We start from the raw sequence: 487587 nt of genomic DNA, 5'->3' as shown, positions 1-487587 counted from the left end.
GTCACCTTCGATGAATTCTAGTGCCAAGTCTGTTCAGGCTACACTTATTCTTGTGCTCACTCCTCCAGCTGGTTGCCACGGGGATGCTGCTGTTTATGCTTTAGCCTGAGTCGAGTAAAAGTGATGGCTGTGTGAGGAGTGTTTGACAACTCTTTAGAGGTGTCCATGGAGCTCATTAGAAGGATAGATAGCCAGCCTGGTGGTTAAGACAGGAGAGACAGATGGATGGCAAGAAGGATAGAATGATAACAGAGATAAAAGAGAGTGAGAAAGAGGGACAGTCAAAGAAAAAGAATAAGAATGCATCTGGTGTACAGCCAAATAACACATAATGCAAACTCAATGGAAGAGGTTAGATACTGTGGATAATCCGTATGTATCGATGAGGTGTGAGGTAAGAAATCTCTATTTGCCATTGGGTAACCTGCAGGTCAGGTTTTCAGAGCATTAATTAGTGATCAGTGGTTGTATCCCCTGCAGCCTTCACACATGCATAAGCTTATCTGCACCCTCTGGCACGCAGTCCCACAGTAAGAGTCAATCACCCCTTACCCGCTACCCTGCCAGTGACCTGCAATTGACTGTTTGAACCCTAATCTGGAGGTCGGTTGGAGTCCCACACTCCAGGGTCAGGAAGTGGTCACTGTGGAGCCTCCATTTTCAAAACCCAGTTTGCTTAAAGCCAATCCTCTTCTCCCTGTGATTTATGTAATTAACGTGTTTAGTAAAAGTTTCTGTTAAGAAAAGAAGGTCTGCCGGCAAAAGTCAGCACGGTTCTTTAGTTTTCAATGTGGCGTTTTCGTCTGCCACACGCTGAGAAGAATAAATGACTATGCTGGAGGAAACTGTCCAGTGGGGTCCCAGTATTCACGTCTCCCCTGTGGGTCCAACCATGAAGTAATTCAATTGACCACCACAAAAACACACAATCATTCACATACGTTCACACTACGCCTTTTATTTTTTACCCGAACAAACAATGATTTTGGTCTACAAAAAGTCAGCTGGATCTTTGTGGAGCCTGCAAAGCTGTGGGAATGAATTATTTTGGTGATGGGAGAGCCTCAGAAGAACAAGTTCTTTAATCACAAACATATGCAAGATATTGAGAGGGAATATTTCTGAGCAAAGCACTGTTCAACTCCCATGAACCAATAGTCAATTTAACTATAACAGAACTTGTCACAAAGCCATTTGTCTTGTGTTTTTAAAGCTAATCAGCTATAGAAAAAAAAAGACAGTAATTCTTGAGTGCTCTGACATTTAAAAAATACAATAACATAAAAGCATATAAAACAACACATTCTTTACTTGTGCTCCATCCTTTTTTAACCTGCCACATATGGCCTGTTTTCAGCAAGTGGGATGTAGCTTAATCCAATAGAGATCTGATAACTTGACTTGCTGAGCCAACATCTGTCATAGATGAGCATTATGTTGCTAATTGTTCTTTTCTTAGCAGTAAAATTATGAATTATGCCAGTTTGCCAGTTCTACTGACACTGATATGAACCCAAACTTAAACAGAACCACCATCAATTTGGCAGATGCCATGGTATGCTTTGTGTCATAAGCTCTTCCTTTTTTAACACATACTAATCTTCTTACTGAAGGTGGATTTTTGTTCAATCAGCCTCTTTTTTGTCATTTTTGTGTATTTCCCTTTTTGCTTTTTGAGCTGACCAACAGCTTATACCTACAGTGCATTCTGCAATTGTACATCAGCCTTGAAGTAGTCCACATTTTGTCTCGTTACAACTACAAACATCAAGGTTTTACTTTATAGGTCTAGAGTAAGTATTGCATGATTGTGGAGTAGAAGGAAAATTACATATGGCATTTTACAATTGAGACCTGAAGTGTATGGCATGAACTTATATTCAGTTTCTTCATTCTGATACCCCTAAATAAAATCCAATACCTTCAGAAGTCACCTGATTAGTAAACACTCCAGCATAAATTTACTTTTTGACCTTCACATCTTCCATAGCCTTCAAAGAAAGTGACAGAAAATTTACACTGGACATACCCCTGAACACATAATCACCACATTAAAATAGGATCATACCAGGGACATGCTTTTATTTATCATGGAAAGAGATTCTGGTCGGATTCTATGAAAATATGCTCTAAAACTAACCTGAAGCCCATCTTCAAATAAAACCTGGCAGTGCCTGCAGAATAAGACTAGAGGGTGGGGCTTCACCTTTTTTCTGGTTTAGTGCTGTTCTTTTTTTTCCCCACCCTAAACATTTACTAAAATTGAACTTCCTTTTAATTAAATCTTTACACAGATCATGTAAAAAATGTAGGAGCAGGCATCATGACGACATAGTTCATTTACAATATTTTCTCTCTTCCAAATTAATGCAAATTCCATTTTAAAAGTGACGCACAATTCACATAATCATATACAAATTTTCCCTGGTAATTCCACAGCATGTCGTTTTGGCATTTTTTAAATTTAATTTGCTTATCACCTTCCATCCCAGATTGCAGCTTCACATGTTTAAACAGATATAACCACAGCTGGGTTTTTTATGTCTTTGTTTCAGACTTGAAATCTGAACTAAGGTCTTTAACAGTTAGATTTTTTGTTTTTGTGTAATGTCATGTACATTGGAAAACAGTAATAAAAAGATTTTTTAAAAAGATAGTAAGCAGATTTTTTAGGCCATGTAGATCTCATTTAAATTTAGCCTTAGACATGGCCCTGTTAGGTTTTTCAAACAACCTCAAATAAATTTCAAACATATGTTTATTGTCACCTTTCAGTTAACTACATTTTCACACTGCTCAGATGGAGGGAATTGTGTTTGTTAATTAGTTAATTACCTTTATTTTGTCTATTCAATGACTTTTTACTATGGTGATTCATGACACAAGAACTTCCAGTGTTCTGCAATTTTGCAAGACCATTTTACATTTGGATACATAAACAACCTGAAAAATACTAGAAATTTTAAACTGTTTCAAAATAAAAACCTTCTGTATGAAGCCAAATTAGACCTTGATATTTTGAACTGACATTGAAGCAGATTGTATAGTAGCATCTCAAGAGTAGGTCTGATATTGAAATGAAACCTCTCAGAGAATTTAATGTATTAAACAAGTGACATAACACAATATAACAGTATCAATCTTTTCCTTTCTAGTTGGATATTGAGTCTAAGGAAATAAAATGTGTAATTGTCTGATTAAAAATTTCCTGACATCTTTTCTATACACAAAGAATGACTATATAAATGCTCACATAGATGAATACAAAGACTTTGTTTAGTGGAGCAGCCCCTCTAACATACTCTAATCCATACAAGCCACAACCAAGCCAGATAGCATCTTCACGCCTGCTGTGGACAGCCCATACACATTACCTTGGATATAATAATCTCCTATATCTCAATAGTTCTCCTTTTGACTATACACAGGAGCAGTTGTCAATCAAACAGACTACTAATGTGCTCCATATGAGTCTCAACAAGCAAGGAATTCTGGAAATCCCATATTCTGTCCTTATATTTACCCTCCTGTTAGGTAGACAAATTTTCTTATTGACACGAGTAATGAGCTGTTCGGAGGCCGGGGACTGAGTTTCTTTTTCTAACAGTCTAAATGCTGCTTAGTTAAAGTAGTGGTGATGTGGGCAATAGATAGGAAAGCATGATGTTACAGATCTGTGGGGCCCCGCTTCAGACTTCTTGTTTTGAAATAATTAAATGTGATCTCCTTCGCCCTTGATCCAGGGGGGTAAAGGAACACAAGCAGGTGAAATGAACCACATAATTGAAAAATCCAGGATGCAATCCAAAACTAAGTGGCCTACTGAAACCATACCAGGGTGGGCACAACAAATTTAATAAATAACTGCTGGGCACTCCATGGGGGGGTGAGGAGGTGTTGGGGACGGGGTGGGCTCTGTTGTGCCGTCAAAGAGGTCCAATGTATTCAGGGGCTACGGCGCGTCCGCAGGGATAGGAGGTGACACCAAGTGTGTTGTCAAGCGTAAATCCCAATGCAGAAGGCCCTCGCGAGATGGGTGTCCCCATATCAAAGGTCTCACTGACTCGGGCTGCCATTTGATCTCCGCTCAGGAAATTCAAAATTCCAGGCAGATGAGGGGTGAAACTGAGAGGCCCTTAAGCCCAGCTTGTGCTAGTGATTAGAGGCAGCTGTTTCGATTCACATTTCGAAGGACTTGAACTCCGCAACCTGCCGCTTTCATACGCTCTGGCAGCCCAGTGAGAAGGCACTGACCATGGACGTGGTGATGGTACCCTAAAAGAAAAAAAAATCATTATGCATGGTCAAAATCACTATACGGTCACTGTTTTTAAACAGTTTTTTGTCAAAACATGGTTTATTTATACACTTTTCTTTTTTGACTGGATATTTATTTACTTGTTCAAGCAAAAGATGATTAATGGATCTTTTCTGAAAATAAAGGATATGCAACACTAATTTTAAGTGTGTTTCATCAAAGAACATTTCTTTTAGAACACAGATAACACAAATGGATTTGACCAAAATATAATTTCTCTCTCACTGCTATTACTGTACACCTGAGTGCAATAAGACATTGACTGTGCAAAAAGGAAATATCACTGCATCTTCGCAATATTAAAACATATTTTTCATTATATATATATTTTTTCTTTTTTAACAGTGTTGTGTCCAAAAGGTTTTCTTGCAAAGGAGCAAAGACACAACCTTGGGCTTGAAATGCTCAAAATGATACAAATTTAAACACACCTTATGAGGTGATTGCAAAAAATTTAACTTTTAAAGAATGTGTTTAATGTGTGACCAAAAAAAAGCAGATTTCGAAAAGTCAATACATTCATACAAAATTACCCAGGGAGCTCACTTATAAACACACAGAGAAGGTGTCAACAAGATCTAAGTGGTACAAGCACATAAATGATTAGCCCTAAACATGATTTGACAGCTAGATGCTTGACCTTGGTGGGATTTGAGTACAACAACCCCTGACATTCATTGGCATCACATCCCTGCCAAGTAATTTGGACACAATTCTTATTCGAGTGAAAAGGTGGAGGAAAAGGTGGGGACTTCAGGTCAAGCTCTGTGGAAAGGCCTCACTAGTCAGTCAAATTAAAAATGAGGTGCCATTGGTATTACAGGCAACCTTCACACCCTGCACAGTCCTTTCGGTCACTCAGTCAAATTTACATCCAGATTCATGTTACCAAGTGTCACTAATGTGATGCTTAGAGGTGTTAGCAAGGAGAGCCTGGGTGCTCTATAACAGCTAAATCTGTTGGCTGGGTGACCTGCTTATCAGACCTATAAGCTATAAGCTCTGTCAAAGAGCTGGAGGTAAAGAAAACTATAAATATCATGGTCACGCGTGAGCTGCTAACATGTCCAACGACAAATGACCATACCGACTTACAAAACAGAACTTATTTGTGTTTAATTTTATTGAAATCAATCTATGATGAAACTAAATGTGACATCAGTAGGCATTGTGGCAAAAAAGTGAGAAGACTAAGTACTGAACATATTGACTTTTATTTTCTTCCACACATATAAAGGATCCAACATGTCCACAAATTCTTTTTAAAACACATCCTTATTCATTTTTACCAGTGTACAGTAAAAATATTTTTAACAAAAAAAGAGTCCGATGTAGTTGGACACAATCAACTCACATCTTTCACTCTTATCGTGATGGATAAGAGTGGGCTCAGGTTTAAAACGCAGTTTGATAGCCGCGCAACAATGAACAAATTTCATTCAGCTTAACATCACATACATAACAATCAACAGTTAGAGATGTGTAATATTCTAGGTACTGAAGTTTCTTACCTTTGGAAGTTCTTTAAGAATCCAAGAAAAGGGTTCCAAATGTTTAAATCTTTCAATTTAGCTGATATTTTTCTTTTTTTTGTGTCAGTTTCTCAAGGACAAAGCATGCCGACATTCTCTCAACCATCTATCAACTGTCAATCTCCTTAAAGACTTTCCAGAAAACAGAACTCAAATATTTAGATTGTACTAAGCACAAGTCAGGGATTTTGAGAACGGATTAAAGATGCAAAGTGTAGGACAGATGAGTTTCAAAGTCATCTGAGAAAAGCAATTCACAGCTTCCTTCTAGAACTTTTGTAACACGGGACAGTGCCACGAATTATCCTTTGTGCAATAAAGTGGAAAGTTACAGAAAATAAATGTTGACCACACTCACTGAGATTGACAGAAAAAAAACTCTGTAGAAAAGCCTAGTTTTGGTAAAGATAGGATAGATGGGGGTGTTTAGGATCACACCTCATTATAGGAGGTATATTATAGGTAATATAGTTTTGACATTTATGTCTAAATAAAGACCCACACCATGACATTCTCACAAAGTTCACTGGTTGTTTAAAGATATGCGAGGTGCCATTCCTCCTCCAAACATAGAGCGAACTGTTTGAATGATATTGAAATAGTTCAATTTTGGATTTCTCTGACCATTCCACAATCTCTGATGATTCTCCTTCCAAATTATGGGCTCAATGTCAACCACTTGAAAATTCAGAAGTTTATCTGTAACCATCTGCATCTTTTGAAATAAGGATGCAAAGGTCTTGACCTCTTTGCTTTTACCCATCATAAGGTAATTTTTGTGAAATACAATTAAGATGTACCAGTTGACGTAAATTTGGACCAACAGGGACCAGGGTTGTTTTCTAAACACTGATAGATTTCTGTTATTTTATTGGTTTTCTATGCCATTTTTGATTCTCCTTTTGTTAATGTGTCCTATATGTTTTTTACACAACTTAATATATGAACTAAAATGTGTTGATTGTGTTTTGTTTTCTTTTTCTGCTGCCAATATTTGATGGAAATTTTATGTCCATTGGCCCATATATTTGTAGAGTAAGACAAATCAACAGCTTCAATTCTTATTTTTCCTTTTTGATATTTCAGAAAACTGCAAAGAATGTAGGTCTTTGTGACCTTTTACACAACTTTAACCTTTCAAACTTTACAATCTACATCTACCTGTAGATAGTGCTAAATGGATGAAGCTCTTATCTAGGAACAAGAGAGTTCAGTAACCTCCTGACATCCAACTGCTATCTAGTAAGGGACTGTTTGAAGAGATTTCTCTGAGAACACACTTAGAATCAATGTAATGATGCTTTACTTCTTTGATCTGCTTCCCAAACATTACTTAAAGAAAACCTACCATTAAATGCATGATTTTTGTAAAAACAAACACTCCTGAGCACAAAGCCTCAACCTGCAGGCAGCAAATAATATGAAGCTGTTATTTAACTACTTCAGTCTGTTGAACACTGCAAACCCTACTTTGCTATTCACCGATGTGCGAAGAGCTTTGTGCCAGCCCTTTGTGCCACCCTTATGTGCTGTGGGCTCTGCCCTGGATTTATTGCACATTTCACACCCCACCACCACACAGAGAGCCAGTGATCTGGGCCTAACATTGGGGCGTTAATTGGTCAACCTTTGCCAATAACTAAGACCAATAGCTCGTGACTGCTGAGGCCCTTTCAAAGGTACTGTACATGACATGCCACATTTTTCAGGGTTGTGTTTGTTTATACGGTTTGTAGTGATCATTCAGCATGTTACTTCACCTGTCCGTGTTTACACTGAAGTGAACATGTGGGGGATGTGGTTGCACTTGCTGAAGCAGGGATTTAGGGAGAAAAAAAAATTGGTACTTAAAGCGGAGTACTGACATTGTGTGTATGACGAATGACAAAAAAAAAAAAACACAAAGGAGAACACGGTACACTGTGGCACTGGAAAGTGGAGTTTTAGGGATTTGCAGAAGCACAGAGACATTTTCTGTAACAACTATGACATGTTTGACCACATGTTTGTTTAGCAGGATCAGGATCTGCTAGGTCAATGACTTGATGTATGTGAGGCTTCCTTTGGTGCTCCTTTATACCAATTATTGTTATAACCTAAGTAGGATCTATTTTGTAATGTTGTATGAATTTGTCTATATGTTTTTATTGTTTGGAATCATTTACTTATACACTTTAAAATACAAAATGGGCCTCTTTGACCTGTAAAGTGCCTTGGGATCACATTTATTATGAGCTGTCAACACATAGATGATTTGTATATATTCCCCATTTCTGTCTTTCACCTTTTAATCCCCGTCTTCCCTCTTCATTTTTAAAGTATTTCACGTAAAACAACTAGCACAAATATGACATAATGCTGGAGAAAGTGACTTCCCTGAACTATTATGATTAAAAGTGTAGGATACGCCATGTAAATGAGAACACTATGCTAATTAAAAACATCTAACATTCTGAATAGATTCACCTTAAATATTGGTATGGCATGTAATTGCAACACAATTTTACTGTCAAACCGTTAATCTTTGCAGGCGCGGACACTTTCTCAGCTTGGTTAACCTCTAATGTTAGCAGCTAATACAGGGCAGCACACCAACAATTTATCCACTGACTAACTCTAGTCTTGTGGCTCTGAAATTCCTCCAACTTTATTATATTAAGGCTAATCATTTTTAATGTGCTGTGCTGTAAACTATTACTTTAGGAAGACTGTGCTCTAATCAGCCATGGCCTTGTTTACATAAACAGGTAAATTGGTTAACAACACTAAGTCTCCTGCGTTCTTATCCATTTTGTCTGGGTCTTGTCAAAGAGTGTTTGTGGCGTTGCAGACGGGCAGTAAAATCAAACTCACTGTAGCATTAAAGCACTGCGAAGTACGTGGCTTTTGGTTTCAGTTAAATCTATGTATTTGTTTGACCCTGGGAGGATAAACCACACTGCTTCAAAAAATGTTGCCACTGAAACCGACTTCAGGATCCAAAAATATACATCATTCGATACGATGCTGAAGCTACAGTTTACCTCAAATAACCAACATATGCTGCCTGAATGTGTATGTATTTTACATGTGAACCCTCACTGATGTGTAAGCCTGTAAGTATGCAAGTTTTGAGTTCAAGGAGAGCTAAAATAAACTACAAGTGAATCCAGAAATGCATCTATTGTCTTGCTCTATCAGCCTTACTGGTTCTACCATTGACTCCAATGTGGTAGTGACAGAAAGACCTATTGATATAATCTTCGACCATGACAGGCATTAAAGGGCCTAATTCTGCCCGCTTCTATATAAAAGCAACTCTAAAGCTGATTTCAATTGCCAGCTCCACAGTGGGGAGGTGGGGGCGGGGGGTGAGAAACTAGACAGGCAAGGGAAGGAAGGAAATAAGCAAGAAGAATCTAGCTGGCAGGCAGAGTGGAGCACCCACCCTCAGCCCAGAGCCTGAAAACTCAGATTAGGGGGTGGATCAAAGCCGGGATTTAATCTGGGCCACTGGGCAAGGGCGGAGATTATGGCACCGTGGCACTGAGTGGCACTAGGGTTTCCCCTCATCTCTCACATGTGCATATTCGTTATTGTGCACATACATTGAATCTTTTCATGCATCGGCAAAAATGATGGCATGCATGTACACACACAAGGATGGACTATGATGATTTGATTAAAAAGCAACAAGGAGGTGATCTAAGTTTAAACCATGATCCATCTTTTAAGAATGGCTGCAGGCAAAAAGAAGACAAGGCGACTGTGACATTGAGGGAAGAGGAAGTGGATAAGGGAAAGGAGGGCTTTGAAATGACTGTTAGGGATTGACAAAAGCCAAAAAGCTCCATAACCTCCACTCTCCGCCCACGATGCTGTACAATTCACCAAATTGGCCTCACAGACTCCTTCTTACACAATCGTCTTGAGTACAGAGCCAGTCACACACCCAGCCAAAGCAGACAGACGATTTGTCGGAATAAGAGACTTTATCTTTTCAAACCTTGACCAGCAGTTTTCATAAAATGTCCATAAACCCTGAAATTCTTATGTATGAAAAAAGTCTTGAATGACATACACATTACTATGTATAACAAACAGGTGAATGTAGTGTAATGAGGTCATTACAAGACCTAAGCTATCAAATAAAGAGAGTGTTGCAAAGGTATTCACGTCGCTTGAACATCACATTATGACCACAAACTACTCTTACCATATTCTATGTGACCACGACTCCCCGACTCTGTTCTCCCAGAGAGAGGCTAGCTCAACTACAAAAAATGGCTATCAGACGGATGCCTACCGTTTTTTCAAATAAAACTGCAGGCATAGTCTGATCAACGGCATTGAAGTTACAAAACTTTTCTTTTTTGTTGTTTTCCCCTGCTGTTCAATTCTCTGTCGAAAGAAACCAAAGAACCCATGGACTGGTACCAGGCCGTGGCCGAGTGGTACCTCTTGATAAAAAGCAGAAAACAGTGGTGTGCTGTTGTTTTAATCTTCTTTAGCTCTGCTACCACCAAGTGAAATCTAGCATCTAATTTGTAAACAAATGTCCTAGAGATCTGTGAACACCACCATGAAGGCCATGTAATGCAACTGACAGGTCAGGCATACAAGCCATACTCCGAGCTTTCAGCATCTCATTGGTGATGGGGAGGTGGAGGTGAAAACTGTTCAATCCTGGAAAGAAAAGCATTTTATAGGCTACAAAAAACTTAAAGTTGGACCAGAGGTACTTCCAGCAATATTACAGCCGTTACACAAAGTTCCAATGGGAATGATTTGGATCAAGCATTTTTATGTGTTAAAATGACAGGATCATCTTCTGGGGTTTCTTTCATTGACAAAGCACAGGAAAGCTGGCCGGAGGTGAAATTCATTTGGCAAAGCTTAAGAATATATGTTCGTTGTTGCTAGCTGTCCAATCAGAATCCACTTGAGCTCATCTACACTGAAGACTGGATGAAATTGTAGCCAGAGGTGTGAAAAGCTGGTAGAGTTATACCCCAAAAGACTTGTAGCTGTAACTGCAGCATAAGGTGCTTCCACAAAATATTGAATCAGTGGAACTGAAATATTTTAAAACGCAAGTGAAAATATTTCAATCTGTGTATCTTTTCTCTTGGCTTTCAAATGGTGTGCTAATTTGTGCTGCTCTGTCAGGAATGTTTAATACAATTCATTGAAGTTTGTGGTTGTAATGTGACAAAAGGTTCAAGAGGTTTCAAGGCTTTTTTTTAAAGGCAGCACATGTGAGCTTGTTTAATTTAAATTAAGTATGAGAATATGGGTTTTTCTCCAGATATTTTTGTCATTAAAGACCTCCCCTTTTTTGGAGGTTAACTTCATAAGATGTTTTGATCGCTGAGTCAGTTTGTAATGGGCCTTTAGGGTGTTATCTAAATTCTGCCTTCCCCCAAAATCTACCCACGTACCCCCAAGGCAAAGCTCTGAATGTCTTTAGAGGAGTAATGGGGAGACGTGCCAGAGTAATGCAGTGAACTGACTTTTCTTCATTCCTGGTAGACTTCGCTCTCTCCCCTCTACCCCCACCCATCTCTTCTATCTCTCCTCGCACACAGTACACACATGCACAGACACACAAAGTGATTGACTCTCAGACATAAAAGCAGACCTTTGCTTTGCTGGTTTTACTTGATTAAAGTCAGAGCTATGGGGTCTTGGCTTAGCTAAGTCTGGGACAAAGAGCAATATTTGTGGGGTCCGCTCTCACTCAAAGACCCTCTTGTCAGGGGAGGCCCAGAGTGAGCTCTGGGGGAGCGTAGACCAGCTAAAGGCCAGGCCATTTATCATAGTCCTCCAAATGAAAGAACCCAAATGTCTCTTTCTTCTACCCATCTCCATCCCTCTTCCCATCTTTCACTTTTTTCCCTCCATCTTTTCCCTCATCTTCTCTCCCCCCTCTTTTGTATATCCAGTGGGAGTAGAGCAACAGCAACTTATTGGTCGTTACTGGTAACAGAGCTGAGATTGGAGGAAAGGCTTGGGACCGGGCCCCACTCATGCTAAGGCTGTGACACTTTTTTTTTGTATGTGTCATGGGGTGATTTGTCAGGCTGCAGTGGCAGAAGTCAAGCCCCTGAGGTTGAAAGGCTATGACCCCAGGAGTGTGCATATATGTGTGTGTGTGTGTGCATGGAGACTCGCCCCAGGCTCAGGCCATAATAGACCTGAGACCAAAATAATGGGCATCCAGGCAGGGGCAGGCAGCACAAAGGGCTCATCTGCATTTTTCAGGTAGACACACTGTGATAGGAACTGACAGGGGCGTGACAGGGCTCAATAGTAGTAGGGTCCGCTGCGGGAATGAGACCCTTCGAGTTGAGTTTGTGAATGAGCGTGTGTGTGCTTGAAGACCCTGCATCCGATGGGAAAATTTACTGCCAACCTCGGCCGTTCTTGGCCCTGACTGCAAAAAAATCAATAACATCTGAACTCTCCCAACATAATAAGACACAAAATAGTAAACAATAGCTTTGTTTACCCATCTGTGTATATACCCGCTCAGTGCCTTTGTGGAGACTGCTGGCCTGCATACAAACAGGGCAGAGGGCACACGCGCATACTCACGCCGACACACAAACACTGTGAGAAGGGTTCACAGCTGAGACACTGCACCAGTTTCCTAACCATGCTTCCTCCACCTTTCACTTAGCCCTCTTTCCTTTTGTCATTAAAGGAGGAAACACTTTCTCACTCAGTTTGTTTACTGGTTTCCACCTCTCTTCGGGGAGTTGGTAACAGAAACAGATCCCCTTCTCAGCTGGCCGCCTGCCTCGTCCCTGAACACATCCTATTTTTCCTTCCTCTCCCTCTCTCTCCGTCTCTCAGCATGGATGAGTAGATTACATATGCTTCCTTTCTGAATGAGTTCAATCGTAAATAATTGAGTGAGTTATTGTGTGCTTGTATGACTCAAGGATTTCTTTTTTCCAGCTGGAGTCTTACAGCAGTAGCTTAGTTTATTTTAGAGTTTAGAAAAAAATAGATGAATCTCCTTTGAATAGGATGGATAACTAACTTTTTAACATTTTGTCACATTATAAATGCAAGCTTTAATCTATTTTATGGAGATTTTATGTGATCAACTGGCACAAAGTGGGAGAGTTGATTTTATGAATAAAAATGTTAAAAGTGAGGCACACCAATGTATTGAGCCCCTTTTAATCTGGTAATCAAAAATAAAATCCAACTATGGTAATTGCCTTGAGAAATCACCTAACTAGTTAAAGCAATCCATCAGTGTGTAATTTAATTTGTCGTGTGAAGACGTCAAGGTTTGTTTGAAAACCTTAATCAATTAACACCAAGGAACACACCATAAAGTTCATATTTCAAAGAGCAATGCTAAATCATCCAAAAATTACAATAGTACTGGGTTTGGTGATTAGTACAATGCACCAGCCCCAGAACACCAATGATAGCATGATGGTGGACATATTATGGTAGGATGATGCCTTTTATCAGCAGGTATGGGGAAGCCAGTCAAAGTTGATGGGTTTTACTTATGGTAGACCTTAAGTCCTTTAGTAGTACTTAAGGTTAACTTTTTAGCAGGAAGGCTCTAAACATACAATCCAGCCACCAACAGAATGCTTAAAAAGAAAGCATTATTCATGGGTTACAATGGTTCAGTCAAAGTTTAAATGCAAATCCAATTGATATTCTGCGGCAGGACTTGAAAATCTCTGTTTTTTGGCTAATCTTGGGTGACGACTTATACATGTCCTACTTTTTAATTTTTAAAATATATTTTGAAAATATTTTAAAACCTTTATCACTTTCCTTTCACTGCACCAACTATGCATGATTATGTGTTGGTCAATTATATAAAATACCAATAAAATTCAAGAAGTTTGTGGCCATAACGAAGGATAAAAATACTATTCCACGATGCCACTAAAGCATCTTTATATGTGTAAGTTCTTTGTGCATTTGGGCCAACAGGAAATGGTAACGTCTATGTCCTGAAGTACATTGGACAAACCTTCGCTGAAATGTTTGTTTAGGACAAAGTTTTCTGGCTCCCTACATTAAAAAATCAGCAGCATTGAAAGGAGACGCTGCTTTCTACTAATACAAATTGCGATGGAGGAGGATTTGGAGGGTATTGTCCTTCAGAATATTATCTGGAAGCATTTATTATTCAACAACACAAGTCAATAACAAAATATCAGAATGAGACAAGAAAGAGTGATGACCATGAAAGAGAAAAAAAAATCAAGGCAGGGAATATTTCTTTTGTTTCTAGTACAGGAATGTTGAGACGATGGCAGGCTGGCCACAAGCTAATTGACAAGAACACCCACTTCCTGCTCTGAGGTCACATACTGCCATGTATCACCAAGTCTGTGACAGTACCCAGGTGCGCTCGCTGCAATAGACACCAGCAAAGGCTACCATCAATGCAATTATGAAGCAATTACTGCAATGATATCTGATGAAACCTTTTGTTAAAACACTAACAAAAGAATGCACACTCGCAAATGCTACATGTACTGTTTTCAGACAATGCAGGATAAAAAGCAGAGGCGGGCTGTAAGGGGGAAGAAGGATATATGAGATTAGGTAAAGGACAGTGTAAGGATAATAGAGTTCCAACTTGTTCTTGAATTTCATCATCTGTCTGTGTGCATCTGTGGGTAACTGGGCAGAAAAAATGACTTTGAAATAATATTTTGAAAATACATCAGGAGGCTCCAGAAAGAAGAACTGGTTGGGATGTTATTGGAAGATAAATGGCCTTGAAGATAAATGCATGCAGGCCAGGGCGGGTCGACCCCCCACTTCATGCCGCCCCACTACCATGACATCAGACCAGAAGGGGAAAACATCCCCTCTTTGTGGAAGAGCATGATTTAATTTGTACCTTCGAACAAGGAGTAAATATGTTTGAACTGTCTCCATGATTCTGCAGTGGGCTGATCACTTTCTCACGGGAAACTGCTCCAAGGAGGATATCAAGCTTGCAGCATTACAACTTCACTTTTTAAACTAATCTAATTTCTGGGCTCTTCTTTTCTTTCACTCCCTCCCCTTTTCCCTTGCTCCATCTGTTCCTTTGCTCCTCTCGCGAGGCTGTCACTCCCTGCTGTCCATGCTCCGTGTCATTCCGGCTCCCGGCATTCCCCGGGGATGATCCCAGTGACCTTCTCCACGTCTTACTGGAATTTGACGTCAAAGGTCCTGTTGCTAAGAATGGAGTTTTGTTTAGTAACAAACATGACCCTTTGCCTTTACTCAGTCTCCTACTCATCCCGTTAACTCTGACTAAACTCACATTTTCTCTGCATGTCAGTAACTTGCCAAGTTTTCCCTTCTCTCCTCAACATATCCATCTTTTCCAACATTTTTCTCGGCCTGCATCAGTGGATCTTCTTTTCTCTGCCTATCTGCTCCATGGTCTAGCTTCTCGTTTCTCCCAGGCTATCTCGTGTATTTTTTCAGTCTACAGGGGCTTGGGGTGGAAATGAAATATGGCTGCCAAGCCTCAACGGGCATGCTCATATTCTGTGTAATTACCTTGGGCCGAGAACTGGGGCCAGGCTCAGTATCTATAAATCTATGCTCCTCACTGGCCCAGGCCGCCTTTTGAAACCCTATCCAGCCGACGCATCGCGGTGAGACTCTGACCCATGACCTTTCACACCGCTAGGGCTGCTGGGAGTGACCTGTGACCCTGCGTAGGGCTCTCTCAGAGTCTGCTCAGTCTGACCCCTCCAAGCCTTGTGACCCCCCAAGTCACAGCTGTGCCTGATCTGTCCTTAGGGGCCGGAAAAGAACATGTCAAATAAGAGAGTGTTTTTTTTGCCACTGGTGTGTGTGCGGGCATGCATGCATTTGCAGATGTATTGGTGAGATGGGTGTGTGTGCCCGCATCCGTCTAAGTGTCAATATATCCTTGCATATCTGTGCGTCTTCCCCCTGCATGGAGCCTCTCAGGAGACTGTATACGTAGAGAGATAGGCGGGTTACCAAAACAACGTGTATCTTACAGCCAAGGCCATGACATGCAGACAGGGTAAGACAATATATCATTCCCACATACAAAGGTCATAGACTCCTAATGGTGGTGTGTCTGTAAGCAATGCTAATGTCATCTGTTAAAAGCGCTAAGATGGATTTATGGCAATATATCGATTGTGTGGATACATCAAATCCAGTGACAGAGAAGGTTTATCCAATGCTTATATCTGTTTGTATAGATGTTTAAGGTCACTGGGTTCTGTGTTCGCTTCCTGTAGTGTGTCAATTCTAAATTCTTGCAGATGTTAAGTACATGAAATTGTTATTCCATTGTTACACCCATATCTTTTCGCTCCTTTCAGAATGTTGCATCTATGTTACTAGATGAAGAAGTTGCCCCTAATGAAGGAAATTTAATGCAACCAGTGGCAGTAGCCTACCTAAAATGAACATTAACCCAGACTTAACAACTGTCTGATAAAACAGGTGGTCAGACGAATAGCTGTCAGGCTTCAAACTCTCAGACGATTACTTCATTATCATACTAACTCACTATCATATGACATCTTTCTAGTCCAGAATCGAGAAACTATGATATTGACATCACAAAACATCACTTCAAAGGACATACAGTACATTATCAATTTATGACTTTGTTGTTTTAAAAGTATGGTTTGGAAGTTACAAGCAGAACATCTGTTGAGCATCTGACTGTGGCCTGGCTATTGAAGCAGATTACCCAACTAATTTACTATCAAATCTCAGCTTGTTAGACTTGAGTTTCAGGGCAAAGCAGAAAGTTTATAACAGAAAATAAAGTACTATAGAAAACATCTAACAAATAACACAATTATACATCTAATAATCATTATGGTATTATTTTTGCAGCTCTAAAAATAACTTGTTTTTTTTTTAATGCTTTAATTTTTTAAAAAGTACATCCATTTGCACAATATTGTTTTATTTGTGTGTTAATGCCATGGTACACTGGTATTTTACTCATGGGTATTATACCATAAGAATCTCATACAGGTCATTTCTTATATCCCTGTCATGACACTGCCTATCTACATGATTTTTGAAAGGTATGCAAAGACAACATGTCAAAGTAATGCACCAGCAGGGCATATAGCACCTACAATTTGATTACATGTTAAGCCTGACCAAAATACATTTCTGGGATATGTTGAAAAGTTTAACCACCTGGTGCTACAGCTCACACAGGTCATACATGCTGCAAATGTTAACCAAATGTCACAGCAATGTCAGTACTAATATTATTTAATCTCACACTATGCTTTCAGTGTATTTCCGCATGTGGTCAATGTACTTCTCTGGCCATTCTTTCTTACTGTCATGGATAATACTGTGAATTCAATTCAATTCAAACTCAATTCAAAAATACTTTATTGACCCCAAAGGGAAATTACATTGATCTGAGTTCATTGCAAAGACCCAATATTTTAACTTGGCTTTTAATTCCAGTTGAGCATAAATTATTAAGGTGTTATCACTATTGTTTTATTTTAATTTCTTTCCTGTCTCTTATCTGATTTTTTGTAGGTTATTGCTTATGTTTTCCAACACTTTGGTCACTTTGGGTGTGAAACATGCTCTATAAACAAAGAGTTGATTGATTGATTCCTTATCATCTATTGGTCTTACCCTTTGCTATAGCCCAGAAAGAGCTGAGGACTGAATGTTGGACAAAGGAGTTCTTGCGCATCTCCTTTCCTTCTATACTAAACTGTGCTTTACCAAAGCCTTTCCGTCTTTGTGCACCTTCTCTTGCATTCATGCTCACTGTGCGCTCTCTCCCCCATTGGGTTTCTGAGCGCTGTATCTGACCAGAGCAGGGCCTCTGTGACCTGCAGCTGTGTTTACTGTCAACACAGACCGGTGTTAGGACAGCTGGGGCAACAAGAGAAGGCCAGACAGAAGACATCATGATCAGCACATACACACTGCTGTACTAAAAAAGTATCATCACATGATAAAAGTAATTAGTTTTAGATACATGTTTAGCTGAATGCACATTCAAGTGCACTGTGAATTTTATGAATCTCAAACGATAACCAAAGACCTTCTTTCAGAAACATTTGTGTCCCTGTGCGATGATGTTAAGTTACTGTAACTATTTCCTGTTTCTGCTTTAAACTGGAGTGTAAAGGCATCACGCCAGCGGTGACACATTTTCAAAAGGTTATGGCCTGCTCTGCTACCCTCAACATGACAGAACGAACACAGGCACCTGCTTATGTTTGTTTGCACAGGGGGTATGTGGAATTGCCTGTGGATATGAGAGGAAAAGTGTGCACCGCATACACCTCCTTCCTTTACCCTTAAAACCAACACAGGCACGCTGAAAAACACAGTTGCGCCGAAAAATGACAAAACACTGCCCACTCAAATATCCTCTTGTACTCATTATGTTTCCTCCCTTCCTGGACACCAGTTGATTCACTGGGACAGACCCTGGTTCACACACTCTGCATCCTGTGCTGCACTGACACACAATAATAAACACGCCGACACACACACACACACACGCCCGCACGCACACACAGAGACACATCCACTTGATAACGGCATTTTAATATTTTTCCCTGGGACTTGAGCTTTCATGGGAGCCTGCAAACCCCAGCACAGTTGTGGTATGACTCTCCCCATGTGTCTTGTCAGGCCTGGGAGAGAGGAAGCGCCATTAGAAAGGATCACTCAGGAAATTCCCTCTTTGTCAACAAATGCCACATCTGTGCATCACAAATAACATTTCAGGGAACTGCTAGATAAAAGTGTTTCTGAGCTTAGTTACAGTGAGAAAATTTTTGGCAAAAATTTCCTCACTGTTATAAGAGTCATTTACTCTTATTGACTAAGTTTCTCCACAAAAAAAATAAAAAAATCTACATCGGAAGATCTAGGGTAATAAGCTCAAAGTGTACCCCATACAAACAGACGTTAGATCTTAAATATAATCAAATGCATAACTGTCGCAATTTGAAATTTGTATACTACTTGTTGATTTAATTTTTTTAAAGAGGCTATTGCCCACTTTTTTGGTGTATTAAAAAGAACAATGGTTTTTACAGATTTCAAATTTTGTATTAATCAATCTCCCATCAGCGATAAATATTTTATTATCAGTCTAAGAACTTTAGATTTTATACAAGAAAGGATCAAATACATTCCGCACCCAAGATTAATTAAGAAATAACTTCTTGATTTTGTAGTGGTGGTAAGGTCCAGCATAAATCCCACATTTAGCTTCATTAACAGTTCAGAAATATCCAGTTTTCGACTTTTTTACTGGGTAGCTTATGCCTCGTTCACACGGCAAGATTTTTAAAATGTCCACTGATTTTCAAAACTATGGGATAGCTCTTTGCATGACAGACTTCACACTGATGAGCATTATGGTAGCATTTTTAAATATCTTGTGCTAACTCTTAATTGCCTACCACCACTCTGGTGGTCATGTGATCCCACAACACCGCTAAGGGAGGGAAAAATGTTCACTGTGCTTTTACACATCTTCACCAAGGGTGCCAATAATTGTGGAGGGCACTAAATAGATTCACTTCTACATGAATGGGTCTCTCATATGTTGAAAACTATTGGCACTTCTCCATTGCTATTGGCAAGACTTATTAGGCGACAAGTAGATCATCCTGAAAGAATTATTGAATTAGTGCCATCAATGTTTTGTTACTTATCCGGATGGCACCTTATTACACTTCACTGGTTTCACTTATATCTATCTTGAGGAGACCCACAGATAATTTAATTAACACCACATAGACTCAACACCTGTAAACCAACCTTGCTGTTTTTTTTCCACCCCTTTTTATGCATCTAAGTATATACTGTCTCCATTTCTCTCCCTATAGTATGGTTTCCATAGAAACAGAGCTTGTGAAAAAAAAATGATTGTATCAAGATTGAGTGAGCTAGTTTTTTTTTCTTCCAAAGTCTGTCTCTCTCTCTTTCTCCCTCTCTTTTCTGGTTTCACTTTCTGTCTCTCTCTCTCGTTCACTGAAAGTCAAGCAGTATGAGGAGCAATCAATATCATTAATCAACACAACTCAACAGCACTCAGCTCTGCGGGGAGAGATGAAGAGGCACGGGGGAATGTCAACATGCCATCCTGGAGTAGTCTTAACCAATGATACATATCACACGTCCCATGGATGAGAAGCAGGGGCATGGGAAGGGAGGAAGAAGAAAGAGCACAGAGAGGGAGGGAGAGAAGGATGTCCAAGTCGGGAACTGAACTCTGCTTTCCAGGCAGAGGAAGAAGAGAACCAGCAAGCGAGCGAAAACGAGACTGAGGTGGAGAGATAGAGGAGTTATTACTCGGTTGTCACCTACAGTCTAAAATCCCATATGACATCACCAGTGAAGTAGTGACGGAGGTGGAACATTCATTTATCTGACTCACTCTGAGGTATGAGTGCAGTCAATATGTACAGTCACTATTACACCATCTACTGGAGCTGCTACACTAGCTGCTGAAACAATACTTTCCAGTCCCTGTCCAACTTTAAATGAAGAAATAGCTGTTATTATTTAGATGCACATCATATTTAGGAAGATTTGTTTTGCAGGTACGAGGCACAGCATAAGTACGTGATATGAAACGTGCACCATAATTCTAATGCCAGATCGCTCACAGCATAGAATTCAAAGAGTGAAAGGGCATGATTACCACTGTGTTGCATCAGCTTCTCTTTAAATAGCCCTTTTAGGAAAAATTGAGCCGACCAGTGGCTGTGGTTGTCATAGCAAAATGTTTTCCCAATCTTGATTGATATAGGATTTCAATTCTCGGGAGTTTAACACTGTGATATAGTACTGGGCTACAAGGATTTCTGCTGAATTGATGTACTACTGTGCATGTTTTGCATATGGATACATACTATGCATGTACTCCATATGCATCAGTGGTGGTATTCTCCTTTACCATAGAAGGATATGTGTGCCGTTTGAACCAACACTGTCCATATATTATGTGGATGCCGGCTTTTGAACTATGTGATGTAAGATGATCCCTTGTTGAATTACACCGACAAGAAAGCTGCATCCATGATTACAGAAACAGAAAGCAGAAACTCTGTCCAAAATATTTTCTTTTTTGACTTGACTTACTTATAAGACGTTTCACTGGCCCTTTTGTACTGTACAATATGTACCTGAAATCAAACTAAGAATAATGATTGTAATTTAGTTTATTTAATATATTTAATTTAATATTCCACCCTTCTGTTCATCATCTATAATCTCTTATTCTTTGTCAGTCTTTCAAGGGAACGGGCAGGGCGCTAGCACATCATAAAGCAATAGACAAAACAAAAACCAAAAAAAAAAAAAACACTCCATTTAGCATTCCATCTGCAAAATGACTTCTCACTTACTGTCTAATGCAAAACCCCCTGCTGAGCTGTTCTTTCAACTTTCATTCTGATTGATACTTTGTCTTAAATTTTCAAATTGTCCAAACCAACTGTGGAATGCAAAAGCTGCATAGAGATTATGTTTTCCTTTTCTTTTGGTCACAGGTAAGATGTGCTGTAAAGGTATCACAATAAAACACACTCTACAACACCCATAAAGACTATTTGAATGTTCAGAATTGAAGAAGTGTGTTTTTCTTTTGCAGAACAACTTTTTAAAACATTTTGCCTTTAAAGATGCAGTACAAACTACAAACTACAATGCATATGTCACAAGATAAACTAAGTCATATCAAAATATGGCAAATAAACCAGCCTAACACTATAACTTTGAACAATGATCCATATGAAAACATTGCCAACAGTAATATGACATGAGTTTATATAAACCTGTAGCTGCTGGTAAGGTATTTATTTAGAAACAAAGTTTAAGCATTGCTTGGATATTATAGTGGCCTCACTGAAATAATTCATTATGGAGCATCAGGGCAATTCTCTTGTTGATAAGTAAATCCTAAATCTTACATGACAAATGGTAAACAAGAAATCCCAACAGGGGCATCCATCCATCCATCCATCCATCCATTCATCCATCCATCCATCCATCCATCTATAAAATGATATTTTTCGTAAGCTCCTACAGATCTGTGATGAAGGTAAAAAGTCAAATCTCAACAAAGTACTTTCTTACTGTTACAATCAACCAGTTGAAGAAAAGAGAATATAGATGATAAGTTATTGTGTTTGGAGTAAAAAGAAAAAAAATAAGATTATGCAAATGTACCATTGTGCAGAAATGTTTTTTTAAACTTTATTTTATAATATATTCAAATCTCATTCAAGTCCATTTCACTATTTACGCAGTACTTTCTTCAGTTTTTTTTTACTTTATTATGTTACTTCTCTGATGCTACTTTTTCTAATGTTTCTTGTTAAATATTTTTCCCACTTTGTCCTTTTATTTATTTATTTATTTGCTTTTGCTCCTCCTTCTTTTACCACTTCCATAGAACTGACAGTGGTACTGTACAGTGGGCCTCAGGTGGGTGGTGAGAGAGTTGGTGTTTAATGTCAGCCCATGCTGTAGAAGCTGCAGACACTGTAGAATTTGCCAAACCAACTAAAAGAAACTTCTCTGTAGTTTCACAAACTAACTAGAAGATAAAAATAGATTTTTCTTTCTGCAGAATGTGAAGGCAGTCATGGCTGAACAAAATTTGCCTTGCTTATTCTATTTCAATACATCAAGAAGAAAATACTAAAAACTTTAAATTAAAACAACAGTTTTAAATAGTCCCATTCATTCTGGTTGTTGCACCACATTCGTTAGTGTTATGTTTAAACCCAAAGCTTAGAATATAATACAACCACCACTGGAGAAAACACTGACTCTTTAGTGAAAATCCGAGTGCGCCAATCTGTAGCACTGAGCTTTGCAACAACTTAACATGCTCTGAGGGAGTGCAGACAGATTTCGAGGCTTGTTTATTGTTTATAAGTGCACAAGACAAGCACATTAATATTCAGCATCATACACAAAAAGAAAAAGATCTAGAGTGGGAAAAGGAGAGAGGGAGATGGTGGTGTGGAGGCGGATCTCCTTGCTCTGCTGTGAGGAGGCAGATTATTTAAAGACTGATTGAGACGCCAACATCAGACGGATTGGGAGCGTGAAGGCAATCAGTGAACAGATAAGGAGCTGTTACCTGAAGACGCAGCATTGTGCCGGCTGGTTGGGTAGTCCTCCCTGCACGGTCTGATAACAGCCTACTTTTAATGACCAGTGAAAGCTGGCAGGAGACGGACACTAAACAGATCAACCTCTCCTCCCCTCTGGCTGCTCTTGGCTCTGCTCACCAGATAGACCATACAGCCCCTTCTCTCATTCCAACCAACCATTTTCCTTGCAGTCTATCTCTCCATCCCGTCATTCCACCGTCCACCTATCCCCCAAGCAACGCTCGAAACAATCCTACCGATGTACTGCAGCCACAAGCCGTAAGGCATGTAAATATAAGCACAAGCAATATGAATTCATTCAGATGTTATATAAATACAGTAGCCTTTTCCTTACGTGGCAACTTTTTTTTGCATGGGTCAGAGCAAAGACACACACGCTCCTCCTTTCTGAACACAGTAATTTGCACAGAAGCACTGTCCTAGACCTCTTCAGTTTGGAAGCAGGCACTTTTTGCGCCTGCTCCGTCCTGGTGGATTACAATTAGCCAGGGATCCTCCTGCAGGGCATAAATGTGTTGCTTTCAGATACAGGGATCTACTTGACTCTAATGTAATTATTGTATGGAGGCTCCTGGTGCCCTCGTCAGCCACAGATTAAGTGCGCTCTCGCCCACCACTTGCTCTCACCTTTGGCTCCTCAGCTACAGCCATGCTAAACAGTCTTGCTCTTTATTCTTCTCTCTGTCTCTCTTTCACTCTCTCTCACTAAATATCTCTCCAAGCTCCTTTCCAATAAAATAACCCTCCCCGACACCTCTGCCTTTGTCTATTTGCTCTCAGCCTCCAGGCCTAGTAAGCTGATAGGCTGTCAGGGGTCAGCTGGCTGTGAGTGATTGGCTTAATGGGCGAGGCCAGAGCCTCTGCCTGGGAGCCAATGAGGAGAAGCAGCCTGCCCTGTACCCCCTTGTTGACCTTCGCTAGCCTGCAGCAACAATGACACGCCTCTGCAAACAGCCTGGGGAAGGTGTATGGGTAACTGCCAACAGGGGTCCCCCACACACATACAGATGGATGCAAAAATCACACACAGTTGCTCCTCTAAACACACATATAGGATTATACATTTGGGGATCCCTCACACCTTGGCTACCTTTCCATTTTCTCCCTTTGTGTCTTGATCCCTCTCTTCCTATCATTTTGTGTCTTATTCTCTCTATGCCCCTCGCCTCCATCATAACTCCATCTTTGTGAAGCACATTTCTGACATCAAAGTGTCAGAAATATTAATCTCAAGACAAGTATTCGATCACAGTGCGGGGATCAAGATCCAGGTCGAGGATCAGCAGCGTGAGGCAGAAAAATGTGGGGGCAATCGGAGACAGAGAGAGGAAGTAAAATAGGACAGGAGCTGTAAAGTAGCACATTTCGAAGCTTGAGTGGGAAGCTCCAAAACAACAATTATGGCTCACTAATCTTCAACTACAATGCAAATCATACATGCCAGGTCTTTTTGCCGTTTAATTAGCATAATTATGCAACGTAATGCCACAGAAATGTGATCATCACATCATTTCTATAAGTATAATGGACATTACCGAGAAGACAACAAAGACAAGTAGAATGATTGTCCTTACCCTCATGCACAGCTGGCTGCCTAAAGGAAAAATAATGAGCTCCTCTGCTTCCTCCACCCTGTGGTCCAACTGCCATCTGCAGAAATATACCGCTCCCGATCAGAAACAACCAACCACAGCCAGGAGGAGGGTTTTAGTACCGCAAATCAACTTGTGTATGCGCTGCCATCCTGACCACATTGCTATTCTCACAGAATTGTTGAAAGGGTCTCAGTATTTTAGATGTCTTGCCTACAAGAGGAAATCAGAGTGGAGCTGCTGCTTCTCTGTATCAAAAGTAGTCAGCTGAGGTTGTTTTGGCATTTAAGCCTTTGGAGGTTTTCTGGACTTTATAGCAGACCTATGGGAAAAACCACATGTCTCTTCCTGCCAGTGAAATATCTTTCCACCCCACAGAATAAGATAGATAGATAGATAGATAGATAGATAGATAGATAGATAGATAGATAGATAGATAGATAGATAGATAGATAGATAGATAGATAGATAGATAGATAGCATGTATTGTCATTGAACAGAATTCAACGAAATTTCCATTGCAGCTCCCGTGCAAAAGGTCAAATATATACAGTATAAATAAGCAAACACACAATAATAATAATAACAATATATACAACTAAATTAACTAAAGGCACTCAACCACACCAAAGAAGTAGCAGCAGGTCCAATTATGGCAAATGTTAGTGGGGAGAATATGTGGGGGATGTTTTAGAGATCACTGATTTAGAGATCAATGATTTCTAAATCATTGATCTCTCGTGTTAAACATGCTGTACACTGCTGAGAAAACAAGCTTAGGTGGGTGGTAAGAGATGGAATAATGTCTGCATGTGGATGTCAAGACATTTTAAAAAATTTTTTTACAAATGTTTAATGAAAATAGTGTTTAAAATAGTTTAAAGGACTTCCACATTATGGATGAAATGAATACAAAAAACTGGAATCATTCTTCATTTGATTTAAATTTTTCTATTTGTCAACTCTCATGTCAGAAATTCCTAAAAAAAAAAGTAAGCAGATTACTTCCACCCCCGGATGCTGCACTTGTCTTTGAAAAAGAGTCGTCTCGCAGTTGTGCGAGATAATGAGACTCGAAGACAGACAGATAACGACAATAACATAAAGCTTTTATCCAATGAGCAGCATGCGTTTGATGGTTCCAAAGTGCCAAGCATTCCCTATGTAAAGAGTGGGTGTATGTGTTAATGAGGAAAGAGCTACATATAACGACAAAACTGGTCCAATTAAATAAATGTCTTTTTTTCTTTTTTATGAGTTGAAAAACCACAGCTCAAAATACCCCCTTATGACCAAATGAGAAATTTCTAAGCACTAATCCACTTCTCATTTATCTGTAATTTGTATGAGCTGTCAGTTAGTACTGACGTTCATTAAACTAAACATCAAGTAATACCACACTCCACCCCCAGGGAAAACACATGGCCAGCCAGAGTGTACAGAAAAGCATTACAGTGAGTGTCACAATAATATCTGTGCCTCCCACTTACTCTCGTCAAGACTGACCTTGTGTAAACACTGGAGGAAGGGGTAATGCTCCTCAGATGTGGTCTAATTGCAGAGAGCATGGTGGGGTGTGTGTGCAGGGGTGGGTGAACGTGTGTTCCTCGTTAAACAAGCAGAAGATTGTGCGCAAAAAAAGTGATAAAAGTGTGCAAAACATCCATGAAGACCTACGGCTCAGCACAGCAATGTGAAAACAGTATAAATGAGAACTTAGGATTGTCTTTTAGACTGCCCTAGAGTTTCCTGTCAGTGATCCCACCCGCTTCAATTCTGACAACTAACACTTTAAGTGAGTGGCCTTAATGAGACTTTATGAGATATAGGTGTCTGTTTATATGTAATGGCCCACTACCTTTGTTTTAACTTTTAAACTTAAATATTTCAATATTAATCAGTTTAATTTGCATTAAAGCTCAAACAATAAAATCTGCAGGATAAATCCAGTCTCAGATGGAAGTCTTTTTTAATGTTGTGGTCAAACAGTGAAGAATACTGCAAACTTTGTCCTCCAAAGTCCAACAACATCTACAGTAGTAGGTTTTTGGCACAGAGAGACAATATTCATGATGAATATTGTCTCTCTGTGCCAAAATCCTTCTGTCTCCATTTTAGTAATTTTGTTATCCATCCAATACCCAACACACTTATTCCTGGTGGTTGCTGCAGCAGCCAACGGGCAAGAGGCAGTGTGCCCGGACAGGTTGCCAGTCCATCGCAGGGCCACAAGGAGACAGACAGGACAAACAATCATGCACACACCCACACCTAACGAGAACTTTGAGAAATCAATCGACCTGACAGTCATGTTTTGGTACTGCAGACCCCATGCAGAAAGACCCCAGGTTGAGATTTAACCCAGGACCTTTGTACTGCAAGACAACTGTGCAACCCAATTCTTCCTCATTTATCTGGAAATGTAACTTCTTCCAGTCTCATAACCATAACCCTACCTCGGCAAGCACAAATATCGTAAGAAATTCAAGCCATTAAAATGGTAGGGAGTCAAAAAAGCATTTAACAAAGTGTTTTGATGTTGTATTGAGCTATGTTTGCATATTGGTTCCCGGAAAATTTTCTAATAACTCAAAACATGTCTTGATAAATATGATGTGCATTCTTTCTTTTAAATATCTCACATTTAGCTAGAGCACAAAAATACTGTTTATTATTTAAGTCTGCCCAATTCATGTTCATAGCTGGCTTTCCTCATTAGCTTTGACAAATTAGTGTCAACTGTGAATAGACTCCATTCTTCGGTATGCGGGCTATGTGAATAATCTGGATTTTGTAGAAAATGGAATGTAAACAAAAACTGAGTAATTATTAGAATTTTTTTTTACCAGTCCATCATTTCTGGCTGAATAATGAGCGCAGGATTCTGCCAAGGCCACGGTCTGGGACGTGCAAAAACATTGTACGTACACATTCAAATACCAAGACATTCTGTTTTTTCCATGTTTTCCTTACATTTTTTGTTCAATCTTTCTCTATATCACTGGGTCATGAAACATAAATAGAAATATATCTCTTTTACCCATTAAAAAAAATCCAAGTGTATAAACTAGTCAAAGGAGAATTCTTTGGGATTTGTGTCACAGTTTATAGTCTGTCAGTAGCAGACAGGGGAGTGCTTTGTGGCTGGTATACAGGACTATCTCATAATGCAGCTCTGTGTTATAAATTTCAGCAGGGGAAGAGTTATAGACTAGACTCATGAGTGCATGGTTAAATGTGGTCATATCAAATGCATGGCTATACATTCCCAATTCAAGGAATGTGACACAACAGCAAATGGCTTAACAGATTTTTCCTCTGGGCTGGAGAGGCCAATAACTGTCACTTTAGTTTAGGCCAGGAGAGTTTCAGCTCCCTGTGTCGACTCAGTAATTTCTAGAGGGAGGGCTCAGTATTAAAATACTGTTTTGTAATAAGAATATAATTCTACCAGACTGTGAACAGTTCCCCTCGGAGACCTTTTCTGTGACTCTGAGGGGGGACCTGTGTGAGTGATAGGTGGTGTAAAATGTGTTCAAAGATTGGGAGCGAGGAGTATAAATGCTGCTCAGGGTTTTAGGTGCAAGGTAAAGGGCTGGTTAACTTTGTGGGGTCTCATATCCTCCTGTTCTTCCTTGGTATTTTTACCGCTTTTGGCATTTATTAGCCTTTATGCTGTGCACTTTATCTTTATTAGGATTTTAACTTTGAAATGGACAGGATTGCGTATAGGAAACATAAAAAAGTGATACCTTCAGAAAAACTACATTTGCTCTTATTTTGCTTGGTCATTGTTATTCTGCTCATGTGCAAACGTGTGAAAACAAATGATCTGAAAAAGCAAAGCGGAAGAAAAACAAATACAAGGGATGAGAAGCAGGCGGAAGCCTGTAAAGCCTGGTGACCCAGGTCAACTCTCTCAGATACACATCACTAAGAGGGGCTGTAAAAGTTCAAGAGGAGGTGTCTCTGCTGTATCCAGAGAAAATAAACCAAAGTCTGACTATACAAGGACATCAGCATGGAACACACGGAGACCCAGGCTGAGAAACAACAACAAGCAACAGGGACAAAATCTACATTCATCATTTAAGGGCAGACACTGTATATCTTACATGGAAGTACATGATTTCTCAATACTTGCTTTGCTTTTAATTTTACTTAAAGACCCTAACAATTTTGTGAAACAAGGTTAGCACCCGGATTAGTGATGGCACAAGACCTTATTGTTCTGTGGCACAGTGTCTTGCTCAAATGTTTACAACTCTTTTAATTTTTCTGTAAACAAATGAAAATGATGCATAAAAAATGCTGTGCAAATGAAAATTTATATTTAGCCAATTTCAATGTGATAACCCTATATCAAATCCAATGCAACAAATTGCCTTCAGAAGTCATATAATTAATAGACAGGAGAAACATGGATTGTAAAGTTGTCTTTTCAAAGCCTCAAAGCTTTGCTAGAACATTAATGCACTAACAGGTTCAAAAAAAGAAGAAACACCACAAAAATATCTTGTGTAAGAAAAATACTTTCCCCACCTTTGAACAACTCGCAGAACATCAGTCTACCATCTTAAAATGCTAGGAGAATAGCACAAGTGCAAAAGTAAGTTGGTCTGCTGAAAAAATACCAATAAATACAATAAAGTTTGTGGTTGTGACCTGATACACTGTGATTTTTTATTTTATTTTAAATACTTTTGAATAATGAATATTGAGGGATTAACCAAAATCACCTATCAAAGTGGTAATTTCTTGTAAATGCATGAACACCTATCAACAAATCAGCTAAAAGTATGCATCCTACCTACCTATCCTGTAGGAATAAACAATGTGTGACCACATATGTTTAGCAAAACCACAGGGACTCTTAAGCAGCCCAACAAAAATAACCAACAACACAGGTTGTTCATCATCACTTATTGTAGTATGTACATGCTGTGGCTTTGCAGGAACATGATTGGTTGGTGCATTCATCAATCTGATAGTGATCAGTTCTATACAGGGGAGATTAATCATTAGCTCTGGAGGGGCAAATGCGTGGCACGGCAGATAGTGATTATTGATGGGTTAATCCCAAGTCCATGGCTTTGCATTCAGGCAACAGCCTCAGGGTCCATCATTCCAACATATATATATATATATATATATATATATATATATATATATAATTAAGGCATTATGACATGGTGGTAATAAGCATTGTGCAATTGCTACTTGGGGACAGTTAGATCCATTCTGTTTAATGTTAAATGCATCTTACTTATATCAATATGATACTGCAGGTATCTCAAGCAGAGTATAAATGTGAATGTTTCAATGCACCATAAGAAGGATTACCAAATTACCTGGGAATATGACAGTGTCACTGACAGGAGACTAGAATCACTATCCTCTCAGTTTTTCTTTTAATCCTTGTTCTCTCTCCACTCTTCCCTCTTCTTTTCCCTTCTCCCTCCTGCCTGCCTGTTAGTGATGTTTTGCAGAAGTGCTTTTAAAAGCCCCAGAGGGTAAATAGTGCTAGAAAAGTAAACAGAAATGAGCTGACCTTGCCAGAGTTTTGGCTCTCGACAGCAGAGCTGCTTTAAGACTTCAAGCAGCAAAGGTCACAACTATAAACAAATCCATTTCAATGCCAGCAACACATACATACATAAAAAGAAAAAGCATACAAGGTTCATGCCAAAAGGAACCCAATTAATCAAAACCTCTTAAAACTCCTAAAAGAAAATATGAGAGAAAAGAGAAAAGACACAGTGAGGGGGTGGTTCTCTCATGACAAAGAGTATTAGTAGCTGGGAAATGAAGGAGGAAGAGGAGATGAAGTAATAACACCGAAGAGAAAGAGGAGAAAAGTCCCACACCAGTGTACTTAAGGCCGGATGGGACTCATCTCGCTTGGGATCTAATTTTATTTATAACTCATAGGTGAAAGGTCATGGTTTGCCAGGTTTTAAGGAGCAATGTTTGTATCTAGTAGAGAAAGTAACTTAAACAGCTTCAACAGTATTAGGTTACGCTCGGGACAACCACTGAAAATAATTGGGTTTTAGTGTATTTTTATTCAACTCCAATTCACAGTTGGAATATAGTGTTTAACTGTAATGTTCAGCCTAGAATGATCATCAGAATAGAAAAGGAGGTCAGAGAGATGACAAGATGTATCAGGACAGAGAAGTTAAGGAAGTAGAGATATTATTGATTTCATACTTTTCCACCTAGAATAAATAGGCAGATATAGTAAAAAAAAAAGCTCCAAAATCTCTATGAAATCTCACTATCTGAAGTTTAAATCAGACCAAAATTCTTTTGTTTTAAGGATTATTAACAAGATTAACAAGATGATTTCAATTTGCTGCTACAATGACAGAATATGTAAGCGATTTATTTATTAATATCTTCAAATTCAAAAGTTTACATACATTCCTCTGTATTTGATAGTATTTCCTTTAAACTGTGTGACTTGGGCCAAGAGTTTTGAGTTTCCTTCCATGAGCATTTGGAGTTCTAACCCACTCCTCCTTCCAAAACTTGTGTAACTCAGTCAGGTTTGTAGGTCGGCTAAAACTCAACAAGCTTTTTCAGATCTGCTCACAAATTCTCTATAGAACTGAGATCTGGGCATTGTGATGGACATTGACTTTGTCCTTAAACCACTTTGTAACCACGTTGGCTGCATGTTCTGGTCCATTATCCATGCACTTAAGCATACAAGCGTCCCACTTTTTCTGATAAAATGGACTTCATGGCCAGTTCCAGTTTAGTTTAATCAGATCACAGGATATGTTTGAAAAAATTAAAGTCCTTGTATGCATTTGCACACTGCAATATTGATTTTTGTTAATATTTCTTTTGGAGCATTGGCTTCCTCCTTGCTGAGTGACCTCTCAGCCCATGTTGGTACAAGACACATTTTTCACTGTGGATAATAACACTCTCTTCAATCAGCATCTTCACAAGGTCTTTGGCTTTTCCTCTGGTATATGATTTTCATATTTCACCACATTCATCTCTGGGACACAGAACCAGTCTCCTTCCTGAGCAGTATTATGCTTGGACATCTCCAACGTGTTTATTCTTGTACTTAATGGTTTGAACAGATGAATGCGGCACTTTCAAGCATCTGGAAATTGTTCCCAAGAATGAACCAAGACTGGCGCAGTTTCACAATTTTCTTCCTCATATCTCGGCTAATTTCTTTTGACTTTGCTATAGTGTCAAAAAAGAAAGCAGTATGTTCAGGTGTGGCCTACAAATATATCCACAGGTGAGCCTGCAATTAAGTAATTATTCTCACCAAATAATCATTCAGGATGCAAACTTCTGATTTTGAAGACAAATTAATTCTCTGACATATTCATTTAGCAAATAAAAAAAATCTTGTTAATTTAAATTAGTCTAAAAGAAATAAGTTTGGTCTTATATATATATATATATATATATATATATATATATATATGTGTGTGTGTGTGTGGGCGTGGGTGGGGGTGTATATATATATACACATTTGCTATTTATGTTTATTTTTCTAAACATTGTTCTCATTCATAGTTATTTTCTGAAGATGTGTGAGTGTTGCTAAAAAAAGAAATTTAGCACAGGTCAGGGTACAGGGTGTGTACAAGAGCCAGAAATGTCAACACCTCAGAAAAATAATTGCTAAAAAACCGACAGTGACAAATAACCTGACTAAAACTTCAAGCATATATTATACTCTTGTTATTCTATGAAATGTCACTGCACTTGTAACATTTATCAGTGTGCACAGCATTTGCCATCTCAACTAATAATACAAAGAAAACATAAAGGAGCCTTCTTTGCTCTCTGATGCACTTTAGCCCTGTGCTACAGTCCTCAGAGAATCCTCCATTTTCAGAGCCAGATGCCCTGGATTGGGTCGGTCTGGAGAGTGTGGTGTTTCTCCTCAGGGCAGTGTTTGTCATGTCAGGGAATCTTGTTATATACTCCACGTTCCTCAGCCGTGTGATAAGTCATCGTTATGGCTTGGAAACCTGGCAACCCAGTGATAAGGGAGCCATGTTCAATCACCACACCAGCCAATATTTCAAATTCGATATTGTTTTCCTGTGGTACAAGTTGCCTCCCTTCAGTCTACATATACACACACTTCAGACGCATAAGGCCACTATTTTTCTGCCCTGTCTTCTTCTGTCTACGCTGTGCTTTCTGTCTCTCTCCCAACAGGGAGTGAGAGTACGAGTGGTGTCTGTAACCCTGTTAGAAAAGAGGAGGTAATGTTAACACAGAGCAGTGCCTGCCATGCCAGCAAGACATAATGTTCTTTACTAAGGAGGAGGAAGAAGGATTATTCACAAGAAAAGAAAAACACTCCTCTAACTCAACCTTCCAAATATATACACAAGCTCAGAAGTAAAGCTTATTTGAGCCGTAAAACAGCTGCAGATGACCTGATGCAAAAATGTTCAATGCAATTTACCTGAACTCACCAGCCTATTTATTAGGCACACCTCCCCTATTACATACCATTAAGGCCCAATTTACCTGGAGCTGGTTTTCAGTGAAGCCATAACATTTGTGTTGCAATCTAACCGCTTGTTTACATGTTTCCAGCAATCGGATTCTCTGACAGAGTGGAACTTTGAAGTACTACGCAGGCATGAAATGCAAAGCTGCAGGATGGGATGGAGGTTGAGGGTCACAGCACATGCACGTTTTGATGACATGCTGACATCACAGCGCCATATTGTGTCCTGGCATGACACTACAGCAGATTCGAGGTGTTTTGGTTGTCTCATCTAAAGGGTGACGCAATGCCATCTAAACATGAAACCTCTTCCCAATCACTGTCCAAAAGATGCAGAAGTCTCCACACAGTGGTCATGTGTAAACAAAGCCTTAAGGAAGCTATGATTTTTCACACAACTGCATCATTTAAATGTCATGTTCTACCAGAGTATTATTGCTGACCATACACATCTCTTTATATACCCATATTCTGATGACTTTTTATATTGTACCATGTCCCCAAGCTCATATCATGTTAAGATTTCTTTAGGTTTCTTTAACATGCAAATTATTTAACTGTAGCCCAATAGCCCCTACAGACTCTAACTGAAAACCTTTTGGATCAGTCTGTCCTCTCTCAATTCTCTGACATCGTTTTTGAATATGTCATGAAGAATTAAGGCAGTTTGAAAAGCAAATGTGGGATCAGCCTGTTATGTACCAAAAAAGTGTCCTGTGAACAGGTCAGTTTTGGACAAAAGTAACAAACTTAAAGTCAATTTGTTGCAAAGACTCCTCTATGTGCTTTATAATCCAGGCAAACTGAAGAAGGCCTCTCCTCTGAACAAGCACTGTAAAGATATGTTAACATGCTCACAAGCTTTGTGTAAGCATTGCTACTCACAGTCCCTTCTTTGTTTAGTCATTTAGAGGCTCTTCTTGATGATACCTACCAAGAATCACATGCACCAGGTGGGGTCTGACCACATCTGACATGTTAGAGGGCCTGTCTTACTCTCACAAGCATCATCCCATCAACTCGTTGTCCTCTAAACTTTGTGTAAGCTTCCTACGTCTGTCTAACTCTCATAAAAAAAAGGGGGGGAAAAAGCTGACGGGTTCAGCTTGGGAAGGCAATGCTCCTGCGGCTGTGTTTATACAGCTTTAAGAGAAGGCAGTTGAGCAGGTGCATGGCGCTGTAAGTACAACCACAATCCACCACTAAGAGGATTAAAAGCTAGGATGATATCTTTCTAGTAAATAACATTTCTCTGTAAAGAAAATACAGCAATAATGGAACTCTTCTTATTCGCCTGGCTTCATCCTCTTTGCATTGGAAGACAAAAAGTAAGTAAGAGGGAGGGGAAAATGAGTTTATATGTGCTAGAAAAAAAGAAAAACAGGTTAAGCTTTTCCAAACTGGCCTATGTAATGGGGTTGTGTTTGGAGGGTGTAGAACTAGGGGATAAATAGCATCCCAGCTGAAATATTTACCTCTTTCTACTCTATAATCCCAAAAGCGATAGCCCAAAAAGTATGGATGGTGTGCATCACAAGCAGTTGAAATATATACTAACTTCTCTGAGAGAGCTCCATTCATAGGCAAACTAAGCTCCTGTGCAATATCGCCTTCCAAACTGGCAAGGATAGGATGCTCAGAAAAATTGAGATGTATCATTGGAAAAGCTTTTTCTTTTCAGTCATAGGTCTTTTTAGCTGACAAGTGTTTTAGGTGTCAGGAAAGTAGGCCACAAGTTTTTGTCTTTTTGCTGCTATTCCAGGTTTGTGTCATGGCCCCCTGGTCAAAGGAGTGGGATTCAGACTCCATGGTCAATGGAGTGGTTATCTTGTGCTCATAGCAGAGCTTAGGAGAGTCATATTAACTGAAGAGCACCTGGCCTGAGTCTTACATGTGACCAGCCTGACCTGTTCTTGGGTGTCTTTCTCCTTGCTTTTCATTTCTCAATTCCTTTGAAGCAGCGTTCCGTGTCGACTTGGGAGTCCATCTCCTCGTCTCTGCTTATAAAGAGAAAAGTGCTGGATGTTTACACCTGCTAGGCCAACTCAAAGGCTGGGGGTGGAGTTTGAGAACTGCCTACTCTCTCCACCCGACTCCTCCCTCTTCTATAGGAAACAATCGGCCTGTTACGAAGCCATCAATGGCTCTCCCAGCTGGAGTTTCCCATTTAGTTGCCGAGTGGAGATGGGACACAACTGTGCATTTGTGCGTATGAGTGTGTGCATGTGCGCAGCCAGTGTTGTGATGAGCGCTGTTCAAAACACACTCTAGGACCCAAGTGGATGGGTGGGGCAGTGGACTCTTTTCCACCTCATATCACACAATGCATCCAATTCTGTTGCCCTCTGGAGTGGAAAGAGAAAGAGGGAAAAGTCCTGATCTTGAGTGGGTATGAAGGCCTAGATCAGTGACCTGGGAGGACAATAGGGCCTCTCATGAGCAGACCCTCCACTAACTCTCCAACATGACTAAGTTAATCCCCTGAGCCGACCATCTTACCATTAGTACTCAAGAGTTCAGTTAGCCTAATTGCATACAAAAAAGCATGCTTCAAGTAGCAGCAAACCAGAAGTGAACCGAAACCTAAATACAATGTTGTTACTGCTGTGATTTGTACTGGGAAGCCACCGTAAGATAACATTTCTCTTTAAAAAAAGGGATAATTATTTTTTGCCCAATAAGAACACTGTTGCATAGATCCATCCATCCATCCATCCATTTTCTGTTCACCCTTGTCCCTAATGGGGTCGGGAGGGTTGCTGGTGCCCATCTCCAGCTACGTTCCGGGCGAGAGGCGGGGTACACCCTGGACAGGTCGCCAGTCTGTCGCAGCTGTTGCATAGATGATATCCAATAATAAAATAATGTATTTTCTATAATACACCTTGTGTAAATTGAGCAGAATGTATTATTGGTTAAAACTCATTTGTGCATGAATTACAAATCCCTGGGAGTGTTTTGTAAGAAAGTATCCTAATATAGAATCCAAGCATAACATTATGACCACCTTCTTAATAGTTTGTGCCTGCAGCTTTCCCTGTATATCTTTGCTTCTTGTATTGCAAGCAGTTGATGCACATATCTGACTCCAAGATGGCTGCAGCAGCTCTTTCAACACCTGTCATGATTCATGATGGCACTATGATGCCATCATGAATCCTTTTGTCCTTTTGTCTAACACAACCAAACAACAAAATGTGAACTTGCTCCCTAATAGCAGTCATTTTTAATAAGTTGCTATGTGTTCTGTTAGGCTTAATTTTTAGATTTTAAGGACCTTTTGAAAATAAACAACCTTTCAATAGGTAAACACACTTTTCATTAAGCCCTTTTTTTCTATATTAAATATGTTATTAATTGGTCTGATGTATATCTTATTCTAAAATGTGTTTTCATTAGCTGTAGGCATAAAATCATCATAATTGACAGAAATAAAGGATCAAAAACATCCGTCTCTGAATTAATCTATGCAATGTGTTTCACTTAGCAAATTGATTTACTAACATAAATGAGCTTTTCAATAATTTTCTAATTTATTGAATATGACTGTACATTCCACCCACTAATAGGTGCACTGAATAGGCAGTCAGTGTTATTCACTTCACTTGTCAGACGTCATAATGGCCTAATTGGTACATCAGTTTAAGTTACTAAAGCATTAGTTCTCAAAGTATTTCACAGCAGGTTTGCACAAATCAGGGAACCAAATATTCAATTTTCTACAAATTTTCCCACTAAAACAGATCTGAATTCCCTTATTCTGATTACAGTCACCATATCCCTTGAAATAGAAAAGTAAAGGGAAAAGAATGAGTTAGGAAAGCAGTAATCTTATCAAATCCACGGAGGGCCATTACAAGGCGTCAGAACCTCTGCCAGCAGGGATAGACCACATACCAAAAGATCTGAACTTTTCTACATCAGCCAAAGGGAAATATTCAAAACAGAGCTACTGGGCTTTTTCTGTGTTAAAGAAACCTAAAATAACAGCAGAAAATATTTTAAAACCCAAATGTAGTCTCAACTTTCTCTGTCAGGAAATGATCATCATGAAATATATACCTTTCTACAAGCTAGCACCTCCCTTGTTTAAAACCCTCCCCAACTATATTATGATTTGCTGTGTTCCCAACTGCCCACTCCATCTCTGAATAAGCTACTACATTGGACTGTCGGGGAAAAAAAAAAAAAAAAAACTTTTCCCAGAAAAGATGGGTATGGTAAGCTGGGTTGGAGCTTATAATTTGCATTTTTGCAAAGGTTATGAGTCCAGTTGCTCATGGGATAGCTGCATATCCATGAATATATGACTCTTTTCTTGGTCGTCTGCTTGGTGTAGAAATCCATTTGTGTGAAACATAAGCCCAAAATATGAAAACAAAAAAGTCTAGAAGGCCTGCTGTTACCCCCCTGATCTTTGACGACTCCCTGCTTTTCTTCTCAGCACTTCACACCTCTCAGCTCTCAGCCATTATCCAGCCCCTTCACTTCAGAGGACTTGATCCCACAGACTCCCTCCCCCAAACTCCATCTTGTCCCTTTCAACACTTAAGGTGAGGAATGAGCTACAAAAAAATCAAGGTGCAAAAGGCTTCAGAACCAGACAGCATCCGCTCCAGGCTCCTGGGGTGTTGTGCAGACCACTGTGTGGCATCATGGGATTAATGTTCAACCTGAGCCTGAAGTTGGGAGAAGTACCACACCTGTGAAAGACTTCCACTGTGGTTCCTGTCCCAAAAACCAAATATCCAAACCCCCAGAGCAGCAAATGGCCAGTAGCCCTCCCTGACTTTACATCTATGAAGACTCCTTTCCCATCTACACTTCCTAGTGAGGTCTTCATTGAATCTGCTGCAGTTTGCCTGCCAGACAAGCATTGGGGTGGATGATGCCATCATCTACATTCTGCACCAAGCTCTGACCCACCTGAAGAAGCCTGGAAGCACTGTGGGAATCATGTCCTTAAGAATGTTTTCAGCCACCTTCTATGGTGTTATATGATGGAGCAGCAGCTTATTTAGAGCTAAAAGGAAGTGGTTAAATAAGCTCATCAGGAAGGCATGCTCTATGCTAGGATGCCCCAACAACCCAGTGTAGGTGGTGGGAGACAGAACTGTAGCTAAAATAACATCACTGATGGACATGCATGAAACTGTGGCTGAACTGGAAAGCCCCTTCGGGGACAGGCTGTTGCATCCTTGGTGCACAAAGAAGCATCATTGTAGATCCTTCCTCACAGCAGATGTTAGACTTTGGCCTTCACTGCTCCCAACAAATTCAAGCGTTTACATCCATGCTGGTTATAGGTGCAACTTTACTATTTCAGAATAGTGTTTCTGCTCTTGTAATTTGAAAATGTAGTAGTTGATGACTTTAGCCACTTATTACGTCTTTGAATTCTAAACTCAAATGCCACTTGGTGGCATTTAGCAACCAGCTAAATGCCACCAAAAATCTAACTCGAATAGGAAGTATAAATTTCAGCTGCCAAATTAATTATCAGACATTTATAGAAGTCCAACCAGTTCTTTGCAGTAAGCATATGCATACACACTGTGATGACAGATTTATGATATATTGGGTAGTCCTCCTTTGTAAGATTGTTTCGCCCTTTGACTGTCAAAACAAAGTGGAATCCCTTTGACTAAGTAATCAGTGTGTTTGTGTCCAATATCAGTGTCTTGATACATTTGTGAGAGAGCAGATGGATGTCTTTAGATTTTAAACAAAATAAAATGCTTTTGACAGGATAGCCAACTTTCTGATTGTTTACGCTACATGTCACTACAGAAGCTAAATATCAGCTTAGAGATTATAAACAAGTGTACTACTTTAACTTTATGTGTTAACATTTGTCAGACATTTTACTGTGTGCAGGTTAGAGCTTATTAGAGATTAGTCAGTAAAACAGCACAGCAAGGTGCAACCTTTTCTTCCCCTCTCACACACCCTCTTAGCCCTTCACCCTCCCTCTTCTTTACCTTCCAGACTGACACAGTGCGTCTCTTTTATCCAAAAGGTTTCAAAGGTTCTCTTCTCCCTGAATACAAAACACTACTGCCTCTTGAACTTTGATGGTGGCTAAAAAGAAAAAGAAAGCCAGAAACACCTCTGTATAAAGACATCATAGACAGGGTTCAGGTGTAGTTCACCTGAACTCCATCCATATTCAAAGAGTTTTCCCACCATCATTTCTAACTGTTTCTGCAGGGGAGATGGAGCGAGAGCCCCATGGTAGGGGTTCATAAACAAATGACAGGTCTGTTCATGGCCAGTGGAAAATGGGCAGCAATGAGGGACTCAATCTGGAAAAGCTACCTTAAGGCCCCAAAGACAAAATAATTTCAATTAGCATCTTGTCTTTAATTCTAAAAGAGAAATATCAAAGAGAGCAGAGGATAAAAAATACATGGATTAATACAAGGCATTGAGGCCTTGTAACTGGCAGTACTTAGTTTGGGAGGAAAAGTCTTTTAGGAAAGGATAGTGGGTTTTAAAACAAGACATTGATTACTCTTTCCCACATACTTTAATCTGCCTGTACTGACACTTTACCACTGCCAGAGAAGGACACCCCATTGTCTTGGAGATAGAAAACACAAGAGTTTAGGGGGTCCATATGCCACACTAATTGTTTATTGACTGTTCACAGCAAGGAGGAAGATAATTAGGGTCATTAACTAGTGTAACTAAGCAGACACAAGTTGTCAATTCCAGATCCCACCAGGCTCGTTCACTCTATTGTAACAAGCTGAGTGAGATAACTGGTGTCTTTCCATGGGAAAACAGCTGGAGAAAGCACTTCTTCTTTGTTTTCATTATTCCGCTGCCTTCCCTGTTCTTCCTCCTCCTCTTCATTCCGTTTTTGTTTATTTTTCCTCCTACAGAGTGGGTCATATACATCCCCTCGTCAGCCATCATGCACTCCCTTTTTGACCCCTTGGACTTCAGATGTTGATGTGAAGGCAAACACACTTGCAGATCCATAGAAAATGTGCAGGGGTGGCACTGCATATTAAAGGCAGTTACTGTTAAGAGTTCAAATTAAAAAATGCTGATGCAATTTATAGGCATAAAAAATGGAAACTATCATATACATAAAACATTTTCATATTTTAAATTATTTGCACAATGCATATAAAACTATATAAGTGTTCAACAAAAGAAGAGCATAAGCTTTGGATAAGTAGTTTACACTTTGCTAAGTTCTTTTTGCTAACTAACATTCCAAAACAGACTGCTTAATTCATTGATAGCCTAGATAGTGGAGGAAAACATAGAGAAATATCTCTTTAAAAAAACATAGCAAACAAACAGAAAATTTCTAATTCCACTCTATCTCCAATTCAAGATGAAAACCTGTTATAAAGTCAACTGACAGGTTGTGGAGAAATAATATAAATTAAACATTTAAAGTGTCCCCTTTTTCACTTTTCTGTGTCCACAAACCCACAAACTTCCACTTCAAAGGTTATGAGAAATATTTCTGCAGTCTCACACTTATTATTAAAACACGGGGCAAGTTTTATTTTCTCCAATGGAATTTGTATTAAACGGGTGTCGAGGAGGTGTTGAAAGGGTCCAAGGGAAACCGGGTTTTGCAAAGACGCCTGTGGGTGCTAAGACTCTGGATCGTGTGGGCAAAATCATCAGTTACTCCCAGATGTTATCAGGTTCACTACAGCGGTTATGCCTCAGCTCCTTAGGGATGGACAAACACACAGCTGGGGAACACATTAGAACACAGAAACCATAACTAGTATGAAAAAGCTATAGGGGATTTTCTACTCCATGTCAAATGTGTGTAAGTGAGACTAAAAAAAGGTATGAGTGAAAGAACATAAGAGGTACACTGTGATGTGAGTGTGAGTGTTACTCTATGTTAACTTAGATATATAGATAACATAGATAGCATAGCATAACATGCTGTCCTTTTTATTCAGTTCCATGTAATAGACAATAGAATAATATTCATAACCCTTGAACGTTTTAAAATTTTGCGACAACAGTCATTCAATTTCAATGCATTCTTTGTAATTTAGTTGATGGAACAACATAAACTAATCTGAAGTGGAACACTGGAAGGAAGGAAAGTAAATTATTATTTATTTCCTTTAAATAAAATATATACATAAAAATGGAGTTGTGCATTTTTCTTGAGACCCGCTGAGTTTGTACTTTGCATGAACCTACTGCAGTTACAGTTCTTTGAGAATATGTTTCTACCAGCTTTACAGACTGGATTTTTAAAAACCTTTTTTCTCTTTCAATGTAGTTCAAACTAAGTCAGATTGAATGGTATCTGTAAAAAGTAATTGGCAAGGTTTACTTTTTACAGACACTCTTAGACATCCAGTTGGATTTATGACCTGGACAACTGAAAATATTTTGATCTAAACTATTCAAGTGCCTGTATGTCAAGGGTTATTGTCTTGCTGGAAGGCAAACTCTAATCCCTTTCCCAAGTCGCTTAGTGCCCTATGATTTGCTTAAGTTACAAAAAGCAAAATTTTGGTTTTGTCTGACCAAAACTTTCATCAGAGGAGCATCTTCCACATGCTTGCTTTTTCCCCTACATATCTGGAAAATATGCAATGGCTGTTATTTCTGCAATCTGTCCAGATTTGTAGAGTACAGAGTTGCGATGTCAACTGATTCTTTTACCTGAGGTGTAAATCTCTGCAGCTCATTCAGAGCTACCATTGCACAACTGGTTGCTTCTCTGATTAATGCTATTTTTGCCAGTCAGTTTTGAGGGACAGCAATTTCATGGTAGCCTTGCAGTTGTGCCATTTTCTGATGACAGATTGAACGGTGCTCCGTGAGATGATCAAACCTTGGCTAACCCTGATTTAAACTTCTCTGCAACTTCATACCGGCTGGTTTGTCATTCAAAATACCAAGGATATATAAAAAAGAAAAATCAAGGATGTTTTTAAATGAAAAAAAGTTTAAACACAAAGATGTCAAAAAATGTCATTGAAAAAACCAAGACTTTTCTTCTTTTCTTGGGGACCAAAGATAATCCTGGAAGAAATTGATGATCAATGAAAAAAATGATAAAACAAATTGATAGAAAGTGTGAACAGTGGCCTTGGCCTGCGGCAGGAGTCGCTGTGTCACAACATCTTATTTTGGGTGCCACAGGCTCTTGCGGAGAAAGACCAGGGGTTAACTTGCAACAACTTTAAGTGACACCCCAGGCCTTGCCTCTCGTCACATATTTGGACAAATTAATATGAATGGACATTTCCAGAAACATATCGAATTATCTCAATATTTAGTCAAGATTGGCATTGGAGGGCCTGTATAAATCAAACTCATCTGTAGCACACCGATAGATATTAAGTGAAACGTATTTAACAGCAAAGCAGCTGACAGTCTTCTTCAACAGCATGCCTCCCCGTTTAGTCTATTTCCTAATTTCTTAAATAATGCTTCCTTATGCATAGCAGGCTTTTTCATCCATAATGGATCAATACCATATTTGATTTTGTTTGTTGTGTGCCAAGTGTCAATGTGCACAAGTCAAAGGGAAGCAGCCCTTTGTTTCATCCTATTAATAAACACTAAAGCATTTAATATTTCATTTCCTCCACCGAAGGGCCTCTGAGACGTCACTGTGTTTAACACCCGGTGTCTGTGAAAGTTTGAGCACTTTCTCTCCCTCTCTTTCTTTTCCTCAATCCCCCTTTTCTGTCTTCTGGGTTTGTTTGCAACCAAAGCGTCTGCACAGGACTGTGTTTCTGTAACTTATTTAAAAGAGGGGTTCGTTCTCTTGAAAGCAGTTCTACCCGCAGGACCGACCACGGCTTTGACTCAACTCTGTGTACGTCTATTAATAAATTAGCTATTCTGTCACAATCTGAAGGAAAGATTCAATTATTCACAAATTGCAGCGCATAATTCCATCAACCACATTTTAAGCAGGGCTATGATTGTTTTTTTTTTTTTTTTGCCATCTTACTATGGGTAATTAAAGCAGTAAATCTTTTTGCGGGGCACATAACACCGACTCTTTGGTTCATGATACGATAAAAAAAGGAAAACAATACACATTTTCTGTTATGGTGTAGCCAGCATTAATCAACAGCTCCAGGTATGAATATGCATGCGGTGGTTTAGTTAACATCTCTTATTGGAATATAAATCACCCAGTTATTGGCAATCTTTCCGCTGTGGAGGACGGGAGCAGGCAGGCAGGAGCACAAGGGTAAGGAAAGGAGTAGAAACATATTGAAAGGGTGAGGATGGAAGAGAGAAGTTAGGGTGAGTGGGTGTGAGCGTTTTTTAAGACAAAGGATTTTAGTTCTGTGGCTGTTTGCTATTTGCACGCCTGATAAAGGTACAGATAGGGAGATCAGTTTACCACGGCGAGTGTGTCCTCTGGCTCTCTTACACTCGATTTGGGGATACTGCATTAATTTGGGGAAACATGCTCAGCATCTCTGCCTCTGTGCCTCACACCTTCTCCATTCTCTCCCTCTAGATGAAGACTCAGTGTGCTCACAGCTCCTCTTCCATATGTCTCAGCTGAGACAAAACTGCCTCTTAGGGTTTTTCCTTTTTTTTTTACAGTATTTTTCTCTAGTCACACAGTTTGCCCATGGTCGCTGCAACAACCCAATTAACAGGAAGCTCATAGCTCCCCCAGGTCAGATAAAAACATCCCTCCACCTCCTCTCCTTTGCTCTTTCTTTCCTCGTCTTCAACTCTCTTTCTCTCTGTCTCGCACATAGCATTGCACAAACCCTCTAACTGGGCTCTCTGCTGCCTCTCCTGACCTTTCTGAACTTTACAAAGATAACAGCTGCTCAACATTCACTTACACTGACATGTACAATGCCAACAACAATGCTGTACCAAACAATAATTGGCCGAACGGGTGTTCGTGTGGACGCAAACAGCCAGGCTCAAATCACTCTCATAAGTATTTAACTCAACAGCATTTCATTAAAGTTCAAATTCAATAAAGTTTACATTATATATATATATATATATATATATATATATATATATATATATATACTGTATATACTGTATATGTACTGATCTTTGTAGAAGAGACTGTAAAGTAAGAGACACTCAATATATATTTGTATTTTTTTCTTTGTTAAAAAAAGTGAATTTTTTTAACATTTTATAACCTTTCAAACTTGAATTTTCAATGCACGTTATCAGGATTTTATACTCTATATGGTTGAGCAACATGAGAATCACATATTTGTGATATGGAATTTAAATTATACAGTTTTTCACTTATGTCCTAAAAATTTAAATAAAATGCAAACAATAAATTCAAAGGGTCCAAGCAGTTTTATTTCAAGGCATTGTATTCATGGCAACCTGTTATCTTGGTTCCAAACAGTCAAAGCTGTGTGTGACCGAAAACATCCTGACTTGGTAACACACTATGAGACAGAGAGAGTGCAGAGGCCGAGAAAACAGGATGACTTCTAAGGCCACAAACACATCAATCAACCTCCTGCCCATCCTCCCAGTGTCTCCTCTTCCCATCTCAGGTCCTCTTACTCTGTCTCAAATACACACACACACACACACAATCACACAGCAGCCTGGCAGTCTCAATTAACCCATGGTTAATCTTGGACCTCCCGTAGCAACTTCTAAAAGGGATCTGGGTAGAACGGGAGATGGTATCTGCCAGGAAGATTACAGTGCGACAGGAAGATCAAAGAGGGCCGGACTTTGGGCCCCAGCGATTAGCGGTAATTAAATAAAGTATGTCTGTTTAAACTTCATTAGCAGCTGGGCGTTTGCTCCACCAGAGTGGGCACAACTCAACCATCCTTAATTAAAAGATAATCCACGGGATCACCCCTAATCTCCTTCCAAAATATGCACTCCTCTCCACCCATGACGGAGGTTTTTCAGTCCCTGCTACCACTCTAGAGCAGTCCGGTGGGTGGAGGTGAACGTTAAAGCTGCCAACAGTCTGAATAGCAGCCAGGCGAGTGGGTTGCTCCTCGCTCCCCTCGCCCAACCCCCCCGACCTGGAGAGGAGTAGAGACGGGGAAAACCTGCCCCCGATAACATCAATTTAGCATGCTATTATCTCCAATGGTGGAAAACTACACTCTGGCAAAATCTGACATAAATCTTGGAGAGCTGGGGGGACATTGAATATGCATGAGCTGAAACAGATATGACACTGCTGGCACATTAATATTCTTGTCACTGGAGGTTTTCAAACTTTCAAGTCGATGACTTGTGCGAATCCAGTCTGGAGTTTCCATAAAACAGGGCAAAAGAATATTATACATAATTAAAGACCTACAAGCTTCTGAACTCTGAGGGCGAAAAGGGAGAAAGAGAAAAATGTGTTGCAGAAGATTCCATAGAATTTAGATGAATCCACAGTTTGAATAAGGCTAAAAGGATACAACCCCATGGATCAAATACGTTCGCCATCCGTGTCGGTTTCTTGATATCCCGGGCCAAGGAGCACTTGCTCAACAGCTTTGCATTTCAAAATAATGTGTGCATAGGAGACCTGGTGCCATAAACAGAAAACTCTAAGCTGCTTTAAAAACCGGGGAAACAAAAAGTTTAGCTGTAATGCATAGAGATTTGTGGTTTATTTACAATAACCACTTAGATTTTGAAAAATTTGACCTGCTCGTACCAGTTAAAGGTGATACCAGTTTCCCTTTGAGAACTTTAATAAAACAGTCTTCAAACATAATTCTTCTTAAGGGACTTTCTTGAAGAAAAGGTTTGTTTTTTTTCTCAATGGGACTTCACTGGTTAAATAAAGGTAAAAAAAAAATCTCAGCTTTCCTGCTGCAATTATCTTTTTTCTTTAATTTTAAGAGAAGAGGCAACATCAGCCAGATGTACAGAGCATTTGCTTCAGATATGAAGTTAGCACACCTGAAGTCATAAATGTAATTCAATCAATGAGCACACCATTATATACTAACTGTTCTAACATTATTTGTTGTGGAAGGTATTATTGGAGACAGAAGACTTATTGTTAGCTGTTTTTAGCATCAGTTTATTTTAGCACGTGATCTGTAATACATTAAGATTTCCTGCTATCTGCTGAAGTTGACTGAATCAATTCTCTCTTTCAAAAGATTTGATGGAACATCCCCAAGGAGGGAAAGAAGCAACTGAACAGAACCCAACAAAGGGTAGCTCTCTTTGACAATATGAATAGAGAACTGCCATTTCTCCATGCAAAATAGAGTTTCTGTCACCTTTTGTTCTTCCCTTGACTTTATTTATACACACTTAACTGACACTTAGAGTTGCTAACATTTATGCTCCGTCTTTCAGAGAAAGATTCCACTACGACGAGCGTTGCTTTCAGTGTAACTGGTGGTGCATTCACTGATCAGAAAATAATTTAATTTCCGACATGTTGGTCACTGATTGAGGCCGATCAAGCTTTCATTTGACTGACCAATTTTTCTGTCTCTGTGTATAAGACTTACAAAAAAAAAAGGATTACCGGTATATTGCAGATGGATTCAGAGAATAATCAATTATTAACAGATATGTTCAAATAATTATATCGTTACATGCTTTATGAGCTACAAAACACTCAACAATTTAAATACAGCACTAAATTACTTGTGAAAATAAACATTTAAACCTTTCCATTGTTATTTTTTAATACTTTCCTTCTTTGTTTCTACAACACAAAGTGCTCACGTTGAATGTTGTTTGTGTCGAGCCGTCCCTAACGGCATAATCAAGGGGTCATCTTGGAGTAATTCTCCTCCATATTTTTACAGTGCAGAGGACTGACTGTTCCTGCTATCTGTTTATATTTATGTCTGTAAACTGTTGAGCCCAGAGCAATCCAAAACAAACGGGTCTTCATGCATTTCCCTTTGCTTTTCTGCAGTCTGTTTACTTGCCCCCTTGTCAACTTCCATCCCCACTCTGTCACCCCTCCACAAAACCACGTGAAAAGCACAAACCAGCTGCCCCTGAGCTTCGCTTGTCTTCACTTTAGTTCACATATGAAAAGAAAACCTGTATGACCCAACTCTCTACTTTATTGAACTCAGATGTGCAACCGCTTCCCAAACAACACGTCCCTACTCTCTTTTCATGCTAGTTTAACCACTGAGGAAAATGGGACCAGAACTGTAGGGTACACTCAGACTGATCAGATATGCTTCAAGTTTAGATCCAAATTGTGCAAATGCCGAGCTTTTACTATAGTAAAAAGGAAGAAGACATAGAAGGGCCTGTTATAGTGCCGTGGTTTGTTAGCAGAGCAGAAAGGCTGCAGGGCAGTGCAGTATGAGGCAGGCCACAGTCTGTCTAGCTTACCAAACAGTCAGAATAAGATGAAACAAAGCAACATGCAAAAGCACCACAAATACTATCTATGGAAAGTATGTCTAGAGCAACAAAACTGAAGCCTATACTCTTCAGCATTGCACACCATATTTATACATAGCACTGTGCATTTAAGCATGAATTAAGGTCCAGCTGGTGGCAGACTCTACATATATGAATTGACAGTGGGATATGGTGGTGCGGTTATGGTGCAGAGTCATCTAAGGACCTCTAGAAGACAAGAGTCATGACAGAAAATGTGAAAGCCAAATAGCACAATGAGAAGAAAGACTGATGGTGGATTGCACTGTGAATGCTATAAATGACATAAAAGTAACAGACAAACAGATTGAGTGTCTATAACTCCCATTTAATATATCATCCTAGATCAATTTAACTCCCAGTCAATAGCCTTTTGAACAAAAAAGGAAATTTAAACATTTGTGCATAGTAGAGGTACATTTTGTCCTTATTAGTGGTGGTTTATGAAAGGGAAAGCTCTACTTTGAGTTCTAAAACTTAAGCTATTCTTAGACTTATTCATAATAAATAAACTTCTTTCTCATATATGTAACCTCAGAGTTCAGGAAGACTGTCCTTGAATCACAGTTGACAGAATCTCTTGTTTCCCTCTCTGAGGAAATAATATACTGACCTCTTACTTCTACAACACAGTAGCAACAGCAGTGACTGCAATGATGAGGTTACCTTGGTCACTAGCTGTGGTGGCAACAGCGCAAACACAAATAGCAGAAAAGGAGCAGGGAGTGTGAAAGAGAAGTCGTGGGAGAGAAACAGATTAGAACCGCAGCATTGTTAAGACATATTTCATAAATTGATCCAGTTCACATAACAAAGCTGGGGGAGCAGACACATAGCCTGACCTTCACCATCTCTTTAAGCAGACTAACAATAAATAAATAAAACCTTGCTCTTTTGACAGCTGCTATCCGTAAGCCTGAGCCAGCGGCGCCCAGGCCAAACCCCTCTTTACCAATCTTTCTTTGCTCCCTCCATTCACCCCTCCTCCCTTTTCCTCTCCTCTTCCTGCATCGTTTTTGTGGTGTATCTGTGAAACTTAAGGTTATTCATCATTCTCCATAATATATCCCTCCACTGCTCTCTCGCTCTCGCTCAACCCTTCTTTCCTGCAACAAATTCATTTTGCCCTTGACAGGGTCCAACCTTTGCTATGACACTGGACACCCTGTATGCACCTTCTACTGTGACACTGGACGACAGGCATTTAAAATCTGCTCATTCCCAACCAGACAGATCTTTAGATAGAAGACCTAGTCTGGGAGAGAGGCGGAGATGAGGAGAAGGGATAGTAGTGAAGAAGGGGAGGGAGTCAAGAGTTGTGCAAGGACAGCACAGCCTTGTCAGACCATTACAACTGACTGCGGGTTTAATGCCGCCTCGCTCCTGAAGGTGTTTTTCAGCTCCAGCTGATAAAAAGCCCCTGGGCAAGGTGCTTAGGTCAGGCCTTCAAACACAAGGGGTAATCCATCCCGCCTCTCTGGCTCTCGCCTGGCCGGTGCCGCCACTCTCATTTCCCCCCTCGTTGCCTTAATTTGGCAGCAAGGCTAGATCCTGTTGGTGTCAGCGAGCTTAGTGAATGGGCAAATGTCATGGAGTTGCAATGGCAAGGGGGAATTGTCAAGCACCTTGTATCGTACATGGCAGCTGCACAGGAAGATAATAGATTAATTTCATGAGTGTCTGAGGTCCTGGAGGACAATTGCTATTTCTTTCACCCATCCCATTCTTGTAGGATTGTGGTCTCAAACTAACACACACATTTATCGCACACAGTGTAAGCACATTTACCCTAAAATACGCGCCCAAGTATTTTAGGGTGGTTCCTTGCTCTTACAACGGAATTTATTTATAGGAACATATTTCCAATATATTATAATGTAAAGAGATTGAAGTCACTGAACGATATAGAGAATTCTAAATAGCATGCAGTTTTGAGAAACCATCTCTATTTTTAAGAGAAAGGCATATCGAAGAACAAATTGTATCTTTTTTACAAAGTTCTTTGGCAAAGTTTTCATGAGTGCCATAAATGACTTGGACAATTGTGAAGTTAACGATACTATTTATACTGCAAAACATGACGTGAGTGTAGTTCTGTCTAGTGTCACTAAAAGAAAAACTATTAGGAGTGACTCAAACTGCAATCAGTTGTTTGATAATAATCTTTAGCTTTCTTATGCACAGAAGATTTGCAGTGGGGAGTATGCACACAAGTCCAGTTCACACTGTTTGACACATATATAGATCTTTGTGGAAACTCAAAATTTACGTTATGTTTTTGCCCTTTCACTTTAAACGTAAACGTAAAAGCTTCTTCTTTGCATTAGACTTAAAACAAATTCAAGGCTCCTACTCCAACCATAAAAACCAATGGATTATTCTGAGTTTTTTTTTTATTACCCCACTTTTATAGCTACTGTGCATGGGTCTGCTGCTGTTTTAGCAGAGGAATATAGATGTGACACACAGAATCCTGTGTCTTCAAGCACTTCTCTGCGATCACAGCACAGATGTTGTCTTTAACCCTTTGGTGGTTAAAAAGCTGCACAATGCACAGCTTTCCTGTAAAATTACAACTGGAATTTAGTTTCTGAACACTCAAACTGGAAATCATGTTAATGAGAACAGCTCTTTGAAAATTAAATCGAAGCAAAACAACAAAACAAAACAGTAAACAGTGGCCTGGTTGTCTATGCTTCACAATGACATTTTTGTCTTAATGTCGTAAAACAATAAGGTTAATACATTAGGACTCGTTTAAACTGGAAGTGTGATTTATATCGGAGTGCTTAGATGACAAATATAATTTAGATTCAACCTTTGTGAACTACAAGAACTGCTTCTGACTTTTGAGTGACTTGACTGTTTGAAATGAACAAAATCTTAAGAAATTTAGAGAAATATGGAGAAGCTGCTGCGGGGGCTAGCAAGGTTAAGGACCACAATGTCCCTTTTAAAAAAATAAATTGTATCCCAAAAAGAAAGCAAAAATTGAGGATTGATATAGTCTGCCTTTAACATGAGAATTTGACCCCAACAAGAAGTACACTTGTTGAGTATATCTTCTTTTCTTTGAGAAGCTAAGGCACAGACAGCAATTAGGAAGACTCGCTGTGAGGCTGAGTAGATTGCATGCATATACAAAATCCTGAGCAGAGTAGCATACTCGTTAAATTTCATAGAGATGTGACTCTCTCTGCAGACAGATACACCAAACAGACAGATACATTCAAATTTACTTTAGATTAAAAAAAGAGCAGCATAGCACCTAATGCTTGGAGAGAACAGTTTCATTTGACCCGTTTGGTTGAAAGTAGCCCATCGTGTGTCTGGTTTTGGAAGTGCATGTCAAAGGGTTGCCTCTGAAGTCATCTTTTATGCATCACTCCCTCTGTTGCTATGATGCTGTCTGGCCTCAGTGAAAAACATGGGTTTGGTGCTGTTGAGTGAGGGCATTTTTTTGTGGGCACTGAGCATTTTACCCTCGCTCCACGACCGCAACAGCACTTCAATAAAATCTTTTCATGCTTGTAGAAAAGAAATGATTTTTTTTCTCCCCTGACTGCTTCACAAAGGAGGCCTGGAAACAATGGAAGCATTGGGTTGTTGCAGGCCTGGATTGAGACATACCGCTGAAATAGAGAGCATTAATATGAGGGCATTCCGGCCGTGGTACAATCTTCCCAGGAATGCTACACATAGTTAGCATTACTGATCCTGCTGCTTCCCGATAGGAGTAAATGACTGGAATTCTGGGCAGCCTTCAATGAGAGGTCGCACTAGTGAGCAGACATTAGCATCTATGATGTCAACACGCTGCATAAAGGGAAAGCAGATATTGGTGGAAGAAGAGCGGCACACATGTCAGTTATTTGGCCTGTCTAGAGATATTTTAGGCATCTAAGTCATTTGAGGCACACAGTGTTCACAAAGAACAATGCATTATTCTTTAACCACTGCTATGTTTAAAGAAGTTGTATCTCAATTATTTCTTTAAAAAATGCGCAAATTTTCAGGTGTTTGCAATAATTATTTTAAACAACTGTAAACTGTAATTTTACAGTTGCAAAATTATTCAACCCTTTAAACAGTGAATAGAAATGAAGCAACAGAGTAAGTTACCTCCACTACTCGAAGGTGAATGCCACCTGGCTAAACAAGTAATGTTTCCTTTTAAATGTATTATTGAAACACTTATTAGCTAACAAAAGGAAGGGGTTCTGTTACGAATAATGGTGTGCACATGTTTAGATGGACATGCGATTTTGAGTTCTTTGGAACCACAATTGACTCGTAATCTCACAAGCAGCCTGGGTTCTAATCATATTTGTCTCTGCCAAGTCTATAGCTTCACTATTCATATGTTAAATGTTTTTATAACTTCTCACATTGAAACAACAAAACTTCAAAGTATGGTTTTTACCACTAAATGTGATGAGCTCAAATTAGAGGACAACGTTCTCAAGAAATATGCATTCAGCTTATTCTGTTGTCCCTAAAATAACCCCAGTGCATCAAGTTCAGATGTTAACTGTTAATTATTAAACTGAGTCCACCTGTGTTCAATATAATCTCAACATAAATTCAGTTGTTTATGTTATATAAACATAACCCTATGGAATATCTATTTTCCGTAGATATTGCGGAAAAATGGATTGAGCTAAAGACATGGCAATCATGGAAGAAACATCGTCAGAGACTCCAAAATAACCACATATTCATCAGGACAACAACCCTTATCATAAAGCCAAAATCCCCATAAAAAAGCATCTTCATATGTCAGAAATGTCTAGTCAAAGTCTCAAACTTTATCCAAATGAAAATTTGTGATTCACATATGCTCAGGCTTGAGCTATTCTGCAAAACCTGGTGGACTATTAAATCAAGTTATCAGATACAACTGTATTTCAAGTATAGAGATAATAGCTTCTCCGTCAATGGCTCAGCAGAAAACTATTCCAGGTTCTTACAAATTAAAGAATATTTTAATTGGCAAGGACAAAGTTAAAAGCTTCAGAAGGAAACAAGCCCTCCATGACTGTCATGCTCTCTTCCTCTCTGCACTCCATGTTGTCTGACATGGTCTCAGGTTAAACTCACAAGTGAGACACAACATCTTAGCGTTAAGAATAATTTCTGGTCTCTAGTCACCTGAAAGGCAGAGAGACGTAGCTTGCTTCCTCCACAGGTCTTAGACAGTTATTGCTCCTAAGCAGCCCATAAATCTGTAGCACTGGGATGTTTGTTAAAAGGAGGATATGGGTCAAAGGTCGCCGAGCCCTGTCCTTTGGCCCCCACACGCCAGATGGCACCTCAAGGTTTCTCAGGCTGTCAGAGGGCTTTTCTCTCTCTCTTTCACTTTCCCTCCCAACACCCCACTTTACTCTCTAACTCAGGCAGTATTGTCACATCATGTCTCTCCCACTCCCACTCATACTCCCTAACAACGCACCCATTTTCTCTTCTCACCATTAAGGTCCAACCCCACAGGACATCACCCCCCTCCTTATCATCCCTTCTCTCCGTAGAGATTTCTCTCCTTTTCTGGCAGTCACTGATTTTCAGCACAGCCTAAACAGGAAGGGAAACCTAAGGAGACAGTAAAAACGCTTGTAAAAACCCCAGTCAAATACTTAACAGTCAATGTTGAGGAGGCACACTGCTAGCACTGGCATTATCATCTGCTAATTACTGCTTTTTGGAGGATTTACTATGTTTTCTTTTTTTAACCCCTACTTCATTTCCCCTTCCTTCCTTCCATTTTGTTTAGCAAATAGCTTTTTATAATCCTCGTTGAATCAATTTTCTGTGTCAAAATGAATAAATTAGCTTGCTTTATTTTGGAATAAACCATTAATACAGGAATGGCTGGTAATTAATTTCTTGTAATTGCCCCACTGGGATTGGTGTCAGTTACACCCACAACATGGAAATGCCGTATATTAGCCTAAGAATGGCTCTTTCTGCGCTTCGCTGTGATTTAGGTTCTAAATCATATAAATCCATAGTCTTCAAACTGTTCTACAAGTACCACTGATGGTGCTTATGCTGTCTTCAGAGGTAATCAGAAGAAATGTTGCAATTATTTTAAAGATAAGTAGAAATGAACTAACTGTGATATTGAGCAAATAAGCACCAACAGCCAAAGAGTTATTTAAGCTTTATCGTCTGTGCTTCAGGAAAGAAAAATAAAAACATCTTCAAAGAGAAGTGCAGCAGAAAAAACCCCAAAAAACAGTGAACCAGGAGTGAGTGATGGTGTGTACATATTCGACTTTTCATTTTCTACTAAAGTTTTAACTTGGAGCTGGAAATAACAGAGCCAAGTTAATGTTATGTTATGTAACATAACATAACAGGAAGCCTACTTCCACTTCCAAGTTGGAAAACCAGTGGAATTTACCAATGATATTCTCAACTATTATTCACAATTTTAGAAATGCATACATTTTACACTTCCAAACCCAACATGTTTACAAAATGCAGTGGTGTCAGTGAAATAGTTAATGCCTTGCAAAAGTATTTGCACCCCTTGAGTTAATTGCCTTTTTAAAAACAAATTATTTCTAAATTAAAATCATAAGTTGATATCAGTTTACAAATTTTCTTGTTTTCTGCTCACGTAGCTAAAAAACTGCATGCAGTTCTTTAGCAGATGCGCCACCTGCAACTTGTCGGCTGTACTTTTATAGAACAGCTACGTTAGTAGTGACTTTCTGTTTTCCAGATCTCCACATTTTTTTCAGTGCTATATTTCTAAACAGAGAAATTTGTCTTATTTAATGGAAGAGATGGAAAGTTAGCAGTCTTCAAATGACAGCTAAATCAGGAGGGTTTTTGTGAAATTTTAAACATTTTGATTTCTAAGTAAAAGCGAAACACCAATAAACTCCATCCTCATGCAGTGTCATCAGATATTTGTTTCTTTATTTTGTTTTTATAACATTTAAAACTGTTTCAATATCGTTTTTAAAATGTCTATGCAAATGATAAGACTTAGAAATCTATGAATTTACTGAGCTAATGTTTGTTATGAAAAGTTTGAGAATCCCTCATAGAAATCACAGGAATGATTTTAGGCTATGAGCAGAAATATGGTGTACTGAGTGCAAAGCTGTTTAAGTTTGTCAATATTGTCAATTTTATGTCATAATGAAAAATAAATCTAGAATGTCATAAAATGCTTGTGCCTAAATGAAGTCCATGTACAGGATGTTTTTATAGGTTATCAGTTCCACTTGGGTGTATATAATGAAGTTAATACTTGAACTTAAGCCTAAGCTTAAAGTATCGCTGAATATAGTAATAATGCTTTGTACATATCCCTCACCAAAATGCTTCTTTAGTTGTAATACCCACACCAGGCTGTTTAACATCTCTAATTTGTCACTTCCAGAAAACGGCTGGAAAAGCAGACTGAATTGCCTTCTCTGGGCTAAGCTCCTTATGTTCACTTGAACATATTGGGGGGATTTGTGTGAGTGAACTCAGAGGGTCCAGGTAAAGTAGTCCCACTCCACTGGCTGTGTAAACAAAGAATATGAGGGAGCCGGTGCTTTGTAGCCTCTCTCAGCAAGAATCTGTGGGTCTAACTTTGTACTTTAAGACACTGAGACAGCACATTACCATCCATCTTCCACAGCAGCCTGATTTAGGAGTCTCCTCCAAGAGAAATCCCAGGCTCTGCACCCAGTGCCCCCGTTCAAAGCGGGAGCGTAGCTTTTCCTGCAGTGTCAGTGCATGGTGGCAGAATGTTAGCTGGTAAGTGTGTCACCCTGGCTGGGGCTGGGGCAGAGTGGCACAACGGGAGTGGGTCTATTCTCCTCCTCCATCTTTCTCTATGCTTCCCCCACCCTGCTCTCTCGGCTTCACCCCCACCACCACAACAGCGCACATGAAACCAGGGCATGCCCCCAGTGAACAGCAGAACACGCAGCTGCCACCAGCAGGCCTGGAAGGGCTTGACTTGAAAAAAGAAATTTGGAGAAATAGCTCTAACCCAAAAACAGCCGCTGCGAATGCCCCTATTTTCCTATTTGAGATGAAGCGATGATAACTGCAGCAAGAGGGGGGGGGGAGTGGTTGCGGAGCCTGCCAAAAGAAAGACAGATCCTTCCCTCAGGTCAGGAACTATGGGGAATGGGAAGGATACTGAATCATAGGGCTACCCAAGGTTCCATTGTTATTTTTCCAACATACATTGTCTTGCCAATGGTCTGTGTTCATGCATGCAAGTTGCCTACACATGCAGAAACTCACACAAGCACGTATTTATGGAACTCATTTTAATGCAACAGAAGTTTCAGACAAGTAAAATAATCCAAAACTGAAATACTCATCTGATTTTGACCCAATTACTCTCCTTGTTCTACTTTTAGCATTAAATTAAGGTAATAGCATAGGAAACAGGAATGGGGAATGCTTACCTCTGAAAAGGAAAGAAGTTTCTAAAGTGCTCATGCATCTTTTGCAAGACCCTTTAATTCTTTTTAGGGATCATTATTTACAGCTGTAAAGCTTGCATATAATGTCTGCTTTTCTGCTTTAGTACAGGTTAACCACTGATACCACTGAATAATAAAGTTACAGAAGAGTATAGCGCCAATGCCTGAAAGCGTTGTAAACCAGAAATCCCAACATTTTAAAAGAAAGCAGACTTCTTAGAAAATAGGTTGACTCCACATACATCTTAACAAGATTCTACTCAATAAAACGACAAAATATATGAATAAGTGTTTCATTTAGATTACCCATACAGTAACTTTGAAAAGTAACTACACCACTTTTTCACATTTGTCTGGTTACAACCAACATCACATTTTTAAATTCCAAGAAAAAATTTGTTGTCTTTTTAAACTCCATTTACAGAATCTTAACTCTTACCAGATTCCCTGGCAATGTTAGATAAAAGTCAAGAACATGATCCTGCCACCATCATGTTGTGATGATGATTTCAGAGTATTTTGCACTTTCATTCTTCCCCCACACAAAGTATAAGCATGTGGGCTAAAAAGGCTCATTGTGGGATCATCTCACCAAACCATCCTTTTCCACATGTTTACTGTGGCCACTAGGCAGCTTGGGAAAAATTGCAAATAAGACATCTTATGGTTAACAGCAACAGCTTTCTTTCTTTACTGTTGATAAAGGATTTGAGGAGTACATGACTCATGGCTGTCCAGTAAATAGATTCTCCCACCTGAGCTGTGGCTCTCTACAGCCCATTCAGAGTTCCTATGGATCTCTGAATCCATAGGATTCCTGGGGATCTCTGAATAGAGTAGGTGGCCGGCTATGTCTTTGTAGATCTGAAATTTTGCCAGTCTTTCAGTTTTGTGAATATCGACTGAACAGCAATCTGTGAGATCTTCAAACATTGCAGCGTTGCCTTCCAACCTAATCTGCTTTGGACTTCTACACATCTTTCTTTATGAATAAGCAATGAATACATGTAGCATACTGAGTGGATTCTTTGATTTGTAAAACAGGTGCATGCAGAACATGAGCTTACAGCCAAAATAAAAGAGATGAAAACATGGTCTTCCCTAATAAACACACTGCAGGCACAGAGATTGATGAGGAGATAATCCGGGGAACATGTGTCTTGCTGGAAGTTTAACTTCAAACATTTAAACAGAGACACTCCATCAGGATTTGAAGTTGACAAAATGGTGAGGTCCTGAGTGAATCGATACCTTAGGTGAGGAGTGGCGGCGGTCTGCCATGTAGACTGGCACCAGTAATGCGTCTTCTACTGGACACCAAGGTTGAACGGTGAGTCCCTTCGAAAGCAGAGCAACTAAATTTGATGGTTTGGGTTCTGTATTTTATTTGTGTGTAAAGTACAGTTCTCCACTCCTCACAGTCAATATTTCAAACGAAACAACACATTTGGTTTTTTAGGTGTGAGATTGCCTATTTTATCAGTGACAAACACCCAAATGTAATTTATTCAGACTCTGAAGCCCAAGGTTCCTGGAGGTCTCATTTGTATTCGTTCTCAATGACCTCGGAACAGTCTTGGGAACTCTCCTTAGAGTCTGAGACAAATAAATCTGGTGTGTTTGCAAATTGAGATAAGGAAAAAGAGAGCGATAGCACAAGCAGCGGTGTGAGATCTCTAAGTCATGTTAAAGCAGCGGGGGTAGGCCACTGTCATGGCAGCATGTCTGAGAGGGCTTCAGCCTTTGGCTCTTTTTGCATTTTAACATGCCATAAATCACTCTACGAGCTCAGCACTGCATTACGTGAATGATATATTTTATTTACACTATAGAGGAAAACACACATGGTCCTTATTAATCATCTCCCACCTTTAATAATGAGTCAACTTCCACTCATTCATCACCACTTCCAAAGCCATGCCTGCAGAGAAACACACATAGAAGAGAGGGAAAAAAAACAAACACGGCTGGCTAACAAGGTGTTTGTGGTAGAAAGTAAATGTGAAAGAGATTCAAAATGCAATTGTCACATCCTTATTGCATTTGAAGCCAATACTGTAATATGGTAGAGCACGGATATCCTAGCATTGGGGATTTTAGTATGACACTCTGTAAAAAAAAAATAAAAATACCTTGCTGACATGAGAACTTTTCTGCTCCCTGACATGTTTATGCAAGCTTGCTTCAACACCATTACTCACTTGCAGTTGTCTCTCTTAGAAGTCTCTTCTAATGATCGAAGCAGAAGCATAACCACAGTCCTATGGAATGGGTGTCATAGAAATCTGCCATATTCGCCAGTGTGGCTGCATTACTGTCAAAGCTAATCAAATTGAGGCATTCAAAATCACAACCTTTCTCCACCCCCTGATCCACTTGAAAAGGTGTGCACTAAATGATTGCCGATTTTCCATGTTAACGCTCTGAATAGACTCAGCCATGCTGTAAGAAGTCAAATTTGATACAAATATTGTAGAAATCTCTTCTTTGAGTTCGTAATGATTTAGAATACAATCCATTTTAACAGGAGTCTCAGAAAGCTTTGCCATGTTAAGAGTTTTTGGAAGTATTCCAAGTCGGACGAGAGACTGCAAGAAAGCTGCTGTAAAACCATCAGCCCCGCTGCGGGAAACATAATACGACAATAAGATAGTAAGTGACAGCAGACAACTGTAACTAAATTCTTATATGAAAGGACATAAAGGGTTTGGTTTCAAATGAACTGAAGTAAAGTCAGTGGCAACACAAAGTGACTGTAGTTACATGAGGATGGATTATCTTTGACATTAGACGACTTATTGAAATGGATACCCAACATCCACCAGCTGGAAAACAAATGGGGAGCAACCATTCACAGTAGTTAAAAAAAAGACATACACTGCTCACACCTCTTAAACTTTTTCAGAATTTGTCACATTAAAATCACGGTTGTCCAAATAATTCATGGTTTTCCAAGTCTTTTAGAAGTACAATCCAAATCTTAAAAGATGAGCATGCATTTGTATTCAGTCCTCCTGTGTCAATGTTTTGTAGAACCATTTTTCACTGCAATTACCTCTGATGGTCCCCTGTTTTTCTTGCTCATTCTTCTTTACAAAATAGTTCAATTGCAGTCAAATTGCATGTACAGTGTATGTAAACATTAGATTTTAATCTTGACATACTTTCAGTTGGATTTGGACCTGGACACGTGGATATACTTTGATCTACACCAGGGGTGGGCAATCCTGGCCCTTGAGGGCCGGTGTCCTGCAACTCTTAGATGTCTCCCTGGTCCAACACACTTGAATCCAATAGCTGAATCACCTCCTAAGTGCAGTCAAGTTCTCCAGAGTCCTGCTAATGACCTCATTATTTGACTCAAGTGTGATGAAGAAGAGTTACATCTAAAGGTTGCAGGAGACTGGCCCTCGAGGCCTGGAGTTGCCCACTCCTGATCTACACCAATCCAATGCAGGTTTGGCTTTATGTTAAAGGTCTTGCTCATGCAAAATGAATCTCCACCTCATCTCAGATCTTCACCTTGTATTAAACTCCATCCTTCCCATCAACACAGACAAATTTCTCTGTCCCACTGAAGAAAAATATTCCCACAGCATGATGCAACCACCACCGTGTTCCACTGAACACTATTCAAGTGGGGTGCGCAATGTATTTTTATGTCCACAAAGTGTTTTTTAATGCTTAAGAGCTAAGTTTTGATCTGATTTGACTAACGCAACTTTTCCCAATGTCTGCTGTGTTGCCTCCATGTTTGCCACATATTTGTGGCAAAGTGTGAATGGTACTTCTAATGGCTTTCCTCCAGATTTTGCTTTCTTCTTGCCAGTGTTGCACAAAAGTCCAACTTGTGAAGTGCATTACTAAAAGCAATCTTGTCGAAAGATTCTTTAACCCAAGTTCTGGATCTTCTCATCTCCTTACAGCCAGGATGGCTGTGACATGGGGAAGCTTGTTCCTGTGTCATAGTACTGCTTCATCAGAGGGTCAGAGGTGTTCATTAACCTTTAAACATCTTCAAGGCTTTTGTCGTTGCTGTGTTCTTTGGTTTTCAGGATTTTGCTTGTTAACCAATATTTTCTAGAAAACAGATGTATTTGTGCTGGACTTTGACACTGTCACTGTTTGCATTCACTAATTAGATGTCTTCAGACGTTAATTGGTGTAATCCATATCTATTCCAGCATGTCTGATTACAGGTGTCAAGAACATATTTTTCAAAGAATGCATTATGTTTGTTCTAGTAACAGCTATGAAGCAGAATGTTCCCATCTGTAAAAAAAACCCCCGAAATCATAAAAAAAGACAAAACACATTGATATTTATGGTTGAAATATGACACAATTTGAAGAAGCTCAAAAGGTCTGTATACTTCTGCATGAAATTGTGAGAATCACTGACATATACTAATCAGAAGAATGATTATCACTCAGTTTTTCTTCTCATACCTTTTGTGTTTGTTTTCAGACACAATTCATCCAAGATCTGTTCTTATCATTTGTTTCACATTGATTTGCTAGTATCAAAGATATACTGGGGAGAAATCATTTCATTTTTTATTTGTTCTTGGTTCTTCTGTGCACACAGATTGAAAATACAGCTCAATAAATGTGTTGACAGTGACTCTAAAATTGTGTAAATAAAAGTAAGAAACACGGAGAAAGAAAAGGTTGGCTTTACTTTGTTTTATAGTCTCTTTTCTGTAATGGTTTACATCTTTCTAACACTCAGCCTATGTTTGTGCTTAATGATCCAGGAAAAAAGGGCATTAAAAATAGCAATATAATTTTTCTTAGAGAGAACTATAGCTATCATAAAATGAGTGGTAAAATAATAGGAATATGATTTACTTGGTCTTGCTAAAGTGTTTGAATGAGTTTAACTGCTACATTTAGTAATGAGCCAGCACCTCCCCTCCCTATTAAAGGTGGTGGCCTCTTTTATGATCTAACTTTAGTGATTCGTCACAGCTTGACACTGGCTATGAGGCATCAATAAACATAACTTTATGAAGCGGGATAAGCGACAGCATTTTCTGTTATTAAAATAATTTGGACTGGCGACTTATGATGTAAACTCATGCAAAACCGCAAAATAGTAAACTCATAAAAGAACCACAATTTGGATGAAATGCCAAGTGTAACAGCATGGGGCGGTTACATTCCAGACATCTTGCATACAGTTCGCAAAAAGTCAACCCTTACGAAAGCTGTTCTTTTTGGCAAAATTCTGTTTTCACCTCCCAAAGATACAAAATCAGTAAATTACAGTTAACATATTTTGTATTCCTTTCCCTTGCGTCTAAGGATTCTTCAACATTGTTACTCCCTTTTACAACCAATGAAATATCAAAATCTGTGATCCCATAATCCTATTAATAAAGCTCTCTTGTCTGTGTTACATTTATTTTCCTCCTAATCTCCTTCTCTTCCACTTGTCTGCTTTTTTCCTCCCTCTCTCACACTTTGGATCTCCTCATGTCCCCTGGCTGACCCTAGTGAACATTTTTCCCTTGTAAGGCTGGAAAAAAAAAAGATTAATACCAAATGCTGCATTTTCACATGTGACAAAGTAAAATGATGGCACGATCAAAAGGAGTTGAAATCAACTGACCGAGTGTAGCATCTTTGGAATGTGCCGTCTGTTTCTTTGCATTTCTTATTGAGCCACTAATACCTATGACATGTTTAAAAAATGTGTTATCCAAAATCCTTCCTGGACTAATCCACTTAGGCGAAGAAATAATCTAAATTATTAAAACAATGGCTATAATAATTTGAAGTAATGTTTATCCTTGTCCCTGGATGCCTACATGTTCTTTATATATTGCCTGTGTTAGAGCGCTATGTAAAATCTAATGAGGACAGAAGAAGAATCAAACATACACGAACAACTTAAAGTTATGTCTTTGAAAAGTTGGAAATATCTGGCAATAATCTAGAACATGAATTAAATTTCAGTCGATCATCTACAGGATTGTGATCATCGTGTGTAAGGCTGCGACTTAATATCTATTTGAGGATAAGATAGAGATAAAATACAACTTTCTCTAGACGAAATACATTTTTCAAAACAAATGGAAACAATTTATAACATTTTGCCAAGAAGCTGAACAAAGCCAATTCATCCCTTGATTTAAGATCCCTATTTATGTCTGAATAATTCAGACATTGTGAGAAAAAAAAAATGTTTTGAAAGTAAATATTAAGTAGACATTTAAAATAAAATAAAAGAAGATTAAATAAAACAAAGACATTAAGAGAGCCTTAAGAAAAAAAAACTATCCTCTAATCTAATTCCATTTTTTAATAAAGGATACAAATCTATGGTTAATAAATTGTTATTGTTATTGTCACAATTTTGGTCCGCCTGCCAATTTGGCAAAACTAAACATAACCAAAGCATTTTTATTGAACTCTTTAGTTTTCTAAATTAATTAAGTTGGCAGGAGCCTATTTAGAATCTTTCACTTTTTCTTTCATTTCATTTCATCATATTTTTTATGATGCGAGAGAAAGGCATACTTTTCTTAATCACTTTTCACAATTGGAAAGCCTAAATACATTAGAACATATCTGCAAAGAAAAACAGCAACTTGACAAACCGTGACAACAATTAGACAAATGACCCATCAGTGAGGAGGAAATCAGGTAACGAGTTTGAGCAAAGATTGGATTCTTGGGGTCGCCGAGTCTTCAGAACAAACATTGGATGGTATCTATATGCAAAGTCGCTGTTTGCGAGGTATGCCAAGAAAAGCTTAAGTTGTCCTACCAATTAAAAAAGTTGCTTGGACATCAGCTGTGTACTTTGGTCAGACGACACTATGGTTTTAATGAGGTTTTAATCTACAAATCCACAAGGTCAGTTTTCCATGAACCAAACAATGACTATGTGCAAAAACATCTCATAGCCACTGTTAAGCAAGAATTATGCTGTGGGACTTTTTGTCTTCCAAAGGCTTTGGAAGGGAAACTTAGCAGAGCACATGTACAACAGGACGTTTTAAATATGTTTGGTCAGTTTTGCAAAAGGCGGTTATACAATTAATTAATGGGCAATGTACCTATTATTTCTTAAATTGGGATTTTTTCCCCTCAAAATAAATGTAAAATAACACAAAATAATTTTAAGGATTTTTACATGTGTTTTAAGGGTACCAATATGTGTGTAGAGTGCTGTGACTTATCTGAAGTATTAGTCTATGTTTCTAAACTTTCAAAGATATGCTAACTGAAATCCCTAATTTACTTTCATTGTTACAATCTAAAGTTATTTATTCTACAAATAAAATAATTTAGGTTGATGTTTATTTTGTTTTTATGTATGGAACTATGCTCTTTGAAAAACAATGTCAAGCCAAAGTTATTCTCATAAAAACATCACTCGTCAAGTCAATATGGAAAAGAGTTGATGCATGTCATATCCACTGGCAAAACTATGTTTACTTAAATAAAAGAAGTATGTAAATCAATGAAGTATTTGTTTCTTTCTCATCAACTGCCATGAGGGGTCACAGCTCCAGAGCCAGCATAAAACAAAAATATACATGTTAGTAACAAATTAACATTTATTTTTTTATCATAAGACTGAAGGAATTACCCTAATTGAAGGAAACAGTCTGAGTTGCTCAACTCTCTAGTGGATCCAGGATTGGAGATTTGTCAGCAGGCATACATGACATTAACATTTAAGCAGTGATGGAGTAAGTGAAAAGTTTAATGTGACTCTCACTCAGCAGCATAATGTGTCATGACCAATGAAACATTTCCCAGCGGTTTGCACGGCTTTCTGTCAGAGCCGATGTGAAAACCCTGAAGGCAGGGACCTGGCTGGTCCTTTAACCTTGTGCTCTAAATTAAGCTCACAGTGTAAAACAGTGACGAACAGTCATACAGACCACAGACAAAAGGTTCAGTTACTAATTTTGAATGTTGTAGGAAATTGAATAAAGATGTCAGGCACAAGAATGCATCATAGAAACCCAATGAATTACATATTAGCTACATCCAATATATTTCTGTGGGATTTTTTGTTAAATAATAACAAAAACTGTCTTCAGACCTAAAAGACTATTGTTTTTTGCAAGCTGTGCACAAAGGAGTTGGCATATCACCAAAGATATTCAAGCCCAACATACCATCTCAATGGGAATACATTGAGATGGTATTCCAATTCATTAGCATTGGGAACAACCACAGATGTTCCCAATGCTAATGCCAGTGTCCGCATTTCTAAACAAGTACTTTTTTCAAAGAATCCATGAATGATGAGAGATTCCTGACACACTTGAAAACTGAATGGTATAAAAGCACTTTGCTTCAATCTGGCGGTAGAATAACCAAAATAGCAGACTAAAAAATAATAAATACATTTATTGTGGAGCTCACAGATCTATTTATTAAATCGTTTCGTAGCAAAAAGGGCTTTTAAATTGAAAATGTTGCTTATTTCGTCGATATATAGTTTCCAATTAAAATGTGATTAATTAATGATAAATAATTTTTATGCTCCATCTGCCTATAAAAAACTCAAAATTAATCAACTAGATCCATTGCACTTAACTGAGTTATTTTTATGCTTGTGCTGAGAACAGACATTTTCTTGCTGTATTCACAAAGGAGAACAGAGATACCTTGCATAGAAATCTAATAGGCAATTTACATTTAAATTTCTAATGTCCCTATTATGGGTGGATTTAAAAGAGCAAGGGTTTGGCTTTAATATGTTCTTGGTGTCGCCATACCACCTCTTCATCTTTCCCCCTTTCAACATCACCCTTTGCAATGAAGTGCATCTCCCACAAGGGCTTTTATCATCACCTTTAAGGAGACCTAATCAACAGCGGGCTTGCTATAGATTCCACAGCGCTCACAAGGAGGCAAGTTGACCCCCAAACAAAAGCCGGGTCATTAAAATATCTCCGACAGAAAACTCGGGGGGATCAAACTGCTTCATCAGCCTTTCTGCGAACAGAGAGCAGGAGATCAAAACTTAGCTATACAACAGAGACACTTAGGTGCCTTCCTTGAAAAACCTGAAACCTTCAAACTTGCCTTCTGCTTCCAACAGGGAAACAAGCTGGTCCTTTGAGTGGGAAAACCAATAAAGATGTAAAGTAAACTTGGTGGACAAGCATCTGTTCAGAGCAATGCGTGGGAGGCCGGATGGAGCCTGAAATGGCTGCATGTGTCACAGTCCAGTAAAAGAAACTGCAACACCTTTTAACAATGTATTAAAAGGTTTTGGTAGTAATGATAATGATAGTAGCTTACCTCATTCTGTAGCTTTTTAAGTGAACACTTTGGTGTGTTGAATTGCTGGTGTCTAGCAGGAAAGTAAGAAAGTCCTCTGCAGAAAAAGAAAACAAAATCACTTAATAAGGAGCATCTCACCTATCCCAATTGTTGACATGTTACCATCGTGCAGTACTTTCAAATTTATCAGCAACACACCCATAATGTAAATATCTTTTTGCAGCACATCCTGATATTGCTCTGCTGAGCTGAGATGTGAAATATGACGTCTCTGGAGTACAATGAACTCATTGTCATGTTCAAGAAAACAAGTTAAAAATTACTTGAGCTTTATTATGCATTATTTTTACTGAAAGTAGCAGAAGCTCAGAAACTGAGTACACAGTGGCCATAAGAGAGATAGACATTGGACAGCAACAATTCCCAAATAGAGTGACATTTAAACAATGCACAGTTGGAACTGAGGGACGCAAAGGATGCCAAGTGTATCCAAAGCAGGACGGACATGTGCTTTTATGTTGTTTACATCAAATTTTGACCCTACCATCTGAAGTTGGCAGCCAAAGCCAAGACTCAGATAATGCTACATTATTCTTTAATTTGTAGTGAGCCAATGAAAATGTTAATTTTCTATTATTTGCAGAGGAGTGACATCTTGTGTGGTGTTCTACTGCTGTAGCCTATCTGCTTTGATGTTTAAAGTGTGCTATGCATTTACAGATGATAATTTGCATACCATAAGGTACACAAATTAAGGTACTTCTGTCTTTGTACCATCTTCTCTAACCTCCAACATCAACAAGGTCATTTTCATTTTGCAAGTCAATGGATACATTATGTTACAGACTAGTGCAAAAAAAAGAAAAGAAAAAAAAAATCCCAGATTGTGCAGTTCCTCCCCCATACTTCAAACTTCATCAGCCATTGTCACCAGGTTTCTAAGTCTAAATCCAGAGTTGCTGACATGGATCAATCACTATTTTCAAGAACAATCAACTGAACAGAACAACCTAATAAAGTGGCAGCAGGGTTTAGGTTGATATGACACATTAGACAAGCAGGTTCACATAAAGTTCAAACAAAATCTTTAACTATATTGCTTTAAATTATTTTAAATGATAGAAGACATGTTTGGATATTTTAATGGGATGCACAGGAAAACACCTCTACACACTTCCCGTATATATGAGATGGATTTATTTCTATATTTTTACTTTCAAGGTTCATTTCAGCACAAGCTATTATGTCAGCTAAATAAATGTTAACCCTGAGGTACGAGCCAATACATTTCTTTAAGAATGCAAATGATCAGGGATTACCCACTCATCTTAAGGCAACTATAAGAGTCCTCATATAGCTGTGGATTAATTTCTTTCTCTGTGGACAGCGAAAGCTGAAAAAGTGGTGGGTGAAAAAAAACCTGCCTTCATAAAAATGTAACTTTACTGCAGACAGAATTATACATCTTATGTCGCATCAACAAAGGTACAAAATTTATCTATAGGAGCAATAAACCATCATGGATCTATTACATATTTACCAGCCAACTGTACACTTTATCTGGAAGGGAACAAATATGTTAGTGTGATTTACAAAGTAGACCCCTCAATAAAAAGTGTATTAATTTGTTAAGCCCCACAAGATGTTAAGCAGAGGAGCGGTAATGCGGTCATTGTGTACTGGAGAAATTAAAGTGGCAGTAGTAGAGCAATACAATCATTTAACTGTTTTTGCACAAGGAGACTCTGCACTGCATCATTCATATTTCTAATGAAGGGCTGTGATGCTGGAAAGTTGTAGAAAATATCTCTCACCCAAGGACACGGGGCCAGATGTGCTAAGACTTATGGGAGCAATCATAGGTGGCCAAGGCTTTGGTGTGGGCCTTATTACGTTAGGCTGCAACCCAGCACCTTCAACTTATTAAGTTGTCAAGAGTTGCAATGATTAAAACCAAAGAAAGGTCAGTCGTAGACCTTCAGCATTGTGCAGACCCCAGTATTTGCTTTTAGGCCCCCGAACTAATGAAGAGCTTTTACTTGATACATCTATGAGGAGAAAAAAGGGAAATAGTGATTTAGCAGGCTGCTTTTTGAGATTCATTCATCTTTGATGGCAAGTAAAAATGTCCAATACTTTTATTTTCTCCTTCCCCCCCCTACTCTATCCCTCTCTTCTTCATCCCCATTCTATCTTGACAGACTCCTTTGAAATTAATTTAATCCATGACAAAGAGGCAGATAATTAGGAAGAGATAGAGAGCAAAAGAAGACGAGAATAAGTAAGGAAATCAGAAACCATGGGTAACTGCTTGGTGTTTTGCACGTTCTCTGTCTCTCTATTCAGCAGTTTTGCATAATATCAGCATGTGTGGGGATCAAAGGGAGTAGGTTAATGGGAAAAAGGGCTAAGGGATAATTACAGGGAGGGGACAGGTTGAGGAGCGGCGGGTCCAGGTGGGGCCAGCCGTGCTAATATTCTTCCGTTATGCTGACAGCAGGATTCCAATGTCTGCCATTGGAGATTAAAACAAGAGAGAGCAAGGAGAAAGCAAGAGACAGGGAAAAATATCTTGAGTTTATTGAGAGCTGTCGCGGACATCCATTGGATACAAGGCAATGGCAGCAGTTTGTTGATTTATCCTCTTATGTTGTCATAACTGATGATGCTGTCCAGGTGACTGTGAAACACTGGGGGAGCAGAAAAAGTGTAAGAGAGGGGACGCGGTCCAGTAAAGGTGTAGGGTTCAGGGATTACAGCCTCTGGGCAGAGAATCAATCACAGCGGTGCAAGGTGGGCTGATACAGGCACAGTGTGTGGTCTAGGCTAGAATACAGGGATTCTTTAAGCATGGCCTCTCATTTTTTGCCATTTCAGTTTCAATCTTGACAAAGATTCATGATGTCAGGAGTGCCATTCTCACTTTCTTCTGCTCTATATTCAGACATCTCCCTGTCTCTGATACGTTAGTGAAACAATAGCAAACACCTGTGTAGATAAATATACAGTGAATTTAACCCAGCCAGTAAGCAACCCATCACTGCAGAGATGTAATTCTCTAGAGCTTTGACACCCTGTGAAATCAGCATCATTAGCATGAGCATGAGACTATAAATGATGTAGAGTGTGGCAGGGAATAAATTGAAAAAAGGATGATGGTGAGGTAAAAAATGAACCTGTTTCAGTTCAAAGCGTGCCCTTGACTTCAGAGTGGACGGAACTTCGACTGAGATTTCTGTCTATTCTAGCTGCAAACGTCAGCTAGGCCTGTGTGTGGCAAATTGTATATGACATATGTAAAGAGGAGGGGTCAAATAAAGTTCTGTCAGGTCTCAGAGGATTAGGGAGACCTGACGGAGACCTGACTTCCCTAGTTGACTAGCTAGGGAAGTTTGCAAAAGAAGATGGAGTGAGAATAGTGCAAGGTACTTTTAAATATACTAAACATTTGGAGCAAATACCTTCAATATGCTGTTTGTTGTTCACAATTAGTTTTTCAAAGAACCATCTTTAAGTTAACATCTTTTCATTTAACTTAAATCAAAAGCCCATTTCAGGGCTTGGAAAATTATTAATTTTGCAGTTTTGGGATAGGAGATTGTCTTGTGACAGAGGTGCGTTACAGTTCTGACCACCTGCTCTGTCAATCTCCGCTGCTGTGTCCTTTGGCAAGACACTTCACCCGCCTTGCCTGCTGGTAGTGGTCAGAACAGCTGATGCCACGGGTGCATGGCAACCTTGCCTCTGTCAGTGTGCCGCAAGGCAACTGTGGCTCGTAGCAGGTAGCTTGCCACCATCAGTTTGTGAATGTGTGTGCAAATGGGTGAATGAGTGAAGGTAGTGTGAAGCGCTTTACAAGTACAGGTCATTTTACCATTTACAAACCTCCTCCTGTACATCAAGTCTTAAGTTTGTAGAGGCTGAGCCTGAGTGAAGTTTAAGTCTTTACTAGATACAAAATCAAAACTCAAGTCTTGATTTTGAGTCAGACTCTAGACTTGCCTTCAGAGTCTAGAGCCTCTGAAGGCAAGTCTACTTAAAGATTCAAGTTTTTTTTACATATTTGTACAGCATGTTTTGAATATAGACAATAAGTGTACATTCTTGCTTTTGCGACTTAAGTGTGACTTGTGTTCAAATTTGATACTCACGTCACTTTCGCTGGTGTGTACACACTTAAATGATTCAAAAGATTTTATTTTAATATAAATGTATAAAAAGTGTTCATTCTCAATGATCATTCCCCAGAAGTGTCTGTGGGTATGCAGAACGTGGAGGCCGTCAAGGACATTTTAGCAACATGAGAGTATCATTAGAGCCACAGGTCTGAGATCAGCCTTTCCTACAGATACCGTAACCATGGTACGTAATTACCTTAATGACAGACCGAGTCTCAGATGTGCTCCCGGGACCAACGTCCTGGTCTGTTCTTACTATGGCTGCTGGCAAAGTCTTTTATAAACCTGGCCCCCTGTCCACAATGTACTGCAGCCACCCCCTCCCAAATACCCAACAGTTTAAGTCACATCAGTCAGTCAGTCTGAACTCATTACCATATGTCCTCCAAACCTGAGACATCGATGTGTGATGATTGTCTCAGTCGACAGAACACTGGAGGGTAAATGGGAGCTGTCTGCACTTAAATAAAAAAAAGAAAAGAAAAATTCCAACCTCTTGTCTCCCTGATGCCCTCCATAGAATCTTGCCCTAAATAGTGATGTTTTACCTGGAGCATTTCTCCTCCCTCTTTTCTACAGCCCTCCTGTCCCAACAGGAAACAAAAAAAGTGTTTAAAATAACAGGAAAAGGGGGCTACTGAAAACCTTACCAGGAGAAAAAAAACATAGCAACTTAAGATACTTAAAAGCATAAAATGAACATTAACAGACGTAAAACTTGTTGACGGTTTTAGTAGCATCCTCACAAAACTGAACGTTTAGCTGTTCTTGCCTCCAGTATGCTGACTGCACACTGATTCAATTCAAAGATTTCTGGCAACAAAAGGACTAAAAAATAAGCCTACAGCTTTCCCAATAGGAGCAGTAAGTGAATAACAATGTGCTACCTAAAGCCTAATATCTCTAATACTAGATAGCACTCTGTTTAGCTTTCCTCTCTCAAAATGTAGCAATATTCTTAACCCAAGGAAAAAAAAAATTCTTATCTGTCTGTCTTTGTGATCAGTTACACGCTCATTATGTTGGATCCATCAACATTTTGAAAAGCTTGAACACGCTCTTTTTTTCCCCTAATAGTTCCCAAGACACACTCAACTGCCGTTGAAAGCTCCAGTTACCTGAAACAAATTGCCTGCAGAAATCTGAACCTCTACCAGTCTGCAAACGTAAAAAGAGACACATACAAGAGCTTCAAAACATAAAGCGCACAATACTCTTGTGTTTTCAGCTTTTTTGAATTGTCCTCTTAAAAAAAAAAGATATAAATAAAGAATAAAAAAGAAACCTTGTAGTCTGTGTGTGCATTCACATAGAGTTTGTGCTTTGGGCAAAACGTTGTGTTTCACCACATCCCCCCACATTCCCGCTGTATAAAAAGAGCTTTGACACAGCGGTAAGATAGAGTTTCACAGTGTGTTTGAGTGAATGTAATATGTTAAGATGTTACCAACATGGTTTCCATTACTGTAGAATAACAGATTCACATTTTGTAGAGATAAGCACTGAGGGGGCGTTCGGAGCATAGCCTGCTGTGACATACTGGGTATTTATGTCGACTGATGACGGGGGACAAAAAGAAAAAAAAATCAACATGGGAAGGCCTGGTGTATGATGTATGACGGAGCCAGAAATAAAGTATTGAAAAGAAAAGGGGGAAAAAGCTTGAAAAAAGAAGCTTGATACATATACATTAGCACAACAGAGACAAATTGAATGGACTTAATTTTTTATAGAACTACGAGACAACAACAAAGAGACTAAAGTACTGGACCACCCTGTTTTACCATACAAAATATGATATCTGTGCACCTTTACTGCTTTCGTTTCTTTCACACTGACAGTGTGGCGCAGTGTCTTGAAACCCTTTGGCCTGTGCCACATGAGAGTTTACTGAAGGCAGCAAAGTTCAGTCTGGATATGGCTTACAAGCGGATTCCCCGATGGGAGAAGAAGGTTGAAGGCTCCTGCCAAAACCACTGCTTATATACACACACTGATGTGTCAGTCAAAGAGAGGCCATCACACAAAAAATCCAACCACACATTTAGAAGAGGCTGCTGACAACTACTGCAATAGGTTTTATTCTTTTATTAGTAACAATGCAAAGCAAGACATTATCAACAATCAAGCGGGTCACATATTGTCCTTTTTAGCATCGAGGCCTCGATCATTTCTTTTTTCAAACATACAACAAAATAAATCTAAAACCCCATCACTGTTTTCTATGAATACATCCTTCAGAGGTCTTTCAAATTCAGTTAGCCACGAAGATGCTCAAACCATTCTGTCCAACGTTGTTACAAACATTTTGGCAGACGTGTACTGTGAGAAAGTCCTGTGCTGAAAAATAAAACAGATGTGAACAATAAAATACAGAGAATAACAATAGAGTACAGTTTATAAGCGCATCTGGGCAATGACACATGTTTTTCTTGTTATGGATCAATGCGCAAGCATACTGTTTTTTCTCCATTAAAGAGTGACTTCAAGGTCAAACTGCTAATATTCAGCTTTTATTTCCAGGATACTTATGTCAACATGACAGGTATTCAGAAAGGCTTTCTGAATTTTTTAAGAAATTCAGAACTGTAGAAGTGAAATTAAAAGTTATATACACCAAACCTGGCACTCACTGAAAACTATTAGCTGAACAAAAAAAAAATAATAATTTATGCCCATTAAGCTTTTTCATTTTTTGTCACATTATGACCACAAATGGATTCTATGTTAGCGTACCTTTGATGGTGGACCAACACAGCTAAGCACACACAAAGCAGTGCTTAGCTGTGAAGGGAAAGGGACATGATAAATAGTTTTCAAACATTTTCACAAGTGATATTTGAAAAAACATCATCATTTTCAAAGTCCTACTTGTGGTGAAATGTAAACAGAGCTAAGGTGGCTGAAAAAAAGTTATATTAAATACATCATCTAGTACAACTACAAACCTACCAATATGTGGCTCTAGCAAGGTCAGCTTTTATGACAGAAGCAGCTAAGAGGCCCTGGGTAACTTAAGAACTTAGAGATGCACTCCACAAATTAACCTTTTTGTAAGAGTGGCAAGAAGGAAGTAACTGATGGACTAAAGCCACACAAAGTGAAACCAAGTTCTGTTTAAAGATTATACGACACACAACAAGCATGTGGAAAAATTGCTCCGGTTAGATGAGACCAACATTAACTATGAGTGTTTTAAATGTATCATGCTGTAAGGATACTTTTCATGAACAGGAACTATTGGTCTGTACGTTAGTGGGTAGGTGAGAAAAGCTAAAAATAAAGCAGTTGTAGAAGAGAACCTGTTAGAGACAGACAAAAATTTGAAGTTGGGAAAGAAGTTCATCTTCACAGTGGCCCCAAACATAGAGTTCATTTGTCCTTGCAGGGTAAAGTGAGTAATTGGTGTTATGCTATTCTATCACAGGATAACACAGAGACACACTGGATGCACACATACACTCATTCCTAAACAGAATTTAAAGACCTGGAACAGCTTGTAGCAGGAGTTAACTAAAGTAAGAACAAGTGTGATGGGAGATTGGGTTTTTTCACCTTATTTTAGCACAAGGCTGCTCATGTGGTTGAAAGCAACGTTTCGACCGCAGACACTCACTCCCTGTGGGACCACTGAACTGAACACCAACCTCACAGCCTTGGCCTGATGTGTCACTGAGCAGAATCACCACTAACTCTTTTTCTTCTCTTTGCCCCCACGCTCCAAAGCACTCCCGCCCACCTCGGCTCTGCATCCGAAACAACCCTGGAGCAGCAGTCGACCGTGTTCTGCTCTCGCTATCATGCACTCTCTGATGACAGCTCTTCTACAGTAGGTAACTTAAACTCGAGAGACGGAGCATAGTGAAGCGGAGAGAGACGTGGAAAGATGTGAATGCGGCAAACAGGGCGATGTTTTTTCTATTAGAGAAAAGATAAAAATCAGGGTGTAACAGCAGACGTTTTCTTCAAAGATGTGGCTTGCAACTTAATATTTCACCCTTTCAAAACATTTTACGAGATCAAAACATGAAATATCTGTAAGAAATATTTCAAGTCTACCCTATCTGCACTTTGATTTGCCTGTCTGGTTCCAAATGCCCTTTGTCACATCACTCTATGAGTGTCTGGGTCTTGTTTTGGCTTCTGTCAGAGCAAGTCCCCTGCTGATTAGACATATTTGTAGTGGCATATTATCGAGCCTGAGGGGTTTGCAGCGAAAAAAGTATATCTCAGTATTTAATCACTATTTTCACATCAAAACAGCCACCCTCCAACACGTCCCACTAGTTTATTGTCGATGTCCCTGTTCCGCAAACCTTTTTACACTAAAAAATGCTCACACTTTCACACACACACCCCTACCTGATCATTGTGCCAGTTCAGATCTGCAGGCCTCCGAGGTCATGGCAGAATGACAGCTGTCACAGAGTCCCCATTACCCCCACGCGATAGGGAATTAAAGACAAACAAATCCGCAGCCATAGGATGAGGAAGTTAAATTGTGTATAGGCGTGTGTGGGTCTGTGTGTGTCTGGCATGTGCATCCTTGTGTACCGGGGTTATAGTTTGAAAGAGGAAGATGCCATCATTCTCTTATGTTTGAAGAGAGTAATAAGGACAGAACTCTGGTGTTTTTTCCATTTTCTGTCATGCCTTATTTTGCTGGGATGAGAGGTATTGCAAAACTACACCCTACAGTCTCAAGTCCCTTCTGTCCTTGTTGAACCTAACAGACAAATCCTTAGGAATATGAAAACATACTATAAGGCATCGATTCTCAAAGCACAGACCCCATCCAGATTCATACAGCAACTAAGTCGGACTAGGATTGCCCCACTACACATTTCTCACAGTACAATAATTTTGTGTATGAATACCACAGTGTTAGGGTGTAGCAAAAAATAATAAAAAAAAAGAACAGAAATTGAGAGCATTGTCTAGATATTTGTATTTCAAACTGAAATTAAACAATTGGCACATTTTTCCTGATAAAACAACATGTTCATGTTTGTCATCAATAATGACAAACTTGGAATGCTCATTATGTTTTGCTACCAACAATAGGAGAGGCTTATGGTTACAAATACTTTCAAACATAAAGTGCCATAAAGACTCTTAAGTCTGAAGCAAATTAAAGAAAGAGATTTGTTCTTTCAGGCCTTTGATGTTACCTCGAAATCTGATTTGAACCTCTGGACATGAAGTTTGAGAGCCCCTGCTCTGAGGAAAAACACCTTAGCAAAAGTTTAGTATCACCATAAAGGGTTTAATTCACCTATCAAATCAGAGCAAGTAAAACTATCCTGTGTGTAACACTTGTAGGAGATATTTTAAGCTTTACTTCACTGTCACAGGGATGAGATTCCTAAAATTCAGTTTGATAGGCCAATAATGGAACATAAAACGGCTTGTCTAATATCTTTATCACATCATCTTTATAACCCCCAATTCCTCTGGCATTTACAATCTAAGTGTAATGCACATTTAATGCCACCCCGCACTGTGGCCCCACTCCTACTGAGACAGCGCTGACAGCAAAGCAGCTCGCTCGTTTACATGTGTTCCACATCGTTTCGCCTGCTGCCCAAACAAGGTGCCGCTGTCGGTTTTAACCGCAGCTGGGGGGTGGAGGTGGGGGGTTGGTTTGGTCTACAGCCCACCTCAAGGGAGACCGCTGCTCATAATGGTAATTTAAGTGTAAAATCTGGTCTCTGGGAAAAAGGTCATTGAATCTGCATAAGCCCTTGAGCCAGGATTAGGACCTTCCGTTGGCCTTCAAGGGGATGAGAGGCAGAGAAAGACCAGCTTCCATCTCTTCCTTTTTCTCCTTCACTGGAATCCCCCCTACCTCACTTTTCATACCCCCCTCCATATGCCCAAGTCCCTTGGCTCTGCAGTTCCACTTGGTGCTTGATCTATGTCTGTGAACAATAGTTAGAGACACGATAGAAGCGGGGCCAGAGGGAGATGGGATAAGAGCCTTCGTTGTTGTTGTTCCTCAAATGCCCTCTGCATCCTAAAATGAGACTCAGTGATGGAAAGATCAATACTGTATTTATGTGTATTTTCCAACACCATTACATGGATACCCACATCCATGTTCAAACAGGGGCACTTTGATTGGATCCTCTTGTCTTTATGTAATGAATCCAGTCATTTTTGGCTGGCAGATGGGGAAAAGTGCAACTGAAACAAAACAGTGTCAGTCATCTGTGGCACTGCATATTAGAGAGGAACTTTTGCTCAAACTCTAGGAGTATAAGCATATGTTGTTTTGTCTTTTTGATGAGGGTTAGTCTTCTTTCTCTGTGCCGCTCTACTTCGAGTGCGGTGAGACTCTGAGGGGAGCATTTCTGTCAACAGATGGCAAAATTAGCTTAGGGCAAATCACATTCTGGTTCTTATCTACAAGTAAATATAACAGCATGTAAAATAAAGTGCGGCATCTGCAAATTAAACAGCATGCACTGGAACAGCATGTAAAGAAACACAAGTATGTTAATATAATTACTCACTTGTGGCAGTGAACAGTGAAACCACAAACACCACTGATACAATCATTCAGACAGTTCAATAAATTTCATTTTAACATTGTGGTTAAGCTTTAGTATTAGGTATTCAATTTGATTTGAATGATGTTTTATTTCAATGGATTGATGCTCCAATAGAGAATGAAATGAGGATTTATATGACTTAGAAATTCACTGATCAGAATTTTATATCCATGTTTTTGAAAAGCTTTAATTTTACTTTCATTATTAAAATATGAGAGCACACGAAAAACTCTGAGACTATTTCTTCTAAGTTTTAGTAATATTTTAAAACAGACAGAATGATCTAACTAAATTCAACTTGCTTTTGCATCCTCCATTAGCATCCCACATTAGCAACTTATCGTATTAGAATAGCTAGCTTTAGAGCAGCGATCTTTGTGAGACAATGTTCATTCTTACCTTATCTCTGAGAATTCCAAATGATTACCAATAATTTTTAAATGCAAGACAGAAATTAGAAGCTCAAAAGTGAAAACAGCACCGTTGCTGTATTCATGTATGTAGGATGTATGTATTCATCCTTCCTGATAACTACATGAAGTTTTTTTCTCTCTCACTGTGAATAAACTGAGAAGCTATTTAGAAACAGATTGTTTTATAACACATATAATCTTATGCCTGACGAAGTAACCACCTGGATACTGAGGATATCTAACTTTGAGTCTAACAGAATCCAAAGAGGAGTCTTGATTTTGTGACTGAGTCATGGTATGATCTTTGACTGACAACATTTTCACTTCTAAATGGATGGTCAGAGTAAATCAAGGTGAAAAATTTACCAATTAATGTAGCCTGCTGATTTCAGATTATATTTCTAATAAAGACGAATCAGAAATTAAGAGAGAAAGAAGTATATCATAACCTGATAGGTTCAGTCCTAACTTTCTTCTTACACAGCCCAAAATCTACGCCCAGAAGTTCAACCTTTTAGAAACTATGATAATTGTTGGGGTTGGGCCCCTTTAAATTATGTTTTAAAAATGAAAATACTGTCAGGCTTCATTTCCTCCTACGCTGATAATTAAGAAAAGGTTATTTTCAAACCACAACGAAGGTGGTCGTGACAACCCATCCCTGGAGCATTTTCCCCAACTTTTAAAAACATGTGGGAATACTTTGACTCTGACATAAAAAAGGAACAGGATGGCCTATATAGTAAAGGCTAACAGAACTACCACGGCGATGTGAGAATTGTAACGGTATCTCATTTAAAGCTGCTGGACATAAATGTCATCCTAAGCCAACAGTCAAAGAAAGTTTATTAATAATGCACAATTAAGAAAAGTTGAGGAGTGGATGTCTTTAGCCCAGTAGACATATAGAAGAAAGACATTAAGGTAAACAACCTAAATTAGTCATTAAATTAATTTCTTTCTACAAAATCATTACATTAACTGAATTAAAATCTACCAAATTTATCTTTATTGAATTTAGATAATTGAAATTAAATCATAAAATTGACTTACAATTACATACAGCAGTGACATTTTTTTTTACAATTATTTTGATCATTTTTATCATAAATGTTTCAAAACATATACTGTATATTAAGCTGTTAAATTATGACACTTCAGTAATCAGATTTCTGCCAGTTGTGTAATGCAAAAAAAACATTCAGCTGAACAATATTGTTGTTTTCTCTGTTGCCTCTCTCTTGAAATGCATCCAAATACGTCCAAAAAGTCAGATATTTCTGTTCAGACATAGCCAATTAGACTTTCAACAATGGACCTGTTTGTTACTAATTTGGAAAAGTTGTGAGGGTATTCATCAGGAAAAATTTAAAGAAATTAAAGTATGAAGATATGAAAAATGAGTCGCATAATTCCAGCCTTCCTCCTAGATTGTTAGATGACGTCTAAATTAGTCTATGTACGTGTTTTTTTAAGTAAACTCTCCAAATGTCTGAAAACAGTATGAAAACGGAGTTGCTGTTTCAGTGATGAACTGATTGATTATTTTTGCTTTTCAGAAAGCAATCATCAAATTAGAGTGCTGTGCTGCACTGGAAGTTGTAATACGTCACTATATATCTATTCTTCAAGCACAAAAGCTCACAATTATCTTTTTTCATTTTTCTTTTTCTTTTACATAATTATAGAAATGAAAATGAACCTGAAGCAGTGTATTTGTTTATAAATTTGTAGTATTATGACATACTTCAAACCCATGAATGAAATGTTTGTAGAAACATTATTTTGAATTCTTTATGGTTTAACAACATCTACTGAGAACAAACTTGTGTACAGCAAACTTAGTAAGTGCAACTTTTTTGATTTATTATGCGGAGTGTCAACGTAGAGGTTTTTCAAGGAACCTCTACATAGAAACAAGGAGGTTATGTGCTGACTGACTGCAAGACAACATAAAAATTGCAAACTTGGAACTTCTGACATTTCTGACCACAGCTACAACACATAACTGAGGTTATGCACAAAAAAGGCAAAAAATAAACAACTAATCAGCTCTAAAAAGATACAAGTAAGTACATTATCACCTCCCTTTTTTCCCTCCCATTTTTTGAGAGTGTGCTTTTGAGAAAATAAGTATCTTTCATCAGGCAAGCTAAAAGATTTTATCTCATCCAGAAACAGAGATAAACATCAAGAAGACGCAATATGTACATCCATAATGGATGCTCATTTTTCACTAGTTTTATATTTGACCTAAAGCAATTCTGGTCTTATAAATGGCCAATAAATCTCTGATGAGTAAATGTTAAAATATAATCTGTTTTTTTCTTTCGAAAAAGGAAGAAAAAACAGGACCTTTATTTTTCTCTTCATTCCATTCCAAACCTGCGATTGATTGAGTCTGTATTGAATGCTTAAACACTACAATGATTGATTGCTCCCAATTAAACGTACAAGAGAGACATTTCCTTTTAAACCTACAACCTGAACACTTTATGGTAGCAGATATTTTTTCACCACTAAGCTGATTTGTTGTAATCTAAATTAGGTTAATGTTGAAACTAGAGCCAAACCATAAAAAAAAAAGACTATGCTCTTTCCGCCTGCCTTTTTTCTTTCTGTCTCCATTTCGGTTCTTACCTTTCCTCTGTCTTCTCCATGCTGTTGTTGGCTTGACCTCTGCTCTCGACCTCTGACATTCGACCCTGAGACATCTGATCAGTCACCACTCTAGAAGGACCAAATTAATAGAAGAGTTGCTTGTTAATTGCATAAGGGGCGAGCTAAGAGATTCATCACCTCAGTCATTGCCATTGCTTTACTTTGACTCCCACCCCCCCGTTCCTTCTTGGGTTTCCCAAAGGGCGTTTGGGGGCATGCCCAGCTGTGCTTTTTCCTATAACCCTATCTGTGTTGTGCTGTGTAATTATTCAGCATCAGCCCTTATTAATCAAGTCGATGCCCTTACGTTTTAAATGGAAATTGCAGGGATTAATACAAGCATTCATTTTGTCCAGGAAATCTTGATGGCTTTAGACGACTAATCGAATTGGAATAAAGAGGCCAGAGTGATGGGAGGGACCTGATTGAATTAAGGGAGAACGGAAAGCACACATTACACTGTATCTGCCAGCAGGGTTGTAGGCAAAAACACAACAACGCAAAGGTCACTGAGCATCGTCCACAATGATATTTTGACAAGTCACAAGCGGCTTGTGGTTGAGGCAATAGTTTGCACTTGTAAAGAGCATGTAATAAAGCAAGAAGAGTAAAAAAAAAAAAAACACTGTTGTTGGCTTTACACTATGTATAGGCATAAACATGCCAAAATACTGCCACAGCTTTCCTTACAAATCCCCTGTCCATTCCAACAAATCCACCTTTCCGCTCCCTCTTTATCATCCCACCTCTCCATCATGCTTCCTTTAACCATGTCTTCAGTCCCTGCAACCCAGATTGACAGACGGATTAGATTGGACACAGTTGATGGTGGTGGAAGCAATCAGATCTGGTGTTTGGCAGAGGTTTTGTTTGTGTAAAATGACACACAGGCCTCTCTCCATAAGAGATGCCATTGGCACAATCTCGCAGGGCGATTGCTATCAGGCCCGGTGGAGGTGTTCCAACATGTCATTTGTCTGTCATTTGTTTGTCAACTGACGACAGCTCGGTGTCTCTCCGGTGCATTCGAGTGGGTGGGCACGTGTGTGTGTCTGCAATGGTGGGAAAAAAAAAAGCACACTGTTGTATATTTCCTCCCTCCAGCACCTCTCCTTCAGGTCTCGTCTCCTCTTTTTGATACAGCGGTGACATTTTTTGACAGCATGTAGATGGATAAGATTTGTTGCGCCTATGAGCCATCAAGGGATTAGAAATGCATACTCCTTTTGGCAGACACTGTCTACATAGCTTTCTCTTGACAATGCAAGATTCAACCAAACAGCTCCTGTGTCGTTAGTTTTGCACTGACTTTGACAGGAGAAAAGCCACAAGATAAAGTGAATCTCTAAAAAATAAAACATTGTCATGAGGCTTCAATCTGGAACAGTTGCAATGATTATACATTACCTTCAACTAGCATTGATAGCCCTTGAACTTTTTCCATTAAGTCACACTACAATCAGCAAACTTATTTTGTTGCAGTGTGATAAATTGTGCATTTGTACACACATCATTTTATTTTAATACCTCCAAATAAAATACCATGTAACCAAAAAATATCAAATTCATCTAATTACTAAGTGCAGCCCACTTGTGGTTAATTTAATTAATAAAGTATATGCACAGCTGATTTGTGAATGTCTTGGAGGTTTGTTGGAGAGGACTTGTGAACCAACAGCAAGGCCAAGCAACATGCCAGACAAGTCAGGGATACAGTTAGGAAAATCTAACAGGGCCAAAGTTTCGCACACTATCCTAAGCTTTGAACATGTCATGCAGCACCGTTCGGTCCATCAACCAAAATGCAGAGTATTTATCACAAGTACAAACCAACCAAAGCATGGCTATGCACCTACACTGAAAAGGTGGAAAAGGAGACTGTTATTCTGAAAAGTAGCCAAGAGAGCCATTGGTAACTCCGAAGGAGCTGCAGAGATTAACAGATCAAGTGGACAGGAAAACTATTAGTTATTAGTTGTGCACAAATTTGGTGTTTATGGGTGTCAAGAAGAAAGCGATTGCTGAAATAAAGCTATGAGATGTCCTGTTTGCAAGTTACATCAAGACATATAGGAGGTAAAATAATCACGTGGAAAAAGGTTGTCCGGCCAGATAAGAAAAATAAAAACTTTTTGGCCTACATGCAATGTTCTTTATGAAGGAAAAAGAAAATCACTACATAGCTCCCTAAACACGTAGCACTCATGGTAAAACAGCAGTGGCAGCACCGATGCTTTTCTTCAGCATTGATAGGAAAGCTTGAGATAACGTGAAAAAACAATCCAAAAAGAAACACTTAGAGGCTAGAGATGTGTTGGGACACATATTACCACTTTGTAGATCTAGCCTAAAACATACAGCTGTGATTTACATCAAACCTTATTCATGTTTTAAAATATTCCAGTCAAAATCCACATCAAAACTTAACTGATAATCTTTTGTACTGTTTAAATGTTGGGATCCTAAGTTATTATGCAAAAAAAAAAAAAAAAAAAATGAGTAAATATTTCAGTGTGTACAATTGTCTTGGGCGTGTGGGGGAAAGAAAATCGTAATTTTATCATTTTTCTGCCTCTTTAAATTATGTGCTACCTTATGTGTGCTTATCACATTCCAATCAGATATATTTAGGTTCGTGGTTGTAACCTACATTTCAAGTGATATGAATACTTATACACTATACCGAGACATCTTCAAAGTTGTTTTGTGACAAATTGATTAACGTTACCACTTCTAAGTCAGGGATAATAAACATCAGACTCTTTATACCAGTAATTATTAATGCAACAGTGCCACCACGGTAAAATGCAACTCCAAACTGAAACCAGCATCGTATCAGAATGATTTTGGGGTGTGAAAGTTCACACTGACCCAAAACAAAACATCCCCATGCCTGGAGTCCAAACTAACTGAGATAGAGTTACACTTCCTGACCCTTAGAAATACCAAACATCTGTTCAGCCTTTCCCATCTATTCAAACATACAAATGGGTAGCAGTGTTTTTTTGGCCCATCCCTAACGCACAAAGGTTTTAGGGCCTCCCTATTCATGGTGCATTGGCCGAGGAGCAGTTATCTTACAGTCTCTGTCAAATCAATCAAGCTGGAATTGTTTAGATCTTGGCCCAGGAAGAGGGCCAGTGTGTTTATGTGAGCAGACTATTAAAGCAAAGGATGAGGGATGTACAGAAGGGATTTATGGCATTCTCATCTCCACAGAATGAGTCTTATCAGTCGAGTTTGGCCTAAAACTTTGATGCCGTTTAAGTACAACTGCTGTTCTTTGTGATGTAAATATAGTTATCTAGTTCTGGTGAAAACCTCTATTTTGCTCCATCTACATTTCTCTATCTGCGTCCGTGCGCTAAGCATTGAGAACAAAATATGATCATGTAGCTTATGTCTCCAATAAATGATATCATGCATGTAAAAACAGCTTTGCTTTGGTTCTCTTGGCTCCTGCACAGCTTAGCTTCACATCTTGTTCCTTCTCTCTCGAGGGGCTAGTTAACCCCCACATAATCTGGAATTCCAACAGACCTCTCACTCTCCTCCTCATATTCCTCAATGACCGCCATCTCTGCAACAGCCCTGAAACATTACCAAAAACCCTGCCGTCACTTGGCCCTGATTTATGGTGTCATTAATGTCAGGCTATCAGTGGACATGAGTGCATGAGACAACAGACGAGCCGCCCCAAAAACAAATAGTTTTGATTAAAGTCAAGGACATTCCGTGCAGCTTTTTCCGTCGAAAGGCATTCATCACATTTGATGTTGACCCTCCCTCCCAGCTTCCCAGCCTCTCTTTTTCGCTCTGTCTGTCTGCTTGTTCGGTAGTGGAGGTGATTGGGAAGGCGGCTAAAACCCAAAGGCTGAGCTAACAGAGATACAGACAGCTTATGTAGGCAGGTTTTACAAATTGGTGTGTGGTGCAAAGTTTAAACAGCAGTAATTTGATTAATTGAACACAAAAGGGATTACAGTGTAGAGCTTTATGTGAACAAACAATGGGTCACAGGCAGAAAGCTTGATTTTGCCATGCCTCTGTGAAATCAGGTCGTCAACAATTAACTCTTATTCACTCCCAGCCTCTTTTAATGATGCATTTGAACCTTTTTTCCAGGGTGTAATGATTATACTGCAAACAACTTCAAAGACGTGTAAACAATAGACTTGGATGCACAGGTTTGATTTTATTGGGGATCTTCTCTAATCCACACAGTACAATCCCAATTAGTGAAATGCAGAAAAACATGTTTTTGAAGCCATTAACAAGCAACCTCCATTATTCTGTTTCTGTTTGGCCCCTCTGTAATTAACAACAGGCAGTACCACTCTTTTAAGCATAGTCCACATATTTTTAAAGGTGTTAAGTTCATTTCACTGATAACCTGCTGTAACCATTGAGCATTGTTCAACCAAGCATTGTTCTGCTAGAACATTAAATTGTGAAAAGGTTTCAGTCATTTAACTGCTGGATTGTAGTGAAGTTGAAGAATTTGGATGCTGTCTTCCTTCTTCATTATTCTATTCACTTTGTAAAATGTCCCAGTACTGCTGGCGCCAATGCATACTTTCAGCTTGATGTTTCCATCGCTTACAACTCAGTCAAAATAAGCATAGAATAATTTGAGAATACATTTAAAAAGAATTATTAGTGTGTTCATATATTTGAGGCTGTATATTGAATTTTGACTGTGCATGAGAGAAAATTCACAATAAACTTAATTATTGCTTTTACAATTTATTCAAGTTTTTTGTTATTTATTTTATTTGTTGTTGTTCTGGGAATTATCATTCCACCCCGACAAAGAAAACAACTGGAATGCCTCTTTAAAAGCCCTAAATCATTGTGATAATCGAGCATATAACGAGTGTATGTAAATTTATCATCAGCACCATAACTCATATCTATTCCTATATCCATCTCTGGAGATTAACGTTTGTATGTCGCTTGTTCCACTCATCACAGTATTAAGTGTTTGCTCTGTCAGTGGATACAAAGTCCATGCCAAGTCTTATTATGACGCCCGGAGAGTTACAAGTCACAGGGAGATAACAGAGATCAGAAATGCAGACAGCGTTTACAGTTCCCCAAACCAAACATCTGTTATAGTGACAGGAGAAGGGTCGATGTGAGGAGGATTCCAGAGTCGATGGGAAAAAGCACTTCACCGCTGTTACTAACTTTTATCTCCCACCAAAAAAGCTTCCAGTTTGTGTAAACAAATCCCAACGAGTCTGCAGAGCTTTTCCTCTTTCATGCCTCTCTGGCCTCGGCCACCCAGCCTGCACTCCGGCCCACAGGACTTGACAATAATAACTGGGAGGTCAAGGTTTAAGAGGCAAATTTAAGATGAAATCATGAGAATTGAAAAGGTCCACAAACAAATTAGCTAAAGAGGGGAGAAGAAAACAAAACTTGCACAGTTATGGAGGGGGCAGGCCGAAAGGACATCACAGCCTCAGCTAAGCAAGAGAATTTGTGCTCACCCTTATCTAATAAGCTATTGTTTTAATATGCTGGCGTGTTATTCTAAGCTCGGCTGTTTTTAGGTCTCATTTTGTCATGGCTTCAGAGAAAAAGTGTGATCTTAATCAAGGTAGCTTTAGGTGTTTTGCTGGATTCCAGATGTTCAAGCCTCTACAGACTAGAGCTTCTCCTTTTTTGCTTTTATTTTCTCCCCTCTAGAGTAGATACAGGTGGGAGGTTATTGTGCTTCACTCAAGGTCTCTCTAAAATGTCTCACCCATTCAAGTGTTTGGACACTCACAGAAGGGGAGAAAAGTATCAGGTGCAACTCAGAAGGAAAATGCAAAATGTTGGTTGTTGGTGGGAATTAAGATTTAAAAAATTTTTGGAAAGGCGCATGTGTTAGTGCAAAATATCTCGACATGGTGACAAATTCACAAAAAAAAGTAGTTTTTTGGCACAAATTGCACATTTATGCAAAAGCACTTATACCAGTTAGATGTTTTTCTAATTTGGTCACATTACAACTAGAGACTGATGTATTTTCTAGGAACTCAGTTTGATAGATGAATACAAAGCAGCGCATAGTCACGAAGTGGAGGAAGATTACATAGTTTTTACATTTTTATAAATGTATAAATGTAAAAAAGAAACATAAGAGTAGCAATACTTTACAATATATTGCTTAAGTAAAAGTAAAACGAAAAAAGGTATCTTGGGGTTTCAACCCTTGAATGAGTAGAAGTGATGGGTGTCTGCAAACGGCAGCTCAGTGAAGGAAGTTCTGCTGACTCCAACAAAAAGTAATGGGTCCCAGTCGTCCATCAAATTTTTATTGTAATGAAAATATTGTATTTTTTCCACAATCTGACCAAAAACAATAAAACAATTTAGTGCAAAGAAATTAATGTATTTTTTTTTCATAAATGGAAAAAAAACAACAAAAGAATGTAATATACTGTATATGTGTACTGCATATACACATATGCATATATGCATATACTGCATTTCTCTCAGGGTTTAATTCTAAACCCTGAGAGAAAGCTGGAAATTTGTCAAAAAAAAAAAAAAAAAAAGCTACTGACTGCCAGCCTCTACAGCAGTGGCATAAATCTTGAGATCAGCCTGTATTGATAGAACCTTGACTACCGATTTGGTAACATGTGTGCATATCCATTTCCCTGACAGAGACTGATCACACATAACTGTAGAGGTAATAGAATTGTCTTTAAGAGGCCGGACATCATTTATTACAGGCAGAAGGTATTGTTACACCTGCGCTCTGTTCCATTAGTCTAAATATCGCTCCTCCTTTTGTCAATTACGCTCTTTTCTTTCATGACTTCTGGCAGTGATGCAGAGGAGGTCAAATATCTCAACACAGCTGATTAAAGGGGTAAAATTCAGCTCTGAGAGCAAAGAAACACCAAACAGACCATTATTCTATAACGGATGATATACAGCAGAGTAAATAAGCAGTGAACTTGTCAACATATCATAAAGTTAAATAACAGGGGACATTTTTCTTTGTCATTTGGCAAAGATGTGAAAAGATGTAGAGTTGAAAAAAGTAAACTGATGGCCTATGAAAGGTTTTCTCCTCACTATGGTGTGATACAATATGCATGTCGCGAAGAGTCAAAGCAAGAGATATGACAAGCCCCTCACAACCTTATTGTTTGAAAACATACTGATATCTTTGGTTACAGATATTTATACAAACTTTTGTATGTTTCAGTTCTGTTGGGGTTATAATTCAGCAATAAATAATGCAGAACTGGGGAAACCTCACAAAATTCCCCTTTTTTGTTTTAAATATTCAGAAGTCCGGAACATCGTACAGAGATCACAAATGAAAATTTTTCCGTTAAAAACTATATTACAATTTGTAATGCAATCACTGAATCTAAATACCTGCTTACTGTGCAAGACTCCACTGCTGAAAAACAAATAAGTTGTGGTAGAATATTTGGATATGTCAACTAAATATTAGAAGAATATAGTCTGGTCAGATAAAATCAAAATGTAGCTTTTTTTATGGCACTGTACACCATATTTGGAAGAAAATGGGCACCACATCACTTGGTAACTCGGGTTGAGCAGGGCTGCACTGATGTGTGAAACAAAAACTACAACCTTCTGATTGAAAGACAACTAAGCCCCATTTAACTAAAGAAAGGAGTCATTTAGAGGTTCTCATCACCAACAAACGCTTTTCTACCAATTATGAAATGCATAGATTTCAATAAGCTTTTGATATACATATTTCTTCTGTCACTCCAGTTTATAACACATAATTTAATATTTGTAATTATTTACAGAACAAACCCATATTTCAGTTGATCAATAACATACTTAACATACAAAGGCAATAACATAAAAAAAGTTTACAAAACTCACTTGTTCTGTTATCAAAATTCTGGTTTTATATAATGACTATTTCACTGTATGAGAATGGAAAGAAGTCTTTCCTACAAAACAATTAGTCATTGTTTGTAAGTGATAAGCTAATCACCTAAAATTTAATGACCATTTATTGATGAAAACCATTTCCACAAAACTAGTCATTATTTGAGTTTTTCTCATTAATGCTGGCGTACAGTCTATCCCAATTTTCCTCCTGTCTCATCATATTGTCTATTTCAACACCTATATTCATTCCTTTCCTTATCCCGTTAAAATTTCCTACTCAGAGAAATGCAGAAGTAATAACGTGTTGAGATAAACCCCGGGGAACTTATTATGTCGAGAGTACTAACGACACAATGTTTTTCGCTGTCTGTCGACCTGTTGGACTGTCTGTCTGTCTGTCAATCTGGGAAGCAGGTGTCAACATAGGCAATGGGAAAATTGCCTGTTGTCATAATGAAACTGCAACCGCATCACAAGCATCGACAATGAAACCTTGACATCTTGTGACGACTTGTAGGGAAAAATGGTAAAAACCAGTTTGTCGATTTTGAAAGTTCTAACGCTGGACATAATACCTTTTTACAACTTATGAAATGTTATTTATAAGGAATAACATAAACAACTACTATTTAGAAATTGACAGAAAAACATAATTCATCAACAATGTTAAAAATTTTGACATTTTGGTAATATCAAAAATAAGCACATACATAGCACTGCTTATATGCTCATATGTAACTTTTTGCAAAAAAAATTTTTTAACATATTTGTTAAAACTGTCACCATGTCATGATAGCATATTATAAGACAAATAATGTGTGAAAATATTAAAATCAAGCTCCTCTACCTCCTCTCTGTGCTATTGTTGCTGTCAGAGCCAGAAGGACGGTCTTAGCGCTGTCAATCATGCTCGTGTACATGCTGCTCCATGTGCTAATGGCAGAAGAACAACTTTCTTTTCCAGAAAACTGTTAATCTGCTGTCACAGGTGGCCAGACAAACTAAAATTCATGGTAGGTTTGTGCTGAACTTGTGGTAGTGTAAAAGAGAGCAAGGGGGAGGAAGTGAGCGCCGCATAAACAAGGGTGATTGACAGCGATAAAACCGGCAGAGAAGCTAATTTTTTTTCACAGATTATTTGTCACATATTATACTGACACAACATAGTGATAGTTTTAACAAATATGTAAAAAATATATATTTTTACATAGTCCCCATGTGTTGTAGTATAATGAAACACCTAAAAACATTGAACACACAACAACACTAAGGCCAAAAAAAGGATTAAGCACACTGTGCATATACAGTATTGTGAAAAATAGAACTGTATATGCACATTTTGCAGGGCTCACCTCTTAAATTATCCTCCAACACCTTGCTAAGCCATTGACATTAGATATGCAAATCCAGGTAGCATGTCCTTTTATTCCTCTTTTTTTGCATGAGGTGCTAATATATTCCCTATACCGTCCTCTTTACCCAAAATCAACTGTTCGAGGAAACAGTTGTGATAGTCTACAATTACGGCATTTTAAATAAACTTCTTTAAGTAATTCAACCCTGTAACAGAAATAGAGCCTTATTTTTATTCCAATCTGAAGTCTGAATTACATTTAATTTCAGGTTCTCTTAAAATTAAATAAGACTTCAGATTTAGAAAATATGCCTGCCTTGAATTTGTATTTGTGAAGAATTTACAGAAGTTGTAAAAGAAAATTAGGACACAATAAAGATAATAATAAACTTAAAAAGACAAGAACTCACAACAGAGTTTGTTTCCTGATTTTGTTTCCCCAAACATGTTACAATACAGGATACAGTAATGATGTTTTTGATTGGATGAAGTCTGACAAGAAAGTTGTCTTCCAGCAGCAAAATATCACACTACAAAACTGTATACACTAAAAAAATATATAAACTTTTATTCTCAGTATGTTTATATAGACTTAAGAATAACTGATGTAAACATAATCCAAGGGTAATTTGTTTTCAAAACAATAAAACAACAATAGTTGACCAAGGTGCTGCACAAGATATCCAATTACCAGTAGCTTAAGAGCTCCATAAAACAATAGTCCCTGCAGTATGAATATGATGTAATTCAGAGGCCTATTTTTCTTAAGTAAAGTTTGCTACCAAGAATGAAGATCCAAGTTTATATTTCCACTGTAGCACTATAAAAATTACTGATCTGACTTCTAGAGAACTTCAGCAAATAATTCCAACTTGGAGCAACAGCAAGTCTTTTATTTACACATTTCTACCGTAGGTATCACTAACAAGTCATAGTGCTGCACTGTCAAATGTAATAAAGCTTATTTTCTATTTTCTATAGACTGTGCTCTATCACTAAGAAGCAAAAAGTGAACTGGTATTTTGAAGATCACATTAATGTTTTCTTTTTCTTTCATTCATTCCTTTTTTGAAAACTTTTTTTTTGCATGTTGAACACTGAACCCCTGAGATTTTCCATTTAATTTTTGGTAACACATTTGGCTATTTGGGAAAAAAACCAACAACTTTAATGTACAAAACACACGACCTGGATCATTGACTCTGATATTGCTGTGAAGTAACTTTTTTTTTTTTTTCCCCAATACTTTCCTGAAGCCACATTAGTGGCATTGTGGGAAAGAGGAATGCAGTGGTACACCACAAACATGCAGTTGTGCAAAGGCATACACACACTGTGCCAAAGTGCCTGCTCTCATGCTATCTTCTTCTTAATGAGGCTTTGTCTTACTCTGGGCTTGGAAGACAGGAGGTCATACAAGATCAGATTGAGACAAGGTCAGCCTACTCATCAAGAGCTGTGTAAGGAAGTCTGGAGCCAGTGTCAGTCCAAATCATATCTGCTAGACACAGGCAGGAAAGTAGCAGTCTGTGGGGGTGCGTGTGTGTGTGTGTTCCCACTGAAGTGTGTGCAAACATTTGTATGGTATGTTTTATCGGAACAACAACATGCTCAGCAACTCTTCTCTACTTATTATATTTTACTTGTACCTGTCAGTCTCACCGGCTGATTGTCAGTCACAAGGGAAGTCTTTAATCCTACAGCACATGATGGGTTACAAACAGGAAAAAAATGACAGACTAATCACTCACTGGATTCAACAAATGTCTGTTGGTTCAACTTATCATCCAGCATAAGGAATCTGGAGTTGGGTGTTGGGACTGTTGTGAGACTCCAGAGGTGGTGCTTACTGTAAGAGCTTCCACTTTCACTTGGACGTAAAGTGTGTATTCTGTGAACCGAGTCGACGCAGCGCTCACTTCTATCTGCAGAAGATAGAGATTTTACACTTGAGCGTAGAAATTGCATGCATTTTTTGTGACAAACTTCTTAAATTCTCACAATCTGAGTGAATACACGCAACTCTGATGAGGTAGTTAAGTGTTTAACCTCGTTTCATCTCCACCAGGGCCGCCATGCCACACCTGCTAACATGTCAAAACTGTCAGTTTGGCTGATCTTAGATCACATTTTACGCTACAAACACTGATTTACCTGTTCACCTCATATTAAGTATCACTTCTGTCTTTACTTGTGGTACAAATGCCAAGAAAAATGTTGCACACGTAAGTAATAAAATATACAGAGAAATCTCACTAATAAGACTTGCGAGAGAAAAAAAAAGACTTGTCAACATTTCAGGTACTCTACACCATCATAAACATACTATCTAAGATCCAAGTACAAAATCAGACCCAGACTTTATTTTTCTCTGTTTTCTGAACTCATTGTTTGGCTTCTGTGTGCGAAAAAAGAAAAGAAAAAAAAGAAATAATAATAATAATAATAATAATAATAATAAGCATACTTTAGATACCAGAAATGCACACGAATCTCTATTCTGGGAGTATCATTTACCAAGGGCACTGAGAGGAGAGGGACTTATTTGGTGAAGTTCACAATGCTGCAGTGTGCGATCAGTCCAGTCAGTGTTCTCTGGCTTTAATAATTGTGATTTATGCTTTGTTCTTCAAGAGTATGTGTGATGTCAAGTCCTTGTGACACATCGACGAGTGACATATTTTATGGGCTCCAAGTGACCTGATATCTCTATGACGCACTGACATTCAGGTCCCTACTTTGTCTTTTCCAGCTGCAGCACATACAATCTAAAATCTCTAAGCGTTTGCCTGAGTTAAAGAGGAGAAAGAAAAAAAAAAAAAAGATTTCAACCATGGTTTTCTGCTACAAGGTAGATATGGAAGGTTATAACCAACACCACAAGAGAGAAACTAGGCCATCAGATGCCCCTGTTCTGAGATACAAATGCATCGGCGACACTTTTTCCCAGTGTTGATTTCGTCCTTGCTGCAGGATGCTTCGGATACGAGGCGCGTAATTCTCACAGGAGGACAGTTTTAGAAAGTTAAAACCTATGGGCCTGAAGTGGAACAATGAATCTAATGACCAAGAGGATAGAACTGGGAGAGCAAACTGGACAAATGGCAGAATATATTTGGAGCTTCTGAAGACCCACTGCGATTTGCTTGGCCCGGTACATTATGGTCACAGTTTTGAAAAGAGACAAAGACCAACAAATGCCCAAAGCACATTAGTTTGGAATAGATGTGATGTAGTGGAGTGTACTTTTGTGCATAAACAACAAACCTAAGACTTTTTAGATGGTCTGTGATTAGACAACATGCAGAGCGTCTCTTTCTTGTGCTGCTCTCCATATTCATTTGCATATTTGCTTTAGATTTTTTTTAGATGAATTATTATTTGATACTGAGTGTCTATGAGTCTTTGATGATATAAACTAGACTAGTCAGTTGTATTTGATGTTTTTTTCTTTTAGAATTTGCATCTTATTATTAGACTCTATGTTTTGCAATTGATTTCTATTTTAAAAAACGTTTATATTATTTTTGCGCTGTTTCTACTTACTTTTTGAAGCAGCAAAGCAATAATTAGACCAGTCAATCTGTCATCATGTCTTATTGAAAGTTGTGTCAGCCTGTGAGTAACAATTATATTTGACCAATTTCATATTATACTTTGTGGCAATGAATTTCCTCCAAACCCCCCATGATCTGCTTAAAGGGACCAAAATTAAAGTTATTTTTGATCTCAAAATAAAGTGCCTTGCAAAAGTATTCATACTCCTTAAACTTTTTAGATTTCGTCACGATAAATTCAAAGTTTTGGTGGTCAGACTGGATTGGGATTAAGTAAACACCCCCTTTTCAATCATTGTAGAAAACAGAGATGCCAACATTTCTATTCCATCTTCTATTCATGGTCTTGCTCACCAAAATAATCACTTATCTTGAGAAATCTCCTCATATTTCACATGAGTGATGATGTGAAGTGATGTTTAAGATTAGATGTTTTTGTCATTTACGTTGCTAAGCATCTAGAACAAAGTTCAAAACTGGTCTCTTTGCACCTGAGAACCATTTTTCTTAAGTTTGGTTTATCCTCTACATGGCATGTGGTCACCTTCAGATGGTGGTTCTCACAGCTTTCTGTCAAAAAAAAAAACAAAACTGTTTTACTTTTTCCAATGTTCCATAAAGGCTAGATTTTTCTTGATTGATTGTTGTTCTGTCAGTGGTTCTCTCACATAAGCTGTGGTCCCTGCAGCTCCTCCAGAGCCTGTTGAATGCTTCTGCCTGGCTATTGAGTTCATCTGAAGAGCTACATCTTAGTATGTTTGCAGTTGTGGCATAACCTAGTTATTTTTGACTGATGGGTTGAACAGTGATTTTCTAAGCTTTGGTCGCTGTTTCCTAATCTAAACTCACTTTAATCTTCTCCACAACTTTATCCCTTAACTTCAGGAAAACTATAGACCACACCAGGTGAATGTTTGTTCACTGATGATCTTTAACAAGAAGCCTTCAGAGAGCAGCTTGCACATTGCTGGGCTCCAACGTTCTGAAGATTGAGGCTTGAGATTTCATTTTGAGTCGTCAGAGTAAAGGCCACTGAATACAAAAACATGAACTTTACATTTATTTTAAAACATTTTGAAAATCATCTTATTTACTCTCCTACTTTAAAATTATGGAATATTTTCAAAGGGTTTTTCACATAACATGACAATGAAGTACATTGAAGTTTGTAGTTGTAATTTCAAGCACCGTTGAGTTTGTGCACTTTATTCCATGGGAATATATATTTTTTAAATTTAGAGAACTGCCACTTTTATACATGTTCTAATTCAACAAAACATGCAACTGAATGAAATTATGATATTCATCCACCTGCAGAACATAAGAACGACATGCCAAAAAACATATGACACTTATGGCAGGTGAGTGGGGTAAGGCTGATGGATCTTCTCTTCGTCTCAACGACAACGTTTTCCTTTGACAACATTCAAAACGAGAGAAGATTTAAACTTGTGCAACTCAGTTTGCATAAACAGATTTAGGAGAACAGACGAGACAAGAGAAGGTTTTAGAATTGTGACACCCCTTTGATGTGCGCAAACACAAATCCCTCCTAGTCGTACCCCAAACACCTGAGTTTGTAGACATAACAAAACAGAGTAGCACAAAAGTGAAATCCCCCCACAAAAAAAGGGAAAGTGAAAGAGAAAGAGAAAATCCACTCTGAGTCCAAGGTCAGTATGAACAAAAATCAGAGAACTACCAAGAAAGTATCTATCAAAAAGGGGAGAAGACGCCCTTGTCTCGATCCCTGCAGAGTTGCTGGAAAGATGGTTTCCTGTAAAAAGTTTATCCGAGGGTATACGGAAGATTAACGACTGTGTTTTCGTTGGATGCTCTCTAGTCGTCTCGCAGTACTTAGAGGTGATAAGATCAGAATATTTATCGAGCCTCCTCTCCAGGTCATTTGCTATGTTAATTTTACGAGCTTGATGCTGCCTTTGTTTTGTGGTCATGTGTTATTTCTCCTGAACCCTGGAGCTGGGGGGGGGGGGGGGGGGGGGGTTTGTATACTTAGCATGCAGTGTCTTCAAATTAAAAACCCATCCATAATTATTTATGCAGAAAGGAAGAGGGGGTGCATTGTGGAACAACTAATTCTACTTGCACACTGAGAAAATTAAAATGTATTATTTTACAATCAGATCCCCCTCTTGTTTTTTCCACGCCTCGCTCAGTTTCTGTGGATAAAGTATTGTCTTGAGACAAAAATCATGCACCTATTGATTTCAGAGGGCAAAGAGCATCTTCGGGTTGTTTGGATGTTGAGACAAAAATCTGCATTCAGACTGGATTAACATGAGCTAATGATGAGATTAACAATACACCCTTTGTGATTATCATTGTAGGTCTCTGTGTAGAAAAAAAAAAAATCACCCTCATACATTTTCCGAACGACTTAAAAGCTCTTTGCTTCAAGCACACAAAAAAAAATCAAAACATTATTTGATATTTTTATAATACGGACAAAGCTGAAAATTCCCCCACCCACACACTTTTTTTGTCACTGTCAAGTTCATTAAGTGATTGAACTGAATGGATTGAGGACCATCAAGCGTTGGGGTGGGGTTGGGTTGTGGGGGGCTCCTGTGATCATAAATCAGATTGGAGAGGGTTAGGACACAACCACGGGTCTCGGCAACATAAGCCAAAGCGTTGCAACTATGACCTCATCCCGGCCCGCAAAATATCCATAAAAAGCAAACATTTAGCCAAAGATAAGACATGAACTCCGGCATATGTGGACATCTATTACAATGATGAAGCTGTCTGAGCGAGGGAGAATCCCCCTCACCGTGACATCTGTGGGTTATTCATGTGAAATTACATAAATCTTTCAAACTGTTTTAAATCACTTTCAACTCCCCCCTCCTCCTTTCTTCTATCTCTTTCACTCTATCCGCAAGCACTCACCATTAATGCCTACATCAGGCCACGGGAGCCAATTGTTAAAGAGAGGTTCTAAGTGCACGGCCCGATCGATATTGATAATGTCGAAAATGTGGTAGGAAAACGAGCGAGAGCGGCGGAGAAATATAAAAAGGGAAAAGCATAAATCTGAACGCGGTGAATAGGGGAGAGCAGCTGTGGTGGCCTCTGAATTGTCCCCCTTCACCTCTTTGGAAACATCATCAGCACTAATCAGAGCCTCGGCTAAAGAAAACGCTCGTCCTTGATTTACACCTATCGCCCTCCGTTGCGTAGCCGATGGAGAGGGGATAGGGGAGAGGGGTTGGCGACAAAAGAAGGAGAAGCGGGAAAATGAAAAGAGTCGAGTTGGCGAGCAATAATGCGCCCAGACGCAAAAGCAAAAAGCGGCGTTCCTTCAAGGTCAGCCTCAGGTGAAGCAAAAGGTTGTGCACAGGTCATATGGCTTTCAGACGTTAAAGGGTGATGGCGATGGAGCAGGAAGAGGAGGGGCAGTTGTGTGTGTGTGGGGGGGGGCGTCCCTGCTCTCACATCAATCTGCTGGGCATGGACCACAGCAATAAAGGAGATGGAGAGACTTAAGCAGGAGAGAAAAGGGTGAGAAAAAAAGAAAATGTACAGGCAGATTGTGAAACAGCTCGCCTTTCAACTACTAACTGCTTTTCATGTAAATGTCTGGGACTGACACTTCTTACACCCCCTCACCCCAGGCCTCCCCCCTCACACACACATGCTCTCCATCTCTCTCTCTTTCACTCTCTCTCTCTTCATCTCTTTTACTTCGGTACACTCTCTGTCAGCAGAAGAATAAAAGAGACGGGAAGGCGAGGGGGGAAAAAGGGGGCAGGAGAAAAGGGGGAGCCAAGAAGGGAGGGAGAGAAAAGACAGAGGGAGAGAAAAAAGTGGAGAAACCGGAGAAATCAGACTCTCGCAGGGGTTGGCGAAAGGTCAGCCCTGACAGGCTCGGAGGTTAAACTGCCGAGTTAAAATACTGTTCATTATCCTCTACAGCCTCTTCCCAAATTCTCCTCCTTTGTGCCACAGTCAGTGCCCAGCATCAGTGTTCCCCCCGCCCTATCTGTGGATTTATTAGACATTGTTGAGCAGCGAGAAAGGAGACCTTTTCTGTACAATAGTAGCAGTGATCCTATGGCAAGGACAATACCGCTGCCAACACAATTACAGAGCTTGGCTTGAGTTATAAGGGTAGTAGAGCCGACACTGTGTTTGCATGTGCTGTGTGATGATAAATACAACCAGCATGTGGCACATAAAATCAACTGTTTTTTGTTTTGTTTTGTTTTTTGTTTAACTTACTTGCTCTGAAACAAAAATATACCAACAATTAATGAAAAAGTAATTTACATAGCTTCTTTTTTTCCACTGCGGGGAATTTAATTAGTGCACATGAAGAGCAACAAAGCAGAGGGAATATCCATAACACGAATTAGGCCGAATCCCATCATTCATTACTCACCAGAGAGCAATGAGATGTGACACATGGCAAAAGAACCCTGCCTTGAACCGGACAAATTAAAAACACTAGTAATTAGCGCTATGCAAAACATGTTGTAAGTTTATTACCTGATTTATGTGGCATTTCTGTATATAAGGGCATGCTGAGCTGGCTATCCGTCATCCACCTAGCGTGCTCAAGATTCAAGAATGGCTTTAAATGATTTATTAAATGGACAAACAAATAAATCAGCTTACACCTAATTTCCCTAATGATATTAGAAATGACTAACTGTACAAATTGTGCAAAGTATAAGCTACTATTAACCTGGAGCACCTTTCATTTTAAGGTGCTTCAAAACAGCCATCAATTCTCATCTGTGCTAAAACAAAAACACGATTAAAAATTTGACTCCTGCCACGCACTCCACAAATAAAAACACTCCACCCTCTCATTTATAACATTGCTATTTTCTGCTTTAATAAAAGAGGGTTGTGTACTCAGAGTTGTCAGCCATAAGTCAGAGCTGCCCTGCAGAGAAGTCAGCCAAAGTAAAACCAAGCCACAACAACATGCCTCCCCCCCTCCAACTCCAAACTTTCTACTTAATCTCCGTCTCTTGCACTGCTGTATTCTGAGTCACTTCCTGCTTTGTGTTTTTCTGTTTAAAGAGACATATCGTTTTCATCGTTTGCCCCCCTGCCTCCCCTTTTCCTGTGGAGAACGAGCGGAACATAAAAACCCAGACTTTAAATCACAAGAGGCCGCAATTCTTTCACCTCCTTTCCTCCGCATTATACTCATCTAAAAGTGAGCATCCAACACCTACTTAAATGTTTTAGCTCTGTGAGCATATAGGAACATAAATAATTCAAAATTAACCCCTGCTGAGGGGGACTATGGAGATCATAAATTATTTCGTCCCCAGATGACATTCCAGGGTTGGAACACCTAGAGCTGAGAATAGGTGCTCATTTAAGCTAGTAAAGTCACATTTTAACTTCTGGATAATAATTTCTTTACGTATTTTATTGTTGGTACTGAACTTAAATGAGCTTTAGTTGTGCTGTAAAGAAGAGAAGGTATTACATACCTGTAGTACTCCGACAACCACTTTTTTGAAACCTGAAAAATGTGGCTTTTATTTGTATTTCATCCTAACAATTCAGTAGTTTACAAAGCGACCTTTCTGTACAAACACAGCTGCAATTCTTTTGGGTTATAGCTCACCAGTTTTACATTTAAAAAGACAGAATCTTCTTTTAAAACAGTTTTCCAAAATAACCGAGGCTCAGTCAGATTAGATTAAGAGTGCCTCTCAGCATCATTTTTAAGTCGCAACAGAAACGCTCCGATGGAATCAGGTCTGGATTTCAACACAGGAATATGCACTGACTTGTTGTGATTGTGCAACTTTTCTGATGCACAGAGGTTTTGCATTTCTGCCAAATGGGTATCTTTTTTTTTGCCTCATCTGTCCAGACTACCTTCTTTTAGATGTTTACAGTTTCCTCTACATGACTTGTGGCAAATATTAAACAAGAGTTCCCATGACCTCAATAGTGATTTAGTTCTTTTCATTTTACCCTAAAGGCCAAGTTCATTGAATGCTAGACTAAAAGGTTTTACTGTCAACAGAGTCCCACACCTTAGCTCTGCATCTCTCCAGCCGTCCCCCTACCCCCATATTTACTGTAAGTCTCGTCTGTTTCTTTGATTAATGCTCGTTCTGCCAGCCTGTCATTTCTTTGCAGGTTGTATTTGTGCCATACTCTTTGCAGAACAGTCCTTTAAACTGTATACTTCTCCACAATTTTATCCATGAACTGTCAACTGCCAACAAACCTCTGAAGCCCTCACAAAAGAGGTTCATAAACGCTGAAATTACATTACATATAGGTGGATTGGATTACGGTAGGAGTAATGGGGGCATCCCGACTCAATTTTATTGCAAAATTTCTTTAAGAAGATTAATGTTCTTTCCACTTCACAATTATGCACTTCATGCATGCCAAAAATTTGAAAGCACCTTTATGTATGATGCATGACAAGACTTTGTCATCCTTGATATACAATATTTGACCACATTAGACATACATTTATGTTCCCAAAGGATTGCTGAATAAATGTTGACACAAATATTTTCAGGGCTAAAAAAACTTGCCAGAGTTTCATCTTTAGTTCAATAGTAAAACTAAAAGAAAAATTATAATAATACACTACAGTTTGCACAAGGCCAGTTTATTTGTATCGTACCATTCATAAGGAATCCTTTCAAAGTGCCTTTCAGGAAAAAAAAAAGGAACATAGTTAAATAACATAGCATCTCTCGCCTCAAGTGTCCCTTTATGAAACTCTGCAAGACCGATGAAGCTATCCCTTCATGTAAATCTCAGCCATAAATCCACCCATAAACAATGAGAGTATGAAAACAAAGCAAAACAGGACACCTGCGGTGAATATTTTGTTGACATTTACAACAAGTTTATCAAAAGGTTTTGCCCATCATTCTATGTGCTGCCCAGGAGGCAGTGATGTATGGCCGGCCAGAAACAGTTAATCAACTTCAGCAGGGGAAGAAATATTCATGCCGGGTAATTGAGAACACAATAGCAAGCTCTATGATATAGAGAGGGTACATTTAGATGTGCTGACACCTGGACATTGTGACTTGGGGGTGGGGAGGATGATTTAGAGTTGAACTGAACTGCGAATGTGATATTAACTTAAGACACGGTTGCAGCCATCATCTTGTAATTGGACAAAAAAGGCAGAACCAGTTCTAGGATGGAATGGTAATGCATCATTTTGTGTATATTTAAAATATGAAAGACAGGGAAGACTAGTACAAGTAATGCCAAAAATTGCCATGCTCAAGCATCAAAGCACTTTTCGATGTGTGCCTGCTCTGTATCATAAGTGAGAATGTGGAAACACAAACTGATCCCCAATAAAAAAAATTTAAAAAACGGCTACTGTAACGAGTAGAAGAGAAGGGGGGGATATCCGCTTTAGAAAGTGGTTTGGTAATATACATATCAAAAGAAAGACATGGAGATTTCCCGTGAATGTGCATCCCATCCATGTACCCCACCCCTACGCCCCCATCCTGGGCTGGGCGAGTGAGCTGGGGGTCTGTTGCAAATTTTTTGCAGGTGAGCGAGAGCCAGAAACCTGCTTACGATGCTCTGCTGCTCATAATCCATAGGTTCTATCAGCAGATTACTAGAAATAAAGTGTTGGGAGAGACGTAAAGCGGGACTCAGAATCCCAAATGAGACAATGATGGTTTTTTTAGTATGCACACTGCGGTGATGCATATTATTACCAGCTCAGTAAAGAAGAAAAAGAAAAAAAAAAGGAAATTCTGAAAGGGGGATCTGTTTAAATCGTGCCAGGATTATATGGTAATTTATGTGGCAATATTTCATAGATGTACCTGAAATCAAGAGTGGGGGCCAACAGGAGCAAAATGTTTTAGAAAATATACTCACAGTATCTGCCTGGCAAATTTTCATAAGTGAATAATTTCTTTAACTCCTATGTTTTCCAAATATTTAAACTCTTTTTTTTTCTTTCTACCCTCTCAAGCACCACTGGATGTGTGTAGGGCAATTCATTTGTCACACGGCTTTACCCATTAGAGCTGGACTGCTAAATGCTTCACCTTTTGATTTTGAGGAGGAGTACAGGATTTGTCAAGGGAGAGGGGAAGGTGCTTTATTGCTCCAAATTTCATCACAATAAAGGCTTATAGGGAAGGTGGCATAATCGTTGCCCTATAAATGTCTCTGTGTAGATTACATGCTTCTCGCCCGACTAATCCTGGTAATTGATGAACTTGTATGCTGACAATTTTTTAAATATTATTTTGTAATTTGTTTATTAATTAAGATAACACTTATTTTGGGACCTCAACCAAGTAAACACGATTATGTGCACTGCGGGGTGAGTGTTCAGCGTTCCTGACGTTCCCAAAGCAGCGGGGCTGGTTGAGCTGGCAGGCTGCTGCTTGCCAGGGAATGTCTAATATTCTTCCACTGAGAAGTTTAATTCATTTGCCATGAAGCTAAAAATAAACACAGTCACACTTAATTGGGCTCTGAATGTGAGCATTATTGAGTTGCAAGACCACAAATTACAGCCAAGGACTAAACATTTAAAGAGCTGAGAGACTGTGCAAAGCAAACGTATTTACACACTGTGACTGTATAAAGGCCAATATATACAGTGCCTAGAACAATTATTCATACTCCTTGAACTTTTTCACATTTTGTCACACCACAATCACGAACCTCAATGTGTTTCATTGAGAAATGTTTTGACAGAAGAAACTGTAAAGTAGAAGAAGAAAAACCTCAAAAGTCAAGTGTGCGTATGTGCACAGTTATTCTGACTCAATGCTTCGGCGAACCGCCTCTCGCTGCAAGTGTCTTGGGGTATATCTCTGCCAGCTTCACTTATCTAAGGACTGGACATTTTGTCCAATCTTCTTGCAAAATAGTAAACTCACTCAGGTTGGATGGAGAGCATCTGTGACCTTCAATTTCCAGGCTTTGCTACAAATTGTTAAATGGACTCAGTTCTGGACCTGCAGGAAAAGAAATACCTTCTGCAGCCTCTAGCAGGTTTTCTCCCAAGATCACTGTAGTTTTAGCTCTATCCACCAACTCAACAATAGTCAAATTTTAGTCTGGTATAACCAAGTCTTCATATTCAGTTCTTTGTCATGCAACTGTTTTTTTTTAAACGAATACCAAAAGATTTTCTCTCTCTTGACATATACCATCAGAGTTAAAGTCCTGAGATGAAATATTTGCAACGTTTATGATGCACAGTGACTCCGAGGCAGGGCGAGGGAGCATCAGGATACGAGAAAGAGAAAAGCCAAAAAAGATTTCCATAAAAAAGTGGAATAAATAGGTGCTGGAGCTACAACAATTTGGATTTACATACATTATCCAGTTCTATCTCTTTGGGATATTTCACAGTCGTGATATGTGAGCAGGAGCTGAGAGATAAACTAAATATGACCTATGCTCTGCAGGCTGAGCCAGAAAGAGCAGACGCCTGTAAGAATACTCAAGGAGCAGAAAAAAGGGGATGAGAGGATGAGGACAAAAAGCCAAGGGAAGGAAGAAAAATGACACTAAAAGGCAGGCACGGACTGATTGATGTTCTGCTGCATTTGAAGATCAGTGGCAGCCTTGTGGTGGCAAGCACAGGGGTCAGTGAGTGTGTGCGTTAAAAATGTGTGTCCATGATTGCTTATAAGGGCATATGGCTTTCTTTGACGGTTTCTCTAGTGGCATTGTGCCTGTGTGCAGAAACATGTTTCCAGAGTCCCTCTCCTAGATCCTCTCTTTCTCTCTGCCTCTCTCTCTCTCTTCCTCTCTCTCACACACACCCATACACAATCTCCCTCCATTGTAGAAGTCTCAGTCACTGGGCAGCTGGGGGAAATCAGATGGGAGCAGAGAATAACATGCTCAATTTGGCTTGGGAGTGGAGCCGGGGCTAGAAGAAAGGAGAGCACCGTGATGTGTCGAGCCGTTTGCCAGCCGGGTAGGACACATGGTGGCAGCCCTCTCTCTGCCTGTCAGCAAATACAGATTTTTAACCCTCAAACAGTGGGAGTCTGGAGTATGTCAGCAAGAGAGCAGGTGGAGGGAAAAGTGTGAATGATTTGTATCAGAACAGCGTGAAAGTGCTCACCAAAGAATTGGCGTGTTGTGAAAATTGTGAACAAAACACAAGCAAAGGTTTAGAAAATCTGCTAAATGCTAAATGATTTTAAATCAATAAATATCAAATGGCAAACTGAGAATTGTTTTAAAATGCACTTAAAATTAAATACACAACAATTCCAAGTTGTCACAAATGGAAACAAGTGAGTTTGAGGTGTTTTCTTACAATGCATCCACAAGTGTTTTGAAAACTTATCTCAGCTGCTTTAAATTGACATTTTATAGGCTTACATAGCATAATCCTCTGGACTTTGACAAATTATTTATTTAATCTTAATATATTTCTCTCTTTTGGCATCTCTGATGTGTAAAATGCTTTAAAATGAATTAATCTTTTATTGCAGTTGCGGAATCTAGATGGAAAAAAAAACGACCATTGGGAAAAACCAACATTTAAGATGGGCACATTTATTCAGTGGTAAAAGAAACACACATCAGGGCATAAATGTTTTTAACAAAATCAATATTGGCTCAATTATTGGCAATCCTTTAAAAACCAGTTTATAAGAATTTCTAATGAGCAATCCATGAATTTATTTTCCCTGTCATGACACAGTGGCCAATTTCGCTTAGACACTAATCAAGACAAGGACCTATATTCATCTTGCCATCACACACAGTGAGGAACAAGTTTTCCAAGATAAAAATAATAATAATAATTGCCAAAGATTGTTATAAATTAGTAGTTGACGAATCCAAACTTCACCAACTACTGGCATGTCAGGAAAACCAAGTTTTCAAAACAAACATTAGCCCACTACATGACAAGCGATGTCAGAAAAACGCATTTTCAATCTTCCACAATTACAAATGTAAACCAGTGAAAAGCAGTAAAATCTGTGAACTCAACCAGTATACTAATATTGGATGGTCACTGAGTCTTTCCAATGAATAATGATCTGCAAAAATGGTCAAATACGCAAAAATATTTGACCAAATACAAAGGTAACGTACTTTTGACAGAATCCTTAGATCTAAATCCTAAAGAAAAGCTGTAGGATGAGCAGAGGAGAAAAGAATATTTCTGAACATGGCAAAAAGAACTTAATAAGGTTTGTTTAACCATTTCAATCAATCAAATTTTTTTCAATATTTATTTGCAAGTGAAATTTAAAAATGATTTAGTTTTAAGGATTTTTACACAGCAGTGCAAAAAGTGTGCCCGTTGTCTATGGTGTTTAGGGGTTTTGGATATGTAATAATTTATCTACAAATCTTTTAAAATTGTGATTTTTGTTCAACAAATAATCTGTGTTGTTTAGATTTAGACTTCAGGTTAGACTTATAATTTTAATTCTTACTGTCTTACTGTTATCATTTTAGAACCTGGGAAATAGGAGATCAACTTTGTGTGCACCTGGACTTTATGTCTCAAAAGCTAAGAGTCATTTTTGACACCTTGAAGCAACAGTTGATACCATCCAGACACTTGAACATTTGGAGCAGCAACTGTGCCATATTGGAACAAGAGAAAGATGTCCTCATTAAGCAACTGCTGTTCCCCTTTCAAACGTCATGACAACCAAACAGAGGCAGCTTAACACTATATCAGTTTATGCTAGCAAATAACAAGCTGGCATCTTAAAATCAGCTATATAACATCAGCGTTTTTGGTAAATGTAGTGAAGAACACCACGCCTCCTCACATTCAACCACTCAACACATTCTCGACTTTGCTACTTTCTCCTTTATCAACTCGGGAGTCTATCACTGCTACGTCAACATTAGCCCTTGTTCCACCTCTGTGCATGAAATGCGAAACAAACAAAAAAGAAAGCACACCATTTCTATTTATAAAAAAATTGCAACATTTTTATGACAATTTTGCTTATTTCAGCAACAAAACAATATGCTGCATTTTGTATTACAACATGGTGACAAAATGACCTGGGTTAGTTTCAGAAATGCCAGCATTTGACGACATTTTTTCGCCTTTAACTAAGTCAAAGACAAAGGGCTGAAACTACAGTTCCTAAATAATGCTCATCATTTCCACCTTTGAAATTATGTATTTTTGCTTTTGGTCTAATTGAACCTAATGTTTTCAGGTATGAAAAGCAGTCATTTGCCACAAGAACTTTCATATGAAATTATCCATCACATCAAGCTTCCCGATATAGCCAATCTAACAATTGATGATTTTAAGATGCTTAGTCAGGTATACTGCAAAAGAAAATGTGGTCATTTGACTTCAGAAGCTCTTATCTACCAGCAGGAGGTCTTTAAAAATTAATTTTAGTTTGACCAGGGATCATAATTAAAGTATTTTTTTTTAATTGTTGGGCAGCTAATGCATATTTCAAAACAAACTAATAACTAGCCTCCTATATATTGTATTGTCAGTGTGAATGGTCACATGACCAGCCCTCTTTACATCCTGCTTGCATCACTAGAAAGAAATTTATGTGCAGGATTTGGAATGTAAAGCAGCTTAATTAACAGGCGTAACTGATAAATTAATATATATTTAAATGGTGTGCTACTGATACATAATGGGAATAGTATGTCGCATTTTTATTTTAAAACTGTAAGAGCATTTGTATTTTTTAGACATTTAAGAGACCCAAAGAGGTGGAGTCACTGTAATAGCTCTTATTCTGGGACAAAGGGCGGCCCGGGTGGAGACACACCCAGGCTAGGATCAAGCTCAAGTTTGTGTGGATAGCCCTGAAAGCATCACCGGTTTCCCCCCAAATTATAGGAAAATTGCAAGTACAACTCCTGAACCACGTGAAGGCCTTCCAAACAGCTCAGTTCGAATCCTCTCTATTGCTGCATAAGAACCGTTTTTCAAAAAATTTAGCATGCTGCCTCTGTGGTTTAAAGTGTACATTTACTGAGATAATGCGCGTCGTTATTCTGTGTTTTGTGTATGTGACCTCCACACGTAGAAGATTTATCTTTATTTGCCCAGAGGAGACACGGCTCTGACCAGAAAACCATGAAAGTCTTCTAAACATGCCAAATTGCTGTCTGACCTCTGACCTCTCACTTCAGTTAACTTGCAGTGTGCTTAATGAACTACAGTACGACAAAACTCTTTAAAAACTACCACTGAACAAAAATCTCAAGAAAAATCACATGAAGCCACATATTTCTGAAGGAATGCATATTATAGTATCTCTCTTAGTACAGAATGTTTGAATAGAAGCCCAGGAAGTCGGTATTTCTGCTGTTTGTTGGCAGCATACAAAGCAGCCTGAAGGTCCCATTGCAACACATATAAACACACACAAGCCTCCATAGCAAAACTAAAGACTTCTTTTCAGCTTGAGTCGATGGAAGTGGGCTGGGGAGGCCCTTTGATGTGGGAACACTGAGGTCAACATGAACAGTCTGTGCAGCGCTAAATTCCATCCCCCACAAAAGTTCCCTTTTCACTTCTGCAGCTACTGGCTTCGGTTTTTGAAGCCTATCTTCAAAACAAGTTTAAAAAAAGAATTTAGCACGGTCTGCATAAGTAGGAGTACAGCATGGATAAATGCCATGATTCTGGCTGGAGTCAACACATTTTCTTTTAAAGTCTGCAGTGTGTGTTGCATTTAGGGTTTTTTTTCCCCATTTCTTACATGTATGGCCCTTTGTTTTCTGAATCCAAGGGAAAACGTCAAAGGTCTAACCACCACATGAACTGATTTCAAATGTCATGTCTTATTAGACGCAAACAGAGGGGAACGTCTGGTTCACTCAGACGTCCAATGAATTTGTCAAAATTTTATGATAATTCATTCAATTACTCTTTAGACATTTAAATGATGTTGGGAGTGAGAAGGGAGGTGATGAGGGTCAGCTGAAGAGAGAAGAGAACGGGAAGGCGAGAGGGAGCTATGGGGGGGTGGGCTAGGAAAAGAGGGATTGGGGAATAATCCTGCTATTGATATTACACTCCCTCCAGAGGCCTTTTAAAGGCTCCAGTCTCAGTGTGAGGCCTCCTAAACTTCTCAGCAGCAGCCAGTCAGGCCCCCTCCTCTCCAAATACCTCTGTACAAACATATCTACTGCTGAACCCACACGAATGGTAATTAAAAACCCATGTACTGTAGTAGTATTTTTGAGGAATCTTTGGTTTTCACACATTTTAATGGATATGAGAGAGCAAATGTTCTTTGTTGCAATACACTTTCAACTGTGTCTAGAAAACAAAAACAAGCAAAGTAATAGAAAACACACAAACAAGCATGCACTTACGCAAACACTAGCGCTTTCATTCCTGAGAGAATGACAATAAAAAGGCCCGTTGCTTCTCTTGACCTTTGGCCCCTGACCCCTGGAGGTCTCCCTGTGCCTTTGCTGGAAGGCGGGGGTGAGGGGGATAAAAGGTGTGGAGGTGGTGGGGTCCTGAGAACACCTCCCTTAGTGAGACAAGCTCAGAAAAGGCATCATGGGTAAGCTCCCCCTCTAGTGTTCACAATCACCCCATGTTCTATGTGCCAAAATGTGCATTTTATTTTTAAATACATAATCAAACACAGCCTTCCTTATTACAAATGCATGTTTCCACAACCTCTGAATCGGTTTGCAGTTCACAACCTAAATAAACAGGAATATTGCTAAGAAGTTTTGTTATGCTTTAAATTGAGGCATTTTTGGTTGTTTTTGTCTTTTAATCAATCACCAAACATATTACCCACTGTACTATTGAATTAAATGTAAAGGGGACATTTTAGAAAAGGACACTGGTTCTGGTGACACAGGTAACTGGTTCTCAAACTTTGCATAACAACCACCACCTTAGTAAATAGTATGCTTCCATCATTTTTGACAGACAATATAAATGTTACTGAAACAAAACTTTCATGATTGGTTGGAGGATGCAGTTAAATGTTTACTGAGAGGTTAAAATTTCCAAATTTAAAGTTGATAACAAAAAGTTAAAGTTGAAATTCTATGTCGGAACATTTGGGGTTTATAATGGACCCTGACCTTAACAATCTAATAGTTGCACCTCTGATGATTTTGTATCTCATTAAATCGTTCACACACAACATTCTGCAGTCTTGATGCTAGAATGTTTGAACATTCATCCCAGAGTGCACAACATTATTAGTTTGCATTACTAATAAAGATGTAAATAAGATGCAAATAGATATTTGATAGGCTTGCTTGGGGAAAAAAACATGAAAAGATTTTTACCCTTTTCCTGATTTGCTGCTATGATTCTTACACACAATGGAGTCCTGAGCAGCATGTCTCCTGTCGCTGACCCACAGGTGTAAAACTGGCACTAGCATGTGTACGCTTATGGTGGCTTGGAAAAACACATTATGGCATGATAACAACGGAAGAAACTGCTGTACTGTCTGAAAGAAAAAGGGGGTAAGGAGGGCAGATATATGAGTGCAAATCGAGGTACAAATGACTGAAAGTTGGCCACTGCAAGGTAAAAAAGCAAAGAACAAAAGTCAAAGTAAACAGCTTCCAATTCAGGCCTGGCATGGCGGACTGTTAACAAAATAAGTAAACAATTACACGACTCAGAATTTTATTAATTTTTTTTAAACCATGACTGATGCTGACAAATGTTGACCTGGACTTAGTCAGTACCAGTAGTTATCCTGATCACTCAACTTATCAATGAGTTACTCCTACTGGTTTTCCAGCTTAAAACTTTTACATAGTTAAGTTGGTTTTGGTGTTCTGAATTCAAAGACAAATAGCCACCAAAGCTCATTCCTGACTCATGTTGTCTACTTTAGTCCTGACTGGGAGTTCTCAAAATGTTCTTCACCACATTTCTCCTTTGAGAATTTCTTTTGTCAAAAACTGAGATCATTGCGCTGGAACAGATAATCTTTTGGCTTTCGGTGATAACTGGTAACTGATAACAAATAATTAATACAAAATTGATTGTTTTTTTCTGACTGCCTCTGAAGGAACCAATGCTACCTGTAACACATTTTGAGAGCCTCGTCTTAGAACATATATGATATTATGATGCCTGCTGAGGTTTCCTCTTACTTTTCCAGGATGGGCTTTTGCCGTAGGCACATTCAAAGCATCTGCTCATTGCTGCCTCAAAGTCGAGGATGGCGCTTTCCATTCACGTCCAAACCATTCTGCTGCCTCCTTTTCTAGCTGAGCCACGCCTGAGGCCATGCTAATTACTTTCCCTCTTGCGCTAAATTACCCAACTTTCACTGGGACTCTGTTGCCCGCTAGAGTCCAGCAATGATACCAGACGGAGATGACGGAGTGAATGATGAAGAAAGGGGACAGAGAGGCAGAGGGAGGAGTGAGTGGTGAAAATAGAAACAAACCAATAATCTTCTACGCAGCCTCCTAAACGAAAGCCACTCTGTCCCTAATGTAGACAAGTCATTTTGTACAAACCTTTAAAGCCCACTGGGCCAGGCGAGCATGCAGAGCAGCGCCGCCTGTTTCAAAGATCTTTTGCAATCAGTTACACAATGGACCCCCTCATTTTATGCTGCTACATCATAAAAGTGCTCCTTTTGTTACATTTCCATCCTTAAAAGGGTCTTAATCCCCATCCTTTCAGACCAGTCTATGGTAAATTCCTCAGGGACATCCCATTCGCTGCAAGGGCTGGAGTGACCCACTCAGAAACCAGCATGCAGGGCTTTGAGCTTTTCTTCTGCTGCCACTCTCCAGAGAACATTAAATCGTACTTTTCATCCCCCTCACCGTAGGGGGAAGCCCCTTAATGATGACAGAGAAAGAGAAATTCCTCCACTCTGTCCTATGACACCATTCTGCTGTCAAGCAGGCGTCTCGGCAGACAGAGAATCAAACATGGCTTCCTGCAGGTGGAACGCCAGTGAAGGTCACAGTACAGTCCAAAGAGACTAGAAGGATAGAGGGTGGGAAGGAGGGAGGGAGAGGAAAGAAAGGTTGTACTTCAAAGGAAGACCAGCTTTTTCCATTGCAAATTGAGTCATCTGAAGGAAAGGGCTGGGGAAAAAAGGGAATGACAGCCACAAAACTACACAGCATACATTTATAGTACAGATTGAATTTGTTGAAGTTGCTTCCACATGAGGACAACATTCTTTGTAGAAGTCTTCATACCTGTACAAGATTTCCATATTTATGTTACAACAACCTTTATTCATGTCTTTTATTCAGATTTCATGAGATAGACCAACACAAAGTGTGCATATGTGTAAAGTGAAAAGAAAATTGTGTACACAATTCCAACCTTTTAACAAAACACCCTAAACATGCAATTATGTTCAGCCCCCGTGAGTCGGAAAAGAAACACTGAACATCACCCTGATGTCATTTGATAAAACATTATGTTGGCAACATCAACCAATAGGGAGGCTTCCTTTAGAGGGGCAAGAGGGCTGGTTAGAATTGCGGAATATATGGATGCATCTACAAACCAGACCAACCAGGGAACCCTTTAGGGTTTAAAAGAACATATTTGCTCATTAGCATCACCTGTTTAAATCTAGACTTTAAGCATGTGTATTTATAAAGTGCCAACTCACAACAAATGTCTCAAGACACTTTACAAAATATACAAACTTGAGAATCTTTAAAAGCATTTGAGAATTAAGTGAAGGTAACAAATGCTCTCAATCCAGCTTCACTGAGTCTGAGCTGTTTTGCACAGAAGAATTGACAAAAAATTCAATCTCTAGTTGTGCAAAGTTGGTGGAGGCATCAGCCAAACGACTTTGAACTTGTTGCAGTGATATGATTTTACTTAATAATGGCTCAATGGGGACTGAATATAGATAGGCACCAGAATTTAAAACATAAATATATTAATTAAATAAAAATGTGTCAATTTTCATTAATTTCACAATTATGCACCATTTTGTGCTAACATCATTTTAATTGTAGAAAGCTGCCAAACAAACAAGTGTTGCTGCCTTTTTAGTTTGTGTCTTGGTCTTTGTGTCTGAGTGTATAGCATTATTAGAGAGTCAGGTCAGTCCGTTGAAAGACCAATGCTGAGGGATTTGAGCAGGTGAGGATGTCACTGATAGTTTTCAGCAAGAGACGAACATGGACTTCTATACTCCATAATCCTCCAGCTACAAGCCTTACCCCTCTGTAATGGCTTTTGTGACTGGCCGGATTTGGCCAACACAAAAGTCATGGAAATGTATACCTGCACATACAAAGCCAGCTCAGACACCCGATAAAGTCCAATCAGGTGTTTTTCTTTTCCTTTTCTTTTCTTTTTTTTTGTGGTTTTGTCTTAGTTCTCAAAATTTCCCCTATCTTCATAGTATTCTTTTAAACTAATTTACAATCAGGGACATTATAATGTGGGTAAGCCACAGCTAAAGCTGTGATGTAAATGCAGTGGGCCACCTGGTTCAACTTGAGGAAAATTGAAATAAAAGAGATGCCATCAAAAGCAATAATGACATGCAGAGTTGGGGAGGGGCTAGTAAGAGCCAATAATCACAACCAGCACTAGCGCTGGAATCTGATTAAACTGCTAATGACCTGTCACTCAACAGTGAGGCAGATGTTTATAGATGCCCAGTACCAACCGCACAGCTCATCAGTCAGAGTCAGAACCTTGGCAGCCATATCACCTACCACACCCACTTACTTAGCATGACCCATGTGCAACACTGGGGAAAATAGCTACCAGATTACAAATAGTGAATGTGCTTTGAAAAAATTAAAGAACAATTCTCTTGCATTTTATTTAATTGTGTCTATTTGTTTCTTTATTCTTACTGTCTTCCTTATGTGGCTGTGCTGCAACATCACCTCTGCCTCCCCTGAGCCACTGTCCCGTTACTTTCCCCATTTGTAATGTGGAAGCAGCCATTTTCTTGTAGTGACTCTCTCAGCTTTCACCCTGACGCGTGACACTCATGACAAATTGGGTGTGGAAGTGAAGGTGATGGGCTGTGAAAGCAATGCTCCTGCCCCCTCCTTCTTCATACACACAGCGCACATACACGTGAACACGGCCAGACAAAAATACAAAATCATCACTGTGCGCGTGCGTGTGTATGTGTGTTTCACACACAATACTTATAGTCACTCAACCCTCCTTGGAGACAAAGAACAAAGGTTGTGTTGCAAACAGGGTGATGACCCACCTGAATGTGTATCAGACAAAAAAGAAACAGGAAATGGAAATGCTGACTTCCTTCAACTGTAATCTCGAGTTTAAAAGTGTTTTCACTTGAGCCCCGTTTGTTTAAACCTTTTGAATAATGTCTGATTTCCTTTTCTTAAATAACCCCAAATCTTCAGTCCATTACATCCGCGTTTGAGGTCTGTTCTTAATTTGGAAGCAAGACAGTTTAACATCTCCATCAAACAGTCCTGCCATGACAGTTTGTTTTCCAATAATTTATAAACCATTTAAAATGCCTTGATCACCTACGGTTATTGTCAGACATCTAGCAATTCCAACTGGGAGGGAAAAAATGATCATACTGAATTGTGCAGCAATTATCATAACATTAGACTAATTCCCATAGAAGTATTTAAATTATATGGTTGGTTGATTGCATGATGAATTAAAGAGTCATTTCTTTCTCTTACAAAGATTCACATCGAACAGTAATCATGATGGGGGCTCTCAGGAACATTTAAGAACAGACAGGCCGGAACAGCACTAACCTAATACTGTAGACCTATTATTATACTCATCACCTCCTGGGACGTAATCCAACCTGTAGACTGAGCCTCATCCACAGGTATTTGATCACAGCATAATGCACACATTAATGCCATACATGTGAGAACCTGAACAACTTAATTTATTCTCACTTTATTCTAATAAATCTAAGTACTCTCTTACTAACCGAAGTCACTGGTGCTTGTTGTAATCTCAGTATGAATGCAGCTGTTCATTAAAGACCTCAGAGGCTTGTTAGTAAACATCAGTGAACAAACAGCATCATAAACACTGATGAACACACAGGAATAAAGTTGTGGACACGTTCAAAGCAAGGTTAGGATATAAAAAATCCAAAGCTTTAAACATCTCACAGAGCTGCATCATGTGAAAATGAAGAGTTTGACACAGCTGCAACCCTACCAGGGCATAGCTGTCCATCTAAACTGCCAGGTGGAGAACATTAATCACAAACCCAGTCGAGCTCAGGTGGGAGGATGTGAGAAATCAACTCTTAGATTGAAATAGATAAGAGGAAACAACCTTTATTGTCCCTAAGTGGGGAAATTCAAGTGTACAAACGACAGCTATTAAAAATAGCAAAAACAGATTCAAAGAAATATACAATTGAGGAGAATGACAAATTGAGACAAGATTTTATACTTGCTTAAACACTGTTGTGTCATGACTTTAGGACAAGGTTTTTTGTTAATCTATTAACATCAGTTACATAAGACATATCTGCTGCATGCACTGGTGGCTATGAATGAGGAATCACGGGTGTGTCCAAGCTGATATTCTGCTATCAGCGCTGTTTAAAAAAAAAAAAAAAAATACCCTGCACAAACATGGAATCATGGAGACAATAATGAGCATCAAGTGTCATTATCAATCGTCCCAAAGCTGCTTTTCATCAGTAATCAGAACATATGTCACTCATTCTTGCACTCCTCTTTTTACAGTCCTTTATAATAATGTTTAGTAATTAATATATCACAGTACAGCACAAATAACAATATACAAATAGAAGTGGATGGAATATTGGATAAGATTTTATCTTTTTACAAATGGAAATCTAAAAAGCACGAGCTGACAAGTGAATGTGCTTTATTTAAATGGTTCTATTAAAGGGCTGGCTGTTTGTTTAGCGTTCCCTCTCTGCTGAATGTCAAACCTGCTACCCAGTTTCAAGTCTTTTGCAGTGACAAACATCTTTTCTTCCAGCGTAATAAAATTCAAATTAGACATGCTGCAGTTTGTAGTGATAACTTGACAAAATGTGGAAAAAGTTCAAGGGGAACACTTGTCTGTCATTCCTCCTTTAGTTCAGTATTTTTTCATTTAAAATACATTTGTTTGGTGTCTATGGTTTGCTGCTTATTTTGTCTCGACTTTGAAATGCTAACTTAAGGATTTGGTCGCATTTTATTTGTACCGTTTTCATGACAGCATTGTGTCCTTCAGCTGAATTTCTTCATGAACATCTCTCTTTTTATGAGGATGCGAGCGTGGTGTGTCGTCTAAGACAAGATATGGACAACATATAAAAACCATCTAAAGCCTAAAATACTGTTTGAAGATGAGAAATATACATAGAAGAATATATAAAGATAATGATTAGAGGATATGTTACAACAGAACACCATAAGTTCAAAATTGATTTCATTATGTTAGATTTAGACCTTTAAGATTTTTTTAAACCTGCACCCAGGCCATCACCTGGGAAAGAGTTTAAATGCATATTAATGAGGGAGATAGCGTCATTAGTTCACAAAAGAGGGAGCAGTTAGTGAAAAGTATAAGAACCTCCTGAAAACACGATTGTACAGCATATTAGGCTAAACCCTCACATGATCAAACTTGAATGTTGTGATTGACAAGGCTTTCATCATTGGGCATACAATTCCTCGAGAGATGAAGCAGAAATGCCTGTCCCACAATGCACAGCAGGCCATATATTCACTTACAACCCCTACAGGCAGCAGAGAGCAGCCTTGTTGCCTTTGATCCCTGCAACCAATTGTTTATGGAAGTTATAGAGTTTCTCGGACCTTTTTGTACTGCTCTAACGTACGCTACACAGCTGGGATGCAAAAACAACTCAACAAGCTTAAAACAAGCTTAAATTCACCAATTTTAAGTGGTTCAGGTCATGCACTTATCTATGACCTCAAACTATGAATGAAGGACACTAAACTATATTTTCTTACTACTGAATTAAATCATTATATAGGATTGTGCTTATTTGTTCACGTTTCAGTTTTTTTTTCCAAAGTACTAAAGCAACACATTTAATTATTTAAAATGGTATCCATAAACTAGATAAGTACAGTATCCATTCCATTCTCATAATTACAAGGAAAATTATCTCAAGACTCTATAATCCTTATCTACGAATGTGTTTTCTCTATGGTATTGGGCATTGCTAAGTTATAGCCCTGTTTATGCTTGATGGCCATTGTGTTCACATCAGACGAGAGCTTTTTTTGTGCCATTGTGATCGGTGACAGATTGAATGAGAGGGAGTGTTTCCCAGTACCAAGATGTGTGAGAGACACCTGCTGGGCTGGGCTGCACCGGCCTGCCCTGGTCCACCATTAAAACATGTAGCGTTAAGGACTCCTTTGTTTGCCAGGAGCTGTTTGTGATGACATGTTTTAAGTGTCGACCTCTATGTGATCCATGCTGTTGTGAGGAGAATTGAAAAGTGTAAAAATGTGATTATACAGGTGCATCAGAAGAAAAAAAAGTATATGATTGAAAAGTTCATTAGTTTTTATTAATTAAATAAAAAAAAGTTAAAATCATATAGTTAAAACCCAACTTCTAGTTCTCAGAAATATACAATAAGCTACAAAACAAAAGGTAATTGAGAGAGAAAGCTGGTTGTTCATATAGAGGGCATAATTTTGGAAAGAAAAAGTTGTGGAAAAAATTGGGCATGGAGAAGTGGTAACTGCAGAATCAGGAGGATTCTGAAGAAAAGCCTATTCGAGAGCGTGGGGGAGACTCACATAGTGTCAGTGTTATTGGAGTCCCCTTACACGTGTATCCAGGATATACAGTAGGTTACATTGTTAACCAGGAAATATTGAAACTAGTAATACATCCCTCTGCCCACGATGTCAAAATTACCAGTAGGTTTATTGTCCTTGTATCACTGGGTTTGATTGAGCAACAAAGAGAACCAACCTAAAATCCCACAGATAATCTACGGGGTTCTCTCAAGAAGAGGATGAGACTCAGCAGACCTAACAATGTGAATGAGTTGGAGGTGGATAACAGATCTAACTGGCTTCATCAACAACTTTGCAGTATCACATAGTGATCATATCCATGCCACAATGCACTGATGCAGGAATGAATGTCAGAAGAGTCTCAAACAGTAGGGCTGTAACAGTGCATGTATATGTCCTGAAAATGTATAAAACGGGCCTTTTACTCTGACCAATCCAGGATTGTTTTAAACTTGTACAAGGAAGAATGTTATCCCTGTTCCACCACGTAACTTAAAAGCAACAAAACAAAGCAGTATGTTACCTTTATTTCTCGTTCAGCTACAGTGACAACAGAGAATGAGAGAGAGAGAAGAGGAAAGACCCAAACCTTTATGTCAGGCATTTCTCAACACCAATAAAGTATGTCGCTCATTCAACACAGAATTTATTTGTGCACTCTAAACAAAGACAAGCTGACTGCAAACACAACTGGTACGGAAAAAAACTCACTAATGCGACAACCTCACTGTCTGTGAGGTTAGTCAGCAACTATGGTACTATTTCAGTAGAAGTCCATGCAATGAGATGGTTTTTCCACCACCTGTGATTCCATCATGTGTTCACCTACAGCTACAACTAGTCCACATAATAAAACCACTCCAAAACATAATTTTTCTTTAGCAAATGTTGGCACATATTTATGTCTTTCATCACATTCTTCAAATTTACAACATTATTAGTTGACAAAACTAAACCAAATTTCCAGTCATTGCTATATTTGACCTTTTATGTAGTACTTTACATTGCGTTTGTTTTGGGCATCATGTGGATCAGTGGTAGGACTAGAACTTTTAATGAAGTTTAATGCAAATGGCTGTTTTCTCTTTTATGGTGAAAACATACCCAAAATACACTACAGAAAAAAGTAGGTGATCAACTACGTTTGAGTAGCTTTACTCCTTTACACATGTCCTGTGCAAATACTTTTTAAAAGATTATCTTATCAATGGTAAAAACACACATTCACTGGTTTTAAAATATTCATATTTTCTAAGAAGTTGAAATTTGAGTTTTCATCAGTTATAAATTATCATTGAAGCAAATGGTTAAAACATGTTCACTATGTTACTCTATTTATGCTACAGTATAAATTAAACTAATTAAATGAGCTACCATTTTAATTAAATTATTTTCATTTAGACACAGTTTGAATTTCCATAAATACATCTAGTTTCTCTCTAAACTCATTCTAATATTTTCGGCTGCATGTAGATAATTACAGCAGTGAAATGAATTCATCAGGTGCTAAATAAAGACCAAAGTAGTCTTTTATAAAAACTGCAAACATCTGAAGGTAATACAGTATTTATCTGCAGTGTTTTGCAATTACAGTTGCCTTTTTGTGATCTTGTGAAATAATGAAGCATCTATTCCTTGCAGATATTTTCCACAATTACTGTGTAAGAAAGAGAGTGCACCTATTTGTAGACCAACCAGAAAATTCTGGAGAAATAATTCATAGGGCTGCAGAAGTAGACACAAGAAGGTTGCTTCTAAAAGCGCCCATCGATTGACATCTTCTCAAATGTTCATTGACAAAAGAGAAACAGAGAGAAAACAAGTACAAGGAAGAGAGAGAGAAGGTGAGTAGGGGGATCCTGAGAGGGAAAAAAAATCCATAATTGCTCTCATCGCCATATGATTTTCTGCAGGCAATTTTCAGGGAGCTCACACTGACCTTTGCCTACTTAATTCTTGTGCAGTAAAGAAACAGAGAGATGATCACTGAGGCACATAATTACACCCTCATCGATACATGGATCTGTGTGATAGGCGATGAATGCAACACGGGGATGAAAACACAACACACATCACCCTCACAAGCGCACGCGTACACCCTGACCTGCTTGGAAGAAAACAAATACCAACACACATATCATCATTGCATTGGCATATATTTCTACTGGGATGCAAAGTCAATGTGAAATGCATTGCAGGTAATGATGATGTGAAGGTTGGAGGCTGTGAGCTAGATGGAGGACCCCATATGGCTCTCTCCGTCCGTGTCATTACCTTGTTACGCCTCTGACTTCCACTCAGTGAGAGAGAGAGAAAGAAAGAGAGAGAGGATCACCCAAGACTACGCTACAACTGAAATTGTCTGGGGTCAACAGTGCCATAATTACTTTAAAATGTCAGCCCGCAATAAAATACAACAGTTCATCTGGCAGAAAGCAAATTAGCTTTGACCATGCCGTAATTACCCTTTCCTGCAGAACCATTAGAAGAGATCAAATCTTCACATTCTCTGTTTGAGGAAAGGCCATCAGAGTACACTTCACCTGACAAGGATGCACATTTGCCATTTTGCCAGGGTAATTAATTGTCCTTATAATAGAAATTTTATATTAGACTTCAGAATGTGAAAAAGTGTAATAACCTGCCAGTTTTATCTTAACCATTTGATGACACTCCTAGCCTCCTTGCTCTCGCACCATTTCCTCTTCCTTTCATGTGACATCAGCTGTTGACCGATATGTCACTCTTCAGATACTCTGACAGAGAATACTTACTCCACTACATACAGTACCCCAAAAGATAAATGTTTATGGGATTGATATTTATAGATAAAATATTAACCAGAGAAATGTTAAAGAAGCTGTCGTATTATCCAAGCAACTGCCTTTTATGCCAATTATTAAATTCACATTGGCTAATTTACCTACCTTGAACCAAACATCCATATTTATTTTTCATCTAGCAGTGGTGAAGAGAAGTCGCTGAAGTTCAAATTGAGCATCAGAATATGAAAGAAAGGGGATTTAACTGACTTAAATCAGTTAAATCCATGGTTGCTCGTAGCAGACGGGATGGTTTTTCTGATAGTGTTGATTTAGTGGATGTTCATACATAACTATCTCTTCAGTCCTGCAGTACCAACATGGAATCATTTAAATACTGTTGGCTACCTCAGTATTGTTGCTTATTATTTTCACCCATTAATGACTGCAATATACCCATCTTTTGATGACTACATCCAACGAAAAACCCACCATGTCATGAAGATTAAAATAGATCCACCACAACCTTTGGGATGCGGTGACATCATTTACATCATGGTTGTACAGCAAACAAACCTGAAACAACTGTGTGAGTCTATAACATCAATATTGATCAAAAGACTAAAAGTGGTAGAACTGTTTCTATGCCATTCAGAATTAAGACAGTTGTTCGATATTTTTTATTACACCATATTTTAATTGATTGTGGTTCTGTTAAATAATTACCTTATTGACTATTTACCTGTAACTAAGCCTAGATAACAGTGTGGGACGTCTTAGAGATCTACAAAGATAAGATAAGCACATTTTGAAATGGTAGACTCCAAGTCGATTATGGAAAATTATTTTAACTTAGTGGTTGTCAAAGAAGATATTAAATTTCCTCCAAAATGTCTCAGAGTTGATGTAAGGTCAATGCAAGGCGTCCTGTGGGAGGTGGCTCTTCATCGACCAAAAATGCAAAGATAAGAAATGTCAATGGTCAAAATGACCATTGAGCAATAGTTCTATCCTTTATCATTTTAGCAATAAACATGTAAAGCAGAAGTTCCAGCAGTGGCAAGCTAATGGAAAAAGGATTACGCATGGCACAACTAGGTGTGGAGACAAACTGTTAAGGAAAAAAAGTCAATAGGGATGTTGTCTCAGCTACGTGCTGAGTGGCTGAGCTACGACTGATGCTGCTGCTTCTCAATCGGAGTCTCAGCTCAAGAGAGCATTGTAACCTTATCAAATTAGCTTTGGGCCCAGCCTGTCAGCCAGTGCTGCTGGGCTGGCAGCCACCACCATGATTAGTCATATTGAATTATACATTTGGGGCATGTGCGACACCTTCCACATTAACAGTTCATAGAGCTACACACACGCACACATTCGGAGTGGCAGACATACTGTAGATATAGACACTAACTCAAACGGTGATGAAAACAAGCACACATTCATGCATGCACATGCACTCACACATGAAACAGAAAACACGCAGTTTCTGTTTTGGAAGAGGGTGATGCGGATGTGCGTAAACAGGATTAGGAAAGACGGTTCCACTGTCACACAGACCTCCAGATTGTAATTTTTATGCCTCTCTGACAGCTTGGCACGGCACTAAGTCACCTAATGTTTGCTCTGACATGAAATACAGACCTGGGCACAGATGAGGTTATCAGTGGGGGGATATAAGTGGGAGGAAACGCGTCTAGTCCTATTGGGAAAGCAGTTTGGTGCTTTTGGCCAGTCGTGGTTGATTGAGGGGGCAGGATGACAGTGGCCAAAGACAGGAAAAATATTCACCATAACTGGGTCTGGTAAAACCTACCTAGAAGTGGCTGAAAGATTACAATCCTCTTCATTAAATTTATCTCCTGCGACATAAACTTTTAATACGCGCACCAGCTGTGTGTATGGGACTTCCAGGGCAGCTGAAATGACTGTAACCTGTAATTACTGTTCCAGCACTTGATTAGAATAATCTGATTGCAATTATTCAGTGACTTTAAAATACAAGCCTCGAGCTACAGAACAATAATTCAAGGGCAGTGATTGGGAACGTGTTTCTTTTTTGGCTGTAAAATGACGTTTTAATCGACGCAGAGTGAAAGAGGTTCCCTGCTAAGGAGCTGGCTCCCTTCAATTAAAGCCCATTTATGCAGCGAGGGGGAAGACGTTGCGCTGCGATGTGGAGTTAATCACCGGGCAGACACTTTACGGAGTTCTCACGGATCAGGGAACTAACCCCACTAAACGGGTAAACACGCAGCAATGCAGCACGCTGGGAGGGCCACCAACAACACACACACACACACACACACCGACCATACTTGATTATGATTTTTCTTCAGAAGCTGATTACATGGAGGAACAAAAATTAAATGTTGAAAGATCATTAAATTAACTCTAAGGAAAGTTACAGTCCCTTGCAAAAAATAAAAAGTAAGAATCTCAAAGCGAAAAAGGAATATTTTGTACTCCTTTAACTATATTCCATTTTGTCTCATTCAGCAACAAAATTAAAACATAATTTTACAGGGGTTTGAGTTACCAGATCAACACAAAATAGTGACCTGTAAAAGGAAGAGAAAGAATACATGGTTTCCAAAATTTTTACAAAAAAAGGGAAAAAAAGGAAGTGTGTGTCATTTCACTCTCTTTACTCTGATACCCCCAATTAAAATCAAGAGAGCAACAGTGAGCACAATACATTGTGAAAACCTAGGCTATAAAACAACATCCAAAGCTTCATGCTTTTCAAACAGCACAGCTTAGTCCATCACCTGACAGACAATGGTACAATTCTACCAAGACATGGATGTTCTTCTAGCGTGACAGGTAATCAGAAATGAAGAGGCTGAAATATTACAATCCATGACATTTATTTCCTGCTGATTTTGTTGTTCTGTGGTAATTTTTTCAGTTTTACACCTTTTCTATTTAAGCTATAGCTGTTTGGTTTTGGGCACCTTGATGTGGACAATAGCCTGAAACACATGGTCACTTAATAAATTTGGCTTAATAGTACTTCTAGTGCTGATAGATTTTGAACCTCTTCATGCAGCTTGGAAGGTACCAGAAACCTTAGGGTCTCCCCAGAGTTACCAAGGACCTCTTGGCTGTTTCACTGATTAATGCTGACCTGTCGGTGTTGGAGAAGATAAACTATTTGTTTGGTCTTTTGTAGCAATGCCAAGAATAAAACCAGTGTTAAAATAAAGCCATAATGTTTCACCTGCAGTTTGCCACAAACCTTGTGTGGAGAAAAATACATTGAACACAGGGACGTATTTTGGTGGCAGTATCATAAGTTTAGGTTACTTTTCTTCAGCAGGGACAGGAAAGTTGATATATATATATTAGGTAGCTATGTAGGGCGATTCTGGAAGAAGGTTGCAAAATACTTGAGACTTAGATGCACTTTACACCGAGACCACAGCACTGTATATAAAGAGCTGCAAAAGAATGGCTTACATGAATGCATTTCCATGTGTTAAACTGGCCCTTCATTGGATGTTTTCTCATGACAAAATGTGAGAAGGTTCTCAGGGTATGAGTACTTTTGCAGGGCACTGTATGCAATTTATCTTACATATTTTACAACATTAAAGCTAGATAATTGATATAACAGCCAGCTCTTGCATATCTCATCACTTCAAGGAGTTAGTGGTAGATTAATTAAGAAAGTAATACAACTTGAAGGAGACGTATTGCCCAGCTGGCACTGATTCCATGGTCAAAGTGAAGGACAAACATGGTGACTGTAATTTTTTCTGGGCTTCTAATTTGCATGACTTTATTCTCTTGCTCTGATTTACCAGAGGAGAGGCGATTTTTGTCCCTGCCTTAGAGGCTGACCCACCCTGGATGATTAACAGAGATGATTAGTCTTTTAACGTGGGCACTCACACAGATTTGTCCATGTCCTTCAGAAGCTGTAGACTGTGTGTGGGGTACAATGAGCGAACACGTGTCTATATATTCTAATAATGTAATAGGAGGTCACAGGAGCGCAATAGTCAAGGGGATTGTTCAGGATTTTTGAAGTGAGATTATGTCAGAATGTTATAAGCAGGCAATATATTACCTGCAATATATAACTTTCTTGACATCTTCATTTATTATAAATCCAGATTAGTTGTTCCCGAAGGCTAAAGCTAATGGCTAGTGCTGGAGGGCAGGGACTAAAGCAGACTTCTACCCTCTTAAAATAACTTCAGTCTCAAAAATGTATCAGTTTACGAGAACACTATTTAATGACCCTTAAAACAGTAATTATGTCAAGGTAGGTTGTTTAAAGAAAACTCAATTGCTTCTTCTGAGAACATGTTAAGAGTTATGAGAAGTTCAGCTCCATTTTGGATTGGTTTTGGCTGAGAAACAATGTGTGGTGTAGCTGTCCTCTGTTGCTCAAAGGTTCTGCAGCAGTAAATGCACCACCATGGGAAGATGCACACAACCTTGAATGAACTGATGAGGTTCACCTGGTAGTGCGACGTACAAGAACAGACAACTGGAGACATCACTGAGAAAGAATATTGGTTATTTTTCTTCAACATTTATTTGTTTTCTTATGATTATATCTTAGTTTATAAATCTGCTTAGTATGGCTTTGATCAGAAGTAAGTGGAAAATTGATTGAAATATTTGATGTGTATTTGCTTGATGTTTTTGATGAGGAAAAATGTAATGATTATTGCTCATTTCATAGATGATGATTTTTATGATGTAAAGTACTTTGAACTGCCCTATTGCTGAAAAGTGCCGTACAAATAAACTTGACTAGATTAGCATCCCGATCCAAATTCCATTCCAAGAGGTGATGGTAATGGACCAAAATGTTGCTTGTCAGCCACCATTAAAAAGAAGAATAAGACAAAAAAGAGGAAGAAAATAACTATGGAGAGAAGTCACAGTTGAGTGTTCTGGAAGAAAGCCACTTGCAAGCTAAAAGTTTTGCCTCTGAGGAAACCCACGATTTTAAAAATAAAAATTATCTGAAAACCTGTTACTGAGCTGGCTGCTCAGTGAGGCACTGGATTGAGCTGTTGGGGCAAAGAGATGAAAAGCTGCTTTATGAAGTGCTAAGCAAATGAAGGTCCATGTGAGCTAACCATACCACTGTTTTCCCCGGCCTTCATAAAAAAAAGTCCCTAGAGACATCTTTTTTCAATCTCAAAAAAAGTTTTAGCGGGTAATGCTTATTCCATTTTATGACCCTTGTAATAGCTTTCATGTTCTTTGTTGTGTTGCTAGTTATTTAAAAAGAACCAAAAATGTATCAAATTTTATAAAGTGGAAAATGGGGGGTTTAAGTGATGTGCCATATCTGATTCAAATTCAAAGAATTTCTAGTATCTTGCAATATTAAAAATGATGCAAAAAATAGTGTCCACCTAAGCCCAGTGGTATTTTGGCTTTTCTGACAGCTTTACATTTTTGCTCTTCAATTAATTTGACCAGAAATGCTTCACATGTCTTTAGAATATATTTCACACTGAAAGATCACAGCTGGCACACTTCCCCCTCCTTCCATTTCTCCTGTAAATAAGCATGGATTTGTTTCTACACTGGTGTAACATTTTAGGGAGACCGTAGAAGTCCATAGGTTTTGGTCTCTTGAACTTGATATAAATAAAGACTTCTGGATTTACTCAAACTTGAGGCACCAGTAGATTTATCTAATGCAGTTAAGATTTTAACTGATTTTAGCAGAACCCCATTTCAGTAATTCAGATACAGATTTAACACAATTAAAATCAGATTGATTGTCCATTTGATTTTTTTTTTTTAAATTGTAGCTGTCATCGTCAAGAATCCCGTTTTGAAAAGTGACTGTACATTATTAACAAAGCATGCTACCAAGGAAGCATTAATCAGTATTACGCTTCCTTAACCTCTACGAGTGGCACAATGGGAGACGTGCCCGGCCTAATCAGCTTCATTGTGTTATATCACCTCCACTCTAACTATATCACCGAGAGTTCAAAGACCTTACGCAACATGTTATTGCTGAAACCATCTTTAATCAGCTGCATTGGTCTTTGTTAGATCATGGAGGTCTAAGTCATAATGAAAATGGCAGCTAGCTCTGATAGCAGCCTAATTGGGAGATAATGAGCCAATAACATCAATGGCTAATGACATACCAAGTCAAAGTCACACCCCCCTCAGGCCACACAGAGGCTCATTCAGCGCTGATGGAGTGCATAGCTGGGAAGTATACACCATGCCCTGTACAAACAGGCTGTCTTGATGGCTTCATTACGCTAATGAAAGGTTGAGGCTGACACATAAAGATGGTGGTCTAGCTGAAAGAAAAGCAGACACACCTGCTATGTAATACAATGTTTAACAGTACCCTGCAGAAGAAAAACCTCACAGCACCTGCAGTAACAGACATACCAAAGAACACGGATTTATTTATATTTCATCCAACTTCTGTCCAACAACATGTCAACAAAAACAAACAGAGGAAATGCTTCTTAAATAAAAAGTAGCGCAGGAATTTTAGGAACATTTATGCTTATGCGTAGTTTGTTTGTTTGTCAGCAGACGGGGCGGGTGTTGACAGCTTAAGCGCAGTACGAGTGTGTGGGCGTGGGCACCGGAAAGTGGGTTGAAGGAGGCTGAACTTTTGTCAGCTTTCAACAATGAGCTAGCGAACAGTACTAACAGTAAACAAGCTTGATGATGCATAATCACATTAAGAGAGACACCAAGCATGGAAGAGCGACCCTGCTAATCCACAGTGTGCTAGCTCTCTAACCTACACATAATCCTGGAGAGAGGGAGCACAGATGAGCGGAAGAGGGAGAAGAAAAGGGAAGAGGAGGGCAAAAGGCAGCTTTGGAAGGCAATGACTGTACATGCAAGCTTTAGGAAAATTAATGAGGTGTTTTAAATATCTACCCTGTTGCAGCTGTTTTTTAATGTAGAGGGTTTGGGTTTTGTTCCTAACAAAAGAGCTATCATAACCATTCTAAGAAACATGTGAAACCTTTAATTATCTACAACAAAGCAGACCATAGTAAGGTTTACACATTAGGGTGCATAAAAACCACCAAGAAGGACTCTTAATCCTGTAAACTATAAGAATCTTATTTTTTTCTGCCATAAAAAGCAAACAGTACAAAATATGTGAATAAGTTGAGATCTAAGCGTTGAAGTACTAATTATTTGGTAAATTAGGTAAAAACAATAAAACTTTTACTGCACAACACAGATTTAATGTACTACTATTGCATCCACCTTAGACACAAAGTATGTATTCAAATGGCCCTTGATGTTGTAGCAATTTTTACACAGCTGTCCCAATTTGGTCTGTAGTTTCATCAGGTTCCTGAACAAGGCAATTTTATGTAACTGGTATTCTAGTTCAAAGTTTAATAAAAAAAATGTAGGTGTTGTGTATCAGTCACAAGTTCTGCAGTTTCATTTTTGTGCAGAAATTGCACAGATTCGAAATAAGGAATGCAGAATTTATGAAATATATTCCCAAAAGATAACATCTCTTTTTTTAAGGGAGACATGGTACAGACAAAAAAAAGAAAAGCAACCTAATTTGTTTCTATATGTCATTAGTGTAAGGGACGGTGCAAACAGTGTTGTTCAATTACAAGAAGAGCTGAAGAAAACCAGTCACTTCAAAGGCTTTCTGTCATATTTCACTTGGAAGTACAAGTCAGCCGGAGTTTGATTGGTGGATCCTCTCAAATGCGTATGCAGCAGCAGCTGAATCTGAATTGCACATTTATTTATTTTCCCTCTGTGGTTGTCCTCAGAGTTTGAAGAGCCAGGAATAAAATCATAACCACAAAGTCAGAATTTGCTGCATGAATTGTGGATTATCTCAGACACCAGGGTGATGAAAAACAGAAAAGTTAGTTTCCTAAAAAGCTTATTTTGCAGAAGGAACATAGAAGTTGTTGCACGAGGAAAAATGGCTTTGTCTTACGGAGTATCCTGTTGAACTTGCACTAATATCATAAAGCTGCGCTCTCTTCACTGTACTTTCAAAACTTTGCTGAGCTAACTTTTTCTGCCAACTCCTGTGCAGCTGCGGAAAATTCATCATTATCAGCCAGGGGATCAAAAAATGAGGAGGGGGTGAAAATGACAGATACAGCAAAAGTTAAGAAGGAGGTAGGTGGGTGGAGATGACGTGGGGAGTGAGGATACAGAGAGATTGGAGCCAGACAATGAGCTGTGTTCGAGAGTGTTACTGTACGGTGTGGGTGGGTGGGTGAAGTAGGCGTGTGTGTGAGTGTGTGTTGCATAAACTTGGACTCTGGGGTTTAAGACCAGCTGAACTCTGAGTACTTTGTATTCCCTTTCCTCTGATAGTTAAGTTTTTTTTGGCAAAGTTCAGATAACCAGGACTAGCTTCCTCTGCGTCCGTTACACAGTTGTCTTTCTGGCAGCTCAAACTGCACTGTGGCTGTACATTGTACTTTTGGGGAAATTCTACTGTTATTTTCTTTTTCTGTGTAGACCCATTAAAAACAGTCATTTCTTTATGGCCATAGTACTAAATGACTCATTCTACTACTGAATGATCTGAATAAAATTAAATATCTGTCCAGGTTTTGAACTGGTCAGTGTAATATTTTATAGATCTCATATATAATTGTAGACATTAGAAAATAAGCTTCTGAATATAGTGATTTTAATATTTTTATATTTGTCAAATTGGGATTACACAAAGATTTTAGCGCATATACAACATAAACACAACTGCCTTCAGTAACTGTTTGAGGGATTGCTGAATTTGTATATTGTTTCAAATCAAAAAATTGCCAATAAAAATGTCATAAACAGATTAAAATGAGTATCTGAATCCCTAAGAAAGCACTTTTTTTTTCTATTTCGAAAAGTGCCTGACATGCTTTTCATCATCACACCAAAACTATAATCTTTACAATTTCTTTTTCCAATTCTGTAAAATTTGTTTATGAATTATTCCACTGATAAAAAATTATCAAACTTGTTTGAAAGTGTGTTTTCCTCTCTCTGTGCTCTCGTCTCCCAGGGACATTGACACTAGCTTTATTGTGTATTTTTTTTCCTTTCTACTTTAACTTACCCACTGACACACTGAATCACACACCATAAAGAGTACATTAGCATCAAACACTTTTTCAAATTTAAATAAAGCACAAAGATAAGATCAATATTTTTTAATGCAGCAATTGTGTTCTGGGTTTTGGTCAAAATGTGTAAAGGGAATGAAAAGGAATGTATTTAAATCAGAACATAATATATATGGTTCTCAAATTTGTATTTTGAAATAAAATAAAGAATATATTTACAAGATGAATATTTTGACTAAGTTATTGTAAATTTATTGCAGTAGAAATAAATCTTTACAAAATACAAAGTGTTGGTTTTACGTAAGGCATATATTAAAAAGAAATTAGTAATACTTTAAAGGAGAAAAACAACATTGTTAAAATCAGTCAATTAATCACCGCCCTCTCAGCCCCCCCTGGAGCTCCGCCCCTGGGTTTAGTGCTTCCAAGTAGGAGAAAGGAGGGTCAGGAAAAAAAAGAGATAAAACAGAACAAACAGGAAAAGAGCCTAAATCAATAAAGACGTGGATATAAAGTTATGAGAGAAAGATGTCAGAATAGAGCTGTAGCCTGAACACCCCTTCTGACCTGTTTCCAAATAATTATGCGTAGAAAAAAAAATTTAAGTCCCAGAGAACAAGAGCAATTTTCCCACTCTTGCTCACCAAAAGTAGGGCCAGCTGAGAGATGAGGGGGTTGGCCGCATTGTGTTGCCCTACTTAAATTTATCTTTCAATTCACTAAATGTGTTATTTGATTTGGCAACGAGACTCGTCTGTCCCACTGAGAAGCATGTAGTGTTGGCTGCCTTTGCCAAGTTTGCTGCACTTTGGTAAACTGCCTTTGCCTTGAAGAGTGACCTTAGACTTAGTGGGTGGTTCTGCTCTGTGTGAAATGAGTGTGTAGGAGATGTAAAAATATATATACATATATAAAATGAACAAAACCAGAATGAGCACTATATATAATAAGTAAAGTTCAGTCCTCAGTTTTAAAATTGACATTGGGTGCACTCACAATTCAAAGAAAATATATTAATAAAAATTCTGGATTTTTTTCAAGTTGCTCCATAGCCAAGAGGTTTGGTCTTCATGACAAACATATATATTCAACTTTTTAACTGCATGTGAACTAGTATTTTAATATCTTAATGGATAAAAGATGACTTTCTAGACAAAAAAAAATGGGTTTGTCAAAATCCCATTTGACAATCATCAAATTGTTGATCATCAAATTGCAGTTGATGATTAACTGCAATTTTCTACATGCAACCACCTCTTGTGGGTACAGAGAATAACTCTCTTCTTGATTTCAAAGGTATGAGGTTAGTGGATAAACTAGTATGAGAAGACAAAAAAGGTAACAGCCACCTAAATAGCCACTTGCTTCAACCTACAAAATAACACATGAAAACATGAAGCAGACAGGTTAAAAACGTTGTAAAATCAGACGGAGGCTACAATTCACACAGACTCACCTAAATTGAAAAGTAACAGAGTGAAAAGTTTTATCTGGTCTTATGAGTCTCAATTTCAGCTACAGCATTCAGGCTTTGGCGTCGATAGGCCACTTGGTATGAACAGAGCATTGCTTAAGTCATACAGTCTTCCTGGGTAATTTTGTTGACTATAACATTTCCTTTATCACCACTCTGCTGAGTACTTCCAGCACGGCATTGCACAGTTTCAAGTTCAGATTATCCCAAACTAGTTTCTTGAAAATGACAATGTGACTGTGCTTCAAAGGCCTTCACAGTAACCAGATTTCAGATCAACAGAGCACATTTGAGAAATGGTAAAATGGGAGATTTGTGTCATTGATTTCTGCATGCATGATGTCATCATACCAAAATATGCATTTTCAACACCTTGTTTTGTATATTCCAAAACAATATAAAGGTAGTTCTGACAGCAACATGAGGTCAGACCAGGTACTCTGGAAGGCGTCTAATAAAGAGGCTGGTGAGTGTATGTGTTTTTGTTTTCATCATTGCTAATGGAAAATGAGACAGAGAAGAACAACTGTGCAGTATAAGCAGTGCTTTAAACTGTAAGACTGCTTATTGGTTTTCAGAGGAGTGGGAAAAGCCAATAAAACCTCTCACTGATTGGCCTAACACACAAAACCTATTATTTCACATTTCAGACACAATAAATCAGCATTTATTATGGGGATGTGTTAACTGAAATGACTCGAAACTCATAAGCTATATAAGTTGGACACAGCTGATCCCTCATTTGGCTTTGGGATGCACAAATAATGAATTGCTTCAGCTGAATAAAATATAGCTTTACATTTTTTAAACATGCTCTAACTGAGCTTTGTTTTATACAGTGCAGCTTTGCTCCAAACTGAAATATCCTCATAGCTTTCCCCTCAAAAGAAAAAAAAAAGGTGATCATGTGTTTCATTTACAGCAGAGTTCAGAATGAGGTCAGCAGTATCATAAGCTCCACAATTAAACTTGATGTTCTATGTTGATGGGGCTATTTGTGTGCAGGGTTTGCCAAGGATTCAGGCTGTTATATTTGAGAGGCCCAGACACAGGGGAGGACATTTCATGACAAACCCCTGAAAAGGAATCCACGGCTGCCAACATGATAAACCTGTAGGGAGGAGCCCAAGAAGTGAAGCTCCATGGAATTCAACCTCAGCAACTGGCCTTAACCTTGTGAACTTTTAGAAAACTTAAAAGACCGAGGTTCCTTGGATCCCACATTAAGAAAAACTACTCAGAAAGAAATACAGCAAGATAAACAGGAAGAAAATGTTTTCTTACAGAGCATGCAAAGGGTTGTACCCTGAAGCTCAAACAACAGTCTTGACGAGATGCATTTTGGTGTGCAAACGTTAAATACCCCTTCCAAAGTCCATCAGTCTGCTGAAGCCCAGGTTTTTCCCTTTCGCATTGTTGTGATTCAGCAACTTCTATTTAATTTTTTCCCCCTTCAAGAGTATATTCCTCAGCTGACAAGGTCTGTAAATGTCCCTATAACTTGGAACAGTAATCATTACATCTTGTGGTTATTTTTGTGGTTCTATCAAGATGATGTTACTATAAGAAGGGGATTGGTAATCAAGGAATCTAATGCTGCAGGCCCTCCCACTACAGGGAATGGGTTTTCTATCCTCCATTCTGTGAGGATTCAGTCATTTTCTCCTTAAAAGGAAAACACAGACAAGGCATGAAAGGTCTATGATGTTGATCCAGACAATAAGCTGACAAAATGGCTTTATTTATCAAAAAGCTTTGGTCATATGTGTGTAATGTAAAGCTTTCTGACCACTGTTTCCCTTCCACATGGCTGTGGTTACTGATGTGGTTTATTTGCACTAACCCTGATAGTGTAGTTTTCCAGAAAATACTTGGCATACTTAGGTTCACTGGCTAAAACAAATATTTAAATCTGGGTGAAAGAGTCTCAGATGAGTACGTTTGACTGATGCCTGCCAAATTAAACTACGTTATGTCCAGGCAGGACAGAAGAATGACTTGTACTATGTTGAAACTCCAGTTTGATGTGAGACATTGGGAAAAACTAAAGGCCAATCAGAAAGACACGCTGAGACAGTAAGGAAAATCCCATCTGGAATAGCTTTCTACCTCCCCTCCTGAAACTCCATAGCCGTATCAGATCTGAATACTGCACTGCAATAATAGATGAATATTCATTTTTAGTGCGAGCGGAAGACAAACATTCTCGTCCTTAATGACATCTCCAGGGAGGAAGTTCATTACACAGGGTTCTTACGCAACAAAACTCTCATTTTGTGAGGTCAGATGAGGTTCACGTTGTTAACATTAGTGCAACTAGGTCAGTGACACTTCTTGCATTAAACAGGAACTCTAAAACAACAACTGTGACACAAGTAACATCAGTTCTCCAGGTGGGCATGATTCGGCTGTTCTGACCTATTTAGCAAAAACAGAAGTAGTTTTTGTGCAGGTTCAAGCACAAAAACCTCATTTATATATCAGAAATACAAACTAATTATGAAATTATACACCATGTCTTTACTACTATTGGGTTTACTGGGAGATCTCATCTTATAGGGGTACAATGCATAAAAAAAAAAAAAAACTAACTTGACCCAAAAAATCTGGATCTTTAGATCGTCAGATAACAGAATCTGTTTATCGTACAATTATCGTTTTCTATCTTGCTTCATATGTTACATACTGCTGCTTTACGGTTTACACTCATCAACCACATGAAAATTACACTGACATACAGCTTTTAGTGATTTTTTTTTCTTTTAAGTGGAAATAAACATACAACAAACAAGCCTACCAACTGTGGAAACATAAAAACAAGAGTTTGCTGCACTAGTTTGCATTTCCTTCAAATTTGGTATCAAAATTGCTCTTTCTACCAATCTGGACAGATCATCACTTTCATGTCTGCAATCAGTTTAGAATGCAGCAGCCAGACGTCTTACTAAATCTACACACTTAAATTGACCCTGATCTACGCTGTCTTCTCATTGACTCCCAAAAGATTTTAGATCTATTTATAAAGTAATTGTTCTCACTTTTATTTTAAGGTTCTCATCTGAAGGGCTCTAAATAGGCAGTCTACCAAATATTTATGTCAGCTCTCACCCAAGCACTCTTCTGCTCATAGCCTTCCATCCCAAACCCAGAATCCATGAGTACAAATATAAAAACTAAGAGGGACAGGTCCTTGCAGTCTGTGGCTTCTTAACTATTGAACATTTTGCCCTTTCAACTTTGCTTTGATGATTTTGTCGACCTTATAAAAACCTAGTTGAAAAATTAACTTACGGTTACTTAACGAAATTTGTCAATTTTCTATTCATGTAGACATAAGACAAACGCATATTTTTCTGCAATCAGATTCCAAGCTAGATCTGTTGAAAATCAAAACCAGGGCTCTGCGAGTCTCAAGTGGATTATTGCAAGGAAAATTCAGCTTACCATCAAATGATCTAACAGAGTAACAGACAGGTGTACAGTAGGTATGTATTCCTGACAGAAGGCACGTGTGTGTAGGCGTGTGTTGGGGTGTGTATCCGGGAAAACAGTACAGATGTAGTTACACACTGTTCTGTACATTGATTGATGGTTGCTGTCCACACAGGCCTACATTTCTGAGTGGATTGGAGTCACAGCACATCAGCAAACACAGAATGGAAGACTGTGGTACTCTACACTACAAAGAATAGCAAGACTCCATGCACCACACACACACACCATGCAGAAACTCAGTCAAGTCATACACCACACCCACAGATCCACCTCCCCGCCTCCACTGCTTGAAGATTTACCTGCCAGCTGCTGCCAGTCGCAGCGAAAGATGGGCTTTGTTGGTTTTGTGAAGCCCACCGACAAGACCCCCCTGGAGACTTCAGGTCTCCAGCAGCACAAGCCTCAGCCTTATCCACTCTGCCGCACAGGCAATCTGTTTTCTATATTACCAGGCTGTATCACTGTACTATGCACTATAGAACAGCAATTGAGCAGGAAATTAAGTTAGGGGATCGGTATTTGGCGGAGGAGAACGAGCTGGTGTGGTCTACTCTCTCCACATACAAGGATCATTAAATATCACATGAGTTTTTTGATAAATTTCCTTTTCTCCTCTATCTGCTGTTCCCATCAACTCACTGCCCTCTTCCTGCTCTCAGTTTTTCTTGGTCGGCCTCCTTCTCTTTTCCTCTTCAATTTCCCTATCGTCATCTGGTCGTTTCTCTCTTGTCTTGCTGTATTTCTGGGCTGATAGAACCAAAACATCCTAATGGATGTTTAAACAGCTTGAGATGTGTCTGCCTGGGAACTACCTCCCTGTGACACAAGATCTCTGGAAAGGAATTGAAGCCATTACAGGCTTTCTCCTTCTCAGTCTTTTCTTTACCTTCCTTCATGATTTGTTTTCCTCTATGTGGGTTTGTTTTGTAATTCCTTTTGTCTTTTTTCATCTTAATTGTTTGGGTTCATGCAAACACAACTCAATATTAAATAAGAATTAGCAAGGGTGAATATCAGACTTTCTTCCACCTCTCCAGCTGTCGCCTCCTCTTCCTTTTCCTTCTTCATTGATTAACTGTTTCCATTAAATGACTAAGAGAACATGAATGCAACAAAGAGGGAAAATTGGCAGGGAGAACAAGATAGGTCAGGGTGATACAAGTGAAGCCTGGAACAGTCGACTTTTACAAGGGTGTACACACAAACACATAAAACCACACATACCAGATCTGTACTCCTGTGTGAATCCCTAACTTATTAATCATAAACCTCATTACCAAACTAATAATTAACTTGCATTTCAGACTTTTAGGTTAATTTTGGGGATTTAAATGACCCAGATCTAGAATTAATAATGGAATGTCCTGTATATTCATAGAAAGAAACTGATATGTACAGCTTCGACAAGTTTTTATAACTAAAATATAATATGCAGAGCAAATGTTTCAGGCAATCTGATGGCTATATTAAAAGTTTTTGTTACAGTGTAAATTTGATCAGAAAAGACAAAGCATACTTTAAAGTAATATTCCTTATGCTAGAAGCATTTAATTCAGCACCGTATAAAACTAATAGTAGTTAATTTTTTCACGTTATCTGGATTTTTTTCTATAGAGTAACACAAAGTAATAGGTAAACATAAATGGCAAGGAAAAGCCTACATGGTTTCCAAATTTCTTGCAAATACAAATCTGAGGTTTGCATACCTAATTGCTAAAAAAAAGTTAAACTGTTTGTTGTTTATAATACAGAAATGAAGCAGAGGGTCACCTTTACATTGGACATGTGAGAATGGATCAAAGCCTAGACCTAATTACAGTTGTTAATGTGGGATTTGAAATTTGCTGTTCACTGATGCTTCCATCTGACTGATCTTGGGTTGTTTTGCTAAAATGATTGGGTGAAGACTTCTAGCTGTTCTTGCAGCAAAACTTAGTTCTATGAAGTATTGACTTTGTTTTTCCATGACACAATGTGACAAAGTTCACGTCTGTAAAAGTACAAAGCCATATACTAAAATGTGACCGGTGACTGGTTTTCTCTTTCTTTGGGTTACTCACACCAAAACCAAAGCTGAATGCTGGCTGTGACTTACTTCCAGAAAGCCAGCAGTTTAAACAAAGGATTCAAAAGGACAACACGCTCTCATGTTCTGCAATCTGAGGTACATAAGGAGTGTTGACAGCTAAATTAACAAGCACTACAAGTATCATTAAACTGGCCCCTGCGTTTTTTTCTCATTTTTTAAAATCGTCAAATACACCAATGGATGCACTGAGGACAGAAAACCAAACTCATTAATATCTATAAATAAGTGGATGAAAAGAAGAATATTACTTACTCAGAGTGTACATTTACAGCAGCACTGGTTGCATAGAACACACACATGGCACAAAAGCCCAGTGCATTGGTCAGGTTATAGTGAGACAGTCAGAGAGATAAGGCACCAAACAAGTCTAAATCCCCACTGAAGCTGAGGTGATGGACAGACAGGCTACCATTAACAATGCTGTGGCTTGTGAGAGCAGCAGATGATGGAAAGATACCCTGGCATTTGCCGTGTTAAGAAGTGGCCCTTAAAGATTTCACACTTCCAATTTCTTTGAATTATCTGCCATCTCCAGCTTGTCACTCAGCCTGACAATATGTGATTCTTGCTCACTGAAGTACCATGGCTGAGTATTGACAAAGCAATTCACAATGATACAGCGTGGTCCGATAAAACATTAGTCAAACTACATCAGTGTATCCACAATCATTGTATCCACAATCACTGCCCACAGCCGTGACTGGAGGCTGGAGCATGCTTTTCCGTGAAATGGGAGGAAACAACACTGCTATTTCAAAAGCAAAATATTTTATTTATAAGAAAAAAAACAGAATCACACAAGAGAGTGTGTCATTTCCTGTGCATGGACAGACTTTAAGGGAATAGTTGGACATTAGCAGTTAAAGCTGTACCTGTAAAAGTGGCTCTGTTAGTCGACATTTAGTGTAAATCCTGATTAGTTGGGTCAGATGGCAAAAACTAAATGATGGTACATGAGTGATTTCTAAAATTTTTATTACATATTGGCTTAGTGTGATTCTTGTGTGGCTGATAAATCCATATCTATTTACACAAAAAATGATGATAGGAGGTGGTGTGTTACCTAATATCTTCCTACATGAAACATGACTGTGAAAGAAACATGGAAAGCATTCCACTCAGAGTAGCAAAGTAACACAAAAATAAATCAGAGTCAAGTTAATAAAATAATATTCCTGTAACAGAATATAATATTTCTACTTTTTACAACACTACTCCCATATTTTTATCTGTTACTGGAAAAGCTATCACTTTGCATGCATTCAGTGTGTGATCCACACAGGAATTTCTTCGATGAGACACAACCTCCTACCCATTTTTACCATCAGCTTTTGTGAAAATAACATTCAAATGTAGAAGTCCTAATTCTTCAAAGGTTCATGAAATAGCCTTTATTGTGACATTTTTGAAATCTGACTTCTCAAAATAGTAAAAGTCCACTTTAGAGTCATCCCTGCTATGACTAGCTATTGGTCTGTTTTGCAATGAGTTTATGGGACAATAAATATTTTTGAGATTTTTTGAACAATTCTTTTAAGTCTCAGGTTTATTTGTTTTAAAAGCCAAAATTACAGGGCATAAATGAACATACTAACAGCTCTGTTTTCACAAATAAAAACAAAAGTTTTAGCAGATGGTCTTTCAACATTCAAGAGAAATAAAATTCACATTGCACCATTCCACACTCAGATCTTCAACATAAGCAAAGCTGCTTCTACTTCATGTTTGTTTCTCTTTTCAAACATACGCTAAGTTTAAAACCGAAAAGCTTCAAGTGTCACTAAACCAGATACTGATTAAAGCGTGCATGTCTTTGCATAACATCGTATATCTGTGCTGTCTTGTGGTGTGGTGTGTATTGACATTTTCTCAATCTCCTCTCACAGTTTGCTCCAATGTGCTTCACAGAGCGGAAAACATTTGTTCAGGTCCACTTACGGAGCAGTGACAACCACCAAATGTTGTTACGAGACAGAACAGACTCCTTATCAGATCTTTGGCCTGATTCTTTTTCTTGCTGCAGCAGACAGGCCATGATAGAAATATTATAACATCACCATTACCCTCAGTGTTCAGAGAACAGTGCACAGCCGGTGCTTTCCATGAATTATTAAAAGCAGACAGATTACGCTGCAAGGCTGCGGCATGCTACAGATGCTGCTGAGCAATACAATACAAGAAATGTGGGTATGTGTGTGGGTTTGTGTTTTTCCTCTATTTTAGAGGAAGAGGTTTTATAAGAATCTTAAATTTTAGCAAGGGGATGGGAGACACAATTAGTTTAAAATTACCAAGCTGGGTTTCGACATGAATAGAGGTCATTTTACCAGCAGGCACGTGAACACATGTCCATTTATGTGTGTCAGAGGATGATGGGGGTGAAGGGCATGGTGTCAGGGCTTGTCTGACATGTGGCCTGGTGGGTTGGCTGGCTGGATGGTTCGTTTGCTGAGTCGATGACTGCTTGGGTGCAGCCCAGCTCCAACCTGGCAACTCTCTCCTCCTCTCCCTCTCCCTCTCAGTGTCTCTTTCTTTCCCTGGAGTGACGGGCTGAGACATTAAGACAGGCGTTTTAATTAACTGTGCCACTCTTCCACCTGCTGCCCTCAATATGTTCTGGCCCTGGCAAGCTGTCTCTCAAACCACTGACTCTCTTGCTCTCTTTTTGTTCTATATACCCCCTCTCTGTATCATTTTCCACTCATTCACTTCTTTATCTCACTTGCTTTCCAATTTGGAAATCTGACCCCTCATCACTTCCACTTTCGCTCCCTAACCTCTCCCCCCACCCCTATCTGCTGTGTATCCTTCAACAGTTTGACCCTAATAAATGGACACTCATAGGAATAGATAAGGTAATTCCATCATGCTTAAATGACAGAATTAGCCAATTTTTCTTTTTGAACTCGGGAGGGGATCCACTCCTGTGTGTCCTGTTTCACTCGTTCCCTACCTTGCACTCATGCATATCCGCCAATTTGGTGCACACAAACTCCCACGCTCTTCAAATCTATCTTGTAATTCAGTTCTGCCCAGCACTCGTCGGGCTGTTCATTAAAGCCTGATTGGAGATGGATATTTCTGTTCCCTCATGACTGAGGGAAACCAGGGATCAAACTGAGGACATTACAGGATTTAGGGGAACCGTGGCACACAGGAGAGACTTAGACTTGACATGTGGAGAGAGCAGCGTGTCTCTGTAAACTTAGACATGTCTGCTAATAAATATTTGCACTAATTTGTATAAATGTATGGCCGGAGCATTAAGAATCTCATTTGCAACTGCAACTCCTACAGTTTAATCATTTAGATAATAAATTGAGAATTAATTTAAACAGGACAGAGCAACTAATGATGGACTTTTAGGACTCTACTTAATTTGTATTACTCCTTTAATAGGGTTAATAATAGACGGCATTAGCGTTGCAAGAAAACGATCCCACAAAGTGTTGTATTAAAAGGATTAATGTTCTCCTTTTAGAATTAAAACCAGGCCTATGAGACACAGCTAAAACTAACAAATGGCCCGGTTCCGGCTTTGTGATGGAGTCTCAAGTCACAGGCACAGTACAGTAAGAAGACAGCAACCCGGGACAATATATCAACCTTGCAGGCGGGGAGCATTCATCTGCCGCGTGAAGGAGGAGTGACTTTGAAGTTCTCTGCGGTGAGGTGAAAGAGCAGCCCTGGCCTCAACCTTCGTGTTTATGTAGCCGCTCTAGCCTTGGGAGAGCTCTTAATGAATGATGTGGATGGATGGAAACCGCAGATAAAAGGACACGCTCACACATCTGTCTGAAGGCCAAAATACACAGCAAGGATTTAAACGTACTTTGTGATGGGGCCATGTAGGGTGTGCGTGCCGTTAGTGCAGGCATGAACTAAATTCTGTGTCAATTAACAAAACAATTGTCATTATTGTTTAAAAACAACACATTACATTCACGTGAAAAGTCACAGCTAATGAAGGTATTGCTGGGAATTTTTTAAAGTGAAGTTCTTCTAAAAGGGTGAGGAGGAGTTAACAGAATGCAGACTGAATTTATGTAGCATACCTTTCCAGGAGCAGTGCACTGGTTGCCGTTTTCTGGCCGATGACCGATTAACAATCTTTAAAAAGCCTGACCTACCAATTTTGAGTTTGGCCAACTGACTATTTATGTCTGGAATGTCGCTAAATATATAAGACGAAGCTGATTTGGTAAGCCTGAGGTGACAATTGTTAACTACAAATGTCTAGACATGATCTGGTGCACTGGTCTTTCAGTCAAACCTCTCTGACAGCAGAGCAAAAGAGAATAGTGGCTGATTTTTAGGCCTCAGTTTCCCTTGGAACTTAAAAATCATTGTCATGTTTGCATTAGGCAGCTGTTTTACATAAAATTCAACAATTGTTTAGACTGGGAAGAGAATTAGAAAGCAGTGAACCACCAATTGTCTTCCAGTGGGAAACATACTGAAAACAGAATATTTAACGTGCTTCCAGTCAGAGCAACTGCCTGAAAAGTAAGGCACTGTAAAATCTGACAAAGTTAACATCACCTTCAACTACTATAACATTTTTTTTTTTACTTTTTAGACTGCATTACTTTTATATCAGACAGTTACTCTAAACAAACGCACTACATGTTCTGTACTCAGATCACGTCGAGTGGAAGCTCACTGGTGGTTCACCACCAACCTGCATTTTTCATTTTTTTGTGTAAACAAAGGTCCATTGCAAACATGAAAGTGGTCTGGATGAACAGTGTTTGCATAAACCAATACGATGTTTTTTGAGATTGGTGTAGTTGTAAGGTGGAAGAAGTCCCATTTAGATTTGGACCAGACATTAACTTTAGCCCTCAGGAACCACTAAACTGCATTTATTCTAAATGAAGAGGGAGTTATGTATTGCAGCAACTTCACATAACCTTTCAATAGAAGTTCACATTGAAAATCCACAACTATCCATTTAAAATATGCTGATTAGTACAAGCAAGTGAAAAAGTGTCACCTTTGTTGTGCTCAAATAATGCTGTCCCTTTCAAATCATTAGTTATTGCCATTTTGTAAGTTAGACAGTTTTAAACTATCTTACAAAAGCAGAAAATTAACATTCATAGTTCCAATTTTAATTTACATCTAAATATTTAAATTTAAAGGCATAACAGTGTTTCTATTTGATATGACAGTTTTTAAACCATGTAAAGTTCTCGCCTTTAATTACAAAGCACTAAAAAGACTTGATGCCCTGCAGCCTCTCTTCATTCTCATCCCTCTCGCAGCACATCTACAGGAGCATGTTGTCCTTGTTGTGCTGCTGCTGCTTGCACGAGGGACTCTGGAGATAAATTATGAATGCAATGCAAAAGCTGTAAAATTTGTTGTATCTTCTATTATCTTCATGTTAAAGGCCACAAAAGCTCTTCAGTGAAGTCAGCCATTAAGAAATGACAGGTATTGCTATCAGGCTTCTTTATAGGCTATTACCTGCGATGACAGCAGCTGCTGCTGCACCACTGTACGGCCTATCACATTATTTGCAGCTAAAGTCAGCTACTGTGTCATTTTGCCTCATTTTCTTGACAGTGCTATCATAAATCCATTGGGCTGCAGGGGAAACTGTCGACTACCTCGATTATCTTCATAGCCTGAATGAATTCTGAAATGTATGTAACAGGCAATGACTGTTATGGATCAGGAGGCAGGGCCATTCTCATGCTCTCTCTTTTCCCTCTCTCTCTGTCTCTCCTTTCTTGTATCTCTCTCAGGTGATGTGCTGATCAGGTGCTCGAGGGCTCTGATATGAACATAAAACTGAGCAGAAGGAGGTGAACTTTGAAGCACACAGTGACAATTCATGGTCACTGACGTCATCTCCAGTTCTTAAAGTTATACCCCAACTGATTTCACTAAATTCACATTTCAGTGAATTTGAATATAATCCCCCAAAAATTTGTTTTTGGAATTTCATCAAAGAATTACAAGTATATATTCGTACAGATTTAACACAGAGAGTGACATATTTTAATTTCTGTGTCGACAATTATGGCCTACAGATAATGAAAACTCAACATTCACAACATTTTTTGATTAGGTAGGACTAATTAATCTATGACCATGTTAACAAGAAAGTCACTGACACCTGCCATACAAAGTGGGGACATTCACAAAAAGTTTAGGCTAAAAAAAAGTTAGCTGTGTCCAAACATACTGAAAGTTAACGAAAAGTCCTCTTATCAGTCTCTGGCTTTGGCTAGGGACAACAGGCATAACATTTCTCTCAGTGGTTCAAAGTCCTCTTTTCAGATGGTAGCAAATTCTGCACTGTAAGTCTCAATGAGAAGTGGAGTGGGATAAAATCCAATTCTTTTAAGCTCCTTTTTGAGATGACAAACTCCAGATCCAACAGTCTATACAAGCTGAAAGCCAATGTTGAAGTAACCTGCCCTTTCTTAACAGCCCTGACCAAATGGTGAGTGAACATACACTCATGCATTACAATGACATATTTTTCAATAGACTTCCCTTCTGTATTAAAAATAATTTCTTATATTCTAAATTATTTCACATTGCTGTCCAGTACCTGTCAGTACTTGACTGTGGTTTGATCCACACATGACCTTTGCCTTGTGATTCAATCACTTCACAAAACAAGAGACTGCCACGTTTTTATTAGAACCACAGCCAATTTGTTCATAATTATTATGCCTACAGGGAAGAGAGCATAAACACATAATTAAAAACATAATTAATAACCTGCGGGCATCATCTTCCCACTCTTGTTGCATCTTAAACACTATGTGACACCAATTTAAAGCTTGAACACAGTGAACACATTTCCCTTTCTATAGGGTAAAAAAAGGAGAGAGATTAATGAAATTGATTGAAGTATTAATCTATACCGTGATCAGGTTCCACATGGGACCAAAACACATGTTTCCTCCTATTTTTGGGAATCCTCTGCACAACAATAACGAGACAAGGCCCCATCAGAAGTGAAACACCTCACTGACTAATTAGACTCTCAGGCTGCAGTTCTGGCAAAATGAGAAGAGAAAAGTGCTTGAAGAGAGACTTGCTCTCCCGCAATTTGCATCTGCCACTTTTTACTGCATCTGTTCCAAGTGCCATTCAACGTTCCCGTTCTCCTTTTGTCAGGGAGTGTTGGGGCCCAACTATTTAAGCTCACCTCCTACCTACCCGAAGCTTTGTTTCAGCTCCTCTGCAGACCAGTAATGAGCCAACCGCCACAAAACTGCGAGGAAATTAATGACTCATTACGAACGGGGCCCGGGCCACTCCCGCGGCCGCGCCTCCTCCCCCCCCCGCCCCACCCACATGCCTACATGTAATCCTCTCTCGTTCTCACCCCCTTTCTCTCACTTACCCTCATCCCGTCAGCCCATACAGAAAGACCTCAACACCTCCCTATCAATTAGAGCCTATTACAGGGCTCCCATGCTAGCCAGGCAAAGAAAGAGGGCCTTCACAGCTCAAGAGTGTGTGCAGCAGAGATTGCGAGAGCTGAATGAGGAGCCTTAAGGTGCTCCTTTCACACCCTTGCCCTTATCCATTATGCCAGTGTGTAAAGCCTCACAGGAGAAATGTGCGGCCCCAAAGAGACACAAGGATGAAAATAAGTCAAGGGAGGGATTCATGGTCACACCTTTTCCCTTTTCCTCCTACTTTAGTGTCAAATTATATCATAACTAGTCCCTAAGCTGAGCAACATGGTCACTGTGCACCTCGTTTACATGGGGTGGCAGAGCAGGGGAAAAAGATGTCAAGCTCTAAATGTCATGTGTTGTTGTAAATGATGTGGCCTGAATTAACAGGGAGACAAGGGCCGATATAACCAAAAAGTGAGTGATTTATTGAACAATTTCAAAGAGGAATGCAAAATAACTACTGTCACAATAAAAGTACAAAACGTGGTTTGTATTTGTGTTGAACCCCTTTTACTCTACTACCCTTAAATAAAACGTGGGCACCCTTCAGAAGTAATCTAACTAGCAATCAGATCTCAGTAGTTAATAATCTTACATTATCTATAAAAATTGAGGCCATTTCTAACAGTCTAACTGCGTGTTATCCTTTATTTCATTCCCGGTGATACAACCCCCTTATTTGCAGGCTTGTTGCTCTTTGTTCAGAGGGCTGAAAAATGCCACGCTACATTGCCACAATTTTAGAATATCTTCTCTCTCTCTTTTTCCTGATATCAGCTTTCCATTCAAGCATTCCATGTTCATTGGCTTTTTGAAGCTATACGGCACATTTCATGGCAATCCCGCCGAGAGTGAATGGGTGAGATCACATGGGTTTGAGGTGGTTTAGAATAGCAAATCCTGCTGAAAGTGTCATTTCCAGTTGGAGGCATCAATTTGGTGTGTGAAACACAGGGACCCAGGAGACACTGATAGCCTTAGAGATTCCTTACAAGAGCAAAAGGGTCTGGGGTATCGGCTCACGTTCACGTTGGATAAAACGGAGAATTCCGTAAAGTGCTTCAAATTCATGAAGCAAAGTATAAAAGGAGCAGGAAAGGAGGAACGTAAAGTCGAGTGCACATACAACTTAAAGGAATAGGACCCCTAACATATCATTACTAAGCTGTAGGGTGAGCCTTTGTATTACTTGAAGTTATTAAATCATGAGATTTGTCTTGCTGAGATGACAAAATAGAAAGAAAAGCATTTTTTTAGATTTTTTATATTCACAGTGTCTTGCGAAAGTATTCGTGCTCATTAAACTTTTTCATGTTTTTAACATTACAGCCACAAACTTTATTGTATGCTATTGAAATTTCTTTTGATAAACCTTCTACTTCATAATTATAAACCACTTTGTGTTTGTCTATCACATCGAATCACAATGAAATATACTGCTGCTTTTGTTAGTTTTATATATAATTGTGTATCAATATTTTGTAAGACACTTTACAGCAAATAAAAGACGAAGCAGCCAATGCTTTTTGGCAAGCTAGCTGGGTTAGTGCAAAAACATAAAAACAAACAATTCATCTTTGACCTTCGACAGCAAAGACAGTCAAAGACCATAAATATGGTTAATAGGAATGCAATAAAAAGCTGGCACCCACAAAGTAAAAATCTAAATTATTGGGACTTTTAATTTATTTTATTTTTTTGCCAAGCATTTTGGTAACTGTAAAATCATACACGCAGGCAGCGGTATTAACTCAAATATAAAGCCTCAATTAGTTTCAGTAAGAGCAAAATGGCTGATAATTATTGGATCAGCTCATTAGACTTGTTTTGACACTAAGCCCACTTAAATCACCGTGCATGCATAAACACAAGCAGAGATGTAAATACATGCATGCAGATGGTTAGAGTTTATACCCACCATAATTAGGCAGATAATGTACAGGTTTACTGTTAAAAGGGCAGAAAATCCAAGGTCTTATTTGAATGTCTGTCACTCTAAAGTTATATGCGAAGGTTAGGAATATATCCCAACCTTAGACAAAAGTCACTCAGATTTAGACATTGTAGTATAAGTTAAAAAGTCAAAACTAGCTTGTTGATTCCATTAATTTCCTTTAGAATATTAGCCAAGAGTGGATAAGGAGTGGAAAGAAAGACAGTCATATTGCTTGCCCAACAACAGACTAATAATCAGAGGCTGCCACTGAATAATATCTTTGGGGGTCGGCCATGAAACTTTGAGCTTCAACACATTAAAGCACAACGCACCATAAAATAATAATGCATGCGGTAAAATTATGCTGCTAGTAATATTTTAAATTGCTGCTGTCTGTTAAAGAGACATATCTGTATTTATTTACAAGCAGGGGCGGGAGATGTGGGGGGAACTTTGTCTGAAGGCATGTTTATGAAAGTCGACTCCAGCTCTGAGGTAAGTGGCTATAAATCTGCGAGTGGATCTTTGCAAAGTTCCCTTGGAGGACATAACTTCAGGCCTAACCATCTCCTTCTTTCACTTGACTTTTAAACATTTAGATATTGCCAGGCCAACTTTGTTTAATGCGGCTTCTAAATTATGCAGCTTCCACTTTGATTGCACAAGCGTCAGCTAATCAGAGTTGATAAAGCGTTGCAATAAATTCACATAGGATAGAAAGTTCAGTGTGTTTGGCCTTGATCTGAAGTGTTTATCGTTTTAGAAATAATAAAATGGATCTTTGACAACAGGCTACAGCGCCTTCCAAAATCATTCGTGCTCCGTGAACTTTTTCACAGTTTGTCATTTTGCAATACAAACTTCACTGCATTTTATTGGGATGCTATAATGATAGATGAATGTAGAGTGAAGTATAATTGTGAAAATAAAGGTGCAAATTAAAGTCTGAAAAGTGTAGTATCTATTTGTGTTCAATCCCTTTTAACACTTTGTCAAATCAAGTTAGCGGAATTCTTTGTGCGGAAGTACAGCAGTCTTTTGAGGAAGAGCGTAAGCGTCTCTACCACTTCTGAACATCGAGAAACTATCATAATTTCCAGACTATAAGCATCTACCTTTTTCCACACTCTTGGAAAACTTTAATGCAGCCAAAATGCAGATTTTTAGCAACTCGATTTAAAAGGCTATACCTTTGAAGTAAACTGTCCTACTACTGATTCCCAGGGTCAGGCCCTGCTGCTGTGACATGCATAGAAGTAGCATTTGTTTAATTTCTACTCTTTTTGGCATTTCTTGAAACGATTAAACTAAAGTTTCCTCAAATTTAGTTAGCTTCATCACACTGTGACACTTAGATTATGGAAAAAGCGCCAGCTGGCAAATAGACAAAAGTAAACTAATCAATAACATTTTTGTTCAGGATGTGCGTGAGCCCAGCCTCCCAGATGCACACAGTTGTATGTACAAAACATTTTTATCAAAAAGACCATTTATAATTATTTTCCAAACATTTTGTAAATCATATAGGGAAAAGAAATTAAAGTCAAATACGTATAAGACATTTCTTTTTCTTTTAAACTCAAAGAAAAAACTTAAGATACACACAATGTGGACACCTTCGGCTTATAGACAAGTACAATGTATACATGTATTTATTCTTCTTTTCAGATGATACTGTTTGCAGGATAGTACGCAGTCACAGTGGATGAAGATGTTTTGAAGTCTTGCGACAGATTCTCAATTGGATCTAGACATGGGCTTTAACTGGGCCATTGTAACACCTGGGTTTTGCCTTGCCTCTCAGCCACTCCATTATAGTTGTGGTTGTATGTCAAGTGTTGCTGTGTTCCAATAAGGTGAACCTCTAATAGGTTTTCTTCAAGGATTGTAATGTGTTTAGCTCCATCCATCTTTCCATTCATTTTGATCAGCATCCCTATAACCCCACAGCACAATGCTGCCAATACCACACTTCCCAGTGAGATTATGTGTGTGTTCAAGGTGAACACACACCTTGAAGACACACATTACACCTTGTGCAATATGCTAGATTCACATTGCACAAGGTGCTTCGCTTCTTCATGACTTGCTGATGTTCTCTAACAAACCTCTGAGATGTGCAGGAGAACATCGGTACTTATACTGAGATTAAATTGCACACCGATTCACTGATTCAATCCACTAATTAAGTGATTTTTGAAGGAAGTTTGTTGCACTGGATTTTATTTAGGATATCAGATTTAAGGGTGCTGAAGACAAATCCACAGCTCTTCTGATTCTTATTTGTTCACATCTTAAAATTCAAAACATTTCATATTAAAGTATTTGGCAAAATGTGAAACAGTTCAAAGTGTGTGAAATAATTTTGTGAGGCGATTATGTTCCAGATATTAGCATGTTTTTTTTGTGTTTTTTTTTAAAGTGACCATCTGTTAAGATCAGTATCTGCCCCTCAGATATACTTCCACTTGTTGCAGGTTGTTTAACTTTTCAGCCTGCTCTTTCAGTACTTGACCCTTATGATAAAATGATGAAAAGTGTGAACTACATGAAGTTAAGAACGTGACTTGTGCTAATGAGAGAAGCCTTACTTCTATGATCAAAAAGATCTCCCATCATGTAGTTCATATCCCCTGTGGCTATTAAAACCAGATGGAAATGTTCTTTATAACCCCCACTGGATCAACATTTTGCAGATAACTCATTTACACCTTCTTCTTTTTTTTCCCCTCTTCCCCATATTCCTGGCATGTTTATGTTTTTATTTTGGATTCAGGTCCTGAGGTTCAGATCATGGCAGCGATGGTGTTGTAACAGTGCTGCACTTGGCTGACCCACAGATGATGGACGCAGAGGTCTGTTTCCTATGGCTAGGATGATTAAATAGGAGTGAGGATTAAGAGAACTGATTTCTTTCCCACTTGGGTTCAAAGGGCTTAATCAAAGTGTTTCACTGCTGAACTCTTGCCCCTCACTTTCAGTGCATAATTAACTGGCAGGTGGTGATAAGGTTGAACCTTGTGAATAGACTATTTGAGTTAGTTTTTTTTTTTTCTTGTGCAGCTGTGAACCTATCAACAGGTGATGTCACTGTGGACTAATTATTGGCTGGAAAGCTTCATTGATCCGACAGTTTAACTCTGGGAAAATTGTTTCTCCTTCAGCTAAAGTGGAGGAAATTGACAACTGACCGTTAAAGTCTGAGCACTCTCATTTCTTCTACTTTGTTTCCTTTCTCCTCTCTGTTTGTAGCTTTCTAGTCTCAGATAATCCTGGAGGCCTGAGCATTTATGCACAAGCTCCACCATTTCTGTCTGTCCATTGCATTGGTGATGTGAGCTGACACTAGCTATCAGTTCACACCTTGGGCACACAAGGAAAGGTGCTAAACAAGGACTTCAGGACATGTCACAGTGTAGAGCGAAGAGACAAGATCAGGCACAGAGGTAAGAACATGTTCACTCTAAAATGAACACTAAGGAACATATACTGTGTAAAAACACGTATACTGTGTGTTGAACATACAGTAGTTGGCTGATTGCTACATAGTTTAACAAGCTTCAGCTCTGGGTCTGTTCTGTTTCAGTGAAATACAAGCTCTGTTAATTTGTGCAGACCAGATTATGATGCTGGGAATGCCTGAGCCCCCCTGCCTGCGGCTCATATGGCACCCGACCGTAAAGACCGTCTCCACAGGTGGTGGGTCCATGACTCACTTTGTAGGGCTAACCCCGGCAGAGCAACAGATGCCAAGACACGGGCGGATGTCCCCTATCTCAGCAAGGCTCGCCAAAATCTGCGCTCTTTCTTTACCGAGATCCTTGAATCACTTTTTAGTAAGTTAAGGTGGCTGGACACAACTGAGTGAGGACGACCACCATCCTAGGGAACTCAGAGTACACACCTCTACTTCTCAACCTTGAAAGGAATCAGATGAGGTTTATTGGCCATCTGGATCCATATATACTTTATACTTTTTTTTACATCCTCTATTTGCCTGGCAAGTTGCTAAACAAACCCATAACTTGCCAAAGGAACATGTTAGGGAAATCATTTTACTATGCTAACAAAAAAAAAAAAAAAACTAACAAAAAAAAAGATTTAGTAAGAGGTGGCATTACTTTATAACCGATTCCACAATAGTCACCACGCAAATTAAGCACAAAATTAGGATGTTACAGCATCACAGTTGGGCATCATTGACGGTAAGAATCCAAAGCATATGCCACTATTTAGTTCAACATCTTTAATCCTCATTTGATTTTTACTGCGAGACTGTGTCTGTTCAATGTTATGCCGTGCAGTGTGTATATGTAATGTAATTAGATAACATTCAGAGCTTAATAGGTCTTAATGACCTGTTGAATGTTACTGCAGTGTGGCAAGGATGGAAAGTGAGTAAAACATGAAGGCTGAGTTGAACTAAGACTGATATAAATAAAAATAAATAAAATAAATAATCATCTAATTGTTTAGCATGTTTTAAAGACAGCATTTGTAAAATCCCTTACACATAGCCTAGCTGTCAAAAATTTTAATAAATTTTCCTTGAACTTTCTTACCTAATAGCTAACTCCTGAGGAACTTACAGTAGTGATTTTAAAAATTTATTTTCAAGATCTCACTGAATATAATGCTACATTCGCCAAGAGAGTTTCTGAGTTAATTTAAACCAAACTTGGAAAGAATGGCTATAGAACTCTTATTTAGAACATTTTAAACTTACAGTATTTGGATAAATCAACCATTTATCTTCACTTGAAATGTAATTCTCTTTCTCCTCCTCTCACTTCCTGTTTTGTCACTAAAAATCATGTGGAACCTACATCACTTTATGTCAGTATTTACAATTTTGATCTGGCTGTTGTTTCCCAATGAGCCGAGCTGCTTTCTGCTTCCCCCCCCACCCCTCTTTTTTTTTTTTATTCATTTAGCTGTAAGGCAGAGTGCGATAAGACAGAATGAAGTCTTCCCTCATAACGAGGCACATGCCAAGTCTGACATAATCCAATCTGGTCCATTTTCATCAGCTTTTGTCTTGTGTTTTTTGCCTCTCTTTTGGACTTTCCTTTGGTTCCAACGAAGGCTCAAAAACCTGAAATGACACAATTCGGTCGCACTTGTATGGCGTAGAGGCTCCAATCCAAAATGGCTTTTTTTTCTGCGGGGAAAAAAAAATCCTTACAGACCCACACACGTTTAAATCTGGCCCTGGGGGCAACAGGATCTAAACCATGGAGATAAAAAAACATCCAGGCCAAAAGCAGAAATATATATTTAAAGGAGAGGGCTTACCATAGCAAGGAAAAAGCATGTCAAACTTGTGGAAAAGAGGCATTCTGAGTGAGTGGTAAACACAGACCAGTGTGCCCGTAGGAAAGCCTCAGAAAAGCTCTCCACACATAAAAAGGGTCCCAGCCTCACACACACAAACAACTGAGTGAGAGACAATGGCGGTAATAACAAGCGAGGCGTCAGGAAAGACGGTTAAACGGTCATTTGTGACAGGGCCTAATAGAATCTCCGACATGGAAGGAGGCTTGCACAAAAAAAGGACAAATGGTATACTTAAATAGATGCCTAAACAGTGCTATATCCAACCAGAAAACATTCTGCTGTTATCTACTAGTTTAGAGGCCTTTCATATTGTTTAAGGATCACTGATACAGAATCAGGCTAGACGGTATGGGGTAGGAGAAATAAGTATTACATCTGAAACTGACATCTTCAGTGAGATTAAAAAAAGCAAGGGTAAATCAACAGAGGTAAAAAAAACCCATAAAAAGTAATATACCAGTTGGGTTCTCAAAAATAAAACCTTGCCATATCCTCTTTTTCAATTCACACTCATGCCATGAATGCCTATATTTCAAGTGTAAACAAAATCCAGCACCACGCAGGAATGATGAAAAGCCACTGCTCTTATTATAGGAGCAAAATAACAAGCTCTTATGAAGAGATTGATTGTTTTCAAATTGTAGATCTTTGTAAGAGGAGTGTAAAGTAGAGCTAAGTCTCCATTATGGGATGCTGTTGCTACATTGCTTTTGATTTTCTGTCAACATCCCTCTTACCAACAAGGCACTGTATTTACTGAATACATCAGGGCCAAGAAATGGATTGAAAACACGTTTGTCTTCTGCAATCCAAATCGTGTCACCAGCAGGAGAAATTGCAGGTTTTGCATCCCGCGTGTCTCACTCTGCCAGTAAATTTACCGATTCCATAGAACTCTTCTGAATAGTTGACAGCACAGTATGAAGGGGAAAAAAATGAACATAGATTAAGCAGGAGCCACAAGAGCGGCCAAGTTAGTCCTATAAAGCTTTCCCACTCCGATTCAGGGATTATATACAGAGAAGTGAGTAGAGACTGTTCACCAGACGTGTTCTTACACAAATCCGTGAATGCTTAATAAAGGTGCGTTTTTATAACGATTTACTGGTTTTATGCCCAAAGTGTATTTTGTGAAGCTAATGAGTACTGAAATGTTTTAATCAATTCAGTACAAAAACTCACAAACAGGGTGCTTAAAAATGTTCAAAGCTTGAACAAAGTGGCATTGCGCTGTATGCCACGTCGCAATAGAAATGAATATTTCAGGTTTTTAAATATTAGCTTATCGAAATGTGGTAATTTAAATGAAAGATATATGTTTGCAAAAGTGTTTTTCAAGCATAACTAATAATTGGTAACTATTTTGGAAATATGTTTCAAAAAATATTTCCATTAGGATATGACTGCACTTCAATTATCTGTTTTTTTGCTTTTGTTTAGGGGACCCAGCCAACATATCCCACAGTTTATTAATATATTAAGAAGCATTTATGTATTCAAATAACATTTTATGGCTTAATGGGTTTAGTTACACCACTAACGCCAACATAAAACTTGTTATAAAGCTGAGCTTTTCAAATAGAAATTATTAAAATGCCTATGACTGTTCTCTGATCCAAGTTGAAACTGAGATTAAGAATTTTCTTGTTCAATCCTCTCACAATATACATCAAAAATCCTATGGATTTGAGTTTGCAAAGCAATCATTTGAGCAAAATTATCTTTAAAATTATCTACTTAGCTTTTTTTTTGTTGTTAAGTAGATCCAATTAAAATTTGTATTTAATTTAATTAATCTAGCTGTTAAATTTATAAAACCCAGAAGTAATCATCAAAAACTACTAAATAGTACATATTCAAATTGTTTCAATTGATCTGTAAATTCTAAAAGTTGGTTTTACTCATATGAAGACATTCACACAAGGCTGTAATTACTATCCTAAATCACCGTACTATAAGCAGGTTTCCTTGTCTCCCTGGCTTAAGTAGCATACTCCCAAATATAAACCAATATGAACATCTGTAAAGTAGACTTACCTGTCTCTAACCCACCATCACACAAAGTCCTATCGCTATATGTGAACTCGTCACCCCTTTCCTCTCGTTCAGAGTCATGGCCTTTCTGTCCCCTCTAAGTACCCCTATAAATTCAAACGTAATGCTGCTAAATGAGATCACTTACATGTGCCATTTCTCTTCTACTATATTTATCATCTAACACTTTGGCCTTCATTAACAAATAGCACTCAAGACAGCGAGTGGTGAGTGATTTCCCCATCACTGTTGCTGGGGAAGAGAAAAGAACGCTTGTTGAACTCTGGTTAAGCTTGTGATCTAAGTCCAAGAACAGACACATTAGTTGGGTCAGCTAACTTTATTTACTGGTAAGTAAATTAAAAAAAAAAATACTGTAATCAACAGAAAGAACAATGCAAAAGCAAAATGTATGTCTTATATTATGTTTCATCTGAAGCATTTGTTTGCACATGTTACAGATAATAACGAAACATTTGTGCAGCCACCAAGGATGCTGAGGATAAAGAGATGACTCATCCTTGATGACTGAAAAAGCTGAAAATCATAATTTCAACCTGAACACATTCTGTATCACACTCTCTCAGGCACACGCGCACCAACAGAATCCCTCCTTCACACCACTATCAGACAGTGTCCAATGAGCATCATCCAACTAGTTTGGCTATTAACACCGATGGTTTTAATTGGCTGCCGTCTCCAGCATTGTGTACCACAGTGGGGCGCATTAGCACAGCACTACCTCTGTAAGATTACAGACTGCTCAGCACTAATTTATAGTACAACTACTCTTTGTAACTCTGGCGCTGTCTCCTCATCTGCGCTGGCAAAGGAAACCTTCAGTTTGGCTATTAATTATTGTGACAGCGGAAAGATGCACAAAGCAAGGGTAACCCCCTTTTTATTTCCTTTAATAAACATTTGAAAACAGCTTCATTATAATAATGTATTTTGATTAACGATGTTTACCACGCTGTTGGTAGTGAAAATTGCTCTCCCATAAATTAAACCAATAAAAGTTAGCTGATGAATTATTGCCTGAACACAAAATGTTACAGTCAAATTCACTCACTGTAGCACCACTCTGTAAAGTATCAACAAAATCTACATATTCAAGGGATAATTAACATAATTAATTTAATTTTCAACAAGTAAAACCATAATGGGTTTTTGTAGAAATGTATGCCTGTGCTTTCTTACTTTTTATCTTTTTTATTTTTTCACATTTTAATTAAGAAGAAATACAACTCTGAAAGTTATAACTGTAACTCTAAAATCTAAAACAATATATTAAGGAAGAAAAATATATGCTGTGGTACAATACAGCATGTCTGTACGGTAACATTACAATAAATATTCCTTTAAAAAATCTAATTTATTATAAAATAAACTTGTTTCCTTTCAGTAAAAGCATTCCTATGTGAAGTTGTTGTTGACAAATTACCAAGTATCTGAAGATTCTATATATAGAGTCATATTTGCTAAATAAGAACAAATGTTTTAAAAAATCTCATTTGTCAGATTAAAAGTACCTTTTTAGAATAACAACCTTTAAGCAGGTATTAAACATACTTTTCATTAAGCACATGTTTTTGTTTTTTAAAAATAGTTTTATATTGGTCTGGTGTGATATTCTAATTTCAAATGCTATGTTTATATTAAATGTAAGTAAAACAAATCTGCATAATTAATAGAAAAATAGGCTTTCAAAAAAGTATTTGCTTGTATCTAACCTACATAATGTGCTTCACTTAATAATAAAGTTCTTAAAGACAAATGTGTTTTTCAATAATATTCGTATTTATTGAATAGGAAATTCTCAAAATTAAGCTTGTGTGAAAAGCCATTAACCTGTTGTATTACTTGTTTGATAACGACACAACAGAACACGGATGCATTTTTATCACATTCGCTGTTTCAGTTCTTTGTCTGATAGCTGCATGTTCATGCTGATTTCAAACAGCGCTTCCCGGAGCCTCTTGTATTTAACAGCAAAAAGCCTGTGTTAGCCTCCAGGTAAAATTTTGTATCTCTCTCAAAAAAAATACAAAAAAAGAGGTGGGGAGCTTTTGAGGGGCAAGTCAAACAATTTTACCATGTCTGTGTTTCATCTAAATCACTGACAACAAAATAGCCTCTAGCGTGAGTCTCAAAGTTAACTATGACATCTGGCATGGGCTCTGAACACCATGACAACAGACACCACACAGCAGCACACAACTGCAGTACACAAGGCAGCAAGGAAGAGCGAGGGGGCTGAAACACAGCTTGTTATTGGGGATGAATGCAATATAAAAAGATCTGTAATTATGGCTTTTTAAACAACACCTTATAACACGGGGATTATAAGACAACCTTCGTTTGTTATTGTAAAGACAAGCGTTGTGGGGTATATGACGCAAATTATTCCATTTTTATTTTTGGGAGTAGTCAAAAACCTACAGTAAATTAGATAAATTTTGCCATGATGCATATGTAGTTAATTTACAGTGACCGTTTTTATGCATTATACATTTAAACAAAAAGGTTTCCGACGAGATGGTACATCAGCCCTCCTGGGGGCCCTGAGGCTATCGTCAGGGTAGGCATAATGGGAGGGGACTTTAGTGCAAATGTTGTCATCCAAGTGTCCTAACTGCATTTCCAAACGGAAATCCAGCAGCAATCACACAGTTCTGAAATTATGCAGCAATAAAATCGAGCACTGATCAACTGGGAGACCAGGATAATTGGGACAAGGAACACCTTGTCTTTGCATAAGTGACAGGAACATATCCAGTTACTGCTGCTCGGTTTTCCAACTGATATTCGTTTAGTTCAATTTAGTTAATTTCTTTTTGTTGACGATTAACACACAATTCTCATACAGATACATTTGAAATATTTTAATTGTTCATCAAAAAATAATGGGTCTTTGCAATACCGTAGAAGAGTTCAGCCAATTTTGAGTAACATCACAGACAGCTTTGTTTTTTTAATTATTATTTTATATATACAATAACAGTAGTAAAAAAAAATGCAAGGTCAATTCAGCCATTATCTTTGCAGTATAGGTTTAAGTAAATAACTTTTATATATTTATAACACCTTGGGTCTTTTGAGTTTTTATTCTTTCCTGTAGGTTATGAAGACCCAGGATGGATTGTCCAGCATCACCCTCTTGTGGAGCAAAAGCAAAATGCAAGCCCTTTTTGCTCTCATCCTGCTGCAGTGCTCTTCACCCATCTACATCTTCCTGCTCCAGAAGCATCGCCACTTCCTCTTTCCCCACTCTGACATTGTGTCTGTGCATTTCTTACTCTTTGCGCAGTCTCGCTGACCTCTTAGTCAAATATTTAGATGTTCGATTTAGCCTCTTTAAGGAACTGCCTCACAACCTCTCACCATACGGAAATCAATGGGATGAGTTCAAATGGCAGTGAAAATGTTCAAACATAAACAAGTTCATTTGGAGGCTACGTACAGGGAGGGGTATTGGCAGAGGTAGAGGTGCCGGTGGAAGAGACGGTGGGGTGGCGGCAAAGGGCAGGTGTGTGATACTAATGTATGCATAGCTATAGAGTTGCTATGCATATGCATATGGGTAGAGGGGGATTACACACAGGGATGAGAAGAGATACAGAGAGGGTTTAAAAAGAGGGTGAACGCACAGGACACAATGAGGTAAGGCGGGGCATGCTGTGTATATTTACTGGGAGAGGAGAGAAGCAGAGAGAAGATGGGGAGATTTGGTACATCTTGGCAAAAATGGGTTTTGCCTTGTGCTAAACAGAGTGACCTCTAGTCAGGGCCTTGGGGGGACTAGGTGCGGAGGGGGTAGAGTAGTTAGAGCAGCCGACTCTTGCTGTTCCCTTCAGGGAGCAACACTGCACCAAAAAGCATGGACAAACCAGGGCATTAATATCCTCACTCTAACCCCTTGACAATACCCCATTATGTATGTACGCCTCTGTGCATTACACACCTTGAACTAGAAACAATTGCGCCCTTTTTCTTTCGTTCCCTTCAGCGCTTGAACCAAAGCCAAGAAATGCAATGAGCGCATTTTATTATATATTTCTAAGGCAGAAACCCATCCGCACACACACACCGCTGAACACCTTCGCTGTGTTCTTTTACATAATCAGTTACCTTGTGACACCTACCTTTGCTGCAAATGACTGTTTGCCTTTTATTCTGCTCAGTGTTTTCTCTCTATCTTTCCCTTCCAGCCATGTGTATCATCTCTAATTACCATTCGCACAGATTCCAGCCTGCTATGCTAAAATCAAGCCTAGTGTAAAATTTTTTTAAAAAAGGAAGAAAAAAATACTGCTTGTACGGTGCAAAGGGGCATATGACAACCAAATAACACGGGAGGGAGGGGGGGAATGGAAAAAAAGGTCTAAAACACAAGCTCTGGCTGTAGGGTAACAGCATCAGCACAGCATTATGATGTTTCTAAATGGGGAGTGTGTCTCCTGACACAAGTTCCTGTCCAGATATCGATTGCTCCTGCGGCCGCAACACTAACAGCAATGGAGAGCCATTGAACTTTAAAGCAAATAGTCCTTCTCCCCCGCTCAGCATCCTCTTGCAGACGATCAATACAGGTCGGCCCAGCACGACTAACACCTCTATCTGGAATAATGGCCTTCCTTTCAAAGTTACAAGCCAGGAAGAAATACAGACAGACCGGAACAGGTTAGGATGATGTGTGGGGAGGGGAGTGACGAAAGAAAAGTAAAACACATAACATTACACAAGTCCTCAATTTCTTTGTTTACTTTTGTTGTATATTAAAATGTTAGTTTAATACAGAATGAAGCTGATTGTTCACTGTAAAAGGAAGCTTTTAATGCATTAACAACATTGCAATCATTTAAACTTTAAGCAAGTTGTTAAATGTAAAATTTATTCACCGGTTAAATCCATTCATCACTTTTTAAAAAAAAAACAACAAAAAAAACTAAGCTGCTGGTTCAGTCATCTGTCATGTGAAATAAACAACAAGACATATGTTTTTATTGTACTAAAAGTGCTGCATAAAGACTCATTAATAGAAAAGAAATTATGTTGAGTATTTAAGTTTGTGTCCAAATTTACATTTTTTTGTTCCAGCTCTAATGTTAGTCAAACTTCCTAGCAACTTGGCTGTGGTTGTCAAAAAAGACTTAATGTCTTGAGACATTTTGATCCACCCCAATATGTTTTATGCAAAATGGAACATTTTTTATGGGTATAATATGAGCAGTTTGATTTATCAATGTAAACTGGAATGGAGCCACTGACTGAACGTTGAAGATTGAAAAAAGCAAGACCAATCTGACTAAATTAAAAAATATCCAGATGTTGTAATGCAATGTTTAACAAGCACTGCCAAGACATCAGCAAAATTGGTGCTTCTACTCTCCCTTCCCCATTGTCCTCTAGCAGTCAGCCATTTGTCTACATGCTTAATAGGTAGAAGTGGGCGTGGCGTCAGTTTGATCACCATTAGCCCCGTATTAAGCACTGTGACCCTAATGTTGCCCACTCCATTACACCGCTGCTGAGAATGGAGATGGAGATGATGACCCTGAGAAGAGAGGAAGGCTGAAGGGTTCAGCTTGGCTGGGCAGAGATCAAGTGTGAACGACGAGAAACGCCCATTAGGCATTCTTGATCACCCAGGAACCTCTGGGGACCAAGAAGAGATACACCCAGTATTCACACCAGTCTTGTCCAAAAATTACAATTATAAACATAATACGGTAGGCTCAACACGTACAACACATGTCATTATAATAGAGCTTGTACAGGTTTCAGACTTTTTCTCAATAAAAATACTTGAAATGTGCACATAAAGCAATCTGCTGAAAATCTGATGTAATGTCTTTTTGCCTCTTAGTAAAATAGTTAAAGTAAAGATTGTTGCGAGGTCACATATAGATGATGCAAATGTTTCTCAGTGATGATCTTATGGTTTAAAGGTATAACTTTCCAACAGCCAACTGTATGGGAGCAGGGTTCAAAGCCATGTGCAAAAAAGAAAGCAGTTTTTCCAGCACAAATCTCTTAGCCATTCCATGCCTGAATCAACTTCAGCTATGAGCCATTTATGAAACACAATAGAGAGATGCAAAAGAAAGAGAGAGAGCGAAAAAGACAGGAAGCAAAAAGGCAGCATAGTAAAACATGTTTTACGATAAAAGATGTCTGGATTAAGACGGTTCTTGGCATCAGGAGATGAATCTGAACATGGAATGTCAGTGGAGGCTCAAATATGGCAGCACTGCAACTCAAAATCTCTTGGCTTGCGAAATTCTGCAGCAAGCTACTGTGTAGCGAAAGTGCTCACTGCTGACTGAAAGAATTTCCTTTCAGAGGATCAGAGAGATCCATGGTGACAAAATGTACCTCATGAAAGGCTCAAGCAGGCTGTGACTAAGATTACAGTAAACATGTTTCTTAGCAAGTGTGCATTGTTCTCATCATACAAGATGAAATTTGAAATGCCTATAAAGGGTTATGTTTACAATATAGTAACATATTCTTAAAATCCTACAAATATATAATAAACATTTCAATGTACAAAATTGCAACTTTTATTGTTCAACCATTCCAGATCTGAGCTGTATCAGATTTCTTCAAATACCACGTTCACTCAGCATTAATCATTGTGGGCCTGTGGGAGAGACAAGAGGATGGCCAAGAGAAGAGATGAAGGCTGGGATGTTCAGCATGGCTGGGCAGAGCTCAAGTGTGAACAAAGGAAACGCCTCTTTGCCCATTTTAAAAGTCCTAAAGTCCCTTTGAGACCTAAGCACGAGTAAGAGGATGCATTCCCACTCAAACACAGATGCCTCACACAAAAAAGATTAGTACCTATGAATAACTCTTCATGTTGTGAACGTCAACCACATCACACATGTGAACAATTAGGAAGACAAAAAGGAACAATTTTGATATACTCTTTTTAAGTTAGGTGACGGTGAAGTTACGCTCTTCCCTCTGGTAGATAGATGTCTTAATTGGGTATGTTTTTAGGCAAGTGAAGAAATCTGCAAAATCATTTTAGCTGATTTTAGTCATTTAAAAAAAACATGATTTTATTAGCGGGATACAGTCCTATATTAGTGGATACTAACTACACTTTCACAAGAGACCATTTTAAGTTTGTTCCAGCTTTCTCAGTCGAGCAACATCTGTTACTACACTAAGGTTTCATTGGCAGAGGCTGCCAGATATTTCAATCCGCCCAATCATTAGTCGATGCTTCTGCAGAAAAGACGGCCTGTTGAAAAATCCAGAAGTTTGCTCCATTAATCTTTACTCTTGGCGGAGTTGGTCTCATCTGATAAGATAGATTGATAAATTCAGATGCCACAGCAACAAAACTCTACACAGTAATACTGACATTTGTCACCTGAGAAAAAAAACCTAATTGTTTGCTGAAAATTGTACATGGTTATTATCTGCTAATATAATACCCCGCACACGCTACACACGAAACCCTACACATATCTATCTTTAGTTACCATGTATTTTATTTGATAAAATTAGCTACAACAGGCTTTTCACTTTTCAACAAACTCACCACGATATAAAATCTATTCACTAGAGGAAAGGGACCCATTACTCATAATATCATTTCGATTTGAAATGTTGTGTCACTCAACAAATATTCCAAAAGATAGACCTTACATTATTATTAAATCTTAAAGTTTGTGCACCACACTACTCTTTATCTTTTAGGCTTAGCTTTGCTGATCTCTTTCTCTCTCTTGCTTAATAATTCCAAAAGTTATTAGGTCCGATTGCACTAACTACAGCAAAGGCTGACTAATGGGCCTTTGCAATAAGCTACATTTGACAGCACTGTGTTGTGTGTGTGTGTGTGCCTAGATGTTCGGAACAAGTGGCACTGGCCTACAGTTGAACCCATGAAACTATTCTTACACATGCCTCACCTTTCATCCCATGACCCCATTATTTCTCCTTCCATAGAAAACTCACCAAACAGAACATGTTTGATTGCCCCAGCCCTCCAATTGCTCTCCCTCTCATAATGTTGTCTTAAGAAATGTGGAAACAATTGAACCTCCATTTGATTTTGGCGCTCAAAATGACTACCACATTGGCGTCCTCCAACAACCGTGTATGTGTGTGCCCGAGTTACACTCTCCCCCAACCCCCTCCTGGGATTGTGCCGAGAGATTCCAGGGGCTGTGTGATCCAGCTCCTCTCATCATGGCAAATTGAGCATGTGCGCTTGACGACCAGCTGAGTAATCTCCCAACACGTCGGATTTAACACACCACTCTGCAATCACAGAAAGAAAAATAACTTTGGGGAAGAAAAGTCATAAATAATCTGGTGGAGAGGGACCCTCACTCTGTTGCCCTTTTAACCTGGTTGAGAAAACAGTCAATAATAGAAGATTCACATGATTTTCTCTGGAGTTACATGGTTTCCATCATTACGTGAGAACCAGTTTATGACCGGAGGAGTATAATACCAACACTGAAAACCAAAATTTGTTGATAGAAATAAAGACTGCTCATACTCTGTAATAGGGGCTACAGGGAGCATTTCCTGAATTGATCAATACTTTGACAAACGCAGCAAAGAAATTGTATTCTGGTAAATTCAGTTCATTTCATAGCAATAATTTAGAACAGGTATCTTAAGGCACTTTACAAGACAAACATACAATCCATATCTAATTTTACATAAATAAATAATCAAGCGAATCTAATCCACACAAATATACTGTAACTATATACAGTACATGTCGATACAGATTATAAAATGCCAGTTTCTTCAAATTTGTCATCTACATATGTAAGATGTAGTAATACATAGAACAATGATCTTTTCTAATTGGTGATGCAAGCTGAAGTTATTTCAGTTAAATTTTTTTTTATGCCACAAAGCATGTTACTGTCCTAAATACAACATTCCCAAGCAAAAAAACTCCCTCTGCTACAGGAGTGCAAAGGGTAAAATATAAATGTGTATGCGTGTGAACAATTACTGAGTCACAGACTTGTCTGAAAGTCCATATGTTTCTCTGTGTGTAACAGAAGAGAAGATGGGAGGGGGAAAGTGAAGAGGACGGGGGAAAAGGACAGTGAGGAAGGGAGGGAGGGCAGTTGTGGGGTTTTGGGGGGGAAATGTGGTCATCAATTGCTGGCAGCAGATCGAGGGAGAAGATTATTGGATGGTAACTCGGCGGCAGATGTCTGATGAGTGTCTATTAACCTGCTTCCTACATCTCGTAGGCTGTGTCGCTGATGAATTCAGACCAGGAGGCCTTGTCCCGCCCAATAGGAGGGGTTGGTAATCCCTCTCCAGGAAATAGCTGCCAGATACCTCAAGCTCTGATTGGCTGAATTTGTACTTCCCTGGCAAAGCTAGCAGAATTGGGAGACTATAGAGAAGATATGAGTTAACCTCTACAACCCTTCCTGTCAATTGCTGCTCTATAAACATATCTCCAGACTCTCATTCCTCCGTTTTGTTTCTCTCCTCCTTTCATCATATCAATTTGTGCCAACACCCATCCATACTCTGACCTGCTCATTTGTCTGTCTGCTTACATTTTTCAAAGTCCATTTCTTGACTGCTATTTCCCTTTTTTGACCATTGCATGATTAAACCACAGCTGTGACCTAACCACACAGAGGATTTAAAAGCATGCGGTGTACTAGTACATCGCAAAAAATTAGAATATTGTGTTAAAGTGCAATATTTCTTGCCAGTCCTCCCAGAAAGTGAAATAGTTATTTAATAGAGATTCATTACAGACTAAAATATTTCATGCAAAAATGTTTGTTTTAGGTGCCAAATCCTATGGAAAGGAAAGTCAGCATCCCCAAAGCAACATTGATTCTGTGCCTCTCCACTCTTCCTCCAGACTCTGGGACCTTGGTTTCCAAGTGAAATGCAGGATTTATTTTAATCTAAAAACAGGATTCTGGATGACTGTGCAACAATCCAGCTTCTTTTCTCCTTGGCCTTGGTTAGATGACTCTGAACTTGTCTCTGGATCAGGAGTAACCTGTGTCTAGTGTGGTGGCTCTTTTTGAATGGATTCCACTTGACAACCCTCTCAAGTCTATTGTTATCCCTGTTGCTGGCACACCTTTTCTTACAACACTTCTTCCTTCCACTCAACTTTCCAGATACAGAACTCCGAACAACCAGCTTCTTCAACAAGACATTTTTTTACTTTAATGCAATTTTCGAATATTTTTTAGATGTACATCATAGAACAAACCTGTGACAAACCACAGTCACAGGGGTCTGGATTCTACCATGATTAATTTTCATGGATGTTATCTGACCTATATTATGGCACAGTCCTACTCCCTGTTAAAACTAGTTCAGGTCTATTATATTACCACCCAACAGAGCATTGCCCTTCTTTCTACACCCATATCAGAACATGGAGGCCTGCAAAATCTTTAAAGTTATGCCATATCTCACGATTTTTCAAGAGTGATTTAAACTGGCACCATATTTAAAAACCGGTAGGCTTTCATGTATTTTCACCATGGTAAGCTCTAACGCCACAACTTGACTGTTTGAATGTTATCCACTAACCATTATCCACAATTATCAGGATCTCCTTCATAGTTACTACTCAATGTGGAATATTCAATTAAAATTAAAATTCAACAATACTTTATTGATGAACAGTTTGTGATTAGCTAAGTCTCTAAGAAATCCTATGAAAAAAAATATGGGAATTTTTAGTTTTTCCAATATAATACTATAATTGTGGATCATTTCATGAGCTGATTGTATCATTAGACTGTATTAGTCTTCGCTCAAAAAAACTGAAAGTATGAGACTGAGCCTTTTTTTTGTTTAACCTGTTTTGATCCATTTTGCCTGCAGGAACCCATATCCCAAAAGGCTTATTGATATATGAGGTTTGCATCACCTGCCAACTGTTCATGTCAGTGCCTTACCTTTAAGTCTACATCCAAATCTTTTTGTTCAACATAAAACAAAACACACAAAAATTCTAAAGAGGGAACTGCTTAATGCAAGTAATAAACTCGACCCTGTCGTCCCTTCATGCCAGTTATACCCATTAAACTTGTTTGAGCAGCGGCCTGCCAAGCAACGCGCAGAGCAACATGGCTGGCTTGAGGCAGTGTGGAGGGCAGAAGGAGGGAATATGTGGTGTGAGAGCTCAGGGTCTGTGCTCCACATCTGTTCCTATATTAAAGGCATATGGGCCAGGCCGGGCCAAGCGCTCATGAGCATGCACGGGCCGACGTCCTGAGCCCAATCAGTCTTGATGGGGCTGATGTAATGGACCTACCCTGGCCTCCCCTGTCCTCTCCAGCACAGTGCAACCACACTGCAATCCCGCATAGGAGGGTTGATAGCATGCCAACATGCTGTCAACACCTGCCCCTCAAGAACTAGTGGGATAAAAGGACACATGCAGAGGGAGAGACAGGATGGGAAAAGACTGGGGCAGAAAGAAAAAAAGAACTGGGAAACAAAAAATGGTGGGAGCACAGAAAGAAGAAATGTCTTTATAGGAAGATAAATGAGGAAAAACTATAATATGAGCTTAAAGGACTAATTCATTTTGAAAAACCCAGTAATTATAAAAGATTTTGATTAGCTCTGGATAATACCTTTATTATCAAAATACAATTTCAAATTTATGGTAGACTCTGGACTAAGTATAGCTGATAATCACTTCCTTCTTTGGGAATCATTCTGCTTTTCATTTGCGTTGCAGAATGATGACATGCCCATATTGCACCAATAGGTGGTGATAACATTAATCATAAGCATTGCTAAACTTTACAAGAAAAAAAAATCCTGTTTGGTTTGACACTGCTTACTGTTTCCTCCAATTTGGTTTTTCCTCCACACTGGTTCTCAAGCCAGTTCTCAACAGGTTCTATAGAAGAACTGGCTTGGTTTTCCACAGGCTGAGCCAGCCACCAGTCATGTCATGTCATCAAAACAGTCAAATCCAGTAAATGTTTGATCCTCCCTTTTGAGTATCAAATCTCCGAATTTTTGAGGTAGTTTTATAAACAGTTTAATGACACAAAATTGTATATTTTCCTCAGTGTCCCTGCAAACAGATGCCCTAATCTTACCTTCAACAATGTTTCAAATGTGGGAAAATATTGACTAAGTGCAATTCATTGCCTGTGCTCAACTTAAATTTTGTGATTAGCAACCAATGGGAAAGGGAGATTTAATTCAAAGACCTTCCACTACTAATCAGACTTTGTTTTTATGTAATATTAGGCAGATCAAATATCAAACTGACACCGTAGTTTAAATGTGGGACTAAAAACATTTTTGGTCAACCAGTGGTCTCCATAATCTGACCTCTAGCTCAAAACAAAAGTTGTTTCCTCTAGCCAAGCACCTATGTTGTTTCTATGAAAGGAACTGTTTATTGGTTTGATTCATATGGTTTGGCAGATTTCAGCCCAGCCAGGATGTTTTATAAGAAAGCAAAGGACCTATGTTTTCACCAATTTTCAGTAGCTTTTTTGTTTAAACTTTGTTTCAGGTTCAACAGATATAACAGATAGCATGTGTGAACTTTGAAGAGTAAAAACTAAAATTAAATCAAGGCTTTGCTCAACAAAGGTTTAGTTTAAGAAACATACACCATCAGAGTATTGCAGTTTTTATATTTTTATTTGTCGCTAGATTTTCACTTGGATTGTATAAAATGTCACATTACAGATGGAAAACTGTGGAAATGATTTATCATAGTTTCTGTTCTTTCATGTCTAAAAAATATATATTTCAATAGGGTTGTGTATACTTTTGAGTGCCACTGTAAGTCCTATTTTATATTGCTGTAACCTTTTTTCATCATATATACGTAATGTACATATAAAAGTGTAATAAAATAAAGTCTAACTCAACCTATCACGTTATGAGTTTTTCCAAGCAGCAGATTTCCGCAGCTTGTTTTTGTCTTTTAAAAGAAAAGGTCAAGCAGAGGAGAGACAGTACAGAGTGTGTGTAGAAGAGTGCATGTGGTTGTGGAGCAATCCTGAGGAGCCTCCATGCTCTGTTCCAAGCATGTCAGAAAATTAGGAGTCTGTGGAACAACATGTCCCCCTCCACATTTATCAGTGACACCGCCGCGCCTGGACCCGCACAATTGTGTTTTCATCTGCTCCCACAAACGACCATTCATCTTGGCTGTGGTGTAATAGAGAAGAAGTAAAAGGAAGGAAACAGGATCAAGGGGATCCTACGCTTTGGTGGACAGGTATGGTGGTGAGGAAAGGGTGGCCTGGCTGGATGCCTGACTTGGATGATTGAGAGCCATCTAAGGGTGACGAGGGGCTTGTGTTCGACTTGGGTTCTCAAAAGGATAAGGTGTAGTCAGTCTGTGGTGACCTGGGAGCTTGTCACAGGGGATGTAATGAGGTCAGATTACAGGCTGGTCCACAAACTGGCTGCAAAAGGTTGGCCCATAATCCCACAGCCATTAAAGCAATGCTTTGTTAAAAGTGGATAGAAGAGAGAAGGGAAAAAAAAAGAGATGGAAAGAATGAAGAAGAGGGGGGTGGTATATAAGAGGTGTGTGGGGGGGGAACTCAATAACACTTGATTCGATATGAAAAGCCTCTTGTTGCCACCCAGGAGAAGCCAGGCTGGAAAGGATGTGAGAGAGGCCAGCCGAGAAACTCCTACAACCAGGAACAAGACATGCCTTGTTCCTGGTTTAAGGAGCAAACAGATTAAGATGAATTGATGCAAGCTCAGTGACTTTGGAGAATAGGAAAAAGAAAAAAAAAAAAAACACCCACGGATCAATAAAGCTTAGAGAGCAAGCGACTAAAGACAGAATCTCTGCTCACATTCACATTCAGTAGATAAAACTCAAAGAAGTAAACTGTCTCCGATTTCATACATTCCTATTTTGTAGGGCTTATACAAAAAATAGGTTTTTATGTACAAACACGTACCAAATATGATGAAACAATAAGGTTTAGAGGAAATAAATGAAGTTTGCAGTCAAAGTTAAATAAAAAAAAACATGTTTCAATGTCAAGGAAAGGAAGCACATGTGAGTATATTTAAAAGCCATTTTTGTACAGTTATTGATGTTTTTTTTGTTTTTTTTTTAAATTTACAGTTTGGTTTGAAAATAATATATGCTTGCGCACACTGAGTGCACAACAGGTCACGAGGGCTTTAAAATGAAACATGTGTGGATCAGAAACTAACGCCTAATGCTAGCAAGCTAGCACACATCCATGTCCCACAGTGCAGCGTGACAGATCAGTGCCTAAGCCGGCCTGGCGGGACCCGCGCCCTGATGTTTGCAGAGATCAGAGAGAATCATCTGGGTTAACATGGTAATTATACTGCAAAGCCCCGGTATCTCGTTCTGGATCTGAAACTGTTTTTCTCTTCAGTACTCGGTGATCTTGGGCCTCCAGTCAGAAGGAGCAGCAGTGGTTTCCAGAGCTAATCTCCCAACAATTGTTCCATTGGTATCAACCTAATGAAAGACAGCATGCTGTGAGAGCATATGTTTGACTACATAAACAAATATGGGTGTAAACCTTGGTTATAAAAGTGTTGTAATATTGAAATTTTAAAAAAAGATTATTTTAAAGCAAACCAAGTATAAACAAACGGAGCCTATTTGAGCTTTGAGACTCAGCTGAAATTTATGAACATTCTTAATTATAAAAGCTTTATGAGAAATATGGTTATAACAAAATGAAGTAATCTAAAACTTAAACATTTTTGCAGGAAACTATTTGGCAAGTGACAAGTGAATAAGGTCGGCCAATACAGATGTGTGCCGATACATCCTGTGTCCCTACTTTATACTCCAAAGTTGGATGAAGCTAAAAAGAAAGCCCAAAATAAGACTTAGACTTTTGAACAATACATGGATGTCTAATAAAAGGCTGTGCTACCTAGCATAGCCTTATATGTACACATATAATAATATGTGTACATGAGTACACATATTAAAATACTGCAACGGACTGTTTAGAGTCCAACATTTCTTACATGGTATTTGCGAGTATCGTAATTACACACTTTGTATACCAATAAGATATTCAGCCAATTGGACAGTTTCTCTGCAGTAGATGCTCACACATGACAAGAGGCAAAAAGTCAGAGAATATTTGAAACAATACTTTTAATGCTTTCAAATTTTCTCACACAGACCTATTTGCTTTGTTTATTGAATCAGTGGCCCTAAATGACAACTGAATGTTGCCCTTTTTCAAAATCAATTAAAGAAGAGAGTCATCAATGTAGGCAGTAAAATGGAAGAGTACAACTACAGGTTGGCCGACTAGTCTGAAATGACAGAATCCCAGTGGCCATTGTGCTATAAATGGGCTTTAACTGCCTTTTATTGGTTTACAAACTGCATTGACAGGCAGAATACTGAATATGTATTAATCTGTTGTTAGAATAGTCTTGCTACAATGGGCTGCCATCCCTTTTTTTACTCTCCCACTTGTTAGACAATTTCTAAGTGAATATTGTAAGACAATATCTAAAACACAAGTTAGAAAGTTTTAAGCAGGTCATTTTGACACACCAGCAGGGTTAAAAAAATAAAATGGGGATAAGGTTGACATGAAAATTAAATGTTAACACAAACAATGAAATAAATTCACTTTGCTTAGACTGACCAGGAGAAAGGCTAAAATCATTTCAAAAATTTAAATGAGCTAAAATAGAAAAAAATATGCACAAATAAATAAATCAATAAATCAACATTTTATTCTGACTTATAGAAACACTAATGATTTTAAAAACATTTGATCAAAAGAATGAAATTAAAATAATCAATAAATCAGTCATTTAATATGTATAAATTTAACTTTTTTTTTTTTTTAACAGAATTAGGGGAAAAAGTGAAGTGTTTAGCTAAAACAGTTCAATAAATTTAATATACAATCAGACAGAACAATGTCCTTCAATTAAACTGTTTCATTACAGCAGAAACTCATTAATTTTGGTGGGTGTGCCGCCATGACGGCCATTTCCCAGTTTGTTTGTTTGTGTTTTTCTATATTTATTGTAATGTGTATTGCCTCCATGACCGCAGGTGCGCCCTTTCACCCCACAGTCATTAGCCTTTGCAGAATGGGTCTCCGAACTGCAGTACGCTGGCGCGAAACACGTGCAGACAAAAAGAGAGACAGAGCAACAGAGAGAGCGGGAAGAGGAGGACGGCTCCAGGGCCAATTACAGCCCCAAGAAAACAAAGGGCCATATTTCAATGATTCCTCCAGCTGTGCTGTTTATGAGCTGTGTGCTTAGTCTCTGTGACCTTCACCTCCACACTTGCCCTCTCTGAGGAAAAACAAGCTAAAATTGCCTGATGCTCAATCTCTCATTTCCACTTATTTTTTATTTTTTGTATTTCCACTTTTTATTTACTGTGTTATTTGCTTCAGGGCTCCTGTAATATGTGTTATTTCACTTTTTAAGGTAAAGCCCCTTTCGTGCCACCAGAGCACATTGCCATATTTGAAAAAGGCTTAGATGTTAAAACAGAATAAAATATGGGCTAATCTAAGGCTTAATGGTGAGGTGTGCGCCGTATGTAACCTTTATAACGTTGCTTGTCAGTCAGACCTCCACCTCAGCCACACATACACACTAGTGTACAATCATTACAGACCTTATAAGCAGGGTCTGGGTATCAGTCACTGTGGCCCTTTGACAGGTCTAACCTTCCCAAGCGGCAGGATACACCATCTTCACTGCACTCCTATTGACCAAAGCAATAAGCCATTCTATATGGTGTATTAAAGTAATTTTCCACATGCTACCTCAGCACGATCCATTGTTCATGCACGCTCTTGCTGACCATGAAGAGAGACTGAAGGGGAAAAAACGTCTTTGTTGCCAGACTGAGATGGAACAGCTTTCACAGTTTAACTAATTTAAGTAATAAACACGGATATCTGTCCTAATAAGTGGAGGTATAAGTATACCTAAAAAATTAAGTTATTTTGGACTCTCATGAATCTAGACTTTAGAAAACGGATTAAATGGAAAAAAGTCAGAGGCCGCAAGGTTGTTTATTTTCCTGAATTTCTTTTTAATGAATAAAAGTTTTGCAAATATTTTATTTTCATTTTCAGAGTACTTGCATTATAAATCCATCACTATTTGTTGTTGGATATTTTATTTCTTTTGTGACTCCAATAGGAGGTCATGAAACAAAGACATCTGAAGCACAGCAGGCATCCAATGCTTCAGATGATCTCAGTTTTCATGAGGCAAAAATGAAAAAAACTCTCTTTGGGGAGAGTTCCAAGGTGAAAATCATTGTTAATCAAAAAGACCAAAAAGGCTTACTTCACTCTTGCCAAAGAAAAAAAAACAACATTAATATTTTCCAAGACCTTTGGGAAATATATTCTGTGGACATTTTTGAATGCTGTTTGTCCAGTTACATCTGCCGTAAAACTAAAACAGCTTCTAATGATGAAACCAGGAATTCTGCTCTATATCAGAAGCCCTGAAAGAGATTACCCAGACATCAGTTCACTTCATAAATGCTTGCAGAATCCAAGTTCAATTGTTTTTAATGTTGCAGGACAATAGAATAGAATAGAATTCAACTTTATTGTCATTGCACTGTCACAAGTACAAGCAACGAGATGTAGTTTGCATCTATCCAGAAGTGCTCTACGAGATATAAATATGATCTGAGACACCCCACAAGTTCACCTCACAATGGTTAAAAATATAAAAATGACAGTTTTGGAGAGGCCTAGTCAAAGTTCTGACTTAAACCCAATCGAGATGCTGGGACATGACTTGACAGAAGCCGTTCATTACTCATCCTCCAGTGTGGCTGAATAAAAATGATACTGAAAAGAGAAGTGGACCAAACTTCCTCCAATGTAGTTGCAGTTTTAGCCACCACTTTTGGTGTTATTAGGTCTGTAAGGCAACCATTTTTCTAATAGGACCATGTTCATTTGAATGGCTCTTTTCCCTTTGTTATTAAAATGATCGTATGCTTAGCAGGCTTTTAGATGCTTGGAACTATAACTCTGTGATCCTGTTTCATTTCAAAGTTTTAAATTTTATCTCCTATTTCAATCTGTTTGAATTTCTTGACGAGAAAAGGAAAAGGAAGGCATATTTTTGCTGGGAAACATCGCATGTGTAATATGCTGAGGTCATCTGCGTAGCACGGTGTCTGCCCTTCCCTGTTCCTCGTGTCAGAGGTGCTGTTGGAACCGCTGTGTACCTCACCCTGGCCTCTGCTGAAATCAGCGCTGGTTCGGGACCATGTGACAAATGATTCCAATCTAAACTGAGCGCCCTTGACTTGACCCTGACCAGTGTAGACAATAAGGGCAAGCTCAGTCACTGGAAAAGATGTTCTGCGCTAATAAACCCGAGCGCAGACCAGGGCAACCAGCGAGCAGCGGCACAGCTTGGTTGGAGGTGGTGATGGAGGGATGAGGGGCTGTGGGGGGGGGTTCAGGGAGAGACGGAGGGAGGAGGATGGGTTGGGGAGTTCAGGTTCTGACCTCTCAGGTGCAGGTTGATAATGAGTCTCCCTGTTTGCTCTGTGAAAATGACCTCAGAGAGATGAAAGGAGCCAGAGCACAACAAAGAGCTTCATTCTTTGCTCTTCTGAAATCGGATCAGTCTTGAGGATCGCCTTATGAATGCACTTTTTTTCATTGCTTTTAAAGGGCACTTAAGCCAAAATACAAACATGTAAAAGTAGTTGGGCTGGATGCTGCCACACAAGCCACTAACAAACCAAGCACGCCGCCCGTCAGACCCCACACATGCAGGCAAACCAGCCAAAACCACAGATAAAAGCAAACACACACATTCGAGCAGAAACATATGCATAGACACCAATGATATTACAAATCCTGCTTGTGCCTCCCCTTGTCTCCCTAATAAACCCTATAAAATGAGTGTGCTCCTGCCAAGCATGGTGCCGTAAACATGCTACTCCAGAAAAGGTTCTGGGCATCCTGCTAGTTATGCTAATGAAACCCCCACCCTCTACTGTTTTTTTCACTCTCTCCTTATCCTGCTGGCACAGCCTTCAGTCTTCCACTGCATACCACCCGATTGTCATCCCATGCCCCTGTTCTGCTGGCATCAGACAAGATAATACAGAGCAAAACGAAGATCCAAGAACCCTTGTATAGAAATGTGGCAAGAGAATAATATGGTTATTATTTCTTTGAACTCAAAACCAGGCCAGTGTTTTTTTAAGTTTTGTGTTCCAATTTGTAGCAAAATATGGTGCAAAAATGGTTATGCAAAAAAAAAAATTGCATGTGTGGATGGCCAATCATATTAAAAAACAGCATTTTTTTAGGATATAATCTAAAAGTTAATTTATTTCGCTTTTTTAATTCAAAAAGGGAAAATTATACATCATGTGGTTTTATTACACACAGTCATGTGTTTCATCATTTATTTCTGGTAATTTGAACAAAAATAACTAATTAAAACGGCTAATTAAGATGCAAGACTCAGTTTCTTAGAATTTCTTTTTATCAAAAAACGAGTAAAAATATATGTTTTTAATACAGAAAAATTGGCCTGCTGTAAAAAGTATGTCCAAGTACAGCAAAGCATCTGCACTTTCTATTTGATGGATCTACTGAGATGTTGTGCTATCGGCTCCGGCTCATCTGCATTATTGGTTCTGGTATCTTTAATCTTCCTCTTGATAGTACCCCATAGATCCTCTTTAGGGTTTAGGTTATGGTATCATTTCTTTTTGCCGTGTGGGCAGGTGGCAAGATCTGCTGGAAAATTAAATCAATAATTTAATTAAGCTCGTCAGCAGAGGAAAGCAGAAAGTGCTTTTAAATTTCCTTGTAGAAGGTTGCCCTGTCTTGAATTTTGTCAGACCTTAAACCAACATCAGGAGATGGCTTAGGACCTCAAATTATCCCTGATCATGGAAACTTTTCATTGGACCTCAGGTAGTTTTAATTATATGTCTCTCCACCTTTTTAATCAGAATCTGGGCAATGGATCTCCAAATAAAATGCAAAGTTTCATCTGTAAAGACGACTTCGGACCAGACCGGTCCTTTTTTACCCCAGGTAAGATGTAAGATGCTTCAGATATTGCCTCTGGTACAGGAATGGCTAGTTGTACAAGGAATACAACTGGAGAAGTCGGTGTATGATAGCCTTTGAAGCACTGTTTGCATGTACAATCCACACCTTCTGAGTCTCCCCAAAACTCTTGAGTATGCTTAAAATAACTTTCAATTTTATAAAGAAACTGAATATGGGCTTTTTTCATAAGTTGTAAGCAACAACCATTAAAATTTAACATAGATAAAAGCTTGACATATGTTAATGTCAGTAATGAGTGTATAAATAATGAGTTTTACTCACTTTTTATTGGTATTGGAACTTATTAAGATACAACTATGTTTAACTGAACTCTCCTGAGTTGCACTTTATGGGTTTTGAGAGTAATTTCTGGTCTAAAAGTAAACACCAGACTTGGTGTAGTCCCAGTGCTGGTTCAAAAGAGCCTATCAGCAGGTTCTTTGTCATGGGGACTTTAGGGAACTTAGTGGAACTTCGAACTGAGAGGTGGAAATGCTGGGCACGACAGGAATCACTGAATTCCGCTGAACTCTGCTGAGAGTCAATCTGGAAACTAGGATTATGTCCTCCATCCTTTGGCTCCTAAATACAAAAGCCACTTGCAACTGCTGCCCAGAGTTTTGTTTGTGTGAATCCATGTGTGAGTAGGTGGGTGAGGAGGCTTCTTAACAAATGCGTGTGTGTTTGTGTCTTCCTGCATCTTCAAGGTCTTCTGTGCATGTTGCCTCAGTAAGTCGGGCCTCCGACATGTGGATTTGCGGCTTGACTGCAGAGGAGTTTATCACAGATAGTTACGCAAGAATGTGCTGGAGAAGGAACAAACCACGGACAGTCTAGGCTGGCAGATGCTGAGCTTCGGCCTACACAAGTGCCCCCGCACTCCAGACTCGCACACTTCAGGCCTCTTTAAGCTTATAAAGGGCAGCAGGGAAACACTGAAACACAGGAGAGCTCAAATGAGCTTTCCTCACCCTTCAGCCCCCTTAGCTCACTTTCATCTGCCAAACTTTTTACACAGTAAACACACTGGGACTTACAGCATGCACAAATGTAAATGTTTTACATATCATTTTAAAAAATAAAATTCAAAATATTAATTCTGTCTAATTAGCAGTGAACATATGTGGACAAGGCATACACTTATCGGTGCAAAAATGTAATATGTATGTTTTTCCAACAGGGTTTTTATAAATAAAATACATTTACAGTTTCCTCTAGATATGGCCATACAAGTGAGTCATGTTATTCTCAAATTAGATCTGCAAAAGCAGTGCAAAAAAAATACTGTTGGGGACAAGAACCTGATACTGAAAACCTAGCTACTGCTGCAAAACAAATACTAATACCTTAAGATAAACTGAGCAAAACACAGCTTTGCTAGGCTAATTTTTAGAAAGCACAAATTAGCCTAAATGCTCCACTAAATTTATTGAATTTCTACATATCTGCAGAATGTTGTAAGAGGCTTGTATTAGAGAGTTATCGATAAAGGGACCACGGAAATGAATAAGACTTGGTTTCTATTCCAGCTGTGCATAAGAAGCTTTTTATGCAAACAAGTGACCTCAAGGTGAATGTAGATGGTGTAAACCCATTAAGCGCCTCATCGACTGTTACCACTGTTTTCCATTGTCCAAAGCAACATCTCTGCATAAGTCCAACAATCAAGAAACTATTACTATAGCATACTAAAACAAAGTATGAAGTTTGAATAAAGTGTGAACTCAATAACTTTCCAGATATTAATCAAAACCTCTAAACAAATGGGCTTTTACTTCTGGTCTTCTTAAACATGCTTGCTCTGTTCCTTACACAGCTTGCTCCAAACTTTAAATAGTATAGCTGTCTCTCAACAGTTTTCTTCTTGCCAGTTTTACATGGAATCAAAATCTGTTCTGCTCACAACTTGCATTTGACCCAGTTATAGATTCTTCCACCTGACATTTAGATATCTGCTGGTGGTCTTGACTGCTTCCCATTTCTCCATCTACATTTGTTTTTAGTTTTAATGTATTCTTGTATTGTTTTTTCTTGTAGTGTGTTAAAAGGTGCTAGCAAATAAAACAAATTATTATTATTAAAGCTGTGCCAGGCTTTTTAAAAGTCCAGTTTTTCTAATATACAAAATGTTCACTGTCTGAACATGTTGTGAATCTGTTGGTATGAATCTGCTGATGTTCAGGAAAAGGGGGCATGTCTCAGGAAGACTGTGTGCTTAAGAGCTGGGGGTGAATCTCTGCATTGGTGTAGTGAATTGGAAATCAAGGTTTATAAGGGCACTGGCAAAAGGCTCTCCTCTGCCCTTTCAAGATAATGAAAAAATTGAAGCGGGAATTAAAATCTGACCACTGCAAAACTGAAAGTGCATGGAGGTAGGAAGATGAATAACCTTGTCCACCGGTTTGCTGAATTCGGGGTATCAATGCCTCCTCAATTCACTTACTTTTCGTAATCATCAAGGTCAAAAGGCAATTTCTGCAACGGCAGAAATAAATAAAACAGGTTGAGAGCAAATTAAATCGAAAGGGGAACAAAGTCATGCCTCTGGCTAGTAACAGAAAAACAAGGGGTAGAAAATCTCACATGAAAGCTAATTTCAGATAACATCAAGCTTTGCTATTTGACTAATTAGAATACACTTTACTCCTTATACAAAAAATGCCGTTAGCAATTTAAACATTTTGTGTACAAGATTTTTGTTATGCAAAGCATTATTTTCCACATCCGTGACGGCATCCAAAAGCTGTTGATAGTGAATATGGTGGGTTAATCCAATTGTTTGTAATTATTGCATTCCATTAAAAGAGACCTGATAAAGGCTGTTTTATTTTTCAGCAGAGGTTTAACTATGTCAAATAAAAGCCACTATGCAACCCTTTAGTGCACAGGTGTCAAACTCCAGTCCTGAAGGGCCGGTGTCCTGCAGTTTTTCGATGTGCCACAGGTACAAAACGTTGGAATAAAATGGCTTAATTACCTCCTCCTTGTGTAGATCAGTTCTCCAGAGCCTTGCTAATGACCTAATTATTCTATTCAGGTGTGGTGCAGCAGAGGCAAATCTAAAAGTTGCAGGACACCGGCCCTTGAGGACTGGAGTTTGACACACCTGCTTTAGTGAGACGTAAAATGTTTTTCTTGTTTTACCAAGGGTCTATCAATGTCTGTGTGAGCACCAGAAGAGATCACCAGAGTGCAATCAGACTGTGGCTCCCGCTCTTCTGTGCAGTGGCTCCATAGCATCCTTACACACCATCCGAGCCTCTTTCACATGACTACATAAAGCGTTCCCTCTGTGGAGACTTCCGCCTAGAGACCTTCACAACAAGTCTCTCAAAGCAACCTTATTCAACAACCAGGCTCTCAGCAACAACAGTTAAATACTAGAGGGATTTATTACCAACAATAAACAGTTTTTGCTCCATCTCACTGAAACTACGTTTAAAGCCCTGGACTAGTTTTCACTGTACTATTCCACACCTTCTGGGTACTCTTACATGGACAATCCCTTCTCAGAAGACCAGGGTGAAGGCACTGCTGTCATCTATTGCAACAGTTTCAACCTTGTGCCCCGTCTCCATATTCACTGTTCCATCTTTCGAACACTTATTTTACAGGCTCCCCAGACCACAGTCACTGACAAGTGCAATAATCTGCAAAACAGAACTGCCCACCACTGGTCTCAAATCCCATCTATCCTCTGCCCAGAACATCTCCCTCCTCATCAACAGCCAGTCAGTCCGTTTCATACAGTGTGAAACCTTGGAGTCATCTTTAACTCCTCCCTCTTCTTCCAATCCCAGATCAGTACCATTGCCAGGGCATTATTCCTCCACCTGTTCCCATCCTTCTCTCTCTCACTCCTCTCTTCAAATGCTTACTCACACCATCATAACTTCAATTCTCCTTCATGATGAAATAGATCCCAAACTTTCAAGCTTCCTGTTTCCTCCTTTCTAGGCAAAAAGTTTGCAATTTTTCTCATAAAACTGTATTTGTTTGCTGTTCATTGCTAACAAGAAGAATGCTACTTTTCAGAAAAGTATCTTCACCTGACAACATGGCCTGTCCCTGCCTCCAGTATCCCTGAATCTGCTCTCAAAGAGAACGACAGAATAATTAGTTGGACAAGCTTGATCATATAATATATTTATTCCTAAAAAAAACCCACAAAATCCCTGAACAGGTGAGAATAGTTTATTAATGTTTAGTTCTTCTGAGAAAACGCAAGTACACAAGAGAAAGAGTGATGATATGGTTTAGGTCAATATTTTTCACAATGATACATTTTGGGAGGCGAACCTCTACAAGGCGTGTGTGAAACAATGGGTGTCATAACTGTCCTGTGCAGCATATTCATCACCGCTCCCCCTGTAATCAATCTGCTTCTCCCCTTGCAAACATCTCTTCCAAACCTGCGTTAAACGAGAGACCATCTTTCACCGTGGCACAAAAGGTTGGTTTCCAGGATGGTGATGTCTCCCTCATCTATGCAGCAGTGTGGAGGAAGCAGTGCAAAACAACTTCCTCTGGATGTTTCCATTGACAGCCTGATTTAGTGGGGAGATGTTAGTGAGTTTTATTCAGTGGTGAAAAGGACGTGTCTGCTTTTACATTTAAACTTAAAGTTAAAATTAAAATGTCTAAAATGACAGAATGTGTATGTAAAATAGCCTTTGATTCAAAAACATAAGGCTTATGCTTTCTGACGTATTTCATCATTGTGGAATTTTGACGGTGTGTCAGGATGACAAATGGGAAACAAGTATAGAACCCTGCATATGTCTTCAAGATGCTTACATTTCTTCACATTTACAAAAAGAAACAGAAATGTATATTTGTGGGATTTATGTGATAAACACAAAGTAGCTCATAACTGGGAAGTAGGAGGAAAAAGTCCATGTGATTTGTAAAATCTTTACTAAAAACTGTATGAAAAGAAAAATTGGAGAAGTCTGGTGTCCATTTATATCAAGCTTCTATTTGATCAACCCCTCATATAACCTACTTTTGCTGCTGTTACAGCCACAAGTCATATGGGATATATCTCTATCAGTTTCCTAATACAAAATCTCAATAAAACAATGACATTTCTAGCTGTGATGTGAGAAAGTGAAAAATTATAAGAAGTATGAATACTTTTTCAAGGCAATGTAGAGAAGTCGTCCATGTGCTTTGCCAAAATTATTTTATAGATAAGAATGGGGAGAAGTCAACAGTATTTCTGTTATTCTACTTTGTATTATCATACTGCAGCAATTATTCAAATCTATGATTGTCCTTAGAGAAGCGGTGCAATCATGGCTGAAAATCAATTTCAGGGACATCAGGAAAAATCAAAAAAGCTTGCTCAGTGCCAACAGGGCCAAGGGCTTGTACAAGAGAAGAGAGACGGGTTTTTTTTCATCATCGTTTCGCTTTTTCTTCTTGCTGAGGGTAATCAGCCAACAACAGCAGAGACCGCGCTGCTAGTCAGAGCCAGATCCTCATCCTGTTTGGAGCTGCAAGTGATGTGGAGCCAGGTAGCATCCAATTAGTGCTTAGTGCAACTTAATGCGAAGTGCTGGCACTCAGCTCGCTGAATCCAACTAGTTGTCATAGAATTTCCATGCTCCCTCTGTCAAATTCCTGAGCATTTGCTGATTTGCTTTGCCTTCTCACCGCACCATGAAGTTGAAATGAGACGTTTCCATCGATGCTGCGCCTTGTACGGCCATTTTCTGCTAAAGCAGATTGGCCTGATTACTGATGAGACAGCAGGCATGTCAGAGAAGGCTGCTTGATGCTTACTTACAAGTGTATTGCCTAAGAACTGCATTTACTCATTTGACACGGAGCAATTTGTTATGGCACAGATTCTGGTGTTCTTTAATGGATCTAAATATGCTGGGGAAACAGTGTTAAGATAATTTAATCTTTAATTGTCCTCTATTATCTTTTCGAATTGTATGTTGTGTTTCAATGTTGAAAGGAGTGGCGGCTTCATAAGGTAGTCTTTTTCTGTCAAATGAGATCTCACCCAATGTTTTATTCTTCTTACAAAGCTGTGTTGGTCGGCAAAATTCACAATCAAATGCTTGAAATCTTACAATTAAAGTCTTGGGAGGATACTTGTATCTGTATTTCAGCACCTTCCCACTTTCTTGGCAACTTCTCTTGCTTTTTCCCCTACTCCCTGAGAGTATGCAGCTGTGATGAGGCTGTTCAAAGGCTACTAAATCAGACAATTGAGTTTTGTCGTGGAACGTCTGTTTAAACAGCGGCTTCCATCTTACTTTTCTCCCAGCGTCAGGGTTCAGTGGGAGCTCAGTCCACTTTTTTTGGGTAAGAGTATTTACAGAGACTTCACAGTAAAAGGGTGGAAAAGCTATTCCTTTGTGTTTTTCTTCAGTGATGTCCTCTCTTTGAGCATTGCTTCAGTTTTAGTGACCCACGTGAATATGGAAGATAAATAGGAGCCATCATCTGAGCTCATGCCAAACTCTACAGGGGAGTTCTTTCAACCATGAAATCGTCTTTGCAGGGAGAACATAGATGAATTTGGATGAGTTAGCAGCACTTTTATGTTTAGGAAATTTTCCTGACCTTTGTTTTATGTTCTTGGCCATAAAGATCAGGTGAAATGCTATCATAACAGAAAAAAATGGTGGTCTATTATCTCCCATAATTCGTCAGAACATCTATCATCATTCATCCACTGCTCAGGCTACCTGGCACTGATCTCAGAACACCCACACAGACCTGAGATCTAGAGCTTTCTTTGTATTGCCTTGTCTTGGTTATTTGTCCATCTGATTATTTGGCTCCAGAACCGTTGTACAGACCACATATGCACACAAAATAGAGACGTAAGCATAAACAATGATCAGGGACCAAAGCTGCTGCTGCTCCCAAAACTTCTTATGCATAAGGTATAGCTCAGACGCAGCTTGATTTGTGTATTGGTTGCTCTTACTCAACCCAAACAATTGCTTTTATAGTGTGTGTTCAGTATAAAGAGATAAATACATTCCATCCAAAAAGGACATATTCATGACAAATTTAGCTTGACAAAATAACACTATAGATGGAAATTCTGTGAAAAGACTGATGACAGAAAGTAAATCTGAGAACGAAAGCTGAAATCCTTTGAAAGAGTTTTGGCAACATCCCTGTGTGTACTCATATGTGATATAAATTTTGCAGGTCATGGCTTGCCTGAACAATTTCCACTGTAGAGTCAGTGTCTCACAACAGTCTACATACCCTTCCAGTTTTGGGGGGGGGGGTTTCACATTTTGTCATGTTATAGCCAAAAAGCTGCATGCACTTTGTTGAGATTTTATCTGGTCGACCAATAGAAAGTAGCGCATGACAATGAAATGAAAAGGATGCATAGATTAAAAAATATACAAGTAGAAATCTGAAAATGCAGGATATCACAAATTTTGCTTTAATTAGTATACAGTCTTTTGGGGTATATCTCCAACAGCTTTTTGTGTATAGAGATTGAATTGTTGTTCAAGTAGCTTCAGTTCATGCAGTTTGGATGGAGAGAATTTGTGGACACCAATTTTCAAGTCTTGCTTATTTATGTTTAGGATTTCATTTTAACACGTAGACATGTTTCAATCTACACCTTTCTAATTATAGCTCTCTATTTGTATGTTTAGTGAATTACTGCTGCTGAAAATCCATTTATCCATCAACCTAATCAGTTTCCTTGCTGCCACCTAAAGATTTAAGCTTCAATTATGTTTTCAGGGTGATGAAGATTGTTAGATTTAAACTTACTCTCATCCGAGCAGAGTACCTTCTTCCACATTTGTAGAGTCCCCAGTTAAGTTGTCCTGCATGCAGATTCTCCCCCCAGAGGTTGATCTCTAGAGCTGTTCCAGAACCATCAGTATTGAGATGCTCAAATTTTAAGATTTTGTTTTCTAACTCTAATCCAGCCTGAAACTTCTTCATCTTTTAATCTGGTATGTATGGTTTTCATTTGAGCCAAACTATTTAATGTATGTACTCCAACATCTGACACCTTTCCAGAACATATGTCCTTAAACTGAGACTGAATAACACACGACTGGAGTCTGTTAGAAAACGCATGGTATTTTGTGATAGAGTAAATGACTGAATTGAAGCACATACCACACTTTCTCTTTGGAAAAGCATTATTTTCTTTCCACTTTATAATTACACACCACCTTATGTTGGTCTATCACATACAATTTTAGTAAAACATCATAAAGAATGGGGTTGTAGTGTGACAAAATATTACACATTTCAAGGGCAATGAGTACTTTTGCAAGTTTTATTCAGTTTAGTCTTTTTAAGAAAGTTGTTCTCTCCAGACAAGCTAGTTAGTATTCAGATAGATTATTATTTCTGGTCATTAAGAAATTACTGTAGTTTGAAATATTATCAACATACATGGAAATTGTTCTCTTTTGGAAGTGTGAACTATAGCAAAAAAAAAAAAAAATCAATATGTACATATGAACTCTGCCATTTTCTTTTGCAACTCTTACTTGTTCTGCAATTGACTTCATGTTTGGTGCAATAATTCACTTTTATGTTGAAAATAAAAGAGCGGTACAGAAGAGAGAATATTAGTCAACACTCTGAAGGCGACCCTCTGAGAAATATCTCTTTTCTGTAGTGACTATGTGTGATGATCTGCTGCAGTAATCTGCTGGTTTCAGAGTCATGCCCTTTACTGTCCCTCTGCTATTTAACCACCAGACATACACAGTTTGATAAATGTTTGGTCTGACCTTCTAAATTTGTTTTTCTTCCTCTTTACTGAGATTTTATTTCCCTTGGACAGACCAGACAAAGTCTGTGTGTTATTACTATGTGTGTAAGAATATCTCGGGGTGTACATGCCTGCTTGTTTCTCTGCTGGCAAAAAAAGAAGAAAAAAAAACAGTCCATAAACAGTCACATAAAATCCAGCCTTGCATTATTGGCAATTACTTAAAGCTTTGGGTGTATAAAAAAAAACAACTGAGAAAGGAAAAGAAAATTCAAACACTACTTGAACCAGGATTCCAACCGTCCCCTGACCATCCATCTCACAGGCTACAACCTGGAAAGAGTTAAAGTCGCCATAGGCCAGAGCAGAGTCAACATCTTGCACGGCTTGCTGGCCGACTGAGTCAGATCGATATCTGCAAATAATAAATTGGCTCCCCAGAGGGGCCGCACTAAACCTTCAGCAATGCTGCCCTGGAAAAGTCCACAATTGGTGTGTGTGAGACTCAATAAGCCAGGTGAATGACTGTGCCGGGGCACATCTTTAGCACTCCATAATAGAAAATTAATGGTGCTCAAATCTGTGCTGAGGGCACCCTGAGGGTTACCTAATAGGCCTTGTTAGGTCTGTCATCTCTCCCAGAGTGCCCTAAAATATTGCATGCAAACACAAGTAGCCAAGAAGAAAGGGAACCTTGGATGTTCATTTGTGTACAGGTATTGTGAAAGAAGTTATATTGTTCACAGCAAATACAATATAAAGAACAAGGAGAGGTAAAGACAGCTGTCCTTAGTTCTGCATGCATTGTAGAGGTCAGAGTTTGAGTTAATCTTAAATCTAAAGCTAAAATATGTTTAAGTTACTGCTTAAACAACTTGCAATTTAATTTAGTTACCCCCTTTTATAAATTAGCAGAATGTTCTTTTATTCTAACACTAAATCAGAAGCATTCGTTTAGAATTGATCTTCCCTATATATTACAGATGGGTAGGTATTACATATTGTTAACTGAAACTTATTTTAAAATGTAATTTACATTCCTAAATAGTACACCAATTTTATTAATTGGTGGAACAAAGTATTCCCATGTATGGATCTGAATTATTATTATTATTATTATTATTATTATTATTATTATTATTATTATAGCAGGTATAGGCACTGGCTGTACAGATGGAAGGTTAATTGTACAAGCAAAGGGTTGCAGAGGTTGTCATATTAAGAAACTGTCGTATCAATCAATCTTTCACATGAACTTAAATGCAATCACTTCATCTCATATGTTTAACTGCTAGTATTAAACTCAATAAACACAAATTATATTTACTCTCAGTTACATGGCAGCTTATACACCTCTTCCTACAAGACTAATTACAAAAGTTGAGCATGCATAAAAAAGCAAATATGAGCCAATGCATGGGCTCATATTTCAACACCCCTCAAGAGCTTAACTAATCAGTAATTTGTCACCACTTTGTCATTCCACACACAGTCGTGGTCATTCAAGGTTTTTCCATCCTCGTTTACCTATGCAAATAGACCAAAGGCAGTGCGATTTCTGGGGAGGAGTTTCTTGCTGCATCTCTCCTCCCATAAAGCTCAAGTATGGAGTCTAACAAACTATACACTGCACTGACTGAACTTACCCACATGCTGCCACAATGCCATCCTGAAATGCAAACGGAGTGTGTCATTCTCCATGGGCCATTACAGCTGTTTTCAGAGACGATGGACGATTCTGGAGCACAGAGCCAGCTATAGAAAACATAAAGTTCCCCTTGAAGTGAAGAAAACACAGTATCTTTAAATTGTTCGGCTGTTAAGTTAGTATACTCCATCAGACTGGCAAAAATCCCACAGACAGGTACAACTCTAGCAGCTCCGCTCAGCGCAGATGAAGACAGAACAATGCAAACAACACAGGGAACAAGAAAGAAAACAGCTTTATGGTGCTGAGCTGTGTTGATCTGATGTTTTAAACTCCCTGTGTGGATGTCTATCTGTCTCTGTGTGTTCATGCCAGTGCCACAAAGGGGAAAAAAAACTCGAAACAGCCTATGAGAAGAAAAGAAAGCCTGGTTCCTCATCATGCGCTTGTTAGCTTGTCCAATCTATGGCAATCAGCACAGTCCCAAGGGTTGAAAGACACGAGAAGCTGGGGAAAGGGAAGCCGGGGTCTGAGGAAAAGATCAATACTGCACTGTGAAACAAGAAGTGTGGGCTATTTACTCTCCATTGATCTGATGATGCTGAAGAAACACCTTACTCTGCTATTAAATTGAGGGTATAAGTCTACTGTGGAGGGTTCTTTTTCTTCCGCTCTGTGCCCGTCTATCTCTTTTTCTTCACCTCAGGGTCACGAATGTACTATAAACATCCACAAACGAACAAAAATGGATTGTTTTGGTCAGAGAAAGTAATTAATCTACTTTAAAATGTCGAGAGAACAGGCGCCAATGGCCTGTCCTCAGTTTACCTTAGAGCAACAAGAGAATCGCAGCACAGGACAGACTACAAAGAGAGGCATTGAAAAACGAAACTAATCAACAATGAGGTAGAGTTTGAAAGACCTGTACAAGAGAGCAGAGAGCATTATCAGTAGTAAAAATGAATACTCAGTATTTCATTTGCTGTGAGTTCTGCAATGATTAACAAAGACATGTCACCAGAAAAAGGAGAGTAGTTTTTATTATTCTTGAAATGTAAATATTTTATTAAATTAGAAAACTGAACAAATGCTGAGTAGTTAGTTCAAGTGGACAACTGGGTCTGTGCTTTTGCGTTTTGGGTGGAGGAAGTATGTTTTTTGCAATTTCTTTTTTTTTATTAGCCATTTGGATCCTATATGCTATAATGCTAAACATGATTAATGTCACATCACATATTTTTTTATTCAATCTTTCATCAGTTATCTATCCTCCCATTCATTTTTATATGTGCTTCCTCAGAGTTGATGAAGAACAACTTGTTAAAGCATCATGAATTACAGATACACTGATGAAAGAGAAAAATCATCCTACACTTCATTCATACAGTGAAACAAGGTGGTGGCTGTATCGTAGTGTGGGGAAGCTATTCTTCAAAGCTGCAAGAGTTGATGGGAAGCTAAGGCCATCAAGCTAAGATTAAGGATCAAGCTAAGGCTAGTGTAATTTGGGGGTGAAAAACATTTTTGAGGATGCAATACACTTGAAACCTGGATGAGGGTTCACCTTCCAGTAGAGAATTACCCTATATAGCCAAAGAGCCCCTAAGACATCAGCGTTTCCTTCCTTAAATGCCTCCTGACTACTGCTGGGACCCGACTGGGGTAAAGTGCAGTGAAATGTTGCTTCAATAGTTACAACAGGAGCAACCTCAGATCATAGCACTGTCCTCACAGGACTGATTGGTGAATCATTTCATTTTCTTCTTTTCTTACCCTAAAGTGCCAATCACATTCTGAACCTGGACTCACAATACATGACATTCTACTGCTACAGAGTTCAGTACGATGATTCTTTGCAAGTTCAACTCAGCCAAAGGAATAAACCTTAATCTTGATTTATTCAGAAATCTTAAGAAGGAACCTTATAACTACAGAATCTCCATGATAGCTGTCGACATCCCATGCAGACTGGCTGTATATGACCAGTACTTGTATAATACATTAAGTCCAGAGGACTACAAAGCGGTTTACCCTACATCCATCCATTCACGCGCTGATGGTGGCAAGCTATTAGGTTGTAGTCACAGTTTGAGAGAGGCGAGGCTGCCATGCCCTGGCACCGCCAAGTCCTTTTACCACCAGGAGCAGGAAAGGCGGGTGAAGAGTCTTGCACAAGGACACAAAGACAGAGATAGAAGGAGCAACCCACTGACGGAGCAGCACATAGTACAGATAAGTAGCATGTGCAGCTAATGGCAGTGATTGGACTCTGCCATCATCAATACAATTTCTTCATGAAAAATTAATGCAACACTCGATGTAAATAAATCGTGTGACATAATAGAAGTTTATTCAAACAATGCCACAGCAAATGTGTGTCTAAAAAATATTAGAATGCGACTATTTTTTTTGGTGGTGACTTATTTTGGGCCAGGCAGTGTATATTTGTGTATAATAGGCCCCACAATCTGTCCACAGTTCTCCAACATGAACTCAGTGACAGAAGTGCTACGTTTTGGTGTGAAAATCTTTTTCCCTCCATTTCTTTGTTTGCTTTTTTTCCCCTCCTGCTCAGAGAAGAAGCCGTATTGACTGTGTGGCTGTATTACAACAAGCAGTCTCTAATGACTCCCTGAAGACCTCTCTATCCCTGCTGCCCGCCCTCTGTCTCTCCCACTCTCTGTGTCCCACTCCGTACATCTCTTCTTCTCTGCCTGCTCTTCAGGCTCCAGTTCAGCAGCTAATTAACCCTCTCTAATAGCGTAGATTACATTAGCTTTGAGCGGCTCGCACCCTCCACCGGACTCACACTGCCACACAATGAACACAGCCTTGCTTTACAAATCTCCCTCCTTCACCAGAGCACAATTATGAATTCAAACAACTTCTTATCCACACTCACTCATCCAGGGACAGAGGCCCTCCTCTGCAGCCGCCCCATTCCTCCCCTGCCACCCATCTCCAAGGCCTTCATACTAAAAGTAATGAGCGAGCTGAAGAGAGGAGACCACACAACAAGATGGGCATGAAGGGGGAGAGGGATATTGAGAGGAGGGGGCACTCCTACTGGGTAAACCAGCGCTCACTAAAGGTGTTTTATTGGGTGAGCCCACAGAAGACCTGTGATAACCCTTCATTTCAACGTTCCCATTCAGAGCAAAATGGAATCTTAATTACCATGAACAGAAAGAGGAAGAAGGGGAATACCAGGACCAAATGGAGCTTCACACCTCAAGTGGTCAAAGAGAGGAATTAGACACCAAGAATGAATGACTTAAGCCAATAGGAGCTTCTTGCTACTCTACAATAAAATTAATAGAAATTTTAAAAAGTTTTGTGAAGAATTAGAAAAACATCTACCATGCCAAAACATTTAATTTTGTTTTATTGCACCTTGCATGTTAAAGAGTTTCTGTTGTGCTGCAAGGCAAGCTGCCACCCAAGGTCTGACTGTAGATCAACTTCCCTGTTGCTGCTGAATGAAAGCATCACATCATCATCATGCTGCCAAAACTATGTCTCACCATTGGGACAGAATCCATTTTATTTTTATCTAATCAGACCACCTTTGTAGATGTTTGTCATTTGTCCGACATGACTTGTCGCACACAAGACTTCTTATGACTTTCTTTTAAAAATAGCTTTCTTAATTGCCTCCTGCCATAAAAGCCACATTTGTAAAGTCCAGGACCAATGCTGGTGAGATGTTTGCTCACATGATCTATGGAGTTCCACAGCTTACCAGTAACCTTTTGGCTAAAGTTCCCCAGTCTTATTTTCATTCTTGGATCATGGCTTAAACACTGTGCTGATCATGGCTTAAACACACAATGCATGTGTGTGCAGGTATGCACACACATGCATCATCTAAACAGCTATACGGTCACACCAGTGACAACCAAATAACAAATCCTTTTTTGTAAAACTGTATGTATAACCATGTTTGTTGTAGTCTCCCTAACACTTCACACATATGTCGCTTCTCCTTAAAATCCAAACATATCAATTTATGTGGTTGTGACATGTTAAAATGTAAAAAAAAAAAAAAAAAAATATTGAGATAGCTATTTTTCTTAAGCTGTATATGTATTTGTTTAGTTTGTCCACTGCATATAGGGAAGACAAGAACAGGTAAGGCTGAATCTGTCTAATAGTACTTTGTGGTAATTTATGATAATGGCATGAGGTCAACAAGTGGGTCAAATAGGGGTAGAAAAAAATAAATCTATTCTATCCAACAATAAGTTGGTACATTTGTAGTAAAAGAACATTCTCTTGTTTCTTTGTCTGAGCAAGTAATTTTCCTTCTGTCCCTCTTCTGTAAGGCTTGCCATAGCAGGATTTTCTACAGCACAGAGCACTCTTCTTTCGATTTCAATAGGGCAGCTCATTTGCTAGACTCCTAGTTTAAACTGCTGACTGGGTTTTTCAAGGCTGTGTACTTTGTGAACGTGTGTTAGTGTTTAAAACCATGCATGTGTATGTGTGTGCTAAGGGAGAGAAAATACAGAGCTTCAAAAAAGAAAGGTAGAAAAATGGAAGGGACGAGTGAGAGAGAGATAAGGAGAACACTGTATCATTAAAGCACTCAGAGATCATTAGATATATAAGGGCTCTGCTATGCAAGGTCAGGGCTGCTGTGTTTTTCTAGGTCATCAGAGAAAACAGTAAAACCAGTTTAATCAGCCTCTTCTCTTCCCCCCACCTACTCTCGCTTCCTTTTAAGGGGAGAAGGTAGCGTGGATTACAGCCCAGGTTAGCCACCTCCCATATGGATTTACTAACTTTATCAAGGTGCATGAGCCAAGGACATGTTGAGCCACATAAAAGCCATTTAACATTGTGGTTTAATTACAGGAGGAAGTTTTTGGCTCCCTGCTACCATCAAGGATGAACAGTATTGCTTTAACAAGTTCCCTCACAATCTTGTATTCTTAGATGTTGTCTCTTAAAACTGAGTTTAGGATCTGGCACTCTGCCTGTAATAATGTTCCTGTGTCAAGATATTCAAGCATTAAAGGCCATCGCATGAAAGTGAATATAGTAAATCTGTGGTGGCGAGGACACTGGTTTTATGTAACAAACATATTAATTTCACAAATCAAATCTCGTTATGAACAATTTCTCACTTTACGCAGTCACCACTGAGCCACTGGGCATGTATTCAGCTCACTCCAGCTTCCGTTAGCAGCTCGTTAGTTGACTTGGTGCTGCAAGTGCATTCGGTTTACATCAACCAATATGTTTTAGGTTACGGATGTGTTGGGGAAAACCCAACCCATGGCTTTTTTGTGGCTCTAGAAGCCTTTATATGTTGCACTTGTTTTACCACTGAGCTGTGTGTCGCTACCTGATTGTGTTATTCTACACCTTTATGCTTTAATTTAACCTAAACTGACTATTGAGAAATGCACCTACATTTTGTACAGTTCATCTGTACTGGTAGGAAGTGTGTAAAGATCAAAGTGTTTAACTGGGTTACTTTAGTCATCAAGTGCAGTCTTGTTTCATTTTCTTTCCATCATTATCTAAAAATAAAATCAAAAGTCTTATACACAAGTATGTCAGATGTAGCAGCATCCCAGGCAGTTTCTCAGTCAGCGCAGATTGAGAAACTGCATATCATAACAATTTGTTATTATTATTATTATTATTATTATTATTATTAACTCATTGTTATGACATTGAGATCTGCAGCAGTCTCAGTGTTGAGGGATTTATGCCGCATAACTTTATAACAAAGTTCAAAAAATGACAACCTGGTTAGCTGCTTAATCTGAGCCCTAACTCTAAGTTAGTTGCTGTTACTTAGAGTAACAGCAACTAAGTAAGTTGCTATTACTCTTTAAAATGCCCTTCCAGTAAAGTGAGTATTGGTAAAACTTTTATGTTGAGGCAGTGGATAGATGCTGGTGGCAGCTGCTGAATATAACTAATAATGTGACTTGTACTCTAACTTAGTTACTTTTAAAATAAAGTAATCACTAAAGTAACTAAGTTACTTTTAAAAATCAGATTACTTTCTCAAGGTAACTGTGGCATCACTGCTTAAGTAGGGTTAGGTGGTCTCCCATCACTTTTTTTTTTTCAAATTTATGTTTGCCATGGTACAAACTGAGATTAGATTATTATAGAAAGTGAAGAGCCAAGATAAAAATACACCTTGAAAAGACGCAAGATATCCATCCACTAAGGGTATCAGAACAAAAACCTAACAGTTTCCTTTCTGAGATGAGATTAGAAGATGAAAGAAGAGAAGCAAAAGCTAAAAGTGTGGATGCCAAAATGTTTTGTGCCTCTGTTGCTCTTGACCGTCTCATTAGGCTAATGTTTCTTTATAAGGCACTTGAAATGCCAAAGCACTGGCGGATTTAGCGTAAACTTAAATTCCATTACCTGGCAGGCATTAATTGCTCGCTGAGCCCAGAGATTTCCCCCATGGGGCCCCTATGTTTCCTCTCTGTCATCTGGCTAACTATTCTGTCTAGACTAACTTAGAGCTCCATAATCCACCATGGGGATCAATAAACTGCACATAATTCAGCTCCAATAATGAGCTTTCACTTCAACACAACCGCCAGCCCACTTCCCAAGGAACCGACAGGGGCGTAAAATGATAATGTAATTATTAAAAGGACAGGCAAAATGAGTAAGCACTTTCACTGAGGGAGGAAGGGTGAGCTCGGCCTCAATTAGGCACACTTAAAGCTATCATTGTTATTCGAGACAAAGCTAATCAAGGAGGAGATACAGGGGGATCCATTTCAGCAGGTAATGGAATGACGCTCGCTGAATCTCCCATTTTCCAAGGCTCATGATGTTATAAAGGCCGCCCTGTAGTCACACATGGGTGGGCACTCTTTAATGGAGTGCAATGGATGTGGTTTCCAATCAGTGAAACAGAGGAACCATGGACCAGTGATGGATAGGTTTAAGATATCCATCTTAGTAGTAATACATAAAACCATATGTGTAGGAGATCCTTTTACACCTGCAGGTTAGGTCCAGGGAAAGATCTAAAATGAAAGATTAACATTTTGAAAAGTGTAAATCTCACTAATGTGATGGGAACCTATTTACGAAAAGATAAAACAAGAAGCTTCCTTCGGAGACCAGCATTTGAGATTTTGTGTGACAAAATAAGGTGAACCCGGGGCCTTATCTGTTAACTACTGTTTCTCCAATTATCTGCATCCTTGAGTTCCAGTGAAATCATGAGAAGCTAGTTTGCTTTTACACCCAACTGCTCCTAATTCCTCTGCGGGCTACAGGAGGTCCGGGGTGAATAAATCAGGCTTTTACGGAAGAGTTGCTCCTACTGTTTATCTGCTGGTGACATTTGCTGCATGGCTCCAGCCGCACCATAATTACCCCACTTATTCACTAAACAGGAATCATGCCTGGCAGGAACCCCCCTGCCACAAAGGTTGCGCGACTTAGGGCTATATTCAGCTTCCAGAGTTCAATGGCCATGGCTTCATGAAAGAACTCCATTCATCTGAACACCAGCATGGGTTCACTTCAGCATGCTCTAAAAGGAGATAGGGGGCTAAACTGACTCGCCTCAATGGCCATAACAAAGAGCATCATGGTTGATGTTGATGATCAATTTACATGAGAGTGCACATGCTTCCCTAACATCCAGCACACCTTGGCACACTCTGAATGTCACAGTTCCCATAGTGGAATGGCATTTGGAGTAAATCCTCCTGCCCCGGGAACGGTCACAATGGGAGGGGATAGTTCTGAATATCTGTAGAGGGAAAAATAACACCTGAAAAAAAAAGGTGAAAAGCAGACATCTCAATCACTATACTGTAGCCATCATTCCAAACCCACAAGAGATTTGTAATGCGATAAACTTTTTACACTGAATTAGCATCATTTTCTTCCATCTTTCCCCCCACAATTGCTATTTTAGATGAGTTACAGTGCTCAGTGTTTTGAGAATGCATCTAAATACAGCTCTACAGGGAAAATCCAATTAAAACTAGGGACTGTAGTTCTCTGTTGCTTGTTGTGCAACTCTACAGCTGCTTGCACAGTTCTGCACAGTCTTATCAGTGAAATGTAGTAAGAACAGATGGATGACAAGTGACAAAGGGATATGTGGTTGAGGTTTGAGCGGTAATGAGTGTCATGTGAGTGCCACGTTCAAATTTCAGATGGCCTCTCCTGATCCTGAAGCTGCAATCAACACTGGGCCATCTGCAACGCTACAAATTAGCATAATTGGTGTACATTACATGCTTATGGGGAATACATTTTTTTCCACAATTGTTCCCCCTTAACAAGATGAGCATTGGAGATACTGGAAAGAAAGTCGCTGGTGATTAGTTGTAAACAAGCAGGACCTGTCTTGGTGGAAACGAATAAACTGACGAGAGTTTTGTGAACAGCCAGGTGCTAGGGCCAGAGTGCGGGCAGACCAGTATGAATCTAACATGAGCACCTTCCACACCTGGAACTGGATGCTGGGGAGACAGACAGCCTGGCAATCCTGTTAGACAACTCACAGACAGAATGCAGTCAACACTTATGCTTCTTCCAGCTGCTCTTCCAGAATAAATTGATCTTGATTAGAATTAATCACTCTCAACCTCATGCAATTTGCAAATATCAGGGAAACTATTCAAACAAGACTGCTTAGTACACTATGAGCGGGACCCAAAGAGAAACAGCTGACTAAATCAGTCTGATTCAGTTGTGATATTATGCCTTCTTTTGTGTTTCTTTTAAATGTATTTATTAATATAGACATGTAGATGTGTGCATGTCTAATCATAAGGGCAACCTTTTCAAGCAATGGATTTTATTACTTCTATTTTATTGTTTCTACAGACAGCCTCCTCAGTTGACAATGAGAATGTTCCAGTACTGTCTATGTGGTGACGTCAGAATGTCCTGTGTAGTTACAAAATGGAGGCTGACAGCCAGCGGATTTGTTTTATTTTTTGTATCGGGTTTTGTACATTTTAAATCGACTCTGAATCGTAGTAAATGAGAATCACGATTTTTATGCAAATCAAACTTTTTGGCACATCCCAATGATTAACATTTACCTATTGCCTTCCAGAAAAATAGGTAATGAAAAGTCTAAAATAATACTAGTTGAGTGGAATAAAATATTGTTGAAAGGTGGTGTGTTGTTTTACTACAATCTAAAGATAGTGTTGCTAGCATTAACAAATAAGTTCTTTAAGTGAAGTCTTAAAATGTTTTGATTAGGACCTTAGTACTTATATTTTTAAGAAAATATATACACACAAGGCACAGCTAAATAGGAAAGTAATGCTGTTATTGCAAAATTTCAGAAGAAAGTAGAGAGGATTTGTCCAAAAAAGTTCTTCACCATATGCAACATGAATAACTGAAAAATGCAAAGTGCCTGATTTTAACCATGTATCTAATTGTCTCACGTCATGGGTCTAGGCCGGGGCATTGTTGCTTGAAGAATAAATTGGGTAATTCAATTAAAGTGCTTTCCAAAGACACAACGTAAGTGATGGAGAATGACTCTAACCCAGGCCTGAACCCTGTGCCCCCTTTCCATCGCTCTGCCTGCCTGACAAATGGATGGCAGTGTATAATTGAAACACATTGCTGCCAGCGTAGGTCAATAACATCACTCTCTCTGCTCACCAGCACCAGATTAACAGACTCTATTTTATCTTCTCCAGGCCTGTCCCAGCTTGACAGAGTCGGCGCATCAGCTGCTTATCCATGAAAGAGGGACCCTTATCTTGAAAATAAACAAATACATAAGGTGCCACAGCCTGCAGTCTGCCTGAAGGCCGAATAAGTTTGAGACAAACATGGTATGTGACAAAGAAAAGCTGTCACCTTCAAATAAATATTTTTAGAGAGAAGAAAAATCACTAACGGTAGATCTTCTATGCTGTGTGCACATTTATGGAACTTGTAAGGTGAGCTATGATTAATACATTACAAAAATTCAAGAAATGTTCAGCATTCCTAGCAGATCTTAAGCCTTTTAATTTTTAGAGGAAGGAAAGTACCGAACATAAAAATTACATTTGTGCAGTTGGTAGCACTGTTGCCTTGCTGCAAGAAGCTCCTGATTTTGATTCCCAGCCGGGTTATTTGTTCATGTTTGCATGTTCTCCCTACGCATGTCTGGGTTCTCAGTGATGTCACTCATTCTGTGACATCACTGATGACTGTAATCCATCTCCCTTTATTTCCAAATTCCACAGAGCAACTCATTTGTTCTACATTTCAGGTTGACTGAAGAACTAAGGTTGTGAGGATAGGTACAGTTGTTCAGAGTTACAGTTGACTGAATTTAAAAAATGGCTAACAGGGGCTGTAACAGATGTGTACCTGATCTGGATAGTCTTCTTACAGACAGAACTTCTCTGGACACGCCACATGAAAAATTGAAGAAGGAAAACAAAGAACTCTGCCAGATAGTTGAAAATCTCCATAGGACAATCAAGTGCTCCACAACTGGCAGGAGTTCCAGGCAACAACACCTGCAAACACAACAAGACATGCTTACAGGTGAAAATGACGCACATCATGCTCAGATCATGTCTCTTCATGTAGAGCAAGCGAAGACAGAGTTTGAACACTAGAGAAGCTCTAGAGAAACGGGTCGCTTTGCTGACTGGCTCTAGAGAAACTCTAGAGAAACGGGTCGCTTTGCTGACTGACTAGAGAAACGGGTCGCTTTGCTGACTAGCTCTAGAGAAGCTCTAGAGAAACGGGTCGCTTTGCTGACTGGCTCTAGGGAAACGGGCCGTTTTGCTGACTGACTCTAGAGAAACGGGTCGCTTTGCTGATTGGCTCTAGAGAAACGGGTCGCTTTGCTGACTGGCTCTAGGGAAACGGGCCGTTTGCTGACTGACTCTAGAGAAACAGGTCGCTTTGCTGACTAGCTCTAGAGAAGCTCTAGAGAAACGGGTTGCTTTGCTGACTGGCTCTAGGGAAACGGGCCGTTTGCTGACTGACTCTAGAGAAACAGGTCGCTTTGCTGACTAGCTCTAGAGAAGCTCTAGAGAAACGGGTTGCTTTGCTGACTGACTCTAGAGAAACGGGTCGCTTTGCTGATTGGCTCTAGAGAAACGGGTCGCTTTGCTGATTGGCTCTAGAGAAGCTCTAGAGAAACGGGTCGCTTTGCTGACTGGCTCTAGGGAAACGGGCCGTTTGCTGACTGACTCTAGAGAAACGGGTCGCTTTGCTGACTAGCTCTAGAGAAGCTCTAGAGAAACGGGTTGCTTTGCTGACTGGCTCTAGGGAAACGGGCTGTTTTGCTGACTGACTCTAGAGAAATGGGTCGCTTTGCTGATTATCTCTAGAGAAACGGGTCACTTTGCTGACTGGCTCTAGGGAAACGGGCCGTTTGCTGACTGACTCTAGAGAAACGGGTTGCTTTGCTGACTAGCTCTAGAGAAGCTCTAGAGAAACGGGTTGCTTTGCTGACTGGCTCTAGGGAAACGGGCCGTTTTGCTGATTGGCTCTAGAGAAACGGGCCGTTTTGCTGACTGACTCTAGAGAAACGGGTTGCTTTGCTGACTGGCTCTAGAGAAACGGGTTGCTTTGCTGACTGGCTCTAGAGAAACGGGCCGTTTTGCTGACTGACTCTAGAGAAACGGGTTGCTTTGCTGACTGGCTCTAGAGAAACGGGCCGTTTTGCTGACTGGCTCTAGAGAAGCTCTAGAGAAACGGGTTGCTTTGCTGACTGGCTCTAGGGAAACGGGCCGTTTTGCTGATTGGCTCTAGAGAAACGGGCCGTTTTGCTGACTGACTAGAGAAACGGGTTGCTTTGCTGACTGGCTCTAGAGAAACGGGCCGTTTTGCTGACTGACTAGAGAAACGGGTTGCTTTGCTGACTAGCTCTAGAGAAACGGGTTGCTTTGCTGACTGGCTCTAGAGAAACGGGCCGTTTTGCTGACTGACTAGAGAAACGGGTTGCTTTGCTGACTGGCTCTAGAGAAACGGGCCGTTTTGCTGACTGACTAGAGAAACGGGTTGCTTTGCTGACTGGCTCTAGAGAAACGGGCCGTTTTGCTGACTGACTAGAGAAACGGGTTGCTTTGCTGACTGGCTCTGGAGAAACGGGCCGTTTTGCTGATTGGCTCTAGAGAAACGGGCCGTTTTGCTGACTGACTAGAGAAACGGGTTGCTTTGCTGACTGGCTCTAGAGAAACGGGCCGTTTTGCTGACTGACTAGAGAAACGGGTTGCTTTGCTGACTGGCTCTAGAGAAACGGGCCGTTTTGCTGACTGACTAGAGAAACGGGTTGCTTTGCTGACTGGCTCTAGAGAAACGGGTTGCTTTGCTGACTGGCTCTAGAGAAACGGGCCGTTTTGCTGACTGACTCTAGAGAAACGGGTTGCTTTGCTGACTGGCTCTAGAGAAACGGGCCGTTTTGCTGACTGGCTCTAGAGAAGCTCTAGAGAAACGGGTTGCTTTGCTGACTGGCTCTAGGGAAACGGGCCGTTTTGCTGATTGGCTCTAGAGAAACGGGCCGTTTTGCTGACTGACTAGAGAAACGGGTTGCTTTGCTGACTGGCTCTAGAGAAACGGGCCGTTTTGCTGACTAACTATAGAAACGGGTTGCTTTGCTGACTGGCTCTAGAGAAACGGGTTGCTTTGCTGACTGGCTCTAGAGAAACGGGCCGTTTTGCTGACTGACTCTAGAGAAACGGGTTGCTTTGCTGACTGGCTCTAGGGAAACGGGCCGTTTTGCTGATTGGCTCTAGAGAAACGGGCCGTTTTGCTGACTGACTAGAGAAACGGGTTGCTTTGCTGACTGGCTCTAGAGAAACGGGCCGTTTTGCTGACTGACTCTAGAGAAACGGGTTGCTTTGCTGACTGGCTCTAGAGAAACGGGTCGCTTTGCTGATTATCTCTAGAGAAACGGGTCGCTTTGCTGACTGGCTCTAGAGAAACGGGCCGTTTTGCTGACTGACTCTAGAGAAACGGGTTGCTTTGCTGACTGGCCCTAGAGAAACGGGCCGTTTTGCTGACTGACTAGAGAAACGGGTCGCTTTGCTGATACTGGTTCTAGAGAAACGGGTCACTTTGCTGATACTGCTTCTGCTGGCCCCTGCCTCTCAAACACGCTGGGCAGTTCAGATTTGCCAGGAGAAGGGAGTGCTGTGTTGAAGGTGTAGTCTTGCTCCCCCCCCCCCCCCGATTCCTACGCCTATGATTATGTTTTCCATTAGTCAAGTTTTTACACATGCGATGAAAAACATCTGTCAGAAGTAAGATACTCATGTATTTGTTTTGCCCTTTGTTTTGTCTGAATGTTGCCATGTGCCCTAATGTGTCCTTTCCTTTTTTTTATTCAATTTGTTAGAAACTGTGGAGTACTCACTTTTAATCCAGAAAAGGAATTGGACCAGAGAATCTAGTTTATTAGTCACTCTTTAGCTTGTTTTTTAGAGACTGTAGAGTACTCACTATTTAGACAAATATTAGATTAATTTTTAGATTATTATGCAGAGAGACTCCTATTATTGCAACCCAGAAAAGGAATTAGAACAAATTTAGAATCCAGAAAAAATTATCCCAAAACAGGAACATTTATTTTTTATTATTAAGAAACTGTGGAGTATTCATTACTTTTACAAATTTAGAGCATACTTAGAAAGTCCAGAGAATACTTACCTATACTTATCTAGCAACTCAGAAGTCCAGATTATACGTACTTACTTACACTTACTTAGCTACCTAGAACAAGGCTTAGAACAAACTTAGAATCCAGAAAAACTGAAAACGTGCTATATAAATAAAATTACCTTTACTTTTTACCTTTACCTCCGAAATCTCCTGTTTTGTTTTGAAGGTTTCAGCTTCTGCCCCCACAGACATCAACAGGAAAAGGGGGATGTGATCATATAATGGTAAATTCATATTATTAATCCACATAGCTAATCTTATCTTTAACGTAAATAACAATGACTATATAATTTAGAACAGAAAATAAAATCATACACGTAATATTCAAACACTAACAGAGATAATAACCGAAACATTACTTTGTATCAAAAATTAAAACATACCTTAAGAAAGGAAAAAAACAAGTTGGTGGTTATCGCCAGAGCTTCTGACCCCTATACATTAAATAAAATACAATAAATAACCCTAAAAAATAAACTAGATGTACTGTATGAGCCACTCAAGTATTTAATACCTGGCAATTTTGATAGCAAACAACTCTTGCGGAAGTATAATACAAAGCCATCACTGTGTATGCATGATAAACAGCAAGGCTTAATTAGCTTAAGCATGAATGTAATATGAGGCTAAAATGGGTGATTATATGTATTTAAGCATAGGCATAACAAATCTACTGGCTTAATTTAATTTGATAAACAAATGGGAAATGTGAGGTTAAAGTTCAAGGTTAAAAAAAACCTCCATTATCTTCCCACTCCTCACTCTGTGCGTTCATATAATTATATGTTAGGTTAGACAGTGTTAATTGAATCCAGTCCATTACATTTGTTTACAGCTTAGCCATAAGGACCAGGAGCCATAATTCTTGACTTTCAACATCAGACTAACTGAACAAATTGCCTCAAACTAAGTTCCTACATGCCGGTATGTGCATGCAGCTCTGTGTTTGTTTGTTTTACTGTTTATGCACCACCGAATTAAAGCTTGTGTTGTTGCATGTGCCCACATGGAACACACACAAATTAGCCATGGACGGATATTCAATTAAGTCCTTTGTCAGGAGTCTCTGTAGGGGCGGGACAGGATGAACGGTACAGTAATCCGTGATGCACAACAAGGTGGCAGCTCCATTGTCTGTGTGACAGACAGAAATTATTTGCAGGCATACTCAACCAACAGATTAGACCACTGTTGGGGAGTGAGATAAGATGGCAGCCAGCAGTGGGGAAGGTACCTCCTCTTCCAGTTTAAACAATGCCCTTAATCTATCCCTGTCTCATAATCAGGTTGCTTGACATTACTTTTTTTGCTATCCCACACACTGATTTCCTCGCTTCTTCTGCTCACTGATTCTCCCCTTTCATTAGGAGGACGGCTTATAGCTGAAGACGCATCATCATGTAAATTAATTTGTGCTTTGTACGAAAGAACCCCAAAGCCAAAGTCAAAGGCATTCACGGCCTTATAACGTAAACCAGTGTAACCTCTTTTCTTCTTCACTTTCCTTTGTGTCCCATTTTACTGCGTGGCCAAGAAGCTTTCCGGGCAGACAAGTCATATAAGCGAACAGCACAAAATTTACTCCTAACACTCTGCTTGTCAGTCAACCACAAGGCATCATCTTTTCAATTTTTTTCTACTTTTTCCCCCATTTATTATTAAAAGGTAACCTTGGGGAGAGCACTCTGGACTAAATGAACACATAACTCTACAGATGTACACTGAAAGATACATGCACACATACACACGCCCACGCCCACACACACTCACACACACCAACACGCCCCCACACCCCTGCACGTACACACCTTTCTAAGCTGTTGATATCTTGGTATAAGGTAAGAGTCACTTACTGGTACAGTACATTGGTATATTAAGGCTTTTTTAAAACGCTAAAGTTGCTAAACCTTTTCTAGCATAGCCTGACAAAGACATAACGTGACTGGGGCTTTTTCTGGATATTTAAACCATAAACTAACACATTGGTGTTCCTCCCCCACCAGTTCCTGTGCACTGCCAGTCAGCAGGCTGAAGGAAAGTTACTAAAGTTTTCCATCACTTACAAAAAAGACAAATTTGGCTGCTTGAAAATATTTTCCTGGTCACCAAAACTGAAGACAGTCCTTATTTGGAAACTACAAAGAGACACCAATTAAACTTGTTAAGGTTACAGTATTTTAAAATGACAAGCACCAAGTATTCTAAGAAGCTGACTTACCATAGTATTTGAGTTAAACAGTATTGAGTATGTAAAACAGAAAGGTCAAAAAGTTTATTTAGGCAGATTATTTGTGCTTGAGTCCATTTAACTAAACAACAGTAACCATTAATAAATGTTATGGATAACATTTTTGTAACTTTAGAACTACACTGTGTTCCAAATTATTATGCAAGTGATATTTTCTCAGATTTTCTTAAATGGTCAATGCAAAAGATGGTCAGTATAATTTTCAAGTCATGAACTATTACAGTATAAATCAAATTTTACTGAACAAAGCTCCCCATGAGAACTGTATTTTAAAAAATACAAAAAATGACTCCACCACCTCCTTGCTGATGTCACAGCCGTGTTGGGATGTGGTGGCCATTCACCACCAATCCACTACTGCGTCCATCTGGATCATCCAGGGTTGCACAGCAGTCATCAGTGAACAAGTCTGTTCGAAAATTAACCTTCATGTACGGCTGGGCCCACTGCAACCGTTTCTGCTTGTGAGCTCTGGTTAGGGGTGGCTAATAGTAGGTTCTTAGACCGCAAGCCTCTGGAGGATCCTACACCTTTAGATTCCAGAGGCACCAGCAGCTTCAAATAACTGTTTGCTGCTTTGTAAGGGCATTTTAACAGCTGCTCTCTTAATCCGATGAATTTGTCTAACAGAAACCTTCCTCATGCCTTTATCTGTACAAACCCATCTTTGCTCGGAATCTGTCACAAATCTCTTCACAGTACGATGATAAAGCTTCAGTTTCTGTTAAATATCTAATGTTTTCATACCTTGGCACTAGACTACGGCACTACACTATGATTTTCGTCAGCAGAGAGATCCTTTTTCTTTCCCCTATTGCTTGAAACCTGTGGCCTGGTTAGTAATGTGGAACATCCTTCTTAAATAGATTTCCTTTAATTGAGCTCACCAGACAAACTAATCAACCCAGCTCTCTGAAATTAAGTATAGTGATTCAAAGAGCCCTGACACACAATACCATCTATAAATTTAATAGCACAACAAAAAATGTAATCTTTATGACACTTTAATCCAATTTGCATAATCACTTGGAACACAGTGCAAGTAAATAATTGTAGCAATGGAAGAAACAACTGTTCTAAATAATTACAACCAGCAACTAATTTACATAATGTAGCCTAATACATATTACACATTTAAGAATCAAATTTTACCACAAACTAAAGTAAAAATGCAGGCTGAAATATGAAAAGTATATTCTTACAGTAGTTTATGTACTATCTACCTCTATAGTGGTAGACTGTACAAGTCAGCCACGTCCTTAAACACTGGAGCTCTGATGCTAGCAGGTTCTGTCAACAGCTGTCTGTTCCAGGGGCAACTGCGTATTTTATATTTCCTTAAGTGAAAATGATTATGGCCAATTAGATGCCCATTAATTGTGAAAGCATGGGATGCTGCCAGCTGTTTGAAGAGGAAAATAGCCCCTCACACTCAAGTTTTCCCTCAGAGCGCTCACCGGAGACATGTTACATTTAAACACATGCAGTGGCAGAGAGGAGAGGACTTAAAATATTTTAGAAAATTAAAAAATAGGTGTTTATAAAATATACTCATGAATGGAAATTTGTAGAAAATGTTATGTGGATTTTCTATTTTTGGTTCACCACTTTATTTAATTTTTTTTAAGTAATAAGAAATACATTGTTTTACATATATTTTAAGTTAAGATGGTCCTATACCTTCCTTCAAGTTAACTGGCACCCTTGCTAAAGATGAATAAAAAGGCTTAAAATAAGATAATACTTTAATGCAATAGCATTACCTCTAACAAATTTTAAAAAAGTAAACTTTTTGTTTGAAGATATTTTCACTGGGAAAAATGCCCCATTAAAAAATATTGTTACCCCTCATATAAACCTTTATTTTCTTTAGTACAGCATTTACGGTACTTGGAAGTATTTGTTATGATGGACACACGTTACTGTTATTAAGGAGAAATAGTTACCAAAATACAACAGTAGTCTTTGGATGTTTGTTTTACCTTCTTTTCTGCTCAAAATTCATGACACCATGAAAAACAAAGTTTTCATTCAGCATTTTTCATCAGTTTAAGTTTTCAACTTTTTGTTTATTGCTCTGACTGTAGGTTGGAACAAGTTACAGAGAGTAACTATTTCTATTTTCTTAAGCATTTCCTGTTTTATGGAGACAAGAAGCCTTTGGCCTTCTGTTTGAACAACTTGTTCACTTATCTTTCATTTTATTGACGATTAACTAAGAGAAATAACCCTCTATGTTATACATAGGTGTAATTTATTTTATGGAAATTATTAGTGCCAATTGTACCAAAGGAGATCTATATATATTTCAAGACTTTTTCCTCCCTGTATAACCATTTTCAAACTACAGGTTTGTTTTTAACAATTATGAGATAAATTGGCGTCCGTTAAAGATTACGTATGTTCTAAAAATACAAACCATTTTAAATCCAAATAAAAATATGTGAACCAACAAGGAGGAAAAAAAGAGTTATCAATTCTTTGTGTAAACCCTTTAACCTACATAAGAAGAACTTTACAGCCATACGGTGCTGAATTTTTGATGAATGTATGTTAGCTGCTCAGGCAATCTGTACAGCTTCAAGTTGACCCCATAACAATAGCCCAGCACCATTGGCTTGAGCCCCAAACAGGCAGAAAGAGCTGAATTTAGTCTTTTCTGGGGTTAGCAGCTGACCCGAGCCCCACCACCTGGGTCTCAAAACAGCATGCAGTTATTCCCCCAAGCACAGCCTTTGCTAAGCATAAGCATAGGCTTCAAGGAAGAAGCATCTGTTGCAGGTGTCATTAGTTTACCTCTGACCCGTTTCTGAGCCGACCCTATTAGAAGAATAGAGAGTAGATGTAACCTGTCTCACCTCTAAACATGGGAGCTGAGCTCACTGAAGCTGCAGAAGAGCAGAGCCTACAACCATTCGAAATGCCAAGTGTAGTTCTGCAAAGCAGTGCGGAAAAGATAAATGAACGTCGAAATTGAGGATTATTATTCAGCTATTTACAAGCCCTTGCTAGCACATCACTGATATTCTATTTGTCTTTCACCACTTAAACTGTAAAATCATACAGAGCGGCACAAGCATTTTTCTCCCTGGTTTGTTGCCTCACTTCCACAAAATAACACCATCATTGGACAGATAGCATCAATTCTGCCCACGGTTATCCCAGCACCTCAGGTTGTATCACTCATTCAATTTCAGCCACCGGCAACAGCAAACATTACACATTGCATTACATTACCAGAAAGGAGCAAAATGGTAGAGAGACAGAGAAGAAAAAAGGCTGCAGCAACCATGTCATGATACCCCTGTTATTGTGACAGATCAAACTTTTGTGTGCATGCGTGTCTGTGTGCGTGTGGTTGCAATATATGTTTTTAACTTGCATGTTTCACCCATTCACAGTTAAGTATTCTATCTTCCAGCTACTGCATTAAATATGAAACACAACAAACATGAAATAAAGGCAAAAGATTAAAAAAAATACATATGCACATCAATAAATCAGAAAACCATGAAAAACTTAATTTTCCTTCTCTAATAAACTGAATTTCATGTATAATATACATCTTACACACATACTGTATGTATTCTTGGGTCTAATTTTTCCCTTGATGAGACACCAATGAATCTCTATGGGTAATGGTCGTGTCCGTTTTCTGGCCATGACAAGTTACGCCATGATCATGGCTGGTCATGCCTGGTATTGTAACTTTTGGCAGTGTGGGCAGGTGTCAAGACCTGCTATCAATTTAAATCAGCATCTTAATAAAGCTTCTCAGCAGAGGGAACCATAAAGTTCTCAGAAATATCCTAGAATATGACTGCAATGGCTTTGGACTTGATAAAATACAGTGGACAAGACTTGCGGAGGACAAAGTTCTTTAAATCATCATCATCAGACACAGAGACCTTGAAAGGAGATACAAAATGTACTGTCATCTGAGAAGAGGAGTTTTGAATAATAGTCTGATCCTTTTTCTCCTTTTGGAGGTCAGAGGCTTCAGACTTTGTCTCTGTTTCAGGAATATGACAGTTGTGGTCCACGTCCTGTGTGCGGCGGCTCTTCTGCCGCCAGCTGCAATCCATGACTTGTCAGTCTCCTTCAAACTCTTGAATGTGCTTCCATTCACAACACTCCCTATCCTGCGATTATTTCTGATATTGGAGCACTGTTTTCTATGAAACATTTTCCTTCACATCACTTTTCTTCAAATAATGCTTCAGTCCAGCTCTCTGAATAGCCAGCTCCTTTAGTAAATGATTTCTGTGACTTACCCTCTTTCTGGGGTAAGTCACAGAAAGAGAGTCAATGACTCTGAAGTCAGTACCCTGTCTTGTGCTTGTGTTGGCCATAGGGATGGAAGACATAATGATGTTAGATTGTGAGGAATTAGAATTTGTTGATTAGCCAAGTTGGAAAGGTTATGTGATAGTCTAAATAGCAGATTCTATGATTTTGCTCTGATGCATCAGTTTTGTTTTCCTCTTTTTCTCTCAGTTTCATTGACTTCAATAGGGCAGGAATTAAACAGCTAATAAATGACATGGTTAAATTTAGGATTTGTAGTTTGTATTATTGAAATTAGCATTAAACATGCAATCTTTCACTGTGCTGTTCAAAATGTTTTCTTAATTGTGCATCAAACAAAGCATTGCGTAAGTGATGACACAGATGCAAGCCACCTGCTGTAATGGTAATGGTAAATTACCCAGATGATTTGAACTTCAGCATAGTAAAATAATAATCATGATTGGGTATGATGGTATTATAGCTGTTAAGTTGACATTTGGACAGAAAAGTTGGTCGGTTACCTGGCTCTTTGGTCGGACTGCTACACTTTGTCTCAGCTTGGGGACACGGGGTTTGCACTGCTAGCCTTTGCGAGCAGGCAGAAGATGAAGAGGTAGTGTCAGGCTGCCTTTTAATGGTCAGGAGTGTAGTTAGTTCCACTGACTCAAGCCTGTCCCCCGTGATGCTGGGTCCACTCCACATAACTGGCCATAATTCAACTCATTTGGCAGTTTGAGGTCTCAAAGGTCCGGGGATAAAAAAAGTAAGGATGGCCCTAATGGCAGACAGAGGGATCAGCTGAATGTAGTTCTTAGAAGATCTCCACAGGAGAACATTTTTGTTGCAGACCCTGGAAACCACACACACACACACAAAAAACCATTTGCTCCTGAAGGCAGATTGACTAGAGGGAAAAAGAAAGGTGCATAGTATGGTACACTTTATGACAGACACACAGCTATAATGTGCAATAAAATGCTTCAGTGTTGTGTGACATTACCCTTGTAGCGCACAGGTAATGGGTTTGAATCCCAGCCTGGTCTGCCTAGAGTTTGCATGTCTTTTCTGTGCATCCTAGATTCTCTGCAGATATTCCAACTTACTCCAAGAGTTCTATTAGGGTCACTGGTTCTTATTAATCACCTTTTGGTATGAATGTGTGTGCGGTTTTCTGGTATTAAACTGATCCCCAGTCCAGGGTGGAAATGGACTGGGGATCAGTTTAAAACTACGCCCCTATCTTGCAACTCTGCAAGGGCAAGCAGGGATAGGCAATGCATGGATGGAAATTCTAATTAAAAATTACTTTATTGTAACATGCACAAATGTTAATGGTAAAAATATTTGCATATCTTAAAGATTGCTTTTTTAAAAAACCTATGCCAGCTTCAAGTTTAAAAATCATCATAAACCACAAAAACTGTGACCCAACTTTAAAATGGAGTCACAAACGCACAGACATGTCTGACAACTAATCGTACACCTCTGTGTTTCATCTCCAAGGGTGTTGATTAAGACCAAGACAGAAAGTTAAGTGATAGATTAATAACGTGGGTTTAGAATTAAAAAATTTGTGGCAAATATTTGCTAGGATAATCTACTACCACAGCGAGCCTCCAAGGCTCCATGGGGCACTGTGCCTCCAGAGGGGTTTTAATTGAGATGTTGGTGAAAGAAAAAAAAAAAAAAGGTGAATTGAGACAGAAATGGGGCACAGTGTGTGTCTGAGTGGAGAGAAGATATTTTGGCAAATTCTAGTCTGGGCATGTTTTGGGGGCCCCTTTAAGGAAAGGAGATTTTTTTGTTTTGTGTGTATGCGTGTGTGTGGCTTGGTGTAAATGAGGAAGAATCCCCATGACCTACGAGTTGGAGGATTCTGACGGCACAATTAAATGGTGTTGAACCATGACAATGAAAAATGTGTTTAGTTCATCATTACTGATGTGAGAATAATCTTATGGGTGAAAATGGCTTACCAAATGTCCTTTATGTACAATATGAATTCTAGGCCAAATTAATGATGGTATTTGTATGTGTTAATGGTTAAAAAAATATGATTTTGTATGTCCTTGTAGCTGTTAAACTAGACAAAGTGCTAGAACTGGATCTTAAAAATAGATGAAATCTGAAGATATTCATCTCCCTCTCGGATTTTGGTTTAAAATTACTTTCATTCAACCAAAAAGTATGTTTTTGATATGAAATGAGACAGGCATTTCTAAAAGGATAATAAAACTAAGTGAAAGGAGTATAAGTTTTGGGAAAAACTTTTAGTGAAATTTTATTATTACTTTAAACCTACGTCTGACAGGGGTGTAAATAATTTCGGTCTTCACTGTAGCTCTAGTGATATTTACTACTCTGTAAGGACCTCTACTACATGATGATAAAAGCTGATGGTAATTTTGGTACAGAACAAGAAAAAGATAAAAAAGCCATCTGTGTTGAGCAAGCACAGAGCCAGGACACCTTGATAGAAGACAGATACATTTTTTATTAAACAGATGAAATCAACAGAATGTAATCACACATGGGTTTCTCTTTTTTTATATAGATCGTTAAAGATTAGCACATTATTTTTGTATTGGCTTCAAGTAATTTTATGGATGAGTGGATTTTCTTGTCATTACGGTGTCTTTTTTAATCTGCAGCATAGTTTTTCAATTCAGAAATGCCATTCCTGGAGGATAACTCCATTCAGATGGGTTTCCTACATTTTGAAGAATACTTTCTCAAGTCAGGAAATTCAGTTTTTTCTTAAAGTCATAAGAAAAAAGGCAAAGCACCTCCCCCTGCTACTTAGATCACTTTGCAACTGTTGCATTTGTGGGTGAGAAAGATAACCAAACCAGATGCAAATTGCTCTTATCTGCATGGCTTTTTGTGAATTTGCATAACCCTGTTATTGGTGCAATCTGCTTAGTAAATCACATGCAGAAATAGCAAGTGCAAAACTGAAGAAAATGGAGGAGATTACACTGCTTGGTGAATTATTGTTTTGCTTTGTATTTGTAAAATAATATGTACTTTCCGATCCTGAAAAATAAGCAATTGTTTAAGAAATGTATCAGTTTATCACAATCAAGTCAGAGCATTTTTGCTGACATGCAGAAAGACGGACACTTATAAAGAAGGGTACCTGTTCCAGTTTGACAATGTTTTCTCAATTGGGCCTAATTTTGAAATTAAGATTCACTTTAGTCTAGTTACACTGACATGTATATACTGTGAAGCTTAATTACATGTTGCAGATTTTATAGCTAGCTGTCACTGCACTGCAGCTCAATCAGCACTGTGAGAAAATAACTGGGTCACAATGCAGGACCATGATTAAAATTGGTCTGATTATTGCTAAGCTTCATCTGTGATTTTGAGGGTTTCCCCCAACGTCTGTAGTGAAAAGGTGGGACCCATTATGAATAGAAAATAAACAAATGGGATTAAATGCTTGCCTGCAGACATGTTAAATGGGTACACATAGTCACATTATGCTTCTAGAAATATTAAAGTTTCCTGAAATAAATTAAAGAAAAATTCCAATTTGTAAAACTTTATTGTGGTACATAAAAAATTTTCAACTATTAGTTATTTAGGAAGGTCTGAAAAATCCTACTCCTAATATTACACTAAACATTCCATCTTTTCTCATCTTGATCACTTTCTGCAAAGCTAGGTATGATCCATTTCATCGAAGGCTTTTAGTTTTTATTTGCTGTCTGAGAGGATTAACTCTGAGCACTTGAATGGTAAAATGAAAAAAGAAATAAGCACTGCGGCAGGCTCAGTCTACCTAAAATTTATCAGGTAGATTTATTATAAGATTGCTTATGATAAAGAATAAATTGAAATACTAAAAATGGGCAAAGATTATGATATATGTTGCAATTTCAGTTCCATTTCTTGACCTGCATTGTCACTCTGATGAGAATAGGTGCCAGCCCTTCGCACAAACCATGTCACCAGTAAAGCCAAAGTGACATAGAAAGCAATTGTGCAAGTCTTACTTTATATTCAGTCATTTCTTTTTCCTCATGCAAATGTTTGACTGCTCTATAGTGATGTAGCTGTCAAAACTTTACTGTGAGGACAACTTCCCTCCCGCCAAACTCCATAAGTGCATGTGCAGTTAGTTGACCAGAAAAAAGGCCCTTTAGGCTAAATATAAGTAGTGTTTAGTACTGAAGTTGAAAAATTTAGCAGTCTACTTCATTTAACTCGTGCAAAATGATGCTGCCACATCCTTCTTTACATAATAAAATTAATGTTCATAAGCAGCAGCTGGGGTTCATTTTGATTTGTAGCTGGATCATTTTATTCAAAGAAGAAATGCATTTGGCAGCGTTTTTTGATTTTATTTTAGTAGACATGTTTCAAAAGGTTCTTTTGTTAAACTTATTTATTACTTATTGTTTCATACTTTCAAGATTTTTGGGTTATTCTGGTTGCAATACATGATAATAAATGCACTTTAATAGTTAAAGTAATGGCTTTCAAATTTAACACAGCAGTTAAGATACCACAGCTCAGCATTAAAACACTCAAAAAAAATGGCATTATAAGAATATGATTAATTTAAGCATCTTAGACGTGAGCTCCTACAAACAGTGCAAGCTCATTTTAATTGCATGATTGATACAGTTTTTCTTTTTTTTTTTTTCCTGCCGGGGTTTGCTCAGCTTTGTCTGACTATATGTCTTGCAAAAAGTATAGCTTTAGGAAACAATGCTTGAGCCATTTAACAGCAATGTAAAATCAATATATGTTCTGAAATGGCAGGAAAAAAAACATCATTGTAAACTAGTTATTGACGTGTTAAAGTAATTTACACTTGCTTGTACAAGACAGATCGTGGCAATATTTATTTAGCCGGCAAGCTGGCGGTGGGAAAACGATACGGCAGCTGCAGCTATCACCAGATGCTGGTGTTACGATGTCCGTCCATCAAACTGTCCCCTTCTACCCCCTCCCTCCTCCTCCTTCCTACTCAGTACCCTCCTCCTTTAGTTTCCCAAATGACTGGCTCCCTTTCTGCTGCAACCAGACAGTCTTAAAACAACTGTATAATTAGAGCTGCATCTGTCAAACCAGCTTACCCGTTGCTTTCTGTCCCGGAGTTCCAACTTGTAACGCACTTCAACAAACAGTGAACTTCTGAAAATAAATAATGTTTTATGTACGCAACTACAGCCTCACCCAATACATTTCAATATAACTGAAAAGTTAACTTATGACAGGACCTGTTCACTAACATTAAACACAGACTGATGGTTTCAAACTTATTTCTGTTAGATGTTTTTTCCCCACTTAGAGCAAATGAAAACATTTAAGATTAATATATCACATCAGATCAATAAAAAAAATATTTTAATGGACAAATTTGGTCTTCCTTAAAATATATTTAATACCTGGTTAAGGGTTGTTATTTTCAAAACTTTTAATCTGCATGCATGTTGTATTTATCGAATATGACATTTTTTTTTTTTTTTTACAAATTGTGGTGATTTTAAATGAATTACACGCTGGCTGCAGATTGAACCGTAAAGCTCAGAGAAACACTTAATTGCATGCCATCTGACGGCACGTGAGCAAGGCAATTAGTCCGTACTGTACCACACACTGTACTAACCACCCAACAAAAGAAGGGGAGAAAAAAAAAAGGCTAAAGGGTGGTAGAAAAAAAGACGAAGCTCTATGGTGAGCCATCTCACTATCAGTTGCAGCAATTAGGGAGCACAATGTAAAATGTCACAGCGGATCTGTATCATTGGCAGCCCTGTCACTGGAAAAGGCCAGGGGGAGTGGAGAAGCGCAGGGTATGGCGAATCCCATCGGCTAAGCCTGTTTTAGTAATGTGAGGGAGAAGATCGTGAAAAATTATGACAGGACAATTCTGGGACTCCAGTTCAGATACAGTCATATCACTCATCTTCTGTTAGAGGCTTTCAGAGCCAAAAACAATAAGATTAACCGGTGATATGGACTATTTTTGTACAGACTGATGAAAAGCATTCATTTTTGTGAGCTAGCAACTAACTATAACATATGAAAGTATGTTGAGTCATCTAATAGTTCAATAATCAGGAATTTTGACATAAAGTATTAGCAAAAAAAAAAAAACTCGATACATGAAATGGAGATGAAAAGAGACCTCACAAATCAACTGGACTGATTTCACAACCTCACTTTCCATCTATTTAGAGAAAATAATAAAAGGAAGAGATGTATTTTAATTTTCAGCTCACCACTACTTTCACATGTCTAACAGGGAAAGCTCCATGGGTTGTAATAAATCATTTGCAGATTTCCTCCTGCTTTTGATCAAGTCAGGGTGACCAGACTTTTTGTCTGGACTCATTACATTTGGGGAGAACTGATTAAAAACACGCCCAGGCTTGCTCTCTGTTATTGCCATCATGCATCCCGCTCAAGCTGCTGAACAGCAACAGAATTATCACCTCTGCAAGACTCACACCAGCAGATAGCTGCTCTCACAAACACACACGCAGGTATTGTTATATTTACACAAAAGGAAGCAAGCCCCTAACATGTATTTATCTGTTTTCTTTTTTAAAGTCAGATGCCATTATCTCCGCAATGAGAGAATTGTATAACTGCTTGATAGTTGATGATATCCAGAGAGGATGTTAATATTTGGAAGATTATACCTCTTTGCTGCAAAAACAATTCTACAAAACAGAGGAAGGTACTTATTTTAAGCTCCCTCTAGTGGCTTTAGGATCAACTGCAATAGAGACTAGACCACAGTTGAGCTAAAAAATGAAAACTCTTGTAAATTGTTTATGTACTCGTCAACATGACAACAGTTAAACGTGTGTAAATGTGACTGAAAAGTAGCAGAGAAGTACCAGAAATGATGTTCAGTGGCTCAAAGTTTGCAAATGAGTCTGGGGGTAAATGCATATGGTGGTGTGTGTGTTTCTGTGTGTTCTGAATCCGTGGAGGTTCACTTGCAGTAGCACCGGACCCCCGGAGCTGGGTTTTTCCACTAAGGAACTGAGATGCCCAGGGAGAAAGATAAAGCGAGGGAGATGTGGAGAGCATGGGAAAGAGGGAGCAAAAGAAAAAGAGAGGAGGCGTAGGAATTGTAGGGAAAGTGGGTGTTAGCGTGTAGTCATATTTTTCCTATTTTGCCACGAGCTCTTCAAAGGCTACGTCTTGCCTACAACACATCTGGGAATGTGAGTGAAAGTTGAAGAGTTCCTCCTGCTCTTTTCTCTCAAGCCCCCGAACCCATTTTGCTGATTCTACTTTTTTCCCCCTCCATTTCCATTTTTTTATCCCCTCATCTTCCTCTCTCCTTTCCTGTCTATCTTTTCCACCCTTGATGTTCTCGCACAGAATTTCCTTTTGTCCACCTCACACCAATCCAAAATTCAGTTTTCACCTGATACTTCAAAACCAGCTGAGAATCTATTTCTCATCAAAAGGAAGAAGAATTTAGCTTTAGTCTTTAAATTCATTTAGAAATTAATTTGCACCACTTGATCAAGAAGCGCCAGCAGATCTGGTGACGATGTGTAAAAAATGAATCTATAGAGTGCTGAGAAGGAGCACTGTGATTCTTCTGCAGAGGCGTCGGCAGGTTAAGCGGATTGTTATTTTTTTCACAATATTTCTTCTGCTATATTCACGGCTGTGTCTTCTTTGCAATTTCACTTTTCTTTCCTTCTATCTTCCTTTCTTGCCAAGGTTTATCCCTGAGGTGTCCTCTGGGGCTACCTACTGGGTAAGCCATTTGAAATGTATTTCCTAAAGAACCTTCCGTTCTATTTTTTGAACTGCTGCTGCTATCTCTCTAAATGTCTTTAAGAAAAAGTGCGAGCTAAAAAAAATGGCAGCAAATGTTTCAAAGTACTCTTAGCTGTACTTTCCTGTGTAGTTTACTCATGCAAAAAAGAAAAAAAAGGGAGTCGCAGTTTTCCTGCAGCTGTTTGATACAGACTTCTGGGATTTTGATCCATGCTGGTGCGTTCGGCAGAATGGGACCCACACAAAGGAAAAACTCGAAAGGGACGGATGGAAAGGCCAAGCTGAAAGAGCAGGAAAGAATTTAGGTCAAACCATATATAGGCAACATGCAATGAGCTCTAATAACCCCTTACAAAGAATGCTGGAAAGAATCAAAAAGAAGGAAAATGATTCAGTTCTGAATAAAGGTCTCTATAATATGGCACTATGTCCTGAGGTCAGCTCATACTGGAGACCAACCATTCAAAATTATACATTATTTAACAATCTTCACCTTAGATGATGTTACTGAGTGAAGAAAAGTTCAATGCTAGCGATTATCAATGATGAGTTTGAAAATGAAGTCTAAGAAGCAAGAACATATTTGAAAGGAAAATGTATTTTCTTCTTGAGAGTTATATTTTCAATAGATTGCACACACCCATAGTAATGCTAGCTTTGCTAACAGCATGAATTGATAAGATGCAAACTCTCTAGTCATGCTGTATTTTTTTGTCTTCAAAATAATAGTCAAGACTCTTTTACAGCTACTCCCGCCTCTGCCACTAAAATTAACATCAACTGCTGATGGCAGAATAAGTCGGTGTCAGCAGGTCAGAGCTTTACAAAACCCAGAGATCAGGACCGGCCACATATTCGTAACTGGTGCATCTCTATCAAGTCTTACAGTGCCTGTAAATATCCCACAGGCTAATCTAAGGTCCTAAAGCCGTGATCAGTCACTTCCTGTAAGGTGCATCCCAGTGTCACATCATGGACCGCAGCCTGCTCTGTAGACCAATTATGCCAATTATAGCCAGAACCCCCTGTGGTGTTTTGATAAGACCCTCCACAATTTCTTCCAATGAAGCAATTAGTTCCAGCATTTGTTTACAGCAGCTGAACGTAACTTCAAGCTAAAATAATATTTTGTATCTCTGTTTGCCATCAGAGCAGAGTAAATCTACCACCGGCTAATATTAACCTGGCTTTTTCATTGAGGTTTAATCTTGTCATGGTAACTTAGCATCTGGTGTGGAAAGTGCATGTACTGTATTTATGACAGTGTGTGTACATGCCCTGAGTAAGGATGCATACGTGTGTGTTTGCAGTTAAGGAGGGTGCGGTGAGGAGAAAGAGAGATGCTGCAGACAAGCTAGTCATTCTACTTCTGTCCCCTCTTTCTCCCCCCCAGCCATGTCAAGAACCAATCACGTGTGAAAACTTGCCTTAACTTCCCTTGCCTGTGTGACTACGGCGTCAGAGAGTTTGACAGATCTGTGCGCCACGGAGGCGTCTCCCAGCCATTTGGCATGCCATGCGCGTCTGGTGCGCTGGAGACTGCCTGTCAAACGGCTCTGAGTCGGTGGCGCAGCCAGGGACCCTACGGAGCGCCAGATGGGCCATTAAGGTAGTATTAATGTAGATGCCATCGCTTTTCTCCTCTGACTGGGACATGCTCTCTCGAACTGCGAGCAGCTGCTGCCATTTACTAGGACAGCTTCCTGCTAACTTTGGCCAACTGGCATCACCACTGACTGGCTCTCAGTGTAATGATACACTTTTTATTTTCTTCTTACTATACCTGTGACTTTTCCTCTTTTTTTTTTTCTTCTCCCCTGCCCTCGGTTTTCCAGATGTTTTAACAGGGCAGAGCTGAAAACTTCCAGCTTTTCCTGCTGCCAGAGTGTTTTACAGAAACACTCCTGCACATGGGCCGATCCTCTCTCTTTTTCCTCTCCCAGACACATATGCATATAAACACAAGCTCTCTAATAGGAGTATGGAAACTGGAGCCATCTATACACCCACTCTTAAGCTCATAAACAAGGCGTGATATTCAGTAGTGTACGGTTATTTCTGTTTATGCCCTACTGAGTGCTAATATCATGCTTTAATTGAGAGAAAATTGGCTGTTGGCAAGAAACAGAAAAGAAGGTTACCAAAACCCCTACCATGGATAAGTGTTGCAATCAGTAATATTCTATTTAGTTAAGTAGCCTAAAATGGGATGTTTTGAGATCATTATTCAAATCACATTGACAAAATCCTATTACGAGAATTAGTTTTTCCAGAAGGAAATGTACAGAATTATTGATGTGTAATAAATGTGCTTTCAGCTTTACATACACCAGGGGCGTATTAGGAAACAGTGGGGCACATGATTCACACTGAAACAAGGTCACAAACACCACATTTTCCTCCCCTCGCTCATACGGAGAGAATGCAGCATATTTCAATTGCAAACTTTGAAAAGCAACTAATAGTTTCAGAGTGCAACAGAAGTCAGCGCGCTACACCGTTCCAGCAGTGAATAAAGTGCCAGATAGGTGGGTAGTTTTAAAAAGATGCAGGATCTCCACAGGCAGAATCTGACCTTCCTGTAGCGCACAGACTAACTCCCTCTGTTCATCTCTTTCCTGTCTCTCATTTTGCAGCAGAGCCCAGAGCCTGTAAGGAGGAGCTGTAAGTGTCCTTTGAGGTGCCCCTAGGGGGAGATGGGTATGGTAGTTAAGGTCGCGGAACACCCACACTGACTTCCCGTGTTTGTGAGCAGTTAAAAACAAGCAGGCGAAAAATTATATATATATAAAAAATAAAAAAAACTCCACAACGACTTCATTGTCTGTCAGCTTCAATCGGATGGCGAGGAGTGAGGAGGGGCGGGCAGGGAGAAGGGGGTTGAATCTGTCTGTGTTTGTGTCTCGAGAGGCAGCCGAGACGAGGACTACAGGGTTGCCATCACCGGTGGTCAGCGTTGAAATCAAACGCACCACCACTGAAGCGCAGCAAACGCTTATGCTCCCACACAGCCGTTAGTGTACTCGCGGTATCAAACTGACACCTTCTCCCTTGGCTGCTCCTGACAAGGAATTTCCTAGTCTAAAAATTAGTTATACCTCGCCAACAGCGAAGTGGCAATTTGTACAGTTGTGAATAGATTTAATTCTGGCTTGATGAGATAAACCTTTTTATTGTGATGAATACCAATGTGCGGGCCAAAGTGGATGCTTGGAGTACTCTATAAGCAATGATTTAAAAAAAAAAAAGAAAAAGAAGAAATAATAACAACAATAACATTTCTCATTGTTGACCACACACAGTAGATTGAATACTCAACCAGCTGTCTGCCAACTCACTGATTTGAAAGTAATTTCAAGAGCCTCTTGAAAAAGTCACTAATCAATCTCTTGCAACAATGCAAACCAATTTCTTCATAGTTGATTGAAAAGAGCAAGTGCTATTTTGGTGCTTATTCCCAGCGAATTGTTACAGCTTTCTGTCTGAGTATCTGAACACATAAAAGGAGGCAAACTGACACTAATCAGCTGTCTGCAAAGTAACCAGTACAGCAGCGGGAAATGCAGACATTTTTTGTGTGCGTCAGGCTGTGTGTGTTTGCCTCACAGCCTGACAGAAAAGATTAAGCAGACATCGATTGCAAAATAAACTTGAGCGAGAGGAAGCGGCGCTGTATATTGATGCGTGGTGGCTACGGGATTCCTTCCCCACAGCTTTATCCAGGAAATCCAACCTGCAATGAACAGGATCAGCTCCTTTATTTACAAAGGTGTGTGTTATTGCTTTGCCATGCAAATGCTTTCAAAAGCATGGTAATGCTATCGCCACCATTGTGTGGGAATGATCGCTGCACCGGGACAAGCAAGCCGGGCTTTGATAGGTGAAGAATAACGGTGTTACTGAGCCGAGCGTTGAGTGTGTGGGTGTGTTTCAAATAGGTTATTTTGGATGTTTTTTTTTTTTTTGCTAAGAAGAAAGGAGGCATTACTGAGGCCTATTGGTGTGATGAGGTGTACTTCCAACCAAGATGATTAGCATGAAAAGAGATATTTAATGTTATTTTCCACTAAAGTGAACGCAAAAAAAGAGAAAAGCCTGTAATCTCATTATTATTCGTGTTGGAGATCAAGATCAATCAGGGTTAAAGCATGTCACAATGTTTAGGAATGACAATGGATTGCTGTTTGTGGAGGAGATGCATACAACACAACTGGGTGTGAGATATTGAGGATGGTGGGGGCTTAGGAAGACCTTAATTCCTATTTTTGATACATTCCTCTTTGAGCCATTTTTATTAGGATTTCGTCTGCGTTTGGATTCCAGATTCAGTATTGAAACATATTGGAAGAGATAGGATGTGGTGGAACAAGATCTACGCAAGCATTTCTGACAAAGTGCTATCAAGTTGATGCGAGAATGTGATTTAATAAGGGGAAGTCGCATTCTTACATAATCTGAAGGTGAGTGCTTTTAGGGTTAACTCCCTGTGTGTGTGTGTGTGTGTGTGTGTGTGTGTGTGTGTGCTTAAGAGACCAGTGTAATGAAATCATAAAAAGATGAGGTGTAAAGAACTATATGTTCCTCATATCTTCAATTTCTATGATTTTCTTTGATATCATCAAACATGGAGTAATGAAAGCCAGCCATTCCTTCACTAGTTGCTGTAAACTTATGATCAGCTGACTAATAGAAGGCTGCTCCACTTTTCTCTTCTTTACGAAACATACAAATTTGGTTGCACCCTTCCTGATCCCACTAGGGACAAAGGTATATGATAATGGATGGATGGATGATCTAGACAGCCTTTTCATAACAACTGAAAGTAACAGTTAATTGATTGTGGTATGAAATAGCCCTATGTACCTGGAAAATACATAATAATCCCCTTTTAAAGTAGTGTTATAAAGGAACTGCTACTTTAAAGGCCTTTAAGGGATCTGACTTTTGAATCACAGCAATATACACAGGAAATGTGAGCATTCCCACTATTTCATTTTCAGATACGGAAAGTTGAGAAAGGCAGTTTTATGTATTTTCTAGGGACATTGTGCTATAAAATAGCACTATCAAGTAACTATGCTACTTTCAGTTCTTTGTGCAAGTCTTTTATAAGATTCTTTTTTATTTTAATTTTATTTTGTCTTTTTATTCTTTATATGTTGTGTTGTTGTGTATCATCTCTTTGTGGACAATGAGTCTGTTGAATAAAGTAAAAAAAAAAAAAAAAAAAGACGAAACACCTAAAGCTTACTACTTTCTTGTTCAAGTTCACTTATAAAAATGCTATACATATCAAATCTGACTTAATCACAACATCGCTCCTCTATTAACACTTCATCAAGGTTTTTACCAACATTGCACAGAGGAATGTATCGTATGATGAGGTCAGCAGATGCACAGTTCCACTGAGTGTTTGCCAATTGCTACTAGCTAGTCTGAAGGAGCTGAGTGGGGGGCTCAAAGGGGACAGGTGCTCTGTTAGGAAGAAGCTTGGAAACTGCATCTCTGAAGAGGTAATGAAGGCGGCGCTTCGTTCATCCAGGCGTTGAATAGTTGCCAGGATATTTCTCAAACTTGTATGAAAGAATCAAAGCAACACACCTGGTTTTTGATGAGGGCATAACATTATAACAGGATGTGAAGCTCAAAAAGGTTTTTACACCATACTGACCCTTTGAATGCAGCAAAAGACTTTCCCTTATCATAAATTACCAATAGCTTAAGAACTTGATACACTGTTGGAAAATAAATTACACCTGTTGTTTGCAGTCAGATGTGTGTGAACAGATGATTTAATTAGAACCACAAGACATGTATTTTTTTATTATTATTTCAAGGATGTCACAACTGAGATTAACAATATTTATTTTCCAGGGAGACCTGGCAATGACAGGAAGCAGAAGATCTCATATACAACCCTTAGAATTTATTATTAGAATAACATGACCTCAGCCAGTTTACATACATCTGTGATATGTTTCAATATTACATATACAGTATATCATATTGGAACAGTACCACAGAGAGGTGCAAAGGCAATTTCTGCATTATAAATGTACAACCAACATAGAGTGGTGTCCAATCCAGCAAATGTTTGTAGTGACCTTTTGATGGACTGTGTGACATTAAAAAAGTGGCAATAAAACACCTTTGAAAAGTCATATCAATAGATAAATTAACAAGTCAGTGGTAAAATCTGTCCCCTTTATACAGATTTATCTCAAGAGTGTTCATATCATTTGATCTCAATCTGCAGTTTGTCAAAAAACTTTAAAATCTGAAATGAAACTAACCTAAACCGGCAATGTTTAAAACATTTTGAGATCTATATTAAGAAAAAAATCCTTTACATGTGAAACGTTGAGAAAATTTACATGGGCTTTTCTGACATTAGAAAAAATTGACATGAGCAAAAAGACTGCCATATTAACAAACCTAAACTGGGGTATTATATACCAATTACAAGGGTGCAAAATACAGTTCTTGATCCATGAAACTTTTATATATATATAAAATATATATATATATTTATATAGAACAAGACTTAGTAATTTCTCAAAAAAAAATATATAGTCAAAGTCTGGTCTAGTTTTGTGAACTTCTTTTTGTCTCATTTTAAACGTTTTGTTTTTTATATATACCGTTAAAAGTTGTATAGTAGTCCAATAGCCAACCTGAAATGGTAGCCCTTAGATTCCCTGCACCAAACAGGTGCAGAATTGTTGACAGGTATAATTCAGTCACTAAACACACCGAGCTGGTGAGCACGAGAGCAGTACGACGGAGATTCGAACTTAATGAGAGCTTTGGCAGCTTGTGTGGAAAAGGCAGGGAGGCAGGCAGTGATTAACGGAACACTTCAGAGTACAAGGCACAGCGGTGCTCAAAGAAAACAGTGATGATCTCCACTTAATCGCGGAGAAGCCCGGAGCATCTGCCGCCAGAGCAGGGCAGCGGCACCGGCGAGCTCCCGCTCCGCTAGGCTGTCATCTCCAGAGAGCTGTGGCCATATGCTCGCCTCTGCCGCAAACTCGCAGGAAGTTAATTTTCTGACAAAACACTGGGATAAATATGACATTCAAACAAGTTGTGTGCAGCCAGGCTGAACACGAATGCTGTGCCAAGCTCAACCTGCACGTGTCACGTGAAGAGAGTTTTTTTTTTTTTTTTTCTGCTACCGTAGTCATGTTTGGTTGGTTTTTGCAGAAATAAACAGAATATGTGAAACATTTTCTGAAAGTCTGTTAACCTACTTAAGTCAAGCCACACCATCCACAAATGAAGACAAAATACTGCAAAAAAAACAAAAATAAAAACAGCACAGTACAATAAAAATCAAATCATGATGCATATCTTTAAGGGAATAAATAGATAAATAAAATATGAGGAAACTTGTCTGTTGCAGGGAAAATGCAATATCAGTTTTAAAATAAATGGCTCACAGGAGTGAGAAGAATCCCAGCCTTTTATCACTGGACATGTAAGAAACAAGAAATATATTGTTTCCTGCATGTCAGCAAAACCATTCCATTCCAGACACAAGGGGGAAGCTGAGCCTTGGGGGTGAAGCCAGCAGTTCAAACCTACAGATTCTCCACAACAATAGCTGGTATCGTATGGTATAGAGACTGAGGAATAGCCAAAAGTGGAGCCAAAGCTCTGATCCCTAGAAAAAAAAGGAAGAAAAAGTGCACACAAGCAGAAAACAATGATAAAGAATTTGGAAACTGCAAGGGAGCGGGTCAGGTTAGGGTCTACTCCTGGGGCCATCAGAGGTCACTGGTGTGGTTTGAGAGTAGGATTGGTGACCATCTGAAACTCTTTTCACGAGAGCAGAAATATTGTTATTTCTGCTACATCTGTAGTCCACCTTTGAAAATCCAGTCACAGGTCACTTTATTAGGTACACTTGCTCAGTTGCTTCTACAGTACATGACTTCAACATAGCCAACCACATGGCAAGAATTAAATCTATTGAAACATTTAGCCATGGAAAATACGGCATGCTGAAGTTAGACAAAAAAACTCAAATAACCACTTGGTACCACGAACGTATGTGGGATATCATCTCTACACACTAGAAAACATTGAAATTTGAAACAGGTGTGCTATGGCAGCATTTAAGCGTCAGCTATTAACAGGAAAATGATCTTACAACTTGAACGGGCCCAACAAAATCAGAATCTAACACATTAGAAAAATTACTTGGTTTAATGAGTATCGATTAAGAAATTGCAAGTGCAACATTGAGATGGTAGAGTCAAAATTTGGTCTACGCAACACAGACTGGATCTACCCTACCTTGTGTACATGGTTAAGGCTAGAGGTGATGCTATTGTCTGGGAAATATTTTAGCAACATTTAGGGACCAATTAGAATTATGCAACATGTAACATTTCAGACGTTAAAAAAGTAAAGTCTGAAATCATCTCTGATTTCGCATAGTATTTTGCTTATTTTAATCCTTTGATTGTAAAATAAAAGTACAAAAATCCCAACAATTTAATCCATTATAGCACAGTAATGTTAGTCCTGGAGACTGGGTAAATCCACTGAAAATATATCCACACACAAAAAATGCACAGAACCATATATCAAGAGTTGAGTGGCAATCATTCTCCAGGATACTGTCACACTGCAGTAAATGGGCTTATTTTGCATGAGAAGGAAGAGAGAGCGATGGGCTGCAGCGAGCAAAAGAGGGACTGGGGGACTGAATCGAATGATATGAGTAGGCAAAATTAAGCTCCAATGCAAGTGGAACACTTCACAAGAGAGCCAATTTCAATTCCACGGTACTTAATTTAGGATTTGTGTTGTTCGCCAGGATGCTGCTGTACAGTAAGTCGTGTAAGGACAGAGATTGAGGGAGGCAACGGAGAAAATGCCATCCAGACCCTCGAGGTATCCAGCACATGGGCCGCCCTAGATCAGAATCCCATGTCCCCTTTAGTAACAATGAGTGAGAAACTGAAATTATGCTATAGACTGTGTGAATGCTTGAATAGAACATAAGTGTTTTTGTGTTTTATAATCGTGTCTTTATGGGGTTTTTTTGTTTTGTTTTGTTTTTTTCCAAGAATGTAACGACAGAGCTTTCTTCTACCTACACTCTTCAAAGGTCAACCTCCTCAAAACCATGACCTAGGTAAGTATAAAGGTTTTTCCTAATTTTAATTTGCTTGGCTTACTTGTACAGACCTGAGTTTAAGGCACTGCTAACAAATGTTCAGCAGAGTTTAAGACAGGACCATTTAAGTAGTTTAATGTTAGCCTGATCGGTATCGTTATTCCTGTGGAGTACCCAATATTGTTAAGTTTTCAATCACAAAGGTGATAGTACAATGTACCACTATCACTCGTAGCAAAAAGTATCCAGCATGATGCTTCTACCACCACACTTGACAGATTGTGCAATGCTCTTGGATTTGAAAGCTGCACGTGGGGTCCATGAAACATTCTTCTTGTCTTGTCAGACTTTAAAATATTTATAAAACCAGAAACTATGTCCATTCAGGCACCTGCATATGTCAGTCGCGCTGAAAGTTGGTGACTGGAGTAAGTGTTCTGTTTCGTCTGCACTTTCTCAGTACATGTCAATATAAAATTCACTTCATCATGGACACAGATTCTTGTTACAGTGGCTTCTATTTCATGATTGGCTTAAACATAGGAGATTCCTTCTTCAACATTGTAACTGATGTTTTTATCACCCAAGGGTGGTTGTTGATGAACTTGCACATAGTTGGACATTTTGTATCGCAAATGCACATAAGAACTGGTTTTAGAATAAATAAAGCAGAAGTAAATTTAGCATAGTAGAATGCTCCTCCCAACCTTTACCTTCTAGAAAATGTGTGGATTATTCTTAAGAGCAGACTCTGCTAAGAAACCAACCTACTTAAGAAAACTGCAATGATTCTCCCTATTGGTCAAACATCCAGGCAGGATTATGCCACAAACGTGGTAACAGCTACAGTAAGCGAAGGGGGCCAGGTCCAACTTGGCTAAACACATTGTTCAGATATTGAGGTGTATATTTCCATTTAAGCTAGTATAATTTTGAATCAGTAGGAGCAAAGCATCCATAAGAGATACAAGAATATGCACACACTATCCTTATTTTGGTCATTCTAAATTAAAAGAAAAGCTTTTCTTTGCTGTTAAGTCCAGGCTATCGGTATGTAATTGGCATCTGCTGCAGCTGCTATATAGCATGATGTGCGTTTTCTGATGTGGTTGCTCTAACAGACATACATCTAAGAGTTTGGAGTTTATACCCAAGAAAAACATATATTAAATAAACCTAACTCAATTGTGGTTGTACCGGGACTTTACAAAGGCTTAAGCTGAGAGGTCCCAAGTGTGAGTAAACAAAGAAGATCCAAGACCCTGCTTCAAGAATGAGCTGGTCAAGCACAGCCTCAGCACCCCTGTGACCTGTGAGCTCCCAGCAGCTTCAAACAGAGCTCGGCTGTTTGCTTCTTGATAAAATGCCCCTCTTTGAATTTGTCTCCCAGAGCCGACACCATAACCTGCAATACCCCGGCCATATCTGCGAGTTTGCGGCATGTCTGGGCAAAATAACAAACAGTCTTCTCCGTTATTTCCACAAACGGGGAACAAAAGGTCCTTGGCCGTCATCCCCGTGAGAGCCTGTATTGATTACAACAATGCTTCAACTCAAGACAAGACCACTCTGGGGTCACAGCTATTTCCATCAGAAAGTTTGCTGGTTTAAATTTACACAGCTACCCTGTACACTTGTGTTCTCTCGCCTCCAGTGCGATGGCAGAGAGGAGAAATTTTCAGCTATCAGAGTGCCAGTTGTGTAACAGAAAAGCTCACCCTTTGCTCTGCTAGTGGGAGTAGAGGAGCCTCCAACTACAGGCTTTTCCAACTATAAGTTCCGCCACTCAAGAGCGATGACCTGCTTAGACAGGTCAAAGCATCACGAGGAGACAAAAAGAAAGAACGAGACACAGAGAGATGGAGATTGAGAGAAGACGACTAGGGGACAATGGGAAATGATGAGAGCGAGAAGTGCTGTGTTTCTCTTCTATTTCTCTGAGGTCTGTCATGCAATTGTTTGAGTACTTGAGGGCCACTGAGTCACTGTAGCCCCTTGGGCCCTTGGACGTCATTACAGCCAAACTAGATCCTAGTTTGAGAAGTCTTAACAAGGAAGCTCATCATAAGAAAAAACAACCTGAGTTTTTACATAACTATGTCTGTGTTTTCTTGTATGCTAGTTTTCTTTTAGCAGTTTAATGTGAAACTGTCATACACACACTCAGAAGTAAAGAAAACATCATATTGACGGAATGACAAACGGAATAAAGAACGTATGGCTCAAGAACATTCAACATTCAAACCAAACAGAACAGATTCAGATCCAAACAAGCTTTTCTTTACTTATAGTATCTTTGCTTAATATAATGTAACATAATGCAATATAAACAGAGGAATGATATTGCAACCCTAAGAACCTCCCTATAGAAAGCATTCAGACTTTAATGTGGACCTTTGCTTGTTGTACAGAGCTACTTTTATGTTTTATACATTAGACTATTTTCATCCAGCACCTATTCGAGTAGATTTTTAGATATGCATCTAAACATCAAGGATGTTTGAAAAGTTGTATAAGGAATTAATTTATCATTCCAGCAGGACAATCTCAAGATAAATTTTTTTAGAAAAATCCAATATTTCATTTGAATATATTTAATGGGAGCTGAACAATAATTTCCCCAAGAAAAACATCAAGTTATCCAAAAACATTACAAAGGAAGAAATCACATTAACAATAAACGTGATGGACCACCTATGAAGTTTTGTCAACTTGCATAGATTTTTTTTAACAACCCAAAAGATTAATCTACAAAAACTTAAAAGTGTTTCACTACAAAAAACTTATGTTGTGTGTTTTCCCTTTAGTCCTGAAGTGTGGAGTGAGGAGTGCCCTGTCAGCAGGTGGACCTTTTCCCACTGTGTGAAGTTTGATTAATACAGCCTCAACACAGGGTTCAGAGACTGGGGCCGCCTCTCAAACACCAAGCTGTAAAATAATGAGCCTTCAGCAGGAAGAAATAATATACATGGGAACAGAGAGACACATCCCCATTCTGAGTCCAACCTGAATATATTCAAATAAAATGAGGAGAGGAAGCAATCCTAAATGATTAGACTTGTCCAAAGAAAGGTAGAAGTCTATATATTTTTCCTTCTACGTAGATGTATTTAAGTGTCACCTCCGTGCACTAACAATCCAACATGGCACTCGGCCATTTGCATACATCTTCTATAAATACTTGGACCTTTACCTGTTCCTGTGGTAATTCCAGTCGTGTTACAATGCAGACAAGCCTTATTGGTCTTATGGGAACTAAAACACCACAGGAGTAACAGCCAATAGCAACAGACTTTACTCATCAAGCTGGCATGAGTGCTCATACATTATGGCAAAGGCTATATGATTTACCTAAGCTTGTCAGCGGAGAAAAATTATCAGGCAAATGTAGGGTAATAAATTGTGATGTGTGCTGCATATGTTTGACTCACAACCCTTGGCATTTTAAAGGTTGGCTGACATGAAAGCATCACAGCAAAATAAGTAAATCAAAAAGAAAGAACATAAAACACAACTTTGAAAACTTGAGAAAAAAATATATGCGATAATTTTTGTTGTGAAAAGTATTAGAGATTAAATTTGCCATGTCAAAATAACTTATCTTATTATAAAATGTTAGAGGTTATTTTATGTTAAAACTACCTGAGATAAATTCCTTTAGCTAGCTGAAAAGCCTTTAAAGTTTTATCTACAATTTAAATGCATACGCTTGGATTTATTGCATACATTTTTAGAATTTTAATTCTTATTTTAGTTTTATGCAATATTTCCAGTTAAATATGTCATATGCATTTTAAACCATGGTAACCAAAACTTCATGAATATTGGTAAAATAAGGTAATGTAATGTAAAGATTTCAGCAATCTGTACATGATATTATACAGAAATATATAAAACTGTGGCACTATTTATGAGATTTTTCTTCGGCACACAATACCACATTTGAATTTTATTTTCAAGATTAAACAGTACAGTGGGTTATGATTTTCTTAAAAATAGATAAAGAAGAACAAATACTAACACAAACTGTTACTTCAAGTTTTAGCTGTAGAGAAAGGGTGTTAATGGTGATATTAACTTATATTTTCATTATGGTTCATTTAGAAACATTCGGCTGACTGAAAGCTGCTCTCATTTTAATCTGCTTGCTACCAGTGGACCAGTGTCTGTCGATGGTCACAAGAATGACAACATTAGAAAATGCAGTCGAAGACCGTAACTTAAAAAAATAAATCTGCTCTAAGTGAACAATGTACTGTTAAAAAAAACAAAGCTCTGTGGGTGGCTGCTGTAAAGCTGCAACGGTTAGGGATAAAAACACACACGCTAAAAAAAAATAGCAGGTTTGGGATTTAGGAATACTTTTACAAGCACGTGTGTGTTTACTGGAATAATTAAATAAAGATGAGTGAAAATGGAAGGGGGGAAATCAGTTTCAGATTTTTACTGGGTTTTTTTGTTTGTTTTCTGTTTGTGCACATTTTGTTTTTCCAGTTTTGTTTTGCCCCAGACTCCAGAGAATTGCTCTTGATTTTCAATACATAACAGTGGCTTTATTTTGAATCCAAAACACAAAATGTTTTTGCAGGCAAGTATACCATTCTGTGCACCACGTTCAACTCAATAAATATGACTATATGGTATTTTCCATGAGGAATGTCTTGATTTGACCCCAGGCATTCTAATCACAGTGTACAATTATGTTATAATTCGGCAGTAAGCCACACAAAATGCAGCCAATTTTTAACATTCACCCTGTTTTCTTGCATTACAGTTTGCACACATTAGTAGGTTTCCTGAATCTTGCTGTTCTACTCAGCATAAACCCTATTCACCCTTAACCAAACTAAGTACAGAGGCTGCAGCAGCTCTCGCTGAGCTCAGGTATACAACATGAATGTGAGGGAGACAAAAGCCACTACATTTTTGGGGCCAAGAGAACAACTTTATTTCTGCAAGTTTTGTCACGTCAATAACTGCCACTGCACTGAAAAATGTCACAAGCCAAATTATCACAGATTCATATCAGAAGAGGAAGGAAATGGAAATTTCAACAAATAGCTCCAAGTGTAAATATCATCAGCAGAAGCACAATGTATATTTATTGATGACTGTAGCTGTATGCGCTAAGTCCCAAAAGAAATATTCATATATCAATATCTTATTTAATTGCACATAAAGACCCAAAACTGACTGTGTATTCTAACTGAGGCAAAAGTTACGACAAAACTATGTTCATACAACAGTGATTTGTTGTCAAAACACTGTGGTAGTCGTCTTGACTGAGCTAACCTCAAGTTAAAGGCAGCGAATCATGGCTGACCAGCTAAAGCTCTGTTTGGATCCAAGCACGTTGGTGCTGGGTAAAAGAAGAAAAGAAAAAAAAACACTTTCCACCACACCATCGAGTTGTAAAACTGAGGAAATGTGATGTGTTATTTTCAAGCGTATCCATATGACTCTCTTCATCACTTTCAACTAGGTTTCAAACAGAGATTGGTACGTCCGTATTTACCCTTGGAGACTGTAGTTTCAGGGAACAAAAATACAATACCGGTTATGTCTGAAAACTAACTTGCTCCTGGACACTTGAGATGGTCAAATTTGAGTACTGTGACTTCTTATTCCAAGACTCTTCGAGATTTATTAGCATTGTAACAAACGCGAACCGTTTCATCCAGTAAAACATCTTTAATTTTCACAAACATGTTTATAATTCATTTATGTGGCTATTAATGTATATTCATTACCTCACTTTTATCCTCCCTTCACCTTTTGTCTTTGAGCCCTATGTTCTCCTCTCAGTGGCAGATGTTTTTCCTTCACCCCACCCCTCCCACCCACCCACACATACACCTCTCTCTCTCTCCCTTTCTCCATCTTCCCCCGTCTCTCTGCTGCATGGGAAGCGGCTGGCGTGGGGGCAAACAGGCCGACAGTGGTGCATCAGGCTGACAAACACAACTGATGTGCAGGGCTAAGAGTCTGCAATCTGGCAGGTTGAGTATTCACTCTCCTTTGCCCCCTGCTAGCCCCCGCTGCCCGGTGCCGTACCCACGCACCACCATCCCAGCGGCTGGTGGCCCATTGCTTCGCATCCCCATAAAAATAGACCGTCCCATTATTCATCTACCTCCCTAGGGGCCACAAGGTCTCCAGCATCATTACCAGGACTAAGGATCTGACTCTGCTGCCACCACTTCGCACCCCCGTTGCCACCTCCTTCCCCCCCTCACTCCTCTTCTCTAATTATAGGTCAAGCACTCTTTTTGTAAATTATAAAACCTTTGTTCTTATCAGAGCGGCCAAACAAAACTGAAACATTTCACGTAGTGAAGGACAGCAAAGAAAACAAGAATACGTATGTCGAAATAAGGTAGGAGACTGGCATAAAAATAAGAAAAAAGGGGTAAAAAATTTTCAATTATAAAACCAAGCTAATTTGGTATGACCAGCGACTGTCATGCATGGTGACGGAGCTCCATTATGCAGTCATTTGAGCTCTTTCAAATTAGTTATGTTAATGTCCTCCGTGTGAATGTAACACTTGGATGGGACAAGATTTCAGCAATTAATTTCTACAGTCAGCGGAGAGACAAGCAAATTTATTTTCCCCCTCTCAGGGAATTGGTGGTGGAGGGAGTGGGGAGGGGAGAGAGCATTCTGGAGCAGAGAACAAGCTAAACACAAGACCTAAATAAAGCCTGAACAATGGGAGCCAATGCCTCCTCATTCATTCAATTGACAATGTTTTGCAGCTTAAACCTGTTTTATTAATTATGTTTGACATTTCCTTAATTAGTTTCATTTACACCAAATCAATCCCTGCTGCTGAACAGCGTCATTTATCATTTTAAAAAATTTGCATAGCCAGTGCTGACTTTTTCTACTTAATTATACATTAAAAGTGTCAGCCGTGCTTGCTGCCTGGCATTATCTGAGGCAGAAAGGTTTGTGGCTGGACGGGGGTGGCATTAATCATCAGGGCGGGAGCGGGCAAGGGGTGCTCCCGGTCGCCAGCGGGAGAGCCAAGCGGGGCTTCTCATTTTCTTTGCTTTGATGCTTCCGGGGCAACTGTGACCTCAGTGACCAGCGGGGAGAGGCAGACAAATCAACGACCTCCAGCTGCAAAAACAAAACAAAAAAAAAAGCAAAGAAAAAAAGAGCAACATCTTGTTTACAAATCATAGCGATGGGAAGTAGGGAGTAGAACCAGTAAGAGAAAAACTGAAAAGATGTGTAGCCAAACAGAAAACACAGGTTGATCTACAAAGTGTAGTATGTAGGCAGTAAAGTGCAAAAGCAATCCTACTCCTTAAATCTTTTTTTTATTTTTTTATTTATTTATTTTGTTACATAAATACCCATTAATTTAGTATAACTTATGAGGAGTTTTTTTGTAATAGACAAACACAAAGTAATTTGGTTATACTAACGATTTCAAAATATTTTATTATTAAAAATCTGAAATGTGTGGCATGCCTATGTACAGAGAGCAATAATCAGAGAAGCAGGCTAGCTGTGCTAATAGCAGAGAAACAACGTTACAGGAAAACTATTTATCCAGTGTCGTCGGTGGCCATGGTAACTGGCCTGTGCATTCATAACAGGCTCTACTTGGAGAGCAACATGTACAAAAGCGTGATTGACATTGCTAAGACCTTCCACCTGTTTCTGGTTGTTTCTGACTGGGAGCGGTATATTACTGCAGATGGCAGTAGGAATACAGAGAAGTGGCAGAGGAGAGAGATTTTTTTTTTCAAATATTATTAATCTCACATTCTACTGCCAGGACATAGTGACTGTTTTATCAAACATGTAACAAATAAAAGTTACATACTGCAGCTTTAAAGTTGCATGATGGATACGTTGTACATTTAGTTGTGCACATAAATATTCTGAGATTTATGATAAGCACCCAAAATCAGAAGAACTCTTTAGATTACAGCCTGTTCATGAGTCAGAATGGCTCAATCTGTGGCCATAAATAAAATAAAAAGTGGCAAAACCTGAACCTTCTGTTCAAGTCTAAAAGTTGAAATGTTCACACATAATAAAAGTAGTCTTATTATGTGTGAAATTGACTTTGTTACTCATCTTTCTGTGAAACATTCTGAAAGCTATATATAATTTGACTTCCACTTCACAATTATGCATCTGTTTGTCTTGACTACCAGATAAAATTCCAATATTATACAATGAAGTTTGATTGTTGTAAAGGTGACAAATGTGAAGTTCAAGATGTACGAAAACTCTTCCAAAGCCCTCTAAATGTCCTTGGATTACTCAGGTTCTATTTGTCATCATGAACACATTTACATACATTAGTAGTTTTAAATGTGTCCAAGCTTGTCTGCATTTGAACATATTGTTTTTCAAAATGACAAAAAAAACATCAGCTCCCAAAATACTTGTGTCGTAACAATGAAATTATGCCAGTTTTCATTGGTAAAGCTCATGGATCAGCACTAACAATCAAATGTATTCCACTGCAAGTCCAACAGCAACTCAGCTGGCTGAGCAAACGGGCTGAGTATAGCTATTACTTTCCCTTCAGCAAGTTTGCGAACACAAAGCAAACTGACAGCTCAAATACCTGGCAAGCTCACTCCTGAGTAAATCTTCCGAGTGTTGAGGTGAACATGGCTTTACAAATCACCCATTCAGGAGCCGAGACCGAAATTGGCAGGTAGGCAGAGCCGCGATGTCGGGAGCGAAAATTACTCTGAAATGCGAAGCAAAGTGAGAGGCTGAGTGAGTGAGTCTCTGACTGGTGAAAGCTATGGGTGTCTCTGTGCAATGTGATCACATGGCAAATCAAACAAGTGGTTTTCTGGAGGTGAGTCAACACTTTTGTACTTCGGGAGATAGAAATATTTTATGTCGGGTTAGATTCTGAAACACATGCAGGCTGCAGAGCGTGTTCACACACGTTATTTAGCAGCTGAATACCTGGATTTATGTTTTAAATGTTGTAAATGCAAAGTAAACAATGGATTGCGATATGAGAGGAGGTGAAAAGGTCAATAGCAAGAGAGCTGATTTTGGGTCCAAAGCCTGAAAAAGTCCCAAAGCAAGTGATTCCTCCAAGTCGACTTGAATTAGTTGTATCAAGATGTCCAGGGGACTGTGTCCGTGGCTTTGCTTGAAGCAGCCTCAAGGGCAACACAAAAGAGAGGCAGACAACAAAGAACCTGATGAAGTGGCTAATGCTCTGGCATGTCCCAGCAGAAGAAGCAGAGGGGCGGCCAGAGGCGGCTACATCTGCATGCCTCGCTGCTCCGTTCAGCCCCTGCTGAAGTGCTCGCAGGGTCATTAGATTAAGAAATGCAAAGCAAAGGGCTACAGCTGTGATTGCAACAAGCTAGGTCAATATTGGAAGAGACAAAGAGATAAAAACTGGGGAAAAGTAAGGCTATCTAATCGACTGGGGACTGCTGAAGAACTAATTCTTAAAATGTGGCGGGTGAAGCATCAGAGTACAGCATCATCATTATTCAAGGAAGCTCCTAATCAGCATATTAATGTTGGAACACTGAGTGCAAAAGTTTCTATTATTTCATTGTGGTTGAAATAAGACTTTTTCTTCCACAGACAAAAATATTCTAATTTATATAAGTGATCACTGAAAAATAGAACTTCTCAAGCTCCACAGCTCCCTCTCCCAATTCCCCGGCCGGTACCCCTTAAAATGCAAAACATTTTGACTATCAAGGATTATCATTCTTTTCTCAATATAAGAAGCGCTCTTTAAGAAAGAATAATGATGAATTCATGGACCTAAAACTCTAGGGTAGTTTTTACCCTGGCACAAAAAGAATCACAAGTAGAAGAGAGTGGGAAAAAAGTGCCTGTTTGGATGGCATACATTGCCATTACTCTTGTATTGTGTCTTCACTTTTCATAATGACGGGGATAAGTGTCCTGCTCCGAATGCGTATCCACTGACAATAGAGGCAGACATTACTTGGTTAAAAGCTCAGGGTCCTGTGGGTAAAGAGACCCAGAGAATAAAGAGTATCCGTCATGGCTAACGAGCTATAAGGATAGCACATTGCCTTTATAAATCACAAGATCTTGCTGTTTATTTAAATTCATTGGTGCCTCATTATAACTGAGCTATGCACCTTTAGGTCCGAGTTGATTAGGAGTGCCATAGCTCAAAATGGCTTTTAATTCAGTGAAACGTAGCTCTGACCTTGGTGCCGTAACCCTGACTAAAACACGCCACGGCTCCCACATTAATAATGATGCTACCTTTACTGGGCCGGAGAGCTGTGCCGCTGCTACTTAAAATATGTATTATTAGTTACCAGCGACGGCACATTTATCACACCAAATTACCCTTCGAGGTAAAACTGCTTAATTCTGGGTCCCTGTACCCCTCTGCACTATTACCTGCTCTTTAGAAAGGCCTGGAATTAAATGTAGGGATGAAATGTCAGGGTAATGGGGAAGAGGATGCGGGTCGATGGGATGCACACTTGATCATTCCCTGGTGGCCTTCTCCACATCCAAGCGATAGACTGAACGTGTCTTCCTCATAAACGAAGTTTCACTGTGTGCCTTGCTTTGCAGACCTTTGAGAATGTAAATGAGGGATATAATTTTGAAATACACTTTATCCTGTTCATTAAAAGTGCATGCAAAAATAAAGGGAATCACCAAACCTATGGGTGCCTAATGAGAACTTTTGGTCATGTTTCAAGATGTGATCCATCCTACTATCTACAAAAAAAAGTCTTATGTAGCTAATATTTATATCATTGGCAAAGGCAATTGTATAATTCGGGACTAATGATCAACTGACTTAACAGCACATAGAGTGTCTTGCAAAAATTTTCACACCTTTTGAACTTTGTCAGATTTTGCCATATTGATGAAGCACACGTCAATGTATTGTAATATAATAATTGTGAACTACCAAAACAAATTACTGTGTAATTTCGAATTGGAAGAATTTTTTTTCCCTTTTTTTCCCTCCTTTTAATCAAATATCTCTAAATAAAATTCAGTGAAATCAATTGTCTTCAGATTGACAAAATACAATGTGTATTGCATGTTTCGCAATTTATTTATTATGTTTGTATTGTGTAAAATGCTGATATGTGCTATAAAAATAAACTTGATTTGAAACTTAACTCCAGACATCAACTAATTAGTAGTTAGTCGCTTAAAATCTCTTCACTGGCTCCCTGTAGTATATCACAAACTATAAAATCCAGGTTTTCACATTCAGAGAGTGAAAATAAATTAGTCAGACTTGTCATTGGAGGAGTTTAAAAGGTTGCACAGGTCTGCCTTATTAAAAGATATTTTGCAAAGTTTCTAGATATCAATTGGGAAAAAAATAGAATAAAATATAGTCATGTCTGAGCAATAAAATCAGGATTTAGATCACTCTTTCATTTGTTGTATCCACGTTTAATAAATTAGTTAAAAGCAGATTTGGGTGGAGCAAAGTCAACTTTTGATTAAAAGTAATTTTGTCCCAATTAAAAATATTGGGACAAAATTTTTAATTGTCCCAATAAAAATAAAAGATCTCTACATCAAAAACCTGTGCTTAGGGGTTAAATTTGTACCACTCTTGAACTGAGGTCAGGGTCACACACAATCAGCCTAGGGGCAGCACTTTGCACACCCTTACTATCTGAGTGTGGCACAATTGAAAACATAACAGGTGGCACTGGAGAACTCATTAGTAGGTCCACAGTAGCACATTTTCCCATGTGAATGCCCTGACCATTGTACTGAACAAATCATTCCCTGAGATAAACATGGTAGTGGCAGCATTATGCTGTGATGATGTTTTGGATGAAGAGCGTGAATGGAGAAAGTTCAATGAGCAACGCTGATAGAATACAAATGCACAGCACAGTTGGATTTTAAATAAAACATTTTATGTATCAGTTTGCTTATATTTCAAAATTATATTGTACTTTGTGTTGGGCCACCAGATAAAAATCTTTGAAATACACACACGTTTGTGGTTTTATGTCACAAAAAGTAAAAAAAAAAAAAAACTTGTCAAGGTAATGCAGAGAGCATCTTTTTTTTGGCATGATGCCTCCTTTACCATTCTATGACACATCCAGAGGGGAAACCAGCCAGCAGCAACTCACCACATGTCATTGTTTATCCCATGTGTGTCCATCGGAGACTGATAACTCTGACCAATCGGCTAAATGATTAGATCAATTAAGTACTTGGGAGTGGGCATCAACATTAGCCCGCCACAGCTTCAAGACCTGTGGGAGTTAGCCCATCAGAACTGCTTCATTAGCTCTCTGGACTCTACCCAAAACTAACCCACAAAGACAATAACAGAGGGCTGTTTGGTATGGCAGCACAAGATAATGCCAGAAAGAGAAAACTAAACTTTAAGAAGTGAATTATATTCATTTCTACAGCAGTTCACCTCTGGGATCAATTGTGTTTATGTGGTGCAACATCTCGAGAACACGTAAAAACAATACAAAGCGATCTAACAGATACATAAGTGAGAGTGTTAGCCATATTATCTATTGTTTTAGGACCAGTGGGATTGCACTGATAAACAGAGTTTAGTCTCTCTGAGGAAGACATCAAACAGTCCAGTAATAATTCAGATTGCCAGGGACAACACTACATGGGGTTCGTAGATGAACACAGACAGTGCTGGCATAAACACATTTTTTGTATCAAACGTAGCAGCACAGTACATAAATATACAACGTGCACAATGCATTCATAGTTCCTGCTCATCTGAGCAAGTGGTGCGGCTTGAGCAGCCGGGGAAAAGAGATGTTACGCGCATTCTATCAGATGTCGAATCAATTAGTCACGACCATCTTTCCAGAGTCAGAAATAACCACTCGTCCTCGTGTCTCCAGGGAGTCAGGGATAGGCCTGGGCAAGGGAGAAGAGATGGGAAGAGATCCAGAAAGTCCCAAAGGAGAGTAAAAAGGATGAAAATGGGAGAAAAAAAAGGATAAATAATGCTGTCTGTTTTAGACAGCGCATTACTTCCATGAGAGTTCTGTGCAAATACACAATTGCTCATCCACATACTTTGCATATCAGAGGACACTGTTCCTACATAGAGGAAACTCTCCGGTCATTAATGTGTGATGGCATTATCTCTCTAATAGCGCAACATAAAATTCTCTTTTGTAATCCTACAGCATCAACTATAACACAGCCTCAAACCCATTTTGACACTATCATGGCATTCAAAGGAGGCCTGTTTGTGTTGTCTTCCTCGCGACAAAGCTTTTAATCTTTTAATCTGAACCATAAACCGCGTATGTGCAACACAGACTACTTTGCTAAAAGGTAAAGAGACACGATTAGTCTGCATAAAGGAGGACACAATAGAGATCGTTTCCCTGCAGGCTAAAAATAATTTAATCTGTCATGTAGATGCACAAATAGCGCTCTTACACCTGAATAGCATTCATTATTACCAGGCTAGAAAAGTCATAGCAGACAAATCGGTTTCTGCCGCTCTGGAGTGGTGCAGAGAAGAAAAGCTATTGTGTGTGCTCAGATTTTCCTCCTGTGGTAATCTCTGAAAGGCACCAGATTTGAGCAATTTGCGTTAAAGACAATCATTTATCGACAATTCTTGTAATAATTTCTGCAGTGTAAAGAGATGTGTAAAATGGATCATCTGTCGTGTTTACAGCTGAATTGTATTCTTCAATATTTTCTTTTTATAATTATACAAGCTGGACAAACAATACAGTTCCACTGCATAATACAAATATACCACAAATTGTCACAGTGGATAAATTCAGAGTCACACAAAGGCTTTACAAGGCCCCAAGCATCATTAAATGTGTGATCCCACTTCCTGTTAAACCAAACCAAAGCATCTCTGACCTCCATTTCATATTTTCCATGTTTGATTTTTAATTTTTAGTTATTTATCCATTTGTTTATCTTTACTCTTTTCCCCCCTTCTGGACCTGTTAACCACTGAGCCAATTTTTAAACTGACAATATTACAGAATATGTAAAGTTTGGCAAAACGCTACTTCTTAAATTAAAACCCCTTAAAGTGCTTTTTCAGAATTTTATTCCATAGTAATATCAGTTATTTACAGTGAACAGAAAATACGAGAAAAGTGTTGCATTAAAAAAAACCTACTCTTTCATTTATTTACATACAGGCATGGTGCGTTTAAAATGATTTATTAACTCAAACACAATTTGGAGAAATTATTCAATTTTCTTTACATTATGATTCTGTCATAACTTTCAAGCTATGAAGGTCCTTGAGGTACATCTCAATACATTAGAATATAACTGAAAATACACTATTCACTTTAGATTCATTACCCAGAGTGATACAGTTCAACTTTTATGTCTAATATTTATGATGATTGTGTCTTACAAATAATGATTATCTAAATCAACTTATTTTGAAAACTTTCATATTACACAAGACCAAAAAAAAGTTTAAGACAGAAATGTCATGTTACCAGCAGCAGACAGTCCTTGACACCCTCCACAAGACACCTAGACCACATACAGACATTGCTAAAGAAGCTGTCTGTTCAAAGAGTGTTGCGTCCAAACCTACTAATGGGAAGTTGAGTGGGAGGAAAAATTGTGGTTGAAGAAAAACCGAAAAAGTTTACAAGCGACAGGGATAACTGTTGATTATTTTTGGTGTGTGTGTGTGTATATATATATATATATATATGTTTACATCTAGTGTGTCTGTCAATATCTGTATAAGGAAATTTTATCTGGTGCAACCTCCAAAAATGGAGGGGGTCATAAGCAGTTGCAATGTTCCCTTGGACCTCAGTCCCACCCAGGATAAATGCCATCCTTATTTACATTAAACCTCAGTGTCTTCTAGTTGTTCAATTTTTAATTCTTAGACAACATTTATTTGTTCTACACACCCAGGTAGACATAATGCAAACCTACGTTGCTTTCTGCTCAGCCATGACACCTGTGTAAAATACATTTGGTCGTCTGATCTTGCCCACTCTTAAGACATTTGGTGAAGGAGGAGATGCAATCCAAAGTTCTGTGAGCACACTGACTGTGCATGCTGAAAAGGAGAATAGTGCTCCTATTCAAGAGTTGGCAAAAAACAAACAGCAGATAAATGACATATCAGCAATCACGAATAACAAACAACAATGAGACAGCATAGTATGGAAAGATGCGCAGCTTAGATCATTTATCTCTCAAGAACTAGAGGAACAAAAAGCTGCATTTGTTTCATTCTTTTTTCCTTTCTGTGTAGAAACTAGTGCATCGTCAACCCCCATGAGGCTGTAGTGAAAACTGTATATCTTTGACTATAGTACTGTGGTTCAACCAACCTAAAAATAGCATGAATACCTGCATGTTAGTGTCAGCATGCAAGGAGCTTAGATGAAGATGCTGGGAGATCTGTTCAGGTCTAAACACTGTTCATTTTTTTCATGGTGAAACTGGTTTAATAAGGCAAAGACAGAAGACTCCCCCCTGAACACAACAAGCCAACCCCCTGGGTATAAGCATTGTTGGCTGAACATGGCCTAAAGCCCTAGAGGCTGTAAGGAAAATGAGGTAGAAAAGCAGCAACAGCAACATGTGCACTCTAAAAATCACCTCCAAAGAGGCCACAGACACACCTCAATCCCCTCTGATGTCGTTATTCGTCTTAGTTTGTGGAAAGCACTTCTTGTTGTAGGGGGCTGGCGGCGGCGAGTGGTATCAGAAAAGCCCCGGTCCCCTGTTCTGAATCCACCACATTAGATGGTGTGTTTGTGCCCTAGGGATTGTGGCGCCTCAGCCTCTGTTTGGGGTACTTTGTCAGATGACTCGGTGTGTGTGATTTATGAGCTCAGGAAAGGTTGCATTTCCAGCACGCATGGACGTCCGCATGGTAAATGGAGAAATTCTGAATTTATTAACATACAATGAATGATGATTAATGTTTTTTGTATAGATCATGCTCTCTTTTCAAATGTCTCAGTGTGGGGGTGATAGATGCTGTAATAAAGTGTACATGTTGCATGAGCATTAGGCTCCTGACTGTTGTATACATGTACAGTGGACTCGTTTAGTAACAGTATCACAGCATTTCACAACTAACGCACATGAAGAACAACAGCGCTTCTTGGGCATTTACCATCTTCTTCGTAAGGTAAAGTTTTCTTTTCTAAGACAAAAGCACCTGCGCGTACTCAATGAGAAAATGTATAAATTAAAAACACACACAAGCAAAAATCTGTGAGAAAAAGAATGCAATTTAGACCCGTATCAGGGCACATTTAGAAAGCCATTCATCAAAATCCCCTCCATTATTAACTTTTGTATTCTACAACACATCTTGTGTCCCCCTCATCAGCTTTTTCAATATCTTCTCAAATACATTACTGCCAGTGTTGAGTGGGTATCTTCACCCAAGGCCAATTACTGCAGTGAACCATAAAGGTAAGCAGTGCTGAGGAGGGCTCTGTCACATATTTGCCTTTGTGTCCCAGCCAGACCCCCACAACGGCAGATGGAAAGAAGTACGGCCAATGTCAGACATCTTTTTAATCACAATGACAACTGAAGAATCAATATGCAGAGGCATGTTTCTGACAGGTTTTGGGAAATAGGCGAATGTGACTCAACCCACATGTTTGCATCTCAAAATGGTGAAGCAAGGTTGACTTCTGCTTATGCAGTGACCTTATCATTTCACCCCTGGAATAAGGTTGAATATTGCCCTATGCCTGCGTGTGAGGAAAGTCTAAAAAAATGACAGGAGAGATGAGCAAATAGTTGGAGGAGCATTTTGTTTGAGAGCTTGAAGTGTGTGCATGCATACCTTCATGTGGTTGCAAATAGATAGTTTGCAAATGTGCGGCATGCATGTGTGACTTGCGAGGATAGACTGTGCGAGTGTGTGCACGTGCCTGTGAACTAACTTTACATGTATACGGTTGCTGTCAGAAGAAGCTGACTGTTGATGAGGGATGGAGAGAATCAGAAACACATTGGGCTGGGAATGGGGTGTGAGCCGCAGGGTCGCCCTGGCACCAAACACAACTGCCTCTCACATCATTACCCTCATTCCCCTAATGCGCACAACACTTAGAGCTACAAACAGGCTTGACTCCAGAGCACACATATAGGCACACAGATCTACAGAACTGCACACTCACACAGCATCCGAGACTTAGACGTACATATTTTCAAGCACATTCACAAAGACTTTTGCAACAATCAGCTTCTTGCTGTGAAATGCTTAGAAATTTCACAGCAGTTCTTATACATGAGCTTTCCTTCATGTATAAGAGAATCACAAACTCTAAGTTTGACCCAAAATTTGGATAACTGATTCCTGTACTTCATGGACAGTAGTTGATGCAATTACCAAATGCAAAATCTTCATCTTCCTCCAAAGTATTCATTCAGTTTAAATGTGTTCAACTTTTTGTCTCATTACAACTTCTAACTTCAGTTCAGTTTGTTTGGATTTAATGTGAAAGACCATCATAATGAGTTGGAAGGAATATGATTCATTGTTTTTAACTTTTTTGTAGTTTAAAATCCCTTAACTGTCACCCAAAAAACATTTACAGTACATGCCAGTCACTGAGACCATGAGGACACCAATGTCTTCACGGCAGCTAAGAGGTTTTTAAAAGTCTGGCAAACATTTGTATTAAATCCTCTTTACCCTGACACCCCATAAAATTCAGTGCAAAATCCAGACTTTCAGAAGTCATACAATTTCCAAAAACTGTATGAGTTCTAAAAATTGGTCATTAAGTGTGTGGTATGCAGCCACGCGGCAGGAGCAACACGCCACACATGAATCAATTTTACTCGTTCGCATTTAGCTGTCTGATGGAAAATCTTGCAAAACTTCTCAAGACCAAACATAGAAGGCCATGTTTGTTTTAATTGAACAAACATGCCCGACTGAAAAGAAGCAGCGGCAATAGTTTGTGGACTACAGAAAAATGAAAACAATAGAAAAAGACATTCCCAACATACTGGTGTGCCATGGCAGTTGTTTTGTTTTCTTTATTTCGAATTCCCCACCATGTTTCCGTCATTTCGCTTTTTGATTGGCCAAACATCACATTCGGCCAGCTATGTTCTCGTTTGTCCCTGGTGGAAACATCACACATGGTGCAACACTGGGCCAAGACAATCCAACATGTTAAATATTCCCAATTTTATCTTGGATTGGTCTCAATGTACTTTTAAGCAGACCAGATCAAATTTGAATACTTTTGCAAGGTATGGACTTTTTTCTTTTACACACTTAAATACAATTACAAAATACCTTTATAGCATTTTAGACAAGTACAATATAACTGAGTACTACAAGGAAACAAATCCCTATTCCAAGTACAGGACCCCCATAAAATCACAACAATTTCACAGTGCCTTCCTCCTTTCTTGCTGCATGAGAGGTTTAAGAATAGTGGGATCAGGGAGCAGTTGAGCAAAAAAAAAAAAAGAAAAAAGGGAAAAAAGGTAAAGAGAGGAGAGCGGAAGATGCGATGCAGAAGAGTGGAGGTAGGAGGTAACCCAAGCATAAAATAACTTCAATCTAACATCCTTTCAAAGTGGTGGTAGGAGGCAAATAGCAATCCGACCAATGCCACGCACTCAAGGGGGCTTTCCCCCCACCCATCACTGACCCATGGAGGAGAGGATCATGGGAGAGAGGGGATGAGACAAACCCACTTCAATTAAGCCACTGCGACGTCTCGTCAGCACAGCAGATGAGGTGTCAGAGAGTTCAGCTGTGGATGGATCACACAAAAAAACACTTTCTTGGCTCAGCAGAGTCACGGTCTTGAACCTTTCCTTCCATTACCCTATTGTCTCCTTCGCCTCTGTTTCACCTTTATTTTATCCAGATTTCTTCCTGCTTTCCGAGCGGATCGAGTTTAGCGTGGCTGTTAGAAGTCTCTCCTCGCAGGCCTCTAGGATAGCAGGCCCGATAAAACTGTGATCACATTTTTGTGTATTAGTCGCTTTCTGTCTGATCACACCTGGAGACGGGATTTAAAAGGTCAAAACAACATGCGCATCATTGCTTGGGGAAGAAAATAAATCTAATTCTGGTTTTTTTTGTTTTTTTTTTTAAGAAATAAAGAGATGAGTACAATAAAAACAAAGCCAAGTTGCCAAGTAACCATACTACGCATAATGGATCAAACATTTGGAGATCCACAGCTGTGGAGGGAGAATTTTAGCCCTTAGATTCAGAGAGGCTGGAAAGGGGGGCGGGTGCATAAAAGGAGAGCACATTCTGGGAGACCTAAAGATAGTTGCAGGGAGGGTGCTCTTGTCCGGGCTTTTTAGAAGATATCTCTTTCTGTGATTAGAACATTACCATAATATCGGCTTTGTCACCTTGCGGAAAAAAAATGTTAAGAAAAGCGCCATCCATTCCTCTACTTTACATGGAGGCGTCAAGAAGGCAAAAAGGCATCCTGAGGTACAGAAACAGCTTTCTGCACTCTCCTCACCCCCCAATCCAATGAATATCTGCTTGGGAGATACAAGCTGGATTTGGCTCACATTCTCGCCTCTTCCCCTAACGCCGCATGGCTACCGGGTGTCGGAGCGCCAACTCTTCCAGCCCAGCTGCACTGATTAGCACAGGCAGATTATTAGCCCTGCATCTCCTGGAAGTGCTGCATGGTTCTTTTCTTTTTAGCCCCTTTTTTTGTTTCACTATCAAAGAGCCATGTCCCACCCAGTGTTCCTAATTCGCCTAATCGAAGCATACAAAAGACAAAAGTGAAGGACACATAGAAACACACAAAAAAAGCAGGCAATTAGTCCCACACGTATGCAAGCGAAGTAGGAAGAGTGAGGTGACACTAATTTGTTTTTCGCTGCTTGTGGATACACGAGCAAAAAGTGATTCATCAGCATTGTGAAAAGAGCTCTCTCATCTTTCATTCCTCGTCTTTCTTTCTTCCTCCCTCCCTTCCTCCACCCTCTCCCACTCCTCCATTCTCTAGCACCTGTCCTGCTGCCAAAATTTCACCTCCCAAAACCCGGGACATGGACATCCCGCTCTCGAACTTGTGCTATGCCTTATCTGTACTACACACACCAACATCCAGCATCTGAGGCATCCTTCTCCCCGTGCCAGAAATATGTCGGCATCTCCCTCTCTCGCGCTCTCTCTTTCACCCAATTCTCCGTCATGTTCTTTTCTCTCTCTCGCCCTCTTCCTCCCTCTCCAGAGCTTTGCATTTGAAATTGAACAGACACACAGCCAATTTATCATAGGCTGACACGTGTCATGTCCAAGGCCTAACCACAGGGACTTACAGTAGGCATTGCATTTATCCCCTTTGTTGTCAGCAAGGACCAAGACAATACCAGCAGCTATTAAAAAAGGGATAGGGAAAGAGTAAGGTAGAATGAAAGTGATGAAAATGTATCGTTAAATGTGAAGCTGAAAGGTTACAGACCCCTGCAAGGTTGAACCCAGCACGTTCCCTCCTAAACCAGCAGTCAAAAGTATGGTGATGCAAGGCATCTGTGCATAACCCCCGATACAAAGCCAGACAGGCTTCAGATGGATTAGATGGAGAGTTAGCACAATATGGAATCCGACCTTTGTGATGCCATTCGCAGTGCTGTTTAATCCCAAGTAAAGATGGCTGACCAAAAAGCACCGCTGGGAAAAGCGTTTCGAAATAATCTTCAACCAAGAATGTCCGCACCTGGTCTCTACTCTGCAATTATAAGCTACAATAAGGAAAAGGAGAGATACTGGTAGCTAATCATTCTGAAGACGAAACAGCGACAAAACTGCCACTGTGCATCATATAAAACCTTTTTTTTCTCAGTTTAATCACATTATCTCTGCGTTATCATTCCCTTCTTTGAATGGGTTCTTTAAAATGACACACGTCTTTATCGTGGGTCTGTAAGGAGAAGGCGAGAAAGATGACCCTGGCTGATAATAGCCGCGCAACAAAGAATGTGTATTCTCAGTACGCACACTAGGTTTTAAAAGATCAGGAGAATTTGGATAGAGGCTAATGACTTGAGGGTGGAGTATGTCTTTTAAAGTTAGAAACTACAAGGTTTTAATAAGCATCTCACACACCGACTTCAATTTCTTTCACTTTGACAATAATTTTATCAGAGTGCATGTTAAATAGGCAACCTAAAGGGAAATTATTATTCTAAACAATACCTGAAAGAAAACCTTCACAATGGTCACAGTAAGTACTTTTCTTAAAGATCTTTTGGGGTCCTGGTGGATCAGTTGTTTAAACATGTGTACCATGTGCAGAGGTTGTAGTCTTCAACACAGTTGTTCTGGGTTTGATTCCCATATGTTGTGTGATTTCCTCCTTCTCAACGCTATTTCCTGTCAATTAGCTATTTGATAAAGGCTACTGAGGTCCTCTTCTTTCAGTTATTATTAGGGATGGGGCTTTATTAAAACGTTTTAATCATGTCACACCACTAATGATAACTAGGTCTGTAATTAATCACATTTTGAAAAAAAACTATATATAGACAAAATGAGCAACATTTAATAAACATTTTTTTGCTAAATTATTGAATAAATGGACGAGCTCAACAAGTCAGAAATAGAGCAGACAAACAGAAATCAATATATTTTTACTTAGAACAGCATGCACATGGTACATAATCATTAAGTCCTAAATGCTCTGAAACTCTAAAATCCCAAAATGAAATTCAATGCAAGCAGGTGATTTGATCTAATTAAAAATGTAATCTCTCTAGGTATAAAGTTCTGCGAAGGCGTCTGAGGGTGTTACAGATCAAACAGCCTCATGAAGATCAAAGAACACAGCAGATAGGTCATAGAAAGGGTTGGCTCAGAAATTTAAAATCATGGCTAAGTTGTAAAATTAAATCCCAGGCTTTGAACATCCCTCTGACTACTGTTGAATCCATTGTCTGAGAGTGGAACAACTCTAAATGCACTAAGACATGACCATTAACCTAAGCTGAGAGACAATTCAAACGAAGAAAGCATTAAACATAAAAGCAGGCCCTCAGTAACTTGGAAAGAGTTGCAGAAGAACAACTCCTCATATTGCTCAACCACATTATGCCACAGCTGAAACATGGTGCTGGCAGTGTCATCCTGTGGGGATACCTTCATTAAACCACAACAGAAACGAGGGGATGGTGAATGGAGCTACATACACAACATTCTTGGAAGAAATCTTGCAACAGACGGAGGGAGACGATCACGCTGCAGCAGAACAGCAGCCTTGAAAATGGCCAGACATACAATTAAATGACTTGCATCAAAGCATAGTCATGTATGCTTGTGAAATCAAGTTAAAAGATATCAAAATCTGTAGCTATAATAAGACAAAATGTACATTAAAAAAAAGAGACGATAACTTCTGCAAGGTACTGGAATTATGATTCTAATATTGCTTCTGGCTAAATGTACAATTTTTAACTTGACATATTAAGAGAATGAGAGGAAAAGTAAAAAAAAATTAAAAAAAATAAAAACTAGAGATCTCTGGTTTAATGACAAATGTTTTCACTATAAAAGCACTAAGGCTTTCCCATCAGCTCCATGTTGAATCATGATTCAAATAAAGTCACCAACAGCCGGGTCATATTGGTTTAAGAGAGCAGACAAGACTTGATTACACATCGCCCAATACACTACTGAATTATTCTACTATCATAACGCTGTATATTTACCCTATTTTTTACTTTCATAGCACAAAGTCTGATGTTGACTGCTATTAAATTTCCCCCGAGGGCACACTCCTTCACTCATATGCTCCTATCAAATGAGCCAACAAAGCATATCAGGGTGTCGTGTCTGTGAAACACTGCATCACCTTTGTTCACTCCTCATCAACCCTCCGCCCCCATGCTATTACCTCAGAACTATTCCCTATTCCCTGCTTAACCCTTGTCTACAGGGCTGGTGTCACACGGAGCGCCACTCCGCTGCTCTCCATATTCCACAGTTTCTCACCTCTGCTGACATCTAACACTCGCCTGTCGCCTCTGACATGAGCGCATGCATACAAACGCGCTCTAAAGCACAAGCCACACACACTAATTGCATTAAAACACACACAGGCACACTGCAAATTAGCAACACACAGTGGTAACTTTACACATGGGCAATGAGCCTGTGGAGGGTTTGATGTCTCCAGATCTTTGCCCTTCGTAACAGCAGCAGCACTTGTCAGTCGCAATGAACTCTGGCCCTCGTGCTCCTCCCAACACACACACACACGCACGCACGCCCCCGCACGCAAACACACCCACGTTCTACAAACACATAGAGAGATGAGAGAGCAAATTGAAACTGCTGTGAGTTAACTCTAGAGGTGGCAGGAGAAAATGGCACGGAAAATGTCTGTGCCAGTTGCCTGCTAAAAGCACCTTTGGGACTGGTAAAGTTTGATTTGATGGCTTTGCTTGTTAATTAGGGTTTGGAGGTGACTCCTGAAATAAAAATGGGCAAAACGCTCCCAAAAAAAAAAAAAGAAAGAAAAAAATGAATGTGCCAATTCCCACATCTCTTCCAACTCCACCTTCCAAAACATGCGACCCATATACAGGAGAACCAGATGAAGAAAGTAGAACAATCAAGTCATTTGAAGTTATAGGCCACTCCGTGTATGTGGGCGTGTGTTGGTGTGTGTGTTCTTGTGTCAGTGCGGAGAATGGAGACAGTGCCAATGAAGGCAGGGCACCAGAGTCAAAATAATAACATGAAATGAACTGAAACTTGCATGTGAACAAAGTCAACAACAAATAAGAGAACAAAGACGAGGATGCTTCCTCCTTAATTAATCACAGATTTGTGATTTGTTCAAGCACATCAGTTTGCAGGTCATCTAGCAATGCCCCCTGCTGGCCTGGAGAAATGGTGCACATGGTCATTTCTACCTATTTAATACTGATTGGCTTAAATCGGGGATGGACAAGAGGTTAAAAAAGGCTAAAAGCAATAAGGACACAATTTTTGGAAAAGGAAATAAAATGTAAGGCATGCAGTATTTAATTTCCAAGTTGTCAATTTTTCTATTTGATCTCAGTTAGAAAATGCTCTGTTTCTCTCTGAGAAATCATTCTACTTCAGGCTGCAGGTTGCAAGTGCCTTTTTATGACAGAGAGGGACTCTTAAAGCACATCCAGAGCTCAGCGGTCCAGCTATTTCTGATTTACTGTGTGCGTGCCGTCCTCCATTTTATTTTACAGCCGGCTGGCATGCTGCTGGAGAAGCATTCTGCAAGGGAGAGAAAAAAAAATCACCAAGGTCAGGTTCCACCACCACTAAGCTGAGACGCACTCATAATAACAGATACACATGTTCCCTCTTTATTGTGCCCATCCAACCTCAGTGCTTATTCTGCTCTGCCTTACTTCCCTCTCAGGTTGAATTCAATTCAGTTCAGTTTATTTATGTGGCGCCAATTCCGAGAAAAAAAAAGAAGAAAAAAAAGCCATTCTCATACATTCCTTCATAAACAAGTTCAATTTATATTCAATGTATTCAAAATGTATAATTAAATCATCACAATACAAATCAAGATTATAGCCTTATGCAAATTCAGTTGCATTCTTTCCGGTTAGATGCTAGTTACAATACAATGCAATCAATTTCAGTTTATAATGCCATTTGTAAAGGTATCTATGCAAAGAAACTCAGCTGATTACATTGAGACACAGATTTGAGGCTTTTTCAGCAAAGTTTAATTTAGTTAAGTTGTAATGCACTTCAATTTTCAGACAGTTCACAACAGTTGGACACATCATTCGAAGACTAATGGCAACACAGAGCAAAAAGTGTAAATAGCTCCTCTCTTTCATGTTCATTTATTTATTTTTTTAATGTGGTTTTCCCTTTAAGTTTTTTTACCAAATTTTAAAAAGTTTACTAAGCCTAATTTTTTAATTTGAATTAATGTATTGTCGGTACACAGTGAAATTAAGTTTACTTGTATCAATCATATTTTTATAAACTTTGGAATTCTGTTTGCATTGAAATTCTGAAATTACATCATGCAGAGTTAGGAGAGGGTCAAATCAGTAGAAAATGCATAATCCAGAAGATGCTACACATAAGGTACAGTTATGATGGGGGCGGACGGGAACTAACATTGTGCTGACAGCATGTAGAGCAGTCACTAGATATCTTTAATCAGTGAAATGTATTTCCCTCCTGCTCTGCCGGGGAATTGTTCGGCGGTCAGACCTGCCGGGGCGACACAAATGAATCTTGGCGGAGGTGAGGACAAAAGGCGGCCGTAAGGTTATGGCAAGTAGATGATTGGAGCTCGGCCGGGCTTGTGAGGGAGCTGCCATGTCCCATGGAGCAGGTGTCAGTGCCAGATGATAGGGAGATGGCACTTCTCTGCATCAATGTGGATTTGTCTCTGCAGTTATACATCTCCCTATGTTCATATCTACTTATAAAAATTATTTTTTATATGCAAAAGGAATAACAAAATCTAAAGATATAAAATAAAATCATGATTTTTATGTCTTTTAACTATTCCTGAAGTTAGAATTTGCAATCCTAAAATGTGTAAAATTAGTCCCATGTAAGAGCACAAGAGGGAAAATTATCCTCATTTGTTCTTTAATGCAACAACAGATTATTAATGAGTGAATTTACAGCAGTGCGTTTAGATTTAGCTGGAAGCAGTGTATTACTGTCGTCTCATTCTGATTATTTAGGTGAAGGCACATTGTGCTTCGCTTTGCTGCTCACTTAACCAATCAGAATCCAAGGGGGAGTGGGCACCAGAGCTAGAGGGGTGTGGCTACGGATGCCCCATGACCCAAGCCCCTCAAGGCTCCCTGCTCCAGCAAACGTCTGCTCCACTATCCTCCTCAGCCCATTTCTATTTGATTTAAGTGAGGGGGGGGAAAAATTGTTTGTAAGGCAAAAAAATGCAGAGCAGCCCAGAAAGGTTTTATCAAGCAGTGATTCACAAGGTCTCCCTATTCAAGGCAAAAGATTGGTAGCGCAAAATTTACAGGTCGAGAAAAAGGCCAATGCACCAGGTGTGGTAAAAAACCATGGCTGAGCAGGGGAGGATGGCAGAATGGAGATGAGGATGAATAGTGTGCGTGTGTGGGCGTGTGTGCGCGTGGGGGTGTGTGTGACAGAGAGAAAGACAGAAAGGGAAACTTGGTGATTGTGTGCTGAGGCAAGAATGTTCTTAATGGGATACAGGTGACAACATGCTGACCAGAGCCACTGAACAATGATTACTCAGGGAGCTGGAGGTCCATGTGTGAATGTGTTAGAAGGTGTAGGCGTGAGTGCCAGGGAAAGAACGTTGAGGCTCGAAAAACAAACCGGCCACGCTTACAAACCGAACGCCACCAAGACCGCGAGGAAGAAAAATTATCAGAAACAAAAGGGAGAAACTGTGTTATAAATCAGCGAGGAACTAGTCACCATTAACAATTTGGTTAAAAATAAAAAATAAAACTATGCGTGCACTTTTAGGCCTCAAACACACATCCAAAATCACAAAAATCTGAACTTAGAAAGAAAAGGAGCTCTACGATACGTAGAACTCCATAAAATCCTGCAAGGTTTCTTGCAGAAACGCACAAGTGAACTCAAGTTCAGCCAAATTATTTGCAATCTGTGGATAATGTAGTTTTACGCAAAAAAAAATTGTACCGGTGTCTTAATGACTGCTATGAATTTTGTGAGGCATTAATTAAATATATAAAATTTTTTTGATCATATTGATTTATAGTACATTTATTTAGATGTGTATGCTTATTATGTATTCTGCAAAATTGCAACAGAAATGATCGTCAATGATCCAACAAGAAAACATTAAGTAAATAGTTTATACATTTAATGTTAATAGTTATGGTGAATTGTAAAATGTAATATTTGAGGTAGAAGTTTAAGTATTAAATTAATGACAAAAGTGTTGACTTAATGTGAGTTTTTTTTTTCTCTTCCTTTAACGTTAAGGTAACTTACCTGTGTAGGAAAAAAGTAATTTCCAACTTACTCAATCATTCTGCAGTCCAAAAAACCTACTTGAAAAAAATACACGCTGTTATATAGTTTCCATAAATTTGAAAATCAGTTCAAAATTGTTTTAAATATATATTGTAAAGAACTGACATAAAATATAATTATCACCTAAACTAATTTCAAGGGGACACATTTGTATAACCATTTGTGCTCTTTCTGACTTTTAAATAATCCATTTTGACATTCAATCTGATTGGTTAATTGTTTAGTTTGATTTTTCTTCAGCTGATGAAAACAAGAACTGTAATGAGTAGATAAAACATGTGCTCGTTTCCATTAGGCTTTCCTTTGTGAGTACCTTGACCTCTGTTTCTCCAGCAGTCATTTCTCCTGAAAAGAAAATAATTCAGCTGTTCTACTAGCGTAATAAATTCTTGTATCATCTCTCATTGTGTTTTTTTATTGTTATTGAAAACTTGTCAAAATGTATTAAAAAAATATTTGCAACTTTTTTATTCTACCAAGTTGTGAAAAACGTGTTGTGGGGCTAAAAGCATATCATTTATCAGAAGTCTATATTCTGTAAGTGGTCTCGCTACAGTTGAAACAGCATTACATGGAACACTGGTGCCCCCTAGTGTTAATTATAATGACCTTTGATTGGTGCAACTGATTGCTAAATTATCTCCAATCAATAGCAGCTGCCAGCAGATGTAGACTCCATTGTTTCTGTTTTAGATTTTCTATTACTTTTTTTACATTTATTAAATAATAAAATTATCAAGCAGTTTTCATCTTATTTGTTTTATTATTTTTTTCTATGAAGTTTCACCCAGTTTTAAATTTCCTGACTTTGAAATTTGTTGAGGGATTCTAATATCTCTAAAATCTTAAGAGGATTTTAAAAAAACATTTCACATTAATGTTTATAAAGGTGATGGGGTAAGAGCTATTTTTTCTTTTTAAATAAAATCTCATATACGTGCAACTTTCACAAATATACAATTTCATATGGGGCATATGTTTAAAAATGTCAAATTTGAAAACAAAGGCATCAGAATTCAATTGATAGCTGATTCTCTTTTCCTTTTTCTTTTATCATGTAAATGTTGCTTTTCATGCAAGTGTATATATGTTTGTTAGTGTACTGCTGGACGAGGCTTTCTCCTATTTTTCTGCTGTTATTAACTTTTATCAGTGCTGTTTATACAGTTATCAGTATTTGTAAGCAAAAAAAAAGTGATTGAAAACATGAAATAAGATGAACAAAACATACAATGGTGTTTATCTCTTTATGCAGTTAAAATGGCACATATTAACCCAGTAGACTTAGAAAAAAAAACAACTAAATAGACTTTTTGATGTGCATGAGGTAATTTTTCACATGGACAAACTCTGCCTGAGTGGGACTGCATCTTGAACTTATACCCTCAGCTTGAAGCTGTGGAAATTAAGTTATTTTCATCTTGCAGCCCTCTCTCCCCTCCCTCATCGCCCTCCTTGATCACAAAGAAGCCGTCGAGCTAAAGATGTTAAAGCACCCCAAAACCACCCCAGGCCCCCCTCTGCAAAGCATGCCATGTTTCTTATGCAAATGTCAAAGTGAAGCACTTTACAAGAGGACTTTTAAAAAGGTATGGAGACCCCGTCAGAGCAGCTGGGCTTTCTAACACTTACTCGCTAATTTCTCTGGGTCAGCTGTGGAGGAATGGAGCTGCCAATCATTTTCACATGTAGCAAAAAATTTTGCCCGTCTTCCCTTTGCCGTCGCTATGGAGACTAATCCGAGTCCACAACTACCGTTCCCCCTGGCACTTTCTGTCTGTATTCTGTGTGTTGACACCATCAGTTGGTTGCTGAAACCAACTGATCGTTTTAGGGGGGGGTTTTATCCAGGGGCTTACTGAGAAGTTCTCGAATAGAGTTCACTGTAAGAGTTCACCTAGAGGGCTTCGGTAAGCTTTCTAACTTTTTTATTATTATTATTTATACTTTTACAACCATTAGTGCATGAACTAATCTTTTATAGAAAAGTTTTGTTAGTATCTGTAACTTGGAAACATTGGAAATACTCAAAAGACTAGGAGCATTTTTATCTTTTTTCAACATATATAATTGTCACTGCTTTCTAAATAACATTTGAAGAATAGGAACAAAAGAAAATACCTGAGCATGCCAGGTACACAAAGAATTTGCTCCAACTTCTAAAACAATTCCTTTCTACCCACCTCATTTTGATTCGGCCTAGTGGATATTTCATACCTGCATTTAATATACCAGTCCGTCTGCCTAAATCTGTATGCAATAAAAACTAAATCTGCAATAAAAACACACCGTTTTAAACTTTTGAAATGTTTAATGTTCCAATAGTGCTGCCAGAATTGTCTATTATTGCTTCTTCTTCAGTTAAGAGACTTTTCATACATATGGCCTACAATTTACAGTGAAATTAGGTGCTGATCATTTTTGCCACTTTGAAATGGAATTGAATTTGTCCACCATGATATGTTCTGTATCATCTGTGCATCAATTCCATACACTTTTGGACAACCACAGATTTCAGAAAGAAATGTGTAGTCTTCTGTAAGAAAACGTCTAATTTCTCACAGTTATTTTGTTTGCATAATGGGTCATGGTTTCAACTGGAATAATCATGGATCACACTTAAAGTAAATTAAAACATGAATGTATATTGAGATTTTTTGTAGGATATCTTATCTGTAAAATAAATCAAAATACAGCCAAACAAATAAACTTATGTAATTTGTCAGTTACACGAGTATAATTTTTCCCCTAGAAGCAGCAACACATGAAATGAAAACTCCATGGCACAAACTCCTGAAGAGTTAAAATTCACTGTGAGCCAATAAAAACACACTATTAACTCAACTAACTTACACAACGTTAGGCACGCCTGTACCAAAAAGTTTAATTAGAAGTGTGACAGGAAGGGACAAAATGGCAGACTGTGTTTTCGGAATAGCCAAGTTGCGATTCATATTTCGTGAACTCACAAATTCCACATAAGCAGAATTATCCTGTGATATGCAAAAACATGCACTGAAGAGAGCTACAGATCAGGGGGATGGACAATTAAAAACCAACCAATTTACATACAAGCAAGTGTAAACGTGCTGATTTCTAACAGAAGTATTCTGCGGTCATCTGATTAAAATGCTGTGCATAGATCCTATAGCTTCTCTCCGGCAAATCAAATATTCATGCACTACCTTGTTGTCTCTCATCCTCGGGGTAGAGATGGAATTACATATGCCCCACACGCATCTTCATGAATCATATATTCCTGTATACCTAGACATGCTTATAGAGGCCATTATGGAGTTCATACGCAAACACACGTACACAACAAGATGGAGATGTGTGCAGATACAGATCTACATGTGAATACAACAGTCCAGCTTTCAAGTTTAACTCGGAGCCTCTGGAAAAGAAGTTGGGATTTAAAAGAATGGGAACAAGTGGCTAAAGGGAAGCAGGATTTATTTCAGGGCAAAGCGAATAAGTATGGAGGAGTGTTTGTCACATTTCCGAGACGATGGCCTTTTCTTGGTGCTATCGCTGCAGCCCCCTTCAATTAAGCAGGAAAATTGATGTGTATCATTAATTATGTCAGTAATATCATAAATCATCACTGGGTGCAGTAATTAATTATTTTCTAGTCGTGTGAAGAACATGACTGAGTAGAGATAAATAAGGGGCCAAGAAAGCTAAGGAATTGAAGGGGAAGGAGGATGGAGGAGGGAAAGGGGTGGGATGGTAGGCCATTCGTCCGTCAGTAACTTAGGAGGAGGGGAGGGGGGGCGCTCTCACACGCTCTATTTACCGGACCATTGGGATGTGACGGGAACGTGACAGCCCCCACCACCACCCCACCATCCTGCTCTCACTTACCAGCCTTCTCATGGAGGAACGACAATTAGGCCTGAACGAGACGGGCACTTCCTGGAACAGATGCTGGCGTTCCCTGTGAAAAGCGACCCTCGTCCTGCCTGCGAGGTTAAGGTGTGTGGAGCACAGTTACCGTCGCCTTTAAACGAACTAACAGCCTCGTGATGGACCATTTATAATCAAAGGGCAGCCTTACTGAGAAAAGTACGCCTGTAAGGCCAGTGGAGCTTGTCAGAGAAGCTGAATGCATTTTATTGTTCAAGTCCTGCTCACCATTATAGAATGGAAACTTTTTTCTTTTTTCTTTTTGTGGCTTGTATGTGATAGAGGTTTACAAAGCATGTTTCGCCTTTAAGTTTATGTACAGTTTGATGTGGATTTCCAGGTGGTCGAGTCAACACGAGCAAATATATGCAGAATGTCAATTTTTTAAATTTTATTTAGAATATTTGATAAACTCTAAATCCCAGCACTATGACAAGAGTAAAAGTGACATCATTAAAGTACAGGAACTAAAAAGTCCATTAACAGTCTAATTTAACTTTTTCAACATATCTAACTGTCTCAGCTTTCTAAATAACTGAAGGAATAGAAACAACAAAAACACATGAGAATGCCAGTCAGAAGTAGACAAAAAAATAAAGGGCAAAAATGTTATTATTAAAGTAGAGGAACAGTATTTTAACTGCAAGATAATTTTGACAAATTACTGAACATGAAAGAAACCGATTCAAAAACTCAGTGCATTTATTCTATTTAAACAGCCACTTGTAAATAAAAAGTCTAAGTTACTTTAGATCTCAGATTTTGTTAGTAAAATATTACAACAATCTGTAAAATCCATTATTCTGACTTGTTTTCTATAGCAGCAGAATTATAACTAATTGTGTGAGATTTTACACAACTTTCAACCGTGTTCCTTCCAAATGTAATTCTACTCACTGTTCTCTATATTTTTTTCTGAATAAGAACTGTGGTGTGCATTTGTTCTTAGCTCCCCTGACTCAGTACTTTGTAGAATTTGCATTTGCAGCAAGTCTTTTGGGGTACACATCTAGAGACTGAAAGCTTTAACCAGAAGTCTTTGCAAAATAGCTTAAGAATTAGTGGCAAGCTTAAGTGTCTTGTCACTAATTCTCTTTAGATGTTGGTCTGGACTTTGACTAGGACATCTGAAGTATAAATCTGCTTTGATTTAGATGATTCTAAGCTGTATGTTTAGACTGAATGCTCTGCTGGAAATTGAATGCCCAAGTCTCTGGCCTTTTGCTGCACCCAACAGGTTTTCCACCAGGACTGTCCTTCATTTAGCTCCATCTATCTTCCCACTAACTCTGATCATCATGGATGCCGCCTCCCCCCAGGTCTTCCTGTTGGGATGGTGAGGTCAAATTCTTTTGACTTCAAATTAATTTTTGACCTTGTTTTATAAAAGGTCAGTTTGGTAAAACTATGTATAGTTTTCATTCCACTTTTTAATCATGCACTACTTTGTGACGGTCCCTCACATCAAATTCCAATAAAACACACCGAAGTTTATGGTGGAAAATGTGAAAGTACAAGGGGTGTGAATACTTTGCCAAGGCACTCTCTCTGCCTTCCACCTACATTATATAAACTCTGCATCTCACACCGCACAGAATCGCTAAAGTGGGAGGAAAGGTGATGGAACACGATCTGTACCCTGGGAGATTTCAGCCTCCACTGCCTTTAGCTCAGTAAGTGTTGACTGACTCACATGCTCGCATGCCTTCTCGCAGACCTTTGTGGATGCAGAGTATTGATCCAGAGGATGGGGAGGAGATGAAGGGAGGAGAACCTGTGCTGAGAAAAAGTAAACATCGCTCCAGATGACAAAACACTGATCACCCCGGAGACCAAGACCTTTCCTGCTCTTTCTTTCTCTATCATTTATAGCGACCTTTGGCACCCTAAGCTAAAGAAACGATCCGCCTTGCTCTTGTGCCATCTGAGTCGATAGCCTGGTGCGTTTGTGCCCATATGCATCCAGTCAGGGATGCTGGCAGCAGAAAAACACATCCTGTGACTTCCTCATGTGAGGGAAGGTACTAGCAGCGTTGAGTTAAGAGTTGTTTGGGGAACATAGGCGTCTAAGCTAGTGTTTAATACAAACGTGTGTACCACAGATTTTAATCAATACCAGGCCTCTTTTGTTCATAGCCTGCTGAGGAGAGAGCGGCGGCCCTTCTCTCTCAGAAAGGTTAATGCTGGGGGTCAAGTGATTTCACACCCACAGCAGAATCCTCCGTGTCACAGCAGCTACCACGCCTCCAGCCGCCATGACACCCAAGCATCGTGATTTATATGTTGTGAGAGAGTAGTGGGATTGGAGGTTAGGGTGGGCTGTGTTATTGTATGATAATGCTGTCCCTCTGCACTCAAGAGAGCGGAGGAAAGCAAATGAGAAAACATAGTAGTCTCAACCGTACTGGAACAAACGTGGGTGTTGTTTTTCCTCGTCTTTCCTCCGTCTCCTTTGACAAGAATGTTTTGTTTCTGTCAGCACAAACTGCAACAGAACTGGAATTTCTGAAACGACTGCTGTGCATCTGCATGTCCATCTTAGTAAAGCCACGGATGTTTAGCAAAAACATCTTTAAATTACAAGTAGAATCAAATGAATTACACTGCAAGTAATACACAATGAACAACTCGCAGAACTTGTACATATTTTAACCACCACTAACTTTATTGAATTTTCTTGAGATTTTGAGGCTAACCAACGACCTGCAATGCATAAAATGTATTATAAAATAAAAATGTTTTTAAAATGTTTTTGCAAATACAAATCTTAATTGATACTTGCATTCTTTGTCGGACTGTGTCCCTCTCAGTCACATGAATTTTACACTGCAAGTGTCAACCACATTTGCACATTTATATGTAAATGTGCACATTCTTCATAGTAAAATAGCTCAAGCTTTGTCAGAATAGATTGAAATAGTTTGCAAACAAGTATTGTCTTCTTTTTCTTTTGGATTTAGGTCTGGACTTTGACTGGGTCATGAATAGGATTTATTCTGAACATTAGAGGCACATTTAGTGTTGAAGTTCTACTAAAAGATGAACTTTACCCCTTAAGTGTTTTGCAACCTCTAACAGGTTTGCCCTGTATTTAGCGTCATTCCATCAATTCTGGCACTCTAAAAAGCTCACTTTTTGTCCTATCCAAGCAGAATACCTTCTTTTTGAAAGAAATATGTGAATGGACATTTTTGATTCCGTGATTTTATCAGAACGTGATCCAAATATATTTGTCAGATCCAAAGTACCTTTAAATAGGTTTTAAATATACTTTTCAGTAAGCCCACATTTCTGCATTAAAATGTTTCAGTCTGATCTAATATTCTTAATATTATTACATGTGTTTTCATTAGCTGTAGGACGAAAATCTCTATAAATTAAAATAACCATAGGTTTAAAACATCAGTCTGAGTATTTCATCCATATGCGTTTTACATAGCTAAGTGGGTAACTTAAATTAACTTTTCCAAAATATTCTAAATAACAAAAAATCATGGTGTTGATCTGTTACAATTCAACAGCAATTCAAAGTCTGAAAAGGTATGGTGAATAAACTTATACATTTGTTTGAAGCTATGCCAGAAGTATTCATGATGACCAATATTTTTTATGTTTCTTTTCACACCCAGTAGTGAAAGGACTAACATCTGCATAATGTGAAAGGGTTGCTTCAATGAGGTGCCACGGAAAGAAGAAGCACCAGAGGAATTAACGCAAGGACTTATCTCACACAGGCCATTATTTAAATCCTCACTTTCCTAAACACACCACTCCTCCAATGAAGACAACAATAAATAATCCTTCCAAATAAAATCTATTTCCTGCAAATTCTCCAGGATGCAGCCTATCATTATCAGTAGGAGTGGACAGACAGCAATTAATAACACAGCCAACAATCTTTCCAAAAGCATCCATCTTACTTTCATTAGGTCTATTGCTGCGTGCATGTGTGTGAGGCACTCTGTAAGAGTATGTAAGAGAGTGTGTCTCTGTAAACCTCAATGCATATGTGTTGCTGAGGGACTCTGCTCAGTCAGACAGAGCCCCAGGATTTACTCTGTGGGGTTGGGACGTATGCTGTTTCAGATTCATTTTTCTTCTGATCCCTCCTTTAATTTTTGCAATACTTTATTAATCCTCTACCAGACCCACCTTTGATTATCCTCTCTGGATCTCCTGCATCTCCTTTATACTTACATTTGGAAACCGTGTTGTCAGTCCAAAAGGGCAATTGCACTTGCAATGGCATCCTGTGGGTCTCCTGGGGTGACAATAGCAATTAGCTTCAATGACGGAGCGATATAAGGGGCTACTGATTGACAGTTGCCCCCAGAGAAGGGGCTGACTGAGGTGACAGCTGGGCTCTCCACTCTCCCTGGTCGCCCCAGGCTCTGGCCCCATGTTATCCCGAACGCCAGCCAAACTCTTCCCCCTGCACGCGGTCACGTGTCTCATTCGGTCCTGCTCGTTGGCTGATGCGTTCCCCATCAGTCAGGCTTATGTCTTGTTATATCCTGTGTGTCAGTTAAACCCACCTTTTCACCTTGCTCCATGTCTGTTTCTTGTTATTATAATACAGCACAATGTGACTCAACACTGACCTTTCTTTTTCCCTTGTCCCCTCATCATACTGTGTGCGTACTCCCATCCGAAGCATGCGTGTGTGCATCTGTGTGTGTCTCCATCTCTATCCTCAAACGGTGCGGCGCGGTGGTTTGTATCTCGTCGGTGTCAAAGCAACAGCTGCGGCAGCCCTGACACATCAGTGAGTGTTTCTTCAGTGGAAGCCCGAGGAAATGAAGCGCTCCCCATCTATTGATCCCTCTACACTCCACTGTGCATCAGGGAGACTTTGTTTTCACTGCCTAACAGAAACATAGCTCCATCAATACCGTACAGTACTCCTGCTCGACACCAGCTTTTCTCTCCGCGCTCGGCAGCATCCCAGGAGGCATGTGATAGACTCCACTAACTGTACACAAACTGTACGGAGAGACAATACAATATGTTTGTGTGTATTGTGATGCATTTGTCAAAGCACAGAGGGAGCCTTGTGATGGCAAGAGCAATTTAAGGAGTATAAAAGACATATTGGCAACAATGGTTTGTGAATGATGTATTATGTAATCTGCCCCCGGAGTATATCTCTTCTACTCCATCTCCTATACTTTTTCTTCCCTTCTCTTTCATCTTTTTAGTGTTTTTTCCCCTCTGTCTTTATCTTCCTCGATGTGTGTATGTGTGCGCATGTTTGTGTGAATGATTGTGCTTGTCTCTGGCTTTTAAGGCTCGCTTCCACACGCATCAAAATAAGTGCCAATAAACAAATCACTGCACTAAATGGCATCAAGGTCACATCAATCTCAAAATAACAATGCTGACTGGGTTCACTAGAGTCTATTACTTGAGGAGGCACTGGGCCAGGCTTCTTGCTTGTGTATGTGTGTGTGTGCAAGTAAACGGACCTCTATCAGCAATGATGGTGCCCCACCACCCTTATTTATGGCATACTGCACTCCACGTTCAGCCTCCAGGAACCAATGGATCTTTGGTTTTTCATCATGTCATCATGAAAATTTTGCAAAGCCATTATGTCATAACTTTTCAAATTTCTGATAGGCTAATTAACCATATTTGAGATAACTTAATGCACACATGTAGATTTTAAGGCACCTTTTTGTTGTTCAGCCTCTTTGGGTAAGGAAAACTAATCAGGAATGATAGGCGCAGACACAAGTTTCCAGATTCATGAACATGCCATTTTTATCTGTTCAGACAATACGCTTGAATAAACACATACAACTCAGGAAGGTCATAGAAATTTAACGTGTTTTGGTTATTGTGTACATTAAGTCCATAACAAAACCAAAACCCCCTTTGAAGATTGTAATAAATTGTCATTTTTCACTGTCAAACTACTACTGACATAGGATGAAACTCAGCCAGCAGAAAGATATTGCTCCAAAAGCAATACAATTCCAAAGTTTGGGAGAAAAAGGTGGGAATGTTTCAAAGCTTGAATTTAACTTAAGAGTGGCTCAGTGTAAACGAAGTCCCGGGTTTCCCCCAGTGTAATATAAGCCTGGCGGCCTGACATTCGTTACTAGCCCCCTTGCCAGACTAAGCGTTGCTTGTTTTTAGGAAAATAATAATTAAAAAGAAAATTTTAAAAAATAGCTTCTTTTTTTTTTAAAAATCAAGCCGGATTGCAAGCTTGTCTGTTGCTCTGAGCGTTTAACTGGCGGAGCATATTTATTCCTAAAATATAGGTTTACAGAAGACAGGTATATACTTTATGCATTTAAAGCCAGCAGAGCGGACCAATCACACAGTTGAAGCCTCTGCGCGTTACCTTGCGCGCTGTCACTGCTTTCTTTTATTAGTTTACCTCAGCGGGGATCGCGCGCCTCCTTTCACTCAAACTGGACACGGTGACGTGTGGATATTTACATGAACCCCCTGTGATGAATTATGTCTCTTTACAGAACTCTGCATCAAGGTAAGAGTTTAAAACCCACTGCGTTAGCTCTGGTCACGCAGCTCTATGTGAACTGCAGGAATAACTTGTAATCGTGCTTTCTGAGGTGAGCATTGAGCAAGTGGTGAGATTGGTTTATCTTTGTGAATAAAGAATGATGTGGGGTGTTTACATCTCAACACGCTGCCCAGCGTGTTGCTTTCTGTCTTCCCTGTAAAGTTTATGTATGTGGTCCCGGTTGGCTGGTGCGTTAGTAGTTAATGAACCAGTGCTAACCTTATCATGCAGGTTCAGCCCAGTGAAGAGCTTTTGCGCTCTCCTCGTAGTCATGAATTACGCTGGGTTTATATTGTTTTATAATTATTTCTATCATTATTTTTCCGGTTACACGACGCATCAAACCATATCAAATGCTTTGTCTACTTAGTCAGCCAGAGTTGATGCGCACGGCCGTATGGAGATCTGAGAAACTCATCCCTTAAAACTCGAGCAACCAAAACAGTTTCTGTGGCGCTTGTTAAAAACTCAACAGGAAAAGAATGGAAGAGCTACTAAAGTCACATTAGTAGCATTAAATCATGTCTCCCTGCAGTGAAGCGGATTTAACTCATCCTTCAGGGCCGGTCCAAGGCTGTATGAGGACTTGAGCAAAATTTGATTTAGGGGCCCCTCTTCCTGCTAAAACCATCAGCACCTCTAACAGCTTCTGTGTTACATGTAGTGAAATCTGTGAGAGGGGGAGTAGTTTCATTGGCCAACCTAAAAATCAATCAGTTATAAATGTAGTTTATTGATTTGTATTTGTGAACAAACAGAGCTCAAAGATTAAACTCATTGCATCAGAATGTAGCTATGACAACAAAACAATTTAACTATGAGCATCATTCTTTGAACTTTTAGAGTAAACTTGCCAGCTCCTTAAAATCTTACATATAAATGTTAAACAATTTAAAATCTTTTAATTTATGTAAGCTGAAACCATTAAGTCAAATTTAGCAGCATTGATAATCTCAATAAGCAAATGTTACATTTATGTATCTGTGGTCCATGTTTATGGGTGTTTATGGGTGCCTGAAGACCTGGGGAACCTTATGGAGCTGCTGACCTAATTTGGATTAAACGGAAGTGCAAATAATTTATATTCATTTTAATTGCATTTTTTTGATTTGTTGTTTTTAAGACTAGTTGTGGGCTTAAATATTGTTTTATTGCCGATGTTTTCCTGTAACATCTAATTACCCAGTAATATTTTTACATTTCGTGTCTACTTAACATCTTTTAATACAAAAATACAGTGGACCACCGGTGGACCGCCTCGGCGCATCGCCCACCGGGCAAGTTTTCTGGGGAAATCCTGAAGTCTCATAGAAATTTTGTGTGAAGAGCCGATATGTAGTGTGTGAACAAGGTTGAGAAATAAACCTGACTCAGTGACACCATTTAAGGAATTAATCAAAAGTCTAGCAATCTATTATGAGAAGCTTGAGAAAGGATACAAACACATCTGTCCCATGTCATATAATTTAAGTATGACTTCCCTCTTCTTCAACCAGAGAGGGAAGAATATGATGAACAAGTCAACTTCTGAATTTTAAGAAAAAGTAATATTTTAATATCAAACAATGATGGAGAAAATTATGTCATTTAATGTGAATATCCAGTTTCAACTGTACCAAGTTAAATAAATACTGTTACAAGCAGAAAATTCTCATTGTAAGGGTTCAAAGTTAATTATTTCTTTATCTATTCATCCATCTATCATTGTTCTGCTGTTGGAAAAAAAAATTTTTATTGGGTTATGTGGAAAAAGAACACTATGTACAAGCATTTACTCTTTCATGCTAAAGAAAATGTGATCATTTGAATCAAATCAAGCTCCCTGTCTTTGTTAAACCAGGCCAAGTGTGCATACCAGCACATGCAGCATATTTAGAGCAAATTTTGGGGGGAATTTTTTTCCCCATATTTAAAAAAAAATAGATAGCAAATATTGGTTTCTTCTCTTCAAATGAACAGAGAAGCGGTAAGCAAAGATGTGCTAAGTAGAAGATAATTTACTACACTTTATTAAGTTAGGCTCAGTGTGTATTTTTGGCTCAAATGCAAATTATTTTACTTAAGATACTGCTGTTGTACATAGACACGTTTCAGGTATCAGTGTATGTCAAGGCTGTAAAAATTTTTCGTATGCCAAACCAATGTGTTTTTCCTTTGTTTTCATGGAGATCCCAAAGACGGTGGAGGAATGATCAGTTTTCACTGGCAGTATGGAACAAACCCTAGCAACAATTCCCCTCCCCCTGTTGTTGCTGTCCACCTCCAATCGTTTGGCTGAAAGATGGCTACTGCACTTGCCCTTTGCTTACTAGAAAGTCAGACTTGGCTCTAAGGAATCGTATGGGAGCAGAAGAGGTAGACAGCCATGATAAGGAAGGTAACAGTAAACTTTCCATTACTTTTATAAAATTACCAATGGTTTAAAACACTTTGGGCAAGCCTGGAATCAGCTGAATGTAGAGTCTACCAGAGCAAATACCATGACTAATCAACATGTCAAAATCAATGTTAGTTTTGAACTTCATAGGGTATCATAAGTATAAAATCTAACTTGGTTCAAGTCTACAAATCAAGATAAAATAACCACAAAAACATGACTACATCATAAATAAATGAATCAGTACGATTAATGTCAGAATTTTAGCAGAAGTTGGAATCACTATTTCTAGGGGTGCACTGATAAATCTGCCCTGACTTCTTTAATTTTTGGAGATCGGTGACCAGCTGAAACTTACATCTGAAGCCGATCTTATCCACCAATCTTATCTACCTCCAAAAAAGACTGAAAATCAGCCACTTTCCTCTACAGCTCTGAAGTGAAAGAGTCCGACAGATCCACCAATCAGGTCATGTCTGCATCTTCGCAGTTAACAATAGTTACCCCACTGTTGCCAACTCAGCAACTTTCTTGCTATAATTTGCAAATTTTCAGACAAAAGAATCGGTATCGGTAAAAATCGGAAACGGCAATTCAGATTTTTTTAAAACGTCGTGATCGGTCAGAAATCTACAATCCGTGGACCCCTACTTGTTGCTTTTCTGTGCAAAATGAAGGTAGTTATATCATACTTTTGTTTTACTGTTTATTGTATAAATGCTATGCCTAGCAGAACTTTCTATATTTTGAAGTCTAATAATTCTCAAAGAACATTGTAATGAAATCTATAACATAAATCACAAATTGGGTGTGGCTGTAGTTAAAAATCTACATAAATACCATACATATGCACAGTTTATGACTTGTTATAAATCTCATTAAAATTTACTTTTGCTTAGAGTTATTGGACTTCATAATATAGAAAGTATTTATGGACATAGCAATATAGCAAAATACCTTTTTCAAACTGAGCGCCAGTCATATTGTACCAATCAATGAGTGACGGTGGCAATGGTGGTAGGAGTTTGTCCTGTAACAGTGTATAGCCAATTCGAACCCTAACTCTGCCTGTTGCAAAAACTTTTATTAACTCAGATATACTGTACATGGCTTTAATGATGAAACCCTTTATGGACCCATTCCTTCTACTTTTCTACAGTGAAAAAAGAAAATCAGGAGAAGAGAGAGTAAAACAGAGAGGAAAAACAGGAGACAGCTATTAAGGGCGAGAATAAGGTATGGTAAGACGGGGAGTGATATTTCTGTGTTTGGGAGAGGTGTAAGTGAGAAAAAAGCACCTTATTAAAGGACAAGCTTTTCCTGGTTTGCACTAATTAATTGCACAGCACCAGTGACTGCTAATTTGTTGGGAAAAATGCATCCCAAAAGCAAAGAGGGCTCCAGCTTGAACTTTGCTTCAGAAGCACCTAATTCACCAGTGACTGCAGCTGTGTCCCTCTCCCGGACTGCAACACTATTAAATTAGAGCGCCTGGACCATCAATTTAATAAGCGCTGAAGCAGATCATTTGAATAAGGACAGTATTAGTATTCTAGTTGAGCACAACTAAGAGCAGCTGACCTTTCTCCACCACGGGGAAGATCCTTGAACACATCCAGCTAAATCAGAGAACACAGTAATAAGCCTGTCGATGCTTAACATTGTCAAAAGGAAAGATGATTTTTTTTTCTTTGCTCCCCGCCTCTTTGGCCAATCGCCCATAGCCCTATAGTATGGCAAGTTACTGTGGTCTATCAAGGCAGCCAGGGCCTCTGCAATTTAAAACAGAGGGATAAACGGGAGAGAAAATTTAATAAGCGAAGACGAGGCGATAAAAACATGCTCACACAGTGCCAAAAGAGATTTATGATTAATTATGCTATCGCCTCCGCGAGTCCAGCCGTGCGTGTGCGTTCGCACGTTCCGGCACGCCGCGAACACAGACGCATTCCTCCCTCTCCAGAAGCCGAAATTGATTTATGTGCACGTTGGTTGTGTGGAATTGATCAGTTCACTTTAAAATTCCCCGTGAAGTCCTACATAACAAATCAGATCCCGACCTTTAGCCCTGACATCTTTAGCTCCTGATGCACACCTGGGGGATGGCCTATTACGTAGAGCCTTGACACATGCTGTTGCTGTTTTTAAACAGTAGCTGGGATAAAACATTAGCAGTGGTAATGCATCGGACTGCCAAATAGATCATATGCAGTGACAGTTATGGTGACTGTCAGACAGTGGAGAAAGTGATTTAACTAGCTTTTTGTCTGCATGAAATAAACATCGCATGAGAGGTTAAATGCTCCATCATATGACTGCTTGGAGATGATTCTAGCTCTTCCTAAGTAGCCGCAGTGCTAGTAAGAACTTGCTAAATTATATGACGATACAGAAAGAAGGAAGAAATGCACATTTTACCCAAGGTGATATTATTATGACAGACAATGAAGCAATCAGTGAGCACAACTGCTCAGGGAAGGAAAGCAATCCGTAGCTGGTGATATGACTGCTACGTATTATTTATTCCAGGGATATAATAAATAAACAAAATGACTCCTCATTCACTCACCGTGCAGCACTTAAAATGCTGCGGACAAGAAAAATCCATAAATAATGGGGGAGTTAGATGGTAGATATATATTAGGTCTGGGAAACGGTTGGGCTCTGTGTTTTATGGGGCTAGTTGCAATGTTGATGAATATTTGCCGGTTCGGAATCATAGCTTAATGTCAGGCCACAATTTGTTGCAATTAGCGGGATGATTTATAGGAACAGTGAGGCCGAGTGCATGGTAACAATTAGCGGAGCTTTTTCGGGGGGCTTTTTATTAATGGCGTGTCACACCAGAAGAAGGTTTCACCCAGAGCGGGTGGATCTTGTGGGCCTCTTGATGTGTGGCACGGTTCGGCCACAAAAACAGAACGCAAACAAGTCAAGTCGTCTTTTTTGTTTTCTTTCCCAGCCTTGTTGTTTGCATTTTTATTTGACTGCGAGCACTAAAAAAACAAGCAGATTTTAAAAAATATATATTTGTACATTTTTTTTACCCCTCCTTCTCCATTATATCTAAATGTGAATACACATCCTACATTTACTATATACAAAAAAAAAAAAACTATGCTATGAGACAAAAGCAACCAAACAGCTGTTCTGTCTGGCAATAACAGGGTTCAAGTGGAGCGATATGCCCCTAAACGGCTAATAAACGGCACAAAATGAGCCTGCAATTAAATTTATACACTTGATTGCACTGCTGTCATGTCCACTACAGGCTTATCGAACACCTGGGATCTATTTCCTAATAGAACCTTGGGGAGAGTAGGAAAGAGAGAAAGCAAGGGGAAGAAATTAACAAAGCAATAGTTTCTTTTTCTCCCTTGTATTTTTCACAGGCTTTCTCAGAAATTCTTGGCCATTTTTAAAGAAACGCAAAAAATTTAGCTTTAATTGCCAACCCAGCTCTTGCTGTTTTATTGCACATCCTAAAGTCGGTATTTTGAACGACTGACCAGAAAAAGGTACAGATGAGCACAAAGAGTTATTTGTGAAATAACAGATTTTCTTCTGATTCCATAAGTGCTGACGCAGCACTGTAACACCACGTACCTCGAGCGATATTCTGAGATTCATACTGAAAAAAGGTGTCAGCACAGCAGATTATAGTAATAAAACTTCATTTGATTATATTTGACAAAATTGCTACATTGCTATGAATAAATATCTTTTTTGTTGTTCTATGGACAAGGCTCAAAACCAAGATTTTTATATTGTCATATTGTATAGTAAACTAAATACATGCAAGGCTTTTTTGATTTTATTTTAATGGCATGTATTTAAATCTAAACTCATATGATAATTCAACGTAAAACAAGACAAAAGATAAAATACAATATGATCGACAATACTTAACATGGAGAGTATTGGAAATTACTTCAATTTAAATAGCAAAAATCAAGAATAATTCTATGCAGTTTTTTAAAGTTTTGGGGGCACGGACATTTAAAGTCACACTTAACAGACAAAAGTTAAGATAAGATAAGCTACACTAATACCTGTAATAGCTAATATTCCCCCAAAACAAAGCTTTTAAATTCTTGTCAAAAATGTAATAATCCAATGCAAATATTTTTTAAAGGTTTAGAGTTACACATTTTTAAATAGATCTTTAAAGATATTTTCAAATAAACAAATTTTAGTACACTTAAATTTAAACACATATGTAATAGGCTTATTTAAGTAAAAACATGCTAGGCTAGCAGAAATGAGGTAAGATTAAATGACTATATTTACCCAATCAGGATAAATTGACTTGTCCCAGCAGAAAACTGTTAAATACGGTACAATAACAAAGTATGTAGAAAAGTGAGTAAAAAAAACTACAGTCTGGCCAATAAGTTAAAAAAAATGTAAAATGAATAAATACAATAAAGAAGGTTCAAGATTATGGTGCCATAAAAATATACAAAGTATAAAAAGAGAAATAATACAGTAAATACAAAAAGTGTAAATATTTTGTTGTATGTGCAGTGTTACAGCAATCTTACTGTTATAAAAGATTCAGTCATTATTACAGCAAGGTTGACTTACTTTTTATGTTCAATTGCAATTTTAATGACAAATAGTGAAAATGAAGGTTTACTTTTATTTTATTCCTCCTTCCTTCGTCTGGGTGCACATTCCCTCTTTGACTACCACTACTTCAGAAACCACATGGCGGTAAGCCAGTTCAAATTTGGCTAACTCTTTTTAATTGTGGGGTCGTTCATAATACCCAGCAAAAAAACATTCGGCACTGAACTGAAACTGACAGGGGCGGGAGTTTCACCAGCAAGAGGTGCCTTTCAGGGATACAAAAGAAATGTCAAAGCGAGTGAAAGAAAAACGATAGATATCACAAAGCCAAGTTAACAGGCAAATTTTAATCAAGAAAGTGTGTTTAATATTTTTTCTAATTTTCCTCGTACTGAATAAAATTTTGATTGAGTCTTAAAAAGAAAAGAGACTGATCGCAATCAAAACCATAAATAAGTCAGTCGTGTGCTTATTTAATTATGTTCTGTGACCTTGTCACACAATTACATTGCAAACTCTGCTTTTTTTTCTCTATTTGTCTGGTTCACTGAGTAGCTAATGGAGTGTTAACTTGGCCAAGTTTTCAGAGCTTTTGCATAGCATCATAAGGTAACCAGATTAGATGAATATGCTTTCAGTGTTTATGTGTTAAAGCTAATTTTCTATAAGTTGATGCATGTTTACAGGGATGTTTATTAGGAATGTGCAATATTCAAACTATTACCTTACAATTATCTTTTTTTATGACAGCTGACTAACAATTATCATGGTAGCTTAAATAGTCACTTGTGAGAATGGCCATAAATCTTGTTAAAATAACCAAAGCTATCAACTGCGCTTTTCCTTTTTCCCCCCACCAGGAGCAACCTGTCTGTATGCCCCCACCATCTGTACGTAGTTAGATCCATGCACTACACAGATGGCTGCCAAACACTCCTGAAGTTGCTCTGTCCGCACGTCTAACCTTACAAAGCAAACTAATTAACAGTAAAATGCAGAGAGAAGGAAGAAGCAGTTTAAAACAGAGTGCAGTGACTATAATGAGGAGAGAGAGAGAAGAGCCATCTATGTAGCAATGCCGGAGGGATACAAGGGGGAAGCGCCTTCACTGAGGCTTTAGCTTTACAGCCCTCTTAAAGATCCATATTAAATGAAGGCTACTTATCGCCAAGCCTCTGTCCCAGCACACAAGCTTTTAACTGCATGGCACGGGGCAGAGGGCACGCATCTCAAGGCCGTAAGGGGAGTCAGGTCTAGGAAGGGAGAAAACCTTGATTTGCTAAATTAGACATCGCCAAAAGCACTTCCTCTTTTACTTTATTGCCACACTCTCTGGACTTCAGTCTTAATTAATGAGTATCGGGTATATACGACACCTTAAACATGTCCTTACCATTGTTAAGCTATGATTTCTTGAAATGGTTCAAGGAAAATATTTAAGCGTGCCAACTTGTCTTAGTACTCATATCACTGTAACTTTTTTTTTACATTTTGTCACATGGCAACCACAGATTCCAATGTATCTATTATTTTTTGTGAAAAACCAACACCAAGTAATGTTTGACTGTGAACTGGAAGAAATAGGATATGCTTTTTTTTTTTCCTTTTGTTAATTTTTTCTGTAAGAGGCATACATTTGTATTTAACACTGTTGCTAAATCAGTTGCAAGTGCTTTTGCACATCGATTTTCAAGCCTTCTCAAAAAAATTTCTTATTCTTACATACGATTATAGATTTTCTAAAAGTATTTCCATTGTAGTACCGGCATAGTCACCTTGTCCTGCTGCAAGGTGACTCTGAAAGTCTTTTGTAGCCTCTGACAGGTTTTCTTCAAGGATTTCCCTGTTTTTAGCTACAGCCATATTCCCATCAATTGCTGTCTTTTCTGTCCTTGTTAAAGAATAGCATTCCCACAGCATAATGCTACCACTGCAATGTACCACACTGGATATATGTTCAGTGTGTTAGTTTCCTGCCACATATAGCTTCTAGCATCTAGACTTGATTTCATCTGACCAGAACACCATAAGTTTGCCAAGTTCCCATCCTACTCACACTCTACAATGCCAAGAGGAATTATTTTGGCTTCTTTTAAACAATTATACTATTAAATTTTTTATAGTCAGGCTCTGCAGAGTGTACAATTACTATTTTCTGTTCGTCATCCAGTCCTTTTGGAAATATTCTGTCACCTGAGTTGGATCACCTCCTCAGCTCTTATAGAGTCAGTGAAGGTCTCCCGACTGCTTTTCTGATTAACGCTCTGTTAAACATCTCCACAACTTTATCCTCGACGTTTCTGTTGGGTCCATTGGTCTCCATGATGCTGTTTGTTCATGTTACAGAACAGTTGGATTTATTTATTTAAGACTTTTGTACAGATGGAGATCAAGATTTTATTTGCAGGAAATTGATCAAATGTGTTCATTCCATATGCAAACCACACTTTTTAGAATTTCATTTTGAGAAAAAAAAAAGAAGCCCATGTTTCTTTCCACTTTTGGTAGTCTCTGGTTTGTGTTGGTCGAGAACAGCATTCCCAGATAAATACGCTGAACTTTGTGGGTTTTTTGAGGACAAAATCTGGAAAGGTTCAAGGGGAATTAATACTTTTGCCAGGCACTCTATGTACATATTTTCTTTATTTGCCTTGACCAGAGAAGGATTTGCGTATTGTTCTGGGTGTTTTCTTTTCCCACCACCAAGATGATATGTATAATTTTTATTTATTTTTTTTTACCAAAAAGGAGGACAACTCCTTGGAAAATTAATTAGTAGGGAAGCAAGCGATGGAAAAAGCAGGAAAACGAGAAATGACCCAACCGCCAAAAGTAATAACATTTTCATTATTTATTTCATTATTCATTTATGGATGTGTTCACAGAGAATTAATAATAGACGTCCCTTGGAGAAAATGTTTGTGCTGGAACCCCATTACATGCAGGACAAGTCCGGTGGCACAGTTAGTTAACATGCACAAACGCACTGCCCCTGACAAATAACACATCAAGTGGAGCCCTGGATTATTTTGTTCACAAACTTCTCTTTCAATTTTCTGTTTTTAGCTTAGAGGATTCAGCCAAGGTTAAGGTTGCATTCTGTATCTTGGTGCAACCTGCACAGAAAAAAAAATCTAACAGTTTAAAAGAAAAAAAAAAGAAATAGGGCAATCAGCAAGATGCTGTGAGAATTGCACCACAGCAACCGCCACATACTGAAGTGAGATGTCCATATCTTTCTGTGAAAACTAGTAATGTAGCACAGAATCAATTAGACGTCCCTTCGGAGAAGAGAATTTGCCCTGTTCCGTTACATGCCTCAGCTTTTTTCAGTCCAAACGTCACGCTGAATGATATTCCCTGATCTTGCCAGTGTTTGCTTTTCTCACCGTTTTCTGCAACACTTCCAGGCCAGCTTAACATTTAATTTCCCCCTGCTGAGATTCCGAGCACATTTCCAATACACACCCTGGAGAAAATGAGTCCGGAAAAGAACTCTAGTGGCAAATCATTCAAGGCTGTCCAAAGATCTATTACAAAAGCATATTTTATTCTCACTTCCAAGGCAGACATCTCTCTCTCAAAAAAAAAAAGCAGGACAATGGCAACTGGGATTGCTGGTTTTTCTCTTGCCATACTATTTTTCACTTATCAGATACATTTTTTCTCACTAAATTCCCAAATACCCACCCACCCATTGCCTGGCTTTACTATACGAAGGGAAATTGGGAACGGATGGTGAAGGACAAAGTGTCTTCATGCATATAGGTGTGCATCTTTAAAGGATTGGATGTCTGTTTGGGAGTAAACGAACGAGTAAAAATAAAAAACAGAAATAATAAATCAATAAGTAGAAGAAGAAAGCCTTGACGAAGTGTCAGTTGGAGCGTTTTTACATTATCCATACACAAGGCCTTTTCTCTCTCTCGTTCCCTTTCTCGGGCTGCTCTCAAAGCGCCAGGGCCACAGCCATGTGTGAATAATCACACAGAGGGCCTCAGCAGTGCCCTCGCCATTTTACAAAAGGCTGGGTCCAAGGGCAGATGGGGGAGGCAGAGGTTCAGGGAGTAAAGAGATGGGGAGGTTTTTTTTTTAAACGTTAACACGTTGAGGATTTGGATATCCTCACAAGCTTGTCTCATTAGCAGCTAACTGGCAAGACTTTCCCCTGTCTTTTGTTCACCTTGTGTTAGTTTTTTTAAGAGGGAACCCAAAGAGAAGTGGGGAAAAAAAGAACAAAATGGAGGCAGCAGAAGGTCTGACTAAATTTCTAGTCTTTCAAAATCCGACAAGGGAATTTATCTGCATTAGAGCAACATTGACAACTTTGTTTTTATGCTAATATGCTGTAAATCTAATTGCAACTGTGTTCTGCAGTAAACCAGATCCAAAATCTCTAAACTTCTTGGAATTAGAAAGGATCAAAGAAGAAAATTAAAAAAAATTACAGACAATTTTCATAACTTTTCTACCCACTCATGTTATCTAAAATGACAACAGAGAATGTCCAATACTTTTTAACAACTGTTTTCAGTATCGTAGATTCTGACAAGGATTAAACAAGACCACATGAAAACATGAACAGACAGCTGCAGTGGAACACAGGGAATAAGACAACTGGAAAATAGACTTTCAAGTGACGGAGAGCCTATCGTGCACTTTTAGGTAGTGAGATTCACCCCTTTTAAAAAAAATTAGAACAATATTTCAAGGAGGGTATAGTTGGCTTTACACAAAACAAAAAAAATAAATTACTCCTAGTGCTATTGAAATAGAAAATCAATAACGCATATATAGTATTTCCTTATTATTGATTTTTTTTTTATACACAGACTTCAACAAAAATTTACAGTAAACACCTGCCTAATTTATTAGCTTTAAGTGCTTATTTCACATAATATCAGTTTTTCGCTTTCTACTCAGTGCAAAGCAACACAAGTGTAAAGAGCAGAAATCGTCCGGTTAATTAGCCGGGCCATCTGCTTGAGTGCTGTCTGTTTGACAGACATGCTCGCAGCTTGCCAACTTTAGCTTTGAAATAGTATTACCTTAATAGAGTGACGGGGGTGCTCCTTTATATTCCACACCTTGAAATATATATTCATGGCCAAAATTGCTTTCACACAGTCCAATTTGCGTTACTTGTTAGCAAGAGATAAAAGTAGAAGCCTTCTTTCAGCCAGCTGACTGGCAGAGCACAGCAAAGAATGATTGTTTTCTTAAATTATTTGGTTTCAGAGCCAAATAATCCAGCACCAAGTGTCCCAGCTGTACCCAGCATGTATTGGACAAGACTAAAATGATGAAACGGTACAACTGGAATATTGGTTCTCTTTGTGATGCATAAATTTCCAGGATATTTTAGGAAGCATTAAGTTGTACTTTAAAGTGCTCTATAAAAACGTCTTTATAACCACTATCCACATGATCACATTGCGGTACGTTTTTCTTTTTAAGTTGGGTTGAAAGAGAATGTATGCGATGAGTTGAGCAATGAGAAGCGCATCTGAGGAGTGCATAAAACTGGTTTGATGCTCATAAACATCACACAGAGGAAACATGCTGGAAAAATCTGTAAACGTTGTATGAAAAGATGGTTCTGTTTTATGTCAGGAGCGATGTCAGAGAGGGTTACGAAGCTGATTCACAGTCTCCATATGGTGTTTAACACCCGCGTGTTTATCCAAAAAAACTGCATTACCAAGCTTGACTCATGAAAAAAGGCTTTAAAGAAAAAAATCACTTTAGTTTTTTTTAACTCTCAGACCTCAATCTAATAACTTTAAAGCATCTCATTTACTACATTTTCACATTTTTGTGGAAAAAAATGTATATCAAAATAAACAGTCGTATTCTGATCAGGCAGATGTCTTGAATAAGGAAATGTCGCAGGAGCAATGACCCAAGTGAAAAAAAATAAAATAAAAGACTACTACAGGGAATCGACAGCAGGCACACCGGTATTTGGCTTCATCCAACATGCAGCAGATCAAGGGCCTTGAACTAAAAGCGGTATTGACAGTGACCCCACCAAGACCCGGTGACTGAAATAGCTCTAAAAAGGTATTAGCAGGGACCTCTGTATACCCTCCAACTCTCAGTTTGGGTCCAAAGAGACACAGCTGCTTACAGAGGTTTTCAGGGTGGAGAGCAAACCCACACGCCACGGGGTGCCACCGGTTAAGCTAAAGGGTGAAGCAGGGTCACCAACTCTAAGAAAAGCAGAGGAGCATATTTACTGGCATTCTTTCATTGCAATGGCATCCAATAGTTTACTGCTGAAAGATTAAATCTTAAATGTTAATAGTTTTTTTATGTATACAACCCTAGGTTTCTTTAAAGGTTAAGAAAGACAAACAAAAAAATGTTTAAAGTCTAGAATCTGACTTGAAAATCCAGAATTTAATCTTTGAATCTGCTGTAGTGGGGGAATTGATAGATTGCCTGGATATGAATTTTTAAATAAAACCAAAACAATATTGCAAACCAACAATTAAAATCTACTTAGAATAAAATTAAAAGGGCAACAGAATTAAGAACAAAGAAAGGAAATGGAGGTTACTTGTATCATCAGCGGCAGGAAAAATTCTTGACCTTTGATTATTTAATAACAGGTTTATTTGGTGTAATTTCCCCGCATACTGATCCTGTGATCACTAATGAGAGCATTGCAAAAATATTTACCATTAAAAGACATTGAAAAAGATCAAAAAGGGGTTTTGGACCATGGCATATACCAGAAACAATGATCAATTGTTGGGATAATGAAGTTGTCCTTGCGTTTTTCACTTTATATGACTTTAACTACATACACGCACACACACACACGTCATTCCTTTATGTTCTTTTTGAATGTGAAATAAATACATCGAGGCCCACTTTCAAAATGATCACTATCGCTTTCTGGGTTAGAAACCACTACAGTGGAGTCGTACTTATGTTGGGAATTTTCTTTGTTCCCACATTTTACTAGTTCCAGTCTTTCTGCCAATTAAACATTAAACACGAGCTAAATGAGTTCACTACCGAGAAGGAAGGCTAGATGATGTCAAACATTTTGGGGGGAATGTTTTAAATCTATAAGACTGCTGGCACTGCTTTAGGCATGCTTTGCTTCCTCGTTTGAATTTTCATGTAATGTTGAAGTTGTCACCACCTGCTGATGCACAACAGGTATTACAGGGTGCTTAATTAGAGCGTGAGGATGCAGATTTTTTGTTCTGTATAAAAAAAATCTCAAATTGTGTATCTGGCGCATAACCTATAAACTAAAATTGGCTGAACTATAAACAGAATTTGAATAGGAGTCAGACTATTTGATTCTAGATGTAAATTGGGTTGTCTAGTACAAGATGTTTGTTAACAGGTGCAGTATAAATAACGTTAACTGAATAGTAAACATTTTTTCTGAATTAAAAAAAAGCAATATGAACAAAAAGTGATAAGCTTTTCAATGTTCTTCAACTAAACGCTCAAAATTCTAATTCTGTAACAAGGGATCTGCTAAGTTGTAGAGACTCTGATGGCTAAAACGTTCAAAGTGGTCAAAGTCTAAAGAAACAATTGTAAGAACTTTAACTCGGACGACTTTAAAATATATAAAGCCCAATAAAGTCAGGCAGTTTAGAGTAAATAGACACATAATCATTAACCAACAGGAAATTATGCAATTTTTAAATCAATCACTTTCTCACTTCTTAAATCAGAAATTTATAACATTAGGGCATAATACACTTGTCATTCCACTTCATCAGTGTTAGCTTTTCAAACAAATCATTGTGGTATATGTCAAGAAGCTGAGATGTCCCTTAAAATGAATCATTTACCTTTCCATCACGCCTCAACTCGTTACTTAGCTTTCAAAGCAGCCCATCTGTCAGTCATGTTAAAGGAGTGTGTGTAACCATGAATTTGTAATATTTGAACTTTAGTTTTTTCTAGTTGCAAAAGTGTAAATGAGTTCATCCTTATGTACAGTCCATCTCCCATAATGAGGTGAATCCAGTCTACCATCACTCAAAATGTCTGGCCAGGTATTCCTTAGCCTCAACTCTATGTCAACTGATCTGATCCAGGGAAACTGGTCAATTTCAAATCTGGCAAGTCGAATACCAATTGAATTAGTCATACAACAAACCCCTACAAAAATATATATATAAAAAGTGCAAATAATGCTTCTAAATAAATACCGCTGGACTTCATGAACAAGATCCTTTGGTGTAAATATTGGCAGAAAAACAAACTTCATAAAAAAAAATATTATACCTCTGGTTAAACTATGTATGAGTTTTATTTGTCCTCCAAGAGTCATATGCAGCCAGCTAGGTGTTTCGTTGTGTGTGTGGAAGTGCGAGCAAGCGTGGTGGTTGTCTCTGTGTGACTGTGGGCGTCTGGAGGAGAGACGCCCACAGTCTGTCTGTTATCATCTGTTACCAACCCAACCCGGCCGGCCCGCCGCATGAAGTAGAACGACAGGGTGTCACCACCGACGACAGTGATGGATGCCCTGAATTCTGTAGGCAACTTGGGCAATTGGACGCATTAACAACAGGCACCTGCTTTCTGCCGTACAAATCTATTAAAAGATAACAGCGGCAGCGGCTCCCACACTATTAGTAAATTATAGCGCTGTCTGAATGTGAGGCAAGTGTGGGCCTCCTTTTCCCCACCTTTACCCCTTTAGCAGGCTCTCCAGTCTCCTACTTTGTCTCATTGGCAGTCTTAGAGCACCACCAAGTGGAAATAATTGAATATGTTTATCTTAGAGAAGGAGGCATCTTTGAACAAATAAGGTAAGTAAATAAAATAAATAATGACTCAATGTTTTTGTCTTTGAAACTTTATGGTTATTGGTCAAGAAGCTACAATAAAACAACCATTTTTTAAAACTGCATTGGATTTACATGAATGTATTATCTTTGCAAAATTCATCCAACATCAAAACATGTCATAAATGCAAGTAAATAATGCTCATACAAATAATGTAAACAAATAGCACAGTGCAATAAATCTACTTACAAAATGTCAGCATCTTTTAAACGTAACAACCACTAGTTTGTAGTTTCAAGACCTGTCTCGTAGTGCCATGCAAAAGGACAAAATTCCTTTGTAGTATTTTATGTGATAAACATACAAAGTATTTTACTTTTCACTAAAGTAAAATAGTAATGAAGTTCAAGCAAAATGATACATTTTTTAGAAAATTTTTAACAAATAAAAAATCTGAGTCTGTATGTGTAAACTTGTGTTCAGCTCTCTCTATACTTTGTAGACAGGTTTCCGCTGCCATTAAGGATTCAAGCTTTTTGGCTAGTCTCTTGTCGCAACAAAAACTGACAGAAATTGTTGCTAGTTCTTTGCAATGTAGCTCAAGCTCAGTCATTTTGCATAGAGAGAATCTGAACAGCTACGCTCAAGTTTTGCTACAAATTTTCAAGTAGATTTGGGTCTAAGGTATTCCAACACAATATTATTTGATAAAATAAGCAAGTTTTGCCCCCAGATTGCCATGTCATTAGCTTCACACATCTTCCCATGAACTCTATTCAGTTTCCCTGTGCTGCTGAAAGAAAGCAGTCCCAAAGCAATATGCTACCATCACCAAATATCATAGTGGGGATGATGTTTTCTAGGTAATTCAACTGTTTTGCATGTTGGCAGAAAGTTTGAAATACGTGAATTATTTCCATGTTGCAATTTACAGCAGGGACTTCTTATGGCTTTCTTTCTGAAATTCAGTAATGCCACCACTCAAATGCAGAATTTGTAGTGTGCACAATTCATTGTTGCGTGAACAAATTCTTCTACTTGAGCTGTGGATCTCTGCAGCTTATCTGTAGTCACCATGGACCTCCAGGCTGATTGTTTTACTAACCCCCTTCTACTAGTCCTGTTAGTAGAGATAAAGCTATATATCTCAGTAGTTTTACAGTTGTGCCAGACTCTTTCAACCTAACCCAGCTCTACACTTCTCTGCAACTTTCCTCCTGGCCGGTCTAGTATATGTCTTTGTTTTTATAATAATAGCTTGATTTATGATAAGATTACACAGGTGGATTTACTAATTTTGATTGGTTGCACTTTAATTCAGAAATGTTCCCATAGTGGGACAAAAAAGAATATTTACATTTTCAGTTGTTTAGGGGTATAAAAGTAATGGGGGTTTCAGATACATCTACAAAAAAACAACTTTAAATCTAAATACAATGTTGATTGACAAAATACAAAAACTTCTATGGAGCACTAATACTTTAGCAACTCAGTGTATTGATAGCCCTAAGGTGACACAGTGTATGTTTTAGCAGCATATGGATTTAGTCTGGCTGGCAGTGTAAGACTGCCAGCCAGACCAAATCCATTACTGCCAACTAAGACCTCTTCTTAAAGCATTAACACGAAGACCTGTAATACCCCCATAACACTCTCATGACTTATCTAGTGCTGTAGCTCTGTTGAACTGAATAAATGTGTGTTACATAAATGTGCTGTGGATAAATCTATTTCTGTGTCTTTAAGGGGTTATGTGTTTGTGAGTTGGCCAAGAATAAAAGGAGGACAAGACCAATAAATACTTTTACAACAGGCCATTTGTCAGCATGTGTAAATGTCTCCAATTCCCAACAGCGCACGGGTAAAATTTACAGTCTCTCTGGAAGTGACAGTGCACAAAAAAGCACCACTTTTTTTACTCCCTCTCATCTCCCTTAGACCACTAAAACCTTCCCATAAATCTCTGCTAGCCTCCAGATGACTGCTGTTGTCAGATATCATGCCTTGACAATGCCTTCCACCATCATTGTCTTGACAGAAATATGATATGTGAAACTGCAATGTCACATCACTTAATGTGATTTAGCCTAAGCTAGTCTGCTCCACTTTAATCAATCAAAAATGTCACCTTTTTCTCTGTAATGACGGTCGAGGTATAGGATCCTTGTGTTGGGGTAATCTATAAGACTTATCGGGCCTGCTGACTTATGACTACTGCCAGCTAATGTACTAAAGGAGCTTCCACTCCTCCTGTCATGTGGGTTTCTATCAAATTGGCAAATAAGTAGGCCATACTATCTCATGGGAAGGCAGGAAAGACAATTTTTGTAATGTGTAAAACCCTAACACCTATCTTAGTGTGGCACCAGATAAACCTGTTTCCAAAATATGTCATTATTATATTGCTAGATAGTTCATAAATCTCAAATAGCAGCCTTTAAGCCTTTTCTGTGCTTTGTAAATTCTGAAAGATGTAGTGCGTCTTATAAAATACAAAAAGAAAACCTCAATCCAACTGCTTGAAATTGCACTTTAATGGATTACTTTGGAATCTCATTGGAAAAATACAATCTGAATATCATCATCGTGGCTAAGATCAAGTTGTGTTAAATTAAGGTAAATGTAATTTGACTTGAATCAGACCATTTCCTTTTTACCCCAAGTGGCCTGATACATTTTGTTGTGTTTGACTGAGTACTACTTAACTGGAATGATAAAAAGTACTTTGTATTTAACACAAAGTTTTCCACCAACCAGTCAAGACATTTTAAAATATTACAAAAGGATTAGACTTTTTTTTTTGCTTTATTGTAATCGGTCATCTGCTGGAGTTTCTGGTATTGTTATATTTTTCTTCATTTAGATGTATAGTAAGGGTCTATCAACTTAAGCTACTCATCTTTTTTGTTATTTGGGTTCATTAAATCTATGTTATCCCTTTGCATGTTGTAAATAGCTGAGACCAATATTTTCTTTGAGTACTCCTAAAAAAATTTTTCTGGGTATAGATGCTGCAGAAAATAACTGCATACTCTGCTAGTAAGTGCTTAGCAAAGAATATTTGCCCAGTGTTAAAAAATATATCAATATTAGGAAGGTGAGCACAATTTTGCAGGAGAATAACACAGTGCTATCAAGTTTTCTGTGAGGTTAATTTTTATCATTACACTTCAGCTGTCTTAAACTGTTGACATAATTGCTCCATTTTGTGCCGAACGTAGCATGGGAAAACTTGTGCTTGAACTATATTGTCCTATTCTGTTTCATTTGTACTCGGATATCAGACTTTCCAAGTTGAAAGCGAGACAATTTAACAGAAGGCTTGTCCAATAGGCGTCTAATGGATTTCATAAAACATATCCATTGTCATCTAATATTACAAATAAACCATTTCTAAAGATTGGCTAAACATTACCTAAATGAATAATCCAAAGCTATTATCTTAATTACACTAGGATGACTTGATCCAGATGTCAGCAGGTTTACATTAATCAACCCATTCTCTGGAAGCAGTTTCAAATAAAAATCTTGACCAATGTTTTTCAGCTTTTAATACCCAGCTGAGCCCAAGTTTTTGTAAGACAGGGGTTTTTTATCGCCCACAATAAACATGTAAATGTACAACGTCAAACTCAAGATTTCACCGGGATGGTTTGCAAAGGGATTTATAGTATGACAATAAATAGTGGAAAATCTTTTGAGATATTCAATGAAATGGGTCTTCTAGTCAACATTAAGACTAAATAAAGCCAATCAAACGTTCTTGGCCTTATTTGCAATAAACTCTGCATCACCAATGTGATGTTAACATGTTTATTTATTTACACTCTGCCCTCTGTGCTAATAAGAATGTGACCCTGCACACACATACAAACACACACTGAAAGGAGAGTTTGTGCATACACTCCCAAAAGCAATATTACCAGCACGCTTCCATCCGACAGATATTGGAATTTTCCGAAAGAGCAAACCAATAGATAACCTATTACAAAACTATAAGAAATCAATACCTAATTTCTTTGCATTGATTACCACTTGGGCATTTAACATGCACCCTGTGGCCACAGTGTGTGTCCACAATCTCACATCCCCCCTGGCCCTCATGAGTATTAAAATTATTGATTCAAAAAGAGGACTAAAAATGTCAAACTGTTCATTAATCTTAATAAAGAACGGACTTGACCAAGGCCCCCTTTCTCCCAATGCAGGGATACAATCCACACATGTAAGATCACTAATCCCAAATAGATTAATGAGGGATGTAATTTAAGTCTTTGCCATTAACAAATCAATTGCAATAGTAGTATTTTATAAAAGTGCTTCGGTTTTCATCGCTTTCATAACATTCTAAAAATTTAAATTGCTCAAACAGAAAGCGCAGTGGAATAACAATGCCTTTACACAACACACAGCTGAGTGCTGCATTAAAACAGCCACCAAGTGAGATTACGGAACAAGCCAATCACTTAAACCAACTCAGCGTCACAGACAATGATGCAAAACACACGTTATGCAAACAGCATATTAAGAAAGACAGACATCTTATCTGGTCGCAAAATCACAGCTCATATTATAGCCACATTATATTAGGAAGCATTATGCCTCTTACCTTCAGAAGTTCCTTATTGATTTTTTTCCTTGCAAAGTTTGCAAACAAAGTCGTCAGAGTTCAGCTCTCTCGGTAGCTTGGACTTGATGGCCATCAAAGACACTCCAGAAAGTCTCTTGTGATCGGTACTTGTCCTGAGTTCATTTTATATTCTTTTCGGTAGTGGGAAAAGTCTTCTCTCCCTCACAATTTGTCCAAAGGTGAAATCCCTTTGAGTATAATTTCCTCCTCCTTTCTGTAATCTGCCCCCATAATGCAGAGTCTTCTTTCCACTGACAATGAACTTGAATTTGCGGCGTTGTTCTGTTAGCTCACCAGCGTCATCCTCAGCTTTTTTTACTTCTTGCCTTTAGTTAGCAAACGTTAACTCGGGCCAGCATAGCTTATTATTATTATTATTATTATTATTATTATTATTATTATTATTATTATTATTATTATTCACTGCTAGCTTAGCCATTGCCATTCTGTCCAACTCCGCTCGAAAAAAAACTCTCTTCTTCTTCTTCTTCTTCTTCTTTTCAATAATGGCGGCCATCTCGCTTACAGCACAGACTGCACTTTTTTTTTACGGAGCCCCCTAGCGGACTTTCAACGAAGTCCGCTAGAGGGACTTTTTACTCTCTTTGCAATGGGAAATTGCAAAGAGAGAAATTACCGGAAATTGCCGGTAAGCTTCATAGCCAATTTAAAACAGACAGCAATCATTTCTCAGTAGCCAAGAGCCCAGACACTGTACAGGGCAGGGTAAAATACTTTTTTTTAATTATTATTATTATTATGTTGCTGCATACCATTGTCCATTTTCTGCCAACACGATCACAATACTTTTTTTTCTACAGTTCCACTTAACTGACCATGGATCAGTTACAAATTCATTACACCAAAGGTGCCCAAGTCTAGTGCTCAAGAACTACCATCCTGAAACTTTTAGATGCATAGATGATCAGTTTTACTAAACAGCCTTTATTTCCTTATGATTGGATGGCTATGAAAATTGAGAGCAAAGCCCTGTGTAGTATGTATGTACAACAGCAACAAAAAAAAATCTGCCAGTAGAAAGGACTCCTCTCTGCTCAAACTCACCTGGGCCAAGATTGCATATACAGTAGATGTGGCTCAGATGAGGGGAAGTAAGGTTCTGTGGTCCTCTGACAGTCTGCTATTTGAAAATGTAGTAATGCAATTCATGTACTATTTTGTATACTCATTTTTTATGGTCTAGTCCTAGTGAATATTCAGAGACACAAAAACACAATTCTCTGCCTTCTATCAAAGAACTGAAGGACTAGTGTTTCAGCCATCTTACAAAACCTCACCCATGTGTTTTCTTTTGTCGAATTGGTAAGTGCAACAGTGCCCTCACTAAGAAGTAAAGCACATTAGGCCAGTTCTAAAGTTCTCCTAGTATTTGTGGCGTTGCACCAAAATACATTTTACATTTCTTTCCTTTACATTTCTTTCCATTAAAGGCACACAATGTGAGTTGGATTACTCACATCCTGAATTTTCAAAACAAACAATTCATAAAAATCTAATTAATTGCTTCTTTAAAGATAAATCTCACAAGTATTTTTGCATGTTTTTAATGCAAGCAAAAGACTCTGACTTTCAAATAACACAAATGGAAAGTCAAATTTGGAGTAAAGAAGTTTATCTGTGAATATGTCCAATTTATTTTTGGCTCAAATGGAACCTCATACACTTTAGTGAAGTGTTGGGAGTCTAACTCCCTACAAATTTTGTATTTGCAGCTTTTCCTGTTGGGTGTTTCTTGCTTATTTCATTTGTTTTGGTGCCTCCTAATGAATGTTTACAGATGAGCTTGCACACAGATAATGCACTTGTGGGGTTTTTTTCTCTTTCCGTTGATACCCCTCCCATTCATGCAGTAGCACTTCCTCTTAAAAGTGAGACATCAAGGGCAGGGTTTAAGTAGGTTCTTGTTATCTACTTTGGGGTTGATCTTAATCATCATGTTTGCATGAGAAACTAAATTTGTGGTAAGAGGTCATTTACAACTCATGTTAATTTTCTAATTTAAAGTGAACATGTAGTGTAAATAATACATTCAGATACAGCAAATTATATATAACTTAATTTTTTTTAATGTTGTTTAAATCTGCCATTTTAGTTACTTTCTGCCTGAAGAGATCCATGCAGATTCGACTTCACTTTCTTACAATGGTGAGAAAAGCATATAACTCTTCCGGATTATTTTATGAGTAATATCAGTTTTCCCCACCCCTCACAAATACAGCTATCTGCTTAGGAATGAAGGGAAACACGTAAGGATAAAATTTTTCTTTAAAAGAGCTGGGTGTAGTCAAAAAAGAAATTCAAATAAATCTAAAAACAGTTAGCTGACACACATTATGACATTTCAATTTTCTCCAGCAGAGGGCACTAAGTGACTCTAACAATATCACAACCACATTATCTTGTATTCTGGACTTTATAATGACCACGCATCCATATTTAAGCCTCTCAGATATACAGAATCATGTTAAATAACAAAACAATATTAGTATGGAGAATAATTTTACCTCAGAAACATTTCTAATAACCAATATCTACATAACATACAAATGAAATTAATCTTTCTCTATGTGATCATTTACAAAAAAAGGTTCTTGGAAGATTTCTATTCACATAAGTGCTATGTTCTATTTTTGAAGAAATGTTCTGTACTTGTTCAATGTATCTGGCAGAGTGGTCCTCCCACTAAAGGTGTTGTTTCAGGGGGTGTACCTGTGTGCATGTCTAAGAGTTTAAGAAAACATTATTATAGATGTGAAGTTTGTCAAAACTGGATTATTTGTTCTTTAGATACATTTTGTGCAGTCAAGTTGTTGTCTCCTGACTTTGCTCCCCTGGTTCATCTGTACATGTGCAAACTCTACTTCTGATACTTCCATGTTCATCTGCCTGTCCACCCGACAACAAGCCTCTGTCTGGTCCACATCTACAAGGAAAGGAAAACTGAAATGTGTAAGTAAATATTGAAATAGTTATATATTGCTATCATCTATTAAGTGAAGTGTTTTAAAGTGTATTAATCTTGTGTACAATGTAAATTGGATCATTCAATCAAATATAAATACATTATTTTTTATTAAATATATCTACAATCTTTTCATTAAAATTTCATGTAATATAAAGTAAGTTGTTGTTTGTTTTTTAATCTGATGGTGGCACTTTTGACCCTCCTTACTTTCACTTCCTTTAAATCATTTGTTTTCCAACAGGGGGCAGTAGAGACCTATAATAAAAATAAAAACTTGTTGTTCTGGGCGTGTCTTTTCCCACAACCGTGGTTACAGTCTAACCAGAGCGTTTGATGAGATAGAACTCTCTGCGTGGTTGCATGCTTCTGTGTTGTTTTGTCTTTCTTCGTTCTCCTTTGTGCAGCGATGCCAGCTGTGAACAGCTTTACAATCAACTACGACGCGCTGAATGAGGAGGGGACGTTTTCTGAGGGAGACATTGTGACGGGACAAGCAATTCTGTCCTTATCTAAGGAAACCAAAGCTCAGCGGCTGTTTGTGAAGGCTAAAGGAGACGCAGATGTCCGATGGACGCAAAAGCGCGGCGACCGCACGCACACGTACTCCGCGCACCGGAGATATTTTAAACTGAAAGAGTTTTTAATCCCAGAAGGCACGGAGGGTAAGCTTTGGTAGCTGCATTAATGTAGAAAGTACAGCATGCTTTTGGTTTCCCCTTCATCTGAAGGCCTGTATGCAGTTTTGTTGTTAAAATGGTCATCTGTTATTTTTTAGGAATTCCAACTGTGTGTACGAACTTTCACAAATAGTTGATACTGAAACAACTAGAAATGCAGTGCTGTAATATTATGGTGCAAGTTCTACTTTTGAAAGTTGTAATGTTAAGAAACAAGTTGTCAGTCTACAAAGTCATTTCTGATTCTTTTCACTTGCACAATATGGCTTTCTGCTAAGAAGGGCAAAGATAGCTGTGGGCGGCCACAAGTCTACAAAAATAGTTATCAGTTAGAACAAATTCCATGGCCTGTCTGGATGTCTTATCAATAGGAATGGGCGTGTTGTGAGCACTACAACAAAATTTACTCTACACCACAGACCATCAAAGTGACAGATCGAGCTGAGAAATGTTTCACTACAATTAGATGCTAAATGTTTTTGAAAAGTCTGGACAGCATTAGTTCATCTCAGATCTAATGTGTTTACTTTGACTGGTCAAATCTCAAATGGAATATTGCAGGCTAAATATCCTTCCATCCATTGTATACCCACCTGTCTGTGCAGTGTGGGGAGGGAGCTGATGCCTGTCTTCAGAAGTCATAGGGCAAAAGCCGGGATAGGCCCTGGACCGGTCACCAGTCCTTTACTACGATACATAAGACAGACAACCATGCGTACAAACATTCACACCGAAGGACGATTTAAAGACATCAATATCACTAACAGTCTTTTTTTTGGGCTGTGTGAGGAAGCTGGAGTATCCAGAGAGAACACACACATGCACAGGGACAACATGCAAACTCAATGCAGAAAGACTTCAGGCCAGGACTCGAACGGATGACCTTCTTGCTGCAAGGCAACTATGTCAACTACGCCCTGCAGTCTAAACACTGATTCATTAATGCACTTTGAAAGATTTAGGTAGCCAGTATGAATATTTTTCAGAAAACACACACACAAAAGAGAGTACTATGAAAGCTTTCGTGGCATCAGGGCCACTGTAGGTTGAGACACCTAAACAATGTGTAATTGCAGATTCTTTAAATCCTTTCTACTCATACAGTTCACTTTTGTATTATACTCAATGTTTCTTGATTTTGTTTTAGTGTTTTTATGCAGATTGTACTTGCTAGGGTGAGGGTGTGTTTGTGTGAGGCAACAGAAGGAAGCGCTTTGACAGGGTGCTGTTCATGCATGCACCACTTATTACAACTTCCTCATCAGTGTAGCGAATATCACTTCACTATAAAAAAGTTTGTGTGAAATAAATGATCAGAAAGGCTTTATAATTTAACTGAGTGTACCAAATTTCTTTTCTGGATTTCCAGAAACTGTTTTGCCTGAAGGAACCCATGTCTACAAATTCAGCTTTAGGATCCCATCTGAGTAAGTATTTTTTGGCTACTCTAGAAACCTCTGATTGGAACTTATCAATGAACGTATGATATTATGTTCCTTCACTAATGGGTGGAATAACCATAATCTTTTTGTCATACAGAAAGATGCCATCGTCTTTCAGAGGAACTCATGGAAAAATTGTCTACAAACTGGAGGCCAAACTGTCCAGGAGCTGGAGGATGAATTCCACTGCAGAAAAGGAGCTCAAATTTGTCTCAAAGTCCTTCTTAAACTTCAACACTCTTTTAGTGTGTATAATTTTCCATGATATATTCAGTCATCAAATAACTCACCCCAAATCCTGCTGTTTTACTTTTGTATTGGTGACATTTGTGAATATTCTGACAGTTAACTTTCTCTCTTTTTTTTCCTCTTACAATAAACTAGACTTAGTACTACATAAAACACAATTTATAACTGCATCCAAGTTATTTAACAATTTTATTTTAAACATATGCTTGAATACAAAAGTGATGGGCTACTAATGCCACTGTTATGAACAAACTGTTATTTTGCATAAAATGATGCAGTACTTAAAATAATGGGGAGAGTTTTGCTCACTGAATGTGCATTTTTGACTGAAATACATTTGATGCCTCTTTTTATCAATTTGTTATGTGTTTGATTCATGTTGATGTGTATTTAAAGACAAATTTGAACTAAAAACAATATGTACAAAAAATATCTTACTAGAAATCTCACTTTCAGTACCTCCCCCCAAGACCTCTGATTTAAGTTAACTGTATAATAAGCATTTATACATCAAACAGCAGTAAAACAACAAAACAAACTCATGGCAGAACCACTTAATCTGTGGTTCTCAAACTGGGCCACAGATGACACTGGTGCTGCTTTCAGTGGTAAATCTGCAGGTATCAATTATTTACAAAGTTAGTTCCAATTTCATCATTGTAAGCTGTGAGCTTAAGCTAATAAGCACAAACCAGCAACACGTTTGGGTTTTGAAAACCTCGTTAAATGAACTAGTTTGATAATACAGGAGCTAATGGACTACTTCTAGTGTTTTGCAGATGGATTATTCTCATTTTAATCTCTACTATTGTGTATATTACGCTACACTATTTATCTTCTAGAGAGTTTGTAGGCAAAATAAAAAGCTGATTTCTAGCTGTGTTGATGTCTGAATAGTATAATTCAACAGGTTAAATGCATCTGTGAGGTTACAGTAACATCATTATACCTGTTGATATCCTGTTTTATTGGCTTGTTTGACCTGGCTATGTGTGTGTATTTACATTTAGAGTGGGAAATGGTGGCATGATCACTCAGCCAGGATGATTTTTTTGTACAAGCAGGCACCTTAGTTACGTTCAGTATAACATATGGCTGAATGAGGATATAAAGTGGCAGAAGTGAGAATTAACTGCATCCTCTACCATTTTAATTTATGGCAACCATATTAGAATTCTAACTTTAGGGGAACCGACGCTTGTTCAGCTTTGGACTTTTGTCTTTTAATCGACTTACTATAATTAAAATGCATTATCAGGTGGAACATGAAAACGCCTTTATGACAGTGCTGCTTTGGAGACTCAGTGATGTGATATCACTGCCCTAGATTGCAAAGAGTAGACTAATAAAATCTATTGAGGTGAGGGGCTCCACTGTTAGCTGTGCTGTAGATGTTGGAACATTGTCTTCATGACTTTGCTATGACTGTGCTCTTTTTCTGTCCTCCAGTCACAGCAAGCTGGTTCCACAGAGAAGGAGATGGGGATGTTCTCTAAGGGACAAGTGCACATGGATGCCACTGTTAACAAGACGGTGTACGCCCCAGGTAGTCAGATTTCTTTTTCAATTATAAGCTGTTTTAAATGCTAAAGATCAATTGAATTTAAGTGATGTTTACTCAGGTAAATATAAACAACAGTGGATTAATGGACCTTTATATTTCTGCAGATGTTTTTCGAAACAAAAGTAAGATACAAATCTAACAGTGGAAATATTTTCCAATAAAAAAATGCACTTACTCTAAAGTTAAGTAACTACAGCAGCCTTCCAAGTATTCTGAAGAAAGTTTAGAAATATTTTTAACAGCAGAGGTATACGTATATTTGCTGTTTCTTATATAATTAAGATTTATAGCTTAAATTCTACGTAGTGATTGAAAACTTAAAGAAATGTCAACAATTTGAGATGTTTTTCCTGGCAGGTGAAACTATGCTGATATTTGCAAAAGTCAACAATGCTTCTTCTCGAGACATGACTCCCAAATTTAGCCTGGTGCGGAGCGTTCAGTTTCGCGCTCAAGGAGACACCAAAAATGAGGAATACACTGTCGAGAAAGCGGTCGATAAGGTTATCAAACCCCACACCCAACACGAGGTCAGGTGTGAGATGAAGATTCCCACCGATGAGATGCTTTCCATCGAGAACTGTGAAATCATCTCGGTGACACACCAATTAAAGGTGCAACACAGAAACGTGTTAAATAGAACTTTTTATTTTAAAATATGCATACTTGGAAACTTTTCGGTTTTTAACTGTTTTTAAGCCATTTAAAATTGAATCATAACTTTTTCATGATTTCTCACAGGCATATCTGGACATCAGCTTTGCCTTTGATCCAGAGATTATCTTCCCAGTGGTTATTTCACACCCTACTTTAGTCTTTGGTGCTAATAACAGTGGGCCTGTGGGTCCTTATCCTGCTGGCTCTTTCGGTGGTCCAGCCTACAGTAACTTCCCTCCCCCTGCAATGGCTGTTGGTCCTTATCCTGCACCACCGTCTTCAGGTCCCTATGGCTACCCAGGTGCCCAAAGTCCTTCTGCACCACCACCTGCATACCCAAATAATCCACAGGTTTATTGTGGTCCACCAGGACCTTATGCTCCTCAGCCACCTCCCATATATGGGGCCCACAGCAACCCAATGCCACAGGGGCCTTCTCCATATGGATCTCCATTTTCACCCTCTTCATCCTCCACCATGCTTCATCCTCCACCGCCCGCGCCGATGTTCCACACGCCCCTTTCGGGGCCCCAGGTCCAGCCACCTTCTTCCTCCGTGTCTCCTTCAGCTCCCACTTTCAACCCAATGCCTTCTGCTCCAGACATGACTACAGACTTTCTGGCTCAGACAAATGATGTTCCTCCGGCATACACATCGCTTTTCCCATATTCAACTCCGGAAAAATTGGATACAAAATAACCACATATTTAAATTATGGCTAAAACATATAGGAAACCACATAGGCTTTACCATGCTCATTTAGAGAATTCCCTAAGAATGCTCTAAATGTGTTGTTGGAGAGTGACATAATAAAGCCAGTGTAATCACTATTAGATGTATTAAGCATGATGAAGTAAACTTGAATTTTTTTTGCCTTGGCATGCTATGTTACAGATGATTTCTGATGAGTTAAATTGCTTTTGGCCATCTTCATCTGGTGCAAATAATGTAACTAAGCTTATATTCTCAGGATACCTTCCAATAAAATGCCTTAACATTTAAAGTGTGCTTTTAGCATAAATTTATACCTGTCTACCTCTATATCAATTGTATGTTAAGCATGTCAAAAGCTTGTATTTTATGGATCTAATCTGTTCAAATAAAGATCCTTAAATAATTTCTGTGTTTTTTAAAAATTTGTGTGTTTTTTAGATTAAGGATTTGGTAATGTAAGATAGTTGTGATAATCTGATAAAGATATATAACGTCACTTGAATGAATAAATTCATGCTTTTACAGGCAACTTTGGTACAATTGTTTAGTTACCTGCTAACTCAAACAGTGGTAAACATTTCACCAGTCTAATCGTTTAGATATCTAGATATGGCAAAGATGTTTTGCTGTACTTCAAACCAACCATTCTATTTGAAAATAGAATTATGTCACTATATTTGTCTGTTTCAGTATTGATTTTCATTTTTGTTCATTGAAAGGTCTTGCCATAGTTCCTTTGTTTAGATTCTTAGTTTATCTATTTGTATACTTCCTTGTGCATTTGCACTTATTTTCTTTTAGATCATTGTCAGGCCTTTTCCCATGGTTGGTACTTTCCTTGATCTTTAGTTCACCTCACTCTGTTCCTTATTTTCCTTTGATTATGCGATTTGCTTTCTTTATTTCCCCTTTCCCTTGCCACAGTATTTAAGCTCCTGGATTGTTATGGATTGGTGTTACATCATTTTGCTATGTACTGCTACCTTCTAGATCAGTGGTTCTTAACCTTTTTTGAGGTACCGAACCCATCAGTTTCATATGCGCATTCACCGAACCCTTCTTTAGTGATAAATAATTTTTTTTTTTTCCAAATTCAAGACATAGGCATATGGTTTTTTTACTGGTGCACAAAACGAGCCGTGCATGAACGTCACCTTGCTCAAAGAACAAAACCATGAACTCAGAGCAAGTTACAGTATTACTTTACTCTGGTCCCCAAAAAATATTTCGGCCCCATATAAGAATTTCAGCCCCCAAAAATATTTTTTTTTTACTATTTTACTTATTAAAAATAAATTTGGATTTTTTCAAAGAATTAAAAAAATTTCTTAATTTTTTTAATTTTAAATTTAATTAGTTTTTTGTCATTTTGAATCCACAAAATACTTTTTTGGGGGGCCAGAATAAAGTATTGCACAAATACATACCTGCGAATCAGTGTGACTTCTGCTGTTGTCTTTGGGAGACCAGTTCAGAGAGGCGTGACTTCACCTTGGCAAGTGCATCTTCAGAGCAAAGTCTGTTCATTTACTTCTTTTTTGCTCGACATATTTAGTATGGATTAAAATATTAAGAAAGAAACAACGCGACTACGACAGCCGCTGATACTTCGCGCACTAAATTCCCCGCAGCCCTGATTGGCCGAGCAATGTAACATGATCCTCTGCAGCAAGTGATGGCCAAGCGGGGCGCGTCATCACGACTTTACACAAGTGTGTCTTTACTTCCGCAGCAGAGGCTCCGCCGAACCCCTGAGACCGACTCATCGAACCCCTGGGGTTCGACCGAACCCAGGTTAAGAACCACTGTTCTAGATCCATTCTGGTTTGTATTAACACTTCAGGTAGATTGTGATATAAAGGATATTACATCAGCACACATTTGGACCCATTGTACCAGTTGAGCATCAGCTCGCTGCTGAACATCTCCATCAATTACTGCAAAACTAAAACAATACAAAAGGTCATTAACAAATATCCTAGATAACTAATAGGAACTACCATTGTATTACCTCAAAAGCCATTTGTATACACACATACATATGAAATGATAGTTACACTTGCCCTACATCTCAACCTGAAAATGAATTGGCAAAGCAATAAACATTTCTTAACTTCCCCCCAGATCCGCCCCCGTCGGGGCGGACCCGGATGCAATGTTTTTTTCAGAAACACCGGTGGGACATTTTACATCGGCAATAAGGGACACTAACATGTTAACATGTTCCGAATTAACGACTTCAAGATCATTTGTGAGGACGCGAGCAGAGATGGCGCTTTTTCCGAAGGAGACACGGTCGCAGGTTTGGTTTCTTTTAACCTATCAAAAGAGACGAAAGTTAAGAGCGTCAGTGTGAAGCTTAAAGGACACGGTCAAGTTCATTGGACTGAAGGAACTGGAGAAGACGAAAGGTCGTACAGCGCAAGTAAGAGATATCTTAAAGTCAAAGAATACCTGGTGCTGGAAAAGACAGAAAGTAAGTAAAATAAATCCGAGTATAAACCTCCTTTTAATTCTGGGGATAATTGCTTTTATCCTAGTCACATTTCTATGAAGGTGTTAATATGAAAGTACATTTTAATGGAGATCATATTCTTGGATTTTCTAATAAGGTAAAGGTCATTTTTATTTATGTAGCACATTTTCAGCAACAAGGCAATACAAAGTGTTTTACAGGAATTAAAAGGAAATACAAACAAAATAACAAACCAAAGAAAAGCGCAAAAGATGAAAACGCTAATAATGTTGATTCAAAGTAAATAAACTAGATACTCCTAGTCAGGGTTGTTTGGTAAGTATAAGTAAGTATTGTCTGGTCTAATTCCTTTCCTGGTTTGGAAGATTAGGAATCTAAAAAATAGTTGCTAAGGTAGTTTTTCTGGTTTCTAAGTTCTAATCTCTGTTCTGGGTCGCTAGATAAGTATAAGTAAGTAATTATCCTCTGGACTTCCGGGATGCTTGATAAGTGTAAGCATTCTCTGGACTTTCTAAGTGTGCTCTAAATTTGTAAAAGTAATGATTACTCCACAGTTTCTAAGTAATAATAAAAACTATGTGTTCATGTTCTGGAAGAATTTTTTCTGGATTCTAAGTTCATTGTAATTCCTTTTCTGGGATTCTATAAAAATAGGAGTAATAATCTAAAAAATAATCTAATATGGATCTAAATAGTGAGTACTTACAGTTTCTAAAAAATAAGCTAAAGAGTGACTAATATACTAATAAACTAGAGTCTCTGGATTCCAAGTTTGTTCTAATTCATTAGAACAAACTTCCAGTAAAGGAATTAGAGAAAACTTGTTCAAATTAAGCATAATTTTAAAACAGCAGCAGTCTTTGACATTCAATATTCTATCTACGTTATTGCAAACTGGCAGTAAATTATGAAAATTTATTTAGAATTTGTGATTTTGGCATTTTCTTTATAACTAAGTTACTGGAAACAAACCCAGTTTCCAGTAAGGGTAGAACTAGACGAATAGAAGACAGAAGTGAAACTGGATGTTAATGTCTCTTATCAGTTTGGGCAGAAAGGAAGTCTGTGGCTTTTGGCAGACATGTCTGACGTTTAAACAAGCAAACAGAAAATAGTTTGTTCTACATTCAATAGACTACAGAGAGGTATTCACTCCTGTGTACACAATTCGCTGGTGTCTCAGTTTTCACGCAACTTTCTTCCTTTTTTGTTCAGGATTGTTGGTTACTCCCAACTGTGGAATTTCCATTGTGAAAGTCACCATAGACGTCTGATGTGTTAATCCCTGTGTCAGATTTTAAAAATTCCCCCTTAAAACAACAAATTAAGAACAAAGTGATTTTATATTATAGGTACACCAATAAATATATAATTAACAAATCTGCCATTTGTTAATTTTAATCATGCTGTAGAAATGAATGTTAGTCAAAGAAACTTGCTGATATGAAGAATCTATCAAACAAACTACAATATTACACAACATTTACATGTTGTGACATCTAAATATCACAATTTATTTTCACAACATTTTATTTTCCCACCACAACACTGTTTTTTTTTTTTTTTAAATTATTATTATTGTTTTCTAAGCCTTTCACTGAAATGCTTAATTTCTCTACTCAGGCAGTGTACTTCCTCAAGGGACCAATCAATTCAAGTTCAGGCTTCAGATTCCACAGGAGTAAGTGTGATTTTCTAACATCTGCCATGCAATGGTGAAAATGGCGTTATTATTTTTGTTTACAACCACATCCATACTTAAACATGTTTGCCCTGCCAGGGACTTGCCATCATCCTTCAAGGGGACACATGGCAGCATTGTTTACAAGGTTGAAGCACAGATATGTAGGAAATGGCATTTGGATTCTACAGTGCAAAAGGAGATCAAGTTTCTTTCAAAGTCCATACGAAACACTCGCCAAGTTGTGGTAGGATGTGACTCTCTGGTGCTGTATCACATTGTTGAACAAGCTTATTGAGAAAATACTTAAAAGGTTTATTTTTTATTGCATATTATAGTGTCCACAGTCCAACTCGGTAACAGAAAAGATAGGAGTTTTCTCCAAAGGAGAAGTCCAAATGACTGCTTCAGTAAACAGGAATGTTTGCTTTCCAGGTATAGTTTCATTTTCTCATTCATTTTAGGGGAGAGAAACTGTTAACAGGACAATTCCACAAATCTGGCTTTTATGCAGGAGTGGCAAAAAGAAACCATTTACTTAAAGAAAGTCAAGTCTTTTGATGTCTCAAAGTCATTTTGAGGGGGCAAAAGACTTGAGATAGGGGTCAAAGTTTACATTTGAGCAGGACAATGACCCTGAACATTGAGCCAATTTTTCTACATCCAACTGAAGGATGGCCCAGTTAATACTTAAATCTAGATCTAACTATGTACACGTAACAAGACCTGAAAATTTACATTAGCAAGGCTCTCCTTCCACTCTGTCTGAAATTTGTGGGCACATATGCAGGGCACTGTGTTTATATTGTCATTACTGGTCAACAGTAAGTTCACTTGCATTCAGAATTTCCATTTCTTTAAACAGGTGACACTCTAACTGCTTTTGCCAAAATCTCCAATGGTTCCTCCAAGTCAATGAAACCAAAATTCAGTTTACAGCAAAGGACTGTTTACATCGCTGGGGGTTCCAAAGACATCAGTGACTATTCTTTATGCAAAAAAGTCGGAGACACCATTAAACCAAACTCTGAGGAAACTGTGTCCTTTACCATCGATGTTCCTCCAGGTGTTATCTACACTTTCAATAACTGTGATCTTGTCTCAGTTGAGTATTACCTCAAGGTATGTAAATATCCACTGGTGCCACACACATTTCTTTTTACCATGGGTTTTCTGTCCATTCAACTTTTCATTAAGGGGCTTCCATGTGAAATGCTGATTACAACCAGCACTTGTATAGCAGCATGTCAACCTTGCTGGAAAGCTATCAAGTCACTAGCTTTCCAGCTAGTCACTTGTTTCTGTGACTTGGTTTCTGTATTATTTTTTTTATTAGCTATAAGCCATAGGTATCAAAATTAACAGAAATCAGTACTGACATAATCTGTGTCTAGTAAGTCAATCAAGAGGTTACCTTTGTAAATTGAATTAGTGAAATATATTAAAGTTTTCATCATAGTCTAACTGACTGACATGCACCTACACAATGTAAACTGGTTTTATTCATGTCTGCATTCACCAGGTGTACTTGGACGTTAGTTTTGCCTTCGATCCAGTGGTGGTGTTTCCCCTGATAATTGCTCCTGCCATTGCACTTGATCACTGTGAGGACTTGGGGCCTTACCCAGGTGGTCCTGCCGGGCCCCCGAGTTACAGTGACTTCTCATCTGCAGCTGCCTACCCTAGTGAATTTAATCCCATACCCATAAGCACAGGTGCCTGTGGGTATCCCACACTGGAAGATAAACCCCCGTTGTACAATTCTCTTTTTCCCGATGGTCAAGACACAACTGGCAAGAGAGAGCCAGTTCAAGAAAACTGAACTTGAGACATAAAACGTAGTCAGAATTGACAATCGTGTCAATTATGTCATTATCTTTAGCAATCTGCACTAAAGAACGACTTTCTGGTAAAATAAAAACCTGTTTGCTTTCTCCTGATTGCATTCTTTGTGGAGTGTTGGAAAGAAAAGAAAATCCACTAATATCATTCAGAACCACAAAAGGCTTCCAGTTCCTTTTAGTGATGAGTGGAGCTTTCAAACTTAGATGGTACATTTATGCTCGCTAATGACATTAGTTATCCATGGAGTCTTTCCATTGTTCTGGTTTTGCCAGACCGAGTAGTAAACAAAGTGCTTTGATTACTGTTATGGTGCTGGGATGGAGGTAGCTGTAGATATCAGTGTCAGTGTGATACTGACTTCATATAAAAGTTTTCCTTGCAGCCGGGTGGTGGTGAAAAAAAACAAAACAAACAAAAAAAAAAACAATCTCTACAACATAATCAAAAACAAAGAAAACTGAGGAAAAATACTAGTGCAAATAAAAAAAAAAGATCAGATTAAGTGACAAATTATCACAACCAGTGACCTTTTGAATTGATCTAATTAATGGCCTGAGTGATGAAAGCGTCTGTCCATTAGTTGGTCCTTGATTGTCTCAAGCACTTTCAAGACGATAGTGTCATGTTGTGGGTATAAATTGGACGCAAACACAGACACCTGGAGGCAACAAGTGGTGTTGAGTAATTGATGGAAAATAAAGAAAAATCCAAACTTACAAAAACGTGAGAAGCAGAAGGGAAATAAAATATTCCATACAAAAGCCAGTCAGGAGATACGAGGAGAGTACAGGGAGCCATCGAAGAAACACAGAGACGACAAGGAATGAATGGGGGAACCAGGGAGGAGAATCTGAGAGGGGGCGCAGGAGAGCGCACAGGGGACTAGAAAATAAATTAAACACTAAAGAATGATAGGTAGAAGAAATTATGAAACTAGATTAATTAAGAATAACTAGAAGAAATAAACACAACTGGAAACACTAAGAAGGACTGAACTAAAGTAAAATCTAATCAAGACTAATTAATCAAGATAAGAAATAACACAGAATGATGATGAAACGAATATATAAAAGGACTAAACCAAAGTAAAACTAAAGTGAAACAAAGCTGATCTAAAAAAAAAAAGAGGAGCTAAGAACCACAAAAGCAAACAAAACTCAAGCCAAACTCAAACAATCCCAGATCCTAACAGGTAGGAATTAAAATCCAGCCTGAAATCAGTGGAGTGAGCAGACTACATGGCTGAAGAGCAAACTGACTCATTACACATACTCAGTGGTGGTCTTCCTCTGCACCCCGACACTCATTTTTTTGTTTTCCCAAATTGATTACGTTTCACAAATCAAATAAGGTAAATCCAGTCATTTGCTTGTCACAAACAAAACAATGAAGCTGAACATGCTCTTTTGTTGTTACAAACAAAATAAATCTAATTGTGTTTTACGCAGTGTACAATCTTGACTGATAAATAAATATACATATACTGTACATTTCAAATCATTTGCTCCTTCATAAGCATCTTAACTCCTTGTCATCCCGAAAAGAGACACTTTCTGTGCTCAATGTTCAGATGTGGGGGAGATTTCTCAGAAACATGCTCAGAAAATTGGTGATGCTTTTAAAAATTACTCTACAGGAACCAACAGTTTCGCTTTATATTTTGTTTTGTATATATTTACAAATGTTTCACTGGGAAATTTTTTTGGAGGTTTCTGGCAAGACGCAAATATTTCTCTTTGTGTCCTTGTCAACACATTCTTTGTCTGAGATACAGGAAAACATCACATGATCATGCAGGCCCACAAAAGCTCCCCAGCTTCTCATAGCAACGTGTGAGAATGTTTGATTCGAGTGGTAACACTGTTTTCTTCTAATAGCAGATTTATGCTCTTTAAAACTCATTAGCAGTCTATGGAGTCTTGGCAGAGTGGTTGTAAAGTGACGTTATCCCCTGTACTGGCAGTGTGGGAGACAAAGAACCTACAGTGGGGAAAAGGCTGAATATTTAATCAAGAGTTTATTTTGTCCTTTTTGTGATTTGATTGTATTTGTTTTTTTGTTTTTTTTGCCACTTTATGTAACATAAAATATATACTATATAACATTATGCATATATTTGCAGCATTCTTTTAATGAAATGTGCATGTTTTAATTGCCAACAGTGTATTAGTTGATTGACATGTTTACTGCATTGTGTTTTAATAAAAGATTATCCTCATCTCTCTGCCTTCTGAGTCTCAAAACAGTTCAAAGAAATACTTATAATGTAAATGTCAAAATGATCTTTTTTTTAAACTTTTTTTTTTTACTTCACATAAATGATGCGTGCAATGTAGCTAAATTACTTCATTTACTTCATTTGCAGATGATACCACATTACATTTCTGAGGATTGGGGCAGCTTCAATCCTATGATGGAAAGAGAAATAAAAGTAATAGAGAAATTGTGTGAACAAATGGAATGAAAAAGCTAAACTTATGCTAAACAGTATTGAAATTGTAAGAATGTATGTGATCAGATTTTTGGGAGTTGACTTCAAATTCCTCTTCAGGTCGTTCACTCCCAGTAGATGAATATTGCTGGATCACCATCACCCAGTGAATAAGTCGCATTAACAGAGCATGGAGCACTTTCCACACTCATCCCCAACTTGACCCTGGGGAGAGATCCTGATTGAGCGGAAGGGCGGCACTGTCACTGCACTCCAGGAGGCCTGAAAGCTTCCACTGCTGATGTAGATTGTTCATTGATAAAACAATCCAAAATCAATTTGGCTGTTTTTCTGGCGGCGAACTGTGCAGGGTAGGTTTGCTATGTGTTTGAGTGGGACTGTATTTATAGACAAGAAATATTTGAGAGAGTCCAAAACAATATATACAATAAACAATAAACCATAATTGACATTTAATATTCTAAAATAAAATGTTTCTACTTTTTTTCTGATACCATAATCCACTAAATAAAACATGTATGTCTACTATATTTGCTAAAATACGAAGTCACTTTAAAGTCAACAAAGCTTTAGATTGTTTTGAATAGCAGGGGACAGCGTGTCCCCCCCATGATCTTTCTTTGGCCCCTCCCTTTTCAGCCTTATCTTTGGAAAGTTTAGTTCCCTCCTACTTGTTGCTACTGCTAACAGTCTCTAAAGAGAAAAGCTCAAGCCCAGATCTGCACCTGCCATCGCTATGAGAGGAAAAGGACTGCTTTCTGAGTTTTTGCTTTTCCTTATCTTTTTGAAAGGTAAAATCGGATGCCATTTGCATTTTTCGCCGATCTATGCAAGTTATGGAACTGTTCATTTTCACAAAAGTTGTTTTGATTTTGCGGAGATTTTGCGGAATAACCAATTAGGACTGCGATGTTGTAATGTTTTAGATTTTATTTGTGTTTCAGCTGTATTAAAATCAATTTGCCGAAAGAAAGAACTAATATCATAGAAAGAGACCGCTTAACAATCTCCAGAATTTAGAAAGTATTTCCTTTATGGATAAAACTTTAAATATTCCCGAAGTATGGTATGGTATGATTAGTCTCTGCTGTCAAGTAATTGAAAGAAACGAAAATTTCCCCCAAAAACTTCTTATGACTTACTTATTGCAAATACCAATGAAAAGAAACAAACTGACACACGAACTTAAACAATATTGTACAAAGAAAATCATACAATAAAGAATCATAATGTACCTTACGTTTCAGAAAGCAGAATAAGTGAAAATAAGTTCTGGGGTGTGCATACCCTGGCTTTTATCATTCTTTATTAAACAGCCTATTCAAATTTGTTGTTTCTCCTGATTTCCCTGATCTCCCGGTTCTCATAGCTTTTAGTCTGATAACTTCTAAATTAACTAAGTGTGCATACAAACTTTTTGCATGGAGACGTCTGTATTAATAACCCAGTGTGTATTGCTCTTTTATAATATTCCCTAGGATTTTGTTTTGAATGAGCAAAAAGCAAATGTGTCAAGTCACATCCAGTCTCTGGAGTTTTTACTCAGTTTTGTCGTTCTTAGTTATTTTTATTTTATTCCTTGTTTGGTTTTATCGATTTTCGTCTTTTTTTTTCTTATGTACCTCACTTGGGTCCTGTGTGTTGTTTGAAAGTGCTTTATAAAAAACAAAAACAACGCTAGATTTCACTGAATTAGTGTAATTGAATATGGACATTGTTTATCAGAACAAGCCTCCTTCATATTTCTCCCACAGAAGTGTCTGGATTAAAGATTCGGAACAAGCTTCTGGGTAAATGCCTGCAGGTGCAAGAAGGAGCAACAGGAGGTCAGGCGTCACTTGGAGAGTGCAGCCCAGACTTGCCTGTCCAGGAATGGCGCTGGCTCCCAAAAGTCCAGGCGCTCAGCAGCCTCCACACCGGAGAATGTCTGACTGCACCGAGGGAGGAGTATGAAGGCGTTGTTTTGCAGCCCTGCATTTTCAAAGATGGAGCTGGTGGCGAGGATGTGGAAAGAGAGGTGCGAGGTCAGGCTTGGACTTGCACAAAGAAAGGCTACATAACTCTGATAGAGAACAGGCTTCATTTGAGTGCTACAAAAGAATCCACTCTGGTTTTTCTGCTGAGGGAACATAAACAGGTAATGATTTTGTTTTACTTCATTTAGTTAGTAAGTTAAGTTTAGCTGGTTTGAAACACCTTCAGAGGCTGTCATGGTTCCCCCTCTTTGCTAGCAGGGCAGCAAGTGGCGAGCTCTCCATAACCAAACGTTGTGCAACGGGAGAGACGCTGAAGAAAACCCAAACCAACCTTATCATCACGTGGAGGGGAAAAAAACAAACATTTCTGAAAGCCCTTTATCAGAAAGACACATGCAGGTGAAAACATGTAAGAACCAAACAGAAGCTTACGCATAAAGATGTGCTTACTTGTGTCTTCCTTCAGATTGCTGCAGTACTAATCGTTTTTTTTAAATGGCTTAAGACAGGCTTTACATGTTTTAATACTGATTTCTGTTGACAGTTAACAATTCAACAGACGTGGATGTGTCCATATACATCAAAAAATGTTTCATTGTCATTTCAGTTTTTAAGTGTGGAAACCAAAGTATGAAACATATCCTGGGGGAAACCAAAGTTTGAGTACAGCATGTATTAATTCATCTAATTGAATCAACAGGACTCTTTGTAGGATGAGCCATGAAAGACTGATTTTAATGTTTTTCTTCATCATGGTGAACTGGTAGCATAAACCTAAACCATAAATGTATACAGTCCATTACTGCTGTAAACAAATTATGTAGCCATTATGTCCATATGATGGATTCGTCAGTTTTTTTTTATTGTTTTTTTTTTTTTACTTTATTGACAGCAGGTCAGGTTTCAGCCTGACAGTCTGAAGTGTTAGTTTTCCAGTAAGAGAGCCAGATACTTGACACAGGCCAACATAGGTAGAATTACAGCAGCATGCACACAGTAAAACCTAGTTTGGATGAAAATTGCATTGAATTTCCGATACATTTCATTTACATTTACACTCTGTTTCTTTATGTTGTGCCAGGAGGAGAAAAGTGGTTTGTGTCTTGAAGTCGTACACTCCCACACCAGAGATACTTTAAACCAGCATTATTGGTTTTTTAGAAATTCAAGAAGGATAAAATCTTTTATTTTCAGCAATGGTCTCTAAATGACTTGGGTCTCTTTGTATTGTCCTTACGTCCAGATGAAGGTATTTTGGACTCCAAACAGACAGAAGCTTATTCTGTAAAGGATGTGATGATTCCTTCTTCTTTAATCACCAAATCTCCTGCAGATCCCACTATGGTTTTTTTCACTATGGATTATGGTAAGTTTATCAAACTGTAATCCATAAAATGACTGAACGTGTTACAATTGATCTGTATAAATCTAAGACCACAGAATATGAGTTGCCTCATATTCTGCAATTGCTCTACATAACCTCTAGATGGAAGCAGTTCTTTATGTATAGTGGGTAAAGGTCTGTGTGGATGCAGTAGAGCATCCATAAAGACCAAGTGACAGGCTTAGGTTTGGATTCATTTAAACAAAGATGTGAAAGTTGATGTAAGATATAAGATGTATGTCTTTATATATACCCATGTGTTCAGGAATGGGATGGAAGATAACCATGTTGGTGTTGAGCTCCTTGGCTCTGGTCCTAGGAACTATAATTCTCATTCTCAATGTGTACTCCAACAGGTGAAGATGGCAGCACACACACACACAAGACACACTAAGCATGTCATTAATTTGTTGTATGAACACATCATTTACACAACATGTTGATAAACGCATTGTCTTCACTTTTAAGCGTCAAAACAGGAGCCCTACTCCAGGGTTAGGTAAACTTTGGTACATGTGGATCTTTAGTATTTCACTTTCCCCTATTTTTTACACGCTGTTTCTTTATGTTGTGCCAGGAGGAGAAAAGTGGTTTGTGTCTTGAAGTCGTACACTCCCACACCAGAGATGAGCATTCCTGGATCGCCAGCACCCAATGAAAGAGCCGCCCTGACCGAGCATGCCATGCACTTTCCACAGTCCTCGCCAAGCGTGCCACGGGGGGAGATCCTGATAGAGTGGAAGGACGGCACTGTCACGCCACTATATGAGGCCTGAAAGCTTCCACCGCTGATGTGGATTGAGAGCTTGGTTGTTTTTCTGACAGCGACTCTGGTGCAGAGTTAGGTTTGTTATTCACTGGTTCTGTTTGAATGGGAGCATATTGTGACGGGATAGTTACCAAGACAAAAAAAAGCAATCTACTCCGAGTGTGTTGCTGGCAAACTTTTCAAGGTGATCTGTAGATTGTTTTACAATCTACAGCAGTACACATGTAGGGCTCACATAGAAGAATGTCTTCGAGGCTGAACTGCCTGAGGAAGATGAAAAGCATTGTGTAGTTGTCATACATTTGAGCTAAACACTAAAATACAGGCTAAGGATAAAAACATAGTTAGGATGACTAACTGGAAAATTGCAATTGCAAAAATAATGATTTAGGGTAATATATGCCTACCTATAAATTTAGTTAATTTTAGTTTCTTATAAAATCATATTCATGATGCTGACATGTACTGTTTCTGTAAAAGATGACGTTGTCTTTTATGTGTCAAGGCATAATAAAAATGATCAAGTCTTTGCCAGGCTCAAAACATGTTTAAATCTACAGATCTGTAGAAAGGAAGGAAGGAAAATGGAAAATCTGTGTGTGCTATTCCAACTACACCCCTGCTATCTTATAAGGAAAGTCCCAGTCACGTTTTCCAAATCAACTACATTTTATGAACTGAATGTGGGCAAGTATGAACAGCAGAGGATTTGATTTTTCTGGAGGATATTCATGTACTTTCCAGATTGGAGAAGAGAAGTAGATGATTTAAGAGAAATTGTTAATTAAATGGGTTGCTTCCAAGATATTTCAAGTTGATTTACAGATGGGAAACTTTCCAGAGAGTCATGCAATAGCCATACAAAAAAGGCCATAGAAAGGTTAGGTTAAATTTTACCTGTTTGAGTTGGCATGATGCAAAAATTTAAATGCTTATTTAAAATGATTTTTTAGAAGAAAGTCTTTTTTTCTTTTTTTTTTTAAAAAATGAAGTGCGGCACAACATAGATTTTGCAAAGAAGCCTCTGAATTAAACGCGTTCTCTGTCTTTTGTTAAACTAGATATGTTTAACTTTACTGCAAAACAACATCTTTAAGAAAAGAATCTGCCTGAGGAAGAGCAGAAAATTAGCACAAATTTTTAAGTACCCAGTAAGGTGGTGGAGGGTGACATTTTGAAGTCATTATTCTGCCACAAGATCCTGGCGCCTTCCATTCATTGAGTCATTTATGAATTATGCTGTAAACTTGGAGTCTTGGAAGACTTTCTAATTTCCTACAGTCAAATTTTTTTTTGTCTGACAAGTAAAGCTTGACCAGACAGGATAATGAAACATGACAACACAGCGGTAAATCTACAAGAGTGGCTGAAAAAGAAAATAATTGAGGTTCAGTCGAAGTTCAGAAAATGCTTTGGTAGGGCCTTAGATGGCTGTGCAGAGATTGATGTCTGCAAACCTTAATAAGCTGAAGCAATGTTATACTGAAGAGTGAGCCAAAATTCCTTCAAAACCACAGAATTGACTATTAAATCCATACAGAAAATGACTATTTTGTTAATCAAATTTTGTGTGTTTTTAGTCTTTCACACTTAGACCGTCTACTTTCTTCTTGTTTTACTGATTAAATATTGACAGCACAGATGCTATGCAGTACATTGATTTTGGATGGATTTGCAAAATCTTGGTAAACACACATTTTTTTCTGCCCTGATATTTAAAATCCAATCCATGAAAAAAAAAGTCTATGTCTATGCTTTGGTAGTTCAAAATCATAAACAAATTCATAACAAAATTATTTTTGTAATATTTATGCTAAGCTATCATATTATCCCAATGTTTTAAATAAAACTAATTGATAAAGTGGTGTAAGGAGCTCATCCTGCATCTTTACAGCAATTGTCAGCAGAGGAAACAGTGAAGTGATTTGAATATTCCTGTTAGATCTCTGCACTGTCTTTGGATTTGGCATCACCAGCTAGCTCCTCAAATCATAACTGACTGTGGAAACTTCACACTAAAGCAATGCAGATTCTGTTTTTCATACTCCAGGAGCTTGATTTCCAAACAAAATGCAAATATTACTTTGATCTGAAAATAAAACTTTGAACCACCAACCCCATTTCTGCTCAGAGCAGGCAAGATTGGGCCGACGTTGTCCCTGATCCAGGACTGTTTTATTTGCTGTCACTATTTCAGAGCAACAAGAATTGCTCTGAAATACTGAAGTCTAGACATTGTGCATCCTTTTGTATAGGCTTTGTTTCACAATCCTCTGATGGGTGCAGCTATCCCAGTTACTTCTGCACATTTTCTATCACACTTTTTTTTCCCCTTAAACTCAACTTTCTGTTAATATTCAATCAAGTTTAATAGAGTAGAAAATGTGGCTCTCTTTTCAGATTGAATGCACCTTTTGAAAATAACCTTTACCAAAGCCATCCCTTTAAACAAATAAATAAATAAGTAAAATCATCTCGAGGGATTCAGCCATCACACACTAATTTAAGAAGAAATGGAGAAAGAGTTAGTTTCTCCAAGTACAGAAAATGTCCCTCCAGGTTGAGTCTTTTTCTAAGCGAAAACCAAAATGGGCTTGAGAGGAGGAGGCCCCCGTGTTATGCATGTTAGTTTGCACAGTAACCAGCATGTACATGTTTGGACCGGAAACTTTTGAAGATTTTGAATGACACTAATTGAAATTCAACACTTGCATTTGGGAGCAGCATAATTGCTCTTCTATTACTTTTTCTTCTATAATGTTTTCAATGAACACGAAGCTGTCAAAACTGATGAATCACCTTGGCTGGTTTTGTTTGTAATGATGAGAGGATTTAAAGTTTTCTGACACACCAAAGCCTTGAAGTTCCAGAGAACCCAACACCCCTTTAAGCCACGGCTGCATGTGTGGATTAGGACAACTGCTTTTTAAAGAATGCCATTACATTTGTTTAACGTAAACGTCTTGTGTATTTAAGTTTTAACAGTCTGGAAATGAAGAGTTACCCAGTCATCTCTCTTTTTTGTCTCTATTGTCTGTGATGACGCTGCCACCTTTGCAACTACAATAGGTGCGTGTTTGTAGGTGGGGCAAGTAGGGCAGAACAGGGTGTGTTTTGCACCTGTATGAATAAGGGGTGTGTGAAAATTGACCCTGTGCTCAAAACATGTAGCAATGCACACAACAGGTTTCCTTTAGAAAACTCTTTAGATTACTACTGTCACTAAAGGTGCTTATTTTTACAGTTACTGCTTGCTTTCAGTATACCTCATTAAGTGATGGCTTAAATTGTACACTTGTTCAGTCTGGAGGAGAGTAAAAAATATCCACAGGATTATGTACACAGCACATGTAGTTAGAATGTTAGCAATGTCTGCAGACAACATGGAATGGAAATGAATGTGTAAATATTGGAAGTTTCTAAAAATGCATGGAAGATTGAAACTGGTAAATGTGTAAGCCAAAGTTTTGGGATAAAATTTCATAGTTTATTATTGGCACAGAAACAATGTTGCACTTTATAAAAAGATAGCCACATTTGCAAAAAAAACCCCCAAAAAACCATTGTGCTGATTACATAAGAAAATAACTTTTTTTTTGTTCATATGATTGATTATGAACAGTTCCAAGTCCAAATACCTGTCAGTTCTGACCTGAAAGCCTCAGGTTTTGGATAAAAATCTGAAATTGAAGTGAGGTGGAATTTTTCAGCCGCATAGTGAGTCCAGCTATTCAGCTCAACAAAGAAAATGACTTCAATATGTGAGAGGCATAAAGACTGCTAGCAAAAAAAGACTGAACCCTGTTTTATAAATATTTATTTTTTAAAAGTATTTACACTAATGTAATAAAGTTTTTACATCTTTTAATGTTTTCTTACATTTTCTCAATTATATATACTTTTTTTGTTGCACTGTACCAGAAAAAGTCTTTATTTTTACATCACTGCAATCTGCCACAGGTGTCCTAACTTTTAAAAACCACTGTACAGATGGCAGTCAGAAAACAGGAAGCAGTAAAAATGATCATTCTACTGCAAGATAATCTGAGGACAAAATTTGCCTTTAAATTGTTCTCCCTGCTAAAGGGAGGAAAACACAAAACGAAGGAACAGAAACGACCAAAAACAGATGTGCTCTAAGGATTAAAGGTTTCTTGTTGTCTTTGACACTACAACCACTTTCCAGAACAATTTCCATCTTTGTTTCATTTTGTAGTAAAGCATCAGAAAATCAACAATAAAAACAAAAAAAATTGCAGCCCAGCCAAAATGTAGGCATCCACAAATCAGCTATAAACTCTCATCATCACTTGTTTAAAGCACATCTGTCCAGAGTTTTTTTTTTTTTCCATTCCGACCTCTTTAACGCTTTAGTCAATATCAAAAATCTGTCAGAGTAGTTGAGAGACAAGATGGTTCATCTGGAAAAGACTGGAATGGACTCCAACACCATCAGCAAGAGGCTTGATAAGAAGGCGGTGGCTGTTGGTGCAGTTACTGTATAAGAATGTATGTGTTGTAAAAATGTGTTGCAAGATCTTTGCTCATGGAGTGAGAATGAGGTTGCAGACGTAGTTATGGGACCAGCCCATAACGACACTGGAGGTTGTCAATTATGGCGCAAGTTGGGACCGCAGTCACAGAACCCGCCTTTGGTAACACACGATGGAGGGAAATACTCCAGCCCAGGCCAGGCCAGTGAGCCTCCAAACTATTCAGAGAAGGCTTTGGAGAAAGTGGTGTGGTGATGTGGTGAGGTCAACATATCGAGCAGCTCAGGCATCAATTCCATCAGCAACGCTTGGAGTAACTACACCCCTAAAGTAAAGGTCGAAGGTAAAAACACTGCATTCTGGCTGCTCCTTTACTGGGTTAAGTTGATCTCAATGAGAGGTCAGTGGGAGAGCCTTAATTGTCTTCTGAGTCAGAGGACTGCAAATATATATATACTTTTAATAACCACGGAGTATACTGATTATTGATGTCAAAACTTTACATACGTCACACTATAATGTTCCACAAGGATAATACATCAGAATAAGTGAAATTATGAATTGTTAGTGCATTTCCAGTTTCTGTTCCTGCAAAAAGAGGGACAGTGAGAGCAAATTTTGCTGTGGATGTCAAGATGAAAATCATTTAAAGTAATCTTAACCAGGAATGTAATGTTCCTCAAATCATTCATGGTTAAGGTAATTATTTAATAGCTTGGTTAGGCTTTTGTTTGCAAAACTGAATACCAAGAATTTAGGTTCGTTAGATTTGGAGGAAGTGTGTATACTCACAGTTATGATGACACATTCATTTTTCACGCTTTGGGATTTTCTTTGGTTAAAAAACGTGAGAAAAACGCAGAGTAGGCTGAGTAGGCTTAATCATGAATTTCTAAACAATTTCAGGACAACTAACTTGAATTTATTACTAAAACATGGTTTTCTCACACGTTTTTGTCACCTTTTCAACAATGTTTGGAAACTGGACAGAGACAGTTAGTGGGTGTTATTTAGGGACATAAGTGTAAAACGGGCTGATCACGAACACACAACATATTTTTCACATTTTCATTTGAATAAGAATTTGAATATCACACATAATTTCCTCTAGATGTGTGGTGAATGCACATGTTCCACATAAAATTACAACAAAATACATGGAAATTTGTTGATATAATGAGAGAAAATGTGCAAGTATTTAATTGGAATATTTTCCAAAATTACCAGCCCTGAAACACATCAAGGTTATTTAACAGTACTGCACATACTGTAGTTCCGCCAGTGAATTTTTATCAAGCATGTTTTGATAACATGTGTCTAATTCCCTGTTTTTTTCCCCTTGTTATTTGACCTAAGTGGTTTATGTAGCTGTCATTTTGTTTGGATTTGCTTGGATTTTTGAGCCTAAATATTTGGATATCACACATGGCCTGCACATGGCGCTAACGCTTCCCTCAAGTGTTTCCTGCTTTTTGTAACAAAATAGTCTGTTAGCATCCTGGTCTCTCCTTTTGGCTATGTGAGAAATATTTTATTACTCTACTAAAGCAAAGACAACATTTCATGGTGCTAAACGGTAAGGTCACTTGTAGTTTTCTTACTTGTTTTTCTGTGTGCTTTATCTTTAAACAAGTGTACAAATACGGTGCATTTATTAAACTGTACACATACATGTTAAAATGCAATGTTTGCGTGAAAATCATTTCATACTATTTCGAGTTTTAGTGCGGCATACTTTTCATTCAATTCTATTTAACTGAAAAACTGTCAAGACAGGCTAGAAAATGTAAAAAATAAGTTCTTGCCATTGATGCATAAATATGCACAGTCTTACAGCATACTTTGATCCTTTTTTTTTTACATTCAGTAAATGTTAGATACTTGCATAGCACTTTTTCAAGTACAGCAAGACATGATTCAGCCTTACTATCTTGGATAGTGGTACTTCTAGTTGTATTCTTTCTGCCACTGGTTCCACCGGTGCTTGTGGCGTCACCCTGTCTTGGTTCTTGGTTTGACCAGAACCGGTTACAGGACGAACTTCAACCATCCATCGCCCAAGTAGTCTTTTATAGCAGTCTATCATCATATGACGTTATGATTTGGGATCATCGGTTCACAATATTGTGTAAAGGTTTGGCAGATTGGGAAATTATATTGTTTTGGGGTTGTTTGTTTTGTCAACTCTAATTTATCTGATTTATTTCCATATTGTGCTAGTTCATTATAAAAATCCTTTCAAACAGCCAGAGGTGCTAGGTTAGAGCTGACATTTAGAATAATCTTAACTACCTTAATTTAAAAAAATCAGTTTTATTTAGAGACAAGTAATGCCTTTGGGTGTAGTGCATCTCTGGTGTGCAGCATTGTTTTTGTGCATAATCTACTTTTTGTTTTGGCCACAGATTTTACAGAACATTATTTCTCAAGAAAAGTTTTTTTTTTTTTTTTTGCCAGGTCTTAGGGTTTGCGTTTGAAGAAAAGTCTTCTGTCATTCCATCCAACCTACAAATTATTCCAAATTACCACTTTACAGGAGATTGCTGACACATGAAGAACACAGCCTGCCAGAAATCCCTGCAGCTCATTTGATCTTGCTGTCTTGGATATTTTTATATTCCTCTTCTACCTTACTTATGTATAAGGAAGTTTTTTAAATCTTTCTAACCTGCAAACTGTTTCACTAGTAAACAATTGGATCTAAAAAAATATGAGTAAAATCCTTCCTGGTCAGCTGGACTTTCTCTAGGGTTAATCAAATTCGTTATAGTTGATGGTAGATTTGAACTTAAGACAAGATCTGTAAAATAAATATGAAAGCATTTCAGCTGTAATTAGTTTAAGATCCCACCCAGTAATGCAGCTAAGTTTGACACACTTTTTTTCACATTCTCTGCAGGATTTTGCTTGGGTTGTGTACAATTTTTTTGAAGTCAGTCTGTGTAATTTAGATTTCTTGATTTAAGAAAGCTGTTTTTTTATTTTTTACATCGGCATCAGCTTGTTTTTCCTCTAAAAACATGTTATGCAACACGAAAACCTGGCCAGGTGTACATGCAGATGAGACTTTGGCACAAGTAATTGCAGGCTTTGCAGACATATTGTACCTTAGCCTTTCAAAGCCTAATAAACCAGGTAGGAAAGATGGTGTTTTAAAGATATTATATGACAGACAAATGAAGGAATTCTGTTTTCGGATTACATGATTCAGTCTCTTTTCTTTTTTTTTTTTTTTACAATCTTAAACATTCATGGAGCACTAAATAAAAGTAGAGGCATGTTAGCCTCGCCTATGCGAATAATATGAAGAAGTCATGTATTTGTTTTTCTTGTAAAGCACCCTGGGCCTGCTGAAACAGGAATCACTTTCTTTTGTGTTAGTTTATTGTTAGAGCCAACTCCTTGGCCTGTCTTCACCCTTATATAAAAAAATAATAAAGGCGTGAACAGACATTTGTTCTTTGTAGGAAAAACATCAAAAATAAAAAGAAATAAACATACGTAAAAAAAAAACTTATTACTTTCACATATGTGAAATAATAACTTGTCCTGAATAGTTCACATCTTCATTAGTCTAAGTAGTGGTAAAAGCTTTGAGGTTACAACAAGATTGCTTTTAAGATTGCTTGGTACCAATATTTGTCCAGAGAAACATGAAATATTGTACAAAAAAGTGCTAAAGCCAAAACTACCCCATAGATTGCTATTTATGCAGGAATAAAAGTGAAAATCCAAAGTTTATATGAGAAGAAGGCCACAAAAAATTATTTTTGGAGCAATATATTTCTGTTGATCCTTGTTTTTTCAGAGTACCCCAGAATAACTAGTTTGCAAGTTTTCTTTTTCATTAAAAATCCCTCCCTTTGACTTAGACACAGAGAATTGACAAAAATACCAAGCAGTAAATAACAGCTATAAAACCAAGCACTGTGACCAATAAGACAAAAAATATATTTCAGGGAAAGGCTGCACAGAGGCACTTTTTACCTCTTTGGTAATCTTTGATTATCTGATACTACATGGAAGTTGTCCCTCCAGCCACTGCAGGAAGCTATTGGTTTTACCATGAGTGACTTTTTGTTTTCCATTTACTTTGCATATAATATTAATTATGTTGCTTACTTCATAAAAACTGACAGACAAAACCATTTGTCTTTTATTTCACTTTACAATAGCATAACAGTCAAGAAAAAAAAGTGTATCAATATAAAGTGTTACATCAATGTTTATCCACACCCAGAATATTCAAAAGGTTCACAGAGTCAGACAAAAGTGTTTTCTTTTGTTTTGTTCCAGTAATAGTTTAAACAGGATTTAGCAGTGTGGCTCATAAGAAGCCGTTTTGCCGTCTCAGTTCTTGCTCTCAGGGTCCTAAACCTGCCAGATGGAAGTTTTTGGAATAAGGTGTGACCAGGGCCTGGCACCGGTGCAATCGCAGATCATTTAGACTGGTCAGTGAGAAACCAACAATTCATTTGAAAGTCATGATTATTCTATGATGTCCTTTCTGGTCTCAAGCAGTTTTTTAAAAGATTATCTATGCAATTTTTTGTGCAGCAGGATTGTGATGTTGAAAATGAGCTGGTGGATTTGTTTTTAATGAGGTATGCCATGTTCAAGGTCCAACACAGGTTTTCGACTCTCAAGAATTTGAAAGGACTGACATGTTCCTCCTCCTCTTCATTAGTTTTGTTTTCCAAAAGTCAATGACTGTTTATTTTTTCTTTTTCAAATAGAGTGGTGGGTCATTGTTTTGACACCATATTTAGGATGATGAGAGCTGTCTATACTTGCTTCTGGTAAGTATAGATCTTTGGCATCAATATGCCAAAGATGCCATTTGGGCTTTGGAGTTTGTCAAGCTGATATTTCTGCAAGACAATACATAGAGTGCTGAGGACACAACCCTGAGAAACGCCAGTGTTGAGCAGCTCTTTTGAAAATTTTGCTCAGACGAATATCCAAAAGAAAGAAATTACAGGTCACATAAGTACAAACAAATTCTGTACTTATGTCTACATTGTAAACATCCCTGCATGTAAATTGTGCTACTTGGTTAAGAACCACACAGAGGATGTCTGGGATATAAAAATAAAATGTCGATATTTTGATGCTTTTAAATATACACTGCCTGGCCAAAAAAAAAGTCGCCACCAAAAAATGGTCACACTCTCTAATATTTTGTTGGACCGCCTTTAGCTTTGATTACAGCCCACATTCGCTGTGCCATTGTTTCAATAAGCTTCTGCAGTGTCACAAGATTTATTTCCATCCAGTGTTGCATTAATCTTTCACCAAGATCTTGTATTGATGATGGGAGAGTCTGACCACTGTGCAAAGCCTTCTCCAGCACATCCCAAAGATTCTCAATGGGGTTAAGGTCTGGACTCTGTGGTGGCCAATCCATGTGTGAAAAAGATGTCTCATGCTCCCTGAACCACTCTTTCACAACGTGAGCCCAATGAATCCTGGCATTGTCATCTTGGAATATGCCCGTTCCATTTGGGAAGACAAAATCCATTGATGGAATAACCTGGTCATTCAGTATATTCAGGTAGTCAGCTGACCTCATTCTTTGGGCACACAATGTTGCTGAACCTAGACCTGACCAACTGCAGCAACCCCAGATCATAGCACTGCCCCCACAGGCTTGTACAGTAGGCACTAGGCATGATGGGTGCATCACTTCACCTGCCTCTCTTCTTACCCTGATGCGCCCATCACTCTTGAACAGGGTAAATCTGGACTCATCAGACCACATGACCCTCTTCCATTCCTCCAGAGTCCAATCTTTATGCTCCCTAGCAAACTGAAGCCTTTTTTTCTGGTTAGCCTTACTGATTAGAGGTTTTCTTACGGCTACACAGCTGTCAGTTTCATATCCAAAAGAAGTGCTTCTCAGCAACGTTTTGCTTTTGGATACTGAACTGATTTAACCTCTACTGAGGGCTTCATTATGCAAGAAGCTCTGAAAGTAAACAAGTCATCAGAGAATAATTATTAGTAACCAGATGCTGTGCGTTTGGTGTTTTATACACACATTATCAGTTGTCTTGCTCAGCAATTTCAGTTTCTGACAAGTCTCATAAACTGTGTATGTGCTCTGGTAAGACGAACACATAAAACCATCAGCTATATAGCTGGATAAGTACAACTGCAGAGTTTTGACAGATTGTGGTTTTATGTTTTAGTGCGCTTCATGACAAACTGCACATTAGGTCGCACAAATATGTGAACCAATAGCTTCAGATACCAATGTAGCAATGTATGTATATGTTTTAACTGCCTAAAAAAGAATGAAATTAGAGATAATAATGGTTTGGCTGCGAGAAAACAACTTCTTGTCAAAGAACAACAATAAATACTTTAGTTTTTAAAAAATGTCTAAAGGTTGTGCCTGGATTGGAAGTCGACATAATTTAGTGATTAATCTCAAAGGTAGAAGAACAGAATTTTATCCACTGGTATATAGACTCTCAAGCCCCAGAACAGTAGGATTACTGGTATGCACGTTTTTGATTTTTTTTTTAAATTTCATATTCCATGTTAAAGAATTTTTCTCCTCTGTTTAAGTATCACACCAAAACCACACTAACTAAAATGAGCCTGGGGGGAAATGAGTCAATGACCCACCCCTCCTTTTAGTGGTTTAAGTTGATGTCCCCTGTATCTTTCCAAAGAAGACCAACGCAAGTGTTGCCATTGCGTGTTTCAATGCGTGGACGGCTCTGAAACCACCTGGGGTGAGGATAAGGGGCTGCTGTGGAAGTGTCTGATAGGTTGAACCTGAGCGACTACTCTACTATTTAATGCCAGTTATTCATGTTTTACAGGAATGTTTTGTGTTTTTTGGGATGTTTTACATAACATTTTCACTTGGAAAGAAACCAAGTGACAGCCTGAACTTTTCACATTTTGTCAATAAGCTTTAATGTATTTCAGTAGGATCCATTCCCCCCCAAAAACAACATACAACAAATGTTTGTTTTTTTAAGCTATTTTTAACATTTATTATATAACAGCATACAAACACATATTTGCTATGTTTTAGCTTTTCAATTTGTTGTTAACTTGATTTTCGATTAGCAACAAAAAGTTCTCCTGGTCACAGATTCGGTTTTATTCAGGAAGCCCAAATAACTTTCTGGTTATGCAGTATAATGAACAAAGCGTGTAGGCAAAATAGTAACCACTGTTACTGTTTTTGCGTGTTTCAATGTGTGCTATTACTATAAATGTATAGTAATAGTAATCTAAAAATTTAGGAATCAAGTCTTTAAGTATTAATACTAGTAGTTGCATAAAATATTAAAACACACTACTCTGGCTGAAGGATCTGTGTCGTTCTTAAAACTAGAAAAAATAAATAAAATCAAGTTTAGGCCCACAGGGAATGTTGGTACGTTTTTCCAGATATGAAAACCTTTTATTATCTACTTTGACTGATTGAAGTGGCTGTGACTGAAAGCAGTGCAAGCACAAACATGTTCAATCACATGGGAAGAAAATTTTAAATAAGGTGGTGCAGTATAATGAACAAAGCGTGTTCATTAATTTGAACCCCAAAATATTCGTTACATTTTCCTGACAGCCTCTTCATGAAGTGTTGTTAGATATTGCTCCGGACTGAAGAGAATATTTTTGTAGAGAATATTTTCCTAACGCAAAGCAAAGCTTGCTGGTACGTATGTTTCCACTAAAGCCTGGAGCAGCGAGTCGTTCTCGGTGTAGATGGGAGCCACATCTTTACGACCATTGCAGAATGTTGTTTGCATAATGTCTTTAAAGAGTTATACTGGTGATGTTACTGGTTCTGGTAACGTCACTACAAACTGGAGAATGATGCAGCACTGCTGACGGAGAATCTCCACCATCAGTCAATGAACTGGTTCGCTTTCCTTACATGAAATCCTTTTCGCATTTTCAATGCCCCTCATCTGACCTGCTTTAACTTTTTGCAACCCACTTGTTTTGAGTAGATTACCTTAGATTCCCCCAAAGGAAAACGCATGAGAAAAGTTTTCCAGGTTGGGAAAAGTACCGGTACTCCCACCACACACTCAGTTTTGGACTCCGCCCTCTCTTGTGGAAATTATCAGGTTTGTACATGGGTTCAAGAACAAATTGCTACCTCTGTCTGTCAGTTATGTGATATTGGGAGTTTGCGTGGATTAATTTGACACTGAGAACAGCTGTCTTCATTAGATATTACTACACATCTTTCAGGAAGCTATACAATATATGTCATTAACTCCCATGTATCGTGTTCCCTTCTTGTTTGTTTCTTTTAAGCAGCCTTTATGTCCAACATGTTTTAAGTAAATCTTTTTTCTAAACTTAAAAGAAAGTGTTTAATTTTTAAAACATTTTTATTGAGGCATTACATTCATATTCTAACAGAAGGCTATGAATGGTATGTGTCTGTTAATGCCAGTAACTTAACTTACTGTGAAACTTCTTATAAAGAATAATTACACACAGACTAATGTGTTCAATTTAAATTCAAAAGTGCTGTAGTGCTACTGTTTCATCACTTTCAGCACCGATGTTAAATGTATAAAATAAATGCTCTCTATCGTGGAATCACCCGTGGATGGATTTCTTTATTGGTTAACATTTCTGAGGGATACACAGTGAGTGTATCTTGATTTTAGTAATTATAAAAGAGCAATATTCTGTTATCCTTCCATAGAAGCGGGCAGCATCCAGACGGACAATAAAACACTTTTAATATAAGTTGATGCTTTGACATGATCACAGCACTGCCACAAAAAATCCTCAATGTACAAAAATCCTCAGTAAAACAAAATATTTGAAAATCAGACACCAGACAAGTGAATCACAGCAACGTCATGAGCCGGTGTAACGCTGAACTGAGGCAGTGAAGCTACCAGTAGCAGAACCGTAGGGCTGCACCAATAAGCTAACAGAAACACTGAAGAGAAGAAGAGCTACCATCGATACAGTTGTGGCCAAGCATGTTTTAATGTTACACAACACCGTTTTAGCAAGTTGCTCAAAGTCTAAACTGGTATTGCTGTTTAGACTTTGCAAGGTGTAAAGTTTACCTTGGCGCAAACACCCCCCAAAGGAATCTCAGAGCCCCTCTTTTGTAAAAATTTCCGCCAGTGACCCCTGCCGCCCTCTGAACCCCCGTACCACTCCCGTTGAAAAAACGCTATTTTAAATGGTACTCTTAATTTGATAATTGAGGATTTTATCTCATTGGACATAATGACAATCAACACATCTCAATAAATGACAGTATCATTGAGTAGCAGGGTAAATGTACTGTATGTCAATAATTGAATCTAGATTCATTCAAAAAGAAAGTGCTTGCTATACCATGAATATGACAGAGGAGCAGTATGGGTAGATGCAAAATTCTGCTGGAAAGTGAAACCAGTAACTTTATAAAGCAAGTCAGATAAACAAAGAATGAAGTGCGGCATAAAATCTCTGTTAGATGGCCGACCTGACGCTGGAACTGATAAAACCCAGTGATCCAACATGAGCAGACGACACGACATCGCCGCATACAAGCATCTTGGATTTTATGCCTCTCCACTCTTCCTCTGAGCTTTTGGATGTAGTTATTGAAATAAATGAACTTTCAATTATTTTCTAATTAAATTAGATGGATTTGTGCAAATATAGTGGATGAAACTACTTTTTTTTCTCTTGCAGAGACAAATGTTCTGAGCTGCCTGTTTTAACAGGGATGTAAATTGAAAAGAATTGGGCATTGCTGGATTTTGGGATCTATACCAAACAAAAAGCTGACCTGCAAATCCTCCTTTGAAGCTGGGAGGACTTGCACTCATTTTCTTTTAGAGAAGTCTGTCTGTCGATACGGTGTGCACATCAGAAGATGGATAAAGGGCAAGGATGTTAAATCCCCAATATGTTTTTCACAGATTTGCCAAGAAACTTTTGCAAGAGGAATGTTTGGCATGGAGTACCAAGGCATGAGATGATTTGTGCATATGGAGAAAGCAGAGCTTGGAGATACTGCTGAGAAGCAGCCATGAAATGGGAAGCTTAAAATACCGAAATGTCAGCTGTTTTTTACCCACCTTTTTGCCTGAAGGAATTTATCCTTTGTTGATTTTCCTGTCTAGTCTTGCTGTTTGTTTCACTGCACTTCTGCAAAGGCATGCTTTATTTGTGGAACAATAAAGCTCTAAATATTTACTTGAGAAGTAAATTATGTCAAATCATGCTATATCATGTTGGATGTAAATATGACCAAAATGATATAGTCCAACTAGTGTGTCATCCACAAAAATAATCTTCATGATTTGCAAAAAAAAATTGGTTAAAGAAGGGCATGATAAGCTTATACTTTTTAAAGTTGTTCTTTTTATTTTATCGGATGTAATCTGATTACAGACACCACCTGATAAAAGCAAAAGAGTAATGCAAGCTACTTTCAGGCTACAGCATAAAAACAGAACTTCATTATTTTGGAATCAAAGCATTTCCTCCCAGCCTTTGCACAAAACACAAACCAGAAACATTTTAGTTTTACACCCAATATGCGTGCAGTTGCACAATATGCAAAAACATCAACCGCTGTAAGAACAACAATAACAAAAACCCCAGCAAAAAAGCAAAACAAAAGCTCAATGCCATTTATACAAACACTATGATAATATTTAATAATTTCCCTATAAGCACCAAAAATTCTTTAAAAGGGACAGTTTTATCTGGGTAAACATTTTTCAAAAAAATGTATTTGTCTCAAAAAGAAAAGGACATGTGGGATTTTTTGTAAAAGTTTTTTGGTGGACTGGACTTGCGTGAACAACAGCTGAAAAGAGTTGTTTAAAAAGAACAGTGGTTAATCTCAGAATGTAACCGGAAATCTGCTGTCTGCTCAGCTTAACACAGTTAACAAACATGGCTGTTAGTTAACTGTAATGATTGTTTACAGTAATCATTACTGTACACAGAAATGATTTGTTTATTAACTAGATGCAGTTTATGGGTTGTTTTTTTATTTTTGTAATGTTCTTCCAAATACATACTTTCATTAGTTGGCATTTTGCTAAATGTTACCTTGAATTTATCTGTTAAAATGACCAGGACAAAAAAATAAAAGACAACAAAATCTCAAATTTCCATATAAAGACTCTTTACTAGAAAACTTACTTGACAGACAAAAAAATATAAAAAAATTGCAAGAAAAGCAATGTCATAGTATAAAATACTGCTAAAAGATGATAAGACACGTTCATTCAGATTAACATCTCTGAAGTGAAATAATCCTTGAAATCCTTTAGAAATAGTGTCTCTACTCATACTGTACACAAAAATTCCTCTACAATATAATACAACTACACAACAATGTAAAGAAAATGTGTTATTAGGACTGTTTCAACATATTACATATAAGTGGCAGGAATAATACAGCTGTGCTATATCGGTATTTACGTGTGTAGATTTCGGAGCCACTTGCTGCATGTGTCTAACATTCAGGACAAGTCCTTCTGAACCTAGCTTTAGCAATTAGCCTCTTTGTCGTTATAATTAGATTTGGGGTTGGAGTTGATGTTGAGTTGTAGATTTTCCTCTTTGTTTTTGTTCTCTTCCCGGTCACGCACTTCTCCCTCCACATGGAAGCCAACCATTAGCTGATAAATCATCGTGCCAATAATGGCACCAATGAATGGGGCGAAAATCGGCACCAGGAACCAGCCATCTTTAAACCTGAGGGGAAAAAGAGACAAGAATGTCATTGAGAATGATACAAGTGACGTAAAGAGGAAGAAATATAGCATTTCGGAGCAATAAAACATACAGTTTGAAATTGTAAGACATGATCGTTTCATTATTTTTTTTAATAGGGTAGAAAATTTACTTTAGAAGTTATTTCTGATGACAACCCCTTGTGCCTGCACTTCTCTTTGAAACAGAAAGTGAGCTCCATATGATAACATTTCTTCCAAATAAATGGGAAATAGAAATGAGACTTCTTTCACCTTTTTTTAAAATTATGTTTACTGATACATAATAAAAAAATCATGCATCAGTCCTGACAGACCAAAAAAGAATAGAAAACTTTGCACCAAAGATAAATCTTTGTAGTGCTCCATGGAAGTGAACATGTTGATAATAATAATAATAATAATAATAATAATAATAATAATAATAATAATAATAATAATAATAATAATTGTTAGAGATTTTTTGGTATTATCATTTTATTCTTACTCTAGTTCACCTTAAGTCTATAGATCTTAGTGATTTTCTGTGTAAAGTGATTTTCTGTTTAAAGTGATTTTCTGTTTAAAGTGTTCTCTTCTTTAAATGACCTGGAGGTCACTACTGTCTGTTCAACTTTACGAGAAATAGATAACACTGAGTTTCTCAGACTTTAAACCCTTTTGCAAGAACACCTCCTAATTTAATCAGTCGTATATTGTTTTCTTGACAGTATTGACCGAGATTTGAACCGGGCTCAGACCTTTGATCAGATATCACATCTGGACCTGGGTTGTTAGATGTTTGGGTTAGAAGCTTTACGACCTCTGTTGTTTTTCCTGACTGCCCCCTTGCCTGTCCTTCTTTGACAATAAAAACAGGAGTTTTTGTGAGAACAGGTCAGAACGCTCTGTAGAACTGATCGGAGGAGAGGTTTTGATAGAGCGTTTTCCTTTTGCAAAAGCTCTACATAAAATTCATATACGTTGTCTGTGGTTCTTTCTTTTATTTAGGTTCGAAAGGAAAATACCTACCAATAATAATAATAATAATAATAATAATAATAATAATGATGTCTGGTTCATCTTCACCAACTATAAACAGTTCCTCATTTTTAAACAACCTTTTCCAAAAATTATGGAACAAAAAAATTAGAAATCTAAGATTTAAGGGATTTATTTCTCATCACTTGATGAAAAGCTAATAAACTTCAGCTCAAGTGGCAGACTGCTATCGCCTATTTTTGAATTGGGTAGCTATTGTCTCTGAGCTTGGTGAGCCAAAAGCACTTTCATCATTCTTTGTCAACTTTTGAATTTAGTAGCTTTTTTTCTTTAATAGACACCGAAATGAACATAACTAAGAGAAAGAATTCTTGGCGCCTCTGAAAGGTAAAAGTTGTGACCATTATGAGCTATGCTATGGGGTTAATGTAAGTCTAAAGGCTTCTAACAAATCTAGATCTCACATGGAGTCTCCATCCCCCCAAATACTGGCCAAAAAGAAGCCAAGAATTTGTTTATTACGTGAAAACTGCAGTTCCCCAGCCAGCGATAGCAGAGAAAAGACGTGGTCCGAGATCTCTGGCAGGATTGACAGCGTAACCAGAATTGAAGCCCATTGACTGTCCAATGACAAGAACCACAAATCCCACAGTGAAGGCCTCCAAGCCCTGGGGGATTGGGTTGTTGTACGGGTCCACAATCGCCAGAATGCAAACAATGAGGGCTGCCGTGCCAATAATCTGTGTAAAGAAAAAAAAAAGACATGTGGGAATGAAAAAAACGTAGATTTCATGACAATATGAAGTTTTCTGTTAACAAAACAAATTTGTTTTTAAAGTACCTGATCAAAGAATCCATTCACAATTGAGAGGTGATTTCCGGGATAGGTGGCAAAAATGCCAGCAGTGGAAGAATCGTCAGTGAGATTGAAACATCCTGGAAAGTCCCACAGGGCATCTAAAGCAGAAGAATGAAAAAAGCAATATTTACATATCACAATCTGACACAGAAAGTTTTCTGAATGTGATAGGATAATTGTTGAATCCCTGCAGGAGTCATTACTTACCGTAGTACATGGCAAAGATAATGGAAGCACCAAAAAAAGCTCCGATTGTCTGAAAGAGGAAATACATGGGGAACTTTCTCCAGCGCTCTCTTCCAAGCAGGCAAAGTGAAAATGTCACTGCAGGATTCAAATGTCCACCTACAGGGGGCATCATGTAAACATCATATGAACTGCAGAGCAGGCATGACATGATGTAAAAGTTTATATTAAGTAAAATTTAACAATGATGATATGGTCATCGTCCAAAAACAAGCATTTAAAGTGATTACAATTAGCAAGGAGTGTGGGAGTGTGGTGAGTTTGCTTACCTGATACTTGGCCGCAGATCAGAATGCCTAACATGGCAGCAAAGCCAAAGGCAAAGTTGACAGAGAGGAACCTGCCGTGGGTGCCACCGCTCAGCACACTTTGGGCCACAGCGCCGCAGCCAAACATCTAAAAGGCAGAAAATCAGGTTGACTTTACATAACATGATATTGTTTGCTGATGCTGAATCATATCTCGATGTAAATATCTGCGAGGAGCAGTAATGACAGTTGCTGTCAGTGAAAAAGAAAAAAAAAAGTGCTTCGTTAAAGTTGCTTCTAATAATGGATTTTTCAGTGTGGTCCCAACACACAGAGATCATCATTTCTGATCATTTTTTATCATTTTAACACATGAACAACACTTCTTTTGTCATGCATCAAGGTCAAGCTGAGAGATGAAAATGCACCTGGACGAATGTTATCAGTGAACCCAGTTAAACAAAAAACTATTGAAGCTGGAAAAAATGAACTCTATTGTGGTTCTGAAATAACAAAGGACTACAGTGCTCTGTGTGTATGAACAGGTCACTGAGGTTTCCTAATTTTGAGCGTAAATCTTCTAGAAAAGTTTCAAAAGGGGAACCAGAAGAGGGCTATTCTCATACATTGAAAGCACAAGACACATAACTCTATCACTATATTAAAGTTTGTTCTGTTAAATAACATGTATACAACGACGACAAATAACTATATACAAAAATATGTACATTTAAAAAAAATAAATGTAAAATATAAAATGGAATGTCTAAATTATAGACATAGAATTTATATAGAAAATATATAGAACGGGAGCCAGTTGGGGCAAGAAAAGAATATCTACCACTGTCTACTTTTTTTGTACACAGTGGTCAAAAAAGGATTTCACTGTGGAAAACACAAAGAAGAATTTACAGCTTTGTTGTTTTGCTTTTGACCCTTTCAACTGTTTCCCCCCCCTTTTTTATTGTCATTCTGCTTTTTTTTTTTTTTAGATGCCTGGCCTTACAGATCTGTGTGATCCATGTTTAGGCTTTGACTTTGTGAACCAAAGGATGAGCACGCGATTCAGCAAAACCACACCGCTCAGAAGTTGAGGTTAGGCTTGGGGATAACCAAAGTGAGAACTGACGCCTGAGTGGCCAAAGTCGCTGAACTCAGTAGTCTGAACCACCAATCCTGCTTTTGTTTTTCTTTTGCACATGGGCTTTGATAAATTATATGCAAAAAAAAAACCCCTTCAATGTCTTTCCAGCTGTGACCACTATGGCTGGAAGAATTATTTCGTTTACAGCTCGGCTGAAAGAATGTGCATTCCATTTCAGCAGCAGAAGCATCTGAAGAAGGCCTTAAGGAGATTCTTCCAAATTTTAGACTCACTCACTTGAACTTTCAAAATCACTCATCAGATTTGACCTGTCAAAGCCCACAGTCATCACTGTCTCATGTTCATACCAGGATTCAAGTGCATAACATTGGCACAGAATACCAAGGTTACATTCGCTAACATTTAAAGGGGGGGGAAAAAGTTACATCTGGAAGCAAATTTGTGTTGTTCACAGATGAAGGAATGATTTGAAAACTCTGAGCTAAAGGACAAGAAAACCTCATTTAAGAAAAAAACATACTGAAAAATCCTTTTTGTGAAATGGAGGAGATGCACATATTTATTTCAGTGAGCCGCATAATTAGAAAATAGCAAACACACCACTGTCATTATTGCTAAAACCATAAGTCAAGAAAAGAAAAGCATAAAAACTATGGGAAATTTGCCTGCAGACAAGTGTATGCAGCCACAGCACTGCAGTGTTTAGTCCTTAATGTCAGACGCATTAGATTACAAATGATGAACCTTCAGCTTGGAAGTGCATGCTTCCTTACTCAGATTGAATTCTGTTTAAAAGCTCCACATTTAATTGAACATAAGTGTGACAAAACATGATATTATCCTGCTGTGGTTTGCTTTGTAGCAGCAAACAAGACTGAACCAACTTATGCATCTAATCATAGCTACTGTAGAACTTTGAACACAGTTGGGGAGCTTGTAAAAATCCTCTTGCCAAGTATGTGTCTCAGCCCACTGAGACACACACTTGGCAATTGTCTGTAGGAGAAAAACCCTTCTGGCCAGATCCCTTTCTCTAAATCCCCACCTGTGTGGCATCTTTTCGAATTCAGCAGGAGGATCTCACATGGCCATGGCAATACTGTCAGATGCTTTAATGGAAAATTCTGACCTGCTGCATTATAATAACAAAAGTCATTATCTTCCTGCATTTGACATTTTAATCAAGATGAATCAATAATCTGTTCTGACAAGTACAGATGTTGACTTGAAAACGTCCGACAACGGATGATTCTTTTTAGATTTTTTCCCCCCACATGGACTGAAGTCATCCTGTTTGGTGACGCAACAATTTAAAGAGACCAAACCAATGCAGGTATGCAGATACACCCACCCACACATGCACACACCCTAAAATGTAATTTATCATCATTAGTTGTTCTGTATTTACCAAACTGCTTTATTTAAAACCTAAATAGTGAAAATTACTGAATCATATGAAATAAAATGAAATAATAAGTTCCTTTAGAAGAAATAAAACCCTTATATGACATGTGTTGAATTTACTGAGGAAGTAAAATCCTGTCAAACGTGTCACTGTTGTAAAGTCTAACCACCTGTTGTTCATATATGCCACCTGTCAGGTAACTTCACCACGCCTAGTTACATCACAGCATTCACAACTGAAGCCTTTTAACGTCAAAAATATTTCAGTTTGGAGCCGTTTTGCCTGAAGGATCATGAAAGGGAGTCAGGGTGGTACTGATCCAAAGTAAAAGGTAACTCAATGTTAAAACTCTATGGTCTCCTGCTTAACGCGATGTGCTAGCAGCATTTAAATCAATAACTTCAAAACTAATTATATCCAAAGAATCAGTTAAACAATGGCTGAAGTAAACCAGAACTCACTGAGTTTTACACTGTGATCATGTTCAAAATAAAATAAATAAAAAATAAAGTTACTGTGGCACAGAAAGCCAATTTCAATCCCTAAATTATAACTTAGGAAAAGCAGAACATAAAATTTCTTTCCCATTGGATTAATTATAGAGAAAATTTCATATTTTCATATACATATTCTAATGCAAAAACACACTTGACACATGATGAAAAATAAAAGGAGGTTTACTTTTTTATGGTTCCAGTATGTTGATTAAACAAATAATGGTTTATTTAACATGTGGCCCTGAACAGCGAGTTACTTTGCTGTTTCATCTCAGTCCACTTTGACTGAGAAAGGAACATTCATCAACCTCTTTTATTTCACCGTCATCCATCACTTTTCTGCATTCAAAGATGTTAGATAAGAAGGACTGCTATCTTTACGATTTAACGAATAGAAAGACAAAACTATTCTGTGGTGCAGAGTTCATGTCTTATCAGAAAATACAGTTTACCTTTCATTAGATTAAATATGGGTTGCTCATACAATCGGTATAATGTGTGTGTGTATATATATGACATTTAAGGATTTACACTGAGTCCCTTTAAAGTACATAGCATCTTTTTGTTGTAAGTGTGTTTTTTTTAAAATGCATACCACAGTTTATCCCTCTAAGTGAGCATCTTAAGTGGTGTCTGGACCACATATACACCAACTTACCACAAGGATGAGAGTGCCAAGGCACTCTGCCAGGGCCTGGCGCAGCAGCAGGTTACGGATCTGAAAGAAGCGGGCCAGTTTGTCCAAAATAAACTTCTGTAGACCCATTTTGTTGAAGGCTGGTGAGCTGGTGAGCAGATGCAAACAAAGCAGATGCACAGGGTCTTCCTGAGTGGCTCTGAAGGTGGCGGGCCAGAGCTCCTTCTTAAATAGCAGAAATAGGCTTGGACCTGCCCACATCACCTCCCATCATCTGTGACTCACAGTCTGGTTTCTCTCTCAGGCTGTTTTTTTCCCCCTCCCTAAAAGTTACTAACATGTAAAACACAAATGCATGTTTTCCCCACTTCTAGGTATTCTTCCATTCCTCTTTTCCCCACAGTGTGAGAAAATGAAATATGCATTTTGGTGTCTGTAAGAATGATCATACAAACCACAATTTGTAGTTCCAGGTACAGCTTTGGAAAAGCAGAAAACCTGTTGCAGATCTAAATCACTTCTCTAAAATCATGGGTGAAGTACAGCATCTGCCTCTGTAATAAAAAACTAAACCGGTACAAATACCTAAACAAGCATGGTGCTCTGAACTCGCCGAGTCCCTGTTTGCTCCATGGTGCTTCCTCTAAAATATAGAGAAACTGATGTTCAAGTTTAGACAAAAAGTAGGATGTAAATAATACATTTCAAATATACTTCAACAATCACATTTATTAAAAGAAAGTTTAAATCATAACACTTGGTATCACACTCCACTGTCTAATGACACATATCAGCCACAGTATTTGGACTGGTAACATGGAAATATCAAAACAAGGGTTGTCTTGATCCAGTCATTGAATCCTGGTCCTTCATTAAGCTCAACTTTCACTCCTGTCAACTTACTGTGTGTATTTACGTCAGTACTAGTGAGATTTAGCATTTTGCATGCCTGATAGCTACCAGACTTTTTTTGGCATGTCTGTCAAAACTGTATTGTTGTTTGTGCACATCATGTTTAATCAAATCTGTATTTTCTGGTTTTAACCTATGGCTTTTTCTTTGTTTATAATGACATAGAACAAGTGACAAAGAGGTTATCCATTGGTCCCTTGTAGCCTAGCTGTTATGTAAAGAGCTCTGCTAGCTGTGCTCAGGTACACACAGATTTTGAGTCATAAAATAATGTGATTTTAAATCCTAAGCACTAACTTTCTAAAGTAGGTGAACAACTTTTTCTGTAAGTTTTGGCAGCACAAAATTGGACAGAAATGCATTGAAATATGTTCAAAGCCAAATTATCAACAAGTCTGATCAAAACAGACTTGTACAAGCAAGCAGCCTACCTACATGCTGGACATGAAAATATTAACCCTAACAAGATGATTTTTTTTTTGGACAGGCATTATATCATACCGAACCAGACCCATTCTCCTTCAACATAGGCATTTTTCTTTATAAGGTTGCTGCTCACTATATATTTTTTTAATTTTCAAACCAATTTCTGTGAACTGGAGGTATGACTTTGTGTAAAACTCCAAACAAATCAACAGTTTGTGAAATATTCAGGCCAGCATATCTAAGATCAACAATCATAATACTAAATATATACTGTATTATATATTTATACTGTATTATATAAAATAAAATACAGTATAAAATATGAATATTTATATTTATATTCATATTTTATACTGTATTTTATTTTATTCTGGAGTAACCTCACAACATTGAAAGCTCAAAACATTGTCCTGAGCCGTATGCAACGAAATTTCGTTCTGTATACACCCTGTGCATGCAAAATGACAATAAAGTCAGTCTAAGTCTCTAAGTCTAAGTCTAAAGCCATGCACTGTAAATCTACTTCCTCCTCAATTCTTAGTCAGGTTTGACATGCTAAGTTTCTGTGCTTCTTGCAGTGATGCTCTAAATTCATCTGTAATGTAATTCATGCCTGTTTTACGCATTTACATAACCATTTGTCGCTTGTTCTCTCCCAACATATTTATCGGATCAGTTCTTTTGAAAGCTTATCAGCCCCATGTCTCACTCAATAGAAATGTGGTTCCAATTAAAACCAATCAGACATGGCCTTGTCATTAGTCATAGGCATATCAATACCTTTTTCTGTATTTTTCCATCAATTTAAGACTTATTGATATGTTGGATTTCAACTTACATTTCACAGATGTAACCGCTAGAGCGTAAGACGCTTCATATTTTGGTGATTGCTTCTTGATCTCCAACCAGCAACTAAAGTAAGTTACCCCTAAGAAAAAACCTTTTCTTCAGTGTTTTTTCCTGCAGCATACTGCCACCTTCTGTAAAGGATACTTACTGTTTGTGAAGTTTAATTTCTTTATTTGAATAAATTCTGTCATTGCTTTCTTGAATTTTGTTGTGTTCTTTTTTTCATATTCAATTCTACACAACTTAAACCTGAGGCATAAAATTTGGCCCAGATTTGTATCTCAAGATAATAAGTGGATTTTCTTAAAGGCAAAAATGCACTTAAGCACAAAGTGTACCTTTAACATTTTGACCTCAAAGTATTAGAGGTACATTTAGGTTCTGACTCTGACTTGTCCACGTGGTTTTACTTCGTGATTTTATCTTTTTCGGCTTCTAGAGTGATGTCAAAATTAAAGCAAGAGTTGCATTTTTGACCCACATGTTTCTAGGTATCTTTTCCTGGAATAGCTTGACTCACCAGAAAAAAAGAAATAGATAGGGTAACAAGGAAAGAAACGGTGCACAACTTCCCAAAGAAACTTCTACCACCTTGCTTCCAGGAAAAAGGAGTCATTAGAATTACGAAACTTCTATCTTGTGTTTTTCTTGTAATTTTTAAGCTTCCATTTTAGAGGTTGTTATGGACGATCCAGTAAACAATGTGTCTACCAGATGTGTACGACTGGTACTGAGAGTGCCAGTGTGCCTGTTGTTTTCCATCATGGAAGACCTAACAGGCGCTGAAAGGTAATGAAGGATTTATTGTGGGATGGGGGCATAACTTTTAGTCAGATGTGTCTGTAAAACTGTTCGCTAACATGATACATGATCTGGTTGTTTACAGCGTCTGCACATTTTACCAGGATTACAAAGGAAAAAGTAACTCGTTACTTCTTCCTTTGTTAATTTAGGAAAATTAAGCCTTTGGGAACCTTATAATGTTATTTCAATCAGCCTTTACCGTTTGTTGCATTGCAACTACCAGCTTCATACATTTTGTAAGAATTGTATGTGTTAGACCAAGACAAAGTACCACATATGGAGACAAAGATAATTCAAACCGTTCAGTGATAAGTAAAATAAACAATACAAAATGTTTATTTTACTATGCCGTAGCAGGTTACAGATTCCACAGAGGTCTTGTGTCCGTGAGAGTTGCAAGAGTGCCAAGCGGTTCTCTTGGGACATTTATAGAAGCCCAAACGGTTCCTATCCATACCATCAAAGTCAACTGGTTACAACATTCATTTCACAACAAACAAGTGCAAACAGTAGGTCACAGAGCAGTTTAAACACTAGCCAAGGCAAGGGAAATTTATTTAAATGGCATCTTTCAGCCACAGACGCCTCAAAGAAGTTAAAAAACAACATAAGAAAAAGCACACAAAAGTTAAAATTAATCAGGTTCAAAAAAGTTTGAGAGTAGGCAACAACCAATAAAAAGGTTTGTAACCTTGTTTTAAATGAGATCAGGGTGGGTGCAGTCCTACAGTGAGCAGGAAGATGATTCCACATTTTTGATGCATAAAAACCAAGAGCTGCTTCAGCATGTTTAGTTCTAAAGTCTGACAAAACTATCGTATTATGTAAAACGGCACACATAATTATAGATTTATTAAGTTATACTTCTATCTATTTTCAATTTTAATAAATTAATGACGTTTTAATTTAAAAAAAAAATAGATTTAGTTATTGTAATTTGGCACTCTTCTCTCTCCATAGTATTTCAAGATTGGCCTGTGTTTAGTTCCATCTATTGTTCTATCAACATCCCCCTATCATAATGCTGGTAAAATTTACCTTTTTTTTGTGGCTTTTTAGCTTTATATTGTGTCTCCTCACAGAGCACCCCTGTGGGGACGGGCCTTCCCCACTCAGCTCCACCAGTGGCAGCAGCAATTGGGTAATGGATAGTGGAACTGCAAGTCTGCTGAGCTTATCATAACAAACACTTCTCAGTGCAAAGCTCCTGAGGCCACCTGTAAATGGCACAATGACAGGCATTGTTGTGATGATGTGCTGAAGGCAGAATGTCGGAAAGAGTAGGAGCTTCTTAAAGAGACAAGGCATCAAATGTATGATACAAGGATTTTACAACAACTGTCGGTATTATATAAAATGCCCATGTTCCTGGAAAATACATAATACCGCCCCTTTAATTTACAGCAAGAGGTTTTTCCTGCCTGGCCTGCTGGATTTCTCAGCCTTCCAGATGCTGTTTGTTTACTGATATTCTTTAACAAACCTTTGAAGCATTCACAGGACAGGGATAAAAGCCTAGATAAATCACTCACAAAATGGATGCTAATTACTATTAAGAAGGCAGTTGCTTGTCCTGGATACAATTTAGGGGCACCTAAATAAAAAAACCCCATACTTTTCAAATATACATTTTTATGAAAATGTGAAAATCGTGAATCCTTGACTTTCATGTTTGCAATTTCGTGTTGGTCACATTTCCATTAAAATATGTGATTGTAATATGACAAAAAAAAAAATCAAAATGCTCATGAATTCATATTTGGGGGTGAAGGGTCGAGGGGCGGAGGACTCCATGGTAAAAAACCCCCAAAGAAACCCGGAATGTCTTCACTCAAAACAAAAACATTGCTGTGTTGTACCGGAATGCAGAACTGCACCAGCAAAATGCATTTAAAATAGATTGTACCCTTCTAATATTCTTAAAAGAAAGGGTCACCTGAAGTTGATTTAGTCCTCTAAAAAGGAGAATTAAACAAAAGCCTTGCTGTTCGGGGAACAAAAACCACACAAAGAAAAGTTTCTGTCATGATCTCATCGCTATCGGTGGTACATAAGATTAGTTTTTCCTTTCACTAAAATGTGGAACCAGTCCAAGTGAAATCTTAGATAAATTTCTGCAAGACCCTGACAGACAGATTGTCACACTACCAAACACACCAAAAATAAAGCTGAACTCCAAAACATGGGGCACGCTCAGTAGCATAAAGACACAATCTAAGTAATAAACAAGTTGTAAATTTATTCCTCTCATAAAGAACATCAAGAATTTAAGCAAAATAATACAGGTGTTTTATCTTTTTGCACATGTTGCATATTTATTGCAGGTGTGACAACAATCCAAAGCCACATTTTCTGTACGGTCACTTCTTGGAAAAAACAAGTTCAGGCAGCAAGGAGTGGATGATCTAGTCTTAGATCTAGACTTAGCAAGAAAGGATACAAACACACGTCAGTTCTTGGAACGTCAACTGAACTAACTCTCTGAACTCTGTACAACTGAGGGTACACAACAACAATAAGAATACATTACGTATGCCCATGTCTTGTACTCCAGCAAAGCATCTCCGTGCCATCGCATCGATTTATTTAGGTTAGAATTTCGTGGTCAAGTTTGTACTGTAGAACAAAAAAACAAACACAAAACCCCCCAAAACAAAACGAAACATTGCTATGCCCAATCTTCAAAAAAAAAAGAAAGAAAGAAAAAGCTTTTGCACATTGAATAGTCAGTTGGAACCTAATGATGTGAAACACTGGTGAAATTCAGTTAGTTAATATCAGTAAAACATAAATGCCATTATTTATATTTTTAATATTGCGTCCCTTTGAAGCTAGGCAAGACATTTTCTTGGTCTATTTTCAGCCCCATTTCATTTGGGAAACGTCCAGAATGTGTCCTCATGAAATATTGGAACCCATTTAGATGACCTTTTACATAGCAGAGCATTGACTGTCATTTGATCCCCTTTTTAGATAACAAGACCACTCTCACACCAGAAGGTGTTTCCAGGCATGCTGGGAACAACTCCTCTCTCCTGTTTTTCCAAGTATTATTGTTCGGGTCTTTAGTTATTCTATAATTAATTAGTCATTCTCCTACCAATTTCTTCATGAATGGGGGCCAAGAGACATCTTTTGATGGCGAAAATAATTTATTCTAACTTGGGAGTTACCAAATGACCTTATAAGGGACAACAGCCTCAGGCTTGGACTTGTTGATTCTCATCCTAGTAGCAAATAGTGCTTGTGCCTGCTGGAGTTTTCCACTGGATGGGGCACAAAAGCAAACACAGAACCTTATAATCTGTAATGTTCCAAAACAGACTTACTTAGTCTTAGCTCTAACCTTCAAAACTTGAGTCTGAGTGGTGAATCAAGCCCTCGTTGTCTGTAGATTGCTCCCGCATACTAGGACAATGAAAAACCTATTGCTTCAAGCTGGCAGACCCTACTGTAGTGCAGGAAGCGTCCAAGAGATATTAAGAAGTGACCCACCAGCATTTTGTCTCACCAGCTGTCACAACAGGCAATTTCAGAAACTAAACACCACATTACTAAGACCTTTGCCTAAGACCATTGCTCAGTCCACATATTTGAGTCTGTTCCCGACAGGTACCACAGGTTCATTTTAATCTGTTCAGAAACCTGAGGAGCTGAAGCATTCCCCAGCACCAGCTGCTTTAAAGATTATATTTAATTCATATTTTCAGGTGAGAAGAATATTTCTTAAACCACATATCCAAATATTTCTTAGTAGATCTTAGGGAATCTTTCTAATGAAAGCATTTGGAATATCTACATGATTGGACAGACATCAAATTTGCACCAAGAAAGACCAAAACATGAAGAAGGAGATTTATGTTATTTAAGCAGTTATACGTACACTACTGTTTGTGTTAGCTGGTCTTACTTCACTGGTCCAGTATAGATGGTTAAGGTACATCAAGGAAGACTCTATTTACAAATTGGGTTACTTCTCTAGACATTTGGTTGGAGAATACATGTAAAAATAACAGGACTGCTTGAGAACATGAGAACTGCTTATGTGAAACAATTCTCATACCTGGAGAAAATAAATTCTCCTAATATGATTAATGTTCAAAGTTTAAGAAGGAATGTGGTATGTGTTTACATATGGTACATTCCAGAGTCCTCCTCCTGTAGAGGAATGTTCTGGATTATGTGAATGTGTGTGAATTGTCTAGATCACCGTTGCATTTTCTCCTCGGGGAGGAATCTCTTTTGAGACTATTAAAAACAGACCTTAAAACATATGTCTGGGTAATTCTTGAGTATTGTAAAGAGCTTCAAACTCTCATTGTGGCATGTGAAAAGATGCCACAATAAGGCAGGTTGGACTGGAAATATGACTGTAACCTTAGTAATAATAATGCTGCTATGTGAAGCTACCAAAGGTTTGCCAGAAAACATTTAGTCAACAAATAGCATGATGAAGACCAAGGAACACAGGATACTGTGGAAAGGTTTAGACCTGTGTCTGGCTAATAAACAATATTCCTAGATTGGGCATTTGCAGTAACATCATCATCTGAAAATGAAAAGAGTATGAAATAATACAGCCGCACACTCACGCCGGCAACCTAAGCAAGGGGAATAATGGTCAGTGAAGCTGAGAGGTTTACAGTTACCCTGGATGAGCTGCCAAGATCCTCATAGGAAGAAAATTCTGTTGGAAATCAAAGTTGAACCCCCCCCAAAAAACCAAACAAACAAAAAATAAATAATGCATGATTTGTCTCTGTTAGAAACTTTTAATGCATCAGAAACAAATAGATATCCAGATGAAACCTCTCCATTTTACTCCCAATCTTTGCAGCCAGTCCTGCCAAACCAAACAAATGGGAGAAGGTGCTCTGATTAGTTGAACATGGACAAAAGTTAGTGATTTTCTGTTACGGACAGAAAAGCCCACAAAAGTCAATGAAATAACCTAAAATGCAAAGAAATGATAAAAATGCAAAAAGAAAATAAAAACAGCATATTGTTTCTACACTGCTTTGCAGCTATGCTGACTTTTGTGGTAGTTTATCAGCATATGTACATATTACATATGTGCAATTTGTGAGACCAACATTACCTAGGTTTCGACTCCTTCTGTTTCCAGTCTTCAAATACAAGAACGGGATTGTTCTGTAAAGGTGACGTCTCTCCCTTCAAATAACAGCAAAACAAGTTCAGTTCAAAAAGTTGACGAGCTTTTATCTGGCCGTTCCTGAAAAAACTGCAGCAGCATTTTCACCTGTCGGAACCAAAGACATGTTAAGCAGGTCCAGATGGTGAGGAGCTCAAGGTAGAGTGTTTTTTTTTTTTAAGCCAAGGAGCCAGGAGATATTGCTTTTATTGTAGTCTGTTCACTCTGGTTCCAACAGTGTCTCAGAATCAATTTTCCACAGACCGCCTCACTCTAAAGTAAGGCTCTCCGTGGCCCTTCTCAGCTCTGACTCCATAATGCTGCACATGAACATACTTTGCAAACTGCATTCAGGAGTTTGATCTATTAGTCAGAGGTCAGCTAAAGGGCTGAGAGTGTGAAGTCTGAACCCTCAGGGTTTGAGATGATGAAGCCCATTTAAGCAGAGACCCCTCCTTAGGTCCCCTCTCAAAACCCACATTTATTGAAAATCCCAATAAAGGGTTTAGTTAAGTATTAATGTCCTTTGAACCCCCCCGCCCCCATCCTTTGCCTAAATCATCTGTGTCCTGCGAAACTTTACTTCGGCTTTCAGTCTTTGCGATACACTTATTTAGTTTTTAATAAGATATAAAAAAACATAAACATGGCACACGTTCCCCCAAGAGAAATCCCGCCTTATTATTTGCAAGTCAGCACGATGTTGTAGGATGGATAATATGGTGGTTGCACAATCCTCAGCCACATTTAGTCATTCCTGGGAAAAACTTGTCAAACTAAATCAGTCTAAAGCCAAATTAGACCTTTCGAAGTTTCATTTATAAGGGTATTAAAGCTGCCTTGTGCTTAAAGATTAAATCTAATGACCCAGTATGATAGATGTACCTTGAGGGCCGTGTCTGTTATCTCCCTTGATATTTTTCCTAGAACACAAGCAGAGGGAACAGCCCTTTCCACGAATCCCATATAGCAACGAACATCTAAAACCGCCATCTACACAGAAAAGACATGTCTCTGCTTGACAGTACTTTGACTACAGTTTCAGTTTGAAACAAGGTGTATCAAAAACAATGCTCAACATAATACATCACCAAACAAACAGGAAAAAAAAAATTCCAGAATCCAGTTTCAGTTAGAAAATTACACCCTTCACAGTGACTTACAACTTACAACTCAGTTGACTAAATGTCAGCAGGGTGGGAACTGTTTTCTGCCTTACTACATGGTCTTTCTAAAGTTTACTGAATCAAAATAGTAATATTAATAATAAAATCACAGTCTTTATACATTTGATTTTTGATCTCGTTATGAGAAATGCTCCAAATAAGTTAGATAAAGATCAAAACTGGCCACATTTCTGTGGATTGACTTTTATTATTGCTTGGTATATCAAACAATAAAAAGCTTTAAAGGGGCCTATCGACATGAAGTTAGCACCATATGTTTGTAATAAGTGATCTACTCAAAGAAATCCACGCAAGAACAGACTTGTGTGATTAATAAAGTGGAATGACAGAGAACAGATGTTGAACACTTTAAGCAAAGAATGTACAAAAATCTCCAGAAGGTGGAAATTGGTCAGTATTCTAAAAAAAAAAAAAAAAACCTGCTCCCCATCAGCTTTGGTCAATAATTACCAAGGAACTGCACCAGAAATGCACCATGAGGGGTAAAAACAATGAGCTATCTGAAGTCCTTCACCATCATACAGGTGCAAAACATGTACAGATGCATTTCTTAACTTCTCAGTATTGCACTGAGCCTCGTTACGATCATAATCTGGAAGGGGAAAGAACTCGGCTCAGATGAATCAAAGGAGTGATCAGAAGAGGTGTTCAAGGTCTGCTTGTAAAGAGGATTAGGAATGTAGGTGGAATTAGCACATACAGTTTTTCCACGGAAACATTGTGTAATGAAACTGCATTGGTCTGGGCACTTCTTGCAAAAGACTCCACCCCGGAAGAAAAAGCCTGCATGTCAATGTCAACAACAAGTTTGGAGGAGAAGCTGTTCTGCATATTACCCTAAAAACACCACACAAACAAAGCTGCCAGGATGCCCCAATCAATCCCTCAACTTGTATCTGAAAGAAAAGCCAATGTTTGAAATGGTGACAAGAATCTCATTTAAAGCCAAAAGGTTGACATACATTTATTAAAACAGGAAACAGCCTGACAAAAACAAACATGTAGGTTCTCTTTCTGAGAAACAGAATTACTACATCGGCTGCTGAGGAGACAAAGTTCACTCGTGTTGCTGGGATTGCTCTAAATCTTATTGGGAATTAAGCATCTCATGAAATGCCTTGGTTAGAAAAGATATTCAAAAAAAAGAAAGAAAAAGAAAAAGTGGCGCTTCAGTCTAAAACATCCATTTCTCAGTTCTTGCGTCCACTGACTTCACCAAGCCCTTCCCCATCACACGGAAGTCTTCCAGGATTGCTTCAACATTGGGAATGGTTTTTACCTCGCCCCCTGTCACCTCCACGCTGCGGGCAGCCATGTGCGACGTCTGAGAGGAAAAGTCAAAACATCAGGCAGTTAGGAATGATACAAATTTTAACACGAAGATGCCTGCAAAAAGCGTGTCCAACAGCTGAAAACAATGTTACTTATTAATGGTAGATATGATGGGCAGGGTTCTTACTTTAAAAGGTGCAGGGATAAAAGCCTTAGGTTTCCATAAGACTGAGATCACTGTTCCACCATATGGATCACAGAAGAAGAGGGCCAGGTCTTCAAATGCCTCCTGTAAAACAAAATGGAATAGATGAAGGAATGTGGTCATATTTTCCACAAAACTAAAACACTGAATTCAAAAACATGTTTTTTTGTTTTAAATACGAGGAAAGGTGTAATGCATGCAGTCTGAGAAACATTACTGAAAAATCACCCTCGGGTTTCTGGGAACAACTCCAAAAAGTATTCATACCCACTGAACTTTTCAAATTTGGACAAAATGTAACTAAAAAATAATTCATTAGGATTTTATGAGGTAGAAGACAAAGAATTTGATCTTTGTGGCCTTGATGGAATCTGTTACATTTAATAGATTTGAATAAACAAATATTTTAAGTGTGGTGTGTTTTTGATGGCTCTACTTGGATCCCCTAAGATATGCGCTAGTGAAACTAAATGCCTTCAGAAGGTACTTAATTAGAGTAAGCCAAGTTGACGTGTGTAATTTAATCTCTGTATAAACCCAGCTGTTCTAAGGACTGCTCAATCAATTGTCAATGACAAGGTTTGTTCATCACAGGAGAACCTAAAATTTAAAACAGATACGCCCTGAAGCAACAGTATTGATAATTGAAACAGGCAAGAGGCTCATGATGACTCTGTAGGAGCTGCACTATTTTGTTTGGACTAATCCCGTAATATCTCTGGGAAAACATCAAAGTCAAAAGAGAATAAATATGTCTGCAGGGCAGTTTAGAACTCACTCTGAGTTCTGTCAAGTAGAGAGACACAGGGTTGTAGTCGACGACAGGGAACGCTCCTCCAGCCTGATCTGCACCATTAGTCATCACTCCCCTGCTGAACGTGACAACGGGAGCGTCAACAGCATGTCTGAGCAGAGGAACCTGCTTCGGGTTCAGGTGAATCAAAACATCATAGGCATCAAGTGGAGGACGCATAATGACCTAAAGCACAAGGGTGAACAAAAAAAAAAAAATAGCATTAAGAGGATGTGCGTCTCTAGTCAGAACTCATCCATTTTAATAACCGTCCATGAGGAGTGTGTTTGTGTTTCAATCCAAGCACCCACCCTGACATCTTGGATCTGGCTGCCATCCATTAGCTGCTGTTCCAGAACTTTTAGGCTTTCAGCAGCCACTGTCATCACACGCTGAAGCATCTGAAGTCACATGAAACAAAGACGTTCTAGACGTAAAAGAATTTCTACTGGAATACATCTTTTATCAGTTTCCATAATATATTATTAGCACTCAAATGGACAACTATGCAAACCTCACACAGAATGATACAGATAATTGGACACTAAAAAGCAACACAAGCAAAATAATTGATCACATTCTACTTTACTGCTGTTCCAGACTGAGTAACACTTCATAAATCAAGAAAATGCCCCTTTAATCAAACAAATGTATACATTTTGAAAAGAAAATATCATTATACAATGATTTAAGCAGAATAATTCTCCCTCAAAAATAATATATTTTTTAAAACACTACAAAGCAATATTTAAAAAAATCAGCTTTGAAGACAGAAATTCTGTCAAAGTGAATATTTTAGGTTGTGATATCTATGCTATGTTTAAAACTAATGAGACATTAAAATGTTGTGATCTTGAAAACCAAACATTTCTGGATTAATGAATAATTCGTTCATGGGCTCCCCCTAGTGGTGTCTCGGAAAAACGGCAGAAACATCTGGGTATCAAGAGTTTTGCTAGTTTTGAATGACGTCACCTGGGTATGTATGTGTGAATCAGTTTGGTAGTAAACAGGCTGCTTAGTCTGTTTTTTTTTTTTGGAAATCTGCAACAGCGTGGCTTTTAATAACTAAACTTAGAATCTCACTTTTTTGTTTGAAAACTGCTTCACTTTTGAGAAACTCTGTAGCATATGCTCTCTATTACTAACAAAGATATAAACCTACAGTCACAGGCTTGAACCAGCACTTCAAGCATGCCTATTGGAGCATATCCTATCCACATTTGTGACTTTAATGTATAGAAATGTTTCTATACACATTGTTTCTATCACAAAAATTGAGTTCAATGTCAAAATTTTAATTGAAATACTTCTACGAGGATGAAAAATTGTGATGTGCTCAAATTTCTTGAGTGTTTGTCTAAAACTAAACTCCATTTCATATCTTTTGTATCAGAGTATTGTAAATATATTGTACATGTGTACATCAATACATTGGAACATCATTAAAGACACGTTTCAGAAAATCAATTTAAAAAGTGAAACTAAACTATAAGGCCAATACAGCTGTAACAGAAATCTCATTGCGTCAATGTCGTGTGCATAATGTTAACTCAGGAACTGGTTAGGGCTTGTATTCCAGATCTAAAGTAGCGTTTCATGCAGGTGATCAGCCTGTTCAGATCTGTTGAGGTGGAATGGAAACATTCAGTTTGTTTGCATTGTTTGGTTTGATGAATCATCTTCTTGAGAGTCCTGCTTAGTTGCCAAGAAGACATTAAGCTCAATACTGATACTTTTGTCATTGTGGACATGTGCCAAGTCTTCCTGGAATATGAGGTCAGCATCTATATACTGTAAAGCTCGTCAGGAGAAATACGCAGAAAAGCTGAAGTCTTCATCCCAAAAGGTCTTTTTAAGGTACAAGAAAAAAAAAAATCCTCTCAGAGCTCCTCGATCAGCACTTTATCTGTGAAAATAACTATGTATGCATAGGCATTGTTTTGGTTATTTGGGATGGATTCAACAGTTTGATGCTAAATTATGGAGTTTCTTATTTATGGGCTGGTATTGTTCCTCATATTCTTAAACAAAAAGGAAGCTGTGTCTATTTTATTTTGTTTTAAATTATTTCCCTTATGGTTTTATTTATTTCAGATGAAGCCTCCATTCACAAAGCACTGTGGTTTGTTTACCTTAAAGTGCAATCTTCCTTCTTTTTTTTTTTGTCATTATCACATTAAGGTATTGACAAAAGTGACAAAAGTGGACAGAATGACAAAAGTCATTGTGGACATGTGCCAAGTCTTGCTGGAAAATGAAGTCAGCATCTATATACTGTAAAGCTCGTCAGGAGAAATACGCATGAAGTGCCACGACTTTGGACTTGGATCAATCAGTGGAAAGCCAGCAGATAAGATGGCTTCCTACAGAATGTCCTGGATTCGTCTGTGTGAAGGGATTCCTATAGAACAGACTCCAGTGGTGTTTCTTTACACGTTTTCTCTCCACTCAACATTCCATTAATATGCTCGGATAAAGCACTATGCAGGGTGGCAATGTGGGTTGTCTTACAGCAAGACGGTCCTGCGTTTAAATACTGACCTAGAATCTTCTTTAGCACTGACCTTTTGTGTGTCTTATCCTGCCTGTGGAAGGTATCCATGACCATTTACTGAATTACTGTCAAATTAAGAGTTTTCACTATAAGTACGTGTCGCAACATTTCAGTATGAAAAATGTCTGTTTAATATGTTTTATGCAATATTCATATTTTCAGAGAGAATTAATGATTGATTTTCAATAGTTGCCAAACACAAGATAATTAATAGAAATAAACATTTCAAATAACATGTAAATAAAACTGCAGTACCAGGGAGACAGCAAGGCAGTCTGTCTAAAATGATCTTTGTTATACCTTACTAAAGGGATATTCTGCAAACCTCTTTATGAGATTACAGTAGATGAGGATACCATACCATTTCCTCACAATGACTTCACTGTAAACACGTCACAGCTCTAAGATCCTGCTTTTTTGCCAGCGGTATAAAAGAGAAGGTCGCTTATTGAGACTGCATTTGTTGGAGGGTCAAGGTTGGAGAGCACAGGAAACCTATCTGGGTCACTATGGGAGGAGGCTGGGCTCTTTTCTGTTATTTGCAACTTTGCGCCACTGGACTCTTCGCTCAGACTCAAGCACATGAGTACAAAACAAAATATTTAACTTACTTCACTACGACAGAGGACGGCAATGAAAGGCAGCTGGTGAGCTACAAGTTTTCCTATCACCTTTATTTGACACTTGACATAGGTTCATGCTATTAGGAAGAGGGGAGTAATCTTACTCCCATTTAAATGATTAAATTCTGGTTTTTGCAGATCAATGACTTACATCAGGTTTTGGAAAGACTTCAACACAATCAATTCCCAGCTCTAAGAAAAAAACACAGCTATCTGCCAGCGGTGAGAAATGCAACAAGCCAGTCTGATTAAAAAGCATTTACTAAACAAAGCTTTTGTTTATTGAGGATCAATAAAGTATATCCTATTCTATTCTAACTTGTGTTGCTTTATTTCCAGTGTGATCCAGGAGAACAGTGTGCTTTAAGAAAAGGATCCAGGATTGGAAAACTATGTGACTGCTCACTTCCCAGAACATGCAACTCCTTTCTCCACCGCTGTTTATAATTCTCAGCATATTTAAAAAAAGTCTAATGAAGAAGTTGTACACTTTAAAAAATGTGAAAATAACTAAAATATATACATGTATTGTAAGTATCCAGCCTAGCCTGACTCTTTACTTTTCATAAAAGCTATTAAATGAGCTGTGGCAGTTATGTTTTAGCTGACCTGCACGCTGGGTGCCCGTCTGGTCCACAAAGACATCTTTTTGTCTGTAGGCGTTGCTATAAACATGATGGGCAGAGACTCTCTGGAGGCCATGAAGTCATTCTTGATCTCTGTGTACTCTGCGGCTGCACGTGACAGAGAGGTGAACAACAATTCAACTTGACATAGAAACATTGGCTCATATAGGCAGGATGTGACAGCGTGCCAGGAGTGTAAACAGAAAGAGGTCAGCAGGGGTTTTGCGGTTGAGAAACGGGGGTGTGTGTGAGGGAAAACCTGCCTGTGAGCTGCTTGTTGAGGTTGACTACCAGCGGGTTGTTCCGCCAATCAAAGGCAGAGAGCAAACGAAGGAATCGGAGGAAACCCGCCTGCGGAGAGCTGAGGAAGAGGGAGAAATTCATACACATGACCTACTAAACAAAGCAGGCCAACTGCTGGGAAACGTGCAATCCCAAGAGTCAGACCGATGATTAAAAAGTAGTATTAGCATTTACCCTGGAGGAGTAAAGGGGGTAGGCTGCAGGAAAAGCGATGCCACCAGCAGATCCGCCGTGTCCTCTGTGATGTCTTCACTGAAGAGCTGAGCCGCGAGCCAGCGCTTAGCCAGGCGACACACGGCTCCGAAACATGGCTGCTGCTGCTGGAGACTTCAAACAACAACAACAACAAAAGAGATGAAAAGCAGATACATGTGAGCATGTAGGACAATAGTGAAGAAACTGGAAAGAGAAATGACCCACAACTACCACATAAAAAATTCAAAAGACATTTAAAAAATAATAATAAAAACACACATGAAAGATCTCTAAACTCGAGTTTCTAATGCAAACTCAACAAACGTACCCATGCAATGTGCTTGTAAGGAGAGGCTTGTGAATAGTGGCCATCTCCAGAACCTGAGCCTCCTCATTGTCCCTGACAACCAGCAGGCCTTCAGCATTCACACTCTCCCTCAGCACCTGAGGCTCACGGTGGTACGCCACCTGGATCCGGAACACCAAACCATCCTAAAAGCAAAAATATTTTAAAAATGCTTAAAAACAAAATTACGCCACTTATTAAACAGCATGCCAGACAGATTATGATATCCAGCCAGCAGTTTTGATCAGATATAATAACTTTGCAAGCAAAATCTACATAACTCCAAATAGCAAAACTTCAATAGGACTTTAAAATGACAGCAGTATATACCTTCCACACGTCCAAGTGAGTGGGACAGGGCAAGCAGGTATAGTTGTGGTGCTTCTTAAGCATCTCTGCCAGGCTGATGTGGAAAGCAGCTCGAATGTGGCGGATTGCAGTTCGGTCATGAGGCCATTTGCCACTCCCCTCCATGTGACAAATAACTGCAAGAACAAAAAACAGGAGCATATGGGATTATAAAAATGCAAGGAGTAATCAAGTATACACATCCCTTATGTTATTTTTTTTTTTTACATTCTGCCCATTATAACCCCAAACTTTGGTGTGTTTTACTTGAGTTTTATGAGTTCAACACAAAATAGCACATAGGAAAACAATGCTTGGTTACAAATACTTTTTTACAGTTAAAAATCAAAACAGTGTAGTGTATTTATACTCAGTTCTCCTGAGTTAATACATCGTAAAACCACCTTTGATTGCAATTACAACTTCTGGACACTTGGGGTCGCTGTACAGGGTGTACTACTCCAGAGTCATCATGGCCCTCTTGTTTTTTTTCTCTAATTTATGTGCTCATATATTCTGAGATTAAAAATTGCACACAGGAAGACCATCTACCCATTAGATGACTTTTGAAGGTAATGGGTTACACTACCTTTCATTTGGGTATAACAGATGAGGACCTGAGTACAAAGATAAGCTACTATATCAAACTCTTATTAAAGAAAAAAAAAGGAAATAAATTAGTAAGTGTGAAAACAGCTAAAATCCTGTTCAAGCCAAAACTTCACAAAAAACTCATGTTTAATTAGAAGAAATGAAGTTATGCCTATGTTTGGAAAAAAAGAGTCATAACTAACAATTAAGGCCCAGGTTACATTTATGCAACCATCACACGCCATTGTAAGTAATTTACAACAGAAAACTTCTTCAGCAACTGCTGGATGTCTCTGCACCAACCTGTTATGGGGGTGAGATAATGTGGACAAGGTTTGCCTTCCTTTGGGACCAAGAACCTACAAGTCTTTTCTCGCTCAAAGAAGGAATAGTCCAGCCTCACTGGCTCTGGAGGAAAAACCTGGAAAGCAAAGCTCAATAGTTAGAACTACAGGGGAAGCAAAGTTCATCTAAACATTAAAAAAGTAGAGATGTTTGCTATTATAGATGACAAGTATTACCTGTGTGTACCTAAGGGCAGGGTGGGCTCCCTGGACTGCAGTAATAGAAAGTGGCAGACCTTCCAGTTTCCACAATTTCCTGCTCAGATCATCGTACGACTGCACAACGACTAAACTCTCCTCTTCCCCAGTACTAGGTACCTAAAACGCATATCATTGAGCAGACTTTAAAAAGTCTGATCTGAATAAATCTAATAAAGCAAACACATGAAATTGTTCTAAAAAGCAGTTACAAGCATATTGTAACACATATGTAAAACAATATAAATATTGTGTTTCATTTTTTTTCTTTTAAAGAATCTTTAGCACTTTCGTGAACTAAGATATATACTGGATTTCCAGCTGGACGAATCTAAATGCAAGTGGCCAACAAGAAGGTTTTACTTTTTGGCCTATTCACACAAATATTTTATTGTGAATAATATACAGAAAGAAAATCCAATTGAACTAAGATGAACTGGCAGCAAATGCTACATGTCATAGCTAGGTGTTGGCCAGTAGGAAGTTCTTACACTAAGACAACAACAACAAAAATTTGACCTTAAAACAAAAATAATAAAAACATTATATTATCAATCATTTAAAACAAAAAGCGACAATTCTTCATACTTCTCCAAAAATAATAGGACATTATTGGTATTAATGATATCTATGTAATCGTTGCTTAATGTCATCTGTAACGTTTAGTTACAGATGACAATTTTGATAAACAAATTTGATTGGCACTGTAAAATGTGCGCTATGAATAGATTTCACTTAAATAATAATAATAAAAAATTCGAGTTAAGCTAAGGCTTTGCAGCTTTTGTAATGAAAATAAAGGTTCAATCTCAAATATTTACCTCATTTCCTGTTGTGATGACGTCATCTACCATGGTCCCGACAAAACGCACACAGGACTCTGGGATACCTGCGTGTCTGATAGAAAAACAAAAAGGCTTTGTTGTTCATTTTTTAACATACAACCCGTGAACAGAAGATTTGCTAAAAAAAAAAACAAAACCTTTGGACGTTTTACTCCCTTTGTTTGCCAGAGCCGTCTAGAGCCGCAAGAGGGGGCGTCACCACGGCGAGCTTGGCTTTTAAATTGTGATTTAAAAGGATGAAGCGCACGGTGAGGAGACGGAGCTCCGCGTGGAGCTATTTTGAACAAGTGGGCGCGAACTTCGTCCGCTGCAAGAAATGCGACGCCGAACTCAAGTATTGCGGCGGAGCCACCAGCACCATGATATCCCACATGGCCGCGAAGCACCACGTGTCCATTCCGCTGCGGTCCGCAGCCAGGGGCTCTTGGAGCGAGACGCCGCCGAGCTGGAGGGCTCCGGACACCGAGGAGGAGAGCGCATTTAGCCCGGAGCGGGAGCCCTCGGAGAGGAGGAGAAGCAAGCGGAGCTCCGTGTGGGACGTTTTCGTCAGAGTGGACGAGGAGGTCCACTGCAAACTATGCGACACTAAGCTGAAATACATGAGCAGCACCACCAGCATGATGTACCACATTAAAAACAAGCACACAGAGAACCCACAGAACAACAGCGTGGCCATGCCTACGCAGGCGCAGGTAACTAAACTCGTCACTAACATGATAGAGAAGGACATGTTTCCCATCAGCGTGGTGGACGGGGACGGCTTCAGGGAGCTGCTGGCGGATATTGTGCACAGCTGTAATGTGCCCTCTGCTGATGAGATCACAAGCAGTATTGAATGCCATTATCATGAGAAGGCAGCAGACCTCAGGATGAGGCTGGCTACAGTGGAGAAAGTGGCTCTCACTGCTGATTTTTGGACAGCCATGCCATCTCAGAAGTACGTCACAGTGTCCTGTTCATTCATAACTGAGGACTGGCAGGGAAAGTCAGCTGTGCTCCATACACACAAGCTGCCCTCAGGAGGACAGCTCACGGCAGAGTGTGTCGCAGAGAAGCTGTTCAGTACAACACAGGCCTGGACAATTGCAGGAAAAGTTCCTGCATGTGTGCATAACAACAAAGAAAACATCCAATTAACCCAGGGTGTTGCCCAGGTGACCTGGAATTACATCTCTTGCTTCGCCACAACGCTGCAGCTCGCCGTCTCCGATGGGCTGAGTGAGGACGTTCTCCAGATCATCTCAGCCGCAGGGAGACTGGTCCGACACTTCAGCCACAGCTCGCAGGCGGCCGAAGCCCTGAAGGAGAAGCAAGCGCAGATGTGCCTGCCGCAGCACAAGCTCATTAGGTCCAACAGAGCCAGGTGGGACACGGTCTGCGACATGTTCCAGTGCTTGCTGGAGCAACGATGGGCGATTAAAGCCGTCCTCTCAGACCGCACAGTCACCAGCAAGCATGAGGCTCAGACCCTGGAGATTGGAGATGACTGCTGGCAAGTAATAGAGAACTTCACACCGGTCCTGGCGACTCTGAAATGGGCAACGACGGTCATATCTGCCGAGACAGAGGTGTCCATTTCAAACATCTACCCGATAACGTTTAGCCTCATCCAGACTCATCTCGTTCCAAAAGAAAACGACGTTGATCAAGTCTCAAGTTTCAAACTTGCAGTGCAGAAATCTCTAAGAGATCACATGAAGGTATTCTGTCTTTAAATCTCCATTTTTATCTTAAAGTACAAAAATTCTCTGCACAATTATTAAAGTGATTTTACTATTTGCAGGTGGACTCCAGTGATTTGGCTTCCAACCCGGCTCTGATCGCCTCCATGCTGGATCCTCGCCACAAGCACCTCAATTTCCTGATGCCAGCAGGGAGGCTGGCTGCCAAGGTGAAGCTGCATGAGCTCGTCTCGAAGCTGGATGCCAGCGCAGCTAGCCCCAAAGATGAACAACTGGAGACTGAGGTGACACCTGACCTCAGCCAGATGGCCACAGCCAGAAAACCACCAAGCGACACCAAAAACACCATGATGTTGCTTCTAGGAGACAACTACAGCTCGTCTTATGCCACGGACTCTGAAGCTCAGGTAGATTACTACCTGAGAGACATCGCTCCCTCGCTCGACATAAACCCTCTCGACTGGTGGAGGCTGAATGGACCGAGGTTCCCAAAACTGGCAAGTCTGGCGAGAGAGTACCTGTGCATACCGGGCGTGTCGCTGCCGTCTTTGTTATCAGATGTGGGGCAGAGCTTTGCAGCGATGCGAATAAGGCTTAACCCAGAGCATGTAAACATGATGGTCTTTCTGAACAGAAATGCATCAATATAGCAAGGCAGGGATGCACTGAATGCCTGTTGCAAAATTTAGAAGCAAAAAGCAGAGATGTAATAAAAGTATTATGTTAGTTGCTGCATGCAAACTATGACAATAAATTTTTTTAAGATGCCATTTTTATGAAAATGCTACATATGAGCTCATTGTCTGGGTTTAGAATATTTTTTTCCAATAGTGGAAAAACGGGCTGCACTGTTGCCTTGCAGCAATGGGCTAAGGGTGTAAGAAAATGGATGGATGGTCAAAAACTCAATTTGTTTTTCCTTATCTATTAAATAAATTCATGTTCAGAAGAAAATTTTCATCTGCTGAAAATTCAATGTGATTGTGTTTAAAAATAAAGTGCAAGAACTGTTGAACGAAGATGAAAATCTGCAGCTGAATCTGTTTCAGCAAGACAACATGAGTATAATTAATAAAGCAGCACAATTTTTTTCAAGAGAGGCAAATTCAAATCTCAACTTTTTCATAGAAGTCACTGCTAGGTGAAAACAACAGTATATAAAATTCATTGGTTTGACTGTAATGTTGCATTTCACGTATTTCCACATGAACATTTCTCTGGTTTCTACCTGTCTGAAGTCATTGCATGAAGCTAAAAATGAACTGGGTGGAATTTTGTTTTTCCGCCACAAAAAGAATCAGCTGGTTAAACGATGACAAGATGAACAACATATGAAGTCAGCTGCTTAGTAATTCTGCAAACCTGTTTTTGTTTTACCTTTTAGTTTAAACAGTTTATTTTCACTAAAATTGCAGGAATTGAAATCTGTGACTGAACATGAATGATCTGATCAAAGGGCCAATTTTATTTTTTGTGAGGTTTCATGAAGCTACCAGTAATTATTCCCTTACCTGCAGAAGATTTACGACATCACAGTGAAGTTATAGACAAGTTAATTCTCAGAGTTGTGGAAAGCCGATGGCTAACAAATAAAAGAATTATATAATTTGCATATAACCCAATATTAGCCAAGATTAACCATTTACCATCTTTAAAAGAAACAATCCTTAAGTTTGTTGCCATTTTATCTGCATCCATCTACTGCAAAAAACCTTTATAAAGAAAACCTCTTGAGTTTGCATCAAGCTGTCATTTATGCAAAAGCATTGAAACAGTCCTGTGCTTTTACAGGTAGCAGTTGGATAGAATTGAGGGCCTAAAGTGATGCAATTTCATTTAAAACAGACTTCATTTGGCTAAGAAAACAGCAACAATCTTCATGTCGTCCTCCACTGGAAATGTAGATTATTGTCATCCATTAATGTAATTCTGTATGTCATGTCTTTGCACATTTTCAGGTTGAGTTTATAATAATCAATAAAAATGGGGGACCCTGTTCGCCTAGCTGTGAAACTCCTACCATTCTGGGGATTTTACTTTTTGAAAGAAAACTCACTGTGGTGTACAACCTTTCAATTGAAACAAAACTGAATCTGGTTACAAAGTGGATAAAACTGCAGACTATAAATTGGGATAAAAACCACAGGAAAAAATACATGATCTATTTCTAGAATTGTAACGTAGTTAAGCTGAAAGTTATTCCTACATGTGGCAAATTTAGATTTAAATTCTTTCAGCCAAGAAATTGGTTTCTGAAAGGAAAAGAGACATGTATGTCTGAAAAGACTGGAAAACTATGTGAAAATTTTAATTAAAAATGGATACCATTCTCAATTAATGAAAAAAACTTTATTGGCAATATAATGACCAGATCCTTCCTATAATTGCTGACCATAAATGAGCTTTATGCACATTTCCACTGGGATTTTTGTTAACACTTATCATCAGCTCCTAGTCTTTGAAGTTCGAAGACCTCCTTGCCATCACCCTAATCTTTTAATTCCATCCACAGATTCAGGACTCTGGCTGGGCTACTCCAAAATATTAAATATTCCTTCCAGTCATAAGAAACGTAGTAAAGTAAATCTAAATCTGCTAGAAGTATGAATTACTTTGGCCTTATTAACATGAAGAAATGTGTGAACCAAACAAAAGAACCGCATTTCTACTAGTGATTACTATCAACCCTGTTAAAGTGGCATACATACAGCTGCAGTAAGTGTGTGATGATCTGATTGGGGACCAGCCTCTTTTGGTACGCGCTCTTTCCGTCCCACAGCACCGCCTCGGTGATGGCGCCATCCTGGAAGCGACGCAGCTCGGAGCGAGAACCCCACAGCTGACGGAACTCAGCCGCCTGGGGGAGAGATGGCACACCGCTTTCTTCTTTTTAAAGTTAAAACATCAAATTTCATTTAAAAGGAAAGGGAACTAACTAAACACACCTAAAGAATTTACACAAATTCCTCTGTAAAAAACTCTTACTGTTGATGTAAAATAATGAAAAATAATGTTTATTATAAGGTTTTTATGTAATCTGAAATCTTAATCGTTTAAAATTCAAGATTTTATTAATATATCTCAAACACAGAAAAACATGTTTTTTTTAAATATTAGTGTTGCAACATCTAAAGTCTCCTTAGTGGTGACAAATGACCATAAGTCTTTAGCCTCGGTAAGGAATAAATGATTACTTCCATAATTACCTTGGGGCTGTCTGCAGGTGGCCCCCTTTCCAGGACAGAAGCTGCTAGCTCTGGATTCAAGAGCAAACCAAAGGAAAGGGGAGGCTGAGCCTTGTACTTTGGTGTTTCTCTCTCCACAGACCACTTTAAGAAAAGAGAGAAAAAATACATAAGCTCATATGATAGCCAATATTTTACTCGACTAGGTTTAGAGAATTGTCCAACCTCTGGGTCAGGAGACAGGGAGTGGGTGAGGAGGTGAATCCTTTGGTTGAGTCCTTGTTGGAGCAGCGCCAGAAGAAACGGCAGCACGGTCTGGACATAATTCCCACTGTGGTCCATTAACTCACTGAGCAGATTCTGTTTCTTGCAGCTAGCCTGAAGCTTCACCAAGTCACATAACCTGAGTGGGGGTTTAATAGAACAGTTCTTTTCTTAAGTTGAGTTAAAAAAATAAAAAAATCCTGAAGTGAATAACTAAGGTGTGTAATCAAGCCTCTGATTTACTTTTTATTAAAAATGCAACACAGCACAAATCTTGTGTAGTGGAAAAAGGATAAGTGGTAAAAAATCTTAAAGTGTGGCACACATTTGTATTCAGAGCCTTCACACACAATGTTTAGGTGGTGAACTCTGAATTTGTTCATATTTTCAACAAATGAATTCATTTTAACCCAGCTGAATTAATGGTAGCTGTGGTTGTAATGTAACAAAACACTTTTGCTGGGTACTGTAGATAGATTGGGTTGGAAGAGCTCAAACATACTGGAAGACACAGTCGCTCGTCCTGATCATTGGTTTGGGAGTCATGAGGAGGCAGTGGAAGCCGTCCACCGTTGGGTCGTCCCAGAACTGCATTGAAACAGATGCCTCGTGCTGCAGCTGGACACCAAAAACGTCAAGCCAGGTCACTTAACGTCACTGGGTACAAACATTGTAACTTAACCAGCTTTTGATATTAGAAGTACTTGCCTGTTTATAGGTGGAAGCGGTCATGTCTGCACACATGTTAAGATGCCCTGACGGGTCAACAAACACAACCTGGAAAGCGTTGTGGAACTCAGCAAGAGACGGCTGCAGGAAAAAAAAAAAAAAAGACAAAGAAGAAAAGAAAAATATTAGATTTTGAAAAGTAAAAGTCTGGACAAGTGAACCGTTTCACATTTGAGTTAGGTCTCACAGCTGTGGAGTCAGGATCCTTGGCTAGGCTTATCCCGCTCACAGACAGGTCCGTGGAGGCTAAAAAGTGAAGAAGAATTTAGTATTCCCAACAATCTCACACTGGAATTTAAGTCTCAGAAACCAAAATCAGATCTAACTTTACCTAGGAAATTCAAGCTGTTTCGAAGCAGCTGATAGGCTGTCATGGTGTTACTGATCCTGTGATTCATCAACAGGTAGGCCAGCAGCATGGAGGCGAGGAATCCATTGAAGCAACCAGCACCCTACAAGTCATTTTGACAAAAATACAGTTGTCATGCCTTGAATAGATAAGCAATATGAAAAGCATGTAACCCATGCAGTGCAAACTGCCAACCTGGTCCAGCTCTCTTTGATGAAGCCAGACTTTCAGCAACGCTACTCCATCAGAAAAAGCCGAGCACTGAGAGCCGATGGCAGACAGAAACTGGAGGTGAGCCCTGGGCAATAAATCTCCCAAAATAGAGCAGTTGTAGTGTGGAGTCGGAGGTTCGCTGTTTTCTGAAACACAAATAAATCAGAAACATTTGATAATCAGACAAATCTTAATGAAGCTGAGGAAAACTACATGCTCACTGTCAGAATCAAGTTTCTGGCAAAATACAGATTTTGGACCATTCACATGAAAAAGATAGAGTTCATTCCAGAAGCTTCATGTGAATCTGCTTTATCAGTTCCAAAATGGGTTTTAACACATGCTTTGGATTTTTGTCCTGTTGGAGAAGCCAACCATGTCAAAGTTTCAATCATCTGACCCAAAACGTCACCTTTGGACGAAAACAATATGGAGATTTTTGGCCACAACAGTAGTGAAAGCATGGTGAGTGGTACATGCTGCCAGTGGTACTACTGGATTTGACCAGAAAAGTGTCATTCTGACCCTCATAGAAAACATACTGCAATAAATTCTAACGTGTAAAGCCATTTTAGGTTAAATGCCCTGAAATTGTATTATTGTCAAACCTGACACAAAAATGGATGGACAGATCAAAACCTATTAGTCAAACTACTGATAATCAGGGGGAAAAAATGTGGTTATTATATTTAATAGATGGGAAATAATTTAATTTAAATAAATGGCATCTCTACCGTCGTGGGAAGCCTGCAGTCCAGTATACCACTCTGTCCTGATGTTATTCCTCTGGGGGTGGAAACGACTGGGCTTGAAGAACCCAGGAGGTGGGCAGGCATGAACACAGACGGTGAAGCTCGAAGAGTCTTTGCCTGGAACCCCCCCCCAAAAAACAAACAAAATAAAAACCCAAACAAAAGCAAAAGGTCACCAAAACGCATCTGATCTCAGATAATATATTCAACACAATATAAACAACATCATTAAAATCTTGAAGAATTTTGTGAAGTAGGCAGTTCATCTAAAATTACTTACCAGGGGGACTCAGCAGCAGGACCGGTTTGAGTCTGTTCCCATGGAGACAGGAATAACGCAACTCCCCGACGTCAGAGGAGGATCTCAGGTGTTGGGCAAGTCCTGCAAGATAGAGGGCCCTTTTCCTTGGATACCTCTGGTTTAAGAAATCTTTTGGGTGCAAAACATCCTAACAGGAAAGAATAAAATGAACTGTTGTCAATAAATCAAGATTTTTATTCTACATCTATAATCAAGTCAGGATCAAACCAACATTGAGGCTTTAAGGGATGGTCTTACAGCTGGGATTGTAGCAGCGAGGTCCACCTTGATGTGTGGCTTAACACAGGTGCCAAGGGGGTAGCTCCCGATCAGGTCAACGGATGCTGGAGGGGCCATGTGAAACTTTCCCTTTGTGACTTTGGGCACCAGGAGAAAAGGAACCTTAACTGTACCAGACAGCCACGACAAATCGCTTACCTGAGCACAGAGTAAAAGATGGTGTGACAAATCTGATTGCACATGATTAAGTGGTGCAACAGAGATAATACATAATACTCTGTGTATAACTGAAGTCTGTTCACTTTTCAGAACAATACACACCTCAACCTTTGGTGACACTGGCACAGTCTCGAGCAGCTTGGTGACGGTCTTTACAAAAGAGTCGATTTGCTGTTTCCTCCGTTCACTCAGGGAAACCTCTTTCAGCAGCTCCTCCATCTGTTATTAATGAAACGTGTAAGATAGTGTTTATTTATTTACAAAAAAAATCTTTCATGCATTCAAACACAGTGAAAAGTGCCACACAAAATAGGCACCGACATAAAGTCATTCAAATGGAATGTACACCTTTGTAATAATAAATTTGAATTAGTTCAAATTGTTCAAAACTGCAATTCATATATTTAAATAAATATAAAATTTTATAATTATAGCAAAAATAGAAATAAAATAACAGGAATATCATATGCTGATGTTGTTTAATATGTAGACCTTAAAAATTACATAAATTACTATCTAAAACTTTCTTTTCTTAAAAAAGGGTTAAAAGTCTACATTAAACTGTAATTGCATCAAATGCTGCTTTTCCACATATAATTACATCAGCCCGCATGTTTTCATACAATTAAACGATATAAAATAACATATCGTTTAAAAAGTTATTATATTATAATAACTTCAGTAACATTAAATATTAATGTGTCATTCCTTGGTGATCTAAATCCAGATTTAGATCAGCCCGCCTAATCGGTGATTTAAATCGGTGATCCCGATTTAGATTCTGTTGTTTGAGATCAACAAACAGAATCAGCATCCTGAAGCAAGCATCATTTGTAACCTGGAGCAAAATTAAAAAAAAATATATAGCACATAGAAGTGAATTAGAAAGTGAAGTGGGGGTGAGATTCAAAAGCTATCCATCGTGGTCAGTTGACTGGTAGGTTAAAGACAGACTTGACTGGTCGCCAACCAGGTTAAGACATTTCAATGAGGTTTATGACGAGCCTGGCTATCAAAACAGCGGTCAATCAAAACAGAAATACAAAAACAATCTGATCTTCCAGGCTGATTCAGAGTGAGAGAAACAGGACAGAAGCCTCTCACCTGCATCTTAAGAAGGCTGCAGTGGAACAGACTTTCGGCTTCTTTTAGGTGATTTAGCTCCTCAGCTGTTGGTGGCCTATATAAATCATTCCGGGATAGTTTCACCGGATGGTAGACCACCTCCTCCTCTTCACTGGCTTTCATCCTTTTGGGTTTTTTCGGAGCACCAAGCTGCTCCTCTTCATCACCATGGGGGAAATCAGATGGATGCATCTGGAGAACAAACAACAATGGATCAACTTCAACGTGCTGCAATATATAAAGACACAGACGCATCTCAATAAATTAGAGTACCATGAAAAAGTTTTACTTCAGTCAAACTTTAATGTCCCCCACACACACATATATATATATATATATATGCCATTGAAAGAAAAATTTTAATATAGAAATTTTATATTATGGCCAACACATGACCACTGACTTTAAAGTTGTCCAGTAAACGGCCATTCACATCTTTATTAAGGAGGTAACCCATAAAAAGCAATAGCTAAAGAAGCTATTTATTCAGAGAGATTCCCAGTATAATAATGGGAAGTTGAGTGGAAAGAAAAACTGCGTTCTAAAAAGGCGTCCAATTAAGGATAGTTGGAGTCTTGAGAGCAATGGATAGTATTCCAACTTGCTGAGACACTAAATTCTGTATTATATTTTTCTGTACTTTAATCCCTAATTATACATGTTAACAGAACTAGAGGTTCAGTCTGTGTGTATTCAGTCTATTCATTGTGAGTTTTACATACTGAAACAACTTAACTTTCCAAAATATTCTAATTAAAACGAGGTACTAGCTTTGATATCTAGCATTTAAAAACTATTCCAGTAAAAAAGTAAAGGTTTGCATTGGACAAAAATGTGAATCAAATTATGATAAAATCAGATGAAAAGAGATTTGATTTTCTTTTCTATTTTTTTTGCACGTCTCCCATTGTTTTTTCTGAGTCTTCCGAAAGAAAACTAGAACTTTTTCTCAGGTTGCCTAAAAGTGGTAAATATGGTATTTGTATGACAAACAAATGAAGTGAATCAGAGTGATACTCAGAGAGCAAGGAGAGAGAGAGCGAATGGGGAGAGAGGAATAAATAAAAGCTTGTTGAATAGCTGCTCAAAAGCATGGAGACATTACAAGTTATCGCAGGAAAAAGCAATCTCTCAGCAACAGCACAACACTGACAATTAGCTCCCATACTACTAAATTAAACATATTTGAATCAGACAACTCTTACCTCTACAGGCTCTTCTGTTACTGTCTGCTTCTTTTTCATGTTGTAAACTGTTTTGTCGCAGGAATGAGGTAAACACGTCTGTAAGAAATACAGCTTAACACAGCTTCCTCTTCATCATGGTCTCACATGTGCCAAGGGATCGTCTAACGTGCTATATGTGAAACTAGTTCTCTGATTGGTTCAGAGAAACGGTGGGAGATAGCGATTGGCTTTTTCCTATCAGCCTTCACGCCTACGTCAGCAAGATAGGTTGCACGAGCACCGCTCTGGTGTCAGAGTATCCATTCATGAAACTGAGGGAATGTGGCTTTTACTAAATGATTTCGGACAACAAAATGCTTTTATCTTTTCTAAATTTAATTATGACTGCTGAGAATTTTATTTGTGTAACATAAGATTGTTTCCATTTTCCATCCGAATAAAACATCTTATTTTCTGCTTAATTGTTCACTTATCAATACTCGTTCTATAATTGTTAGATTGTCTGTGGTGTTTCACACTTTCTGACTTGTCTTTTTATCACTAGATGTGGTTCCCAGTCTAGTCGCAGTCCAAGCGTATTTTTTACACAGTCTAGTTTAAGCAAATCATAGTTTTTATTTTTATTTTTTATCAGACTGATGTTTAATGTCGACTAAATATAATTTGTATTATGGTTGGTTTCTGTCATTACTCGTTGGGGCATGTTAATACCATAAGTTTCATTATCAGTTTTTACATGTGGCTCTGAAATTCTATTTTGTGTTTCTGGAAGCAGAGAAATGAATGCGTTAACGCCAGACTTTAAATCTAAAAGCAAATAAAAGTCTTCCAAAAGAGATGAACAACACAACTTCATTCAGCCAGGATGGTCACATTGAAACACAACATCTCTTCGTATGGGATTTCTGGTTAAAATGGTGGCATAAATGTTTTGGACAGCTGGAAAAGACAAAAAAGAATCATTTGCAAAGGTCCCAACTTTGTCTTATAGATACCAGCCATTAATAGATGTTTGCAAACACCAGAGCTTTTGCTGTTTATTATTTCTTTATTTCACACAGAGAAAATCTTGTTAGAAAGCTGCCAATGAAAAAGGAAATTCTGATTACATGGATTAATGTATGACTTAAAAACAAACTAAACTTTTACTACTACTTTCTCATAAAGGACAAAATATAACTGGCTTGCATTACATTGAGCTTTTTATCTTGCCATTAAGATCTAGATCATATTTCTCCTTAAGCAGTGACAGTCATGTTAACTCTTTCAATCCACTGTCACCGTTCTTGGTCTGCATTATTGGTGTGACTCGAGGTGTCGAGGCAGCAGCAACCTGGTCAACCGAATATATAGGCACAGCAACATCACTCGATATCGGCTTCAGATTGGTAGCCTGCGAAGGATAGCTCATTTTGGGAGGAATACTTTGAGCAGCTTGAGAATCCAAGAGAGAAACACCTTTGGCCAAAATCATTGTGTCGAGCCTCAGTGGGCCAAAGAGTTTATACCGTTCCTTGTCCTGCTTAGGCAGATGGATTTTGTCGTCATTTTTTTTCTGAAACCTTTCTGGTGGTTCTTTGGATATGGTTTTAGACGATGTCTCTGCCCTATTAGATTTCTGCTTAGTCAGTTTTGGCTCCAGTCTGGGTAATACACAAGATTTTCGGGGGCTACGTTTAGAGAAGTCATTATCGACAATCTCATACTCTGGGGAAATGCAATGTCGAGGCAATTGCTTAGGATCTAGCTTTGGTATTGGGTGGAGGTCTTTGCGGCGATGTGCCAGTGTGGTCTTGGAAGCAACGCTGTCTTTGTCTTCATCCTCTACCTCTACCTCCACCTCCACATTCTTTTTCTCTGACGAACCAAAGAGAGGTGGCAAAGATACTAGGAGTTTACTCCTAGTATCTTTGAGGGGCTTTTTCACCTGAAGGATCTTCTTTCTGTCACTGCTTGCTGGGGGACAAGTACTAGAAACATTAGATGAAAGGTCACTGTCATCCTTCTTGTGCTTTTCTTCAATTTCATCAGGCTTTAAAGCCCCGTTTTTTAAGGAAGAAAGCTTAGATCGCCTTCGGACACCAGACTCTGTGTGTGATGATTCTTGGTCACAACCAACATCCTGTGAGAAAGACATAGAAAAACATTTAAAGGTTTTCATACCCCTTGAACTATTTAACATTTTGTCACAGTATTGCTCCAAACCTTAATTTAATTTATTGGGATTTTATGCGATAGGCCAAGATAAAGTAGTGGATAACAGTAAATTGGAAGAAAAGTTGCACATGGATCTCAGCATGTGTAAAAGATAAAAATAAAAAACTGTGGAACATTTTGTCCTTGCAGAACAACTCAAGATCCATCAAATGGGATGGAGAGTCTCTAAGAACATTACCTCTTTCATCTTGACACAGATTTTCAGATTTAGGTTTGAACTTTCTAAAATACGAATTTGCTTTGATTTAAATGATTCTGTAGTGGCCCTGGCTATAGGTTTAGAACTGTTGTACTGCTGGACTGTAAACCTTCTTAAGTTTTTTGTGGCCTCAAACTTCCAGGATTGCCCTGTATTTCGGTCCAACCATGTTTCGATCAACTCTGATCAGCTTCTCTGTCCCTCCTAAACACAAAATACTGCCACCACCATCTTCCACTATAAAGATGGTGTGCTCAGTGGCATTTACAGTGCCAGTTTTCCGCCAAACACTTCTCGACCGATGTAAGCCAAGGCATTTCATTTTGAGCTCACCTTGTTGTATTTATAATGAAATTAATCTCAACACATGCCAAGTCTATTTACTAGGATACGTTTGAAGGAAATGTGCAGCATAACACTTTATTTAGGGGCAACAGAGTAAAGTCAATTAAAAATTAACAGAATGAACATCATACCATTCTAATTATTTTTGTGCAAATATACTTGAAAACCACGTATCATTCTCTTTGTTCTGCCCCATCAACTCCAAAGAAATACACTCAGATCTCTGGCTATACCATCAGAAAACGTTAAAAGGAAGTATGAATGCTCCTGCAATGTTGAAGATTTGAACACAAATGTATTTTTGAGTGAGCTTTGAAAATAAGATTTAAATAAGAGTTACGCAGCCAGTGTACCTGTTGTGAAGTGCAATGAGACTGACTTACAATATGGATTGTAGGCACACATCCTTGGGCCCAGCAATCTGGAATAGCAGGCATAGGCTCAAGGTCTTCTGTTGAAGCTAATTCTTCTGGTTCCTCTCCTGAGTCCAGGCACAAGAGTTGGCACTCCACAGTCTTAGTGAGGTAATTCTTGACCCAGGACACACTGTATGGTACAAGCTTGAACGCAAAGAGCAGCAACATACAGTCATATTCAACAAATTAAAATTCAATGAGGCTTGTTGGTCATACTAAAAGCAACTTTTAAAAATAACCATTAGCCAGGTATTAAATATATGTTTACATTAAGCCTCCTTCACTCTGTTAAAAGGTACTTTGTAATTGCTGTGATGTAATATATAATTGTTTTGTTTTCATTTGCTGTGGGTAGAAAATTATGATAATTAATGGAAATAAAATCTTGAAAACATCAGTCTGTGTGTATTTTGAGTTGCTGATGAGTTAACTTTAGACAATATGAAGTTTAACCTGTTTTCCAATGAATGATTTATAACAGCCATCAATGACTTGGCCTTCCAGTTCATCCATTATATCCCCCACTATTTCATCTGCAGGGCTCAACATGTCTGTCCATAGGGGCCGATTGACTTGAGTGGGGTTAACAACTTCCTCCTCCTGCTCCGGCACTGGGACCTCCTTGACATTTGACTTTCCTTTTTGCTTATCCTTCTTGCGGTTCTGAGAGGGTCGTTTCATCTTGGCTTAGAGGCTCTATAAAAATGAAATACAATCAGAAGGAAACAGTTGGAAATCATCCACATATACAATATTATTGCAATTTAAACTCACTGCAGCGATATCAAACAACACCCCAGAACCAGAACCAAACGAGGAGAAGCAGCTTTCAGCATCTATGCACCACAAATTTGGAACAAACTTCCAGAAAACTGTAAAACAGCTGAAACACTGACTTCTTTTAAATCCCAACTAAAAACCCACCTGTTTAGAATTGTATTTGAAACGTAATCAATTACAAATTTATTGATGGAACTTGACTTTTGATTATTGATTCTATGTTGCATTGTGTTTCTGTGTTTGATATGATGTAAAGCACTTTGAAATGCCTTGCTGCTGAAATGTGCTATACATATAAAATTTGATTGATTGATTGATTGATCTTGAAAGCAATAAAATTAACAAATGATCCTGGCGTGTCAACGTCAGTGTCTAGTTGTGTGGAATTGCACATCATCTCTTCCACTGATTCAAGACTTAACAGATGTTTCTGGTTCTCCTTTTGTTTTGTTTGCAAGAAAATTGAATCACTTTGCTTTAACTATTGAACCAAATTCCTGTATAAAAACGGCATAATGGGGACTTCTACCTGTCTAAAAAAGTAAGCAATAAAACTGCCTTCTGTAGTCCTAAGCACCTATTCTTCCTGAGATGATAGTGTCTAATGGACGAATCTACGTTTCCTCAGAGAGTCATTAGAGTTGATAATGGCTGTGGGAAGGAAAGATTTCCTAAACCTGATATGTATTAAAATGCATCTGAAGTATTCTCTGACTGTAAATATTCAGTTGTCACATCACACTTTTGTTAAAAATCATACTCATGATTGTGAATTATCTCCTTCATTTGATAAAGAAGCAATGTTCTCTGTCCTGTTTACAGAGCGCTTCGCTTTAGGCCAGTCTGTTGTCTCAGTGAACAACACGGCTGTATTTATGCTCCTTTACCACCTCCAATTTGTATGCATGTGTGCACCTTCTGACGGTTCTATTCCTCACATGTTGCTTGTGAACACCGGTTTAAACACGATTATGCCGATTAGATCTGACAGTTGTTAAATGGCGAACGCCATTTTGTTAAGTGGTGAATTAGCATCGTTTTATGACTAACTATGCCTGATTAAAAAGAAAGTGGTGCATCTTAATACAAGACTTCGCCCAATAAAAAATTTATTCGACAGTTGGAAAATTAGTGAAAAGTATTTGAGACGTACCTCACTAATTTATACACGGTAAAGCTTTTTAAGGCGCTCTGGTACTCGTCACCCACACGATCTACGGTTGCTTAGCAACCCCCATGACGCAGCACGTAGAAGTGCGTTGTCTCTATGGCTGCGGAGGACGCATTAGTAATCCTGTCGCTTGCCTGAAAGCTGTTGTCTTTTGCATGTAATGTTTTATACTCCATGATGACAGCTGAATACAAAGACAAGATTTGAGTGGTCATCAGAAACGAGGGTATGAACAGTGCGTTTTGTAAAAATGTCAATTGTGGTCTTAATTCATAGTATCTAATAGCAATCCTTGCTAACATTATTAGCATGCTAGACCTAGCATTCACATTTGCTTCTAAGAAGCAACAGTTTTCGTGTATGCATCCTAAATTTATACTACCTATTGTCTTCTGATTATTTATCATTTTCTTCTATCTGCAGTGAACGTCAGTTAGCGTCAGTTTAACCTTGTTACAGTAACTGCACCATGTTTCACAAGGAAAAGAGCATCCAGCTTAAAAACAGCGCATCGGCGCTGTACAACAACCTGAGCGTGCTTCGCATCGCTCCGAGGCGCCTTACCTATTTCACAGTCGTCCATGCAAACGTCGTGAACATGGTAAGCACGTCCTGGGACGGCCTCAACTACTCCCACCGTCAGTTGCAGTCCAAAGAACCCAATGTTGCCACAAGCACATCGCTCATCATGCAGGTTAGGCCATAGAGCAACTACAGCTGTGTGTCTCCATATCTGTTTTACCATCTACTCTCAGTGATCAGTTTCTTATGTTACATACATGGTTTGTGTGAACAGAATAAAAGGCGCAGTTTTCTTATCCATTTTGTCATTGCTTGCCAAATCAACACACATCTCTGGCAAAGTTAAACTCAACAGAAATTGTCCACATGATAACTGATCTTATAAGATTTTATAACAACTATGTCAGCACAAGACCCACATATTCAGTTCAATGTGAGTGGCTCATGTACTAGTATCACATTCTGAGCCCAAGTCCACTTAGTTCACATTTGATGTGAATAACAATATTTTTGGGACTAGCATAACATATTGGCTCTGATATTTGGTAAGCTGTTTCTCTTAAAATTTTATTTAGCCCTTGCTACTGCCATTTGTGTGCATGGTACATTGACACTTGTTGATGCTTTGCCACTCATTACAGACTACATTTGTTATGAGTCTGTTGTGAATAATGTTTAGTTAGAAAGTTTTTTTGGCAGTATAATGATAATAATTAACAGAGAGGGCAAATGTAAGTCTTATTTACTGTGACTCAGACCTTTCAATTTTAATCAAGTGAACTTTCTCACTACAGGCTGCTTTCTGTGCTTTACCCTCTCGTGATTTGCTGGTGGTGTCTTCTCAAAAAGGCATCCAGGTAAAGTTATTCTCCATCACTGGCAGAAAATTCTTTTGCATGACATGTTAGTTATACTTCTCAAAACATTTTCCTCTTGACAGCATATTTTCTCCATAACATATCTGTTGTATAGATGTATGAATCTGACGGCTCAATCATGGTATACTGGCATGCTCTGGACACGCCGGAAGCACCTACAGGTAAAACTTACGTAATACACAGTCTGTTCGTCCATCCACCCATTCATTTGTGTGAGGTTCATTTGCACTGGAGAAGAATGCAATAACCTATGTGAATATGTAAGCAGATATAACACAAGCACACATTTTAATTATTGAAAATGCATGCAAACTTGATGCATTTTCAAAATACAAAAACAACTAAAACCTGGAAGTGCACTGACAATTTGGTCCCCCATTTTCATAATTTTGGGAGATCTGTGATTGGCCGATACTTAAATGTGAAGATGAACTTCTCCACCAATCCTGTCTACCTCCGCAAAGGTCCACGAAGGTCTAAAATTCAGTCACTATCCTCTATTCCTCTGCAGTGACTTTCTTGCTACATTTTACTACTACATTTATTTCAGATCAAATGTACTAACCAGGCTGAATTCTGTTCCAGCACATGCAGTGTTTGCTCGAGGAATATCAGCAGTCTCTGACAATTACATATGTGTTGGTGAGTACAAATTAAATATATATTTTAGTACAAATGACCAAATTATGTAAATTGGTTATGTTGGTATCCAGGGGTTTCATCGGGGGCAGTTCTGGTGTTTGATATTCCCTCTAAAGGGAGCAACATTACCCTGTCTGAAGTATTGGAAGAGCACAAAGAAGCCATCACTGATATTGCTTCAGAATGTTCGGGCAGCCAGGTACATTGTGTATTTTTTTTACTTTACAATTGTGTTATTTAGGGATTGTTTCCACAAGTAATATTACCTAAAATAATTATATAGTACTATGTGGACTATTTAAGAAGGCACAAATTGGATAATCCGTCCCGTTTACTGTCTTCATCCATTTAGGAGTGCTTAGCTAATCTGGTCACTGCAGATGACGGCGGGAACATGTGTGTGTGGAAGTCTGGAGAGGAATTTCAACTGCTTAACAAGATCCCTGGTTTGGAGTAATACCCTTACTGCTTTTATTCTTTTGTAATTCAAATTTTTACACAAAAGTTAGCTAAATTAAAGTCTTGTAATGAAAACCCAACTGTAAGAATTTATAACTTATCTTTCATTGCCTTTTTCCCCCCTCTTTCTCTCTTTTTTTAAAAACTGATGTGTAGTTTGTTACTTCTGGTTTTCAGTTATTTTAGCTTGTCTGCTTTCTTTTGCTTTCTGCTTGCTTTATTTTTAATTTCTGAATAATATCAATCCTTTGTTTTTCACTCCTCCCTCAGCATAACTTGCTCATCTGTCAAGCTGTGGAAAGGTACAGTGTTGGCGGGCTATGGCACAGGTCAGATCCGTCTCTATGAAGCGGTGACGGGAATTCTTCATGCTGAGGTCAACGCTCACGCTCGCTGGATCTACTCTCTGGACATTGCTCCTTTTTCTGGTCTGGTAAGTTGTTATCAACCAAATATCCCTCATGAGATGTACACTTGAAGTAAAAACAAAACAACAACATGAACACCTTTAAAAGTTCATGTTTTCTTGTGCATAAATTTGCCACAGGTCAGTGTAAGATTCCACTTGTTGAACATTGTGCTATAGTATTTAAAAGAAAACTTAACACAGAACTGTAGGCTCTGCAGAGATAGAGCCTACAGTCGGGAGCCAGATGCTGATTGTAGCTAAGCTGCTACTGTGGTGCTGTACTTGCATAAGATTAGCGATTATTATGATTATTAGTTTCCACTACATAACTGCATTTGTCAACCATTATCAAATAGCTGAATTAATCTTTCTGTTAAGTAAGCACAAAGTGTAGCAGCCTTCTTTCAGCCAGGGGCAGTGCTGCTAGAATCTATCCTTCGTATAGCTGGAGAAAATCTTGATCGCTGTGGCACTTTCTTAAGGAGCTACTTTATCTGTACTTTTGTAACTTTTCAAACATTTAGTTTGCCTGGCTTCTGTTAAGTGAAGTATCTCCAGTCTCAGCTTGCTACTAAGAAAAGTATAAAGACAGTTCATCATTAAATTATCTTTAAGTGGTTAAAATGCCCTTTAGAGTTTGTTGGTAATCCAAGTGATCATATTTCAGCTATGATTGGTACAGGTGTTACACACTGTTGCTGTAGTCAATCATTTTAAATTCATGCTCTCGGAAATCATTATAATCTTTGCATGCTAGAAATAAATCAGTTCAAATCACACAGAAGCTCTTATTATATGTAGATGGCTTTTTGCTAATGTGAGTTAGAGGGCTTAAATAGCAAATTCTTACTCACTTGACGTTCTTGCCGAGTACAAATATTTTTAGAAAATTTTTAGGTTTTATTTTCTTTATTTAAAAGGAAGACTGTTTCCAATACATGTCTAACTAAAAGTAATTCAAATACAACTTAGTTATTTGTAAATTCGGTTCATTTTAAACTTTTTTTCAACGTGCCATGGTTATGGGGTGGGGGGTCTTCTGGCTCTGGTCTGCTCTGCATCCCCAGAACCAGAACCAAGGAGGAGAAGCAGCTTTCAGCATCTATGCACCACAAATCTGGAACAAACTTCCAGAAAACTGTAAAACAGCTGAAACACTGAGTGCCTTTAAATCTCGACTAAAAACCCACCTGTTTAGAGTTGTATTTGAAATGTAATCAATTGCGAATTTAATAATGGCACTTGACATAATGTAATGTTTTGATTGTTGATTCTATGTTGCATGACTTTGTGTTTTTGTGTTATAATGTAAAGCACTTTGAAATGCCTTGCTGCTGAAATGTGCTATACAAATAAAATTTTATTGATTTTGATTGATGGAGGGCAGTAAAAGTTCAGAAGCCATTGCACCTGCTTTACTCAAGCATCATCTGTCTTTGGTTTAGCTTCTGTCTGCTGCTGAGGATTCCTTTGTCAGGGTTTGGCACCTGGCTATTACACCAGAAACCAACAGTGTAGAGGTAACTATCAGTATGCATATTACTACTTTAATATATGTCTAGGTGGGGTTTTTATTTATTCAAAATGGGCATTATCGTCTTCAATTTTGGGCTTTTTAACATTGCATTTTCACTGCTCTTTTTTTAAAGGTTTTAATCTGCTTCAATCCACACAAGATACAATTTAGACAGACAAGCTCAGATATACATGCACACACCACAAACATTTGCTTACAAGTTTCACCTCTGACACACTGCAGGTTTTATGTAGCGGATGGATCATTAAAAGCACAACATAAATATGACGCTTATGCTCATTTTTAAGATCTTATATAAACTTCTGAACAGAACTGTAAATAAAAACCGTTTTAATTTACTGTTCACTTGGATACATCTATTCTCCTGTATTTTTCCCGCCTCTGTGAACCAGAACCTAACTTTGTTTTTCTTACATCTTTGCAGATCGCCCACTTACACAATGAATGTGTGACAGATACACAAATTTGTGGCGCTAAATTCTGTGATGGAGATGGTTATGCTTTTGCAGTGACAGGTTATGATCTGAGTGAAATCATACGGTATGTACAGTTGTAGTTCTTTGTCATGTGTAAGGCCAGGGGCGTGAATGTGAATTAGTACTTTTATATAAAGTGTATATTAAACATAAGCTTTCCAAAAGGGAGCATTTTGTGATTTCTTTTTCTGTGTTTGCCTTGATAAATATCTAAAGCAGATTTTAAATGACTAAGTAATGTAAAGAATCTTAACTTGTTGCATCTATTTTATGTAGAAAGTTATATAAGTGTAGTTTTGTTTATTGTTTACAAAGGCAACATTAAACACTTGAAGATTGATTTTGTGTTTTGGCTTTAGTTTCTATTTCAGCATGTAAGCAGTAGATGGAGCTCTGGGACAAACATACATGTATGTAGAAGGGCAGTGTCCTTGTAGTTCATACAAAGTCCACTAGAGGACACTGTAGAGTTGCATAAAAAATCTACTTTAGCCATATGAGACTCTACATTGAGGCTGGCTGATGTAGAGTCTGCATGTATGCAGATCTCAATAGAGGCACTTCAGACATCAGTAAGTGTGGGCAGATCACAAAGGAAGGGTGGGGGGTTCATACTCTGTCTTTTCATTTTGGACTTTCATTTGTGAACCAAAGATATTAAAATCTTTAAATATGTTTAATGTATAAATTATCTTAAACTCCTCCACTTGGGGCAGGACGCTGGGCGCTGTACCGGTCCGTCGTGGTGAAGAGAGAGCTGAGCCAAAAAGCGAAGCTCTCGATTTACCGGTCGATCTACGTTCCCACCCTCATCTATGGTCATGAGCTTTGGGTCATGACCGAAAGAACGAGATCGCGGATACAAGCGGCCGAAATGGGTTTTCTCCGTAGGGTGGCTGGGCTCTCCCTTAGAGATAGGGTGAGAAGCTCAGTCATCCGGGAGGGACTCAGAGTAGAGCCGCTGCTCCTTCACATCGAGAGGAGCCAGTTGAGGTGGCTTGGGCATCTGGTCAGGATGCCTCCTGGACGCCTCCCTGGTGAGGTGTTCCGGGCACGTCCCACCGGGAGGAGGCCCCGGGGAAGACCCAGGACACGCTGGAGAGGGACTATGTCTCTCGGCTGGCCTGGGAACGCCTCGGGATTCCCCCGGAGGAGCTGGAAGAAGTGGCTGGGGAGAGGGAAGTCTGGGCCTCCCTTCTGAAGCTGCTACCCCCGCGACCCGACCTCGGATAAGCGGAAGAAGATGGATGGATGGATGGATGGATGGGTATAAATTATCTGCCATGTTCAATATTGTTATTATGGTACATTAATTTTATGACCATTGTTTGAAAATGATACCTCTCAATCAGTTATATAATCAAAGTACAAATATCTGTAGATTTTTCATTCAGAATTCTTGGATGACTGAGAAGACGCCTTTCTATTCATGTAGTTCCACTTTAAGCTTGGGTCCTATACCACAGGACTGGGGGCTTGAGGGTGCTGCAAAGGGTCTTAGCTTAGCTTAGCTGACTGCACTTTTATGGGTCAACATCTTAGAGTTTGTTCCTAGAATCTGCTCTACCCAGTTCTCATGTTTGGGTTTTACAGCTCAAAGAGCACCAATGACCACTGGCAGTACTGAGGCCTTGACTTTCCGTTAGGTATTTTTCAAGCTTCTCCTGTTTCTACTTCATAGTACTTTTGTTTAGGATTGGCACATCTGTCACTATTGCATTCTTTGCGTGTGAACTTTACCTGACAGTATTTTGGACCCAGTTTTTATGTGCTGTACTATTTCAGGGGCATCTTTGCATAGCTTGCATCCTGTCTGGCATGGTAGACTCTGAACTGTTGCTCTTGTGCTGAAGACTTGTTCCTGTTACGCCATAATTGGTGCTTCTGTATTGTCCTTCAAGCAAGCCCCACTCAAGCCGTTGATAAAACTCTGTTGATATCAACCACATCTTAACTTGTCATTAGTATGCACCATGTAGGGCTTGTCTTTCCAAGATGGTTCCCTGTTGTCCTAAATTGGATTCCTGCTGCCTGAGACATTCACTTAGCAAATCATCACTGGGAGTCATCTTGGTGATATATTCTAAAATCTTTGTTGATTCATCCTGGATGGTGCTTTTAATGCCCACTAGACCTCTGTCTCATTCCTTACTAGATATCAGTCCATATCTTAAAATTGAGTGACAGACATATAAATGATGCCATGTTGGCTCAGACATTGCCCGGATTGCCAGGACAGTCTAATAGGAAGTGAGCCACTTTACCAGGACACACATTGTTGTGAAGTGAGAATATTGAACTGCTGGATTGCTAGTAAAAGAGAATAATATGGGAGAAAATACTTCTGTAACCTTAGATAAGGATTGGCTTTGCTGTCATCACAGTGCTTCATCAGGTAACCAGACATCACCATCTCTTCTCGTTGAGACAAGATAAGAATCAGGTCAGGTAAGTGTCCTGTTGAATATGCATTAAATACCAGAGTTCTAGTCTTTTTCTGGTTTGCAGTCAACACTGGACACAAAACATCAGCTGACGGGGCTGTTTTGATCCCACACACATGGCAAGTTATGTAACCTACATTTTGTAGGTGCCAAGTGACGATCATGCTAACGATTTGTCCAGGCCAAATGCAAACATTAACCACTGCGACATTGACACACATGCCTTTTATGGAGTCAATAATTTTGAGTTTGTAATGTGTCAGGTTGACTGGAGAGGACGAAAGTGTCAATATGCTGGTCCCAATCGGATTGACACTGATATTACATAACTAACTGGAACAGCGGAGAGTGGCACAAAAATAGGTAAAAATAAAATAAATAACAGGAAGCAAATAACTAAGATAGCTGTCCTGAAGCATATGCGAAGACACGTTGGAATGGCAAGAAATTAGAACTAAGTTTCTCAGATCGAGAACATAGACAACAGCAGTCATGTAACCCTCGTTAACTGTGTCAACAGTGCTATGTGACTCGATCTGGTCCGATACACAGCCTCAGGGCCACTCATGCTAGGCACTGCCACAGAAGTTGTCAATAGCTGGCTCTTAGGTGTTTGACACAGCTGAGCACACAATAGTGGGAAGATCAAACCTCAATACAAACTGTTCTCAGATGTTTTTTGTGAAACTTTGTTAACTGTATATGCTCATGCTTCAAATTAAAATGAAACCTAAGAAATATCCTCACAACAAATTTAATTGCATTATATTGGAATTATGTGACTTTTTTCCTGACAAATAAATAGTAATGGTAATGCAAGCAACTTGATTAGTAAATAAAGTCGACTTGTTTGGATCCAAATACAGAACTAATCTTGAAAGACTTCATATAGTTGACAGAGAACATTAATGAACGACAAGCATCATGAAGACTTAGGAATGGAGCAAGCAGCTCAGGGATAAAGTTGTGAAGAAAATGTAAGCAAAAGAGCGCTGTTTAAAACAAAAGAGCACTGTTCAAGCCATAATATAAATATGGAACTTGTACTGCAAAAAAGGGACCCCACTGAAAGGCTATGCAAGGACATCAATAAGGGAAGCTCTCAAGAGACCCACAGTTACGAACGGGGAACTGAAGCAAACCACAGCTCAGTTGAGAAAACCCTTTGACAGAACAATTATTAGGTGTAAACTCAAAAAATCTGACTATTACAGAACAATAAGAAGAAAGCACTGATTGAAAGAAATGCATAACAATTCTCTTCTGCAATTTTCCATCAACCAAGTAACTAACACCATCAACATTCTGTTAGAATGTGCTCAGGACCAATAAAGTCCAATTTCTTTTTGGCATGCGAGCAAAATTCTTATATTGTCTGCTTGGGGACACCACAACCAGCAGACAAGCTCCACAGTAAAACATGGTGGTGTAGGTATCATGCTTTCAGGGTGTTTTTCTTCAGCTTGGACAGCAAAAGTGCTCAGTGTTGATGAAATGGTGGATAAAGCTAAATACTGTAGAGGGCAAAACTGGAAGAAAAGCTGTAAAAGGTGGTTTTTGGACTTCCCGAACAAAAGTGGCTTGTGATGTCCAAAAAGACTCTAGCTGGTTCTGATCGAGGCTGGTCTGCATTCACACCAGAAACAAACTGCACCATAGTCTGTTTAGAAGTGTTTACTTGGTTCACACCAGGATTCAATTGAATGTATTTACACCTCCACAAATGGTCCGGACCAACAGGGGAATCCAACTCTGGTTTGTTTAAAGTGAAAAAATGTGTCAGTCGTGAATGCACCCTTGCAGCTTGCAGCTGTAATTGCAGTTGTTGAAAAGTGTTGCCTTGGTTGAGCTAAAATTAACTTCAGGCCACACAGATTTTTATTTGTAAATATTTTTGCAAACCATGGATTCTTTTTCTTTCATTTCAGAAGTATGTACTAGGTTAGATAAGTCCCAATAAAGCATTTTAAAGTTTTTGTAAAGGCTCAATCTATGTATCCCATAAGAAAAATCCCAGGGAAGATCTTGCTATGCACAATGGGCATTTAACTTTACACAATGGAACCAGCTGGACATTAGTCATCTTGTTAAGGTGTCTGTGTTTGCATGTTGTCTTAGTTTCTTACATTATTTTTTAAAGCAAACATCCAACTAGACAAGTTTGTTCAGTGAGCTTTCCCAAACTGTCACTAAGTTTTGACCTACCCTGCAGAGTTAAATTCCACATCTGAAAACAAGTTTATCCATCCAGACCAATTAAGGTCACACAGATTCTCAGGTATGGTAGCAACATTTTCTTGTGTCTTAATATGTGTTAACTATGACATGTTTTTCCTATAATAAGTGTGTGTGTATATGTTTTTTTGTCCTTGTGGAGAAAGACCAGGCCATTGTCTACTCAGCTTTGTTGCAGCTGGCTGGGCCGTTGCCTCTAAGCCTGTCGGGTTAGAAAATCGACAAGTGGGATAAACAACCCAAAGCTTCTCCAGCTTGCAGTTACAGACACACCACCCGTCTGACAAAGTAATTGGTGAACGAGTGGCTGAAAAATATCTTGCATAAATAGATGTTCTATTTGAGACACACCAAAAATCCAAAGGGGAACTATGTAAAACTGACAGAAAAAAATTGCTCTTTCCGTATTCTGATGACGGTGTCATGTGAAACGTTCTTCTGCATTTTATTTACAACGTTGGGATTTTATGTCATGGACCAACTAACGTGGCAATCAATTGTGTCGTGGAAGGAAAATGATACATAGTTTTAATAAATTGAGAAAGTTCAAGGACGATGAATGTTTCTCTTTAGAAGGCAAAAATGACTACATGACTGAACATTGAAAAGACAATGTAACCTACTAATATTTTCTTCTGATACTGTATTCTTTGCTACATTCTTTTTTGTACTACTTTCAGATTATTTTTAGAGCCAGCACCTTCACAGTTTACATTAACTGAAGATTATTTAAGAAATCACTCAACCTTTTCTCTGTTTTGTTTCTGATAGTACTGATGCACTTTGTAGGCCTATGTAAAAGTACTTCAACAAAGAACCTGAGAAAAACTATTACTTTTCAGGTTCAGTTATTATGTAATAAATAGGGTAAGCTACAGTAATTTTAAATATTTTCAGTGATGTAGAAATTGTCCAACAGGAAATACACCACATTCTAAGAAGATTGAAAAGTATGAACATAAGATCATTTAAACATGATTCCATCTGTGGGTTTACAATTACTGGGATGTGGAATGACTTGAGAGACCCAGTTTGAGTTCTCACAAATGTAAACTATTTACAAAAATGGGTGGAGATGAGGTGCAACCGAGTGGTTTTGTTGTACTGCAATAGGCTGGATTATAGTGGAACTGCTGTTACCTGTACTGCTGCACCACCTGCGTCCCAAGGATGTGTCACTGAAAGCCACATCCATGTGTCCCATTCTATCCTGTCAAGCCTGTGTGAGGTTTTATTTCTCAATCTATAATTTGTTTGGTACTTGTTACAGTACTTATAGAGTTTTGATATGTCACACTTTTCATTTAATGACTTTGGTAACATGGAGTACATCAGGTACTGTAGTTTCCATAAGTCTTATTGTTTCAGAAATAATGAATTATTTAAATATTTAAAATTTTTTAATCTGAAGAAGTGGGTTTACCAGTTTTTGTTCTGCAAGTATCCCCTAAACAAAATAAATGAAAATTGAAAATACCCCAAATCCAGAGACAAATGAAACATATGAAATGGGTTCACCTCTATGGATTATTTTTTACTAAGAAATTGATGTTAGAAGTTTTAAATTATAGCTATCAAAGCAAAGTGTAGCAAAAATGTGAATTTATACCCAAACCTTTTAGATTTTTAGTTATTCTAAAGGAAAGTAGCACACTATGCTGAAGACAATGTGTTATTTTTCATCCACTTCACAAATATCTTATTCTGTGTAATACAATCCCAATATATCTTATTGATATTTGTGATTATTACATGGCAAACGGGGTATGCATTCTTCTGCAAGTTGCTATCTGTGGCAAGACGAGGTTTCAGGAAGTAATGAATACAAAGAGCAGTCATTTTAAATACATGAAAAAATAATGAACATAGAGTACACAATAAACTGACTGAACAATATGCAATGCAGCTATGATTGATAGGTCTGTCAAGACCTTTCCACATAACCACCTACTCCCCAATGCACATACACACACACACATAGATCCACACATACCTCGCATAAGCCCAGCATCATCATTTAGACAGCATGGATAGGCAATGAGACTTAACTGCATTAGATTAAAGTAAAATAAACATGATCAGGCATTGCCATCTGCCCTAGAAAGGCATGGTTGCCTAGCACAGGACACTGTTTGATTTGACTGATGTTGATGCACTGATGGTGGAGTGTGGGTTTCTTTTTGTGTGTCCAGTAAGTACAGATGACACAAAACACATGGTGATGGATTAATTTTCCTGACCGATTTCCAAATAGTCGGCATCTCAGATCTAGATGAATCCAATGCCGCCCCTGTTAGTATCTGATATTGTGCTCATATACTTTCCTAGAAGTACATTTAAGAAAATTAGTTTTTTGTTTTATAACTGAATTAAATAAATCATATATGAGATTAATACACAACATCAATCAATTCCCTCATATCTTTTCAAACTTTTGTAAGTAAAACCTTTAATTATGCAAAGAAAAAAATAAACCAAAAACATTTTCACTGTTATTCTTCCGTTCAAGTGTTGTAATATTTATAAAGCTTTTTCTCAGATGAAAGATCTATTGTTTATTCTCTTTTTCTCGTTAACGCATCTGTTGGGATGAGACAGTCAGTGAGTATCAAAATGGAGTCAGAACAATAATAACAGCAATATCCTGCAAGCCTTATCACGGTGCTCTGTCAGTGAGACTGCTAATTTAGCTAATATGAAAGAGATGAATGGGCATCTTCAGGGCACAACATGATTTCAAAGCACAAAAACATTTCTGTCAAACGCCAGCCCGTGTTTTTCTTGCATTTGTACATGCTAGAAAAAACTGTTGCTACAGCAGTATGCAAATTTCTCCTGATTGCTGCGTTTATGTGCATGTTACCTGTTGAGTGAGCATATAATATCTTCACAGTATCAACCTGAGACCGTTGGGCAGCAAAATGTCAGCGCATATTAAAAAAAAAAAAGACCTTTGTCATGCCATGGTATGTGGATTGGGTCAGAAAGAGCTAAGTGTAGAGTAAACTGAAAATTAACCTTACAGAAGTCAGTGTCACGTTTTAAACCTGGCAAGGTTTGGTCTCTAAAGAACATTTTTGAGCCAAAGTCATGCTGAGGAAAACTCCAGCCGGCCATTTTACGAGGCATACCAGTTCGATCGCTTGTTGACGCAAACAATAAATTACTGAAAGACACGACAGGATCACTGAGTGCAACGGAAACACAGCTGTTCCTTGAATTTCCTGAGGACTGTTTCAAAAGACAAAATATTTACTAAATAACAGTCATTTGTATGAAAATGCCTGGTTTATGTCAGAGGCAACCACAGTTCAGTAAAACTATATTTTAAAAGAAAGATCAAAGCTTCTTGTACTAGGAGGATCAGAAAACATTTCAAAACTCTTAAGACTAACCAAGTTTTATATAGTTGTGTAAAAATGTGAAACTCAGAAAACAGGTTCTGTTTAAAATATCAGAGGACATTTTAAATGTAAAACAACAACAACAGACAATTAGGCAGAGGAAGCAGCTGCTGTGAATCTCCTGTCTTTAGTCTTGTTTATTAACTTAAGACGTGTCCCTGCCAGCTGGACTGTCAGCCAGGACACAGTAAATGATATGTGATTAAACACAAACTGGGAAATGGAGCGAAAGTACAAACACAGCGATCTGTTCATTTGTCCTGAGAAAACTATGCGCTGTCAGAGAAAAATGCTGTGACCCACACACCCGTCCATTAAGGATGGTCACTCTCTGACTGCATGTCTGCTTGAATGTACTGAGGAAAAAAGAGAAAGAAGTCTAGCTATTAGCAAAAGTCAAAGAGAACAGTGACACGGAGGTCCCCATGTACCTGGATGACCCAAAGAGGTTGCTGTTTTTGTCACGTACAGTGAAAAAAACCCAAAACAATATGAGCATAGCCGGACTGTTTTATTTATAAGCACTTTGAAGTAACCAAAGTGTTGAACAGATGTCATATGTGAGATACATTCCTTTTCAGCATATACAAATGAGCATATACAGAGCTTTGATACCGTCTAAGTGCATCGTAATTGTACTCCTTATGTCGTTCATAGGAAAGAGAAGAACAACCTATTCATTAGTGTAAAACCAAGGAACTGGAAGCCCTCTGGATCAAGTTCCAAACCTCCCGTTCCCTGCTCAGCGTCATAAGTTGCGTAAACAGGAGTCACATAGAGAGATGAGGAAAGAAGGACTGGAAGAAGTTGAGAAACACATCAGAGTTTGTCCGGAAAATGCGGCCAAAAGATGGCAGGGCAGAGGTAGCTGTGTTTCCATGGCGACCCAAATGTGCAGTTGGTGAAGTGACGCCGCTCGGGAGTATTACGTGGCATCCGTGCTGACATGAGGCCTGTGTGCCAAAGCCCAGCCAACAGCATGGAGCACACGCCCGTGTCTATTCATAGCACCTAAGAGCCCCCCCGGGGAGCCACAGGGAGTCCTGATAGTGGGCCAGAGGGCCAAAGAGCCCAACAGGCCACAGTCTGCATAGCACCCCTTGATTGAGTCTATGGATGCTTGGAGAGATTAAGGGATTAGCTCTTGGACGGGCTTATATGACAATTTCTTTGATCTTTGTCCATTTTGACAAATTGTCACCTGGCCCCTCAGTCATCAAAGTGAATTGCATAAATTCTAGTATCTATAGTCTAAAATTGAACAAACACATAAACAAAGTTTTCATATATGCATGGGCATTCAATTTAGGACAAGTAAGCGTTCTCCCTTTTTAAAAAAGATTATCTCAGTGCCTACCAGTGCGTTTTATGACCGCACCCTTGCGCAGAAAATGTATTGTTAAAATATTTACATGACAAACATCTTACCAACAAAATATTTTCATTGGCTACAACCGTCTTACTTGGGCTAAGGACAAAAAGGACAAAGAGAAAACTTTGTCAAACTCTGACCCATATGCATGCTTGTTGTGGAGTCAAGAGAAACAGGGAACTGAAGCCACGCTGCATCTTTATTCCTCTCAGACATATAATTTTACTTTATATCAAACTTTAATAATAGATCAACTTTATCAAAAGCCTTCAAAACATCACTGGTATTTATGCCTGGTGATCCAAAGCTGTCTATAAGAATCTTTAAAAGAACAAACAAAAAAAAAAACAACCCACAATTCTAAAAGCCAACTTAAATCTTAAATTAAGGTCCCCACACAACATTTCAAAATTTTCTTACCATTACATTCATCTCCCAGGATAACCACAAGGGAAAGCTTACGTTTGGAAATCAAGTTGCAGAGTCTGAAGGGAGAGTGGAGAGGGACAGAATCCATGTTGCTTTAAGTCCAGTGTGAGGTGTAAAAGTTAGTGCTGACTTTTCACACAGTCCACAGTCAAAGCAGACATCTACTAAGAAACTTTTCAATCTCTTCATTCTTTCTTCTGTGGAAAAGCTTTGTGAATATACTGATTTCATATTCCAACAAGACTTGGCACATACTCAAACTGGCAACAGCACCAAAAGCTGATTTAGTCACCATGGTGTCACTGTTAGCTGTATTGGCCAGCGTGCTCTCCTGACCTGAACCCCATGAAGACTCTATGGTGTACTGTCAAGAGGAGGATAGACCCACTAGACCTGGCAACGTGGATGACCTGAAGCAACCTGGGCATGTCCCTCCATAGAATCACAGGCTGATTATAGATGGCATGCCACGCTGATAAAGTAATTCATACAAAAGTAGGTCCAACCAGATACTGGTTGCATAGAAATTAACATACTTAATATATGATTTTTTTTTTATTGACATAATGTAATATTTACATTTCCCGAAACACTGAATGTTGGGTTTTTGTTATCTGTAAGTAATAAATATAAAATGTACAAAAATAAAGGCTTAACAATTTTTTACACTATGTGCAATGATGAATGTACAAAATAAATAATTTTCAGCTTCTGAAATGAGTGACAACATTTTCAGGACTGTCTAGGTGTTCCTGTATAGAAGTTTACTGTAGGTGTTGCCAGTTTCTGGGTGCATACCAGTTAAAGCTGTTAAGCAGAAACACCATTGTAAACAGTAATAAAGAGAAACTATTAGTCACTAGTCACTCTTTAGCAGCATGTTGGGACTCTATCAATGACTAGTCTCGCAGGTTTGTTAGGCTATGCTTGACCTCTTTAATTTAGACAATCTGTCTAGAAAGTAGAAGATAAGTTATTGGAAGAAAAAACTTCTTCCAAGTACTTTTTGCTGGGATAATATACAATCTCCTGTGGAATTCCTTACTCACTGACATCATTAAAGTATGGTTAGGACCACAGAGCTGTCCTGTGGATTTACTTATCTCTTAGCTGTATTGATCTCAAGTAAATCTACCAGTCAGACCAGACAAGACAAAACCTCTTTCCCTTAACAACCATGGCAATATTTAAATAAATAGAAAATAATTTAACTGGTGTTTCTACCAGTTGGTATCTACATGGTGCCTAACTGTAATAATAAAGACTTGGTGACAAAAAGATGTCACTCGTTGCTACAGCTCTCTGACTGTGAGAGTTAGATTCTTCTTTTTTTATCAACTTCCCCAACTGTGTAGCCATTTCTACACTTAAAAAGTTAACTTTATATTAACATCCCATATTTTCATTGAATTCTTATCGTTATTAAAGCAAGCTTCACGTGGACATTTCACAATTGTGCTTCTTCTTGTTTAGCAAATAAAAATATAAGAGAAAATTTACAACCCAACTCTTATGTCGGTTTACTGTCATCACAATGTCCAGAGGGTGGTAAAGTCGGCAAGAAGGCTTGAACCATCAGGTCAGAGACTCTTTTGTGCCTGACTGTTCAAGCTCAGTTGGTGCAACAATAATACAGCTTTGTTTGGGAGATCAGGCAGAAGAAAAACAGAGGCTCCATGGCAAAAAAGAGACCCATTGTAATGTGTCAGCACCCTAAGTTAGACAGCATTGTGGTCATTTAATGGCCTGTGTCAAAGGCCATTGTGGCTTGCCACAATGGAGGTTCAGATATTCTGAGTGAAAATTGATCTGAGCTTGTCAAAGATTGGATTTATCTGTGCAGTCTGTGATTGATTTGGCTGCAGATTATTTGTTTCTGCACATTTGGATGAGCTGGAAGTGCAACTCCTAGATCCAGCTATATTTATCTGTATAAATTTAGCTGATATGGGCCTTTCATAACCACTGGGATCAGCAGTTTACTCCTCTTGGAAAAAGAGAAAGAGTGAGGGCTGAACCACGTGGATCCCTCATTGTACCTCTATTGTCACCATGCGGCTCTATCAATAGTGCTATTGCCGTGTCCACAGGCAAGAGAAAAGTGCTGCAGATGACACTTTGAGATAAAAGCTGGGTGCACCTATGTTGTGAAATGAAGAAGAGTGGAGAAACTGAGCATAGCAAATGTTCGGAAGCAAACAATGGCACTGTCAGTGATGTGTCCTTTGAGCTGCAGCTGTCAGCATGATTTTGCTTGAAGTACTTATCCTAAACTGATACATGACTACAGCATATTCCGCTACTTGTTCACCACTTGTGGGTGTGTGCCCGTGTGTACGTGAGATGATTCCATGCTTGGTGGCCACAGCTTGGGGCGGTTGCCTAGAGCCTGCATCCATGCTGACACTGAAGCAAGCCTGGGCAGGTTGTTTCATTTCCTGCCCAGGCTTGTTGGTCTAGGCAAGCCAAATGACTGCTTTAATCATTTAGCTGCAAATGGGTTATAGGGAATTGCAGAGAGACAGATGTTTGTTTATATATATATATATATGATAACTGATGCATCTATTCTAAAGAAAAAGAATGAAATAGGACTGGCTTCTGATTGTGTAGTACTTATTACTCCTCCTAATATTTTGCTGATGGACTCAGTAAAAGTTTATAAATTAGAAATCTTAGGACTCCCAAGCTACATTAAAGAAAATTGTTGTAGTGATGTTTTTCTTAAGCTATATTTGGCTTAAGAAAACTTAGTCAATTATTTATGTTAAGAATGCTTCTAGACTTACACATCTGGAAGTAACTAGTACTGTTGCAAGCAGGGGAGTTTATGGCAGGCTTCTGCTTCAACTTTGCAGTGATGCTTTGCCAGCGGATGTCTAAATATTGCAGCTGTTGCTGTTCTTTTTTCCCCTTGTCACGTATTTATTGTTTAGGTCTGTCTGCATAGCAGTCAGACCTAAACAATTTAGTAAGACCTAAATTGATAGCAAGTTCCAATTGTGCTCTCTTTAAAATAACAGGAAAGCCAGTCGCAGACAATAAGTCATAATTTGATGTTTCTCTATTGGCAAATTCGATTGAGTTTCAACCGATAACTGATGCATCTATCATATGGGGAAAGAAATATGAGAAACAGTCTGAATGACTATTGGAAATCATAAGCTAGACATACTCCTGAAGATAGACTGCGGATTAATATTTTTCACTTAAGACTCCTTTAAGTCTTCGCTAAACAATAGTTTTAGTTGGCAACGTCCCACAGGGTGAAAACTCCGGTACTAACCTGATCTATATTCATGGTCAAAATGTCCTACATCAGCTTTGGCAATGACGAAACATTGTTGAAGGCTTTAGGTTAATTGCAATTGGTGTATAAATGTATTATTATTTAAATAAACTTAATCATAGACGTGTTTATAATGGATCTATTTAAAACAAGTGTTTCACTTATTGAATAAATTACCTTTTTTTTGTTGCTAATATTTTTAGACACGTCTATATGAAACAGACTGTAAATGTATGCAGGGTTCAACAAAAAGTCAATGGATGGACACTGCAGTGAGCGTCAGAGTTACACAATAATCGAACACTACATGATGCTCCGTCCTCATCACCAGCTTCCACAGGAACTCGGTGGAAATTGAACTGCCTCACGTCTGCGCACCCCATCCCGGCTCGGAGAGACTGGCTCCACTTTATGAATGGATGGGTGTGGCAAGAGTGTCCATAATGAGGCTGTCGTCACCGCGCTTGTTGATAGGCTGATGGCGTGCTGCGAGTGAAGGACGGTCCCGGAGTGAAACATAGCTGCACCTCCACCACGGCGGTCACAAGAGACAACGAAGGGGAGGAAAACAGAGAGGAGTAGAGAGCGCAGCGTCTTCACCCCACTGTCCACAGGACCAAACTTCTGGGTGACATTCTGGTGAGGACACAAACAAAGGGTGCACCTAAACAGAGCGCACAGCGAGTTTTTACTTTGATATGCGTGCCCATTTTACATCCGAAAGTGTAAATGATGCGATGATGATCAGATGCAAGTTGGTAAAATCCTCCCGTCCGCCGTGTGTGTGTGTCTACATCGGACCGATGGTTTAGGTTTAGGTTGGACTATATGCTGCAGGCAGCTAATGCGGTGAGGAATATTACGGAGTAAAAACTGGCAGACAAAAGAAAGTCGACGCGAGGTCTCCCTCCACCCCGTGTGATCCCTCCTCGTAGGTGTGACAGGAGCAACAAAGGGACGCGGAGCAAACTCGCATCAGGACCACAAGCGGGACAAGTCTACCCAGACAGAGCACACAATAGCAGTGGGGCGGGGTGTCGGGGGTTTGCAAACAACAGTGCGTCTGCGGGTTTTGCAATATGCAGCAGTATTCGTGTAATTACCCTCCTCCTGGCGTCTCTCGACTACAGCAGTCGGGGATATTTTTCTCCTGTCAGCGCTGGCAGATCTTAACCCGACACGAAGCTGAACCGATAATTTGAAGACTTTTTGCAAGTCCGGGCTAAAGCCAGAGAGAGAGAGAGAGAAAAAGAGAAACGCCGCAAGTGTTAGAATACTGTATGTGAGTTTTGATTTTAGATGCTGTCATCTTAGGCGGGACAGCACTGTTCTGAAGCGACCTCGTTTGTTTGTTCGTTGCAGTTTTATAGGGAGAGGCGAGGGACGAGCGCTGCTCAGAGTAAACTGGAGAGATCAGGGCAGAGAAGAGGTGTGAACTCAGAGCGGACGTCAAGACCTGAGCTGAACACAGAGGCCAATGCGTTAAAAGGTAGGAGACACCATGCAGGACTTGTGATTTAATCTTTGTGCTCTTTAAAAAAAAAAAAAAAAAAAATCTGCAGGATAGAGCAGATTGCATGTGGACAGACGGCGAGGGGGGTTGCATAACGGTTCAGTTGGGGCTATTCAACTGCTCTGCACTTTATCGACAAACCTCGACCTGCATAATAATCCCACTGCTTTTTAAAGTTCTGCTCCACAATGATCGATTTTCCAGCAAAGCTTAGGCACTTTAAGGTTTTGGTAATGGTCTAACTTAAGAGTTTCTGTTTTGTTTTTACGGCAGTTTGCAAAAATAGCATGGGTGTGTCACTTGAAATTAATCCTAGATAAAAGCTGTATGCTAGTGATAGTGAACGTGGAGAATGTGTGAGCAGGGACAGTTTTAACGTTTCAAAAATGTCTATGGAGGACCAAAAGTGCTACAATTTAAAGCAATCACTTTGCGAGTCCAGACTGGACTTGCAAAGTGTTTATTTTAAGTGTGTGGTCAATTGACTAAAATTACTAATAGATCCATAAATAACACTATTCAATATAGAAACAGCTAGATTATCCACTAAGAAGATGCCTGTTTAAAGGGCATAACATTTTTTTTATCACATGAATTTCTTTTTCAGTTGTGGTTGAACTTGTAGTTACATAGAGATGCTAATAATATATGAAAATATAAAAAAGTAAACAAAACAAAACAAAAAAAATAACACCCCCCTGGCTCCCTCCTCCAAAAATAACAGGAATAATGTAGCTGAATAATCAGACAAAAGTTGCTAAAGTGGGAAGATGTTACATCTGAAACACTATCCCATGCAGGTCAGTGTCACAGTTGCTCTACTGTCTGTCTGAGCATGACGGCTTGGACATCCCTACCCTGGACCCTTGGGTCCGCTAGATTTCTTGATGGGTGCCGATGCACATTCCAGATTTTTGTGTTCATGCTGTTGTGCGTGCAGACAGTGAAAATAAGGCATCTGTCCACAGATGTTAATGAAAACAGTCTGTCCAACATGGACAGACTGTCTTTGTTTAGCTGCGTAGCTAAACAAAGACAAAAATGGTTGTTTTTCACCAACATAATGTGGGGAGATTGGCTTTATCTTTCAATTCTTTTTCTTTTTCTGCTCCACTGAATGCACAGTATGTAAACGAACCATTATCGCCCCCTATGAGAGACACAGTGAAAAATATATTCAGACTTTGACAACATGCTCACATGAAAGAAATAGTAAAGCGTCTGTCTAGAATTTGAGCTCGTATGTTGAAGACCTACTAGTGGTTTGTCTTGTATTGAGGAGGAAGTAAAGATAAATGTTGTCCATGGGTTAGCGGTATGTGCATTGTGCTAGTTTGAACCTGCCTGATAAGAAGGGTTTGATGTGACACATGAGTTGGAAGCTGTCAATGAAACTGACTTAGGTGACACTTTTTGCCCTCCATAGTTTCAGACTTGGTTCTTGAATTAAAACATTTAATTTTAGCCTGAAAGAGATATCTGAGAAAAATTGTGGAGTGATAAAGAATTTACAGCATGAATGCAACGTCGATGTCAGCATAGCTCAGTTTTCTTTTGTCTAATAATTTTACTCTAAAACGTATCATGTAAAGCTAATGAGATTTATAAAGTAGCCCTCAAAAGTGTGTTTTGTCTTCAATTAAAAAAAAAATCCTTTTTGGTTCGTATTTTGCAAAACAACTAGTTTGTCAGCTTAATTAAACACAAAGTTAAATTCCTCCTCCACCTGCACCACGCATTAGTGAGTTCAGCCTGAAGTCACTCTCTGAAGTTTGGGTTGCTGCAATTTTTGGCCCAATCCTGGAAGGAAACTCTGTATCTGTGACAACAGCCAAAACACATATATCCCCGCTGCCTGCATGACATTTCCTGGATTTTTTCCTCGCCTCTCTTTGTCCTTATCATTCCTACCCCGCAAAGCCCCGAAAATGGAGTGGGTGTGGGGATGGTTCGAGAGAGCTGACATCAGTTCCTCCGTTCCGGCCCACTCTTCAGTGTTTTTCTATCAACTGTGGAATTTAAACCATTCTTTCTTTGGTCCCGTCCCTCTGTCTGCCCCTTGCTCAGAGTAATATGTTGTTTCTGAAGCGCCTCTGCCTCTGTGCATGCATGTATATGTGGCTGCGTGGGTATGAGTGGGGCTTTCCAGTTGGGGTTACACACCAAACATTTCTGGCTGCTTGATAGCCATCTAATGAGCCAAGTACACACAGCTGGGAGCCAAATAAGAAGAAGAGTCTTTGTGAGAGCTGATCAATGTCCCGCACACATGCAGGGTGTCTTTTAGTGCTTGCCTCAAATCGATTTTTCAGTTCTGCGTTGCTTGTCCTTATAAATACAGATTTGCAGCAGTGGTGAGTTGTAATTATTAAAGTTGCATTCTGAAAAATAGACTCTTAGATGCATGCAGAGTTCTGCAGAGGCCAGTGTTTGCTGAAGACCGAAAAGTATCTAACAGAGACTCATAGTCATCGCTCACAAGTGTCCTTCTTTCTCCCCCAAACCACATGATGTTTGTCCTGTTTAGCAAGGACTGAAAGGAGGAAAGGGAGAGAGGGGGCAAAGAATAACAAGAAAGAGAAAAAGAAGTGCTGGCAAAGAGAGTTTGTTTCTCACTGGCTGCTTCTTTCTTAAACGAGATGTCAGCGAGCAGAAGATGTGTATGGAAAGAACAGAAAGCTGGTCAAGTTTGTCGAAAGAACTCAGGGGTAGGGTGCTAAGAGAGGAGGAGAGAAACAAATAAAACAGAAACCAAGCTGTGGAGAAGAGAAAAAAGGGAGGGAGAGAGAGGGAGGGAAAAACCAGAGGAAGAGGGACACCAAGGGGTTTTGGCTGAGGGGAAGTAAGTGTCGAGGTTGCTGTGGTACTGAAAAGCAGACAGTAGGGGAGAAATTTCCAGATTGGACATGACTGTAAATATAAAAATAATATACAAAACATGTTGCTTGCATCATCCTCATCCTTCTTCTCTGTTTGAATAAAATAAAATTAAACTATTTAAAAATTAATCTACAATTTAATCTATCAGTTTAGTGGGTTGAGGTTGAAAATGTATGCTGTTATACCTATAGATTTATGTGGATGTATGGTTGGGTTAGATTAAAATAAGTTTTCAATTTAATATTTTTAGTCAGGCTTAGTTTGAATCTCACCTGATTAAGAATTTTTAAGAGGGATTTTTCTTTTTTAGTAGGTAGGACTTAAATGATGTTACAGAAAATTACCAAAATATCTTGTAGATCTGTGAGGAGCGGACTTTGATGACAACAGAAATGTTGGTGGTTATCTGATTTTTGTATGTGGGAGGTATAGCAGTTCCGTCTTTGATATTTAGAAGTCAGATTTCGAAGCGTGGCCACACTCACATTCTTTAGAGTCAGCCTTTTCATCACATTAGTCATCAATGCCTTTAAAAAAACTTTTTAAGGTCGTAAGCAGAGTTAATCTCAAGTCTCAAGTGTGAAGAAAATTAAAGCTTTGATCCAAAATGGCTGACCTCCTGTAAGGTTTGGTTGGACTTTGACTTTTTTGTTGATTCTAGGAAAATACATGTGATCCAAATGTAATTTAAATCAGTCAAAGCAGCAAGAGAACTGAATGTTTCTTAAAGGTGGCGCTGTAGATACATTTTACTATGCCCCCGTACATTAATAATATATGTAACTTCCTGTTGAACCAGGCTTAGGTGATGTCAGAATGTAAATTTAGTTTTGTTGGAGATTCAATCTGAATAATTATTGGAAAGTTTGATGTGACTCTGACGTTCTGTGAGCTGTAAAAAATGTGTCTTTTATGTTGAGATTTTCTGTGATGGACTGGCAGCCTGTCCAAGGCGTACTCTGTCTCTTGCTCAACAATCTCTGGACACAGGCACCAGGCCCCATGGCCCCATTATCTAAACATTACCCATGTTTAGATAATGGATGGATGTTGAGATTTCAGAATTTGACATTAGGCAAGCACAGTCTGCCAAAACCTGATGCTTTTGATAACTTTAAACCCCACAAATCTAATGAATATAGTGAGGAACATGGAAGCCAAATATTAAAATTGACAGGAGGTCAAAAAGTCATGATTGTAAAGGTTTTGGTCTTCAGCTCAATTCAAAATGACTGACATCCAAGTTGTTGTAGGAGATAGCCTTGAGATACTTTTGTGTATGTTTGGCACTTCATACATGTAAGTGCCAAATGTCCCCAGGATTAAGACAATCTAAATGTAAATGGGATTGTTGCAAATTCCAATAGGTGAATAAATCTCCTTATTGCTAGACTACTCGACAAACACTTGAATATATATATCATAAATTTATGAATGGATGAAGTCAGGTTCTCACAGCTTGTGGGTGAAGACATAAGGGGTTTATGTGGTGAGAGAAGTGGATAAAGAGGTGTCGCAATATGAGCAAGGACAGGACAGACTAGAACTGGTAGATAAGAAAACTCAGTTCAGTTACGAGTGGTCGTCTCTGTCAAGTCATGGCTGATGAAACTCCTTTGGGCTGAAGCAAGGCCAGGGCCTGAAAGAGGGTCTGTGTCAGGAGGTCCAGGAAGGCTTCGTTGAGAGGGAGGAGTATTACACAACATCACTGCTGACAGTACATATTACTATGTTGGATGCCAGAAAAATCAACATTACAATTTGGATGTCCATTTCTCATGGTGATTTTAAACTAAATAAGCTAGCTAAAAAAAATGGCACTGGTTTCCTTTTTCTTATGAATGTGAGTGTCTTTTGTGTCCCTCTGGTTTGGCATAATTTATATTCTACACTTGAACCCAGAGGAAATTGTGCCTGGCCACATTTTCTGCATTGCATCATTTTAAAATAACATGTTAAGAGAGGTCCAAGAGATGACTGGGTCAGCTAGAATTACTACTGAAGACGAGATGTGAAGATGGCCAGTAAACAAAGTTTCAAAACAGGCATTGAACTAATTGTGGTTTTGAAGCTTTAGGGTGGAAGGTCGTGATCATTTATATCAAATGTTCTTAGTCATAATGAAAATCAGTTTTGCTGTGTGTGATTTAGTATATATTTATATATGATACAGTCCAAGAATTTACTTTAAATGCACAGTCACTTGCAAAGGTATTCACACCCCTATTAAACTTTTTCACCTTTTGTACCATTCAAACCACAAGCTTCAATATATTTTGTTGAGTACATATTTATGAAGTGGAAAGAAAATGATGCATTGTTATACAGGTAAACCTCTACCCCAGTCTGAAGTATTTTGATGCCTCTTTTTTGTTTAGGATCACCCTTTATTTATGTAAATCCATCTTCCCATTAAGGCTGATTGGCTTCCCTTTTCCTGCTGATGAAAAGTGTCCCCACAGCATGGCACTTCCACCACCATGCGTCACGCTGAACATGGCGTGCAAGAGTTCCGATATTATTTTTATAACCCATCACTGTTCCACAACTCTCCACAGCTGACATGTCTAATGTGTTTCCTAATCTTGAGAGATGTATGCTAATGTTCTCTAACAAATATCTGAGGCGTTCACGGAACTGTTATATTTATATTTAATCACACACAGGTAGACTCTTTTTACTAGTTAGCTGAATAAAAATGGTAAAGCTGGGTTTTATATAAGGGTATAAGAGTGAAGAGATCTGAGCACAAATACATACCACACTTTCATTGTACTTAAACGCTTTTTCAAGGTACTATGTACTAAATGCTGTGTCTCAGTCTGTGCCTGAACAAGGGTTACGCATTATGGTCCAAACACCAAGGTGGGACAAATTTGTTGCTTGGCAGTACCTACCTTCCATGTTTGTTTGTATTTGTGTCCATGTGATTTTGTGTAAACATAGCACTGCAGCAAATATATCCTCCTGTGTGTTTATTTGTTCAACTCTCATATGCAATTTGATCCCAGGGTTTCTATTTTTCAGCATCTGCTTCCCTCATTATGGCAGAAAGCTGATCCCCTTGGGTGAATTGGCTCCAACGTCAAATGACTGAAGGAATGCCAACTAGAAATTTAAGTGTATGTGTGTTGAGCAATCACACATTCCATTTCAGGCTATATAAAATAAAGTAATTTTTTGATAGTGGAAGTTGTACATGCTTGCTTGCAGTAGGGGGATTGATTACAGACAAACAGGTGTGTTGTGTTTCTGCATCCCCTGCAGGACCCTGGAACTTGACCCACACACCATGTCCTTTACATGTCTGCATGGTCCCAAACACTCCCATATGTCAGGCTTCTGTGTTGTTCACACAGTGGTAATCTCTAGCGTCTCTCATTTTTAGCACCTGCAAGCCTTGGCTGACTGTCTGCTTATCTTCCTGTTTGTTTTCCCATCTTGCCTGCCTGTCTATCCATCTGGCTGTCCTTTAAAATGAAGCTGCGGAACTCATTAACTGAGAGTCAAGAGAGCCCCAATTAGCAGCTATAGCAGCGTAGACAGCGTCAGCGCTTGGAGGGGAATATAAGAGTTAGTAAAAGATCAGAATTTGGGGATTGTCCATGAAAGACATTGTGGGGGGAGGGGAGCCTAAGAGGATGACCCACCATGTTAGATGTTACGCACAGACTTGGGTTTTGTCCTTTTTTGTCACTGATTACAGCTATTTCTGAATAATGTAAAAGTGATTTCTGTAGTCACTCTTCTTTCTTTGTGCTTTTTTTTAAAATCATGACATAGATACAAATTAAGATCCAGATTAACTTGATCTTGATAAATTAACAACATAAAAAAGAAGAAAACTCAATAAAAAAACAATTTTAAAAAATAATAATTCACACCCCCAAAAAAGGAATAAGCTGAAGCAAAGGTTTATACTTGCCATCCTATGCACTTAAAAGTCATTTAACACACCAAACAACTCTTTGTGTCACACATTGACATTTTAATTCCAAAACAATGACAATGACACAATGAGACATAAATGTCTTTACCCGGTTTGTGGGCACTAATCTGTGCTCTTGTATTGGAGGCTTTGAACTAATATCCAGAGAAGGAAACACCCAAGGGTGTCATTCCTATAAATCAGGGTGAGACTTGTTGTTTTCTGACAAGCACTCTCATGAAACCACAAGACTTTAATCTTTAATTGTGATTGTGTGTCTATAAATGTCAGCAAACTAAGGTGTTTCCCTTTGCTGCTCTTTTCATACATTGTTGTGGGCCTGCCCAGTTTTTTTTGTTTTTTTTTTTACAGTTTCAGAGTGCTGATGCAACCTGACTGACACCCTCTCATCAGCCTCTCTCTCCATTTCTCCTACATTTCTGAATGGATGAGTCAGTTATGGAAACCAATGGTAGCAACTCTGAGGAAGAGAGCTCTGTCATCATCCTCGTCATTGATTGCCTGGGTCAGGCCTCTGTGGTTTGCTCCCAAATGAGTCTCTGAAATTGACTCACTGTGTACATTCAGAGGGGTTGGATATTTTTAGCTTTCATACCTTCAGTTATGAGATTCTTAATGGGGATTTCAAATATAAAAGTCAAACCCTTCCCCCCCAAAAAAACTCTGTCCTAGTCCAGAGTCTTTTGTACACTCTAACAGGCTTGTGTATGGTATTCTCATATATTTAACTTAATCAGTTATCTGTCAACTCAGATCTACTTCTTTGTTCATGCTGAACAAAAGCATGGACATAGCATGTTTTTGTCCATGCATGTGGTGGCACCTTCCTGCTGCCACCACAGTGTGACCAAAAATGTTTTTCATTATGGGACGACATCCTCAGGTGATGTGTAATGAATATGTGTTTTTCTCTCATTTAACAAGAGCATTTTTATTTACACTGATGTAAAGCACAGCATGACTTTATTTTCCATATTGATGACTTTTGACGTGATTCTGTTGAGGAGCATATGATTAAAGACTGCTGAATTTAAATAACTTATTCATCAAAAGTTTATTTTCTTTTAAAAGATTTTGAAAACTCTATTATTTTCCTTCCACTTAACAATCATGCATTATTTTTGTATCACATAAAATCCTCCAAAATAATAGAGATTTGTGATTGTAATGTGACAAAATGCAAACTCTTCAAAGAGTACAAATACTTATCTGAGATACTGTAACTTCTGTTGACTTTATTTTATCATTAAAGTAGAGTAATTAGAAGAACTTCAGAATATAGAAGATGAACATTTTTAAACTGGAAAATTTACTGGTGACACAGAAATCTGTAGACTTTTTTCCAAATGAAGTAACCTGAAAACAGAATGCTTTGCTGTCCGTTTTATCCACCTTCTTTGTCTTACTGTAGAATGTATTACCCACATTTTAGCATAAATATTTCATCAAGCAAGCCATTATGATTCCTACTAAATATCAGGTGACAGTTAACTTTGAAGCATTAGACACCACCAGATACCAGTTTATGGAGAAATATTGACTTTTTGAGTCCATTACGGCTGTTTAGGTTTTCTAGTCAATTGCCATTTACTTTCCCTTAGATAGAACGATAAGTAATACAGTGAGGTTTATTGCGGGACATTAAGACCTCATTCATCTATTTTCTGTCTCGAGTTAAGTTTGCAAAGGAGAAAGATCCAGACATCCCACTCCCCAGTGAAAATCTCCAGCTCATTCAGGGGGCGCTCCCAAGGAGTTCCAACCCCAGAGGGAATATTTAATCTCTCTTGTGAGTTCTGGGATGTGTTTGGAAACCCCCTCCCCCAAAGGGAGGTGCTGAGGAGGCACCCTACTAACATCTCTAAACCACCCTGAGTGATCCCTGTTGATGAAATGGAGCAGCTGCTCAACTCTTAGGTGGTGCAACTTCAAATCTTTGCCTACAAGGTTGAGTCCAGCCACCTTATGGATGAAGCTCATTTTAGCCACCTCTGTATGGGCTTTTGTTCTTTCCATCATGTACATGTAAAAAAAAAGAGAATATTTTGAAAATATTATAATTTTCAAATATAGCATTTTATTTTTTTGTCACATTTGAGAAAGTGAAACATATATGTTACATAGATGTCAGAAAACAGAGTGAAATATTTCAAGCTTTTATCTCCCAAATTCTGTCTGAGATCATTTGAATGTTGTGAAAAAGTTAAGTATTGGAAATTCATAGTGTCACCCCCTAATGAGCTAATTAACTAAAAACACCTGAGCTTCTAAATTTTCTCTCACTGACCCAGAATGATACAGTCATAGGGAAGAATGACGGCTTGACAGATGTCCACAAAACAGCCATCAACACCCTTCACAGAGAGAAGCCACAAAGGACATTGCTGAAGAAGTTGGTTGTTCAGAGTCTGTATCCGAGCATATTCAGAGAAAGTTGAGTGGAAGGCGTAGCAACATTTTCACCAGCAACAATTATAGCAACAGGCTAGAGAGGGTTCTCAAGCAAAATCCACTCAAGAAATTGGGGGATCTTCACAAGGATTGGACCTAGGCTGGAGTCAAGCTCCACTATGTTCAGAAAAAGCCTCTAAATTTTGCGTATGAGCTACAAGCATCTTACTTGGGCTAAGGAGAAAAAGAACTGCACACGTTTCTCTGCTATCCAAAATTTTCTTTTCAGATAAACACAAAGTTTGCATTTGGAAATCAAGTTACCAAAGTCTGGAGGAAGAGTGGAGAAGAACACTTCTCCACTCTTCAGCAACGTGTTTCCACTCAGCAAGTGAAAACATGTTGCTGACGTTTCCACTATCAGTGATCATGTCACTATTAGTTTGTCACCTGGCTTTGGTTCAATGTATTTTCTTTGAAGTCAACAGTGAACGTAGCCATCTTCCAGAAGATTTTGAAGAACTTCATGCTCCCCTCTGCACACAAGCTTTTATGGAGATTCTGATGACATTTTCCAGCAGGACATACACAATTTTGGGCTTAAAAACTCATCTGTTTGGGAAAATAATAGAAGGGTTTCACTTTCTGAAATGACAGACAAAAAATACTGAACTTTTAAAATAATATTCTAAATGCATGTTTCACAATATTCTAAGTGATTTTTTTTAGATGTACCTGGGAGCAGCACTTTTACAGCAGATGAGGCCATATGATGCTCAGTCAATTCTTGTAAATAAGAAACTCTATTTGGTTCCAAAAAAGAGTCAATTTATAAGGCCTTTGGCAGGAGAAGGTATTCCCATTTTAGACATTGCAGTCTGTTTTTAAACTCCAAAGATTACAAAAGGCTTCATAGCTACATTTAGGAAATTTTGTAACACATTGAAAGTATTGATAATAATAAACCGATAGTCAGCCCTTCCTATCCTTTGCCCTCTCTCAAATATTTCAAACATGTTTCTGAGCACTGCTCAATGGCAAATAAATGACATGTGGCCACAGTGTGAGATGATCATGTCAAGCTGTTTGTATACTATGCCACGGTGCTGGATACCATACTGGTGTCCAGAAAGAACTGGACACTAGTATAGATTTTTCCATTGCACTATTTTTAGGATATCATGCTTAGTGTATTAGCTGTGTAGACTTGTAGGTAGATCTTAAATTAGAGACACAGGATAATTCCTTTTCAGCTGATCCAAATCAAAGGTATTACATTTCATTGTATTGGGATGTTTTTATATTTATTTTAGGTCATCTGAAGGATTACTTGCTTCTTTATTATTCACAGAAAAAAATGGGATTACAAAATCCACTCAGGGCCCCTTTGAATAAAATTAAAGTGCATTGCTTTTGAGATAAATGCTTTTCATCTCACAATAGATTTGTTATTTGTTTCTCCATTGGAATACAATATGAGGAACTCAGTTTAGTGAATGGACAAACAGCTTGAAGGCTATTTGAAGTAAACAGACAAAAAGGGGACCTTCCTGTTATACCTTGTCTCGCCGTAAAATGGTTTATTTGTGTCTCAATCTCTCTGAGACTTTTGCTGTTTACACTCTTGCACTTCCTCTCCTCTCTATTTCTGTATGTGTGCGCAACAGCTCAGACGAGAGATGAATATTGAATTAGTACAATAGCAATGTAGAGCTACACAGTAGGAAAAGTATCTTTATATATTTCTATATATAGTTTTATATTTCTCTATATATAGCTATAAATATAAATCTGTCTGTCCGTCTGTCTATTCAGTACTATATCTCTCTCTCTATACATATATATATATATATATATATAGATAGATAGATAGATAGATAGATAGATAGATAGATAGATAGATAGATAGATAGATAGATAGATAGATAGATAGATAGACAGATAGATAGATAGATACTTCTTTCATTTCAAGGTATAAAGAGCCATGTTGCAGTTTTTGGATCTGAAGTAACTCCATACAGGACGATTTCAGCAAGGCTTGAGTTCTGCTTTTCTGTCCCAGACTGCAGTCCAGAGGTGTTTGTCTTGGCTTCGCTCTCTGTTTGATCAGGCTGTTTTGAGAGTACTGACTGACCTGTGCGAAGGTTAGATACGTTGCACTCTTCACAACTTTTCCTTCTCCTCAAGGTAATTGCTCCTTTGGTCAGTACTTCTCACAATTCCATGCAATTTAATATATTTTTTTTAAAATTTGATGTACTACAAATATGTTTTTTTCTCTTCTGTGCTGAGAAGATCTTAACTTACTTTTTTGTCAAGTTCTTTCTGCAAATGAATAGCATTTTCTATCTTTCAACATTTTTCTTTTCGTAAAAATAATCACAGGTCCTGTGTCAAAGGGTAAACAACAAATTTCAGTTCAGAAAGATTTAAAAGTAAATTGCAGCGAGGTAACTCACCTACATAAGACTTTGTTGTTCATCACATATTGATCTGCTGTTAATGCACTGGTCAATAACGCACTTACACATAGTGTATAGTTTGCATTGCAATGCATGGCATTAGCTTCAAGTGGAAGCTTTCCATCAGGCACAGAACTAGTTTAGCACAGACTTTCATTAATGGAATATTTTTCCTAAGTGCTACAAGATTCACTTCTTCTGACCTTACTTAACCCTGGCTCTCTGACCCTTCACCTGGATCTGCTCCTGTTTTAGTTACTTGCTTCCTGATCTCAGCTCTCCATCCTTTGACCCAAACACCTGGCTCATCCTTTTTTCTGTAACAGCCTAAGATCCTTCTCAGCCACTCAGTCATCTAACCCACAAATTGTTCCTTACTGACTTCCTTTGGCATTTAAAATCTTTTTTTTCTTTACAATATCCACCCTCCTTGTTGTTTACACCTCTTCCAAGCAATCCCTGAGTTTGCCATTTTTATTGTAAGATTTATAAATATCTAGTATTATAAGAAGCCCATTGACTCAAACATCATTCCGCCAACCTTGACTTTAGAGAATCTCTTCAGGTTGCAAAAAATAATTAGTGCCAGTTTTTCAGCACGATCACTTTAAGAGTTTAGAGAAACAGCTGAAGAGAGTCTTAATAAGATTATCCCTGACACTTGCCAGCCACAGATTATGAGGGACCTCCACTGACCCTTGTGTCTCCATCTAGCAGAGATTGTGCATGTGTGTCTGATTGAGAGCTTATTATCTTGAAGGCATGGCCTAGAAAGGGATGTTGAGGTACCTGTTTCTTTTTTCCCTCTTAGACATCTGATTAAAATCTTAACACCAGAAAATAAATCACAGATATTATAACTTTGTGCTGGTGAACCTTAACCAGGAAACAGGAGCAAGAGACAAAGCTAATAGAGTAATTTTGATTTCATTCAATCTCCTTTCAGGCACTCACACTGTCATGACCTCTGATTGCAAGGGCAAAAACACTTTCTGTCCTAGAACATGGCTGCATTGTTGAGCTCTGCAACTTTGAAAAGCACCTTTGGTGTCGATGTTGAATGTAGAAATCATTCTAAATTTCTTAATAGATCCTGAACGGGTCAGAGCTAAAAAGTTAAGTTGTGGACCCTCACCAAAAATCACGTTATCAATTGGTGAATCCAGTGGACAGTCGGTGAAGACAGAGACAGACCCTTGAGCCAAATTAAAGCCCTAACTCTGATGGCATTTATGAGAGAATAGATTAAAGATATGGGCTTTAATAGCTCTAAAGGCAACATCCCTTCTTGTGCTTCATACATTCCTGAAAGAACCACAACTGCTTGCATATTTATATTTCAAGCTTACTGTTGAAAGCTTGAAATAGTGGTAAATCACAACTCCAGAATGTGATTAATCTGATCATTTTTTTAAATTAATAGACAGCACTAAAAAATTATAATCTTTTTCTGATCCTGAGATTTTCAGTCAGGGTGTATGCTTTATTTAAGGCTGAGAAAGAGTACAATTTTTATCATGAGTATGTGTGTCTCTACATGTGTTCGAGCATTGCAGGTCATGCCTGGGCAACATCTTGGATATGATGTAACTCTGAGGCAGATTTATTTCAGCCTTCTTTTTCAAGAAAGACTGAAAAAATTAGATTCAAATCTTTTGCACCCTAAAATCTTAATATGCACCTTAAGCAATCTGTTGTCTCAGTCAGATAGGCTTAACATTTGCATTTTAAAATAATACATAAACAATTCAGCAACTGTAAATGTCAAATTTCACATTTGAGTGTTTTTTCTCTTTTAACGTTTAGCTTAAACCTCCATGCCATGTAGTACCCACAGGGAACACAGGCTGATTTGATATGTGCCGATGTGGGTGGGTGGGTCTGTATGATGATGATTGTTTAGACCACATATGCCCCAAAACTCTAATTGGGTTTTCTTTTTAAGACTTAGTGCTGCAATTGAAGGACAGTGTAAACTATACAGCACTTCTTGTTCTCTCCAGGCAGTGTTTCTAAGGATCACACTGTGAAACATTTAAGTTGAACATATCAAAGTTAAATTCCAGCAGCTATGCCCCTTTCTTTCTAATTTATCCTGGCCTCCATCTGCTATCTGCCAGCCTCATAGCCTTTGGGCTTGTACTTGAAGCCACTCTGCATTCCTCACATACATCCCCTTTCATGACCTATCATCACCAGAAGAAATTTATGGCTGATCATACATCACATCATAATCGTCTGGGAAAACTCAAACTCAAGTTTTCCCCAGACAAAACTTTAAGTTTTGTTTTTCAGTGTGAATGCCTGAAAGTCAGTATTTTCCTGACTTTTAAAGGAAAAATATTTAACAAAATAATACTAGAAAGCATTTTTTATATCAAAATAAATGTTTCAGGTGCCTTGTAAAAGGTCTCATTGAATTTAAAGTATTGAACATTTTGTTCTATTAGTACTACAAACTTCATTATATTTTAGTAAGAGCTTATGGGACAGATAAACACAAAATATTACATGATTATGAAGGAAAATGATACAAACTTTCTATTTTTTAAATCTTTTTAAAATAATCTCTGAAAGTTTTCTGTGCATCTTTTACTTTGCTGTACTAAATAAAGCTAAGCACAATCAGCTATCTTAATAAGACACCTAATTAATGAGTTCACTTCTTGTTAATTTAGTCTCAGCATGAACCCGGCTGTTTAATGGAGGCCTTCATAGGTTTACTAGGAAATAGTAGTGAACAAACTTGAAGGCAAAGCAAACTCAGCAGACAGGTCAGGAGATTCCTAAAGCAGAGTTAGAAAACCACATGCCAAGCATTGAACATCTCACCAAGATCCCCCTAAAATTCTTAAATAATACTATTTTGTGTTGCGATAAAATATATTATTTTTATGCCATAATGCAGAGGACACTACAAATGGACTAAACTTAGATCCCTTTGTTAGTGCTTCTGCCAACTACTCGTATATGTGTAATTTGATGAATTTTCTCCCAAGTTCCAATATTAAACGTGAGGCTAAGATTGAAAAAATAACTTTTTATGTAATGACTATATAAAATTCTATATTCAGTCACAATGTTGGGTTTTTAGGCTAAATGCCCATATCCTAAAGATGGTGCTTGAATGGCTGAAAGTATATGTCTTAGTCTTACCTTTCATAATGTCACAGAGTTTTTGCTTATTTTCACTATGAGGAATGCAGTGACTTCATCAGGATATAATGAGGTAACAGCTGCTGGTCAGACAGAGTTTTACCAGACACTAGTGCAAAAAAAGCGGGCTGCTGATAACGCTTCAAGTAAACAATATGATCAACCTCTGGCTTCCTCTGCTTCCTCTTAGACCTTATCAAGCACTGAATTATTTTTCACTTTAACTCACACTCTGCTAACATGCTCATCACCCATTGCCAAAACACACTCAGTTTTATGACAGGGTGCTGGCTCTGGCAACACTCAGTCACTTCTCCATATCTGAATAGAGTGTTTGTGTACGTGCGTTTGATTGGTGTGTGGGTGTGTGTGTGTGTGTGTGTGTGTGCGCGTGATCCATGCAGATGTGTTTGAATTTCAGTGCATATATTTTACTGTCTTTCCCTTGCTGATCATTTGGTATTTTTATTTTTTATAGCAAGATTATGTTTTTTTTTTTCAATCATGTCACTTTCACCTTTAACATTTGACCTCTAAAATTTTGCTGTAAGTGAGCAAGGGAGCACTCATGCCTCATATTCTTTTTTTCCCCTCTTTAAAACAAGCCAACAAACAAAAATTTCCCCAAACCTGACTTGTAAAACGATACTCTGTAGATATCTGTGCTCAAACTCGCTCTTTCTTTTTTCTTTCTCCCTCTCTGCCTTTCTCTTTCTCTCTGTATATGTGTATTTCAAAACTAGAGGTACAATTCCATCTTTGATATTGTTATCAGTTCCACAGTGATGAGGGGTGTGTGTGGAAGACCCACTGCAGCTCTGACCTACTTGGTGCAGTGAATGGGCTGCATGGAGGCTGTTTTTATTGAGTGTGTTTGTGCGGGCGTGTGTGCATGAGTGTGTGTTTGCTAATGCTCTGGGTTGGTGTGTGGACACAGGGAGTGTGAGAAGCTGGGTGTTTTGACAGCTTTAGAGTAGTTCCAGCACAGAGCTGGGGGCAGAAGGGGGGGATGAGTAGACCTGTTGGAGGTTCGGGGGAGCTGTGGGGGTGAGAGCAGGGTCAGTGGGGGAGATAAGATGAGGGTGAACACATTCTCCTAGAATGCTCCTTGGTCATTAAAATGCTACATGATATCTGGTTCTTGGTGATGGATAAACTCATGAGATCATCTGAAACGCTTCAGATGAACCTTGCCTGTGCAGTAAGGAAAACAACGTTTTCACTTTATACCAGCTAAAGTAAACAGATAGAGACTTTGAAACACACAAATGGCAGAAATTCCAAATAAATAATGCAAATAAGTTTGCAAACTATAAAGTCAGTTGTTAGGCATGTATCAGCTACAGTGTCTTGCAAAAATATCCATCCTTTTTCACAAAACTCCCAAGTATCTTGCTGAGATTGTGTCTGGTAGACCAAAACAAAAAACTTATTTGTGAAGTGGAAGATGAATGATAGAGCACAACTGACCAACCACGGCTGTTCACCAAAACTGAGCAGGGAGAACAATAATCAGAGAAGCATCTAAGAGGTCCATGGTAACTGTGGAGGAGTTGCAAAGATCCACAGCTCAGGTGAGAAAATCAGTTGAGATGACAACGATTATTCATGCACTCCACAAATCTGTTGACATCGAGGAGCGGCAGGAAGTGTGTGCTGTATGTTATGAGTCAGGTAGGAGACTTAGCAAATAATGAAAGAAGCTGCTCAGCTGAGACCGGAATGTAATCTTTCCCCCCCACATGTAAAATGCTACACACAGCAACAAATGAACCCTGCACCTACACAGTGAAACATGGCGGTGGCAAGATCATTCTTTAGGTATGCTTTCTTCAGCTGGGACAAGGCAGCTGGTGAGAGGTGACAGAAAGATGGATGGATATTCACCTTCTAACAACTCTGAGTATACGGAACTACAGTGTAACAGTTTAGATCAAAGCATTTCAATGTTTTAGAAGAGTGAGGTCAAAGTATAAGATTAAATCCACGTACAAATTTGTAGAACTTGAAAATTGCTGCTCACTGATGTTCTCCATTCAACATAACTTAATCTATTCTTCAAAAGAAAAGACTTGCAAGTGATTTTGGAAAAAAAAGTGTTTCAAGAAAACTAAACAATCAGAACAGGTAAACAGAAATGGACACCACACTTTTTAGATTTTTATTTTTAATAAATGTTGAAAACTTTTAATAATTTACTTACACTTTGCAATAAATATCATAGACTGGGTTATTTGTGCTTTAAAATCATAATTCTTTATGTTCTTGTTGTTTTCTATTCACTATTTTCCCGAACCAGTGAATTTTTTTCCCTTTGAAAAGGTAACAAAATGACCCTGAGGCATGTTAGAAATGTCTATTTTATTTTTTTCCTCACACAAATATGCATTTGTTCTCCAGCCACACATTCATTCACAGTTGGTCAAGCATTTATGAGTCATTTTAAAACTGATATTTAATTTAACTAAATCAATTTTAGGGTGTGACCTTTTCAGTTTGAACCACGGGAAAATCGGGTAGCAATAAAGACACTTTTTATCCCAACACCAAAATGCCAAAGAATGACCACAGCTCTTTAATCTCAGCCCGGTGTAAAATCTATGGGAGCACATGTCCCTCTCAGTCCATAAAAGTGAGATAAAACCGATGGGAAAAAGAGGCAGCCTGTTTTGTCCCACTGTAGCTGAAAAGGCCAGACATCACCTCAGACTGTGCGGCTCAAGAGTTCTCACAGAAGTTCTGCTCTCCAACAAAAGGGGCTGCCTGTCCACGGCTCTAAGCCCTCTCAGTGCCAGTGGAGCTGAACCCCTGCTTTCTATCAGCATTCCTGCCCATCTTTCATGCTGTTCTTTTCTGACCATGCCAGCTAGGTCAGGGAGCAGCATTTTCTCAGGGTTACTAGACAACATTGGACATGGAGATTAAAAAAAATAGAAATGTAGAAATGTAGAAATGCCTAGCAGCGCATTTAGCTTCAGCCCTGCTTATTTTGATACTGATTGTACAAATTGTTTGCTACGCAGCTATTATTATAATAAGACGTGCATATTGTGAGCAAACAGGGATGCAATGAATTATGCAAACAAGTCACCTGTCAAAAAAAATTTTTTTTTTGGTGTGCTATAATATGACAATTCTTTGTTTACTAATGACAGTTTGACATGAACACTAATCCACACCAGGATCTGCTACAAAAATGGAAGCCGCTGTTGCAGTGAACTATGCCAGTTGATGCCTCCTTTGTTTCCCTGTGACCAGTACCAGTATCTGCCAGTAGATGTCTGTCTTCAGTCTTACTCAGATATTTGAATAAAGTTAGGAGATCCTCTAAACAAGATACACATATGACCAAATGCTCCAGGATATTCACAGGTAATTATTTTAGGTTACAATAAAAAAAAAACCCAACACATTCATATTTTATTAAAAGCTGCTGTTTAGATTTGATTAAACCACAGACTAAATCAATGCAACGTTCCTCACCTGTAAGCAATTTTTGTTGCCTGGTGACAAGGAAATTTTTTTTTTCTGTTGTTTTGGTGCTGCTTAACATTCCAGAAATTAATCCTAGGAATCCTAGGAAGGGACTAAGAAAATGTGGGACTTTCCCGGATTCAGTCAATGATCTGCCTCTTATGTGCGACTTTGCTGGATTCACCATAAGTAACTGGTTGTTATGGGGTAACTGCTATGAATGAGTGCTCAAAATAACCATAATGCCATACAAATTCCTCGACTTTGCCTGTGAATAATTGCAAAGGATGCTACCTGTTATTTACAATGTGATTGTTTCCTGCACTTCGCTTTTCTGTGAAACCTTGAAGTGTTTAAGAGGCACCACATACATACATATATCTGAGACATTGACTACAAGTGCTTCAGTCCTTGTTTTAAGTCAAATAAATGTGGCATTTCATTTTGAAGTCAAGGTCCCATAATCTGGTGGAAAATTCAGAGCAGCCATCTTCTAGGAAATTTCACGAGTCCACAAGGAGAAGCGTGTTAGATAATGGATTAATGGATAGCTAAACATGCAGTCATCTTTTTAAAATTATGTCATTAAAATGTTTTATTGGTGTGGTGTAACATTCTAGTCTTAAATGAACACATCAGTTGTAGCGTAATTAATTTCTATTATGTATTTAACTTTGAGAATTGAGTTAAAGAAATAAGTAAGCTTTTCAATAGTACTCCAGTTTATTGAATGTGACTGTAGATACTAAAATGAAGGAAAACAAACAATATTTTAAACATACATGAGGATGGGTTGCTGTCCTTAATGACTCAGTGCTGTCTATCCTCAAATAACTGACTGCATGATATTGCAACAAGGACTCAATTGAAATGTGACTTTGAATCTGTCTCTAAGATTGGGTTGATATCTTATGTTTGTGTACACTTAAATCTATTTGTCTTGTAAAGTGACCGAGGTAACATTTATTTTGGATCGGGGCTACAGAGATAAACTGAGTTGAGTAGAATTTTGGTATATTAAACTGAAAGACCCCCTTTCATATATCTTTTAGTCAGTATGAGCCTGAAGAACACTACTTGATATTTTTTAAAGTTTCAAGACAATTAGGACTTAGGTATTTGAAATAATCACAAACATTAAGGTATGGTTTTATTTTTCTTTATTTAGTGGATTTCGTGAAAACAACTGCTTTTGGAGAATGGAAAAGAACGAACGATGTTAGCAGAAAACGTACCAAACATGAACGCCTCACAGGATGAGTTTGGCGTCCTGGGTAGTGACGCAATGCCGTGGGGGCGTGTCTCTGGTTAAATCAGCTGGGGCAACAACAACACAAAGGGGGAGGGCGGCTCAGCTCAGACTATAGAAATTGATCGACAAGTTATGCTCAGATTTAACTCGGAAAAGCGGGCGCGTGGAAACAAAGCAGCACGTCATACGGGCGAGAGTCGGTAATAGTTGAGCTTAGAGAGAGGCGGGTAAGGAGGTAGCACCACGGGGAAGTAAGAGGAGGAGGATGTTTCAGGGCAGAGGTCCTGTCTGCAGCTTTCTGTGCTACTTGACAAAGAACGGAATCAACGCGACTATCTTTTAGTTCTTCGTGCGTTTTTGTCCGGTTTGAGTGGCCGGCTGAACCCCCAGCAGACTGGCATGTGGGTCAACTCCGGAACCGTCGGAAGGTAGGGACCCCCTCCTGCAGCCAAACCGAATCACATGCTCCTCTTTCGATCTTTATTGTGCACAAAGCAGCCCTCTCGCCACGTTTTCTCCATAAAAAAAGTGCGAATAATTATCGTTTTATCGTTTTGAGATGCATACATTCCCAGTTATTCAGCTGTGATAGATGTAATTATCCAACTACAGGCGGTTTACCAAACGTAATTATGTGTTATGTAAGTAGGTCATTTCATTGATAAATTATTGGCATTTATTAGATTCAGCACGTGCTGCAGAGACCATTAAATTATTATTCGGTGTCATTGTGAAGCGGATGGGCTTGGCTCATTACGCAAGACTCCTCGTCGCATCACTTGGAATGGATAGGCTTATGCACCTGCTTTGTGTTGCATCTGAAGCCTGTGTGTTTTACGTTGTGGGAGGAAAACAATGGGCTGCCTGGGTTATTGAGTCGCTTAAAGAAATGAATGAGCCAGGTGGTTATGAATGGGGAGCACGAGGTTCTTTTCATTGATGAGTGTAGCCATACTACATCAGACTATTTACTGCAACCATGCGGATCACAGCTGGGACGACAGATAAAGGGGGCGAAATCTTGCAAGATACACACCTATTCTTTGCAGCATGTACAGATACTGGCATGCTGTAATGCTGATCCTTGGGCTATGACGCCATCGGAGAGATTGTGTTACTCAGGTGGGTGAGTGGCTGATGGAGAAGCCTCTCACTTCCACCTGGACATAAATAAATAATGTCCTCTGTGTTTCTCTGGCCATATTTTCACTTCCCGTCAGGAGCAGATTAATCATGTCTCGAGTTTTGGAGTTGCATAAATATTTGGCACAAACAGATTACTGCGCAATCTTTGTATTTTGGCCAATTAAGACCTATTTTTTTCCCCCCTCATTAAAACATGCCTGGTAATGGACTCAGTGTGATCATGGCTCATCTCATTTTGTGCAACATCAAATAACATTTTTTACTTTGTGCAGTTGTCATTGTGGTCAAAAGAAACTCGTCCCTGACGTCTAAGCACATACTCACTGACTTTGAGATTAAGGTACAATTTGGCCAGAAATTCATAACCATTTCATCAGCACTCCAGTTAATGAATCAAAAGATCACAGCTGTCATTAGGTGCACTGTCTGGCGGATTTGTAACAGAGCTACCTATTGTTCTGATTAGGCATTAAGCTTTGACTGTGTCAACAGCTTTGAGATAACAATGTGCTGCACTCACAAACCCACATGGAAGAGTGAGCCTGCATTACATGGCTGGCTTGAATGTTGTGACCCTTGAAACAGGCTGCTGTGGCAGACACACAGAGGTAATAGGGCTTCAAATTGTGCACATGCTTGTATGTGTTTGCTATTTAGTGCTGTGAATACAGATAACCAGAAAAGGACGACTCAGATGGATTTACTCCTAATTAGTATTTGATAACTAAGGTTCAGATTAATTTGTTTACATGTTATGACAGATACAATATTGCATCTGATTCACAGGACCTCCTCAGGTATTCTTACCACTTCAATTTTCCCTGTTTGGTCACTTTGCAGCAACAGACTTTATTGTATTTTTATTTAGATTTTCTATGATAGACCAATAAAGAGTAGTGCGTATTATGAGGTTGAGCAAAATTGAGCTTGTTTTTTAAGTATTTCCTCCAAATAAAAATCTGAAACAAGTTGTGTGTATTAAACCTCTTTTGCTCTATACCAAAAGAATATCCAGTGTACTTCAATTAACTTTTCGCCCTGCAAAAACCCTCCATGTTGTATAAACCAACCCTTCGCATAATCTTTAACAGACATTGCCATCAAGAAACCTGGTGGTGGACATTGGTCAGAGTTGATGCAATGATTGATAGAGCTAAATAAATGGCAATCTTGAAGTAAAACCTGCTAACGTCTGCAAAACAGAGACAGAGGTAGAGGTTCACCTGCAAGGACATTGACCCAAGCTACAGTAGATTGATTATTTAACATTTCCATGTCAAAGTTCAATTGAGATGTAAGAACTGAGCATTGTTGTTCTAGTTTTATTTAAATAATGCAATGACAGCAGTATAAAAATAATTTGAAGGAACGATACTGCTACACCCTTGACTGTTGTAATTTTCATCAGTGGTTAAAAAAATAGGTGCAAAAGGAAGAGATGTATGCAAAAATAACCTCCTAGACATTAGAGTGCGGAACAGAAGGGAGGTAAACAAACGAATATAGCACAAGAGATGAGAGGAAAGAGTAGGTGGAAAAAATGGACAGGGAGAAGAGAGGATGAGCAGAAGGAGGAAGGAGAAGACGATAGGGAGGGAGAGAAAGGAAATGAGGGCATTGAGAGGAGCCCGTCTGTGTTTACACAACATTATTGCTGCTATGAGAAGAGAGGAACATTCTTTTTTCTCTAAACCAGACTGATATGTAACTGCTCCAAATAATAATAATAATAATAACCAAAAAACATTTTCATTTACTGTCACATAGATGTACAGATAACATTGTCTGCCCCTGGCTGGTCTTATTATTGCCAGTACCATCTGCATAGTGGGACAGAATACGTACATACAGGCGTGTGTGTAAATGTCTGTTCTTGTGTGTCTGAGTCTGAGGTCTACTGTCAGCCATCCAGGGAGTGATGCAGCAGCTATGAACCAGGTTATGTAACCAGTCTGAGCCAGCTGTGCCTGTGGCAGCCACTGTCTCCAACATATACTCATGCATCCAGGCACACACTATCATACACACCTGAAGAGCTTGCAAGTTTGTGAGGAGAGATAATACCTTCCATTCAAAACAGAAAAAGTTGTTTAAACAAAAAATTAGGATTGCACCAGAATACATCGTTTTCCACTGTTACGTTCTTGCACCTTCGACTCTGCAGTCATGCCTGTGGTACTGCAAAGTGGCCCATGCATCAAATGAGTGTTTGATGTCTTTGGGTGACAGGAGCAAAGGCTGGTGTGATCTTTAGCACCAAGAAAGTTGACAAACAAGCTGTGAATGGATGCAGGGTTTAGGATGAGCGGCCGCTGACAGTGGATCACTGACGTTGTTACATATCGGAGAGACAGAGGACAGGCAGGTTGGGATAGCGTGGGAGGGATTTTTGCTTAATGCCATTTCTTGGTTACAATTCAGGAAAGTCTGAGCTTAGAGACTTACTAAAGGAAATGCAATCTGGATATTGAACCTGAGAAATAAAAATGGGAGGGGAAGAGGAACGCACTGGAGTGACGTAAAGGGTGAAGAATCAGTGAGCTGGAGCATTACTTGGAAATGTAGTGCCCCAGGGTAGGAGCATTACAGCTGAACCTACTCAGGTTCCTACAGGAACCTACTCAGCTGGCAGGGCCTCAGAATAGAACAGATTTTTAAAGTAAGTTTGTATGCAGTGAGAGGTCAGAATGATTAAAAACTGCACGTCATCTAATAAAGCCAGGCTGGCCTTGAAAGAAATCTGCAATGAGACACAAATTGTTCCCATTAAGTTACAATTAAAATCTTAATAAAATGTTTGAGATGCCAGAGTAAACTTCATGTTTATATTTGTATCTATTGTCACCTATTTGTCCACTAAATACAGAGCCACATTTTACCATTGAGCCTCTTTGTCCTTGCAGACTGGTTTACTGCCTCGGTTAGAGCCAGGCAACAGATAAAAGTCTAGACGCCTGTGAAAAGTTCACTACAGGTCGCTGACTGAAAATGAAACCTGATCTCTCCAGCTTCTCTGTCTGCTGCTCTGCTCTTTTAACACATGCCTTTCTGCCTCTGCTCGTTTTTCACTCATAAATAGACAATAAATGTTGAACTCTGAGCATGCATGAAGCTGAATGAGTGAATTATAATTGTGCAACTGCAAAAAATAGTCTTCATGCCTTTTCCATATTTCATTACATCTATAAACTTTGATGTATTTTATTAGGGACTTGTATCATAAAGCAACACAAAGAAGTTCAGAACATTCAAGTTAAAGGAAATTGCTGCATGATTTAAACATTTTCTTACACATCAAAATGTGAAAAGCGTATGCTCCATATATATGTGCACCTAGATGTTATATTTTTACTTATTTGTAGTTGCAAAATAACTCAATATGAGTCAGATTGGATGAAGAGCTGTATTAAATTTACATTTTCTAGTTCTGACACAAATTCCATTCCTAATTTGATTTAGGTCTGGGCTTTGTCTTGACTGGTTATAATCCTGAATGTTTCTTTTTTTTTTTTAAATCTAAGCCATTGCATTGCAGCTTTGTCAGAGGGTTCATGAGAAGAGAGACATCAATCCCTGGTCCCAGGCTTTTTGCAGGTTCCAACAGGTTATTTCCCAGCTTTGCCCTTTACTAAGCTCCATCAAGTTTCTCATCAACTCTGACCAGTTTCCCTGTCCCTGCTGAAGAAAAGTAACCTTACATGTGTCACCAAGGAGATGGTGTCCTGCTGGGGATGGTGATGTTCAGGGCCAGTTTTCTGTCACATAAAAAATATGCGCTATTTCACAATACAAGGCCCTGCATCTATTCAAACACAGTGCACCACAAGTTTGGTATTATATGTTGACTTAATGCATGGCTGAATGTTTTTGGCTTAATGTGCAGTCCCAGATGTAGTTGATTGATAGGATCTCTTGATTCCCCTGCAGATAGTGTCTGTATCACATCACCACACCCTCACCACCACCCCTTCTGGTTACATCACTGCATGGATGGCCCTAAGCTCATCAGCACACTCGGGCACACACTCTCATATGCAGCTTCCAAGCTCAAAAGGGTAGCAGTAAAGGACTATAGACTATACTCTCATGTCACATCTTTCTTTCTTTTTTTTCAGTTGTGACTATACATGAGAGAATTGTGATTTACAAAGGCGAGAGACTCATCAGCAGTAAAAGCCGTGATTTGTTCCCTTGTGCAACCTTGGTTATTGCTGGTCTTGCCTTTTTGATCCCTGTTGGCATGACTTAGTGACTCTAGCGCTGCTCCCTCTCTCTTGTAGAGAGATTAATAATTCCTTTCCTGTCTTATATTTTCAGCAATTTTCTCGGCTTATCTACTGTCACACAGAAAGCACAAGGATCTAACAATGATAAACATCCCTTCTCCTGCTGTGTTCCAGAGCCAGCAATATTTTCCTCCAGTTTCAAGTGTCCTTTGAATCATGGGAACAACACAGAAGCACTTGTACACTTGTTGCTTTCACAACTGGTTGTTCATCTCATCTTTTCCCACAACACAGAGAAATGCTGCTTCGGCAGCTGCCTTCAACATTTGGCAGGCTGCTGTTAGATAACTGCAAGGTTGCGTTTCTTTTATTGCCTCTTCTGTCTCCCTGTACTACGTGCCTCCAAATGTGTCACAGCCACACAGGTGCCAAAGGAAAAGGGATATTTATAACTCCCTAAGTCATATTAAGGCAACACGCCTGAAAGCACGCCTTTCATTAACTCTTTCCCTCCTTTCCAGATAGATATGTATGACATCTTCACATCCTGGTGGAGGTGATTTGACACCCCTTAGAAGGAAGTCTGTTAACCTAAATATACCTGAAGTGTTAACATGGAAAGTTTTCAGGTCTTTAAGTAAAAGAGCAACACCGACTTTTGCAGATAGAATGAAAATACCTTTCATGCTAGAATAGCAGGTCATGCCTGGATAGCAGGACACATGGTTCACATGTCTGATGAGTAGTGGCCATATTTAGCTACTGGTGTCTGTCTCTGCTGGGCTGGACTGAGGGATTGTGCTGGCATGTGCATCAATGTAATAACAAGCAAAGGCCTTTATGAATGTTTCAGTTGCTCTATTTATGGGGTCCTGCTGTGGCTCTTGGAACGACTTGCAATGACGGATGAGCTGACTAGATGACTGCAGACTTTGAATGTGTTTATGGGGTGACGTTTTTCTTTTTCCGTTTTTTTTAATTTTTTTTGGCAGTGATTAAGTGTATTCCTTCAGGAAGTCTTTAAGTGGGCAGTATTAGTGAGTGTTTGGACATGTTAGAAATGTTTGTAAGCTGTTTAATGTTAAGGGGATTTTGATAAGCTCTTCACAGCGTTTGTTCAGTTTAAAAGAGGAAGTCGGCCGAGCTGTACATAACTGCTTCCTCCTTGGGCTGAAGTTAAGCTGACAGGTGGTCACTCATGTATTCACAATTAATTTTTTCCTTTTACCCTTCAATACGTGAGTAACTGGGCCAAATTTTTTGAGTAAAGAAAGAAGTGTTCTAATAAAATTTCCCATTTTGTTAAAGATTTATTATTTTTCTTTTGCTTGACTTAATCTTTAAAACACAATAAAGATTTGATGTTTGAAATATTTTTTGTTCACTCAATTTTTTTTTTTTTTTTACCATTTTTAAAACATTTTGGAACTTGTAAAAGAAAAGAACTAGTATATTTAGTGTATATGTGTGTGTTTTGATGTTGACATGTATATTAAAGTATGTATGTATTTTTTATGAAAGTCTACAGGTAATGCCTTCTCCCCTTCTCCATGGGTGTGGCTTTAACCACTTCTTCCCTGGTCAGCCCTGGCCAGATTTGACTCCATTCGTTAATCCTGTGCGGTTCCTCCATGTTTCTTGTAATCACTTCAGGGATGGTACAACATTCGAAATTTGGTTTTAACCCTGCTTACCCTGTAAGAGTCCAACTTGCAGTGGAAATGTTCTCCTGGATACTCCAAAAGTGAACCAATCCATTTTCTCACATCCTTATCCCATTGGGGTCGGGAGGGGTGCTGGTTCCTATCTCCAGTTGTCAACAGTGAGAGGTGGAGTACACCCTGGACAGGTCGCCAGTCCATCGCAGGGCACAAAAGTGAACTACACCGACCTTTATCATTCTGCATAGTGGAAATGATGCATGACTGTTCAGACAGCTGTTTTTGTCTCATTTTCGGAGACACAAAATTTCGGGTTTTCTGTACCTGCAAGCCATAATCATTAATGTGGCAAATAATAATAATTAAAACGAAATAGCTAAAATAAAAGCTTAAAAAATTTTGCTTTGTGAAATGAATCTCTATAAAATGACTAACTTTCTGAGATGACTGGCAAGAAATATTGCACTTTTACACAATATCGATTTTTTTAGATATGCATACTAATCATGGATTGCATTATAACCCTATCATTTATTTCATTCATTAATTTCTATACATTCATCTGACCCAATACTAAAACTATGGTCTTCAGTACATTCACATCTTGCTCATGAGTATGTCTTCATTTGTCTATTTTCTTTAGGATAAAGTCTAGTATTAGTTTTTTTCCCTCCTTGTTTTCATGTGACTTGTTAATTATCAGCTTGTACCATATGTCACTGCGGTTCTAGCTAGTTGTATGCAAACACATTTATAGAGAAAGTGGTTCTTTAGAAATCTTAGCACTTTGTTTTGAACTTTGTAAAACTTAACTAGCGGTTCCCTACGTCAATAACGTACTGTGGATCAGTTTCTGAATTCTCATTTAGCAACTTTGAGAGCAACTATTAGTTTTCAAAGAAGTTGCCATGCTTTTATTGCTAAGGACCTTGACCACTTAAGATACGAAACGGACATCTGTAGTCTTGTATTTTGTTAGACAAAGTTAGATATTCTAACAATGTGCTTAGACTAAAGTGAAAATCCTAGCATATCAAAAGGGTGGCAAGCTGGGTGCAGATGGCACAAGGGAAGCTGAGGACAGTGACCTCCAGGGAAGTCTCTCTTTGTCTGTTCATCCATCTCTCTCTCTTTGTGTTGGTACAGAAATAGCTCTGTGGTCTCTATTACTCAGTCTGTGAGTGGGAACCATGTGTTCTGTTGTGGGGTTTGGCAGAGGTCTCTGAACACTGGACAATGGAGCACTGGGGGCTTCAACTATACATTACCTTGGCTGGGACTAGGGCGAGAGTTGCTGCTCCCAGTGCCCCTTGCTGTCACTTAAAAAATGCATCATCACTCCATTTGTGATACTTTCTCAAACTTGACATTCATTTCCATGCATATTGGATTAACCCATTTTCTCCTTTTTTGCTCTCCTGTTCTCATGTTTCCTAGGGCCCTCTCCATGGATATAGACACAGACTATGAGCGGCCCAATGTGGAAACCATTAAATGCGTGGTGGTGGGGGACAATGCAGTAGGCAAGACCAGGCTAATCTGTGCCCGGGCCTGCAATGCCACACTCACACAGTATCAGCTGCTTGCCACCCACGTGCCAACCGTCTGGGCCATCGACCAGTACCGAGTATGCCAGGAGGTGGGCACACATACACACACACACACGCACTCACCCCCACACACAGAAACACTTTGTAGAAAAGAAGCCACAAATAGACAAACCCTCCTAGCATTTTCCTGCAACTAATTCTTTTTTTTTTGCTACATAAAACATTTAACTTTAAATGCCACTGTACGTCATATAGTTTGATCCCGTGGTTGTTCCTTTAAAAGCCAGATATAATTGATTAATTATTCCTTTAATCAAACAAAAACACAAATCTTGCAAATAAACGTAAGACGTTTGATCTGATAACAATGACATATCTACATTGTAGGTGCTGGAGAGATCTCGGGATGTGGTGGATGAGGTCAGTGTGTCCCTGAGGCTTTGGGACACATTTGGGGATCATCACAAAGACAGGCGATTTGCCTACGGCAGGTGAGAGTGCACATGAACACCAAGCCTTAAGCTGTCCACCAGCCTGAACGTACTGACCTAATAACACATCTGATGCTGGACAACAAGGTTAATTACCTGGAAATATTTCAATGTAGCCAAGAGATACATTGGATAGAAATGTCTTGTTTTTTTTAAATATTATCTTATATATTTATATATTCACTGCCGGATGGATCTAATAAAATGTATTTCACTAGATCTGGAAGTTAGGAACTTGATTAGAATTTAACAAACTTTTCATAATCAAAAATAGATATACAAGGATAAAGTCTTGTATGTCCATCTCAAAACAGAACATCAACAAATATTTGATCTCAAAACAGAACATCACCAAATATTTTTTTTTATTTTAGTATTGAAATTAACATTATATTTTCTCACTGCTCTAAGAATGATATGCATCAAGGAATGCAGGAAATATTTCTATTTATTTGATTGATTATGACAAGCAATTTGTGTGGACAAAAAATTAGAATATAGAAGAGGTTCAGTCAGAAAAGGATGTTTTCACACAACTGTGGGAACCTTACGTTTAAGTTCTCGGAATTTAATCAATTTTCATTTTCAATAATATTCTAATTTATTGAAAAAAACTGCATACATATTTGTTGTGTAATCCAACAGTTTTTTCTCTTTTGCATTGGACATCCCTTTCAAGCTGTTACATCCTTCCTCCACAGGAGATTATTGGATGATCCCTGTATCCTCTTGTTAGATGTTCTCTTGTCAAATCTGCTTTATTGGCATGAAATGCAGAAGAATTTATTGCTAAAATACAATCAGGAAATGCCACATATCACAGCAAAGTCGCCATGTTTTAACCACAAAACCTCCAAACATTAAAAAAACTTGATGATACACCTTATACAACGTTTAACTGTTTTTGGTTGGTACACTGTAGAGAAACAATTGGACCTTTTCCAGAAAGCAACTTGGTTTTATTTAAGATATTTGTTCTTGCATACAGTTTCATACAATAGATTCTTTCACCAATCAGCACAAAGACCCCACAATTTTCCCATAAATTTAAGTAGGATGTGTCAAGGTTGTTTGGAAGGACTTTGCATAAGGTGTCACCTTGTTTTCCTTTATCTAAAGGGTTTGTACGTGACACACTTCATTTATGCTTTTGTCAGCTGTATGGAGGTTAGTTTAAGGTTCAAATTTCTAGCCCCTTTGTTGTGTTTACCCACTGTTTAAATGTCTGTACACTCGCCTGGGGATCTGCTACTGTTTGTGTGTGTATGGTTGTTGGCGTGTGCTTGTGTGTGTGCACATCTATCCTCCCTGTGAGCCTGGAGTCAGCTGATTAGAAACACAGTGCCAGCTCAGCTGGTTTTACCCTGCATTGAAACAACATCAAGCATTCTTCCTTAACCATCATCCTTTTTTGTTCCCAACTCTGTTTGTCCCCCTGTTTATCTGAGCCAACCTTGCAACTCCCTTTTCTGTGTGCTTACCACCCGTACTCCTTCATAAATAAGTCTAACCTCTCCAAACAGTTGGCACGTAGCTGCTCTTTGACTCTCCTAACACCTGGCCAGGTTTTTGTTGACATAAAACTTAGAACATCACACTGTCACATGTCTTGTTAGAAGGAGTTCATGAAAACAAGTAGCTGCTGGAAAATAGATTAAACCCAATGTAACTTGAGTCAGCCTCCCTCCAACCCCCCCCCCCCCCCCCCCCTCCCCCCTTTTTGTTTTTGCAAGTCATCATTGCAGCTAATTGTCTTACAATAAGGAGGTCAAGATAGATCATTCTAAGCAAACCTGTTATACATTCCCACATTTAATCTTAAAAACACACCTGACTTAGGTTTTTCACTTACAGAGAAAGTGATGAACAACAAGTTTAGTTGTTCTAGTTAATTTTTGTGGCATTTTTTGACTTACACAATTCACCTAAAGCTACAGTTCACAGAGAGGCTACAAAGAATCAAAAAGATCTTATTGTATGAAGTTATTTGTCAATGAAAAGATGCAAAAACAAAACAAAAACAAACAAAAAAAAAACCCTGATAGTATTGGAAATGTATCATGATATACTAAAGGCAATCACCAACTCTTGAAAAAATATGGACAATGAAACAGTAAGTGGCATTACTGAAACCGGATCTTTCTCCATAATTGATAAAAAATAAGACCTAAACTGGTGAGAGAGACAACAAAGAGCCTTACTGCAACACTACAGTCTAAAATCTACATTTTATAAGCTAAGACCTTGTGGAAGAATGTGTTATGGTCTGATGGAGCCACACTAGAACCTTAGGCTGCACTTAAATGTGGTGGTGGCAGGATCATGCTCTAGGGTTAGTTTTCATCCCATTGAGTTTATATGAAGCTGCATCAAATCATGAACAGTTTTAAATGCAAGTCTGTTTAGACCGAAAACCCTCAGGCCTCTACAAAATGACACATTTTAGTTTTCAGCAACATTTTCAGTCTAAGAATACATCTCAATCAAGACAAGAATAACTTGAACATTGTTTCACCAGAGTTCAGGGGGCTGTGGATGAGGGAATTCCTCAGATAGATTTGGAAAATGTCTTCAAGATGGAGCAGGCAAATATTGTTAAGCCAGACAAAGTAGACTGTATGCTGAGACATAAATCTATATATGTACAATTGTGTGAGCTGCATCATGTGCACGGGGCTAAGATGTAGTAATAATCCTTTGAAAAAGTCCTAATGGGAGCTTGCTTGACTGTGTGTGTGCGTGCATTGTGATTTAATTGCCTGCTGTGTTATATTATGTCCTTGGGAGCTTTTCAGAAATTGCCTGAAAAATAAAGAGGACTGTGGAATCAGAACACCAAAAAGTATCCCAGCTGATTACTTCTTAAGTCTACAGGGGCATGTGCACTTAGCAGTGGGACATCAGATTCATTTCATCTATGTGGTCAATCAAATTAATCTGTAAACTCTCTTCAAGAATTTTCCAAAATTGTTAAATAACAGTAAAACCACATTTCTTCAACAGCACATCCTTTGTTGTCTAATTAAACACTCCATAACTCCTGGTGTGTAGATATTTTGCCCATGGAAATGAGGCATATTTTACTGTTTTATAATGTTGCTCTCAAGTTCAGTTGATGATTTACCTCACATCCTCTGATAAGTACTGGATTCCTGGTTGGATTCCTAAATGTCAAAACTGCAATATAGTCATATAATTAAATTGTCTCCAAGGCACAAATGATGATTAATGTAGCACAAGTTACATAAGTCTGAGTATTCTTTTGCTGCTGAGGCTAAAAGTCTTGTCCTATGCATTGTTGCAGAGAGTGAGGAGTTACAAATTGTTTTTTTTTTTTTTGCCTTTTCACCTAGAGTTAATGATCCACCCTTGACATTACCTTGAAGTAGGCAGACATGCACCATCTTGTGAGGATTAGAGATCTCCTGCTAAATGCGGCGATCTGCTTACTCAAACAAACCTGATGGATCTGTTTGAGAGTTTAAATCCAGAACTATTTTTAGACTTCTTTTTCTTGTTGCTTTCAAGGCCTTTTGGAGATTTACCCAACAGAAAGAAAGAGGCTCAAGCCACACAAATAGTTGCGAGGTCTAGACTCCTCTTGTGAACCTCCCCATCATCTGCCACACACCTCCTAGCTCTCACATAAGCTTCCTGCTCCCTTGTTGCCTTGCAGAAGCTGAACAAGCTTCCTCCTTATGCACTTTGCGTAGGTTTTAATGCAAGCTGACATCATGTTGCATGAGTCAGCAGTAGCTCTTTTTTTATTTTGTCTTTTTCTGTTCCCATATATCCATCGAAGCCCAAATGCCGTCTTGACTGACATTCCCTTCTCATGACAGAGCGCCTCAGCCCACCTTTGTCTCTGATGTCTCTTATTTTGTTTGTACATAAAATAAAGTGTTTTCTCTCTCATCCTTCCCTGTAGGTCTGATGTAGTGGTACTCTGCTTCTCTCTGGCTAATCCCAACTCCCTCCGCCATGTTCGCACCATGTGGTTTCCGGAGATCAAGCACTTTTGTCCCCGAACACCCATCATCCTGGTCGGCTGCCAGCTGGATCTGCGATACGCTGACCTGGATGCAGTTAACCGTGCGAGACGGCCGTTAGCAAAGTGAGATTCATTCCTCATTAAGCATTAACATTCTTTCTGAGACACAACCTGCAATAAAGTTGCTCTACTACCTTGCTTGCAAATTGCAAGATATGTCTTATGGTGCAAAAACTGGCTTGAGGGATTTAAGTGGGGCCTTTTTTCAGTAACAAACCTGTTGAAAATGATACTTCTTAAGATTGAGATAATGTACAATAGCTCCCTAAAGTGTACATATCACTGCTACATTGACCAATAGGTCTGGTCCTAAATCTCAGACAGTTTTGACTCTAAAGCTGACAAAGAAAATATTTAAGCATCAAACTGGATTTATGCTTACATTCAAGTATGAACTTGCAATGGGCTTGACAAACAGAATCTCTGGGGTCTTTTGAAGATGGATGTAGATAGTGGACAAACATTGATAAGACAAAATGTTGTAAATAAGGCTGAATATTGAAATTAAATATAAAGGGTTCAATAAAGCACTAGATTATGTTCACCTAAACAAACAGGTTATTCCAAGTTTTTAATTTATTAAAATGCTTTCTAACAAACGTGTTTGTTTTTCTGGTATATTTTACAGGATGAATGTCACATTATACATTGAAATTGTATTAAATGATTTCTCAATTAATACAATCAATAAATTATATTAATTTATCAATTGCATCACAAAAACATTTAAATCAGAATGTGAACACTTTTGAGACCCAATGTAACACAAACACAAACACAAAAGGCAAGAAGCCAAATCATGTGCAAAGAATTGCCATTGTAGGACCAATAGAGCTTAGCTGGCATGATAAGAGAAGTTTATCAACAGTCCAAAAGTTGTTGGAATACACCCACCCATAAAAACTGCTATCACATCACTGTATTGATGTCACTCAGTGTTTTTGTTTTAGAAGTGAGGTGTACACTCTATGTAGGTACAAAAATGTACAAAAGCTTGCTTGTCTTTGCATGAATGGTTGTGGTTGTTAATATATAATCTTGCTCAACCTGAGCAAGGAATGTTGGTTGAACGTTTTCCGTTATGACTCACAGGCCCATCAAACCAACAGACATCCTCCCTCCAGAGAGAGGCCATGAGGTGGCAAAAGAACTTGGGATACCATACTATGAGACGAGCATTGTCGCCCAGTTCGGAGTCAAAGATGTGTTTGACAACGCCATCCGTGCAGCCCTCATTTCCCGTCGACACCTGCAGTTCTGGAAGTCCCACCTGAAAAAGGTCCAGAGACCCCTTCTCCAGGCACCTTTCCTACCTCCCAGACCACCACGCCCCATAGTGGGCATCCCCGACCCACCGGCCACAGACGGCGAAGGCCCCGACTCCCTTTTCTGTCATCCTCTTTGCGCAGATGTTCTTTTCCTTTTGCAGGGTGGCTCCACTCGTGTCTTTGCGCACAAAGTTTACCTGGCTACGTCCTGCTCCAAGTTCTATGACCTTTTCACTCTTGATCTTGGTGGGTCGAGTTTTGGGGCAATGGGAGAGGAACAGGACAGCAAGGAAAACACAGAGAGTGGGGAGGAAGATGAGCAGAGCAGGAGAGGAGCCAAAGAGCAAGCTGGGCGCACTAAGAGCCTGGACATTGATAAAGATGGAATAGATGGAGGAGTGCGGGGCCTGAACCAACCTCAGCTGCTCCAGCAGGGGTCTTTGAAGACTTCCCAGAGTGATAATGCACTCCCCTCTCGAGCACAGTACTCAATGGGAGCAATGGGGACAGGTCGAGCCCTTTCTGGATGGGGAAGGGGGTTTCTCAGCGTGTGTCTGGAGCATGTTGATGATCCCATGACTGGACGACCTCGTCTGATGACTGTGGTTGCCATGGATGCACTCATTCAGGAGGAACCATTTAAGGTTATTCTAAATTGTTTACGTTGCTAGTGGTTAAAAAGGTTAATGCATGATTAAGCTAAAAGACATAATTTTCACATACGGTTAGTTTAATAGCTTTTTTCCCCTTTGTCATGAAATGAAATTAAATCATTGTTTTAACTCTTCACTTTGTATTTATTTGGCTTATCTCTGTTTGATATATATACTGTATGTATATATATATATATATATTACCGGGAACACCTAGCTAGGACAAAACTAGCGAAAACAGAAGAAATGCATGTACTGTGCACTGTGCATTAAATGCTCTGTAAGTTTTCAGTGTGTTTGACCTCTGGGTTTGCTGCATTTCCAGGCAGTGCTTCAGTACCTCTACACAGGCAGCCTGGACGAGAGTCGAGGCGATCTGATGCAGGTGGCCACCATTGCGGAGCTGCTTGAGGTGTTCGACCTTCGGATGATGGTGGCCAACGTTTTGAACAGAGAGAGTTTCATGAACCAGGAGATCACAAAGGCCTTCCACGTCCGCAGAGCCAATCGAATCAAAGAGTGCCTCAATAAAGGGACTTTTGCTGGTAAACCACGTCAGCCACTCAATGCTGCAATTTTTTGTGTAGCATTTGTCATTCTAGATGTGATGCCCCCCATGTTGCATCTGTCTCTTTGACTGATTCCTTCATAGTCATAATTTGACTCGATGACTGTTTTGTCAGTCTGCTTATTTTGTGTTCACTCTACCCCATCCACTGTCTTATTTGTTTTGTGTTGTGTCTCCTTTTAGTGTTGTCTTTGCCTTTTCTGAACAAAACTTGACTTTCACCTCTCTGTGCTGTCATTGTTCTATTTCTGATCATAGTGATCATTGTTCCCATAAAACTCATATAAGTTTTGATTGAATAAATTAATAAGAATGTATCTAACAATGTAACTAATTTTTTGGGACAACACAGCCCTCTTTACCGGACTTCTTCAGCGTTCTGCTTAACCCACCACCCTGCATTTGCTTTCCTTCCCATACAATGAGTGGAGAGCTGTTGCATCTCCCTGTCAATTTATCTTTCTGTCTGTCTACCTGTGTCCATGTCTCTCTGTGTGTCTGTCTGGTCCTCTTGCTGCCTGTCTGCGTGTCTGGACGTTCGCCTCGTCTGTCTTTTCCTTTCTGTAGTTTGGGCTTCTGTGGCATTCCACGAGATGAACGCTCTTTTCCCACCCCGGTTTCAGATGTTGTGTTCCGGCTGGATGACGGCTGCCTTCCGGCCCACAAGCCCCTGCTCATATCCAGCTGTGACTGGATGGCCGCCATGTTCCGTGGCTCCTTCATGGAAAGCTACATCGAGGAGGTGAGATTGTCCAGGGAATACAGACCTTGGAGATATGGGGACTTTCAGTTTTGGAATGGAATGTAATAAGATGTCTCAATCCTAAATCCTGAAAAATTGAGAAAAAAGGAAAGGAAGAACTGCCTTTATAAAGAAAAGGTGCTGTTGACATTATGTTACCCTGAACAACCAATTAAAATTTAAAATCAATTAAAATTAAAAACTGAAATTTTTCTAAAACATAAACCTGAGATGAGTTTAAATTTAGATGACTAAAATTTGTGTTTTCAGGTGTGAGTGTGTGCATGCATGGTTGTTTGTCCAGTGTGTTTCTGTATGCTCTGCATTGGACTGGTGACATGTCAAAGGTGTACCCTACTTCTCCCCCAGTGACCTGAGAAGACAGGTACTAATCCCAGTGCAAATCTGCAAGGATAAGTAGATATGAGTAATGGATGAATGGATAGATAAAATATGGTTACAAATATTCAACCATTAGGAAATAATTAGCATCCTCTATGTAGCTTCAGTCAATAACAAGGTAAATCAAAATATAACTAATGTTAGGGCCTTTTAAAACCTATTCTGGTAATTTGGTATTACCAGGTTATTGTTACAGATTGTATAGTGCACAGCTTGCAACATCTGATAACATGTGATAAAGGTCAAGGAGTTATTGGGATTAGGTAAATAATTTTTTACTACCTAAACCACACATATGGTTCATTATCAGATTGACCTACTAATCTTTGTTTCACTCCCGGGTGATGTTAAAGGTCTGGAAATGACCACATCTCTCGATGACTTAGACACGTAATGTCCAGAGATAAGAACTCTGTGTGTAAATAATTGTGTGTAAATACACACAATTGACTGCTTTTGTTAGTCTTTGCCTGACAAAAGACTTCAGATGTTTTTTTTTTTACCTTAAATTAAACTAAGGCACATGTCTTTGTGAAAATTTGTTTCAACAGGATGAGAAAACAACTTGATTCACACGTATAAAAACATGTGCATAGCAGTAGGTCTGACTTCCTGTTTCTATTCTCAGAGGCCATGTTCTTTACCTCAATAAAAACCACAGATCATCGGCTTTGTTTTTATGTGGTGTTCTGAGTTCTTAATGTTTATGTTTGCTGTTTTCTGTGTGAAGTGTCCATATTGTTGAGTTGTCCATATTGTTGAGTTGAGATTAGCTGTATTTTGAAACACTGAGAAAATTACACAAAGGCTACAGAACAATGACAGCTTAGAAAGGCTGTTTCTCTTAATACGTCTTCATTGAAGACGTACTTTCACTGAAACCAATATTTCTCAAGATTTGTTATCTTATGTGTGCTCACCTCTCAGGCTCAGCTTCTGGTAAGGCATGTGTGCCTGACCTGACCTAGCCTCAAAGGAAGTTGAGGGCTGTCTTTAAGTTGAAGTTCTTCCGACTGTGTTACGCAACAAGATTTCACAGGCTGCCAGTTCAGGTTACAAAGATTCATGTGTTCAGAATAACTACAAATAAATTTCAAACACTTTTGAATAATTTTGTTAAAGTTTAAAATTATGATGGAAACTATAAAAAAATCTGCTTAAATTATATATGTGTATTTTTAGTTATGTATTTTATTTTCTGGGGTCATGGACTTTACTGTTAAGCAAATTATGATTAATGTTAAAATTATTGTTAACAATAATATTAGTAATGTTAATGTTTTAGAGGGGCCCTGTCAGAGTCTTGTCTTGAGTCTGATGGAGAATTTGCAGATAAAGGTTAGTCTTATTGTGGTTGGAAGGAAGCCTTGAAACGTCACAGATATGAAGATCATCACCAAAGATAAATATGCAAAATATCAATGGAAACATGCAAACAGCTGGTCAGGAATTTAAAAAATTGCCAGAATGCCACAAATAATTTTCCATTTATAGAATATTTTTTGACATGCAACCTTTTATACTAGTATGAAGACAAAAACAGACAATATTTTTTAGTGGACCTTCTTAGATGAATTAAATTCCTTTTAAATGTAAATTTATCAGCACCATAAATATTTTATTACTTTAGAAGTCATGTTACTCATGTCGTGACTCTGAAAACATAATCCTTGAAATCAGAACGAGGCTGCCCACAAAACTTTATACATCAGTATCAGCCAAAAGTTAGCAATTAGAATGCGCCCTGTTTCTATGTCAGTTTGAGTCTTCTCTGTTGAATCACACAAAAAATATTTTAAAAATGGAAGCAGAAGTTTAAGACATGATTACACAGTGTAGTTTCTCAACCCAGACACTCAAAATAACTCTGTTTTTAGTGCTGAACAAAAGGGGGTCAGTGTGTTGCGGAATATGCTATGTCATATGGGTAACTAGAAACGGTCAAAGCTTCATGAACTGAACTCTTCATAATCATCCTCAAAACCCCAAATTAAAACAATCTTCTTTTAAATGACAAATCAGCTGGTCGTCTTTTTGCTTAAACTACAAACTAGTTAATATGCTTTTCGTTGGAAAGTGCGTGGCGTTCATATGATTTGGTCTACACATTTAAACTTACAAATACGGATGTATGTCACAGTTTTAGTAAGTTCATTTAGGTCAGTAGCTGAAGCTGTAAAAACACTGCAGTCTTTACAGTCAAAACAAGCCTGTAAGATCTGCTTTGACTCATCAGTCCACTTCCTTACAGAGGTTTTAAGTTTTTGCCTGTAGATTACAATGAGATGAAGTAGATAGAGAGAATCCTAAAGCTTCATGAGGAACTGCACAGTTTGCTGCTTTGAAGACTTTGTAGCAGCGATTCAGTGTGTTTGTCTTTCTTAAGTAGTTCATTTGAGAGGTTTGTGCTATTAAAATCCCCAAGAACAATAATGAGAGTCTGGAGCTTGATGTTTGTATCCCCTGTCTGTGTCTCCGGTAAATCCCACAGAGAGCCTCCATGTTTCGTACCAGAATCTCAGAATACTTTCTGGGTCGATAAAAAACTGCTGAGAGAACTGCCTGATGCTTACGAATTGCTCTCTGGTGAAAGTAATCATATCTTAGCAGCAAATGTAGAAAAAATGCACAATGCGATTGAGTACAGTACCAAGACAGCCATCTCCAGAGTCATCATGTAGGTTATCACATTTATTTCTTTGTTCTTTCACATCTTTTGACCTGAATTTTTTAGTTGTTCTTCTCTTGCTGCTATTATATTATAGGTATCGATTCCTAACACCAGTACAGCATGTATGCATGGAGTGCTTGAGTTCCTGTACTGTGGTCTCCTGACACCGTGTCCTGGATTGGAGCCCATGGAACTAATAGTTCTGGCCAACCGTCTGTGTTTGCCACGACTCGTTGCCCTCACTGGTAAGTGTTTCTGTGTGGAGTGCTATAAACACAGCAGAGTCTAAACCCCACTCTCTTTTTTGTCCCCTACCAACTGAATGCAATTGAACACTGTTTTATTGTTAAGATTCACATTTTGAGAAGCTAATTTTATAACTTTTAAGAATAATGAAAACCTTTACCTCTAATGTAGTTTAACACAAAGGATTAGAGAATTATTTGTCAGTGGGGCATGCAACTAGAAAATACTTACTTTAATCTCTTTAATTTTTTGCCTCTTCAGAGCAGCATGCTGTGGATGAGCTACTGCAACTGGCAGTGAACGGAGTGGACATTGATGGACAAGTGCTAGCTTACCTTGAAGTTTCACAGGTGTGTTTTGACTTAAAAGTGCATTTATGTAGACAATAGTTTGCGGTCATGTATGGTGAATCAGTTTGTATTCATTTCATACAGACATACATTAGTTTTTTATTTCTTTTGAAGAGTAATACTTTCTCTTTTTTCTTGTCACAGTTCCACAATGCCAAACAGCTTTCTACTTGGTGTCTTCATCACATCTGCACCAATTATAATAGCATCTGCCGCAAGTTTCCCAAAGACATGAAAGCAATGTCTCCAGGTACGCTGCAGTCAACTTGCTCTCCTGTCCCTAAAGTTCATTTCATTACTTTTCTGTCATTCTGCAATTTTAGTTTCAACCAAAATGTAGAATGCAATTTCTCTACATTTGGGAATTTCATTAGCCTGTTACCTTAAATCAGTTACAAATGATGTTTGTACAAACAGCATTTTTTGAAGACAAATTTGCATTTTTCTTGCAGAAAACCAGAGGCACTTTGAGAAGCAGCGTTGGCCTCCTGTATGGTTCTTGAAGGAGGAAGACCGCTACCTGCGTTCTCAAAAGGAGCGTGAACGCGAGGAAGAAATCCTGCGCAAGCAGCACACCAAACGGGGCTGGTGTTTCTGGAGACACCCGTCTTCCTCTCCACACGTCTCCTAAGGGGTTTTCCACTTCTAGCTCTTGGATCTTCCCCTCAGCGGATGCTAACCCCTGGATTAGCAAATAGAGAGGAGAATAGTTGTGATGCCTCTATCTGTGGAGAAATAACTCTCAGTGCTAATATTCCTGAATGTCTGCATGCTCGGGAGGAGTGTATGTGCCTCTTGGTGGGAGTGGGTTGCCACACAACTGTGTTTTGGTGGTGGGACAGATTGGGACTCAACAGAAAGGGTATTTGCATGAATGTGCGAGTGTATGAATGGAATATAGTGATGCTTCCAAGTTGAGACGCAGTGATCTCTCAAAGGACAATGGCGGTGCAGAGTAACCCTTCCTCCTGTACGTAAATGCTTTTTCTCCCTCTACCAGCACCCAATTGCCTTGGAGTGTTGGAACTGGAAGCAAGGGCTCTCTTTTCTCTCTGGTTTCTCAGTCTTCAACCTTCACATCGACCTTAATAACTTTTAAACATTTGACACTGCAGCTCCCTTTGGTGGGTGGGGGAGTCTACGTCTGCCTTCACCTCTTATATAGACTGTTTGCTAGCACACGCAGATGCATCTCCACATTTCACCCTTGTGAAACCAGCAGTAGATGCAGGAACTAACACTAACAATTAGCTCATTGTTATTACTTATCTTTTAATCACTTTATGTGCATTTTGGGGCCATTTGGGATGCTATTAATATATTAGAAGGGTAAAAGAGCAAAGACCTCAGAGAAAGTAAAAAAAATCACCACTGCAACCACAGATACAATCGTTCTATTGTATTCTCAACTACATAGGTAGTATAGACATAAATTATGTACCAGTTAGTCCTCATATCTCTTTTGTCATGTAATCACTTATTTTCAACACTTATTTTCAAAATGTTCATGGAGACTGACATGGAGCCACTCTATAGCACTGATGTATTATTATTATTATTATTTTTTTAAAGGGCTAGCCTTACGTAATACCTCTGTCGTGAAGCGGAAATTTAATACAGCATTAAATGTCCTCTGCCACTAAGGTGCATTGAACCATTGGAGCAAGCCTTTACACCCGTACACCACCAGGGGTCGCACTGCTCAGGGTCCTATCACTTCCGTAGTAGGTGTTTTATTGTATTTATCAAATATATTAATTTCTCCTTGCAGAGTGTTACAGAAGCACATACACCAGTTCTCTAGTGGATTTAAAATATTGGATACTTAAGAGGGTTTTCAGCTTATTCTGAATACCAAAGGTGTAGTTTTTCCTTCTCCCTTTATTTTTGTTTATTTACATTTTCTAACTTGGGAGGGGCGATAGTAGAAACTAGAACAAGTTTTAGAAGCAGAAGGCAGTATTAGATGCTTGTTACAAGTAGAGCCGGCCCAAGGGGTAAGCAAACAAACCCGCTTAAAACTTCTTATTTATGATGACTTTTGAAATTGGCAGGTCAGACCTCAAAAAAAAAAAAAGTTGAAATCTCCATTACCCAGGAAAAGCTTGATACGAGCAACTCTAGCTATGTTAACAGTCCTAATTTAACTTCAGTATTCTTTACTTATTTACATTTAACATTGCAAATAAATCTGGATAATTAACTGCCATTATTCAGCTACCACTTGTGAGAACAAGCTTTAAAGGGTCATGCAGAAACACCCACCCTACCCAAAGGGCTGGCTCTGGTTGTAAGAACTAAAGATGGCACATTTAAAACATTGCCTTCCATTCTCTGCTAGAATTAAACATTGGTGCTGAAAACAGTGTCCACATGAACACAGAGACACACATAGTTTAGAGGACTGTCTGATGGTTTATTTATTTGTGCAGAACTTACAGAAACTTTAGAATAGTTTTTAAATTTTGTAAACTTTATGTTTTTTTTTCTATTCAGAGAGTCTGTAAAAAGCTGAGGTTGAGGTTTGCTCTAAATCCTGGGATGTCTTTTGCTGCATTTATATTCTAAACCAATGTGACATATTCCTTCTTTCTGGCAATTCTTTAGATTCATTTTTTTTGTTGTTGTTTCACCAGTTTGAGCAAATAGGGTTTTCTCATTTAGGGTGCTAATTTCTTGGGGCTTTCATTTGAATGTGGAAAGAAAAAAAAAAGTTGCAGCTGTGAGTTTTTATTAGCACGTTTTCTATTTGTGGGTTTGCGCCCCACAGCTTTACCCAAGCAAACTCTCTGAGACGGATAGATTGTGTGAGGCATGTGGTACGTTATGCTGTTGTTTCACAGGAGGTGTGCAAAGCAATTTCCAACTACCAGAATAGAAGTCGTATAGGTTCTCACTTGGCCCGAGTGAGAATTGAGCTGATTTAGTGTGAGAACGAGAAAACTGAGTAAAAGTGAGCAAGCGTCAGTCGCTTTCCACATGCTGTGGAATGAGTCCATCAACATTTGAAGTTACACAACTGCAGTGCTGTAGGAAATTCAAGAAGAAGAATTTTGTTGCCTACAGAATCGCTAAACGGATCTTGTGTCCTTGTGCCTTATGATTCAATCTGCAGACTGGTTCTGCAGTAACCGGCATGGTAGTAGTACGATTCAGTGATAATGTCAGAACTGTAAAATGTTTTTCGGTGTTTTTATGGGCTCTCTGCTACAACCTTTTTGAAATTTGAGGGAGAGAATTTTTAAATCTGTGAGTATGATATTTTGCAGATAAAGGATCTTTTTGTTTCTTCAAACAGCGATTTGAGATAAGGTTGTTGTAATGAAATGGCTTACCACTAGATATACAGCGTCCTCCACAATTATTGGCACCCCTGGTAAAGATCTGTTCAAGATCCTTTTACAGACCTTCAGAAAAACTTAGAAAGTAGGATTTATGAAAAAAAAAGATTGGTTTCAAATTTCTTAGATACATAATTATTCACACTGTGGTATTTTATTGTCCTTATTAATTCAGTTTACTTATATTCACTATTTTGTAGTGAGAGATTATGTTACATCAATTAATAAAAAGGCTTTTTGATGCAGAGGTACCAAAACTTGAGTAGGATGCTGTTCCATTACAGTTATGTTTCTTTACAAACCAAGTGATTAAAAGATAGCCAGTAAACATGGATGCTTGACTCCTGCAGTATAACTTCTAAACCACTGACTGTGAGAAATCAAAGCTTTGTAAAATGCACTGGCGGGCCTGTGCACTGGGTTGGTGCAACATGATGTGGAGTGCAATGGACTTGCATGATGTCCAGACTTTGTTGGTGTGACTTTAAAATGCAATTTGTGTTCTATGGGTTTCTGTAGTTAGCATGAATTTCTCTCTTAAATAAGATAGTTCCTAAACCATCTTATTTGACTGTAGCATGACATTTCCACTTAAGTTATTAACATTTTATTTAAAGGTTACGCTCCGTGAAGCTGAATAACAGACCGCATTTAGTGTCTTGAAGGTCTTTTTGGCACTGAACCCTATGAAGATTCTCGTCTTTGTAGGTGACTTTATTCACATGTCTTTGACAACTCAATGTAGCATTAGAGCATTTAGCATTTGCATTTTTAGGGTATAATGTGAGGAGATCAAAAGACAAGAGCTTGAAATCTAATTTAGAAGATCTGTTTGATGCCGCAGATGTCCCCTTGTATGCTGTTACTATTAATGCAATGAAATAAGGTTAATCTTGTGATTTTAAAAATATTTGATGGTTTGGGTATTAAAGTGAATAAGTATACACAAAGCATTTCATGTTTCTAAACAGCCTGCATGCATAGGTGAAGGAAATGTGCAAAGTAAAGGTTTCCTAGGTGACAGATATGTAGACGTTTGATTTTCTGGAACTTTTGTTATTGGGGCTTTAATTACAGCTACTAAATACCTTGATGAAGATGTGGGAGGTTTTATTATATACAAAAAAAAAAAAAAAAGCACGTGATGCCAACAAGCCAAAGTTACATGTTCTCACATTTTGGTATTGGAATTACTTTCATCATATTGTTTTTTTATTCTCCCTCTGTGTCTCATCCTTGGGGCACTTCTTCCTACTTTTCTGGCTGGTATCCCTGCTTCATGGACCTTACCACAGGGGCCGCGTTTCATTGGCTGATGCCCATTCTATTTTTAGCGTGGCTACCAGTGCGTGGCCGTCTCACAAACACACGCTTCCCGTTAGCCAAGTACAGCATAATGGCAGAACTGATACAACTTCTACACCTTGAAGCCTGTCTGCTACACAGTCTTACGTTAGCTAAACAGATCAATATGCAATGTGTGCTGTATCTGACATACACTAAAGATTTTATTTTAGCAGAAAAGGCTTTGGACTAAACTGTTACTCGTGTTAGCCACTTTAGCACCAAGTACAGTGTATGAGGCCTAGGCACACTCAAACATTTGCCAACAAACCATAGAAATCACCCACTGATTTCAAAAGTAGCCTACAAAACGATGAATGCCCGACTTACCCAGTCTTGCAAGAACAATAGGCATCAGTGATCTTGTCCACAGCTATATTGATGTAGAGGGTGTTTTTTGCTGTGACATGCACAATGTTGGAGGCATCACGTGGCTCAAACACCTTGATCTCATCCAAAAAAGATGACATGAACTTGTTAGTTCCTCTGTCCATCGTAGTAGCTGATATATTGTGAAAAACCGGTAGAAATGATGCACTAATCGAGTCAGAAATACACTGCAGAGAATCAGTCAAAGTGGAAGACGCCATGTTTGCATAGAAACAACGCGCCACGAGGCTTTGTTTGTGAGACTGGCGGCCATGTGGGATTTTCTAGGTCGGTTGTGGGCGGAGCTTGGTAAGGTCCATTGTGAGGCTTAGTGAGGGAGAGAGCACCTCACAATAATTTGCTTGCTTTGGTGTCTCCTCTCTTGTGCCTTTAGTGAAATCTCACTTTCAGTTCTATACAGAATGACAGCAATGCACCGATAGCCAACTAAGCTCATGTGTATGCCTGTGAAGCCAAGAAATATACAACACATTACGTAAAAGAGAAAGTAGCTTTTTTAAGATCAAGCGTCTTGGATAATAAATGAGTTGGCTTCCTGTTCTATTAAGTAATTTAATAATGCTTGTAATTTTAATTGATAACCTGAAGAGCTTAACAAGGTTAATGTGTATTGTCATCTATGCTAAAGCTACATCACAGGTGACTTGAGTGCTGAAACAAGTTGGAAACTAGCAGTTTCTACTGCACTCTTCCAGGTGCCTGCTCCTTCTCTTGTGTAGCCTAATAATAATTTTTGTATTCTCTCTATATACTCATCTCAAATCAGCATTAAGATGCTGTGTTCTGTTTTTCGCTCTCTCTAAGTCAAATCCAATTATTGCTTCCACTGTTTATCTGCCATTTTATATTGCAATCACACATAGTATCCTTTCAGCTGAAGAGGACCAGCTTAACAATAGGCAAAAATATTGGCTGTGACAGCTATATGTATGCTTTAATGAAGATGGGGATTATCCAAAGTACAGCAAATGTAAATTTGATAAATTCCAGCTGCAAGTAACTTCTCACCTTTTTAAGTGCACAGCACACTATTAACTAAGTTAGAGTTTAAGTAGGAATGTATGAAGTCATTTATATTGACAGACTTGCTGTAATTAACTCCCGGTCAATACTGTAATTGTAAGTGGATTGTATCTATGGTATAGTATTGTTATGCACTTTTGTTTCCATGAACTCTTATGGGTGTTATTTACAGTCAGTGTTTATGTTATGTTATAAAAGTTAAAAAGAAAAGAGCACACCACACTCACATGTTATTAAGGGCTTTGACATAAAAAAGAAAAAAAAAATCTGAATGTTTTTACTGCTGTTGCAAAAAAGTTTTGAAACTAAAATTTTGTAATGTTTCTAAACCACTGTGATTTGTACAAAATTAAACAAAGAAATACAGGAAAAACATTCTTTTTCTGCCATTTCAGTATTTTGATGTTTGACTTGAATTTTATTAAATCTGTTAATCTTTTAAAAAATTTCTTGTCGTAATTGTGTGATTTTTGTTATCAGCGTCCATTTTAGTTTTAAAACAGAAAGAACAGCTTATGTTTTTTTTATGAAAGTATTTTTTTATATGTAAATGTCATAGAGCTGCAGATTTAGAAAATGTCAGTGTACAGATCAGGTCAAAAATTTACTTCCACTTATTGCAAGTTATACTTGAGCCAGTTTTGAAATAGTTAATCTTCTGACAGAATGAGTTGAATTAATTTAAACTTGTTGGTTTCTTCCCCAGACCCAGCTCTTGATTTACTGTAAACTTTCATTTGCAGTAGGGTTAGAGCTCTCAGAAGCTTAACGATGGGCTGTTTTATCCATTCAAAAACTTGTCTAAATGTGTATTTGAGGTTCTTAGGCTATTGAAAACATCAAATTTGTGCTGGTTTTAACCATCAGATCCAAATTATCACCATTTTAGCAGGACAACCACACAAATCAAATCAAAAATGAAATCAAATTTTATTTGTATAGCACATTTCAGCAGCAAGGCATTTCAAAGTGCTTTACATCATTACAAACACAGAAACACAATGCAACATAGAATCAACAAAAACATACAGCAAGAACTAGAATAAAATGGTTTGGATCAAAACATAGTCAAGTGTTGGAATGGTCTCAATCTAAATTTAACTTAATCTGTGACAGTATCCAACACTCAGAGTAACTCCTTCTATCTCCAGCAAAGTACCTCCTGGTGTGAAGAGCACGTGGGAAGAGAAAGAGCTGAAGACGTGTGAACCAAATTTTCAGCTAACTTTCTTTAAATCTAGTTAAGGTCTGTGTGTTGGTACGAGGGAACTAGAAACGTTTAGCTATAACTGTGGTGGTTTCTGTGTCTTGCTCTGCTGAGGTATAAATGGGCTTACAGTTGTCTGCGGTTCCACTAAAGCACATGGCAGAATCTAGTGTTAATAAAAAGTCAAAATAAAAGGCAAACAAAATACTTTTTAAAACCACAATTATTCTGTTTTTTCTTCTATCACTACCCTAAAGGCATTAAGCTTCACATGCAGAAACACTAAGGTTGATGCAGCTTTGCCACCTTGTGGCGAAAAGGAGCTATGCAGCCGCTGTGTGCTACACAGAAAAAAAATAACAGTACTTGAACTACTAATTTAAAATGACATTTTGTCCTGTTACATATTATCAAAGGAAAAGAGAGACACGTGCATCCAAAAGATCAACACACTGGGAGTTGTAGGTTTTAATTACACAGATAAAAGGATCACACAGACCCACAGCAACATGGGGGATGAAGTTGCAATGACGACATTTAGTGATGTGGCTGATAATTGATACTTTCAAAGGGTCATTATGGAAGGTAGCACCACAGAGCAGAAGAATATTTGAGTGTAGATGCTATTTTTACATGTGTCTGTTACAGTCACACTTACCTCTACTGTAGTTTTCCTGGGAAAATGAACTGGTCCGAAGTTAACAAGCTGACTTTTACTAGGTGGTGACGTGCATCAGTTTTCCTTTGATTCCCCTGTTAAATAAGCAGTCAAATATCCATATTGTAGCAGTGCCATGGTCGCCACCATCAGTTTCGCACTGATTACAGACCTCTCGGTAGAACAAGTCTCTGAGTCGCAGACTGTGTTCAAAATTCCCACAAAACCTTGCCCCTGCTCACAGCACACAGCTTTGGGAGTCACTGAGACAAGCTGACATCACCACATCTGGATGTCATTTCCTTTGCTTCTCCTTAGAAGCAGATAAAGTAGATGTAAATGTACAGCGCTCATTCTCTGTCGGGATTTGTCGATCAGCAGAAAGATTTGGCTCTGAAGGAGCTGATGGAGGATTCATAGCAATCTTAACATCTTAGTGCGAGGATCTGCACGAATCCATCGCCATTACATTTTTTTTTGACCACATTAAGAAGCTAAATATGTTCATGTCTTTGGGGATTTACCGTCTAAACGGTCAAACACACCAATATGGCAGCAAGCTACTAAATATAAGAGCCACGCTGCATAATGTGCAGCATATTGAGCAAGCATCACTCTTGAACATTAACTAGCCATACATAATGTGTTTTATTGAGATTTTAAATTATACTAACACAATGTGGCACATTTTGTGCAGTGGGAATAAATTGGTACATGCTTTTAAGGATTTTTACAAATAAAAAAACTAGAAACATATTCATTTATATCCAGCCCAATTTCCTAAGTTACACGTAAATAAAACACAGTGAAACCATCTTCCTTCAGAAGTCACCTTCCAAAATGTTATGCGTGGCAGAAAACAGTGGAAACACCTTAGAGTAAAAACACCATCCCCTTTGTGAATACTGGTGGTGGCAGCACCATGCTTTGAGGATCCTTTTCTTCAGTAGGGACAGTGAAGCTAATCGAAGGTGATGGGGAGATGGATAAAGTTAAATACGGGACAATCCTGGAAGAAAACACAGAGACTTTAACACTTGGGAGTGTGGTGGGGATTCCAAAAGGTCAGTGATATACAGCTAGATGATGTTCATCTTGACTGTGTTTTTTCAGAAAAACACAGTCGTTAAATTTGTCAACCTCCAGCCGACCTGAGTGGCAAGGTTCAGATTTTTATTTGATAAAAAATAACACAATTTTCTTTCCACTTTCACCTAAAAGTTTTGTAAAAGACAATAAAGCTTGTAACTGTGAAAAAGATCAAGAATTACATGCGAAAGACACTACCTGAAGGGGGGCAGCAGATTCAATAACAGCTCATTCCTTCACGTTGTCAAGTCTCCTTATAATTAATTTGCTTGATGTTGATCCAGACCTCCCTTTGCTTTGCTCCATAAACAAACCCTGGACACACATCTCTAAATCGGAGCTTTTCAAAACATTTGTGACACTACAGTGTAAAGAAGTTCTAAGTAAAGAACTGTTTTGTTTTAATTGTCTGAAAGTTACATAGGCTTTTAGTTGTTTAGGCCTGTCATATTTAATGAATGAGAATCTTTGTGGAAGCCAAATGGCTGTGTTTATGATGTCATTAAGCTTTAAATTCACAAAAGCTTCATTGATCCCAAAGGAAAGTTAAAAATGGGAGGATCCAATTTAGAAAATCCTATTTTACTTGTCATTAAGAATGTACTTTTAAATGTAACGTAGCACACTTACACTAACACTCGTGTGGCTAACTAGTGCACAGGCCGAGAGATATCTCAAGGTTGTTGTGAAGCTGCATAGCTGAGCACTGACCTCACCTGGAAGACTGATGAGAAGACTTCCAGATTCACAGAATGTGTGCAGATCAGAGCCTAAAGATAAGTGTGACGTTGCTTTACTTTCTTGTTTCTAGCGTGGCTGTGCGTTTGTCATGTTCCCTTCCTGTTATCAGGTCTGTCTGTTTGTCTCTGACTTGACCCCAATTGTCTTTCACGGGGACATCCTTGTGGTATTTGCCTCTTTCTGACATCTCTTTCCTATGTAACAGATATAAGTTATACATAATTCAACTCACGTCTTTTAAAGTCTTTCCCACATACTCCTTTTTTACATATATGCCTAAAATTAAATGATACAATGGCAAATTGTGACCACAACTCTAAGTGTACTTTGTTTACATGATTTACAATGACCCAGTCACAGACCTAAAGCAACTTGTAAAAACAAATGTATATAAATAATCCGGATTCAATCTGATTTGGTTTTTGCTGTTCAGCAAAAAAAGCCTACAGATGTGGAAAGCTGGTTGACTTGTGACTCAGAAGAGCAGACTACAAAAGGATGCCGTACTTTTCAGTTTAACTTTTCTTTTGTTTTTTTTTAACCATGTCTAATTTTTTTGTTCCACTTAAAAATTTCATTTTACTTTGTGTTGATTAATCATATTCCCTTTCAGTAAAATACGCCAAAGTCTGTGATTTTAACAAGATTTAATTCATGTATGAAAGCCTTTGCCAGGTTCTGTCACTGTCTGGTAAAATAAATTAAAACACCTGGAAAATACTGGGATATTTAATAATATAGTAAAAAGCTTGAGGTGGCCTTGACTCAGAGGAAACAAAAATCTTTGTGTAATTTGAAGTTAGCTCAAACACCAGCTCTGCTAAAGTGTCTTCTGAAAAATAAGTGAGTTCATGAGATAAGTTTGGACATTGAGCTGCCTCACTTTTGATAAATGCCTCACCACTCATGGACTGATATGCTGTAGTTTGAGGATGATGTGCCAAACAGCTACACAAGTTCCTCCTTCTGCTTCTGCTCACCTGTCAATGACCTGTGCAGAAACATTTGTTCAGTTAGGTTTTATTGTTTGAAAAGCAGCCACTTGGAACAATACCCAATATCAATGTTAAAACATGAGCTATAGTCAAACCCCACCATACTAGAATCCAAGGAATGTGTTGCAGTTACCAGTTTTGATAAGCGAAGGAATGTTCTCCAGCGTGATTTGGCACAAAGATTTATTTCAGTCGAACTGCATAGTTTCCCCGCCAATTACCTCTCTTGTCATTGCACAATAAATAAATAGGATCGAATCTTGACAAATGGATAAAATCTTGCATGTCAAGTTCAGACGGTGTGAAATTCATTGGTGCAAATGTCAACATGTTTGAATATCTTGCAGTGAAGAGTGGTTCTAAGGACAACTCGAACACAGATACTCATAAACGGTCTACAGTTTCTTGCCAATCGAAGGATCTCACACAGGCATTTTGGCAAACATATTGCCGGCGCGGTGCAACAAGTCAGCAGTGCAGAGCTCAAGGTGTGACTTAGATACTCCAAACACATGTCTGACCTTTTAACATCACACTCTAGGTCTGATTTCATAAAAACATTGTTATTCCCCAATAAAGATCTGCAATTTGACAAGCCTCCAAAGAAGGAGCTTAGTTGAAGATTAAGATGATTCATGTAACATCTTAAGCTCATAGGTCACTCATATGAACTGCAGTTGTTTTCCAAGACATCTGTGTGAGGTAAAGAGTTTAGTGGGAACAAAAGAGACCCTTGGAGGACATGTCTGACTGGACCACTCAGCACTCTGTCACCCACACTCAGACCACTGGTTTAGACTGTGCCAGGAAGACAGGAAACTGAACAATCAGACTCCCACCGCTGGAGAAGAAAACTCACTAAATGGGGGAAAAAGAAATCCCCTATTAGCTCACATTAACACATATGTACACACAGACACACACACACACACACACACACACACCCCTGCACGCCTACATATGCACATGCACACACAAATCCCCACCGGACTTACAAAACTCCCACATTTATACCCCATCCTCAACAACAGCTGCCACCGCACCCCAGCAGAGGAAATGCCAAAGTCCTCTGAAGTGGAGCATAACAGCACTGCAGTTCTCATCCACCATTAAGGGCTGGGAGGCTGGAAAGGCAGGAGAGCTCCTAATAGCAGGAAGTCGTAAGAATAATGCCGGCACGAGGATGTCACGCTCCTTGTCCTGCCAACTCCAGCCAAATCAGCAGAGTCACAGAACTCTGAATGGAAATGGATTAAAAGTGTGTGTGGGGTAAAAGTGCATTCAGCACTAAACAAATCCTTCCTGAAGGCATTAAATTTGCTAAGTGTCATATGTGCTGTTGTTGAACTAGCAATTCAAATGAACATAACATATGTATCACCATAGTAGATATAGTCTTTAGACATCTTTAGATATTTCTTCTAATAAGTGACATTTATAATATTGAACTCCCAATTTTGCCTATTGATTACATTAAGTGTTGTAAAACATGAAAGTATCAGGAGAAAATCCTGAGAATAAAACCTTCATTTTTGTTAGAGGTGTGAATACTTTTTTCTAATTTTATCTCATAATGACCACAAAATTGAATGTATTTTAGTTCGTTTTTTTAAAATCCACCAACACATAGTAGAGCATAATTTTGAACGGGGAGGAAATTATATGAATCTGAGACAGATTCTGATCTGAAAGCAAGTCACTGTATGTTGCCTTGGAGTGAAACTCTTCTCTAGTCTCATGTTTTCCAGCCTTTTTTCAGTTTTTCCTTCTAGATTGCTCTGTTTTTAGCTATCAGTCCTCCCGTTAACTCTTAACCGTTTCCCTTTCTTGCTGAAGAAAAAGGTAATGACAGCATGAGGCTGTCACCACCTTGATCAATGGTCTGCTCAAGGTGTTAGTTTCTCCACAACTTTGTCCCAGACCTGCCTGCTTTGTTGCTTGGTCATCATGCCGTTTGTCCTCTGAAGCTTCACAGAACAGCTGTGTTATTTTTTTAACATCTTGAAAATGATATATTATTGTCTTGTTGAATTAATACTTTTGCGAGACACTCTAGATAAAAAATTGGAGGCTGTATGCGTCAATGTTCTTCAGAGAACTACTCTTATTTCCCCATAAATCGAAAGTTCTGCATAACAGCTCATAATGAAAAACAAGCAAACAAAACAATTCTTGTGAAAAAAATAGGCATGAGATTTCAGGGTGTAACAACCTGTGACTTTTATCCTCTGCATCTTTCCTGGATTATCTAAGAATGGCAGCTAAGCAAATTAAAGAGCTCAGGGACATTCACATAATCCACAATCCTAAACCCTTGTGCTAGTGACCCACTGCACGAGTATGCACAGTGTGTGTGACTGTAGTGCAAATGCTGTCTAAGAGTCTGTTGTCAGCTTGCATGAGTGTGTGTGACTGAAGAGACCCCCAGTTGCTCTTTAAAACTGAGACTGCTTTTTTTTGTTGTAATAATCAGACCCAGTTCCCATGAAATTGGTCCTCTCTGCGGCTTGTTGAGAGATAGCCTGTTCTGTAACTGGCTTTTCTGCAGTCTGCCAAGGCCCATTGGGGGCCATTTTAAAGACAAGAAGGGATTTAGAAAGCCTGTCAGAATAACCACAACCACTGGACTTTAACCACTGCAGCTTCTATCAACAGCATATTTGTTCTAACAAAGCTATTTTGTTAATGCAATTACCACCAAATGAATAAAATGACTTATTTATCTGCATGATGAAAGAGTGTAACTTACAGCAATGTGACATCCTGACATACTAGAATATTATTGAAAAGTTTGATAACTCATAGATTTGTTGAATATGACCTACAGCTTAAATTTGTTATTTTTTGTTTGTTTTTTTTTCTCTCGAAATTTTTAATATAACATAAAACCAATACAGATAGCTGCTTGCACCGGTTCTTCTGGCGGCTTCTTCTTGTTGAAGGGGAGTTTTTCCTCTCCACTGTCTCTATACCTTCTCAGTATGAGAGATTGCTGTAAATTGATTTTCTGCTGACACTATGTATTCGTCCAGGAGGAGTGAATGCTGCAGGTCGATGACTTGATGCAATCTGCTGAGTTCCCTGAGATAGAAACTACTTTTAAACTACTTTGAATAATTAACTGAGCTTACTGCACTTTCTGATAACAAGAATCAACTGGATGTGTGTATGATTGAATAGAAACATTTTTCTTTCTTGTAAAGTGCCTCATGACATTTGTTGTGAAGTGGTGCTATATAAATAAAACTGAATTGAATTGAACTGAAGTTATGTTATGGTCATGTTATGACCTACACAATCATGGTGAGGCTGTTGTTCTGCAAACACAAGGAACACAATAGTTTTGTAGCCATGTCATGGATAAATGTGTGTGCGGTGGCTCTTGCAAAGCTGACTACAACAGAAGCAATAACACAATAACTGATTGGAAAATGTGAAATAACATGAGTTCCAATTGTGCTTAATTTTCCTTTGGCATCAATAAAGTGTTATTTTATTTTATTTTATTTGAACTGAATTTGAAAGGCAGCATCTCCTCCAAACTTAAACTGACTTTGCAATCCTCTCCAGGTTTCCTTGTTACTTGTTAAAAGTTTTTCTACCACATTTGTTTGGTCCACCAAATATCCCATTGATATTCTTTGTTTAAATGACCATGTGCTGAGCCACTGTTTTTTTTTTTATATTAAATACAAATCTGTATAAGATATAATACAGTATGTAATATTCTAGCTTTAAATATCTGTAAACCATAATCAGTCAGTATGAACAGTGATAAATTCCTTAGTGTCTGTTTGTGTGTAATGAGCACATTACAATGGTTTCAGCGTTGGAACTGAATTACTAAAATAAAAACATTTACATTTCCGAGATATTAAAATTTTCTGCTGCATAACAGCCGATGTGCAATAGATAGACTTTCACACAATTCATGAACGGCTAATGTTGCCATTTGACTTGCACTGGAACACCTTTCCTCCCAACGACCCAGCGAGTGAAGTCATTATGCTTTCCACTCTCTCAACAGGAGGTGGGGCTTTTGGCGAAAACTTATTCCACCCAGCCTCACAAAGACCAGCGTGCAGTCACAGCCTCTCCTCCAAGCTGTGAGTGCGCACACATCGCCCGCTCTGGTTTGGAACTACATCGCCTTGAATCTGCAACACTTTTTCTGTGCGTCTTTTCGTGGCCGGTCGTTAACTACTGTGTGGCCGATTCCATAAGATTGCCCCTTCTCTCCCCCCACCCCAAAAAAGCTCCCCCACCAGGACCCGTGAACACTTGAAGCTGTGCGGGAGTGGTCCGGGAACTTTTTTTTTTTGTTGCCATAATGAGCAGGCAAACGGTCAACCTTGACACCTACAGCCTGTCGCTGCTCACAGCCAAAGAGGACATTCTCAACCCCCGCTCCTCCACCAACTGGTAAAACTTTTTATTAACGCGTTTAGTCTGAAAGTGATACTTTCATGCGTTTGTTGGAACTTCCTTGCTCTTCACATTGTTTCATAGTGTCACAGTTATGCACAGCGAGAGTGCGCACACTGTTGCGCAAGGGGAGGTTTGATTTGAATTAATCCAGTCAGAGATCTAGAAGTGGCCAACTCAGGAAGCTGCACGCAACTTCTGCTATATTTACCAGCTCAGTGGTAGCAGATGTGTGCAACTATGGTTTATCGCAACGGGGTGATGCACTGACGCTGCGGAGAGCCGCACCTGGCCTGCAGCCTGCTGCTGGCCTCACCCTGGCCCTGCGATCTGGGACTGCTGTCTCTCTGATGGGAGCTCTCCTGGGATCGTGTTTCTGCTGGTGTGCTGATCTGTGACAGGGCTTGTTTTTCAGAGAGAGACTCTTTAATTTGACGGATAACACTGCATTCATAAGAAACAAAAACACAAAGCAACACTTGAGGCTATACACATTAGATGTCTGCAATAAATGGTGTCTGTCGAATTAAAAAATATTTGTAGAATTGTAGTGTTTTCCTTTTTTTTTTTTTTTTGCTGGCATATTAAAGCATTTTATGTTGTAACTTGACTACCTGACACTTTGCTCTAGCTTTTCTCTCTGTCTCTTTGTCCCAAAGCTTGGTCATCAGTCTGTCACCGTGGCAATGGATCCATCTTTTCAAACAAAAGCAGCCTATTTTTCTTTGTATTTTCTTCTTGTTTACACGTCATTTATCAGGGTTGGGGTTCTCTTGAGGCACAAACAGGTCACCTCTACTTGGTGAGAAAGTTAAAACATATTTCTTATTAGGTATACTTTGATAGTATTGGGTAAGATCTCCTTTGGGCTTCAAAACTGTCCAAATTGCTTTTGTTTTGCATTGGACAGCAAATAAAAAAATACAGAGCAAAATCTGATGTTTGGATCTATATTGGATCTATAAAGACTTTTGAAGCTATCACCCGAGCAACTCACCCAAGCTGCTCATCCACAATGTGCTCGGATTGAGTGCTTTAAACTTTGAGGCAGTTTGAGTACAGTGAAGTCATTGTCACCTTCAAGAACCCAGTTTGAGGTGATTTGGGCTTTGGTAATTGGTGCATGATCCTTCCAGTAGTAACCGTTTGAAGATGGGTTCACTGTGGTCATACAGGAGTGGACATAGTCAGTAACATTACTTTGATAGTCTGCAGCATTTAAATGATGCACAACGAAGATGCCGCTATGCCGAGTGTCTCTATGGTTCCTTCGTAGCAAACAGAAGTGGCAGCTGGTATGGTCTTCAGCTCCAAATGGTTGTCTGATTCATGGTCATTCATTCGTTTGTTCAGCATACCTTGGTTGTAATGAATAGTTATTCAAGGCACTTTTGCCTTGACATATTCTCACTCTAGCCTGCCTATTCTCCTCTATAGTCTCACATCAGTGAGGCATTTTCTTACACACACCTACCACTCACTGGATATTTTGCTTTTCAGAACTTTCTTTGTTAACCTGCAAGATGATCTTTTTTTCTGACTTTGCTATTGAGTTTGCTTTATTAAGCATTCACGGAGCAGGTTTTGCTTTGACATGTCAAAAACCTTGGTGTCTGAAAATAGGAAAAAAAAACAAGAAACCAGAGAGAATCACTCAACAAGTAAGTTAAGTAAGTGAAGTGGGAAAGGAATTTGGCAATGTTGAAGCTCCACCCAGTCTTTCAGTGCGATTTGTAAGGATTTAAGGATTGAGGAGTTGTCCATCCAAGCTAATATGTATGTTTTTAATGTAGACATGAACATGTGCGTCTCAAGGCACTGAAGAGTTTGTTTAGAATGAGGTGAGGCTTGGTTCACTGAAGGATCCTGCCCCCCACTGTGTGACCTTGGGGTCCGTGTGTGCATTATCTAATGACCTTGTCTTCTGAATGGGAAGCAGGGCTTTTGTCAGCAAGGCTACCAAAAAAAGAGGAGTGTTTTCAATGCGTCCTTCATTCAGACCTCCATGCTCTGTGTATAGCTTTGAAGGTCTCCGCCTATTCTCTTTGAACACCAAGAAGTTTGTTCCTTCTGGGTTGGAAACGTGCACTGTGTGCATGTGTTATGTGTTTGTTCATGTAATAAGAGAACTGAAGAAAAATAAGCTGCAAAACGTCAGGTTTCACGTGATTGTGCAATCCTCTGTTCAGGAAACCATCATAGTTGTGTGGAAAAGAAATTCAGATTTAGATGTTACATCAAGGATGAATTTGAATGCAACAATGAAGCATACATTTCCTGGGGAGGCCCAAAATCAAGACCTGCAGCTGCTGAGCTAAACATGTAATAACAAAGGAGTGTATGCTCACACATTACAATTTAGTTTCAGTCATGCTAAGCTTCTCACATGGGAGATCAATGCTTTTGAATGGCTAATTAGCATATTGAGATCTTTGTGGACTGTGACAGAGTTCTTCAAATGCATCTTGTCTGCAGGACATTGAAAATGTGTGTGAGGTTTGTGGAAAGTTTTATTCACTAGACATCACTGTAGTCAGGCACAGGCACATAAAGTAAATAAATGATTTCAATGCAGTGACACTTGGTAACTCAGTTTTGATAGGGTATTACTAAAGGAAATGGTTGAAGTTGGATTTGTTTCTGATGGAATGACAACACTGTACAAACTTATTTAGGCAATCCATTTTTAAAAATTGGCTCACATGGGCCCATAATTTCATTTTTATGTCAATATTTTTTTAAACATGCATTCACAGTCCACTCTTTGTCATCTGTCATCTGTTTTCATAAGCTGTTTCTTTTTGATGTTTAAGTAGGTTGTATTATGTATTAAGCTGTACTTGGATGAGTATCAAGCCCAAAAAATTGTGAGAATTTTGACTTGGAAAGTTAGACATTCTGAAGCCATTCTGAGAACAATATCTAATATGATTATTGGTGTATAAAAAAAGTTGATTTGCACTTCAGATAGTTTGTATCACACTGAATCAGTGGCACTAAAAGTTTTGCATAATCCCTAAATATTAACATATTTCTTTACTGTCTTGGAATGGAAACAGATTGTTACTGGCTTGTGATGCCAAAACAAGTTAGCTTGGGCACTAACTAAATGCACATCCTTTTGGAAGGTGCACAGTTTGAATGTGATGTTTTACCCAGTCAGAGATCTGGGTTCAGGTCTGACAGTTTGAATGCGGCTATAAGTCTAATTGTCAATCAATCAGGAGGAAAAGGAAAAAGCTATTTCAAACATAAGTGATGAAGTCAGTGTTATGTCTAACTTAAGAGACAACTTGGCAAAAGATCTATTTGTAGTTGTGTCTCTAGGCACTTTGCTAGAGGCAGCCTTTAAAGGAAACAGTACAATAAGCATAACACAAAAAGAATATGGCTTTAAAACTTCAACAACAAATGAGCAAAATATGTCCATAAGAAGCAGAAATATATAAATCTAGGACCAGACACTGTACTGTGGTTGACATACCTGGCAAGTGTCATCTTATTTTCAAGATTAAACAATTTTATGTCAAATCATTCTTTTGAAAATAGTCAAGCACAATTTCCAAAAAAGCAACTTCTCTCTGGAGTGTAAAGTTGATTCTTTAAATCTGACACAAAAAAGCAACAACAAACTAGGTGTGGCTTAAGACTTTTGTGCATTTCTTTAGCTCTTGTTGGTGGGAAAATATTTCCAATTTACCCTCAGTAACAAAACAAAATTTATTGAAGTGGTTTTACTGGAATAGAAATTGACACTTTATAATTGCTTAATGTTTACCAATGATCTGAAAGGATCTAGCACTTAATAAGGAAAGCCTTTCAATATGAACATTTTTGGGGGTTGAAATATTGTGCAATCTGTCATCACATAGTAATAGTCAGACAATTGCATTCACTCCCGTTACCTCAAGCAACTCTGGCAACTTTTAAGACCTGAACTTTGCTTCAGTAAGTTGTTATGTGAAGAATCTCGTACAGATCCTGAAAATCGCCTTCATATATTGAAACACAACATGCCATCCAAATTTTAGATAAAAATCTACATTAAAAACCTATTTGAGCTTTATGTTTCATTTTCACTTTAGGGTTACCTTAGAGTTGGCTTAATGTATACTGATGGCTAACGCATTTTAATTTGTGACATTATTTTCTCCTCCAGCACCATGAACACATGCAAGTAAATTACCAGTTTAAATAAGTTTTAGCCCCTCCATTTCAGCACATGCCTGGGGTGTGTGTGCTGCTGCAACTTGCCAGAAATTTCCACTGGCTCATGCCTGATTAATTGATACCTTAAGACTCACTAAGTTTAAGGTTACTTGCTTAGTAAAATACATTTACTCAAAATAAGGCTTCTGAAGTTGAGTACACTACCATGCAGATGAAACCAGATTGATTGAGCTTTCACACAAATAACAGAATAGCGTAAAAGCAGCTTACTGAAAACAGGAAGTCAAGGAGAGTGTACTTTGAACCAATGCCCAGTCCCCTCTCTGATTTTGTCTCTCTCTATGTTTGCTTCTTGCACAACACCTGGCACTGGCTTCCCATGTGACATTGATCACTACTGATTTCCAAAGAAATGCTTGTGTTTTTGCTCTTGTTTATTTTTTCAGTTTTTATTTTTACAGTGGACCAATTGCAAAACCAGTTTAATATATTTTGTTTATTTAATGTTTGCATTCGGCCATACTCGTGTCCGGTTTAGGCTTATAAAACTGGTAGATATGCAAGGAAATAACAAATTCTAGGTAATCAGGCCACATATCTCCAGTTTGAAAGGCTAAAAGATATTGTACCATACCATGTGGGTTGTAACCTTTAACCAACCTGCTGCTGCCTGTGGGTGGCCTCTTTGACAATGATGATAGCTTTGCTATGGCTATTATACTGCTTTTCTCAACTTAGCAAAAACTTGGAGTCAGATTTCATAACGTATCACTTAACAACTGCTTTCTACCTTCCTAAATATTGTTTAGATTAATTTAGGCACTCAGAATAAAGCTTCAGAGTAATGGCAGCCTTTAGACCTGATGAGACATGACTCCAGATGGTAATGCTGACTTAGTGCTGTGTGTGTACGTGTCTACTGTTTATGTTTGGGTACCCTGTTGGGTTGAAGACCACTAACTGACAAAAGTGGGACTGCCACACAGAGCCCTTTAAAGGGTGCAATTAAAGTTTCATGACTTTATGGCACTCCCGTGCTGTTATTTGTCTTGGTGTCAAATGTCTTTTGGGAGCAAAATGACGATTTGCTCACTTAACAATTGAAACTTTGAAACTGTATCCAGCAGATATAATATAGCAGATATAATATTTGTGTTTTTACCCTCTTTAAAAGTTTTTTTTTTTTTTTTAATTGATGGAGCCTAGACCTGGTTTGTGGGCTCATGATATACCAATGTTTAAAAAAATGACTGTGTGAAAACATCAACGTAACTTGTAATATTGTTTCTTTGACATACATTATTTTGAAGAGATGTAAGGGAAAGTACCAGATTTGTCTGAGATGCTTGTAAGTAACATGCATAGACAGCTGGACACACCTGGAGGAAGGCTTTTAAACATTTCTCCCAAAAAAGTGTTGAGGAAATTAAAATAAATTAACATCAGCCATCATTTTTAATTTGACAAGGCCATTTTTTGAAGCTACAACTGGCAAGCCAGAGATGCCATATCTGCAAAGCAGATGATTGGAGGCTAGATTTTCAAGCACTTGCATTACTTTGTAGAACTTTTTTAGAAGAACAATCAAAATATGTAATATTCTTTGACAGGGTGTCTAACTTCAGTCTGCAAGGGTCAGTTTCCCGAATGTTTTAAATGTGTTCCTTTTCAAGATGGTTGATTGAAATGGGCATGATTAGCTCATCAGGTATGATGAAATAGAAAAAAATTAAAATATACAGACCTCACTTTAGATGGTGCAAAGTTATCATACCATGAGAATCTCATACCTACCTACGCCTAGTGATTCTGGCCATCTAAACCAATGGCCCATTGAATTCTCAAAATCCCTCAACTCAAAAGCCATTCTGTTTATTACAGTATCAAAAGGAAATGTTTCATTTTTAGGTCAACAGTTGTAGACACAACAAAATGTGTTACTGCTTCACATAGAAAAGGCTCTGTGGGAAGACTTTTTGTTTGTGGAGCTTGTATTTATTTATTTTTCCTTGATGTGTAATGATGTGCAAAAATTCCAGTTTGGTACGCAGTAAATGGTAGAATCCATTAATATCCTTACTCCAATTACAATAGGTCTGTCTTAAAATTAAATGCATTAAATCAATGTTAATTACAAAAGGAAGATAGAAAATTTGAACATAAACAGCAACCAACACAGTCCCTGCATTCAGCATTATCGTCAGTAGAGAGAATGTCAGAAGAAGCTTTGGATAAATAACGGAGAACAGTTTAACCCTGCATTAAATGAAGCTGGCATCATTTGGTGTCTAGAATGCCGATTAGATGGACTTTCTTGTACTAATTTAATGAGAGGCTCCAATCAAATTGAGGAATGTGACATTCCCCAATATATGGAATTAGTTTCATAAAGTTCTGATTTGTGGAGGGTTTCTTTAAAAAAACGGTAAAAGTAAAAAAAGTATTTGTGTGAAATGAACCAAAGGTCCCATATTCCCAAATTTTTGACACAAAAATTACACTAATATTTTTTTCAAGTTATTGATATCTAATACAGAAACTTCAGGCTGTAGCTCAAAGTGGTTTTGTCTTATAGTCCTTTAAAAGTTTTAATAATTCCTGTGTACAAAAAACAAACCCTGCACATTAAGTACATTAAAACTGATTTTGTAATCATGCAAATTATCGTGTGTGAATCTTTAGAGTAATAGAGGAACCAGTTCTTTTAGCCAAGATACTGGTTCTATTTCACTTAAAAGTCTGAACTATGAGCTGTCATTGACATCACATCCATGTCGATCACCATCTATTCTGAGGTCAGCAAATAGGAACTTAGAAATTCTTTACTTATGACCTTAAGTAGCCTACAGTTTTTGCACGTCCACACATGACAGCGTCATGAGTCCTGCTTTGATACGACTGGAATGTGATTCTTCCTTAAAAAGGATTGACAGTGTTAATCTTTTTTAAGTGAAAATGCCTGGAAGGTTGTGAACTAATGCAAATCACAGTTAAAAAAACCCATGTGTTTTTTTTTGTCTGTTTTTACCTTCATCTGTAACTTGTAATCAATTTGAATTTGACCCAAATCAGTGATGACAACTGTTTGTTGTTTAGTTGGTGGAGTAACAAGGATATAGTTAAACTGCATTACAATAGAAAGCCTTGAAAATAAAGAGAATGTTGTGCAAGCAGCCATGTGCGTGCTGAAACATTCTGTCATACTATCAGTCTGTGCCAAGTATAACACAGCTATCATTCAGTGTTATTTTGCTTGTAATTGCACATTTATGAAATCACCACACACGCACACCCCCACACACACCCACAGTGCGGCACACATATACCAACCCCACACCAACAGACAGAGCACACATATAAAAAGGATATACACACTGTCTCATTCTTATTGCTCTTCTGACAACAGTAATCTGCATCACTGCTCCGTGGATGTGGACTCTTAAGGGTTAACTCACACTTTGCAAGAAAGTTGCATTGAATGTGTTGTCTAGCCTGAGAACTTTAGCTGCCTTTCTCCTGTCGTGTTTATTCGCCTGGCTGTTGGGATTGATCAGTGGGTACTGGTTGAGAGCTGAAGGGGTCTTGTTGTCCTGACGACCCCAATGGGAAAGCTAGGTTGTTTGCCAGGAGAAAGCGAATGAATTGAGGGAGATGAGTGGAAAGGGACATGAAAGGCTGAGATTGGGCAAAAGGGGACAGAGGAGGACATTTCTTTGAGAAGACAGATGAATAACTTGTCTAGAAGTGGCAAGAAAGAGAAAGAATTGTAGTAGAATGGAGAGATTGCAAAGACGAGAAAATGAGACACATTAAGGAAGCGATTGGAGATAAGATGTCTTTCTGCTTTTACTAGGCCCATAATAACTATGATAAGGTGCAAGGGGACGGGGGGTATTCTTGTGTTTATGCAAGTCAGCATGAACAGGAAATGCCACATAGATCCCAGAAGACCATGATTTTAGGGGAATTATCATCATTTTTTATCTTCTTTCTTCCCATTGCCTGTAATGTGTACAAAAGCAAATTCAGACACTCAATATACCAACAATTTACTACATGGAGTTACCTAACATCTACTTTGTGCTATTTTCATAAAATCATCTGCTCCTGTTTATGACATAATCCTTTGCCCCCTTTTGATTCCTCCAATATACAGTGATTGCTTCCCCATTGAGATTCTATTGCCAGAGGTGCTCTACATCCCCTGGTGCTTCTCATCCTTTTTTCTCAGTGGAAACTCTTGAATGGGTTTCCTTCCCTTCACTTGTTTATCATATAACTTTTTAAACTCAGGCCCTAATGTCAGTGAACCTCTTCCAAGATCTTAAGTAGCAATTTCTCATATTTTTAAACCTAAAATGCTTACCCCATATTTGACAAGTGTGTGCATATTGAGACACACATGTTGTAGATGCACCAAGGAATTAGCTGTTGACCAAAATCAAATTTTCCCCTTAATCAACTGGTGATCAGCTGATAAAAACATGTTAACTCTGACTTGTGCATCTCTATGTCTTTTTGTTGGTTTGAACATTTTTGGTCACTTTGCATGCAAGATGAGATAAAAAGAAGGGGGAAGGATACAGTTTTGCCAGTTAATATTGAACTTGTTTGGCAAATCTTCTATAATTTTTCATAATTCAATGTTTTCCATGTGTGTTTAAGGCATACACACCCCCTCTACAATAACACACCCTTATCTTTTGTGAAGGTTGTAATTATATCGAAGATACAGGAATGCTAATGCTTGGTGTATAATTGAAATGTGAGCTGCTCTGTTTGCACTGTGACCGTTCCATGTTGTCTGTGGATTATAACAAGGCTGTAACATGAAACTGTTGGAACCACTGTTGTCTACACTTTGGTTCCTCATCTGATAACGTAGCGCTTGCTTCTGTGTCATTAATCTTGCCGTTGATGGTGTGTTTTGTCTGCGTCTCTTCCGAAATTGTTGTGTAGATTGACATCTGCAAAACAGTAGCTTACTTTTTGTCTCTCTTGCCCCTTTTGGTCCCCCACCCACCCTGCCATTTGTTTCCATCTGCCTCAGCAAAGGGAGGGCTGTTTTCTCTCACTGGTCCTTGGCAGTGATTTAATTACTTATTTGTTTACTTTGTCATATTCCAAACTTCTCTGGCTCCGTGTTCTGCTGAGAACAGAGATTTTCCTCCCTCCCGTCATCCTTCAGCATTCCAGCCAGTCCGTTCTGCCCTCTAGCTCCTCACCCCCACTGCCTGATATTGTATGCAATCTATTGTTTACATTTTAACCAAGTTTTTTCTTCAATTAACTATCACTTATTTGTTCTTTCATTTTTTTCCCCCATTATGTCTGTCATATTGCTGTCTATTTACTATTCTCTCGAGGCCAAATAGTTTCAGTGGTATGTAATAGTCTCCAGAGGGAGTCTGATTTGTCCTCCACCCTGTCAACAATTATACAGATCACTCAGTGTTTCTCACAGGGTGGATCTGAGCAAATGGTCCCTGGCATCAAAAAGGCAATCAACATAAAATATACTGGAAGATGATGTTTATCTGCAAAAATGTTACTTCACCTGAAAATCTCTTCAGAAACTCTTAAGTGTGCTGATATGCTGTTTCTTTTGTTCTTTGAACAATATTATATATGATATATTTATTTATTTGAAGTCATTGTAGCTTTGTAAATGTTCTAATAATGTATTTGCTGCTCTTACTGTTCTGAGTTTAGAAGCCTAAACTTTTTAGTAGATAAAAAATACAAACATATTTTGCTAAAAGAATTATGTACGGTAATATAAAAATGCGCTTCAGAAGTGAGAACAGTGCCTCAGTTAATAAGCTTTTCATATTTATTCAGTCTTCTCTATTTTATAGATAGAAATGGAGAAGTTTGTTGCTGTTGCCATGTTAGCAAGAGCCATCTGGCAATATGAGTCATAAATTAAAGATTACTTACTTGTATCACAATTTCTTTGTGAAACTACTTGTGCACAGTTGACTTAAGTGTATACTTTCAAAAATTAAAATGAGACTAATATAAATTTTGTGATAGAGCAATATTTGAGAATCATAATAAATTGTTTGGATTTATTGGACATTTACTTATTTTTGAGTTGAAGGCACTCTTTACTACATCATTAAACTTTACAAAACCCATTTTAGAGCTTTGCCATCACGTTTTGTATATCCAATTGGTAAAAGGGAATGCACTGGTTCATGTGCAGTGCTTGGTGAATTATATCATAGGATGTTCTTATTATTTTGTTGACCCAACAAATCTTTTCCTTAAGCTGTTTTCCAAGGATTGTCTTCTCTAGAAAGTACAGCAGCAGGATATTATTCTTAGTTTTATGAACCACATCAGTGCTTAAAGGCATCTTACTTGTGTTTTCATTTTTCCGAATATCTCCTGCAATATGCCTGCGATGGGAACTGTTAATAACAGCGAAAGTTATAATTGAACCAATGAAGCTCCAATGCCATGGCTCATAGCTTACGTTGAAGGAGCGCTGACTGAACTCTTCATATCATGTCTTGCTGAAATAATGAGCCCTGGGAAGTTTTTACATAAACATCATTTTGACATCCAAGTTTCACCACTTAAAACGAGACCAAAAAAAAGAAAAGAAAAAGAAACTGCACACTTTCAGCAGTTTGAAATGCTGGACAGGATGTATGCTTAGTTTGATGGTTTTATAATTTGTTGCCTAATTCCCTGCTCCCATAACCCCCACCCAAAAGAAAAACAAAATACAATCAAAACCTGTCTCTTCTGAACATTTTAAGCATTATGGCTGCCTTTATATACCATGTATCTTGGAGCTACAAATTTCCAATGTCGTCTAATCTCTTAAAAATCCCCCGATCAATAACTATCAGTCACTGCGCTTACAGTCATATAATAAAGTTTCCTTCACTTTTGCTTTTACTTTGCAGGAAACCTTAAAGTCTGAACAACAGGTTTACAACACCTGATGAAAAATTATTTACATTTTATATTTTGCAATTAACAATTAAAGGCCAAATTGTTATTGTGTTTATTAGATGTTTCAAGTTTAACTGCTATCTGAAAAGTTAAAGGTTTTACAAAGCTGACCTGTCCGTGGATCTGCATGGTTATTTGGCTTGCAAAGGAAAATGGGAGTGGCTTAATGGGTGAATACACAAAGAGTAAACTAATCTCTTGAAATCAAGATGTCTCTATGTGTCAATGTCAAAAAGAATTACTGAGACAACTTGCATTAATTTACACAGCCTTGTTAAAGTATCTGTACCTCTTGAACTTTTCTCCATTTTAATGTTACAACCATAAACCAACTCAAAGTACAGTAGCTCAAAAACATTAAGTGAAAGGAAAATGTTACCTAGTTTTAAAAGTGTGCTTTTGCCCTGGGCCAATACTGTAGAAACATATTTTATTGCAATTTAAGCCAAAAGTTGTTGACACTGAAATTGTTGCCTGTTCTTCATTGTAAATTAGCTGAAGCTCAGGAAAATCAGATCGAATGCGTCTGTGAATAGCAATATTCATTTTTCGCTACCGATCCTCAAGTGGAATGAAGTCTATTCTACTAACCAAACAACAAATGACAGGTTGGTTTATTGTAAGGGAGTCACTCTTGTGATGTAACCAGGGTGACCAAGCCCCAGCCAATGAGAGACAGACAATCTTCTGATGCTTTCGGTCTGACTCCACATGCCACATGCCAACTGCTAACAGTACCTGAAACTGTTAGCTGTTGCCCGGTACCATGAAACTGCTAACAGTTTCATGGTCCCTGAGTGGGCACTGAAGGAAAAGGGCCATTAAATGCCCCTCTGCTCTAACACACCTGAATCAAATTAATAGTTTATTTCCAGGCCTCTGCAGAGCGGAAGACATTTAGCCATCTGGTTTAGTTGTGTTGAAAAGGGATGCAACTAAGTCAGGGGTGGGCAATCCTGGTCCTCGAGGGCCGGTGTCCTGCAAGTCTTAGACGTCTTCCTGGTCCAACACACTTGAATCCAATAGCTGAATCACCTCCTAAGTGCAGTTAAGTTTTCCAGAGTCCTGCTAACGACCTCATTATTTGACTCAGGTGTGTTGAAGTAGAGACACATCTAAAAGTTGCAGGAGACCGGCCCTCAAGGCCTGGAGTTGCCCACCCCTGAACTAAGTGATGCATGATAACTAAATTTGAGTATCTCTGCACTAGAGCCACATTCACCAAATCATTTTCACAAACACAGTCACAGACACACTCATTCACAACAGGCAACATGGAGTTAAGTGTGTTGCCCAGGGACACATCGACATGCAGGAGGAAGCTTGAATCAAGCCCAAAACTTTTCTTTTGTAAGACCAATATTCTTCCTACTGAGTCACAGCAGCCACCAGTGAGCCCATAGAGATGGGTCCGTTTTCCGTACTACCATAGTTAGAAAAGGGAAGAAAGACAAAAAGAAAAAAAAAAGCATGTAGCATAAATATTAACTGTGATGCTTCATTCCACAGAATACACATGTACAGAATATTTCTGTATAAATATGTACACATGTCAGCTGTAACTCTTTGTCTTTTTCCACTCTCTTTCTCTTTGTAATGTCCTCCAAGTCATTTATTTTATTACTTACTTCTTAGTCACAAGCCCTCATGATAAGTCTCCATATGTCTCTGACTGTTGTAGGAATGTGTGAAGCTTTGGGGCGGCTCTATAGAGACTGCATGAGTAACAAGCTCAGTGGCAAAAAAAAAGAGAGGAAAAGAGGAAAAATTACTTTTTAAGCAGTCAGCTCTTGCTAGACTTATTTTGCCCATGTTTGGACAGAGGAAATGAGTGAGTTGTGCTACAGGGATGTCTCCGGGCTCCCCAGCACAACGTAGACGGCGAGGTAGACTAAGAGACGAGCTAAAAATAGAAACAGGAGACAGGTCAGCTTTGAGCAGAGAGTGAGGATTTGGGGAGCTGAAAGGGGGTTAAGGGAACAAAAACGCATTAAGCCCTATTGTAGGCAAGAATTAAATTAATAGATAATATTTGAGCTAAAGAGAGAGTTTTAGAAAGGAAATAAAAAACTTGGAGAAAAAGGTGACTGTAAAGTATAACTGTATTTTTTGAAAGTCTACGTAAATGTGAGATGATTCAGAGAAGGAGAAAAATTATAATATTTTGATAAAGAGCAGTCTGATATCTAAATATGGAATTCAAGTGGGGGGGTCAAACACAAAACAACACAATTTTGTCTCTGGTCCAAGGATTTATTCTTATCTGTTATTAAAGTGTTGGGATAAAAAAAAATCTTCTGAAATTACATAACAAGAGAAGCCTGCCCGGTGTTTTACCACACTCAAAGTGAATGCAGCCTTGGTGTAGGGGAATGTTTGCATTGGTGACGACAAGGTCTGCTTCTGCTAATCTTGATAGATCATAACGTTTGGGGGGGATGAAGGGTCTGAAAGACCCAAACAAACCACTGTAATTGCAACTGACTCAAAATTCCAGTAGATTTCCCTTTGTGTGGGAGCATGTCTGTGTTTATAAACTGCATGGATGCCTTTTAGTACTTATTCTTCTTCATGGATGTGTCGGGTTTCTAACTGTGGTAACAATGTCGAGATCTTATCTGTAGAACATACTATTTTGAAAGCTTTATGTTTTAGATTATTATATTACCCCCCCCCCCCCCCCATTTTCACATCCCTTAATGGTGGCCTCTTTCTCTACTTTTCAAATCTCTCCTCTTCTCCTCCCTCTGAAGTCATAGCTGGCTGCATTTGGAGGTGGGCTGGAGTAGAGAGAGAAAGAGAGTCTGTTTTTCCCATCTGTTGCTCCCTCCATGTGTGTGGAGGGGCACTATCTGGTCTATTAGCTTAGGAGACTTTCAGAAGCTACTTATGCTACCATGGCATTGCAGTGATAAAACTGGCACACAATGCAAACACCAGGGCTTCCTTTGGTTTATTGCACACTGTAGTTCATCTAGTAAACAGTGCAATAATACAGCTGTGTCATAAAATGTCATAAAATTTCAAATGTTTGAGTTAAACCACTAAAAGACTAAATGGATAAACAACATAATGCATTGGTGCAGATAACAAGCATACTAACCTATTAATACTGAGACCCATACATATAGAGCCAGCATCTATCTCTTGTCTCCAGAAGCTGACTGAAAGAGTAGAAATTAAACAGTTCTATGAAACGTGGGTCACACAGTCATCGACTGTATACTAATGTAAATACAAATTATGTCATGTAAAACTAGTTATTAAGTGTAAAACAGAGTTTGGCATATTTCTTTCCATTGTCTTCTGCACACAAGCTTTCTGAGTTGTGAAGGTAATTGTCATGTTTTTTTGTTGTTGTTTTTTTTTATGTTGCGTGCAGGGCCAAAAGGTAGATAGACTTAGGATGAACATGGTAGAGGTTTAATAATTTAATCAGAAAACGTACAGAACTTACTCACCAATACCAGGACATGGTATATTTGAGCATGACCTAGATGTAGATATTTTACATTATTCACATTTAACATCATAACTGGAGATTTTAGGCATTGAAAACAATTCACATTTAAACATTTGTTAAAAGACTAAAACAATTCAACTGTTGCCCTTTAAAGCTTACAATGCAAAGATTATTGTATTTGCAAAATCCGGCTGGTAGAACAAAGTGTGTGTGCCCCCCCCCACTCATTTTGTTGTCAACTGCATGCCTCTGCCCTGTGGGTGGAGAATTAGCTCATGGAGTTGGACTCAGGAACAGTGACATTTCCTTGTGAACACTAACCTTTAGGAACAGTGGAGGACCAAGGATCCATAAACTCCATAAATTTAGGTCAGTGCCTCAGTTTTGATTGAATGGAGCAATTGTACAGTTTTAAAATAAATGTTTTTCTAATGGGCGTGTTTAATTTTTATTCGGTCATTTGCATTTCCTCCAGCTTTCTACGTTTGCCCAACGGCATATTGTAGAGAAAATTTGTTCTTATGTAAGTTATCATATACAGCTCTGGAAAAAATTAAGAGACCACTTCAAATGATCAGTTTATCTGATTTTACACTTTATAGGTATATTTTTGAGTAAAATGAACGTTTATTCTATGAACTATTGACAACATGTCTATGAAATTTGAAGCAAAAATGTATTATTTATTTGTAGAAAATGAGAAATGGTCAAAATAACAAAAAAGATGCAGTGCTTTCAGACCTCAAATAATGCAAAGAAAACAAGTTCATATTCATCTTGAAACAATACTGATGTTTTAACTCAGGAAAAATTCAGAAATCAATATTTGGTGGAATAACCGAGAGGTTTTCAATGGGGTTCAGTGCAATGGCCTCTTGATTTAGGGTTAAGCAAACCCTAACCCTAACATACTTTTCCTGAGTTACACTAACACTTTAAATTAATCCCAAAGGGAATAAAGAGTTCATCAGCCTCATGAGAGATAGAGAGAGTTTGTGCTTCTTTGGGGACAAATTTGCAAAGTTTTTACTGAATAAACTTCAGAGAAGGTTTGCACTTCACCTTTACTTAGTGACGTGATATAAACCTTGTAAACATTTCCATTACAAGGACAATAAATAATAAATGAACACTGTCATCCTACCCACTCATGCAGTTGACCAGGATGCAACATGATGAATAGGGTTAGTGTGTCCTCAGCTCACTAACCTCTCTAACCTGTTGTGTGCTTTGTTCAATGGAAAGAGAGAAACAAAGGCAGGTTTGTTGTGTTAGAAAAAACAAAACCGAGTGATCTGTAGATGCTGACGGAGATAACGGGCCTCTAACAACTTGTAAGCTAAACTTCTGCTGTTTTGTCCAGTTTGTCAGTAGCCAACCAACACATTTTTAAATGTTGTCTCCTCCCACTGCATACACACATCCACATACTCGCACAGGCATCTTTCACCTCTGACCTGCTGTAATGGCTACTTATGGCTCCTCTCTACCTTGCTCCAGATGTTATTGACATGACGGAAGATTTACACCTACACACGTTCAACCATGGAAACATTCAAATTCGTGTACTCTCATGCAAGATGAGTCACTTCATCTCACTTTAGACCATCCAGTGAAAGTTTTACTTTTCTTCTTCAAAGGATTCATATAAATGAAGTTGATGTTCAAAGCAAAGCTACCAATGAGTAGATAATTGATTTCAATGCTGAACTTTCCAATTCTTTCCAATCAAGGCTACTGTTAGTTTTTCACTTTGTCTCTTTTTTACTCTGTCTTCTTTATCACTCAAATCTGCCTTGGAGCTTCAGCTACAAAGCAAATTAATTATAGTGCTCTTAACAAAGCAATAGAGTTGTGTCTCAATGGTCTCATGAAAACACATCTTAAGTTGAGTTGCCACAGTGACAGTAGACTGACTGAAGGGTGTGGTAGGACAGGTTTTCACCTGCAAAATGCCTAAAACCTTGGAGCTCTTAGCAGCGCTGGCTGTGTTTGTTTCACACTGAGGAGCCATCCAAGTTTGAAGAAAGCACTGTGAATGTTGGTTATTGTGTTTCAGCGTAGCTTCATATCTTTGATATTTACTTAAAAAGCACAGAAATGTGTATACCGTGTTCCAAATTATTATGCAAGTGATATTTACTCAGTTTTTTTTAAATGGTCAATGCAAATGATGGTCGGTATAATTTTCATGTCATGAACTATTACAGTATAAATCAAATTTTACTGAACAAAGCTCCCAATGAGAACTGTATTTTCTTCAAAAATAAAAAACTCAAAATGAACTGTTCCAAATTATTATGCCCTGCAGATTTTCTAAACATTTTATGGATTATAAAGAACTACAAGTGGTCATTCTTTGAATGTGCAGCATTAAGTGGTCACATGTACTAAAATCAAAAGCTATTTCAGTCAAAAACATCTTAACAGACCAAGTTACATGTTAACAATAGGAGCCCTTCTTTGATATCACCTGCACAATTCTTGATCCATTGAACTTGTGAGTTTGTGGAAAGTTTCTGCTTGAATTTCACTGCAGGATGTCAGAATATTTTCCCAGAGCTGCTGTTTTGATATGAACTGCATTCCACCCTCAGATCTTCTGCTTGAGGAAACTCCAAAGGTTCTCAATAGGGTTGAGGTCAGAGGTCAGAGGAGGATGGTGACCACACCATGAGTTTCTCCCCTTTTATGCCCATAGCAGCCAATGACACAGTGGTATTCCTTGCAGCATGAGATGGTGCATTGTCATGCATGAAGATGATTTTGCTACTGAAGGTACGGCTCTTCTTTTTGAACCATGAAAGAAAGTGATCAGTCAGAAAGTCCATATACTTTGCTGAGGTCATTTTCAGACCTTCAGGGACCCTGAGGGGGCCGACCAATGATTCTCTTCCCATGATTTCAGCCCAGAGCATGACTCCACCACCTCCTTGCTGACGTCACAGCCGTGTTGGGACGGGGTGGCCATCCACCACCAATTACTGCGTCCATCTGGACCATCCAAGTCTGTTTGAAAATTAATCTTCATGTACAACTGGGCCCACTGCGACCGTTTCTGCTGGTTAGGGGCCCAATAGTAGGTTCATGCACCTCAAGCCTCTGGAGGATCCTCCACCTTGAGGTTCCAGAGGCACCAGCAGCTTCAAATAACTGTTTGCTGCTTTGTAAGGGCATTTTAACAGCTGCTCTCTTAATCCGATGAATTTGTCTAACAGAAACCTTCCTCATTATGTCTTTATCTATACAAACCCATCTTTGTTCTGAATCAGCCACAAATCTCTTCACAGTACAATGATAACGCTTCAGTTTCCGTTAAATATCAAATGTTTTCATACCTTGTCATACGGCACTACACTATCTGATGATTTTTGTCAGCAGAAAGATCCTTTTTCTTTCCCATATTGCTTGAAACCTGTGGCCTGCTTAATAATGTGGAACATCCTTCTTCAGTAGATTTCCTTTAATTGAGCTCACCAGACAAACTAATCAACCAGCTCTTTGAAATTAATCATAGTGATTCAAAGAGCCCTGACACACAATATAAATTTAATAGCACAACAAAAAATTTAATCTTTCTGACACTTTAATCCAATTTGCATAATAATTTGGAATACGGTGTACTATGTCACTGTCAGATCTTTGCAATTGAAGAAAGTTCATGTTTCCAGTTTTATATACAAAAATATAGTTATTGTGTGCAGCAGCACTACAGTGGATTGCTTAAGCAGTCACCCTTTGAACTTTTTCACATTTTGTCAAACTACAACTGTACACAATTTTTTGTGTTTTACTGGGATTATTTGTTATATCAGTTAGTATAGAATTATGAATTCAAAGGAAAATATAACAATACAAATATAGAATAAATATAATATAAACTTATTTCTATGCATGCAAATTTGCAAGTTATTTAATGCATTCATTTTATAGTATTTTTAGCATCCTATCTTAAATAATTAGCAAAGTTAGCATGGTTAGCATTACTAAGTGTGTGATTAAACTCTGTTTGCCCTGGATAATGTAGAAGTTTACCTCACTCACTCACCACTATTTTGACTCCAGCATGTTAAATGACAGAGATGGAAATTTCAAAAGAATAAAACAGAAACTTTGAAAATGACACATTATTATTTATTTACTTATTTTACAAATAATAATCTCGCAAGTATGGAATGCATTTCTATCCAGCTACTCTGAGTCAAAGCTTTGTAGAACCTCCTTTTAATGCAGTTATATCTAAGTCTTATGTCTCTACCAGTTTTGAACATCCAGAGGCTAAAGTTGATGTCAATTCTCATTTGCATAATAGCTGCAAATGAGCTATTTCATTCTCTTTCATTCTTGAAGAGGATCCAACTGCAGTTTTATGTCTTGCCACAGATTTTTAATTGGCTAAAGATCTAGACTTTGAGCCTTTCTGACAGATACATAGGTATTGATTTAAGTCCTTACATTGAAGCTTTGCTTGTTTATGAAGAGTCATTGTCCTGTATAAAGGTTAAGCCAGTCACAAGCAGCCAACACCACTTTTTCTTCCAATTTTCCTCTCTACCTAGCACCATCAATCTTTCCATCAACTCTGATCAGCTTCCCTGTCTTCACTGAAGAAAAACCTTGGCACAGCATGGTTCTATCATCACCGTGGGTTTAGGGGTTTTCAGCCTCAACATAGGAGTTGAGTTGATGGAAAGACTGATGCCATGCAGGTCAAATGGTTCAATTTAAGTCTCAGGCGAACAGAGCACTATCTTCTACATATTTGCTGTGTCAGGTATATTAGTTGTGGTGATCTTTAAATAGGGCTTTCCAGGTCTTCAGAAATGTTTTTCTTCTTGTCAATCTTCCACACAAGCCAGATGTGGACAGTGCACAACAGATATTTGACTTTTCAACAGATTCAGATTCAACAGACAACAAAAGAGTTGGGGATCTTCACAGTTATAACACGTCCCTAAGCTTGGGATTTTGTGTAATGACTTAACTCTGCTGTAGACATTATCCATGATATCCATAATGCTGTTTCTTGTAAATCTCATGTTTTCCCTCAAATTCACAATTATGTACAGCTTTTTGTTGCCTTACAGTTTGTGGATGTAGTTTGACAATCTGATTTATTTTTATTTTTTTATGCGATTAACTTTTTGCTTGTGCATACTGCAATGAACAATGTTAAGCTTTAAAGTTTTAAGTCTCCTCACGAGCACATAGAAAAAAGCTTTAGATTCTGGATAAATCTACATGTCAGTAGATTTATCCAGAAAGCTGTGGCTTTGTGGCTTTGTGTCATATTTCTTTGCAGCTAACTTACATTTGTTCTCCTTATGCTCACAGGGCATTATTTACATATGAAGGGGTTACCAACAAGCTCAAACTGGCCGACTCAGGAGGTAGAGTGAACTGTTAATTTGTGAAGTAATAAAAAAACAATAATTTTGTGTTGTAAAAGAATAAAAATGTACCACCCTATTTCCCACAAGTAGTGTACTTTAAAAGTAAATGTGAATAATATTGCTTTTCCTTCTTTAAACCTTTCCCTTTACAGCGGGTGGTGTGGCAGAACTGGCAGAAAAGTTTCACATCTCTAAACCTCAATATGGACTGTGTAAAGTGGGAGGAGTGGATGGAGGAGCTCTTCGGATTGCTTTGATAAGCTGGGTGAGTTGCATCAATTATCATAAATCATACACTAGAACAAGTGAAAGACTCACAAATGACAATGCCCAAGAATTAACTTAGATTAATTTCCTTTAGCTTGGACATTTACAGTAATTCCAAAGCTCCTACATAATGCATAAACTGTACTCGCAAAAAACCTACCAGACTGTTATAAATTCTTGTAGAGAGGAAATTTAGACCTATGTTGAGAAATTTACTTGACACTCTTATGTTTAGGCAAAATTACCCATTAATATTAAAACTCTAAACTTGTCGATACCGATTTAAGCTGATTCCTCTTTCACAATTGTCAAAATATTCCTTTCTGGCATTCCAGCTATGTGCTGTCATCAACGATTAATTTATTTAACAAGCAAAGGTGACATCACATCAAGTGTGTGACAGAGCATGTGGGGTTTTACATATTAAAACAAAGACAAAATGATTTAAAGTGTTAATTTTAAAGAATGTTTAGCATTCTCTGTTAGCGATTACCTGAATTAGTTTGGTTAGTATTGCTTACATTGTCATTATCCTCCGTGTGTTTGCTCTCTGGAAAATGGAGAGTGTAACAAAAATGTAATTTTATGTAAGTTTTTTTGGCATTTTGGGAATTATTTATCACATAAACACTTGACAGGAGAAAAACCTCTGATATTCAACAGCTTAGGTTGGTGGGTATGCAAAACCTTAATAGGAAAGCCCAAAATGTGAACTGATTGGTACAAAGTGGGTGTATGAGATGTGAAAAGGGGAAATCGACCTTTGGGCCAGATCTGAATATTTCTCCTTTCCGCAACACATTAGTCTTTGCCCTTAATACATATTTATAAACCATTTCTTATTTTAACTTCTAGTGTTTTTTATACAGTCAATTTGTTTTCCTGGTATTTCTGATTATTTGAATGTCCACATTTATGGTGCAAGACTAACCTTTCAAACACTGAATGAATAAAGCATAATGGATGCTAATGTACCATATAGCTAAACATAAAATGTCTTTTGACATTATTATGAACCCTCCTGTTCCCCAGCTTGTTTCCCTCGTCTTTATTTTGTCTCCTAAGAGGCTTATGACATGAATGCAATTATGCGTATACATCCTGTGTTTGTTTCCAGGTCGGCCAAAATGTGGATGACTACAGGAAAAATGAGTGTGCCAGCCACATTCCAGCCATCAAACACTTTTTTAAGGTATTCAATCTCAAGTTATGATAATTAAAATTCACCACTGACATTATAAACTTATTTTTGCCATGATTTCACTTTGCAAATACTTCCTACACCACAGAAAATATTCAAATTCTGTTTTCCCCTTGGGCTCCGCATTTCACTCTCAAAACACTATATTTATACTCAGTAGTTTACTTAGCATTGTTTTGAGAGCTTCCTGTTCTCAGTCCACTTCCTGCTCTGTTGGTGTCCTGGTCTTGTCTGTGTTCCTCCACAACCGGAAGGAGTCTGTTAAGTCTGGAGTAAAAAGCTTGTGTTTTTTTGTGAAGGAGCCTGAGCAAATTTATGATCTGACCTGATTCTAAAGGGATGAACTCTGCTCTTTGTTGTCTTGTGGTTTCAGTCAAAGAGATTTTTAACTGTTGCCTGGATATTTCTGGTTTCTCTATAAAGACATCTCCCCATCAACAGCAGAGGCATCTGTGGAATGTTTGTTGTTGTTTTTTTTTTTTAAAGAACAAGGAAAATGTCTGGGATTTTGTGATCCACAAAACGCTCCAACCCCGTAATGAAAAAGTGCATGTGTGCAATTTTGAGCTGTATATTTTAATTAATTTTTTTTTTTTTATCACTGTAAGAAAATTACCGCATAGTTAACCTGGAAAAGACTGAACAAGGTCAACCCTGCTTTTGGGAGCTGTGAGAAAAATTTGACCTCTGACCTCAGCAAATACTCACACATGTAACAGCTGGACTTAGGTCACAACACTAAAACCTGTGCTCACAGCTTCAACTGCTTTAGCTATTGTTCTTATTGAACTCTATGTAAAGAGATTTTGTATTTAAAATCAAAGAAAAATCTAATTTTTTTCAGTCGATACATGAACTTAAACTGATTAAACTTCTTTAAATTAAACTTGAATCAGATTTACAGAAAACATGCTTGCAGTGAACTTCATAGCCATGCATATGGTCAAATGGGTTCCATTTGACCTGCAGATGAATATCTGAAGAATCCAGCTTTTTTTTCTTCTCTGATCTCATTTGCCATTTTTCATGCTGGGGAACACTGAATCGGGTTTTCCTGTTTTTCTCAAGTGAATTACTCATGAACAAAATTACATCACACATTGATGGAAAATCCTTTACACACAATGGAAGAATGTCTATAAACAGATGAGACTCCATCAGAATTGTTTCTGCTAACTTCCTGTAGTTGGTGTGTGATTGTAGCCTTAATTTCTTTGTTTCTATCAGTCGATTGAAGGAAAACTGCACTGATATCATAGCAATACGTGAAAGTGAAATGAACACCTACTAGTCTGTGCATTTGTGGTTTTGGAGATATGAAAGGCAAAAAATATAGTCCTGTAAGGTCTTCAATGTTGGCAGTAGTTTTCAATCTAATAGAAACTGAGGGAATTGCTAAATTATGCATATTTATGCAGAAAAGTATGTGTTCCTGACCTTCACCGGATTTTCACATAATTTAAAACAGCTATTTGTTGATTTACAAGAAATGCAATTTTTCAGTTTTGATACATTTAATGAACAATAAAAAGCAATGGCTTTAATTATTTGACCTACCCATCACTGCTCAGAGCCTATCACTGGAAATGTAATTAGCATAAGAACTCATCCTAAATAAAGTTGATATACACTAAACTGGTGTAACATTATGCAGTGTGTAAAATTAAGCTATTAAGAGATTTATAATTTTACCTGTTTGTGGGCAGAATATATTAAATAACAAGACTACATTTTATCCTCAAAGTGTTAGAACCATAAAAACTCATCAAGAATAGTGATTTTAAAGAGTACAATTGTATCGCCAGGTTTCTGGTCTGCAGTGGCCAGCATCCATCAAATGGGGTACGAGGAGAAAATGGTGTTAAACCTGAAGCACCTAATGACATCAGGAAAACAAAAGCTGCACCATGTGGTACAATGTAAAAGTCAAGTTGCTGTGGCTCTTACCTGCAGACCAGTCGGGGTTCCCATGCTGATTTATTTTTGCTGTTGAAGGTTCCAAAACAAGGTTAGCCTGGTCAAATAAATCATGTTTTCTGTTATAACACATTGATGGCTGAGTGCCTGTGTGTTGCTTACCTGGGAACATGTAGTATGTGTTCAGTACAGAGAAGGCAAACCATTAGAGGCAGTGTGAGGTTTTGGGGAATGCTCAAGTAGATGTTAGTTTAACTCATACCACCTAACTGAGCAGACAATGTACACCGTTTTACGTGACATATATTTCCTGATGGCTGTGGCTTCTTCCAGCAGCATAATACCACAGTACAATAAAGCAAAAATGTTTTAGGAATGCTCTGAATTCAAATCTATCTGTATATCTGGAATATACTGTGCAAACAATGCCCAACCTCGCAACTTACACAAATTACATAAAATGCTGCTAACACTTTGGTGCCAGATACCACAGCATCCCTTCATGGGTCAAATGGAGTCCATGTCCCAATGGGCCAACACAGTGGGCTGGTGGTCATAATGTTACCCCTGATCAGCATTCAATGAAATGTAACTAAGTGAAAGAAGAGGAGGCTTGAGTCAGTGAGTGGTTTGAAATACTTAAAGAGCAGCGGCATGGAAGAATGACTCTTTAGTTTGGATTTCAGACTCTGTAAGTTTGCAGACATTTCATACAAATATAATATACACTAAAAGAGCCATGCTGCCTCTTTAATGGATCACCACTGATAGTAAACAGAAAATGCTACATACATGAACATGCATAAACATTTATGGAGTACATACATGTCTTGGCAATTTTCACAGATCTAACATGAAAGAGATTATATGAATGCTGCATACAGCTTCTACAAAATCATAAACAGATATTGTCTCTTTAAACGGATCTGCTGCAAGGCTAACTTCTCTTCTGGCCTTGCAGTGACATGCAAACTAGACCTAGCACAAAAGTTTCATAACACGCACTGATTAATGGTATAATTGAAAGCTCAACTAATATTTCTCAGAATCTTGTCCGTCACTGTGGGAGACTTTCTTATATTTTCTTTGCGATTACTTTAATACTTTCCTCCCTTTTGATTCCTCTTTTCTATTTACTTAGGTTTTTCGGCAATCTGTGCTGCATGTCTCGGCTGGCAGTGAATAGGTTCTGTCGAGGCGAGTCTGCAGCTGCTGATTTGGTTCTGTTACAGATTGAAGTCTACAGTTGCATTGGCTTATGAAAGCTAAAACTGAATAGAGGGCAAGGATTCACATTGCCATGGATATTAGCTAAGAAAACTTGGATCAGTAAGGTTTTTTGTTTGAGTCTGTATGAAATATATGAAGATTAGTCTGTAATAATACAGGGATGAAAAGTTGGATTTAAAAAAAGACATTCTAGATTCTGTAAACAAAATATGAAGAACGATGTTCATGTCAAATCAATGAATCCTGAAACACTGCAGCTTTTAAATCTGATATAATATGCAGGGTTCAAACCACTTTGGTTTCAACTCTTATTAATTTTGTATGTAGTTCATCTATAGATTCGTTGTGTAAATTCATCAGAGATATTAGTTTCTGTTATTGTCTTTGAAGTGGCCCTGGCAGACTCTGAAGGAGAACAATGCAATTGAAAACATATTCATCAAGTTGCTCACTGGCTCTTAACTGTTTGCTTATTGCTTTAAATTTGTAAACTTCATATTTTATTTATTGGGATTTCTACACAAGGTTGCACTTATGTATGGAGGGATGAAAGTCTTTCACATTTTTATACACAAATGAAAAGATCCACAGTGTGGTGTGTGTTTATATTCGGTCTCTTTTACTTTGATACTTGGAAATCACCTGTGTCAAATAATCTCAGTGTAAAGAACTTTAGTCAACCATTGGAGTCATCCACCTAAACTGACAGCTCTGGCAAGGAGAGCGTTAATCAGCAAAGCTGCGTTAAAGATCCATGTCTTAAGTAGGACAATCTGTTGAGAGAAAAACTATTAGTTGTGCACCACACTGCAGAATTTAGAGAGGGTAGCAAGAAGAAAGCCAAACATGTCTTGGAAAAAAGTTAACTTTTACGCCTTACATGTCAAATGCTCTTTTGACGAAGACTAACACTTAGCATCATCCTGAACACACTTTTCCTCTGTCAAACATGGTGCTAGGAGCATCATGTTATTTGTATGCTTTTTTTTAATAGGAACACAGAACTACTGTAGTCAGGATTGATGAATATGATGGAAATTAACAAAATAAAGAGCAGTCTAGGAAGAAAACCTAAGTTCACCATTTCAGGTTAACAATGCAAAACATACACACCAAAAAATGTTATCTTTAATAAAATAATATTCATGTCTAAGAATGTCCTTATCAGTCCCAAATGTAACTGAAACTGTGGTTTTAAAACTTGAAGACATGAAAATTGACGTCATAAAAGTTTTCATCCAATCTGACTGATATTGAAGTATTTTGCTAAGGTATTGGGCAAACATTTCAGTATCAAGATGTACAATACCTGTAGAAAGCAATCCGAATAGAACTACAGCTGTAACTGCAGGGTAAAGCTGTTCTGTAAAGTTTTGTCTTTGGTGAAAGTGAATTCATATTCTCATGACAATCTTCTGATTCTAAAGGGTAAATGGCCTGCACAGTACGTTGAGTCTAAAGAACCCCACAGCTCTTCACTCTACATTTAGTCATTCGCTTGCAAATGGTAGTGACCTACTTTGTAGCCACAGCTGTCCTGGGACAGTCTGACAGAACCAAGACTGCCATGCAGCTGTGGCACCAGGCCTTCTGACCAGCAAGGCAGGTCAGGTGTCTTGCCCAAACATACAGCGACTGAGACAGACTGAGCGAAGATTTGAACTCCTAACACCAGTGACTCTTGTTCCAAATGAAATTGTCGAAAGCATTGCATCAAGTTTTCTTCCAAATCAGATGTTATGCACAACTGTGTCTGTCACTAAGAATTTCAGTAAAATATACTGAAGTGTGTGGTTGTAACATCACAACGTCTGAAAAAAAAAAGTCTACGGGTGTGAACACTTTCGCAAGACACTGTAGCTAACGCTGTGGATGTACGATAAAATCAACTTTTGGAAGTCTATCAGTGACATTTTATAAGTCGTCCATCTCCCATTTGAGAAACTTTTACTGGGAAAAAAATTTAATTTTCGCACGTCTACTTATGCTGCTTCTTCCACTGAGCTGAGTCGGGGAAATGCTGTGGAACAGTTTGGTTCCAGAGCAGAAAGACAGTTTGTGCGAAACTGAGTCCAATTATAGCAAAAATCTTGTCATATCACCTTGGACTCATTTTCCCCCCCAGACAGGTTCCAGTCGCATACCAACAGTGACTTTTTATTGTCACAGGTTATCAGTGCCACAGACCCTTAAAGATTATTTCACATCCATCATACGGCGTCACCCCATTTCAGAATTATGCAGTGAAACTAACCATTGACCGACACACTCCTTTCTCCACCCCGCATCACTACTGAAACATTTATTTTAGATAGTGATAACAAGATCTGTGCTTAGATCTTAAAAAAATAACGCAAAAAATGCTAAGGATTCCTCATTTCCATAGGAAAGACACTTCACCTACCTTACCTGCTGCTCGTGGTCAGAGGCCTTTTACAATGTAACCGCCATCTGTATGTAAATGTGTGTGTGTGTGACTGAAAGTTGTAAAAAGTGATTTAGGGTCCTCTGAATTTGATTAAGTGTTAAACAAGTAGAACATGATCCAAACACACACTGAATTGGTATAGGAATGGAGAAATCAAGGTAAGATTACTCTTTTGGAGATTACCCTCAGCTCTGTTGGAAATATTTGGACTAAGATGGCTCGATGCCAGAATTATGTCAAGATATTCTATCAGGATATGCTTGCTAAAAGACAATTTGTGATGGGTGTTTGTATATTTTTAAGCATGAACTGTATGTCTAATTATGACTTTCTATGGAATAAAAAATCCTCAAAATTCAAACACATCTATCTGTTTTTTAATGTACAAGATAATTTGATTTTTTTTTTGTTGCATCCTCATTTCATCTTGAAAAAGGAACATGTTAAATCCATCAGTACGAGACTCTTGTTGATGAGTATGAGGTCATCATCTCATTATCTTCTTGTGTCAAAGATTGTATCCATATAGTGTAGTGACAAATATGAAAATATCTTTCTTTTGTCTGAGTAATATGATAACCTTTAACAGTTCTTTTACTGTTAAAGGTAAAAGGACTGTCCTCCTCTCACTGAATTACTGTAAATAAAATGTATAGCTTTGTCAGTACTCTGAGAAAAATTTTTTTTCTTCCCTGGCTCATATCAAAATTGATCCCTGCACAACTGCTTTGGGACTCGGGAGCCATTCCTACATACGTTTTTTGACCATCCTTCTCTGACTTGCAGCTCTGTGGACTCCTTGTCTGGTTCATGAGCCAAGTATGTGCAGTTGGCATTGACAGCAAGATTGATATGGATTGCACACTATAGTGATGCTTATTATAAGGCACAATGAAAGCTCTGTTCAGTGTCAGTGTTGTCACTCAGATAAAGCTGTGCTTTCCTGTAGGAGGTTGACAGACACAGCCTTTGGGAACAAGCCTAGAATTATTCTCTCAGGGAAATTATTCTAAGGTCCTGGGTGCGCTCAGATGCCTGCATCCAAACAAAGACGTGGTGATAAAACATCTAAAGGCTCTCAGTTTCAGAATGTCAAGATATATATATATATATATATATATATATATATATTTTTTTTTGGATTTATTGTTTTTCTCTAAATATCCCCAGGGACTGAAGCCTTTGAGAGAGAATATTAGACACTTTACCTAATAATGGTGAGTGTTTGCTCAGTGTTTCAGGGTGGTAAAAAAACAACTTTAGGGAGATTTATTTTTTAAGGTCATAAGCTCTGAAAAAAATAACTCAAAATACATTTCAAAATTGTATCAATCCTGTCTGTCTTTAGAAAATACCATCCTCACAATTTTCTGGATATCTTCTGGCCCCTACACTTCTCATTTCCCTCCTCCCTCTTTTGGCAATCCATAAACCAAGCATCACATTCTTGTTCTCATGCTTAGGCCTTTGCTGTTTTTTTCTCTCTCTCTCGCTGTCCGTACAGCTGAAGGAGTTGCACAACTGTTTGGCTTCAAATTTTCATAACTCAAAGTTATAACTAATATGAGACCGAGAGAAAACCACAAGAAGTACTGTGTGTGTTAACAGCATTGTGTCTATGGGTGTGTGAACAGAGGCACTGCATAGCAGCATGTGAGAGTGAATTAAATTCATATCTGTCTTACGCCTGTCGTTTTTTTTGTTGTTTTTTTTTCATTCCTATCCTCTGTGTTTCAGGAAGCACATGCTTTCATTAGTGCAGAAAAGCCAGAGGATGTGACAGAGGACAGGGTAAGAGCTGAGCTGAGCAAGACTCAAACTCAGGCTCCCACACAGTGGGTGAGGAGGAGCTCCAGGTCTGCGGACAAGGAGGAACTTGTTGTGAGTCTCTTGCACTACTTTGTTTGTCCATCAGATGGAGACAGAGCATTTCATTTATCCATAAAACGTCTTTTAAGACAGAAAGTCCGTTTCTACAAAAAACGTTTTACTTCTAACTTGCCTGTCAAATGAAACCAAACTTTTTTGGTGTCACTCTCATTAATACGGTTTCATTTATATTTCTCTTTAGGGTACAAACTACAGAAAAACTAATGCCGCGATGGAGATGAGACTAATTAACAGAGACTCCTTCTGGGCACGTGCTGAAGTATGTCAAATACATGCAAAGATGGATTTTGCTTAACATAATTTCAATAAATGCAAGATAAAAAAAAAAAAAAAAAATGGACGCATAAACTAAAATACATGTTATTTTGATGCCATTCGTGTTTTTCAGCGGGAAGAAGAAGCGCGCAAAGATGAGGAAAAGCGAAGGGCAACAGAGGAGAGACGGCGCCTTGAGAGAGAGAGAATTCTGAAGGAGCGAAGGGATGCAGAGGAGAGAGACAGAAAAATGAACGAAAAACTTCAGATGATTGAGGAGCAGAGGTTTGAACACTGCATGGAACTCTATGCCAGTTCACCTTTGACTAAATTTTTATTCACTTCACAGAATAAAACAAAAATATAATATAATATAATACAAAATATATTTGCATGAACATGTTTTCGATCATTCAGTTTCTTTAGGCAATCAAGTTTTTAAAGATAAGGTGGTTTACATCTGATCAGATGTAAATCTGTTTATTGTAAACCACTCGCAAATCCACACCTTAACTCACTTCCTGCCTTCAGCATTCTCCCGCACAATTACAACATAAAACGTGTATAGAAACAGCTAGACATAATCTGAAGGTTTTGAGAGTTAAGACACAAACCTTCAGTTTATATTATGAGCTACGAAGCAAGGATGTAGGCATGCAGCTAGGTGTGCATCTTGTACTGCAGTCACTGTCTCCTTGCCCTTGAGGGTAAATGTTGGAACAGTTTTTTGTCTTTAGACAGATTGTTGTTTAATGACACCAGGGGAGAGCTGCTCTCAGTTCAAATTCTCCATGTAAAAAAAAGCAGTAACGCCAAGTTCAAAGTTCTTCAAAAGGTTCACCCCATTCATTGACATCCTCATTTAAACATAATTTATTCTTATCAAAATAAACAAAGTATATTGTAATCTGTTTAATTGCTAAAAGACTTTAAACTTTCACCTGTTTCATTGAAATTATTTTTACAGACAAATACAAAGAGCAGAAGAAGAAGAGCTACGCAAGAAGGAGAAGTCAAGATGGGTGAGGATAATAAAACTTTTGCAGAGCTTTTTCTCACATCACAGAATATTTCAGTGTTATGATTTGACGCTATGATTACAGAGAAATTTCATGAAAGTTAAAACGGGGCATATAATGTCGATAGAGGATCTACTAAATCAAAAAGAAACAAAAAACATTACTTGAAATGTGCTTCCCGTAAATCACGGCTTAAATGTTTGCAGATAAAACACCCAGATACATGTATTGTTTTCCTACCAGGAGCAGCAGCAAAGAGAGCATGAAGAGGATATGAGGGCTCGTCTTAGACGAAGTGAATCCATAGAGAAAGCAGCTGTAAGTTGTTCCTACCAAATGACTCTGTTAAAATTACCCTTTTGTAACTGACTTTGACAGGAAATCATGTTTATTCTTAGAAGATTTGGACTTTTTGCATAACTGAAATGAGTCAGTTATTACTATAAATAGTTGAAACCAGAGGTTTACATACACTAAAACAATAAATTAAAAAAAGCACCTTTTTTTCCTGACTGTCTGAAGTTAAATTAGACCAAACTTCTCATGTTTTGGTTAAGTTAGAATTACAAAATTATTTCTATTTGCTACATACTAGAAAATATATCAAGAAAAATATTTAGAGATATTTCCGTAACTTTCTTTGAATTCAGAAGTTTATATACACTTGCTTAGGATCAAGGATAATTGTCTTTTATACTGTATGTAAAACTTATGATTTTGAAGACACTTACAAATAAATCACATACATGTTTTTCTCTAAATATTGAGGAATTTTTGAAAAAGAACAAATTTTGGTAGTAATTCTGTCCTAAAACGAGAGAAGTTTGATCTGAGTTAATGTCAGACAGTGAGGAAAAAAAATAAATTTGTGTCATGAGTTTGTGAATTTCTGGTTGTAGCTGTACTTATTTCTGCACATTCTGTTTTTTTACTGCTGTATATTTGATGACCTGTAGGAGGCAGCAGCATTAGTGTCGCAGCGCTCCATGAACCCCAGAGAGTTTTTCAGACAACTGTCATCATCATCATCACAGAGCCCCACCAGTCCTGGATCTTCCCGCAGTGGTAGGATTTTTTTTTTCTCTTGAAAATGCAAAATTGCTTTCTAAAACAGATCAATCTGTTTTGCACAGGATTATATATATATATTTGCATGTCCAACCTGTGTTATTTTTAGAGCTGATAACTGCTTTGTTCCTCTGCAGGAAAACCATTTAGACGATACCAGCGCAGTCTGACAGATACAGCTTTCATCTTTTCAAAAGCAGAAGAAAGCTCAGCGTCTTCTCCGTACACTTCTCCGTTGGTTTCTCCCTTTTCGAGAGCTCCTCACTCTCCCGTTTTCCAGGCCGTGTCTCCCCCAAGAAGCCCAGATTTTTACCCAGTCACCTCCCCGCAGAAGCCCAGAGCTCCCATGTCTCCACCCACCTCACCCATTCGGCCTGCCCCCCCAGTTTCAGCTCTGCCCAGTATTCCACAGAGTACCAACCAGTTTCAGGCCGCAGCTGAGCCCGAGGCTTCAGAACCGACAGAACCGTCTGCTCCTCCTGCTTCCCCAAGCCTCTTAGATTTTTTGCCTCCAACTGAAATAGATGAAAACATCTCTCAGCTGCTTTCAGAGGCAGAGCAGCAACCTTTGAACTTTGAGCCTATGCAGTTTTTAACAAACCGTCCTGATCTGGACACAGGTAAGACTGAATGGCAAGCCAAGAATATATTGAACAAATGTATTGAAAGATTATATATTTATCAACCTTCAGATGCTTCTGAGCATTTAAGTATTTTAAACATGAGTGTAAGTAAAAGCTATTCTCACCCCATCCACTTTTCCCCATATTACCACATTATAAGCGCCAATTTTGACCAGCTTCTCCATCCATGCTGAAGGAAAGCCTTCCCACAGCATTATTTTGCTACTGCCATGATTCTCAGTGGGAATGGTGTTTTCAGGACAGATGTGTTTATGGCAAACTTTATTTGGGGTAATTGTGACTTTCTTTCAACATTTGCTTTCTTCTTCTACCTTCTAATTAAAATTGTCCTTGCTCAGTCTGTCTGGCGTTTTGGTAGGTTTGCCGTTGTACCACACTCTTTCCTTTTTTCCTAACTCTGCTTTAAATGTCTTCACTTTATTCTGATCCGGTCTGGTATTTTTCTGGTCTTCATGACTGTTTACTAATGCTCTCTAACAAACATCCAAGGCCTTCACGGTATATCTGGATTTATGCTGAAATTAAAGTGCACTCACCTATTTTAAAAAGGTGACTTTTAAAGGCAATTGGTTAGAGTGGATGGAGTGGACAACAGATTTAAAGAGGCTGAATACAAATGTGAGAGTCAGTTTTCAGCCATGTATTAAATTCCTTCTATATAAATTATTCATGGCTTAGTGTTACTCTCTTACATAAAACAGTGACAAAATACATTGAGCTTTGTGGTTGCAATGTAATGTGTAAAATATACATTTGCAAAGGCCTGCAACGTCATCAACAAATACTTGTGATTTTTGTATTTCAATTTTAATTGTATAATTGTTCCAATTAGCAGAATTCAACACACCAAGTCTCGGAAACACCAAGCTGGTCTCAGACACTGGCTTCAAAGTACAAGCTGTGCTGGTGGAAGCAGATGAGGAAGAGGAACTACAGGAGGAGCAGGAGGGAGATGAAGCTGAAACACAACCAGAGGTGGATTCTGTCACTGCTGAACCAGAACGGATTGATACAACGGAGGTAGATAAAGAAGAGGTGCAAGAGGTGAAGGAAGATGAGAAGGAGGAGCAAAACGAGTTGGACAAGGAGGAAGAGCACGAAGAAGAGGGTAAGGGCAGAGAACCCGAGGAAGAGGAGAAGGAAGAGAAGTATGAGGAAGAGGATAACAAGAAGGAACTGGAGGAGGACGAGGAGGAGAAGCAGGAGGGATCAAGACAGGAAACTGACCCTTCATCACTGCTAGAACCGGCAGCGATGCCACAGGTTGAAGAGGAGGCAGAGGAAGCCGAAGAAGAGAACAATTATTCAGGATACAGCCAGACTCTTGCTGAGCCTGCTGAGTTTTCTGAGGAAGAGGAGGAGTCAGTACGCACAGGTAGCTCTTGTCACTATTACTGACTTGCATTGTCACAGTGTCACAGATCATGAATGTGCTGAAATGTTCAAAAATAATTGAAATTTACTCCAATTCTATTCAGATTTTTCCTATGTGGTCATCAAAGATCCTGAACCAGCTTGTCAAGATATCAAGCATGAGACTCTACTTCCATCAACCAATGGGATGACAAACGGTGATGGCACAGAGGAACAAAATGGGACAGGTTTTAACAGTATTTTTTTCAAAGACCACATTTTTTGCAGGTTCAGCTCAGATTGAATTGTTCTAAGTTAGTTTCATCTGTATTTTCAGTGAGGTCCTTGAGTCCAACAGACACAGACGGCAGCACCTCTGAGTCTCCTGTCTGCTACAGAGTTAACACAACCACAGAAGATGGAGACATCACTGAGGATAGAGAGCAGCAGATCTCTGAAAATGGACAAGAGGTGTTTTTTCCACAGCCCTATATAGAATGTTTTAATGCGTACAGCAAAGTTTACACATTTTCTTCAGAGATTTATTCTTCCTTACCAATTGAGAATAAAATAAAGATGGATTTCCGTGATGTATTTCTTAATGGTAGCACAACAATGTGGCATAAAATCACTAAGATCAGTAGAAGCTTGACATGCAGTGAGGGAAATGGTTATTTGATACCCTGCTGAATTTAGACTTAATTCAACATTAATCTGTCCATTAATGTAATGGACAGATTACATTAGTGTAATCTGTCCATAATAATTGTGGTAGGTTTATTTTAACAGAGAGAGATCTGACATCTGAAAAAAATGCTGAAAAATCTTTAAATAAATGTGACAAATTCATGAGAATTTTGTAGTATGCATGTACAAATAAGTGCAATACTTGATCCGCAAGCAAGAAAAAAACTTGGTATTGAAACCTTTGCCAAGAGGCACAAGGGTCTGACATTTTTTGTGGTTGATCAGATGCTTAACAGACATCTTCAGAGAAAATTTGGTTTCAACCTCTTGGTAGATATCCCCAACTGTTGTTCGACAACTAAAAGTTTCTGTTACCTCCACAGATTTTCTGTAATGTTAAGGTCAATTGGAGACTGAACTGGGCAGGGTGGTCAAGAGGTATGAAAGGATGACAACGATTTTAAGTCATTTGTCTTTTAGAAAAGCAGTTGAGTACTTTCTTAAAGTGACAGGGCATCTTTGTTTGCCTGATGGGCAAACAAAGATGCCGGTCTGTACACGTCAGAATTCCTGTTGGTTGGTAGACACCCAAATATTCATTTCACTCCAGCAAAGGTAAATCAATTTATATCTCTTACAGAAATATTTTCACAAATTCAGCTTGGTATCATATATTTATTTTCCTCACCAACGCTCAGGATTGTGCTTTTCAATAGCTAATGATGAATGATGTATATCATGATTTGACTGCAGAAGTTTTAACATACCATGTCAGAAAAAAGTTACTTGAACATTTTACTGGAACATCTGTCAGTGTTCCTGCAAGTGATGTATTTTTTCTCAAACTTATTATGCTAGTTGAACAAGAAATTCAGCATTTTATGATTATAGCTTGTTCTTTTTTTCCCATTGAATTTCCTATCCACTGCAGGATTTAGCCGACCGACATATGTGCGTCCGAGCTCTATATGACTACCAGGCAGGTAAGCTGCCATTTGGAGGATAATTACCACACATGTTCGCATAAAGTGCCTCCATTTTGCAGTAATTACACTGTGATTATCTGGTCTTCACCATGTTATCTTGTGTTTCCCACAGAGGACGAATCCGAGATCTCCTTTGAACCCGGTGACATCATCAGGGACGTGGAGACAGTGGACAAAGCCTGGTGGAGGGGTTGGAGCAAAGACGGCCGTCAGGGTTTATTCCCCGCTAATTACGTGGAAACCATATAGGCAGACAGAGGCACACTATACACCCACACACACTTTCACACACATGCACACATACACTCAGGGACACCTTCTCTTTTCTTGTTTCTGCATGTTTTTACCTTAATCCTCCCACTGAAACTTTATGCTCTCTTTTCTGTAGGAAGAATAAAGAAACGCGAGACTCCTTGTTCTGAAGAAAGCATAAAGAAAAGTGTAACTCTTTATTTTGATGTTTTGTTTGGAGAACAACATAGTATGCAGAAATTACCTAGCCTTATTCCGTATGGATAAAATAGTAAAGACCTTTCCCTGGACCAAAATAACTTATTTTCTTTTGAGAAGCAGTGGAAATGTAAGTCAGGGGGAGAAATAAGGGGGCGCAGATGATGGGGAACTTGGTTTGCTTCTTAGTAACACAAACATGTTTTAACTGCAGTGCTTCTTTTTGATCCACACATATAACAAGCATACCAAGCACCACCATTCGTATCCATATACCAGGTATCGTCTTTGTAATCATCATCCTGTGTCTCTTCCATTATTTTGGAGCTCTGCATTTGCTACTGATGTTCTCACATGATCACAGGTTAATTGACCAAACCAGAGCAAGAAACAAAACAAATGATGAAAAATCAGCAGAAAATGATGTTGAACTTCACTCCTGATGTTGAAAAACTATTTTATATATATATATATGTATATATATATATATATATATATATATATATATATATATATATATATATATATATATATATATATATATGGGTTGTATGTTGATGTATGTCTCATTACCTAGTTTTTAACAGTTGATTGCATTTTTGGAACACAATCTGACTCATCACAATTCAACATACTGTATATAAGAATGTATTAAAAACATCAATGATTCTCTCCTTTTCAATTCTTAGGTCATATGTTTCTAAGTTCTTTGCTTATTTTAATGGTATCTCTTTTTGTATGTACTCCTAACTTTCAAATATACAGCCTTTATACACTTAACTACTTCAAAATGTTTCTGTTTGTTTTTATTCTTACATGTAATGCTTTTTGAACAAGTTACGTCTGTCCTTGATCTCATCCTTTTGCATAAATTCATTTAATTTTTAATATTTTATATTCTATTATGCTCATTTTAAGCATCAACACAGTCTGCACTTCTTTATATGTATAAGAAAAAGAACATATTTTTTCTAGTGTTACAACAAATGTCCTGTCTGGTATTTGGTATTTAGCATTAAGTTAAATAAAATCAGCTGCAACACAGATAAATACAGGAGATACTTGGATAAATAAATTACTTTTGAATTTAATATGAGCTGAATTACAAACTTCACCAAACCAAAGAAGCATCAAAGCAAACTCTTTTGCTAGAAACAAGATGAATAAGAATGCCTTAATAACATTGTACAGCTAATACATTTCTAATTCAGTCTTTATTTAGCTTTTATAATTTACTGCAGACATTTGATATTTTTCTTCAAGTGTTATATTGCAGAAATACTGTATGCAATGTTTACCATTAAATATGAACACATCAATTAAGCTTCTGTTACACTGTTTCCTGTTTTGTATGGATATCTATTAAAAATGTGTCATTCTGATCAAAAAGTGAGAAAAATAAGTGTATTTTGTGAATATATATTGGGATCAAATACATGGGATTCAGTATTAAACCATGAAACCATGACATGCATTGATTTTGCCATGACACCATCTTGTTTAGGTATTTTTACTATTTAAGGATCAGCTAACACTAAATTAAAATGATATTTACATGTTATACAATTGTCTCCAAGTATTTCAGGAAATAGCTTATGCTATCAACTTCACCTTTAGTTTTAAGCATCTGCCATCCTGATCTTTATCGGCACAAACAGAGATTTGAATATTGTTTTTTGAGAATGTATGTTATTATTAGGCCATTGCTGCAACAGTTGTGTAAATAGCGCCGTAGTAGTGCACATGTGCAGCACACAATGTATGACAAGTGCGCTTATACTAAGGATTTTTTTCAACATGTCCAGAAAGAAAAACCTGACAGCCTTAGCTGGTTGTCTAATTATGTAGTCTACAGTGCTTAATGCATGCTAGAGCATTATTTACTCCACATAGCATGTCTTCCTACACCATTTAAATTCATTACATAGTCAAAATTAAATCACTCTACTAAAGAATAGAACATGTTTTCAATTGAAAATGTACATACAGTCAATCAACATGCAATAACTGTCAAAGTTCTAGCAACTGCTAGAAAAAAAAACATTTTCTATTTATATATGATTTTTCAACATTTATTGTTTGAGAGTTGAATGTCAGCACCTGTTGTTTAGATTCTAAGCTGCTGAAAAACAAATGTTTTATTCTATAATTGTATATTATAAGAGAGGTACAGTAAAAAAACAAAAAAACCCAGGAATTAACAAAACTTCTGACAATTAACAAATTCATAAAAAGAGTGACAACTCCATACAGTCAGTTACAAAAACTGCAACAAAATGGCATGGAAGAAATATAGATTTCTAATCTCATTGATCTTTAAAATTGAAACTTATGCTTTTACCACTAAGATGTCTAAAGAAATAGAAATAATAATAATAATAAAAAAACACTGTAGTGTCAGATCCACCTGCAGATGTCATTACCTTTGATGTCAATGCATTGAGCTCCCACATCCAGTCTTGTTGCTGATAGACTCTCCACTACCTTCGAGACGTCCCAATTTTATATTTGTCACTGTAAATAAATAATAAAAAAAACTTTTTTAGTAGCCTTTGTGTTGGATTCAGAACAGAACCAGCTGAGATTTAATCAGCTGTGTACCAGTTATTTACTAATTAGTGTTTTGTATTTTACCGCTTTTCTGCTGTTTAAAGCATATATAATTGCAGAAGTCAATTATATATTGCATAGGCAATTATATATGCTTTATCAACACTTAAGGCTTAGAGTCTTGATTTTTTATGTTTTGGGATTTAATGTACTCTTAGACAACACATTTTATTTTAAAACAACATGAAACATGTTAATGATATGGACAAAACAGACCAATCCGTTGATAAATTGATTTAAAGTGGTTCACTGATGAGACAAACACATGTTGGCGAACAAAACTAAATCACATTTTTTTCTTACTGTGCTTAGCCTGGTCTGATTCTCAGAGTAACAGCGCATACATGTAATACTCTTCTTCCACCTGTAGGTGGAGACGTTGCCTTTTCCAATTTGCTGCTGACTTTATAGAGAGGAAGCTGCCTGATTTGAGCAGATTCCTCAGGACAAAAGGGAAAATATTTTGACAGGCAGAGAGGAGGCTCATTGTTAGACACATTTCAGGAGAAGGATATCCTGACATTCCCAAAGCTAAAAATTGCTAATGCTTCTACACCTTAAACAGGATTTTCCCCCGAGGTAATGATGATTGATTGGATATGACATTAATATTTCTTAACCGTGCACCTTTAATGCTGCCAGGGTGGCTAGGTTACGCTCTTGTAGTGCCAGTTCAATAATAGTGTTTGGCAGATGCGACTCTGTTCAGGAATAGAGAGGTAATGTTTGACATGGGTCTCATCCTGCTTGAACTGATGCCTGTTGACAGATTGACTAAATCTATCCAGGAGACTATTCTGTCAAAGTTATCCCAGAAGGTTAATCATCAGTGATATGTGTGAAAAAGTGATGGGCCTCTTATGAAATTTTAATTGGTTAGCGTGGAGAAGGCTGGGAAAACCTCAAATGAGCAAGATTGATAGATTAAGAAAAAACGTGATTGAAGTTTAAAAGTAGCAGTGTAAAGAGAAAGTTCATAAATGTTAAGACAACAGTGATGATAATTGTTTATTTGCATTTGAAACTCAAAAAAATAGAGAGGCAAACAGTCGTAACAGTATATTCCTCCTTTCTCGTACTTTGTTGGGTATTTGTTCCCATGGTCATCCTCATAACTCAAGAGAGCCCTTGTCTCCTCTCATTAAGCAGACTGATAGAGAGGCCCGAGCTAATGTGCCAGTCAACTTTCCCTTGCTTGTTCCTTTTGTCTTAAGGCTGTGTTTTCCTTCGATGACCCTCATCAGTAACAAAAACTCCTCAACTGGAGCATTAAACCAACAGAGGAGACCACCCCCCCTTGACTTTCCCCTTTATCTATTCTTTAACTGACAGACACTATCTGACCGGCGGATGGCTGACAAGTGTGGGCCGGCCGAGGTGACATGGCAGTAGGGAAGTGCCACTCATTGTGGTGTTATCAGCACAACGCCAATGACAGAAAGCTAATCTGACCTGGCTGCTGATGGCTTGTGGCTTATTGGCTGGGTTTCTGGCTCTAAAACAGATTCTGGCATTCTGCCGAGACACTTACAGGTAGGGATGAGCTGAACACACGTGCATGCACATGGGACACACACATACATGTGCACCAAACTGCCGATGCCAACCATTCTGAGACCTTTGGTGTAGGAAATTCCTTCCTGTCATAGTCAAGCTTATCTTGCAATATTTGTGATTAAGTATCTGTTTAGCGAAGGTGTTACTTTACAAGGGACAAAAATGCTTTGACAAGCTTATGGTTACTTTCAGCATCTGTGAGAGCTGCTGTGTTAGTCAGAGTTTTATTGAAAGTCATATGATTTTGAGATTTTAATGATGGTTTTGAAACACTTTTTTCAAGATGGTATGACATCAATGAACAAACAACTAATATACTGTATATATATATATATATATATATATATATAAATCCAAGCATTGTCAGAATTACATGAACAGACTCAAATATGTGTACAGTTTCACTGGTTGTTAAAATTTCCCTTGTCAAATTACTGAGAAGCCACACTTCTTCTAGTGGTAACAAAAGTTCTGGCATGATTTTGACTCTATCTATGATGAATCTTATTTATTTAAATAAACTGTATTATAACTAACTTAAATTGGTTGGTATCCTGTGAAGGAACCAGTTTTTATGCAAAATCATCAAACCTTTAAGGTAAGGGTTATTTAAGAGTCGTAATGCTAGCCTGTTTTATTATTTCCAACACTAATTTTAATGTTTATTTGGGATCATTATCATGTTGGAACACCAAATTATGTTCAGGTTTTGACCACCTGGTACCTGGAGCAGTTGCACTGTGTGCACTGTGTGCACTGTGTGCATGGTCCTTCCACCATTGTGGTTGACAGTGTTCTTATGTTTGGAAGCCTTACCTTAATTCCTTGAAACGTATTTCTTTTCATTGTGGCCCACCAGCTCAATCTTTGTCTAATCTTATTATAAAACTTTTCTCAGGAAGGCTGGAGATGTGACCATGTGGGAAGGTGCAAATTCCTGTAAACTCCTTCCTGGGTAAGCACTCTATCCCCTTTATATTGATGAAATACTTACTTCATTGTTGATGGTGAGATTTGTGTTCCAGAATATTCCATTGTATGATGAGTTTAAGCCTTTGCGGTTCCTTGGTTTTTAATAAACATCCTGACCAACTTCCTTTCAACTGAGGTTACACTTACGGTCAAAAATGAAAGTTTGGACACAACTGGGTGTTTCACAATCCTAAACGCACAGCAAAACTGGTTTTGGAAGGAACAAAGTGGCCTAATATTAAGCTTCTGGAATGGCCTTAACCTCAGGGTTGTTGAAAATTAATGGACTATGCTTAAATGCCAGGCCAGGAAAACAACCAATTTAAATTAGCATTACCACTTCTGCCAAGAAGAGTGGTCAAATATCCAGTTAGAACTGATGGTAGGGCATTGATGATAACTACAAAGAAATGTGCGGTTACTCTGGAAGTAAGTATGTGTTCCCCCGCAACTTGCTTCGTGGTGTCACGCACACACACACATACTGTACATGTCTGTCTTTCTATCTTCACACGGACTTTGCATTGACTCCCAATCATTTTTCATTCATCTCTAGAGCCTAACACTTACCCCTAGCCAAGAACAGCACTCCTTCCTATGGGGCCTGGGCTTTGTGCCCCATAAGGAGCAACGGGTCCTACAATGCTGGATTTGTTGGAAAAATGGGCCATGCAACGCCAAAACACATACACCTATATATATATATATATATATATATATATATATAATATGAGAGAGAGAGATAAATATAGATATACACTGCTCAAAAAAATAAAGGGAACACTCAAATAACACATCCTAGATCTGAATGAAAGAAATATTCTCATTGAATACTTTGTTCTGTACAAAGTTGAATGTGCTGACAACAAAATCACACAAAAATCATCAATGGAAATCAAATTTATTAACCAATGGAGGCCTGGATTTGGAGCCACACACAAAATTAAAGTGAAATAACACTACACGCTGATCCAACTTTAATGTAATGTCCTTAAAACAAATCAAAATGAGGCTCAGTATTGTGTGTGGCCTCCACGTGCCTGTATGACCTCCCTACAACACCTGGGCATGCTCCTGATGAGGTGGCGGATGGTCTCCTGAGGGATCTCCTCCCAGACCTGGACTAAAGCATCCGTCAACTCCTGGACAGTCTGTGGTGCAATGTCTCGCTCCATTGGTGGATGGCGCGAGACATGATGTCCCAGATGTGCTCAATCGGATTCAGGTCTGGGGAACGGGCTGGCCAGTCCATAGCTTCAATGCCTTCATCTTGCAGGAAGTGCTGACACACTCCAGCCACATGAGGTCTAGCACTGTCCTGCATTAGGAGGAACCCAGGGCCAACCGCACCAGCATATGGTCTCACAAGGGGTCTGAGGATCTCATCTTGGTACCTAATGGCAGTCAGGCTACCTCTGGCGAGCACATGGAGGGCTGTGCGGCCCTCCAAAGAAATGCCACCCCACACCATTACTGACCCACTGCCAAACCGGTCATGCTGAAGGATGTTGCAGGCAGCAGACCGCTCTCCACGGCGTCTCCAGACTCTGTCACGTCTGTCACATGTGCTCAGTGTGAACCTGCTTTCATCTGTGAAGAGCACAAGGCGCCAGTGGCGAATTTGCCAATCCTGGTGTTCTCTGGCAAATGCCAAGCGTCCTGCACGGTGTTGGGCTATGAGCACAACCCCCATCTGTGGATGTCGGGCCCTCATACCATCCTCATGGAGACGGTTTCTAACCGTTTGTGCAGACACATGCACATTTGTGGCCTGCTGGAGGTCATTTTGCAGGGCTCTGGCAGTGCTCCTCCTGTTCCTTCTTGCACAAAGGCTGAGGTAGCGGTCCTGCTGCTGGGTTGTTGCCCTCCTACGGCCTCCTCCACGTCTCCTGGTGTACTGGCCTGTCTCCTGGTAGCGCCTCCAGCCTCTGGACACTACGCTGACAAACACAGCAAACCTTCTTGCCACAGCTCGCATTGATGTGCCATCCTGGATGAGCTGCACTACCTGAGCCACTTGTGTGGGTTGTGGAGTCCGTCTCATGCTACCACGAGTGTGAAAGCACCACCAACATTCAAAACTGACCAAAACATCAGCCAGACAGCATAGGTACTGAGAAGTGGTCTGTGGTCCCAACTGCAGAACCACTCCTTTATTAAGTGTGTCTTGCTAATTGCCAATAATTTCCACCTGTTGTCTATTCCATTTGCACAACAGCAGGTGAAATTGATTGTCAATCAGTGTTGCTTCCTAAGTGGACAGTTTGATTTCACAGAAGTTTGATTTACTTGGAGTTATATTGTGTTGTTTAAGTGTTCCCTTTATTTTTTTGAGCAGTGTATATTGCACCCCCTTCTGTTTTGTTTTTCAAATTGTGAAGGTACACACTTGATTTCCATCCTGGAAAAATTATTTCCAATGATACGAAAAGCTCCAAATTGACATAACTTGACTTGAAGTAAATTTTTGACCGCTGCTGCAACCAGATTTCTTTTGCTGTGCTTTTCCTTTCAGGTTCAGATACAGACACAGACATGTAGGGTGCCACTACCTTCTCTGTTTTAGGACTGCTGTTTAGAAAGTAAAAAATCCTGCACTGAAACAAATGTTTTTTTCTGGCTCTTGCCCTCATAAGCCAACTGTTTAATGGTAGACAACACATTGTTCAGTAGATACGACTGCAGCCTATCAAAACTAAACCCAGTTCTGATGCTTGTGAGACTATTTCAAAGCAACAGTATTCATCTAGGAAGACTTTAGTTTAAAATGTTATCCATCATAAATCAGCTTAAGCTCAGAGATAATTCCATCTGGTTTTAAGTGTTGATAAAAACCTTTGCATTTAAGCATCTCTTTTGTTCTTGACATTGTCATTTTCCTTTTAAAGATAATCTTCAAAACTGCAGAAGCAGATAACACTTCGGAAGCTACGGATGGCTCTCGGCTAGATTTTACTGTCAGCATAGAAACTGGCCCATTAACTTCTGAAGCCCTCTTTGGCAAAGCTCCATATCCTTTTCCATTGCCGTCAAAGGGCTATTTTTCCTCGGCCAGTCCCACACAACCCTAACAATGAATGGAGGATTAGAACATCTTACTGTCTTGAAGCAAAATAATGCAAAAAGGGATTTTAAGAAGTGTCTCTCTCTCTCGTTCGCTCTCTCTCTTTTTTCGCCAGTTTCAAGTGAGGGGTAGCTGGCAGCATTTTTTTTTCTGGATTTTTCTTGACACCATTCCCAAGAGGTGGTTCCTGCATCTACAATGCCAGTTCAACACTTGCAATCAGCCAACATGTGGCATTGTGATCCAATCACAGAAACCTTCTTTTCTCCTTCAGTTTGTAAATGGTAAAGTCTGCCAGTCTATTGTGAAGGAATCTTCAAAGTGCTTGGAAACCACTTGGGAACATGGGTAGCTGTTAATTAATACAATAGAATCTGCGAATGCTTTATTTTCCTGTTTCTAAAGATGAAAAAGGGGGGTGGGGGGAGCGCATGTCTAAATCCCTTACTTAATGTTCAAGATGTTATCCTAGACAAAGGAAAGCTGTTGGTGCACTGGAAATTATTATTTTTTTATTAGGTCTTCTGTGACAGAAAAAAGAATTTCCTCTTCTCTTGGTTCACATTTATTGTACGTCAGCTCATGAAGATCATTTATGTTCAGGAGAAGTATATTTAAAAAGTTTAAAAATGATTAATCAACAAAAATTATCAAGAAAATATCTCAAAAAATGTTGCCATATTTGTCAATGTTATGTGATATTTGAAAAGCAAAAAAGCTAAATTAGTTTATGGATGTTTGATATGCCTCACTAGGTTCTACTGAAAGGTTATAAGCGGCTAATATCTCCAGTAGATAACTGTTTTAGCATCTTCAATTAGCATGAGTCCAGGTTAGTTAGACTAAGAGACTAAAACAAATGTCAAAAAAGAGTCACCATAATCAAAGTGGACTTCTACTGTCTTAAAACAACTGCAATTTCAAAAACAGTATAGTGCATTTAATGTTTTTTTTTGTTTCATTGTATTTCATGAACACATTTAACGCAGGGTTGTCAACACATAAGTCACAGACTGTGTATATAGGAAATGAAAGGTGACATGTATCCTTAATGAGAGGACTTAGCTACCATGAAACACAGCTACCACAGATACGAAATTAACCACTAATAATCATTAAACAGAGCTTCAATTAAAAAATCCAGAACTATTCCTTCAAGATCTTAAAAACTGTTGCTATTCAGTTAGGTAAGAATTTTTTATTTAGATTTTGATTACACATATTTTAGTAAACGTGGGTGAAAAGAATTTTTAGCCTTTTAACTTGGAAAATGTTCTTCATAGGTTTATAACTTCTGAATAAGTCACCACCCAACGTCATGTAAATATGATAACAATCCTGGAGCTCAGTAATGGGCTAAGCTGTCTTATACCCTAAAGCCTAACATGGCTGAAACCCCTTATCCCCTTGGTGACAAACACACACTCACCCCAACACAAGCTCTGTGCTTGCAGAAACTTTGCCTAGGGCACTGCAATCACTGCCAGATGCCGCGACTTTCTGTCAGACAATACATTTAGAAAGTATCTTTGAAGGAGCGATGCCGACAGTAGTATTTGAGGGAGACAAATGTCCATGAGCGAATGTGTGCACGTATCTGAGGAGAGAGAGATATGCCAGTGGCAGTGTGAGAAAAGGACACATATGAGATCAGATAGAGTTGAGACTAATTCACAGCCTGACTGGAGGGCACTAAGCGGAATAATGTGAGACTTTTTTTCTCATGTCATTTAGGCTAAGCCCGTGGGGACAGAGTGTTTATTTTTTTGGCCGGACAACGTGATTCAGGCTCACAGAATGCAGTTGTGAGAAAAAAAGATTACTTTCGCTATTGTTTCAAAGATTGGGATGCTAATCATGCAGATTTATAGAAGGAGAGACATGCAGTGCCAGCCCTTGGCAGCCCAGCCACCTTGCCTGCCCCAGGGGACGTAGATGATGGCGAACAAACAGCTAATAATTAATGCCATGATTACACAGGCTGGAACAACAGCGGCAGATAAGAGCACCCAGCCACCATCAGAGCATCAAAGTACATGTTACAGCAGCGGAAATAAGCATTGAAAGTGTTCTATGTTCTTGAACGAATATATTTTGAATGTGCCTATTGACATGAAATTCACGTCAAATATACATAACAATCAAAGTAATCCACACATACAATGAAAAGACAATTGGTGTATAAATTAAGTCGAATGACAGAGAGAAAGTATTTAGCACATTTAGTGGAATTTTCCCAAAACTTAAGATCTGTCCTTGGTAATGGTAACTTTACGAGACATCAGGTTTGGAACAATTGGCCCCAATGATACAAATAAACAAATTATGTACACTTCTGGGACACTTTGATGCATTCTGATCCTATGTGAATATTTTCATATTTTTAAATGGAGTCAACTTCAATGATTGGCTCGATCAATCTAGCAGCCTTATTTTCTTTTTCTGAAACCAGTTTAGAGGTTACTTGGCTGTGTGCTTGGGACATTTTTCTTGCTGAAACCCTCATTTTATCTTAGGATTTTAATCAAGAATGTCCCATTACTTTGTTCCACATCTGTCTTTCAAAAAAGCAAGGTCTACCAGTATCATGTGCTATACTATATAGTGGGAAACAGCCTACAGACTACAATGCTCCCAAACTGCAGCGTTTTTCTGATGTGCAGTGCAATTGCTTTTTCAAACATAATGTGTTCAATGACAACCTAAAAGTTAAATTTTCTGACTGGAGTATTTAATTAATTTGCCAGAGTGATTTGCGGTAAAATGTAATTGAACTTATGTTTTTTCTTCAGCGGTGGAGTTTTCTGCCTTGAGGTATCTTCATGGAAAAACTGTGAATGCTAATAACAGATCTTTTTGAAGATCTCCATTAGTGGTACTCAGAGAACATCTGGTGGTCAGATTGTGGTGAAACAATGTTCCTTTCACTTCTAGATTAGGGCCATGATGTAATTTAGGACGCTTTACAACAATACGGTTTTGAATGTCATGAGATAATTTCCTGCTTTTACCCAGCATTCAGTATTTATTGTGTAATGGCTTCTTATAAGCCATCAATTAAGACTAAGACAAATGTGAGAATTGCCCAGGTTGTTACTGATATCAGTTGTGAATTCTAAATAAAGAGGTCAATTGGAAATATGCAGCACTTACTGTTCAATACTTTGCTCAAACTTTCAAAAATGAGCATGGAAACTGAGAAGCACCCCTAAGATATATTTTCATTTTTCAATATCTTACAAATGTAGTCAAATAGAGATCAGGTAGAAAATGCGAATAAAACATTGTAGCAATAGAGCAAATAAAAAATAATTTATAATAGTCTATTCACTGTGTGGTAAAAGGAACACCAGCTCCCATAGATCAGCTTGGCTCCTATGAAATATTTAAAGTAAATAAATCCAGCTTGCTAACCAACTACTAAACCCTCCATCTGCCATGTGTACAACTGATACTATAATTCTAAGGCTGAAATGACCATAAAATGTGTTAAGGGTGTAACAATACTGCCTGAAAGTACTCTTGAGAGTGTGGATGAAACCTAGCATTCCTTAGCCATTAGCTAAGCCACACAGTAGGATAACACTATAAAAACGTCACGGTCACCCTCATTAGCAGGTGGAATGGAGTTCTTCTGATTTCTGTGGGTGTGCGATTGCTTCCATATGGGCACTCCTTCATTTTTTAATATAGCAGGCTACGTGTTACTCTAAGATGAAGTGATTGCATTTTCTCCAAAAACCACAAATATTTTTTCGTAAATGTACTCGACATGACCAGGATTTTATACCCTTTGGAGGGATCATGTGTGGGTTCACTGCAGTGTTTGCCTATGTGTCTCATGTATGTGTATGATAAATCCTACAGTGGAAGAGAAATGTGGTGTGAATGAAGTGTGCATGTTTAAACAACTGTGCATGTCTAGGTATAAAGACAGACAAGCATGGAAGGGGCTACTGAGGCCTTGAGGCCTGCAGATATTGGCTACCACTTCCTAACCACTTGTACCACATTGTCTCTTGCTTCCATTTCCATAGTGGAAGGAACAATAAAGGCCTTATGTGGTGGATGCATGGTGTGCTAACAAAGCAGAGAGTAAGATAATCCAAGGCAGACAGGGAAAACTGTGTGGACTCATGCATTCAGTTTAGGTTCCTCTTTTGGATATTTTCTGGCATAAACAAGCAAATCTCACAGAAATTCATGAATTCAGCACAAACTTCCCATTAGCACCTCATTAGGTGATGTAACTGAGTGTGGTGTAAAACTTGTACTATTGTCATGGAAGACAACAAGCTTCTTCCCCATTTCCATTCTAGAGTCCCAGTCCAGGTGCTGGTGGTGACACTGAAGCCTCTGAGGAAATGTTAGAGATTCATTTATTTAAAGGTAAGCAGAAATCTGCACAATCAGGTATGATGATATAGTCTGCTCTTACTAAGCAATAGGCATTAGTCCTCTACCCCAGATTAATCTCCACTGGCTATCCTGAACAGCATTAACCAGGTATCAGAGAAGAAAAAGGTGAATTTTCAAGGTGGCATTTTCAAAACTTCACAAATAAAGGAGGTGCAGAGATCTACAGTTTTGAGTTGAACAATTATTGTTGTTTACTCCATAAATTTTACTTTTTTAGAAGTATGGAAAATGGAAAGATATTATTGATAGATGACTATAGGAAGTTTGGTTTCTAGATGTACTAAACGAAATTACCTTTTACCTTTTAAATGACCTTTTGACAAAAGCCTTATGGGGCAAAAGTTAGCCTGTAAAAAAAGGCAGTTCAGATGAACTCAAAATCAAATATTTTGATCCACATGCAAAACTCTATGTGATGAAAAACTAACACACTGAACACACTATGCTCCGTGTGAAAAAATGGTAGCAGCATGATGCTGTGGGATATTTTCCTTTAGAAAAAAACAGGAATATGTCCAGAGTTTATGGAGGGAAAAAATGACTGTTAGAGACTTCAGAACTGGGGCTGAGGTTTACTCAAAGGACGAGCATGCAAACAAAACAATGGAATGGTCTAGACTCTAGAGACCATAGAAAATTCATGTTAGAAGGGCCTTGGCAAGAATCACACATAAGATCAACTGATAATTAAAATTTCTGTTCACAGACACTTTCCAGCCAGTTTGCCTGAGCTATTTTGCCAAGAAGACTGGGACAAAATGTTCACATTTATATCTGTAAAGCAGGTAGATGATAAAGATTTGATGCAACTGCAATAATGGTAGTTCTGCAAAAAATATGTATACATTGGGGCTTAACAAAAATGCATGATAAAGTTTGTAAAGCTCTATTTAAAAAAGAAAACTGTACTATGTTTATTTAAAAAAAATATCTAAAAAAATATTGAAATCCTAAAAATACTGACATAGCACAATACAATCTGAATAAACAATACAAGCACTGTCAAACTCATGTTGTGTGAAAAGTAAAATAATAACGGTGTGTTTAAAAGTGAGATTTAACAAATTCCATGGAAGGAGTTTGTTTTATGTGCAGAGGTAGCTGCAACAGAAAAAAAAACTTTATCATGTCTCATTTTCTTCTGTGATTTAGGAACTACCAGCAGCATCTGGTCAGCTGACCTGAGGGAAGGATAATAGGAGACTTATAAATGAAAAGAAAACTTTAAAAGTCTTCTTTTTTGTTCACATTTTCCACTCACTTCTCAATTATTCACTATTTTGTGTTTCTCTATCACATTGTGTATTCATGGGGCCTTTGAATACACAGAATGTTTTGGTGGTGAAATTACAAAATAGTAAAGACGTTCTGAATACTTTCACAAGTATTCAGAAAGTCTGTTAAATGTAGCAGCTAGTTAAGTGTTTTTAAAACTAAGGCGATGCCTTCGAGAAGACTCCATATTTAGTACATTTTTGAAGAAGAAGAGGACCTATCAAAAATGAAGATCAGGATCGGAAGAGCAATCAAGAGTTCGCTAGAGTTATTATGTTTATTTTTACATGTATACAAATGTAAGGTGAGATCTTAGACAAATTAAATGGATACGCCTGGAGCAAATGCATGGATGCAACAGCTTTATTTGGAAAACATGATTTTTAATTTTTTTACAAAAGACATGGCTGTTAGAACATATTCCCAACTCCCAACACCAGCGCAGTGTTTCTTAACAACAGATGGTGGAATCCTGAGGATGTTAGTGTGAAGGAGCGCCTATGCAACCAGGGCACTGAACTGTTAGCTGTGAGTTTCTGTGCACGTTGTCTTAAGAGACAATTCACCAGTATTAGTTGCCAACGCTTCACGTTACACCATCAGCTCAGTTGTTGCCAGGCTACAAACACAACACCCTGATGCATTTATGGTCTCTAGAGATTTCAGCCTCACCTCTCTCAGTGCTGCACTTCCAGCTTTACATTTTTGTGTGCATTTTAATAAGAGAATTTGCTCTTCAGAATATCGCAACTAAATTGCTTAAACCAGAGCGTGTTATTTCACTTTATTTCACTTCAATTGCAGATTTGACATCAGCAAACAAAAATTAGCTTATACTGAAAAAGAAGAAGAGTTTTTCATCCTTTTGTTTCTTTGTTTGAGGAGATGACGACACATTTGATCCTGTCTCCCAACGTCACATGTCAACCTCCTCATGCCCTGTCACACTGACAGCTCACAGCCTGCGAGGCAAAGGATCATGGGCGCAGTGTCAGACGCAGTGGGGAGGTCGGGGGAAGGCAAAGCTTAATGCATGATGTGTGTCTCCATGCGCCGAGTCGTGCATGTGTGCAATATGTGTCTGTGTGACAAAAGTTGTATTTGAACGTGTGTCACGCTGAAGGGATGGATGCATGCCAAAGGCGAGAGTAACACCATGTCAGAGTGCTAGCAGACGATGCCTATTTCAGATACACTAATACAAACAGTCAGCTCAGCCATGAAACCATTTCTTCCACTTTCTTCCTCCCCGTCCCTACGAGCATCAGCAAGGTAGAGAGTTGCTGCAAGGTTTAATAATGTTTTCAGCTCAAATTCAGATGCAGAGAATAATGAATTTCTTTGTAGAACCAGGGTTTTTGGGCATGTCTCTTCCAGCTTTACACACTGAGCGTTTTGCCTGTTCTTATTAGCAAAATTGCTGAAGCCCAGAGAGAGTGAACTGAGAGCATCTGTTAATATAAAAACTTTTTTTTTAAGTCTGCCACCGATTTTGTAATTTCGTCTGGATCATTTTACCAGCTAACAATGCTTTAACTCAAAGCATGTCATGGTAGTTCTAGCTATAGTTTTTGGAACGTAAACCTGTATCCCGTGTCAGATTTTCTTGGATTTAGACCCATCCAACAAACTATGTCCATCTTTCCTGTCCTTACTGAGGTAAAGTGCTCCCACAGCATGATGCTGTCATCACCATTTTTCACTACATAAATGGTGGGATCAGGTTGATGCACGATGTCATTTTTCTACAACAAATAACATTGTGCATGTAGGTCTAAAGGTTTAACTTTGGCATCATCTGGCCAAAGTGCCTTTCAAAACATCTTTCATCTTGCCACTCTTCCATAAAGCCCACAGTCAAACCTTGGGATATTGTTTTTACCACCGAATTCTGCTTTAAACTTCTTCATAAATGTATCTTTACTGTATTCATTGAACTTTATGATGCTGTTTGTTCTGTCTTGTTCTCTTTCAAACCTCTGTGGCTCACAGGACAGCTGTATTTATACTGGAGATGAAGAAACACACAGAGGAACTCTATTTACAATTTAGGAGACTTCTGAAGTTTTGCTGGATTTCATTTAGGATTATGAGAGGAAATGGGACTAAATAAATATATAGGCATCAGTTTTCAGACTTTAGTTTGTGAAAAAAAACAAAAAAACGTCACAGTTGCCTTTTTGTGTTCATTAATCACATAAAACCCAATGAAATACATTGAAGTATGACTGCGATGAGACGGTGTGAAAACATAAGGTCCAGTCATAGAAAAGACTCTTTTCCTAAATACACAACTACACACGTGACGTGACTTGAAAGTAAGGCACAGAACTGCATTTCTTAATGTTTGGTCTCACCTAAAAATAATTTGTAGACATGCCAACATAATTGCAAGATACATTTAACAATGTGACAGCGGCATTAGCCTTTTCGTCTAATCATTTCCAAAGGATTTTCACATAATAAACCTATATGTTTTTAGGAAGACGTGTTAAATTGAGATGTTCAAACCTGGGGACTAATTCTTCTGTGTCATTTTGCAGTTTCTGTGAATAAACAGAAATGCTAAGTGCTAGTATGAATCAGACATCATTGCCATGGATGCAATAGAATATAATAAAAAAAAAATGACGAGGCCTTGCATGTAATTGCCCATTAGATGCTGGAACACTGCACACTTATGAGCTCGCTCCAACAAAGACCATTCTGTAGTTAAAACCAGAGGGCAATCACACTACATACAAAGCAAGTATGGAAATTGTGATGACCTCATCCAAAGATAGGAATAGTACACCCATAATAGTTGTGGCTCTGCCTAAATTATCCGTTTTGACTGAACGGTTAGTTATAGCATAGCTTTGAAATCGTTTTAGCTGTCCACAACTGTCAGACAAAAAGAGTACCATTTACATTCAGTATTTTGGTTATTGTATAATGTATTTTACAGGTTTAGGAGTCTCAGAGTAATTGGTTTTGGGCAATGGCAATGGGGGCCCCTATATGTGCCACCTGGAGAATCCAAATAACCCTGCCAAACCATCTCCCATTTACACCCAACTTCACACACATATATACACACATGCAGTATTCACATAAGGATGTTCCTTGGAGGGAGAAGGAGAGAAAACTGGCTCTTAATGTAGATGTATAAATAGACCTCACAGTGCACAACTCGCTGATGTAATTATAGTTCAGGAAAAGCCTAGTTTATTGAGGAGCACTTTTGGGGTCTTAACAAGGGATTTGGTGAGGAAAACGGTTGCACCTGTCTGAGCCTGGCGCGTTTTGGACTGAAGGGAAGGGAAAGACAGAGATTCAGAAGATGTAGAGACTGAAACATTATAACTGCAGGGAGGGCTGAGAGCTAAAGAGCACTAAATTACATTTACTCTGACTTGGGCTCAACTGGACTTGATGCACACACATTACAGCCAGCAAAGGTCTCTGTGAAGTTTCACTCATGCTAGAATGTCTTTTTTTTTTTTTTTTTTTTTTTTTTAGCTAAATACCTGAAATAAAATAAGTTCATTCTGTCTTAATAAAGGAAGGGGTAGCTTATTCAGGCCTAATACATGTATTAATATTTTTCATATTAAAAGCATGTCTAGCGAGCATATGATGATATGATTTATTCCCTGTAACCCACTGCCACACTGTCCCATAAAATGAATAAGGATTTGAGGCATGCTGAACACAAGGGGGAGCAATTATGCTTTCCCTGTGTTTCCTGGAAACTTCAGTGTGGGGCAATATTTTCCAGTCCATTGTTCCCCGCTATAAATCAGGAGGTACAGGGTGCTTGTTTGTCCCTCACTGTGAGAAAATACACCAAACAAGACTAGCCATTCTAATCACCCTAATCACACCAACCCACACAGGCTGCATGAACATAGGACTATTACAAATATATAAACTTAGAAATTTCCACCAATAAACCTCCTTGTCTAATACACACCCCTACATATGTGTATATATATATATATATATATATATATATATATATATATATATATATATATATATATATATATATATATATATTTCAAAGCACAATTGAGTTCAACAAGCTTCTTCTTAGCACTTGTACAGGCCTGTGGCATTGAATGATTTAAATTCCTACTCTGGTGAGTTTCCCTCTTCCGTGAATTAATTAGTCTATGCCAAAGCGGGCCACATTTGTCATTTGAATTTATGCTAATGAGTGCCGAGGTCTCGTGAAAGAGCTGATAGGCCGGAGCAGCTGCTCTGTCCTTGCGGGGCCTAACTGTCTCCCCCTCTTTAACTGCTTCATCTCTCTGTCTATTCCTCTGTCTGGCTTCTCTTTCCATTCCTCCCTTTCAAGTTTTTTTCACATCTAAAACACCAACACTGCTCCCTCATTTGCAACATACATTCATACACACACACGCAAACACACGCTTATACACAAGTGTCTTTTCCTTTAACTTCCTAAAAGAAAAGACACTTTCTCCCTTATTTCTCCCTTCGTACTCCTTGAATCTTCTCCTGTGGCCTTATCATCCCTTTCTCCAGCCTCCTGCTGGTCTTGGGCTCCATGACCTGTCAGTGTAGAGGAGATTGCCCATGTCCCAGACTGATAAGCCAGCTAATTATCCAACACTTCACACAGAGAGGCAGAACGGCAAAAAGTCAGCCACACACGCAGAACTATATTGGCAGACATGGTAACAATAACAGATAGAAAGACAGACAAAGTTTGTCTTGCAAAGGTACGGACACAAAGGTGAGTGTTGGACAGGCGTCAGCGCTCACTTCTATTAGCATTTTCAAAAACTCCACGCTATTTGTGTGACAGCCTTTTGAGTACCTTATTGAAAAAATACATACCAGGTGTAAATGAACTGTAATCCTTGTCACTCTGCATATAGTAGTCAGCTATGCTGTTTTTGTAAAAAAAAAAAAAAAAAACTCAAACATTGCCAGATGACACATTTAATATTAGCATACAAGTACAGCTTAATGAGTTTGAATATCAAGAAAAAGTTAAATATTTTTTGTCACAGGTCTCTCATCTTCTGGACAACAGTCCGTAGATTCTCAGCGGGGTTCAGGTCAGGCAACTTTTTCTGACCAAACAAGACCAGGAACGTCATGGTCCTTGAAATCAGCTTTTAGTAACTTTGGCAGGGTGGTCAGAGGCCAAGTCCTGCTGGAAAAGGAGATTTTCATTGAGCAGAAGGATGGATGTAGTGCTCTAATATTTTCTGGTAGATGACTGCTTTTACTCTGGATTTCAGAAAATCAGTGGATAACATAGCACCCAAATCATCTGTGGCTGTGGAAAAATCACACTGGACTTCAAACAACATGAATTCTGTGCCTCTACACTCTTCCTCTAGGTTTTGAAACTTGATGAAATGCAAACGTTATTTTAATTTGAAAAGAAGACTTTGGACTATTGAGCAACAGTCCAGCTCTTTTTCTTTTTAGCCCAAGTGACACTTCTGATGTGTTCTCTTGTTCAGGGGCACCTTAACACGAAGAATAAATGTGTAGACTCTTGATGCACGGACTACAGCCTCAGACCACTCTTTGTAACATGCTCCTAAATTTATGAATGGATTTAGCTTGACAATCTTCCACGCAACCTTTTAAGATTAGGCTTGAAAAAGACAACAAATAAAGAACTTAAAATATATACATATAATGAGCTATCCTACACAAACTACAAATTCTTTAAAACAGTTTGTAACCAGTAACACTTGTCCAATGAGAGAAAAAAAAATTGGGTTCTTCATTTTCCTAAAAAATATAATGTGAAAATCTTTTTGAGCTGAGTGTATTGTCACACGTCTAATAGACACACAGATAGATACACACAATTGTTACCATCCTCCCATATTCACAAAAAAGGATGAACACAGAAACCCCTCTCCTCCACTCCTGTATTATGCTGTTACAACTGAAAGCTGGTTGAAAAGTCAGTGGCATATCTTGGCAGCAATTTTTGGAGCCGAGCACTCCAATCCTCCCTCCCAGGCTCCCAATTTGCTGGAGCAGAAATAAGCACTTTGGTGCTCTTTCTGCAATGCTTGAAATGCGGCATCGGTGTGGAGTGAGAGGTCCACATTCTGTAATGCTCCATTTTGAAGTTTGCCTTCAAGTAGTGGCCAAGTGGTTAAGACAGTGGGTAAGAGGACAATCCAACCGGGCAACACAATGTACTTCCCTTTTATTTCAAACCATCTACCAAGCACACAGCTTTTATTTAATACAATTTTTTTACTCCAAGTTTTGTGTGGTTGATGGAGTGCATTTTGCAGATCTGAAGATTTTCTTAATCAGTTGTGGTCAGATTTATAATGGTCAGAAAACAAAGATCTTTAACAAAACATAACTGAATTTACCATATTTACACAGAATATGGGAAATTTACTTAGCAACATGTTTATGTAAAAGAACCACCAAAAATAAATGATCAGTGCCATGACTTGTGGTGGTGTTAGTTTGTCTTTTCGATTACAGTGTTTCGTTTCATGTTTACTTTTTATGGAAAGCTGAAAAGTCATTTTTGTCTTTGTTTAGACAAAGGTTACCGTTGCATTTTGAAATGTGAGTCATTGCTGTCAGGTTAGTATTTATATTCCTACTGTCGTCAGAAAACATAGGCCTCAGAAATTAGCATATTGAAAATGATATGTCTGAAACTCAAATGCGAATACATTCATTAACCCTTTAAAGCACAATAGAAGATAAAGTCATAAAATGATGCTATTTAAAGACTGACCTCTAGAAACTGACATGAAACTCCTCTACCAGGGGACAGATTTAGAGCTTGACATGGTTGTTCTTTGAAGACAATGCCTACTTTGCTAAATATATAAAGATCAAAGACATTTGACATCGAGTTAATTGTAGCGCCCGCAGTATGTTTTTAAATGACAAAATGCAGATGTCTAAACATTTGTTTCTTGAGAAAACAGTCACTAGCAGAGAACGACAAAAAGTTTTTTAAAATACTTACTGTTTTAAGAGCCACATTTTTTACTGCCTTAGAAGTCAAGTCAAACTATCGTATGGAGCAAAATTCATTTACTGTAGAGCTCCTAATAGGCTTACCATGGAACGTTGAGAAGATACCATATTTATACTTTTTAGACTTAATCAAATTACATTGGAAACTTTATATGTTTATCACATCGTTCCCAACACCCTAGAGTGTCATCAGTAATTTGGCTCACATGCATCCCACCTACTCAAAGAGGAGAGTGAGGACTAATGTCATTTCGAGGGGATTACTGTGATCTTTCAACACATCTTTGGGGAGTTAAGCATGTTGTTAAAGAGAGGAATGGGAAGAGCAAGAAAAAGTGATAAAACCCCACCACAGAGCTTCTGTTTTAACTTTTACATTTCTTCATTCTTACTCTTGCTCTCTCTCCCTATCTCTCTCCCTCTCTATCTGTCTCTGTCGCTCTCTCTCTCTCTCTCCAATCCGATCGCTTCCATTTTCTCCCTCAGATCACCAAAAGCCATATTATGTGCTTGTCAAGATGGATAAACCCCTCAGCCAAATGTTCAAATGAAAACAAATAAGTAGGAGACGTTCATGTAATCGCTTCTGCCAGAGAAAGGCTTTAAGAAGAACATAAACACTTTCTGGAAATGTGCCTCGCAATTTCTAATTCCCTCACGCTTTTGTTTGAGTCTCATTCAACTTCAGGAGCATTTCATACTGCACCATGATGAGGTGTCACCACTGGAGACACGCTTAAAACTACTTTGCAACACCGTTAGCAGCACTAAATAAAAATATGAGATCATATTACCTTTGCTGCTTGTAAAACTGCCATGATTCTATTCTGGGGAATTAAGAGAGGAATTCTTTAATTAACCTGGCAACAATTATAAATATGACAGAAGGGGTGAAGTAGCGAAGGTTGTGACACTTAAAAAGAAGAAAAAAAAGAGTTACAATTCAAGATTATCTTATTATCAGGTCATGGCTGGTGTGTTTTTCTCTAGAATGGTTGGGCTTTTTCACATGAGAAAAGTCCCCCAACTGTCACTTGCCTCCCACAATCTTTCCAGCCAACCCCTCTAGTAAAGTTCCCATGGTGGTCCTTGGACAGCTCACAGGCTTCTTGTGCCAAATGCCTCGGATAGATAAGCAGTTTTCTTAGGTTGTAACACCACAGCAGACTGCTGATTTTTAATAGAGCATCTTGGAGTGTAGAAGTTTGAACACACATAAGAGAGAAAAGCAAGCATCAAGTCTGAGGCATGACATGTAATAATGTCATTCTTAACTATATGCAGTTTGGATTTGATTTTGCATGTCATTTTTATTGAAGATTCAAACAGAAAAAAAGTCACTAGTTTGCATTTTTTTACCCAGCATTTTGGACGTCATACAAAAATAGCAGAGTGAAGAGAGGTTGGTGAGATGACAAACACACACCGGCGGCTAGAAGAGTAGCTGAAAAGTTACAGAGAAAAAGCTCTCCTCTTGTTAAATATTAAAGTGAGAGGACATGCAATATTCCTAACAACTTTTCTGAGCTTTTCATATTCCCTGAGTGTATGCAGAACATAGAACCCATTTCTCCTCTCGATTCTCTGAAACTAAAAGCTTTGTATGTCTAGCTCAGTCCATTGCTCTCAACCAAAGCAAAGAAACGTCCACTGTCACTAGTTAAATGTCTATATCTGAACAATTCTGACACCTTACACACTATTTTAAATACAGGCAATGTTAATGCAAATGTTTTCATACCCTTTGACTTTTTTCATATTTTGCTTTTCAAAAGGTCCTGTAAACACAAATCTGAAATGTCAATATCTTTTGAAGCGATTAATGCAATAAGACCTTTGGAACATTTTCACTATTAGTTATGCACACTGAAAGACTGAAATGTTTAATAATTCCTCCTTGCAAAACAGCTTAGTATCAAGACTCTGACTAAATCACTCTAACACACAAATTTCCTTTGATATAAACCATTAAATTCCTCCCAGCCATGCATGTGGTTGGTGGATTGTGAAGTCTCAAGTCACATGTTTTTCTTCTAAGATTGATTGTATTTTGCTTCATTCATTATTCCATCAACTTTGACCAGTTTCCCCACTGGACTCCTCCTCCTCCCCCAAAAAAATGCCACAGCCTGATGCTGCCAAAGACATATTTCACCATGGGTATGTTCTGGTTAGGTTGATGTGCTAGTGTGCTGTCAATTTTCCACCACACAGCATTTTGTGACTAAAGATTTCAGCTCCGGACTCATCTAATCTTAACACCTTTTTCCACATGCTTATTTGTGTCTCCAACATTGGTTGTAGCAACTGCAAGTAGGATTTGATGGTTTACCTTAAACACATTCTTTCTGGCCTCTTTTGAATAGTTTTCAACATACCATCTCACCTAAGCCATGGATGTGTCCAGTTCCCTCAGTATTAACGTTGGTCTCGCCTCTGATTTATCATTGTCTTTTTATAACAGTGTAGGTAGCTTTCCAATTGTACCTTACTGCTTACATTTTTATTGATTAATTGATTAAATAGAGCTTCAAGAGATGTTCAAAGCTTTGGTTATTATTTATAAATTAAATATAATTAAAACCTCTCCATGAATTTATCTGTGATCTGTCTAGTATGTTCCACAGTCTTTGGGATGCTGCTTCCTCACTGTTGTTCTCATATAAACTTCTGAGGCCACAGAAAACAAATTTTATTTATACAGAGGTTACATTTCAGTGGAGAACTATTGATACTTGTTCTAAAGAAATTGGTATGAGTTTAGTTTTAAATGTATTGCAGTATTAAAGTGGGCTGAATATGCATGCATGACACATCTCTTTATTTTTATTTTTAAGCAAAAATAACAAATGCGGTATCGTTTTGAAAGCATTTTGAAAACCATGCCGACTTTTCCTCCAACTTCACAAACCCACTTTTTCTTGGTTTATAATTTCCTAGTTGTGGATTGACAATAATTTGAAAAAGTTTAAGTCTTATATATTGAAATTGAGCATTTCAGTGGCTAAATGTCTGAAAATGAAAATAGTACTCCAATGTTTGAGAATTTTTTGTAACACTGTAACTGTTGATAATGTCAGAACATCATGCAGTTGAAATGACCCATTGAGATTTCTGCCTTTTTTCACAGGCTTGATTTTAATGGATATAATATAAAGAGAACAAGGCAACTTGGTGTAGACTTTAAGTTGTGAACTATGTGTCTAGGGAGCTTATTTACATATTAACTAAACACTAATAAAATGTTTTCTATAGTATGAGCAATATCAGAGCACCAGACATCCAATAAAATTAAGAAGGTGTGTGCTGTACATAAAATATATTTATTTTATGTGAAAGGAATTGCACTGACATGAATCAATAGCCTCTTTAATGTTCTTTGTATACCATTTCATATGTCACCAGTAAATATATTTTGGGTGTTCTATGAGCAACAGGTATGAAATATAGAGCATTTGATACAGTGGCTCAGTGTGAGTTCTATGAAGATTCAGTTAAAGTTATTAATTTATGCCGTTTATCTTTGGGTATTAAATTGGAAATATGGCAGACTAAATATTACAAAACTGCATTTATTTATTTTTTTTCCAATAAATTAAATACTAATAACCCGAATGCCTGTTACAATTCAAGCACTTATATTAGGACGCCTGAAAGCACTCTGCTTTGGACGGCCATGTAAACCTTGTTTTAGGCATGCAGTGTGTTAACAGATAAGCAAGCGAAGCATGTCAGGTCTGTTGGCCAGCTGGCAGGATTCGAGTGTTTGTGTTGGGCTAGTTGAGATGTCAGGGCTATGGTGAGATGAAGAGGGCTGAAGGGGGTACATTAGCACCAGACCTCCTCCAGACTTGGCTGCTCTAACTAAATGGACCAGATCAATCACATTGGACGGCACTGTGACAGTGAGTTAAGGTTCTGCAGCACGGCACAGTGTTTTAGGGCACAACGGCCCTCGGCAAGGCTAGCTGGTTGGCTGGCAGTCACTTGCAAAGCATTCCTCTCACATACCACAGGCCCACTAAGCAGATGGCAATGGCAAGGACAGAGGCGACTGTCCTGCCGTCACTCCCAAGCTTGCATCCATCAGGAGACAAGTGATGAGATTAGAGCGTGGGAGATGTGGAAAAGGATGAAGTGCCTGGTGTGGAAAGAAGATGGATCTGTGACAGGTCAGGCCTGGGCTGGTTCACACACAAAAACGCAGGTCAGGCCTGACCTGAGCCTGGATCTGTGAAGGATGCAGCTGGATAGTGCTTTGGGAATCCAGTAGCTGTGGAACCCCCGAACAGTGGTGCAGTATGGTGACATGTCTCAGGCCAGGCTGGCAGGGCATGTGTCAGAATGAGCTTGTGTGTGTCGGCGTGTGTGTGTATGTGTTTG

At 38.5% G+C, this 487587-nt stretch overlaps 10 protein-coding genes and 2 long non-coding RNA genes across 24 annotated transcripts; 7 read left to right on the top strand and 5 right to left on the bottom strand.

Moving 5' to 3' along the window:
• Positions 1-949: 949 nt before the first annotated feature.
• LOC114154086 (uncharacterized) lies at positions 950-275927 on the bottom strand. Its single transcript, XR_003597473.1, has 4 exons — positions 275468-275927; positions 78964-79053; positions 65197-65272; positions 950-4275 (listed from the first exon to the last, which is right to left on the bottom strand). It is a non-coding gene; the product is annotated as an uncharacterized LOC114154086 (long non-coding RNA).
• A 2840-nt stretch (positions 275928-278767) lies between these two features.
• Positions 278768-284181, top strand: LOC114154904 (arrestin domain-containing protein 3-like). Of its 2 annotated transcripts, XR_003597646.1 has the most exons (7): positions 278768-279136; positions 280521-280578; positions 280691-280838; positions 282292-282388; positions 282764-283020; positions 283148-283818; positions 283853-284181. XR_003597646.1 is itself a non-coding variant. In XM_028034382.1 (6 exons), exons 1-6 carry the CDS (start codon positions 278881-278883, stop codon positions 283760-283762), a joined length of 1431 nt encoding a protein of 476 aa, XP_027890183.1. In that variant the 5' UTR covers positions 278768-278880; the 3' UTR covers positions 283763-284181. The 2 variants fall into 2 exon arrangements, 1 of the variants encoding a protein (XP_027890183.1); XM_028034382.1 differs by having other exon boundaries at positions 283148-284181.
• Positions 284182-285917: 1736 nt separating this feature from the next.
• On the top strand, positions 285918-291997 carry LOC114154973 (arrestin domain-containing protein 3-like). The gene is made up of 6 exons (XM_028034525.1): positions 285918-286253; positions 287877-287934; positions 288034-288181; positions 288273-288369; positions 288800-289056; positions 289457-291997. The coding sequence occupies exons 1-6, from the start codon at positions 285998-286000 to the stop codon at positions 289754-289756; spliced, it is 1116 nt and encodes a 371-aa protein (XP_027890326.1). The 5' UTR covers positions 285918-285997; the 3' UTR covers positions 289757-291997.
• Positions 291998-292901: 904 nt separating this feature from the next.
• LOC114153989 (uncharacterized) lies at positions 292902-297831 on the top strand. Of its 2 annotated transcripts, none has more exons than XM_028032699.1 (6): positions 292902-293022; positions 293986-294368; positions 294466-294616; positions 295451-295573; positions 295857-295947; positions 296169-297831. In XM_028032699.1, the coding sequence occupies exons 1-6, from the start codon at positions 292968-292970 to the stop codon at positions 296365-296367; spliced, it is 1002 nt and encodes a 333-aa protein (XP_027888500.1). In that variant the 5' UTR covers positions 292902-292967; the 3' UTR covers positions 296368-297831. The 2 variants fall into 2 exon arrangements, with proteins under 2 accessions (XP_027888500.1, XP_027888499.1); XM_028032698.1 differs by having other exon boundaries at positions 294463-294616.
• A 13364-nt stretch (positions 297832-311195) lies between these two features.
• On the bottom strand, positions 311196-318781 carry LOC114154636 (aquaporin-3-like). The gene is made up of 6 exons (XM_028033929.1): positions 318582-318781; positions 314938-315064; positions 314630-314767; positions 314405-314520; positions 314086-314303; positions 311196-312565 (listed from the first exon to the last, which is right to left on the bottom strand). Exons 1-6 carry the CDS (start codon positions 318687-318689, stop codon positions 312358-312360), a joined length of 915 nt encoding a protein of 304 aa, XP_027889730.1. The 5' UTR covers positions 318690-318781; the 3' UTR covers positions 311196-312357.
• Positions 318782-323770: 4989 nt separating this feature from the next.
• On the bottom strand, positions 323771-328534 carry LOC114154860 (uncharacterized). Its single transcript, XR_003597632.1, has 2 exons — positions 326650-328534; positions 323771-326394 (listed from the first exon to the last, which is right to left on the bottom strand). It is a non-coding gene; the product is annotated as an uncharacterized LOC114154860 (long non-coding RNA).
• A 289-nt stretch (positions 328535-328823) lies between these two features.
• On the bottom strand, positions 328824-347536 carry nol6 (nucleolar protein 6 (RNA-associated)). Of its 2 annotated transcripts, none has more exons than XM_028034302.1 (26): positions 347401-347536; positions 346175-346423; positions 345173-345289; positions 344870-345049; positions 344591-344759; positions 344293-344427; positions 343541-343704; positions 343328-343448; positions 343184-343242; positions 342976-343077; positions 342770-342885; positions 342229-342406; positions 342025-342147; positions 341527-341675; positions 337113-337188; positions 336271-336411; positions 336053-336170; positions 335141-335295; positions 334793-334956; positions 334444-334596; positions 334230-334327; positions 333950-334074; positions 330472-330561; positions 330146-330346; positions 329350-329451; positions 328824-329214 (listed from the first exon to the last, which is right to left on the bottom strand). In XM_028034302.1, the coding sequence occupies exons 1-26, from the start codon at positions 347437-347439 to the stop codon at positions 329065-329067; spliced, it is 3474 nt and encodes a 1157-aa protein (XP_027890103.1). In that variant the 5' UTR covers positions 347440-347536; the 3' UTR covers positions 328824-329064. The 2 variants fall into 2 exon arrangements, with proteins under 2 accessions (XP_027890103.1, XP_027890104.1); XM_028034303.1 differs by having other exon boundaries at positions 346175-346387.
• LOC114154859 (zinc finger BED domain-containing protein 1-like) lies at positions 337177-340837 on the top strand. Its single transcript, XM_028034304.1, has 2 exons — positions 337177-338836; positions 338920-340837. Exons 1-2 carry the CDS (start codon positions 337373-337375, stop codon positions 339466-339468), a joined length of 2013 nt encoding a protein of 670 aa, XP_027890105.1. The 5' UTR covers positions 337177-337372; the 3' UTR covers positions 339469-340837.
• Positions 347537-348389: 853 nt separating the features above from the next.
• Positions 348390-352603, bottom strand: c20h2orf81 (chromosome 20 C2orf81 homolog). 2 transcript variants are annotated; one of them, XM_028035082.1, is made up of 5 exons: positions 352493-352603; positions 351013-351255; positions 350527-350703; positions 349299-349504; positions 348390-349259 (listed from the first exon to the last, which is right to left on the bottom strand). In XM_028035082.1, the coding sequence occupies exons 2-5, from the start codon at positions 351238-351240 to the stop codon at positions 348635-348637; spliced, it is 1236 nt and encodes a 411-aa protein (XP_027890883.1). In that variant the 5' UTR covers positions 351241-351255; positions 352493-352603; the 3' UTR covers positions 348390-348634. The 2 variants fall into 2 exon arrangements, with proteins under 2 accessions (XP_027890883.1, XP_027890881.1); XM_028035080.1 differs by having other exon boundaries at positions 348390-349262; positions 349302-349504.
• wdr54 (WD repeat domain 54) lies at positions 352583-357773 on the top strand. 3 transcript variants are annotated; one of them, XM_028035085.1, is made up of 10 exons: positions 352583-352736; positions 352934-353111; positions 353827-353889; positions 354005-354071; positions 354496-354552; positions 354624-354751; positions 354905-355005; positions 355282-355444; positions 356866-356940; positions 357382-357773. In XM_028035085.1, the coding sequence occupies exons 2-10, from the start codon at positions 352980-352982 to the stop codon at positions 357511-357513; spliced, it is 918 nt and encodes a 305-aa protein (XP_027890886.1). In that variant the 5' UTR covers positions 352583-352736; positions 352934-352979; the 3' UTR covers positions 357514-357773. The 3 variants fall into 3 exon arrangements, with proteins under 3 accessions (XP_027890886.1, XP_027890884.1, XP_027890885.1); XM_028035083.1 differs by having other exon boundaries at positions 352584-352736; positions 352934-353204; XM_028035084.1 differs by having other exon boundaries at positions 352606-352736; positions 352944-353204.
• Positions 357774-371106: 13333 nt separating this feature from the next.
• Positions 371107-412369, top strand: rhobtb4 (Rho related BTB domain containing 4). Of its 4 annotated transcripts, none has more exons than XM_028033718.1 (12): positions 371107-371245; positions 371969-372095; positions 400154-400355; positions 400654-400757; positions 404686-404871; positions 405901-406720; positions 407055-407274; positions 407921-408039; positions 411207-411357; positions 411620-411708; positions 411853-411958; positions 412161-412369. In XM_028033718.1, the coding sequence occupies exons 3-12, from the start codon at positions 400164-400166 to the stop codon at positions 412337-412339; spliced, it is 2166 nt and encodes a 721-aa protein (XP_027889519.1). In that variant the 5' UTR covers positions 371107-371245; positions 371969-372095; positions 400154-400163; the 3' UTR covers positions 412340-412369. The 4 variants fall into 4 exon arrangements, 3 of the variants coding, with proteins under 3 accessions (XP_027889519.1, XP_027889520.1, XP_027889518.1); XM_028033719.1 differs by lacking the exon at positions 371107-371245 and adding an exon at positions 371404-371884; XM_028033717.1 differs by lacking the exons at positions 371107-371245; positions 371969-372095 and adding an exon at positions 391769-392111.
• A 14193-nt stretch (positions 412370-426562) lies between these two features.
• Positions 426563-462772, top strand: LOC114154599 (drebrin-like protein A). 4 transcript variants are annotated; one of them, XM_028033843.1, is made up of 16 exons: positions 426563-426918; positions 446858-446913; positions 447069-447181; positions 448301-448375; positions 455697-455840; positions 456031-456108; positions 456238-456389; positions 457072-457126; positions 457367-457441; positions 458080-458188; positions 458329-458811; positions 459668-460210; positions 460314-460406; positions 460526-460659; positions 461807-461858; positions 461974-462772. In XM_028033843.1, the coding sequence occupies exons 1-16, from the start codon at positions 426827-426829 to the stop codon at positions 462108-462110; spliced, it is 2391 nt and encodes a 796-aa protein (XP_027889644.1). In that variant the 5' UTR covers positions 426563-426826; the 3' UTR covers positions 462111-462772. The 4 variants fall into 4 exon arrangements, with proteins under 4 accessions (XP_027889644.1, XP_027889646.1, XP_027889643.1 ...); XM_028033845.1 differs by having other exon boundaries at positions 460314-460436; positions 461788-461858; positions 461974-462129; XM_028033842.1 differs by having other exon boundaries at positions 426564-426918; positions 459671-460210; positions 460314-460436.
• The last annotated feature ends 24815 nt before the right edge of the window (positions 462773-487587 follow it).

This window comes from Xiphophorus couchianus, chromosome 12 (assembly GCF_001444195.1).
Source record: "Xiphophorus couchianus chromosome 12, X_couchianus-1.0, whole genome shotgun sequence".
In the NCBI taxonomy this organism is placed as follows: domain Eukaryota; kingdom Metazoa; phylum Chordata; class Actinopteri; order Cyprinodontiformes; family Poeciliidae; genus Xiphophorus; species Xiphophorus couchianus.
This window is presented reverse-complemented; position numbering and strand designations above follow the sequence as displayed.

Excerpts from the sequence above, each read along its gene's own strand:
- LOC114154904 (XM_028034382.1), top strand. The coding sequence starts at position 278,881 with ATGCCAGCTGTGAACAGCTTTACAATCAACTACGACGCGCTGAATGAG. Across the intron at positions 279,137-280,520 it reads AATCCCAGAAGGCACGGAGG|AAACTGTTTTGCCTGAAGGA; the intron begins GTAAGCTTTGGT and ends CTGGATTTCCAG. Across the intron at positions 280,839-282,291 it reads TAAACTTCAACACTCTTTTA|TCACAGCAAGCTGGTTCCAC; the intron begins GTGTGTATAATT and ends TCTGTCCTCCAG.
- LOC114154973 (XM_028034525.1), top strand. The coding sequence starts at position 285,998 with ATGTTCCGAATTAACGACTTCAAGATCATTTGTGAGGACGCGAGCAGA. Across the intron at positions 286,254-287,876 it reads GGTGCTGGAAAAGACAGAAA|GCAGTGTACTTCCTCAAGGG; the intron begins GTAAGTAAAATA and ends TTCTCTACTCAG. Across the intron at positions 289,057-289,456 it reads CAGTTGAGTATTACCTCAAG|GTGTACTTGGACGTTAGTTT; the intron begins GTATGTAAATAT and ends TGCATTCACCAG.
- LOC114153989 (XM_028032698.1), top strand. The coding sequence starts at position 292,968 with ATGAGAGGAAAAGGACTGCTTTCTGAGTTTTTGCTTTTCCTTATCTTT. Across the intron at positions 294,617-295,450 it reads ACACATGCAGGTGAAAACAT|ATGAAGGTATTTTGGACTCC; the intron begins GTAAGAACCAAA and ends CCTTACGTCCAG. Across the intron at positions 295,948-296,168 it reads CTCAATGTGTACTCCAACAG|GAGGAGAAAAGTGGTTTGTG; the intron begins GTGAAGATGGCA and ends ATGTTGTGCCAG.
- LOC114154636 (XM_028033929.1), bottom strand. The coding sequence starts at position 318,689 with ATGGGTCTACAGAAGTTTATTTTGGACAAACTGGCCCGCTTCTTTCAG. Across the intron at positions 314,521-314,629 it reads TATCTTTGCCATGTACTACG|ATGCCCTGTGGGACTTTCCA; the intron begins GTAAGTAATGAC and ends CTTCTGCTTTAG. Across the intron at positions 312,566-314,085 it reads TGGGGAACTGCAGTTTTCAC|GTTTAAAGATGGCTGGTTCC; the intron begins GTAATAAACAAA and ends TTTTCCCCTCAG.
- LOC114154859 (XM_028034304.1), top strand. The coding sequence starts at position 337,373 with ATGAAGCGCACGGTGAGGAGACGGAGCTCCGCGTGGAGCTATTTTGAA. Across the intron at positions 338,837-338,919 it reads CTCTAAGAGATCACATGAAG|GTGGACTCCAGTGATTTGGC; the intron begins GTATTCTGTCTT and ends TACTATTTGCAG.
- nol6 (XM_028034302.1), bottom strand. The coding sequence starts at position 347,439 with ATGAAAAAGAAGCAGACAGTAACAGAAGAGCCTGTAGAG. Across the intron at positions 341,676-342,024 it reads CACCTGCAGACAGCCCCAAG|GCGGCTGAGTTCCGTCAGCT; the intron begins GTAATTATGGAA and ends TCTCTCCCCCAG. Across the intron at positions 337,189-341,526 it reads ATCACACACTTACTGCAGCT|ACACGCAGGTATCCCAGAGT; the intron begins GTATGTATGCCA and ends TTTTTCTATCAG.
- c20h2orf81 (XM_028035082.1), bottom strand. The coding sequence starts at position 351,240 with ATGAAACGACCCTCTCAGAACCGCAAGAAGGATAAGCAAAAAGGAAAG. Across the intron at positions 350,704-351,012 it reads AATCATTCATTGGAAAACAG|CTTGTACCATACAGTGTGTC; the intron begins GTTAAACTTCAT and ends TTTGCGTTCAAG. Across the intron at positions 349,505-350,526 it reads GTGTGCCTACAATCCATATT|GATGTTGGTTGTGACCAAGA; the intron begins GTAAGTCAGTCT and ends TCTTTCTCACAG.
- wdr54 (XM_028035083.1), top strand. The coding sequence starts at position 352,980 with ATGTTTCACAAGGAAAAGAGCATCCAGCTTAAAAACAGCGCATCGGCG. Across the intron at positions 353,890-354,004 it reads CTTCTCAAAAAGGCATCCAG|ATGTATGAATCTGACGGCTC; the intron begins GTAAAGTTATTC and ends TCTGTTGTATAG. Across the intron at positions 356,941-357,381 it reads CAGAAACCAACAGTGTAGAG|ATCGCCCACTTACACAATGA; the intron begins GTAACTATCAGT and ends ACATCTTTGCAG.
- rhobtb4 (XM_028033717.1), top strand. The coding sequence starts at position 392,083 with ATGTGGGTCAACTCCGGAACCGTCGGAAG. Across the intron at positions 404,872-405,900 it reads GCGAGACGGCCGTTAGCAAA|GCCCATCAAACCAACAGACA; the intron begins GTGAGATTCATT and ends TATGACTCACAG. Across the intron at positions 411,358-411,619 it reads ACGACTCGTTGCCCTCACTG|AGCAGCATGCTGTGGATGAG; the intron begins GTAAGTGTTTCT and ends TTGCCTCTTCAG.
- LOC114154599 (XM_028033841.1), top strand. The coding sequence starts at position 426,827 with ATGAGCAGGCAAACGGTCAACCTTGACACCTACAGCCTGTCGCTGCTC. Across the intron at positions 448,376-455,696 it reads CCATCAAACACTTTTTTAAG|GAAGCACATGCTTTCATTAG; the intron begins GTATTCAATCTC and ends TCTGTGTTTCAG. Across the intron at positions 460,437-460,525 it reads AGAGGAACAAAATGGGACAG|TGAGGTCCTTGAGTCCAACA; the intron begins GTTTTAACAGTA and ends CTGTATTTTCAG.